Source organism: Microtus oregoni, unplaced genomic scaffold, assembly GCF_018167655.1.
Source record: "Microtus oregoni isolate MIOR12 unplaced genomic scaffold, Mior012 000072F_ref0000427, whole genome shotgun sequence".
Lineage (NCBI taxonomy): Eukaryota > Metazoa > Chordata > Mammalia > Rodentia > Cricetidae > Microtus > Microtus oregoni.
The window spans coordinates 2,398,143-2,974,858 of record NW_024543979.1 but is presented as its reverse complement, the minus strand read 5'-3'; the positions used below and the strand labels follow the sequence as shown (position 1 = coordinate 2,974,858).

Sequence of the window (576,716 nt, the reverse complement as noted above, 5' to 3'; positions counted from 1 at the left end):
ACCCCAGATGTTTTTTGTTAAAACATACAAATGTCAAAATAAAATTTGAAAACTGAAAAAGTGAAACATAGAGTTTATTTCACTTAACCTAATAAGTTCTATCTGTAACCATTTTTCCTTAATGGCTTTCATTTCATTTTCTTTTATGTCTGTATAATGTTTTGTTCTGTATGTGTGTGCCACATCTTCATACACAGCCCATTGTCACTAGACATCTCTGTGTTTCCTGGCTGTTGTAATCAGTCTAGCCATAAATATGATATATGAAGTACTTCTGTGGGTGTTGAATGGTAGAGTCTACCAGTTGTGACCAAGTGGTTCCCCATCTCCATACTACAATTTGCTGTCGCAGATTTCTCCTGTGATTGCCATTCTGCTTGGGGTAGATGGAATCTCTAAGCAGTTTTAATTTGCATTTCATGATAACTAAAGTTCCTTGATAATTTTTTCAAGTATTCTTTGGCTATTTTTTTCTTTCAAGAGTTGTCTGATCAGTCTGTTAGCCCACTTATTACTGAGATAATTATTTTTGTGGTTAATTTTTACAATTCTTCATAGATCCTGAATATTAATCCCCTATCTGATATATAGTTGGCAAATAATATTTCCTGTTCTGTTGGCTCTCTGTACTATCTGCTGCACATAGACTTCTTAATTTCATAATTGTACTTGCCAATTCTTAGGATTGTTTCATGTGCTGTTGGAGGCCTGATAGAAAGTTTTTCTTATGCTTATATTTTGGTTCTTGTTTCTTTTTATTTTTGTTTTTGACAACTTCATGCATGTAAAAAGCATAATGAACTGCAGTGATCTTCACCCCATTAATTCTCTTATCTCCCTCCTTCTTCTACTGAAGCCCTTCTTCTTTCCAATGTTTCTCCCTTCTAATGTCATGTACTGTGTGTGTGTCGTGTGTGTGTGTGTGTGTGTGTGTGTGTGTGTTAACTGTCTGTCTTCATGTGCATGCTCTAGGTCACAAAAGCACTAAAAGAACAACGAGAGGAGAGCAGGAGAGTCAGTGGAACTGCAGACGGGGCGAGCTATGGGATGCACGTGATCAGAAAGCAGAGAGGACTAACTGGAGGAAGGAGGAATGGGGATCACAGGGGAAGGAAACACTTCAGGGAACAAATGCAAACAAGGCACAATGGAGCATGCCAATATGAAGATGTCATCTTGAAACCCTCTCTGTGTTCTAAGCTAAAAACATTCACAGACATCTTGTCTACCATTGTTCCTCAGCATCTGAAGTATATGTTTGGATTGTTACTCACTAGAATGTTTGTCTTCAAAAAACTGTTATTTGCATTCCTGGCTTGAGTTTCATAAAAAAGAATGTTTAATGAATTATGGGTTGAAATTAGGACAGAATTACTAATGATTTATAAAATTATCTAAAACGTGTGTCTGCTTATTTGTACTATTGATGTATGCAACGTGGCATTCTGAGCACTGTTGATTATAAAGTCTAAACCTTGATAGACTCTAAAGCATGCTGAAGACGCTCTTCATCCTATATTATAAAATAGTCAGCCAGGATTTAATCTCTGTGTAAAATAAATATGCATGTCTGTGTCATTAATGTGGATTTTTTCTTTCATATTTAATGAGTGGTAGACTTGTATCTATATCAAATATTAATCATGTTAAATTTTTTTGTGATTTATTAGCAATAAGTGTTTGATATGTGTATGTATTTTATTTACCTATTCATTCATGGTGCACAAGAATTACCCAGGTATAAAGGTATCAAAGTACAGGACATTTTGGAAGCCTAGAACTAAATTATAAAACATGGAGAAAATTCAATAAAGTAAAAGAAAGGAAAAGAAATGAAAGGGTAAACATTCCAGCTGAGATTATCACAAGGATCACATGATTGCCACAAGGATCATAAGAGATTACTGTGAACAGTCACAAACCAATGAACCTAAAAAGAGCAGGCAAATTCCTTAAAAAAAAATGTACAATCCACCTGTAATTCCTGGCATAACAATAACAATAATCAATGTTTAAAACAAGCTAAAGATGTAAGTTTCACTTTCTTCAAGGAAGATATACAAACAGCTGAGCAGCTGTGGGAAGCAGTGTTCAATATCACTAACCATCAGACACATGTGTGCCAAGCACTAGGGTATCCTGTATCTTTCACTACAGCTATTATCAAAATAAATAAAGGAATGAATGAATAGGAACAGCTGAAGTCAGGGAGGATGTAGAAAACCGAATCTATGCATACTATTGGTGAGAATGCAAAGGGGTGCAGTCACTGTGAAAACAGCACAGATAGTCCTCAAAAAATCAACAGCAGAACTTTCACATAACCCACCATTCTGGTTCTGGATATCTAGCCCAAAATTGGAAACAGGATCCTAAAGACACACCAGCATGCCATATGAAGTGCTATTCACAACACTAAATATATCCACAGCCTAAATGTCCATCAGCAGAAAAATAAAGAAAATGTCATACATATAACAGAATACTGTCCAGTCTTACAAAGCACGGAAATTCTACAATGTAGTACAATATAGATCAACCTTGGGGACATTATGTTAGAAAGACATAGAAAGAAAAATGGTGCTGAATTCCACTTACATAAGTATTTAAGAGTCAAACTCAGAGCATCAAAAAGTGGAATGGTGGCTGCGAGTGGCCAGGACACTGTGAAATGGGGGATTACAAACCAACAGGCACCAAGGTCCAGGCAGCCCAGATGCTTTAAGACCTGCTGTGCAGTACTGTGCCCACAACTGGCAATCACACAACCTACACTAACAAACTGAGGGTGTCGTGTTAACTATGCTTGCACAATAAAATAAAATTTTGAAAGTTAGGTAATCTCTCAGGGTAATATTTATAAGGGTGAAGAACATATCTCACCCAGGATCTAATAAGTAGACATAAGGTGTGGAAAGGACGCAGACACAACCTTCCCACAGAACTGTAAGAAGAGTTTATTCCCTCTAATGCTGTAACCAGAAGTCCATACTATCTACACTTCACATCAATTCTGGTTAAAAGCAGCAATAAAAATGTGTCTAATATGTGAGTTTTTAAGGACAAGAGGCTACATGTGTAAATGATTGAAATATGGGAACCACTAACTTGGAATCCATTTTCAAAACTGCACTTTACAAAAAGCATATGTACCACTTGTCCTTGTTAAAATAGGAGAAGGTTAAATAGGAAAATATATTTTAAATGCCAAGACTCTGGCAAACATTTCTGGTGAGTCATAATTGAGTGAGAATGTTGCCCGTGATTCATAAATGTTAAGTCTTGGGAGGCGATGCCAGATGGTACACAAGGGGAAAGAAACAGACCTGGCAAGACCATACATGAGAACAGCTTCAATGGTAACGCCACGGGACAGAATCCTCCCCAGGATTGCGGGCTGCTACACAGCATGTATTCCTTGAGATGTACCACAGGAGAAATGACCTTAAAGCTTAAGGTCATTCAAGGAGTATCATTAAAATACACAGTAGAGCCGCTATCCGGCTGTTATCTGCTTTTCCGCAATGACACTGAAGCATCCTAACTGGAAATCGTCGAGTCGTGGGCTGGCACATCTCAGTTCATCACTAACTTCTGTGTAGCTCTTGTCTTGACTCTCATGGTCTGTAGAACATGGAACACGCTGACCCTGGACTGCATGACTCAGTCTGTGAAGGGCAAGTGGTGCTGCCGGAAGTTTTGACATGTGAGCGCTGCACGCTGGGGAAGCTTGCACTGGACAAATCTGTATAGGAAGAGAAAGCTCAAACCCTGCTGCAAACTGTGGGAAAAGCTCCCACCTGGCTGTCTCGCATTGGCCTTGGATTGAAGAGGATCACAAGGTGAGGGTGTTTCTCCTGGGGAACATCTGGGAGTCATTCCATCATAAAGACTTCTCCTTTGTCACGGCTCTCTGCCTGATACACCTAACCTCACACTGTACACCATGACAGCAGTGGCTGAGGTTTCTGGGTGCCTCTCACAGTAGTCTATTCCTTGTTCTTATAATTCCATTTCAATTATTTATTTCAAATAAAACACATTTGTTAAAGCATATGCACATTCAAAAGCAATAAAATAAAATATAAAAAGCAACTGAAACATAACAAGAAAATCTTCATGAAAGAGAAATTAAGAAAAGACCACTCTCAAGGAAACATTTTTCTCTGTTATGTCAAAGGTTTCCAAGGACTTTCTTTGGAACACTAAAAATGGTTTCATGTTACCGCTGAGTTATATCAGTATAACATAAACCCAAGAGAATCAGCTTGTTTCAATGGACTTCTTTCATGTACCTGGAAACTGAACGCAATGATTAGTGAGGGAAATTCTGGAGTCCAAAGGCCCCAATCTCAGTGTGATGACCTGGAGGTGTTCTAAGTAAAATTCAACATAATGTAATGAAAGACCACAGCCAATACGCAGTGCTTTCCAAAAGCAAAGCTCAAGACCACTTGTGATCTTGCGACAATCTAAGGAAAATGTTGACTTCTAGCTAGGCACTTAACTCAAAGTTTAATATATCAGAGGCCAGGTAAGGAAATAGGTCACTGGGAGTTATGGGAGAATATATAAAGATTACCCTCCTAATCCTGGGGAATAAAAAATGAAATCATAGTGTAATAAATTTTATTCATATGTCATTAGGATCTGCTAGGATTTAGAGGGATTTTGCTATCAAATGTCCAATCTTTAAAAAATAATATCATATAGCTTCTTTTTTATTGAGCTAGGCATTCCCAAGCATGGGAATTAGTGCCTCCTCACAGAGTTCATACTGGACTGGAATTTGCTATGTGAGTTACTAAGTCCTTTTTTATCAATTTTGAATCATAAAATACAGACAAGTGATCACACGTGCTCAAATTCATTAGCCATTTTCAAAAACTTGGTTTAGTTTTCACACTGTCCAAAATACCTATACACATGACATCATATGGGTGCTACAACACCCCATTTTCAAATCTAATATGGGACTTGACTTGCATCTTGGCAGCCAGTAAGGCAGTGGTTCTCAATCTGTGGGTCCCCTCCCTTTCAGTGACACATATCAGATATTTACATTTTGGTTCATAGTAGCAGCAAAACTATGAAGTAGCAAGGAAATGGTTTTATGATTGGGGTCACCACAACACAAGGAACTGTATTAAAGGGTCGCAGTGTCAGGAGAGGACGACTGTAGTATAGATGTATGTAGTATGGACCAGTTCAGTAGTTCAGGAGGAGAAAATGAAGGCGTCGCACAGGAGAGAGCTCATGTTCTTCTATGGCAGATAATATTGGCACAAAGAAAAGGGAAATAGGAACAGAAAGAGGGGATGAGGAGAGAGGCAGGGTCATCTTGCCAAGTGGTCAGATGTGGTCACACCTTTAATTTTTGCAGTGACTCACAAGATAGATTATAACGATGAGCTGGTTTGCAGAAGGATGGAGGGTTAAAGACACCTGTTACACACTCCTGCATTGCTGGTCGGAGTGCAAGCTTGTACAGAAAATTAGGAAACAACCTTCCTCAAGACCCAGCAATACCATACCACTTTTGGGTATATACCCAAAGGATGCGCAATTGTACCACAAGGACATGTGCTCAACTATGTTCAGAGCAGCATTGCTTGTCATAGCCAGAACCTGGAAACAACCTAAATCCCCTCGACTGAAGAACAGATGAGGAAAATGTGGTCCATTTATCAAAGGAGTACTACACAGCAGAAAAAAAATAACGACATCTTGAAATTTGTAGGTAAATGGATGGAGCAAGAAAGCATCATATTAAGTGAGGCAATGCAGACCCAGAAGGACAATTATCATATGTATTCACTCATAAGTGGTTTTTAAACATAAAGTAAAGAAAAACAGCCTACAAATCACAATTCCAGAGAACTTAGACAACAATGAGGACACTACGAGAGACATACATGGATCTAATGTACATGGGAAGTAGAAAAAAGACAATATCTCCTGAATAAATTGGGAGCATGGGGACCATGGGAGAGGGTTGAAGGGAAGGGGAGAGGAAAGGAGGGGAAGAGGGAAAATTGTATAGCTCAATAAAATCAATTTTAAAAAGATCAAAGAAAGCAGTAAAAAAAGTTTTCTGTTCTAGTCTCTCATTTCTTCACAAGTCTCATTTGTAAGTATGAAATCATGGTATTAGCCTACAAACCCGTTTCTTGGTTATTCTTTCAGTGTTTCCTCCTTTTGTTTCTTGGGTTAGATAATAACTGTATTTTATTAGTTTTATTCTTGAATGAAAGTTAATCCAAAATCTAAATAAATAAAAGACACCTGTTACAGAGGCCAAATGCTTAACAACTGTGTTCCAGAGCTCTCCAACACCCACACAACTATAAACAGTGTTTGAAGAGTAGAAGAGTCGTTGGCTACTTCAAAACATTAGTAATAAAGCCAACATGAGATAAGAAAGCTGTCCTGAGGAAGTGGCAATGTGCCTAGCCTTGAGAAGTGTTTCAGGTTTGCCCTGGAGAAGAGAGAGGAGAGAGAGAACTTGGTGCCTGCTATGACAGGCAACTGTCAGTAAATGTTGTAAAAGGAGCAGCGGGGCTGCGTCCCCAACACCCCGGCCGCCTGGCTAGCTTATACCCCGGAATAATTACATTGTCACTGTATTCTTTGAAACACTGCTTGGCCCATTTCTATCTAGCCTCTTCTAGGCTAACACTCGCACCTGGACTAGCCCATTTCTAATAAGGTGTGTAGCATCCCAAGGTGCGCTTACTGGGAAGATTCTAGCCTATGTCCATCCTGGGTCAGAGCCTCATCGTGTGTGTCTGCCCAGGAGCCGGGAGCATGGCGTCTCTCTGAGGCATCTGCCCCTGAGAGGAGAGCTGTCGAGTCTGAGCTCACTTCCTCTTCCTCCAAGCATTCTGTTCTGTTTACTCCTCCCACCTATGTTTTAACCTATGAGGGCCAGCCAAGCAGTTTCTTTATTATAATTAACCAATGACCTTCCTCCATCATTTCCCCTTTTTCTGTTTAAACAAAAAAAAAGAGGAAGGCTTTAAATTTAACATAGCAAAATTACATATAATAAAACAGTTATCAAGTAAAAATTACAATAATCTTTATCATAACTAAGGAAAATGATAACTATAACTGACTATTCTTAACTCCATCAAAGACTCCAGAAAGATACAATATAACCTAAGCAAACAAGAAAAAAGCAACTTTCAAACTCTAGAAATGACAGAGACATCTCGCTTCCTGGACAGTCATCCAAAGTTTCTCTGTACCGTTGGGGCATCCATCTTCAGCCTACAGGCCCATGGTATCCAGAGACATTTCCATGAAGCAGAACATTTCAAAGTCAGTTCAGTCACTATCTGTTGTGTCCTGCAGAATGTTTCGCTGGGGTGTTGGGGATGCAGCCCCGCCGCGCTTATTTCAACAGATGGCACCCAGACGTGTGGACAACTGAATCCACTGAATGCCTGAGAAAGCTTGGGAAAGAGTAAAGCATGTTTTCTTGATAGCAGCGATTTCTCGGGTCTGCTCTGCTTGCTAGAAGCAAGCGAGCACTCTCATCTAAGAGAGGCTTCCTGGCTCAGCTTCAGCTGCAAAACCCTGCAGCTCTTAAGAGGTCCTGCCACGAAACATTTAAATGGTGTTGATAAAAGCCGACTAAATGCTTGTTTGTTTTCAGCAGTAGCAGGGAAAAAAACCTGTGTTGTTTTTAAATGCCGGCTTTCTGGGCCATCCTGCCAGGGCAAACTCTGACTGTTTGAGGCAGGAGGGCCGACTATAGAGAGAGGACTTGAGTGCTGTCTGTTGTAGCTCACTGGCTGGTAGGGACCTTGAAATGCCATAGAATTGTGGCAGTAAACATGGCTACAGCCAGTACCTCAGCCATGAGACTGGAAAGCTAAGGAATGGGCTACATCTAGCCTGCAAAGCCAAGGCTATAGTCATACTGAGATTGCTTGGTAAATTAAAGACTCATGTGGTCAGGAAAACAGAGAGAGATACAGTAAAGAGAGCATCAAAGACAAACAAAATTTTTAAATGATTTACAGCATGTTAAAAATATATACAGACTAAAAGTTGAAGTTCTTAAAGTAAAAAACAAAAAAAAAAAGGAAGAGAGTTGTTGTGTGTGGTAGTACACACCTTTAATCCCAACTCTTGGGAGGCAGGGGGAGATTGACCTCTGTGACTTCAAGGTGTGGTAGCACATGGCTTTAATCCCAGTGCCTAGAAGGCAGAGACAAACAGATCTCTGTGAGTTCAAGGTGTAGTAGTGTACACCTTTAATCCCAATGCCTGGGAGGCAGAGGCAGGTGGATCTCTGAGAGTTCAAGGACAGCCTGGTCTACAGAGTTATTCCAGGTCATAGATACAGAGAACCTGTCTCAAAAAGCAAAAAATAAAAGTAAAAATAAACAAAATAGAGGTTAAAATAAAGCGCACAAAGATGGAAAATACACAGAGAATTTTGAAACTGTATGCTATTATGCTCTCTTTGAATTGTTTGAATGCTGAGAAAGGAGCAAGAGCTGCTAAAAGATATTTGTTTATAAATGCTGCTGAACTAATCCAACATAGGTATTTTGAAGATGCCTTGACTTTGAAATTTGGATCTAAGGACATGATGCTTTGGAAAAGAGTTTCTTATTTTGTTTTCACAGAGGATGAGACCCTGTTCATTTCTTCTATTCCAATTTGGTATGATGGACCCCGCCCTCCTGAAGGGTTGGTGTGAACACCTTCAGAAAATTGCTTTGCTCAACTGCCAACTGAGATGAAACTAGCACACAGGTTATACCATGAAAGACCTAATTAACGACGCCCTCATTCAGCAGGAAGCAGTTTGGAGAGAAAAAACTGCGCCCATGTTCCCAAATATGGTTTATAAACGTTCTTTAACATTTAAAGGGGGATATGATATAGGTATGAATAATTTGTATTAGTATAGATTTTCCTTTATTGATAGAGATTTAAGGTCAATTTTGTTATATGTATATGCATATTTCTGCTATTGATTAAGATATTGTGATTGTGTAGTTCATTAAAAAATGTAATGTATAATTAAGAAATATAGGTTAATGGATAATCATCAGTAATAGTCAAGCTTGTAGTCATGCTAGTTAGATTTTCTAGATATATAGAGATACATTTCAGTTAAATAGACATTCTTCATATCTTTCAAAGACTGCAGAATATGGCATTTAGTGTTTTAATAACTTAGGACTTTTCATGACAATGAGACACTCTGCTCCTGGCAGCACCAATCTACTTCAAGAAGATGGGCATCAAAGAGGATCCTTATGGAGTTTGATAGCCATTTGGGCAAGAAACTGTTCTTGCCTGGACTATTGCATAAACTGGACACAGAGAACCCGCAGAGAGAGGACTGCTAAACTTGCCTAAAGGTGAGATAGTCTTTCGGGGTTCCTGATTCATGAAAGAGTCTGCAAGACATTCTTCAGGACAAGCAGATAGTGACTGCCTTTGAAATTTCCTGCTTTGTGGAAATGTCTGCTGGAAACTATGGGCCTATAGGCCGAAGATGGATGCCCCAGCAGTACAGAGGAACTTTGGGTGACTGTACAGGCAGTGAGATATCTCTGTCATTTCTAGAGTTTTTAAAAATTGCTTACTTTTTGTTTGCTTAAGTAATATTGTATTCTTCTGGAGTCTTTGATGGAGTTAAGAATAGTTAGTTATAGTTATAGTTTTCCTTAGTTATGATAAAGATTATTGTAATTTTTACTTGATAACTGTTTTGTTATATGTAATTATGCTATGTTAAAGTTAAAGCCTTTTTTTGTTTTTGTTTAAACAGAAAAAGGGGAAATGATGGAGGAAGGTCATTGGTTAATTATAATAAAGAAACTGCTTGGCTGGCCCTCATAGGTTAGAACACAGGTGGGTGGAGTAAACAGAACAGAATGCTAGGAGGAAGAGGAAGTGAACTCAGAGAATCGACAGCTCTCCTCTCGGGGGCAGATGCCTCAGAGAGACGCCATGCCCCGCTCCCGGGCAGACACACGCGATGAAGCTCCGACCCAGGATGGACATAGGCTAGAATCTTCCCGGTAAGACGGGTGGTCACAGATTATTAGAGATGGGTTGATCGGTATATCAGAATTAGCCAGTAAGGGCTAGAGCTAAAGGGCCAAGCATTGTTTAAATGAATACAATTTGTGTGTTGTTATTTCGGGGCATAAGCTAGCCATGTGGGTGGTTGGGGTGCTGGGGACGCAGCCCCGCCGCTCTTATTTCAACAAGTAAATTCACAGGCAAAAAGAAAGACAACCTGTCTTTGCCTTGCCAATCATAAACTCCACAAGGACCAGTTTCCATCTGTGAGGTATAACCCAGTGAGCAATGCATGCTTATCTTGTGCTATGGAATGTAAGGGAGAAACGTGCACTGTGGGAAGCAAATGTTGCTGCTACAGAGGCTGACATGGATCCTGAGAATTTTGTTTACTGTGTCAGCAGCTGTGAGTGCTGGACCACATCAGCTAAACATGGTGGCATCTGTATGTTTACCCAGAGTGGAGCAGCCTTTCGCTTGAAGGGTTTGGGCAATGTAATGAAACTTGTCTCCCTGAAATGTTTGCATACTGTCTTATCTTGGCTTTCTCTGAAAGTCTAATAAAATACTTGAACACTGAAAAAAAAAAAGAAATACAAGTAGTTATACAAGATAGTTCTGGTTACTTTAAAGAGTTAACTAATTAGGAAGACAAAATTATAAATATGGTATCTTGGAAGCATAGTTTATAAACTCAGGCTTCCCAGACTTAGTTGACTCCCAATGGGAGGCCTTACCCTCTCTGAGGAGTGGATGGAAACGGGGGTGGGGTGAGAAGGGAGTGGAAGGAGAAAAGGAAATGGGAACTGTAGTTGGTATGTAAAATGAATAAAAATAGAATTTAAAAGCTCAGGCTTTTAAGCATTATATATACAAACATGTGTGCATGCATATGCATATAAAACACAGAAGGCCCAAACCTTTCGAGGCACTGGTTTCCTCCTCAGTGTTTAGAACTGAGAACTACATACCAAACGGATGTGGGATTCCCCTCTGTATGCTGTGAATCCCATTGATTAATAAAGGACTGCTCTGAGCCCATAGCAGAGCAGGGCAGAAAGAGCTAGGCAGGGAAAGCTAAAGTGAATGCTGGGAGAAAGAAGGGCAGAGTCAGAGAGAAGCCATGGAGCCTTGCCAGACCCAGATGGAACTTTAGCCGGTAAGTCACAGCCACATGGCAATACAGAGATTAATAGAAATGGGTTAAATTAATATGTAAGAGTTAGCCAATAAGAAGCTAGAGCTAATGGGTCAAGCAGTGATTTAATTAATACAGTTTCTGTGTGATTATTTCGAGGCTAAGCAGCTAGGAACCAACAAGCAGCCCTCCCCATGCAACACCAAACCCACAACTCAGCTTGGGGAGAGTTAAGACCTGAGGGCAGTAGCACCCAGTGTCTGCCTCATCACCATCTGATAGTCTCCACTAAGGGCAGACCTTCCTCTTAGTGAACTCTCACCCAACTCTGCTCTACAAACCTTCTATCTGGTTCATGTCTGGTGTTTTACCTCACTTACTCTTGGCCTCTTAGAAATAACCACACCTATTTGGTTTTACTAGTTTAAATCTCAGGAGATCATTTGAATTTTCAAAACCTTCATTAGGTATCCTAGCACCCAAAATCCCATGCTTTTTTATATTCTAAAAGTCTCATATTTGTGCTTTGCGAGCAGCCATTAGACTACAAATTATGCTTAAAAAAATACAAGAACCCTTTTCAGAAATGAAGCTACAGTTCAGTTACAGAAGCATGGGTACTCTGGAATAAGGGCTGCTTTCTGCCTTTGTTTGAGAAAAGATGCAGTTGGAGGACGAGGCTGTGGATCATGAAATCTGAAGCACTTTCCACGTTCAGGGGCTGATGGCATCCATGGAGGGGTTTGCAGCCTTCTCTTCTTGGATACGATTCCTTAGCGATGACTGGAAACTTTCAGGCACTGCTTGCCAAATTGTGTCCATATGGGCAAGTGTTCACGACGCGCAACCTTATCCCTGCTCCCTGGCTCGACAGCAGCCCAGGGTAGCACAGGAAATCACAGGTTGACTGCTCCACATCTCACTGCCCTCCCAGCAAACACTACACCAATCCATCACTGCTCCTTCAAAAGAGGGCTCTGGCTGCTTTGATGTGATTTCTTAAAGTCTCTCTGTTTTCCACAGATCAGGACCACAGCCTTGAATTACCCCTTTGATGATAAGTGATCAGAATAACTTTGTAAAAATATGAAATAGCCTTTGAATTTAATTTGTTCCACTTTTGAGAACTTCGTATGTGACATCTATCTTCTCAGAGGTTCTTTCTGGAGCTGAACCTGGGAAAGTCCTGGGTCTGGACCCTAAAGCTTAGGATTTTGCTTCAGGGTCATCTACCATTGTAGTCGCTCATCATATTGGAGAAGTGTGAGCCATAAGTACTGAGTGCTGATTTTTGCCAGACACACTCTGCATCCTTGCCACTCACAGTGTGGGCTGTGTGGTACCACACCCACCCCACACCCATCATCACCACTAGCAGTAGCAGCAGCCTTGAAAGGTTGTTAGAAATGCAACATCCCAGGCCCCACCTAGCTAACCAGTTCTTTAAAGACCCAGGACACATGAGACAACCCTGTTTAATTAACAGTTTCATTAATTCTGCTACCTTTGACTGGTCAGTAACCTTCCAACACCATCTGTAATACCTTCTAGTCCCGATCACTTACTCAGACCCAACACATCGCACTTGATGATTAGCCTCTATTCCCCACGCATGGCTGCCTGACTCTACCTCCCCAGGGACTCTCTTGTCACACTCTTCAGTTAACTCACAGGAGGGAAATTCAGTTGAGTTGATCTCCTCAGTGGATGGTTCAGGGTATAGAGTATCAACCCTGTAAACATTTTTGGAAGATTAAAACAATAGTCTGGAGTGTTTTATACATGACGTTCTCCACATATAGTTTCCCAACTGTTGTGGAACAATGGTCTTTTATCCTGTTACTTGTATTATTTTTAATAAAATGCTGATTGGCCAGTATCCAGGCAGGAAGTAGAGGCAGAGCAACGAAAATGCTGGGAAGAGGGAAGCACAGTCTGCAATCCTGACCCAGCCACAGAAGAAGCAAGATGTAACTGCCTTGCTGAATAAGGTACCAAGCTAACATAGACAAGAATAATGGGCTAATATAAGCTATAAGAGTTAAGAAGTCTGAGCTACTAGGCCAATCAGTTTATAACTAATGTAGACCTCTGTGTGGTTTCTTTGGGACTTAATGACTGTGGGAACTGAGCAGGACAAAAAACTCAGTCAACATCCAAATGTCTGTATTTTAGGGTTAGTTACTGAAATAACTGAATAACACACAAGTGATTTCTGCCCTGGTGGGGCCTACAGAATGAAAGGTGACATGGACATTAGCAAGCCATTAGACTACAGTATCTATTATGGTAAGGAGATAAGACGCCTTAAGGACCACTTACCTCACTTAAACAATAATGCAATTCAACCCTTCAACCCTGAAGGATAAGGAATGGCTGAAGTGATCAGGGAGGTGATAGTTCCAAGTGTGGGTAACAGTGTGTAGTGGCAGTCTGCAGAGGACATGTCCCTATGGTACAGTTTAGATGGTTTAGTGCAAAGCACAAGACAAATGAAAGGGGTTGGTGATAAAGGTGTCACACATTGCAGACATGGTGGCACACATCTTTAACCCCAGCACTCAGGAGGCTGAGGCAGGAGAATTTGGCTTTTCAGCAAGTTCGTAGCCATTCTGGGTTTGTAGTGAGGCCTGACTCGAGAACTATCCATAAACCAAGGATGGAAAAGGTTTTGGATGTTAAGGAAAAATACAGCATGGAGAATAGAGGACATAAATCATGATGATTGTGTGTGAGCTCTACTTCCTTTTCTTGTGGGAGACATTTGATATTGGAGATAAAAAACTGCGAGAGCAGGGCTGTTTTCCGCACAGAGGAATGAAAATTACGACCCAAAGTTATAATGCTGTAATGAAGACTGACAGAACTAGACAGATTTGAGGCACTTAGGGAGTAAAGCCAATGGTGAATTCCTTGATGTGACAAGTGGGCAATACTAAAGGTCAAGCGCAAACCTGTGACCTGCTGGATGTGTCGGGAAGAATTCCACACCCTTAAAATTCATACACTCGGTTCTGGAAAAAAACGCAGTGGTTAAGAGTAACAGTGTTCTTGCAGAGGACCTGAGCGCAGTTCCTGCCACCAACATGGAATCCCATAAGCACCTTAACACATGCACATACATACCTACAGGCCAGACATTCACACAAATAAAATATAAAATCAATCTTAGAAAAATTATGCATTAAATACTGAGTATACTTAGAGATAGGGCTATGATGTAACTAGGTAACAGTGAGACCATCAGCATAGGCCCTGACTCAAAATGGTTCACATCCTTAAAATGTGTGTGTGTGTGTGTGTGTGTGTGTGTGTGTGTGTACATCTAAGAACAATTAATTTAAAAAGAGGCCAAGAATTTAAGAGAGGGCAAAGAGTGGTATATGAAGCGTTTGAAGAGAGGAAAGGGAAAGGGGAGGGGAAATTGATTTTATTATATTATAAGCTCAGAAAATAAAACAATTTTTTAATCCAGCCTTGTCAACACCTTGATCTCGTATCTCCAGAGTCTAAAGAACTTCTGTTTTGGTTGCTCATCCTGGACTACTTCCTGATGACAGAACTAGTACCCTGATGGCGTTCTTCACTGGAAAAAGGGAACGCAGAAGAGGAGAGTCCGGTGTGGTACATTAGAGAAACTGGATATACCAGTCTGAGGTGCTCTTGAGGCCTCTGACGTCTGAGAGCACACTTCTACAGAAAAGAAGTCTCTTGACTCCCATGAAAGACAGTTTGTATTGGGCATGAGCTCATCAACAGTATAAACCCAAAACTGAACATAATAGGATATAAAAGTTAAGCACTAGGAACTAAGAGATACGAAGCATGGAAAGCAAAAAAAAAAAAAAAAAGTTTAAATATATTTTCATGCCCCAAATGAGTATTGGTGTCATGGAAATAAAGAATTCAATAGGTAGACGGAACACTTTAGACATGGAAATAATAAAGAATTCAGTAGGTAGACTGAACACTTTAGACAGAATCAAAACAAAACTCAAGGATTTGGACTGCATCTCAAATAAGTGCCAAGTGCTAAAAGAGAATCTCTGAAAGACTGTCTCAGTGGCATGGTCAGCAGAATGAGCAGCTCTAAGATGTTGTAAAAGACTATGAAGAATGAAAGAAGCAAAAAGTCCTATTTGAAGAAAGAACTTTTGATGTTTGTTTTTGAAATGAGGAGTGACAGAAGTCATTCTCAATCTTTAGACATCAAGTCCCATGAAGGACATAATAAAAAAGAATATCTACAGATTTAAAAAGATGAAATTTAAGTCATCCACAGAGCCACATCAACGACCGTACCATAAAGCACCAATACTTGCCAAAGGATGATTGAAAACACTAGGGCTTGTGGTACTACATTGAATTACTGTTTACAGCTAGAAGTAAAGCAGGGCTATTTCCTGCATTGCCCCCTCCGTGGGCAGTGCATGCATTTTGCAAATGACTTCAGCATTTTCTGGTGGCATAAACAGAACCAGCATTAGCTCTAAATGATCATCCTGAATTCTGTTTGGTTACATGGCCTGGCAATGTGCTCTATACCAACTAGCTCATTTTCCACTTGCCCTCTATTTGGGGAGGGGAATAGTTTATTCTAGTCCCAGTACTAAAATTACCTTCTAGGATTAGAAAGTTTTGTTATATATTTACTCCATCAGTAGATTACCTGATTTTGACTTTTTGATGAAAGGGATTTCTAGAGCTAAAACAGAAAAAAAATCCCATAGTCTAAAAGACAACAAAACATTAAATTTACAGTCAACTTATTTTTCATTTCTTCAAATTTTGTAATTACTAGGTAGTAGAAGGAATATCAGCCTCCTTTTGGTTTTTATTTAAACTTCTAGGACATCAAAAGAACTACCCAATACTAGCTGAAGACAAACCTTAAAGAGCTATAGAGGTCTTCTATCATATCATATCATATCATATCATATCATATTATAGAGGTATTCTATCATATTATTCTGACCTATGTACATAGCCAGAAATAATCGTCTAGCAGAGCTGGCTCCCTCAAGGACAACATCTGATCCCATAAAGAATGAAATCAGTTTTCTCTAACAAACTCTGACATTACTGTATAAAGCCAGACATGATCCTTTGTCTTTCCTTGCAAGTGTGGACACCAAAGGGAACAATCTAATGTCTAGTACAAAGATGATTTGCAACTCCACTTAATTATTGCACATAGTTGTATAGTAACTTAAAATTTGGTGAGGGGTTTGATTTCTGCATTTAATTTATAGGCTGAGACTGCTGATTAGAAGCCACAGTAATGTAATAAACCTTTATAAGAAAACAAAAAATAAGCAAATACGGAGCAGATGTGTTTTAGTTTACTGAAGAACAATGCAGACATGTGACTGTCACTTGGATTATGCTAGTTCAATTAAAAACAGTCGTATATCCCATGTCATCAGATACAGGCAACAACATGCTATGCAAGTGAGGTGGAACAGCATGCCCTGCATGCCCTGCTCAGTGTAAGGACACCCTGCGGCTGGTCACAGGTGATGGCAGATTCCCAAAACGTTAATTCCACTTTTCCTAAATTTGTTAGTTACTTTACTTCTCAGATTCAAACTTACATTTGAATGGCTTAGCTCTCAATCTGATTAGCATTGCTTCCTATATTCCATTACTCACAAGTTGAATTATATAACTGGAAAGGAAGCGCATGAAGCCCGAAACCTAAGCTGTGAGATACATGCAGCTGTCCTGTGTTTCTCTCTGAGATTTGATTCTAAATTAAAGTCAGAATGTACATCACACTCTTCACTTATAACACTTTTAATTCATTAGACTGGCCCATCTCTCTTAAAATGGGAATGAATGGCTCTTAATCCCATAAGAGAAAATTTTATTTTACTCATATATGGCATTTTTCTTTGTAACTACTCAATGGTTTGAACATATGTAATTAGGAAACAAATTCACATCTATGTAAAATTGGATATGAAGTGCATGGCTGAGTCCACACTGGAAGAAGTCTGAAGAGTAGAAGGCCAGTTCTGTTTCACCAGTGGATCCTAACATGAGGCTCACATTAAGAAAATATTTACAGAGTTCCTAATTTACCAAAATATTCCATTGTTAATAAGTTATGTTATCACGATTACATTTTAGTCAAAAGTACCTAAAATACTTGCCAGGTCATAATGGAAAAGCTGTCAAAGCTAAAAATTACCATGCATTTAATCTACTAAATGTCATAGTTGATAAAACAGAACAGAGACAGTGGTATGTTAAGTGTGGGGTGTTTCACTGTGATAATGAATGGCCCATTGCCACTTTGCTTTTCAAATTCTGGGGTTTATTAACGTGTTGCTTTCTTATTAAGATATATATATATATATATATATATATATATATATATATATATATACTAGAGATCACACTGTAATACTGAAGAAAGACACTTGACACGTTCTCTTAGCCCAAGAGGAGTTGCTCAATTTTCAAAATGTTGAGAAATCATCAGATCTAGGATCAAAACTACAAGGAAGTTCTGTATCTCTACCACTAGGGCACTTATAACTAAAAATTTAAAAGCCACCTAAATTAACTAGTAATTGAGAGAATGTGCAGAAATTGAAGTCTTTGGGCATTGTTGGAAGCAGTGCACACTGAGCAGGAAGTGTGCAAAATGACAAGGTCACTTTTTTTAAAAATGAAAAAATACAAACACCACACAATCCAGAAACCACACAATTCAGTTTTAGAATCAGGACACCAAAAGGATTTAAAGCAAGGACTCGAACAAGTGTCATGTAAACCATGCTCATAGTCAAATTAGTCACAATAGCCTAGAGAAAGAAGCAGAGGAGTGGACAGGCAAGATGTGCCATACAGACAGGCATGCCACCTAACCTGAAGGCAGGAAGGGAATTCTGATGCACTCAGAGAACAAACGTGTATGATTTAACACACATGGAGTGTCTATGTCCCTGATTTATAGAGACAATCGTAGAATAGTAGTGTTTGTGGGCCACAGGACAGAGGCATGGCGAGTCAGTGTAAAAAGTATCAGGTGAGAAAACGATACAGTAAAATGCTGGAAATGAATGGGCTGATGGTCACATAATAATGCAAATATGCTTAATGCCACAGAACTGTGCACTTCAACATGGCAAAGTGATAAGTTTTACACTATGCTTCCCCACAATGAAATAATGAAAAGGAGATTTTAATAGAATTGTTTAACACCAGAAACATAGTTGCAACACTCTTAGGATTTAAGTCATGGATGTTCGAAAAATGTTATCACCAAGGAGATGGCAATGAACTATCTTCTGTCTCCTATACATACACACTCAGCTATAAAATAACTCAGAGAGCTGGGGGCGGAGCCAGCTGGGGCAGTGCTGGCCTCACACGCCAGGACCCCAGGCTTGATTCTCAGCATTCCACAATATCAAGCTTGGTGGTACCCAACTATAGTCCCATCATTCCAGAGGTGGAGGCAAGAGGGTGAGAAGTCCACAGTCATTCTCTGCTACACATCCAGTCCAAGGTCAAAGGCCAACCTGAGATACACAAGACTCCTTGTCACCAGGATCATGAGGATGATCTGAAAAGCCATTGAAAATAAAGGAGCAGGCTGCCACACGGTGATGTGTGAATCGGCTCTTCAACGCTTTCACATCTGGCGTACAATTTGTCCTTCATCATATACATTCTGCTAGCATCCTTTCCCGAAGTGGACCAATTCCATCTTTACTGAAGGAAGAGCCCTCCTGCTAAAAAGTCACAGTGTCAGCACTCACAGCCTCTCTTTTTACTTTGATCTTGTGGTGATGCAAATAGACCCAGAATCTATAGAAGGGGCTGTAACAGGCAACCTTAATCTCATCCGACTCACTTTTAGCATGCTCAGCTTGTAAATTCTGCAATGGTCTTCTAGCTGTCTTCTGAATGAACACTGAGCTGATGAACTTTCAGCTTTGATGTTGATCCTCTAGCCTAACAATCAGAAGTTATCTGTGTCATCAACCTCCTTGTCATCAATTGCACAGGCCCAGCACTTCCTATAAGCAACAGATACTAATCTTTGTATTCTTCACAATTGTTTCTGTGATGTGCTTCTGTCCTCAGTTAGGTGTTTTTGTGGTGTCTACATGTTTATGTCATCTTTTTTTTTTTTTTGTCATTCCTATTTAGCCCTTTCTTGGGAGTCCTTAGATAGTGCAGGGTCTGTCGCTCAAATACACAAAGTCTTTAGGGTAGCTGCCTAGAGACTAAAGATAACAGTTAGGGGCAGCGCATAAAATATAAGGCCTATTGAAACTCACTAACCAAGAAGCTCCCAGGAGACATGAGCAATCTAACGGGGAAGGGCCACAAAGAGTATGCACAAGTCCAACACCATAGCTCAGGAGACCACAGAACCAGTAACAGCCAGACTAGCAGGCTTAGTCTGCATGTACAAGATCCTTTGGAGGTCCACCCACATGGAGCTTACACAGCAGCAGCTGGGACCACAGACCCAGCGGCAACCACTAGACAAGAGTACGCTCCCCTCCCAGCTGCTGTTCTACTCCCCAGGGCTCACAGAAGTGACAGCGATGTTGTGTGGAGATGACTCAAGCCCTGGCATCGGGAGATTGCATGCTCAGCACTTTAAGGATGAGTTGACAGCCTGTGGCAGGAAGGCAGGTTCCCTTTCAGAGAACACTAACTAGATACTCCCTGCACTCTCGTGACAGAAGTGGGGGAGGGGGGACTTTATCTGGATATTCCAGTCTTCTCCTGTCCTCGCTGACAAGAGCTTTGTGGATGGAAAGTGTCTTGGCGACATGACACTTGCTGTCCTCTTCATAAAGATCATATAGATAATCAGTGTGACAAACCCAGGGGCCATCAGCGTGTGGACAGTTAAAAGAAGCTATAGATGAAAATGACCACGGTATATAGGGAAATGAGAAGGGTGTATTCAGTTCACAGCACACAAGGCGTGTAAGGGGGGAGCAGAATCAACAAGCTGTCCAGAGAAAAACATTAGAAGTCGAAGGACCACCAATTTACAGCTAGTGACTTACAGTAGCCAGCTGCAAACAGTTGGTTCTCAGCTCACAGTAAATGACTAGCAATGCTGTTTGCTGACAGAGAGCAGAACTTCATGGCTTTCTCTGGGACATAGCTCTGTCTGCATCAGTGAAACTTCTAAACTGACATCGAATGAAGGACTGTGAGAACACCCTAGCACAGAGGAAAGGAGACTACTTTAAGCTATTGGAAACAGTAGGAAGATGGTTGCTATGCTTCTCAAGCCAGCTTTATTCTAGATTGGATGGCACATTTATCTGGATATTTGCATTACAGTCTAGTCAGAATTTTAATCAGAGAAGAAACCAAACACGACTCCCTTAAGGCCATGGAACACGCTTGGAGATGTATAGATAGCATCATATGGAAAGCAAAGAATCTGTGTACTTCCATTGTAAACCATCATTAAACCCAAGTTCTTCCCAATGCCATGGGTTAAGACAACAGAATCTACTCTCTAAATGTGTACTGTAATTAAAACTGGTTAAAAGCTACACTGCGGTCAACAAACACTCCAGGCTGTCTCATTAATCATGTGAAACCACTGCCTTGATATCAGAGCTTTACGGGGCTTTCCAGCGCACAGTTAAATGCAAATTTGCCATCTGCCACACAGTGTTGCTGAGCAATAGATGAACAAGCGGAGAAAACATTTTTATAAGGTCCGCAAGGTGAGGCTGTGAATAGAGAGGTGGGGGCCGCAGAGCAGAGCGGCTGTGAGAGGAGCAGCTTGGGAGTGGGCGCCTGGAAAGAGAAAGCCTATGCGCTCGAAACTAAACCGTGCTGATGTTTCTGCAATCTGGTGTGTACGTGTGCGTGTGCATGCATGGGTGTGCGCGTGGGTGTGTGCGTGTGTGTGCGCGCGCGGGCGCACATGCGGACACACTCCTTCTTCCATTCCTTCTTTCATTTAAATAAGATGTGGTTAGGTAAAATTTGTCTAATGACCAGCTAATAAAAAACTCAAGATTCCCGGTTATTTATTTCTATTCATGAAAATTCTGTGTTGTCTATCACTGACTCAGAGCATGTAGAAAAATAAGGATCTGTGGACCAACTTTGACCTTATAAATGTTCAACTATCTATGAATTTGCAGACATAACTATTGGGTAACTCCGTTTTTTAAATTCTTCCATTTTTAAATATGTTTCTATGATTCTAATTGTGCGTGTGCACATGTACACATGCATGTGCACAGAGTGCAGGTGCTTGCAGAGGTTGGAGGCATCTGGAACCTTAAAGCCGAAGTCACTGCAGTTGTGTGCTTCCCACCGTGGGTTCTGGAAACCAAATCTGGTTCCTTTCCAAGACCAGTAAGAGCTCTTAAGACTTGAGCCATATCTCCATCATCATGGCTCCATTTTCCATAAGTCACCAGGATATTCCACCTAGCTAAGCATCCAGTGACAAAGCCTACTAGTGTAGAGGGTGTAGCTCAGTGGAAGAGCACTGGCCTGACATGTACGAGGCCCCGAGTTAAATCACCTGCATCCCAAAATGGCACCAAGCATGATCTACTGAGATGCATGTCAGTTTATAGTCTACCCCACACACATTAGAGCTGCAAACAGACTGAACGGATCACATCACAGAGTGAAGAGCTCTACGCTCTTATGTGAAGAACTGCACTCTTGACTTCTGAAGTCAAAATAAAATGAGATGAACATGTGTATTTCTCTTACATAGACTAAACTCTATGAAAATGGTCCTGGCATTTAGGCACACAAATATGCCAGGTAAGAAAGCCATATGAAATTACCATTGTCTGCAGCTTCTACTACACCTCAAATTCCGATGTGCACTCGGGGATTTGAATTTAGATTTAGTCTTTGGAGGTAACTTGAAAAAATAAGTATACTGTAGACATAAATAATGCAGGATAAGGATTAGTCTCATCTCTTACCCTCATCATAGTGGGCAGCTTCTACTTTGGACAGGAGGGAACGCATCCAAGTTGGATGGGACATGGTACTTTTGATGGTGGCACATGCACTCAGGACTTGAAAGGAGCGAATTCTTAGGCAAATCGGGTGACCAAGAGACAACAGCGAAAGGCTAGACTGTGACAAAGCCAAAACACTCACCTTCATCTCTCTTGATAAGTTATCAAAGGGAAAATGCTGTGTGTCACAGACAGCTCTGCATCAAGAGGCGCTATCTTAACTCAAGGAAGGTTTATTACTATCATTAAGGATTCGGTATGTAAGGTTAAAATAAGTAGTCATGTTGATTCATGCATGTTATAGCATTAAAAAAATCAAACATCTTCAGTGAAGCTCAAAGTAATCATGGAACTCACAGTGTTAATATAATCTTACAACTGAATGAGATCCATCTTTTAAAATGCAGGATTCTCTCTTCTTTGTATTAAAGTGTTTCCACACTCTGAAATGATAACATGCACACATACAACAGGCATCTTTCCTTACTACATAACTAAAACAAATCTAAACTTGGAGAACATGGGGCAGCAGCCATCTGTTCAATGGTGTAATTGATGCTTCCACCCACATGGCTGTCAGACAAGAGGCTCAGTGACACTGTTGACAGATTTGTAAGAGGCATCCCCATACTCTGAGCTACTGTCTGTTAGCCAGTGGCTATATTTCCAATGCCAGCCAAGTTGCTGAAGAGTCGGAGACATCCTGTGATTAGGCAGCCTGAAGATGTAATTGATACTATGTGATTTCTTGCTTTATGGCAGTACTTAGAGAAGCTGTGACTATTTGGGTGAGCCTCACAAAATACAATAGCGAAACAGATAATGCTGACATCTACCAGAGATGAACAGCGCTGAGGAGTGGATGATCTGAAACTTAGCCAAGATGGGCTCATGAATTAGTAATGACCTGGGAAGGATGATGCTGTGTTTATCTCAAAAGATCCTTTTAACCCAAGTGTGTTATTTTCCATTCAAAACCACAAAACAAGCTGCAAGGTTAGATGTGTTCCTCTTTAAACACAGCAGCACTCGTGGTTATGGTCTTTGTCAAGATAACAAGCAAAGGGAACACAGGCACAAATGACAGCACCGTCTATCAGACAGCGGGAGAAAGAGGGGGAAATGATGGAGAAAGCAGGAGGAGACATGGTTTCTCTCTCCCTGTACATCAGTTCTCAAAAGGGAAAGATCGGAGGGCTCTCTGACCACGGTCTACAAGGCACTAGAAAACACTGAAAATCAAAGCTTGCAATCCTTTGTCTGAAGAACTCTTTATCTCATTGGTAGACGCCAAAGGTAATAATTAATTCCTAGGGAATGTTTATAATATTGTTTATCAATCTAGTCCAAATATGTTTTCTGACTTGCTTATTTATAGAATACTTCATCTCATCTTTAAAAAAATACATTTAATTGGGACCTTGGGAGCTCAGTCCAGTGCTCCAGTGTGGGTCTCCGTCTCCATCTCCATCCACCACCAGATGAAGGCTCCACGGCGACACGCAAGACATTCGTCAGTATTAATATAGGATAGGGTCATTTCAGGTTCCCCATCCTCAGCTGCCCAAGGAACTAACTGGGGACATTGCCCTGGGCTCCTGGGAGCCACTCTAGGCTCAAGTCTCCCGCCAACCCTACAGTGGCTCCCTTAACTAAGAACTGTGGTTCCGTGCTCCCCTGTCCAACCTTCCCCTATCCCAATCCTCCTGTTTCCCCAAGGCCCCCCCCCTCCTTCCCTTCTAACTTTTCTCTCCCCATCTCCCCTTACCCACATCCCACCCCACCTCCAAGATTCCAATGAGGGGCAGAAGGAGGGAGAACATGAGCGGGGAGGTCGGGACCTCGAGGGGTGCACCCACCCACTGAGACAGTGGAGCTGTTCTGTTGGGAGCTCACCAAGGCCAGCTGGACTGTGGCTGAAAAAGCATGGGATAGGGCTGGACTCTCTGAGCATGGCGAACAGTGAGGGCTGATGGGACGCAGAGGACAATGGCACGGGGTTTTGATCCTGCTTAATGTGCTGGCTTGGTGGGAGCCTAGCCAGTTTGGATGTTCACCTTCCTGGATATGGACGGAGTGGGGAGGACCTAGGACTTACCACAGGGCAGAAAACCCTGACTGCTCTTTGGACTGGAGAGGGAGGGGGAGGGGAGTGGGGGGAGGGGGAGAGGGGTGGGAGGAGGGGGAGAAGGGTGGGAGGAGGGGGAGAAGGGTGGGAGGAGGGGGAGGGAGATGGGAGGCTAGGAGGAGGTGGAAACTTGTTTTTTTTCTCCTTTTCTCAATAAAAAAAATAAAAATAAATAAATAAATAAAAATAAAAAAAATACATTTAAAAGAAATCACTTGGCAACAATTTTTTTTCATTAGGAACTCAAAGAAGAGAAAGGAGTCATTCTTTAAGAGTGGGAGGTGGAGCCCCCAAGTTGAAGATGGAGCTTCAAGAGGCCTTCACAGGCACTATGCTGTTCTTCCACACCCCTTGCTAATCATGTTGCTGGTCTGCACTCTAGAAGGAGGTTAGGGAAAGTTGAGCTGTCTCTAACATTCCTGCTTTTCCTAGAGGTGATGAGGATTAGGTGTTCCTGCCCCAGGGGTCTCTCTAGGAAGAAAAGTGAAATCCGATGTCCAGTAGCCATTGGATCATCTCAGATACCATATTGAGCATCTACCAAAGCACACAGGCTTCCTCCTCTCTTTCTAGACCCCTGTAATAGGGCTTGGTAAGAAGAACAGTAGAGAGATCACAGATATCAAATTACCCATCTCTTCCAAGAGTAGAAATCACAGCATCTGTGATCCGCTATAAACACAGTGATCTGAAGGATTAATTTGAGTCCAGATGTCATCATGAGAACAACGAGATGAGGACAGAAAGTCAAAGCTCAGACATCAGTGTGCACAGTGTGCCCAGCTGGGTTCTACCAAAGGGCATGAAGGGTGCAATGGCAGCAGTCGGGTCTTTACCAAATGATGCTGCAGTGCCTAAATGCACATAGACAAAAAATATTGATAAACTGAACTTGACACAAGTGAGACGCACTTCCTCATGACAGTCCACACAAAGACAATAAGAAGCCTAACTCCAGACAGGCAGAAAGCATTGCAAAGCACAGATTTGCTAAAAAAATAAAACAAAAAACACTAGTGTCTAAAATATGTAAGGATATTTCTGGGTAAAATGGCTGGCTGGCTCTGTGGAAGACAGTGAGGAGAGTCAGAATAAGAAAAATTGAATTAAATCACAGAGAGAAAGAGAAAGGCAATGGAAGGAGAACTCAAAAATACATGAAGGGAGTAAAAGAATGCTGGAAAGGGCTGGAACAGAAATGTCGGAGACCAGGAGGCAGCCTCACCTCAGCCTCAGCCATGCAGTTCACTGGCAAGACAAAGAGACAGTGCAGGTTTTTCCAAAAGAGGAAAGCAGAGAAAATCTGGGAACCTACTGAAGGATAAGCCCACACCCCTCAGGAGCCCCATGCAGCTGCAAGACAAACCCATAACCCTTGGAAATGCCGTGCAACTGCAGGACAAGCCAACAACCCTCAGGAGCTCCCTGCAGCTGCAGGACAAGCCCACAAGCCTTGGAAACGCCATGCAGCTTCAGGGCTTTGAGTTTGATCCCCCTGGCAGGTGCACCAGAATCAGAGAAAAACCCACACTGTATGATTCAAAGGGCTGTGACTCCAGCCATCTTGACGGAAGCTATTGAGATCACAGAACAATCGCAGGTTGTGAACAACCTCCAGTCTATGAAGGCAGGCAAGCATAGGAGTAGCTTAGAACTAAAGCTCCTACGTGGTCCAAGCTACACATGCACCCCTTTCCTAGCAAATCACTCAGCATTCTGGGACCTCCACCCACGTGGAACTGCAAGCACACAGCTCTCCCAAGCAAATGGGTCAGGCAGGCTTTTACCTCCCTAGTAACCCTTAGTAAATTCCCATTCTATGGCCAAAACCTTTCAGAAGTGTGATGTAGAACTGGGGCCGTGGGCTGATCAGCCTGGTTTGGTTCGGGACACATGCGTTAAAAGGCAAGCTAAGAGAAGTGCCATGGAAATTCTCCGATTTAGCATCTTGTGCCTATGCATGACTGAGCGTGCAAATGATTAAAATCAGACGGAAATCTGGAGAGGGAAATGCGCATGACCCAAGCCTACTAGTCAAAAGAGAAAACCATCCTCAGTGTGTCTGCCCCCAAGCAACTGACTCCTCCTCCAGGTCCTACAAAAGGGATCCCTGGGGTTTCAGTACTCACTTAGATGGGGAAATGAATGTGATCTTCCATCCCTAAGCAAGATGCTTTCTCCAACTGACAACTACCCACAAAAGAAAAATTCGTTTTCTGCAATGGAGTCCCATTGGGTATACAAACTATACTGAAGAGCAGACCACGTACCCAGCAATAGATTGCCAACTCAAAACAAACCTAATGGTATTTTTGGAGTTTTTTTGTCTCATAATGTTTTGTCTGGGCACCTTTCACCTTATTGGTCTTTTGATTACATATTATGGTTTCTGGTTTTGTGTTTTATGGGTTGCCTCTGTGTATGCCTATCTCTGTGTATATGGTTTTTGAGCTTTTGTTTTGCTTGTTTTTTATTTATTTTTCTTTTCTTTTTAGGATTAAAGACATGCACTACCATGTCTGGCAAGAATCAGAATTTTATAAATATAGTATCCTAAAACAGAGAATGCAAAGTACTTAGCTGGAGATAGTTACATTTCTGAAATATGAAAGTCGTGAACTTGAGTCATTCACAAGTTTCTGGGGCTTTAGTTTACCCCGACCATAAAATAAAAAGTTATGGTAACATGGTGTGGTGCCAATGACATAACACGCTGGAAAACGTTTTGTGAGCTGTGAAACTTCAGCGAATGATGTTCTGCAGGTCGCTGTTAAATGTCACCTAGCTGGGTCTTCCTAGCTTGGCTCCCAGAAGGCAAGTGAATTAACACTTGCCAAACATTTTGCCCCATGTGGATTAAACAAAACCCCCTATGTGGAAAGCTGAGCACATCATTCACCATGGCTGCAAGCCTCGAAGTCCTGCATACCCATGTCCCCCCCTACAACGTCCCAGAGACTGCTCTCAAGGGTGGTTTTATCATCAATTGGAAATAAGGAAAGAGAGATCGAGAGCTGACTTCCATGGAAAGGGTCACTTAAGTTCTAATGAGTGAAAAGCCCTGTCTGTGGGGTCCCCAGAAAGAAGCAAAGGAAGTCAGGGTATTTTGGTTGGGTATGAAATGTCCCAGAAGGCTTCTGAGTCAAGGGTGTGAGTCTCAGCAGCTAGGTCCTGCTGATCTATGAATGAACTGTGAGTAGCAGGTAAGGGGAGACATGGTACATGAGGAGAGGAAGCCTAGCTGAAAGTGGCAAGACACTGAGATTGTATCTTTGGCTGGTATATTCATAACTCGCCCACCCACCATCCATCCCTCCCCTTTGCCATGGGTGAGTCTTGGCTCCTCCATATGTTCCATGCAGAGGTGCTCTGATTCATCCTGCATGGTTCCAGAGGGAATCATCAGCCAAGGTGAGCCCTTCCTCTCTGTGCATTCTCTGGGATACTTTGTCATGGCAACGAAATGACAGACACACAGGACTACAGAAATCACTGTAGTCTCTCAGTACTCTCCCACATCTCTAGCTTCATCAGAGGACGCCGCCATGGGTCATCTTTCTCCTGTTGGGTCCTAATATTTATGATTTGTGACACGGTTCTTCTTGTTGGTCTCTTAGGCATCCATCAGTGCTATTGAACCTGTTGCATTGATTTTTCTCTGCTGACTTTCTGCTTTGCCCATTTGTTTCTTCTTTCTGCTTGGTCTTATTTTCTTGTTTTTCTAAATTCTTAAGGTGAGACCTTAAATTAGTGACTTGAGACTTCACCCTTCTCTCTAGTGTACGTATTTGGAGCTGTAAAGGTCTTCTTCAGCCATGTGCCATGTCCCACAAATGCCACTATGTTGTACTTCCATCCTTTGATTAGAATTGCAATTTCCTCCTATAGAGTGACCTACAATACAGTCGGAAATCTTGCCTGGCGTGTTGGTATAGTTGGGAGAGATGTTTTTAATTCTTACTTTCTAACTGTTGAAGCACTAGTAAGAAATATTTGGAAATTTACTGTGTGTGTGTGTGTGTGTGTGTGTGTGTGTGTGTGTGTGTGTGTGAGATGAGCATGTGGCTGTGAAAATTCTTCCACTTGTCTCCAGGAGTGTGTATGTAAAATTTATCTAAGGACTAGATATTAACATATAATTATTTTACTTAAAATAGGATGATATTTCTTCGGTCTTATAAAAACGAGTAAACTCCTTTCTAAACTATGTGAATGATTTGTTTTCTCAGCAGCAGTATGTAAAGATTGCACTTTGTTACTGGGTCCCACTTTCACTTATCCAGTCTCCAGCTCCTTCCAAAAGCAATTGTCATTCATGGTTTAAACCAATCTTCAAGAAAGTACATAACATGAAATTTGAAATAAAAACTTACAGTCAGATTGTTGTGAAAATTTAGTTAGCTAATAAAATGTGCATAGACAGGTACCTTGCATTTAACATTTGGGAAATAATTATTAAATGCTATTGTTACTGATATCAAATTGAATTATTTCCAGAACTCTGTTTGTTTGTTTGATTTGATTTATTCTGATTTTTGAGACAGGCTTTCTCTGTCTTGCTTTGGAACCTGTCCTGGTACTCACTCTGTAGACCAGATTGGCCTCGAACTCACAGAAATCCACCTGCCTCTGCCTCCCAAGTGCTCGGATTAAAGACGCCACCACTGCCCAGCTATTTCCAGAACTCTGAAAACACTTTCTTTTCTTTTTTCATTTTTCCTGTGTAAGTACATTTTTATGAGTTTGATCATTTGTGGTCACAAGTGTGTGCGTTCAGATGTACATACATGTGAATATGTGTGGAAGTGCAAGGTTGGTGGAATTCTTTCTCAATTGCTCTCTTTGAAGTAGGGTCTCGCAATAAAACCCAAAACTCACAGATATGGGGGATAGGTGTCAAGTCAACCAATTTGCTCCAGGAAGCACCTGCCCCTGCTTTTGAATGTTACTGTTGCAGGCAAGATGCCACACTCACTAGGTATTCATGAGTGTCTGGGGATTGGAACTGTGGTCCTCTTGTCTGTACAGCAAATGAGTTAACATTGAGCCACCTCCCCAGCCCCACATGAGCGTGGATTTTATTCTGTGCCTTTGTAAACATTAGTCCCTTATGGCCTCCCCTCCATCTGAATCCCATTGTTCAGGTTTAACTGCATAAGTCACCTTCAGGCCCACACAGAGTGGATCGTCCTTAATGAGAGCCACCTCCATCTCCAATGCATTCTGTGATCCAAGCATTTGTCCACTTCTTTTGCTATAATTTCAGTTATTTTTCAGGCATAGCTTTTTATTTTTATCCTCAAATTCCTAGTTTTAGTAGCTTCTTAACCAATATTTTACAAATAAGTAGATAAACACATGGATTCATACAAATCATTGCCAAAGCCCACTCATAAATATTTATTTAGCTTTTCAAATGCAACTGGACTGCAAAGAGTTATAATATACCAACATGTGCTCCTAACTGATGGCTGTTAAAGTTAAAAGTATTATTTTTTTTACACCCTGGGATACAATAATCTTTAAAAGTGACTGTTTTGTCTGTATGCAACCATAGTAATCTTTTATCCAACTAACTTTGTAAATTAATGTTCTTTTCCTCCCCCGTGAGAATGTTACCCGCAGCATAACAGAAAATCTGCCTAGAGCCTGGGAGCCTGGGAACACAGGATCACTCGATGGATCTCCTTCCCCCCTCGCCTTTCAGTGGACAAGTGGAGCCCCATTCTTTACCTCTGCCTTTACACCTGGTGTGAAGGGACTCACTGGGAGAATGCTCACACATACAGACTTTATGTACGTACTACATAAACCACACTCCTGCCAAAACAAAGCATGTTTTCACTCATGCGAAAAGGCTAGAATTAAGACGGAAAACCTGGAAACATACGGGTGACTACTTAGGAAAACCTGGAAACATACGGGTGACTACTTAGGAAAGGGGAGATGGGCAAGAGGAAACAACCGAGGACAACGGAAGGTCTGAACATGATTAAAGCATGCATTAGATACATGAATGAAAACAACACAACAAACCCCATTCTTTAACACAATTAACCCATCCTAGGACAAGAAAAATAAGAAGGGAGGGACCCTCTACACCTTCTGTTCCTCCAGCCTTTGTGTAAAGAGCTCTCATTCACATGGGGTCGCTTTAACTATTAGAGAGTGGTTACATTAAAATGAGTCAAATATTATTCCCTACTATTTCTGTCACAATGGCATTGACATTGAAAAGTGAAACTAAACACACAGAAGCAAGTTTTCTCCCGAATCTTTACAGTTAGTTCCTTTATGATGTAGCCAGCTCATTGAGCTGCCTATACTAGCAACAATGTGGCACCCACATCACCCCGCCTTGAGAGAAGGGCTCCCGAGGAGTTACTATTTGTGCATTAATTTATTTGATAAATGCCCCCTTCAGCCCTTACTTACTGACTATGTATTCTATTACAGCTTAAGACTATGTTTGATTTGGCGTTGGGGAGGGAATACTGGAATTCTCTCAAAATACTTCATTTTTAAATACAAACTTATTTTATTGAATTTCATCTTTGTACCAATGTTACTCATCCAATAATGAGTTTCAGTACATATTATTTAATCTAGCGAAAAGTCATTATTCATCTTGCCTTTGAGTCATCCAAAATAATTGGGTGGCACCAATCCTTTAAGGAGATGTTCACTGTTGACACTCAGAGCCTACCATGAGACCTGTAAATAACAGGCGCTCACTGTAAGTGGAAGGAACCCCTCCCGTGTGGACGATGGGTTCCTTTGCTGTTGAAGTCAGTCGCTCTTCTAAGCTCAAATCTGTCCCTTACACACCTCTCATTTTCTCCTACTCCATGTCTCATAAAACACCACAAATACCCTTTCATTTTCAAATTGCAGACTTCAGAGCCACTGGGATTTCAGGATTTTCTCTGTCCCAGAACACCAGGGTTCTTCAGTAAGTCCCCCGCCACAGTGATAACGGCATCACACCTGACCTTTCTAATCTAAAGAGAGATGCCATTTCAGTCCTTAAATGAGAAAAGTGACATTGATAGCTTTTATTGCTAATGAGGCACTTTCTCGTGATATTACAGAGTTCCCTTTAGGAATCAGGCTCTGAATTACTGAAAGTGGAAGTGTGCTATTTACAGAACAGCCCCCTTCCCCTTGACCTATCACAGTGGTGAGTGCATTTGCTCAAACAGCTGCTCCCAGCAGCAGGGAGCAGGAGCTGCATCTAAGAGTATCCAGCCCTCCACCGACAGCACTTCCATCAGGATGAGATGAAGGGAACTGTGTGTACATACACAAAATGCTTATTTGTGTTTATCTTTGCATATACCAACCATAAGATATTTTCTTCCTGCATTAACTGCCAGCTAGAGCAGGCAATAGACTGTTTGCACATAGATAAAAGATATAATTCTTACCTTTAAATTGACAGATTTGAAGAAAGCTTTGGGGCGAGGAATCCAAAATGAAGCACCTATGGTGATGCTAACAGGACTGCGCATAGGAAAGGTTGCCCAAGAACTAGGAATTTGGTGATGTCTTCTTAGCAAAGATACAAGCATTCATCTCATTCTGTCTTGTCAGGCTCTCCAATAAGGATAATATAAAATACAAATAACTACTTCTGCAAACTCTGAGGTGGGTATAAAATCATGCTGATGTTTTAGACAGCAACACAATCACAAAAGTGGAATCTGTGTCAATAAGACGCAGTAAAAAAGACCCTTCCTGCTTCAAATGTGATGCAGTGGCAGCTAAAATAAGGCCCAAGGACAGCACTGCAAGCAGGTGAACAGCTCTGTTTTAACCTGGCCTCCCAACCCAGAAGAAGAACAATTGCCTTTTTGAGGGACCAAAGTCCAAGGAGAGGAACTAAACAAAAAGGGGAAGGCAGCAGAGATGGAGGGAAGCCAGCTGATGGTATTAGACATGCCTGATCGGGATTGTCTTCTGAGATGCTATAGGAATTACTTCCCAGTCTTAGCAGAAGAGAGGCTCTCAACGCCGCTGGCTAACCCTTTCTGGAATACGTCCTCTCTTACCCATATACACTTCTGGTCTGTGAATATTTGAGACCATGCTACCACATGCTTCCTGAGATTCAGGAGGAGAGAATTGGTGAGCACTACGTGGGTCGTCCCTCAGTCCTGCCACCTTGGCATCTTTGCAATGGAGAAAGGCAGCAAAGAAACCTTTCTGCATTAAAGTTGTTTTTGTCAGAATACTTTATCTCAGCAACAGAAACAGAAGCAGGACAGGACTGAGTCTGACCCGGGGCTGGGAGATGAGATGGCTCAGTCAGAAAGAGCACTTGCTGCACAAGCCTGAGGACTTGAGTTCAGATCCCTGGCAATCACATGAAAAGCTGTAACTCCAATGCTGTGGGGGTCACCATGACAGGACTTGTAGGCTGACAACCTAGTTCCCTGGGAGACACTGTCTTGAGGGGATGGAGCAGAGAGTGGTAGACCAGGGCACCCATAATCCTCTCTGCCCTCTGCTCATGCACACCCATACCCACACCACATTGTATACACATACACCACACACACACACCCCACAGTGCACATACACTACACATACACACCACAGTGCACATACACCACACACCCCACAGTGCACACACACTACACATACACACCACAGTGCACATACACCACACACCCCACAGTGCACATACACACACCACAGTGCACACACACTACACACCACAGTATACACACACATACAATCATTTTAAAAATATGAATTCATTTCATTGAGAATATGCTATACATATTTGAGGACTGAAGCCTTTGTTTTATTTTATAATGGTCTCTTTTTAGTTTATTTTTGTGGGAAATTATTTCATCGGAAATACTTCTTGTCAATAAAAACACAGATGAAGAGCCAGGTGGTAGTGGCACACAGTTTTAATCCCAGCATATGGGAAGTAGAGGCAGGTGAATCTCTGTGAGTTCAAGACAAGCCTGGTCTACAGAGTAAGTTTAAGGACTATCTCCAAAACTACACAGAGAAATCCTGTCTTGAAAAAAAAATCCGAAAAACAAAAATACAAAAAGAAAAGCACAGATGAAAATGAGATATTCTGTTTTGATATCTAACCCAAGCAAATGATCTAAGACACTAATACATAAAGTTTACAGGGTGGGTTATACCTACCTTACCTTTACCTAGATGCTGTATGGTTTTGTTGATCCGTGCCATTGCTTAGTAACGACACGAGGTGTGAAGTCAAAGACCAATTTTGGCTCTGCACTGATTCACGCTTTCTGTCTTCTCACCCTACAAGGTGACAGATGTCATTCTCTTTGGTAGCAGACGTACACGTGTAGAGCGACTCCTCCAGTCTACACTGCCCTTTCAAGCCTTCATCTCCTGACCCTAAAGAGACCCATTTTCCATTTTCCCTTTCACCTTCAACTGTGCGCCCGCAAATGGAAGGTGTCTACCTCGCTTTCTAATGAAAGGGCAATTAAGTGATTGAACATTTCTGCTGGGAAGAACTCATGGAATACAGAGACCATTTAATCCGACCAGACTCCTGTTGACAGCCCGGATCAGATTACCTACCTCCTTAGAATGCATACCACACTATCTGTAGCAGTAAGCAAATCAGTCTCGCTGATTTCTTCAGGCTTTCCCAGATAATCCTCGTCCAGGTCAACGGCAGGATTACTGTAAGCCTCTTTGACAACATAAGAAAGCCAGGACTGTAAATATAATTAGTGATTCCTCTCTATGTGCCCTGATAGACATTTTCTGCCCCAGAGTTGAGAGTAGCTGTGAGCAAAGGTGATGGGGGATTGTGGGGAGTGGAGGGGAACCAGCACAATGCAGGACAAGCAGGAGGTACTTTGGAGAGTGGCACACTGGGATTATTCTGCACCAGAGCAGACAACTATTCAGCAGGACCCTATGCTCCGCATCAAAATTATTTTTAGCAATAATTGTAAAATGGAGTGAGTAGTTGCTTTAAAAGACAGAAAGACTAAAATTTTTCTTTTATGAAATGTTTCATTACAGATTCTCAAGGTTTCAAACATTTATATGATAGATCTGGGACATCTCCCGTATTAACTCTTAGCCCCTCCCTGTTCCACTGAAATACATCTTCCCAATGAGTCTCTCTTCTATGTCCTGTCTCCCATTTGTGTGGAAGTCAGTGAGTTTATTGGAGTTTTTTGCCTGAACAGGGTTGTAGATAACTTACTAGAGCAAAGAAAATGAACCAGTCACTACACCACCAAAGAAAATGACTCCTTCCTTAGAACTAGTAACTGTCTCTAGTCCCTCAGGGACTGTATGCAACCCCTCCCAAACATAAGCCTCCTAAAGTATAATGATACAATGCATTATTTCTTTGATTAGTTCTAGATAATTTCATTCATTTATTTGGATGGAATTTTTTTCACTGATTGAGACAAGGTCTCCATATGAAGCCAGACTGGCCTTGAACCCTTGGTCCTACTGCCTCTGTGGAGACACCACATATAACATTGCATCCTTGATGAGTTCTTCAAAGAAAGTACTTACTCACTCATAAGTGGTTTTTAAACATAAAGCAAAGAAAACCAGCCTATAAATCACAGTCCCAGAGAACCAAGACAACAATGAGGACCCTAAGAGAGACATACATATATCTAATCTACATGGGAAGCAGAAAAAGACAAGATCTCCTGAGTAAATTGGGAGCATAGGGATCATGGGAGAGGGTTGAAGTGGAGGAAAGAAAAAGGGAGGGGAGCAGAGAAAAATGTAGAGCTCAATAAAAAAAATCAATAAAAATTTTTAAAAACATAAGAAGAAATAGAGACATTCTTTGTCTTTGAGTTTAAGACGTTTTTCATGCAAGAACAAAGGTTTTTGCTTGGGAGACAGGAATGTGTCCCCCTCCATGTATGTGAGAGTCTGTTGGCTCTGCAGTGAGAGCTGAACCCCAGGTCTGCAGATGGAACGGCGAGGTTGGCAAAACACCTGCTCTGTCTGATTCGCCCCTACACTTGCTGCACTACCGCTATTTCATTTGCTTTAGTTTTCATTTCTTTTGAGTATTTCATATTTATTTTATATTTATAGTCATAGAACAGTTCCTCTGTTTTATTCTGCAGTGATTTGGAATATCTGAGGGATAACTTTTCACTCCCAATACTGTGTTTTAAGATACATCCTGATAAATTCATAGAACTAGACCAGTACAAATATCCAAATATTTACTTTGTTCAATTCACCATTGTATTTTCTTCTTTTTTATTTTAGCTTTATGTTAGTATATATATGAATGTCTCTGTGACATTCTCATACATACCAAGTTTTCATCGGCCCCATTACCTTCCCCACCTCCTGACCCCACACTTGCTGACCCCTGTTTCTTCCCCTATGACAACCTTATGAGGAACAAGGATTCCATACTTCATAATAATGAGCACTGGAAGCAGTTTTCTTTACAACCCTGCAAAGCTGGGTGTCACTGACTAGGTAACCAGAGAGGGGAAAGACAATCTTACATCTGCTACTTGCAATTGTCTTTTTCTCGACAAAGATACTGTTCATTTTACATCCTAAGCCTCCTAAAGCATGAGCTAGCTCAATGGTTCTCAACCTGTGGGCCGCAAGCATTAGAAAACACTTATTTCCATTGGTCTTATATTTATTTTTGTTGCTAGCTCAAAACTGTTATTTTGCTACCAAATGGTCTCTCAGTTCTTAAGAATGTTGGAAATATGTGTTGTATTCTGATGGTCGCGGCCCATAGGTTGAGAACCGCTGAGCTTGATAAACTTTTCTCTTTATAAGGAAGGTGTCGTGAGTCTTTTATAACAGTAGCATATGGCCACCTAAAGCAGCTACAACTCTCTGAGGGTTCTTTCATTTGCAAATTCTGGGGCCACTGACAGTAGCTAAGTCTTTCTCAGAACTGTAAGTAGTTTCATATTCTTCTGTGTGGCCCCTTCTTTCTCTTCCTGTCTCCCACATCATGATCTAAAGAGGTTTCTGTCCCTTCCTGCAGATCTTCCATGGGCTTTTCCATCAACAAACCAATGACAAGTCTCATCTCATGTCGTGTTCCTTTCTTAGGGAACGCAAGCTGAAACTCAACTCTACCTCTTCAAACTGGGACAGATAATGAATTACCTGTCTAAGATTAATATAATTCAAAATTTAATTCAAGGATATAGTTAGGTGTTTGAAGAGTGAGTATCTATCTATCTGAACTATGTCTAGTTATTACCTTGAAAATCTAACTAGCATGACTATAAGCTTGACTATTATAGATGACTATTAATTTGTATTTCTTAACTATGCATAACATTTTTAAATGATCTGTCTAAACATAATACCTTAAACTAGTAGAAATATACATATAGTAGAGCAAAATTAACCTTAAATTTGTATCAATATACAAAAATCCTTTAAAACAAAAATAGAAATATAAAAACAATGTAACAAAATTAAATTTGTATCACTATACTAAAATCCTGTCAATTCAAAATATCTGAGATCAATAGTTGATTTTTTACCCTATTCCCCTAAATATAACAAATATCCATAGCCTACCAAATAACCAAAGACCATCCATTCCCCCCAAAAACTCTTAGGAATGTGCACCTCATTTTCTCCAAACTGCTTCCTGTTGTCTGTGGGCAAAGTTTCTTCAGGGTCCTAAATAAAATTTTGAGATAATGACTAAATCCTGGCAGGATCAGTGGTAACCTTAGTTGATGGATATCACCTGTCAAGTTTCAGGAGGTCTCCCTTGGATCAAAAATTGTCCATCTTAACCTGGAACTAATCCATAGCCTTTTGTTTCCTTTGAAAATGAAGGCAAAACTGTTTCTCCAAAGCAATGCATTTTTAAAGTTCCATTTTACAATTTTTTTATAAGTAAAAAGTTTTATTTACAAATTTTTACTATTTTTGTTTAAAAGTTTAGGCATTTTTAAAATATTTAGGATGCTATATTTAATTTCAGTCCTCTCTCTCTCTCTCTCTGAGCAGTTGTCCTTTGCTTTTGAGCAAGCACAAAAAAATTTAAAATCAACACAATGCTATATGGGATCCAGACTTCCTGTGTATTTTCCATCTTTATGTGACTTCTTAAATCTTACTTTACTGTCTCTTTAAAGACTTTACTTTTAGAACTATTCTTTTTATATATATATATTTTATTTATTATGTATACAATAGTCTGTCTGTGTGTATGCCTGCAGGCCGGAAGAGGGCACTAGACCTCTTTACAGATGGTTGTGAGCCACCATGTGGTTGCCGGGAATTGAACTCAGGACCTTTGGAAGAGCAGGCAATGCTCTTAACCACTGAGCCATCTCTCCAGCCCTAGAACTATTCTTATAACTATATTCTTTTTCCTCTCCCCTCCCCCTCTTTCTCTCTCTCAGGCCTATGTACATTCTTTAAACACACTGTGACCCATTTAGAGGGTTTTTTCTGAATCTGTCTTTATTGCATATCTGTAATCAATTTTGATCACTGTTTTAAACTAGTAAGCAGGTATGGCTAGGACCAAAGTGGCTGTTTTGGCTGTTGGTTTCACTCTGCTCAACTTTTCAACCTAGCAGAGGTAGCAATACGCATCACACGTCCCACTCACCCCCAATGCTGCCATGAGGGAGCATCAGGACCCACAAGCTTTTTTGTCTGTATGAGCAAAACCTAAATCTACCACACAGCATAGGCTGATTAGCTTCTATGTACTGAAGCCTGTGTGAGACTGTGGAACCCACCGCTGGCTCCATCTTGCAGTCAGCTGTTGGGAGTCACAACTCTTCACTGCTGCTAGCATGAGACAGTGAGACCAGGATGCCCACTGCACCTCCATTTTCCTGTGTTTAGAACCTTTTCTACGTTCTCTTAGGTCTTATGGAAATCCAAGAACCTCATGTTGGAACACCATTTGTAACTACAGGCTTCTCTCCCACCCACCAGTTCCCGAATAACCACTCTGATGGTTAATATTAATTAAAAACTGTTTGGCCTGTTAGATCAAGCTTATTATTAATTAACTTTTACAACTTAAATTAACCCATTTCTATTAGTTTATATTTTACCACAAGACTAGTAGCTTGTTCTCACATTTTGCTTCTCCAGTGATTTCTGGAATCTCTCTGGACTCTGTCTTCTTTCTCCCTCTCTCTCTCTCTGCTTGGATTTCCCACCTTGCTATATTCTGCCCCGCCATAGGCCAAAGAAGCTTCTTTATTAACCAATGGTAATAAAAGATATCACAGTATACAAGAGGGGCATCCATGTCAGAAAGAACTTCTGTCTGTGACTTGGGAAATAACAGTAAAGACTGGTGCATGAGGTTGAATGAAATAAGTTTCAGCACAGCACAAGGAACACCAGCACGCTGAAGGAGAGTCTAAAGAAAAGAAGAAAAGTCATTGGCCACTACACCTCAAATGAGATCATTATCTGGAATATATAAATACCCAAAACTTAAACACACACACAAAATATTAGCAGACAAGTGACTTCCAGAAACTTGTCTCTAAGAAAGACAACTGGACAATAAACAACTGGAAAAATATTCAACATCCTTAACCATCAGAGGAAGGCAAATTAAAACTGCTTGCAGATTCGATCTCAATCTAGTGAGAATGGCTATGATTCAAAAAGTAACTGACAAAAATACCCATGAAGACACAAAGTGGGAAACAAACCTCATCCACTGTTGGTAGGGACGACCACTGTGGAAGTCAGCATGGAGGTTCCTCAGCAAACTACAAACAGAAGAAGCATCCAATGCACCACATCACTGCTGGGCAAAGACTGAAGGACTCCGTCAGTGGCACTCACAAGATACCTCCATATCTGTGTTTTGTCACAGATTTACGATAACCAAGATAGGAAACCAGGCCAGATAATCATCAACACAGGACTGGAGTGTTTACTGCTGTTTATACATTGGGACTTTTAGCCAGATGTATGCACCAAACCAATACAATTATGTCAGTTTCAGGAAAATTGATAGATGTTAAATGAAGTAAGCCAGACTCAGAAATACGAATATTAAACGTTTATCTCATATATGCAATCTAGATTTAGATATGTCTATTTAATAACTTTCTGACGTCCACATATCTATGCTACCTCACAGGGAGGAAAAGGCCTAAAGGGGGCAGTGTGGAGAATGAAAAAGGGTGATTAAGAAAATTGGGAGAGAGAACAGATATCACATATTTCCAATCACACAAATCACCCGGATTTAAGTATAAATATATTAACACACATACATCCACATATCTGACCCAAAAGCAGAAGATGAACAAAATGAGGGTAGTAAGTGTTTTGTACTCTAACTGAAAATAAAAATATGAAAATATACCATCATGTAATCCTCAATTCTTTGGCTGGTAATTTTAGGTAGTTTTTAATTTTTTTACTTTTTAAGAAACAATTATTTTCTTTTACTTTATTTATATAAGTATATGTAAGACTTAGTTGTATATGTATGAGTGTTTTGCCTGCATGTATGTCTCGGCACCATGCGTGTGTCTGATGCCTGTGGAGTTTGGAAGAAGACATCAGATCTTGCAGAGATACAGATGGTTGTGAGCTTCCACATGGGTGCTGGGAACCAAACCCAGGTCCCCTACAAGGGTAGGAAATGGTCTTCACTGCTGAGCAGTCTCTGCAGCCTATGTTTTGACTCATATGTGTTTTCTTACTATTCACTTCAAAATTATAGAACCAATTAACCTTTTTATTAATCTATCAACTTATTTAATAACTAGAATCTCCTTTGTATCAGACATTGCTCCAAAAACTCAATGTATACATTGATTAAAAGATTCAAGCACAGGGCTAATGAGATGGCTCAGTTGGCAAAATGCTTGCTATGTAAGCATGAAGTCCTGAGTGCCATCCCCAGAACCCATGCTCAAAAGCCAGGCATGGTGCACGCCCATAATCCCAGCACTGGGAAGGCAGAAAGACTGATACCACAGCTTACTTGTTGATCTCTAACTCTGATTCACAAAACAAGGTGAATGTCACCTGAGAAACGACAGCAAGGTTATCCTTCACACATACACACAGAATCCAAGTACCAAGTCTCATGTGTACACCTTTTTAGGATTTTTCCACTTCAACAGAAAGAACTTTCTTGATGTCTTCTTTATCTAATCTGTATATATTTGTTTAAGTTCTCCTTTATATAGACTCATTATTTTTAGAAAAATGGTTCAAACTATAACTATTCTTCTGTGACTTCCTTTTAAAAAACTTAATAGTTTTCATGTCACTTTACAAAGATAATTAAAAAAGAAGACCACCCTACCCCCAAAAAAAGATTAAATGCATCCAAGAATGCTTCAAGGATAACACGTTTGAGGAAAGCAGAAGCCTAGGAGACAACAGTCTTCTGTTTTATACATAGGAACCGGTTGTCAAATATAAACATGCTACAGTAAACATGGAGGCGCAGCGTGAGAAACACCTGCAGGATGAGCTGATATAGAATGGTGGGAAGGGGCTGGTTACATGGGTCTGAACATCCTCGCTCCAGGACAAGGGTGTGCATGGCTTGTAATGCAGATGGTGAAATGACATAATGGGTAACATCTGAGACGCAAGCATGTCTGTGTGATGAATTCCCTCACAGCAGGTTGGGTTGGCTGCAACTCGATACTTGTACCTAGGCTTTCACTCCAAACCCTGGAGAAAGAGAGGCAGAATGTGTGTTGTGTTCAAAGTGTCTCCAGTTATTAGCTGTGCTGGAGCAACCTCATGTTCCGTACAAATAACAGAACTTATGCATTCTGTTAGTTCAACTGGGAACATTTTTCATTGAAAGAAGCAATTTTTAAGACTTAAAAGAATCTGTCACTGAATTAACATTTTTTAACAGTGCAATGTGATGGAGGGAGGTCATTGGCTAATAAAGGAACTGCCGTGGCCCATTTTATTGGTTAGAACTTAAGTAGGTGGAGTAAACAGAACAGAACGCTGGGAGGAAGAGGAAGTGAGCTCAGACTCCACAGCTCTCCTCTCGGGAGCAGATGCCTCAGAGAGATGCCATGCTCCGCTCTCCCAGGCAGACGCACACGATGAAGCAAGCCGCCAGGTTAGACATGCTGAACCTTTCCCGGTAAGACCGGTGCTCACAGATTATTAGAGATGGGTTGATCGGGATATCAGAATTAGCCAGTAAGGGTTAGAGCTAAAGGGCCAAGCAGTGTTTAAATGAATACAGTTTGTGTGTTGTTATTTTGGGGCATAAGCTAGCCGAGCAGGCGGTCGGGGTGCTGGGAACGCAGCCCCGCCGCCCATATTACTACAGCAATGGGCTGAAGAGATGGCTTACTGGTTAAGAGCACTGGGTGCTCTTCCAGGGGACTAGAGTGTTGTACAGAGGCTGCTCGTTCATTTCCTGGCTGCCCAGACTCCTGAAATAATCACACAGAAACTATATTATTTAAATCACTGATTGGCCAATCACTTAAGCATATTGCTTGCTATCTCTTATATCTTAAATTAAGCCATTTCTATTATTTTATATTTTACCACAAGGCTTGTGGCCTACCAGCAAGGTTCCAGCTGACATCTGTCTCTGGATGGGCTACATGGCTTCTTCTTGACTCTATCTTCTTTCTCCCAGCATTCAGTTTAGTTTTCCCACATAGCTCTATTCTGCCGTATCAAAGGCTAAAACGGCTTCTTTATTCATTAGCCAGTAAAAGCAACACATATATAGAAGGACCTCCCACACCACTGGGGTTCCATTCCCAGCACCTGCATGACCGCTCACTCCATTTCTGGGGGATCTGATGCTATCTTCTGGCTACGGTGAGCACTGCACAAAAATGGGACACAGACATACAAACAGCACAAGAAGTTGTTAATTGATCTTCTAGATAAGTAATGGGCACTTAGTGTAAGTGGAAGGGGAAAAAAACTGAAGCTTTCTACAAGATTTTCTCATTTCCTTTCTTAATTAACTAATATCAATCAACTAATTTCCTAACATTATAGATAAAACAAAACAGTTAATTAATTCTTCCTTGGTTCTAATATATATATATATATATATATATATATATATATATATATATCTTTCCCTTTCTTTCTGTATATTTAAAGCTGATGGTGGGACATTTTCTACAATCATGTTTGTATCTTGGCCTGTGCCTAATGCCCCAGAAACTTTCATTTACCTCTATTTAGGTCACCCCCCCCCCAGCTTCAGGGGCTGTTCACAGAGAGACCCAACCTCAGTTCTGGTCCTTCTTAGACACTGCTTAGGCTGAGGGAGGTGGACTCTACTCTTACAGTGCCCATTTACGCCTTCAAGGCCTCAATGTCATTCAAAGAGGATGGAAATAGACTATAAATTTCCTACTAAAGTGCCTGAGAAGGAAAATCATGGACTCCAAACTTATCTGGGCCGATTGCAGGGCTAAACCAGACCTTCATATGGTATTTACACAATCACCCAGTTTTCCACAGCCACCCCCATTTAACTGAACGAATTTGCACCCCCATAACGTACTGCAAATCATTTCCCTATCCACCCAGGATTTCCCCCATCGATGCCATTTGACAACTTTCCAGTGCACTTTGGAAAATAACACTTAGCCAAGCATTTCCAGAAGAGCCCAGAGAGATCAGTTACTAACACATGTAAGTACCTGGGGAAGGCCGCAGCAGAACTAAAGTCAAGCCATGGGACTGTTGAGTGTCTCAGTTACAGACCATCTAAGGCCCTTGGGTGTGTTTATTAGTTTCATCTGGCTTTCTTTCATTCTAGAGGAAAAATAAAATGGTTTCAAGAACAGGCCAGCAAAGGGGCCAAATGTCTAATCATGTCATCTTTAGGTGGGCTAGATTTGTGCCCTCTGCTTCCTGAGTAGACACCCATTCTAAAGACTCCCAGTTCTTTGCACAGAGATGGAGGGAATTACCTGGCTGGTACACTTGAAGAAAGAGCGGGTCGTGGACAGAACTGCAGCTCTGCCTGTTGGCTCGTCCTTGAGTCTGGCTGCACAGCAGAGACACTGAGCTCTTACTACTCAAGTCCTTGGAACAGACACCCAAACCACACTCAAAGTGGAGATTCTACTCAAAGGAGTTTAAGAGTATGATACCTTGATCTGGGAATGCTAAGAAGCACATGAAATGCAATCTGGGTGGCAAACAAAACACTAAGTTTTAAGGGCCTGGATGGGGATGTTGACTTTGTGGCTTCTGTGGCAAGGTTGCAGCTGGGCACACAGCTGTGTGTTTGTATCTCTAACCAGTGCAGCTTACACAGCAGCCTTAGACCTTGAATTTTAAACAGATGAGATACTCGAGGACTTCATGGTGGGAGGCCAGTTTACAGTGGCTTGGTCACATATGCGCAACTGTTTTATATAGTAACAGGCTAATTTTCCCAACCAAGGCTTCCTGGGCCTTAAATAAAGCCACACAGGCCACCGAGATTTTTGGCCTGAGAGTAATAACTTAACCTTAGCCTGCCCACTATATGTAAACAGGACATGGCATGTCTGTTGTTGCTGCTCTTACAGTTTCTAAACTATGTACACAGTTGATACTCTTAAAGGATACAGGCACGTTCTTACGATGAGTACTTTGGAGAACGTACATTGAAGTCTTGGCTATGTTTGGGCCAGATATAATGTCTTCAAGAAGAGAAAAATGCCTGTTCTTCTTGAACCATCCTAAGGGTTCCAGCTTCAAAACATTTCAAAGACAGTGTCAATTCAGAATCTGCTGCTAGACTGAGGCCAGTTAGTGTCAGAGGTCTTGGAACTTTGATTTTATGACAGAAGCAAAGGGTCAACTGTAGGAGACATGACGGATACATGACTAAGAATAATCCACATGAGATTATCATCACAATTCCTGGAAAGTAGAGCCGGGTGCTTCTGCCAAGAGCCAAGAAGTCCCTGCAAGCCACTAAGAGCAATACAACCCCACTGGCCCTTCACAAAAGAAGGAGACCATGTTCTTTTCAAGAGATGATCCTCCTGCTAAACCCTGAATCTGGTAGGTAACTGGTCCCTATGAAACCCATTTCTCAGGTCGTAGATCCTGAAAACTGCCAGGAATGGTGAGGCATCTCAGACTAAAGTCAACATTCCCTCCCTGTCTTCAGCTATCATCCAGTGACTTCTAGAATCTCTGGCACTGCCAAATGATAAGTTTCACCTGAAAAAAAAAAAATCTTTTCTAGGATCCAGGGATGGTTTCTGCAAATTTGGTAGGAGACGAACCCACCCAGGTACATCAGGAACCTGACCTTGACTCCGTGCACTATCTGAAGCTGTGGAGGAGCCACGCACAGGTCCCCTGAGACTTAGCAAGGCTAGCGCTGCTGAGAGTTGCTTATGTCTACAGCTGTCAGTCACACTGTGCTGACTCAAATGAGAAGTTGAAGGGAGGTTTTTTTTTTTTTTTTACTAATTTTTTTGAAATCCTAGAAGTGAAATGGTGTGAGGTTAGGTTTCTAGTCAAGAGTCTAAGTTTGCCCTTTAATTTTTGTAGAAGGATGTATAAGTGGACAGAGATTTTTATTTAAATTTAGAAAATCTAGTTTAGGCACGCTGTTATGGGAATAACTTCATGTGATTATCTAATATTCCAAACCCTCTGATAAGCTTAGACAATGAATCTGGATATAATTTGGGCTGAATATGGAAAAAGAAGGATCCGACTTTCAGATATATTATACAATGCCTCTTTTAGACATGTGGGATTGGGAGCTATGTCTATCATGAACAATTCCAGACAGAGCCCAGAAAGGTCAGATATGAGTGGCTGGACCATTGTCTCCTGACACCGGAGCAAGGCTGCCTTGATATCCAGACACTCCATTAAAACAGCAGCAGGCACAGCAGCAGCCTGCTTTCCGTAGACAGAGTGTTGCCTGGGGAAAGTGGGGCGGGGGTTTTAAGTCTTTACCTCCCCTCAGTTTTCTGTAATGAGAATTTCTCAAGGTTTCATGCTCTAGAAATTGAATCAGTTCCCCTACTCAGTAGTTTGGGAGGAACTGGGGGGCGGGGGCAAAGCTCAGCCCTGTTGTCCCAACATTCTCAAAGTCACCATCTGCCCTGGGAAGACATTTTTGGTAAACAGGGGAACTTCCCAAACAAGAATATTCACATTCTGAGTTTATACCATCTGGGCCTGCTGTTTAGAATTAGGATGTGCTCACTATAGCTATACCCTTAAGTTCATTTAAAATACGAATATGATTGATACATGTGTGCTTACTTAGGCAAAAAAACCCAAGCTGTCATTTATCAGGCTTGCTTAAGGATGTACAAGATGAAGGAAGCGGGCATCCTCACTACGTTCATTTCGCTGAGAATTGACTCCAAAGCAAGACAAAAAAGGATGGTGCTTCCCTCAAGTTAACAAGTGAGAGAACGGGCAGGAAGAGACGCACCTTGCGAGTGTTAAAGACACACCGTGAGTGTGTTAAGAGATGCACTGTTTGAGTGTTGGATGTTTTCAAATGGTGGGAAAATGAATAGACAGCATTGTCTCAGTAAAAAACCAAACCAGACTTCATTCGTCCCCTTCAGATCAATTGTGTGAGCTGTTTACCCAGCTGCTTGGCTGCTGCTTTCCTGCTTGTTAGCTTGAGAAAGGGTCTCTCCAGGTCATCCTGGCTGGCCTGGTACTCATATCACAGCTCAGGATGGCGTGTAGCTTGGGACATTCCTCCTGCCTCAGCCTCCCGGATGCTGGGATTATAGACATGTACTAGCCCAACTGTTCTATGTCAGAGAAGGCGAACCTGACTGGGTTCCCTCACACTGACCAGGAGAAAACTCTTTGCGCTTTGTTTCCATCTTCACGGGGCTTCAGGGCACAGCGAGGAATGATTGACATGAATGGAAAAAAAAATTTTTAAAAAAAGTGTCTTTAGGTTTTAGCACTGTCCAGCTGTTGCCAGTTCAGATTCTCTACACAAAAATTTGAAGTGTGGAATGGGAAGACACCACAACAGTGAAAAATAAGCAGAATATCTTGACTCTGCCCCCTCTCCAGCCACCAATAGTGATCTGACTAAGGCTCTGATCGACAAGCATGCAAACACGCTAGAGAAGGTTGATGGATGCCAAGGACTCAGACCAGAACGAAAAATGCCACCTGACTGTCATGAACCCTCAGGGTTGTAATCAAACATACTTGATTCCATGTTATTCTCTCTCTCTCTCTCTCTCTCTCTCTCTCTCTCTCTCTCTCTCTCTCACGTATACACAAGCATGCACATGCAAACACATACACAATGAGCAAGTTTCAGAGCCATACTCTGGCTCAATCATATTGTTGACTTGTTGACTCTGTAGAATTCAAGGGACTTACGGAGCTAGACTTCCACATAATTTTGTCTGTAACTTTTTAGTAGTTACCGTCACTCATGTAAAGCAATCAGAATCACATTCTCCCATCTCTGAGAGCTTGGAAGTAACATGCAGCAGGAAAAACTCCCTGAAGGATCCAACTCCTCTCCCGGGATCAGCACAGATCCCCAGGTGAGCACAATACACTTGTATCGGAGAGCACAAATTGTTGTCTGTCTCCCTTGGGTTTCTTCCTGTCATTGAGCTACCAACAATTTTTCTCCATCAGCATGGTCAGCTGAGAAAACATTAGTTACTCGGCAGAAATCTCCTGACAAAATCCATGCCTGCCGACTGTGTTTCGTTCTTAGGTAACTGGCTCCACCACGGTGCACTTGCCAGCGAACGGGAGCTCCACGCCAGCTCCTATTCATAATTGATGCTGACACTTAATGCAACCTTTTACTGGCATAATATCCACTTTACATCCAGGGGAACAGAAGCGGGGGGGTTTCAGGCTTAGTCTGTGTGCACCTCACCCACCTGAATACATCTGTGACCGCTGGACCCCTGAAATACTCTTCTCAGAGGACAAAAATCATACAAGATCTCCATTGTCACCAACCTTTAGAATGAAAACTACAAAGACAGAATAAAGCCATTGCATCAAACTTAACACAGCAGCTACCTAGCAAAAACACAGCATGTACGTGAACGCCAGCGTTTGTATCCTCAGGAAATCACAGAGCCTCGCAATTCTGATAAAAATAACGCCCCTAACAGTATTGACATAAACCTTTTCTTCAAGGCAGAGATTTTGAGTTGGACTTTTGTGGCTTACCTAAACCATTACTATTTACTTTCGACACAAACAACAAATGAATAAATTGTATCTGGGTACTCACAGCAGAGGTCTCAGCTCTAGCCTCTAACATGAGATGCGGCGGCTGCAGACTGAACGCGACTACTGGCGGAAGGTTCTCTAGTTTCCTTACAAGACAGCACCCTCTGGTGGCTGCTCGGAAATGATCAAGGCGTGCGCGCCCAGCACGTGATAGGATTTGTTTACTATCAAATTACGCAATGTCAAAACACTGGTGAGAACAAAAGCTGACCCTGGAGATGAAGGGCGCCAGTTCTACGTTCTTTCTCCCTTTCTCTGGGGTTTGTTAAAGGAAAGATGTTTAAACGTCATTCCCATATCAGCTCTGGAAGATGATGAAGGTACAAGCTTCCCCGGTAGTGTTTTATCATTTCTCTATGATTGGTATTGGGCTGTTGCAATTGTCATCACTAATATTAACAGAAAAGTTACCATTTACTAGAAAAAATTAGTAGCTTTACACATTCTACCCCACCTAGAACTCATCATGAGTGCGGGAATGTAGCTCAATTGGTAGGACTGCTTTCGTAACTTTCACAAAGCGGGAGGTTCGCTCCCCAACATCTAATCAAACTGAGCATGGTCATACACACCTGTGATCCCAGCACTTGGGATGTGGAGGCAGGAGCATCAGAAACCTAAATCATCCTCAGCTGCATAGTGAGTCAAGGCCAGTCTGAGACCCTGTCTCCAAAACAAAACAAACAAGCAAAACCACTGTGACTTTATAACCTAGGCTCAATCCACCTTGTGTTTTGTGGATCAGTAGCAGAGGTCTATCCATAAAACATAAGATGCCCAGATATAACTAAAAAGATATAGAGGGAAAACTCTCATAATACTGACATTGTCGCGGAATATTATTTTAAGGTGTGTGACTTTTGTTTATATTATGATTAATTCTGTGAAGCTGTGGTTCATTGCCTATTTAAAACACCTGAAGGTCTACTAAAGACCTGAATCGCCAATAGCGAGGCAGGAGAAAGAAAAGGTGGGGCTGACAGGCAGAGAGGATAAATAGGAAAACTCCGGATGAAAAGGAGGAGCAATGAGAGAACAAAGAGAGGAGGAAGGTAGGGGCCAGTCACCGGGCCAAATGCCCACCCGACAAACCAGCCCCCAAGCCACCCGGCCATCTGCCCACCAAGCCAGCCATGGAATAAGACTGAAAGTCAGATATACAGAAGTAAGAGAAAGGTAGAAGCCCAAAGGCAAAAAGTAGATGGATTACTTTAGGTTAAGAAAAACTGGCAAGAAACAAGTCAAGCTAAGGCTGGGCATTTATAACTAAGAATAAGCCTCCGTGTGTGGGGAAAAGCTGGGTGGTGAGCCCCTCAAAAAGCCAAAAGAGTAAAACATGATGTTGACAAAGCAGAAAATATGGCTAGTTTTTGCCCAAATCTAATCTCACCAGACTGTAAAATCCAACGGCGTTAGTAAATGACAAACAAATTTAGTTAGCACTTCAATTTTTATATAGCAAGAATTTTGGCTTTGAATTTAGGTTAGAAATATACTCACTTCTCAAGCTGGGTGGTGGTGGCACACGCCTTTAATCCTAGAACTTGGGAGGCAGAGGCAGGCCTGGTCTACAAAAGCTAGTTCCAAGACAGGCCCCAAAGCTCCAGAGAAGCCCTGTTTTGAACTCCCCGGCCCTGAAAAAAAGAAAGAAATACAATCACTTCTCATCTTTAATAAAAGCCAAATGACAGTGGATAATGGAGGTGGGGAAGAGTCTAGGAAACCAGTTGCTCTCCTTGAATTTTACTGTGTGCCTTACTGAGGGGCATAGCACTGGCTCAGATTTTATATTTTATTAGAATAGAGACAGATACATTTATTCAGCTAGGATTGAACACATTATCCAATGCCATCAGCATCACCTCGGTTCTAATTGTCAGGAGCCAAGCCCTTAGTACTGTACCAATTGCAGGATGAATATCAAGAATTACCAGTAAAAAGAAGACCCCTGAGTTGAAAGAATTTTTCATGTTTTCAAAATGTGTATGGTCCATTTTAAATGTCACACCTATTCCCCAGAAAATAAAATCCTTTTTAATGTTTATTGTAAGATTTTCCAAGGACCAAACAGAAAAGAATATTTACTAAACTAACTAGCAATCTGTGTTTGCGCTTTACTGTGACATCAGCAGCATAAACCCCTTTGGTCTGCTTCTTAAGAGCGTGATAAGAACGTGTCACCAGCCCACAGTGGACTTTGTTTGACTACGTAACTGGTCCGTGTGACCTGAGCAGAGGGAATGCATATCAGCTCCATGTCCAGACCCACAGAAGACCTCCCTCTGGTTCTGTGCTCCTTTGCCCTGTCTGGACAGCCCAGACAGGCTGAGAAGTTCTGTTCCGCAGAGAGCAGAGTTCCCAAACTAGACAGTGGTGACATTCTCAGAGGACAAACACGGAAATCAAGAGCACCCATGTTTTGGTGTAGAAAAGGGAATTATTCCGCTGCATTTTCATCTATACAGTCTTGCATTTCATCCTTGGCCACAGCAGAAGGATCATTCCAACATCGTTATCTCACTGTTTCTCAAAGAACATTTCACAAACTTACTGTCGATTTAACCCATTTCCCAGGTCAAAGCATGAGACTCTGATAGTTAAATAAACCCAAACCTGAATCAAACCCAGCCTTTCTGACCCCGAACTACAAGCTCCTTGCTCTCTGTTACATAGTGGTTCCTCCTTCTCCTCCCTGTGCGCCTTCACAATAATAAAAGTAGCACAGGATGCCCCTTTGAGCTTGCCAGCTGCGTCAGGCTGCAGCAAGTGACACTCCAAGTCTGAATTCTTAAGTACTTATTTTGCAGTATGTGTAAACCACCCTCGATTTACACAGAATGCCCCTATCCTGCACCCAGCTGAAGGAACCACCTTTATTCTGACCTCAGGGCAAAGATAAAAACTAAGCCCGGAACTTCCCAGTGCTTAGATAAGCTGCTATCACGGAGTTCAGATACTTTACTGACCCGGGAAACCATTCAACTATTTCTGATATCAATGGGCGCAATAAGCATAACCCTCTTACAGAAAAGTGGGATGGGGGACGACTGAGGAAGAGAACACATTGAGTTGTGCCCACACGCTTCTACTCACCAAAATAAAAGTACAGAATCGTGTCACATGGTCAAAGACAACGTTGTACCATATGGGTTGAAACAGCATTCATGCTGTGTGCTGAGAGGAGACCTGTGAGTAGAGGAAACAGATTCGGGTACAGCTAGCAGCCTGGGACACGGTGACAAGCGTAGATGGCTTAGATGGCACACTAAATCTGGCAGATTCTTAGTAAATATCTTTCCCTTTTGTTCCTTTCTGTATCCCTTCAATTTTCTCATAAACATAGAAAGTTTTGTCTGCTAGGGATCAAAAACGACATTTGGGAAATGAAGCAGGAGAAATGTTATAAGAATGTCATGACACAATTAAGAGAAAATAATTACAACTAAATTGAAAAGAAAAACATCAGAGAGAATATGTTCACCTTGGTCACCAGTGGGAGGGGGATGTCATAAGTCCATGACAGTGCAACTTGAACAGAAATTAGATGCCCGAAACACGCAGATGGTTGTCTTAACATACATGCAAACATACACACATACATACACATAGAGATGGTTTTTAACTATTGTGTATCCTATGAGCTCAATGTCCGCTCATAGGATATATTAACGAATGCAAAGAACAAGCAAACAAAAAAATGTGTTGGGCAATTAAGAATCAGGGTGGAAAAACAAAAAATAGGAGTAATTGCTTTTTACCACTGAGTAGTACTCGATTGTGTTAATGTACATTTTCTTTATCTATTCTTCAGGTAAGAGGCATCTGGGTTGTTTCCAGGTTCTAGTTATTGCAAATAGTGCTGCTATAAACATGGTCAAGCAAGTGTCCTTGTGATATGATTGAACATCCTTTGGGTATATGATGAAGAGTGGTACCACTGGGTCTTGTAGATTGAGTCCCAGTTTTCTGAGAAACCACCATACTAATTTCCAAAGTGGCTGTACAAGTTTACACTCCCATCAATAAGAAAATGTGGTACTTGATATACCAGGCTTTGTTGATTCCCCATGGGAGGCCCTTACCCTCTCTGAGAAGTGGATGGGGAATAGGGGGAAGAAGAGGGAACAGAGGGAGGAACTGTGGTTGATATGTAAAATGAATTTTAAAAAAATAAAACAAAAAGAATCAGGGAGAGGATGTAAACAAAGACTGGGACTTTCAGAGCTGGTGGGTGACATTTGCTGTTCATTCCTTGTCCTTTAGTCCTGCTTATGTTTTAGAATAAATTTCTTATTAAAAGTGTGCCCATTTTTTCTTACGTTGTTAATAGCTTTACTAAATTGGGTGTGTTGAGCCAAAGCTTTCATTTTAATATACCAGATTGTTCCAATTTGTAAACAGCATCCAAAGAGATAATGTCTAACACTGACCACAGTTTCTGTTGTCTTATAAAAACACATTGGTTTGAGAGTCTGATTTCCCGGAACTCAAGTTACATCATCTGTTCACCTTGAACATTTGATAGATGAATGAATGAATGAATGGAAACTTCTCTGCTTCCTATTCTTTTACTTATTTTGATACTTAGGATAGTCTGCAGTTTTTGTTTGTTTGTTTGCTTAGAACTCAGTAGGCTGAGGAATGTGAAATGGCTGTGACCTCACGTGAGTTGCCTGTGCTAATATTCAGAGCTCTCCTAGAGTTATCTTTATCTCAACTTTGCTAATTAAGAAAGTTTTCATCACTGAAAAGAGGCAGAAGCAAAAGGAAAAAAAGAACAGTAGATATATGTATTTACTCCTCCAGTGACAAGATCTTACTGATTCAATAAAACAGTTTTACTGGGTCAATTTAGTTGGAGGACAAAATAAAGTGTACAACAAATTCTCTCACATGAAAGGGAGCAAGATATTTAGTAGGTTTTGCATGATGGGCAGCAAAAGCTGAAAGCAAATGCAATAAGTAGTGAGCGAGATTCCAAGGGCACTCATTAGAACAAAGGCTCTGCAGGTGGCTAACCCTAGCACCTGGGGTCCTGATAATGCCCGGGATGGAGGGATGAGAAAATCCAACCTGTGCCTGTGTAGGCACAACTCATCATAATCAAGTATGTCACCTCAGCCTGCAGAGGAACGATCTGCATCGCAAATGTCACATGAACAAACCAGCTGCAATGCACCTTGCAATAGCAAGATGGGATCCCTGGTTCTCATGGATCTCAGCCTACAGTTTTCTCGTAGGGTTCTGTCATGCCCCTCACCTGGGCATGTGATACAGGAGAGAAATGGCACAGTGGTGGCTTCGTCATGATAATAAAGGAAAGGAAAGGAGAAGGCCGACAATTGTCCCCCTTTGCTCCGTCTACTTCCAGATTATCAGTGTCATGAAGGAAGCCCTTCGTGGATAAGTTCTGGGTGTAATCAGGACAGAATAATAAACCTAGAGTAGCACTGTGGCCTCTGTCTAAACAGCAGTCCTTACAAGACCACACAAGCCCTCGGCGAAGGGCTGGGCTAAGATTGTGATGGAAGTAGTGGAACAGTTGATCCTAGTCCTCAGACAACCCAATGCTATGAACTTACTCTCTCTCTCTCTCTCTCTCTCTCTCTCTCTCTCTCTCTCTCTCTGCCTGTCTCTCTGTCTCTCTTTCTCACACACATGCACACACTGGCAAGTATAGCTACAAAGATGTTCTTGATAAAGCAAAACAAAACTAAAAGCGTGAGTCTAATCAACTGAGGTTTTGAGATTCCTTACTGTTTTAGGTAAAGAACACAAGAGAGGAACACGCTAAATGCCAGCTGGTGGACACCTAAAATCAGGTCAGCAAGTGACCTGTCTTCTACAAGAAATGAAAAGGAGAAGAACCACAAGAATGAAGTGAGAATGTCAGTGTGTCCTTGAGAATGTCAGTGTGTCCTTGAGCATACAAAGAACAATACTAAGCCACACGCACTTTGCTCGGTATCTCATTCAGATGCTAGCCTCAAACAGACACTTAGAAGTTAATGGGGTAATTTGGGTGCCAAGCAGATATTTATTGATTGAGAAATGGCAGTTGATTTGGGCTATAATGAGATTAAAAGCAGTCTTAATTTTTAAAATACATTCTGAGTTTTACAGGCACATGACAGGCGGCTTGAATTTTGTTTCTACACCTCATTTTAAAGAGCACAGTCTCAAAGCAAGTGACCGTTCATTTGCTGGTATGGTGAGCTAGGCAGTGACTCATACTGTTTTCATAGCCTTTTTTTTAAAGTCCCCATAATGAATGAGGGAGATGAAGGAGGAGAAAGAAGAGGGAAGAAAAAGAAGACAACTTGCAGGTGCTGGTTTTCTCCTTCCTCCATGTGGGTCCGAACTCAGATCAACAAGCTTGGCAGCTTGAGCCATCTCACCTGCCCTACCCGTGTTTTATAAGCATGTTTATGTCACTATGACTGACAAAGCAGATCAGTGGAAGCCCCCTTTCCTCTAGGGAAAGGCAAATAAAAGTGCCTGCTCGTCTCCTTCATCTGCAATGGGGAGATGATGCAGGGCTTCTTCCACAGATGCAAGTATTCCAGCATCCTCTGTAGGATTATCTGTGCTGAACTGCTTTCTTATTTTGAAAACATAGAAAAAATTGTTCTATTACTGACAACATCCTTTGGAAAACTAGAATCTCGCATCTCCTTGAGTAGCTAACATGGTGTGGCAGACCATTTAAAAAGAAATCACACTTCCAGTTCCACAGGAAATTGATTGAATCTATTGTTTTAAAGATATGAAACTTAACTGCCAAATTCAAAATTTCTTGAGAGTCAGACCTGGTGTGAAAGAGAAAATGTCATAGACAAGCTGAAACTTCTACGTATTTGTTGGAGGAAAGAGCCACTTATGTAGACCCTGGTGAGTTGTTTCTGGGGAGTGTCCAGCATCCAATTATTCTCAGGCTTGAAGGTTATTGGGAACGGCTCCCTTCATTATAGGCAGCAGCTTTTATAATGAAGAATTGAAACTATAGAACTCTAATCATGGGTCAAAAGAGCAGGTCTATTCTCTGACCTTAGATGGGCCTGGACTGTCATTAGCAGATAACTATCTAAACCTTATATAAAGGATTACTGTCTAATGATAGGCTTTCTGCTGAAGAACAAGGGCATGCCACTGTCCAGTCCCTTAAAAGCATTCATCTAAATGAATCTGTCAATCACCATGAGATGCTGTCCCCAAGATTTTAGAACAACATAAAACCTGTCTAACATGCAGACGGGTGTGGGAGCCTCTTCGGCCATTGCTGTGTCAGCTCTCGTGACCGCTTCCCCTGGAATAGATCTTATCCATCTTTACACTCTGTTCTCTGTGCCCATATGAATTCTTTTGACATAGATCACAAGAACCAAGGAGCTAAGGAAAAGCCAGAGAGATGTCCCAATGACAGCTAATGTAAGATACGACTGGGATGTGAATTTTAATTGCCAGTTGAACACTATCTAGAAATAGCCTCCTTGGGAAGGGAGTTCCAGTGAGGGCTTGTTCTGATCAGTCGGCCCGAGGGCATGCTTGCAGGAATCATCCTCAGCTGATCTGGGGAGATCCAGGCCGCTGTGAATGACACCATCCCCAGGGTTTGTATGAGATGCAGAAAGGGGCATGTATGCTGCATTCTTTCCTGCTTTTGACTGGATGCAACAAACTGCTCCACATTCCTGCCTTGACTTCCCCTTCCTTCCAAGGGTGGGCAGTAACCTGGGCTCATAAACAAAGCTTTTCTCCCCTACATTGCCTTCTGCAGGGGTATTTCACCATTACAACAAAAATAAATCTAGGATAAGACTATTGAAATATTTGGAAAAGCTGTACCACATTCTGTATCATTTACACACACACGCACGCGAGCACACACACGATTAAATCACACTTAGGATTAAAATTTAAGGCCACCAGTATGGTTCAAGGGCATTGCAAAGTCACAAAAGTATCTTTAGATATTTTTACCTATACCTAATATTTAGCTTTTCAAAAGCATTAAGCTATGAAAAGGAATTACCTATAAAAATGAATTTTCTTAAAAGACTGATCACTTTGAGATTGATATTTTCTGGGAAACCTTCGAGTTGGCAATTTGCCTGTGCATGATGAAATAATATCTCATGAAAATCCAACAAGAAAGTTAGATGTAGGTAGCAGGTGTTCCACACTGACAGTCAGAATGAGTGTCCTGGTCATGGCTCAATTGATACATTGTCATAAACCATAGCATCTAAGTAATATTTCTGAGCCTCAGTTCACTGGATACAAAATGACAGATTTGTCCTTTCCCTTTTCAAAATTACTTCCATGACTTTATAAATCAAAAACTTTGTAAAAAGAAAGAATTCGGGGTTTGTCTGTTTTAAGTTAAAACAAAAGAATAGCTACCCCCACCCCCCAAAAAAAGAAAAATAGCATTAGATTTTAAAGATTTGTTGAAGAAGAAAACTGCCACACTGGGACTCAGTAGCTGTGTTCAGATTTTCCTAGAAGAATTAAACTTTTGAAAGAAGAATGAATTCAAAATCAAGGTTGACCTATGTCCAAAAGCATTCAGCTGTCAATAAAACATCTGGACCCACCTGCCTGACTCCCCAAGATGCAGGAAACATCACACATAAGGAGGAAAGACTGTAATCACTGAGAATTGTAGGCAGATTTTTCTTTGGTCCACCAGCTCACAAAAATGACATGGAGACTTAATATTAATTATGAAAGCTGGGCCTATAGCTTAGGTTTGTCCCTAACAAGTTCTTATAACTTAAATTAACCCATATTTTTTAACCTACATTCTTTTTCATGACTCCGTTACCTTTGCTCTGTACAGCCCATCCTGCTTCCTGCACATCTGACTGGCAACTCCTCCTTTCTTCCTCTCTGAGCCCTTCCTGACCCCATAAATCCTGCCTAACCTCTTCCTGCCTAGCTATGGCCACTCAGTTCTTTATTAAATCCATCACAGCACTGTATCGTCACACAGTGTAAAGGGATATTCTGAAACAGAGGATGAAGAGGAGTAATTGAAACGTATGTGTGAACTCAGAGAAGCTGCAGTTGCCTGTCTGCGCAAGATCAAGGCCAAGTAATATATAAAGGCAGACCTATCAGAATTACACCTGACTTCTTAATGGAAGCAATGAAAACTAGAAGGTCCTGGTTCAAGCGTAATGTAGACATTGGGAGACCATGGATGCCAGCCCAGACTACTATACCCAGCAAAACTTTCAATCACCATAGACAAACAAAACAAGATATTCCATGACAGAACCAGATTTTACCAATACCTAGCCATAAGTCCAGCCTTACACAAAATACTAGAAGGAAAACTCCAACCCAAGGAAGTTAGCTACATCAACAAAAACACAGACAATAGATGATCTCACAGCAGCAAATCCCAAAGAAAGGAAAATGACACACAATAACTCACCAACAATGAACCTAAACTAAAAGAAATGAACAATCACTGGTCGTTAATTTCCCTTAATATAAATGGACTCAACTCACCTATAAAAAGACACAGGCTAACAGATTGTATACAAAGACAGAATTCATCCTTCTTCTGCATACAAGAAACACACCTCAACCTCAAAGAGAGACATTGCCTTATTGGACCCTGGAGTACAATCACCAAGGAGGAATTGCCCCAAGAAACCACCCTCATACCACAGTTGATGTAAAAGCATGAGGATTTTTATTAATTCTGTCGTGACAGAATCTTTCAGCATTCGAGAAGCCAGAAAGACCCCCAAATAGCTGATACAGGCTACTTTTAAAGCAAAAAGCGACAGAAACAAGGGGGAGGGTCTGGGACTTGTTCTTTAACTATTATGACTGGCTTGTTCAAAGGACTATTACCAATAATTGGCTGGAGAGTGGTTGCCAGATCAGGTGAGGTAAGAGGAAACATGTGAGGGCTACTTTGCCCCTTTACCAGGGACTGAGTCAAAACATCAGGAACTGAGTCAACATCTTAAGGGTTATCTTGTCCCAATATCAACAACTGAGTTCTATCTGGAGAACATTCACAAGGACTCAGGGAAATGGAAAGTTCCCAACATTTCAGTACATATGTGGCTAATTGTTAGATTAATGCTGAGAGGCCTCAGCTTAAAGTTCTACAGTCTCAGAATAAAGGGTTGAGAAAAAAAATTTCCAATTAAATGGACCTCCGAAACATTTGGTATAGCTATCCTAATATCTAACAAAAAAGACTTCAAACTAAAATCAATCAAAAGAGACAAAGAAGGACATTTCATATTAGTCACACACACAAAAAAAAAATCCATCGAGAGTGAATCTCAATACTGAACATCTATGCCCCAAATATAAGGGTACCCTCATATGTAAAAGAAACACTAAAAAAGCTTAAATCACACATTAAACCCCACACAGTAATAGTGGGAAACTTCAACAGCCCACTCTCACCACTGGGCAGGTCAGACAGAAAATCAACAGGGAAATAAGGGAAATAACAGATGTTGTGACTCAAATGGACTTAAGAGACATCTATAGGACATTACATTCAAAGATAAAAGAATATACTTTCTTCTCAGCACCTCATGGAACCTTCTTAAAAAGTGACCACATACTAGGTAGCAAAGCAAACTTCAACAGATATAAAAAAATTCAAATAACCCCATGTATCGTATCAGATCACAATGGCTTACAATTATATTTCAACAGCAACAGTAATTCCAGAAAGCCCACAAACACATGGAAATTAAACAATACTCACCTGAATCATCAATGCATCATGTAAGAAATAAAGGAAGAAATTAAAGATTTCCTAAAATTCAATGAAAATAAGCACAAAACATACCCAAATTTATGAGACACAATGAAAACATGTTGAGAGGAGAGTTCATAGCACTAAATGCCTTCATAAATAAGCTGGAAAAGTCCCAAACTAGTGAGCTAACAGAACATTTGAAAACTCAAGAACAGAAAGAAGCGAACTCATCCAGTGGGACTAGATGACAGGAAATAATCAAATTGAAAGCTGAAATCAACAAAATAGAAACAAAAAAAATACAAAGAATCAGAGAGGAAGAGTTGATTCTTTGAGAAAATCAACAAAATAAACAAACTTTGACCCAAACTAGCCAAAAAGCAGATACAAAATATGAAAGTTAACAAAATCAGAAATGAAAAGAGGGACATAACAACAGACATGAAGGAAATCCAGAAAATCATTAGGTCATCTTTCAAAACCTGTACTTCACAAAAGTTGAAAACTTAAAAGAAATGGACAATTTTGTGGATATCTATTTACTAAAATTAAATCAAGACCAGATAAGCAAATTAAATAGACCTATAACTGCCAAAGAATTAGAAACAGTTATCAAAATTCTCCCAACCAAAAAAGCTCAGGGTCAGATGGTTTCAGTTCAGAATTCTACAAATTTTTCAAAGAACTAATACCAACACTCCTCAAATTGTTCCACACAATAGAAACAGAAGGAACATTGTCAAACTCTTTTTATAAGACAACAATTTCCCTGATACCCAAACTACACAAAGGCATTACTAGGAAAGAGTTACAGACCAACACACTCACGAACATTGATGTAAAAATACTCAATAAAATACTGGCAAACCGAGTCCAAGAACACATCAGAAAAATTATTCACCATGATCAAGTTGGCTTCATCCTAGAGATGAAGGGATGGTTCAACATATTAAAATCTGTCAATGTAATCCACCATATAAACAAATTGAAAACTAAAAAAAACCACACATCATCATCTCATTAGATGCTGAAAAAGCCTTTGACAAAATGCAACATCTCTTCAAGATAAAGGTCTTGGAGAGAGCATGGATACAAGGAACATACCTAAACATAATAAAAGCAATACACAGCAAGCCAACAGCCAACATCAAACCAAAGGAAAAGAAACTCACAGCAACACCACTAAAATCAGGAAAAAGACAAAGTTGTCCACTTTCTCCATATCTATTCAATATAGTTCTTGAGGTTCTAGATAGAGCAATAAGACAACAAAAGGAGATCAAGGGGATACAAATCAGAAAAGACTCTCATTATTTGCTGATGATATCATACTTTACATAAGCGACCCCAAAAATTCTTCCAACAAACTTCTACAACTCATAAACACCTTCAGTAATGTAGCAGGATACAAGATTAACTCAAAAACTCAGTAGCCCTCCTTTATATAGATGATACATGGACTGAGATAGAAATCAGACAAACATCACCCTTCACAATAGCCACAAATAACATCAAATATCTTGGAGTAACTCTAACCAAGCAAATGGAAGATCTGCATGACAAGAACTTTAAATTTTTGAAGAAAGAAATTAAAGAAGACACCAGAAAATGGAAAGATTTCCCATACTCTTGGGCAAGTAGAATTAACATAGCAAAAATATCAATCTTACCAAAAAGCAATCTACAGATTCAACGCAATGCTCATCAAAATCCAAACAAAATTCTTCAAAGAACCTCAAAAGAAAAATACTCAACTTCAGATGGAAAAGCAAAAAATCCAGGTTAGCAAAAAAAAAAAATTCTGTACAATAAAATAACTTCTGGAAGCATCACAATCCCTTACTTCAAACAGAGCTACAGTACTGAAAACAGCCTGGTATTGGCATAAAAACAACAGGAGGACCAATGGAACCAAATTAAAGACCCAGATATCAATCCACCCACCTACGAATACCTGTTTTTGACAAAAAAGCAAATATATAAAATAGAAAAAAAGCATCTTCAACAAATAGTGCTGGCATAACTGGATATCACCATGTAGAAGAATGAAAATAGATCCATATCTATCCCCATGCACAAAACTCAAGTCCAAATGGATCAAAGATCTCAACATAAAGCCAACCACACTGAACCTCATAGAACAGAAAATGAGAAGTATACAGTTGAACATACTGGCACAGGAAACCACATCCTAAATATAACCCCAGTAGCACAGACATACATTTCTCAACATATAAATACAGCCTACACAGTCAGAGCCCCGCCCGTCACTTTCATGTTAGCATGCCTGTTGGTGTTGCCATGTTCAGGACTGGGTTGGGCAGCCATGTTGATGAGATGTCATGGCTGTGGCTTCTCTGACATTACTAGGAGATGCATCCTCACAGATAACACCTTGTTCCTCTGGTTCTTACACTCTTCCCGCCTCCTCTTTCACATAATCGCTGCTCCTTAGGTGCAGAGGTGTGCTGTGGCTGTGTCAGTTGTGACTGGACGCCACGCTCCATTACGTGTGCTCTGAATTTTGAGCAGTTGCAGTGTTTTGTAATGGCCTCCATCTTATGCTGAGAAGTTTTCAATTGAAGGGTGATATTCGTAATTAAAATATTTCCACTCTTTAAAAAGAGTGGTTTTCCCCATTAGAATTTCTAAGGAACTCAGTGTTCTCAGAGTTTCCATTCTTACCTACATTGTGACCGCTTCTCTAGCAAATACTTTTGTGATACAGAATAAGTCAAGTAATTTTTGGTCTTTATTCATCCCTCCTGCACACGAATAAAGATGCCACAGCAGATGAAGTGCAAAAGAGAACGCTAACCCATCCCAGCCTACGTCATGGAAATGACAATGGTAATGATACTTCACTTAAAATGGTAAATTAGGTTGCTAGCGGGCCATGAAGCGGAAAGTGAACAGTCAGGCAGCCCAGGATACACGGTCACCCACTGTGGTGTGATGTCTACTAAAGCCGCCTCGGAGTTTCCATTTTAAAGGAGAGTAAAAAGTTAAGTACTCACTAAGATCAAGTTTGCCAGCATTATAGCTTTTCTTCTTCTTCCAATCTTTAGCTCATTTCAATGCATGTGGACTACATTTGCCAGGTTTTTTTCTCAATAATAAATTCTGTCTTCATAGGCTTCCATGATGTATAAGTAAAATATGTGATTTAAAAATCGGGCCTGGCAAGCAGAAACAGGTTTAGGAACAAATGGGATCTCTCTTGGTTCATTGTGGAATCAGAATGGCAGGAGTCTGAGAGAGAAAAAACGTAAAATTCTTTTGAAAAGAAAGGTAACTTTAATGAGGATTGTGAAGCAAGCACTGACTTTATTCTTTTTCCTGGAATAATCAGGTAAATTGCTCTCCTTTGTAACATGCACCATAACTTGTGATGTACAAAATTATGAACTAGCCTTGTTTAGCTAAATCTAAAGATTCTGATTTGGATCATTAGACCATATTCAGCTCTCAGTATGCTCTGATACCACATATTTAAGATATGTGCGCTTTAAGCTGGAGCTCTTAACTCCGACTCTTGTATACAGTTGTGAGTTCTCAGAAATGTAAGCATTTCACAAACACATCATCAGGTCTAGCAGACGAAAGAGGGGATTCTTCTGATTTTGTGCTAAGTACCCCTTACAGAGAGAATAAACTTGCAAATACTTCTTGTAGACCTGATCATTCATAGGTATAGATACAGACACAGATGCACTATCAAGGGAAGGGGAGATATAAACAAGAAGAAAGGGGTTGGCAGGTCACAAGTCTAAACCAAATGAGCTGAATAATATCAAATATTTATTTTATTTTTCATAGTTTTCATACATATTGTACATTTAGCATATTCCCACCTATAACCCTCTACCTCCATTTCCCACCTCAACCCCTTCTGCTGATGGTCCTTGCTGTCTTTATAAACAATTCGTCATCTATTTTTACATTAAATCAAGGTAGAGAATTATATGTGAATGCATGTGATGACTTCCAGATGACGCTGCGATGAGGTTCATTCCCTAAGACAGAGAGTATCCTACCTCCATGTCTTCTGGACAAAGTCAAGACCACAGATCACGTGGATTGGAATCAGTTGCCTGTCGTGTTCCCCGATTGGTACTGCATAGCGTGACTCTACAGTTGTAGGGTCTCAGAAGCATCCTGCCCCCATGACTTTACTAGACATCACCCTTACAGGGCCCCTGTTGGAAGAGATGCTCCGTGACAGCTAGATGTAGGAGTCCATGCCACGGCAGCTCTTTCTTTCAGAGCCTTAACCTTGCTACCACCACGTGGACACTGCTCCGATTTATGGTTCACATCTTGCTAGTCAGGGACACACTGTTTGTAAAGCTCTTCTATTAACTTGTTTTTGCTGTTGTTGTTGTTTTCTATATTCTTGCATTCCCTACCCTCACAATTGATTCTGCTTACAGGCCCAAACTAACAAATGCCCTCCCTGCCTTCTGTCAGCTAGGAATCAGGGACACCATTACTACAAGCATGTCCGACAGACAACTTGTCAGTCGTATGCTGTAGAATGTCTCTCTTCTTCTCTTGTGCACAGCTCCTTGCTCTGTTTTATGAGCCTACTCTTCCCTACGATGCCTGCTATGTTGCTGTCTGTCTGTCTATGTCATTACTAACTTTTGTAGTAAATTTCTTATTCAAATAGTAATCTGTCTCAGTGTTCTCTTTGAAGCCAAAACCCAAAACTTTTTGGAGCTCCCCTGAGCGATATGGCAGTTGTTACGTAGAGATGAGGGAGGGAGAGGTTTAAAGAACAAGAAATCCAGTCCCCAGATGCCCTGGGCCTTCCTGTGGAATCATTCGGCTTTCAAGTCTTCAGCAGCCGAGGCCTGTAATAGGTGCAGCTGGTAAGAATAGCTATGAAATGCCTCTCTGACCCTTACCCTACTCTTAATGTCTAAGATGTGACTCTCCCTTATCTAATCTCTTTATCAAAAAAGAAGACCCTTTTTTTCTTCCTAAACATTTTTCATTTTTTATTTTTCCCAACTTGGATTTTCTACATCTTTAGAGTCTGTTTCCCTATAAATTGAAAATTCTATCCTCAAATGACTGCTCTCCTGGCATTAAACTGTTAGCCGTGAAGAGACGTCGACCATCTCCCTGAATGAATTGTCTAGCGGCTTCTCCTACCCAATATCTTAGTTCACTGGTCTTGAGTAGCACCTAGATCATAATTCAGCCATGCTCTTTGCCACTTCTTAACAAGGGTTGTTGTTCCTCCCGTTTTTAATCATAAAACCTTCATTCCGGCTAAGGCTGCATCAGAATGCTCTTTTCTGACCAGATTTCTATCATCATTTTGGCTGTAAGCACTGAGGTGATCTCTAGGTATAAAGGACTTCATCTGCAGCTCTTCTCTTCTTTCCAGGATCCCCTTCCTGCTCCGCTCATAGCAACAGAGGCTTTTCCCACCATTCTCATCAGAACTATCCCAGCCTCTACCAGTACCCAGTTCCGGAGCTGCTGTCACACAGTAAGGTATCTGTTAACGTCACAGCCTGCTTGTCTCTGCATTACTGCATTGTGTTACTATAACAAAACGCTACAGCCTGGAGAATTTATTTTAAAAAACATAAATTTATCTTTCACAGTTTGGAAGCTGAGTCCAAGATGAGGGAATAGCAGGCACAGTTGCCTTAAGGACTGCTTTCTACTTCCAAGAGGGCATCTTGAATACTGGGTCCATACATGGTAGAAAATAAAAGGGCAGATCAAGCCCTTTTGGCTTTGATGACCTAAACACCACCCACAAAACCCCGGTGCCCAGGGCAGCTGCACTGAGTATTAAGTTTACAACATATGAGTTTTAGGGAGACATTTAGATGCTACTAAGTGGGATGGCTGTCAGCACCCTAAGGCCATGTGAATAATAAGGCCAGGAAAAGAACTAGCAGTATTGCCATTGTCGTACCATGGTTCTGTTGGTAAGATTGTGGTGATTTAACAGCCCCAGTGAAAATAATCCTCCTCATGATGAAAAGATTACATCTGTTAAAGCGTTTCTTCCTCCACCCTCTCTGGAAGTAAAAATTGACAGAACATGGATACCCTGCTCCAGCCCTAGGAACTCTCTGTAGATAATCTTTATATTGTGTTCTATCTTTATATTGATTTTCTGAGAGGTACGTAGGATAGTAAAAGAAAGTGCTGTTGTCAAGAAGAATCTACTGTGTGCAAAGGAATTCTCCCTACCTTGCTGGATGCCCTGGATAGCCCTGAGAGTTGCGTATCTTTCTAGTCATTTTCAGAGAAAAAATAAAATCTAGACCATAAGTATCTTGTTCTGAGACACACATCTCAGAAAGCTGAGACGGTCTTTGACTGTCAATAAAATTCTTGAGGACAGAGTATATTCCAGAAGGGCAGAGAATGAGAGGACAAAGACACAGACAATATCTGACAGATCTCATAAGGTAGCCAGAGAGGTTGGCCACAGGCATCTTTACTGATAAAGTTAAAGCAAAGGCTACCTCACTCATATTGAACACAAGGTTCTATCTTTACAGTTCATAGTTCTTCAGGACAGACCCTGTATTTTACCAGCCAGGGACTTTGTGGTATTTAATCTTCAGGGCCAGGTTGGTCTTCATTGTCAGTTTGGTGGGATTTGAACTCATCATGGGAAGAAACCTCTGAACCTGGACATGTCAATGAGAGATTTTCTAGATTAGGGTAATTGTAGTAGATGGCCCACCGTGAGTGTAAAGGGCATCACTTCCAGGGGTCCAAGACGGGATAAAAAAAAAAAGAAAAAGGTCTGAGCAGCAACATCCCACACTCTGCTTTCTGACCCAGGTACTGTGTGACCGGTTGCCTCACGCCCTGCTGTCTGGACCCTACTATAGTGGACTCAAACTCTAGCCAAAATAAGCTTATGTTGCTTTGGTCTGGTAATTTTGGCCTGGATTTTGTTGCAGCAACTGGACAAAGTAACCACTGCAGACTTGAAAATCATGTTGTCATCACAAATAAAAACACAGCAATGTGGTTGAGAAGGGATTCTGGAAAATCTTAGAATTTCTAGAACATGAAACTATGAAGACCACCCAAGAAGACCCTCAGGAGAAGGGCACGGAAACAACTCCCCAACTGTGCCCATTCCTCTGCTTCTCTGTCCGCTGGAAAAGAGTATCAGAAAACGCATACATAGTATCTCACACTGTGAAGGTATTCAGGTACCACAACACCCCCTTTCTGCTGACCTTAGCATATGCTGCTCTCCTAAAACACCCACGGGAAGCGCTTGTCTCCAGACTGTCCATACAGCGGCATGAGGTGTAGGATCTTGGAGGTCGATTTCTATTATATCCTCCACATTTTCTGCAGTCACTGGATAGTGGACAGGGGTTGTATTAAAGCGCAACTTGAATAGAATATGGATGCATAAGTAAATGAGGAGACTAAAAATCAGCCAATTATTATCTGCACATCTTTAAGTCTCTCCCTAAGTTGCAAGTATGCAATAAAACTTTGTCTTTTCTGTGTTCTAGGCATTGGCAGCATATGTGAATTTCATTACAATTATGAGAAGAATCACTGTGTTGTGAATAAGTACTTTTATTTAAGTGTAGGGCTTAGAAAAGCCTTTAGTAGTAATGGCACTGTCTGGTGTTTATTTTTAAAATAGCATATGTTCACAGCTTGAAACAGCATCAAAATATGGATAACCATTGATATCAGTGCATGTGTGTGTGCATGTGTGCATGCATGTGCTCTGCCAACTCTGTATACAATTACATGAAACTTTATTTTTACAAAAACGAGAACATACCCTAAGTGGTCTTCACAACTCAGAAGAAAATCAATGTAATATAGGCTTCCCACACTGTTTTTTTTTTCAAACATTAAAACAAGTTATAAAGTGAAGAGAAAAACCTTTAAAGACTCCTTTTACTAACAGGACAATATGTAAAGTGAAGAAGCATCTTTGGCTTGCTATCTTCATGTCTCCAAAGAAAAACTAAGATAATATCACAGTTTACAGCTCTGGTGAGAACTGGACCAATTTGAGGCTTTCTCAGAGGCCCTGAGACAAAGACCAAAGGAACATAGTTCTGGAACCATGTTCAGGCCTTCCTCTCTGAAGAGACTGGAGTTCTCAGTCCCAAGGCTGCTGCATGCTCAGCTTGAAATGCTCTTGAGATACCCTGCATCCCCCCCCCCTTGAACACATTGCTTGATCAGCCTCTTGCTTGTTTTGTCCCATTGTGCAATAGTTTCTGCTGACTTCGTCCCATTTCTCCCCTGTAAATAGCACAAGGTGCTGGACTTCTTAATAAAGTTGGTTGGCATTGGACAAAGCTTGTGACAGACCCCCTAAGCTTAGATGGTACCTTCTCTGTCTTCTGTGTTCTCTCTCTCATGCCCTGGTCCATTGACTATCAAGAACCTGTCCCTAAAGAACAGTATGCTGGTCCATGTCACAATTCTTTACCAATACATACAGAAGGGGATTTTATTGCTCTGTAAAGTTTGCAGGAGAACAGAGGGATCTGTAAATAGTCAGCAAGATAGTCTAGGCTCAGGAAGACAAAGGCCACTTGATCTCCCTCAGAGCTTCTAATGCTTATGTGTGTGCCGTTATGTGGGAGAGGGTGTGGGTAGAAGGAAGGAAATCAGAAGGGATCCATGAGAGGAGAAAAGGACGTTTTAAGGAAAAGAGTTGGAGAGAGTGACAGAATATGGCATGCAGATGAGGCAGTGGAAACGGAACTATGGGACAGAAGGGGACAAACAGACTGAGGAGACAAGAAAGAAGAGGAAGGAGGATCGGCCAAAACAATCTATGAAAGTTACGAGAAGAAATCTCTTATTTCGTATGCTAATTTAAAGTATCATATGCCAAGAGTCGCTGACTTACAATTTACAACTTTTCAATTTATTATTTTTGATACAACTATTGATTTTCCACTTTACTGAAAGTCATTTACATTAAGCAGAAACCAAAGCTCACCTTATAGATTTTGATGTTTTCCTAGTGGCATGTCACAAACTCCTGACTCAGGATTATGCTGGAGCTGTGAACCTCAGGGTCGCAGTTGTGACGGGAGAGCTCTAACACTGTATAATGTGGTCTGTTGCTAAGTTACCATTTGGAAGGCCAAGCATCTCTACTTCCAGCGGGTTGGTTGGGACATAACCCATCATACGTGAAGGAGCATCTTCACAGGCTAAATTGTTTCCCCTGGAATTAAAATCTCATTAGTGCTTTAGACTGGGATGGGTCCCTCCTACGCTTCCACATTACAGAGCTCCTGACCTATGCCTTCACCTTTCAGCTCAGCTCCTCTTCCAAACACCAGCTGTGACCTTAAAATGAACCTATTTGAATCTCATCTTGCTTATCCTAGCACATCGACCAAACTCTAACTTTCCATTAGTCTCTGGAGCACTGATTCTGTCTCTCCCTAAGCTTTGTATCTATAGGTGGACTATGCAGATCTGGCCTATTACATCTTATTTACACAAGAGAAAAAACTCAGCAATGCCATGAAACTTTCAAAGTGTGACTCTCAAGTAGTGCACAGCATTTAGGTAATTTAAGTAGACGACCTTTCAGGATTGGTGCTGCATTTTCCTGTGGGTGTAAGGATGAGTATCTTAGCCTGCCATTAAAAATGATGCTGATTTCATCAAGTGGCCTCTGTAGGTCCTTCTCTCAGATCCATGACTTCACTAGTCCTGAGCAGTTGGTTAGGATTCCCGTACCAGGCATGATTTCCCTCTTGTTGCCTGGGCTTTAATTCCAGTTAGAAAGCTGTTAGTGACCACCAAGACACTGTGTAGCACTGCAGATAGATGCCCCATATGAACATATACAAAATCTAGCAAGCCTCCTTTCCCTGGTAATTGTTTGGAAAATGAAACTAATTACATCACTAAGTCTTAGATTATCCTTAATTGGCATACGGACCAAGTCCCAGTCAAGAGTGACATAATTGTTTCCTCTCTTTCTGCTCCTTTCCATGGCAACTTGTCACAGCAGGGTTTTCATGAGTTTATGGATCTTTGGAGTTTTATTTTGATTTTTGAGGCAGGGTCCACTATGTAGCCTACACTTGCTTGAACTCATGTTCCTCATGCCTCAGTCCCCCATGTTCGGGATTACACGTATGTGCTAATATATCAGATGCCCTTCTTGTCTCTGTGACCAAATATCTGACAAAGCAATCTAAGGAGGGAAAATTTACTTTGGATCTGGTCTGACAGTATGTAGTACATGGTGGAAAGAAAAACAGTGTGGACTTCATGTCTGTGAGTGTATGTGGCTGACACAGCTCACATGTGTGTGGACTTCACGTCTGTGAGAGTATGTGGCTGACTGGGCTCACAAGTGTGTGGACTTCACGTCTGTGAATGTGGCTGGCACTACTCACATCGTGATGGCCAGGGAGTATCTGGCTTTCTTGCTTTTCCCATTTGTTCCTTCTAACACCCTAGCCCATATGATTGTAAACCTTCATTCAGGGGAAATTCACCCTTTCAGCTAAATGTCTGTGGAAATATCCTCACAAGGTACCAGAAGTAAGTCTCTGAGTTGATTTTAATTTATAGCAAAGATTAATAATCACTTGTTCACCCTATGTCCACTTAACACCAAAACATGTTATTTTTAAACAATGGCATTTCAATTCTAGCCTCTAAAGTTAATCTCACATCAAAGTGTTTCTAGTTCATCTGACATTTTGCCCCCTCTTGAGACTCTTTCCCTCCTATTGGGTTGTTTTGGCCAGTCTCAATATTCGCCTCCTCTTGGATCACATTTTGTCTCGTTTGGCTGTCGTCTTTTGGGGACATGCTCTTTTTCGAAAAGGAAACAGAAGGGGAGTTGATCTGTGGGAGAAGGGAGGTCAGGGGAGCTAGGAGGAGTGGAGGAAAGGAAAACTGTGGTTGGGGTGTATTGTTTAAGTGATTATACTTTCAATTTTTAAAGAAGTTCATAATCTAACAGATAAAATTTTGGAAGCCATTAAGTCTATAGCAGGCACTTGAAACCCTGAAACTAATCAGAATCCCCACCACCAGGGAAAGTAACTATAGATTTGAGGCACTGAAAACATAAACTCTGGGGCACTCCAACTCTTAGGGGTGAGCTAAAGAAATGGAGAGGCCAAACAGAAGAGTAAATTCAGAAACTAAACTAGACACAAGCAGAGAGCAATGCAGGAGGAAAGGCAGAGTCTGTGCTAAAGATAAAAGCTGGCAGTAGAAAATGGAGCATTCCCTGTGGATTGCAGCTCTGGCCTCTGAAACATAAGACAAAGCCATCAACTAAGGTAGGGATGAGTGAGCAGTGCCTGATGATGAGGAGAGGGGAAGTGGTGTGAAGTGGTCAGGAGTGAGCAGAGCCTGGGGCTGGGGATGAGAGGAGGGGTGTGAAGTCACCAGGAGTGAGCAGAGCCTGGGGCTGGGGATGAGAGGAGGGGTGTGAAGTCACCAGGAGTGAGCAGTTCCTGTGCCTGGAGGAGAAGGAAAGTGGTGTGAAGTGATCAGGAGTGAGAGGTGCCCGGGGCTTCAGAAGAGAGCAAGGTGTAAAGTGATCGGGAGTGAAAAGCCATAAATAAAGGACATTGAGCTTATAATTCATGTTCCTAGTGAAGCTAAATAAGAAGGTGAATCCAAAAGCAAAACACATAGTCATCCTTCAGAATATTAACCTTCATCAGGCGATGAAAGGAGACAGAGACCCACATGGGAGCACCGGACAGAAATCTCAAGGTCCAAATCAGGAGCAGAAGGAGAGGGAGCACGAGCAAGGAACTCAGGACCACGAGGGGTGCACCCACACACTGAGACAATGGGGATGTTCTATCGGGAACTCACCAAGGCCAGCTGGCCTAGGTCTGAAAAAGCATGGGATAAATCCGGACTAGCTGAACATAGCGGACAATGAGGACTTACTGAGAACTCAAGAACAATGGCATTGGGTTTTTGATCCTACTGCACGTACTGGCTTTGTGGGAGCCTAGGCAGTTTGGATGCTCTCCTTAGGAGACCTGGATAGAGGTGGGCGGTCCTTGGGCTTCCCACAGGTCAGGGAACCCTGATTGCTCTTCGAGCAGATGAAGGAGGGGGACTTGATCGGGGGAGGGGGGGGGAAATGGGAAGTGGTTGCGGGGAGGAGGCAGAAATCCTTAATAAATAAATAAATTAAAAAAAAAAGAAAATGATACTGAAAACGGGAATTAGGATTTTCTCAGTGTTGGCAGCTGTGGAGGCATGGGGTCACAGACACTGAGAACATGTGATGGTTGAGGGGGATAACTTGGATAGCATCCCCTCTAGGGCTCAAGAAACACCATGGAAGAGACAGAAAACATCTAAGAGACAAAGAACTGGGAAATGTCCCTGCACTCACAAACACACAACAGTTAGCTATGGTTTCCTTGCACTGAGCCTGCACAGCTCCAACTTTGTCTACAATCAGTCAGCTCATGGGCTCCACCCTTGCTGAACTATTGGCCACTAATAGATTCTGGGAGAGAGGGAATGTCATGGCATATCTGTGCACTGTGAAGACTTGTTGCTGTAATTGGTTTAATAAAAAGTTGAAAGGCCAGTACCTAGGCAGGAGAGATAAGGTGGGACTTCCAGGCAATGAGAGAATGGAGGAAAGAAAGCAGAGTTGCCAGTCAGACACTGAGGAAGCAGAACGGACAGAGTAAAGTAAACTGAGCCATGTAAAAGAACATAGATTAAAAGATATGGGATAGTTTAAGATAAAAGAACTTGTTAGGAACAAGCCTAAGTTAAGGCCGAGCTTTCATAATTAATAATAAGTCTCTATGTTGTTGGGTTTTTGTGTGTGTGTGTGTGTGTGAGAGAGAGAGAGAGAGAGAGAGAGAGAGAGAGAGAGAGAGAGAGTTGGCAGCCCAAAGAAAAGCCATCTACAGGGCAACTGCTGTCTCAGAAAGAGCGAGGCATTGTCTTCAGTCGTATACCTACTGGTTAGCCCATCAGGCCCTAATTGCTAGTTCTAAACACATGGTCATGAAAACGCCTCTGTTCAAACTAAGTGGTCACAAGACAGCATAAGAGGACGTGAAGGTGAGAGGGAGATTTCTAGAGAAGAGGGAATGGTGGGACATAAGGAGGAAAGGAAGGGACATAAAGGATGGCGTGGGTTGAAAATAATCAGAATGTGTTACATGTGCGTATGAAATTGCCAAATAAAAAATTAGTTAATAAACAGTTATATTGGGTTGTTGATTCCTAATTCCGCCTGTTTCATTTCTAAAGTGCTTATTCGGTACCCCTTTAATTGTGCTCCTGCTGCTGATTTCATCTTTGCACACTATCAGCTCATCTATTTGGAATATTGTAATTTTCTTCTTTTACTTTATTGTTTATGATAACGATATTCCATTTCAGCTTTCTTATTTTATTTTCAGTGTATGGATGCTGTGCCTGCATTTATGTCTGTGCACCATCTGTGTGCCTGGCACCTCAGAAACCAAAAAAGGGTTTTTAATTGAAATCCTTTTTAATTGAAATTACATGTGATTGTGAGCTGCCATGTGGTTGCTGGAACTCAAACCCAGGTCCTCTGAAAGAGCAGCAAGTACTCCTAACCAAAGCCCATCTCTCCATCTTTGCTTATGATACTCTTTATGTCTACTCACTTGGTCTGGCTTGTACCTTCACACATACCCATCGACCTTGGGTTGAGAGCTGTTCTCTTGAAGAGTGAGGCTCCGGAAGAAACCCTGAGCAGACATTCTGTGAATAGATGGGATTTTTTTTTTTTTTTTACTTATTCACTAATGTTAGATTTGGGGCGCTAGATTACTGAACATCCTAGCTACCAACAGATGTTTTCTCTTGTGTTGGAAAGTCTTACCACAGAGCAGCTATCTAGTTCTTATTGAGGGTTTCCTTATATCATCAGACTTGACTTAGGAAATGAGAGAAAAGAGGAACAACCGTCATATTTAGATTATGGATGTTACAGCTTTGTTTTGCATATCCCTGCTTTCAGCTGTGCCCAAGGTCACAGTCTGTCATTAAACCCCTCTGGAAACAGCCTCCAGCATCCATCACTGTGATCACAGAGCCTAACAAACTAAAGGAGGACAGCTTATTACACACTCCTGTGCTCAGCCCACCTGCAGCTCCCCATTCTCAGAAGCAAGAGAAATCCTGTTCTGGCTTGGGGACATGACTTAGCCCCTCCACATGTTCCTCTCTTTTATCTCTGGGTTCTGTTTCTTCAGATCTTCTTAGCTTGGTACTATTCCCCTACCTGAGTAAAGACCGCAGGGTATTTGCTTCATATGCTCCCTTTGCAGAGACACTTGCACATCAATGTTGAGGGCGGCCTGACTCAAAATAGCTAAGCTACAGAGCCAGGCTATGTGTCTGTCTACCGAGAAAGAGATAAAGAAAATATGGTATACATATGGATTCGATTTCAGCTATAAACAATGAAATTGTGTTGTTTCCAGGAGGGTAGATGCAACTGGGGAGAATCATATTATGCAGAGTAAGCCAGTCTCAGAAAGATAAATATTGCACATTTTTACCCATTTGTGTATCCAGGATTGGAGGTAAGTACATAAAACGGTAAGTGTAGAGAAGGCATGAAAGGGGAATCGAACTGCCCTTGGCGACAAAGGGGACTGGCAGGACAGATGACTGAAGGTGGTCAGACACCACAGTCCCAATATGCTCAAAGTACATTACATACTTGCATTAAAAGTTACTTCTGGATCCCAACACCATGCAGATCCGTTTAAATATATTATTAATAAAACAAAAATATTGTGAGACATGATGGAATAGTTGTGTAAATACACTATCTTTGGGGATATGGTTGCACAAGTCCCCCCCCCCCCAAAAGCATCTGTTTCCCGCTCTCAAATTCCAAATTACATTGTGTTTTCCACCTCTCTTAGTCTTCTTCCATTTGGGACGTAACAGTTTTTATTAAATCTGCATTGCCATTTTCTGGCGTATTCAATGACAGTGAAAGTGAATTCATATATGCTGTCCATCTTACTTAATGAGAACTTGCCTCATTCATCTTTAATCTGTATTATAGTATGAGCTATGAGTCACTTTGGGTACATTTTATTATTAGGTCTTGTTATATTTTCAAAGACTAAATGAAAATTTTTGGTAGCATAAGCTCTCTCATCCATTACTTATCTGTCCATGCACTGAACTCATTCTAACACAACAATTACATTCCTTCTGGTCTACCACCACATCTGTGATATTAAGATTGAGTTATAGTTCTAATAAAGTTTGGTATTCATTGTTCTTCTGAGAAGAGCCTAAAATAGATAACGGCAGAAAATTTAATATCACATGTCGTCTTTTTTACAGAATTGAAGATGCTGTTCTCTTTAAAAATCTAGTTACAGGAATATCTAATCTCATCTTTTCCTCTAGTTCATGACAGGAACCATCAGTAACCAGTAAACGTGGATCATATTAATGCTTTCTAACATGCAGCAGCCGTCAATAAGATAATTCGTTACTAGGTGAAGTACATGGAGCACTATGGACAGATGGGGGTACCACATGCATGTACCATCTCAATGACATGCACGTGACTGCAATCTCCCTGGCAGCCAAGCCCGACATATGGCTAAATATCAATTACAGGGACTGAGAGGCATCTATGGCTCTGTAACTCCCGTTACTCACAGTTTGATTGTAATGGGATCTGAACAAAGAGGGTGAAGGATAACACTGGGTTTTTGTTTCTTTCTCTCTTTGTTCTTTCTTTCTGTTTTTGAAACAGGGTCCTAATATATAGTATTGGCTGACCTAGAATGCCTAGATAGACCAACTTGCCCTTGATCTCATTGATATCCATATGCTTTTGACTCCTGAGTGCTGGTGTTAAAGATGTACGTCATCATACCTGGCATGTACTTTTTTAATTTTTTAATTAATTCTCTTATATTTTATGCAATATGCTTTGATCATATTCATCTTTGCCCTGCCTCCTCCCAGAGACACCTGTCTTCCCTACTGTCCTAGCTAGGGTTTCTATTGTTGTGAAGAGACACCATACCATGGAAACTCTTATAAGGAAAACATTTAATCTTATAAGGAAAAGATTTAACTGTGGTGTCTCACTTAGAGTTCAGAGGTTTGGTCCATCATCACCATAGTGGGAAGCAAGGCAGCACACAGGAAGACATGGTGCTGAAGCTGAGAGCCTTTACATCTTGACTCACAGGCAAGAGAAAGTGGTCTAAGACACTGGGTGTGTCTTGAGCATATATGAGATCTCAAAGCCTGGCTCTACAGTGACACACTTCCTCAAACAAAGTCACACCTCCTAATAGTGCCATTTCCTTTGGGGCCCACAAATCATCACACCTACCCATCCAACTTTTTGTCTTCTTTTCTTTTTTTTTAACACCAATGGAGTTCAGTTTCTGCTATCCATATATTCTTGGATATGTGACCTTCCACTGAAGCGTGGTTGACTTACAGGCTACACTCCTAAAGAAAACAAACTCCTCCTTGCCCAGTAGCTAACAATCTCCAGTTATGGGTAGGACATTGTGCTCGCCTCCTTTCTGCATGCTGCACTTTGGTCTTGCTTGGACTTGTACAGGATTTTGGGCATGCTGTCAGGACTGCTACAAGTGCAGGTGCAGCTGTAATATTGTGGCCAGAAGACACCATTTTCTTGTAGTCATCCTCAACCTTACCACTCTTTCCTTCCCAAAATGATCCATAAGCCTTGACAGGAGAATGATAGATTAGGGCTGAATATTTGGCAGTCTCTTAATCTCTTTACCTTGATCAGTTGTAGATCTCTGTATTAATTGCCATCTACTGCAAGAAGCTTCTCTGATGAGGGTCAAGATATATATATATATATATATATATATATATATATATATATATATATCCCTATAAAGATAAGTCATTCAGAGTTCCTTGACCCCTTGTGGGCTGATCTATTGAACACCATTCTTGGAAGCCAGTTTGGAAGGAGGAGAAAATGATCTGGGGTTCAGGAGCACAGTGCACATGAATCAGCTTCCGCCTGTTAGAATGCCTGTTCTGATTCATTAGATCAGTGACCTATGTTTTGTATTTTTAACAAGATCTCAGTAGTGCTGAGACTGTTGACCACCAGAATTCACTTGAAGAAGTAAAATATAATCAGCTGCTTATATCTCTTTTCTCTCATTAAATTAAGAACTAATCCACGCTCCCTACCAGCACTGTGCTATAAGCAGATTCTCCATAAAGTTCTTGGATGGAATTTAGAGGAACAGTACCCATGAAGAAAGAAAGAAACTGACTGCAGTCATCTATCTCCTTGAGTAAATAATAAATATTTGAAATTCTTTTTATTGTACCTATATGATTGAAACAACTTAATAAAATCTTTATTGGGAACATTCGGAGCTTTGCACAACACAAAAGGGCACCGTAGTCCTTTTCATCTGAAGGAATGTAACTCATCAGGAAGATAGGATATTAGCTGTGCAGTAGAAAATCTAAATATCAAATTTTAAGTGACGGTTGATGAGATCAATACCCAAATGATTGCTGTAGATGGCAGAGTACACTTAAATAAGGAAGTAGGAGGCTGTGGCTGGAGAAATCTTGAAAAGGTTGAAAAGATAGAGAATGAGAAAGTGGAAAGATGGGTGACTGAATTGAAAGGTGGTGAGATGGATGGATGGAGGGAAGAAGGAGAGAGGGATGGAAGGAAGGAGATAGAGGAATGGAGGAGAGGATGGATGGATAGATGGGTGACATAGGGATGGAAAGAGGGAGGAAGGGAATGAAGGAAGGAAGGAGGGGGAGATAGAGGGGTGGAGGAATGGATGGGTGGATAGATGGATGATGGGGGGAGGGAGGGAGGGAGGAAGGGAGGGGGTAAATGGAGATCTGGATGGATAGAGAGAGGGAAAGAGGGAGGAAGAGAGGGAGTGAAGGAAGGAAGTGTTGTAATAGGAGCGGCGGGGCTGCGTCCCCGGCACCCGGCCGCCCACATGGCTAGCTTATGCCCCGAAATAATTACACGGACACTGTATTCTTTTAAACATTGCCTGGCCCATTAGTTCCAGTTTCTTATTGGCTAGCTCTTACATATCGATCTAACCCATTTCTAATAATCTGTGTAGCTCCACAAGCTGGCTTACCAGGAAAGATCTTAACCTGCGTCTGTCTGGAGTGGGAGAATCATGGTGACTGCCTTGACTCAGCTTCTTTCTCCCAGCATTCTGTTCTGTTTACTCAGCCTACCTAATTTTATGTCCTATTAAAGGGCCAAGGCAGTCTCTTTATTTAACCAATGAAACAACAGATAGAAAGATGACCCTCCTCCATAAAGGGAGGAAGGAAGGAAGGAAGGAAGGAAGGAAGGAAGGAAGGAAGGATGATGGATGGATGGATGGGTGAATGGATAGACAGATGGATGTGCCTCACTATGCCTTGGTACTGTGCAATGGATGGACAGATTAGCAGACTGATAGGTGGGTAGAATGGGTAGATAATAGAGCCTTCTCTCCAAGAGATGTACACGATGTACACAACCTTCTGATGTGTAGAAGCATATAAGTAGAACGTACTGATTTGTTTCATTAGTTTGACCCATGGTATAATAGCCCCATTTATCCTACAGCACACATCTCAGCGCAGCCTATACCTCAGTACAAATAAGATGCTCTAACATTGTACTCTGACTCTTATGTTTTCATTTTATGTTTAAAATTCTCTTGGTAGCAAGAAAGCAGGCAAGATTATCTATCCCACAGGGCCTGTAAATTCAGTAGATAGCAACTAGTATTGCCCTTAAAATCAATCACATCCCAGAGTGCTTCAAAATGAACTTTAGCAAATAACACGACTGTGATAAAATTTGCATATCACATTTATGGTATATTTGAGGCTTGTTCCCCCCAGCTCAGCACTTGTCTCCTAAATGAGATTACCCGTACCTGGTAGGAGCAGAGGTGAAGGGCCCTCCACTGAAAAGCCAGCCTGACTGAAACAGGAACAGAGTGACTCTTTGTCCTCTGTAACCCTGGGGACAGTGTTCATGCAGATAGCAAAGCTGAAGCTAGATTTTGCAGTTTGAGTTTGAAGCAGGACACACAAGATATCAAGTAGGATTAGTTCTTCTCTTCCTGGTGATTTTATAGCCAGAATATGCAGCCATTTAAGATTATAGAGCTGGAAGCTGTGGCTCATATTCATTAAAGCCACAACAGTACAGTCGGGAGAGAAAAAAACTCGAAGGAATCCTCATGCTAACTTCTTCACATTCACTCCTTGGACAGATGCTTATCTCCTACCCCAGTGTGCATGCGCCTCACTGCTCTTTGCACTCTCAGAACCCCCTCCTTCTGGGCCTTTGTGCCTTGCTTCTCAAGACAGACCCAGGAGCAACTCTTAACATCTATGCACCAAACGCAAGGGCCCCAAGTTCATAAGAGAAACACTGCTCTGGCTAAAATCACACACTGACCCCCACACACTGATCATGGGAAACTTCAGTCCCCCATTTTTGCTAACAGACAGGTCATCCAGACAACAACGAAACAGAGAAATTCTGGAGCTAACTCTTATTATAAACCAAAGGGACTTAACAGGTATTTAGAAAACATTTCACCCACACACAACAGAATATACCTTCCTCTCAGCACCTCATAGAAATTTCTACAAAGTTGTCCACATATTCAGAAACAAAGGAAATCTCAGCAAATACAAGAAAATTGAAATAACACACTGCATCCTAACTGAGCACCATGGATTAAAGCTGGGTATCAGCTACAACATAAAACTCACAAACTCATGGAGACTGAACAACTCACTACTGAGTGAAAAGAAGGTTAAGACAGAAATTAAGAAAGAAATTAAAAACTTTCTAGAACTGAATGAAAATGAAAATACAACATATCCGAATTTATGGAACAGAGTGAAGGCTGTTCTAAGAGGCAAGTTCGTAGCATTAAATGCCTACATAAAGAAACTGGAGAGATACTATATTAGTAACTTAAAAGCATACCTAAAAACTCTAGAGCAAAAAGAAAAATCACATCCAAAATGAGTGGACAATAGATAATCAAACTCCAAGCTGAAATTAATAAATAGAAACAAACAAAGAAACAATTACAAAGAATCAATGAAACAAAGAGTTGGTTCTTTGAGAAAAATCAATAATGACAAAATCTTAACCAAATTAACTAAAAGGTAGAGAGGAAGACCCAAGTTAACAAAATTAGAGATGAGTCAGGGATCATAACAACAGTTACCAAGGGAATCCAGACAACCATAAGGACACACTTTAAAAGCCTGAACTTCATCAGACTGGAAAACCTAGAAGAAATGTACATTTTCTCAATGCATACTACCCACCAGAGTTAAATCAAAATCAGACTTAAAAGACCTATAACTCCTAGTGATACAGAAGCAGTAATTAAGTCCAGTTTATTCCACCTGCCCCCAAAAAAGCAAAGCTCGGGGCCAGATTGAGTCAGCACTTAATTCTACTAGACCATCAAAGAAGATGTAACATCAACACTCCTCAAATTATCAAATTATTCCGAAGAAACATTTCCAAATTCATTTTATAAGGCCCCAGTTACCCTGACACCTAAATGACATAAAGACCCCCAAAAAAGAAAATTATAGACCAGTGTCTCTTATGAACATAGATAAAATGTCAAACCTTATACTTGCAAATATACTTGCAAAAATACTTGCAACCCTTATGCAAAACACATTAAAAAGATCATCCACTATAATCAAGTAGGCTTTATCCCAGAGATGCAGAGATGGTTCAACATATATAAACAGATAAATGTAATTCACCATATAAACAAACTAAAAGATAAAAACTACATGACATAGAAAGGTCTATGACATTATTCAGTGTCCCTTCATGATAAAAATCCCAGAGAGATTAGAAATATAAGGGGCATACTTCCACATAATAAAGTTAACTTACAGCAAACCTACAGCCAACATCAACCTAAATGTAAAGAAACTCCAAGAATTTCCACTAAAATTTGAAACAAGATTGTCCACTCTCTCCATACCTATTCAATACAGTACTTGAAGGCTTAGCTAGAGCAGTAAGAAAATTGTAGGATATCAAAGAGATGCAAATAAGAAGGGGAGATGTCCAAGCACCTTTATTTGCAGATGGTATGTTCACCTATATAAGTGACTTTAGAAATTCATCTGAGAAACTCCCCCAGCCAATATACACTTGAAGCGAAGTAGCTGGATTAAAAAATAACTCACAAAATCAGTAGTTTTCCTATAAACAAATGACAAACAGAAAAAGAAACCAGGGAAACAACAACATTTACAATAGCCTCAAAAAAATGTTAAGTATCTTGAGATAACTCTAACCAAGCAAATGAAAAACTTGTATCACTAAAAATGTTAGGACATTGAAGACAGAATTGAAGAAGATATCAAGTGGAAATATCTTCCATGCTAATGGGTCAGTAGGATTAAAAAGTGAAACTGTCGGGAGACGACGTTCAGAGATGGCACCTCGCAAGGGGAAGGAAAAGAAGGAAGAACAAGTCATCAGCCTTGGGCCTCACGTGGCTGAAGGAGAGAATGTATTTGGCGTCTGCCACATTTTTGCGTCCTTCAATGACACCTTTGTCCATGTTACCGATCTTTCTGGCAAGGAAACCATCTGCCAGGTGACTGGTGGAATGAAGGTCAAGGCTGACAGAGACGAGTCCTGTCCCTATACAGCCATGTTGGCTGCCCAGGATGTGGCCCAGAGGTGCAAGGAGCTGGGCATCACTGCCCTGCATATCAAACTCCGCGCCACAAGAGGAAACAGGACCAAGACCCCTGGACCTGGAGCCCAGTCGGCCCTCAGAGCTCTTGCTCACTCAGGCATGAAGATTGGGCAGATTGAGGATGTCACCCCCATTCCCTCTGACAGCACCCGAAGGAAGGGAGGTCATCATGGTCACCGTCTGTGAACAGGACTTCTCAAATTATTTTCTGTTAATAAATTGCTTTGTATCAGCAAAAAAAAAAAGTGAAACTGTCCATCCCACCAAAGCAATCTGCAGATTCAGTACAATTCCCATCAAACCTACAGTACAGATCTTGAAAGGATAACTTTCAGCTTCATATGGAAACATAAAATCCCAGAAAAACTAAAACAATCCTGAAAAGTAAAAGAAGTGCTAGAAATATCACCATATTCCATCTCAAGTTGTACTACAGAGGTATAGTAATAAAGACAGCAAGGTGTTGGCATAAAAACAGACACGTTGATCAATTGAATTGAATTAAACACCTAGACATAAATCCACATACCTATAGACACCTGATATTTTGATAAAGAAGCTAGAAATGTACCCTGGAAAAAGCACAACTGATTTATGAATGTCAAAATGTACACAGTCCTACTTAAATATACCAAAATAACTTTTAAAGTAAGTCTGTTTTTATAATCACATCTTGCTCTGAGGCCAAGTAAGTCACTATACTAACGGTATAAGTTTGACTAGTACATGTACAATAAAAACCATAAGAAAGTATGCAAGTGCTCGAGAAATGGCTCAGGGGTTCTAAGTGCTTGCAGCTCTCTGAGCATCAGCATTCAGTTCTCAGCACCTACATCTGGTAGATCACAGGTTCCTAGTGTTGAGTTCTCAGCACCTACATCTGGTAGATCACAGCTTCCTAGCGTTCAGTTCTCAGCACCTACATCTGGTAGATCACAGGTTCCTAGTGTTCAGTTCTCAGCACCTACATCTGGTAGATCACAGGTTTCTAGTGTTGAGTTCTCAGTACCTACATCTGGTAGATTACAGTTTCTAGAACTAGCACTCCAGAGAATCTGATGTCCTCTTCCAGCCTTCCTTGGTGCACACACACAGACATGAGTAAATAATAAAATATAAACCGTTTTAAAAGACAATTTCTAAAAAGACATATGTAATCTCCTGTAGTAGATTGGTAGATCCAAATTTCCCTCCTAAATGGGTCCATTTTACATCTTTATTAAAAGTTTGGCTTGTGTTCTTTGGTCTAAGACTGGACAGAAAATCACCAGCCATCAGTAACTGAAACTCGATCTTCAAGGACTGAGGAGGAGGAGTGAGGAAAAGGACACCAGCACAATGTCAACAAGTTCAAACCCTGAGCCACATGCTTGACCTCAGGGTCAACTATAGCCATGTGCATATTCCCCGTCAGATCTCAAAGGCCTACAGCTGCCGTGGTTAGCAGAGAGATGGAGAAGGGACACGGGGAGATGAGGGATGACTCAGTCCTAAAAATCACATTGTAACTTCACAATCTTTTTTTTTTTATGTTTAATTTCCAAACCCCAAGTTTATAGACAGAAGCCGCCCAGCTAGCCCGTGAGTATAATCCATGTGCAAAGCTGTCAGTAAGCCACTGGGCTGGCGAAACCACATGTGACTCATTTGGCTCTGATTTTAAGAAAATTTATTCCTTTCCTGGGTGTGCAGGTGAGTGGTGGAGAGCCGAGCGCAGCTGTTATACCAGCGGGGACTGGGTTTCTATGCTTTAGGGAATGTGGGCTAGAGAACTGCACTAAGCTCGGCAGGGCTCTCCTACCAACTAAGACGCCCCCATTTAGGTCCCTGTTGAACTCCGCTCTTCAAGCTTACATTGTGCAGATTGGTGCTTCAGTTGAGAGTACTCTCCAAAAGTTTCTTGAGTTGCTCTGTGGACGCTGTCTTTCTATTGTGTTGCCATGAGTGATCCTTGAATCCATAGCTGTGTTTAGTCCAAGGATTCTTTTCTTTTGTAGAAGTATTTGTAAAGCTGCAGCTCTCAACGGTCAGATTGTGTTCTTTGTAAACAACATCCTTGACTGTAATGGGTTTGCTTCTCAGTTCCTGTTGCAGAGTCCTAGAGGGGCTGCTAGCCAGTCAGGGTCTCAGTGGGAGGGGCTAAAGTCAGAAGAAGAGGTAAAGGTATACAGAAAGCATCTAGGGATATTAAACCACAAAAGCAGGTTTGTGCTGGTTTGCCTCTGAGCATTATGTTCCCCTGGCAACTGGAATCCAGATCACATTCTTCTCAGCATGTCTCGGTCTGACTCTCAAGGGATTAACGCTTCCTGAAGAGTTTTCATAAACGAACTTCTGAGCTGTTCCAGAGCAAAAAAGTCAAAAACGTTATCAGGCCCTTTATTCGTCTGAATAAAAAACATGATAAAAGTTTTGCTTCCAGTGATCTTTAGCTTGTAAACATTTTTCTTCCATGAGGCTGTCAGAGAATAAATACAAATCAAGAAAATTTACCAATGGCGCCTGAGAGGGCAGGTTCGGGAGCTGTGTCCACTTCTCCTTGGTATAATCAAATCCTCAAGCAGAGGTCCCTTTCTCTTCTAGTGCCCTATGATCTCAGAGAAAAAACTCCAGGCTGTTAGGTTTGTCATTCATTCCTGGGGAATTTTCGAGATGGACTAGTAAACCAGTCAGCAGCTTCATTCATCCTGTTGGCACAGCCCACATTGCTCTCCCTGGCTCCTTGCATCTGTCCCCACTGAGACAATTTCAGATTCCTCTTTTGGGAGTATAATCTTGGGACAGACTTTTTAAGATTCTCCTTCTTATTGACCTAAATTCTGAGAAGATCCTGATCATCCTAGCAACAGGACGAGGGACATTTCCTGTGCTCCTGCCCCCGACCGTTGGGTCTTCGTCCTCTTTGTGAAAATGTCCTTCATTTCACTTGATTGCCTGTGTCTCCTGCAATACTAAAATATGGGCTTTTATTGTAGCCTGATCATCTTTGGCCCCCAGCTCTGCACCCTCCTCATCCCAGACAGAAACCTCATCTAAGCAGGAGTGGTTCATTATCATCGCAGGAAACCTGTTAATGTTGGCTTTTCAGCATCACGCTTGAAGTGTGCTTTGATCTCAAGGTCCAGACACCTTCTCCAGCCCGGGCTTATGTCCTGCCATACATTATAGAAGATGGATATGCCCAGAGGGAGGAAGGACCAAGCTACCCTTGCTTTATACCTTGCTCTCTCTTCCCTTTTCTAGTGAATAACAGCCTTCTGACTTTCCCTTCTGACAAGTTTATCAGTTCCTGATAGAAAGAAACAGTCTACATGAAACATGTGCACTAAAAAATAGTCCACCATTGAGTAGGTCTCCCTTTCTTCACTGGGAAATAAAGGAGAAGTATAAATATCTAAGAACATCAGACCTTGATGTGACCTTTTAAAATTAAATATCATCCTTTAACATGCGGAAATCTTATGTGGTAAGTTGTTTTCAGGTTGGCTACAGATTAGGCATACAACCCCAAACAGGATATACTTGTGTGACATTAGCAGAATTAGAAATGCCAGACTGATATTCTAAAACACAGAGAGGGGCACTGAGGTCTCCTTTCTCTGGTGTTTAAATTCCCCTCTTGGTGTATATGAATTTGTGTACTTCCCTTTTTCTTTCTTTCTTCTTTATTCCTTCTTTTCTTCCTTCCTTCCTTCATCCTTCCTTTCTCTCTTTCTTGCGTACTTTCCTGACAGACACAATTATATAGCTGTTTTCTCTGCCACCACAGTGTACATGACCTTGAACCATTCCCAGTCCATCATTATGTCCAGTCTACCAAGACCAATGTTCCATCCTCACCTGGCCCTTTAGCGGCCTTTTCCTCTTAAGATTATAAGCAGCCAAATATGAATTTTTTCCTGAAATACGGGTTTAGATTCCCTTGCCGGTTTGTCATGGCGACTGCCTAGCCAACTTCCCACTTGAATCCTACTCCGGCCTCTCTTCTAACCCAGTTTCTCCAGCTTCGACAAATCCTTTGTAAAACTGTCAATGATGGAGCTATTACTCCATCTGGAGCCAATGTCCCACTTTCTGCTCCAAGATCTTCACAGAGAACCCTGCCTCCTCCAGATCACGAGGCTTGTAACACCTGCCAAGGCTGTGTGCCACATGAGGTAACTCTCACCACTCCACAGAGAACAGCACAGAACCATAACCTGCCTCCTGCAATTAGTAATATACCATAAAAGGAGGAATAAAATACAGAATGATATGTAATCATGCTGTGTATGAATCTAGCCATGAAAATGAAGGAAAACTACACTAGCAGTATGGAAAGGCACTCCTATGATAAAACAAGTATAAAAACAACATTCAAACATCATTTTAAAGAAACAGGTTCCAAAGGACAAGTGTGGGCTCTCCTACTGGCGTTCTTTGAAAGCTCTGTGAGCTCTCCGTGGGTCACTCCAGAACATACAAGTAAAGCAGATGGATTGGGAAAAAAAATACTTTTCAGTTTTTCACTATTTAACAAGTCTGACCTCATTTATCAAAAGATTAATACAATATGTCTATGTACATAGGGTGTAAAACCATGAAGAAATAACACTAGATAAATATATGCTCTCTGGAATCCTAAAGAAAATAATCTGTTTCTATTGTGTTTTATTATAATTAATATAAAATAAAGTGTGTGCTATCAAAGTAAAGGTAATCAAATAAAAAGAAGAAACTTCTTTCAAGGTCACTCAAAGATGTCTAGTTGATGTCACTAAACCATCTGTGGAAACAGTCTGCTTAATGAGGTTAAAATGGCAAGTTATACATTATGGGGGAAGTTATGCCATGAAAAATTACATATTAAAGATGCAGGCAACCACCAACATAAACATTGTAACCCAAAGCTGGGTGGAAAGAAACCCAGAAAGGACTACAAATGATTTCTTTCTCTTCCTCAGTAAAAATGCTCCATTTTCAAAGAAACGATCTCCTGAGAAAATTGGGAGCATGGAGATCATGGGGGAGGATAGAAGGAGAGAGGGGAGGAAGGAAGGAAGCAGAGAAAAATGTATAAAAACGATTTTTAAAAGTTTCATTTTCATCACTGTCCCAGAAATAGAAAGAAATTTCATTTGCTAACCACAGACACTGAGAGTAACAATTAATAAGTGGGACGTCCTGAAATGGAAAAGCTTCTGTAAAGCAAAGGACACGGTCAACAAGACAAAATGACAGCCAACAGAATGGGAAAAGATCATCACCAACCCCACATCAGACAGAGGTCTGATCTCCAAAATATACAAAGAACTCAAGAAATTGGTCATCAAAAGAACTCATAATCCAATAAAAAAAAATGGAGTACAGACCTAAACAGAGAACTTTCAACAGAGGAATCTAAAATGGCTAAAAGACACTTAAGGAAATGTTCAACATCCTTAGTCATCAGAGAAATGCAAATAAAAACAACTCTAAGATTCCATCTTACACCTGTAAGAATGGCCAAGATCAAAAACACTGATGAAAATTTATGCTGGAGAGGTTGTGGGGAAAAGGAAACACTTCTACATTGCTGGTGGAAATGCAAGCTGGTACAACCCCTTTGGATGTCAGTGTGGCGATTTCTCAGAAAATTAGAAAACAACCTTCCTCAAGACCCAGTAATACCACTTTTGGGTGTATATCCAAAGGATGCTCAATCGTGCCACAAGGACATGTGTTCAACTATGTTTATAGTAGCATTGTTTGTCATAGTCAGAACCTGGAAACAACCTAAATGCCACTTGACTGATGAATAAGGAAAATGTGGTAATTTACACAATGGAGTACTACACAGCAGAAAAAAAATAATGACATCTTGAATTTTGCAGGAAAATGGATGGAGCTAGAAAACATTATTTTGAGTAAGGTAACCCAGAAACAGAAAGATAATTATCACACGTACTTACTCATAGGTGGTTTTTAAACATAAAGCAAAGAAAGCCAGCCTACAAACCACAATCCCAGAGAACTTAGATAACAATGAGGACACTAAGAGAGACTTACGTAGATCTAATCTACATGAGAAGTAGAAAAAGACAAGATCTCCTGAGTAAATTGGGAGCATGGGGACCTTGGGGGAGGGTTGAAGGGAAGAGGGAAGAGGCAAGAAGGGAATGAGAGAAAAATATAGAGCTCAATAAAAATATGTAAATAAATCCTTTAAAAAATAAAAGAAAAACTTTCTTTTGGTTAAAAAACATGTAAATGTTTCTGGGAAATCTAATTGATCCCATTTAACAAGAAATATCAGACTGGGAGATGTACGGACAAGAAATGCTGAATAATTAACCTAGAAATGTTGAAGAGAGTAAGCATTGATGGCAACCCAAGTGTGAGTGAAGGGACAGAAGCAAAATGGGAGACGAGGCTGCTCTGAATCTTTGGAGCATGCTTGCTTTTCCCCATTTCCTTTTACTGGGCCTTCTCTTCCCACTCTTTTCTAAATATTTTTAATTTTAAGAGTCCTCACTCAGTCAGAAATCCTTCTACTTTTTCCTGGATGGCTAACACTTTTTGAGTGACAGATTTATTTACAATTCTGACATAATTAAAGGGAGGAAGTGAAGGAAAAAAATCTAGAGATGTATTTGCATTTGTGACTGAGAAGCCAGTGTGGGGAGGGGCATATACAAGGAATAGAAATTATTTGGTCAGCCACCAACCTGAGTTGCTGGCAGAAAGAAAGGACAGTGTGTTCAAGACCCTTCTGCTCTGCCTCACACCCCATCCTTATTTATATGTAAATATTTGCAAATCTACCTACGGAAAGAGATATATATATGTGATGTTTCTCCTAAGGTAGTGCCATTCTTTCTTTTTGTTTGCTATCCACACAGCAAAATAACACTCAAAGTAGTAGAGATACACTCTCCCTCCCTCTCTTCACAGGGAAGTCAGGTGTGACTGAAAGCCTTGTGTTGAGTGAAAACCCTGTAAAACCTGTCTATGCCTTAAAATGTTCAATGGCAAAATTACCATCTGGTGGTAATGCCTACAGCCATGCCTAGATATGATAATCAAACGCAGCCAGCAAGATGCTTTTGCAGAGCTAGAGAGAGTTTATTAGAATCTATTTGTGAGATTCCAAGAGCTATTTGGGGTTGCCAGAAAGGGAAACAGAAAAGCAAGTTGTGGTAGAGATCACCAAAGATCAGATAATGAAAATATCCTCCAAATAGAAATGAAATAGCAGGCTTCCATAAGTGTGTAATAGTCTATAATAGATAAAACTATCTTTCACTCATAAAACTCGAGAGCTCAGGGAATGCAGATTTCGTGTGCATGGGCCTTGCTCTTGTTTAACCAAGAAAATCCCGAGTTGAAACAGATTAACTGATGGTCTCTTCCCAGATCTACCTGACTGATGCTTATTTATGTATTTCTGATCATTATATAGTCAGCAAAACACAGTTTTCTCCCTTGACAATGGGTATCTATCTACCTTGGTGTTGGTGTGGGAGAAGGTACCAATGTGAGTATTTATGAATTAGGATCTCAAAGTATAATCACATATTGATTGACTGTCAGGAATGAATTAATCACAAGCATATCCTACCACCTGCCTCGTAGCTAGGAGATTGTCTGAAAGACATAATGGAATCTCTTTATAAAAATACATTCAGTTCATACTCTCAGCACCCACTGTGTTCCGTGATTTTACCAACATATGTAATAAGTTCCTCCTTCCTAAACAGTGACTTCCACAGCCAGCTTGAGTCATTATTTCCACACCTGTGCTGTTTTCAGAACATTCCCTCCAGCCTTTGTATCTATTTCACGCCCCTTGCATTTGAACTGCCACCACCTTGAAGAGCTTCCTCCCCCGTTCCTTTTCTAGACTTCGGACTCCATCGGCACAGGTCACATTCACCGTCCGTTTCCTTCTCAAGAGTAAGTACTGGCCTCGTTGTTTTCAGTCCCCACAAGGAGCTGTGACACCGGCCTCTTATCTGCGTGGCTATCTTTATTAATGCCCCCTTCCCACCCTGCCACAGGAAGATGGGGTCATGTGGAGTTCTAAGCCGGGTGGCCTCCGAACCCTTGGACACGCTCTTCTGATAATGAGCACTAACAATGCATTAGCTTTCCTGATGAATGTGGTTCTGCTCCGTTTCATCTCACCTATTAATTTTGTTGCCAATATTCCCTTAAGGATGGTTATTTCCATAGATAATTTTTCAGGCTTTGATTTATTTCTTTTCACCATTTTACTAAACTTCTGCATGGTTTCTAACATGACATTTAACAAATACAATGGCAAATATACTTTCTTTAATTTTAAAGAAAAACGGCAAAAGGGGCTAGAGGAATGGGCTCGCGGTTTGCAGTGCTAGCTGTGAAGGCATGAGGACCTGAATGTGGACCCTTGGCAACATTGGGTGTGGCAGCACCCATGTGTAAAGTCATCCTGGTGAAGCGGGGAAAGGAGGGTCCCCAGAGCTCAACTGTCAGCCAGCCTAGGCAACCCATGGGCTGCATGATCAGTAAGAAAGTCTACTTCAAAAAATAATGTGGAATACTACAGAGAAAGACATCCAAGTCAACCTCCAACCTAGACACCCATGTGCGTATGCAAACATGCACACACATGAGCATGGAGACACATCCACATAAGCATATATGAACACCCACAAAAATGACAAAAAAATAAAATAAGTTATGTTCCCAAATGATTCTGTTCTCCTCATTAAGCAAATCTGTGTAAATGCTTTATCTCACCAATGCTGTGGAGTGACCCTTCTACCCTTCTCTACACTCTGAAGATGTGTTGCTCTCACTCTTAATAAAAAGCTGATTGGCTGATAGCTAGGTGGGATTTTCAAGGCAGAGAGAATGCTGGGCAGAAGGAGGATAGAGATGGAGGTGTCATGAACCAGTCGTAGAAGAAGCAACATGGGAAGTTAATAGATGAGGCAAATGAGCAGCACATAGATTAACAGGACTAATGTAAGTTGTAAGAGCAGGCTGGAGATAAGCCTACGCTATTAGCTGAACAATTATAATTAATAATAAGTCCTGTGTGGTTATTTGGGGAGCAGCTAGTGGGACAGGGCTGATCAGCAGCCTATCTGGAAAACCCCACCTACACACCAGAATACCACATGCACGGCTTTCAGTTCCAGAGTGATCCATTGTGGTAGGCAAGATATGGCAACAAGCAGGAAGATATTTACAAGTTTACAAGAGCAGAAATCGGGTTGAACACACCACCTCCTCTCTCAGGAAGCAGAGAGAATGAACAGGAAATGGAGCCAGGCAATAAATCCCCTAAACCCATATCAGGGGGTGCACCTCCAGTCAGTTCTACCTCTTTATAGTTGCCCATCTTCCCCAGCAATTCCTCCCATGAGCCCATAGGGGGCGCCTCACATTCAAATCACAACTCATACTAATTGTGAAGCTGGGATTCTTGGTTTTATTAAGATGTGGATTGTGGCTTCTCAAGAAAGTATTACTTGTGTCATTTTATATAAGCGACGTCAACATTCATGGATTTTTCTAGCCACTGGGGCCCTGAAACCAATCCACATGACACTGAGATGCCACTATACAAACTGGTGGGGTGAACCATGAAATATGGACTGAATTATTGAGCAAATATAACTGAAGTAGTGACTAGCTCGGAAGCTGAGGTAGCAGTATATTGCTTGCAAATAGTTTGCAATAAGGAGAAAAAGAACTGGGCCTAGCAGGGGTTCAGCTTGTGTCTCTGTCTGGAAGAAAGAGGAGGCCAGTTGGCTGTGAGGCACTTGGGTTTGAATCTTAGATGATTTCAACTGAGGGTCAACTCTGTACAGCTGGCTCCTGGAATCACCTGTGAGCTTCTCTAAGTTTACCTGTAGAAGTTTGAAGGTATGTTTTAGAATGGTAGGGACTCATTGGTTTGCCCTCCAGCAATTAGAGCATCCTGTGCTGACCATCATCATCAGGTGAACTGAAGGTCTCAATCAGAGGGTGGCAAAAATCCACACAGTTCACAAAATGTCTGCTCTACAAATCAGCATACTACCCGATGTGGTGACACATTCCCTAGGCTTTGCTCCATGTTCTTTCATGGCATGCTAATCTTTCCTTGTAGATGAATTTGAGCACAAGAAAATGAAGCAAGAAAAACAACCACAGCAGCTTTGCTTTAAAAAGCAGTGCAGCAGAACGAATTGTGTGCAGAATACTAAACTCTATTTGGTCTCACTCCTTTATGGAACCTCCTAAGTCGACCCTGGGTGAGATCCTGGCCAGTTCCTCACACCCTGAGTCCCTCTTGTGGCTGTGTTATTTTCTTAAGGGAAAAGGTCTTTCTCTTTCCAGAAAGACTTTATGGAAGGAGAAAAAGAATTGGGCCTAGCAGGGGCTCAGCTTGTGTCTCTGGCACAGGAGCAAACTTAGACAAAATTGTCTGTGTAGCTGCTGTGTGTAATACAGTGAATTCTGCCTAAGACTTCTTTTAGTAAATAATAATAATAAAGCCTATTTTGTTAAACCTGAGATAGTTGGCTATGAAGAGTAAATTGCCCGTGCTTTCATTTATATTCACATTCCTGAGACTTTTAGATTTTAGTTTTAGATTTTTAGTTTAGATAGTGCCTCAAGTAGCTAAGGTTCTTCTCACACTCACTGTGTAGAAGTGAATGACTTCTGATCCCCCTGCCTCCACCTCCTGAGAACTGGAATTAAAGAAATGACAGTTGTATCTAGTTCATGTAGTCCTGGGAATTGACCACAGGGCTCAGTGCATTCTGGGAAAATGCCCCATCAACAGAGGCTTATCGCCAACTCCTCAAGACCATTCTTAGATGGAATATGGGTGCCAGGTCTCTGGTGTGTTAAAGAATCTACTAATAAAGGCAGGGAGGCTGGGATTGGAGAGATGGCTCAGCAGTAAAGAGGACTATCTACTTTTCCAGGGGACCCACGTTTGATTCCCAGCATTCACACGGTGGCTCACAATCTTCTGTAGCTCTAGTTCTAGGAAATCCTTCATGACTACCAGGTACATATGTGATATACAGACATATGCCCAAGCAAAACACTTACATATAAATAAAAAATAAAACAATTAAATATCAAGGAAAACACAAGATATTGCAACCAAATGGCCCTCACAAAATATTTATTTGTTGATATAAAAAAATCATGAAAAAAGACTAGTCATGTGATATTTATACCTCAACAGAAAACGTATTTGTTCAATTTTTATTTGCCCTTCTATCAATCAATTGCCAATATTTAACACTGAGAAGGTAAAATGCAAAATAGTTTTATTCAGGGTCTTAGAAATTATAATTCTAGAAACTCAGATTCCAGGAAAACTAAAAGTGTTCTCTAAAGAAAGGGGAAAATAGAATTTGGACTTAAAAAAGCAGAACCTTGAAATCCCTGTCACAGGCAAACATTCGGTCCATGAGTCCACAGCTGATTGGTTAACTGGTTTTAGGCAGCTCAGCTTGGGCTAAGTGGAGCCTGTACAATGGTCTCTATGTCTAGGGAGCTTCCTGCGATTTATCAAGGTCACTCACCAACAAGTTTAATTAATTAAAATCCTCACCCAAATGGGAAAAGGGAAAAGAAAGATTATGTGGGGTTTAAGGGCAGAGGAAGGTGTGCAAGCAATCAGAGAGATAGGGGATAGCAAACATTAATACATATTGTATTTATTTTTGTTAGTATGCATACATGTGTGTATGCTATGTTTGTGTGTCTGTGTATATGCATGTGTGTATATGCTATGTGTGTGCTTGTGTTTGTCTATGTGTTTGTGTGTCTGTCTGTCTGTGTGTGCGTGTCTGTGTGTATGCTGTGTGTGTCTGTGTGTATGCATGCGTGTATATGCTATGTGTGTGTTTGTGTTTGTGTGTGTGTATGTGTGTGTATGTATGCATGTCTATGTGTGCGTTTGTGTATATGTGTTTATATGTGTGGTATGTGTGTTTACCAGCAAAGGCCAGAAGAAGGCATCAAATCCCCTGGAGCTGGAGTTACAGGTAGTTGTGAGCAGCTGGACATGATATCTGGAAGAGCAGCGAGTACTTTCAACTGTGGAGCCATCTCCTAGCTCCAAAATTAAGAATATCTGAAAAAGCTAAATGAAAATCTCTGTGACTCGGTGACTTTAGCTGGATCAGACCTGAAAGCCTCCTTCCTGCAATCTAGCATCCATGGTTCTAGAGCCTCCTTCCTGTGGTCTAACTTTCATGGTTCTAGAACCTCTTTGCTGCAATCTAGCTTTTATAGTTCTGGAAAATACAAAGCACAATGCTATAGGGAAGGGAGCAATTAAACCATCCTTCCCAGCAGCAGCACCTACAAACCACAACTACCGGCATGGCAAGACAGGCAGAACAGTGCAAGAAGTGGCACTCACATAACGACAGCAACCAACAGCTGTAGAACTAGACTTCAGGCCCATTCAGCAACGGAGAAATCATGCCTGTTACTGAAAAATTAGCATCTTCCTATGGCTAGTAAGGTCATAGACCTTAGAAGCGAATCTACTACTGACACTTTGCTAGACTAGCATAATTCCTAACTCCATTCTAAATCTTAATATTGCACCCACAGGTAAGTGTAACCATGAGTCCTCATCAAAGAAAGAAAGCTCTGTTTACTGATGAAAACCAGAACCAGATACAGTTCAGAAATCAACAGATCATGGGGAGCTCAGCCCCAGCAGATACATTGACATCACAGCTCCTGCCTGCCTCTATGACTCAGGAAACCTTGTAGACATGAAAACAGGAAGAGTGTGTCAGAATAGAAGGAAGTCTGCTGTGAAACAGTCTCTCCCAGAAATGGCCGCAAACACAAGACCAGAGCAGTAGCAATCCCAATGAACATGTATGTTAATGGAGAAGGGGGGAAGTTTCACTGGTTCCCACCTATACACCAAGAAGCACAGACAGCCAATAACTTCTGGGAGAAGGGGAATTGGCCTCTTCCAGGCGTCAGGCCCATTAGTGGTTGCCTAATGCAGACCGGCCAGCACTGAAACAATATGCACACGAGCAACAAAAGCAGACTCAGCGGGTTCAGAGAACATACATATGTCACACATACATGTGTGTGTAACAATGATAATCAAAGAAAAGGAGATTTATCAGCCTGAAAGTTAGGAGGACATAGGATATGTTTGAAGGACGGTAGTTGAAAGGGGCTGAAGGAAGGGGATAGAATGGTGTAGTTCTGTTTCAATTAAAAACACACGAAAATAACTAAAAGAAAAATATTTCAATGAAAGGAAAGTCAAAATAGGCTTTTTGTGCCAAACCCTTCACACACACACACACACACACACACACACACACACACACACACGACCACCACAAGCCTAGAGCTACTGTGTACACCAGGTGCATTCTTCTTTTACGAGGCAGTTTCTTAGAGAAAGCTGCTTGCAGGCATTATTAAAATCCCACCGTGGATGGTCCTGGCGTGGGATCTCTATAATTTAAACATCCCCTTCACCAAATGCTCACAATAGAAATAAATACATCTACTGTTTCTGTACATCTATGAAGATGTGCTTTGTGTATCTGAGAGAAGAGGAGCAAACAAACAGAAATGTTGAGCTAGATCTGTTACATTCCAGCCCGCGGTTAACAAATGCAAATGGGTTTGTTTCCTGATTAGCCACCGATGATAAGGAAGATAGTGAGAACGCAAAGCTCTGACTGTGTAAGAGTCAGCCATGGGCGTGGTATGACGGGATGAACGTACAAGTGAGTTTGTTGGGTATAGTGAGCACCAGCTGGGCTCACAGGGAGAGCAGGCGGCATGACAAGCTTTCTAAAAGCGGAGGAGGGAAGGTCGTCTTGCCCCCTGGATGAGAGATGAGAACGAAAGCACTGTCTTTAAGCTCTTCTGGAGCTAACTTTACTTTTCCCGGATGCCCTCTGATAGTTTAACTCAATATCCATAGCCACATAAATAAAACGCTACTGCTCTTCTCTGTGAACTATTCCTCTCTATGCTGTTAAATCCATAGCTTAGTGCCAATTTTCTATGCTACATATGACACGACTAAAGACCCCAACAAATTTCATTTTCTTTCAGTGAGATCTCCCAAGATTAATGTAAGCTACATGCAAAAAGAAAGCAGTATACGGTCACGTCCCTTGCTATCGTCTGTCAATTGGCTGCTGGTGCCACCTAGTGTCATACTGTGGTGTTACAGCTTGACAAAACAACCTGTGGTGTCAGCTCTGAAAGGCAAGCTGTAATTATTGGTTTCTAATATAAATCAATTATTCTGAGGAAATATCCCATGATATGACATGTGTAGCAAGTCTTCCATAGAATAGCTTTAAGTTAAATAATTATTTTAACAATTAAAACCTATCAAAAGAGAAATCAAAACATAAACATTGTATCCTAGGATTCTAGTTCTTTTCTTTCCTCAAGATAAGGGCAACTCCATCCAGGAACAGAAAGCAAATTGACTTAAAAATTAGCATTAAGAATATCTTTAAAAGCTGGGTAGCGGTGGCAGTGCCCGACTTTAATCCCAGCACTCGGGAGGCAGAGGCAGGTGGATCTGTGTGAGTTCAAGGCCAGCCTGGTCTACAGAGCTAGTTCCAGGACAGGTTCCAAAGCTACAGAGAAACCCTGTCTCAATAAACCAAAAATAATAAATGCCTTTAATCTACCTGCATTTTTTTACATGTCGACACCCAATTTTGCCAACACCGTTTGTTGAAGATACAGTAGAAAAACTTTGCATGCCCCTAATCTCATAAGGCTACCATTACAGAACAGGAGGCAAATAATAAATACAAAAGCAAGCAAATCACAGTATCATGCCAGACAGCGAGAGCTCCAGAGGTCTACCATGAGAAGTGCATCAGAGTGAGGGGACAGGGAGCAACCGGAACTTTTCCTTCATCGACAAAGGAGAAAATGCCTAAGTGTGAAGATCTAGAAATAGAAGGTTCTTGTAGAGAATGAACAGGAAATGCACACGACCAAAGGCAGAGACTGGCTGAGCATGTTTTAGAAGAGACTAGCGGTGGCAGGGTTAGCTGAAGAGAGAAAATTAATAAAGGGTGGCAGGTTGGGAAAGACCCTTGGGAGGGAGAAGGGCAGCGTGACTTTGAAGACGTTGTGAGCACTCAGAACTGGAAGGGGATGTGAACGCAGCTAAAGAGTCAGACGGAGTGAGCTGTGGTGCGGAGCAGGGAGCGGAGCCATTCGGGAAAGTATCCGAAAACTGCTCCCTGAGAAAATTCTGCTCAAATGTAACAAAGGCCAGCAAGATAGCTCAGTGGGTAAAAGAACTAACCATGCAAGTCCTATCACCCGAATTCAGTCCTCTGAGGATCCCCAGAAGATCTGATCCTGAGAATTCTTCCTCCCTACACATGCATGGTGCATGTGCACCCTCTCACGCACACAACCAAGTAAAAATTATAAGCAAAATATTAGTGAAATTAACATAATCCTCAAAGTGAAGAGCAAGAATGGCAGTTGGGATGGCCAATGGGAATCAAACAGAGGTGAGACTTTAAGAAGGGAATATGTACGTTGTTACTATGGTTACCATGTAGCTTATATTTAAAGTCATGAGACTGATGAGAAAGTAAAAAGCAAGAACTCTAGGGACTAGGTTTTGACTGCTTCACTATCTAAAAAGAGGCTTATGGGAAAATATGTACTTGCTAAGCAGTGGTGGTACACATCTTTAATCCCAGCACTTGGGAAGCAGAGGTATACAGATCTCTGAGTTCAAGGCCAGCCTGGTCTACAGAGTGAGTTCCAGGATGTCCAGGGTTACACAGAGAAACTCTATCTTGAAAAGAAAAGAAGGAAGGAAGGAAGGAAGGAAGGAAGGAAAAAAGGAAAGAAGGAAGAAAAAGAAAAGGTGCACTTGAGAGTTGCACAGGATAAAAAAGGAAAAATTAGAAGAAAACTAAAGGAATTCAAATAACTGCTAGTCTTTCTAACTAGTAAGTCTCCTAAGTGAGCTGGCAGTTGACTGTGTAAGCTTCTTAATCATTTCACCACTGACAGCCATTAGAAATCTATCTAAGAAATATCACAAAATCTTAAACAAATTATACACCAAGAACTGGTGTCTAATTGACTCACGTCAATCACGCCATCTGCCAGAGTTATTTGCAGGTTCTTGTCTAGCTGTATTATTAAGTTCTCTTCCTTATCTACTTGACGGGCATACCTCTAATTGACAGGTGTGTGTTATACATCATTATCATTGACGAGGTTGCTCTTAGAAATAACAGGCTCTCTAAAATCATCTCACGGCGTAAACAGTAGATCCGCCCTCCAAAAGCCATTGCTACTTTTTAGAGTAATGCAAAATTATACATTCCCCTGCTTTCAAGCTTGCTAGGTAAGATTTAAATATATTTCTTGCGTATTAGTCAGGCAGGGTGCTATCAGAAATTATCATAGACTGGGTGGGTTAATCAACAAAATTATTTCCCACAGATTGGGAAGCCAGGAAGTCCAAAATCTAGATGTGGTTGATTTTGTTCCTGGTGAGAGCTCTTTCTCACCTACTAACTTGGCTGCCTACTTCTGTGTCCCCATCTGGCAGAGTTCTCATCACCTAATTAGCATCCAAGTCCCACTCAAGATTTTGTTTAACTTAAACTTGCTTCTTCACTCCAAATACAGTTTCTTCCAGGGTCGAAGTCTGGGGAAGCACAGTTCAGTCCCCAGCACTCACATGAACTGATAGATAAACTGTAAAGTTGTGTGTGCATGTGCTGAGGGCATGTGACACAGAAGGCATGCCATCCCCAGAGTTATAGTTTGAAATTTGTTAAATACCAACAGGTTGTGTCATTCAATCACAAATATCCTAACCTATCATAGCAATGTAAGAGTGGTTAAAAATTAATGCACTTGATTGACTCTGAAAACTGTTAAGTATCCCTGCTCTCCTGGAGCATGCATTCTAGCAAGGCCAGCAACACAGAAAATAAAAACACAGATAATTAACATGGCAAATATGCCAATAAAATCCATCTTTATTATTATTTCTCCCTTTATCTCTTTGAATATAATAATGGTAAGATTTCAGACTAAGATGTTGGGTTTAAGTCCCCATGAACACACATACGTGAAAAGAAAAATAAGACCATATACACAATAACCTCCACTCCTGCATGAAACCATCTCAGTGAATGATTTATCAAACCAGGTGAGCTCATTTATGAAGCATGATTAATAAAAACTCAGAGGAGTCTTGGAAAAATATAGTTTGTTTTCTTTTTTAAAAAAATTGAAAATAAAAACTCAGAGAGAAAAATTGTGAAGGTCAGAAAAGCAAAACATCCAGCCACTGGCTTTTACCTTGACCTCAGTCTAAAATGGCATTCCTGCCTCCAGGAATCTCAGAACAAGACTGTGACTGAGAACTGTCTCCTTCCATCTTATAATTCTCTCTATCTCTTGATTTAAGGTATGCACCACTACCACCTGGTTTCTATGCCAAGTTAGTGTGGCTACTGGGATTAAAGCTGTGTATTATTGTTGCTTGGTCTAAAAGGCTGACCAGTGTAGCTGTTCTATTTTTCTAATCCTCAGGCAAGTTTGACTTATTAAAGTACAAGTGAAATGCCATTACACAATGCAGTGGGGGAGGGGCTGTGAACCAGTGCCTGCAGTAATGATACCAAGCAGCTCCAGTGAAGTCATAAGGAATTGATGTGGGATAATGCTCTTTTATACTGTAAAGATTTGTCACTCGGATTAGTTTAATAAAACACTGATGGGCCAGTAGCCAGGCAGGAAGTAAAGACAGGGCAACCAGACTAGGAAAATTCTAGGAAGAGGAAAGGCAGGGATGAGGTCTCCAGCCACACACAGAGAAGGAAAGATGAGAATGCCTCACTGAGAAAAGTTACCAAGCCAAGCAACTAAACATAGATGAGAATTATAGGTTAATTTAAGTTGTAAGAGCTAGTTAGTAGTAAGCTTGAGCAATCAGCCAAACAGTTTATAATTAATACAAGCCTCTGAGTGTTTATTTGGAACTGAATGGCTTCAGGACCAGGCAGGACAGAACTTTCCATCAGCACAGAATCTCCAGGGGAATGTTTCCTTTCACATGCAGGCACTGCAGGGACAGCTAAGCCGGATGATTTACAGCTAGATGCACAAGTCAGGGTGAGTCCATGGAACTGGAGAGGTCAGAGCAAAGCTTCTGTCCTAGCACAGAGCTCTGGTTAAGGTCAGTGAGAATCATTAGACAACAGTTTAGAGCCTCCCCTCACCCAACACAAGCCACAGAACATCCCGAGGAAAAGCTGTCTCAGAGCCAGTAACTGAGCCTGTCAAGGGACCTGCACAGGACCCTGGGCTGTGAAGGCTGAGGGTGGAATGTGACTCAGTGGAGCCTGAAACAGTCTCCCTACCACAGCTGCTTCGGAGGTGAGGGAATCCACAAGAAGGGTTCCTATTACCCTTGGCCCATACAGTGCTAGCTAGCCAGATGGTGTATTAAAACAATTACCTGGAATAAAGCATTCCAAGCCAATGGATCTAGAAAGCAAGCAGGGGCCACTGTGATAACTGAAGAAATAGATATGGAACCAAAATCAGAAGAGATAGAGAAGGGCTATACATACTCAAGAAAGAAACAATTCATCAGAAAGCTAGTACACGGCTGGCCAAGCATTTACATGCAACATTGAGGCACCCAATTCCATAAAACAAATCCTATGGAGTGCAAATACACAGGTTAACACAAACCTAATAACACTGAGTAATCTCAATACCCTAATCTCACCAACAGACAGGTCCTTCCAACAAAAACAGAGAAACATTGTAATTAAATGACACCATAGATCAAACATCTACAGAAAATTCCATCCAAACACTCTGAAGTACACATTCTCTTCAGGAGCTCATAGAACTTCCTCTAAAATAGACCACATCATAGAACAAAGCAAGTTTAAACAAATACAGGAAAAAATGTTAACGGTTTACTCTATCTGAACCTCATAGGACAAAGATGGAAACCAACAAGAGAAACAATGCACCCATGATTCATAGAGACTGAGTAATATACTACTAGATGATGACTGGATCATCAAAGGAAATAAGGAGAACACTGTCAAGTTCTTACCAGTGGATATAAATGAAATCACAGCTTACCAACACCCATTGACTAAAATGAAAGCAGCAAAAGGGTTACTCATAGCTATAAGTGCCTATATTTAAAAAAAAAACAGAGATCTTTCAAACATATAATCTGGTAATGTACCTTAAGACCTTGGTGAAACAACAACCCAACAAGAATCAGCAGGTAGAAATAAATAATCACCATTAGAGCAGAAATTAATGAAATTAAAACAAACTGCAAAGAGTCAATTGAACAATGGTTGGCTCTTTAAAAAGATCAGGCCTGTGGCCAAGCTAGCTAAAAGAGCACTGTGTGTTCTTCCAGAAGACCCAGGTTTGACTTCCCAAATAAGCACCCACATGGTGTCTCACCACCATCTGTGACTCCAGTCCTAGGACAACCAGTGCTGTGGGATAATGCTCTTGTATCCTGTAAAGATTTGTCACTTGTATTGATTTAATAAAATGTTGATTGGCCAGTAGTTAGGCAGGAAGTAAAGGTGGGATGACCAGACTAGGAGAATTCTGGGAAGAGGAAAGACTCAGGCTAAAGTTGCCACCCAGATGCAGAGGAAGCAAGATGAAAAAGTTGCACTGAGAAAAGGTGCCAAGCCATGTGGCTAAACATAGATAAGAATTATGGGTTATTTTAAGTTGTAAGAGCTAGTTAATAATAAACCTGAACTAATAGGCCAAACAGTTTATAATTAATATAATCCTCTGTGTGTTTCTTTGGAACTGAGTGGCTGCAGGACCAGGTGGGACACAAACCTCCATCTATAATTTAGTGCCCACTGCTGGTCCTCAAAGGCACCAGGAACACACATGGTACACAGAAATACATGTGGTTCAAACACCTATACACATAAAAATAAAATAATAAAATAAAAAGTTTTCAAGGAAAGATAGAGAAAATCCAAATGAAATTAAAAGGAAGGCATTACAATAGATAGCAATCATATTCAGACATATTTTAAAAGCTTATATTCCACCAAATTGCAAAATATAAAATAAATAGATGAACTTCTAGATTCATATAACCTACCAAATTAAACCAAGGTGACACAAAATATTTAAGCAGTTCTATAACAATAATAAGATTAACACAGCAACTATGAAATCTTAGTGCTTTTAAAAAGGAACAAAAAAGCCCAGGCACAAATAGATTCACTGAAGAACTCTACCAGGTCTTTCAAGAATTAACCCCAATGCATCTCATACTACTCCACAAAATAGAAAATGAAGCAGTGCTACTGAACTCTTTTTACAAAACCAATATTACCCTGATATCAAAACCGCATAAACACATAATAACAATAAAGAAAATTCTACAACAATCTCTCTAAGAAACACAAATTTAAAAGTCAATATATAATTTTTTCAAATTGCATTCAAAAACACATCAAAATATCATTTACCATAATGATACTAGTTTTATTCCAGAGTTATAGGGATGGTTCAACATATATGAACTAATATGTCTAATATGTGAAGTCAAGAACAGAAATCACATGGTTTTCTCAATATATGCCAAAAGGACTTTTGAAAACAATCCCCATTTCTTCATGATAAAAGTCTTGAAGAAGGTAGGTATAAAAGGAATGTACTCAACACAATAAAGGCCACGTACAACACACCTACAGCAAACATTGCACTCAATGAGAAACTGTAGGTTTCTCTGCTAAAACCACAAACAAGATAAGAATGTCCACTTTCCATTCTGATTCAACCTAATGATTGAAGTCTTGAAGAAACAAGAGAAGAAAAGGAAATCAAAGGAAGGATACAAATAGGAACAGAAGTCAGATGTTGGCAGATTATACAGTTCTATACAGAAGAGACCCAAAGGACTACAAAAACCTGTAAAAGCTGACTTTCAGCAAGGTGTCAAAACACAAAATTAACATACAACCATCATTAACTTTCCTCTATACAAATAATATACATGCTGAGAAAGAAATCAGGGAAATAATCCCATTCATAACTACCTGAAGACACACTCACAAATAAATAGATAAAAAATACATACATACATACATACATACATACATACATACCTTGGCATAATCCTAACCAAGGAAATGAAAGACAAAGACCTCTACAATGAAAACTAAAACACTAAAGAAATAAATTGAAGCAGGTGGAAATACCCATCATGTTCATACAACTCATGAATTAATATTGTAACATGCGATTATAACCAATGTTGTTCAGCTTTCTGTCACCAAGACAAAATACTGAGAATTTAAAGGGAAAAGGTTTAGTTTGGGTATTGATTTCAAATGTTTCAGGGCATGGTCTCTTGGCTAGTTTGCTTTTTGTGTTTGTGATGAAGTAATACATGGTGCTGGAGAAAATGTGGCCAAGCAAAACCTCTCACCTCAGAACAGCCAGGAAGCAAACACAAAGAGACTAGACGAAGCCAAGTTCTCAGTATCCCTACAGGGCACAGTACCAGTGACCTAACTTCCTTCCTATAGGCTCCACCTCCTAGTAGTTTCCGAACTGGCTACCAAGACTTTAAGTGCATGGCAACCCAGCCTTTAGTGCATGACAACCAAGTCTTTAGCACATGGCTTTTCAGGGACATTTAAGATCCAAAAATAGTGGAACTTCTTCAGCTGGTCACAGGGCATAATGATCTACTTACAGTCTGAAAAGGTATGTCTAAATCAACATGCACGATGCCCTGGCTTACATCCTCACAGGCAGCAATTAAGGACAAAGCAATCCGCATGAGAATCACATATCGTAAGGAAACAGCTGCTCGTGAAACCATGAGATAAGCAACTAAGAAAGGTTCATGGAAATGCACACCGTAAGGGGAAGCTCCATCCTAGTGACTGTGGACTCTGTCAGTCCTCGTTTTTATGTTAAGACTACAAAAGTCGAGCCGGGCGGTGATGGCGCACGCCTTTAATCCCAGCACTCGGGAGGCAGAGGTAGGCAAATCTCTGGGAGTTAGAGGCCAGCCTGGTCTACAAGAGACAGGACAGGAACCGAAAGCTTCGGAGAAACCCTGTCTCGAAAAAAATCCAAAAAAAAAAAAGACTACTGAAGTATTGTGTTTATCATTTGCACAGTTCTCTGAGAACCTAGAACTGCCTCAACATTAGCAAATATATAATAAACAGGTTACTACAGAACAAATGGATCAGACCCAAAATACTAAGCGCTGTGAGATTAAATAACTATAGAAAGCATTATTCTAGTTCTGCATGACACAATAAAAACAGGCAAATGAAAATGAAAAATCTATAGACTCAGTATGGAATTTTTCATCATGTTAAAGGGAACTCTCAAATATTTAAACATTTTCAAATGTGTGTGTGTGTTTTATGTGCATGTTTGTATGGGTTTGTACTTGCTTGATTTTAGGGTACATGAAAGCCAGAGGTTGATGTTAGGTGTTGTCTTAGTTAGGATCACTATTTCTGTGATGAAACACCATGACCAAAGCAACTTGGGGAGGAAAGGGTTTATTTCACTCACAGTTTCATATAACAGTTCATCATCAAAAGCAGGGAGAGCAGCAACTCCCACACGGCAGGAAGCTGGAGGCAGGACCTCGTTCATTGGTCATGTTTGCTCCCCATGGCTAGCTCACCTGCTTCCTTATAGAACCCAGGGCCAGCAACCCAAGGATGGACTAGATCCTCCCCCACCAATCACCAATTAAGAAAACAATATACAGGTTTGCCCACAGCTCTTCCTATGGAGGCATCTGCTCAAGTGAGGTCTCAGATGGCTTCAACTCGTGTCATGTTGACATAAAACCACCCAGCTTCTTTGATATTCACCTGATTTTTTTTTAATATGGGGCTTATCAATTCAGCTAGGCTTCCAGACGAATGAGCTATCGGATCTGCTAGTTTCTGCTGTCCTTCCTGCCACCTCTCGGTGCTGTGGTTATAAATTTGGCACTCACCACTCCCACTTTTTTTTTATAGATAATAACAATCTGAACTCATGTCATCGCCCTTGTAGCTCAGGTGCGTTACCCACTAAGTCATCTCGACAATCCCTAGAAACTTGAACCTTCATGTAGATATTTGTAACCTAACCAAAGATTATCAAAATCTGTTAGGCTATTTTAAATTACCTGTATTTACCTGAATAGGGACTTTGCTGGACATTGTGGTAGGTGGAGCTTTGAGTTGGGACTGTGGTCAACTCTGTCCTGCCAACCCATTCTCAAATAACCACACAGAGACTCAATATAATCATAAATGCTTGGCTGATAGTTTAGGCTTGTTACTAACTAGTTCTCACAGTCTAAATTAATCCATATATCTTATCTGAGTTTTACCACATGGTTCATGATGTCTTATGTCATTTTGCCATGTCCTGTTTCCTCTGCGTCTGGCTCGTAACTTCCCCAACTCTGCCCTACTTCTTATCATTCTCCTAGTCTAGTCTCGCCCAGACTCTTCCTGCCCAGCTATAGGTCAGTCAGTTCTTAACTAACCAATGAGAGTAATACATATTTACAGTGTGCAAAGATTGTGCCACAGAACATTGTCATTATCGTGTTTGCACAGGTCACTTTTGCACTCTATATTTTTTTCCTTCAAAGATCCAAGAAAGATGCTATTTTTGCTTCTAGTAACAAGGCTGAAAGGGAGAACTTTTTAAGTTTTGGGTGAGTTTACATCAACTGTTCATTTGATTGGGTCATAATTAGCTTTCATTGCCAACTTGACACAGCCTGGTTTACTCGAGAAGGGAGTCTCAATGGAAAGACAGTTTGGATCAGTTTGGCCTGAGTGCCTGTCTATGGGAATTTGCTTGATTGTCAATTGAACTGTGAGAGCCCAACCCCCTGTGTGGGATGCCACTTCTTGGGCAGGTTGTCTGGAGAAACCTGGCTAAGCATAGGTCTGCAGGCAAGCCAGCAAGTAGCATCCCTCTGTGATTTCTGATTAAGATTCCTGCTTGAGTTCCTGTCCTAACTGTTGCAAAATATCTGATTACACTATGTAAAGATATGTCACTATGGTTAGTTTAAGAAAAGTAAATGGTCAATAGGCACGAGGTATAGTTGAGTCTTCCTGGACAGAAACAACTCAGAGAAGAAAAAAGGTGGGGTTGCCAGGGAGATGCAGAGGAACTATAACATGCAGAAGAAGAGGTAAAAGTCACGAGTGGTAACACATAGATTAATAGAAATTGATTAATCTAAGTTATAAGAGCTAGTTAGAAGCAAGCCTAAGCTAAGGCTGCACCTTCATGATTAATAATATGACTCTGTGTCATTGTGAGCTGACAGCCCCCCCCACAAAAAAACTCCATCTACATATGGTGCCCAATGTCTGGACGTGTATTTTCACATAGGGCCTGAGAAAGTTGAAAGAAAAAAATAAAAGAAAAAATGAACTCAGCTTTTTAGTAACCCAGTGCTTGTACAGAGGCATGGTTCTGTCGTATAGTAAGCAGTTGGGCAACTGGCAGGCTGAGTAGAAGCAAGACATTAGGTAAAAAGGCTTGTCACAGCCCAGCAACTTCCCAGAGCTGAGGCAGTTAAATGTAGCTCCCAATCAACAGTTCGCAGCCAGGCCCTCTGGGCATAAGGCTCAGTTCTCACAGGCACAAGAACCAGCTGCCATTGCCATATCCTAAAGGAAGATACAGGTCAGCTGGCTGGTTAAGGTTTGGCTCACATGATCAGAATTCCCTGCAGACACACAAAACATCAGGTTCAGACCAAGAAAACCTCTAAATAGATATAGTATGCTTCAAAAATGTGCTTAGATGTTGAAGAAAGAAAAGAAAATGGGTATAGGCAGTCAAAGAAAAAAAATAGTTTAAAATAATAAAGCCTTTAAAGAAAGAGTAAGTAATGTTAAAAGAATAAGCCTTGTAAAATGGTAAATACACAGGGTGCCTGGATTCTCTATGGTGCTTTGTTGACATATGGCATGGATAGAGATTTATATTACAGTTTGGTTATACAGTCCACAAGGACTTATAAAGTTGACAGATGCCCTGTATCTGTCAAACATAAAACAAAAATTATCTTTAGATGAGTTGTGCACACCACACATTCCATACTTATGTTAATGCAGACATATATGTTACCTTTAAAAGTATATGTTTTCAGAAAAAAATAAAATCAGGATTTCAGATAATCTCTACACTTTTCCATCACACAGAGACTAGACAACAAATGATACAGTTAACTCTCTCAGAATTTGATCATTATCCCAATTTTCTCAGAGTCCCCTAAAGATGCCATTGCCCACAGACAACAGAAAGCAGTCTGGAGAACAAAACACACACATTCCCAAGAGGTAGGTGATGGAGGAAGGTCATTGGTTAAATAAAAAGAAACTGCTTGGCCCTCATTGGTTAGAAGATAGGTGGGAGGAGTAAACAGAACAGAATGCTGGGAGGAAGAGGAAGTGAGCTTAGACTCCACAGCTCTCCTCTCGGGAGCAGATGCCTCAGAGAGATGCCATGCTCCCAGCTTCCAGGCAGACGCACGCAATGAAGCTCTGACCCAGGATGGACATAGGCTAGAATCTTCCCAGTAAGCGCACCTAGGGGCACTACACAGATGATTAGAAATGGGCTAAATTAATATGTGAGAATTAGCCTAGAAGAGGCTAGATAGAAATGGGCCAAGCAGTGATTAAATGAATACAGTTTGTGTGTTGTTATTTCGGGCATAAGCTAGCCATGTGGGCGGCTGGGGTGCTGGGGATGCAGCCCCGCTGCTCTTATTACTACAGGTAGGATAGGTGGTTTTTGGTCATTCAATGAATTATGGATTTTTATTATCGTTTGGGGGAGTTGGTTACAAGTTGTTGTTGGTCATGGCCAGGAAAAAAGCTAAACAAAGGAGATTAGATTCAGAAACCTCTTTCTGAAGGAATAAGGGGATATAGTATAGAAATGATGGGATAAAAGGGTTGATTATTGAGTCTACTTTTGAACAACCACTAGTCTCAAGTATTTTACATTGGTATGAATTTTTGTATATTAATACAAGTTCAAGGTTATTTTTATCATACAGAATATGTTTCTACTCTTGTTTAATGTATTGTGCTTATGTAGCTCATTTAAAAATGTAATACATAATAAAAAACAGGTTTGTAATTAGTCATCTTTAACAATCAAACTTATGGTCATGTTAGGTATGCTTTCAAGGTCAAACAAATACATGTTAGATAACAAATAATCTTCAAACACTTCAAAGACCTACAGAATACGGCATCTAAAATGGTTTAATAACATAAGGCTTTTCATGACAGTAAGACATGTTTGTGCTCAGAAGCATCAAATTACTTCAAAAAAAGGATGATGGGCATCAAAAAACCTCCATGTGGTGCTTGCTTTTGTTGTGTAAAAGTTAACCCATAGGCAAGAAACTTCCCTTGACTCTACTGCTGACAGTATGCTGTCCAAATTGGATGAGCAAGACACAAAGGAAAGTGACTAAGGAACATTGCCAAGACAAGGTCAGACACTCCTTCAAAATTCCTCCTTCACAAAAACGTCTTTCAGGAATTCTAGATTTGCATGTCAAAGATAGATGCCCCAACATTTCAGAGGAAACTTACTTAAGTGACTGTCTAGGCAGCCAGCTACTTCTGTCATTTCTATAGTTTTGGAAGATATTTGCTCTTCACTTCCTGTTTACTCAGAAAATATTTTATCCTTCTCAGGTCTCTGATGAAGTCGAAGATGAGGTAATTATAGTTGCAGTTTTCCTTGTTAGCAAATTCATAAAAGAAATTCACAAAAGAGGTATAAAGTGTATAAGATTAAGAGACATAAAATCTTAAATTGTTTATCTAAGATAATGACTTCAGAATAAAGATTATGTCTAGGTTGGAAATACAAGTTATGACAGAAAGTGTAAAACTTTGAACTCAGTAAGGATAGATAATACAGTACTTTCTTTGAATCTTCCAAATACTAATGGGCTAGACATTGCAAATGTATTTCTTACCTGATAATTCTTCTTATTGTATATAGTTTTACAATGTGAGAGTTAAAACCCTTTCCTTTTATTTAGACAAAAAGGGGGAAATGTTGTGAGATAGTTTATTAAACTTGTGTAAAAATATGCCACTGTAATTGCTTTAAGTAAAAGCTAAATGGCCAATAGCTGGGCAGTATGTATAGGTAGCATTTCCCGGATAGAGAGAGCTTGGGAAAAAGAAAGACAGAGTCAACAGCCAGACATAGAAGAAGAATGACATATAGGAGGAGAGGTAAAAGCCATGTGGCAACACATGGATTAATAGAAATGGGTTAATCTAGCTATAAGAGCTAGTTAGAAACAAGCCTAAGCTAAGACTGAGCTTTCATAATTAAAAAGTCTCCATATCATTATTTGTGAACTGGCAGTCCAAAGAAAAATCTGTCTACACCTGACTTCCCTTAGTAGTGATCATGACCTAAAAGTGAGTCAGAAACTGGTACCTGTAGTGGAATAAAATAGCAAGCAAAAAATCATTCTATTAGCATAGAATATAAATCTTCTGGGCCTCTTTGGACTCATACTTTTGAGTCAACATAATAATCAGGAAGTGACTGTGTTAGGGGAGTGTGATTGATGCAGACCATGAGAGGAAGATGGGACTCCACAATGGAACTAAAGAAGAACATGTTTGGAAGGAAGGAGATCCTTTGAGGCATTTGACTTCATGTTTTCTTTTGTTTTTCCTTTTGTGAGTTTGTGGCAGGGAGCTGTGTTACTGTGCTCTGTGATTAATATCAATGAAAAGTACAACAATCCAATCCAGGCAAGATTATAAATATTGCAGGAATTAAGGAAGGTATAGGTCACTCCTCTAATTAAAGACTCAAGCTAAGGTGCTTGCTAATGGTAGAGGAAGTGCAGAATAGAAGAAGGTAGTTACAAATAGCAGCTAACGTCAAGTGACTGGTTACGAAAATGAGGATGGCAATGACCACCTGCATAAATCCTTTTGTTGTTGTTCCTATATACTTTTGCCATGAATTCTTTCTTTCCAATGACAGCACTAGACTTTGAGCTCATTGAAGAACACCATCTAGTTTATTATAGATCTCGTGTAATTTGTACAGTTCTTGAGACAAGTTAGATTTCTCCATGTATATTTGTTAATAAAATATAGAAAGTAAGAAACCTTGTAGCCACCAAGTTGTTTGAACACAACTACACTTCTAAAATATTGCCAAATGAACTATAGAACTCTATTTCACAACAGTGCATTCTCATTTTTCTTTAAAATATTCTGTCTATAATCTTTGAGGTTCTTTTCAACCCATTTACTCTCGCATTGATTAAATGGCTCACTAGGCAGTTTTATACAGTCTAAGCTATAACACATTATTTATTAATCTCATTCAAATTAATGAGCTGTGTGTGTTTCTAAGGGGAAAATGACTATTAAGAATTGAAATGTCCAAAGATGTGTAAGAGTAATTTGCATTTAGTAATCAAAAAATCAGATTTCTCTAAGCTTACTTAATATTTTTCTTTCAAATGCCATAGGAATCCATTTGAACTACCATAAACAAAAATCCTAATGCTATGACAATAAATTTTTATAGTTTTAAAAAAGTAGACTTTTTTAAAATTCAAATCACCAGTGAACATCTTTTGCGCAGTGTAAACAAAGCTTACAAGGTAAACTTCCATTGAGAGGACTAAAGGAACAGGCATCACTGAGCTGTTTCTGCATCCATCACAGCCAGCTTTGGGAAGTATGGCCCTTCATGGAAATTATGCATGTTTTCAAAAACTGCAAAGCAATGACAAAAGAACAGTATGAAAAAACATCCCTCTCATCTTCTGATCAAACGGCAGTTGAGTTCCTATGTGTGACGCCTTTGTCCTGAGCTAAGAGTATGTCTAGTCAAGAGTACAACTGTAATAATTAACCCATAACAATGTTAATTGCATAATGCTCTGTTCATGTATGAAAGTTCTGTTTCCTCATGGGGTTCTCCCAGTTCCACAAACAACATATAATCCCTTGACCACCTAAAGTATTTGCTGTTGATGACACATGGAGCAATGGAGGGGTGGGGGCATAGGCATGGGCTGCCTGGAGCCTTCACTCACTCTCACCACACTTTTCCAGCAGTCTGATTACAAAGAAAAGTGCAACCCCTAAAGCAAAGGCCACAGGAAAGGTGGCAAGGCAGTCAAGGAAAACCCTGCTTCCTGAGTCTCCGTAGCTGAATGTTGTAGCTACCAAATCTGGCAAAAAGACCTCTCTGAAGAGAGGATGAAGTGGCAATGTGTTTAGCATTGATGAAACACAGAGAGAAACAAAAAGCAGCCACTGGGGCTCATCATGGTAGAATGGCCCTGGAATATCTATGAAATGATAAACCCACCTGTAGGTTCTCCTTTCTCCTTTCATGGACTGGGAAAGCAGCCAATCAGAAGCTAGTGCAGGTGCCTCTTGTCTTGCTACTGATTTGTTTGTAAATTGGCAAGAGAAAGTCAAAGGGAGGCAGGTGTCACCTCTTCTGGCCTATACAGACAGAATTAATGTTGATTATTTTTTGGTCACTAGCTAATCCAGCTATAAATAATGCTCCCTCCCCACTCAAGTTCATATTTGCATTTGAATTACCTGCATCAAAACCCTGAGGTGGCTCTAAACTCAATACTCTCCTTATTGGGTTTTCAGTCTACAAATACCACCACCTGCTATTTATTCTCCTTAATTTGAGCACTGTTTCATGGAGAAACAACATATCTAGATGAGTCTGTAAGACTCCATAGCTGATACACTCCATCAGGTGAACTAGGAGGGTTTCAGGAGGGATTGTAGCTTTCTATTTAGTTCACCTCTTTCACTTACACAGGACTGGCCATTGCCATTGAAGGATGATAGAGTCCCTCCATCTTACTAAAGGCAGTGGTGTGTTGTAGGGTAGGTATATCCAGTATTTATAAGCAGGACTGAGGCCCAATTCATCAAAGATAAGAAAATTCAGGTGGAATAAGGCCTTAGTTAAGGCCAGATGGGGTCTCATTTGACCTTAGGAGAAGCAGATTTGGCCACAATATCCTTGAGGGTTCTATGGCTTCTCTCCACAATGTCCAGATTTATGGGTTATAGGGGATGAGATTTATGGGTTATAGGGGATGCCAAAGGTGTGAATTATCCTCCAGGAACTGAGGAACTCGTTGAGTCGTTGGGAAATATAAATAGGGCCATTATCAGTCTTTATGGCCCATGGCATCTCCCATAACCAGTGTGGCCAATTTAAGGGCCTTAATAACATGGGAAGCCTTTTCTCCTGAGAGGGCCACAGCATACATGAAGGAGGAACAGGTATCTACCATGACAGGAACATAGCAGAGACTACCAAACAGAGGGTGGTAAGTGACCTCCATCTGCCAGATTGCATTGGTCAGGAGCCCTTAAGGGTTCACACCTCCTTAAAGAGGGGGCCCAAGAGCATCAGAGGAGCACATAGTCTAAGTGTTTACATAGAGAAATGGAACATTACGGGAGAAGCTTATGAATGGTCTGGGAGGAGAGATGAAGTTATTGATGAAGTGCTCCTGCTTGTTCAAGGAAGTTAAAGTCTACCATCATGATCATGGTATCAATTTGATCATTGTCTCTGTCCAGAACACCTGGGAGTCCTGTGTGTGGGTGGATGTGAGAAATATGCCAGGGGCGGGCTCTCAGGGATAACATATCGTATATGGACAACATGGTCACATATGAAGGATTTGTTCATTCTTTGACTTAGGAAAAGGGCAGAAAACAAATGACCTGGACCACATATTGGCTGTCAGAGAAAATATTGACAAGCTTAGACTGATATTCCATGAGGACCTTCAGGAGGGCTAGCAGTTCTCCCAATTGTACAGTCAGGGTTGGGCAATACATGGGTCACATGTTTCACTCCTGGATGCTGAGTTAATATCCAGAACCTGTGTGAGACATTGGCCGAAACTATAGAGAAGGAACTTGTTTGCCATCTAGATCCTGCTAGTGTACTAAGTGAACAATAGCACAGTGGAAGGCCAATCCTGCCAGGGATAGTGAAGTGGTGGCTGCTTTGTTATTGATATTTATGCACCCAAAACGCCTTCTCCACTTATCCCTTATCAACATAATCATTCTAAAATTGTGGTGTTAGTGATATGTCCAGATCAAAGAAAGGAAACTAATTTCTAAGACTCCTATTCAGACAGGATATTCATGAGCCAAATTCTGGCCAAAGAACTACAAACAGAAAGTTTTGGCCGGGTCTGGAATCTCCTTGGAAAGATCACATTCCGCTGATATGGCTTGGCTTTGCTCATTTCCTTCCTCCTGTCTGTAAAACAGAAGCAAAAAGCAAAGCCCCACCAGCCGTCGGGTGACCACAGTAAAAGGCATACCGCTAGGGTTGGGGAGATGGCTAAAGTCGGTAAATCACCTGCCCCACTATCATGGGGCTTACGTTTCGATGCCCAGCACCCATGTAAAAGTGAAGTGTTATGGCACACATCTATGACAATACACAGGAAAGAGGGAGCAGAAGAAGGATTCCCAGAGTTCATTCCCAGCCAATCCAGCCCATTGGTGAGCCCCAGGCTCAACAAGAAACCCACTTCAACAAATAAAAAGCAGAGTGCAATTGAAAAAGCCATCTGACCTCTGGGCTCTGGGCTCTGGGCTCTGAAGGTGCGCATGCTCACAAGTGCATCTCAGTACCTAATTCATGTACATGGGTGTCGTTGTCCCCAGTCACAAGTAAACACCATGGAATGACACAGCTCAGCAGGAAGTATGATCTCTAAGCAAGCATGCTTCATTACATAGTTTCATATCTTTAAAGAATACCGCTGGAATTTGACCTGGGGCAGAGTTTCTTGCTTTCTATATTCACGCTCTTTCTCTGCTGGACAATTCATTCCATGGGAGTCCCAATACATTGTGGGGGACCAGTGAGAAACCATACTGGAAAGCCTAGTGATACCCTTGCCTCCCGAGAAACTGCCCCTTCAAGGGGTCAGACACATGTATACACACAGACCAGGGCCATAGAAGAGGCACAGTTGTGTGGGTGATACAAAAGGCCATGGCAAAACAAAGGAGATCAGTACCCCAGACAGTTCTCTGATGTCCTTGAAAATACTGAGTTACTAACTGTCAAAACGTGCAGGAAAAGTTTCAGGAAACGGAGCTGTTGTTCCTGAATCCTCTGATATCTTTTTACTCTGGGGGTGGAGGAGCAGACAGACAATGCCTCCTTGTGACCTGTACATCTCTTCATGTCCACTCTGCAGCCCCTCGTTCCCTTGTTCATCCTCTTGATGTAGAGAGGTGAGAACTATTCTCCAAGCACCGTTCTTGGAGTTTGCCCAGAAGCCCTGCTTCTGTCAGGACTCAGAACCATGCCCGAGTCCATTCTGCAATGAGGCTGTCTCCACACTGCTTGCCTTTATTTACACCAGACACTCCTGCATAGGACAGCACCTGGGGTGAGACAGTGAGGCCTGTCCCTTTACACTGTCTGCATCAGACCCAAGGACAATATGTCCCTTCTCTAGATTTGCCCCACCTCTCCTCTAACTGTTCTTCAGGTTACATCTTCAATTCATGAGCCTAAAATACAGACTCGTTTTGTTATTGCCAACCAGAAAGACAAGTAAGAGAATAGACTAGTTTCTTTTTGATGGTTGCCTGAAGGCCCTTCTCTTCCTGTGGAAGAGCGCATTCCCTAAGATCCTCAAAAGAACGGAACGAGAACGCTGCATTGCTCTTCCTGTAGCTGGCTAATTATGCATTCACCTTTTGCCTCTGAGTGTGCGTTATGGAACCATCTCCCTGATCATTAGACCTCAAGCCTTCCTCTGGTGGCTCCTACCCGAGACAAGAGTCAATGTGGAATCACTTGACACCACCTGTAAAGCAAAGACAGGCTTCAGAGAAATGACACAGCCCATAACAATAACAAAAGAAGCAAAGATTCAATTCATTTCATTTGTCTTCCCATCGTGGCATAGACTATTTTATGCCCACGTAAGAACCCCCTTTTGTCTTCATGATCTCCGCATCAAGGACTCCTAGGACACTTCTCAACACGTTATCCCTAGCTGTTCCATTTGTCACTGTAACTAGGTGACTTGGAGGGCACTAGTCTGTTGAAACAAACAGTGAGTTCTTAATGTGACTAAACCAGTAATTTCTGATGTGATCTTGTAGAATAAGCCAGTAACGTCTGATGTGACCTTGTAGAATAAGCCAGTAACGTCTGATGTGACCTTGTAGAATAAGCCAGTAACGTCTGATGTGACCTTGTAGAATAAGCCAGTAATGCCTGATGTGACCTTGTAGAATAAGCCAGTAACGTCTGATGTGACCTTGTAGCATTTAGCCAAGCTCCACACACTCTCACCCTAGAACCGCAGCAGCAATCACCTGCCTTGCTCCCATCGAAACAAGCAGAGTTTTCAAATGATGAAAGACTTTGAATAAACAAAGAAGTCTGTGGCTGTGTGACTGCTCCCAGGCACGCTGTATTTCCAATTACAGGGTGAGTCAGCCACTGATTAATCTCTGTGAGAGCAGCAGTCCCTTCCTGGGAAATGCAGCCAGGAGCATGAACACTCCACGATGAAATATGAATTGAAATCTCACTCACATGACTTGATCCAAAGATGCTATTAGATGTTTTCATTGTCACAACACGTGCAGGAGCTCTGATGTCTTCACAGAACACTGAACACTGAGAATCTTGACAGAAAGGAGGCAAGGAGGAGAACCAAATTGGTACCAACAAGAATGTATGCTCTTGTGATTTAGAAAGTAAAAGCCATAGTTATCGACAACATTTCAGCCTGCCAATGTAAACAAGAGGTGCTAAATGTTACTTTTAACCCAGGAACGGTTTGCATTCTTATTTGATTGTTAGGGGTACTTCATACCTCAGACATAACCTCCCCACTGTCCCCCATGCTTCACGGTCTACTTACTTCGCCCTACACCAGCAGTTGAGAGGTGGAAGGGTCCAAACTTGGTTTTTTATTTTCCTATCAATTAACTTCCATAAAAAAGCAAAATAGTCTCTTGTCTTTTGTTATTTTCTTAACCCCAACATGGCTTCTAAAAAAATCTCAAAGAAAAAAACGAGGGAAACTACCAAATGAAACAAGAGTATGTATAACAAAAAGTGGACAGGTGACATTTTTTTGTCAGAGGAAATCATAAGTTACTCTGCTTAATGTGTCAAGAACATGGGCACGCGTGCAAAGGCTATCATTTGAAAGGCATTATATGCATGTTTGTCACAAGTAAACACGCTGACAAATTCAGTGCATATCAAATATGTCAGAGAACAAAAAAGCAAAACTTTGAAAAGTGTGCCTTCACCACAACAATGAAAGCTCCTTTTTAAAATGATGGATTCTATTGTAAAGTCCAGTTCACAGCTATGGATTTAATAGCTCCCCCAAATCAAAGCTGTTTACTGACAGAGTTTGTTCAGAAAATTACGGAAAATGTCACAGATATAATATGCCCTACCAAAGGCAGGGGAAGGATGTTCTTTAAATCTGTTTGCCTCACCAGGCTGTAGCCAGACAAAGTGAAGAAACTGGAAGATCAATCAAATCAATCTGGCGAGAGGGAGCTGCTAATTTTAGACGCTGTGCCATGCCTCGGTGATGAATGCCAGCACAGACGATACAAGTGTGTGCGACTGACATTTCCATCAGCGGTACTAGTGACACACCTAACATCACTGACATTTCCATCAGCGGTACTAGTGACACACCTAACATCACTGACATTTCCATCAGCGGTATTAGTGACACACCTAACATCACTCGAGTGTGCCCGGCTGACATTTCCATCAGCGGTACTAGTGACACACCTAACATCACTGACATTTCCATCAGCGGTACTAGTGACACACCTAACATCACTCAAGTGTGCCCGACTGACATTTCCATCAGCGGTACTAGTGACACACCTAACATCACTGACATTTCTATCAGCGGTACTAGTGACACACCTAACATCACTCAAGTGTGCCCGACTGACATTTATATCAGCGGTACTAGTGACACACCTAACATCACTCAAGTGTGCCCGGCTGACATTTACATCAGCGGTAGTAGTGACACACCTAACATCACTCAAGTGTGCCCGGCTGACATTTCCATCAGCGGTACTAGTGACACACCTAACATCACTCAAGTGTGCCCGACTGACATTTATATCAGCGGTACTAGTGACACACCTAACATCACTCAAGTGTGCCCAACTGACATTTATATCAGCGGTACTAGTGACACACCTAACATCACTGAAGAAATGGCTTTTTTAGTCGCGTTAAAATATATAATTAAATCAAAGATTTACATGACATAGTAAGAAATGTATGAAAGTGAGTGTCCTCTGTCCAGTGTCAACACGTCTGCTGTAGCTACAGATAGTGTCCCAAGGATGCTAAATAAAAGAGACTTGCAAAATTAACAGAAGATGGTGCATCTGCCTCCCCAAACTCCCACGTAATGAAGTATTGCATAGTTCATTAAGAAAATGCATGCACAGATGCAATAAAGATAGATGTCATCACGAATATTGTCATCAAGGCTGAATTTCCTAAGGACCATGGGATTAAATAGTTGCCAGCTGTGGAAATTCCTTAAAGTGCTGAAGTTTAATATGACCAGATTATTGACACATGAAGATGGCTAAGTCAAGACCAAATGATGAAAATATGTCTTGGCTTGTGACCTGACAAATCTTTAATGTGCCAAAACCAAAATTAATTAATGATGAAAATCAGCTTGCATATCTAACATGTACAGTAAATGCAACTGGTCATTTTAATAATACAGTGTCTCAAATCATAACAGCATTCCAATTGAAACCAAAATTATGGCGAGATCAAAATAAAGGCACAAATATGTATCTTGACACATTGACTAAGCATAGTCCTATCAAAAAAAGGAGAAAGAAAAAAAATAGTGGTTTTCAATTTAATGTAAGAATGTGCAAGCAAACTTCAAGATTCCTATAAAAATAATATTTTGAATTATTTGAGATTCCACTCCCAGTTGACACACGCATGTTACCTGGCATTTTCAAGTGGAACACATGGAGCTGCACTCTGAATATAACCTGAAGGGGATTCTGGTCATGTCGCTTTACTAGACCTGTGGTACTAGATTCCCAGTGACAAATATCCCTCGCCAACTTCCAGCCTTGCCTTCTGGCAGCGCTCACGCACACGCACGCACACGCACACGCACACGCACACGCACACGCACACGCTCACGCACACGCACACGCACACGCACGCTTAGGAACAGTTGCTCTCAAGAAGCGCAGACAAAGCAAAAGCACAAACAACCCATCCGATGACCAGATGGGAACTCCCGAGCACTGCAGCTCCTTCCACTCAACCAAATCCCGGTGCACTGGTTCCTCAGATGGGAACTCCCGAGCACTGCAGCTCCTTCCACTCAACCAAACCCCCGTGCACTGGTTCCTCAGATGGGAACTCCCGAGCACTGCAGCTCCTTCCACTCAACCAAACCCCCGTGCACTGGTTCCTCAGATGGGAACTCCCGAGCACTGCAGCTCCTTCCACTCAACCAAATCCCCGTGCACTGGTTCCTCAGATGGGAACTCCCGAGCACTGCAGCTCCTTCCACTCAACCAAACCCCCGTGCACTGGTTCCTCAGATGGGAACTCCCGAGCACTGCAGCTCCTTCCACTCAACCAAATCCCCGTGCACTGGTTCCTCAGATGGGAACTCCCGAGCACTGCAGCTCCTTCCACTCAACCAAACCCCCGTGCACTGGTTCCTCAGATGGGAACTCCCGAGCACTGCAGCTCCTTCCACTCAACCAAACCCCCGTGCACTGGTTCCTCAGATGGGAACTCCCGAGCACTGCAGCTCCTTCCACTCAACCAAACCCCCGTGCACTGGTTCCTCAGATGGGAACTCCCGAGCACTGCAGCTCCTTCCACTCAACCAAACCCCCGTGCACTGGTTCCTCAGATGGGAACTCCCGAGCACTGCAGCTCCTTCCACTCAACCAAACCCCCGTGCACTGGTTCCTCAGATGGGAACTCCCGAGCACTGCAGCTCCTTCCACTCAACCAAACCCCCGTGCACTGGTTCCTCAGATGGGAACTCCCGAGCACTGCAGCTCCTTCCACTCAACCAAACCCCCGTGCACTGGTTCCTCAGATGGGAACTCCCGAGCACTGCAGCTCCTTCCACTCAACCAAACCCCCGTGCACTGGTTCCTCAGATGGGAACTCCCGAGCACTGCAGCTCCTTCCACTCAACCAAACCCCCGTGCACTGGTTCCTCAGATGGGAACTCCCGAGCACTGCAGCTCCTTCCACTCAACCAAACCCCCGTGCACTGGTTCCTCAGATGGGAACTCCCGAGCACTGCAGCTCCTTCCACTCAACCAAACCCCCGTGCACTGGTTCCTCAGATGGGAACTCCCGAGCACTGCAGCTCCTTCCACTCAACCAAATCCCCGTGCACTGGTTCCTCAGATGGGAACTCCCGAGCACTGCAGCTCCTTCCACTCAACCAAATCCCCGTGCACTGGTTCCTCAGATGGGAACTCCCGAGCACTGCAGCTCCTTCCACTCAACCAAATCCCCGTGCACTGGTTCCTCAGATGGGAACTCCCGAGCACTGCAGCTCCTTCCACTCAACCAAATCCCCGTGCACTGGTTCCTCAGATGGGAACTCCCGAGCACTGCAGCTCCTTCCACTCAACCAAATCCCCGTGCACTGGTTCCTCAGATGGGAACTCCCGAGCACTGCAGCTCCTTCCACTCAACCAAATCCCCGTGCACTGGTTCCTCAGATGGGAACTCCCGAGCACTGCAGCTCCTTCCACTCAACCAAATCCCCGTGCACTGGTTCCTCAGATGGGAACTCCCGAGCACTGCAGCTCCTTCCACTCAACCAAATCCCGGTGCACTGGTTCCTCAGATGGGAACTCCCGAGCACTGCAGCTCCTTCCACTCAACCAAATCCCCGTGCACTGGTTCCTCAGATGGGAACTCCCGAGCACTGCAGCTCCTTCCACTCAACCAAATCCCCGTGCACTGGTTCCTCAGATGGGAACTCCCGAGCACTGCAGCTCCTTCCACTCAACCAAATCCCGGTGCACTGGTTCCTCAGATGGGAACTCCCGAGCACTGCAGCTCCTTCCACTCAACCAAATCCCCGTGCACTGGTTCCTCAGATGGGAACTCCCGAGCACTGCAGCTCCTTCCACTCAACCAAATCCCCGTGCACTGGTTCCTCAGATGGGAACTCCCGAGCACTGCAGCTCCTTCCACTCAACCAAATCCCGGTGCACTGGTTCCTCAGATGGGAACTCCCGAGCACTGCAGCTCCTTCCACTCAACCAAATCCCGGTGCACTGGTTCCTCAGATGGGAACTCCCGAGCACTGCAGCTCCTTCCACTCAACCAAATCCCCGTGCACTGGTTCCTCAGATGGGAGGCCTCGAGCCCACTGACGTTATGTTGGCCACTTTTCCCTTGCTTTTATATATATAAAAAAATTAATCAATAAAGTTTTATTACTCAGACAGGTTCCTTCTCTTTATCAGTGACCACACATTCGGGATGGGCTGGGTGGCTTTAGAACACTCTCTGGATGATCTGACATATAAGGAGCAAGATTATCAGCAGAACTCTTGCATCACGTGGTGGAGGGTATCATGATAACTGCACACAGACCCTTATTCCTCCTTGGCTTTCATGATCATGTTTCATATGCAGCCCAAGACAATTCCTCTTTGTCTGACATGACCCAGAGAAGCCAAAAAGTTTGAGACCCTCCCAGTCTAGATCTTTTATGTTATAAGTGCTGTGCTCCCAATCTCAAAACCTCAGGGAAACTTTCCATGTATAATATCTTCATTGCAGAATTCATATTTCCTTGAGTTTTAAACGTAGCCCTGTGGCACGCTCTTCTGAAGTTTTTGCCTCATTTTCCTGCTTTCCGTGGCCCTGCCCACTTCAGTTCACTCCATTCTCTTCTTCCCTTACCAATAATCAGTATCCCTTCATGTTCTCCAATGGAAGTTATAGGTGCAATTAAATTGAAAAATATACATATATAAATAAATAAATGGACGAACAAACAAACAAATATGGAGCTTGGATTCTCCAGAGGTCCCTGCCCTCCTCACTGGGTGTCCTTCTCCATGAGGCCACCAGGGGGCCCTTGGAAAATGTGAGTCATATGGTTGCACTCCTTTGCGGCTCCTGGAATAAAAACCTTATGTGCCTGGACATTTAGCAACCGCCCAACCTGCTTCCAAGGCCTTCTTTCTGCCCTAGCTTGTGAGCAGCAACTCTGCCCTTCTTCCTTTCCAAGCAAGTTCATGACACCGGGTCTGCACTTGCTCTAACTTCAGGTTGCCTACAACAGACAGTGGCATGGCTCGCTTCCTGTCTTCATTCAGCTTTGTACTCAGATCTCGCCTTCACGTGGAGACTGCACCGGCCCACCCTATCATTCACAGCCTTCCGAATCTCTGTTCCGCCACTCTGATTTTTCTCCACCGTCTCTGTGACCTATCTTGCCACTTACTGTTTACTCATTTGTAAACTCCTTCAAATGATTCCCTGACTGATGGGAGAGTAGGTCTTGTTTTGTCCATCAGAGCACGCATATTTCCAGCAACTGATCAGTGCATTGCCCAGAATAGGCATTCAATGAATGTTAGGTTGGAAGCATAGGCCCCAGTCCCTGGCATCTATCTCAGCCCCTAGGCCTGGTCTGGACTTCAAATCCCAGCAGGCCAGGTCCTGACCCCTCCCTGGGGGTGGGGTCAGGACCACTCCCCAGGGTACTTAAGTGATCCCCCAAAAGAAGAACACGTGGTCCCCCTTTCTTCCTCCCAGGGTCGCGTTCCTGCATCTTCCCGGGGCCGCCTGAGAGTGCAGATCTCCCATTAAACCTGGCTAGTTCTTAATTCGGCTTATTTTGATTTGCCTTGATTGGGAATTTTTGTGTCGTCAGAGAGCTCGGTTAGGAAATATTCCTAACAATGAATACATGATGATTAAAAAAAAGAAGAGAGAAAAGGAAGGTAAAATAGGGAAACAAAGGCAAGAGCAGGAACGAAAGAAGAAGGAGAAAAAAGGAGGAGGCAGAAAGGGAGGGATGCTGAAAACAGAACTAGAATGCAGTGAATGAAATGGCATTTACAGAACCTTTCACAGAAAACGGGGCAGATGCCGCCCACCAACCCCATTTCCTGCCCCCTAGAACTTCGGATTCACGGACTCCTTCAGTCTTTTAGCAGAGATTTTCCAGGAAGCGGAGTGCAGTCTTCTACTGAACTCGCAGCTCTTCGCCACATCATTAGCAGAGGAAGTGAAAGGCAACCTCGAGAGCACCTTCTTCATTTGTGATCATTTCTGCTTCCGTGTTGGGAGCTCATTAAAACGAGCTCAGAAACCTCCTCCTCTCACCTGCATCAGAAAGGATGCCGCCCTTCACCTCCCTTGCAGAAGACGGGAACAGCCCCTCCGCAGCCCCTTCTGTGGCCGCATGCGGCCCCGCCTACTTGAAAACATTTGTCCTCTTAGTACTCCCAACCTTACCTGGATATCACCCCCTAATTTTACAAGCAAAGGCACAAACGTAAAAACAGTGTACTCATTTCAGAACAGGAAAGCTAGAGAGAGCAGGCTCAGGATCGTGTAGTGGGTACTTCCTTCCTCAAAATAATGTAGAACAGTGTGATAATTGAGCCTTCACGTTTTTCAAGGAAAATGACTCATATATTAACCTCTTAGACTGGTGCTGTATTTCCTGCAGACTTCGGGAACCGGAACAGCTGTTCTAACCTAAAGAATAGTATTACTGCAGTTCAAGTTTCATGCCCAAAGCTCCAGTGTCATCCTCTGCCTGCCATGTGACCCCTATAAACGGCTTCTCCTAGTGTAAGATACTGGCCGATATGGTTAAAACACTTAAGGCATTACGCTTGGGGTTATGCAATATAAATAACATTTTATATTCATTGTAATGCAAATTAAATTAACATAATTAAAAACAAATCTGAAAGGAGAGGGTAGTGGATAAAGAGAAGAATGTCAGATCACCTGGAGTCAATCCAACCTTCCTATTTATTAGCTTTTTGCTCAGGCAAGTTAATTAACCTCTGCCTCATGTCCATCCTGTGTAAAAGACGGTGCTACTTCATGGTGAGTGAACATGGAGAAGAGAATTGAGAAATAAAGAGTTCAGTCACAGAATGCTTCAGCATGATGGATTCCATGATAAGAAGCAGGAGAGACCAGGGAGCTACCAAACAGGTGTGAGGAAACCCACAGTCCAGTGCAATGACAGACCATGAAGAAACTGGGTCACTGGAGTCCCTATGGTCAGCTTCATCAAACTCCCTGGGAGATAAACACGATGAGGACTAGAAATGGACCACTAACATGAGTACCGTGGAAATAACTGCACCTTGATAGGAATCATTCCTTTGCGGGGAGTGCTGAAGACACACAGAGAGAAGAGAAGCCAAAGACACCAGGGCATTGGCACCCATCAACAGTCCCTCTGTTTTTGACATCTGCATTGTCTTATCATCATCTTAATTCCACGACCAAGCAGAACAGTTTCTAGTCTCATCTTGTCTTGACAACCTTCCTCCACTTCTCTTTTTGCCACAGCTCTGCAGAAAAGCTGGGCAGAAGAATTTCTTCTCAAAAAAAAAAAAAAGAATTTCTTCTCTGAGTCTACAGCTGCCCACCTGAACATTGCTGGGGGAGGAAAAACTTGCAAGGACACGGTGACAGCGCTTCTGAGGAGTTCCACAGAAAAGGAAAGTCATGACGAGGTGTGCTAGCCACTAAGAGGACGTGCAAAGACTTGACTTTGCATGAGAGAAATAGCATTGTGTCTGCATGTGGGTGGGAGGAACCCAGTGAAGCATAAGGTGAAACATGGAGAAGACAGGTGGAATGTAGCTCGTCTGGAGATACAGGCTGTGAAACTGAGGGAGGGCTTAGATGTGGCGAGATGTGCGGTGAGAGCCTTACTGAAGTTCTTGCTACCGCTTCTGTTTTCGTGCTGAAGAGGTTAAAAAGGGGAGGGTGCAAGTCCAGAAGTGGATGCCTAGAAGGATTGGAGATGGGCATGGCCACAAAGACTGTGCTTGTGGATGTTTGGTCACAGTAACATGAGACCAGTCAGTGTTCGCTGTCAGGTTTTCCCCCACTGAGAGAAGAAAGCCATTAAATGTGATGAGGATGTCCAAAGGAAGGTCCATGTCCAAAGGTGCTGATCCCATAGCAGTAAGATGGAGGAGCCAAAGGCTGGGTGAGTGGCCGTGGAGTTTTAGATGGAGAACTCAAGAACAAAGCGTTGAGGTTACAGAAGCTTTATGCATTCAGTAGTCTTCACAAAGTCTGGAATATGAAACCTTGTAAGATGCTAGAAGCAATCACTGAAAATTAATTGGATCCAGTTTTCTTAGATGATTTATGTTCATATTAAAATTGGCAAGAGTCATGAGCATATTGGATGTAACAGGAAGGAAATAAAAGTAAAACTGGAGGAAAGTAAGAGGAAATTCCTGGAGGGTCATGTGACCGCGAATAAGAGAAAGTGGGGAATAAAATGGTGATGTAAGATTCAAGATTAAACGTTGGAGATGGAGGGTTGTGTGGAAACAGCAATAAAATTCTCCACATGAAGGTTCAGTAATGAAGAGGAGCGGGGATGAGTGACCAGCATTTGGCATAGCTGGAAACAGGAAGGTTGATGGAACAAGGCTTCCCTCAGACCGAGGAAAAGTCTCCAGATAATAAATTGAAGACGTGGGAGGCTTTGCCTCTAACAGAGCCGGAAGGCCAGAGGGAAATGTAGAATTGCAGGGACCAGAGCGGGAGGGGAGAAGAGAACACAGTGCGAGCATATGGTCCTCTGTGGGGATTAGAGGACCTGGATATCTGGGGCCTTCTTAGAGAGCTAACAGAAATAGATGCAAATGGAACAATGGAACAGACACTGTAGTAATAAGGGCGGCGGGGCTGCGTCCCCAGAACCCCGGCTGCCTGGCTAGCTTATGCCCAAAATAACAACACACAAACTGTATTCATTTAATCACTGCTTGGCCCATTTCTATCTAGCCTCTTCTAGGCTAATTCTCACATATTAATTTAGCCCATTTCTAATCATCTGTGTAGCGCCCCTAGGTGCGCTTACCGGGAAGATTCTAGCTTATGTCCATCCTGGGTCGGAGCTTCATCGCGTGCGTCTGCCTGGGAGCTGGGAGCATGGCATCTCTCTGAGGCGTCTGCTCCTGAGAGGAGAGCTGTGGAGTCTGAGCTCACTTCCTCTTCCTCCCAGCATTCTGTTCTGTTTACTCCTCCCACATATCTTCTAACCAATGAGGGCCAAGCAGTTTCTTTTTATTTAACCAATGACCTTCCTCCATCAAGACACAGTGAACTGGAGCCAGATACTGCATGGCTGTGGATGTTAGCAGGGAGGGAGCATGGATCTCTAGGGCTTCCTGGCAAGGAGGCTAGAAGACTCTTGGTTGGATGCACGTGGTTTAATGCAATAGTTGTCTTAGTCTTTGTCAGTGAAGGGACAGTTTCTTTTAAGCACATATGAGCTGTACTGACTCCTACCGTGGGACTTAAGAATCCTGGGGTTGGTAGATAGCACATAAGCTGTCCCTTCTAGCCAATGTCATTGCTGTTTAACCAGTGTAATGACTATGGTAAAGAGAATTCTGAGAGTTAGAACACACAGTGACATCATGAAAAACCAGCACAAATAAATTTTTCCCCCAGAAATTTCTGCCTTTTCTATTTCTCTCCAATGTGGTTATCCAATTAACCTTCTTTTCTCCCAATGAATACTTCCTTGCACAAGGGAAAAAATGGTATGGGAACCTGCATCAGCCAAGTCCCTCAGAAGCACCCAAAACACACATGAAGAGGATATTAACATAGAGACACTTCCAAAAGGAAATTTAAACAAGGAACCATGATGCACTCTGAGGCCAGCCACAGTTTGGAATGAATGCATTCCTCAATCTGGCCTAAGAACCAGCGGTACTTGCTAGGTTTGGATGCAGCTATAATCCTCCACAGAGAAAATGCAACCATTGCCCATCCATGTGTTAACAAAAAACACTCAAAACAAACTACACAGTACTTCATCTTCCTTCCACTCCCTAAAATCCTGTTGATGCCATCCATTGTCCAAACCCAACTGAGGACCAGAGAGCACAGAAACTCATTATTGTCGTCATTAAAATCACCTTCCTGTGCTGACACCAGGATGAAGAGAAGAGAAGAAGGGAGAATTATCTAGACAGGCTAAGGGAGAATGTCTTCTATATGTCAAGGCACATGAGACACTTCAATAAAGCATAAGAGACAGAAAATGTGTGGGTGCACCCCTCGCGGTCCTGAGTTCCTTGCCTGTGCTCTCTCTCCTTCTGCTCCTGATTTGGACCTTGAGATTTCTGTCTGGTGCTCCAATGTGGGGGTCTGAAAAAGCATGGGACAAAACCGGACTCACTGAACCTAATGGACAATGAGGACTACTGAGAACTCAAGAACAATGGCAATGGGTTTTTGATCCTACTGCACGTATTGGCTTTGGGGGAGCCTAGGCAGTTTGGATGCTCACCTTACTAGACCTGGATGGAGGTGGGTGGTCCTTGGACTTCCCACAGGTCAGGGAACCCTGATTGCTCTTTGGGCTGATGAGGGAGGGGGACTTGATTGGGGGAGGGGGAGGGAAATGGGAGGCAGTGGCGGGGAGGAGGCAGAAATCTTTAATAAATAAATAAAAATAGAAAATATTTAAAAAAGAGACAGAAAATGGAGAGTAACTAATGACTGAAGAAGCGAAATGAAACAGAGGGTGGTGTTGTTTGAATATGAGATGTCCCCTGTAGGCTCATGTCTTTAAACACTTGTTACCCAGATTAAAACCTTATCTTGGGAGGTTATTGTAGGTTCCAAGAGATGGATCCTTAAGGGCTATAACCCAGGCCTACATCTGGGTTTGTCTATCTTCTTCATGCTGACATGACGTGACCAATTACCTCACATCTCCATCACACAGACACAAGCAAGCCCCAATGTCATGCCTTCCCTGTAGTGATGGACTCTTCCTTCCGAACTGTGAGCCATAATAAGCCTATCTTCTCAAGTTGCTTCCATTGGGTATTTATTCTGACATGATAAGAAAAGCATCCAGTACAAAGGATGTCTGAGTCCCAGGAAGAAAACTGAAAATGTACTGTTGAAGAGTCCGTGCCTCTGTTCTGATTTCCAGCATCCCTAATATTGGGAATCCTCATGAACCAAAATCAAGAAAAAAGATCCCAAGTCCCAAGTGGTTAGAACATTTAGCTGCATGTGAAGGGTGCTGAGTGTCAGAACATAATGATTCAATGCCTTCTAGGTTCTAAAGAAAATATTTAATCCCATATATTCTACATGGTCAAATAATGAAAATGTGGACAAATTGCTGATGATATAAGGCTCAGTAGATATTTGTGTGGCATTTGTGAACCCCTAGATTCAATTCCCAGAATCACATAAACCAGGTGCACTGGTACATACCTGTAATTCTAGCACTGTGGAAATGGAGGCAAGAGGACCAGAAGTTCAAAATAACCTTTGGCTACATGGGAAGTCTGGGGCCAGTTTGTGACATGAAACCCTGTCCAAAGGGGGATGCAAATGTGGACCATCTCATTTCCACTACTTCCCTTCAAAAATGTGTGGTTGCTTCCCATTCTCCCATCCTACTCAGAATGATAGAACTTAATTTGAACACCCTGCATGCATGTATTCAACACACACACACACGCACACACACACACACACACACACACACACACACACACACACACACTTTATAACTGAATCGGCTCATCCTCTGTTCTAAGGTCTTTTATCAGCCCCTCCTTTACTTTCCTAGTGCCTGTCTTTCAGCTTTCATTATCATAATGGCCTCTTCAGTGGGCTCCCTCTCCATTTCCCAGCACATCAATCAATATTCACTCTGCTGCCAAAGGACTTTTCTACATTTATATTGCATAGTCCCTTAATCTTCTTTGAAACTCATCAATTGATCTCCCTTTCATAATAAAACCCAAATTCCTTAGCATGACACATAAAAGCCTAAACACACCCCTTGAGGTGTCTTATGTTGCAGTCGTACCGATCCCTAAGCATTTCTCCAATAGAGCAAAATTTTACACTTTATATGGGGAATCAGAAATAATAAAATCAATTAATTATAAACCCTGTTTGCATTGTGTAAGCCGTCATTGATTACAAGTCAGTCTGTACTAGGAATTAATAACTGACCAACAAAGAAGGAAGGAAAGCAAGCCTCCCACAGACAAAGCATGATAGCACATGTCTGTCTTGAGCATATGGCCAGGGACTCTGCCAATCTCCTTCTTTGGAATTCTATTCTTGGGTTCTGTTTCCCTTTGGCATCCATGATCAAGGCAGGGAGCACTTGTGTAAGGTCAGGGCCCAGGAGCAGAGGGACAAAGGCTGTGTATGCCAAAAAATAAATACAAAAAAATGGTTTGGATTTTTCCTATTTCAATCACTGTTTGCTTAGAGTACAAAAATACGCTCAGAACAATGGCTCATGTGCTATTTAAATTTCTACAGGGAGAAACTGAATTGTATATTAAGATTTTGGATCTCTCTGTCATATAAACTGTTTCCATTGAAAAATTACAGTCTGACTTTGATACTGGGGATTAGAAGCACTACCCAGCAGACTACCTCCTCTGCCTAGCTAACCAGCTGACCTTCCATTAGCAAAAATATCATTACCTTTGGAAAGCTATTTCTCTGATCCTTCCAGCAGAAATTCCGTATGTTTTCCGTCTGCTGCCATGACACTCTGGGTAGAGTTCTCTCTTTAAGAGGTTAGTGCTCTGTATTCCAATCTTAATTTCATATTTCATCCCCCTGTCCTGGTGCTGACCATTCAGAGAAAGAACTGAGAGAAGCCTTTCTTCATCCTCATAATACCTTAGGACACAAAACGTTTGTTTAAAAGAACTGACAGAGATGCTAGGCATAGTGGCCCGTGCCTTAAATACCAGAACTTTGTGGACTGAGGCAGGAGGATTGCCATTGAGTTTGAGGCCCAGCCTATCTTACAAAGTGAGACTCTATCTATGGCAAAGAAGAATATGGAGGAATAGGAGAAGGAGGAAAAAAGAGGAGGAGAAAAAGAATGTAGAAGAGGAAGAAAAGTAGCAATAGATTATTATATGAAACTTACAGACTGTACGATTGTAATTTTTACTGATATTTTTCTAAATTGTAAGTGAAGCATTTCATAAAAACTTGCTCTGGGGTTCTACATCTCTAAGTTATAATGAGTGTTTCCAGCATTCCCATGGTAGCCAATATGCAAACTGGTAGAGCACACCGGCATTCGCATGGTAATTGACATGCAAACTGGGGAAAGCCATCCTGTTTACTTTATATTTGGGCAAACTCTTCTGTGGCTTTTCACAGGAAAACATGAAGAAAACATCTACTCACCCCAGATGAGGCACATAGAACAGACCAAGACACGATTCCACCCCAGTCTAGCTTGGTGAGCTATTGAATTTCTTGGGAGTCTAAGTGAGGAGTTTTTTGTGAAAACATGGATGACTCAATTACAGAAAAGCCCACCCAGTGTAGGTGATAGTTTAGGAATTCCACATCCCAACAATTCCCTGCAGTACTTGCAGGCAGCTCCACCAGGGTCTCCTCCTCTCCTTAGCAACTGTTTACTCTGGATACCACCTTGGGGAATTGCCTTGACAACCTTGCAACTTCATGAACTTTGTAAGTCTTGTAAGCTTCATGAACTTCCTAAACCTTGTAATTCTGTCAGTTTCTCGAATCTCCAGAGTCTCACTCCCCACACCAGGAAAAAACACTTCAGTTCAGAGAGAATCACTGTACAATGGTGCTGTTCTGTGTGTCAACCATTATCCGTCTTGCCTGATTAAAAGGATTACTGGCACTGACCTAAAAAAAAAAAAAAAAAAAAATCTGATTTTTTTTTTTGCCAAACTGGGAAGACATTTAGAAATCAATAGCTCATGAAATATGCTGATAGCTTCAAATGAGCTTTGTCTGGGTAACGCCATTAGTGTAAGTTCCTGAATGGCACACAGCAACTATGCTCTCCCCATATACCACACATTAAGTCAACTGTGTGTGCGTATTTGTGCATTTGTTTATTAATATTGATATTCAAACTCTTTTAAGATAATTATATACATGTGACCAGCTAAAAACAATATTAGTACTAGTATTTCAGGGTCTTTGCGATGGGCAGCGTACAGCATCAGTATTTCAGGGTCTTCACAATGGGCAGTGTACAGCATCAGTTAATGGTATCTTTAGCCTAACTCAGCAGCTAGGTTTGTGCTGGTTTCCCATGATATCACAAATATTTTATCTCATAGTTTCTGGTCAAAAAGCATGGAACTGTTTATGCATAGAAAACAAAGAAAATTTTCTAAAAATGCTTGTTTATATAACCACATGATATACAAGGTTTTAAAAGATGAATTATAAATGACAAGTCAAAAGTAAAACATTACAGAGAGCATATTACACTTTACATGTTACATATTACAGGAAATATCAGTGGCTACAGTAGAGCAAACTGCATGCTAAAAATGGATGCCTTATCCTGTATGTAAAGTATGCCTTGATAACTTGAAAACTCAAATTATTTTGTAGAGCTGGAGAACAGGAAATGACCTAAAGGGTCATGAAGAAATTTCAGAGGTCATGAAAATGCCATATATTTTTATGATGGTTGATGGTTATTTGGATAGATATATTTGTCAAAAATATCCCGATGTGAGAAACAATTTATTTTTTCTGACTTACATCTCAGAAGAGGAGCTTTTGAAAATCAATAATGAAGCAAAGCAAAGCTCTTGCTTGTTTTTCAAGCCCTATCAAGTTGCTCGTTTAAGAATTTATATTCATAAAGACTGAGAACTGTATTGTTGCAGGGACTGTTCTTGGCCAGATTCCCTCAGGGTTTAAAAATAATATATGTAAATCTTATTAAGTGAGTAGCATCATGAAATTTCTTTCTATATGAAGATAAATTGTAAATGTTTAGCTTTGTAAAATGACTAGGTTTTCATGTATATTAATATGTATATCAAATTTCATAGCTGTAACATTTTACCATTCAGTGACAAGGACTATCAAAAGCAATGCAAATAGCTGATAAACTTGGATAGTCACAAATCCAGTTAAGCCTTGTTTTACAATTAGGTGGAGAAACTGTCACATCAAAATGGATGAACTTAGAAATACAGATGAACTTTGATAGCAACGCTTATCATCTAGATGCCTGAAGACAAAATCCCTCCAGGTAACAAACGCTGCTTGATGCTACAGTTGGTGAGTATTCATGATACAGTACCTGAAGGCCCTCTCATGCATGGCCTCACATCATCTTTTAAATACCCTCTTCTTTTTCTCATTTTTCTTCTCGAGATTTGCCCTCCTGAGATAAAAGCTATTTTTTAAAAAAGGTGAAGCTGTCTCCCACCATTCCCAGTATCTCCCGATCGGATGCGTCCACACAAGGCTTGATGCACCACACCTGGCAACAGGCTCGGCAGTGAGCATCTGCTTTCCTGCTGCAAGTGAAAGTTGAGAGACAGCAGAGAACATGAATGAGGAGCAGAAGAGTCAGCATCCAGTCAACAATGAAGGGCGAGAAGGAAAATTTGTGTGTATGCTTACTACAAGGTACTGCTAAACCAGACGTGAAAATGGGCAGAAGCTGATTGGGAGAGCACAAACTTTCAACAGAACACACCAATCAGAAGTCTTAACTCTGCCCAAAATGCTACAGACTAGGCACAGGAGATTAAGCTGACAATGGAGAGTGTAAGGTCATGTGTGCGCGCACACACACACACACAGAATTATAACTAAATCAAATCAATGACTTATCAGAATTTAATGTTGCCTTTTATTGTTTGTTTTTAAACCATTCTTATCATGGATCTGCAAAAAAATTCTCCTCATATCAGTCTCCTTTAGGGTAAACCTCCAAGGGCAAATGGCTTGAGAGAACCACAGTGAAGGGAGGGCGCAAGGAGTTAGATCACACAAACATGGAGGGACATGAAGAAGCCTGTGGAACCTGAAAGGATTGTCATAAGCCTGCTACTGCTTTTAAACTGCCCCAGCCAGACAGCGCAGGAGCTCTCCCAGGTCCTGAACAAGTCCCCCGGCTAGCATAGGCTTCAGCGGTGCTGTGTAGACTTGCAGCCTGAAATCCGAACGTTCTGCCTCAAGACTTCTCTCTTCTTCAGGAAGGTTTCCCCACTGGCTTCCACCCTGGGGACATTGTTTCATGCTTGCGTTCACATCCAGTTAAATGCTAATTGTTCTTTAATATCATCGTTCCAATCGTCTTCCCCTCATTATGACAGCATTGCACTAGGGAGCAAGAATCGAGCAGGGAGGCAAAGGCTTAACGCAGAGAATAAAGATAGAGAGAAAGCGGCGCCGAATTCAGCTTCCCATCAGGCCTCTGAACGCAGAACCTGGGAGTTTGATGTGAATACATTAAACTTTCATTTGGTTCTTTTTTAACCTTTTTATCATTAACTAGTACAACAGGTATGAGTGTGCACAATTGCATGTGCGTGCACACACACGTACAACATGCTTTATTTCATTATTCATTCATTCATCCGTTCAGCATTTACTGAAGCATTCCCTCTACATAACCACACTAATTCCACAGAAACTTTGTTTTTCCCTTTATGAACAGCTAATGTAAAGTTAATCATTGTCCAATATCCCTCTATGTTATCTTCTCAAAACTAGTTTCATTACTAAAATATGAGAACATTGAGATGCTAATTTCGCTGTGATTCTCATCAGTGACTATTAAAACTTCATTGCTCCACCAGAGTTTGAGGCTCTTCCAGGTTTAATAAGCATTGGCTACATGCTAGATACTGTCTCTGGGGCAGGTCAATGTCAAAGTGTGAGCTATCCAACACATACAGTATCACTTCCCTACCAAGGCTTGTGTGGGTCCTACCATAAATAGTCCAATCTACCTTCCAGTCACTTTTTGATGCTGTTATGCATGGCAGGTTATGTTCCAGCTATATTAATCTATTTCCAAAATTAGGTTGGACTTAAGCTTTGGGTCTTATATTATATCTGATTCTAATTCAATGAGGTATTGATATCTAAGAACTCTGTGTGCCCCAGGATAAAATGCAAAATAATCACAGATATAGTAATTGTGTGTGTGTGCACGCGCGCGTGCGTGCGTGTGTGCATGTGTGCATTTGAGTGCCAATGAAGGTAATTAGGGTTTCTTACAGGAGCAATGACAGACGCATGAACAACCTACCTGTGTCTACATGACTTTTTTCTCCCTCCATCAACAATCATTAACTACCTATAAAAACTCACAAGGGCCAGGGCCTCTTGAGTTTCTCTTTCCTCCCTGACAGGATGCTGATAACCTGGTTTTGTTCAGGAAATCTCAGCTACTGAGTGTCCAAGGCTGTGACAACCAGGCCATGCCTGGAAGACAGCATCACCTAACATCTCACCCTTCCCTCTGTCTCTCATTCTTCCTACCTCCTTCTCCATGATGTTCCCCCAGCCTTGGAGGGGTGATGCAGACATCCCATTTAAGACTGAGCATTTGATGGTCTTTAATGCCCGGTTATGAGTCTCTGCAGTAATCACTGCCCACTGTGAAAGGAAGCTTCTCTGAAGGAAGCAGACAGCAGCCCTGATCTACAATAATAAACATGAATATGCAGGAGGAAATTTAACAGGCACGAAACTTCCATCTAGCAAAATAATAGCGGTACCTTCTGGTCAGGTTTACAGTATCTGGTGTGAATTCCCTCCTGAGGAATGAACCATCAATCCAATTAGAAAGCAGCAGACTGCCCCATAACAGTCATGGCATGGTTGCACCAACGGCCACAAAATGGTTATTTTGTGTAGACTTCCAAGCAAAGAGGTTGAATAAGTTTTTTTTTCCTTAATAGGGAAAAGGGAACATATTTAATGATTTTTGTCACAATTTCAGAACCTAGATAGTATCACACTATGGAACAGCATGCAGCTATAGTGCAGATATTCAAAGGAAGAACTATGCCAGCACATCCATGCTAATCTATGTACATCAAAGAGGCAGAACAGCACAGAGAGCAGAATGACTAGATCTAAGCCTACGAGGCCTGAGGAGGAGTCCCGGGCTCTCCAGTGTTAGATGCCTCACTGCTCCACCTGTAAGGTGTGGTCAGCCAGAGGCTGCTGTGGAGTAGAATGAGGTTATCCATGAACAGCACGCAGATGGTACCCAATACAGTCTTTCTAAGGCTTCTTATTCTCTGCCTTCTAAAGTGATATATAAGTTGAAGGAAGCTAACCTGATAGCTTCCGCATTTTCAGAGACTGTCCCTTCTAATTGGTGATGTCAAGAGCTTAACTTGGAGAAGGAAGGGAACAACAATGTCTTGTTAGGAAGCAGAGACTAATTGGGTGTTTCCTTTTCTCAAATACAGCAATTTAGAAACTTGTGTCTTGGGATTGCAAACTCTCCCTTGGCTGTATCTGACACAGTGGTTGCTTGTTTGGAGACAGTGTCCCTGCCGCTGACCTGAACACAGTTGGTGCTGTGATTTTTTTTGCACAAACCTTCTCTTTACTGTTTTGCTTCTGCTCTCATCTGTCCTCCAGAAGATCAGACTCCATGTGGCTGACTTCTCCATCACTATGACAAACTTCCTATGTTCAGGAACGCTTCTCCTCAGGGTAGATGGGAACTAACGCAGAGACCACAACTGCACAGTGTGTAGAGAGTGGGAGACTTTGAAGCTCCCAATCATAAATGGGGGGGTCTTCGTCAAACTCTCCCCTTAGGGCTCAGGGAGCTATAGGGGAGAGGAATGGGAAGAGTGTAAGAGCCAGAGGTAATGGAAGACTCCAAGGAAACAGTGTCCTCTGGACACAGTAGACTGATTCACACATGACCTCATACAAACTGTAGCGGAACACACACAAGAACTGCACAGGTTCGTGCTATCCTCGATAGCACTAAGAGGAGTTGGATATGAAGCCCCATCCCTAACCAAGAAACTGCTTTTAGCAACGGGGAAATCAGTTTTCCCAACCACACTCCAGGGCAGGCTCCCAACCAAGGAGTAGCTGGCTAATACGAAATGAGCTCAGTGGTATTTTGTAGACTCCTTTTTCATTTTGCTTTGTTTTGGCATTTTTGAGTCTTATTGTGGAGGAGTTGTGAATTTGTTTTAAAGAGAGAAAGAAAAACATAAAGTGGGGTAAGTAGAGAGATGGGGAAGATCTGGGAGGAATTGGGAGAGGCAAGAACACAATCAAAATATACTGTATGAATAAAATTTCAGCTAAGTAAAAGTGCTCAGTAAATGATTTGAATGAATGATCTCTAGTGAACTGATTTCGGGGTTATTGTATGGCTGTGTGTTTGGATACATGTACAGACGTGTGAAAAGGTATACATGTGTACACATGTGTGAAGACCAGGTTGACATAGGTTTCTTCTTGTAGTCAGTCTCTCAAGGAACCTGGAGCTTGCCACTTCAGGTAAAGCCAGAGCGTTCCAGAGACGTGTCTATCTCCCCGACTCCCAATACTACAGGTACTGTGTGTGTGTGTGTGTGTGTGTGTGTGTGTGTGTGTGTGAATGCTGAGGAGATGATCTCAGTTTCTCACGCCTGTGCAGCAAGCACTTTATTGACACAGCTGGCTCCCCAGGCCTAAATAATTAATGAGACTAAACGCTATGAATCACGATCGAGCAGGACGAACAATGGCGTTTAGACTAAGTCCTAAGTGAGCCAGGGTCGTGCAGGACAAACACTGGCTTCAGACTAAGTCCTAAATGAGCCAGAGTCGTGCAGGATGAACACTGGCTTCAGACTAAGTCCTAAGTGAGCCGGGGTCATGCAGGACAAACACTGGCATTTAGACTAAGTCCTAAATGAGCCAGAATCGTGCAGGATGAACACTGGCATTTAGACTAAGTCCTAAGTGAGTTGGGGTCATGCAGGATGAACACTGGCATTTAGACTAAGTCCTAAGTGAGCCAGAGTCGTGCAGGATGAACACTGGCATTTAGACTAAGTCCTAAGTGAGTCGGGGTCATGCAGGATGAACACTGGCATTTTGAAGGGCAGTTTGTGAGTGCTCCCCTTAGTTCACGTGAAGATTTTGATCGTGATGCCCATTCTGATTTTAAGCCCAACTCTGCAGGCAATGTCACTTTCGTTCTCAAAATATGACCCCTGCAATTAAATTAAAGGAGTTAAGAACTCATATTAGCATTTTACATTGTTCAAGGGATTAAAGTTAATTGCCTTCGATTATTTAAGGCAGCTTCACAATACTTCCACTTGGAGACTTTTCTCCCTCTTGAGTGTCTCAAGGTGGTTTATAAATCTTCAGTTTATAAACCCTTCTTTCCACTCTAAGTAGTAAAACACAGAGACACATTTAATTTTAATGAAATTTTCCAATGGAAAAAGATAGATCTTCTCTCCGAGTTTAATATGTGAGAACGCAATTCCCAGAGCATTTCAAGATGGTTTTAAATGAAACCTTGCAAATAGTGGGATGCCATCCTTTCTCAGGGACAGCAGGGTGTCATTTCCACCCTTCCCCCTCCAACAGCCTCTCTCAGACAATGAAAACTTAAAAAAAGATAAATAATAAACCAACTATGTTTGTGAAGCTTTGTAATTTATGTTCAAAGGCTATGAGTCACGAAGATCTGGTACAAACTCAGAACCAATCTATTAGCCGTGTGACTCATCAGACTGCCTAACATTTATAGTTCTTCTGTTCCTTGTGTGGACAATGAAGCAAATGGCAACATTTCCCACGTAAGACTGAGGTGAGCTCGAAGACTCCAACAGCTGAGCAATGTGTCCTCAGCACAGCGAGCCCTGGAGGTACACTGCTTCATCATAGAGGTGTCACCTATGGCGATTGAGTTTTTTTGGAGAGCATTTTCTGAGTCAGAGATCTTTGAATAAGTGGATCACCATCTGTCTCATCTAATCAGCAGAAGTAATAGTTGTCTGATAGTCTAGTAATAACCTGACAGTCTTTCTAAGAAAGGGGCAATTCTCCAGCAGAATGCCTTCAATCTCTCTGTTCTCTGGGCTACAGCCCTCAGATTGGAACTGTGGATCACCCTGGAACTCACATCGGCCAGCAAAAATGCAGATATGAACTTCTATAAGCACATGAGCGATAGATAGATAGATAGATAGATAGATAGATAGATAGATAGATAGATGCAGGGAAGGAGGGAGGGAGGGAAGGAGGGAGGGAGTAAGGGTGGGAGGGAGGGAGGAAGGGAGGGAGAGATAGTAGATAGACAGACAGACAGATAGATAAACATAGATGATAATTGGTAGGTAGATGACAGAAGACAGATATTAGGTAGGTATACAAATAATGGATAATATTAGTATGAGTCTCTTGAGAACTCTGAAACAGAACCATATACAAACATGAAAACCCAAATAATTAAAAATAAAACTTGATATAAACTAGGGTATCAACATGCTTGGAATATAAGATCCTTGAAGGCAAGCATTAACCTTGAAGTATTAGCCATACAATAAATATCCAGTAAATACTTCAAGAATCCATCCATCAATATATTTTAGCACAGCCATTGCAAATATTGCGACATTTTTAAAGGTACATGTGAACTGAAATGCGCAAGGCCCAGTCTTACAAAACATAATGTCAAAAAGGTGCTAAATGCAGAAGTGTCCAAATTACCAGCCATGCCAGATGGCTGAGAGCATATATGAGCCTCCCCAAATGTCAACCTAGGGAACAGAGTGTCCCAAAGGAACTGAAAGCTAGGGACTAGATGAATCACATCTGCTGTTGTCATGGATACCGTTCATCTTATCTGTGTGAACCTGGAAACTAAAAGCACTCAAGAATAGAGTGGCTAGCTACTTAATTGAGGCCTCATCTGTTACCAAAGACTTAGGCCAATAGAGCATCCTTAATGTTTAATAAGCACTCAGAGTGGACTCGGCCTCGCACAAAATGTGACAAATGAACATATACAGTTTCTGTTCCCCTGCTCTGTTGTCAATGCTAGGTACCAACGAGACATTTTGAAACATCTTTGACAGCATCCCAGCTCCAGATATTCTGACATGGATGCTTGAGGTTGGTATCCAAAAGATTCCCCATGTAAAGTTATTACAAGTAGGATAAGGAACTGTGGCTGAAGGTGCCCATGGAAAGTCTACTGAATGCTCAGAAGCACACAGCATTCACAGTCCTTCATCTATCCAGTTCAATATTCAGACCAGGCTCTGCTGTAACTGATTCTATCTTAGCGCCTAGGTTCTCCGCTGTCCCATAATTGCTCCAAGGCTTCCAACGTCCTTACTCAGTGAATCTATACAGGTAGGAATATAGGCCAAGGGGATTGCAGACTGCATAGGTAAGAAGCTGGTTAGAGAAAAAGGCACACTGTTAAAAAAGCAACATTTTTGGTAAGTCCCAAATCTAGGACAAGTGCAGAAAAAAGGCACTAATACAAGTAGAGACAGAGTTGAATTTTGTGTAAATATGACAAAGTGTTTAAAAATAAATGAGTTTGTGAGCATATATTGTTAAAGTCTCTGAGACATCTGTCTGTGTAGAATTAACTGGATTTTCGATTCTGCTAAATATTTTTCACAACTACATTTTTTTGTTTGTTTCAGGAAAGAGAAATAAATACTCAGGAGCTCCATTCTACTTTACACCAAACTAGTGAGACGCAAGCAATGGCTTTAGCATGGGAGACAAAGAAAATGAATGACTAGAAACAGAAACAGATGTTTTCTACATTTAAACTTGGGGAAAGTTTGGCAAAATAATATTTTTACTGGCTATTATGGTGTCTTATTCTATGAACCAAATCGAAAATTCTTAGACAGCGTATGTTGCTACGGTTGGAATCTCGCATGTCTCCAGGGTCACATGACAAAGACTTGCTTCCAGTGGCTTCTATTAGAGGTTAAAAACATTGAGAAGTGGGGCCTTAGGATGAGGCCTTCCAGGCACTGGGGTGTTTGGAGGGGTGATGGAATCCTGGTGCTTTCCATTTCTTCCTCTCCACGTCCAACCCTGAGGTTCCGGGGCCTGCATGGCTCTGAACTCCCTTCACCCAAGCTCTAAACTCAGCAAAGTTGTCTCACCCTGGACTGGAACCGCCAAAGTTGTGAGCCAACATAAGCCTTGGTTATCTCTGGTGTTTTATGATAGTGATGGGACACTGACTAACACATGTGATCGAAGTAAGTGCCCACAACTCTCCCCACAGTTATAGTTACATAAACAAACATGACGGTGGGCCACATGCCATTGTCAAACCATGAGTACTCAGGTCAAAGCATCCCTGAACCCAGTTGCCTAAGGAGCATTGGGTATGACCTTATAGGTTCTCCTCATTTACTTGGCAAAACTCTGAGGAAGATGGCAGACTCAATTGGCCACTTCTGACAACCAAGAGATGCGACTCACTCTGGTTTATTTTAAAGATGCATATGGATGTTTTTAAAGGAGAAACATTGCAGACATCCATCCTCTGAAACCACGGACTAGACCAATAACACTCATAAGCCTCCCCTCTTCCCTCCATCCTTTTACGTGCATAGTCTTATGTGACACATTGATTGTGTTCTTATGTACGTTCTATTCCCCCACATTATTCATAATTTATTTCTAATTCACAAACCAAGGCAAGATTCAGATGCTTAAAGAACGCCAAGAGGGGTTTAAAACCACTAACTGTTCTTGAAAAAGGATCCACAGTCAGTTCCCAGCACCCACATCAGACAGCTAGCAACCAGCTCAGCAGCTCACAGTTTCAGGGGATCGAACACCCTCTTCTGGTCTCCACAGACCCCTCTATGTATGTGTCTCACATATATACAGTTATGTACATAAACATAAAATAATAACTCCAAAAGAAGCTTTTAAATTTCTAATAGTTCTGTGATAATTCTTGAATATGACTCTAAAATACACGACAATAATAGGAAGTTTTAAAAGGTGCTTTGAATTATAGCAAAGTTTAAGGACTAGCTCAGTAAGTAAAAGAGTCAGTTCACTAAATGGGAGAAAATATTTGCATCTACAAGCTTAGGAGTAGTGCAAAGAAATGGCCAGTAAGAGCATCCTCAGTATCTCTTATCTAGGAAGATGACAAACAAGACCATGATGTCACATTATTTTACATTTGTTTGGGTGGTCACTATAACACTAACAAGATGATGAAAAATATGGAAAAGTGTGTGTGTGTGTGTGTGTATGTGTGTCTACAATTCAAACTTTAAAAGGAAGGAAATTCTGACACTGCATGGATGAAGATGTTTTAGATAAGTGAAACAAGCTAATTTAATTATGAAAATAAACACTGTATCCCTTACAGAAATGCAGTAAGTAAACTAATCAAATTCCTATAGGTAGGAGACAAGAGTGGTGGCTGCTATAGAGAAGGGAGCTGCTAAACGGTTGCAGGATTTCAGTTCTGTGTGATGAAAAAGTTGCAGAAATAATGATAGCCATGCAGCATGGCGGTGAGAAGGTGCTTAGACGCCACAGGACTGTATGCTGAAAGTGTTTATGGTGAGCAGTGACAGTGAACACTTGTCACCCCAGAGCTTGTCAGAAGCCCAAGAGAAGGAACACTCCATGTAAGTGAGTTCCTGACTAATCTGGCCTACACAGTGAGCTAGGCAAGTTAGGGAGTACAAGATAAAGTGGTGTTTTATGTGTATTTCGCCACAATAAAGAATAAGAAATAGGAATGAAATTAAATCAATAGCTTTCACTTATTTTCCTCATGAACCCACAGTTTGGGCAAGGTTAGATATCTTGGTCTGATTCTATGTGATGTCAGCTGTGGTTGAAGATCCTCTTCCAGGATGTCTCACACATGGCTCTCAAGCTGGTGTTGCTGTTGGCCAGGCTCTCAGCTCAGGTTGTCAATCAAGAACTTTAGTTCTCCAAATGGGTGACATGAGGAGCCTTCTTCATGGCATAATACATTGCCCTTTTCCTTGAACACTGAAATGGTCACACCCACAGTATTCTATTGGCAAAATAGTCTAAATAATACGGGGAAAAAAATCCACCCAAATCAAAGGGAAGGGCATAGACCTTACCTTTGGGTAAGAAAAATTGTTGGTGGGCAGTGGTGGCATATGCCTTTAATCCCAGCACTTGGGAGGCAGAGGCAGGAGTATCTCTGTGAGTTTGAAGCCAGTCTGGTGTACCGAGTGAGTTCCATGACAGGCAGAGCGACACAGTGAGACCCTGTCTCGAAAATAAAAACAACAACAAAAGAAAAATTGTCCAAGAATTTATAGCCATCTTTAAGTCAACCGCACAATTAGATTCTTCTAGAACTTTCCTCCAGCTGATAGCTTGTCTACATGACACATTATCTCATCCTTTCAAGAACTTACTTCCTCACGCATGGCTGCCATTGGATCCATAGAACTCCTCTGAATATATTGTGTAGCCTCAAAGCAACTATCAACTGCTTGATTCTTTTTTTTTTTCATTTTTTCAGTTCGTTTAAACAAGAATGAGATTGTAATTAACTCAGATCTCTATTTCATGTGAAGCTATGCACGACATAGGTAACCAATAATATATGTGTTGACTGCCATTACATCCAATGCTCACATCTAGCACCAGTAGCCAAAGGGACTGTGTAATATGATATAAACTATGGGCATATATTGTTTTGCTTTTTCACATATGCATTGAGCATGGAGGTGAGAGCCATGAGCAATGTGGAATATTTGTGAATACAGCAAACACCATCTGTTCCCTAAATAAAGTAGAACCCTTGGGGTGCAGGGAATAGTTGGAGATCCACTGCTACATAAGTCACCACTATACTCAAAATAACACTGGCTGATTCTCCCTTTTCTTCATGATGGTTGAACTTGATTGTCAAGTTAACCTACCTGTTGAGAAGGAGTCTCAGTTGAAAAAAAAAATGCTGCCAACAGTTTGGTCTGTAGGCAGGTCTGTGAGGCATCTTCTTGATTGCTAATGATGTAGGAGTACCCAGCCCACTGTAGGCATCTGTCCCTAACTAGGTGGACCTGGGCTATATAAGAAAGGCAGCTGAAAAAGACAGGGAGCATTCCTGCTTCAAACCAGTAAGAAGTATTCCTCTGTAGTGTCAATGTCTTCCCCACTTGCTTCTCTGCTTTCCTTTTGAGAAGGGTCTCTCACTCAACCTGGAGCTCCCCAAATTTGCTAGACTAGCTGGTCAGTAAGACCATGGGACCTTCCTGCCTCTACCCTCCCAGCACTGGCGTTGGAGACGCATGCCACCACTCCAACTCTTCACAGGTCGTTGTGCCTGCGCAGGGGACACCTCACTCACTAAGCCATCTTCCCAGATCTTCATTTCATTGGTTTGCTTTTACATGGTTTGTCACTTGACTTTTGTTAGTTTGTTTGTTTGTTTGTCTGTTTCTGTTTCTTGATACAAGGTTTCTCTGTGTAGCCCTGACTGAAACTCAATCTGTAGACGAGGCTAGCCTAGAACTCTGAGATCTGCCTGCTTCTGCCTCCCCAAGTGCTGGGGTCAAAAGTATGTGCCACCACCGCCCGGCCTTGATAGTTGACTTTCATGCCTCATCTTTATCTTATTCAAAATGAGATTTAATCTTCACAACAGATCTCTGACAGGAGATTTAAAAGGGAAATGAGGAGAATGTTTTTGTATGTAGACCACAGGAGAGTGTGAAATTTCATGAACAGACAAGAGATGAGAATAATGAGTGAAGGCACCAAGGAGGGCCATGTTTATAAGTACTTCAGATAGTCAGCAGGTACACTATGTGTACATGTGTGTACAGGTCTCTCAAGAGGCAGCATATACAAGCAGACTCAGCATCCCCATCTTCCCAGCTAGAGTGAGGGTTTACCGACTCTCGTGTTCCACACACTACTGTTTTCATCGGATGATGCAGAAATACGGGTTTCCTAGGCACCCATGCTGCCCCTTCACTTTTCTCAATGAAGCCAGAAATATCTTCTAAGAATCCCTTAGATCCTCTCTATCCCTGTTTGGAACGCTCTAAGGAGCGCCGATTAAGATCAGAATGAAAGACAAATGCCTTGCTATTGGTCAGCTGGCTCTCATGAGCCTTACCAGTCTTTCCAGACTAGTTTCGCAGCATTCCTGCCCATAACCCAGCCCAACAATGTGCTTCCTTGGATTTCTGTGATATCTCCTCTCAGATGGCTTTAGCTCAAGACGCTTGCATAGTCCTGTCCACTCTCTGGGTCACTGTCAGTGTTTTACACCACACGTTGCTCCTAGATCTGCCAGAGATTTGTCTTCACCGACTAGCTTCGCTATAACCAAGACTTTACTTCTTCCATCACCAATAAGTGATAATTTCTAACTGCATCTCATGGGTTCATAGGAAAGGGTGTTGAATGTATGCGCAATGAATACAGTCATTCACAAACACCCAGCTTTCTAGGATGTCGGGATCAGCTGACCTGTCGAATGTATCTAAAATGGGGAGTGAGGATTGAGCAAAGAAAGAGATGTGAGACAGGAGATAGAGTTGGGAGGGTTCTCAGTGAATACTTTAACAGCCTCAAATTTATCTTCCATTGTCCTTTTATACCCAAAGCAAACAGGGAGTGCAAAAAGCTTCCTTTTTTTTCTTTTTGTTTTTTTGAGACAGGGTTTCTCTGTGTAACAGTCCTAACTGTCCTGGAACTCACTCTGTAGACCAGGCTGGCCTAAAGCTCCCAGAGATCTGCCTGTCTCTGCCTCCCGAGTACTGGGATTAAAGGCGTGTGCTACCACTGCCCTGCACAAAAGGCTTCTTTACCATGGCTCAAAGAACAAACAAGCATAATCACCTCCTTAATACTCAAAACAACCGGCCCTTAGTCAAACATTCTACTATCTGGTCTTGAAGAGCAAGACATCTTTGGTAAGCATCCTCTTATTTGGCATTTACAAGCTTGAACTCTGACCTTAAGTCAGGATGGAAAGAGAGTCACTGTGGGCTCCCACACTGCTAGGAAGCCCTTCCTAACAACATGCATACCTGCGCTGATAGATCTTGCCTGTCCTCCAGGGGTTGGAAAGCAACATCATATGGAGAGTTGAAAAGATTCAATAGCTATGGAGAGATTAACCCTTAGGGATACTTACGGAGGTTCAACTATAAATAATGCAACTAATAGAATTTAAACCTTTTTCTTTTATTATTTGCTATTGTACCCAGATGTGTTAGTTTTAAAAGCTAAGGTAAAAATTTACCTTTAAACATTGTTCTACCCTAATAGAAGAGCAATGAAAAATAAGAGTATAGAAAAGAAATCCAACTAAAAGCACCATTTTGATCATATTAACAGAGGGAACACACTAGCGTAGCACTGATGTGTTATTGGAGAAGGAGTGGCACACTGAAGTGATGTGTTTCATTTAACAGTCAGTGTCAAACAATTTAAAGACTCACAGTATTTATTTAGAAACAGTAAGAGCAGTCAGGCTGGTGGTGCACACCTTTGATCTCAGCACTGGGGAAGTAGAGGCAGGGGAGCTCTATGAGTTCAAGGCCAGCCTGGTCTACAGAGTGAGTTCCAGAGCAGGTAGGGCTGTTACACAGAGAAAACCTGTCTCAAAAAAAAGAAAGAAAGAAAGAAAGAAAGAAAGAAAGAAAGAGAGGAAGAAAACCAGGGACCCATAATTTAGAAAACAAAATCAAAATCAAAACGAACGAAACATTTAACAGAAATTGTGAAGTTCAGATATAGTTCCTCAACAGTTTTACATTTCTCATTTATGGATTAGATCATCAAAGGCATAATAATAAATCTTCACATGCACAGGCTTAAAATCCTGACATACCATAGGGTAGGCTCTTAATATGCTCTAAGAGAAAATATCACAGATATAGCGTCACATTCTTCCAGTTCTATCTTGCCCAAATGTTTAACACATTGACATTATGCGGGGACCACAAAGATGAACTCTGTGTTCCATAGCATGACCTAATCTTCAGCTCAGATGATAAGAAAAGTAAAATTAGCTTATAGCATCTGCCGCCAACATTTGGAAGCCATGGCTTCTGCCAGAGCTCAGCTTATGACAGCTGAGATATTACACTGTATGAATATCATATTATATGAATATTATACTGTCTATCTTTCTGTTGGGACAAATTACAGCACCAGCATTTTATGGCTGGCAAAAATAATTATAAAAATCATCGTGTATAAAGATAAATACAGTATAACCTCAGTGCTAATTCTATCTCTAAACTACAATGACAATTGTAAAGTTTGAATATTTCTGCCTTTCTGCCCTGATGAATTCACAATCAAAACTTGATAGCTAAGAAAATTGGCAAGATCAACATGTGTAATAACAGATTTAAGTTCCATGCTGTCATCGTAATTGTGAAGAAAATAGCAATTGAAATAATCCTGTTTTCTATGGGTATGAGGTCAAGGGAAATTATCTTTCTCAATTTTAAAATATAAATTGTTAGATCTCTTAGAAAATCACAGTAAATTAGACGCTGAAGACTTGATGGTCAACGTTGTCAGGGTTACACTGGGGGCACAGCACAAGTATTTCTCCAGACTACAGGAAATGATCAAACGCAGGCATCCAGAGGAGCATCTAAGAGGGTTTTCTCTAGGAGTCTACTCTCGGGTCACCCAAAAATTGGGCTCATCTACACTGTTACTGTTCTCCTCTTTGATCTAGGCTTACTCATCTTATTCCTCATCTTGTCATCAAATATTTGAGTGTCCACTAAATTCTACACATGCACAAGCAATGTTCCCAAGGAGCTTACATTCCAGGCAGGAGATACAGATAATAAAGCAATAAGTGCGTTTTGTGGTATCTTATGAATCTCTGTGCATCTGGAAAACCAAAAAACAGAAGCGGGTGTGAACGAATATGTCTAAACAAAACGACCCAAATCAGGCTCAGTGAGAAAAGGACATCTGAAAATGTTTACAATGAAAAGGGAAGCAGCTGTTTGGCTATCTGTAATAAGTGAGTTCCAGGCAGAAGTGGAAACATGTCTGGAGAATTCTAGAAATAGAGGTCAGTGAGGTCAAAGAGATGGAAGGGAGCGATGTTCTAAGAACTACATCACATCACAAGGCTAGAGAGTGAGCGGAACTGTTGAGTTTTTCCTGCTCTCCAAGAGTTCCAGGGTCCTGAAACCACACCGTACAGCTCACAAATGCCTGTAACTTTAGCTCTAGGGGATTTGACAGTCTCCTCAGCCTTCCATAGGTACCTGCACACATGTAACATACATTCACATAGACATGTATGAACAAATACAAGTAAATCCTTAAAAAAAAAGAAGCAGAGTGTGTGGGCTCTGGAAGTTTAGTATTTAATGTTGTTAAGCAGTTGGGGATTAGCAGAAGGCTCGAGTTAGCTGTTAAAGGAGCCTGTACCTCCTTGGGATGGGCCTGTGTCACAACCCTAGTGTGTCACAAACCCTCGTGCATTCGTGGCCTAAAAGAAGACTGTGGGGATGGTGGCATCAGTGTGAATGTAAGAGCAGGTTCAGAAGGCCGCCATCTGCAGCTATAACCCCTAGGGAAGAACGCCTGAGGATTCCATTTTCATGAGCACAAATGAAGCCAACAGGAAGGCAAGAGTCGGGCAGCGACACACCTGGTGTGCATCGCTACCAAGTTCAGCATGTGTCCACTGGTCTCAGAGCACGAGCTTCTGGGGGAAAGGAAGGCAGGCAGGACTAAGAGAAAGCGGTGAGACAGGATTAACTGGACAGGCTGGAAAATTAGATTTGACAAGAAAGCAGAGCGTGGGCTCCCAGATTCCTGTCTTGGGAAATAGATTGTATGTGTTGCATGAAGTTAATATTTGGGGGAGGGGGATGAACTGACATTCGCCTCTTACTGCCAAGGGAAATAATGCATTCTCTTGTCAGTCACCAGGCTTAAAACATTGCCTTGTTTCTAACTCGATCCAACATTATTAAATACGTCCATAAATAATGCATCGCCTCTGCCTTCCAGGAGCTTGCTCCCTTTCCACCGCTATAATAGCACGCAAGCTCAGTGTTGGAGTTATGCTAATAGAAAATGTAAATTCTTCCTTCATGCTGAGAATAGATCGATGTTTAGAAGAAAGCTGGGAGAGGTAGCACACCCCTGTGCTGAAGCACCTTCCGGGAGGAACTGCAGCTGAGGAGAGCAGATGCCCGGTGGTCTTCTTCAACAGAAAGCCCAAGAAGCAGCAGAGCCCTGGCTTGCCCGAGTTGCAGCAGGAGAACTCTGAGGAGGCCCAAAAGGCCTTGGGACCAGGACTCAGGGTCACAGGTCACAGGAAAGCCAGTGGGACTTCTTGAGTAATGTTGAGAACCTAAGAAAGGAAATGGTCAACCCCCCAGTGAAGGAAGAGAGCAGTGTCAGGGCTCCAGACTCACTGTTCCACTCCTTTGGATTCTACCAACCAAGGGCTGAAAACACTTGCAGGGAAACCGACATCTACGCTAAGCCTATGTAGACCTTTTCTTGTCACTTTTTCTCCAAATAATAAAGTAAACAAATGTTCTCATGGCTTTTATTCTATTAGTTGTTTTAGGTATTCTAGAAATGACTTAAAGTATATGGACAGGTGTGCCTAAGTTCTAGACACACGTTAAATCATTTTACAGCAGGGACTTGAGCATCCTCGGTTTTGACATCCTTGGCGTCCTGGAACAAATGTCCCAAGGATACCAACAGTCAACCACACTTGACAAGGGAGTAAGGGAAGAGCAGAGGGAAGAGCAAACAGAGTGTGAAGGCAAGAAGAACTTGGATATGGCGACCCTTGTCTGCAATCCTAACATTACAGAGGCTAAAGTGTCCATGGTTCAAGACCAACCTGAGTGTCTAAATGTTTTCAAAAGCTCATGAATGAGAGCCTTGGTTATATTTAAAATTATATAGTTTGTTGTTGTTGTTTTTTAAGATAGGGTTTCTCTGTAGCTTTGGAGCCTTTCCTGGAGCTCACTCTGTAGACTAGGATGACCTCGAACTCACAGAGATCCACCTGTTTCTGCCTCCCAAGTGCTGAGGTGAAAGGTGTGCATTGTCTGGCAAGAATTATTTTTCGATTGGGACAAAAACAAATACTTGATGTTTCTGACATTTGACACAGTCCTATGTATCTCGGACTCATCTCTAGCTTGTTGTCTAGCTGATCTTAAATTCCTGGTCCTCACAATCCTACTTTCCAAGTGCTGGAATTACAGATGTGTTCCCCCACACTGGATCAACATTAACATTTCAGAACTGAATCCAAGTGTCACACGCTTGCTTTGTCTTAAAAATATAGGAATTATTTGTTATTTTTTCCTAGAGATTAACATAAAATATTTTACTTCATCTTATAACAATATTTACATTAAAATTACAGCTTAACAAATGATAAAAAGTTAATGCTGAATTTTTAACTGTATTAATTACTTGCATTATTTTCATTATGTTTTAAAAGTATTCATTTCTTACATTTTAGCATTTTTCTGTATCCACATTGCAAACCTCTTGGAATATAAAATTGGTGTGTTTTCTTGGTAATTTTTCATTTCCTACAATGCCTAGAAATATAAGGTATTCATTTAATAATGAGGAAAAAATCAAATACAATGTTGATTGATCTCTCTTGTGTGTGAGTGTGTGTGTGTGTGTGTGTGTGTGTGTGTGTGTGTGTGTGTACATATGTGGAGGTGGGGTACACTTGCCCATGGAAGCTCAGGTGAAAACTAGAAGTTGACAGTTCAAATTCCTTCCTTTATCTCATCCCATGTTTTTGTTTTTTGATTTGGGGGTTTTGTTTGCTTTTTGTTCTGGGTCTTTCGTTTGTTGTTGTTTGCTTGTTTTGTTTTCCACACAGGGCCCCTTCACTGAACCCAAAGCTTGCTGTTTTGGATAGGCAGGTAACACCATGCCCAGCTTTTACGTGGTTGTTAAGAAAGATCAGGCCTTTAATCCTAGCACTCAGTGAATCTCTATTAGTTCAGAGCTAGCCTGGACTACACAAGTTTCAGGCTAGCCATATTGAGACTCTATCTCTAAAACTTAAAAAAAAATTAAATTAAAAAAATCTGAACTTAGGAACTAAGGTTCTCATGTTTGCAAAGCAAATGCTCTACCCACTGAACCATATATCCAGTCCTGATCTCAATAATAAAAACCTAAATAATAGAAACAAAACAAATGTTGGTTTGTTTGTTTGTTTTTAATAAGGAAGATGACTTAAGTAAATCGGACCAAAAGCTTACAAATAATTGTTCCTCATAGTCTATATTTTTATTGATAGTCTATATTCAGAGTCTTGAGCAGCATTTTTTTTTATCTGTTGGAGCTATTTTCCAAGTTTGTCTAGAGCAGACCCGTCTCAGGAGCTGCTGGAGTGACAGAGTGGCTGTCCTAAATTTAGACAACAATGCAATTCAATTCCATCTTCCCACTTCAGTTTTCTAGATATTTATCACATTTTGTGACTAAAAATCTATGAAAACGACTTAATTTCCATCAATAAATGTATACCAAGTCCAGGTTGTATCTCAGAACTTACTGGAACATTGGTTCAGAAAACTTGAGCATATGGGAATGCATACTAGTAATTATAAAAGGGAGATATCAGAATTCTAAGTAATATAAAAAGAAATAACCAGAGTAAAACCAAAACAAAACACAAAAGACAACAGTTCTTTTTCCGTGACAAAGGAAAAGTAAGGGAGGAATTGAACCACAGAAGAAACCTACCTTTAATCCCAACCACTGCTGAATTAATGCCTTCAAGAGGAGAGTGAGCACTGGCTCAACAATGCCTTATCTCTCAGAGGACCAGAAACTTACCAGATGGTACATGCTAGAACAGATCACATGGAAAGTGGCTCAGTATACTTCTTATTGGGCTTGGGGTGTTGGATGTCAACTGTCAAGGATGAAAGAATCATGGAAACTCAAACACACAGATCCATTGGCAGCTTTACTGAAGTTGACAGCAAACCTGACCTTCGAGAGGACCCCACTCCCCTTTGTGCCTGTGCAATGGCCCTTAGTGCCTTTCCTTGACAATGGTGAATGTCACAGCAGCTGGCAGCAGAGAATCATCTACAAGGTCCTGTTCCAGCTTCACAAGAAGGACCACAAGCAGTTGTAGCTAATGCATACTGCATTGACAAACCATTCCTCTCAAGAAAGTCTGTTGTAAAACAGAACGCATGGGATTTGCTTAGAGATTTTAAAGAGAATCTTGAAGGCAGATTTTCCTGTGCAATAACTTGAAGAAGGATGCTAAAAAAGAAATCCAACACTATCTCACAGTTAGCTCAGTAGGTAGAACATGAGACTCTTAATCTCAGGGTCATGGGTTCGTGCCCCAGGTTGGGCACCAGACGGACAAGGATGCTAAAAAAGAAATTCCATGCTAGCGAAGAATTGAGTATAATTAAAGGTTATTTATTTAGGGGTAGACTCACAGATCACAATCCTCTGCTGGAACAGGAAACAGCAACCGAATCCAGCAGCCAGGAAAGAGGCTGGACACATGCTTTACATTGGCATATATAGTATAAGAGGCCATGCCCAAGTGGGTGGGTAATTTAAAGGCTCCTGGTGGTAGGAATTCCTATAGCAATAACTGAGACATACAACCATAGAACACTCTTGGGGAATTGGGGAAGGCAAGGTACATTCACTTACAAAGCACCAGCTAGAAGTAGTGACATGGCAGGGGGTGGTAGGACGTTGAATGGGAGCCCTACTTAAAAGTTGATGTGGGATGTCCTTCTGAATATGCGTTATTTTATTGGTTGATGAATAAAGCTGTTTCAGCCAATGGCTTAGCAGAGTAAAACCAGGCAGGAAATTTGAACAGAGACAAAGAGAGTAGGCAGAGTAAAAGAGATGTCTTGTAGCTGCCAAAGGAAAAAAATATCACACCCTTGTGGAATTACATAGATTAATAGAAATGGGTTAATTTAAGATGTAAGAGCTAGCTAGAAATATGCCAAAGCCATTGGCCAAATGGTTTTGTAATTAATATAGTTCCTGTGAAATTACTTGGATCTGGGCAGCTAGGAAACAAAAGTGCAAGTTTCTGTCTACAAAAAGTCACAAGGACAGAGGTTCTAAGATGAAGATACTGGCACACCATTTAAAAGCTTCTACATGCGTGACTCTAGACAGTGTGAGCTATACGAGGCACAGGTGCTGCCTTCAGTCCACAGGAGAACATTAGTGATGACCAGTGACTACCACAGGACTCACAGAGAGCCCAAGGAAACCCCAAAGGAAGACAATGGCTGTGGGATAACAGTGGTGCCCTTGCACTAGGGGCTACACAGAATGACAGAGAAACAGTCAAAGAATTCACTCATTGCTAAATTCTGTTTTGTATATTAACCAGAGACTTTTTAAGTGGTAACTTTGAAATGGTATTTTAGAAGTGAGTACACATAGCTGGGGCATAACTCAGTGGTAGAAGGCTCACTAGCATGTCCAAATTCTTGAGTTAAATTCTCAGCACTGCAAGAATTGTCATAAAAAGAATGAAGAATATCAGAGTGTTGCAGCGCTCTGGGAAATATACACTAACGCCAGGCACCCCATTCTCTTACCACTGATCCCACCACAGTAGAAGCAAAGGTGGGATTGGGTGCACCACTTCCCTCCCCTCCATAGATTCTGATAAGGGTGAGAAGCAAAGAGCTCAATTCATAACATAACCTCCAACCACTTGAAAGACATAATTCAATTTCCCTCAGTAGAATCTATAAGCTGTTTAAAAATGATAGAATCCACCATCACCCTACATCCACGCTGTGAAAATCCAGGGCAGCTCTGCTGATATCATCTGCTCTGAGTCACACATTTTATACTTAGCAAAGGACTACTGAGCTCTTATAATTAAGGATTGATAACAACACCTGGGAAGACATACAAAGGTGCAGCGCACACGTTTACATAATTTAACTTTATCTAACAGGAAGGATATATAGATTTTTTAATAAATAAACCACAGAAGATAAGAAAAGGCTTTAGATAATTATCATACCAAAAGTTATTAATTAAAGATAACACATGTATTAATTTCACAATATACAAAGTAATTAGAATAAGTTATTATAAATTTGTCAATATAATAAAATAACAAGTCATCCAAACTCAAGTAAAAAGATGTTATTGGCAGAGGAATTGATAGCTTGCTGACATCTTTATGTATTATAAATCTGCAGTACAAATAAAAGTTTATTGTATAGACAGAGGGTCTAATTCATCATCTACGCAGTACTGCTGCTGTTGCTGCAAGTGCCAAATGCCATGGATATTTTATGTTTTCTTCTGTAACTTAATTATTATAAGTTAACATCTATATTCTGTCTTAATTCTAATAATCTATATTCTGTCTTAATATCTGATTCAAAGTCCATCACACCCCCTTGCCTGCTCCTTATCCCTCAGCCTCACAGTCAAGATTGTGAACACAAATTAGATTTAGTGTATTAATGCTTTCAATAAACCCATTAAATACAGGCCCTCCGGTCTCTATGTGGTAAATTTCTCAGCTGCTGTGCACTAGGTTCTGTCTGAGCTTCTCATGAGAGAGTCCCAGGACTAGGGACAAGCTGATGTCCCAGTGAGTGTCCAATTGATGACTTTCAGCAAAAACAAACAAACAAACTAATAAAACGCTCATTTTTGCTAGTTCAGAAAGCAAAGTTGAATAGAATGGAGAAAGTAAAAACCAACTGTTTATCTACCAGCCAGAAATCCCCACTGTCATCAGCTGGGTAAACTTTTCTATACTTTTGTGATTTTTAAAGTTTTTATTGCAGTACCATTTTATACACAGCTTTATCTGTCAGATAACACATAACTTTTAGTTAGAATCGTTGAGTTTCAAGGCAATAGTCAAAGAATCTTAGGTCAACAATAGGATGTATGTAGGAACCCAGGAGGACAGGCATTCAGCAGACCTTGCATTGTCTTGCACACCCAATGTCTATACAATATAGCTATACTTTCTGCATCTTGGTTCAAAGTAGTGGAAGAAATTTAATTAAAATCATCCTTGACCCCAGAAGTATCGACTAATGCGAGAATGGTTATCTCAGCCAACTCTTAAGTAAACCCAGTTATTTAATCAAATAGTTAAGAGGAACCGAACATTTCTACCATAACTTTGACTCATTTTTTTTTCTTTTGAGACAAGGTCTCAAACAGCCAGTGGTGGCGATCATGACCTAACTGTTGAGTGTCCTGTCTACACAAGCCTGTGCCACCAAACGCTCAGTTTACACTCAACCTCTCTTTTGTCATTTCACATCCACAGTATCATTTCTTTCATCTTCTGGGAATTGAGTTTGGGGTCCTGCACATGACAAGCGCTTCCTGCTCCCTGCTGCTGCACCTGCCTCTGTCACATCAAGAGACAGCTTGGAGCTATGTGATGATGGTGTATGTACAAGTGCTATGTAACTTGGGACACTTGTATAGACTTCATATTTTTTTTCAGATATTCAGAAATTCCGGTGCTTGTCAGTATATCTCTGGAGACATCTAAATTTCACCAATGAAATTCTTAGAAGGAATATCAGAGCTAAGTGGATGGTAGAGATTACTTGGTGACCAATAAAATCTCTTTCCTTCTTCCTAAATACAGGCTGCCTAATCTGCATCACCCAGACTTCTTGGCAGGTAAATGTGTCCTTGTAACTAAATTTTCCTCGAGAGCAGCATAGGAGTGGAAGTGAGGCCCAGGCCTTATCTTTACAATGTTGGCATGCCTCCTCCTCCTGATGTCTTACAGTGTGGCTAGCCTCCCTGGTAACCTCTGCACAGAGAGAGAACAGCAAATGCCTGTTACTCACATCACTGCATTATAAAACTTATGTGTTCCTTCAGAGAGGAATTTTAGTGTATGTGATGTCCAGAAAGATTTCATTGACTTATGACCCCTTAGAATTATAGGAAAGTTCCATTTTTCCATAACTCAACAGAGAGACTCATTTTAATTTTTTTAAATAAAAAATTTAAAGACAAACCTGCTAGCAGTTTGAGTGTCTCTCAGGTTTTTGATCATTTGGGGTTCTTTGTTTATGGATTTCCAGTTTCTATTCTTTGATGTCTGTTCTGTCATAAGTTTGTAAGAACTTTTCATAGAAAATGTGAGAAAGGGATAAAATGAGATGAGCAAGAGCATTTCTCTCTGTGAAACTGGGAGATGGCGCACGAGTGGTTCCTTATGTGGCTTTCTATTTTTACACATTTAAAAATGTCTATAATAAGAAGCGAAGTTTTATGTCAAATGTGGTGGCATATTCTTGTGATCCCAGCACTCGGGAAATCAAGAGTTCAAGACCAAAGTGTGTTATACAGCAAGTATGACAGTCCTGGGGATGTAATAAGCCCCAGTATTTTATATATATATACAAACACACACACACATTCCTCTTCTCAGTTTACTGAAAAGATCTAAAAGCAATAATCAAACAATGACATATTATTATTTTTTATTTGTAGGTTCAAATAAGTTTATTTCTTATTCTGTAGGTTCAAGCTGGTCTTGAACCCACTATGCTGGCCCTTGTTACTTAATTGGCTCCTATAGGTCTCGTCTCTTACCACTATTGCATTAAGGATCATGTTTCAGCATGAATTTGGGGGATGGGGGACACGGACACTCAAGCTCAATACTAGTCATGGTAGAAAACTTGTAAGAGGAAAACAATTCATCGTAGATGCAAAAGCCATGATAGAACAAACACGGATTACTAATAAATAAACTAGGTAAACTTTAGTAAGAGGAGGGCCAATGAGCCACCACCAAAATGTGACTGACCAGGTAGTCCCAGGACTCAGAGGCAGAGGCAGGTGAATCTATATGAATTCAAAGTCAGCCTGAGCTGCATAGCGAGTTCCAGGACAGCCAGTGCTACACAGAGAAGCCCAGTTTCAAAAAGCAAACAAACAAATTAAAACAAAACAAAAAATATGACCAATGATAAATTGTCAATCCATGCTGTGAGCCATTTAGAACATGTGATACAGAAAACATCACGCTGATATTTCATCAAGTAAACACGAAAATGCTATCTAAATACAACTTTCAACGTACTTTAGTTAAGAAATAGAGAGGTGGGGCTGGAGAGATGGCTCAGAGGTTAAGAGCATTGGCTGCTCTTCCAAAGGTCCTTAGTTCAATTCCCAGCAACTACATGGTGGCTCACAACCATCTGTAATGGGGTCTGGTGCCCTCTTCTGGCCAGCAGGTGTACACACAGACAGAATATTGTATACATAATAAATAAATAAATAAATAAATAAATAAATATTTTAAAAAAAGAAAAGAAAAAGAAATAGAGAGGTGGATGGGTCAGAGCGGACAGGTTAAGCAAAACTCCATGAAAGCAGCTGGACAACAGCACCGTTAGATATTTCTGAAGATGTATGACCCAATTTTTTCTAATAACTCAATGCTAAATTTAAAAAGAAGAGAAATGGGACTATTTAATTTAAATGACAGCACACGTGCAAGCGTGAGTTTCTCACGCATCCTATCAGTGAGCCATGTGGGAATTGTGTGTGCCCCCTGATTCAAATAAACAGCCACGAAAAGACATTGTTTTGTACAATTGGCTTTTTATTACAGTGATGAACACTAACATACTAGTCAACAAGTTCAGTTCTTATGAAATCTAGCACAAATAGTATAACTTACACTGTGAACCATTTCATGTCTATTTTAATACTTAGACTTTACTATACATTTTCATTTTTATTACATTAAATATGCTAGTAGCATCTTTTAGTACTTTGATGGGGCTTGTTTGCTTGGTTAGTGTTTTCCCAGAGACAAAATTCAAGGCTTTGTGTATTTGAAGCATCCATGCTGTTACTGAGCTATATGTACTCCAAGCCCTAACCATAAAACACTTTGTACACAAATGACTTCAATCTTGCTTTTGTATTAATGCATGATAGAATAAGAATAAGTGAATTAAGGTTGTATTGTTGCTAGAATCCATCTTTGACCCTTTTTTAAACTCTAGGCGATCCAACTTGGATAATACCCAACACTTCTTAAGGAAATACTATTTTAATTAAGGAAGCTATGTATTTTTGAAAGATACATTATCTAGCCTCATATTTTTTATTATCACTATCATTACTACCATTGTTGCTATTGGGATTTTAAAACAGGTTTTCATATAGTGCAAGCTGACCTCAGGCTTACTGTATACCAAAGATTGGCCTCAAACTCCTGATCTATTGTCTCTGCCTCCTGACCGCTGAGATTTTAGGCATGACCCATGCCAGTCCTGACTTACATTCTTTCTTTCCTATATAATTTAATTATTCTTAGCCTGTATGTAGTCCTGGAGCCTGTGTATGCCAGAAGAGGGCATCAGATCCCTGGAACTGGAGTTAGTGAGTTATGAACCCTGGGGGGAAGGGATACTGGGAACTCCACCCAGGGCCCCTGGAAGGAGGTCTGGTGCTGGGGACCACTGAATGGTCTCTACAGTGTACGTTCCATTTTAAACAGCAACTACTGCGTTTGCTTTCATCTTCAGGGCATTCTCATATGTATACATAATATGCATATATATAATGGTTAGTTCGATTTCCTTTTGAATTCTGTTCATATTCTATAACCCACTTATCCACATCGTAATTTAGTCTAAAAATCACAACAGAGTAACCATTTTTAGATTGTAGACATCCCTAAACTGTCTTTCTAAACCAAATGTGCAAAGATATGCTACTTTTGCGTGTGCTACATGGAGCTTTAAATTCTTATGTGTATAACCTATTTTTAACAAAGTTAGACCCCTCAAAATGTGCATGCAACGATTCCTGTTCAGAAAAGGCCAATGGAACAGAAAGACCCAAGCCAGCAAATAAAAAAGTGAGTGACACAGGAAACATTTCTCCTGCATGAGTGTAAGGTCTTAATCGATAATGTTACAAAGCGCACGGGGAAAGTACGAGGGAGGAGTCAGGCAAAGGCTGTAAGATTCCGTGGTGAAGCACTGGAGCTTCGGCAGGTCCCACACAGGAAGTGTGGTCTAAGTAATGGCTCTCACAGCCTCAGGAATGGCCACATCATTTAACACCTCTGCCTGTCGGGTCACAGCTATAGTAGGTGTTATTACAGTTGGTTTAATGTGAACTTGCCACCAGTGAGAACCACCTGAGAGGAGTCTTGCCCACAGAACTGTCCAGATTACCCTGATTGCTGTGGGATGGCACCTCTTCGTGTGGGTGGCAGCCCCGATGAAAGGGCTATTTCAGAAGGAAGAGCATCTCGCTTCTGCTTGCTCAGCCTCCCCTCCTGTGTCCCTGTTCATTTGTGCTGCAGCTGCTGCCAACTCCTTTGCTGGTGTCAGAGCCAGCATTTCCAAGTTCTCGTGGAATAGGGACCAATGACTTCCGGAGTCTTCTGGTGTTCCAGTTCCAAATGGGGATCCCCCCCAGGCCCCTACCCTATGGACTAGTTGTTGCCCGGTGAGAGGCCGCTATTGAGAGACTAGTCTGACTGGAGGACCCATCTCCAGAACCCAGTAGGGGATTATCAGCATCGCAAGTGTGACTAGGCTCTCAGTTTGTTAAAGATAACATATATGTATATTTCCTTGATTCTGTTCCTCTAGAGAGCAAGGCTAATACTGGTGTATCATTTCAGCCATTTTGCTGACAAAGAAATAGTTGTTGCTTTCTATGACTAAATCAGAAAAGCTAAAGAAGATGTTCATTGAGTTTATTAACTTTCAGGGAAACCTTGTGAAATCCTGATGTGAATGTGTAATGGTAACATCTGTCTTCATTTGTGTTCTGGACACTTAATGTCAAAATGCCATTCTCATCTTTGGCCAGGATCTTAAGGAATGGTGTTCACTTCCCTTCTGTTACAATGTGCATCAGGATCTTAGCTTCTTTCTAGACTAAATTAGGCTACCTCACCCCATATTGTCATGTATTTTGTAACATTATCAATTAAAATCTTACACTCCAGTCTATTTGGTGTTCTGTTAGCTTCTTGTACCTTTAATAGGGATGTCCTTTAGGTTAGGAAAGTTTTCTTCTATGATTTTGTTAGATATATTTTCTGTGCTTTTGAACTGGACTTCTTATCTTTCTTTGATCTTTTCATGGTGTCCCAGATTTCCTGGATGTTTTGTGTTAAGAGTTTGCTGGATTTAATGTTTTCTTTGACCAATGAATCTATTTTCTCTATAGGATCTTGTTGTCAGTGGCTTCTGTCCTGCCCGGTCAGAACATTCAGTCCCAAAGAAACACACGGAGGCCTACATTAATTATAAGCTGGCTGGCCTATTAGCTCAGGCTTCTTATTAATTAATTCTTAACTTCTTAAATTAGCCCATAATTCTTTTCTGTGTTAGCTATGTGGCTTGGTACCTTTACCAGTGAGGTGTTGTGAGGTGTTCTCATCTTACTTTCTCTGCATCTGGGTGATGACTGCAGACTGATCTTTCCTCTTCCCAGAATTCTCCTGTTCTCATCACCCCACCTATACTTCCTGCCTGGCTACTGGCCGATTAGTGTTTTATTAAATTATATTAAAACAATACAACTGACAAATCTTTAAAGGGCATAAGATGATTGTTCCATAGCAGTATCTTCAATACCTGAGATTCTCCTTTACAAATCTTCCATTTCTGTTGGTTTTGCTTGCCTCTGTTCTTCCCATTGGTTTACCCAGATTTTCCATTTACAGAATTCCCTTGGTTTGTTTTTTCTTTATTGCCTCTATTTTGGTCTTCACATATTGAACTGTTTGAACTGTTTGCTTCACCTGTTTGTCTTTTCTTGTCTTTCTTTATGAGATTTATTGATTTCTTCTAATTTTTTTGTCTTTTCCTCTATTTCTTTAAGGGAAATTTCCTCTTTAAAGGTCTCCATCATCCTTATAAAGTTACATTTAAAATCATTTTCTTCTGCTTCTTCTGGGTTAGGATGATCACATCTTCCTGTTGTATGACCACTGGGTTCTGGTGTTACCATTTGCTTTTTAGGTCATTGAATGAATTCTTGCAATGGGACCTACCCATCTCTTCCTCCGATTAGTGCCAGCAGCATTTTTGGTTCTTGGTCCAATCTTTGCAGTTGCTGTCTGTATCTTTGGGAACTGTTCTTGGTCTGCTTTGTACTGTTACCGTCTGTGTCTCAGGGAGCCAATGAGGTCTCCCTTGGCCTGCTCTCTTGGTCCATTCTGTGCAGGACTCATAAGTGGATACTAGCTGTAAAGCAAAGGATAATGAACCTACAGTCCACGACCCTAGAGAATCCAAATAACAAGGTGAACCCTAAGAGAAACATATATAGATATCCCTGGGGAGGGGAAATAGACAAGATCTCCTGACAAAATTGGAAGCACGGGGCTGGAGAAAGAAGGGAGGACAGAAGGGGAGGAGGAGGGGAGAAAGGAAGGAGAAGGAGAACTTGAGGGAACAGGATAGTCGAGATGAGGGAAGGACAGAGACAAGAGTAAGGAAATAGATACTTTGATTGAGGGACCCATTATGGGGCTAGCAAGAAACCTGGTACTAGAGGAATTCCCAGAAATCCACAAGGATGACCCAGCTAAGACCCTAAGCAATAGTGGAAAAGGTGGACAAACTGGCCTTGCCCTGTAGTCAGACTGATAAATATCTTAAATATCACCATAGAACCTTCATCCAGCAATTGATGGAAACAGAGGCAGAGACCTGCAGCAGAGCACTGGGCTGAGCTTTCAGAGTCCAGTAGAAGAATGGGAGGAATGGGAATATGAGCAGAGGTCAAGACCAGGATGGGGACACCTACTGAAATAGCTTACTTGAGCTAATGAGAGCTCACCAACTCTGGCCAGACAGGGAAGGAACCAGTATATGACCAAGCTAGAGCCTCTGAATGTTGGTGACAGTTATATGGCTCAGGCAGATTGCTGGGCCAGTGGAAGTGGCACCAGGATTTATCCCTACTGCTTGTACTGGCTTTTTTCAAATCCATTCTCTTTGGATGGATCCCTTGCTCAGCCTGGACATAGTGAGTAGGGCCTTGGTCCTTCCTCAGAGCAATGTGCCTTACCCTCTCTGGGGAATGGATGGAGGTGAGGGTAGGTGAAGAGAATGGGAGGAAGGGAGGGAGTGGGAACTTGGATTGGTATGTAAAATGAAAACAGATTGTTTTCTTTTTTAAAAAATAAAATAAAAAATCTTACACTCTGGTGGGAGAAATGGATCCTGTGTCACTTCCTTATTTGCTGGCTTGGGTCTTTTTGAACAGGAATCCTTGCATGCACATTTTGAGGGGTTTAGCTTTGTTAAAAATAGATCACATACACAAGAGTTTAAAGCTCCATGTGGCAAACACGGAAGTGGCGTATCTTTGCACATTTGGTTTAGAAAGACAATTTAGGGATGTCTACAATCTAAAACTGGTTACTCTGTTGTGATTTTTAGGCTAGTTTACTATGTGGATAAATTGAATATAGAATATGAACAGAATTTGAAAGAAAATATAAACTCAGCATTTATATATGCATAGATATCTTCATATATATATTCATGATTGAAACTATCAAGCAAAAACAATACTTGAGATTTTACACAACATGGAACAGAGGTTGGAGAGATGGCTCAGCCTTTTGAGTCATGACTGCTATTCCAGAAGGCTCGGGCTCAGTACTCAGCACCCACACATTGCACGTAATCATCTGTCACTCAAGTTTAAGGGTATCTGATGTGTTCTTCTATACTCAGCAGGTACCAGGTACAAATGTGGTGTACAGATTACACACACACACACACACACACACACACACACACACAAAATCAAAACTCCCATATGCATAAAATAAAAATAAATAAAAATTTCTAAAAACTGGAACATTATCATCATTCCTCAATCTTTTGGCTAAAATTCAGTATAACATTCATTCTTATCAGTTCAAAAGCTGGGCCATCAGACCAAGACAGGAGACACCTATCTGTAACCTAAGTAGAAGTAGAGGCAAGAGGGTCAGTCAGGAGTTGAAGGACATCCTTGGCTATGTAATGAGCTTGAGGCCAGGGTAGGTTACCTGAGACACTATACGCAAACAAACAAGCAAACAAACAGAATTTGTAAAGAACTGGAACATCTATCTTAAAGTTCTTATAGCTGTACATTCACGATGAGAAAGTCAGAGATGCCCCAGAGAAGTTGTCTGCATGGCAATGCTCCCATTGGACCTTTGACCTAAATAGGGTGAGGTGCTTGGCACCTAACCTACAGACTGTTGAACATTTGAGACTGTGATGGTTAGCATTTGTTGACCTAAGGGATCTAGAGTCATCCAGGAGACAAACCTTCAGACATGTTTATAAAGAAGTTTCTAGACCAGGTTAATTGAAAGACCCACACTAATTGTAGACGGCACCATTTCATGGGCTGGGGTCTCAGACCAAATAAAGAGGAGACCCACCATTAGCAGCTCCCTGCCTCCCCGCTGTGGATCTGGGTGGCCCCTGCTTCCCTCTCTTGCTGCCATGACTTCCTGACATGATGGCTCTTCAAACTGTGAACCACAACAAATGCTTCCACAACAGCAAAAAAAGAAACTGAAATAGAGAGTCCATCTCTATGCCCAATGTCAGGTTTTAAAATATTTTATAATTTTCTTATATGGAGTTAAGTTGCCCAATCTCTCTGAACTTCATTTTACTCACCTTTAAGATGGTAATTGTAATAATATATCTCACTGTAGTAATTAGGAGCAGCGGGCTGCGTCCCTAGCACCCGGCCGCCCCCATGGCTAGCTTTACCTGAAATAATTACACGGAAACTGTATTCTTTTAAACACTGCTTGGCCCTTTAGCTCTAGCCCTTACTGGCTAATTCTGAAATCCCAATCAACCCATCTCTAATAATCTGTGAGCACCGGTCTTACCGGGAAGATTCTAGCCTACGTCCATCCTGGGTTGGAGCTTCATCGCGTGCGTCTGCCTGGGAGCTGGGCATGGCGTCTCTCTGAGGTGTCTGCCCCCGAGAGGAGAGCTATTGAGTCTCTGAGCTCACTTCCTCTTCCTCCCAGCATTCTGTTCTGTTTACTCCACCCACCTATGTTCTAAGCTATGAGGCCAAGCAGTTTGTTTATTACTTAACCAATGAAATCAACAGATTAATATATGACACTCCCACATCACTTCCCCTTTTTCTGTTTAAACAAAAAAAGCTTTAACTTTAACATAGCAAAATTGCATATAACAAAACAGTTATTAAGCAAGAATTACAGTTACAATATTTATATCTACCTTATCTTTTATCATAACAATGGAAAACTATAACTATAACTATAACTATCTATCTATACTTCAACTCCAAAGACTCCAGAAAGATACAATATTACCTAAGCAAACAAAAAGTAAGCAACTTTTAAAACTCTAGAAATGACAGAGACATCTCGCTGCCTGTACAGTCACCCAAAGTTCCTCTGTACCGTTGGGGCATCCATCTTCGGCCTACAGGCCCATAGTTTCCAGCAGACATTTCCACAAAGCAGGAAATTTCAAAGGCAGTCACTATCTGTTTGTCCTGAAGAATGTCTTGCAGACTCCTTCATGAATCAAGAACCCCGAAAGATCATCTCACCTTTAGGCAAGGGCAGTAGTCCTCTCTCTGTGGGTTCTCTGTGTCCAGTTTATGCAATAGTCCAGGCAAGAGCAGTTTCTTGCCCAAATGGCTATCAAACTCCATAAGGTTCCTCTTCGATGCCCATCTTCCTCTTGAAGTAGATTGGTGCTGCCAGGAGCAGAGTGTCTCATTGTCATGAAAAGTCCTAAGTTATTAAAACATTAAATGCCATATTCTGCAGTCTTTGAAAAATATGAAGAATGTCTATCTAACTGAAATGTATCTCTATATATCTAGAAAATCTAACTAACATGACTACAAGCTTGACTGTTACTGATGATTATCCATTAACCTATATTTCTTAATTATACATTACATTTTTTAATGAACTACACAATCACAATACCTTAATCAAGAGCAGAAATACATATACATATAACAAAATTGACCGTAAATCTCTATCAATAAAGCAAAATCTATACGAATGCAAATTATTCATACCTATATCATATCCTCCTTTAAATGTAAAAGAATGTTTATAAACCATATTTGGGAACATGGGCGCAGTTTTTTCTCTCCAAACTGCTTCCTGCTGAATGGGGGCATCGTTAATTAGGTCTTTCATGGTATAACCTGTGTGCTAGTTTCATCTCAGTTGGCAGTTGGGCAAAGCAATTTTCTGAAGATGTTCACTGCAACCCTTCAGGAGGGCGTGGTCCATCATACCATATCGGAATAGAAGAAATGAACAAGGTCTCATCCTCTGTGAAAACAAAATAAGAAACTCCTTTCCAAAGCATCATGTCCTTAGATCCAAATTTCAAAGTCAAGGCATTTTCAAAATAAATATCTATGTTGGATTAGTTCAGCAGCATTTATAAACAAATATACTTTAGCAGCTGTTGCTCTTTTCTCAGCATTCAAATGATTCAAAGAGAGCATAATAGCATACAGTATCAAAATTCTCTGTTTATTTTCCATCTTCGTGCGGCTTTATTTTAATCTCTATTTCATTTCTTTTTTACTTCTATTTTATAGTCTCTGTATATCTTTGACCTGGAATAACTCTGTGGACCAGGCTGTCCTTGAACTCTCAGAGATCCGCCTGACTCTGCCTCCCAGGCATTGGATTAAAGGCGTCTGCTACGGGCTGGAGAGATGGCTCAGAGGTTAAGAGCATTGCCTGCTCTTCCAAAGGTCCTGAGTTCAATTCTCAGCAACCACATGGTGGCTCACAACCATCTGTAATGAGGTCTGGTGCCCTCTTCTGGCCTGTAGGCACACATAGACAGAATATTGTATACATAATAAATAAATAAATAAATAAATATAAAAAAAGGCGTCTGCTACTACACCTTGAACTCACAGAGATCTGTTTGTCTCTGCCTTCTAGGCACTGGGATTAAAGGCATGTGCTACCACACCTTGAAGTCACAGAGGTCAATCTCCCTCTGCCTCCCAAGTGTTGGGATTAAAGGTGTGTACTACCACACCCAACTACTTTCTTTCTTCTTCTCTTTTTTTTTTACTTTAAGAACTTTTAGTCTGCATATATTTTTAATGCACTGTAAACCATTTAAAAATTTTCTTTGTCTTTGAATCTCTCTTTACTGTATATCTCTCTTTTTCTGACCACATGAGTCTTTAATTTACCAAGCAATATCAGTAGGACTAAAGCCGTGGCTTTGCTGGCTAGATGTAGCCCATTCCTTAGCTTTCCAGCCTCATGGCTGAGGTACTGGCTGTAGCCATGTTTACTGCCACAACTCTATGGCATTTCAAGGTCCCTGCCAGCAAGCGAGCTTCAGCAGCCTGTGCTTGCAAACTGCACGAACTGCCTGCCTAAAAGAGTCAGAGTTTGCCCTGGCAGGACAGCCCAGAAAGCCAGCATTTTTAAAACAGCCAGTTTTTTCCTGCTGCTGAGTCAGGAAAAACTCAAAATGGAGGACGTACCATTTTGTGCTTGCTCTGGGGCCGCCACGTAGGAGCGGCACTCAGCACTTTAATTCTGAGACTGAGCGTGCAGCACAGAAATTCTTTTCATCCAAGTTACAGCCAAATCTGACATGCAGAGCCGGAATTCGCCATGCTCTTCCGCCTGCCTAAGCCTGATTCGGCCGGCTGCCCAGGTGCAGGCGGGGAGCGCTGAGCCATCCATCTGCAGGGTCTCAGAGCACTCTCCTTCCGATCCCAAGCGGGAACAAAATCATCCAGTCCCCTAAAAAGCCTTTGAAATGCTTTAAAGCCAGAGTTCAGGCTGGCAGCACAGCCCCAGGAAGCCGCGCTTTAAAATGACGCAGCGTTTTTTATGCTGCTGTTGCCGAATCAGGAAATCTCTCTACAGCACACCACCAACAAACAGCAAAAATCTGTGTTAAACTCTCTCTTCCTTATTTTTAAGTCTTCTCAGGTTTTTAAGTGGATTTAGTCCATCACGTCTGGGCGCCACTCTGTAGTAATAGGAGCAGCCGGGCTGTGTCCCCAGCACCCGGCCGCCCACGTGGCTAGCTTAGCTTATGCCCCAAAATAATTACACGGAAACTGTATTCTTTTAAACACCGCTTGGCCCATTATATCTAGCCTTTTCTCGGTTAACTCTCGCACCTGGACTAGCCCATTTCTTATATTCTGTGTAGCCCACGAGCTGGCTTACCAGGAAAGATCTTAACCTGCCTCTGTCTGGAGTGGGAGAATCATGGCGACTCCTCACTCAGCTTCTTTCTCCCAGCATTCTGTTCTGTTTACTCCACCCACCTAAGGGTTGGCCTATCAAGGGGCCTAGGCAGTTTCTTTATTCCTTAACCAATGAAACCAACAGATTGATATATGACACTCCCACAACATCTCATGCCAACAGATTTGCTATGACCATCAACTGGATACTATGTGAAAGAACATTGTGCAACATTCTTTAACTGTTAGTTAATAGGAATAAACAGATGAGCAGGATTTATAGACCTTATGGTATTGAGATAAAAATGGGTAAAGAATTGTGTGAGGTGATGTGTATAATGACATTTATATAGAAAGATTAGTTTTTAAGACTTTAGAAAGTTGACAGTGGCCAGGGATGGCGGTGCACACCTTCCTAGCACTCAGCAGACAGAGTCAAGGTCTCAGTGAGTTCCAGACCAGTCTAGTCCACAGTACAAGGTCTACAGCCAGCCAGAGTAGTGAGACGTCCCTGTCTCAGAAACAACAAGCTAGGTGTGGTGGGGCACGCCTTCAATCCAACACTCAGGGTGCGGAGAAGACCGGTAGACCTCTGTGAGTTCAAGGCCAGCCAGGGCTATTACACAGAGAAACTCAGTCTCAAAAAAAAAAAATAGAAAACAAACAAAACCCAAAAACCAAAGAAAAAAAACCCACCAACAATTTAAAAAACCAACAGTAGGAAACCCTGATCTTCTACTATGATGACATGCCTAACACTGGAACATAGCAAATCTCCTCCAATAATGTTCCCCTGAAAGATCCATAAGCAATACGCGCAGGAACAGAAGGAGGCAATAAACAGATGATGATCATGCACAGGTTTCAAAGTGTCACCTCAGTAAAAACTACGAACTATGCCTTCAATTTTTCTTAGTACCAACCTGACCTAAATCAATTTAAAATTTTCATTTAAAGATAAAAACTAAAAGAGAGGTTATAACCAAATTAATACATGCTAATTTGATATGTACAGTACTACAAATGACCAAATTTGTCACAGACAATTCCAAAGATTTGTTTATTTACCTGTTCTTACTGATTTTTTCAATACTAGGGATTGAATATAGAGACTTATGCAAAGGTAAGAATTCCACAACAAACATATTCCCAGCCTCTAAGACTAACCGATTTATATTGCATTTCCTGAAGTCTGCATAGAGTGGTTCTCAACGTGTGGGTCACAACCCCAAAGGGTGTCATTTCACAGGAGCTGTATTCCAGATATTTATTTACATTACAATTCATTTGCAAAAAGTAGCACAATTAGTTATGAGGTCGCAATGAAAATAATTTCATGGTTGGGGATCAGCACTACACGAGGAACTGTATTAAAGGGTCACAGTGTCAGGAAGGCTGGGAACCACTGCCCCATAATCTCCTCCAGTCTCACTAAAATATTTATCACTTATATGTAGGTTATTACTACATAATTATCTTTGATCTAATTTTCTCTTCAGAATTGTAGTTCTCCCATCTAATCTTCCTGTTTGTATGTTGGAAGGACATACTTCGACTCAGATATCCCAGTCTCCTAAAAATGAAGTTTCTGTACTTCATCTAACTTGACCCACATCCTGTCACCTGGCCCCAGACCCTCCTGCACAGCCATGCCAGAGCTAACATCATGCTTACTATCCTACTGACTCCCCGCACAGTCACAGTAAAGTCACTCTGTGCTTCCTATACAACTGATCCCCTAAACAGTCAAAGTGGAAGTCACAGTGTGCTTACTATCCTACTGAACCAGAAAGGCGTGTTCTCAACAGCTTCCCTTTGCTCTTCAAATCCACACCACACAAAAATCTCCATGTTTTCCCCATCAGAAGATTTATCATCTCTTTCTTAGGATCCTGGTGCTGTCTCTCCAATCAGGCCTCCGAGATCTTTACATATAAGCCCCCTCCCTCACCTTCAGACCTCCAGATGCTCTCTGATGTTCAAACTTCTGAGTATCTATAGACACAGCTCAGATTCCTAAGTCCAGCATGCAAAGTTGATTACTTTTAACTTTTCCTCACACTGACAGTGCAATCTTTAATCACAAATGAAATGCCTTTACGTAAATATGCCTTGCTCTTTCCCACTTCACGTCTTGTGGGGTCACAGATGAAGGAAAGGCCTTCCTCTTCCTTTGTTTCCCATCCTTAACCACTCAGTCATTCATTCAAGCATGCATTGAGTAATCCCAGTGTACCAGACCATAACAGCAGAGGTGAACAAGCCAGGGCCACGGCCGTTGTAATATAAGACACTAATGAAGCTGGTGCACGTGTACCAGTTCGGCTTCTTTTACTGTGAGAAAGCACCATGACCACGGTAACTTACAGAAGAGTTTGTTTTGCTTATGGTTCTAGAGACAGAATAGCTGGCAGGCTTGGCGGCAGGTACAGGAAGCAGAGAGCTCACGTCTTGAACCACAAACAAAAAGCAGAGAGAACAAACTGGAAATGGCAGGGAGGATTTTTTTTCTCTCAAAGCTTTCTCCAGGGATGTATTTCCTCCAGGAAGCCAAACCACCTGAAGCTCATGATAGCTCCACCAAGTGAGGACCAAGTGATCAAATGCTTCACACTAGGGGAACATTTCTTACTCAAACCACCACACCACGCAATGTGTAATATTGATTGCTGCTATCTAGAGCAAACTAGGAGACAAGCCTCTAGGCTTGCCTGTGAGGGATTATATTGATAAGTGTAATCAATATAATGTAAGGAAGACCCACCTTAAAATTGGGTGGCAGGGTTCCCTGGGCTGAATATCTGAGCATGTACACTCATCTCTCTCAGCTTCTCGATGGCAGACGCAATGTGACCAGCTGCCTCCAGCTCCAGTGGCGAGGTTTTCTCCACCACATGGGACTATGGACCAAAATAGGCCCTTTTCCTCTGAAGTGATGCTTGCCAGGGATTTCAGTCACAGTAGCAGGAAAAGTCACGCACACATGGTAAAAAGGAGACATGAAACAGGGCTGATGCTCACACAAAATCAGCTAAGGACTCTAATCTTTTTTCCATAAAATTTGAGAGGAATGTCTCATATTTTGTGTATGAAAATCCACTTTGTCAGCCATCAAGCCAGGATGAAGGTGTGTCACATAACCCAGGAAGGAGGGAGCTAACTGGCTACAGCCAAGAAAGACACAATACATCCAAGTGGGCAAAGATTCCACATCAGGAGTCAAACATTGTTACAACTCATCTGTCTGTTCATAGACTAGCAAGAGGCTCGCCCATAGATGCTACTGTTTCTACTGGGTTTGATCCCTTATGTCCTGATAGAGTCCAGCATATTTAGTCTTTAATGTATTTGTAGCCACTATGAGGATTTGGGGTCAAGCTACAAGATATACCATAGATCCAATGGGCATTTGTTCTGCTCTCTTTGGTCATGATATTAATTTCAAAAACAATAACAAAAAATATCCTCAGCAGAATAATGGATGTTGCAAACCTGAGTAGTGTTTATGATGTAGTTGGTGGTGATCTGTCCTTTGTAACATTTGTAACCCCTGGAAACCACCTCATAAGATAAAACTGTTTGTTTTCTCAGATTGTCACACTCCCATTTATCTGCTCCTTGCTTGTGCTTGCGGGGGAGACACAATTCTCATTATTTTTTAAGTAGAGTCATAACCCTTTTGTATTATGTAGAAGCAAACAACAATCGATATTCAGAGAGTTGGTGCAATATGTCTGCACCAAGAATGAAGGAGGAAACCAGAGACTGAGAAGAGAGGAGAGAAGAAGCAGGTGTAGAATATGAACAGGTGTTTCACAGAGGCCAAAGGAACCAGGAATGGAGGCAGACACAGAGATATGTAAGCATCGTTTAGATGTGGGAGTCAGGCACAGGGATCCACACACAGAAGAGAATGTTGCAGAAGGATCATGGATTGATGTGACACCAGAGCATAGGGAAGGACACAGGACCACATGCAGCAGCTGGGGACATGGGTAGTTGGGAGAATGGCCCACAAATGCTGCAAACAGGTAATTTTCCCTCAGTACTCCCTGGGGAGAGAGACACAGTTGCTATGCTTCCCCACCTGAACCAGCTACATAATTCTACCTCTGGAGCCTTGTGCGGAGTTTCCGTCAACCATACACCATACACAATGAGCTATAAATATTTAGCTCTGTGCCCCAGGGAATCCATAGCTCAGTGAGATGAGTTATTCATGTTTATGTGGAAAAAAATATTCAGAGCCTCACAGTGCTCAAGTCCCCAGGTTCAAGCTCATTGTGTAGAAGTTTCTATATACTCAGTTTACTTCTGATTAATATTTGGCAACAATTTTATCTCCATTTTAGACTGTTTGTTTCTTGAGGTAGTTGTGGTGTTGGTGGTTCTGCAGATTGAACCAAGGACTTTGTATATTCTAGGCAAGCACTTCTTCACTGAGCTATAGCCCCAGCCTGGATTGATCATTTCTCTGTGAGGATAATAGGAAAATAAAAGGAGGAGAAAGATAACCAGGGACCGGGTATATAAAACAGTCACTGGACTTGCTGGCTCACACTGCAATCCCATGTCTTGCTCCTCTGTTACCGTGTTCGAACATTGAACAAAAGCAACTTGGGGAAGGAAAGGGTTTGTTTGGCTTACAGGTTTCAGCCCATCACTGAGGGATCCATGGTAGAAAGTCCAAGCAGGAACTGAAGCAGAAACCATGGAAGAGCATTGTTTACTGGCTTGCTCCCTCAGCTCAACACTGGCTTTTTTACACAGCCCGGACCATCTGCAGGATGGAGACACTGCCCACAGTGAGATGGGTCCTTTCACATCAATCAGTAATCAAGAGGTGCCCCCCAGGATGCCCACCAGCTGACCTGAGGGCGGCAGTTCCGCAGCTGAAGTTTCTTTTCCCCAGTGACACTAGTTTGTGTAAAGTTAACAGAACTAACCAGGGCATCCCAGGACGTGAGGAGCAAAGGCAGAGGATTGCCGTTTGAGGCCAGACTGCACTACACAGGAAGTTACAGAACAACCTGGGCTACAGAAACAGGAGACGAGGAGGTGGGGGAGTTTCTAAAGCAGACGGGGGGGGGGGTCTCTTCTGCATCCATATTTAGAAGAAAGGATCACAAACTGGGTGGGGGCCGCAACACTGTGGCACAGTTGTAAGAAAGAGAACACAGAACTTACAGTCACTAAATCCTCTTCACTTAAGACAGGAGTTCTCCTTATGCAGGCCAAGGTGCTTACCTTACCTCTCAAAATGTGGAAGGATCTACAACGTAACTTTGACGTGGACATTATTACCTAGGGAATAGTTTTTATCTACAGTGTTCCTAAGCTAGAACATTCCACTCTTCCATTGCTTAGTTTGCTCACCGAAGACAGACAGACAGACAGACACACACACACACACACACACACACACACACACACACATCCATGTTTTGGCTTTCCTTTCTTCCTAATTCCACGTGTTGTATTATGTATCAACCATCCTCACTCCTCAGCTACCCAACTCATCTTTTAGAACTGAACACAGCTAGTGGGGTACACCTGTAACCCCAGGACTCAGGAGACCCAGGCACGATGATTATGAGTTTGAGGTTAGCCTGGGCTACATAGTAGAAACTGCCTCAAAAAAAGAAAGAAGAAAGAAAGAAAGAAAGAAAGAAAGAGAGAGAGAAAGAGAGACAGGAGAGATGGCTCAGCAGTTAAGAGAGCATTGGCTGCTCTTCCAGAGGTTCTGAGTTCAATAACCAACAACCACAAGGTGGCTTGATGAGATATGGTGCTCTCTTCTGGCATATGTGCAAGCAGAACATTGTATTTCCTTTGAAATATATATATTTCCTTTGAAAAACACCTACTACCTTTAAGTATTTCCTTGGCACATGTTTATGATTTGTTATCTGTGTGACTGTGTTCCTATAGGCACATGAGTATAGATTCCTGTGGAGGCCAGAGAAAGACATTGGAACCTTTGGAGCTGAAGTTCCAAACAACTGTGAGCCCCCTGGTGTGGCTGCTGGGAACTGAACTTGGGTCCTTTGCAAGAACAGGAAGCCATCTTTACTGCTGAGCCATCTGTCCATCCACCTCCTTTAGTATTTTATATTGCTATCGTGAATCACTTACATTTTGAAATGTGTTTATTCAATTCGTCTGTCTCCCCAGCAGATCTGAAGCTCTTAAAGTCTGCGCCATACAAGCTGGTGGCGAGCTGCAGTTTCTTCAAGCAGATCTGAAGATCTTACAAGATGGTGGCGAGCTGCGGTCTCTTCGCTCTCCTGGCAGCTCCATTAATATTTTATTTCTACCCCTGCTCATTTCTGAACTAATGGCTGTGGTTTTATGCTATGGTAGGCAGGCAAAAGTGGAAGTTTTCAATGTCTCCTTTTTATTTCTAGAGTAGTTTAAACTGTGCTGTTGGCTCCTAACTTGAACAATCTGCTCCCTCCCCCTTCCTTCTTCAATTTCCCATAACTGGAAGAGAGAACCATAGGTACCATGTCTTTAGTTTTATAAAACATAGACCTGAGTCTAGAAACCCAAAGAAGAAATGCTTTGACAGTGTGGTATATCCCTCCAACTGCATCCTTGGCACCTCTCTTCTGTGCAGACAGCCATATGTCCTTAGAGGTAAGGACGGGAGGAGATGGCAGGATGTCTGAGAAGGTGACAGTCATCAGCTCTCCATGGTAACCTCGTTGGTTGCAGTAGTGCAGACAGGACAGTCATGAGTCCCCAGTAGTGCAGACAGGACAATCCTGATTCCCCAGTAGTGCAGACAAGAAAGTCATGATTCCCCAGGAAATGATGGCCACTGAGAATACAGGAACTGTAGGTTCAGACTTGGATACTCCAGCCAGAGCACTGTGAGGATTTTCATTCTTAAAGCCAATTGTTTGCAGAGTGCCAGCACTGAGACAGGCATCAGGAGTGACCCCAGGTTTAAAGAGCTGAGGGCAAAGCATCCAGAACACAACTGGCTCTAAGCTGAAAGTCCGGGTTATTGGTCCTGGTTTGTACCATCTGTAGTGCTGTGGGACAATGGTCTTGTACTCTGTAAAGATTTGTCACTTGTATTGGTTTAATAAAACATTGATTGGCCAGTAGCCAAGCAGGAAGTATAGGCGGGGTGACCAGACTAGGAGAATTCTGGGAAGATGAAAGGCTCAGTCTGCAGTCATCACCCAGACCAAGAGGAGCAAGATGAGAATGCCTCACTGATAAAAGGTACCAAGCCACGTGGCAAACACAGACAAGAATTATGGGTTAATGTAAGATGTAGGAGGTAGTTAATAAGCAAGCCTGAGCTAATAGGCCAACTGGTTTATAATTAATGTAGGTCTCTATGTGTTTCTTTGGGACTGAATGGCTGTGGGACCGGGTGGGACAGAAACCTCTGTCAACAGTGGAGCCTTGAATTTGCTGCATTACTGGAAAAGCAGCAGGATGACAGCATTACCTTAGCAAGCAGGGACTTGGGGTCAGGCGGAAGAAACAGTCTAGGTGAAGGAAGACTGACCAGAGAGTAGGTATGAGAGGAAGCAGGAGGGGGCAGTGCCACCATTTGAGGGAAGAGCTTGGCAAAGGGACAGAGGACCTCTAGCATGGTGGGAGATGCTATTTTATGTTGCATTTAGGACCCCATGGGTGTTGCAGAATATTAGTTAAAGATGTGTTACATTCGTGGGCGGTGGTGGCACATGTCTCTAATCCCAGCTCTCTGGAGGCTGAGGCATTGGATCTCTGTGAGTTCGAGGACAGCCTGGTCTATGGAGCGAGTTCCAGGACAGGCTCCAAAACTAGAGAAATCTTGACTCAACCCCTCCACAAAAAAAAAGAAAGAAAGAAAAAAAGAAGATTTGTTACATTTGTTTGTGCCATGGAACATTTGTTTAATGATATAAAGATGTGTTGCATTCTTTCATATTACATTTGTTTAACTCTGTGAAGCTGTGTTACTTTGCCTGTCTAAAACACCTGGTTGGTCTAATAAAGAGTTGAATCACCAATAGCAAGGCAGGAGAAAGGATAGGTAGGGGTGGCAGCCAGGGAGAATAAATGGAAGGAGAAATCTGGGGATCTAGGAACAAAAGGAGAAGGAGGACACCACTGGTCAGCCGCCGAGCTACACAGCAAGTCACAGAGTAAAGAAGTAAAGAAGGGTTTACATAAAAAGAGAAAGATAAAAGCTCAGAGGCAAAAGGTAGATGGGATAAGAAAAGCTGGCAAGAAACAAGCCAACCTAAGGCCAGGCATCCATAGGAAATAAGCCTCCATGTATTTATTTGGGAGCCCGGGGGCAGACCCTCAAAGAGCAAAGAGTAAAAACAAACAACAAACCAACTACACGTTGGTGAGGGTTTTAGCAGAGGGAAAAAGTCGGAAATCAGCGAGAGAGCTGTAGAAGAGTGGACACTGGAAAGGGAGGTGCGTACATCTCAGCCCTCAGAACTCTGCTGAGGCCAGAAGTCCTAAGAACACTCCAGAAGTGAGATGCAGTCGTGGTCAAAGTTGAGGGTCACAGGTTGATTAGCTGGGGCCCTGCAGAAATGTGATGGGACCGATCTGAACGTCAGTTCCCTTAGAAATACTCACGGACAGCAGAACCATTTTAAACCAAGCATCTGGGTAATCTATGGTCCAGGGATGCTAACACATAAAATTAATCTTCACAGGCATTGAATTGAATTTAGATTTATTTGAAAAATATTTGGCATAGTGTGTGTAATGTAATTGATTTTTTACAGAACTTTAAATTGAATATAGAATTTAATTCCTTGACAAGGCAAGAAATCAGAACCCTCTCTATTAATGAACGACTCTGTGTAGAAGCCAAAACTATTGGGAAAAATTAAAAAATAAAGAGCCAGGAATGGGGGTGCTCACCTCTAATGCCAGCACCTGGGCAGTCCAGGCAGGAGGACTGTGAACTTGACCTAGCTTGGATTACACAGTAAGACTGGTCTGGGCTGTACAGTAGGACCGTTGAGTTCAAGGATAGACTGGTCTACATGGCAGGGTTCTGGCCAGCAAGGACTGCATTGTGAAATCCTGTCTCAAGAAGGGAACAGAAGCAAAGGCTTAGGGGTTAAGAATATTTGCTCCTCTAGCAGAGGTCCAAGGTTAGGTCCCACCCCCACATGGCAGCCCACAATCTGCTACTCTAGTTCCAAGGGGTCTGGCATTCTCTTGTGGCCCCCCCAGATCACCAGGCACACAGTGCACACACACACACGTAGGCAAGCACACATGCACATAATATAAAGAAATAAATAAACCTAGGAAAGAAAGGGTGGGTTGTGTTTGCAGTTGTTTTATTTGTTATTGCTTCATTCTACTTCTCACTTCCTGAAAGCCACAGAAGTTCCATGGAAAAGAGACTTTATTTCTATATGTAAGAGATGCCAAGGGGAAAGGAACAACAACAACAACAACAACAAAACCCCACCAAATATCAGCCATGGATCCAGAGAAAAGCTAGCTCAGCATCTCATAGATGCTTCCCAAATAGAATACTGTCCTCAAGACAGATCGTTTCCAAATTAGTGGGGATATGATATGCATAGCTGAACCCAGCAGGCAATTGTAAAGAGAACAATATGTTTTCTAGTCTTAGCACAACATATAGGAAAGAAATATGAACAAATAGTTAGCTGTATGAATATTTGAACATTGCAACAACAGAGAGTAGCCTGTGTTAAGATCATTGATGATTCAGAATACTCTATCCATTCATTACATTAATGTATTCCATTAAAGCTGTAGTCATTCCTAACTGCTTATCAACATTTTTCTACTATGAGTAAAAAGCTTTTATAATGTAAAGGAGTGTTACCAAAACAGGAATAGTGAAAGCCGGGCAGTGGTGGTGCACGCCTTTAATTCCGGCACTTGGGAGGCAGAGGCAGGCGAATCTGTGCCTGGTCCACAGAGCAAGTTCTAGAATAGCCAAGGTTACAGAGAAACACTGTCTCCAAAAAACAAATATGTGTGTGTGTGTGTGTGTGTGTGTGTGTGAGAGAGAGAGAGAGAGAGAGAGAGAGAGAGAGAGAGAGAATATAATATAGGAAGTCAAACTGATGGAGCTTGGTAATGGATTCCATGGGGGGAGTGAGAGAAAACTGAAGTGTCATGAATGTGGCCTCGTGAGGTTTCTGAGTGAAACAGTGGCCCAGGAAACCTGGAAGGAGAGAGTGGAGGACACACTTCATAGACAGGTCTGGGCATCGTTTGCGGTTGTCATAGCGTCTGCCTGCACTAGAGCCGAGTAGTGCGCTCCAGTATCGTCTACCTGGGGCTGGTATACCATTCGCTAGTTCGGAATGTGAACACAGAAGTGCACTGACTCTACAACCCCTCCTCCCCCTTATCTTTTTAGCATGATTAGCAGGCATTGAGCAGGTGGGGAATATGGCACACTTGGGAGTGTTCGCTAGCACAGGGAGGCTTGCTTGAAACAGGTGCACACCTGTAAGGTCAGCTCTTTGCAGGCTGGGCAGGTGGACTGGGAAAGTTTCAAGTCAACTAGGGCTACCTATGGAGACCTTGTTTCAAAAAAAAAAAAAAGGAAAGGAAAAGAAAAGAAAAGAAAACCCAAAAGATAATAAATTCCTAGATTTTTTTCTTGTTTAGAGATGTCTGGCTGACTTTTTCCTTCTAGCCAGCAGATGGCAGTGTTTTATCTTCTTTAAGTATTTGTAATCACAGCTTTTGTTTTGGATCCTCCATGAAAAAACAAGGGCTTTTGAGAGTTCCCCTTACATTCTTTAATCCCAAACTCCCTTAAACTCCTGCTCAATTTGCCTTTTACTTGTTTGGTGCAAACAATTGCTACTAGTTTTGTAAACAGGAAACCCTGCTTTTGTTTCTTTGTTTGTTTGTTTTGTCTTGTGATTTCTCTGGGTAACAGCTCCAGCTATCCAGCTCTTGTAGACCAGGGTGGCCTTGAATTCACAGAGATCCTCCTGCCTCTGCCTCCTGAGTGCTGGGAATAAAGGTGTGTGCCACCACCACCCAGCTTTTTTTTTCTCTCTCTCTCTCTCTTTTTGACAAATTTACAGTGTGAGGCTCAGGTTGGCCTCCAGTTCTTACCACCACAATTATTTTCTTTAATTTTATTTCTTAACATTTTTTTTTCTGAAAAAGTCAATGATTCCCAGAAATTTCAAAAATACAGTTCCATGTATTTAATTGCAGAGGGCAGAGTTAAAGATTTGATTGGTTTTCCTTTCCCATCAGAAAGATGAAAACCTTCAACTGGGAAGTCTCTGACTGCTGTCTCATTCCCAAGGTACATTGTGTATTGACAGCCTTTAATAATTTTTCCCCTGTAACTGTTTGATGTGTGAAGTAAATCCGGCACACATACAGCTAACTTGCACCTGTGAACACATCACAACGACAGTGGTTTTAAAGTTCTCTGCTCTTCATAACGCCTTCAAGACATATGAATAAATGGGAAATCAACATACAGACGGCCTTGAGCTCTGCGCAGCAAGTCTGAGCCCTTAATCTCAAAAGCACAAACAAGGAGAAAATATTGAGATACTTGAGCTGTATGCAGGAATGAGATCCCCTTCAAGGCAGTCTCCAGGATATCCCATTTCTGTTACCATCATGACCGTTATGATACACAAGAGCAAAAACGTGGCTGTTCCGTTTCCATTCCCTCCTGAGGTCTTGTTACTCCAAAGCTTATAGAAGCTAGATTTTTGCTATTTACTTAAGTGCAAACAGAAACAATATAGCAACCTACAAGTCCCCCAAACAAAAGGAACACTCCAGTACCTCCTTTGAATGTATGTACAAGAACAACAGAAAATGCCTCTAATTGGAACTTTCCAAAAGCATTTCTCCCCAATTAGAGTCAGTAATGACTCTAAATGGCACTGTCTCAGGGACAGCTCATCAGTTAATTATAAGGAGCCCTCTAAATTGAGGAGGGAAGAATGATACTCAGTTTTGATCAGTGCAGATAAATATGGCTTGTCATTATTCACTCGATATTTTAGACAGTCCATCAGAGGAAAACAAGGAACAGAAATAATTGTCTCTACGAAGAGCAGAGATTATGAGAATAAAACTGAACATTTACTTAACTCTGTCTTCTTGTCTGGGGTGTTTTTTTTTCCCCAACATTCCGTTCATACGATCCCTGGAGACACCCCTTTGCTTGCCCAGTTTCTCTTCCATCTGGTTCCTCTAAACAAGGGGAAACAATGGTAATTCCATTGTTATAGCTAATAACCTGGGAAAATGGAAATACATTTTAAATATAATAGTTACATAATTTAGCATATAAGTAAAATGTGAATGTCAAAGGTTAAAGCCTGTGTAATTTTTGTCTTCTAACATCTGTAGCACTCCGTGTTCCAGTAACATCTTAAAATTAGAGCATTTACTTGATATATATACTATATATATAATGTATACATATATGTATATATATAATCCCATCAGCTAAAATTTAAACTAATTCTTCCATCTTATAAATATAAAAGAAGCTATTGTAAAAATCACAATTTTTCAGCTTAATGTTTATCTTAACAGTTTTCAGAATTCTCTTTTAAAACGTTCTTCCCCCCTCATGTATTTTTTTTAACTTTTTTTTTATTGAGAAAAGAGAAAAAAAAAAAAACAAATTTCCTCCTCCTCCCAGCCTCCCATTTCCCTCCCCCTCATGTATTTTTTATGATTATTTTTCTCCATCTTCTTTCTCTTGTGCTTTGCGTATTTGTGTTCATGGAGTTTCCGGTCACCACGGATGTGTGGCTTTTGCCTGCTGTCAGGCAAAGCCTCTCAATTGCTCCTGTCTACGGCCACCTCCTCCGTGACCTGGAGTTAGGAAGCAGACTCCCGATGCAGAACTGTTTAGAAATAGCCCTTCAGCTTCCCTATCCCCTAAGGAGTTTGCCGCACATGCCTAGAACTCCTTCCATCTGGCCTCCGCACAAAGGGCTTATGCCACTTTAACACAAGGCTTTGTTTTATGAGGAGTTCATCTGAGGGAATACCTAGGACACAATAGTCACGGTGCTGGAGAACCTGCTCTGACCAGTTTTTTTTTTTTTTTTTTTTTAAATACTTAAACCCAAGATGACAGAAACTACATTTGGCTGACAACAAAGACCAAGGAAGGTAAGGGCTGTGATGTTGACAGATCTGAAGCCGAGCTGAGGAAAAGCCACTGCCACGGCTCTTTCCTGGCCATTCTTACAATTCTTGTGTTTGGATGGCTTCAGCAGAACAAGGGGAGGTGGCTACAAGGATGCCTGTGCACTAGAATAAAACCTTTGTGAGCCTGACTGGAAGACAGCAACTTTATCGCAATCTTAGCTTTTCCAACAGAAAACATATGTAATTAGTGGACTAATGACTTAACTTTCATGCATTTTTTCCCCTTCCAATGTACACCAAGAATTCGCAAACCTCTTATTTAAGCTGAAAATCTTCCTTTTAAAAATGCATAGTGGGCTCCGTGTTGGCTCAACTGAATTTTCTCCTCCCAAGTGGCCACACCATCTCACAGCTCTTCTTTTCAACGCACTCCCGGTCTTAAGATCTGAGGATTTTGTGGTACTTTTGTCTAATGCTAGATTGGAGAAACTAAATCTAAAGAATAAACACCAAAGGGTCACAAGGGAAAGAGAGCAGCAACAAGGAAATATAAGCAGGCATACCCCTCCCCCACACAGCGACTTGACTTTTAATGATTCATTTAAAACTGTGTTATAGAGTGCTACAGCAAAGACTATTTGGGTTCTAGAGATGGCCAAGCCCTTTAGAAACCACCAATCTTGTTATTAAAGTGGGTGGTTAAAAAAAAAAAGTTTGTTCTGGCATATTCTTCTCAGAACTTAGTAACACCTAAATTTTTATTCTGTTGCCTGCACCACCACCCCTGTCCCCCCCTTTCCTGCCTCCTTCATCCTCTATCCCCACCCCTTCTCACCCTGCAGCCCTAGCACAGGCCTTTTAGGCCTGGCTCTCCACACCTGGATAAGGTATATTCCGCTGCCAGCAGGCACCTACAAGAGGCAGCAGGAACTGTGACCCCCACAGATGAGTTCTGGGTTTGCCAGTAGTGCTGAATCTTGGGTTTAGTGAGTAAATCATTACAACGGAATCCACTTCCAAACACAAACTGGCTTTTAAAAAAAGGGAAACAGCAAGTCCAAATTGCTTCGTTTTTCTTAGAGGAAATCCTGAAACTGCTGTAGATTGCAGCGTTGGAAAAACAAGCTCATGTTTCCAGTTTCTGTAAAGCGCCACTTCCCCACTCTGAGCTGTTCCGAGGAGTTCAAGCATTCATGCTGACTCAGTTTGTCCCCGCTGCCAGAACAGAAGCATGACCCGAATGGTCTGCTGGGTTGACTAGGAACAGAGACAAGCTGATATCCGCTTAGCTGTTTTAGGTTTAACAATACCTATTACTAGGTCCAGACATTGTATTGGTCAGATCTATAGAACTATGGAAGTATAAATATATAATGCATCTTTCCAGAAAGAAAGGGCAAACCTAAAACCTCTGCTGATGGTCTCAAGGTCACTGACCCAGGACAACCCTAGAGACTGGGCACAGAACTCCTGATCCCTGGGAGAAGGTGGGGGGTTCGAGGCCGCGTGGTGGAAGAGCTAGCGTGGGCAGTTCTTTTATACTCCAGCTGGAGTAAAACGAACGCAGGCTTGCGTGTTGTCAATGCTGGTGACAGCATCCAGCCAGGGGTGTAGGGGTTCGGGGGTGCGCAGCGGTCCTTTCTCGGCAGAGTCTCCCGAGACACCCGCGGAGAGGGCGGGTGAGCACCGCCCGGGGTTGGGGAGGGGATGGACCCGGGGAGCCCCGAAGCCAGGACGATGGGCGCGGACCCCGTGTGCGCGCTCGCACCCCGGGGATGCGGGAAAGCGGGAGCGGCGGCAGGTAGGGAAGGAAGTAGGAAAGAGGAAGGAAAGGCGGGAGGGGCCGGCGTCCCCGGGCGGCTGCAATTTCTGCGGCCGGCCTGGTGGGAGGAGCGGGAGGAGCGGGAGGAGGATCCCGAGCCGTCCGTCAGCCAGCCGGCGCGGGAGGTGGAGAGAGCGGGAGGAGGAGGATTAAAGATGGCCACCAGCAGCTGCGGGAGACGGCCACCAGCCCTCACTTTCCGGGATGTTGCCCGCGGCCCGGCCCGGCCTTGATGGAGAACAGCAGCCGGTGCAGCGCCGAGGCTGAGGCGGCGGCGGCGGCGGCGGCGGCGGGGACCCGGCGAGGGAGAAGACGCGGCGGAGCAGGGACCCGGGCCGGAGAAGGGAGCGGCGGCGGAGGCGGCGTCGCTGCCCCGGCCGCCTAGCGCGGCTGTCGCCCGGCGGCCCCGGCCCCGCAGCTCGCGGACTGCAGCGGGCGCTCGGCCCCGGCCCGGCCTGGGAGGGTTCCCGGGCCCCGCATCCAGGCTCGCCGGTCCGCGGTGAGTGCTGCTCGCCCGCTCGCCCGCCCGCGGGGCGCTTTGTTCCTGCGGGGTGGAGGCGCTGTCCGCGCGGCCCCGCGCCCGCCGCCGGGCACAGGCCGCGGCCCAGCCGCTCCCCCACCCGCGTCTTCCGCCGGGCCTGGAGAGGGCGCCGTCGGCGTCGGGTCCCCGGCCGGCGGACAAGGGGCAGGCGGGGGCGTAACCTGGCGGCGTCCCGGGAACGGGGGTCCCCCCGGGCGGACCCTCCGGGTGACCATTCCTAGATTCCCCCCACCCCCCTCCTCCGCCAGGGCCCCACGGAGCGCGGCCTCCATCCCTCGGGTGCCGTCTCCAGGGCCGCGGGCCTCTCCTGGCTCATCCCTCTGCGCCCTGAGCTGGAAACCCTTCCCCGTGGAAAGGACCTAGGATGCTTCTGTCCTGCATCGGGGATGTGGTGGCATCACCAACATCCACGGTGATGGCGGGGTTTAAAAGGCAGCGGTGACCTTTCCGATCGGTTGCATCGGAGGTGCTGCGTTCCCATTGATTTTTGACGATTTGAGTCCTAGAGACCGATTCTGAGATCTTCCTCCGTAGACGTAATGGGATAAAATCAGATCTAGCATGTTTACCATAAGCATGGATTTTTCAGTACCTCAACGGTGGCTAAGTGTTTTCTGTGGGAAAATGGTGCTTATGCATATGAAAAACTATTTTCGTTCACTAATAGGCATGGTCGGTCAATACCAAGTGGTTATTATGTTGTCTGAAAAACCAACAAAACAGAAAAACAAAACCTTGTGCATCGAGACAGCATATTTCCAGGCTGGTATCAGTCAGGCAGATTTAGATCAATCAGTTTTCACGATCAAGACGTTTAAGAAGTAAAAAACAAAACAACCCAGGAAATGCTGATATACAGAGAAACTGGATGTAGTGTTAGTGTATAGGTTTAGTAAAAATAAATCTGTCTTTAAAAAGAAAAATAAAAGCTCATGGGACCCTGCAATGTAAAGATTTAGCTTGATATGCTTTTATGTTAAAAAAAAATCCGTTTTCCATTAGGTTTGGGAACTCATGGTGTTTGAAATCAGTATTGTGTATGATAATACTTAGAACACAGCTCTGCCTCAAGCAACTAGAAATACAGGTTTTGAAATAGTTTCTTTTCCTTAGTTGAAATCCATTCCTGTAAAAATATGCTCCTAACAAAATTTCTGCACGAATGTGGTATGAGTTAGAAAGCACGAGGTTCTGAAGTTACTGGAAAAATAAGAAAGCAGGTTAAACAGTAGTGCGGTATTCCAGTGTCTGTCATATTCTCTGAGCCTGTTTACATCCGGCATTCTCAGTACCACTAAAGTGGTTCATTCAGTGGGGTCTTGGAATTTCCACAAATTATCCTCAGAATGCAGGATTTGCTAGTGCCCCCCCCCCATTTTATATGGGACCACAACAATTCTGAACAACTGGACATACTAGTTAAGGAATGTCTGCCTGGGTTTGTGGCCCCCACCTGTTCTCCCAGTGCTTGGGAGGCTGAGGCAAGAGAAACAGCTAAGCTTAGTAGTTTCACATGTGACGCTACCTCAGAAAAATAAAAATGAATGTATGTGCCTGCCTTCCCACCTGATTGTGTCTAATGTCTGTGATTGAGCGGATAGCAGTAGAGCATGTAGATTTTCATGTGTCCTCATGCAAAGGTTAGGAAAACGTTGATCCCATTGTTCAGATGGGCATTTAGGCAATTTTGAAGGTCTAGTACCCAAATGGTCTAAATTTAGAGCTAGTGAGGACAGTTGATAGATGGTTGCTTTTTGTTTTGATTTTTCGAGACAGAGTTTCTCTGTGTAACAGTCCTAGCTTTGCTGGAACTCTCTCTGTTGACCAGGCTGGCCTTGAACTCACAGAGATCCACCTGCCTCTGACTCCCAAGAGCTGGGATTAAAGGTGTGTGTCACCACTGCCCAGCCCCAGTTGATAGATGTTAAGATGAGTAACTGATGTTTTAGGACATCAGTTAGAAGTGGAAACATCTGAAGATGATCATAACATGGCAGACTGGAGCCACAGGCTGTAGGCTTGCAGTAGAAAGGGCTCAGTGGTAGGGACCCCGCTTGGGTGACCCCATGTGTGCCCTGCTCTGGGGTCATACCCAGAGGCCATTCCTGTAGCATCTTTCCCAGGATCAGGTACCCTCTGGTTTGAGTGTTGTCCATGATCACCCATTCACCTTCCCCCTGTGTTTTCATGTTCTTTTCCATTTATGTCATGTATAGATGTGTTAATCTGGTGTGTGCACTGATCCCAGCCCCCTTCTGTATGTCTTATGCATTTCTTATCCATAATATAATTCACAAATTAATGACATGGCTAGTTTTTTTTTCTGGTTGGGTTTACTTAGGTATCGTCTTCCAGCAGTGAGGTTTTACTTGTATGTCCAGCTTGTCTCTGTTATAGACAAGCTGAACCTTCCACCACCCCTTTCGTGCCTCTCTGCTGTTAGCCCTCAACCCTGGCAGCCATCAGTGTCTTCTGTGGAACCCCATCCAGATGCCTACAGAATGCTGCCTTTTGTGTCTTTATGCATTCAGCATAATGCCTGTGTCACCCAGCAGTGGGACAGTCATGGCTGGCCAATGCTAACAGCCTACTCTCCCAAACAAAACAAAACAAGACAAAAGACAAGCCAACCCTGACTTGGGACATTTGGTGGTTACTGTAGTGTAATAATTGCCATAGCCTATTCTAAGCCTCATAAACCACTGTGGCAAAGTCGTAACAGTTCAACCAAGGGTGCTGTTCGGCTGGTACCAACCAGCTCCAGCATATGCTGAGTTTCCTTTTCTGCTGGGTACCATGACTTAAGAGCATGGTCCCCATTTTGTCCATTCATGATTAATGGACATTTGAGTTCTCCGTTTTGGTTAATTATGAATGGAGATATTTTGAACTTCGGCAAGCAGGTCTGCTTGTCTTGACTGAGTATGCAGAGGTGGGACTCTAAGGTCCTATCTAAATATCAATGCACTTTTATCAAACTATCAAACTGTTTTCCAAAACGGCCATACCTTCTGCATGCCTACCCACGATGTGGTAGTTTACCATTGTCAGCACTTGTAATTGGCCAGTCTTACTTTAGCCCTTCCTTGTGTGTATATTATGTGCTAATATGTTTGTTTACACTTTGCCTTAGTTCTTATTTTTAGGAGTAGTTGAGACAACAGGAAGTTTAGGATGGACATTTCACACAGTACCTTTTTGTCTTAGCTGTCTTAGCCACGGTCTCGCTTTGATGAGTTATCAAGGCTGTTTCTCGGGTGACTTAGTATGGACTTCATCTTTCATGTTGTGAAATTAGCTTTTAGTAAAGAGATCATCACCAAATTTTATTTTCCACTTTTACTCAGGCTTGAAAAAATTCTCAGGTGCTGCTTGGGTTTCAGTTCAGCTTTGCCCTGAAGAGATTTCACTGCTGTGTTTTAAGGCTCATTGGACTGATTGCTTACAGTTCTAACGCTAAAGCTAGGTGTGATCCCTGTTCATGGGAGGTGGAGGCAGGAGGACCAGGAGTTTAAGGCTAGCCTCAGCTAAGTGGTGAGTTTGAGGGCAGTGAAAGGGTCGGATTGGATTATGTATATTCCTTATAGGCATTTAAATTTTAAAAGTATTTCAAGGGGCTGGAGAGATGGCTCAGTGGTTAAAAGCACTGGCTGCTCTTCCAGAGGTCCTGAGTTCAATTCCCAGCAACCACATGGTGGCTCACAACCATCTGTAATGAGATCTGGTGCCCTCTTCTAGCATGCGGGCATACATGGAGGCAGAATGTTGTATACATAATGAATAAATCTTTAGAAAAAATAAAAGTATTTCAATTTAATTATGTTGTACACATGTGTACAGATGCCCTCAGAAATCAGAGGCCTGGGACTCCCTTGGGTTGGCGTTGTGAGCCTCATGCTGTGGGTGCTGGGAATTGAACTCAGGTCCTCTGAACAGAGGTATGTGCCCATAACTGTTGAGCCACCTCTCCAACCCCTGAGCATTTAAGTTTCAGTAGTAAAATGCATTCTTTATTTTTAGAATACTATGTCATCAGTTAGGAATGGATTATAAGAAGCAGTAGCTAGAACCTTATTGGCAGTTTTATCAGATTACTAGAATAATCATACCCATAGTCTGAGGACCTGCAGTGTGAGACGTGTGTAACCTTGTCTATTCGCTCATTAATTCATGCCTTTGTTACACTCAGAACAAGCATCTCGTGCATGTTGCTTGTACAATAGTTGTCAGGGCAGAGCTTAGAGTTGAGTGAAGGAGACCGCTGGACAGGGCCTTGCCTAAATGATGGCCTGGGGTATATGAGGTGGGGAGTCCCAAGAACTCAGACTTCACCTTGGTCAGGACTTCCTACAAGAACCAGTGTCTACCTGGAGACACCCAGGGTATAAGCAGGTGACTTTGAGGTGTCAGCAGACATGCAGACATGCACAGTGGAGGAAGACTGAATAGCCGTGCTATTTTCGAGTTCTGCTGTCATTACCTAGTCTCACCCATACTTAGGATGGCCAGTAGAAGTGCTTGAGAAGGGAGGGGAAGTAGGAAGGAGGAAGAAAAAAGGAAAAAAGGATGGAAGGAAGGAAGGGAAGGAGTGAGTGACTCCTTGAGAAAGAACTTGAGAATATGCCAAACAGCAAATGTGTGCTCTGTTACTGAGTTGTTATGTTGATAGTCTTCTGTCATGGGGGCATTTGTAGAATGGATACATTTAATTGTGTAGACTTTGATCTCAGGTTTTGTAAAAAATATTAGTATAGGAATAACTTTGGCATCCCTTTTAAATATATATTCTTAGTTAAGTATATTTGGTATTTATTGTTAACATTTTTATTATTTATTGTGTTTTCTGTTAAACACTTTATCAACATGGAAAGCTCAGATTCTGTGATGATACAAGATTATATTTAGTTCTTCTGGTAGAGCAACAGATTTGATGCCCAGGCATTCTCTTACGATTTTGAAATAGTGTGTGTGTGATCTTTTTTTTTCTCTTTTGAGCATGGTCTCCCTAGAATTCCTGTGCTCAAGTGATTCCTCCTGATAGGTAGGATTACGCTCAGGCAGCAATGTTTTTCCTAACTGCCATTTAAATAAAACAAACCAGCCCACACCAGATTGCTGAGTTCTGGATCTGTGTATTAATATTCAGCTGCTGGTGCTCAGGCCTGTCCTCAGCGTGTCTGACACTTCTCTGATGCCTTCTCCCTCAAGTGTGTCCACCTTGCCTGCCTGTTTAGCTTAGACGCTCAGCTCCTGCGCCATAACCAGACTGAGACCCCGGAATCCTCAGCCATGCCTCGGTATCCCTCAGGCCCACATTGACAGAAGCCTCAGATCTGATGGCTTTTGTTTTCTAAATATTCTCCCCCTCAGCCTCTTTCTCATCCCCCAAGCTGGTTTTCAGCCCCCGTCTGTCTCTGAAGTGTTACAGAGATCCTGTAATGATCTGAGCTCCATCCTCCCCCTTGCCCATAGATGCCCCTTATACCTTTCCCACACTGAATTCTGTCTCTGCCAATTCTGAAAACTAGGAACTTGCAGACTTTCAGTTATTTTCCCTGCATAGAACCCTTGAATCTCCAGAGTTAGTATCAGATTGCTGTGGAAGCGGTTGGACCTGGTGAAGACTAAGGTCCTTGGGCCCTGCCCTGCTTCCCCAGTCCCGTCTCTGCCAGCCATTTTTTGGTTCAGTTTACAAAGTAGCACCAAGGGCAAGCCGTGTGTCTGCCGTGCACACTGCAAGGGGGCAGAGCGCTCTCACTCAGCTCAGAAAGGGTTGTGTGGAGCGCTGATAACAAGCGCGTGCTGTTGTAGTTATGTGGATAGTGACTTAACACTTCTGGATTCCTCTGCAGTGTTCAGCCTAGCTGGCCAGTCCGTATCCCTGGAGTGCTGAGTGCCGTGGAGGAACAAACTGGGTTCAAAGGGCAACGGCAGGACTGGGCACCATGTGAGTGGGGTTGCTGTTAACTGTGTGAGAGAGCCTCTCCGGAAGAGAAGAAATCTGGAGCAGCTGAGTGGAAAACTGTAGCTCTGAGAGGAGATCTAGTGCCGAGGCTTGGAATTGGAGGATGCGGGCAGGGAGAAGCAAAGGCTGGAGGGGAGCCGCAGTCCCTGCCCTTGCGGAGGGACTTTGAGCTCTAGGCTCAGGAACTTTTTGCCCATGTCGCATTTCACATTCTCCGCCAGGACAGAGGTGCATTACGGCTTCCACCTGAAAGTTCAGAGGCCAGTCCACCCGCACTGGCCCCTGCGCCCCCTGAGCTCCCATGCTGTACTTACTCTCATTCTTAGGCCGGTGGCTTTGTGGGCAGAGGACGAGGCCTAGGTTTCTGTCTTCAGTTTCTGAGTTCCTGTTTCAGTGGTTTCGTGTTTGTGAAATTGTGGAATTGCTGAAAATGGGATTCCTTGTTGATAACTGGGCAGTAGATACCCTGCCACACTGCAGTGACTCATAGCTCCTTTGGATGCGGCCCATAGCTCCTATGGTTGCGGCCTGGACTGCATTTCTCTACGATGGACTTGCAGACCTTATCCCAGCGCTGATGCCACTCTCAAGAGATGCCACACACTAGGCAGGTGACCCATAGGGAAGGAATTAACTCCAAGCTAAGTGCGGGGGTTCATTACAGAGGGCTTGGCTTACCCCTTCTCTTCTTTGCCTTTCTTTAGCAGGGATTTTTTTCAATTTAATTTTTTATGGCTTCATTTGTCTTTATGTGCAAACATTGACAGGTCTAGAATATAAATTCTGTATACAACTTGAAATATGGTCTTGCAGAATTTTAAATATCTAGCAACATTTTTGTGTACCCAGTGGTATTTCTTATGGTTTCATGTGACTGAACAGAGAGTTGCCCTGTAGTTTGTTTACTCAGCCCTGTTGGTTTAGGACTTTGGTGGGGTGGTTTTTTGAGTCTAGATGTCTTAGATTCCATTAGAGACCTTTCAACTCTGGAGCATTCTAGTGTCATCCTGGACATTCAACTGCTTGCTACCTGTAATTTTAAGCGGCCTGATCCTTAATCCTCAGACTTCCAAAGCCCTGAAGTTCCTGCTTGTGTTTGGAACTTCTGGGGAAGGACACAGGGAAGGAGACCTAAGAACTGATTCTGCAGAGGCTCAAAGTCTGGAGGCAGAACACTTAATGTCTGTTAGTAATATGAGTCTTTCCTACATTAATGTCTAACCAAGAGGCATCATGTCCAGTAGGTCGAAGGCAATAGCTCATAAATGCTGGATTATTGATCTTCTGTATTGTGTTATATTTTGACCACCTAAGCTCTAGATTTCGCTAATGGCTCTTTTAACATTGTTTGGAGTTTGGTGTTTCTGCCTGGACGGGGTCTTGACTTTATTTCCCTCTCAGAGTGGTCATATGTGCACGTGAGGTTTTTCAATAAAAGATGTGATTTTTTTTTTTTCAGTTTAAACTTCAGCCCCCTAGAATTCATTTTTAGCTTGGCTTCCATTGTGCACCAGTGTGTTGGATGCTGTGTGGCTTTACATAGTGTTAAGGTTGCTAGTGATTTCTGTATTATTGTTCTGCGATGTCCCACAAAGGAGCATTGTGTCGATGAGAAGCTGCTGTACTCCAGCAAGCTCAGGACTTAAACTGATCTCCAGCGTACAGAGAGCTGGCGTAGACAGGATGCAGTTAGGCCTATGGTGAGACTGCAAGCTGAGATTCGCAACTTCCAATCACCTCAACATGTGGGAAGGCATGGAAGGTGTAAAGAGCGGTTCCTACCATTTGGATGTCAGAGAACATTTTCCGAAGGCATTTCAGCTCTTTGACCCTCCTGTGGCCTGATCCCTCAAGCTTTCTTCTGGTACTACTGTGACAGGACAGTGCCCAAGCCAAGGAGAGAGACTTCCAACTCTGCAAGTGCACAGAGCTGTGTTCCCACGTCCAGGTCACCTAGCCTGTCCAGCCTCTTTGCCAGTCCTTTCCATCCCAGGTCCTTGACTTAATACTGACAACTGAACTCTTTCACACCGTCCCTTAGTTTGCTTTCCTCAGTTTCTTAAGCCTTTGATACTTCCGTGTACGAGGAGCTCTCAGGACAAGGTAGTTTCTGACATACAGTAGGTATGTGCTCAACACATAATGACCCGTACATGCCTGGTAATGATCTGTGCATGCCTGGTACCAGACTGGCCCAACTTCTTCCTGTGTGATGGTTCCTCCTGGCCGTTCCCCTCAGTTCTTTAGCTGGTTTGGACTTTGAGGAAGCCTACCATTGGAAGAGGAAAGAAGAGTATGGTACGTGGCCTTCATTTATTTAGTCCATTAGGAAGTTAGGCCCAGTGGTTTTGTGTTGCCTGCTGTTTTCGCCTGCTGTAGCTATTCTGTGTATGTAAATCGCATTTTGTGAACTATGAGTTAGGAAGTGTTGCAAGAATTCCTACAACTGTATTTTCTCGAACTATGAAAATTGCTTAGTATATTTTAAGCACAAGTTTGGACAAATGCTTTACCTGTTTTAATTTCACTGAACCTTTGTTAATTCTGTGTTTATTACCTTATTGATTGTTCTGAAGTATTTACAAGTTGCAGAGAGAGAGAGAGAGAGAGAGAGAGAGAGAGCAAGAGAGCTAGCAGTCTCTTGTTCCTGTCATCCGGCTAACAGCCGAGTGCTAATAACAACTTGTGCAGTTGTAGGAAAGCAGCTTGCATTTTATTACGAATAGTGTCCGATGAGTGCAGAAATGTTGATGTTTCGCCCATCCTCCCTTCTACAGATGGCTACTGACGGGGTTTCTGTCCTACGTTTTCTACAATAGTCATGTAAAACTTTAATTACATGGCATTTTTCACAATTCTGCTTTATTATTAAGACTTCCTCTTTTAATAAGTACTAAATTGGCTTACTGGGTACTTTCATTTCTAATTTGTAACAGAGTACAGAGGAAGAAGAACTCAGTCATCAGTCAGGGATATTTAGTGTCAGTATGCCCATGCTCGGTGTAGAGGAGCTTTTGGGGAAGGAAGGATGTTCATAGTGCATTCAGATGAATCGATAAAGAGCACTGTCCTACATAGGGCAGCACAATGTTGCCTTTTAAACACAACATAGACAAAAGTTGGTTTTCATTAAATAGTTGAGTAAAATGTACATAATAATATCATTGTAAAAATATAAAAGTCTTAGGAAAATAAATGTTAAAGGCTTGGGCTTTATCTCACTTGGTAGATTCTTGTGTAGCATGCACAAGGCCCAGGGTTACAGCCTCTTGCACATGGCATGGTGTAGCTCGTCCCTAATCCCAGCCTGGGGGAGGTTGAGATGAGAGGCTCGGAAGTCCACGATCATCGTCTGCTACATTAGCAGTTGACGACCAGCCTGGGCTTCATGAGACTCTGTCTCAAAATAATGAAATAAAATAAACGAGTTTAATGTTCCTCTTAGGAGTTCTGCAGCTTCACTTTGTGGGCATGCTTTACACGTTTCTTTTTTCTGTTCCTCTTAGAAATCACTTGGTAAATTTATTTTATTTTTATTTTTCGAGTTTATAATCACATTTCTTTAACTAAAGTCTCAGTATCTCTGACTTCTAATTCTACGTTCTTTCCCTGTGATAATTGCTTATAGAACACAGGATTGGGTGATCTAGATGCCAGATGTCATATCTGTTTCATGAGACAGGGTCTCCCTCTGGAGCACAGACTGTCTCTGCCTTATGAATGCTGGCATGTGCAGGCTTCACCACTATATCTGACTGAGATGGCAAATATCATATTAAAGTAGATAAGGGTATAATAAAAAACTTCACTTATTTTTAGAATAATTGTTGTGTACAGATTGCCTGATAATTTTGTGTAGCTTGATTTATTTCTGCAGCATGCACTGATTAAATTGAAAGCAAAAGGGATCATCCTTGCTGCCTGGGATGCCGCAATCCTTAATGGTAGATTCTGTGATTCTTTCCCCAATGTTCATCAATAGCGATGTCAGGACGAGATCGTGCTGCCCACACTTTTATAGCGCAGTGGAGACAGGAGAGTGAATGATTACCAGGTGTGTGCGGAAGTTCTGTGGACACTTCCTGAGTTGAGAGCGACCGCCATTGATGTGATGGGGAGAACCCTAGCGTGATACTTGGTCTGAATGACAGAGGAGTGAAAGAATTTCCTTGGTAAAAACTGTAAAGTTTACTTACACCAGGATTACAGCAATCAGAAGTTGAGGGTTTTACTGTCTGATCCAGGGGAGGCTTAGGGCAGGTACCCTAAAACTTAAGGAACAGAAGTGACGTAACATGCAGTGAACATCCAGAGCTTTGTGACGTCATTCATGTCTGTGGTAACGTTGTGAGGTCATCTCAGTTCTTTATATAAAATCTAAAGGTGCTCTAGTTCTTTATATTGGTATAGTATTTGATTTAACTTATACACAGCTGTAGATTACATAAAATACCTAAAATAAAGTACTTAACACCATAGAAACATGAAGTAAATGCTCCCTGTCCTGAGTGTTTAGGAGAGTATTACAAGAAGTTTACAAAGTTTTTACATGTTCATTGTAGACACATTGCATATTTTGTGGCACCAGAATTGAGTCCAAGGTCTCGTACATTTAGGGAGGCAGTCTGCCATGGAACCATGTGCTGGGCAGCCCCATCCCCACTCTTCATGATTTCCATCCTTGGATGCAGAGCCTACAGATTATATTCTAGGTTATGCCCTGTAAGGTGACACAGTCTATTGGGTAGATGATAGATATGTGTTGAGTATTTCATTTGATTTGTCAAACTTCATAATGAATTAGATTATTTGTGTCTTTGGCCAAAATGAAAATTGGTTTATTGCTGTTTTTTTCTTTTTAATTTCAGAAGTTCCAGTGGTTGCAGTGTTTTTATTTCTTTTAGGTCAAGTAGCACTGAAAGAATCTCAGGACTTTACGGAATGTAGGATTGCTGAGGTGGCTGTCAGTGGCCCACTTGAATGTCTGGGGTAAAAGGACAGAGCTTGGGTGTGTGACAGGTGACAGGAGGCAGGAGAGGGCAAATGGATTCTTCCTGTGTAATGGGGTGATCTGCCTCGGGTCACTCAGAGTACCAGAGGGTACCTAGCCTAGCCTGAAGCATATCCTCCAAAACTATGAAGAACAAAAATCTTTGGAGTTAGTATTAGTTGTGCAACTAGTGCTGATGGGAATTGTATCATAATATCCACCGTGTTCCCCACCTCCCTCTCCTCAGAGACCTAGATTCACATCTGAGTCACCGGAGCAAATAAGCTGGGTGTTGCCCAGCTTCTCAGGTTACATAAGCATACATGGGCTAGCTTAGGTGGCTATACCCGCTCAGAAGGAGGGGACAGGCACGGCAGCTGCTGAAGATGCTTCAGGGCCGAGGCGGTCACTGGCATGCGCCTGTATGGTTGGGGCAGGCTAGGGCAAAAGTGCCCATGGCAGTCCTTGAGATGGCACAGTGTCCTGTGTTCATTAGCCTGGAGACAAGCAGTGTCTTTACGAGAGATGCCGACTTGGTGTGGGTTTCCATATAGTTTGAGATTTTCTCTCCTCTCTTCCCTCTGCTCTGCTGGGGATCGACCCTGAGGCTGGACACATGGGAGGGACATCCCATAATGAATGTTTCTTTTACAAAATATTGACGGCTGTTTACTGGTATTGGGAAGTTGATAGAAGGAGTTCTGGCCTCTGGCCTCTGCTCTTAGCAGTGTTGCTGATAGGCAGCTTAGTGTAGCCCGGAGTGTAACTCTCGCTGTGCCTGCGAGTCACCTGGCTGTGCTTTAGGAAGCACAATTTTAACGGGGAGCACTGTTGGCACCCCAGCATCTGACTCTTACATAGGTGTTCATAGTGCCCAGTGTGCTTTAGAGTTAAGAATAATTTGAGTTTTGTCAGAGCTTGGAAATCTCCCTCTATAGTCTGCAGGTAGGTGATGGCCCTGTCTGTGCTCCCTCTGTAGTCTGGAGGTAGTGATGGCCCTGTCTGTGCTCCCTCTATAGTCTGCGCTCCCTCTATAGTCTGCAGGTAGTGATGGCCTTGTCTGTGCTTCCTCTGTAGTCTGCAGGTAGGTGATGACCCTGTCTGTGCTCCCTCTGTAGTCTGGAGGTAGTGATGGCCCTGTCTGTGCTCCCTCTGTAGTCTGGAGGTAGTGATGGCCTTGTCTGTGCTCCCTCTATAGTCTGCAGGTAGGTGATGGCCCTGTCTGTGCTCCCTCTGTAGTCTGGAGGTAGTGATGGCCCTGTCTGTGCTCCCTCTGTAGTCTGGAGGTAGTGATGGCTCTGTCTGTGCTCCCTCTATAGTCTGCAGGTAGTGATGGCCCTGTCTGTGCTCCCTCTGTAGTCTAGAGGTAGTGATGGCCCTGTTTGTGCTCCCTCTGTAGTCTGCAGGTAGTGATGGCCCTGTCTGTGCTCCCTCTATAGTCTGCAGGTAGGTGATGGCCCTGTCTGTGCTCCCTCTGTAGTCTGGAGGTAGTGATGGCCCTGTCTGTGCTCCCTCTATAGTCTCCAGGTAGGTGATGGCCCTGTTTGTGCTCCCTCTATAGTCTGCAGGTAGGTGATGGCCCTGTCTGTGCTCCCTCTATAGTCTGCAGGTAGGTGATGGCCCTGTCTGTGCTCCCTCTATAGTCTGGAGGTAGTGATGGCCCTGTCTGTGCTCCCTCTGTAGTCTGCAGGTAGGTGATGGCCCTGTCTGTGCTCCCTCTATAGTCTGGAGGTAGTGATGGCCCTGTCTGTGCTCCCTCTATAGTCTCCAGGTAGGTGATGGCCCTGTTTGTGCTCCCTCTATAGTCTGCAGGTAGGTGATGGCCCTGTCTGTGCTCCCTCTATAGTCTGCAGGTAGGTGATGGCCCTGTCTGTGCTCCCTCTATAGTCTGGAGGTAGTGATGGCCCTGTCTGTGCTCCCTCTGTAGTCTGCAGGTAGGTGATGGCCCTGTCTGTGCTCCCTCTATAGTCTGGAGGTAGTGATGGCCCTGTCTGTGCTCCCTCTGTAGTCTGCAGGTAGGTGATGGCCCTGTCTGTGCTCCCTCTATAGTCTGGAGGTAGTGATGGCCCTGTCTGTGCTCCCTCTGTAGTCTGTAGGTAGGTGATGGCCCTGTCTGTGCTCCCTCTATAGTCTGGAGGTAGTGATGGCCCTGTCTGTGCTCCCTCTGTAGTCTAGAGGTAGTGATGGCCCTGTTTGTGCTCCCTCTGTAGTCTGCAGGTAGTGATGGCCCTGTCTGTGCTCCCTCTGTAGTCTGGAGGTAGTGATGGCCCTGTCTGTGCTCCCTCTATAGTCTCCAGGTAGGTGATGGCCCTGTTTGTGCTCCCTCTATAGTCTGCAGGTAGGTGATGGCCCTGTCTGTGCTCCCTCTATAGTCTGCAGGTAGGTGATGGCCCTGTCTGTGCTCCCTCTATAGTCTGGAGGTAGTGATGGCCCTGTCTGTGCTCCCTCTGTAGTCTGCAGGTAGTGATGGCCCTGTCTGTGCTCCCTCTATAGTCTGGAGGTAGTGATGGCCCTGTCTGTGCTCCCTCTGTAGTCTGCAGGTAGGTGATGGCCCTGTCTGTGCTCCCTCTATAGTCTGGAGGTAGTGATGGCCCTGTCTGTGCTCCCTCTGTAGTCTGTAGGTAGGTGATGGCCCTGTCTGTGCTCCCTCTATAGTCTGGAGGTAGTGATGGCCCTGTCTGTGCTCCCTCTGTAGTCTAGAGGTAGTGATGGCCCTGTTTGTGCTCCCTCTGTAGTCTGCAGGTAGTGATGGCCCTGTCTGTGCTCCCTCTATAGTCTGCAGGTAGGTGATGGCCCTGTCTGTGCTCCCTCTGTAGTCTGGAGGTAGTGATGGCCCTGTCTGTGCTCCCTCTATAGTCTCCAGGTAGGTGATGGCCCTGTTTGTGCTCCCTCTATAGTCTGCAGGTAGGTGATGGCCCTGTCTGTGCTCCCTCTATAGTCTGCAGGTAGGTGATGGCCCTGTCTGTGCTCCCTCTATAGTCTGGAGGTAGTGATGGCCCTGTCTGTGCTCCCTCTGTAGTCTGCAGGTAGGTGATGGCCCTGTCTGTGCTCCCTCTATAGTCTGGAGGTAGTGATGGCCCTGTCTGTGCTCCCTCTGTAGTCTGCAGGTAGGTGATGGCCCTGTCTGTGCTCCCTCTATAGTCTGGAGGTAGTGATGGCCCTGTCTGTGCTCCCTCTGTAGTCTGGAGGTAGGTGATGGCCCTGTCTGTGCTCCCTCTATAGTCTGGAGGTAGTGATGGCCCTGTCTGTGCTCCCTCTGTAGTCTGCAGGTAGGTGATGTCCCTGTCTGTGTTCCCTCTATAGTCTGGAGGTAGGTGGTGGCCCTGTCTGTGCTCCCTCTATAGTCTGCAGGTAGGTGATGGCCCTGTCTGTGCTCCCTCTATAGTCTGCAGGTAGGTGATGGCCCTGTCTGTGCTCCCTCTATAGTCTGGAGGTAGTGATGGCCCTGTCTGTGCTCCCTCTATAGTCTGCAGGTAGGTGGTGGCCCTGTCTGTGCTCCCTCTATAGTCTGCAGGTAGTTGATGGCCCTGTCTGTGCTCCCTCTGTAGTCTGGAGGTAGTGATGGCCCTGTCTGTGCTCCCTCTGTAGTCTGGAGGTAGTGATGGCCCTGTCTGTGCTCCCTCCTTCAGTTTCCTTCTTCCATTTCTTTTTTTTTTTTTTTTTTAAAGCAATTCGAGACGAACTGGAATCTCCTGGGAGTAGGTCCTCAGCTGAGGAGCTGTCTCCTTCAGGTGGGCCTGTGGGCAAGTCCGTGGGAAATGTTTTTGATTAATGATTTTTAACTAATGATGTGGATGGCCCAGCTCACTGAGTGGTCCTGAGCTGGGCGAGGAACGGGGCTGAGCAAGCTGTGGAGAGCAAGCCAGCAAGCAGCATTCCGGTGTGGAATGACCTCTGCTTCAGCTCCTACCTTGAGCTGCCTAAGCTTCCCTCAGTAAGGCCCTACCCAGATAAGTGAGTGGTAAAGTGGACTTTTAACATGCAAGTATTAAACACAGGATTAGAGTTTGGAAAAAGCACAGTACAGTGTCTCGGCCCTGGAGACCTGACTGGGCCAATGCTGGGAAGAAGACGTGAGAGTCACACGTGGGAAAGCGAGGACTGGGTGGGCTGTGCAGGCACTGACACAGGACGCTCCCTGAATTTATCTGCAGTTATCACAGGAAGGAAGGCTAGCTTGTCTCTCTGGGAGGTCTCTGTAGGGGACCAGTCTCAGGCTGCGAACACCAGGGAAGAGGAAGCTGAGGTTAAAGCTTTCTGCACACTCTGCCAACATTTGTCAGCATTTGGGCTGGGGAAAGTTCTGCCATTTCCCCCAAACCTGACCCGGGAAGGCCTTGGGGTCCTGGTCATGGCCGTGCTCATGTCAAACACTACACAGGCACCCAGGTCAGGACTTCATCTGCTCCCCACAGGAAAACAGGAATATAAGATTCAGTGACAAATCCTGGCTGGATCAGACAGTGTGCCGGGCAAGTCCGTGCTGTGAGGGGCATCTTGCAGTGAATCTGTAGGGAACTGCTTTGGATGTGGTCTCAGGACTCACTCCACACAGCACTTCTGAGCACAGGTTCCTCCCTGGTGGTTAGCTGTGTTGCAGGCCGAGTGGCACACTTTTTCTGCCACCTGAGTCCCCCCCCCCCCCCCCCGAGCACGTCTTTATTAAATGCCCACTTCATATGCTGAAAAATATGAAGTGGGAAGATGCTGCTTCCTGCTCGTGAGCTCGCACCTGCTAGTCCAGGTTCGGAGGAATTTCCTGTGCCAGAGGACCTGCTCCCGAGTGTCCTTGGCTTCTTGCCTCACTGCCATTTGGAATTCCCAATTCAGCCTGTTAGCTTGTTGTCCTGCAACTCTGGCCTCACAGGGCCTCCGGCAAATCCACATGCTGCCTTCCTCCCCCCGCCCCCCAATCTTGGCCCCTTGTATTTATTGCTTATACAGAAGAGGACCTCATTTGCGGTTTGTTCTTTAGGTGGGTATCAAACTTGTAAAGAAAGCCAGTCACTGGAACATCTTCAGTGGGACTGTACTCATAAGAAAATAGAATTTTGATGAATCAGTAGGAATCCCATTTGAAAACTCTAATGGACTGAGAAGTATCATAAATTTTATTTATTTATTTGGGGCAGGGTCTCATTATGTAGCCTGTCTGGCCTGGTTGAAATTCTGTTTGTGGACCAGGCTGGCCTCAGTCCCACAGAAGCCCACCTGCCCCTGCCTCCAGAGTGCTCGGATTAAAGGCGTGCACCTCCATGCTGGACTTTCAGCACTGGTTGCAAGAGACATTAATTTATGTGGTCAAATATATACATTATCTTATTGTTCTGTTTTACACTGTCTGTTCTGTGTTAAGATCTCTGCTAAAATTTGGGAACCAGATGGTCATCTCAATTTTCTATAGTAAAATCATTTTATAAAATGCAATTCAGTCATTCATATTTTTTCTCTCTCCTCTCAATCACACACACACACACACGCGCGACTTTTCTCTATAGTTACAGACTGTAGTCTGGTGATTGAAAGATAAAACTTGGCATGGAAATATCCAGCAACACTTCCTGTATTATGGTATTGTTTTAATTGTTTTATGGTAGCATGTCAGGTTCATACCATTTAAGATTTTTTTCTTTTCCTTTCTGTTTATCTTTTCTGTTTACTATCTGTCAGATTTTATTAAAGCTTCTTTGTATTTGCTATTGGCCAGGACTCGGGAAGTTTTGGATCTGGGAAGATGGCTGGTGTTAGACTGGATGGGCTAGACGAAGAGATGTGAGCTCCAGCCAGTATAGACGAGCAAGGGCTCAAGGGATTTTTTTGGAGGCAATGCCAGAGGCAGAACACCTGAGAGCACCCCACCCAGCTTCTTGTTCTTGAGAATTCAGGTGACGACACCCATGGATTCTGTGATAGGGACTTGTGGATCCCTCATGCATGAGCAGAAGCATTGCTGTGTACAGGGTCTGTATGGGTGGCCTTCTGCTAGCTCTCTCTGCGGGTCCTGGGCTCTGGATAGTGGCTTGCTACCATTCCTTAAGATTGGGAGTGGTGTTTGAAAGTAGGTCTGGTCTTAGGAAGTATCTAGACAGGGACCAGGCTAGGGACTGCCAAAAACATAGAAACAGAAGTTTATTTATCATAACTTAGCTGAGATAGGGCTAAGGTGGTGAACAAGGAGAGGATGACTATAACAGAAAGATCTAGAAACCCTGGTTGTCCATCCTGGGAGCATGCCGTGGGGGTGGGGTAGAAACAGGGTTAGTTTGACATTCTTTCATGTAAAATGCCTTTTCAGGGTAAAAACCCATTCCAGGGTTAATGAGTAGCCATCAGTCTGCCCTGTTGGCACTGTGTGACATCACGAGAGCGCCGAGAACTGCTGAGATCTGCTGCTGCTTCCCAGTGCTGTCTTCCAGGGAAACTGGTGTGCAGACAGAAGTGAGCTCCGCTCAGCGGGAATGTGCTTCCTTGCAGAACAGGCGGATGTGAGAAAGCACTTTAGCCCCAGGTCCTTGTGTCACTGCAGGAGGCAAACCTGCAGTTCGGAGTGACAGGAAGCAAGGGGAAGGCTTGTTTGTTAGGGTACCTCGTGGTAAGTGTGAGATTCCACAGTAGGCATGGTTGTTATGGAAGGCATGGTTGGTAGAGCTTCCAGGCTTTCATTTATGGCCCAGCGCAAGCTGCGTTGGCATGACAGTTGGTTGGACTTGGAGGAGAAAGGGACCATGTGGGAAATTTGGTGACAAACCCATGGAGCGTAAGCAGCAGGGCAGCAGGAGCGAGAGCTGCTCTAGGGCCTCATTAGCAGGAGTTACTTATTTATTTATTGTTGAGACAGTCTCACTCTGTGGTCCAGCCTGGCATTGGAGTTATTATCCTCTTGCCTCAGCCTCCCAGGCCTGTGATTATAGGCCTGTGCTTTCACGCTAGGCTGAGCAGCAGGCTTTAGACATACTGTTTTTGAGTCCCCTCCTATTAAGGTTGCTTTGCTCAAAAGCCTAGATTAGATGAGCCCTGTTCAGGTAAGGTATTGGCCCCTCCCAGAGTCAGAATACAGAGATGTGATGTAGGGCAATCGCCTTGAGGTTCTTTCTTTGTACGTTGACGGTCATTCCCATGAAGCAGAAATCAAAAGCTACACACCCTTCCTAGAAATGGTTAGAACATCTCTTTGGTAACCCCATTTTTTTTCCTGCTTCTGTTTCTGCTTACATTCAAAAAGAGAGATGTGTCAGCGTGTCTTGTTTGTTTGATTCGTGGTTATTTGTAGCAAGGCTTTGCTGTCTGTCCCAGGCTGGCCTGGGTCTCCTGGCAGCCTCTGTCTCAGTAATGTGCACCAGAGCACCCAGTCCAAGCGCACAAGTTGGGTGCAGCCTTTCCTGTGTAAGAAAGCCCAGATGCAAGCTGAGGTACCATAGCTAGAGGCTGAGCCATCGTGCAAACGGGCACTGGGCATTCCAGGTCTCTGTGATTGTTGGTTGGTATTTTAGAGCTGAAACTGTGCCTACTTGTGTCTGCATGATGGAGAAGAGGAACGCGTGTTTAGAGAGGAACGGCGAGAGGTCCTTGCTACTCCAGCAACCAGGAAGGAAACAGTGGCTGAAGCCTGAGGTGTCTGTCTGCACAGATCCCAAACCAGTTCTCTGCAGACAACAGCTTGCTTTCTGCTACCCTTTGCTTATGGTGGCCATGTTCCTAGCAGGGCAGCTCAGTTCTCCAGTCTCCCCACCCCCACTTTCTGGTCTTCCCAGACTCAGTGAAGGGGCAGCTCCCCCTTAATAGTTGGTGAAGGCAGCCTACCCAGTTCATGCCTGTGTTTCCTTTCTGTGTTTTTGTATGTGTTGGCTTTTTGTTCCTTTTAAAATTGGAAATGGCTCCCTTGGTAAAGAGCCTGCTGTGCCAGGGTGAGGGCCTTGGTTTGGGTCCCTAGCACCTGTGTGAAAGTCCAGGCATGGCAGCATGGGCCGTGACCCCAGTATCGGATAGGCAAAGGCAGGCGGATCCCCTGGACAGGCTGTGCAGCTCATCTGTCTTCATCAGTGAGCTCCAGGTTTAGTGGGAGATCTCTTTCAAATAAGTGAATGAATGAATGAATGAATGAATGAAATAGGTGAAGAAACAACCGACAAGGCACACACCCATAGCTGTCCTCGGGTCTCTGCAGACATCCATGTGTACACCACAATTGCTGTGCACTTACACACTTGTTGGCTTTCTTCTAAGTTGATATTTTGTTCTATATGTTGAATACCAGTTTGTTACTTGTTCTACAAACGCTTTTTCCCAGCTTAGAACTTCTCCTCAGTTATGTAAGTGCTTTTTAGAGTGGAGGTTAATTTTGGTGAAGCCAGAGACTTGGCGCCAGGAGTGCGAGGGAACCGCGTGTGCATTCCCGCTAGAGAGATGAACTAGGGTGCCAAGGTCTCCTTTCCCCCTTTTGATTTGGTCTGGCACCCAGCCCCTGGCACAGTGCCACCAACATTCAGGAAGACGCTCCCCGACTCAGTCACACCTTTCTGGAAACAACCTCTTGGTCACACCTAGAGGTGTGTTCTCATGACAATTCTAAACACAGCCAAGACACCTGTGGAGATTCACCCTCCCAACCCGGCTGCCTGTCAACCTGACCCCGGAACTGGACACTTTGTATCCTGACATTACCACCTGACCACGGAACTTTCGCTTCTTTCTCTATGTAAAATGCTGTCAGTCCACCCCTAAAGTCCTCACAGACTTTGCCAGTTGCAGTGCTGTTAGGAACCCTCTTCTGAAGCTCTCAATTCTGATCTCTTCACTGTGAGACCCTGTTGAAAATGAACAGACGGGCGACACACTTGCAGTGCACGACAGCACAGAGTACACATTTCAGAAGGGATGCCACGGGAGGATGGCAAGCAAACAACTGGTCAAAGCAAAACCTAAACACATAGGGCAGACACCAAACCGCCCGCTCCATCGCCGGCCTCTGGGCTGACCATTCAGTCACCTGGGTTCTGGTGGCTGCTGGCAGCCCGGCCTTTAAGCTCCGTTGTCTCCGCTGCAAGGAGCTTCTCTTTTGACTCGATGGCTACAGCTTCCCTCGAAGTGGAGTCTCATAGATATGCCCAGACTAACAATCACATCCGGGATCCAGTGGGTGATGTTTGGCTGGTTTTTTGAAGACAAGGTCTCATTCTGTAGCCCAGGCTGCTGCATGTTGGATTTCTGTGTTGTTGATGTTGAGACTTCATTTTCTTTTGATTTATACTTTTAAGTATATATTGTGAGTTTTTATTTGCTAATAGTTTTAAAAGTTTGGGTGATGGTGGTACACACCTTTAATCCCAGCACTTGGCAGGCAGAGGCAGGCAATTTATTGAGTTCTGAGTTCGAGGCCAGCCTGCTCTACAGAGTAAGTTCTAGGACATCCAAGACTACACAGAGAAATGTTGTCTCAAAAAGCAAACAAAAATCATGGCTTGGAGTCTATTATAGTGGCACGTGCCTTTAATCCCAGCACTCAGGAGGCGGAGGCGGGTGGATCTCTGTGAGTTAGAGGCCAGCCTGGTCTACAGATCGAGTTCCAGGACAGCCAGGGCTCCACAGAGAAACCCTGTCTTGAAAACTCAGACGAGCTCCTGTGGTGCAGTTGGTTGGCGTGAAGCACTTGTGTGAAAAATACAACTAAACGAGATTTTGTTAAGCTCTTGATGTGTAGAGTATACGCGGCCTACGTTTCCAGTCATTTCTTCTCTTACTGTTTGGCTTTTGTTGTTGTGGTGTTGCTGCTGTGTGAGATGGTCTAGAAAGATCTTCAGACTGAGAAGCATCAACAAGCAGCGTATTTAGAGATTGCACTGCCGCTCATATAGGAAAAAGGGAAGCAAAATCATACATCAGTGTGAATTTATCAAACGAAGGTAAGGGAGGTATGGGGGCAAGGGTTTATGGAAGGGACTGATGCTTCAAAGTTACATCTTTTTATATAGCTTAGGTTTTTCCAGGTCTGTTACTTTTCACATTTAGATGAGAATGGAAGTTGGAAAAATCCTAAATTGCTAAAACAAGTGAACTACTTATATTTTAAATTAGTATTGTGTCCACATTAGAAAATCAGTCTAAGTTACTTATTAACCCAGTGTGTGAACATTTACCCTCAGTTTAAGTGGAGTTCGGGGACATAAAGATCCTCATCTCTTCCTGCCATGTTTACTTTCTGCACTTATGTGAACAAAATAGTTTAGAGACAATTTTAGGTACATTGAGGACTGAGTTTTGAAGTTGTTGGAATAATGGCTTCCTTGAGAAAGATGAGATGTGTAAATATGGGGTAGGTGAAGGAAAGAATAAATCTTTGGGGGGAAGGATTGGAGTTGAAGACATCAGTTTAATCCATTATTTTTAAAACCAGTATATATTCACATGTGAATAAATTGTGAAACATTAAAAATAGAATCTGTGGGACTAGAGAATGGGTCAGCCCCTTATCCCAGCTCCAGGGATCTGGCACCCTCTTCTGACCTCTCTAGACATCCACACACATGACATACAACCTCTGTAGGTATCCACATACATGACGTATGACCTCTACAGGTGTCCACACACATGACATACCCTCATAAGGACACGCACATACAGATAAATAAAAATTAAAATAAGCATTGAGTTAACAAAATAAGAATCCATACCATAATAAACTAATTGATAAGCAAACACATGGGGACGAGGCTCCTGCTCATAGAAGGATTCAAGCTCAGGAGCCGGAAGTCGTCACTTTGAAGCCAGTTAGCATGGCTAGCAATGGTCAGGGTGCCAAGGATCAAAACAAAACCAGGGGATCACTGACCATATTCTCCGTGTCTTGCAGCATTTCCCCACAGACTGTATTAGTTGCAAGGAATAAAATAGCGATTATACATTGGTGACTGCAGTTATGACACCCCAAAGGGACATATTCTCATCTCTGCCCAAGTGGCATGACCTCCCGTTAGGAGGAACCATCAGGCGAATCCTGAATCAGGAATGCTATACTTTAGAAAACGGAGCGGTATGAGCAGAGGGCGTGTTTTATGAGTAAGTTAGTCCTGTAAATGAAGGCTGCAGAAGGAGCCCTGTTCCCATTAGAGGCCATGATGTAAGCGTGGGTTAGCAGTGCACTACTTGATCTTCCGTTGCCTGCCAGGTTGAGAGAAGGTGCTGTAGAACCTATCACTGAATCAGCTGAGAAATGTGGCTACACAGACTGAGGGATGGGCAGATGAAGGTGTAATGATGAGGATTAGCTGGAGTTGATGGCTCTGTTTTGTCTGTACAGGAATGTACCCCTAGCAAAATGCACAATCGCAGAGAAGCACAGGGCTGTGATGCTTGTGGCACCTGTGATTTATCCTGGGGAGGGGGCTGGGGAAGAACAGATGAGCACAGATTGAAATAAGATGGGTAGCTAGAGGTAGGTGAACCTGGCTTTACTGTGGTTTTTGTGTTCTTATACAGCGTTTGTAACTCTTCTGTAAGTTTGAAATTATTTCAAAGCAAAATATTTAAAACATTAAAAACACCTGCCCTTTATTCCAGACTGTTCTCATTTACGGAGCCCTTGTTTCTCTGCCTGGAGTCGGAGTTTGGAATGAGCGGTTTGCAGTATTTCTCTCCGCTTTGGTGTTGAACTCTGCAAAAACCACCCTTGTCAGCTGTGGCAGGAGTTAGGAGAAAACAAGCCATTCATGGCTCCGGAGACTCTTTTTAGGGGCACGTTTTCTCTTGTAACTACAATCACACCTGCTCGTCAGCTGCTGTCCTCAGGATTGTCACTATCTTATATTTTAAAGGGCTTTTAGAAGAATTTATTCAAATTTTAAAAAGCCCATGATTATTTAATGCTCTTGTTTTATTCATTCTGGCCTTTTTATTGCCCTAATAGGTATACATTTGCTTGTTAACTGTCTGCCATTGTTTCCTGTCTCCTTTCCTAGGTGTTGAGGATGTTATACCAAACAAAACAAATTTCTGCTCTCATGAATTTTACTTTCTGTGTGTGTGTGGCGGGGGTGGGGGGGAGTTAGGGAAAACAAGAGAAGAAGTTAACTGGAGAGAAGGGAGTGAGGGGATCTGAGGGCAGATTTGGAAACACTGCCTGGTACGGTTGCACAGAAATGATGTCTCATAAGGGCACTCACAGACAGAGCAGCCAGTGCGAAGGCCTTGAGGCAGGATGTGCCAGGTCCCTGAGGTGTGAGGACGTGGTAGGAAATGGTGGCGGGAGCACGACCATGTCTTACTGACTCTTTGATGACAGTGTTAATTCTCACTGAGGGCAAGGAGAAGCCGCCATGGGGTAGGGATGCTCTACACTCTGATCGTCCTCTCCTGAGAAAGGACTGGAATACAGTCAGGGTAGAGATCTGAGGGTCAGCTCCTAAACCCTAGCAGGAACTCATGAGACAGATGACACTGACATTGACCAGCGCAGATACTGTGTAAGTGAAGAGACTCTGACTGTACTTTGGGAATTGTCAGTTGTATCTGCTGCTGGAGTGTAGGGAGGGGTAGGAACTAGGCTTTTAGAGGTGGGGATGGAGGAGGGATCAGTCAAGGAGGTGCGAAGGGAGTCACCAAGAATGGGGTCAGACTAAGAGAGTGAGCAGCAGGGACAGGAACCTGTCAGCATGCCCGGGGTGGAGGTGGGGGTTATGCTGGTGCTGCCTGTAGCTCAGGGAAAGTCTGTAGGTTACCTGCTACCTCTCAGTTTCAGTGGTGCGGTGCTGGGGAGAAATCTAATAGGAGTGTGCTCAGTTTGAATGGGAGGGTTCTAGCAGGCGGAAGTGATGTCTGACGGTCCCTACAGGGATATTAGGGGAAAGGGTTGTTTATCTTCTAGTAATTGGAGATCTGTCTGCCAGTAGTTGTTATTTTCTTGGGAGGAGACAGAAGTGGGACTTAACCAGCAATGTCGGTGCTTAGCAGCAGGCTGACATCGATACTGACGGAGGTTTAGAGGCCATGTGTGACCATGAAGCTGGCACAGTGGTGGGGGTGGGGGCGGTACCGTCTTCTCATGGTTTCTGGGATCAGGTCAGCATGTGGAGGGCTACAGATTTCGTGTGCTCTTTTGTTTGTTTCCTTGGTACTTTTCATTATGTTGTCTGGCAGGTGTCCCAGAAGAGCCATAGGAGGCTATAACATTGCTTATTAAAAGTTTCTTTCTGAAAGTGAGCATTTTGTTATTATTTAATGGTTCACTTTATTTAAACTCAGAGACCCTTGAAAATTGCTAAAGACTGAGAAACAGTGTTTTTTTTTTTCATTGATCTGCAAACTACAAAGAGTTACTTGATTCTAAGTCCTTTAGACTTTGCTGAGATCGAGGCATAGCTAACATTTAGCTAAATCTGGAGTTCAGGCGACTGCTTTTAATTTATATAACTGAGTTTTGAAATTCAGATTTTTATGTATGAACATTTGTGCGTTTAAAAATACTCAACCCTTGGACACTGTACCAGACTCACTCTAAATCAGAGGTAAACAAGGCAGAATATAAGAATATATAAACTATAAGGGCCACGGTGGAAACACTGTCTAAATTGTGGTCTGTTTAAAACTTGACACCTTGAAATTGTGTTGTAGGCTACAAGTAGAATGTGCTGACATCTTCTAAGCTTTTTCTTGGCTGAATTTATATTGAAATGCAAGCTTAGAAAGCTCCATCCACTGTATCGTGTTTTATATCTGAGCTTTACAGTATCTCTATCCGCATGCCACTCAGAAGGATGTAGTCAGGAAAACATCGGCACACAGCTGGCTCTTCCAGTCTGGCTTCCTGCTTCTACTTTATCTGATACCTGCTTGGGCCTGGCCTCTCAGAACTGGCAGAACCAGGTAATCAGCACGTGTAAGAGAAAAGGAAGAAAGAGCAGAAGGTAGGAACAGCCCTTTCACCAAAGAGAAGCCATGAGGTAGCCAGTGATATGGTAGAATATGCAGCATATTAAGGAGCAAGAAGATGCAAATTAAGATTGCAGTGAGTACCATTTTATATCCTAAAATTATAAGGAAGTGAAGGATATAGCTAAATATGAGCCATTATTGCTCATGAGAGCATAATTGCTAAGCACATAGTAGGGAATAAATTTAGTATCAGGAAAATTGAATGGATGAGTCTTGGAGATGTAATATTGAATAGAAACATTAAGTCAAACATAAGAGCTGTTTGTCATTTTTATAGATTTATAAAGAAACTAGAATACCATCTTGTTGAAAGAGACATAAATATATAATATACTTAAAACAATGATGAAGGCAAAATAGACGTGTGCATTTATAAATGGCGGGAGTTGGAGGTATGGAGTAACAGGAGTAACCTATGTTTAGTTCTTGAGTTAGGAGACAGTTGCTAGATGTTCTGTTTTTGTTTGTCTGTATCTAGAGGCTCTCATGTAGCCCCTGCTAGACCTCCAACTTCCTATATAGCTGCGGATGGCCTTGAATTCTTGTTCTGGCCTCACTTTCCAAAGTACTGTTGTCTGTGGATATGGCTCGTTTGCTTTGCACTTCAGAATGATGCCGTGCTTTGTAACCTAACCCCAAAGTGGTTACTAATTCTTTTATTAAAATAATAGATTTTTCGCCAGGTGGTTGTGGTGCACGCCTTTAATCCCAGCACTCGGGAGGCAGAGGCAGGCAGATCTCCGTGAGTTCGAGGCCAGCCTGGTCTACAAGAGCTAGTTCCAGGACAGGCTCCAAAGCTACAGAGAAACCCTGTCTTGGGGGAAAAAAAAAAGAATAGATTTTTCTTTTGTTCTGTTTTGCTGTTCTACACGTGTGTTAGGGAAGTGTCAGTGCTAGGAAGGGTCCTGACCCACATGTTAGAATTTCTCTGAACTGTGTCCTACACATGAAGGAGAATGCACATTTTATATCTCTGAACTGTGTGTCTACACATGAAGGAGAATGCACATATTATATCTCTGAACTGTGTCCTAGACATGAAGGAGAATGCACATATTATATCTCTGAACTGTATGTCTACACATGAAGGAGAATGCACATATTATATCTCTGAACTGTGTCCTAGACATGAAGGAGAATGCACATTTTATATCTCTGAACTGTGTGTCTACACATGAAGGAGAATGCACATATTGTATCTCTGAACTGTGTCCTAGACATGAAGGAGAATGCACATATTTAGTTTTCATTTGATAAGATTCAGAGTCATGAACCTCGCGATGTTCATGTTATTATTTTGCTTTGAATTTAGCTGAACGTTTACAAATAATTGTAAGTAGCAAATAATATGTTTAAAATATAATTAAGATAGGGCTATAGTTCTGTTAGCAGAACATTTGTCTAGCATTCTGAATGTTGGAAAGTAATATTGAATGAGAACATTAAGCCCTATAAAATAAGCACTGTTTGGTGTTATTTCTATGGATTCATTTATAGGATCTCCAGCATTCCATGATGAGCTGTGGTGGCTCACGTCTATAATCCTAGCACTTGAAGGTGGGTGCAGGAAGATTGACTCCATAGTGAGTTCAAGGTCAGCCTATGCTATGGAAGACCCAGTTAAGTTGGATTTAGGACAGGTGTCTTCACTGCAATTTGAATTACTATTGGTGCCGCTAAGTTGCTGGTTTAAATGTTTCTTCCTCAGTGAGCTTGTTTGTGTGTCTATCATCTGATACAACATGCAACTTAAAGTTGTTGAAAATGCAATGAAGGATTTTGAAAAGTAACATTTATTATCTATTTGTTTCCATCTGTGTGCTGTGGCATGTTTATTGAACTCAGAGCCCATCTTGCAGAAATCGGCTCTTTACCTGATGAGCTGTCATTAATGAACTGGGCTCATTAAGAGATGGCTTCCAAATTTTGAAGAATATTTTTCTCTCCAACTTTACCTTCTAATTAATTAAATATCAGCCAAGCTTGGTTGGCATGGTGGTATTTGCTTGTAATCCTAGAAGTTGGGAGTTCAAGGCTAGCCTGGGCTACAGAGTCTCAACAAATAAATAAATAAATAAACAAACAAACACAAATAAAAACCATCAGCAATAGTAAAAAGAAACAGCCAAGAAGTGAGATACTTATCACCGCTAGATTAAATTTGGATAGGTCTTGAGTGATTAACTGATTTTGTTTCAATTATTATACTATGAATAGTGAGATTAACAAAGTTTTATGACCCAGACTAGTAGTGAGCAGGAAAGCAGAATGTTGCTACTCACATTTGAAGGCATGGAATGCTGGCTCTATATCCAGATACTAGGATTCTCATGCTGAAATAGGGACTCACAAATAAGAGAAAAATTTAAATACTCTGTGTGTGGAGTGGCTGGAGTGTGACCTGTGAGGGAGGGTGGGGGTTTCTGATTTTAAATTCACACAAATCCGTTTAGCTCTTCACTGCATGTACCTCCTGATGCTAGACACACATACCTAAGGGGATACTGGTTTGTTTGTGTGTTTGCTTGTTTTCTCTGAAGGGGAGACAGTGAATACCAGCCCCAAGGGGTGGCTCTGGCTTTAGCTTGGCCCCGTCACTCACTGCGGCTTCGTCAGTTTGTCTTCACCTAACTTCTCTGGGTCTCGGTTGCTTCACCAAGTAAAGCCAAACTGGGTGACGTGACCTGCTTTTCATGGATTTTAAGAAAAGCTATCAGCCCTATTTCTTTTTTAAAAGCTTCTTCTTACATTTTGTTTACTCTTTTTGTGTGCGCGTCTGTGCCTGCTGACCTTCTGGAGTCCAGAGAGCAACTTGTAGGAATCCTCTTCTCCATCCACTGTGTGGGTTCCAGGGATCAAACTCAGGTGTGGTTGTCAGGCTTGCCGGCAAGCACCTCTACCCACTGAGCCATCTTGCTGGCTCCTCTCCTGGGTTTATCTGCCTTGAGTGATGGGCTCTCGGGTGTTGAAGGGAGGTGGCAGGCGACAGGTAGAGGTGGCAGAAGATCCTGGGTCAACTCGTCTTCAGGACATGAGCTGAGTCTCTTTCTTTCTCACAGGTGTGATACCCTCGACATCTTCAGGAAGAAAGTACCTGTCGTTCCTGCCTCTACAGGCTCATGCCAGCCCAGCTCACAGAATCAGGTCAGTTTGGGGACTTTATTAGGCTGTTGGTAAAGGAGCCAAGGACAGAATCCTTGAGTCTCCTGAGCTGGGGTTCCGAATGCCCGCCGAGGTTTCCATTCTGCTTCATCCCTGATAGCTGGGTAAGCTTGGGAATGCCATTTTCTCTTCATTCGCACCAAACCGGGTTTGTTGGAATTCACTATCTTCAGCAGCAATTCTGTCTTTAATCATCAATATTTTTAGTATTGGTACCTGTAAATTGTAAATGGAGACTGGTCATTCATCTTCCGGCCGCCCATATGGGAATAATCACACAGAAACTATATTAATTACAACACTGCTTGGTCAACAGCTTACACGTGTTCCTACTTAGCTCTTACATCTTAAACTAACCCATTTCTATTAATCTGTGTATCCCCATGAGGCTGTGGCTTACTGGTAAGGTTCTGGTGTCCTTCTGCAGCTACATGGTGCCTACCTGTCTCTGTCTTCTTTCTCTCTGCATTCAGGTTAATTTTCCTGCGTAGCTATATTCTGCCCTACCATATGCCAAAGAAGCTCCTTTATTAACCATTGGTAATAAAACATATTCACAGCATACAGAGGGGAATCCCACATCAGTAAATGAAAAAATCATGTATTAGAAACATTTCCTTTCTCTCTTTCCTGGAAAATACTGAGTTTTGATGAACTAACACATCATAAAGTGAAATTATATTATATTGTTAGTGCACTTACATACACGTGGAGCGTCATGGTCTAGCAACATAGCACACTGTGGAACATCATCCCCCACCCCACCCCTGCTGATTGGAAGCTGCCCCTCTCTGCTCCGTCCAGCATCTGAGACTATTGCACTATCACTGGACCCAGAAAAGAGCCAAGTTCAATACTGAAAGCAAGGTTTTTAGGAGGTGTGTACTGTTTTGACACTGGAGTCAGCAGCAGTGAGCTGGGACGTCTGTAGTAACTTCAGAGTGCAGGGCTCTTTAATTAGTTCTGTTGTCTCCATTGTGAGTGGTGACCAGCTGGAGTGGAAAGTGGCACTGTAGGTGTTTGTGAGCCCTAGGATTCTGCAACTGCCTTAATTGTAGCATTTCATTTTAACTGAGGGACTTTGAATTGCTTATTTTTTCACGGGCTATCAGTCCTTCAGGAATGTTCTTCACTGTGGAGATGGTGCCTTTTGGGCATCTTCTCTGCTGTTTGAAAATCCCCCAGCTTAACTAAAAAGGGAAAGGTATCAGGCTTTTGGGAGTTTTCCAGGAGACACAGATCCAAGGGCAGAAACACAGCCAGGTTGCACAATGGTGACCCAGGGGCCTAAGCACAGAAATTCCTTGCCAGCTCTCAGCAAAGTGTCTGTTCTCTGGACACATGCGTGTTTCCCTGTCCTCTGCACACACTCACCTTTCCCCATGCTCTTTACACACGGTGTGTTTCACTCTCTTCTGTACACACTCAGGTTTCTCTGTCCCCTGGACACATGCGCGTGCTCCTGACCCTGGTAACTCCTGCCTTCAGCCATCACCCTTCACGCTGGCAGCATGCTTCACTGCTCCTCCCCAGCTGTGTCTCAATGGAGACCCCCAGCAGGCTCTTCTACAGGAGCCTACAGTTCCCAGAGCCCCCATTCCTTGCCCGGCTCCAGACAGGCTCAGGAGAGGGGCATTTAAAACCTCACATTGGCCTTCCCTTCAAGGCCTATTCTCTAAAAAGCCCGACTTCTTCCCTCCGAAATGCAGGTGTGGTCACCTGCCAGCGCCCCTTCCAGCAGACAGTGTGTGCAGAAAGTCAGTGGTAGAGCACGCTTAGATCCCAGCCCCAGTACCCAATGAGGAACTGAAGCGTTTCAGGGAAGGAACTGAAGAAATGACAGGTGAATTTGTGAATACAGACACTGATTGAAGCTGAAAATGCCCAGTGGAAAAAGTTCTTATAATCTGGATAAAATTGTAAAATAACCTTGAGCTCAGCTGCTCCCGGCGGCCAGAACGAAGGGGTAGAGTAGTTCTCGGCGGCCTAGGGGGGACGGGCGGCCGTGCCCAGCCCGGGGCCGCACGAGACACAATGTAAAAAAAAAAAAAAAAAAAAAAAAAAAAAAAGAAAAAAAAAAAGAAAAAAAAATTGTAAAATAAAGTAGCATATTGCTAATAATTTTAGGATTTTAGATTAAAATTTATTTTTCCTTAATTTTAAAAAATGCTGGTTAAAAGTTAGTACCCAGGAGGAGGAGTCTTCACGGGGCAGAGCACTGACCTGGCAGGCCTAATACCCAGAGTCTGGTGTTCGTCACCATGGACGAAGGATAAGTCACTAAGTAGGCACAGAATTTAGGTCTCAGAATGTTGAAATGTTTCATCACCACTTTATATCTTGCTGTGAAACTTTGTATAATTTTCCCCTTTTCTGTAGACTTTTGGCTTATTGAATGATACCTGAGATTAAAAATAGAGCATGAAGAAACACTCTTCCTGAAACACCTTCCTACCAGGAAGTTTTATATTTTTCTCACCAATAGAATAAGATGTCTGAAACATGTGTTTAACACAATAACTGTTGTAAAATATTATTTTAACTAGGCAAAGATGTATTACTTTTATTTATGCTGTATTTGTTTAACAATATAAGGATGTGTGTTTAATTGTGTAAAGATAAGTTGCATTTGCCTGCCTAACGCACCTGATTGGTCTAATAAAAAGCTGAACAGTCAATAGCTAGGCAGGAGAGAGGATAGGTGGGGCTGGTGGGCAGACAGAATAAATAGGAGGAGAAATCTAGGTTTGAGAGAAGGAAGATGAGAGAATGAGGAAGAGAGAAAGAGAGACATGCTGCGGACAAGAAGTCAGGCAGCTGCCATCTGCCATCCACATATGAGAAACGGTGAAAGAAGATATACAGAAGAAAGGTAATAAGCCCCAAGACAAAAGGTAAAGAAAAACAGGTTAATTTTAAGTTAAAAGAGCTAGCCAGAAACATGCCCAAGGTAGTGAGGGCATTCAAAACTAACAAGTCTGTGTCATGATTTGGGAGATGGCTGGTGGCCTAAATGAAAAGAGCCTGATACAAATGTCTATCATCTTTAATACTGCGTTCAAACACAAACAGTCAAACTGTTTCATGCCCATTTAGGATCAAAAGGAAGAAGTGAGATGTTTTTCTATAAGACCCATGCAGCTGCAGAGTGTTGGAGCCAGCCAGCGACTCTGGCCCTATCACCACCCAAGCAGAAAATTAGACTAACAATAGTGGAATCTATTTATTAGGAAGAATAAATGAAGGAATATATGATAAAGAAACCCAAGGAAACAGTAAATGCTACCTACTAATAATACTGTTTTTATTACCATTAGTTATTATTCAGATGATGTAGGTGGATTTCAAATATAAATGTGACATTATCAAACTAAATTCTTTGAACAGGCTATTCTTCAGCAGGTGCAAGAAATGAAAAACACCGAAAAGCATAATCTAAGAAGCACAGGAGAGAAAGATAGCCCACATAAAAACACAATCACTGATTTCTAGACAACCTAAGTGTGTGGGAAGACCTTCACAGTCAGGCTTAATGTGCTCTATTTTTTAATCCTCCCCCTCCCTGTGTGTGTGTGTGTGTGTGCGCGTGCACGTGTTACAGCATGCATGTGGAGGTCAGAGGGCAGCTCTGGGCATAGCACTGTGCCTTCCATCTTGTCTGAGACAGTCTCCTTGTTATTTGCTACTGTGTACCCCAGGCGCAGCTGCCATATCTGCTCTGTCCACCTCCTGGTCTGCTGTGGCAACACTGTGATCACAGACACCATTATGTCTGGATGAGACACGGTCATCAGGTTTGTGCCAAAGCACTTCACCCCTGAGCCCTCCCCCAGCCCAGCATGAGGCATCCTTTCAAGTGGGATGGTTTGCTTTCTAAGAAACTTTGAGCAGTTTTCCTTCAAAGATGTGTAAACATACATATGTGCACGCACATGCGCGCGCGCACACACACACACACACACACACACACACACACACACCCCACAGCCCTCGTTCCTGAATATTCTATCCTCAAATATGGCAAAGCACAAGGCTTATCTACTGATGCTTTTGAACTAAGCCAAATCTTAACTGTGCTCTTTAAAGTTTAACTTTTATCAAAACTGGGGCAGAGAGGTATATTCATACCTGTGAGGCTCTTAGAGGCAGCTCTTGAACAAGTAATTGGATATCCTAATTTTTTATATAAAAAACTAAAAATATTAGGTAAGAAAAAAAATTTCAAGGACTCTGTTCCTTTCTCTGTATGATTTGAAATGTGATTGTTCACATGGCCATCCATGCAGTCACAGGGTCCTGAACCTGGGCTTCTGAAGTGGGGTCTAGGCCAGTTTCTTTGAGTTTCCTGCCTCAGTGCACAAAGAACTAACAAAACAGCCCGAGAGCCTGTGTCCCAGAGATCACCACTTCCCGTCTTTCCTCGAGATCAGTTATACGGCCAAGCCCTTTCGTTACACTCATTTGTGTTTGTTCCGTCTTTCCTTTCTGACAGATCCCCATGTAGCCCAGGCTGGCCCACACTGTCCCTTCACTGTGGCCTCCAGGTGCTGAGATTACAAGTCTGTCAGTCACTCCTGAAGGGAAAAACAAAGCAACACAATGTGCCCGGACACACGTCTGAGGCCTGATCCAATCAGGTCAAGGTGCTTGGGTGTGGGAGACTTCCTCCTGAGCTCCTCCCTTCTCCTTACACAGATCCACTTCCTCAAGGATCTGCTCCTCAGGAGGCCCCGGAAGCCACCAGACATCTCAGAGCCACAGTAATCCATGCAGGCGTTTTTAGCAGAGATCTTGGTAGGACAGGTCACAGGGAAAATGACCAGAACACTCCCTGACAAGGCCATGGGGACATGGACCTTCGGCTCCTTTCTCTAGTCAGGCAGAGCCACGCCTCTCGCTGCACCAGACCGTCTCTGCACGCGGTCATCACCTCTGCCGCTTCTACTAAGAACCAGTAGCAGAGCCATTTTGCTGATGAGAAAACGAGAGGCGCTCTGGAAATCTGCAGACAGTTGACGGGAGAGGCGTGTCTGGGGCCTGGCAGGTTTTCACACTTAGACCACTTGGGTTTCTCTACAGGGGTTGTTGTTAATTAATTGCCCCTTTAGATGAAGATCAATGTATACTCTGTTCTCCAAATAAGCCCCCACTAAGGATACTAAGGATTTAAAAATAGTTCTGTTTAGTTAGGTCATGCTCTAACCCTGGGTGGAGGTAAAATTTTATTTGGGGAAAAACCTACTGACCTGAAACTGAATCTCAAGCACTGCTAAATCTAATTTTATTTTTGGTATTTAATGTATTAAGTACTTTACTTTGGAACTCTATCTATTTAGGTAGTTGCTCGTAGTTACCTTTCGCTGTAGACAGTGTGTGTATGAGACAGGATCTCACTGTGTTGTCCTTGCCGATTTCAGACCTGAGTGCTGGGATTACAGGCATGAGCCCCTGGCTCTGGAGTCATTTTGAAAACAGCTGCCATATCCTGTAGATCTCCAGGGCAGGGAGTGCAGCCAGGCTGCCACAGACAAGAACCTTTCTAGGTGCCTGCGCCTTTGTTTCTCTCCTAGAGTTGCCTGTATCTTGTTTTTGTTGCTGTTTGCTCAGCTTTCTTAGCATGTTCAGTGGTCCATCCAAGTACGAAGGCTAACTACCTAAGTGCCTTGTTGTGTGTCTCCTCAGTAGGAGAGAGGAGCCATGGGCCCTTTCTGAGCGTGTCTAGTGGCCGTTCTCAGAGAAGTGTCCCTGGTAGGAGAGAGGAGCCATGCTCCCATTCTGAAGGATGTCCAGCAGGCATTCTTGGAAGAGTGCAGCTTAATGTTCATGGAGAGTTTCCTGCCCAGATCCAGGGAAAGGACGGTTTCTCTAGGACCTTGTGGCAGGAAGAAAGGGAGTACGCTTACTGTGGAAACTGGAAGGGAAAGTCAGAGATTGTCCTGAAAAAAAACAGGAGGTGCAAGTTTGAGTCTGTTTCAAGGTTACTAATTTGGAGTGTCTCTTTATGGTTTCTTGTATTTATGGGTACTGGGTTTTGTGCTAGACTTTATTTCTGTAGCTCTTTAGGAGTCTGAATGAGAGGGCATTCTAATTCTAGTGGAAACAGGTATCTGAGTGAGAGCTTCACTCTGTTTAAGAAGCAGGTAGGCCTCAAACAGGTCAGTCCTGCTTTGTCTGAAGCAGACAGCAAAAACTGTGTGGTAACCTTTGGCATCTTTTCTACTTTGGTTCCAAATTGGATATACCACCCCCCCCCCCCCCCCCTTTATTTTTTGGTTTTTCGAGACAGGGTTTCTCTGTAGTTTTGGTGCCTGTCCCTGAACTAGCTCTTGTAGACCAGGCTGGCCTCAAACTTCCAGAGATCACCTGTCTCTGCCTCCCGAGTGCTGGGATTAAAGGCGTGCGCCACCACCGCACGGCTCCCCTCCCCCCTTTTTTTTTAAAAGAAAAAACGCTTTATTTTATTTTCTCAGACGTCTTACTCTGTAGCCTTGGCTATCTTGGAACTCATTATGTAGACCAGGCTAGTCTTGAACTCATAGGGATACCCCTGTCCCTGCCTCACGAGTGGTAGGATTAAAGTTTGTTTTTTTTTTAAAAAACGTTTGCTCATTTGGTGTGCAGATGTCTGTCCGTGCACTTACACAACACCGTAAGTGTGGAAGTCAGAGGATGACTTTCAGGCGTTGGTGCTTTTCCTACCCCTGTGTGGAGCCTGAAGCTCGAACTCAAATGATCAAGTTTGTAGCAAGTGCGTTTACATGCCTAGCCACCCTGCGAGCCCTGTGCTCCTTTCTGCTGCTTTACCTGAGCCCTGGATCTCAGCATGGTTGGATTTTTTAAAAGTTAGAAAACTACTCAACAAAATTAATAGACAATGTATAAGGTGTTTTAAGTAATTCACAAGTTTTATAAAGACACTTTATGTTGGAGACCAGCTTTGACAAAAATACCACTTACCAGGTAGGGTCATGGGAATTAGGAAAGCAGTAAAGAGAATGAATATGTAAGTGAAAATAATAAAACAGAAACATAGGATAGCACCAGGAGGGAGTTCAGTGACTACTGAAATTCGCCTGTGTTAAATGTCCATACACTTTCATACCCCAACACAACAGGGAAGAAGACAAAGACTGCTTTACCACGTTACAAAGAGCAATTTAAGCCTTCAAGCCATTAATCCAGGAGAAAAGCATTCTGTTGTTTAGGCAGTGAACCCACCCCAGACCAAGTATCCTGAAGGCAGCCACACCCAAGGTCAAATCTCCTATTTCAAAAGAAGGAGCAGAAGTACGCTTGAATAGCCTGACCACTGGCCAGGGTGGAGTGGATCTACCTGTGTGGGCCACCTTAATGTCAAAAGGACCAAGCAACCACACAGTAGGTCAGGGTGTGTAGCCACGCTTGTCAACAACTTTGAACAAGCTAAAACTCTCTGAGCTTCAGACAGGGTGGAAGTAGGCTCACATTTTGGGGCCTCCACAAGTTTAGTCCTCTACTTTTGGTTTCCCTTGATGATACACTCCAGTGAACATTGCTGCTGGAGAGATGTGTGTGGTTCAGCCATAGTTCTTCACTGCTGCAACAGATAGTTCTGCAACTCTGGGGTCCTGAACGTGTTGTGGGCAGAGTCTTGTGCTTTTGTTTATCAAGGAAAAGAAAGAGCAGTCATAGTCTTCTATGTTCTTCTCACTTTTAATGAGAATGGTAATCCATTCTCAGAGGAAGCGGTGAACACTCTGCAGGAAATTTATCTCTACTCTGCCCTGAGTACTAGAAATTTAATTGAAGGATATAGCTGGGTAGCAGCATTTGCTTAGCACATGTGAGTTTTATTTTCAGGGCTGCAGAACTCCTACCCCCCCCCCCCCCCCAAAAAAAAAGCCAAAACGAAGCCAAGTCCTAGAAATGTAAAGGCCAAGGGAGAACAGCTCATTGTGTAACTCACCTCTCACTTCTTTTACTTCTTAGACAATCTCACTGTGTAGCCTGAGCCTGTGTTAGACTCACGATCCTTCTGCCTCAGTTTCCTTCCCCAATCCCAGTCCCAGGATTGTAGGGACGTCACCCAACCATGACTAGCTTGCTTTTGTTCATTTAGACTCAAATACTTCCACTAGTATTCTTAAAGAAATCCACATTCTTTATCTTTTTATTTCTGGAGTCTGCCTAGTGACGTGGGAAAATATCCTGCCATAGGAGCAGGAAGCCACATGAGATGTACAAAAAAAATAAGTCCCCGAAAATCGGATAGCAGCAGAGTTAGCTGTGCTTGGCTGGGGCTGACGGATGAGAACAGGGTTTACAAGGTGTCTTCCAGAACGGGGCTGAGTGAGCCCAGATCTGCATGATTTTTTGTTGGAAAGGCCGAAGAGGTTGTATGCGTTAGACGTTTTTTCAGTTTGTCAAAGGTTTTCTATGCATGTGTACAGGTAAAATTGAGATTTTGCACTTCTTCTTGCTAATTTTCAAAGACATATTCACCACGACGCTCTGACAGCTTTGACACACTCTCACACGAGGCTGCATCTATACTCTGAGATGTGACTCTACAGCGGGATGCAGTTCAGAACCAGATCCTGGCTGTAGTCTGTTTTCTGTGGGCCCTAGGTCAACAGCTCTGCTCGGGACTTGAGCTTCTTGCCATCCTTTGTAGCTAGTTTGGGGGAAGGAGCAGAGACTGCAGCCAGCCGACTCTCCTAACTCTGCTCCTCTGGCCGCTGGTGTGGCTGCTCATCTTCATTCTCAACTTAGTAAATTAGTAAAGTGCTTCCGGTTTATAAACTAAAGGCGACTTCATAGCCGGGGCTACACATGAAAATTAGTGGAAACAGGATAGATGATGTCTACATCACCTGATTATAGTTAGGATTAAAGAGGTCACTTGTGAAAGACGGTGGGTAAATGTGGACCTGAAATATAGCAGCTACTTGGGTCAAGCTAAATGGTCAAATAAGTATGAAATCCCTTTCCTGAGAATACAGTCCTATACTGAACACTTGTGGATGCCTAGGAAACAAAATGTGGGTATGAACCGTGGACCCACATCTCTGAGTAATGATGGCCTGAGAGAAACAAACGGCACATGCTAGAAAGTAACATCTTCTTCCAGAAATCCACTGAAGAAAGCAGAGCAGATAGTTAAATACACAACATGGTGGGGGGGGGGGGGGGAGCGCGAGCGCACAATAATTCCTTTGATCTCTCGGGGTGGAATGTTAACGTTGGACTGCTTGTGTGACTTATTTATAGTCTCAATGCATTCCTTTTGATGTTGCTTAGAGGAAATTTGTTTTATTTTTAAACGTTTTTGTAAAAACAAAATAAGTTTGTCACAGTGCTTGCAGTTTGATAGTAGGGTTATAATGCCTGGCTCACAGGGTTAAGGGCCATTGTCTTACCCAAGTGGAATTTTAATTTTTGATGCTTAGACCTAGCTGTGAAGAATCTGCTTTAGTTCACGACTAAGGAAGAACTTTACTATATATTTAACTGTCTTTTCCTTGTAAGGAGATAGAATTCCAGCTCTGTCTTCCTCTGGTAGTGGCTGAGCCAGGTGAGAATACAGACATGTCAACCCAGTTGGTTTCCATTGCTGTGACACAGGCAAGGAGAGCAACTTTAAGGACCTGCTGACTTTGCCACTAAGGTTTTCATCCAGGAGCAGCTGCTCTGCTGTCCTGGGCTCTGCTGAGGGGACATCATGGCAGAAGGCATAGTGGAGCAGGTTTTGCCAGTAAGCAGAGAGCAATGGGAAAGCAGGTGTCCCCCTAAGGCATGCCCATGGTGCCCTTCCCCCAGCCAGGCCTCCCCTCCTCCAATATTTCATCCCCCTTTCAGTAGTGGCTCTCGCTGGAGACTTGGCCTGTCACACATGTGCCTGTGGGGGCGTTTGATATCGAAGTCATGGCATGTTACATGGTACAGGAAATAAGGGGATATTTCGGAAGGAAATAAAGGGTCAAAAAAAATAGTGGGAGCAGAGCATGTACATGGTGAACTGAGCAGAGTGTTAAATTGGGAGAATTCGATGAGGCAGGACAGCTTGCTTCTCGGGTAGGTAACTGAGGAGTGATGTGACTAAGACACGGGCAGGGTAGCAGCACTTGCCTAGACAGGTGGTTTCCATTCTTTGTGATGACGCCTGGTTCCTTCTAGTACAGAGGGAACACTGTCTACACATGAATTTTATTTTTCCTCTGTTTAATCAGACATGGGGGATCACACCTGTACTCATAGGATTCAAGAAGTTGAGGCAGGAGGATTACTATAAGTTCAAGCCCAGCCTGGTCTACTACAGTAGTTTGAATAAGAATGGCTCCCCTAGGCTCATATATTTTTGAATACTTAGTCATCAGGGAGTGGCATTACATGAGAAGGATTAGGAGATGTGGTGTTACTGCAGTTGGAGTGACCATGCTGGAGGAAGTGTGTCTGTAGGGGAGGCCCGTGGATCAGGATGTGGACCAGCTACGGCTCCAGTGCCATCTGTGCCGCCATGCTGCCCCATCCCCACCATGATGATGATGGACTAAACCTTTAAAGTTGTAAGCATGCTCCCAGTTAAATGCTTTCTTTTATAAGAGTTGCCTTGGTCATAATGTCTCCTCATAGCAACAGAACAGTGACTGAGACAACTACATAATGAGTTCCAGGCCAGCCTGGGCTACAGAGGGGAGCCTATCTCAATCCATCAATCAGGAGTCAGTAGAAAGAAAAACAGCATGGAGAAGCATGTTGCAAGGGAGAGGGCCCTTGTCCCGGCTGCCCGGCTAGCTTAGCCCCGAAATAACCACACAGAAATTGTATTAATTAAATCACTGCTTGGCCCATTAGTTCTAGCCTCTTATTGGCTAACTCTCACATCTTGATTTAACCCATTTATATTCATCTGGATATCACCACGAGTTTGTGGCCTACCAGAAAAGATTTGGCATGCCTGACCTGGTGGCTCCATGATGTCTTTCTCCTGACTCTGCTTTCTTCCTCCCAGAATTCAGTTCTGACTTCTCCGCCTACCTAAGTTTTGCCCTATCAGGCTCAAAGCAGTTTCTTTATTCATTAACCAATGAAAGCAACACACAAACAGAAGGAACTCCCACACCAGAAGTAGTGTACTGACTGTGCTTCAAGTCCTTCTAGACTTGGTCACCAGGCCACAGTGGTATACTCTGAGCAACTCGTTTTGAACCTCCTCACCCCAGAAGATCAAAGAGGTACACTCACCAGCCTCCTAGCTAAGTGGAAGCTAGTTAAACACATCTACTTTGCGCTGGCTTTTAGTTCTTTGAAAAGTCTGAATGAAGAGCAAATTTAACAATTTGGCTGCATATAAAATTCCCGAGTTTTGTTCTTGTTTTAAATCAGACGCATATTTACATGCTCAGACCTATAGAAATCCAAGCAAGAGCTGAATTGGAACTGAATGGATCTTTGATCCTCTCTCTCTCTCTCTCTCTCTCTCTCTCTCTCTGTTGTGTGGTCATATAACGTTTAAGTTAAACGTTGAAAGACACCTATTTTCTTATACTCATCAAAGGCAGAATTACTCTGGAGAGAGGTCACACCTCTGGTTATGGCATATTCATCCTTCCATGCAGCTCATTAGCTTCTACTTGTGTGAACTGGATCCACATCCTGTTCTGTGAACTGGAGAATATCCACCCCTGTCTCATTGTATGAACTGGAGAGAATCCACCTGGTCCTGTTGTGTGAACTGGAGAAGATCCACCCCTGTTCTGCTGTATGAACTGGAGAATATCCACCCCTGTCTCATTGTGTGAACTGGAGAAGATCCACCCCTGTTCTGCTGTATGAACTGGAGAATATCCACCCCTGTCTCATTGTGTGAACTGGAGAAGATCCACCCCTGTTCTGCTGTATGAACTGGAGAAGATCACCCATCCCATTGTGTGTGTCCGCTCCAGCATACCATAAGCGTAGGTTTATGTGTATGTAGCTTTATTCGTATGTAGTTGTGGTTGGTTCCTTTCGGGACACAACAGGCGTACGTTTATGTGGATGTAGCTTTGTTTATATGTGGTTGTAGCTGGTTCCGTGAACTGGGAAACTACAAAACCATAAGATGAAACCGGTAGGAACAGCTCTGTGCTCGTGCCCCAGCAATTTTAGTTCTTGCAGAACATGTTGATAGGACTGTCCCGTGTTACTTTTCAGGTGAAAGTGGCTTTCCCAAGTCAGCCATGATGTAGCATGTCTCTAATCCCTGCATTCCTGTGAGGCTGACACAGGGGGCCTGTACTACATGTGTGAGCCTAGGCTAGCCTGTACTGCATGGTGGATTCCAAGCCAGCGGTGATATTCAGTTTCATGTAAATATTAGCTTTCACTGATTGTGTCCAGTTGGCTCTTGTTAGGAATAGCTGAAAGACTAGTTAACTCTTAAGTAGACTAGGGTCTGCTGTAAGTGGACTCTGACAGAACATACTTCCCTCTTGTTCTTCATCTCCATTGCATATCTGCCCCTCTCCATTCTCCTTCCTTTCTGTTCTGTGTTCTCTTTCTATCTTTTCCCAGAGTTCTATCCCATGTCATGTGTGAAGGAAGCACTGATTGGCTTGATTCACAATAGTTGCCTTAAGAGTGGTTCCCAGAGGGCCAGTAAGTAAGATGGCTCAGCAGGTAAAGGCCATTGCCACCAAACATGACAAACTGAGTTCAATCTCCAAAAAGAAGGAAGGGGAAGGGACCAACTCCTGCAAGTTGTCCTTGACCCGCATATATACAATTCATTCTCTCTCTCTCTCTCTCTCTCTCTCTCTCTCTGTCTCTCTCTCTCTCTCTCTCTCACACACACACACACACGCACGCACACAATTATAACTGTAAAATAAAACCAAAAAGATGGCTTCTTCAGTTGTCTCCTGACTGAGTTTGCAGTACTCATTGGACAATACTTTTGGGGAATTACAAAAGTCCCTGGGTAATAATTTTTGCATATTTCTCAAGATCCAAAAGGAGGAAGAAAGACCTAAAAATATCTCTGTAATGTTTTTTGTCAGTGTTGTGACTTTTAAATTCATGAAGTAAGTTCTTTCCTGCCTAGGTCACGACCTGTTAAGCAATCTAGAGAGGATCGTGGTCAGATGTGACCATGGGGTGAAATGGGACAGGGACTCCGTAGCAGCATGCAGGTAACTCAAGGCCACAGCGAGTAGGGGACAAAAGTCCTTCAGACAAGATGCCCAGTACTCAGATCCTGGACCACCTGGTCACGGAGAAAAGAGTGGGGACAGTGGGCAGCATTACCCGAGGGTGCTGTTTTGCATGTGGGACTTGAAGGGAGGGAGGGAAAGTGAGAACATTGTGTCATCCAGGTCAACTGTCAACTTTCTAGCTTGATTGGTTGCTGCTGCCCTGAAACTGTGGGAATTAGAGATGAGCAGATCTCAGTTTCTGAGGCTGTCAGAAATAATTTCAAACTTCTTATAGAAAAGTTACAAAATATTCTATAGCGAGCACCATGAATCTTGTATCTCGATTTGCCTGTCATTGCCCTTCTCTGGTGTGGGATTTATTACTTATTTACACATATGATTGCTTCTGTGTACATGTAAACACACACAACATTTAAGTTTCCATCTCTTTATGATAGCCCTTCTGCCATGAATCTCTCCATGTAGATCTTGTATGCTAGCAACTGCACCTCTGTGCACTGAGCTCTGTTACGTTCCTTCAGTCTACCATCTTCCTTCTGCTCTGCAGCAGTGCGGATGCTCGGTGCAGCACTTGGCTGGCCCCCAGTATGAGCTCTTCTGTGGTCTGTGTTGGTCTAGATGTTGTATGAAGTTGCCTTTGCGTAGCTATGATGAACACTCTGAGAAAGAACTTAAGGAGGAAGGGTATGTTGGCTCATGGTTTCAGAGGGTTCATCCCATGCTTGGTTGGTTCCATTGCTTGGGCAGAACATTGTGGAGGATCAAGTCCTCAGCATCCCTTGCTCTAGAATAGTTTGCACAATTTCTTTGCCTTTTATTACATGAACATCTTCAGGGTGTGCACGTATCCTACCTTTCCCTCTGTTTTACTGTGGCTGTGCCTTCTGCCTGCTGTGATTTCGAGTACGTGTCCTTGCTAAAATATTACATAAGGAACATGCCTTTTTTTTTTTCTTTTTTTGAGACAGGGTTTCTCTGTGTAATGGCCTTAGCTGTCCTAGAACTCTCTTTGTAGACCAGGCTGGCCTAGAACTCAGAGATCTACCTGCCTCTGCCTCCCAAGTGCTGTAGTTAAAGGCGTGCGCCATCACTGCCTGGCCGTTAGTTCCTCATAACACTTCATCTCCTTTGTGTAACATGTGTTGGTGATGCTTGTTGGAATTATTCTATTTATAATTGATTTGAAATCCCAGTTTCCTCCCCCTTCTCCACGATTAATGATTTTATCAGCATTTTGGTTCTCAGACTGCCTCATGTCTCACTGTATTCTTATGTCCTTTTATTTCCCAACATTTTTTTAAATGAGCGTGTCATTATTTTCACCCTTCATAGGAAGGCTCACCGTGTGCTTGTAGTGATCACTGCTTGGAGTTGGTCCTTGCCCTGAGTGGCTGTGGTTCCTCTTCACAAGAAGAAACCACGATGCAGACACTTGGCATGTATGCCAGTGGTGGGTGCTTTGTTTTTAGGCTCCATTAGGGAACAGAGCCAGTAAATATGTCTATCTTTATACATAAAAACACACATGTATATGTATGTATCATCTGTATGTCTGTATGCTCCTTTTACATAGATAAGTGTATGAACAGTAATGTTTGGTGGTTGTTTGTTCATTTGAGACAGTATCTTCTGCAACCTCACTCACCATGTGGCCAAGGATGACCTGGAACTCCTGCGTATGACTGCAGGTGGGTCGGGCCAGCCGTATTTTGGAATACAGATTCACACTGATACCTTCACTTGACCCTTTCCATAGAGAGAACATGTTCCCCACTAGTATCAACATTTTTACTCTTAATATTACTCCATTTTCTCAAGTTTTCCGTGTTTCAGCTGTTCAACCTATTATATCTCAGTAGAGCCAAGCTGTAATACACATTGTCGGTGTTTTCCTATTTGGGTTTTGACATTGCTTACAGTAGATTTTGCCACTCAGATTTAAAATTTCTTTAAAATTTTAAATAATTAAAATTTAAAATTTAATCTATCTGTTTGTGACTCTGTTATTGCTCTAACTGTTTAGATAGTAGAAAAAATAATAAATTTAAATGTAACTGATACGTAAACAAGGAAGAAATGAAGTGGTTATTTTCTGCAGACACAGGGATAACTCTCAGTGTTGACGGTATGCTATTAACACATGTTAATGCTGGACCCTAAACAAGTGTTATTTCAGGTACAGAATAAACTAACTTTAGACTTCTCCCCAGTCATTTTCAAACAGACTTTATCGTTCTGTAGCTTCAGATACCATCCTTTCTTTGAAGACTGTCCATCCATATGGCTTTGATCCCGGCTCTGAGCTACTCTGAAAGGGGGACTTCGAGCTCCCGATAGCCTTGGTTGGCTGGTCCCCTGGGTCTCGGCCTTTCTCAGTGTTCTTAGTATAGCCCTCACCTTCTTCCCTCACCTCCTTTCTCGGTGTCCATAACTCTGTCATCGGAACAAGTCTACAGTTTATAGAACAGAGATGACAGGTATCAGCGCAGTAACTCAGAAGACTTGTTTGCTTAGTGCATTAAAACCACGTGACTTTGACTGGGCATGGTGCTACATGCAGTTGGGAGATAGGGACCAGATCATCTTTGTGAGTTTGAGGCCAGCCTGGTCTCCATAGTGAGTTCCATGACAGCCAGATATACAGAGAGAGCTTGTGTCAATAAAAGCTCCAAATAAAGAAGATTGTATGTCTAATTTCAGTCAAGGAAAGTGGAATTTATTGGCATGTAGGAGGGGAATGAGGTTCTAAGCAAATGTGTGCTGTTGATATGGGCACAGCCAAGCCAAGGACTCCAGTGACTCAGCCCTGTGGCAGTGGCAAAGCCTTCCCCTGGGGAAGCTCAGGGACGGCAGAGCCTTCCTTGGGTCCATTGTGGATGTTGACAAGGTCTGTAAAAAATGTCATCCATGGCTTTCTCTCTGCACATGTTCATGGTCAGAAAGGAGACAGTACCTACCTAGACTAGCTAACCTGCCTCCTTATTAATCTGGATGGAATAGCCCTGCCTCCTTATTCCGTTGTCTATAATAAATACTGCTTCCAGGGTGCTGAGCTGGATCCCACCTTCTCCGTACATGTGCCCGCCTGTTTTCTGTTCTTTCTTTATTCCCTCGCCACTGCAGTTAGGCCAGTCCTTAGAGCCATGCAAAGACATGACACTGTGTTTTGTTTTTTGGTTTTGGTCAATAACTGGATCAATATTTTTAAAGTAGAACTGCCAGTATTGTTTATCAAGCGAGTCATAAGAAGATGCTTGGCAGCCAGAATCTAAATGCAGCACGATAGAATTCTCAAAACTTGCAGTTTGCTCAAAGGAATTTCTGTAGTCTGTCATTTTTAGACTGCAGTCACGTAGCTGGCTAGCTTTCATCAGAGTTATTTTAACTCTGAATATTAGTTTTAGCTTGTCAAGAATCTGATTAATTTGTAAGAATGATTAGAAATCACAAGAGCTCTGTTTTCCCCCTTTTGTTATTGATTGATTTTGTTATTTGATAATCTCAAATATGTGTACAGCATATTCTGACTTTTCTTTCCTCACACCCTCTTACCTCCTGTCCCTGTCACGCCATGACACAGGCTCATGACTGTGTGTGTGTGTGTGTGTGTGTGTGTGAGAGAGAGAGAGAGAGAGAGAGAGAGAGAGAGAGAGAGAGAGAGAGAGAAGTGTGATTTAACTGGGGCCATCTGCAGCCATTGAGTTGAGACTATTTTTTTTAATATTTATTTATTCATTATGTATACAATATTCTGTCTGCGTGTATGCCTACAGTCCAGGAGAGGGCACCAGACCTCATTACAGATGGTTGTGAGCCACCATGTGGTTGCTGGGAATTGAACTCAGGACCTTTGGAAGAGCAGGCAATGTTCTTAACTGCTGAGCAATCTCTCCAGCCCCCGAGACTATTTCTTGAAGCCTGGTGGTGTCGTCAGTGGCTCTGTCAATAGCCAGTGGTAACTGGTCCAGCAGTGAGTGCTAAGGGCCCGTGAGGCCCTCCTCCATCCAGGCCATCCTGTCCGGGCAGATCCAGTGCAAGCATCCACATCTGCTATGAATATCCGATAGCAGCAGCTGTGTCGTGCCTAGGAAATGACCTCTCAGAACCCTTGCCCCTGTCTTCTGGCTCTTAGAGTCTTTATGGCCCGTCTTATGCAGTGTTTCCTGAGCCGTGGTGGGACTGTCTGGTTTAGGGCTGAGCACACTTTCATCCTTTATTCTCATCCATGAGTGTCTGTATTCGCCACCCTACACTGGAAAGGGAACCTTCTCTGATTAAGCCTGAGAGTTGCTGACATCAATGGATAGAAACATAAATACTTAGAAGGCAGCTTGACACTGGCAATTTACTAAAGCACAGTATTTGGTATCAGTGCCATGGGTTTTGACCAGGTTTACGCACATGTGTAAATTTCCTTCTGTGGAGTGGGTCTCGGATCCGTTCAGATAGCCACTGGTTACTCACGTGGTGCTAGTGCCAATATTGCACCAGTGGGCTTATCTTGCCTGTCAGGTTTGTCTCACAGCTGATGTGGGAGTCACAGCTGGGCTAATGGATGTTTCTCTGATCCAGTCACTACCTCAGGCAGTCTACAGTAGTTTCTGGGACAGTGGCAACCATGTGGCAGGGAGGGGTCTTCCAGCTCAGGTCTAGCTCCTAAGGAGGTACCCCACACCTGTTACTGGAACGTTTATCACATAATCCATGGCTTCTGGGAACTTTTTTTTAGCCATGTAAGGTATCTCTTCTCAAACTCGTCTTTTAATTATCATCATAAAGCTGTGTTTTTGTTTGTTGGGGGTCTTGTTTGGCACAAGGTCTCACTATGTAGCTCTGACAGACTGAAGGTTCCTATGTAGGCTAGACTGGCCTTGAACTCATAGAGATCCTTCTGCCTCTGCATCCTGAGTGCAAGACAACTAAATAATCCCGATAACAAGACATCCCGATAACAAGACAGTAGTTTGCATACATTTTATACTTCCCTTATTCTAGTTGGCTCTTCCCCTTCTCCTCATCGCTCTCCTCTCCCCCTTCTCCCCTGCTGTCCTCAGCTCCATCCTTTTCACTTTTATGTCACCTCTGTTCTCCTAGCCCCTTCCTCAATGCATCTCTCCTGCAGTGATCTTTTTCTAGTTTCTGGCTTCCATAGGTACTCAGAATCAAACACACGACATTAGAGTTTTGAAGCTAGGAGTCACATAGAAAAGAGTAACAATATAATTTTTCTATTTCTATGCATTTATATACAAATTTCATAATATTTTTCATTTGAGTAAAATACCATTGTATCTATAGACCGTTTTTTCAGTGTCCATTTTTCAGTGATGGACTTCTAGGCTGATAATGTACCTTAGCTGTGTGGCTAGAACAACATGCGTGTGAATGGTCCATTTGCAACATGTTCTGGATACACTGAAATGCTGCTGGGCAAGGTCTGCATTCTATTTGTAGAACAGCTCTCCCCTCCTGCTTCAGAAGCAGATTGCTTGCTGCCATCCTACGCTGCGACCCTGGCATCCTTGGGTGTAGCGAAAGAAGCTGTTAGTGATTCACTCATGCCGATAGATAAATCATTTGTACAAGTAAGGAGCACAGCTGGTTCTTGCTCACCGAGAAGAGCATGCTGGCCCTCGTGACGGCACAGAACGCCGGACAGGAAGTGGGGAAGCAAGATGGAGTAATCATGGAGGTGCAGCTGCATGGGTTCGTGTTTGTTCTTTCTGTGGCCACCTCTTGTCAGCTGCCCACTGGGGACTCGCATTACCTTTCCCTTTCATTTCTTGGCCTGTTGTCTTTATGTTTTTCTCATTTTAGTTTATGAGGTTATTTATTCCTTCTCTGAAATTACAGGCTGCCCACAAAACAGATGGTTTTCTTATAGCTAGCCAGACTGATAATCAAACCAGAACTTTTTATAATGAGCAGTTGCCCTTAGATGTGTGGCAGGGCTCTAGTCTTATGGTGAAGAACATCAGCTGTAATTTCAGGATTAGTGGATCATGAAACAGGAGCACCAGCCTTCGTGCGGAGCAAACAACACAGAGGGTAATTGATTCTGCAGTGCTTGCCAGAATCATGAAACTTGGGTGTGTGTTTTGTACAACCAAGCCTTCTTTATTCTAGTGCCCCTTAACTGAGGTTTGCACGCTTACTGTTTCTACTACCCACAGGTCGTGCAGGTTTGGGTGTTTTTCCTTTCTTGTACATTTCCCATTGTTAAATATCTGAGCGAACAGACTTTCTCTTGGGGATCCTAGTTTAAAGCTAATATAAAGAGAGTGTGTGAGGTGTGGAACAGAAATGAAGTAAAAACAGATGGCTGGAGATCAGGCCTTCACTGAACCTTGCTCTTGTTTGTGTGCAGTGTCTGAGTTCCCTCACGGTTTGGAGGTTCATGCTATCAGGCAGGCTTCTCGGGGCTCATGGGGGTTCCTTTAACATGGCCAGAGTTGGGTGCTTTATTTTAATGTCAGTATTTACTTTGAACTTTATCAGTTAATATTGGTTTGGAATTTTGTTGTGACAGGCATTAGATTTGTTCAAATTTTGTGATTAGTATTGTAATAAATGTATTTTTATAGTGATAAAATCTGTATCATCTAAAAGTGCCATTTAATTATATTTAACTGTGATTCATTGATACTTTATGCATTCAAAATGTTCTGTAATCATCACTTCTATTTCCAGAACTTTTCTTTGTCTCAGATAGACTCTTTGCTGATTCGGCAGTGATTTTCCGCTCCTCACTTACGGTCTCTGATAACCTCTGCCTTTTGTCTCTGTGTCTGCCTGTCTCACACATTTCACGTGTGATCTTAAAAGATTTTCCTCTTCATATATGGCTTTTTCACATAGAATGTTTTCAAGGTCATCTACGTTACTGCAGGTACTGAACTTCAATTTTTTTAGGACAGAACAATACTTTATCATGAGTATATGTCCCCTTTTGTTCCTTTGATAAACAGTTGAGTTATGTCTACTTTTCACCATTGTGAATGGCACTACTGGGGATCTCAGACTCTGTCTGTCTGTGTCCAGTGTTTTTGAGAATTTGCTGGGTCATACGGTGACCAGCCTTTGCAGGGCCAATGAAAGTGCTTTCTGTGTTACATGTTACAATGACACATGAGCGTTCCATTCCACAGTGTCCTGGTCAGTAATAAGTAAACAAGCAAATAATTTATGTGTTCATTTCTTTGGCTGTTTCAGGATTGTGTTACGTTCTTGTTGGTGGGTTATAAAACATCTCTGTGGGTGCTGAATATTAAACCCTAGTGAAATATATCAGTTCCAAAGGTTTCCTATGTTCTACCTTTTTGCTTTGTTGGCCCTGTGGTACACTGAAATACTGAATTTTTCTGAAGACCTGTGGACCTGTGTTTCTAGTATTCGCTTGGTTTGCTTGTTGTTTAGGTGACATTTAAAACAAAACATTGCCAAGTTCAAGATCATTGAGTTTTATGCTTTCAACTGTAGTGTATTGACGCTAACTTTTATGTGGTTATTCCCATTTTTTCAGAGTAAGTTTTTGTTTTTAATTTAGATAAATATTTTGTTTTTGATCTAACAAATAAAGCTTGCCTGAAGGGCAGATTGCAGAGCTAATTACTAGTTAACCACAGAGGCCAGGCAGTGGTGGCGCACACCTTTAATCCCAGCACTCAGAAGGCAGGGACAAAAGGATCTCTGTGAATTCAAGGCCACCTTGGACTATACTAGATTGATCCAGTCTGAAAGAGAAACAGAGCCAGGTTAATGGTGTGGTGGCTCTTACCTTTAGTCCCAGTACTTGGGAGTCTCAGGCCTTTAATCATCCCAGCACTAGGGAGGTGGAGACTGGAAGGGATATGGCTGGGTTTAGAGAGGGAGCAGCTCAGGTCATTCAGTCTGAGGACTTGTAGGGACAGGATACCCCCTTCGGTCTGAGGATTTTGTACAGGTAAGAACTAGTGGCTGGCAGCGTTCACCCCTTAGTATCTGACTCTGGGTTTTCACTATTAAGACCAATTAGAAATCCGCTACAATCGTCCTTTTCCTGTTGAACGGTCACAGTTTCCTTGCTGAAAATCAGTTGGCTTTACATGTGAAGTGTTTCTCCTGGGCTTCATGTAATATGTTGCTGGTGTGTGCGTGCCCATCATTATGCCAGTGTTTCATATTTTGTTGTATTTAACTTGCTTTACTTTGTGTGTATATGTTGATTTGTGTGAATGGATGTAGGCACCTCAGTTGTCTGTTCCCACGTTCATTGTTTTTCTGCCGTAGATGCTGGTGCAGAGGTCCATGGGTTTTATGGCTTCACTGGCCCATACTTCTCATCTGGCCATGGAAGATGAGATGGGATTACAGGCACTCCTGAAGTCATCTGGCTTTTGATCTGGGTTCATGGGCTTGGATTCACTGGGCCAGCTCTCCAGACACTGGCTATTGTTTTTAATATGTACTTTAAAAAGTATTTCTGTTACTAGACCTGGATGGAGGTGGGGGTTCCTTGGACTTCCCACAGGACAGGGAACCCTGATTGCTTTTCGGACTGAGGGGGGGGACTTAATTGGGGGAGGGGGAGGGAAATGGGAGGCAGTGGCGGGGAAGAGACAGAAATCTTTAATAAATAAATAAATTAAAAAAAAGTATTTCTGTTTCTAAGGTTTCAGATATACTTCAGTGGGAGAGCTTGCCTAGCACATGTTAGGACTAGGTTTGATTCCCTAGGACCACATACACATAGGCACACACACAGACACATTCATACCTATACACATATACACAGAGATACACACATACTTAGCAACACAGACACGCATGCATGCGTACACATACACACATAGCGACACAGACACACACACATGCACACACACATACATGCACCCCTAATATATTATTAAATCCCTTCCTTCAGGCACCGTGAGCCCCCTCCTGACTGCTTGGGGTTGCAGGCATGTGCCACAGGTCTAGTTTAAGTTTTGCCTTTACTAGTTTCATTTATTTTGTGATACTTCAGAAAGAACTCCAAGTATCACATTCATTACAAATTCTGATGGGTGTCCTTTGAGGAAAATTAATGCCTAGCCCAGCAAATGTTTGGTTACACATTTGATGCTATGCTTTCTATAGAAACTAATATACTTGATTACAGAAAGAGTATAGGAATGAGAGATACTAGTATCTCTATCTATCTATGTCTCTATCTATGTCTCTATGTCTATCTATCTATCTATCTATCTATCTATCTATCTACCTATCTATCTATCTAGATTTTTCCAGTCAGGGTTTCTCTGTGTAACTTTGGAGCCTGTTCTGGAACTCACTGAGTAGATCAGACTGGCCTCAAACTCACAGAGATCCGCCTGCCTCTGCCTCCGAGTACTAGGATTAAAGGCGTGCGTCACACCACCCAGCATGTGTTTAACTCTTTATCTGATCAAGAACTAATTGTTTTATGTATTCCGTTGGCAGCATGGTTTAGGAGATTAGGAATGACCAGCTGCCACTCCCCCATTGTACTGGTGCGCTTTTATTTGTATCATCCATTCCAAAGTACGTCTGCATCCTTGCTACACTTTGTTGTGAGTGAATATTTGGGGGCTGGGACCATAGCCTCGGCAACAGAGCACTTGTCTAGCTTGTGTGAGGCCCCGAGTTCAGTGCAGAGGAAGAAAGGGATGAAGGACCAATAATTATACCATACTTTTACCATAGTCTGGGGCAGTAGTTCTCACGCTACCTAGCAGTGTGGGCCTTTAATGTTGTGGTGACCCCAATCATAAAATTATTTTGTTCCTACTTCAGAAATATAATTTTGCTACTTCTGTGAGTGATAAATATCAGCTATGCAGGATATCGCAACCCACAGGTCTAGGGAGTTGAACATTTTTCTATTCTATATCATCCTCTCATTTTATGTCTATGAGTGTTGTGTCTGCATGCACGTGTGCGCGCCATGTGCATCTGTACCTGTGGAAGCCAGAGTACGGCATCCAGTCCTTGGACCTGGACTTCCAGATGGTTGGCTTCCATCAGGCAGGTTCTGGGATTCAAACGGTGGTCCTCTGCAGGAGCAACAAGTGCTCTTAACCACTGCGCCACCTCCCCAGCCCCCAGCCAAGGGAGAATTAAATATTTTGTAGCAAAAATAATGTGATCAATTACAAGTCTCTCAGAAACTATAATTATTTTTTTTAATTTTGAATTTATTTATTCCAACCTATGAATAAAATAGGCGGCTCCCATAATTCTAATTTAAATTACTTTTCCCTGATAACATTGAGAAATCTTGAAACATCTCTTCGTGCCCTTCCTGGTTTGCTCGCTTCGTCTGTGTCTGTGCTCCTTTTCTCTTCTGCATTGTTCTGGAGTGAACGGTATCGTGAAGTATTTTGTCTGTGTCTGTGCTCCTTTTCTCTTCTGCATTGTTCTGGAGTGAACGGTATCGTGAAGTATTTTGTCTGTGTCTGTGCTCCTTTTCTCTTCTGCATTGTTCTGGAGTGAACGGTATCAGTGAAGTATTTTGTCTGTGTCTGTGCTCCTTTTCTCTTCTGCATTGTTCTGGAGTAAACGGTATCGTGAAGTATTTTGTCTGTGTCTGTGCTCCTTTCCTCCTCTGCATTGTTCTGGAGTGAACGGTATCGTGAAGTATTTTGGAAGGTGTGCACCTGTGTGTGTACACACTACTGACATGCTACAGTGTAGGCTGAGCTTGTATGGTAACTGCATTTTAATTGAATTGTTGGTGCAGAGCAGTTGAAGTGGACTCAGTTCCAGGAATAGCAAGCTGGGGAGTGACCTCTGACCTACAGGAACTTACTGCAGCAGAGCTGCGGGTAGCAGTACTTGGACTGGGTGAGTGTGACTCCTGAGCTTCTCACAGATCTCATTCAGATAGTCAAGGGTCTTCTCACATGTGAAGGAAAGAAGAACGGTACTTGATGTTAGAATGTATAGATGTGAGTGATGGCTGAGGTTTGCAGAGGTGAAGTCAAGAGATGTGGAGGTGCTTCATGACTGGGTTGTATTGAGTTCAGAGAATTTACAGTCTGTATATTGGACAGTGTGACTTAAAATTTGCATATTTAGGATATGTTGTTGATTTTCGGAAATTAAAAGTTATGCTATAAATAATTAATATTTTCTTTCATTCTGAATATTTCCATATCAAGAGTTTTTAGAGTTCTTGAGAACCACTGACATTTAGCTTACAGCTAGTGCTGTGTTTATGCTTTCTATGCTGTGTCGCTTCTGCACACTGTCCCGCCTGGGGCAGGCTGTCGTCTGAAGTGCTGGCCACACTCTGGTTAGCTGCCTGCTTTAGTGGTGCCCTGAGAGCCCCCCTCTCTACTTCACTGTAAGCCTTCACTCTGTCTTTGAAATCTGTGTATTTCTGTCATCTTTGGCTAAACCCCAGAGTATAGTGTGCAGCAGCTCTCCTTACCCACCTGTCACCTGCCACCTGTCCCTTCCCTTCTACTGCCCCTCCAGCGCAGCTTCTCTCCTCCGCTGTCCTCATTATTGTAGGAAGGATTTTATATTTGTTTATTTCACTTTACTTATGTATTATTATTATTATGGCCTATTTGGGAAAAGGTCATATTAGAGTCTTGGTTGGCCTGGTACTTGCCATGTAGTCTTGAATGGCCTCAAATTTAGGGCAAGCCTCACTGGGCCCTCTGAGCACTGAGGGTCTGGGTGCGAGCCAGCAGACCTGGCCTTCATCTCTAGGTCTTTAGAGTGCGGACACGACAGTGGTTCTCTCCCTCTCTGGTGGCATTTTATGCTCCTCCTATTCCTGTAGGATGCAGCAGTGGAAAGCAAGGCAAGGGAGGCACAGGCCAGTAGTTATTAAATGGATAAATGTGTGGTAGTCATAATGATGCTATTCAAACTTGACAGCTTAGGAAGACACACATCTATTACCCCAGGTCCTGTGGGCTGAGCTTGCAGGACAGGGTTAGCTGAGTGCTTCTGGCTTCAGATGTCTCAAGAGATTATCTAAAGTTGTGACCTGGGTGGAAACTCCTGTTTTGGATGGCTCATACCCGTGGATGTTGACTCAGGAAGCCTGTTGTCTGCTCACGTGGACCCTCCTTATTGTTGGTTATGTGCCTGCCCAGCATGGAAGCTGGCTTCCTCCAGAGCAAATGGTGGATGCCAGCCAGCCAGGGGAAGCTGCTTTTCCTGAGCTATCCACACATCATCACGTCTGCTGCATTCTGTCCCTAGACGCGTGTCCCTAGGTGTGAGCCACAAGTAAGGAAAGGGTAATTAGACTCTGAAGGAGTGTAAAGGAGTCGGTTCATGTGCTTTATAGCCAACGCAGAAGAGACAGCAATTTATACTTTTGTTTTGGGACCTTACCACAATGGATCATTTTCTTGATATTAAAAACAATTGGTCCAGGTAGAAATTGTTTTAGACATTTTAAAGAATGATTTTATTAAAATATTTTGCTTGATTTTGGAATGCACTGATGCACTTTTCAGAGAAAGAAGTATAGTCTTTGAGCTTTGTGGCATAGAAAAGCTAATAATTAACAAAATTAAAACCCTTTAAACCTTAATTTCTTTCACATTCAGAAAATTTTGGTTCTTTTTTTGTATGTCAGGCATTTTATTAGGCACTAAGTGTTGGTGCCGAGACAGGCCTGCTCTGTTTCCTCGGAACTCATGATCTGGCGGGGAGATAGACTAGTGCATAGGTATTTACCAATATTAATGAGTGCATTCTGTAGAAACACCAAGGAAGATGGGGTGGCAGAAGACTGTGGGGAGAGCCGCACCTGCCCTGTCAGAAACACCATCGGTCGAGGGGACCGCGAAGCTGAGAATGGAGCGCTCTGTGTGCCAGGAAGGCCCTGTGGTGTGAACAGTTGGTATGTGAGGCGTTGACAGGATCCTGGGAGATGTCCAGCCAGAAAGGGGAATGCAGTGGAGAGGGAGGAAGGGATCAGACTGAGTCATGATAACGAGTGTGGAACTTATTTCATGCTCTGCAAGCTATCCGCAGGTTTAAATGTACCAGTTAGAGTTTCTCTTTAACCAGAGGAACCTTGCTGCAAAAGCAAGAAATGACAGGCAGGAGAAGAGTTGGAAAACAGGAAAGAGGCCATCGTGGTCCAAAGAGAAGATGACTTGGCAGTGTCAGAAAAGGAAAAAGATGAAGCTGAGATGGACTTGGTAGAGCTGATGAGACTTAAGGAGACGTGGAGACAAGAAGGTGATTCCTAGGTTTATGGCTAGGGCGGACGGACAAATGCTGCTCCTCTGAGACTGGGTGTTGTGAGAGGGAAATCGTGAGTGTATTTGAGCACTGATTATGTGCAGTCTGCTATCATCTATAGAGAGCTCACTCGGTCCTGGAATTCAGGGGTTTGGGAAGAGATAAGGACAGTTAAGGTTCTGGAGTGGCCACTTACTTCATGAACAGGGAGAAAGGGGCAGCATGAAGGCTTGCTTTGTTCATGCATACACATAAAGAGAATGTGTAAGCTTGTCTTTCTGTTGCTCTGATAGGATAACCCCACAAAAGCAGCTTTAGGGGGAGGGTGTGAACTAGAATTTGAGGGGCTAGTACATTACTACAGGGAAACCCAGTGACAGGGCCTTGAGGCAGGTGATCATTTCACTTTGGGGAAGTGACCCTCCAGAGCCAGAGCGCAATGCATTTTAATGCAGGTGAGCTAGTGCTTGGCTCATTTTCTGTACATGCACACACCAGAATCTTCTTCCTAGGGAATAGTGCCACCCAAAGTTTCCCCACCTCAATTACACAACACCCCCACCCCCCAACACTGCTTGCAGGTCTACTTCATCTAGACCCCTGCTGAAACGCCCCAGGTGATTCTAGCCAGTGCCAAGTTGACACTTAAAACTGTATCACAACATGATGTGTATTTCTTTCTTTAAAAATCTTGTTAATTCCATCCATCACCAGATGAAGGTTCTATGGTGATATGCAAGATATTCATCAGTATTGCTATAGGATAGGGTCATTTCAGGTTCCCTATCCTCAGCTGCCCAAGGAACTAACTGGGGACATCGCCTTGGGCTCCTGGGAGCCACTCTAGGTTCAAGTCTCTTGCCAACCCTAAGGTGGCTCCCTTAACTAAGAATTGTGCTTCCGTCCTCCCCTATCCAACCTTCCTTTATCCCAATCATCCTGTTTCCCCAAGTTCCCCCCATCCTCCCCTTCTCACTTTTCTCTCCCCATCTCCCCTTACCCCCATCCCACCCCACCCCCAAGATCCCAATTTTCTCCCCGGCAATTTTGTCTACTTCCCATAGCCAAGAGGATAACTCTAAGTTTTTCCTTGGGTTCACCTTCTTCTTTAGCTTCTTTAGGTTCACCTGTAGACTCCGTGACCCTTATTTATTGCTGGATAGAGACAGAGGCCCACACTGGAGCACTGGACTGAGCTCCCAAGGTCCCAATGAGGAGCAGAAGGAGGGAGAAGATGAGCAAGGAAGTCAGGACCAGGAGGGGCGCACCCACCCACTGAGACAGTGGGGCTGATCTATTGGGAGCTCACCAAGGCCAGCTGGACTGTGACTAAAAGCATGGGATAAAACCGGACTCTCTAAACATGGCGAGCAATGAGGGCTGATGAGAAGCCAAGGACAATGGCACGGGTTTTGATCCTACTTCATGTTCTGGCTTTGTGGGAGCCTAGCCAGTTTGGATGTTCACCTTCCTAGACATGGACGGGGGGGCGGGCGGACCTTGGACTTTCCACAGGGCAGGGAACCCTGACTGCTCTTTGTACTGGAGAGGGAGGGGGAGAAGAGTGGGGGGAGGGGAAGAAGGGTGGGAGGTGGGGGAGGGAAATGGGAGGCTGGGAGGAGGCTGAAACTTTTTTTTTCTTTTTCTCAATAAAATAAAAAAAACAACAACAACAACAAAAAATGTTGTTAATTATCTAGTACATAAGAGAGATAATGTTCCCACTGACTTTCTGTTGATGGAGCAGGTAGCAAAGCCACTACCTTGTTGTATGACAACAGTCTGTTCATAACAAACATAATTCTTTAATTTTCCCACTCTTTGCTCTCATTTTGTTGATGTGCCTGGATCAGATGTCTCTTCAATACTCATTGTCTCTCTAGTTTCGTGTGCTTTGCATTTGTTGTTTGTTTTCTGAGACAAGGTCTTACTCTGTAACCTTGGCTGGCTCAGACTCACAGAGATCTCTCTCTGCCTGCCGAGTGCTGGGATTAAAGGTGTGTGCTACCGAGGCTGGCCCTCACGTATGGTTTTCGATAGAGGGTATGGGCATGGGTTTTGTATATGAAATGTAGGAAACTGTTCCTGAAATATCCATGTGTAATTTTTCTCATGCTTTTATCTGCCTGTAGTAATTTCGATGCAGCAATCTTCAAGGCTATTACTTAAATAGCAAAAGTTTTTTTTTTTTTTTTTTTTTTTTTTTTGGTTTTTCGAGACAGGGTTTCTCTGTGGTTTTGGAGCCTGTCCTGGAACTAGCTCTTGTAGACCAGGCTGGTCTCGAACTCACAGAGATCTGCCTGCCTCTGCCTCCCGAGTGCTGGGATTAAAGGCGTGCACCACCACCGCCCGGCAATAGCAAAAGTCTTAAAGGCTTCTTTTGATATATTATTGAAGCTTGATAAGTAGGACAGATTGAAACATCTTCAGATTAGTTTTACATCTATGTGTTGAGCTTTTAATGATTATTAATGTGTAACTCAGTTTCATATTATGTGTCCTGTGTCACATGTCGAGTTGGACAGTTCTGCATAGATAAGTGCTTGATGGGTTTCTAGTTGTCTTTGTGTTTCTTTCCCACCACCCCTCATGTCTGTTTCTTTCATCTTAAGTAGAAGCAGTCAATTCCAACTGCCCTCAGTGTAGAAGGAGCCCCACAGTAGACTGCCTTTTCTTCTTTCTAGTCCTGGTCCACAGCCTGGAACCCTTTGCTTTCTGTTAACAGCTCTTGTCTCTGACAGTGACGAGCAAAGCCTCATCTCTGTCTCCACTATTCTAGAATAAAGTAGGAAGCCCAGCTTGGTGAAACCCGGCTTACATCATTTCACAGAGATGTGTGTGCCGCTACTGCCTGGTCTCTATGATTAACTAGTGGCTTTTGCCGCACTCTGGTCTCCAGGCAAATTTTGTCAGGATTCTGTAAACAGGAAGGAAGTGCATGTAGATAGGTTCTGTAAACAGGAAGTGTCTGCAGACGGGTTCTGTAAACAGGAAGGAAGTGTCTGCAGACGGGTTCTGTAAACAGGAAGGAAGTGTCTGCAGACGGGTTCTGTAAACAGGAAGGAAGTGTCTACAGACGGGTTCTGTAAACAGGAAGGAAGTGTCTGCAGACGGGTTCTGTAAACAGGAAGTGTCTGCAGACGGGTTCTGTAAACAGGAAGGAAGTGTCTGCAGACGGGTTCTGTAAACAGGAAGGAAGTGTCTGCAGACGGGTTCTGTAAACAGGAAGGAAGTGTCTGCAGACGGGTTCTGTAAACAGGAAGGAAGTGTCTACAGACGGGTTCTGTAAACAGGAAGGAAGTGTCTGTAGACGGGTTCTGTAAACAGGAAGTGTCTGCAGACGGGTTCTTTTTATTTTTTTTTAAAGATTATTTATTTATTACATATACAGTATTCTGCCTGCATGTGTCCCTGCACCCCAGAAGAGGGCACCAGATCTCATTACAGATGGCTGTGAGCCACCATGTGGTTGCCGGGAATTGAACTCAGAACCTCTGGAAGAAGAGTCAGTGCTCTTAACCGCTGAGCCATCTCTCCAGCCCCCTGCAGACGGGTTCTGTAAACAGGAAGGAAGTGTCTACAGACGGGTTCTGTAAACAGGAAGGAAGTGTCTGCAGACGGGTTCTGTAAACAGGAAGGAAGTGTCTACAGACGGGTTCTGTAAACAGGAAGGAAGTGTCTGCAGACGGGTTCTGTAAACAGGAAGGAAGTACCTGTTCTGACTAGTTTGCTTTTATGGAGCTCATTGTTTTCATGATTTTCAAAACTTATTTCATTGGATTTATAAAATACATAGTAATTTATAAGTTCGTTTTAGTGTGTGTATATGTGTAGTGTGTAAGAGGTTTGCATGTAAGTGGTGCATATGTGTGTGAGTGTATATGTGTGTACGTATTTGGAGACCAGAGGCTATGCTGAGAGTCTTCCTTGATCATTCTTCAGTTTCTTCCTCGAATCTAGGGCTTACTCGCTCTAGGTGGCTAACCGGCCCTGGGATCTCTGCTTCCCAAAGTGCTGGGATGATGGGTGGCCCATCATACCCTCCTCACCCTTTTGGTGCATGCTGGGGATCTGGAATCTGGTTCTCAGGCTTGTAGAACAATTGCCTGACTGAAGGAGCACCCCTTACCCATGTTGCTTTTATTAGCGCGTCCCGGTAATGGGTAATGGGAAAGAGCTGTGACGGGTGGGCTTGCAGGTGAGCTTGCTGGTGAGCCTGCACCTGTGGCAATCACTGCAACCCCTGTTGTGAACGATGCCTCGTGTTTACAGCTGGTCTTTGAGTAGAAGGAAGGTACTGGAGATAACATGGATCACAGCATTTATGTAATGTGTCATGACATGCCACATTCAGACTTCATATTCACCCCAGATACCAACCTAGCAAACTGTGCAAAAAAGCCAAAAATAAAAGTTAGCATAATTATTGATTTAATGTACTGTAGTGAACCAAGTTTGTAGAGACTCAGGCTATACTTTCTATTCTGATCGTCATGGGCCTCAGGTTCTTTGTCCACAGCTTAGAGTTCATTTCTTGAGCTATCTGCTATGGTACAGGTATGGAAGCTTCTGGGCATTGGTGACTGCAGGAGGTGACTAGGCAGAGCCCTCACAGGAGTCCTTGCAGCTTACCCTTCCCTCGACCTCCTTGTCCGTGCGAGGCCACTGTCCCTCTCAGAGGGTGTGGTCACACACCATCCCGACAGTGGAGGCAGCCCTCCTCGTCACTTAGAGCCACTCTGCAGCCGAAACATGGAAACAGCCTGAATGTTTGTTTCAGTTCCAGGGCCCAGATGTTTTCAGGGTGGAAGCCACAACTGGAATGCCTGTCTGTTCCTAGCAGTAGCTCATCTGGGTGATGACGTCTTTCACACAAGGTCCTGGTGGTGACTGCAGTGTTAAGTCTTACTGTTGGAAGGTTGCTGTTTGTGTCGGGTGTGTTGCCCTTGGTTGTGATTACATTTGACGTGAGCAGCAGTTTGGGGTTACAAGAGAAAGGCCAGATGTCTTAGGGGGACAACTGATTATGCTGGAGTTGATGCAAGAAGCTAAGGATGTCTATCTGGCTTGAGTCATTGTTATTTCTTTCCTTGTGTCTCAGGACTGTGATGGCATCAGAGCGGGGAAACGGCAACTCTAGGATCCTGCTCCTGCTTGTCTTGGGGTCAGGGGCTGTAGTCTTGGGTGCGAAGCTACTGCTGATAGACTTTTGTTTGTAACTTTGAAATGCAAGTTTTTTCCTGGTTCCTGTTGGCTTGGGGTAGATGATTGGCGCCTTGTCCTGACAGTTTAATGTAATTAATTTTTGAACATTGAATAAAAATCATAGGCAATTTTCCTAGATTGTATTGACAGATTGAAATGAAGTTATTCCCAAGCTAACACTACCCAGTATAACTCTCTTAATCACTGAAATGCCCTACCTGATCTCATCTAATGGGTTGTCACTAGCTGACTTCACAGGTGACTCATGAAACCAAGAAGCAGACTTCTTACTTAACGTATTGGAATTAATGTGAGCTTAAGCCACACATAGCTGGTGGCTGCCATATTGGACAATACAGACTTAACTCCTCCCAAGTCCTGGGGGTTACAATCCCTATAAACAGGCCTGTGTGTGGATTTGCCTTAGAATTTCATTCGTTCACCTCACTTTTGATCATGGACCTTACTGTTTAAGAATCTTGTCACAGAACTATGTTTGGTGCTGTGTATGTAACTCTTTGGAATTCAGGATTTAGTGGTGTTTCCGGTGTTCTATTCTGCCTCTTCTGGAAAGCCGTGTCCAGGGTGGGTTCTGCTCACTCAGGCTGTTGTGTTTGTTAAGATAATCTGAGAAGACAGAGACTGCCACAGTGAATCTTTTATGTCGTGGTGTCTCCTGCTAGGAACACTCTGAAGATCAAGCCAGCGTTTGCTCGAATATTTGAAAAGTGCACTTCCTGTTCTTGAATATTACTTAGTAATAAGATCAGATCTTTAGGAGTGATCGTTATAAAATCTGATACTTTATCTCTGTGGCAATGGTCCTCAGCCCTGGCACCCGTGAGAGGCTATGAAGGAAACCCTCATGCCCACCCACCGCTCTAGGCCTCCACTCCTGACGGGCAGTAAAGGGTGTGCAGAGCACAGTGTCTAGCTGCTCTTAGGACTGGAGGAATCCATAGGCCTGAGGCAGTGAGCAGATGTGGCTTTCTCTCCGGAGGAATATAACCTGAATTAGGAACTAATTCAGAATCTCCCTCCCCTTTCTAGTCGGAGCCCAGATTTCAAGTTCCGAGTAAAGTGCCAGCCATCGGGGATGGGCCCCATTGTGCTCACACACCCAGAGCGAGCTGTCCAAGGAACGTTCTAAAGGTCAGTGCCTGGAAGATAAATTAGTGGGCTTCTCATTAATCTTTACTAACACTGAACTTATTAGTGAATTGTGATGATGGATTGCTTCTGAGTAGAAATGGCTTTTTAAATTTTGATTAATCTATCTTTATACATTTGATGATTAAAATATCTTAGGAACTATAAAATGTCTTAAGAATTACATTTGAATGGGCTGTTTAAAAGCAGATGTACAATGCATGTTCACCTATATGCTTATAGATGTATAAGTCGTATGCAAGGATATTCAAGAAATTGTGATAATGGCTGTAAGGAGGGGACATGAAGCTTGCGGGGATTTCCTTCCACTGTATATTTTTGTATTGGTGCTGTGTTTTAGAACCTATGGTTATGCTAAATTCCAAAACAAAACAGACAAAACCGATGCCTCAAAACTTTCTCGGATTTTTAGCAGTAGTTTTACAATTTTTCTTACTAGGAAGATATAAAACAACCCTGCTGTAAGTGGAGTTGAAGGCCTCTGCAGATTTGGTTTGGATGTGCGATTTAGGGGCACCCTTCACCTTTCGTTTTCTGAATTCAAGACTTAGGTTTACTTTCCATTGCATCTTCTTATGCTCTATTTAACTCACCAGGGTCAGATCTATCCCGTTTGATCTGTAACACCAATTCTTAGAGTGGGCTCTTTCTCTGGTTCAGTTTCTGGTACTAGCACTTTTGCAGCCACACAGGGGGACGGCCCAGTCCTCTGCATCTTGTCCTTTGACCTTGAAAGACAGCCAGTTCCCAGGTGTTGATCACTTGTCTTACCTCTACCCCACCCTTGTCAGCAAAACAGCATTAAATTCATCCACCCAACCCCACACACTATGTTTAGAAATTATTGTTAGCTCATACATAAACCTTTAATGATCTGTTTGTGCCTACCTTTCTTATGCAGGGCTCACCTCTATCATCCCCTCTGGGTCACCCTGTGTGCTAACTGTGCCCAATAGTTAGAGGACCTAGCATCGTGTCTTGTGCTTTTTCCTTTGATGCATAGTCTGTTTGCTAGAAATAAGATCCGTCCCACTCAATGGTCTTTAGTTAAGCTTCCAAGGTCTGATTCGGATGTCACCTCTGATGACTCCAGCTTGTGTCATGTTGACACACAAAACCACCCAGTGCTTTAGGAGTCAAAGTTTTTCTTATTTTTATCATGGTGCCAGGTTTCAGAGATCCCCGAGGCTCTGATGGTCTCTATGCAATACTGAGATGATGCTCAATTCAGTGACCTGCTAAAGCCTGTCTGGCTTCAAACTTCCTCAAACCATAATCCCCAACCTCAGCCTTCTGAGTGATGGAGTCATAGGAAGTCTGTATAGGATTATTTTGGCTATCTTGGGTTTTTTGTTTTTCCATATGAAGTTGAATATTGTTCTTTCGAGGCCTATAAAGAATTGTATTGGGATTTTGATGGGATTGCATTGAATCTGTAGATTGCTTTTGATAAGATTGCTATTTTTACTATGTTGATCCTACCTATCCAAGAGAATGGGAGATCTTTCCATTTTCTCTTCAATCCATATCCTCTTCAATTTCTTTCTTCAAAGACTTAAAGATTTTGTCTGTAGGTCTTTCACTTGTTTGATTAGAGGTACCCCAAGATATTGTATGTTGTTTGTGGCTATTGTGAAGGGTGATGTTTCTCTGATTTCTTTCTCAGCCCATTTATCATCTGTATATAGGAAGACTACTGATTAATCTTGCTTGTATCCTGCCACATTACTGAAGGTGTTTATCAACTGCAGGAGTTCCCTTATGTAAACTATTATCATCCACAAATAATGAGAGTTTGACTTCTTCCAGTTGTATCCCCTTAATCTTCTTTTGTTGTCTTACTGCTCTAGCTAGGACTTTGAGTACTATATTGAATAGATATGGAGAGAGTGGACAACCTTGTCTTGTTCCTGATTTAGTGGGGTCACTTTGAGTTTCTCTCCATTTAGTTTGATGTTGGCTGTCAGCTTGTTGTATTTTGCCTTTATTATGTTTAGGTATGTTTCTTGTATCCCTAATCTCTCGAAGATCTTTATCATGAAGAAGTATTGGATTTTGTTGTAGACTTTCTCAACAGCTAATGAGATGATCATGTGGGCTTTTTTCTTTCAGTTTGTTTATGTAGTGGACTATATTGATGGATTTTCATATGTTGAACCATCCCTGCATCACTGGGATGAAGCCTACTTGGTCATGGTGGATGATTTTTCTGATGTATTGTTGGATTCGGTTTACCAGTATTTTATTGAGTATTTTTGCACCAATGTTCATGAGGAAGATTGGTCAGTAATTCTCTTTCTTAGTTGCGTCTTTGTGTGATTTAGGTATCAGGGTAACTGTAGACTTGTAAAAAGAGTTCAGTAATGTTTTTTTCTGTTTCTATTATGTTGAACAATTTGTTGAGTATTGGTATTAGCTCTTCTTTCAAAATCTTATAGAATTCTGCACTAAAACCATCTGGTCCTGGGCTTCTTTTGATTAGGAGACTTTTGATGACTATTTCTATTTTCTTGGGGGTTATAAAACTGTTTAAATTGTTTATCTGGTCTTGATTTAATTTTGGTATGTGGTACTTACCCAGGAAATTGTCCATTTCCTTTAAATTTTCCAATTTAGTGGAGTATATAGGATTTTGAAGTTTGATGAATCTCTGGATTTCCTCAATGTCTGTTGTTATGTCTCCCCTTTCATTTCTGATTTTGTCAACATGGATATTCTCTCTCTGCCTTTGGTTAGTTTGGATAAAGGATTGTCTATCTTGTTTTTCTTTTTCAATGAACCAACTCTTTGTCTCATTGATTTTTTGTATTGTTTTCTTCGTTTCTATTTTATTGATTTCAGCCCTTATTTTGATTATTTCCAACCATCTACTCCTCCTGGATGAGTTTGCTTCCTTTTTTCCTAGGGCTTTCAGTTCTGTTAATTTGCTAGTGTAGGATTTCTGCAACTTCTTTATATAGGCAGATGGTGTTGTGAACTTTCCTCTTAGCACTGCTTTCATTGTGCCCCATAAGTTTGGGTATGCTGTGCTGCCATTTTCACTGAATTTTAGGAATTCTTTAATTTCCTTCTTTTTTTCTTCCTTGATCTAGTGATGATTCAGTTGAATGTTGTTTAGTTTCCATGAGTTTGTGGGTTTTCTGGAATTAGTGTTGTTGTTGAATTCTAAATTTAAGCTATGGTGATCTGATAAGATACAGGGGGTTATTCTATATATTTTTTTTTGTATCTGTTGAGATTTGTTTTGTTACCAAGTATGTAGTCATTTTTAGAGAGGGTTCCATTAGGTGTTGAGAAGAAGGTATATTCTTTTGTTTGGGTGGAATGTTCTATAGATGTCTGTTAATCCATTTGAATCATGACATCTGTTAGTTCTCTTATTTTTCTGTCAAATTTCTGTTTGGTAGGCCTGTCCAGTGGTGAGAGTGGGGCACTGAAGTCTCCCACTATTGGTGTGTGTGGTTTGATGTGTGATTTATGCTGTAGTAATGTTTCTTTTACAGATGTGGGTGCCCTAGTATTTGGGGCATAGATGTTCAGAATTAAGACTTCATCTTGTTGGATTTTTCATATGACAAATATGACATGTCCTTCTTCTCTTTTGATTATTTTTAGTCTGAAGTTTTTGTTAAATATTAGGATAACTACACCAACTTGTTTCTTAGGTCTATTATCTTTTCCCAACCCTCTACTCTTAGGTAATGTCTGTGTTTGAAGTTGAGGTGTGTTTCTTGTGTGTAGCAGAGGATGGAGTCTGTTTTCGTATCCATTCTGTTAGTTCGTGCCTTTTTATAGGCAAATTGAGTCCATTGATACTAAGGGATATAATTGACCAGTGATTGCTAGTTCCTGTTATTTTTGTCTTTGTTGTTGTTGATGATATTGTATATGTGTTTCCCTTCTATGGATTTGCTGGTTTAGGATTATCTATTGCTGTGTCTTTGTAGATGTAGCTAACTTCCTTGGTTTGGAGTTTTCCTTCTAGTACTTTTTGTTGGGCTGGATTCATTGGTAGGTATTGTTTAAATCTGGTTTTGTCGTGGAATGTCTTGTTTTGTCCGTCTCTGGTGATTGAAAGCTTTGCTGTGTATAGTAGTCTGGGTTGACATCCATGGTCTCTTAGTGTCTGCATAACTCCTGTCTAGGACCCTCTGAGTTTCATTGTTTCCGTTGAGAAGTTGGGTGTAATTCTAATAGGTCTGCCTTTATATGTTACTTGGCCTTTTTTCTTTTTAGCTCTTAGTATTCTTTCTTTATTCTGCATGTTTAGTGTTTTGACTGTCATGTGGCGGGGGCTTTTTTTGTTTTGTTTAGTCTATTTGTTGTTCTGTAAACTTCTTGTACTTTCATAGGTTGTACTTCTTGTACTTTTTTAGGTTAGGAAAGTTTTCTTCTATGATTTTGTTGAATATACTTTTTGTACTTCTGTTGCTATTATTCTTAGGTTTGTTCTTTTTCACAGTGTTCCATATTTCCTAAATATTTTGTGTTAAGAATTTGTTGAATTTAACATTTTCTTTGACGGATGAGTCTTACCTCTATCGTGTCTTCTATGCTTGAGATTCCCATCTCTTGTATTCTGTTGTTTATTCTTGTGTTTGTAGATCCCGATAGTTTACCAGATTTTTGATTTCCAGAATTCCCTCAGTCTATATTTTCTTTATTGCTTCTATTTTATTTATTAAGTCTTGAATCATTTTCTTCATCTGTTTGGTTGCTTTTTTTTTTTTAAAGGGGTTTGTTGATTTCCAAGTTTTTGTTTGTCTTTTCCTCTGTTTCTTTAAGGAAGTTTTTCATTCCTCTTTAAGGGCCTCAATCATCTTCATCAAGTTATTTTTACAGTCATTTTCTTCTGCTCCATCTGCGTTGGGATGTTCAGATCTTGCTGTTGTAGATCCACTCACTTCTGGAGGTGCTGTATTACTGTTTATGTTGTTGAGTGTATTCTTACACTGTTGTCTATCCATCTCTTCCTCCAGTTGATACAGGTGGAACCTGTGCTCAGGGCGTCTCCCTTTCTCCAACTGGTGTAGTTGGGGGCTGTGGCTCTGTTGATCACTCTTCTGTATGCAGGCCAGGCAGAGCCTCCAGTGATTGCTCCTCTATCTGCAGGGGGCCTGCAGCTCAAGTGGGCACTCTCCTATGTGCAGGGGCTTCTGTGTCTCCGTAGGTCATTGACGTGACTTGGGATCAGGTTCAGAGAATGGCACTGGAGGCTGGCTGGGGCACAGTACTCTCCCAGAGGAACTTCTTACTACAGTTTCTGGAAGCCACTAGTGCCACTCATGCTTCCGCTCCTCCCTGGAGGGGCCACCCAGCTGTGTCACCCCTGCTCACGCTTCTGCTTCTCACCCCCCCCCCCCATATTTCATTTTTTGTTGTAATAGGAGCGGCGGGGCTGCGTCCCCGACACCCGGCCGCCCACATGGCTAGCTTATGCCCCGAAATAATTACACAGAAACTGTATTCCTTTTCTTTTCTTTTTTTTTCTTTTTTTTTTTTTTGGTTTTTCGAGACAGGGTTTTTCTGTGGCTTTGGAGCCTGACCTGGAACTAGCTCTGTAGACCAGGCTGGTCTCGAACTCACAGAGATCCGCCTGCCTCTGCCTCCCGAGTGCTGGGATTAAAGGCATGCGCCACCATCGCCCGGCCAAAAACTGTATTCTTTTAAACACTGCCTGGCCCATTAGTTCCAGCCTCTTATTGGCTAGCTCTTACATATTGATCTAACCCATTTCTAATAATCTGCGTAGCCCACGAGGTGGCTTACCAGGGAAGATTTTAACCTGCGGCTGTGTCAGGTGGGAGAATCATGGTGACTCACTGACTCAGCTTCTTTCTCCCAAAATTCTCTTCTGTTTTCTCCACGTACCTAAGGGTTGGCCTATCAAATGGGCCTAGGCAGTGTCTTTATTAATAAGAAATCACTCCCACATCATTTCCCCTTTTTCTGTTTAAACAAAAAAGAAAGGCTTTAACTTTAACATAGTAAAATTACATATAACAAAACAGTTATCAAGTAAGAATTACAGTTACAATATTTATATCTACTTTATCTTTTATCATAACTAAGGAAAACTATAACTATCTATCCATTCTTTAACTCTATCAAAGACTCCAGAAGGATATAATATTACCTAAGCAAACAAAAAATCCAAAACTCTAGAAACGACAGAGACATCTCGCTGCCTGTACAGTCACCCAAAGTTCCTCTGTACCGTTGGGGCATCCATCTTTGGCCTTCAGGCCCATTGTATACAGCAGACATTTCCATGAAGCAGGAAATTTTAAAGACAGTTCAGTCACTCCCTGCTGTGTCCTGCAGAATGTCTCACAGACTCTCATGAACCAGGAACCCTGGAAGACCATCTCACCTTTAGGCAAGTTCAGCAGTTCTCTCTCTGTGGGTTCTCTGTGTCCAGTTTATGCAACAGTCCAGGCAAGAACAGTTTCTTGCCCAAATGGCTATCAAACTCCATAAGGAGCCTCTTCAATGCCCATCTTCCTCTTGAAGTAGCTGGGGTTGCCAGGAGCAGACATGTCTCATTGTCATGAAAAGCCCTAAGTTATTAAAATATTTTAAATGCCATATTTTGCAGTCTTTGAGAGATATGAAGAATGTCTATCTAACTGAAATATATCTCTATAGCTAGAAAAATCTAGCTAACATGACTACAAGCTTTACTATTATCGATGATTATCCATTAGCAACCTATATTTCCTATTATACATTATATTTTAAATGAACTACACAATCACAATACCTTAATATCAGAAATACATATACATATAACAAAATTGACCTTAAAATCCATACCAATGTAAATTATTCATATCTATATCATATCCCCCTTTAAATGTAAAAGAACATTTGTAAATAATATTTGGGAACATGGGTGTTGTAATAGGAGCAGCGGGGCTGCGTCCCCGGCACCCGGCCGCCCACATGGCTAGCTTATGCCCCGAAATAATTACACGAAAAATGTATTCTTTTAAACACTGCCTGGCCCATTAGTTCCAGCTTCTTATTGGCTAGCTCTTCCATATCGATCTAACCCATTTCTAATATCCCTGTAACACCATGAGGTGTCTTACCAAGAAAGATCTTAACCTGCGTCTGTATCCGGTAGGAGAATCATGGCGACTCCCTGACTCAGCTTCTTTCTCCCAGCATTCTGTTCTGTTTTCTCTACCTACCTAATTTTATGTCCTATTAAAGGGCCAAGGCAGTCTCTTTATTTAACCAATGAAATTAACAAGCCAGAAGACTTTCCCCCATCACATGGGCGCAGTTTTTTCTCTCCAAACTGCTTCCTACTGAATGGGGCCGCTGTTATTCAGGTCTTTTATGGGATAACCTGTCTGCTAGGTTCATCTCAGTCAGCAGGTGAGCAAAGTAATTTTTTGACGGTGATCACAGCAACCTTTCTGGAGGGTGAGGTCTATCATACCATATTGGAATAGAAGAAATGCACAGGGTCTCATCCTCTGTGAAAACAAAAGAAGACCCTTTTCAAAGCATCATATCCTTAGACCCAAATTCTGAAGTCATACCCTCATGATATACATTCTGGTTCCACTTGGCAGCCCATATAATAAAATGTCTCTCTGTAATTAGCTCCTTTACAGTCAAAAATTTTAAAGAAAACACAATGTACATAATCCAGACTCTCTGTGAATTTTCCATCCATCACGTTGGGTGCCACTCTGTTGTAATAGGAGCAGCAGGGCTTCGTCCCCAACACCTGGCCACCCCCATGGCTAGCTTATGTTCCGAAATAATTACACGGAAACTGTATTCTTTTAAACACTGCCTGGCCCATTAGTTCCAGCCTCTTATTGGCTAGCTCTTACATATTGATCTAACCCATTTCTAATAATCTGTGTAGCTTACCAGGGAAGATCTTAACCTGCGGCTGTGTCAGGTGGGAGAATCATGGCCACTCACTGATTCAGCTTCTTTCTCCCAAAATTCTGTTCTGTTTTCTCCACCTACCCAAGAGTTGGCCTATTAAATGGGCCTAGGCAGTTTCTTTATTAATAAGAAATCACTCCCACATCAATTTTTAAAGGTTATAGTCATTTCCAATGAATTTATAGTAGACTATTTACAATATATTCCCACAGTTTCATGCCAAACAAGACTTTGCTTGAGAAAAAGTGCAGAGATGTGTGTTGAACTGTGAACTGCAGATGTAGCTCCCATGCTAGTCAGTTCAAACAGGAACGTTCTTACTAGAGTATTAGTGGAGTATAGATTCTTACCAGAGTATTAGTGGAGTAAGATTCTTACTAGAGTATTAGTGGAGCACAGATTCTTGCTAGAGTATTAGTGGAGTATAGATTCTTACTAGAGTATTAGTGGGGTACAGATTCTTACTAGAGTATTAGTGGAGTATAGATTCTTACTAGAGAATTAGTAGAGTATAGATATTTGTTGTAATGGGAGCGTCGGGGCTGTGTCCCGCCACCCAGCTAGCTTTACTGAAATAATTACACGGAAACTGTATTCTTTTAAACACTGCCTGGCCCATTAGTTCCAGCCTCTTATTGGCTAGCTCTTACATATTGATCTAACCCATTTCTAATAATCTGTGTAGCCCACGAGGTGGCTTACCAGGGAAGATCTTAACCTGCGGCTGTGTCGGGTGGGAGAATCATGGCGACTTCTTGACTCAGCTTCTTTCTCCCAGCATTCTGTTTTGTTTACTCCATCCACCTAAGAGTTGGCCTATTAAATGGGCCTAGGCAGATTCTTTATTAATTAACCAACGAAAGCAACAGATTAGAAAGAAATCACTCCCACATCAGATATTTACTAGAGTATTAGTGGAGTATAGATTCTTACTAGAGTATTAGTGGAGTATAGATTCTTAGTAGAGTAGTAGTCCACAGATTATTACTAGAGTATTAGTGGAGTATCGATTTGTGGGGTGGACGGAAGGACTGTCTTATGCTACAGGACACACCATTAAAGATGCTTTTTAAGGGGGCTGGAGAGATGGCTCAGTGGTTAAGAGCATTGCCTGCTCTTCCAAAGGTCCTGAGTTCAATTCCCGGCAACCACATGGTGGCTCACAACCATCTGTAAAGAGGTCTGGTGCCCTCTTCCGGCCTGCAGGCATACACACAGACAGAATATTGTATACAAAATAAATAATGCTTTTTAAAGAAGATTTAGCTTTATCTTATATGTATGCGTGCTTGCCTGCACATGTGTGCCTAGTGCCCAAAGATACAGAAGAGGGTGTTGGATTCCCTGGTTCTGGAGTTACAGACAGTTATGAGTTGTCATGTGGGTACTGGGAACCAAACCTGAGTCCTGCAAGAGCAGTAAGTTCTCCTAATGGCTGAGCCATCACCCCAGTTCCCATTGAGGTTGCTTATGTATGGGCATGAGATCTGTAGGCATGGCTAACTCGAAGCTGGAGGCCAGATGTGACCTGTGACCTGATTGTGTGTGTTCCTTGAACTGTGACTAGATTGTCATTTTCAAATCTTTGAAAATATCTCGAAAGAACAATGATTTGTGGTACCAGTGTCCATATATGAACTATATCTGGAGCATAGCCACACTTATTTACTACATGTGACTTCTCTCACCCCACAATTGCAGCATTAAGCAATTATAACAAACACATCCTTGCAAAGTAGTTATTATCTGGCCCTGGGTTTGCCAGGCCTCGTTCTAGGCTGCCTCAGGATGCTTCAGTTGTTGCCAGCCAAAGGGAGGTGACAGGCCCTGGAATTCTAGTCCCACAGCTGAAAACACTGGCAGTGCGGTTGGTCTCTGCTCTCTTCTGCCAGTGAAAGTTTATGCAATTGGGTTTTGCTTGACTCTTCCTAACTTGCAGCCAGAAGCTGTGTATAGTCTGGAAGCCAGGCTATTTTTGCTTATAGCATGTTCCGTCTATGAGGGCACATTGCAGAAGCTTGGAAATACAGATCCCTGCATTCGTTAAGATGGTAGCTTCTGCTGGGCATGCTGGCCCATGGCTCCTTCTGAGGAGGCTGTGAAAGAGGATCTTAAGTATGAGGCCCATGTTGTCTGCTCAGCACCATCCTGAATGGAAGTTTGAACGGAGGGTGGGGGTGAGGATGAGGCTTCCAGTGCAGTGCTTGCCCAGCATCCGTAGGTCTTGAGGAGGCACACACTAAGGGATCACTTTCACACATTGATTAGCTATAATTATGATTATGATCTAAGTAGACATTGAGTACCCACTATGTGTTGGCCCCACACATGCATTGTGATACTCGGTTCTCTTACACTAGAAAACCGAGGGGATTCTCTGATTTAATTTAAGCTGGGCAAGGTGTGTTCGAGGGTTGATTGATGACTTTTCTTTGTGAGCTTTCCCAGCTCCGAGGGATCAAGTGCCATCCACAGCATGCCTCCAATGTTTGTAAAGATATTCCGGAAGCACTCCAGCCAAGGTGCTGCTTTTAAAGATCAGGCCCACAGGATCCAGGATCCATTTCCCATGAGGCTGCACACATCAGGCCAATGAGATAAGGATCTAGGATCCATCTCATATGCAAATAGTTTAATTTGTTTAATTATAATATCTTAACTTTCTAAAACTAAATCTAATTAATTTCAAGGCCAGGCCTTTGAACACATGAAATCTAGGACTGGAGAGGTGATTTAGCTGCTCTTCCAGAGGTTCTGATTTGGATTCCCAGCAACCACATGGTGCTCACAACCATCTGTATGGGATCTGGTGCCCTCTTCTGGCATAAAGTTGTACATGCAGAGCACTCATCAATTAACTAAGCAAATCTTAAAATAAAAATGATAATCAGAAATCAGAGGGGGGGGGGGAGCAGGCTTTTGAGAGTGGGGACTGAGCTCAGGGCTGAAGGGACACTGCTCCAGAAATAAGGACGGGATTGCTGACTGTTGACTGTCAGTGCTTCTTCCTTGGTGTTTCCCCACTCTGGTTCCCAGCTGCTGCCCGGATTCTGATTGTTTAGCCGTTCTGTTCTTCTGCAGCTTGTATGGTTGACTTGATCTGGACCAGCTGCTCAAGGTTAGGACCCGACGGACCAAAGAACTGTCTGTGTTTCTACTTATGTTGGATATTTAGGGAAAGTATTTCATGAATCCGAGTTTCATTTTTAAATTAAAGTGATTATTTAAAATAATAATGTCAATAGTTATTGTTGCTGGATTCATTTTTTTCTTTTGAAATTTTAAATCTCATTTTCTTATTCATGAAGAAATTTGTAAGAACTTAATAATTATATAACATAACATTCTGTTTAATTTTTGACTGCCAATAGTGTCTTTTATTTGCAGTCCCCTTCAATGGGTTCTGCCAGGGAATTGTTTCCTTAATATTCTGAGTGTTATTCATATTTGGTTTCAGGGAAACTCTCACGAGGGAAGAAAATGCCGTCATGTGTGTAGGGCACTTCCTGAATACCAGCTGTGTCTGGAGATTAGAATTCTCTGGCAAGATCATACTCAAGACACATTTCTCGTTCCTTACCAGCCTGGCTACAGCTGTGATGGAACGCACAGAACGAGCATAGGGTCAGTTGGCCTCCCTCCTACCCTCATACCCTTCCACCATTTGTAAAAGTCTTTTTCTGTGTAAAAATACTTGACATGGTGACTTCATCTGAGTGTTAAGGAGGAACAAATCCCACTGTCTTTGCTAGAGAATAAAGATTGCTATCCTTGAGTAAACACTTATTTCCTGGGCTCAGAGATGACTTGACGGGTAAAATTTGCTGTGCCGACATGAAGCCCTGAGGTCAGACCCCAGCACCCAGTGAAAGCCAACTGGGGCCATGTGCTCCTACAGCCCCAGTACCTGGGGACAGTGGGTCAAAGGGCTCTCTTGTCAGTCAGCCAGCCAGTCAGTCAGCCCTGATCTCCGTCTCAGAAAGCTAAGGTGGGGAGTGACTGAGCAAGATACTGTGTTAACCTCTGGTGTATACACCTGCACATGCAGACACACACACACACACACACACACACACAATTTCTGAGTTAGCTTCCAACAATAGTACAAGACTGGTGTAGTTATTGTTTTTTTTTTGGGTGGGGGTTGTTTTGTTTTTTGGGTTTTGTGTGTGTGTTTTGTTTTATTACTTTTTGGGGGCCTGCCACTAGCTCCCAAACAAATACACAGAGATTTATTCTTGCTTATCAGTGCCCAGCCTTAGTTTGGTTTATTTCTAGCTTTTCTTAACTTAAATTATCTTATCCACCTTTGCCTCTCGATTCTATGCCTTTCTTTACTTTTTACTCTGTGACTGGCTGAGTGACTGGCCCCTGGTGTCCTCCCCTCCTCCTTCTCCTCCTTTTTTTTTTTTGCTCCTCCCTCTTATTTATTATTCCTCCTGGCAGCCCTGCCTATCCTTCTCCTGCTTAGCTATTGGTTGTTCAGCTCTTTATTAGACCAGTCAGGTGTTTTAGACAGACAAAGTAACACATCTTTACAGAGTTAAACAAATGCAACATAAAAGAATGCAGCACATCTTTGCATCATTAAACAAATATTCCACAGCATAAAAGAATGTAGCACATCTTAAAATAATATCCCACAACAGACTGGATCCAGATTTCTCTGTCTTCAAATTTTAGCTGAAGCTGGGTTTTCAGTTTTTCTGGCAAGTTGCTCTAATGTCTCTGAGTGTGTTTCTCCATCTCTCATTTTGTGGCAATACATGAGTCCATACCTAGCACTGTGTGTCTGAGTCCGAGGACCTTAGACTGCATTTTCTGACCCAGAGGCAGGAAGCGGAGCTCCCTAGGGACCAGCACCAGCTCTGGCTATTCAGTGTAGATGCAGTGCCTCTAGACTCTTAAAATGATTTAAGGGATTTAAGGACGGAATAGCTGGTATTTTCCACATGGGAAGCCCGGTCACCAGCCGGTGAGTGGAAAAGACTGGGTTTGAGTAGTTGACCCAGGCAGAAGTAGAGCTGCAGAAACCTGCGAGGCTGGGCTGGGCTGAGGACAGGCCGGGAAGACTGTTGGCTTCCTGAAGTTGAAAACCTGGTAAACATGTCCATAGCCTGAGCTGACATATTCTTTCACCCACAGCCCTGCAGCCCCACTTTCCCTTGTTCTTGCCTCTCTGCTGTAAGGGCGCAGCCCTCATCACCTGTGTCCTCGCCCCACCCAGACTCTCATGGCAAATGGCTGAGTGCATCAGTGCTCACGGAGTGCACTTCATATGGTGCTCGCTCTATCCTGGAGACCTTCATATGGTGCTCACTCTATCCAGGAAACCTTCATACAGTGCTCGCTCTATCCCAGAGACCTTCATATAGTGCTCGGTCTATCCCAGAGACCTTCATATGGTGCTTGCTGTATCCCGGAGACCTTCATATGGTGCTCGGTGCTCGCTGTATCCCGGAGACCTTCATACGGTGCTCGGTGCTCTCTGTGTCCTGGAGACCTTCATACGGTGCTCGGTGCTCGCTGTATCCCGGAGACCTTCATATGGTGCTCGCTCTATCCCAGAGACCTTCATATGTTGCTCGTTCTATCCCGGAGACCTTCATATGGTGCTTGGTCTATCCCAGAGACCTTCATACAGTGCTAGCTGTATCCCGGAGACCTTCATACGGTGCTCGGTGCTCGCTGTATCCCGGAGACCTTCATACAGTGCTCGGTGCTTGCTGTATCCCGGAGACCTTCATACGGTGCTCGGTGCTCGGTCTATCCCGGAGACCTTCATACGGTGCTCGTTCTGTCCCGAAGACTTTCATAAGGTGCTCGGTGCTCTCTCTATCCCGGAGACCTTCATACGGTGCTCGGTGCTCGCTGTATCCCGGAGACCTTCATACAGTGCTCGGTCTATCCCAGAGACCTTCATACAGTGCTCGGTCTATCCCAGAGACCTTCATACGGTGCTCGTTCTGTTCCGGAGACCTTCATAAGGTGCTTGGTGCTCTCTCTATCCCGGAGACCTTCCTACCCAGGGCACGGTTTACATATTGTAAATAGGATTCTAATCCAGTTGGTTGTGTCCTCATTGAGAACCGCCATTCTTATTACATGGTTACAGAACAAATAGGAAAATACATAAAGTTTATGGTGACTCCCAAATATAGGAAGGTGACAAAGCCAAATTGGGGTTTTTGAACACTGTGGAATCAGCTTGGTTTGTTGTTGGAGACCATGGGTAGGCCCATGCTGGGAGTACGAGATCAGATGTGTTGTGCCATTCAGGGCTGTACAGTTTGTCTGGATGCTATTTTAAAATACACAGTTTTTATGCCTCTTTCTCCCTCATGTAAGAATCTTTCAGGAGTTGAGAGACCTGACTGGCCTGCTCCTCCTTGCTCTCTGGGGTCTCTGAGCTAAACATCTCTCCCTGGGAACAAATACTGAGTTGTCATCACTGGCTGAGAGAGTCATTCCCCCTTCCCCAAGAGAGAGACGGGGGGAAGAGAGAAGGGGGAGAGAGAGACAGAGGGAAGCCTATTCGGAATTTATTTTTGTTTATATGATTCTAATGGTCACAAGTACTTTTTAGAAAAAGAACAGAAAAACTACTTCTAGCTAAGTATTTCTGAAGATGTAATATTTTTCTTGTTACTTTCTGAGCAGATTATATTTAGGTGCATTTTTTGTTTTGTTGTGTTTTTTTTTTTCTTTTAGCTTTAAAGCATTAAAAGGAAGAGAAAGACTCACTGAAAATACCCTAGAATCAGCTTAGACAAAAGAACTCTATACCCTCTGCTTATTGCTCCCTACCTTTACGTGTGTGTGTGTGTGTGTGTGTGTGTGTATAAACCATGTAGAAAAAGGTACATTGTAGATTCACACATTCCTACAAAACAGTGTATTTGTCTGTTTTTGTTCTGAAGTTTCATGTTAAAAAGTGGTATTATGTAGCGAGTTGTTTTTCAACTTCCTGTCTTTATGCATTTTAAGTCTTCAAATGAACCCATTCTGTTCCATGAAGTTTGCTCATTTCCGTTAGTAAGGACCAGTTCAGATTATGTCTGCTCTCCCACACATCCTATGCACGTGCAAGAGTGTCTCTGGGCATGTGCTTGTGACTGGAGCTGCTAGTTGAGATGGCATGCGTGTGTTCAGTGTCACTAGCTGATGCTAAACTGGCTAAATGTCACACTGAACTTTAGTATTGTCTTCTTTCCCCGCTGTTGTGTAATTACAATTACAGTGGCAAATGGGAACAAAGGTTTTATCTTTTGGTCCTGAGATCAGGAGTCAGAAATTATCTAACAGTGTAAAAGTACCAGCGTCCAGAGCTGTGTTCCTTCTGAAGGGACAGGGGTGGGGTGATGCGAGCCTCTTCCTTTGTCAGCTTCTGGGGTTCACCGGATTCCTGGCTCAGGGCTGCAGTTCCTTGACCCTGCTCCCCCAGCCTCATCTTGTCTGGCTCTCACGCTCCTCCCCTGACTTTGTGAACATACCAGCCTGGCTCAGAACATTCTTCTCATCTCAGGGTCCTTGACTTTGTCATATTTGCAAAGTCCTTTTTATTTATTCTGAGGCAGGTCTCATTCGATAGCCCCGGTTGGTTGAATTTAGTTATGTAGACCAGACTGGCCTGAAACTCAAAGAGATCTATCTGCCTGCTGAGTCCAACTGCCAGTGCCAGGCTGGAAAGACGGCTTAGCAGTGAAGAGCACTTGCTTCCGGGGAGCTCCAGCGCCCTCTTCCATCCCTCAAGGGTGCTGCACACACGTGGTGCATTTAGATACAGGCAGGCAAAACTCATACACATAAAGTAAAAATAAACTCAAAAACCAACATGTGCCACCACATCTGGCCTTGCAGAGTCCCTTTTGCCGTGGAAACTGTCGGGCATCCAAGGGTCACAACTGAGGTATCGTGGCCTGAGGACTTCTCTGCTTTATGTGAATGTGGGCTCTTTTGCTTTAGTGGAAAGATTTACTTTGGCTGACTGTAAACTTGTTCTTACTAATTTGCATTTCATTTATTCCTAGTCCAGTTATTCAGCTTTCCTAAGATTTGTGGGTGTTTGTTTCTGTTTTCTGTGAAGTGTGTATTTGTGCTTTGATCACTTTTGGGGTGGGGGTTGTTTGCTTTTCTGTCATTGATTATAAGGTGCTCTTTGTATGTGTTAGATCTATCGCATGCTTTTCTGTTCATTCAGGTGTCACAGGCTTCTCCCCATCCCCAGTTTGGGACTTGTGTGTTATTAGTTTTCTTTTGTTGATTTGGATGTACAGTGGCTTTTAATTTTGATAAAGCTGATTCTGTATTGTTATATGTCTAGTTTTGTTTAACATTCTTTCTTACACTGAGCTTAGGGAATATTTTCCAACTTTGTTATAGCTCATTCCGCAACCAGGCAACTGTGTGAGGCAGGAGGATCATGAACTTGAGTGCAGTCTGGTCTACAGCGATGCTCTTAAACAAGTTTCATTCCCATTAGCGTGTAATACTGTGGTGGGAGCAGGGGGTGTGAGTGGCAGCATCTGCACTTCAGGAGGCCAAACACAGAATCGGGTGACTTGGAGCTGTGAGTTAATACCTAGGGTGTTTCTATGGCCACGGTTCAAATTACCTCAGGATTAAGAAAAGTCAAGTATCAGGCAGTTAAAAATTGTCAGGCAGTTAAAAATGTTTAGTTTTCATTTCAAGCAGAAGAAAGCCTTGGTGTAGAAAGAAAGCCCCGGTTACAACATGCATGGAGGGTCAGAGAGCTGTATGCGTTCATCCAGATGTTGAGGACCGCTCTCTAAGCTTAGGGTGGTCTGGCCCATCCAGGTGTTGAGGACTTTTCTCTTAGTTTATGGTGGTTTAGCCCATCCAGATGCTGAGGAATTCTAGCTTAGGGTGGTTGAGGACCGCTCTTAGCTTATCTGACTCATTACTTTTAAGACCAGTATACACTGACTTGGTTACATCTTTGGAGAAAGGCATGTTGTCACATCATGGATGGAGTGAAGACCTGAGCTGGCATTTCCGTGATGTTTTATATATAGCAGACACTGAAGGAATTCAATTTCAACAAAGCCCTTGTGGCTGGAATTCAACATCACAGACTGCAGCACATTGTGTCCCCACACACAGGGAAGGATGAGCATAGCTCAACTACTGCCCTATACCCCCAGACCTTCAAATTTATTTTTCCTTACTTGGATTTTTGAGATGGGATCTTACCTTATCTCAGGTCGGCTGGATCTTACAATCCTCTTCCCTCAGACTCTTGAATGTTGCTGTTACAGATCTACCGTGGACTTGCAGTGGAGCCCAAGCTGTTCTCCCATTTGAGATCCTCTTGTCTCTGCTTCCTGAGCTCTGAGACACAGCTGTGCATTGCTGTGCATTGTATTATACTGTGGCCCTCTGACTCAATGTAAATCACCTTCCCTTAGCTCTGTCCTGAGATACCTTTATTCATCTCAACTATATTGATCATCTTTTTCTTATGCATCAAACAGTCTCTCTGTCTGTCTCTGTCTCTCTCTGACAGGGTCTCACTGTGTAGTCCTGGAACTAGCTATGTAGACCAGGCTGGCCTTAAAACTCACAGAGATTCCTGACTCTGTCTCCTAAGTTCTGGAATTAAAGGCATACACCTTTGTCTGTTTCTTATTTACCAGGTATCATCAGGTGTTGGGCAAGAAAAGTTGAGCTGGACATCACCTTTGCCTTCTGTACCATATACTTTTTATTTTTTTTAAGTCTGGTGTTGGAAAAATAGCATTTACATAGTGCACTATGGGAACAAAAAAGAATAGTTGCTTGTGAAATTGAGGGTAGGGAATGCTTTCTCCAAAGAGGGGCAGCTGAGCTGAGATTTAAAGCTCATTTGTGAGCATGGAAGCCCTGGCCATGGCTGGATGGACTTGGGATCTGGGGTGTGATGACTCCCAGCATTGCAGGGGCCACAGTAGGGACCCGTGGCTTGGCTGCTCAATCTACAAAGCAGCAACAATCACTTGCGCACATGCTCTTCATTGTCACTGCACTGGGGCTCTGGAGAGGCGAAGGATTAGAGACCGCACCTGTGGGGGAATTCGTAGATCATTGAGGGGTAGTGATGGCTGGATAGCAGTCTTTAAGCAAATTGGTACCTTTTCAGCTTAGACTAATGTGTAATACAGCCTTTGTTCTGGAGACAATTTAGGGGGTTTGTGAAGGGTTTTCATTTAGTAAGAAGTAGGATACATAAATTATAAAGTTTTAAAAAAATAAATGCTATAATATTTAACTTTTTGAGAAATAGTCAATCTGGCCTGCCCAGAGATCACAATAACTTTGAGAGAAAATCTGGTTTTGCCAGTTAGAAAGCAAGTGATATTTTGTTTATTTTTTAATGTATTAGCCCATCACAGACTGAATTCAGGATACAAACCTGACTAAGATTTGGTTTTCACCACTGAAGAAATTATTAGATTAGTGAGGGGAAACCCATTCATTACTTAATGTATCTTAAATAGATAATAACAGTTTGTCCTGGAACCCCATTTGAGTGATCATAGCCTGAGAACACAGATTCTGGTTTCTCCAAATTCCATATTCCAAGGTGGTTAGCATAGTAACAGAACCTAACACACAAAGAGCCCTGAGGGCTGGGTACTTAGAGGGCGTTGCTGTGAACTCAAGCGGGGAGCTCCAGGAATCCCGGAAGCAGCAGCCTCAGGGGTGTCCGATGGCATTCTGAGCCTTTTGATTGGCTCAATTAGTGGTCTGTACATTCCAGAGACTTACACGATGTGGCTAGTAGGTGCAGAGATCGCCCAAGATAGTTTGTAATTAGGTCCTGAGCTCCCACCTTGCAGCACACCGGCCTCTCCACAATCACAGAAGGTATAGTCATCCTATGGTCAAGCGGGTGGGTCTTTTTTTTCCAGGAATTTTGCTCCATACTCAAGACAGAGTAGTCTTAAGACCTACTATAAGAAAAATGCCCCTGTGGGATAAAGCGGCCTGTGCACTTGGGGACCACTTAGCCCTGAGAAGGTGACATCAAGGCCAAGTACTTTGCAGGTAGGCAAAGCTGAGGAGGGCTCATTCTTGAGAGAAAACAGCATCAACCCATGCAAGGAGCACTGAAAGTATCACCAAGGCTAGGGTTGGGTGTGGAGGGGGGCTTCCTTCCAGGAGAATTTGGACTGGAATCTGCTAAGGGAGGCGGTGCGCTAAAAGAAACCAGAGCATCTGGAAACTCAGATATTAGATCGAGTGTTTTAATGCATTCTCAGGAATAGAGACTCAAATGTTGTGGCATTTTTGCTGTTCACAAGGTAGTTCCGGATCCGTGGAGGACGCTGTTAAGATGACGTACCAGTCCTGTAGTGTGAGATGCGGGGTACCAGTCCTGTAGTATGAGATGTGGGGTACCAGTCCTGTGGTGTGAGATGCAGTTTATCAGTTGGTTCAAAGATTAAGGCTTTGGCTTTGCTGCTTTCCTTTTTTGCTTTCATTCTTTGTGTTTTTTGGTATTTGTTTGTTTTGAGACAGGATCTTACCATATAGTCTACGCTGACCTGGGACCTGTGCTGGACTTTCAGGTACAAACCACTGTGCTCAACTTTCAGTTTGGTTTTGAATTTGGAGATAGGGTCCCTTGTAATCCTGGTTAGCCTCAAACTCTATGTAGCAGAGGAGAACTTGAACTAATCTTCCTGCAGTTCACTTCTGAGGATGGGGTTCCAGGTGTGTAACAGCCACCATGCTGGGTTTATGTTGTTTGGGAACACAGGCTTGAGACCCAGGGCCTTGTGCATGTTAGGCGCATACTTACAACTGAGCTTCGTCCACAGCCTAAAATTTCTTTGAATTCTTGACTCTGCCTCCACCTCTGGAATGCTGGCATTAAAGGCTTGCGCCAAGAGAAAATGATGGTAAATCCTGTAGGGTTAGATCTGTCCTGTGCTGTCCAAGGACTTGAGGCTACCAACCATGTCTTTCATCTCTTTCTCTGTTAGTCCTGTGATTTTGCCTCAGGTGTTGTTAACTTTCACTCAGGAAGGAGAGGTAGGCGCCCAGGTGGATCGGCTCCCTTCTGCCTGATGCTTTGCCCTTGTTCAGCAAGGAATGCAGGAAATTAATCTGGTTTCTCCAGTTTTTCTTTTGGTTGGAGTTATCATTTCTCTATCTTGTATTTGTTGTTTGTTATTTAAAATCGGGGTCTTATTGTGTGGCTCTTGCTACCTGTCCAGAGCATAGATCTAGCTCCTTGGAGTTCCCCCTGCCTCTGCCCCTCAGTGCTGGGGTTATAGGCAAGTGTCTTCACAGCTGGGGGACTTTAGCATCATGGCTTTGATCAGGAGACCATGATCCAAGCTGTTACAGTCGTCCTGTTGTGCTGACACCAGTGTCTGTTGTGTTTATAACTTTTCTTGGTAGCTTTTATCTACACACACACACACACACACACACACACACACACACACACACCTTTCTCTCCTTTGTTTTAGCTCAGCACTCAGAATTTACCTTTATTTTCCTTTCTTCTGAAGCCCTGGAGCATGAGTGATAGGATTGAGGAATGGCTGTTCCCTCAGGCCAGAGAACTCTCTGGGGAAGGCTTTCTCTTGGAGAGCTGGTCTTCCCTCCCTTGGGTTGTATTCTGGGCGGGACCTTCTCTTACAGAAAGTCTTCCCACCCTTTGCCAGAAGCAGACACCCGGATCTCCCCTCTCTAGAGTGAAACTCTTGGGTTGAAACCTGGGCAGTTTTATGTCTGCTCATCCTGAGACCACACACCTGGAACTTTTCCTTCCTGCTGGCCACTCTCCTGCAGCTAGTCACAGTGAGGTTTTTCACCCATTCATGGCTCCACAGGCTTCTGGGGTGAAGCAGATTTCACATCAGCCATCTGAGTAGAGAGTCTTTCCTGTTTATTCAGTGGTTTCGCTGTCAAGGCAAGAATCCTGCTTAAGATTTTCATGGTATGATAAACTTTAGCTTTGCTTTTTCTTTTAAGTTTTTCCTGTCATTTGTTCTTTGCTCTGATAATTACCTGTAAATTAGTGCTGTGCACACCACACCACTTACCAACCTTTTCCTTCATGTGGTGGTGTGTGCCTACACGCTGAGAGCATGAGCCCTCACTCACCTGGACTGTGATGGAGGCCCTGCTAAAAGTCGTGATAACCCAATGGTTGTAAAAACACGTGCACCTTGATGGTATCTTTTTGACTTAGTATTTCTCGGTAGCATCCTTGAAGATGCAACCCCAGCTGAGAACTATCATGGAACTATCTGGTTGCTCTAACCAAGACAACTGGCTTAAATTTTAATCAACCATGTTTGCATGTCTCCATTTTTGCTGTACTAAGTATGTAGTTTGTTAATTAGTTTTGTCAAATTTGATGAGCAAATATTTGTTCTTTGTTTTTATTTGCATTTCTGATGTTCTTAATACCTGTATAGTGATGCACTCTTTTTACCTGCAGTACTTTGTTATTTTAATTGGTTGATTTGTAGTGTTCACTGAGACCGGCTCTCACTTTGAAGCCCAGAGAATCCTTATGCTTCCTGGGTGCTGGAATTTTGGATGTGAGCTGCTAGGCTTGGCTGGTTTCTATGTTTTTATTTTAAGTACGTGTTGGTCTAGGGTTTTTGTTTGTTTTCATTTTTTGTGGGTTTTTTGTTTGTTTGTTTGTTTTGTTTTTTTCCAGGCAGGGTTTTTCTATGTAATAGCCCTGGCTGTTGTCCTAGGACTCACTCTGTAGACCAGGCTGGCCTTGAACTCACAAAGATCTGCCTCACAAGTGCTGGGATTAAAGGCGTGTACACCATTTCCACCTGACTTAGGTTTAGGGTTTTTAATTAAAAGAATTCCATAGAGATATTCTAGTTACTAAGCCCTGATTAGACAATCTATTTTGTGCCTATTATTTTTATTAGCTCTTTCTGTCTTCATTTTTTGTTTATATTTCTTTTAGCCCTGTCCCTGCTGTCTTGCATGTCGTAACTCTGGGTATTTTTACTCATAAATTTGTTCTTTTTTTTTTTTAAAGAAGAATTCACTTTTCGTTCTTATCATTTCTTTCTATATTTGTTACTAATCTTTTATTCACATTTATACCTGTGTTTAGATGTATTATTTTTATTTATAAATAGAAGAAATTATAACAATGCCTTTTGGGTTTTGAGACAGACTCTTTCTTTGTAACCCTGCAAGCTTGAAACTCTATGTAGATGGGGCTGGCTTTTGAGAAATCTGCCTGCCTCTGCCCCCTTGGTGCCAGAGTGCTGGGATTAAAGGCCTGTGTCACCATGCCCATCATAATAATATACACAGTATGAAGAACTGTAGAATTTCCTGGACTTTAGCACACAAACAGAAATTAATGGGGAAATAGCTCTTTTTTTGGTTTTTGAGACAGGGTTTCTTTCTGTAACAGACCTAGTTGTCCTGGAACTAGCTCTTGTAGATCAGGCTGGCCTCGACCTCCCAAGTGCTGGAATTAAAGGCATGTGGGTCGGGAAATAGCTATTAACCAGGTATGAATTCTGGGAAATCGAGAATGCAGAAGGGTTACAGCTGATCAGAATGACCTGGGCTTCAGGAGAAACATCTAGAATGTAATGCAGGATTACAGAGGAAATGAGCTCTAACTGTTCTAGGCAGAATGAACACCTGCTCTCCGAGGACACTAGCCATTGTTGGTCTGACAAGGATTTATTCCATAGTGTAATCAATTATATATTTAGTAATACCAACTAACCTTCAGTAGGGTGATGTTCCCCAGTCATGGTGTCCTGATTGCGAATCCCAGTGGGAGCCCTCACTGCAGGTGGGCGAGGATGCAAGCTTGGAGATACCTACAGTATCCACTCAGAGCTGTCCATCATAGCTGAGTGTTCTCGGGTGGGTTTAAGTTTCTCTTATTTGTTTTCACCACTGAATATATATCTAAAGAATTGAAGGTGTGCTGAGTTTAGCTTGAAATGGTAGGGAAGGGGTGGGTCTTACATATTTTGTCTTGTAAGAAAGATGGATGGCTTTAGTACATCTCATATTGGGCTAAACTTTTATGACTGTCATATGACTTTTATGTCAGTCTTCAGAAGGTAGGAATTTGATTTATTATTATTATTATTATTATTATTATTACCACTACTACTATTGAACAGGTCTTACTACCTAACCCTTGACTTCCTGGGTAGCCTTGAACTCACAAAGATCCACCTGCTTCTGCCTCCAGAATGCTGGGATTCAAGGTGTGACCACAACACCTTCAAGAATTTAATCTCTGTGTGACAGAAGCACTGGCCATTGGATCTTCCATGCTAGACTTTGTAGCAGTGTGGTTCTACTATGTTTCCAACGTAGACTTTTTTAAAATTGATTTTTATTGAGCACTACATTTTTCTCTGTTCCCCTCCCTGTCCCCCCCCCCCCTTCATGGTCCCCATGCTTTCAATTTACTCAGGAGATCTTGTCCTTTTCCATTTCCCATGTAGATTAATTAGATCTATGTAAGTCTCTCTTAGTGTCCTCATTGTTGTCTAAGTTCTCTGGGATTGTGGTTTGCAGGCTGGTTTTCTTTGCCTTATGTTTAAAAAGCACCTATGAGTGAGCACATGTGATAATTGTCTTTCTGGGTCTGGGTTACCTCACTCAAAATAATGTTTTCTAGCTCCATTTGTTTCCCTGCAAAATTCAAGATGTCGTTATTTTTTTCTGCTGTGTAGCACTCCATTGTGTAAATGTACCACATTTTTCTTATCCATTCTTCGATCAAGGGGCATGTAGGTTGTTTCCAGGTTCTGGCTATGACAAACAAAGCTGCTCTTAACATAGTTAAGCACATGTCCTTGTGGCACGATTGAGCATCCTTTGGATATATACCCAAAAGTGGTATTACTTGAGGAAGGTTGTTTCCTAATTTTCTGAGAAATTGCCACACTGACATCCAAAGGGGATGTATCAGCTTGCATTCCCACCAGCAATGCAGAAGTGTTCCCTTTTCCCCACAACCTCTCCAGCATAAGTTGTCATCAGTGTTTTTGATCTTGGCCATTCTTACAGGTGTAAGATGGAATCTCAGAGTTGTTTTGATTTGCATTTCTCTGATGACTAAGGATGTTGAACATTTCCTTAAGTGTCTTTTAGCCATTTTAGATTCCTCTGTTGAGAGTTCTCTGTTTAGGTCTGTACTCCATTTTTTTATTGTATTATGTGTTCTTTTGATGACCAATTTCTTGAGTTCTTTGTATATTTTGGAGATCAGACTTCTGTCTGATGTAGGGTTAGTGAAGATATTTTCCCATCCTGTATGCTGTCGTTTTGTCTTGTTGACCATGTCTTTTGCTTTACAGAGGCTTCTCAGTTTCAGGAGGTCCCATTTATTGATTGTTTCTTTCACTGTCTGTGCTGCTGGGGTTATATTTAGGAAATGGTCTCCAGTGCCAATGTGTTCGAGTGTATTTCCCACTTTCTCTTCTATAAGGTTCAGTGTGGCTGGCTTTATGTTGAGGTCTTGATCCATTTGGACATGAGTTTTGTGCATGATGATAGATATGGGTCTATTTTCATTCTTCTACATGTTGATACCCAGTTATGCCAGCACCACTTGTTAAATATGCTTTCTTTTTTCCATTTGATATTTTTTGCTTCTTTGTCAAAAACCAGGTGTTGGAAGATGTGTGGATTGATATCCGGGTCTTCTATTTGGTTCCATTGGTCCTCCTGTCTGTTCATATGCCAATACCAGGCTGTTTTCAGTACTGTAGCTCTGTAGTAGAGTTTCGAAGTCAGGGATTGTGATGCCTCCAGAAGTTCTTTTATTGTACAGGATTGTTTTGGCTATCTTGGGTTTTTTTGCTTTTCCATATGAAGATGAGTACCGTTCTTTCAAGATTTGTGAAGAATTTTGCTGGGATTTTGATGGGCATTGCCTTGAATCTATAGATTGCTTTTGGTAAGATTGCCATTTTGATATGTTAATTCTGCCTACCCAAGAGCATGGGAGATCTTTCCACATTCTGGTGTCTTCTTCAATTTCTTTCTTCAAATTTTAATGTTCTTGTCATACAAGTCTTCCACTTGTTTGGTTAGAGTTACTCCGAGATATTTTATGCTATTTGTGGCTATTGTGAAGGGTGTTGATTTTCTGATTTCTTCCCCAGCCCTTTTATCATCTGTGTATAGGAGGGCTACTGATTTTTTTTTTTTTTGAGTTAATCTTGTATCCTGCTACATTGCTGAAAGTGTTTATGAGTTGTAGAAGTTCCTTGGTAGAAATTCTGGGATTGCTTATTTAAACTATTATATCATCAGCAAATGGTGAGGGTTTGACTTCTTCTTTTCTGATTTGTATCACCTTTATCTCCTTTTAGTGTCTTATTGCTCTAGCTAGGAACTCAAGAACTATATTGAATAGATATGGAGAGAGTGGACAACCTTGTCTTGTTCCCGATTTCAATGGAATTGCTGGGAGTTTCTCTCCATTTAGTTTGATGTTGGCTCTTGGCTTGTTGTATATTATCTTTATTATGCTTAGGTATGTTCCTTGTATCCCTGCTCTCTCCAAGACCTTTATCATGAAGGCATGTTGTATTTTGTCAAAAGCTTTTCGGCCTCTAATGAGATGATCATGTAGTTTTTATTTTTCAGCTTGTTTATATGATGGATTATGTTGACAGATTTTCGTATGTTGAACCATCCCTGCATCTCTGGGATCAAGTTGACTTGATCATGGTGGATGATGGTTCTGATGTGTTCTTGGATTCGATTTTTATTGAGTATTTTTATATCAATGTTCATGAGTGAGATTGGTCTGTAATTCTCTTTCTTAGTAATGTCTTTCTGTGGTGTGGGTATCAGAGTAATTGTAGCCTCATAGAAAGAATTTGGCCATGTTTCTTCTGTTTCTATTATGTGGAATAATTTGAGGAGTATTGGTATTAGTTCTTCTTTGAAAATCTTGTAGAATTCTGAACTGAAACCATCTGGTCCTGGGCTTTTTTTGGTTGGGAGACCTTTGATGACTGTTTCTATTTCCTCAGCAATTACTGGTCTGTTTGATTTGCTTATCTGGTCTTAATTTAATTTTGGTAAGTGATATTTATCCAGAAAGTTGTCCATTTCCTTTAAGTTTTCCAAATTTGTGGAATAACAAGTTTTTGAAATATGACCTGATGATTTTCTGTATTTCCTCCATGTCTGTTGTTATAGTCCCCCTTTTCATTTCTGGTTTTGTTAATTTGGATAGTCTCTGTCTTTTGGTTAGTTTGGATAAAGGTTTGTCTGTTTTGTTGATTTTCTCGAAGAACGGAGAACCAACTCTTTGTCTCATTAATTCTTTGAATTGTTTTCTTTGTTTCTATTTTGTTGATTTCAGCTCTCAATTTGATTATTTCCTGCCATCTAGTTCTCTTAGGTGAGTTTGCTTCTTTTTGTTCTGAAGTTTTCAAATGTTCTGTTAATTCACTAGTGTGGGATTTTCCAGCTTCTTTATGTAGGCATTTAGTGCTATGAACTTTCCTCTTAACACTACTTTCATTGTGTCCCATAAATTTGGGTATGTTGTTCATTTTCATTGAATTTTAGGAAATCTTTAATTTCTCCCTTTATTTCTTCCTTGACTCATTGATGAATCAGGTGAGCATTGTTTAATTTCCATGTGTTTGTGAGTTTTCTGGAATTAGTATTGCTGTTGACTTCTAGTTTTAAACCATGGTGACTTGATAAGGTACATTGGGTTATTCCATTTTTTTTTTTTTTGTATTTGTTGAGGTTTGTTACCAAGTATGTGGTCAATTTTTGAGAAGGTTCCATGAGGTGCTGAGAAGAAGGTATATTCTTTTCTGTTTGGATGGAATATTCTGTAGATGTCTGTTAAGTCCATTTGAGTCATAACATCTGTTAGTTCTCTTATTTCTCCGTTCATTTTTTTGTCTGACTGATCTATCCAGTGGTGAGAGGGGAGTGTTGAAGTCTCCCATTATTAGTGTGTGGAGTTTGATGTATGATTTAAGCTTTAGAAGTGTTTCTTTCACATATGAGGGTGCTTTTGTATTTGGGGCATAAATGTTCAGTACTGAAATTTCCTCTTGATGGATTTTTCCTGTGACTAATATGAAATGACCTTTTTTGTCTTTCTTGACTGATTTTAGCTTGAAGTCTATTTTGTTGGATATTAGGATAGCTACAGCCGCTTGTTTCTTAGGTCCATTTGATTGGTATATATTTTTCCCCAACCCATTACTCTGAGACGATGTCTGTTTTTGAGGTTGAGATGTGTTTCTTATATGCATAAAAAGGATGGATTCTGTTTTCGTATCCAATCTGTTAGCCTGTGACTTTTTATAGGTGAGTTGAGTCCATTTACATTAAGCTACATTAATAACCAGTGATTGCTATCTCCTGTTAATTTAGTTTACATTTCAACATAGACTTTTAACCGTCTGCTTCTGCTGTGTCTGAGCTGCTTCCTACTTCACCTTAAACCGCAAGCTCACATGCGGCTTGTAGCATCCAAGTTTTACCCTTTGTTCTTCGAGTGTAAGAAAAACCTGTTTTTTTTTTTTTTTCTAGAAAATCAAAAAGTGGACGCGCCTGAGGACCTGCAGGTCCTAGATGAAGCTGCTGTTTTTTTTTTTTGTTTTTTTTTTTTTTGTTTTTTTTTTTCTCATAAGATGAAGGGTAACTTAGCAAAGCTGTTTGAAGTTTTTAGCCAAGCTTCTGGGAGCAGCTGGTGACTGCACACGTGTATTTAAAGGGTTCCCTTGGTCTGTGTGCTTCTGTAGCTTAAATAATGAAAATCCTTTAGAAGGATCTGGGGGAGTGTAAAGTGATTTTCAGGAATTAACACGGGTTGGATCAAGGAGTGCTGTACAAATTAGGGGCATTATCCTGCTGATGCCTAAACGCCCTCCTCTTGGCAGGACAGACACTTCTTCCTTGTTGGAAAAAAATTAGGATTTCTGTTGGAAAGCCTATTAAGCACAATCTTCGTAATAAAATAAATCTGTTCATATTTCCCCTTAATATAATTCTGAATATAATTATCCTCCCATTGTGTATTTTTCATATTTCTCTAATTTTCTGCCTTATAATTCTGTTCTTCAGTTGATCTTGGTGGCACAGGCCTATAATCTCAGCTCTTAGGAGGTTCAGACCGGAGGCTTGTCATGAGTTTACTGTGAGGCTGTGTGGCGTTGATCACACTATAATAGCAAGGCCCCGTATCCCAAAACCAAACCATGTAAAAATTTTCCTGAACATACGTTGGGGAAATTGATTATATCCATGTCTGTCCCTGTCCCTCTGCGTCTGTTTGTGTGCGAAAGAGAGAATGGATATATGTAGATAGATAGATAGATAGATAGATAGATAGATAGATGGATGATAGAGATATAGATATATATCAAGTCTCTTACATTCTTAAGGATTTATATTACTTTTTTACTTGATTAAACAATTTTTAAAGTTGTATAAAGGAATGAAGCTTCATGATTGAGGAAAGGACCACAAGGCTGTGAGGAAAGATGTCACAGATGAAAGAAACTCAGACCCAGAGGTTTAAGAGCTTTAACCTCTCCTGGTGCTCTGTGGGTTCCTGCTCTTTACTCCATTGCTTTCTCAGCATGAAGTATTGTGTTTGGTTTCTGTCAGGCCCCCTTGCCCAGGCCTCTGGGTGCTGGGGCAAGAGTTCTATACTACTGTTGTAGCCTTATTTTTAACATAACTAAATGAAAATTTATTAATTTATCTCTAAGAAAAATTTCAGATTCTGACCATCCCTTCATGTTAAATAAACATTCAGCTCACAATTTCCAAGATTTGTTTATGATAAATTAGTAAATTAGTGGTAAGCCCGTGATCAGAACACGAGCAGAGCTCGAAGACTGGAGTGGATTCCCTCCAGCCTTATTTTGCCCACTGTGGCAATATGAGTGATTCATTGTCTCCTAGTGGAATTCATTAGAGAAAACAGCTACATTTGCAGTGGCAGCAAAAGTGATGTAATTCATAGAACCACACCTAAATAAGAGACTTCTACACTGAAACTATTAAACCCCAACAGGAGGAAGAGCAGACAAGGTGAAAGCAGATTCTGTGTTCATGGATTAGTTGAATTAATGTAAAAATTCACATGCCTGTAGAATCAGTTCAGCCCCTATCTAAATCGAAATGACCCTCTTTACAAAACTACAAATGAATAAACAACCCAAATAAACAGTATCAACGCCAAGTGAGGGCGACGGCACACACTAGACGTCTAATTCAGGCAGGAAGTTGGAGGCTAATCCTCAATGTGACAGGATCTGTTCTTGTCTGAAGTAAAAACAAAACAAAAATCTTAAGATTCCCATGACCCTAGAGATAGTCACAATTTATAGCAGTCTTGAAGAAGAAAAAAGAGCAAAACCGGAGGCTTCATTCTTCCTGTTTCCAAGTCTGTAGTCACTTTAACTGTTAGATCAGTGGAACAGAGCAAGATAGAGAGAAATAAGTCCATGAATTTATAAGTGAACTCTCCAGCTAATGTATCCAGAACAGAACACAATGGACAAAGGCAAGCCCTGTAGTACATGGGGTGGGGGAACTGGGTACCTGTCTTAGGGTAGAAGTCAGGGTAAGATCTCAAACTGGCAGGAACCTGGAGGCAGGAGCTGATGCAGAGGCCATGGAGGGGAGCTGCTTACTGACTTGTTTCTCATAGCTTGCTCAGGACCAGCAGCCCAGTGATGGCAACACCCACCATGGCCTGGGCTCTCCCCATTGGTCACTAATTGAGAAAATACCTCACAGCTGGATCTCACTGAGGCATTTTCTCAACTGAGGTTCCTTCCTCTCTGATGACTCTAGCTTGTGTCAAGTTGACACACAAAACCAGCCAGTACAGCACCCAAATGCAGAAAACTGAGATGATATTCTTACTTTACAGGGTATGTAAGAACCAAGTCAAAATAGCTCAGACTGGAAACCAGAAACTACTAGAGAAAAGCAAGTGAAAGCTTCTTGCTATTGGTTTAAGCAATATATTGTTGGACTTGACACTAAAAATATAGCCAACAAGAGCAATTAGGGGAGATTGCATTAGATGTGAACCGTTCTACACTGCAAAGGAAACGTTCAAGAGGCAACCTATAGGCAGAAGGAAATACCTGCAGCACCCGTATCTGTTAGAAGTTAAGATTCCACATATAGAGAAAATTCCAACAACTTAAAATAACCCATTAAAAACTGTCAATGATCTGGAAAAATACTTCTCAAAAGAAGACATTGCAGTGAGTGCAGACATGTGAAGCATCACTAGGCACTGGGGATATACAGACCCACACTAGGAGCTGCCTGTAGCTGTTATACGACCTGACTGTTACCTCAATGATAGATGGTGGCCAGGTAGGAAAAGACCGCCTTTGTACACCATCAGTGGGCATGCTTACTGATACAGCCTTTGTACACCATCGGTGGGCATGTTTACTGATAACAGCCTTTGTACACTGTAGGCATATATACTGATACAGCCTTTGTACACCATCGGTAGGCATGTTTACTGATACAGCCTTTTTTACACTGTCAGTAGGCATGTTTACTGATACAGCCTTTGTACACTGTTGGCAGGCATGCACACTGATACAGCCTTTGTACACTGTAGGCATATATACTGATACAACCTTTGTACACTGTTGGTAGGCGTACACATACAGCCATTACAGAAAACAGTGTAGCGGCTTTTTAAAGTGCTATAATTAGAGCTACACACGACCCAGAATCCTCTTCTAGATGCTGAAGGGAAATTGATCTCAGATACCTCTATTCCCATTCTTGCCATAGAGTTTATTCACAATCGCCAAGATGTAGAAACAACCTACATGCTTATTGGTGTGGTTTGAATGAGAATGGCCCCCAGAGGTTCTCAGATGGATAGTTAGAAACTTAAAGAAGTATTGTTGGAGTAGGTGTCATTGGAAGTGGACTTTGAGGTTTCAAAAGCCCATGCCAGGCTCTCTCTCTCTCTCTCTCTCTCTCTCTCTCTCTCTCTCTCCCTCTCTGTCTCTCTGCCTCCATCTTATGGGTAAGATATAAGCTCTTAGCTACTGGTCCGCTGTCATCTCTGCCTGTTGCTGTCCTCCCTATCATGGTGATCATAGACTAACACTTGCTTACAAGCCCCAAATTAAATGCCTTCTTTATAAGTTGGCTTGATCCTGTTGTCCCTTTACAGAAATAGAACAGTAACTAGACAATATATAAATGGATTAAGAAGAGTGATGTGAGCGTATAGCCAGTGGAATATTATCTGAGCACATAAAGCTTGTCATTTGCAAACACTGTGGCTGGACCTTGAGTGCACTGTGAAGTGTGAATTCAGGTGGCTGTGCAAGTGCACATACTGCATGTTGCCAGTTACATGCCACACAGCAAGGTCAGAGAGTAGGGTGATGGGGGTGGATGGAGGAGCTGTTGGGCATGGCTACAGCATACTGGTCATCTAATAGTCAGCCATGTGACCATAGGGGCAGCACTGAATTGTGAAATCAGTGTTAGACATGCATAATAAGGGTTATAATCAAGGAGCTTTACCCTGGGTTGTTTGTTTACAAGACTTATTTATCGTTCTGTGTATGTGTGCACACTCCTGTGTGGTTTTATGTGCCCCACATGTGTGTAGGTACCTACAGAGGCCAGAAGAGGGCACTGGATCCCCTGGAATTGGAGTTATAGGCAGTTGTGAGCCACCCAGTATGTGTGCTTACTGTTCACTTCCAATTCTATTTCTGATTTAGAGATTTTTAGGACTGTAAAATACTACCACATTAATAGGCTTCTTGAATATATTTGCTGAAATCCTTTTATTAACATTTGGCAGACTTGAGTTGTATTTTCCAAAAATGAATATATTGGACAGCATTGAACTGGGCTCATTTTTGTTACGTTGTAGTTAAATGTTTTTGGCCTTTTGTATGTTCAGGTACTCTTTACCACAATGAGGCTCTTGAGAATATATGATTATGGTAGCCACTCCACACACCTAGCATTGCCAGAGCTAGAAATCTAGGTAGCATGGCTACCCCTCATCTAGGAAGTGCCCCTCGTCTGAGAGACATCCCTTATTGGGAAGGTGCCTCTTCAGCTGGGAGGCGCCCCTCAGCTGGGAAGTACCCCTCATCTGGGAGGTGCCCCTTTATCTAGGAGGTGCCTCTCATCTCGGAGGTGCTCCTCAGACTCTCCTGTCTTAGGGGAGATAGTGTGTGCAGTTGGAAGCCTGCACACATTCCCCAAGGGCAGCATACTTCTGGTCAGATCCTCATTCTCAAAGGTCTAAGTCGTTGACCCATGGTAGGTGAGACCCCTGCTTAGATGCGGCCTTTCATTTCTTAAGGGGTAGCATGCTAGTTCATGTGACCTCATAGCGAAAATCAAAGCAGGCCATGACTACTTTATAACAGACTGAAAACAAACTGCATTTCATTCAGATTGGCCTTATCCTAATGTTCTCCCAGCCTTCCTGGTTCCTTTGTTAGATTTCCTGTTTTTGTGTCTGAGATTGGCTAATTCCCGGCACAATCAGAAGTAACCAAACAGCTGTTGGCGCTTTCTGAACCTGTGATTGAGTCCTTGTGTACTTGAACCTGTTGAGTAGTTCACTGATTGCGGGTACAGTGAGGGGTGCGCACTCCATAACCGCACATGCGCACTCATGCATCCTTAACATGCGCGGCCCCGCCCAGTCCATTGGCTCCTCTGCTGCTTCTCTTAGAAAATGTCTATCACTGTAACAAACTAACAAGACGTCACAAAGGTTTCCATCCACAGTTCACAAAAGTGGTCTTTAGTTCTATGATCAGTCTTTCTATATTTAAACACTTAAGAGATATGATTCCATCTAATTTATGTATTTTCAGACTAACAAATTGTTCATCACATGCTCAAAATCCTTCATGTCCAAGCATTTTTAAATTAAAACTAGAAAGTTTGTGGAGTTCGCTTCTTTTGGGCTTTATTTTAGATGTTTTGAGTTTGGGGGTCACCATATATACTTGACTGTTAAGCCTCATAGCAGTAAGGTTTGTGATCCTCTTCTTACAGTTTGAACTTGATGCTAACTGAATGGCAGGCAGTTTTGACTTGCCCCATCATATCCTATATACATTGGGAACCAGTAGGAGGTTGAGGTTGCCGGTCCATAAAGCTGTTCTGGGAGGTTTCTCAGCTGTAGCTCTGCATTTAAAGCAGTCAGACAGACGCTGAACAGTCTGCAGACGGTTAAAGTTCTCATAGGTTTGCTGACCCGAGGCAAGGCCGGCCATGCTGACTGCCCGTGTCTTGACATGTTCCTACAGAAACAGAAGTGTGCTTCATCCACCAGCCAAGATGAACATGGTGAAGAGGATCATGGGGCGGCCTCGGCAGGAGGAGTGCAGTCCGCAGGACAACGCCTTGGGCCTGATGCACCTCCGCCGCCTCTTCAGCGAGCTGTGCCATCCTCCGAGGCACATGACTCAGAAAGAACAGGAAGAAAAGCTGTACATGATGCTGCCCGTGTTCAATAGGGTGAGTCCAGCTGGCCGAACACGGTCCTTCCAGGACTGCTGGTGCTGTGGAAATCTTAATATTGGCAGAAAATCACGGATAGATGACAGCATGTGTCTTGTTTCATTTTTTAATTTTCTGTAAGCCAGGTGAGCACACGTGTAGTCACACCTGGGAGACAGAGCTGACTGCAGGTTTGAGGCCTAAAGAGTGATACCCACTCTTTGGTTTGGTTTCGCTCTACATTTCTATAATGAGAGAGGCTGATGCTGGCAGAGTACACTGTGCTGACTTAGTCTCAGCCCTGGGGTAGAAACGGCGGGCACTTGCTCAGTTTCAGAAGGGGGGAGATTGTCAGTTTTCATTGCGTTATTCTCTTGTGTGATTGCCAAGCCCTTTGTATGCTTCCAAATGGTCACATAAGGACACTGTGGTGCGGCCTTTAACCCCGGCACTCAGGGTGCAGAGGTAGGCGGATCTCTGTGGGTTCCAGACAGGCATGGTCTACAGAGCGAGTTCCAGCCAGCCTTCCAGAGCTACTTCGTCAGAGCATCTTAGAGAAAAAGGCATCACAGTTAGCATTGGTCAGCTGGCTTTCTGACACCTGCCGTAAGCGGAGAGTTATTGGCTATGGTGAACGAAGGAGACTTGGTCCTTTCATGTATTTCTCTTCTCGCATGCAGCGATGTTGTTGGGGCTTTTTAACATGACATTTTGGTGTTGCTCAGGGTTGCAGTGTGTAGCCTGAGACAACTAGCGGCTCGGCAGTCTTGGAGATCCTGCTGCTGTCCACCAGATGTAGCTGCCCCTGAAGTTCTTAAATCCGAGCTTTCCCTGCTCCTCCCCATTCCCCTTTCTAATGGACTTCCTCCTAAGAAAGGAGAATTCTCTTCCTGCTCCTCCCAACCACAGCATAGGCAATCCTGCTGCTTCACACACCTAACTCTCTCCATCTTTGTGTAGTCGTGCCTAACTGTTCTCAGCCACTGGCCACTGGTTGAAGGGTCGCTGTAACGCAAAGGTGAATCTTGGGGTACATCGCTTTTGTTCTTTCGATAGTTCAGACTTGTTCCCTAATGTCATAATCGTTTCTTTCTCCTCCATCCTCACCAACCTCTTTCTCTTTCTCTCCCCATCCCCTTCTGACTCCTTTTTCTACCCTGTTTCTGGCTCTTCTCCCTTTTTGCTCCCTCTCTCTCATTCCTTCTTCCCTCTGCCCCATCCCTCTAACACATGTCCCCTATCTCTCCTTCCATCCCCTCTACTCCAGCTCTTCTTGCTCTCTCGCTCTCTCCCACTCTTATCTCATGTCCTCTCCTCCCTCCTGAGTTTCTGACTCACTAATCTTTCTCCATTTCTGTATCATTTTCTCTGAAACTTATCTTCTGGAAATTGTTCTTTTCTCCTAATCGTGCTGATATTTAAGGATGAGACACTGAAAATACCTTGGAAATTACGAACGTAGAGAAGCAGGACCTTGTGGTCCGAGGATGTGGCTGAGTTACCTAGCTTGTGTAGTTGAGATGTCATACCTTTGGCCTCCAAAGACCAGAGACCTGTGCTCCTTTCCTATGCCCACTAAGCCTTGACCCCTCCCTGGAGAAGGCTCAAGACAGCCCACTGCTTCCTGATTCCCCCTCAGGACCACCCGATAGTGCAGGAATCCCATTAAACCTGGATATTTTTAATTTGGCTTGTTGTGATTTGGCTTGATTGGGATTTTTGCGTCGGCAGAGAGCTCATGTTAGGAAAATTCCTAACAATCCCTATAGGGATTATTTCCTGAATGCTGCTCTCTCAGAAGGCAGGGGTCTTTGTCAGCAGGACAGCTAGTGTGCCCTTAAAGCCACACTGTGAGATGAGGAATAGTTCCTATTCCATACACAGACTTCCACCCAATCTCTCAGTTTTCCATCCCACTCCCTGTCCTTGTCTACACTGTGCCAGCTTCAGTTGTTTGACTGCAGAGGGCAATCCTCTTCCTTTTCTGGGCTGTAAAATGAGAGCTTTTCTTATTACTGTGGTGACATTCGTGATCAGTGTAACTTAGGGTTCACTTTGGATCACAATCTGAAGTCACAGGCTGTCATGGTGAGGAAGACATGGTGGCAGATAGGGGCAGCGGGTCACATGGTATCCACAGGCAGGAAGCAAAGGGTAATGAATACTCAATGTTCAGATCACTTTCCCATGTGCCTCTCAGTTAAAGTGAGTCTTCTACCTCAGTTAATATAAACTAGATAATCCCTCTCAGACATGCCCAGAGGTTAGCCTACCCAGAGAGCCCTCACAGTGTGCGCAGAGGTTAGCCTACCAAGACAGCCCTCACAGTGTGCCCGGAGACTAACCTAACCAGACAGCCCTCACATTGTGCCCAGAGACTAACCTAACCAGACAGCTCTCACATTGTGCCCAGAGACTAACCTAACGAGACAGCCCTCACATTGTGCCCAGAGACTGACCTAACTAGACAGCTCTCCTCTCAGGTTTTTAAGTGGATTTAGTTACTAGGTTGGGTGCCACTCTGTTGTAATATGAATGGCGGGCTGCGTCCCGCCACCCGACTAGCTTTACCCAAAATAATTACACGGAAACTGTATTGTTTTAAACATTGCCTGGCCCATTAGTTCCAGCCTCTTATTGGCTAGCTCTTACATGTTGATCTAACCCATTTTTAATAATTTGTGTCGCCCACGAGGTGGCTTACCAGGGAAGATCTTAACCTGTGTCTGTGTCTGGTGGGAGAATCATGGCAACTGTCTGACTCAGCTTTCTTTTCCCAGCATTTTGTTCTGTTTACTCCACCCACCTAAGGGTTGGCCTATCAAATGGGCCAAGGCAGTTTTTTTATTAATTAACCAATGAAAGCAACAGATTAGAAAAAAATCACTCCCACATCACTCTCCAAGTGTGCTCAGAGGCTAACTAGGGTGACCTAATCTAATAGTGCCTGGTGGAACTATGAGGCGGTGAGTTGAGGAGTTGAATAGGGCATGGAAAAAACACACCAGGCTTTGATAAATTTGAAAGAAATATAACAAAAGAAATTGGTAGACATTCTCTTAATCTGGTGTTGCTGTAACAAGATGTGCAATGTTAGGGAGTTTTTGTAAGGAAGAATCAGAGTCTGGACAGCAGAGGTGCTGACAGTCTGGCAAGGGCTTGCTGAGTCTTGCTAGAGAAGCAAAAGATTTCTATGTCTAGATCACAAGTCAGTCATTGAGGAAATCTGTACAAACTCACACAGGAACAGAGAGAGGAACCATAATGTGGCGCTCACTGGCTTGCTCAGACTGCTTTCTTATGCAATCCAAGCCCACCTGCCCAGCGGTGGCACCACCCGCGGTGGGCTGGGCCCTTCCATATCAGACTTGTTCATCAACCACTCGGATGGGGACAGCTCCTCAGCTGAGGGTTCCTCTTTCCAGATGACCATAGTTTGTATCCAGCAGGCAAAAATCAGCCAGCACACAGGGAGAGTTAGTTTGGTACGTTTACTGAAGTTTGCTGGTTTTGAAGATTACAAAGACTCAGTCTTGCTCATAAAAAAAGAAAAAAAAAACTCATGAAGGGAGAAATTTGTAAATTTTCAAAGATAGTGTACAATTAGATCAAAGGAGGAGAGAACATAGTGTGGAATTACGGCTGGGTGAGTAAGCACTGGGCAGGAGAAGGCTGCTGAGCTCATCTGGGAGACAGATTTTGCTGGGTGAATAGGGTCTGCTAGTGTTGGCTAAGGTCTTGCTCGGTGACCTTAGATTCCTGCTCTCATTGGTGGAAGGGTCCTTTGTGAGTCTGAAGTGAACTGAGTAGGGAACTGAAGAGAGCTGACCTTTTCAGGATAGCAGTGTGAAGAGGAAGGAGCAAGAACCATGCAGGAGGAGATGGTAGCATGAACACAAGGAGAGACAGGACAGTGGTGAAAGCAGCCATTTTTAAAATGGGAGCTGCAATTGGCTATGAATCAAGCCCTGTTCAGAAAGTCGTCGGTTATATTGGAACCAGTTGTAGAGTGTGCTTGCTGTTTTACTGCTTCATAGTTGGCTTAAAAAGAAAATCGTGGCTATGGTTAGCTCAACATGATTCTTTCAGACTATGAACATTTCCAGGGAGCACCAATGTCTAAAACAGCTGCAAGAATGGCTCTCAGCTTTTAGTGCAGTTCCTTGGGTTGGAACTCAGAGCCTTCTAGTGGTCTACCCTGAGCTACCTGTCCAGTTCACACTCAGCTCTCAGTGTGAACTCTTAAGTGATACCTGGCATATGTCTGTGTCATCTCCCCCCCCAACACACACACACACACACACACAGAGATACATACAGACATACACTGACATATACAGAGGCACACACATATATAGATAGACACACTGAAACACACATACAGACACACACAGAGACATATAAGCACACACACATATAAACACATACAAATACACACATGTACACACACTGACACACTTCAACGGTTCAGCTTCTGTAGTCACTGAATTGAATCTTAGTCCATGAGTCTTAAAAGTATTTGCATTTTGTGCTTGCTTGCTTGTTTTCAAAGTGGATCCAAGACAGATTATTTTCTATTTATACTTTTTGGGTTAATTTTCTTATGTCTGTGTTATTGTAAAGAAGAACCTACCATTAACTAGCTATTAAATTTTTTACATTGAAAGCTTTTAATTAGCTGATTAGAAGTGCTAGTACATACAGTCCCTTCTTTATAATGAATAGTTCGACCTTCAGAAGTTTAGTATTCCCTCCCTCCTTCTCTCTCTCTCTCTCTCTCTCTCTCTCTCTCTCTCCCTCTCCTCCCTCTCTCTCCCCCCGCCCCTCTCTCGTATGTGTGTTGGTAGAACATAAATCCACTGTGGGCTCTGCACTGAGCTATATATATCCTCGTCCTTGGTTCAGTACCCACCCACCCAACCTCTGTTGCGCATCCTCCTCTATCCTGCCTGCCAGCTCCTAAATAACCACACAGAGACTTCTTATTAATGGTGAAAGCTAATTGCTTCTCGGCCTTTTGGCTAAGATCAATGTATTAATGGTGAAAGCTCGGCCAATAGCTTAGGCTTGTTTCTAACTAGCTGTTATACCTCAAACCATTTCCATTAATTTACTTGCTGTGATGTGTCATGGCTCATTACCTACATGTTATGCTTCCTCCGAGTAGCAGCTCTGCCTTCTTCCCAGCATTCTCTCTGACTCTAAATCCTGCCTAGCTATTGACTATTCACATCTTTATCAAAACAATCACCATGACATAGCTTTACATAGTGTAAAGGAATATTCCACAACAACCCCATGTATGTGTGCCTATGTAGTTGTAAAACTTCCCGTGTGGGCTCTACTGGCCTACATACCCACCCTGGCTGTGGATTTGGAAGGGCAGGCTCCTTACATGCTTGGGCAAGTGCTCTACCACAGAGGAGTTATGCTTACCTTCCTAGGAAATTCCCAAGTATTGAAAAGATTGGATGTTATTTCTATACCATTATGACCAGTTAAAATATGTACAAATTATACTCATTGTGTGAACGCTAACAAGCAAAAATTACCATTTCCATCAAATCTACAAATTGAGAGTTGTTTAATGTTTGTCCATGTGCATGAGTGTTCTCCACTAACAGGAAGTAATGTTGGTGAATAAATGGCTCAGTATGGCATTATGGCCAACAAGACTTCGGGAGCCATGGGTTGTGTTGGCCTGTGCTGAGTGCAGTCTTGAAATGCCGCCCTTGAGCTCCATCATAGTCCTGCAGGGCAGCTGCTGCTGTCCTGTCTCAGACCTCAAGATCACAGAAAGTCTGAGAACAGGGGAATAAACTTACTCGGCAATGTAAAAAATAATCTTTATGTCCAAGAACAAAATCTCACAGAGGAAACACTGGGGATTAAGTTTTGCAAAATGAATAGGTTTTCATTGTCTGAAATTCCATAAGATGGCACTATTAATTATCATAGTATATCTTCCTCTTATTTTGAAATTAATATTTATGAACTTGATCCTTAAGAAATTCCACTTGCTTTTGAAATTATTTTCAGTTTATATTTGAGAAGTATCCAAGTTGAAGATGGTATCTAAATCCCTCAAGTGACCTTTGCTTTAAAATTGTTGGCATTAGACAGGGGCACACACGTTTAGATCCAGGTAAGAGAAAGACCAAAATTCAAACAGATGGTCTTTTTTGTTGCATTTTATATCCATAGCTACTCATTTAAGAACTAATGAGGGTCAGTATTTAACAATTTTAGATGGTGACATATTTAAGAAACAAGATCTTGTGTATGTCCTAATTTCTTTTATTAGTCATACCTGTTTTTATTTAATGATATCATTCAATAATAATAATAACAGGCTGGGCTCCTACTTTATAAACACTGTTAAATAGCACCATTAGTTTCTTTTCTCTGAATAGGCCAAAAGTATTTAGTTCAAGTGCTAGGGAATTTTTCAGTATTTATTAGGTAGATATTAAAAATTAGCCTTTTAAGAGGGCTCAGGGACTAGCATCCCTCACCAGCGTGAGAGCCTGGCTTTGATTCACAACACTGCTAACATTAGAAGATGATTAACTCATAAAAATAACCCTTGGGATACCAAGTCACCTGTTGTCTGAGTTTCTGTCCTCCCATCAGGTCCCACAGCTGTTTAGCCCCAAAGAAATCACACAGAGCTTTACATTAATCATAAACTGATTGGCTCATTAGCTCAGGCTTCTTATTAACTCGTATAACTTATATTAACCCATTATTCTTATCTATGTTTGCCACATGGCTCAGTACCTTTTTCAGTGACGTAGTCAGTAACCTCTCGAAGTATGCAGCATTACAGGAAGCTGCTCTGACAAAGATAAGTAGAGAAAATATCCTGGATGCCTCTGGGGATCAGACTGACCCCATATTCAGTCCTGTGCTCTTATCTTGGCATAGGTTAGCGTCACTGACCCTTAATTCTCTTAACTGTAAAGGGGATGCTACCAGCACCTGCTCTGTAAAAGTTTTGGGACGTTAATGACATCTTAAACATTTGAACAGTGCTAGAAACAGTGTAAATCTTTGCTTCTAAGTCTAGTTAATTATCGAATGTGTTTCAAGGTGCTTTTGTTCCTTAGAGTTATTGTCCTACTCCCAGTCAGGGTCACTAATGTCACAAGTTTATCATACAACCATTCTTTCCTGAGCGGAATGTGCTAAGTCTCTCTCTTGATAGGAGGGGAATTCTAGGTGAACTTTTCTGTCCCACCAGCTGCTTCCCAAATAACCACACGGAGACTTATTATCAATTGTTAATGCTTGTCTCCAGCCAGCTCTTACAATTTAAATCAGCCCATTTCTATTCATCTGTGTGCTGCCCCAAGTCTCATTTGCCTCATCTATAAACTTCCCATGTTGTTTCTTGAGGGTCTGGCTTGAGGGTCTGTCTTGAGAGTCTCCTGACTCCCTCACTCTGCCCTCTCCCCAATAATCCTGCCTAGCCATCTGCCAATCAGCTTTTTAGTAACAATGAGAGCAACACAGCTTCACAGTGTAGAAAAGGATTACTCCACAGTAGGGAGGGAGGGAGGGAGGGAAGGAGGGAGGGAGGGAGGGAGGGAGGAGAAAGTGGGGAGAGAGAGATAGACAGACCGGCAGATAGACAGGGAGACAGAGAAGACCTCAATCTCCTGCCTTGAAACTCCATGCTCTCTTTAAAAGACATTTACATGGTGGAGCTGTACCTGGGGAAGCGTACCTAGTGTTTATAGATGGAGCATTGCTGTCATTTACAGAGAGCATGCTTTCGCCAGGCAATGGTGGTGCACACCTTTAATCCCAGCACTCCGGAGGCAGAGGCAGGCAGATATCTGTGAGTTCGAGACCAGTCTGGTCTACAAGAGCTAGTTCCAGGTCAGGCTCCAAAGCTACGGAGAAACCTGTCTTGAAAAACAAAAGCAAACAAACAAAAAAACAACAAAAAAACACAAAAAACAAAACAAAACAAAAAACCCAGAGCAGGCTTTCTTCTGCGCTCCCTTATCTGTTCGGTTTTCCCAGACTGAGATCTCAGTTGCTGTGCTCCTCCTTCTTGCCTTGGTCCAGGCTGCCAGGCCTCTTCACTCTCTTCACCATGATGTCATTTGCACAGCTCTGCCCTCTCTGTAGCATCATACAGTGTCGTCCTTAGGGTCTGTGTCACCTCCTCAGGTTGGCTTGTAGAAGTCTTCCTCCACACTAGATACTCTATTCCTCATAGCACATAGCTATCTTCATTTTCAAGATTTTTTTTGTTTGTCTAAAACAGGCTCTCACCACGTAGCCCTGGCTGTCCTGCAACTCACTGTGCAGACCAGATTCACCTCAAACTCAAAGCATCATTTGCCTCTGTCTCCCAAGCATTGGGATTAATGGTGTGTGCTAACATGCCTGCTATTCTTTTTAATTATGTGTATATATATATGCATGACACCCCCCCCCCGCCCCGTGCTGGAGTTGTAGGTGACAGTGAGCATTCTGTCATGGGTGCTAGGAATAGAACTTGGGTCCTCTGTAGGCACAGCAAGTGTTCTCACCTCATTGAACCATCTCTCTAGCTTATTAATTTTAATTTCAATATTTTTATTTCTATTTATTTTTGGTGCTGGAGATAGAACCCAGGGACTCATATTCTAACTGCATTCCCTATCACTAAGCTGAACCCCTAATTTTAATAGTCACTGTTTTGCTTTCTGAAACAGGAGCTCTCTGGAGTTCTGAGTTCTGAGGCTATGGGATTATAGATATAAATCATAAAACTATACATTTTAAAATTTATAGTCTGTGCTATTCTTGTGTGTGTATATGTATGTGTGTGAGTGTAATTGTGTGTGTGTCTGTGTGTCTGTGTGTGTGTTAGTAGGGAGTGAACTGAGTCATTAGAATTTTAAGCTAATTTTTTTAGCATTTGTCATCTGAATTAGAATATGAACTTGGTGGACACTAGAATTTAGTCTTCATTTACCTGTGAGTTCCCAGCTCTTAGACCACTGCTGGGCACGCAGTAGGAATTCGGCAAGTTTTGTGAATGAATGAATGAATGAATGAATGAAGAGCAGTGCTGTTTCATTATGCTAATATCATTTATGTAGAAGCCATGCTTGTTCATTTCAGAACATACTCCTTTCATCTTTTGAAAAGATTTTGTGATAGAAATGAAGCAATAAAATTCAAGTTTGTATAAGTTGGATGTATTTTCAGAATGTTTTCTGTGCCTTATATGAAGACTTAAACTGGAAGAAGTGGCTGTTTACTTAGAAACTTTCTTCCGCTCAGATAAATGAAACACTTAATTCTTACAAGCAGAATATAGTATGCATCAATGTAATCTGTGTCTCAGGAATATTTATAGACACCTTCATTTTAAAATTACATGTTTATCCCTGAGTAGAGGTCAAAAATCATTAGTTGGTACCTGAATTTCTATCTTTTCTTGAGTTTGTTATGGAATATTGGTCTTGCTGATTTATAGCCCAGCTACTAAAAGTTACTTGCCACTTACCTTATTGAAGCCCTGTATTCAGACCCACGTATCACCAAAAACAAAATAAACAAACAAAAAACAGAACTATGGGTCTTATTTAACAGACGAAAGATTTAACTGAAAGTACACATTTATCAGAGAGCCATAATGGGGGGGGGGAGGGGACTGGTACAGAGTGCTGGCTGCTCTTGCAGAGGTCACAGGTTCAGTTCCCAGTCCCACCTGGCAGCAAACCACAGACTAATTCCTGTTCAAGGTCATCTGGGACCATCTTCTGACCACATGGGCCCCAGGCAAACCTGTGTATGCACACAATGCATGAACAGAAATGTAAACAAAACGGTTATATGTGAATAATTTTTTCAGTTTAAAAAACTGTAGTAGGAAACAATTGAGGAATTCTTTTTTTTAATTTATTTATTTATTAAAGATTTCTGTCTCTTCCCTGCGACCGCCTCCCATTTCCCTCCCCCTCCCCCAATTAAGTCCCCCCCCCCTTCAGCCCGAAAAGCAATCAGGGTTCCCTGTCCTGTGGGAAGTCCAAGGAACCCCCACCTCCATCCAGGTCTAGTAAGTTGAGCATCCAAACTGCCTAGGCTCCCACAAAGCCAATGCATGCAGTAGGATCAGAAACCCATTGCCATTGTTCTTGAGTTCTCAGTAGTCCTCATTGTCCGCTATGTTCAGAGAGTCCGGTTTTATCCCAGGATTTTCCAGACCCAGGCCAGCTGGCCTTGGTGAGTTCCCAGTAGAACATCCCCATTGTCTCCATGTGTGGGCGCACCCCTTGCGGTCCTGAGTTCCTTGCTCGTGCTCTCTCTCCTTCGGCTCCTGATTTGGACCTTGAGATTTCTGTCCAGTGCTCCAATGTGGGTCTCTGTCTCCTTTCATCGCCTAATGAAGGTTAATATTCAGGAGGATGCCTATATGTTTGTCTTTGGGTTCACCTTCTTATTTAGCTTCTTTAGGATCACTAATTATAGGCTCAATGTCCTTAGTTTATGGCTAGAAACCAAATATGAGTGAGTACATCCCATGTTCCTCTTTTTGGGTCTGGCTTACCTCACTCAGGATAGTGTTTTCTATTTCCATCCATTTGCATGCAAAATTCAAGAAGTCGTTGTTTTTTACTGCTGAGTAGTACTCTAATATGTATATATTCCATACTTTCTTCATCCATTCTTCCATTGAAGGGCATCTAGGTTGTTTCCAGGTTCTGGCTATCACAAACAATGCTGCTATGAACATCGTAGAGCATATACTTTTGTTGTATGATAAGGCCTCTCTTGGGTATATTCCCAAGAGTGGTATTGCTGGGTCCAGGGGTAAGTTGATCCCGAATTTCCTGAGAAACCGCCATACTGCTTTCCAAAGTGGTTGCACAAGTTTGCATTCCCACCAGCAATGGATGAGGGTACCCCTTTCTCCACAGTCTCTCCAACAAAGGCTATCATTGGTGTTTTTTATTTTAGCCATTCTGACAGGTGTAAGATGGTATCTTAAAGTTGTCTTGATTTGCATTTCCCTGATCGCTAAGGAAGTTGAGCATGACCTTAAGTGTCTTTTGGCCATTTGAAGTTCTTCTGTTGAGAATTCTCTGTTCAGCTCAATGCCCCATTTTAGAATTGGGTTGGTTAGCCTTTTACGGTCTAGTTTCCTGAGATCTTTATGTATTTTGGAGATCAGACCTTTGTCAGTTGCGGGGTTGGTGAAGATCTTCTCCCAGTTAGTGGGTTGCCTTTGTGTCTTAGCGACAGTGTCCTTTGCTTTACAGAAGCTTCTCAGTCTCAGGAGGTCCCATTTATTCAATGAGGTCCTTAATGTCTGTGCAGCTGGGGTTATACGTAAGAAGTGGTCTCCTGTGCCCATGTGTTGTAGAGTACTTCCCACTTTCTCTTCTATCAGGTTCAGTGTGTTCGGACTGATATTGAGGTCTTTAATCCATTTGGACTTGAGTTTTGTGCATGGTGATAGATATGGATCTATTTTCATTCTTCTACAGGTTGACATCCAGTTTTGCCAGCACAATTTGTTGAAGATGCTCTCTTTTTTCCATTGTATACTTTTAGCTCCTTTATCGAAAATCAGGTGTTCATAGGTTTGTGGGTTAATGTCAGGGTCTTCTATTCGATTCCATTGGTTGACTTCTCTGTTTTTATGCCAATACCAAGCTGTTTTCAATACTGTAGCTCTGTAGTAGAGTTTGAAGTCGGGGATGGTAATGCCTCCAGACGCTCCTTTGTTGTATAAGATTGTTTTGGCTATCCTGGGTTTTTTGTTTTTCCATATAAAGTTGATTATTGTCTTCTCCAGATCTGTGAAGAATTTTGATGGGATTTTGATGGGGATTGCATTGAATCTATAGATTGCTTTTGGTAGAATTGCCATTTTTACTATGTTGATCCTCCCAATCCAGGAGCAAGGAAGATCTTTCCATTTTCTCGTGTCCTCTTCAATTTCTTTCTTCTAAGACTTAAAGTTCTTGTCAAATAGATCTTTCACATCCTTGGTCAGAGTTACCCCAAGATATTTTATGCTATTTGTGGCTATCGTGAAAGGTGATGCTTCTCTAATTCCCCTCTCTGTTTCCTTATCCTTAGTGTATAGGAAGGCCACTGATTTTTTGGAGTTGATCTTGTATCCTGCCAAATTACTAAAGGTGTTTATCAGCTGTGGGAGTTCTTTGGTAGAGTTTTTTGGGGTCGCTCATGTATACTATCATATCATCTGCAAATAACGAGAGCTTAACTTCTTTTCCAATACGAATCCCCTTGATCCCTTTATGTTGTCTTATTGCTATTGCTAGAACTTCAAGCACTATATTGAAGAGGTATGGAGAGAGTGGACATCCTTGTCGTGTTCCTGATTTTAGTGGGATGGCTTTGAGTTTTTCTCCATTTAATTTAATGTTAGCCGACGGCTTGCTGTAAATAGCTTTTATTATATTTAGGTATGACCCTTGTATCCCTAATCTCTCCAAGACTTTTATCATAAAGGGGTGTTGAATTTTGTCAATTGCTTTTTCAGCATCTAATGAAATGATCATATGGTTTTTTTCTTTCAGTTTATTTATATGCTGGATTACATTGATAGATTTGCGTATGTTGAACCAGCCCTGCATCTCTGGGATGAAGCCTACTTGATCATAATGGATAATTTTTCTAATGTGTTCTTGGATTCGGTTTGCCAGTATTTTATTGAGAATTTTTGCGTCGATATTCATGAGTGAGATAGGCCTGTAATTTTCTTTCTTGGTTGGGTCTTTGTGTGGTTTTGGTATCAGGGTAACAGTAGCTTCATAAAAGGAATTTGGCAATGACTCCTCTGTTTCTATATTGTGAAATACATTAAGGAGTATAGGTATAAGCTCTTCTTGGAAGTTCTGGTAGAATTCTGCATTGAAACCATCTGGTCCTGGGCTTTTTTTGGAAGGTAGATTTTTGATAACGGTTTCTAGTTCTTTGCGACTAACAGGTCTATTTAGATCGTTCACCTGGTTTTGGTTTAGCTTTGGTATGTGGCACTTATCTAAAAAAATGTCCATTTCTTTTGCATTTTCTAGTTTTGTGGTGTACAGGCTTTTGTAGTAAGATTTAATGAGTCTCTGAATTTCCTCTGTGTCTGTGGTTATGTCCCCCTTTTCATTTCTAATCTTATTTATTTGCGTGTTCTCTCTCTGTCGTTTAATTAGTTTGGACAGGGGTTTGTCGATCTTGTTGATTTTCTCCAAGAACCAGCTTTTTGTTTCATTGATTCTTTGGACTGTTTTCTGCGTTTCTATTTTGTTGATTTCCGCCCTCAGTTTGATTATTTCCAGTCTTCCACTCCTCCTGGGCGTGTCTGCTTCTTTTTTTTCTAAAGCTTTCAGGTGTGCTGTTAAGTCTCCAATGTATGCTTTCTCTGTTTTCACTTAGTGCTATGAATTTTTTTCCTCTTAGCACTGCTTTCATAGTGTCCCATAGGTTTGAGTATGTTGTCCCTTTATTTTCTTTAAATTCAAGGAAGACTTTAATTTCTTTCTTGATTTCTTCCTTGACCCAGGTGTGGTTCAGTAGTTGACTGTTCAGTTTCCATGAGTTTGTCGGCTTTCTGGAGGTAGGATTGTTGTTGAATTCTAACTTTAATCCATGGTGATCTGATAGGACACAGGTGGACACTGATATTTTTTTGTATCTGTGGAGGTTTCCTTTGTTTCCGAGTATGTGGTCAATTTTCGAGAAGGTTCCATGGGCTGCAGAGAAGAAGGTATATTCTTTCCTATTTGGGTGGAATGTTCTATAGATGTCTGTTAAGTCCATTTGCTTCATTACCTCCAGTAGTTCTCTTACTTCTCTATTAGGTTTCTGTCTGATTGACCTGTCCATTGCTGAGAGAGGTGTATTGAAGTCTACTACTACTAGTGTGTGTGGTTTGATGTCTGCCTTGAGTTTTAGTAATATTTCTTTTACATACGTGGGTGCTTTTATATTAGGGGCGTAAATATTCAGGATTCAGACGTCATCCTGACAAATTGTTCCTGTTATGAGTATAAAGTGTCCCTCTCGATCTCTTCTGATTGATTTTAGTTTGAAGTCAGTTTTGTTAGAAATTAATATGGCCACACCTGCTTTTTTCCTAGGACCATTTGCTTGAAAGACTTTTTCCCAACCCTTTACTCTGAGTAGATGCCTGTCTTTGTGGTTGATATGTGTTTCTTGCAAACAGCAGAATGTTGGATCCTGTTTTCGTATCCAATCTCTTAGCCTGTGCCTTTTTATAGGTGAATTGAGACCATTAATATTAAGTGATATTAATGACCAGTGGTTGTTTATGCCGGATATTCTTATTGTTTTTGAAAGTAGAATTTGTGTGTCTCCCTTCTTTGAGTTGTGCTAGTCAAGGGTCGCTAGATGCCTGAGTTATTGTAGGCAGTGTTGGCAATGTTGGATTCCTTGGGTTGCGGTTTTCCTTCTATTACTTTCTGTAGGGCTGGGTTCGTGGCTACGTATTGTTTAAATTTGTTCTTATCCTGGAATGTCTTGATTTCTCCATTTATAGTGAACGAAAGCTTGGCTGGGTATAGTAGTCTGGGCTTGCATCCATGGTCTCTTAGCTTCTGCAGTACTTCTATCCAGGACCTTCTGGCTTTCATTGTTTCCATAGAGAAATCAGGTGTAAGTCTTATCGGTTTACCTTTATAAGTTACTTGGCCTTTTTCCTTTGCAGCTCTTAGTATTCTTTCTTTAACCTGTATATTTTGTGTTTTGATTATTATATGGCGAGGGGATGTTTTCCTTTGATCCAGTCTGTTTGGTGTTCTGTATGCTTCTTGAATAGTCAAAGGAATATCTTTCTTTATGTTGGGAAAGTTTTCTTCCATAATTTTGTTAAAAATATTTTCTGGGCCTTTGAGCTGTGACTCTTCTCCTTCTTCTATTCCTATTATTCTTAGATTTGATCTTTTTATTGTGTCCCATAATTCCTGAATGTTTTGTGATGAGAATTTGTTGGCTTTGCAGTTTTCTTTGATCAGAGCGTTTATTTTATCTATGGTGTCCTCAGAATCTGAGATTCTTTCTTCTATTTCTTGTATCCTATTGATTATGCTTGTTTCTGTAGGCTCTGCTCGTTGACCTAGATTTTCCATATCCAGCTGGTCCTTAGTTTGTGTTTTCTTTCTTGCTTCCATTTCAGTTTTCAATTCTTGAACTGTTTCCATTACCTGTTTGATCGTTCTTTCTTGGTTTCCCAGGGTATTTTGTACGTATTTACTCATTTCTTCAAATATTTGGTTATACTTCTCATCCATTTCTATAAGGGCATTTTTCACATGTTGTTTAAGGGATTCTACTGCTTTCATAAAGTCAATTTTTCCACTACTTTTGTGTTAGGGTGTTGGAGACCTTCTGTTTTAAGATCATTGGGTTCTGGTGTTTTCATGTTGTTTTTCAGATTATTGGGTGAATTCTTTCCTTGGCGCCTGCCCATCTCCTATCGATGCTATCTAAGGGGTCTGTTAAAACTGGTTCAGGTTTCCCTGCTGGCCAGAGGCTCCTCTTACAAAATGCCCTTGCTCTGTTTCCTGGTTCCTGCTGGGGGCCAAGATCCCTCTCACCCCTCAGAAGGGTCTTCAGGAATAGGACCCGGCTCTTCCTTTGCCAGGGACCTCCCCAACCGAAGGCCTACCTCTTTGGTTTAATTGCAGTGGGGCGATCTGTTCTCGGTGTTGCGTGCGGTCCCTGCTGCCTGCCGCCAGCAGCCTGTGTCCTCTGCTGCTGCTCCGGTCCCAGCCGGTTCCAGCCTGTCCCAGCCTGTCCCAGTTGGTCCCCGCCGGCTGCGCTGGGCGTCCTCTGGCGCCTGGCGCCTTCCGCCGCCCGGTGATCTGGCCGCCTTCCGCCGCCCGGTGATCCGCCGCCCGGTGATCCGCCGCCCGGTGATCCGGCCGCCTCGAGGAATTCTTTAAAAACAATTTGTTCTTTGAAAGCATAAAAATTCCTCCTGTGAAATTGACAGAACAGATTACTTCTTGACCAGAGCAACCTTTGCAGAATGGTTTGTTGCTAGTTACCACTTAATTTGAAACAGTATCTTTATAAGGATGTAGGAAACATCCTATATTAAAATGATATTGTGGGAGTTTCTGTATATTTTTCTAGACTCTGTGAAATAAAGTCTTATTATTGTACTGAGAAGTCCAGGTGCATACAGCATACATGTATGGCAGATGGTGAGACCAAATGCAAATAGCATACATACATAACAAAGACTGGAAAGTCTACATACGTATAGCAAGAATGCATGGCAGATGCTGAGAGGTCCACTTTGTACATGCTGACAGATAGCAAAGCGTCCACTGCATACAGCTTCCATCTGTGATGCATATAGGTCTTAGGGAGACTGAATGATGAACTTGGTGGAGGGCGGTTCACTAGGCTTTATCTTTTGACTCATTGAGTTTTTTTTGGGTGTTGAGTTTGCAGTTTGTGTTGCTCTAGTGTTTTATTTGCTGGTTGGTGTTTGTTTTGCTTTTGTTTTTGAGACAGCAGACACTGTGGTTCAGACTGGCTTTGGCTTTGGGCACTCATCCCAGCTCCTCAGCTGGGGGTACAGTTGTGTGTACCCAGTCTTCCTTTACCAGTCTCTAGGTAGTACTTGCTTATAGGACAGTGTGCATATAAACACCAACTTAGGGAACTTCCCTGCAAATGCCTAGTGCGATGTTCGTTTGGGAAAGAATGTGGGCAGATTGTTTGCTGGCTTTATAGCAGCCGTTTGAATAGTAATAATGCAGATAGCACATTGTAAATGGGAAGTGTAGTGTTTACAGCTTACAGGACAGGATTCCCTTTCAGCTGTAAAGAACATTTTAAAAAATTCAGCCTATCCATATGGCTACTAAAATACTACTTCTTCTCTCATGGCGGTCCATCCTGTTTCATCCCTTCTCTTCTGAGTCTACACCAGTTTTTAAGAATTATTATTATAAAGTTCATTTGTCCTAAAATTTTATCAAAGACAGTTTATTTATGAGCCTTCTATTTTTTCCTTTATCTTTTCAAATAGCCCTATATTAAAAATGATTGTGGTTAGAATTTATTTTGAAATATCAAATAAAATGAAGGAATTCTCTGCTCAGTGTAGGTCTGTGTCTGTGTCTTCCCATAGAGCACCTGTCTTCCCTCAGCAAACCGCCCCCTTTCATGAGTTTTCAGTTTAGGCTTCCACAGGGAATGGTTATGTTTTCTGAAGTCTCTTAGTGGTGCTTGTCAGCTTGTTTAGTTAATCATATACTCAACCCATTCATACACATGAGAACTCATGGCCAGGTGTGCTCTTTCGGTAAATGCTTCTTATTTCAGACAAAGGGACAGGACCTCACTAAATGCTTCTCTCATTTACAGGTTTTTGGAAACGCTCCACCAAATACTATGACAGAAAAATTTTCTGACCTTCTGCAGTTCACAACGCAAGTCTCGCGACTAATGGTGACAGAGATTCGGAGGAGAGCATCAAACAAATCCACAGGTATTTACAGAGGCGTCAGGAGCAGACCTAGGGAGAGGATGGCAGCTTGGTAAACTCGCTGCTGAAATGCAGTAGGGGCAGCCCGGCTGCAGGCACCTGGGCCTCAGCTGCAGCCCTTCTCCACCGCAGTCACTGTTGCCTGCGGTGTCTAAAAGAACAGTTCTGATGGAAGCTGCCCTGCTGGGCCACTGGCCCCTCCACTGCCACCTTGCCATCACCCCGCATCCTCTATACAAATCCTTAAACCGCGGCATGATGCGCAAGGCCAGTCTATGATCTGACATCACGTGTGTACTCATTTCCTTTCCTTGTTCCTTTTCTTTCTTTTGATCAGAATGAGCTGTTGCAGGCTGCAGAGCTGACCGTGCTTTTGTTTCTTTTCTTATCATGTTCCTCCCAGAAGGACAGTCCTTACTCAGTTTACTTAAACTCAGCCTGGTTAAGTCACACTTCCTTGATGAAAAATGCTCATGATTTCTGCAATCAAAACATTTTTTATTTTTCCAAACCATTCTTGTGTTTCTTAGCCTCATGAATGGTGCGTGCGTGCATATGTGTGTGTGTACATGCGTGTGCACGCGTTTGTGTTATACCATAAGCACCTTAAGAACTGTTGTAGTTGGTTGTTTTTTCAGTTTGACAAAGGTACTGTCCTGTGAGGTGAGGAACCTCAGCTGAGAAATGCCCTCACCATGTGGCACTCAGCACACAGAGTTAAGGCCTTTGGGGCATTTTCTTGATTGATGATGGATGTGGGAGGGCTCTACCCGCTGGTCGCAGTGCCACCTGGGCCTGTGTCCTTGGATGGTATAAGAAGGCAGGTTGAATAGACCCACATAGAGCATTCCTCCATGGCTTTTGCTTCACTTGTCTGCCTTGAGTTCCTGCTCCTGCCTGGCTTCCCCCAATGATGGACTATTGCCTGGAAGTGTGGGATAAAATAAGCCCTTGGAGTTGTTAGGCCAGTGAGGTTATTCTACAGGAGCCCAGGGTGAGGAGCCAGGGTCAGCTGGGACCATCTTTTAGCATCAGCCCTCCTTCTAGCAGAAAGCCTTAGTTTGGGGCAGAAACTGGTTTCGTGAGTTCGGAGTGAGGCTGTCTTGTTGAGTTATACTCTTGTTGACTTGTGTCTTCATTAAAGAAGGATTTCCTGGAAAATTATTCAGACTCTGCTTAAAAAACATGATATCTGTTGGCATTTTGGAAGCCAGCACCAGGGAAAGGAGGAAGGCTAGGAACCTTCAGTATGTACACTTCTGCTTCGTTCCTGCGTGCTAGTGGGTTTTCTGCTGTGTAAACAGCTGCCTTCTCACCCTGAACTCAGATAGGAGAGCCAGCCCTCAGGACTTTTCTAATGTGTGTGCTCATCCCATTGTGAGGGACCTATTCTCGCAACCTGATCTCACCCTGGTTTCTTCCCAGGTGTCCCATCTGTGTATAACGTCACAGTTGGCTCGGCACCCGGACCACAGCAGTGGCGTTAAGCACATAATCTGAGATGTCTGTCTGAACCCGAATCCGTTACGCATGTTATGCAGGCTTGGAGTAATTAGAATGTCTTTTTTTTCCCTTTTCGGTTTTTTGAGACAGGGTTTCTCTGTAGTGTTGATGCCTGTCCTGGAACTCACTCTGTATATCAGGCTACCCTCGAATTTACAGAGATCCGCCTGCCTCTCCCTCCTGAGTGCTGGGATTAAAGGCGTGCACCACCACTGCCTGGCAGTTAGAATGTCTTTAATTGAGGATTAAATCCATGCATGGTCGGTGGTACAATAAGTGGATTAATACTTGCATTTAAAACCAAGGTGGCTTTGATTACATTTGCACCTGAAATACGTCTAATGAGAGGGTCAGTAAGCCTGTCTGACTGCATTCCCTTCTGCGCCCAGGGTGGAATTGAACCCTCTTGTAGTGCACACTCCTGGTCTGGTTAACTACAGCAGAAGGGAGGATTTGTTGTGTGGGATCTGTGTGGCTGTAGACAGACGGCGGACAGGGAAGTTCTGTCCCATGTTTGCTGCTGTCATTGTGCTTTCTCTCTTGAGTGACACCCGAGAGTAGAGGACAGTTCCAAACTTTGCTTCCACAGGCTCCACCTTCATCCTTGTTCTGTCCTGTGAACACCTGGACTGTCTGGAAGGACACTTGGCTGTGTTCCAGACTTGTTTTCCTGGCTCCCTTGAAGATTTTATACCCAAGCTAATCTTCTCGATGAGATGACAGATATCTTAAACATAGTGTGTCTCACTCTTAATTACAGTAATAGTTATGCAAATATTTTAAGTTTTAATTCTGAAGTATTTATAACCTCAGGGGACATTGCAAGAATGATATGGAGAATCTCAGGACACCTTTCATTGTTCCCCACTGTGACATCTTATTATTAAGGGACTTTAAGGTATATGGTTATCATGTTTCATAAGTCCATATAATATTGAGATTTAACATTCTTAATCTTATTTAGAGTTTTAAAGATTTCACGTTTGCGTGTTGCTTTCTCACATGTGTGCAGTAATATCTTCAGTTTATTGCAAATGACTTAGCTGTATGCAAGAGGCCACAACTAAACCCAATAGTGCAGTTCCCAGTGGCACCATGCTAGTGATGGAGAGGCTGGTGACAGTCACAGTCCTCCAACAGCGCAGTTAGTGACTTGTAGGGAATCTAATTAGACAACCCAGCCTTTCTTTCCAGACAGAAAAACAGTGTGTGGTGCTGTTCTCCAAGATTTCAGAACCACAGCACCTCAGGTGATACCATCCCCAAGATGTGCATATGCGGTAGGTTAAAAGAAGCAAGAACAGAGTCCATGAAGTCTAATACCGTCTTCCAGCTAAATTTACAGATGGCTTTTTTTTTTTGAGGGCCAGGCCTTTTTAGGGCTTTGTTTCTTCATCAGTAAAATAAATATAATAATACTGCAAGCACAGCTCATGCTGTCGTCCTGAAGCACCATTGGAAATGGCACTGCTGTCAGTGGACTTCACAAAGGGAATGGTGGATTTCATGTTTGTCATGAACACATCTTGTGCTCTGCTTGCATCTGTCTTAAGGCTGTGCACATTGTGTGCCCATTTGACCTAATTTAAGCTCTTCTGACTCCATGTTTCCTTTCCTCTTGATGTTTATCTTGATATGCAGTGGAAAAGTTGACACATACATCCCATATTGTAGCTCAAGAGATGAGTTAACTAAAATGTGTCTTCATTAACTCTAGAACCCTTAACTCAGCATTCAACTTATGTTTGTTAAATGTTATGGAAATTAAAAGATCCTGACACAATGTTTGTGACCAGAAGTAAGGAGTTTGGTCTTGCACTGAGCCACGGCCTCAGCCCAGACAAAATGTGTTAAAGACGCCATAAATGAAATCTATGTTTCCATGAGCTGTTTCCCCACTTAGGGTGGAGGATCCCTTTGCTTGACTGTAAATGCCATTGAAATCGGAAGGTGAGAGTAAACAGTTCTTCCACATTTGTTCATGGTGTGAGGATTTAATTCGTGTTGTTGCTGAAGAGCTACTATTTTTAATATGGTGTGGGTGTGTCAGGTGCATGCACATGAGTGCAGATGCCTTTGGGGACCGGAAGAAACATCTAAAGCCCTGGAACTTGAGTAAGAGGTTCACAGGTAGTTGTGAGCCATTTGAGGTGGGTGTTGGAACTGAACTCATCTTCCAAGAGCAGTGTGTGCAGTTATCCACCAAGCTCTTCCTCCATCCATGATAATTCATTCTGTTAGCAAAGTTTGGGACATCCCTTATATCAGCCAGCCACAAATTGTCTAGACCTTCATGTCTGTTCAGGTATATAGCTCCCAGTCACATACTAGTTGCTCCATACTGTCCATACTTGGGTCTTTCCTGCCTCCTCAAAAAGTGAGTGTTAAAGGTCTTCAAAGGACACATGAAGGGTTCTACTGACTTTGTTCTTTTGGGTTTAGTTTCATTTTCTATTTATTTGGCATATTGACGCACAGAGCATGTAGGTGTGTCTGCTAGGACATTGCCTGTCCCTCTGTCCCTTGCCCTTTTAAATGATGAAGAATTAATGTTCACTGTAAGACAGAATATATAAAAAACACACCATTGCCAGGCATGGCAGAGAGGTCAAAGCAGAAGAATATTGTGAGGGGGGCTAGTCTGGACTGCATGAGAACATGTCTCAATAACAAACAAACAAACAAAAACAAAACAGTGTAGTAATAGGAGCGGTGGGGCTGTGTCCCCAGCACCCCGGCCGCCTGCTAGCTTATGCCCGAAATAACAACACACAAACTGTATTCATTAAACACTGCTTGGCCCATTTCTATCTAGCCTCTTCTTGGCTAACTCTTGCACCTGAATTAGCCCATTTCTAATCATCTGTGTAGCACCACTAGGTGCGCTTACCAGGAAGATTCTAGCCTATGTCCATCCTGGGTTGGAGCTTCATCGCGTTTGCCCAGGAGATGGGAGCATGGTGTCTCTGCTCCAGAGAGCAGAGCTGTCGAGTTTGAGTTCACTTCCTCTTCCTCCCAGCATTCTGTTCTGTTTACTCCTCCCACCTATGTTTTAACCTATCAGGGCCAACCAGTTTCTTTATTGCTTAACCAATGAAATCAACAGATTGATATATGACACTCCCACATCACTTCCCCTTTTTCTGTTTAAACAAAAAAAGGAAGGCTTTAACTTTAACATAGCAAAATTACATATAACAAAACAGTTATCAAATAAAAATTACAATAATCTTTATCATAATTAAGGAAAACTATAACTATAACTAACTATTCTTGACTCCATCAAAGACTCCAGAAAGATACAATATTACCTAAGCAAACCAGAAAAAAGTAACTTTCAAACTCTAGAAATGACAGAGACATCTCGCTGCCTGGACAGTCATCCAATGTTCCTCTGTACTGTTGGGGCATCCATCTTCGGCCTACAGGCCCATAGTTTCCAGCAGACATTTCCATGAAGCAGGAAATTTCAAAGGCGGTCACTATGTGCTTGTCCTGAAGAATGTCTTGCAGACTCTTTCATGAATCAGGAACTCTGAAAGATCATCTCACCTTTAGGCAAGTTCAGTAGTCCTCTCTCTGCGGGTTCTCTGTGTCCAGTTTATGCAATAGTCCAGGCAAGAGCAGTTTTCTTGCCCAAATGGCTATCAAACTCTTTTTGCAAAGGTATAGTGAAAAAACAATCCTTTAAATCAATAACTATGAGAGGCCATCCTTTTGGTAATAAAGAGGGCAAAAGGAATTCCAGATTGCAGAGGGCCCATAGGTTGAATAACCTTGTTGATGGCCCTGAGATCTGTCACCATTCTCCATTTACCTGATTTTTTCTTAACCACAAATACAGGAGAATTCCAAGGGCTGGTAGATTCTTCTATATGTCCAGTATCTAATTGTTCTTGTACCAGCTGTTCTAAAGCCTGTAACTTTTCCTCAGCTAAAGGCCATTGCTTTGTCCATATTGGTTTCTCAGTCAACCATTTTAGAGGCAAGGCTGTTGGTATCTCTGAAGGGACATCAATTGCTTGTTCTTGTACAGCCCGAATGGCCAGTTTTCTCCATTTGTAATATCTTTTAATATTATTCTCAGAAATACAGGCTCTAGAAGTAGCAGGAATGTTAATTTCAGTATTCCCTTGTTGTAATAGGTCGCGACCCCATAAATTCATTGCGATATTTGCTACATATGGCTTTTATTTTCCTATTTGTCCCTCTGGCCCTATACATTCAACCCATCTCGTGTTCTGCCTTACTCGAGATAGGGTTCCAATTCCCAGGAGCTGAACATTTACATTCTGAAGAGGCCAATACGGATGCCAAGATTCTGGGGGTAATGATACTTACATCAGCACCTGTGTCCAGCAGGCCAGTAATAAAAATGCCATTTACACACACTCTCAGTTTAGTTCTTTGATCATTTATAGAAGTTTGCCTATACACATGTAACTTATCTTTCTGATCATTATTGCTTGTAACAGTAGGCATGGGGCTTCCTAATTGTCCTGACGAGGCACGTTCTCTGCAGAAACTGGAAATGACTGAACCATGTTTGCCATGGGGGCCTGTGAGGCCCCCCTCTCACGTTTCCCGGCTTTATCAGGTTGCCTTATCTATCTCTTGTAGACCTGCATTCATTTGTCCAATGTCTGCCTTTTCCACATCTTCTACATCAACCTGAAGGCTGAGTCCTCCTATTTCTGTTATTTCTAGAAGATGCATTATTATTATTATTTCTGAAAGATGCATTATTATTATTATTTCTGAAAATCCGTTGTCTACAATTCCTTTTCATATGACCCATTTTGCCACAATTAAAACATTTGGTATTCTGGTGTCTCCTTTTACCATTGGAAATTGCTTCTTCTACCCATGCTTCAGTGCCATAATCAAATGTATCAACATTGAGTGTATGCAAGACCCATTCTTCCAAGGGCGCTGATAGTTAATCTTTGTAAAAAGTCACTAAAGGGTTCTCTCTAACCCTGTTTAACTCTGACAAATGATTCCATTCTCTGTCCTGGGTCTTGTACCCTGTCCCAAGCCCTTAAGGCTGCTGTAGTACACATGGAGAGTGTGTTTTCATCCAAATTAGCTTGTTCCTGAGGGTCGGAAAAGAGCCCTTCACCTAGAATTTTATCTAGGTTAATGTCAATTCCCTTCGTTTTTTCCTGCTTTTCTAAAAGTCTAGCCTCTTGCCTGAATAAGCATTTCCATTTCAATTGCGATCCACTCTCAAGTACCGCAGAGCTCAGCTGGAGCCAGTCCGAGGGGGTTGCGCTGCTTGTCGTGGCCCAAGATCTTAGCATCTCTTTAGCAAAAGAGGCTTGCATCCCAAAAGTCATGACAGCCTGTTTAATTTCCTTGAGGTCATTCATACGGACAGGCTCCCATGTATCTTCCTTGATGACCCTAGGGTTTCTGGAACCAATCACCTTCTCTGTTGTTATTACTGGAAAGGCAGGTAGAGCTGTAGGTAGAGCTTTGTGGAAATTGTCCCGGAGAGATTTACCCACAGATGTAGTTAAAATTTGCCTTTCTACCCTTTGCTCTTCTTCATCAAAATTTAGAAATTCCTCAATCTTTTCAATTCTATTCACCATTGCCTTCTGCAATGTCTGAATCTCCTGTCCAGAGTTATGTTCCAAAGCCTTCATTGAGGATTCTAAAGTATGAAGTTTGTCCATTAGAGATAACATCTCATCTTTGGACATAATTTTTATGGCATAAACCGTGCCTTCTTGTGTTGACAATCTTTCCGTCAATCTGTCATAAGCTTTAGACAAAATCCGATTGTCACATTCAGCAGTTTTGATTCTCTCAGTTAATGTTTCATTTCCTACAGAAAGGGACTGAAGCTTACGATCCAAATCAGCTGTTCCCTCTTCCATAGTAATGAATTTCCTCCTTAACATCAGCCTGGAGAACTTCAAACTGATTCTTGAGAAGATTGTTGTCATTCTCAATTGTTTTTAAGCGTTCAATCTCTGCCTTCAGAATCCTGGATTCGTCTCGTAAAGACTTTATCATATTTCTATTATCAAACCATTTAGTGCCAATGAAAACTACGAATCCCAGAAGGATCCATAGATGTGGGGTGATAGACAACTCTTGTAAAATCTCCCACACGGTACAATTAAAAAAACTGTTAAATTCTTGAATGGTAACGTGTTCAGACATTTTATTTATAAAAGAAAATTTTTTTACCTGCAATGATCGGTTCCTGCCAATGGTGGTCTCTGTGTTTTTGAAGCCTGTCCTAGAACTAGCTCTTGTAGACCAGGCTGGCCTCGAACTCACAGAGATCTGCCTGTCTCTGCCTCCCGAGTGCTGGGATTAAAGGCATGCACTCCACAGCCTGGCTGGCCTTGAACTCACAGAGATCCGCCTGCCTCTGCTTCTCAAGTGCTGGGATTAAAGGCTTGTGCCACCACCGCCTGGCTGGCCTTAAACTCACAGAAATACACTGCCTCTGCCTCCCAAGAGCTGGGATCAAAGGCCACCACCGCCCGGCCAAGTCACTTTGTATCAGACCAAATCTGCCGCTGTGGTGGCTTTTGTTGCAAAACCGCAGGTACTTGAGCTTCTGCTAATTCAGGCAGTAGGGTTCCGCTGCAAATTTAGCCAAGGCAGGCAGAATGGGCCTGTGTGGCCGAGTGTGTCTCGGACTCGGCACTGGGGCCCGAGTCACGAACTAAAAAACAGCACCTGGGAGCGTGCTCTGTTAGCTAGCAGGCTACGCGCTTGAGTCGGGGGCAAAATAGCCCCACGTTGGATGCCAAAATGTATCGGCGTAAACGAATACAGACAGATTGTAAATATATATATATATATATATATATATATATATATATATATATAGCTTTAATGGAGAAATAGACTTACAGAACCACCGTTCCCACGGAGACCAGGAAAGCAGAAGCAGTGGCTGGGAGCACGCTAGCCAAATTTATAGGCAAACATTAGCCCGAGGCGAACACGCCCCCGTAGGGGCAGGACTTATCCCTACAAAACAGGACCAACAGATGACTTGATTAGTAAGAGCCTAATGACATAATTCAGTGTGTGGAGACTGGTGGAAGGAGAACCAGCTTCCCAGAGTTGTCCTCTAGCTCCCTGTTCCTGCTATGTAAGCTCTTGCACACGGGCACATACACATATCATAACCATAATGATGGAAATAATGATTAAATAACAAAACAGACTTTATACCCTTTCAAGTATAAATGCTTATCATTGTACAGATAAATATAAACCAAAAGTATTAATAGTTAAAAATCAAAAGTGTGTTTTTTGTTTTAGTTTAGCATGCTGAATTAGTGTCTGGCAGTCTTGAATAACCGTGGAAAAACCTATTTGACAACTTTTCTAAGTTAATAGTGAGCATCCCAGATGTGTTTCCAGTCTGTGCTTGTCTCTCGACTCTGGTCCTCTCTGCCAGGAAAATGACAATGCTTTGAGTTTTAAAGTTGATTTAGTTCTTTAGAAATCTTTTTTCTCCTCTATGAGTATATAGGAGACATTAACCAAATCTCTTCATAAGCAGTGTTGTTATCAGGTATTATGTCAATGTATTGGGTTGCTAGATGCGATCAGTATGAAGAGTACAAGTCCTTCCCTGAAACTGCTGCAGATGAGACCGGAGATGCCCAGTTTAACATAAAAGTTGCCCCATCGTGGAGACAACTGGTCTGCTCTGGCCGAGAGTTTCGGCTGCCTGAAGAATGTCTACCTTGTGTCTGTTTAATTGCTCTCAGTGGAAGAGGTGTATGGTTTCTTACTCCTGTCAGTTGGCTCCTTCGTAGCCTTGCAAGAAACAGTTTCTGTTCATACCCGTGCTCTCGGATGGTGGTTGCTAAAGTACATTGATAGTTTTTCTTTTTTGATTTTTTTTCCCCTTTATGTGTATAAGAATGTCACAAATTTGGGAGCTCCAAACATCACTCCACATCACTCCCCTTTCCTAAGTGTTACAGAATCCCTGCTGTCCACAGTCAGTTGGTGACTCCTGTACTCTGGGCTGGCTCCCCCCTTGTCAGGTACTTACTGATTGCACACTCAGGGTCAGTGACCAGGATCACATGTGGACAAGGCTTAGCACGGACTCTGTTTCTGTGGTTCTTGTTCTCTGGAGAGGGCCAGGGACTGTAACTTCATAAGCACAGGAATATGGTCATGGGCCACCTGTAGCATCCCACATATTAGCTTTCTCTGGGCTACTGTGCTTTTCTTTGTTGTGTACACACATGTGGGACCAGAGACCAACCTGGGGCTTGTTCTTCAGGTATTGATCACTTCATTTTTTCTTTTTTGGACAAGGACTCGCAGTCTCTTGCTGGCCTGGATCTCACCATATGCTGGGCTGGCTAGTGAGCCCCCAGAATCTGCCTGTCTCTGCTTCCCCAGTCCTGAGATTGCAAGCCCAGCTTTTATTCTTTTTAACTCTTTGGCAGTTTGTTACTTTAGGTATGAAGTTTAATGCTTCCCACTTCCCATTCCCCTCTCTTCCCTTTCTTCTCTCACTGAAACCCTCCCTCCAGCAAGCCCTCTCCTGCTTTCTTGCCTGCCGTTTCTGACCTGCTGAACTGAACAAGGATCCTTGCATGAGCATAGGCAGGAGCTGTTTTCTAGTGAACAGGCCGTGCAGGTGCTGGTGAAGAAAATGACACCCTTATTCCAGCCGCCACCACAGCCCCCAGGTTGAAGGCCCCAGCCTTGTACAGGCCTTGTACAGGGAACTGCAGCTGAGTTAGTTAAGTCTGCACGCCCCAGCCATGTCCAGAGGACAGCTTCACGTACTCTCTTCGTTTCCTCGCATGGCTTCTGGGAGTCCTGCTCGGGCCTCATGATTGCGTAAGCGGCTGCACAGCAGAACCCTCCAGCTCACTCGCTCTCTCTCCCTCTCTCTTTAATATTTCTCCCTATTTTTCACAGACAAGACAGCTTAGGTTTAAACGTGAGTTCACTACTGGCAAATTACTTATCTATTCCATATTTAAAATTTTTACCGGAGAAGCTGATTATTAGGAAATAACTCATCCAGTTGTGTGAAAACTCAGTAAGCTAAAACATGGGCACTGCAAATGTTGCCAATACCGGAAAAACAATGATTTAATGTTTTCTGTTAAAATATCCCTTCAAGTGCAAGTGCATGAAGATGAAATGTGCCCAGCACAGCGTCATATATAAGATTCGAGCTGAGCTACGTCAGCTGGCATGTGTGGCTGTGTTACACTGCACAGTGAGCCTCAGCAGCCAAGTTCCAGTCAGCTTCCTGCTTCCTCATGAAGTGCACTAGGTGCACTCTGGTGTCTTGCCCAGTTCATCAGGAGTCCCTGGGAACTTCTGGCAGTTTTTATTCATGCCAGATCTTAAAATTTGCAAACACTGATAAAATTAAGTGGATGTCTAGAGATTTCTCCATTTTCATTGCTCTCTTAATACTTATTTATCATGATGCGCCCGTAGTACACATTAGGGGACAACTTGTGGGGGTCATTTATCTCCTTCCACAGGGTGGATCCTGCTGATTGGATTCAGGTCATCATGTTCATCAGCTGGCACCTCTACCTGCTGAGCCTTCTCGCCAGTCCAAAGTCATTATCAACTAAATTGACTTTTAGATATTCTTCTAACTCTACCATTCTGTGGAGGATGCTCATCTATCTTACTGTTTCTCCGTCCCTGGGCTAGCCTGTCAAGTAGTCCCTGTGGGTGTAGGTGTAATGGACGCAGGCAGTGTCTTTGATCCTCTCACCACCGTTTTCTATGGACTCACAGTGTCACACACAGTCTTAAAGTAGTGTTTTCTACTTCATTCCCTCTCTCACACACAAATATTCATTAAAAGACTGTATTTTATTTTTTCATAGAGTACAAAATAATGCTATTATAAAATGTGTGCTTAGGAAATGATGCTTTCCCTGATATGTTTTATGGGTTTTTTTAAGTTTATAAGGGATTTTCTCCTGCTTACTGGCTTCCCTTTGGTTTTATAGAGGCTGCAAGTCGGGCCATTGTCCAGTTCTTGGAGATCAATCAGAGTGAAGAAGCCAGTAGAGGCTGGATGCTGCTGACAACCATCAACCTGCTGGCATCCTCTGGTCAGGTGAGCGCACAGTGATGGTGTTTGGTAAAGGACCCCTTCAGTGTACTGTCTTGGGATTTCAATGCTACAGTAATCATTTCTGCCTTGTACGTTCTACTTCCGTGCTTCTCATGACAGCTCCATGAGTGTAGTAATAGGAGCGGCGGGGCTGCGTCCCCAGCACCCCGGCTGCCTGGCTAGCTTATGCCCCGAAATAACAACACACAAATTGTATTCATTTAAACACTGCCTGGCCCATTATATCTATCCTCTTCTCGGCTAACTCTTGCACCTGGACTAGCCCATTTCTAATAATCTGTGTAGCATCAGTCTTACCGGGAAAGATTCTAGCCTATGTCCATCCTGGGTCGGAGCTTCATCGCGTGTGCCTCAGAGAGCAGAGCTCTCGCGTCCATCTGGGAGAGGGGAGCATGGCGTCTCTCTGAGCTCACTTCCTCTTCCTCCCAGCATTCTGTTCTGTTTACTCCTCCCACCTATGTTTTAACCTATCAGGGCCAACCAGTTTCTTTATTGCTTAACCAATGAAATCAACAGATTGATATATGACACTCCCACATCACATGAGGCGCTGCCATGTTTCCGTCTTTGTCATGTTACAACACACATAAGTATACCATTATGGAGCATAGTAGGCAACAAGATGGACCACTGGTGGCCCAAGGGAGCTAGCCAGCAGTGGGCATACCCAGCATGTGTGTGACTCACATTAGAAAAATTCTGGCTTAGAACATGCACTCATGTAATATCTTCAGCTAATAAATAAACGACACAGACTATTTATGAGTATTTCTGATTTTTACAGGAAGTAAGGAAGACTAACATCTTGAGTTTCAGAAGGATGTTTTCACCTGATTATCTGACCTGAGACATGTTGAATGTACTCATGAGTGAGACATTTGGACACCATAGTTTTGTATTTGACATCTTGGGATGTGAAGGGTTTTTTGGTTTTCTAAATCTCGAGTATAATTACCTATTAGAAGGAAAACCAGTGTTCAGTATCTGTTGTCTAAACTTAGTGGACTTAGAAAACCCCAACATTCTTAACAACGACACTTACTAAAGTCACTGCAGAAACGGGGTACCTTTAGCAACTGCAGTCTTAAAGTGCTCACCAGCCTGAGCCCTCAGTGCTTGGACTTTTCCTCGGAACAGCCCGTGTTCTCTGCAGCTTCCTGGTTTGTCTGCCCTCACTGAAGATGCTTAGAGAACCTGTCAGACCAACTTATCCTGATTTTCAGAACTTACTGTTTACGTTTCAACCTAGAAAGTGGTGCATCTCAGATATCCCTCGAGTCCCGGGTTGGGGGGCGTCCACTCACCATAAATAACAACCTTCAGGTAGTGCTTGCATAGACCACCATGTCAGTGTCTACAGCTGCACTAGAGGACTAGCAGAATTCCCAGTTCCTTCTGCCATTAACTATAGCTGCAAATACCTCTATACCACAGTACCCAGATTCAATTTAAAGCACTGTATCCTTATATGCTATTTAAATATTATCTTTGAAATGAAATAATTGTTATCAATACTTCCTATGTGTTGTTTTAATTGAAATGTTTCTGAAAGTTACTAAAACTTTTTATAAATGCTTAATTAAGATCTTTTTATGGTGAGAGGGCTGCCCTAGGGGGTAACACCTAACACAACAACAACAAAAAAAAGATCACTGGATGGAGATGGCTACCTGGCTTTTCAGCTAAGAAAAGAGCCTGACGTGGTAGTCTGCTGCTATGATCAGGAGGCTGAGACAGAAGTTGGAAAAATGTGAGGTCAGCCTAGGCTAGCCTGTGAGTTATGGGGCAGCCTGGGCTACATCATGAAACCAAGTCTCAAAAAAAAAAGAAGCAGCCAGTGGCGCCTCAGTCACTTAAAACGATGACAAATATGGTACAGTTTGGATGCCAAGTCGTGCCTCAAATGCACCGGTAATAAGATGAGAATGGGAAACCATAGTGCTTTGCATAATGGAAAGGGAAAGCTAGTGAGAATTTGACTGGAAAATGTTGCATTTAAAAAGCAAATTGCGCATTATGCCTTGAGCTGGTGTTTTTGTTTGAGAGCCGTTTTCTGCTGGCACCAGTGTGATAGCAAGATGACTGTAGTCCTGACTCAACATATAAGAGGCAGATAAAATATAGCATAAAATACGGTGATGAGCCACGTGTCGCTCCTCGACAGTAGAAATGCCGTAAACATTGTGAGGTTGAGGGTTAGAGGAAAGAATGGGATTTGGGAAACTCGGAGAAATGACAAAGACTTGAACTACACGCTAGCTACGTGGTGGCTTGTGGGGTTGAGAAGCCGCAAACCAAAGCCAAGGAGGCAGCGAGTCTGCAGGGAACGGTGATGTCTATGCAGACGTGGGCCAGACCTTTAAAGCCTTGTTCTCGAAACTTCCCCTCCTCTCCACCCTCACCCCAGGACTATATCTGATCGGTTCACCTCGCATGTGGCGTTCTGATTGGTTTCCCTGATCCCTCTCCTCTGGCTGTTTATGATCTGTGCTGCTACAAGCTAATGTTCTGAATTCAGTTTCTGTTCTTGTTTGTTGGTATTTCATTGGGTGTCTGCCACCAGTTTAAAAAGAAAAGAGTCAAGCTAGAGTGTGAGGACATTTTCGTGGATTATTGGGCGTGCACCCTCAACTGGCTCTCCCACCTAAAGCAGGGTATGTCAGTGATGAGCTTCGATTGCTGTCTTTGTGAGGACCATGCAGTGTTGAGTCGGAGGTGTAAATGCCACACCCTAAGTCATCTTTATTGAAGCTTTCAAGCACCTGCCATTTTGGACTCTGTAGTTCTTCAAATATGTGGTCTCACATCCCAAGTGTCTTCAGGTGGTGTTTCCCCAACTTATTTAGTTATTTGTAATTATCTGTTTCATTTCAGACCTTGTTGATTCTTCCCGTTCATATTGGGTTGCATGTACTGCTGTTGTCAGTGGGGGGTTTAGATCAGAGTCACTTAGGGGTCTGTCAATGGTTATAGTCCTAGTCATATGGTCCTTTGAAAGGGAGGGATTCCTAGTCCTGGCCTGCAGCTTCCCATGGGCTGTCTCACATGGCCTAGTCCAGTGATCCTCGGTCTTCCTAATGCTACGCCCCTTTAATACAGTTCCACATGCTGTGGTGACCCCTCCCCAGCACAATTAATAAAAACTCAGAGACAGAAATTGGGGTTCAACCTGAAGACCAGAAAAACAACGCAGCCAGCCACTCTTACTTTGACCTCAGTCTGGACTTGAGATCCTGTCTCCAGGAATCTCGGAATGAGACTGTGTCTGAGAGCTGTCTCCTCTTGTCTTATATTCCTCTCTAGTGCTGGGATTAAAGGTGTGCACCACTAACACTTGGTTTCTATGAAACTAGTGTGTCTACTAGGATTAAAGGTGTGTGTCACCACCACTGCCTGGTTTGTAAGGCTGGCCAATGGGGCTTCTTTACTCTCTGATCTTCAGGCAAGCTTTATTAAAATACAATGAAATGCCACTACACCCCACTACCACCCTAAAATTCTTTTCTTTGCTACTTTGTTACAGTGACACTGCTCCTGTTATGAATAATAATGTAAATATCCTGGTTTTCTAAAAGTCCTAGGCGAACCCTTGTAAAAGGATCATTTCACATCCCAAGGAGTTGTGAGCCATATGTTGAGAACCTCTGCCCTAGATACTCAATAAATATATCTGATGAGAAAGTAAATAAGCGAATTGAAGATATTGCCGGTCCCTACTATAGTCTAACTTTCTGCCCCACTGCACTGTGGATTTTTTGATAATTATATCATACTTCTTAGCAACACTGAAATGATCCCTAAAAGACTATTGATAATTTCGTTTTGTAAATCTCTGAAAATGATAGCACATCATGTGTGTCTCTCAGATGTCCTTCCCACCCAAGACCATCCCAATGAAATAGAGATGAAAGTGGAGGTAAAACAGATGTCAATACACTGTTTAGTGGCCGGTGAGTCTACTGACTGAATGATTCATTTATTTCTTCCGACTGGGATTCGACTCGGAACCTCTTGTCTTCAAGGAAAGAATTCTATCCTAAGGTTTTCTCCAAGCCTTGTTCTAGTTTTTCTTTTGAGACAGTCTTAGTAAGTAGACTAGCCTGGCCTCATGGTTACCTTGTTGTCCAGATAAAGTTTGACCTTGGGACCCTCCTGTCTCCACCTGTTGCAGCCTGTGCCACCAAACTTAACTGTTAGTGTCTGTTGTATTTTAGCTGCCATCTTTGTTTATCCTGAACTGTATACACAGTTCTCTTCATTTGTGAGAGAGAGTCAGAGAAAGAGACAGAGAGGAGAGCGAGAAGAGGCCCCGGAGATTAAGTAGTTTCACCATTTGTGGTGTTATGTGTTTTTCTTAAACTCCTAAGGTTTATGTTCTGTGAAACAAGCCGCTTAATAAATAAATATATTTAATAAGTTACTTACTTCACTGTAGCAAACCACTCTTAACATTTGATTAGAGCAGATTTGCCCAAATGGCAAATTGACTGTTTCTCAGTCTGAAGCCGGTTTTTAAATCTTCCCTGCATTCAAGAGTGAGCTTGGCTCATATATGGCGCTCTAGCCCATCTTTGTGACGACGTTAGCTGTCCCAGCTCCAGTAATTCCATCTCTCTACTCACTTCGGTTGGTTTGTCTTCCAGAAAACCGTGGACTGCATGACAACGATGTCAGTGCCTTCCACCCTGGTTAAATGTCTGTATCTGTTCTTTGACCTTCCACATGTGCCTGAGGCAGGTGGAGGTGCCCAGAATGAGCTACCTCTAGCGGAGCGCCGCGGACTGCTCCAGAAAGTCTTTGTACAGGTAAGCGGGCACTCACCTTGCGGGTTGTTTCTGTGTCAGTAAGATGACTAGAGCATTTCTTACGTAGATGTTTTGTCTTCTTCTAGCATGGGTTCTCGCTGTAGGCCAGGCTGACTGCAAACCACAGCCTCCTGTCTCAGCCTCCCAGGTGCTGGGATTATGGGAATGCACCCCCATATTTGCTTGCTTGTTTTCACTTTCATTGGTATTTATTATGGTGTGGCTTTTCCTCATAATTGCATTTTCTTGCAGAAGCAATATGAAAATCCTTTCTGGGGATGTTTGAAGGTGTTAGTGCAATTGATTCTGCAAACAGGTCCAGCTGTTAAAATTACATGGGAAGTATCAATGATGTCTCTAAAATTAGATTAAGGAAATAATTTTTTGCTGAGTTTGTCATATTGAGATTTGAGAAATGTCTTATAATAACAAAAATGCTATGCAATTTTTATTTATAGATAGGATTTGCCAGGCTTATAAATATTCAACTTAGAAAATAGTGATTTATACTGGCTGCTGCCACTTCCTACTGTCTATCTACTGGCTTCTCCTGCTGGACTTCCAACTGTCTACTGCCACCTCCTCCTGTCTCCTGCCAACTCCTCTGAACTTTGGGAATTCCCTTCCCTGTTCTTTTATAGCACTGTGTTAAATGAAGGTAAAAGGCCTTTTTTAAGCACCGTCACATACAGCACCCCATGGTCTTCTGTGGGAGAAAAACTTTTAAGCTTCAAACATTTAGAATATAGTCTGTCCATGGACCTAATATAATTTAAAAAACAAAGCAAATAAAACCAAAACAAAACAAATGACAAATGCAAAATGATTGCACTTGCGTGAGGTGGCTACAGTCTTCAGGAAATGAGAACAAGCGATGCGGGAGGGAAAGCTGTAGGAAAGGGTTCTAGGGGTAAGGTTCCAGCCTTGTAAGATTAGAACCTATAGGTCCATAGACAGCAAGCAGTGTGTATAGCTAACACTACAGTCTGTCACTTCCTGTGCTGAAGATTATGAATTGGATGAGGTTTTTAGAAACTTCAGTGCATAATACACTCATAACACCGTTGAATCTAGGTTTCTGAAGTTATGTAAACAAGGATATAGGTTCCTTATCTACAAAGTGAAAAGTGTGTGTCTACAGGCTTTTGAGTTTGAGCTGTAGTTCTCTGCTCAGCACAGACTAGACTTTGCATAGCGACTCGCTGCTGTTGTTGCGAGAGCAGCGAGACTAGAGGACGGTGGGTCTGACGCCGGTGGCCCGTGTGCCTCTCATGGTCCTCTCTGCAAGACCTTGAGAAGGCGCTACTGCAGCAGGATGGAGCCTGGGACACTAGCCAGCTATAAAATAGACTCGCATCACCAAACAAAATACTATCTCAATAAATATTTCAGGGCCTTGGTTTGTTGAGTGCTCGTTTATGAGATAGGAAGTCCTGGGTCAGTCCCCAGCGCTGCACTAGCTAGGGGTGGTGGCACACATCTGTGATCCCAGCATAAGGAAGCATAGGATAAGGTCTTCAAGATCAGCCCCTGCTCCCTGTGGAGCTCAAAGCTGTCTTGGGCTACATGGAACCCTGTCTCAAAAAAAAAAAAAAAAGAATTTTTGAACACTTGATTAATCATATATTCTTATACTAAACTTTAACACTTCATCCCATGTCACTTGAACAACAGTGTTTAACCATAGAACTTTCGTTTATTGCCAAAATAATTACATTGGCATTTGGCAGATGATCAGAACTGTAGGATTAGGTGAAGAAAAGCATCACATAGGAATTAAAGTTTCTGTGAGACCTTGCTGATGAGTGTAGTGGGTTAATCTTGACAGTTAAGAGTGGCGGCCCCGTTTCAGTGACATCTTTTCATTCAAAAAAAAAATTAGCTGAGACCATAAGCAGCAAGTAGAAGCCGATTTTCTAATCCTAGCATCTAAGCAGGCACGGGGCTCTGTTTCTTTAAGAAATTGACGCCCAGTGTTTGAAAGGGATAGATCTTAACTTCAAATAGTGCAAGGCTCTTGTTAATGTACTGCAGTTGTTAAATGTTAAGGTGCAAAGGAACGTAGAGCTTCAGACTCCCCCTTTGCATTGTGGGAGCTGACGTCATGCGTGTAACCCAACCGTGGCGAGGACCTTGTGCGCTCCTTCGCCACTGTGTCAGTTCCTTTGTTTTCCTGCCTCACCCCAGATAGACACCATATCTATCACTTTGTTAAGGAAAAAGACTGGGACGAGCTTATTAAATGCATCAAGCTGGAGGAAATCTCTGTGTTTGTATTCTATGACGACAGATGGTTTCCTGGGACCTTAGCAGTTGGTGCCGCTGCACGCAGGCATCCACTGCCTGGTCCGTGTGAGCAGTTCTGCCTCTACCACGCTTGGACGAGAAGTCCTGCAGGGAAGGAGAGAGCAGCGATAGACAGCATTTCCGGCCCGAGGGACAGGGTTAGGCTAAATGATTTTCAAGAGTCACTCGGCAGTAAATTGAGAGCCAGTTAGTTATTTTAGGGTTCAGCAGTGAGCAGGGATTTGGTTTGGATTTTATTTTTTAGTTTTTACTATTTCGGTTTGTTTTTTGTTATGAATTAGAGAAATGGCATCTGTTCTAATTGCAGAATCACAAGTAGAATCAAACAGAGCCGACAGCATCCCCTTTATCAGCTTAGCCTTGCTGTGTTTGCTTAGGCAAGAGAAGCACACATCAGGGGGTGCTCTGCATCCAGAAATTCCTCCAGGCCTTTTGTAGAGAAGGTGCCTATGTTTGCTAACCATGGGAGCCTTTCACCCTCTCAGCCCTCTCTTCCTGTGGGTTGACAGGTATGAACTAGGAAGCCTATGTTAGTTAAGAAAGTTTTGACTCTGAGTAGGACACGGACGACCTGGCTTTGCAGGCAGGGCGCGCTATTTCCCGTTCTCTGATTCTTTAGTTCATGGAGCCGTGCTCTCCCTGGTGTTAAGGGACCCACAGTTCCTGAAGAATGTTGTTGAGCTGAAGGAATGATTCTGTGGTGTCTGATATCTCACAAATGTCTAGGTGAGGGGCTTCATCATGGAGAAGGTGATTGTCCCTCACGCTGAACTTGGATCAGAAGGGAGAGACTGTTGAGGGCAGAGTCTACTTGCACTATTGGAGAGCAGCGCCAGTGCAGCAAAATGCCAAGCTAGAGTAATCTTGCAGGTCACAGTTAGCTCTTCCTTCTGGAACTGACAGTCTTTGCTGAAAGCCAGATTTCAGCGAGTTTATATCAATTAGATGTAATTGAACGATATTTTGAAATTATGATGATTTATACTAATTAGAGATTTCTTCCTACTTCTATATAAAATGGAAACAATTTAAAACTCACTTTAACTATCTAATATCAGTTGTTATACTTTAAAAAATATATATTTCACCAGAGCAAATAAAGAACAGAAGAACTAAATAAGGAAGTTAAAATGGGCAGTTGTGGTGGCACACACCTTTAATTCCAGCACTGGGGAGGCAGAGGCAGAAGGAATCTGTGTGTATTCCAGGCCAGCCAAGGATACATAGAGAATCCCTGTTTCAACACCCCCCCCAAAAAAAATTTAAAAAGAAAGAGAAAATTAGAAAATTAAAGTACTGATACTGAAAAGAAGTATAGCAATGCTGTTTTATTCTGTTTCAAGCTGAATTATCCAAAGATAGAAGAAGGGGAAGTGAGGTTTTTTAAGCACAGTCTCCAGCACACACCTGATCCCTAGATATCTTTTAACGTTCCTAAGAGCAGTGGTCACCGTGATTTTACTGACTGCCCAGTACCCACGTGGAAGTGTGGGTGAAGTTTTGGTCCCACACCTTCTGGGTAGCACACTCTCTTGTTTCCTTTTCCATCTAGATCTTAGTAAAGCTGTGCAGTTTCGTTTCTCCAGCGGAGGAGCTAGCCCAGAAGGATGACCTGCAGCTCTTGTTCAGTGCAATAACCTCTTGGTGCCCCCCCTATAACCTGCCCTGGAGGAAGAGCGCGGGGGAGGTCCTCACGACCATCTCCCGCCACGGGCTGAGTGTCAACGTGGTGAAGTATATTCACGGTGAGGAGCCTGTTGTCTTCCCACTTTCTCCTGTTATCTCTAAGTGTTCCAAAGTTTGGCCTTTATGTTAATGCATACATTTTGACAGGTCTAGTTTGGCTGAGGCAGAGAGATGTAATTCAAGGCCCACCCCAGCTGTGAAGTGAATTTTTGTTTTGTCTGGATAACTTAGTGAGATCCTTTCTCACAATGGAAAGGACAAACAGACTCCCTGTAGCCCAGCTTGACTTGACTAGTTTGTGGGAGAGCGTCTGTCCAGTCCCTAGGATTCCCAGATACACATGTACAGAAACTTACCAGGAGAAAAAAAATGATTTGTTGGGTCTTCCTAAGGCAAGGCATTTTCATAGGTTCTACATAATGGATATGAATTTAAAATTACTTCACTGTTGTGTGAATGTTAGTCTTAATTCAGTGTAGGTTATGCCATTGTCTCTATCCGTTCTCCTAGTGAAAAAAAAGCAAGTGTTTTCAAATGCTGTAGCTGCCAGTCCTTCTGAAGATATTTCATGAATTCACTGGTAATCTTTCTCATACAGAATAGATAGAAGAGGTAGATTTTTTTGTCTTCCTAATGTATACATAGTGTCATCTGGCCTTTGAGGAGCCGACGTGAAAGGCGATTCCTGCAGCCTCTCAAGTGTTTCTCTTACTTTGTATGGATGCCAGAAATGCTGAAGTGTCCTGAAATTCTCGAGTTAATATATGAAGCATATATGTGTGTGGGTGTATGTCTGTGTGTGCACGCGCATGCGTGTGTGTGTGTGTGTGTGTGTGTGTGTGCATGCGTGTGTGGCCTGACACCCCGTCCTGAACTAGCCATTGATGATGTCTTCCTTCTTCTCCCATGTTATTCTTAGCTTCTGTTGTAGGATGCTGAGGCCTCATAGTTGCTGATAGGATGTGACTGTAACATTTTATCCCTTTATTTATGAAAGTATTAAGTTGTTCTATATTTGCACATTGAATACTTGATAATTTCTTTCTTCTTTTTTTTAATCTTTGTATGAGTATTTATTAGTGTAAATGATCAAAAACTATTTGGCAGTGGGCAGTTATTTAGATTTTGTTTAATAATGGCATCAAAGTGTAGTAAGAACTGTGCTAGCATCAGCTGGTTCCCAACTGCTCCTGTGTTACACTTTGTTGCCGCTTAGGGCCCCTTCCCATGCATCTGAGGCCTCGTTTCCCCTTTAAAAAAAACAACCTTACCCAGTCCCGTGTCATATGTACGTTAGCACGTGATTCTTCCTTAAACCCCTTTTCTTAAGCGGTGGATATAGACAATTCATACTTAATTTTTTATCTTTACAGAAAAAGAATGTTTGTCTACGTGTGTGCAGAACATGCAGCAGTCCGACGACCTGTCTCCCCTGGAGATTGTCGAAATGTTCGCAGGGCTCTCGTGCTTCCTCAAAGACTCCAGCGGCGTCTCCCAAACTCTCCTGGATGACTTCCGGATATGGCAAGGATATAATTTCCTCTGTGACCTCTTGCTCAGGTAAACCCCACAGCTTGAGATTACATTTGACATGTCTGTGGAGACGGTGGGAGAGACGGTGGGATCGTCAGAAGAAACCAGGGAGCGCGTCCTGTTCGATGCGTTCTCGGGGTCTTGGTGTTGCTCTCCTGTTATTCCTGTTTTCCGCCCGAGAAGGGGATCCTGAGTGAGACAGCCAAAGGCAGTGCACAGCATGGCTGCGCTCTCCTGTAACCACAGAGGAGGCTGGACGGCTGCTTAGTGTGGCTCTCAAGTGTAAACTCTTCCTGCTTCATTATTGTCTTGCTTTTCTTCATCTTATACTACTTGCCAGTGTGTGTGGTGTGTGTTTGTGTATGAGAGACAAACTAAAAGTTTAAATTTTTGGTTTCATTTAATTCTCGAGATCTCATTCACGAGGACTGCATTTGCGTCAGTTGGTCCCGCCCTTTCTTCTATTCAGTCCTTCCACATCCCCTCACTTTTCTCAAGTTCATGGCCTTTTATTTTTAAGTTATTGTTACTTATATAGTTTCTGGTTATTTTTATTAAGTTTCTGGTTTATTATATTTTCAACATAGATTGAAACTGCACTTGTGTATATAAGATAGATTAGTCATTGCTAAATGTTGTGCCTCCCCACTGTCTCCAGTATTACACACAAAACTGGCTGGGTACATATGTTCTGGGAACTGTGGCCTTGTCCCCATTAGCTATCCTTGGATGCTCATTGTCTTTGGAACACTTGCTGTATCACAGAACAGCACTGTTTTGTGAATTTATTGTCTGCAAGGACTTTATTCTACTTACTGTTGGCTAATCGGTGACCCCAAGGAGGTATCCCCATCTGTAGGAGAAGGCATGTGAATGTCATCCCCGGATAGTAACTGGTGCATTTCTTTAGCTTGTAAGTTGATAAGCTGTCCCTTCATACCTTGAGGCTCCCACACAATCCAATCTTTTATCTGTGGTGAGAGTATAGGATTCTAAACATGGAGGAAGGACATTAGCGGATTAGCTGCTGAAGCCATGGTTGGCTGGAGTAACATCAGAAGCGTGGTTTTGGAGTAGAGTTCTGGGGGGCGTGTTTCATAGTCAGTGGGGGAGAAAGGGCTGTGCAGCTGTGAATATGGTGTAATAACAAGCAGATGAAGACTCCCTCCAGATGGACGCAATCGGAAAGGCCACAGAGGCACGCTCTAGTGGTGCCCTTGTAGCCACGTGGGCAGGCATCGCTTAGCTGACTCTGCATGCAGCTGGGGTGGAGAAGTGATTGGCGGGTGGAAGCACTTGGCGACCGAATAGGCGTGGACCTGATCACACACTTAGATTCATGACAATCCCAAACAATACTTGGAAAGCACAGGAGAACAGTGCATCCTGCCAGCTGAATCATTACACTGGCCGCATCCTTTCTCCTTTCCCAGTCGTAGGCATTTCCTGAGTCTATGTTGATGACAATTAGTAATTTCTATAATAAGGAAAGTTCCGGTGAGTCTTAGTCCTTATGAAAATGGGATTCTCTTGGGCTTTTTGTGCTGTCAGTTGGGCTACAGCAAGAGTCGTATCCTCATGACCTCAGACGGGCGCTCACCACCTCAGGCAGGGGCTCTTAGGAGTCAGGTCAGCTCCAAAGTTTGCTTTGCATTCTCAGAGCTTTGACTGACAGCGTCACCCCCACAAACCCATGCAGCATATATATATAACTCTAAGCATTCCCATAAATTTCATTTTTAAACATTGTGGAGAAAACTTACTAGGAGGAGTTATCTGAGGCAGGAGAATCACTGTTAGCTCAAGAGCGATCTGTCGTGTATACACACAGTGGACCCTAGTGATAAAATCATGCCATAATTATCTATGGCATGCAGAGCTTCAGGCCAGCAGGGCAGCAGAAGAAAACTGTCTTTTGAAAACAATAAATTAGAAAAAGGTTTGAAATGCTTTATGATGTAGCATAATACAATCTTTAGAATTTTTTAAAGAAATATGTATATGAGAAAAATGTAAATACTTTGTAATTACTTTATAAATTTACTTACATAGTCTGAAATTGACAAGTAATTCTATATTAAATATAAGAATATTAACAAAAGAAAAAAATGTTCTGAAATCAACCTTTTCTAGATTGGAACAAGCGAAAGAGGCAGAATGCAGAGATGCCTTGAAGGATCTGGTGAATCTGGTAACTTCCCTGACCACGTATGGGGTCAGTGAGCTCAAGCCAGCTGGTGTCACCACAGGGGCCCCCTTCTTGTTGCCTGGATTTACAGTACCTCAGCCTGCAGGCAAAGGTGAGTTCTTCCTGAGTGCCCAGAGTGGAGGAGGAGTGGATTTGTTTCTACTGGTGGATCCTGGTAGGAATTACCAGTGTGAAAGTGATTGCCGTTTTCCATTAAGTTCTCTGCCCGCAGTTGAGCTGCAGAAAAATTTCTCCCTCTTCAGTCTGAGGGACCAGGAGTTGAGAACAGTGTGGTAGCACTAAACCAGAGGCGTTCATCGGAAGATGCGTGCTTTTGAGCCCTGTCATCTGGGCCTCCTTTGAGTCTTGCTCCTGCATGTCCTCTGTGTGTGGCTGGAGGTTTGAGCACACACTATGCCTCACCTCTGCTGGGAGGGCTGCTAGGGACATAAGGAAAGCAGGAGGTATGAGTGTTCTGTATCTTTTAAGGTTGTGCAAACCCTAAGACAAAGAGGTCGCATTATTTCCTTTAGGTTAGAGAATAAGTTTTCATAGGCTACATTCTTCTAACATTTTGATCCTCATAATGGTGCGTTAAATGTTTAATTGGTTCTATTTATTTTTAATTAAATATTTGAACTTGAAGAAAAGTCAGGCCTCTCATGAAAACGGGATCTTGTCTTGGTAAATAGTGGATAGTGGTGAAGCTCATGCTGTGTTGGCACGGGATCGTTTACCCTGTGTGAAACGCCACACGACACCCACTTGTGTGCTTGTTTTCTATGTCAGGTCACAGTGTGAGGAACGTCCAGGCCTTTGCAGTTCTTCAGAATGCATTTTTAAAAGCAAAAACCAACTTCCTTGCCCAGATCATCCTTGACGCCATCACAAACATTTACATGGCTGACAATGCCAACTACTTCATCCTAGAGTCCCAGCACACCCTGTCCCAGTTTGCGGAGAAGATCGCCAAGCTCCCAGACGTGCAGAACAAATACTTTGAAATGCTGGAGTTTGTCGTTTTTAGCTTAAATTATATTCCTTGTAAAGAACTCATTAGCGTTAGTATCCTGTTGAAATCCAGCTCCTCTTACCACTGTAGCATCATTGCGATGAAAACCCTCCTGAAGTTTACAAGACACGACTACATCTTTAAAGACGTCTTCAGAGAGGTGGGCCTTCTGGAGGTCATGGTCAACCTTTTGCATAAGTATGCTGCCCTCTTGAAGGATCCAACTCAGGCGCTCAGTGAGCAAGGTAAACCCCCCGGTTGACATGCTGGGAGAGGGTCAGTGAGGCGCCACTGTTTCTCATTTGGTGGTTGATGTGATTGTGGTGTTAGGGTGCGGATTGCCCAACCTTAACTTCTTCTTCACCTTTTGTTAGGAAATTGGGCAAGGGGGCTAGAATTGATTTACAGTAGTGGGAGAGAGTTCAAAGTAAACATGCATGGTCTTCATGACTTGTGTTTATTGCTTTCTCTGGGAGATTTCTTTTTAAATTTCTGGAATAATTGAAATTGTTATTAATTACAATTAGTTAAATACAATTAAATGTGGGTATCTCAAAATATTTTCAGTCTAGAGAACAATTATATCTATTTAGTGGTTTCAGAAACTTGATATGCTTTTTTAATAAATAGCTAAAGTGCTGCTGTATCTAGCAGGTGACACGATTTAATTAAGAGTTAATACATGTTGAACGGACAACTGATTTATAAGCATCTTTTTGTATGATAATTCTATTGCCCTCACTGATTAGAATCCCCATGAGAAGGCCATATTTACTTTGTTTGGCATTTTCATTTTTAATATTTTTTACATAACTAACCTTCCCACATAAAATAAAAATCCGTTAATACTGATTTGTTTGGCATATTTTAGATAGGTGCTGGACACATGTTATTTTGAAGGGTATATTACTAGCATTTGTGTTAGTGGAGAAAGTAAATGTTAAAGGCAGAATGAAAGGAATTAATTATACAACTAAAACTGGCTCAAATAAAAAAGCAATTTTTGTGATTTAGACCTTTGAACCTATCTTCTAGGGGACTCAAGAAATAATAGTTCAGTTGAAGACCAAGAACACTTGGCTCTGTTGGTGATGGAGGCCTTGACCGTGCTCCTTCAAGGCTCGAACACAAATGCAGGTAACAGGAAAGCACAGCTCATGCTTCAGGAGTGGGTCTCCTGCTCTCCGGGTTCCTGTCATCCGGAGGAGAAACACTGGTTCAGTAATGGTACAGTCAAGCCCCCCAAAATGAGGCACCTTTGGCCTGCTAAAATACTGCCCCAGCAAAATCTTTACTGCTGTTATTGTCTGGAAATATATTTATTGCTTTTTATGGTATGCTTTCTGTTTGGCTTTTTTCTTTCTTTTCCCTTTTTAGTTATAGTATGTACTCTTCTTCAAGTGATTGCCTTATTTAAATTATTTCTGAAATACTTTTTCATAGCTGTGGTTCATAGTCGTAATAGAGCCTGATTTTAATCCCAGCACCCAAGAGGCAGAGGTAGGCAGATCTCTGTGAGTTTAAGGCTAGCCTGGTCTGCACAGAGATTAAAGGATACATAGTGAGGGCTGGAGAGATGGCTCCAGAGGTTATGAGTTAAATTCCCAGAAGCCACATGGTGGCTCACAACCATCTGTAATGAGATCTGGTGCCCTCTTCTGGCCTGCAGGGATATGTGTAGGAAGACCCCTGTATACCTAATTAATAAATCTTTTTTTAAAAAAAAGGATACATCATGAGACCCTGCCTCAAAGAAACCAAAATTCTAAGACAACTTGAGAGGACTAAGTGAGCTCAGGCTTGTGGGCAGGCTCACATCATGGAGCCCTTCTTAGGACATGTGCAAGAGCTCGAATTGGATTCTGGTTGTATGGGGAAGCCACATATCATGTAAAATGCGTGACTGTTGGTGGGAGCACAGAGAAACTCTACAGCCAGCGTATTTAAATGTAATGTGTCCCAGCCAACATACTAACTCACAGTGACGAAAAGATAATTCTTCCCCCAGGAGAATCACAGCCGCACTGAGAAAGGTGCAGTGCATAATTATATAAGTGATTGTTTAAATACAGTTTGGTAAGTGCTTAGACAAAGCTGAATAAATCTACTCGGTGACAGAAACTATGAGTCAGATGACATTTCCTGGGCACTGTAGGATCATTTGTCCATTGTAGAATGCTCAGTATGCTTATTGCTACTTAGATTAAGTTGACTGAGATACAGACACAATAAATAATGAAAAACAAAAATTTGTTAAGTTAGCTTTCGGTAGTGTCGTGTGGAGTTGTCCAGCCTAGGATCAGATCATTTTTTGCTGTTATAGAGTAGCTGCTTACCCAGTCACTGCCTTGGCACCTCCCAGGTACAGACATTTCTATGTGTTCTTTTGGTGTCTGTCTTTTCCTTTTTAGGAAAGATGTTTCTTCCCTTGTAATCTGAGGCTCTGTGCTGGGTCCACAGAAAGTATTCTTCAGCTGTTAGCCATGTGGAGTCTGATAGGCTCGGGATTTGTCCCCCTTCATGTACAAAGGACGTCACAAGTTCATGCCCTAAGTTTGGCTTCTTGTTGTTGTTTTAAAGACAAAGTCTTGTTGTTTGATAGCTCCAGCTCGCCTCGTATTCTCTGCCTCCCACTCCCAAGTGTAGGGCTTGAGCTCTAGGACCTCCCCATATCAGCCTGGATCCAGTGTCATGTCCAAAGTTCATGACCTCTTCATATCAGCCTGATCCAGTGTCATGTCTGAAGTTCATGCCCTCTCCATATTAGCCTGGAGCCAGTGTGATGTGTGAAGTTCATGCCCTCCCCATATAAGCCTGGATCCAGTGTCATGTCCGAAGTTCATGCCCTCCCCATATCAGCCTGGATCCAGTGTCATGTCCGAAGTTCATGCCCTCCCCATACCAGCCTGGATCCAGTGTCATGTCCGAAGTTCATGCCCTCCCCATACCAGCCTGGATCCAGTGTCATGTCTGAACTTCAGAACCTCCCCATATCAACCTGGATCAAGTGTTATGTCTGAAGTTCACGACCTCACACTGACTTCAAGGCTTTATAATTCCTATAGAGTTATCAAATGGAAAGCCACTTAAATTGAGGTGACAATGGTCACCAAGGTAAAATAAAAAAGCACTGTTAATTGACATATTTTCATTGAAACAAAAATCATAAGAAAATCCTAAGTTTCATGGGTAATCAAATATGTAAGCAGCAACAAGACTGATAAAATTAAAGTGGAACTATAAGGTATTTTATAAAGAAGGATTGCAGAACTACTTGTTAGAAATACAGATTGGTGATTTACATGATTGGTCTTTCTTTTTAAAGCCTGAGAGCAGGCAGCATTGATCTGAGAACGGGATCCTGAGTGAGTGGGAACACGGGCTGGGATACTGCCTGTGGACATGAACTCTGTGCTGTCTCTGACTAGCTGGGACTTAGGGTTAAATAGGCAGAGGGCAGGCTTTGGTGCAGTCCCCACAACTGGTGTTTTCTGTTGTAGATTTTTGGTTTTGGTTGTTGTGTTGCCGAATTTCCTCATTTGATGTCGTTCTTCTCCAGCACAGTGCTGTAAACCGCCTTCGGTGCACACCTGTATTACCTGGGCATTGTTTATCCAAACACCTGTCGGTGCTTGCTCTCAGTGTATGGTTTCTTGGTGCAAAGCTATAAAATTTTCAGATATTCTAGAAATGAACATGGTGACTGTATCAGGACATTAATCTTCCTCTAAGAAGTCTAGAAAATGTATATATGTATGTTTTCTTGACATTCCACAATGCAATTTTTATATTGTAGTATAAAAGATAAAATAGGTATGTCAGCTTTCCACACATTTCTTTAAGGTATTGTTCTCACAGAAGCAGTTGAATTTTAGTTCACCTGACTTACCCTGACTGCCTGACATTACTCCATGCTGTCCCTTTTCTCCCTACCTCAGGAATCTTCCGAGAGTTTGGCGGCGCACGATGTGCACACAATATAGTCAGGTACCCGCAGTGCCGGCAGCACGCCCTGATGACCATACAGCAGCTGGTGCTCTCTCCGAATGGGGACGACGACATGGGCACCCTCCTGGGGCTGATGCACTCAGCCCCACCCACAGAACTGCAGTTGAAGACCGACATCTTAAGGGTACATTTGATTAATACATGTCTGCTTTCTTACTATTAAATCTAAGGGTCCTTTTATATTAAATATACTTCTTTTCATCAAGGAAATTCTTTAAAGAGATTTATTATGTATTACTTTCTAAAATTATGTGTTCAAGTGTGTATCTGTGTATACGCCCTTGACTGGGTGCCAGTGAAGGCCATGGAGCTAGAGTTGGAGTCCGTTGTGAGAAGCCAGGGATTGAACTCAGGCCATTTGCAGAGCAGTACTCGCTCTTAACCACTGAGCCTACACAAGAGAAATGTTAAAAATCCAAAATAACGAAAGCTCCTCAGTTTATATATGCTAGGAGTTTGGGAAAGCGTGCTCACTCGTGCCTGTCGGTGCCTGTGGTCCTTCTGACTGGCCTTGGAGCAGTTATCCTGGCTCGTTAGAATCGTCTGAAGTCAGTAAAAACTAAACACATATGTGATCTATTCAGCTCCGGTCATCTGGTGCTACGCTTATGTACTGATGGGCAGAGGAGGAAAATAACGCAGCCTGCCCGTCCTTCCCCATGCATCCTTTCCGCCACACTAATTCCGCACAGGATTTCCGTACATGTATTTCCTCACAGTGCTGTAGTTACATTGCCATGTAAGGAAACTTTAGAACTCACTAAAATTAAACATTCTCCTTTTAATTTGTTTACATAGGAGTTCAGTGACTCTAGCAAGGTCGGTAGATAAGTGAAGACTATGAAGCGACACATGAAAGCATTTGTCTAAGTGCCAGAAAACTTGTGATTCCAGCAGCAGCTAGCGCCGTTTCCTGTGTGTAGATATTGTTCTGTACGTTCACATGCACCCACTCACATGAGCCTCTCCGCAGAGATGGATGCTGTTGGTGTCCCTGTGTCATTCTACCTAATTTGATTTATTTTATTGCAGTTCCTTGGCTTGCTGGCTAAACCTCTGCCCCAAGGCCCTCCCTGTGTCTATACACTGTCAACTGGAGCACAGCTTTATTAAACAGTCAGAAGTGGGAGTCTAGGGGGCCAGGGAGCCAAGGACAGAGCTAGCTGGTCTCGCACAATTGAGTATCAGCTTTAATCAAAAGAGACTTACTTGTTTTTGGCTAGAATTCTTGTTTCGCATTTCAGCAATATCTGCATAAGAACGAAGAGACATTGATATTTGTATGTTTGCATTAATTTATTGATCCACAATTTCTGAATATCATTTCTGTTGTAACAGGCGGGGTTCCTTAGGAAAATGGGGACTATACAGCTGAGGCAGATAAAGTAACAATGTGAGCCTAAATCGTTGTCTTTAGCCAAAAAGTGAGGGAGTGAGCAAAGCAGGGGACTGAATAAACAAAGGACAGAAACACAGCACCATGACAGGACAGTTCATGCTTGCTGTCAAGAGGTCACGGAGAACGTGATTTGCTTTGCTTTGCACTCTCCTGGCTACCGGTTTGCTAATCTCCAAGCCAGCACTGGTGGTCGAAGCGCCTGCGGCAGTGGACGGTGCGACGTGCTGTGATTTCAGGGCTAGCGCCTCAGTGCTGGGAAGCTGTGGGGAGGATGTGGGATCTCAACTTCAATTTCCATTTTCGCTGCATTCAAAGATGCTTCCCAGAGTCTCCAACTGTGCAGCCCACATGTCTGCTAATTTGCTCCGCAGTTCTTTATACACAGACTGAAATCCTATGGTCTTCATAATCCTGCTGACACACAAGTTGAATTATATATTATATACATAGTGAAGTTTTCTCTAATGAGCTTCTGGAATTTAGCTCTCATCATAGCTGTATTATTCGTGCTCTTTATCATATCTTGATTTGAGCAAGAAGTCGTCCTGGAACTTGAAAGTTTCCAATACTGATTGGACTATAAGATTGCCAGCAGGAGCTGCTCTGATGAAGTAGGAGGCAAAATGTCCTGAAATAATAACTCTTAGACTAAGAATTAGGCACCGTTTTCTAACTCTATCAAAGTTCTAACCAGCCATGAAATTTTTCTTAACTCTGAATTCACCTGTCGGCATCTATAAAACTGTGATCATGTTCTATGTAGAGGTTTTTACATAACATATAAAACTGTATGAGCCACACAGTGTAAGGGGCATCAGTTTCCGTTGTACCTTTCCCATGTTTAGATATGTTCAGATATAGAAGTGTTTTGCTGCCTATATGACTCAGAATAGTAGATACTTAGAATCTGAAATCATCTAGCATACCTAACCTCAGTGTTTGATAGACTATTTAGGGGCCATGCCCCAGGACTGTGACTGTACCCTCCACAGTGTACACTAACCTTGGTATGTAGTAGGCCATGTCCTGGGACTGTGACCATACACACCACAGTGTATACTCAGTATGTAGTAAGCCGTGTCCCGGGACTGTGACCATACACACCACAGTGTATACTCAGTATGCAGTAGGTTGTGTCCCAGGACTGTGACTGTATACTCTACAGTGTGCACTAACCTCGGTATGTAGTAGGCCGTGTCCCTTATTGAACACCACAGAAAGCTCTAGTAACTGGTGTGATAAAGCAGTTTACTGTCAGTGCCAGGACTGGGATCCATTTACTCTTCACGATAACTTTAAGATTTTTATAACATTGAAATTTCTTAACACGAGTTGTAATTTTTAAGAATAAATATAATTTACTAAACTTGACAATGTGGAAATGATATTGATACCAACATTTTTTAAATGGAAATTAATTCTTTGCAGAAGAATGGAAAGAATATACTATGTTTTTATGTTTTAGTAACATACACAGATAATTTTTTTAAGATAAGAAGTCATAGTATATACAATGAAACAAACTTTCATTGTTTCTGAAGCAGTGTGTCTCTGGAGGCTGGTTACATATAGCGTGTGTAAACTTTATCCTGTACTAGCCAGTAGCCTTTCCATTCTTTGGCTGCCCTTAGAAACATGTGAAATATTTTAAGTTGACTTTCTAAAACGTGATGACTGCTAAGATTAAAATGTGTCTGAACTCATGGTAGCCACTAGCCTGTTGTGTGATAAGAACTGAAACAGAAGGGAGCGAGCCCACTGTGTGTGTCCACAGGTGCCAGACACAGTTCAGGACAATACAATATCATGGTTTAGGTGCATTTGGGGAACTGGAATTTCTGGCTTTAAATCCTACCTTTGCTATTCATTTAATGTAGTATAGACTCTTTGATTTTTTTTTACTGTAGTCTTAATTTATCATCCAATAATAGTAGTAATATAGGTTGATCAGCCCTGTTTTGAAAATCCAAAATAATAATAAAAAAGTCCAAATTCTAAAACTTAAAAAACAAAAGTAGGGTTTGCCCACGTGTATCATGCATGCCTGTGTACCATGTGCATGCCTGTATCCATGGAGACCAGAAGAGGAAGGATGTCAGGTACCCTGGAACTAAGGCTACAGCCTGCTGTGAGCTCCCTGCTCAGGGTCTCTGCAGGAGCTGCCAGTGCTCGTGATTGTGGGATCATGACTCCAGGCTCAAAGTCTAGAACTTTCTGCTCCAATGCCCCATGTCAGAAATCCCCTAGAGTAGAGTTGTTTCATACATAAGATTATTTAAAATACTTCACTGTTCAGGCTATCTCTGTAAACTATATAGGAAACACAAACACATTTTTCTATTCAACATGGGCTCCCATGCCCAAGGTATATCATCGCAAATATACGGGTGTTCTGCAAACATTACACAGAATTCCTGGACCTAAGCCTTTTTAAGGAGAGACACTCACTTTACTTAACACACAGTACTGTTGAACAATTAAAGACTATAGGCTCTGAAGGAATTCGGTGCTTAGTGCCCCATGTAGTTAAATGGGACAGCACCTTTCTTTTTGGTCTTCAGGCTCTAATTTTATAGAGAGACTGTCTTACACTCGAAACGGTGTATATGAATCAAGGACCTCGGTTCTTGGCTGCCCTTACCTTTCCCATCCCTCCTGGACTAATCCCCCTTTTATCCTGTAGACAGTCCACGTTCTCATGGCCGTGTGATGTTAGATGGTGTGATTTACTTATTTCATACAATCATTCTGTTAAGAAGTTGAATTCATTGATAGTGTTATAAGTTAAACAAGGTAAGGCTTCTAGCCGTTGTTCGGATCCAGTCTTAGCCTATCAAGAAATATGTAACAGCATTACCTCAAATTGTATTCTGCCACATTGTCACTTGTCACAGCAAAACTTGAATGCTTTATACGACTATTTATTGGTCAAATGACAAAGACATTCATATCAAATATTCACAGAACGATGTTTGCCTTTGATATTCATGCATGGTAGTTTTTAGTTTTGTTTTTTATTTTGAATTCCAAATTAATTTCAGGTTACAACTTTTTTCTTTTCTCCTGCAGGCCCTCCTTTCAGTCCTTCGAGAAAGCCATCGCTCAAGAACAGTTTTTAGGAAAGTTGGAGGCTTTGTGTACATCACATCCTTGCTCGTGGCTATGGAGAGGTCCTTGAGCTGTCCTCCCAAGAACGGCTGGGAGAAGGTGAGCCAGAACCAAGTGTTTGAGCTCCTCCACACCGTGTTCTGCACGCTGACAGCAGCCCTGCGCTACGAGCCGGCCAACTCGCATTTCTTCAAGACAGAGATTCAGTATGAGAAGCTGGCAGATGCTGTGCGGTTTCTTGGCTGCTTCTCGGACCTTAGGAAAATAAGTGCCATGAATGTCTTCCCCTCCAACACGCAACCTTTCCAAAGACTGCTCGAGGAAGAAGCCACCTCAGCAGACTCCGTGGCGCCCACCCTGCGGCACTGCAGCAAGCTCTTCATCTATCTCTACAAAGTAGCCACCGATTCTTTTGACAGGTATGGGCCGTTCCACCTTCTGGTTGGCAGGGTGCACTCGGCACAAGGTCAGCCTTCAGGCCGGAGTTAACTGGAAGGGAAGGGAAAACTAATCCGTCTTCTGTTTACTTGAGGTCTGTCCTTCTACCCAGGACTGTCACTATTGCCCAGATGTAGAGTTTGCAGTGCAGAAACCAGTGTTTGCCAGTAAAGGAAAGTTCAGTTAGCTTCTGCTGCACATAATGGAACAGCTTCCCCGCCCCCCCCCCCCCGCTGTAATTAAAATTTCTTACTTGTTTTACATACCAACCAGTTTCCCCTCCCTTCTCTCTTCCTTTCTTCGCCTCTTTCCCCCATCCTCTCTCCTCTGTTCAGAAAGGGCAGGCCTCTCATGGGCAGAGGCAGGACTAAGTTCCTCACCGTGCATCAAGGCTGGGCGAAGCATCCCTGCGTGAGAATAGGTTCCAAAAAGCCAGCTCATGCTCCAGGGACAGGTCCTGATCCCACTGCTAGTGACCACACAAACAGACCAAGCTACACGACTGTCATCTACATGCAGAGGGCATAGGCCGGCCCCACGCAGGCTCCCTAGCCGTCTCTAATGAAACAGCTTCTGTAATGTTTCTCTCCTAGTGTGTCTATTGTTCTTTACTCTCGAGAAACACTAGGTGCATGTGGACGTGTTTGTCCTATTCATCAGCTGGAGAAATGGTTACTATAATGCCTGTGTCCAGGCTGCTGTCAGATAGCCTTTCCTACTTCCCATTTCACAGCCCTGGGAAAACGCCATGGCTCCCCAGGAGACACGTGGGTGTCTGGAGCCATCCCTGTCAAGAGGCCGTCAGAACTATTTCCTCACTCTCCCAGTGATGGAGACCTGCTGCACCCCAGGTCGCTGCACACCCCAGCACTGAGGCTCTAGCCCTGCATGATGCTTCTGCATCCTGGCCACCTGCTCGTTGATAGGGTACACACACAAATAGTTGCAGCGTGCACACACATTCTATCGTGGAGAAATCCAGGGTTCTGCACAGAAAGAGGCCGGCTCCTTCACCCAGCATCTTTACTTTCATGGTTTGACTGTGTTTTCAGTTGACATCCCACTAAAAATAGCATGGTCGTGTTCTGATTTCTCTAGTGTAAGCATTATCGTTTTTAATAGTTTCCAGTTTTCCTTCATATAATAAATGGGATTTTCCCATTTCAGCCCTAAACAGACCAAGCAACCAGGGATTCTCATGGATTTTGTCTATTTTGTTCATGGAATATTTACTTTTGAACATATATTGAGATGTTTCTTGCATCTTAATAATATTTCTTGGTTCCAAATAAGTTTGAAAATCCAGGTATTGTACTTAGTTTCTCATCTTGTTGTTAATCACTGACTTGCAGGAAGCAGCCTGCTGTGTGGCACTGAAGGCATGAGCTGTGGGAATGTGTAAACTATACTTCTCTTCTCTCTGCTACTGACCCCACTTAGTACCCCTTAGATTTAGTGGCGTCTGTTTAACAAGGTCCGTGTTAACACTGGGAGAAGCAGCCTCTGCCTCCAGCAGCTCTCCTCTTCCAATTGGCCCTGTGTTGTGCTCCTCATGGCCCTCCCTCCCGTAGAACGTGAAGATGTTTCTCATGAAACTGACCCTCCATCTCCTGTGATACTAACCAGCTGCTGGCCAGCAGCGCACGCTCCTAACCGCTAACCCCTGTCTGTTTTGTCATCTGTAGTCGTGCAGAACAGATCCCTCCCTGCCTGACAAGCGAGTCTTCTCTCCCCTCTCCTTGGGGAACACCAGCTTTGTCCAGGAAAAGGTACTGATCTCACACGAGAAGTCAATGTGGATTGCCGTGGGGTTTCCTGTGCTTGACTGTGTGTTTGCGCTCTGTAACCTGGGGTTCATGTTTTGTTTAGGCTTCCTTGGGGGGACTAAAAAAAAAATACATTTTAGGATTTTAGATTTTTAGTTTCCCTTCAGTATGTTGATGAAAGTAAAATGTGTTTAACCAATAATAGTATGTGGTATGTGTAGAATTTTTCATTCATCCCTATTAAGTAGTTTTCACTGTTATGATCTGGAGAGCAGGTGTACTTTCTATTAAGAACATTGTCCCTGGGCTGGGGGGATGGCTTGTGGGTAAAGTGCCTGTTGCACAAGTGTAATGGCCTGAGTTCAGATCCCCAGAAAGCTTGGAAAGCGGTGTCTGTAACCCCGGGGCTTAGAAGGGGTGATGTGAGGCAGTGAGAAGAGAATCTCCAGAAAGTCCATGGGCCAGCTAACTTGGCATACATGGTATGAACAAGAGACTCTGTCTCAAACCAGGAGCATGCAGGACTGGTACCTGAGGTGGTAATTTGACCTCCCCACAAGTCACGCAGGTTCCTGCTGTGTGCCTACATACACAAGCCACAAATGCCACCCTTCTTACACAGCAGGAAGCTGTGCATAGAGAAGCTTACCTAACAGCAAAAGTGCTTCTCCCAGACCACTTCTCTTCTCCCAGACCACTGTGCTTCTCCCAGACCACCTTGATTCTCCCAGGCCACTGCACTCCACAGCCCAGGCACTCTTGCTGACTCCTGGCCTCCCGCAGTGTACTCATGAACTGTTCCCCTAAAGAGAAATAATAACTGGGCTCATGCTTCTTTAAGTAGACTGCTCCCCCTTTCTTATCAGGTATTGTTGGGGACATTCTTGGTTTTACTGTTATTACAAAGTGAACAGCCCTCAAAGGAAACGTGTATTTTCTCAATCAGGTTGAAATATGAGGCTATAACAGAGAAAAGGCCAAGTTTTGAAAAAGGGAAGGAAAAAAACCCCTAAGATTTTACTTTCATATATCCCTTGAAAACGTGTAAGCTGGCCTTGTTCATTGCACATGAATTTTATGAATTAAAGGGGTGGGAGAACCAAATTCGCAAGTGATCAGTCAAGCACAGTTAAGATCCATTCAAGAGTCTGTGAACAGCCTGCACCTAGTCTGATCAGTCTGTGCCTTTGGCACCGTGCGCTTTCTCTTCTCTGTTGTCCTCATGGCTACCACAGTTCATTAGCTCATGTAAACATCTCCAATTGAGTTTTTTGAAAAACGAATCTGAGAATCTGTTATAGTATGCTTCTCATCCTAATGACAGTTGTTCAGACTACAAAACAAATATAATTATGGGTAATGGATCAAAAATATCACACATTCTGGTTTTTTTTTTCTGTGCCAGTAAATTCAATCAAACTCAGATTAAAATTTTGCTTTATATTGAATACATATGAGCTTTTTTCTTCTTATTCCATGAGCAATGTAGTCTAAGAACTATTTATAGTGTATGGGGCATGATGAATAACCTAGGTAAGAGAATGTGCCTAGATTACAGGCAGGCATGACCCCATTTCTGTGTGGAACTTGAACACGCGTGAGCTGGCTCACCATGGGTCTCGTTGTGATCCCCTGGGTTATGCAGGGCTGACCAAGTTCCTATAGAATACTCACTAGGGAAACAAGGGTACGTTTTATTTTATTTTTTGTTTTAGATTTTTGCTAGGGCTTGTATCCCATTACAATTAATCATGAATAGTTTTAAATAAATTTTGCATTTCAATATATTTGTGTCCTCAAATATCTTTTTCTTTTTTGTGTGATACTATGAGTAAATATGGCTTTGTTTGTGCATGCCAAATAATTTTCGTTTAAAGAGCTGATCTTAATTCAAGAGGACCTAAATTAGATACGTTTGAGTGAACTCAGTATAGCTTTCCATTGCAAAATGAATGTGATAAAAGACTTTTCCATTTGAACATTAGTGTGTTTATGATCTCAAAAAATTAATATTAGAGAAAGGATTATATTTATGAAGTATTATGAAAATTTTAATTTAGTATAAAATTACTAAAAGTTCTGATTTTAAAATGACCATATTATAAATGAAAAAGGCCTACAATTTGCTCTGTTCCAAAACAGTCCTTGTATGGATTCACTGAAACTCATGGAGTAGACATTGATAGTCTGAAAGAATAGACTTCTCTTTTAGAAGAAAACCCTGGAAGCACGTCTGTTACTTAGCTGGTGATTGACAAAGAGAAATGGCTCTGTGTAGGCTCTGGGTGACTTTCAGTTAGAAATGTGTTTTTACTGTGTGCAATGCAGCCATCTGTAGAGACGCGAGGGACTTAGGGGAAGCCGTCACTCACGCAGCGACCATGTCTGTGTGTGTTTTCTCCATCGGTCTTACAAACCAATGCCGCCTGGCACCATTCGTGCTGAAATCACGGTTGCCCCAGCCCCACTGCTTAGGACTAAGCATGGCCACTTAAGAAAAGCATTCTGTCACAGAGCTGCATGCCCCGCCCCCGTGCCTCCAGTTTCAGGTTGCCATGTAGGTCAGTTTGTCCCCTCCTGAGCTATAATCAAATAATACAGTATATTTATTCACACATCCAAGTATAGTCGTTTTGAAATTAGAATAGTGATGTAGTCACTGTATCTCCACAGCTCCTCAACAGATTACATCAGCTCATGGGCATCTCTTCCATTTAGCAGCCTGTGCTGGGTTCGCTGGCAAGAGAGAGAACAGTCTTGTTCCGTGTTTTCCTGACCTGTGGAACATCCGGACATTAAAGAACTTTGAACTTCTGATCTGTCTTAGATGAAAAACCTGGGGATTGTCTCTATTTTTAAAATAGGAAGAACTAGTTAGCCTCGTGTTTGGGGAAATAAAACTCGTGACTTATAACTTAAAAGAAATACTAGGGCAAAGTTTTAGTTGAGCAATGTTGAGAGTTAGGGAAACAAAATACACAATAATGAAAACAGTTACCCAGACCTGCGGGGGAGGGCTGCAGCCACTAGTTACTGTACAATGCCTGTGCCTTGAACTACCTAATAAACAGTTACACAGACCTGCGGGGGAGGGCTGCAGCCACTAGTTACTGTACAATACCTAATCCTATCCTGAGTGAGGTAAGCCAGACCCAAAAGGAGGAGCATGGGATGTACTCACTCATATTTGGTTTCTAACCATAAACAAAGGACATTGAGCCTATAGTTAGTGATCCTAGAGAAGCTAAATAAGGAGAACCCAAAGAAAAACATATAGGCATCCTCCTGAATATTAACCTTCATCAGGCGATGAAAGGAGACAGAGACAGACCCACATTGGAGCTGGGCGGACTTTGAGTATTTGACTGTGTATTACCAAAACAAGCTGACAAAACTTTATTGTATAGAAATTTAAGTTGGAGTCTTAAGTAGCAATTTCTAGTATTTAAAATTTATTACAACATTCATATTAGCTGATGTATGAAAAATTATTTTACTCCCTTTGCAAACAGTTGGGTCTTGCTTGTGTATTAACTATTTAATAAACTTACCATAATCCATAATTAAAGATTGGTCATATCTACTACTTGGTAAGAATTGGTGCTGTATTAACGGCCCTATAAAATGCAGCTAGAACTAAAAAATCATGTTTTAGGTTTTTAATAATGTTTACAATGTTTTCTGCTTATGACCATATTGTCATATAAGGGTTAGAATTTTGCTGCTGTAATATTTATCCATCTATGAAAAGTTTAATTTCTATGGACAAAAGGTATCTTTGGGTGTGGCTATGGTTTAAGTTCAAATTTGAATCATATAATTTCACAAATTTCAAAGAAAGGCCTATATGTAAGATATACAACTGAAATTTGTTTTCATCAAATTTGATTTGGTTTGTTTATAATGAAAATACTTTGTATGAATTTTTTTAAATTTCAGTGAATGAGGGAATCTCTGTTACACTTTGGAGAAAGTGTAATCTTTTTTCTAGACGGATAAAAATATTTTCAGGAATAAAGAGAAGGACTATAGGCAGCAACCGTTAGTAAGATTTGCTTAGAAATCTTAGCTCTTTTTGGTTTAGGGTTATTTTTATTTTATGTATACGATTGCGTTGTTTGCATGTGTGTAAGTGCACTGCCTGCTGTGCCTGGTGCCCAGAGAGGCCAAAAGAGGGTGACAGACATTGTGAGCTGCTCTGAGGGTGCTGGGAACTGAGCTGGAGGCCTCTGCAAGAGCAGCCAGCACCCGCCATCTCTCCAGCCCAGACATCCTTGTCGATAAGTCTAGAAGTTAGAGCTTTCTGAATGTAAACAACCAAATCCAGGAGCGGAGTGAAAGCATGAATGGCACAGCGTTGCTGACGTGCGTGAACACGAGTGCAGATGAACGCTTTCCTAGAATTTCTGTAAAAAGAGAATAGTGCATGTTTGGAAACATGGCAGTGCCAGTTCTTTACTAAGCCACTGAAGGAAGGCATCTGTTTCCCAAGCTGCTCCTGAGCTGGAGCCGGAGATGCACAGCTTTTAGTGACAGAGCTCGGCCTGAGATTAGGCTGAGACCCACCCACTGGAACTAGGGCGCCCACGGGCTGTGGCCACAGGTACCTGTTAGGAGCATTGGACAGCAGAAACGTGCATTGTAGATGAGTATTTTAAGATGTAGAAAAAAGAGAGCATTGTGGGAGGGAACGGCTTGACTGTCCATCTGATAGAAGCTTGTTGTATGAAAGACGCCGTCTCTGCTCATAAAGACTGAATGTTTTCAGTGATACTGGAGGGACACACAATGTGAACGTAGTTCCAGATCAGCCAAAGACTTATCTGCTGAGCCAGCACTCACTCAGTTGCTTCTGCTAGAGTAGATCACTTACATCTTGTTAGCCGATGATTCTGTTGCCCTTGGGTCAAGAGAAGATTTACACCACACAGTTTCAAAAGACTTGGGTGAGGGATTCAGTTTAGTCAGCTATTACCCAAAGGGTTGTCCTCTTAGAGCTGTGGGTCACTCGTTCCCCTGCTTTTTAAAAATACCTTCTGGTACACGTGCTGCTGTTTAATGAAGTGACCCAGAGAGTAGACAGTACAGGCCATATGAGCCAAGAACTGGTAAGTTGTCTGCACGAAACTCAGTGAGGTGACGATACATTGGTTTTGTTTTTGATGATACATTGGTTTTTTTTTTTTTTAAGAGTCTCACTCATCAGGTTTTTGTAACTCCCTGAATTGCAAGCCTTTTTGCGAATCAATGACTTATTTAAATAGCAGGAGATGAGGAAAGCGAACTCCGACTGGTTTTATGTGAGGTCTCAACAGGCCTTCCTTCTTTGTAGGCATGCCTTTCATTGCGTCTCAACTCCTCCTGTGTATCCTGCAAAAGGTGTCGCTGACCTGAAGCTCGACATGACGAGTTCACCTCTCCCGAGTTCCGACGCTGTCATCATCCACCCTGGAGCCATGCTGGTCATGCTGGACCTCCTGGCCTCTGTGGGCTCAGTGACTCAGCCAGAGGTAAGCTGGGTTCAATAGTTCTCTCCAGGTTTAGTGAACGGAAGAGAAGTGTGTTTTTTACCTGAGAAATAAGGACCAAGGAGAGCATTGACTGCAGCAGCCCGTCACAGCAGCAGGAAAGCCAATCGGGCCGTGCTTTCCAGAGAGCAGTTTGCTTTTGAATATAGTTAATTTGTTAACAGTAGAACCCAGCTGGTTGCCTCTGGTGTGAGAGTCTCACTGTTACCCCTTTGTAAGTCCTGATCAGTGGTAGCAATGGCTAAGAGGCAATACAGAGGAAAAACTTCCTACAGGTACCACAATGAGCCTGTTTATCTCTTCTGTTATGAGCACTCAAAAGTTTGGCTTATTTACACTTGGTGTGATGGTTTTTGCTAAAGTGTTGTGTGGCTTCTAAGCCCCAAAGTGTCACAAACGTAAATGACAAACTTCCATTAAGCTAATTGTCTACCACCATGGAAAAGACTGCATGCCCCAGACACGCAGGCACACAGCTTTAATCCCAGCACTGGAAAGGCAAAGGCCAGCCTGTCCTCGGGCAGCCTGCTCTGCATATTAAGTTCCTAGCTACATAGTGATACCCTGCCTTACAGAGAAGAAAAGGAGACTTTACACCTGTTTCTATGGAAACATAACTATTTGCGTAATTGTGGTGTTCGGAAGACGTCAGGGAGAAGACAGTTCAGTCAAGCACAAGTGGAGCGAATCGAAATGAGATTTCCACTTGACTGTATTCTTAAGCTGCTATGTTTATTGCTTGAGCCAGTGTCTTAATTTATGTGAGCATGTTTTCAAGGAAATCAAACTTGCTGTTGCAATGTTGCTAGTTGTGGAGAACCGCCACCCGTGTCACTAAGCCCCCCCCCCCCCCCCCCCCCCCCCCCCCCCCCCCCCCCCCGGTGGCATGCCTCTCTCTGTTAACTTCAGCATGCTTTGGACCTTCAACTTGCTGTGGCCAATATTTTACAATCGCTGGTGCACACGGAGAGGAACCAGCAGGTCATGTGTGAAGCTGGTCTTCATGCACGGCTGCTGCAGAGGTGCAGTGCTGCCCTGGCTGACGAGGACCACTCGCTGCATCCACCCCTCCAGCGCATGTTCGAACGCTTAGCCTCCCAGGCCTTGGAGCCCATGGTGCTGAGGTTAGTAAATTCTTTTTCATATTTATGTATTAGTAAAAGACAGTTTTGGGAGTCATTGCATTTGAGGCGAGGGTTTTACCATCTGTTCTGACCCTATGGTGAAGCCCTGCCTTCTCAGGTACCCAGGAAGCTGGGATAGAATGTGGAGGGTGGGGCACAAATGCAAGGCCTGACTGTGGGTGACAGACAGCCTGAGGAATTTAGTGCCATGCTGACTCACAGGGAAAAGTGAATGAACTCTGACGATGTAGCAAGTCTGCCTAGCATGCACGAACTCTTGGGTCCAATTCCCGGTACCACAAAAAATAAAAAGTTTTCTTTCATGGACTTAATTGAGCTAAATACAGACAAACTACAAAATGGACCAACTCTTTAGAAGTGGTACCTCTCCATTCCTAGCGCTTATGAGACTGGGGTGGGGGGATTGTGAGTTAAGGGCAGACTGGCCCATCATAGTGACACCTTGTCTCCAAAAGTAGATAAAGGGGGTTGTGTGCCCTATGTCACACACCTCTGGTCTCCCACCATCTCTAACCTGTGTACCACTGCTCTGTACTCTAGCTCCATAATTTTGTCACCTTGAGAATGCTCTGCTTGCACACACACTATATGTGACATTTATAGATTAATAATTTTTATTTATAATGCTCCTGAGATATATGCAAGTTTTTAATGTATATCATTAATTAGTTCCTTCCTGTTTATTGTTAAATAATATGGTGTGAGCATACTACAGTTTGTGAAGCCCTCCAAATTGTATATATGTGTTTGTATATGCATGTGTGTCTGTGTGCGCATGTGCTGTGTGTGCATTTGTGTGCGTGCATGTATGTGTGTGCGTGCGTGTGTGTGTTTGTGTCTGTGTGGCAGGGAGGAGATAGTGCTGAGAATCAACCCAAGGCCTCATGCATGCTGGACAAGTACTCTACTACTGAGGTATATCCCTAGATCAAGAAGAATGTTTTCATTCAAGAGGAAAATGCTGTGTTTTAAAAATGAAATTTGGTGAGTTTTTAAACTTTTTTCTAAGGCTGGTGAGATGACTCAGCAGTTGAGGGCATTGGTTGTTTCCCAGAACACACATTGGGACTTAGAAACCGTCTGTAGCTCTAGGTTCAAAACCCTCTTCAGGCCTCTTTGGGCACCAAGCGCACACGTGGTGCACACATAAATTAATATAAATAGATCCTTTTAAAAGCACCTGTTTTCTTTGAAGTCATATAGCCAGATAGATCTAGTAATACATCACTTTGTTCCTTCTTTTCCATACATACCTAGAGTTTGTCGTTCTGAGACTATACTACTCTGTAATTATTCTTGTCTCATGTTGAAACTTGAAAAGCTTTTCAAAAACATAGTTAAAATCTACTTGTGATTTTTAAAGCACATTGCCAACTTATTGTGAAGAAAAATACTTGACGTAAACGCGTTAACCAGTGTTGTATTAGGTGGCATGGCCTCTCACATGACAAGGCTCTGAAGGAATATATGTTTGTGTGTGATTCCTGGATGGTGCGCTGTATGTGTGCACCACATCCAGGACACGCTCAACACATTGCATCGCCTAGCCCTTTGCAACTTCTATACTCTTTCTGGTCTTTAAAATAAGAACAAGAAGTTAGCCTATTTTATAACTATTACATGCTATTGTTTGAACCCTTACTCTATTTGAGACATAAGGAAAACATTGGTGACCAGACTCTAGAAGGAGCTTTATCTGAAAAAAAATGTACAACCTAGTAATGGAATATAGTCACATAAGCAGGAAATTAAAATATTTTAGGTAATTCTATAATAGCACTGTTACAGAATCTATTTAAGGACAACTTACCCAAAATTTTAGGGAGGGTGGCATAGAACTGGTTTTCTAAAGGATGGCAATTTAGAATAGAATACGGAAAGTAACCAGATTAAATCCTGGGGGACTCCACTTCGCAGTGAGAAAGACAGATACGGTGGTCCAGTAAGCAGTACAGCACTTGTGTTAAATGAAGACCTCGGTGGATTTGTGGGTGTGGAGAAAGTAGATGCACCAAAGTGGAAGTGTGCCAGCTTTGGGGGAGTTGGGGCTTCCCTACCTAGAAGGAACAGCCACTGAAGCCTTGAGCAAGGCACGGACAGTCTGTAGGTTTGAACTTTGAAAGCCACTAATGAGTAGATTGTGTTAGGGCAAGGTGGGAATCACAGGAGGCAATGAAGACTGCTTCTAGAATACAAAAACAGGGCAGTTAGTCTGGGTAGTGTTAGAGACCAGAGAGAAAGGAGCAGATCAGAGACAGTTTCAGGAAGTAGGATGTACATGATTAACATGGGAATTGTATGAATGTAGGAAGTAAAGTAAATGAGAGGACTACGAACACATTTCAGTGATGTGTGGAAGGGGGCACTCAGTGTGTGTAGGAAACCATAGTAGATGTGCAGGCGTATGTTGATTATAATGTGATGTTGGCATTGCATATTGTGTTCTATCTACTCCATATATATATATTATAATTCATTATGGCCCACCCTCGATGTGGCATGTTGTCCTGTAATATTCTCAGTCAAGGAGTAACTTTGCTTTTCTCTTTAGGGAGTTTTTGCGTTTGGCAAGCCCTTTGAATTGTGGTGCCTGGGACAAAAAGCTGCTGAAGCAATATAGGGTCCACAAGCCAAGTTCGCTGAGCTACGAGCCCGAGATGAGAAGTAAGCTGAGTTTGAAATTCTTCGTCTTGGTTTATTTTGTTAATGAAATCCATGTGAGGGAGGGTGGATATTTATGAAAACTTTTCCAAACAGAAGAGCTCATTGCTGTCTGAGCAGCGGCACAAAGAACAGTTCAGGTTCTCTGAATGTGATGGGGGAGTCATGGTGGGTGGTACGGGATGTGGGCAGGTTACCTCCTGGTGTAGAAGAGGGATGTGAGGGAAGTGTCCTGTGGATCATTCACAGGAATCAATCAACTCATCCTCGAAGTAGCTTGAATGAGAGGAGAGAAGATAGATGGAATAAACAGGAATGAGGAGCACAGACAACTATGGCAGATGTGATGAGTAGCCTCTAAGGAGATGTCACTCCGAGCAGAGGAAAGTGACCTGGGAGGAGGAGAATGCAGGCACTGCCCACTGGTCAGACAGGGTCATAGGACACAAACAGACACCATGCACCCACAACTGGTGGGAAATGGCAGAGGAGCCCAGCTGCCCTGGATTCTGGGTTCCAGCCTGTGGCTAACTGTGGTTCTTAGATTTCCTTCCATGGTTAATTCTGTGGTTTTGTGCATGTTTTACTTTACGGTTCCTTCTGGATCTTTGCTGGCCATGGAGGTAGGGCAGATAAGGTGACTTAGAATGATGGTTGAATAGACAATGCTAGCGCACCATGTAGAGACGGCCCTTAGGAAGCCAGAGAGACTACCTTTCCCAGGTTTGTGTTTTCTGACCTTTTGTTTTGGATGTGCTGAGGATTAACCCTGTGCTAGGCAGCTGCTCTGTCCCTGAGGTACATCCTCCCTGTCCGCTGTAATGTCCGTCACAGTCGTTCCCCACAGTTCTGAGGGGAGACTTCTGACATCAGCGCATCAACATTCAGCCATTGATCCCCTTACTGGTCACCACCACTGTTAGCTGCCGTGTCATGGAAACTTGAGATCTTTTGAGTTCTAGCATGTAATATATTCTGCCTTCTTAGGAAGGCAGAATATATTACAGTTTTTCATGCTAATTACTGTACATCCCCTTTATGTACTTTGGTTTTTGTGTTTTACACAGTTCTTTAGAATTGAGTTGTAATTCCCTTTGTTAAATTAGAGAAAATAGTAGTTACTCCCTAAAACAGCATTATAACACTATTATGGTTGACCCGGCATCAGGCACATTGGAGATACCGTGCAGCTCATCTTCAGAGGGAATGTTTCCTTTGTTGCATTTGAGATGTTCCCTGGGAAGACAGGACTGTTTATCAGCTCTGTCTACACGTAGAGATCCTCAAACAAAGGGTTTTATTCCGATAGCTCTAAGGGTACAAAAGATGGGGGAAGACAGGAAAAGTGAGTGTTGCTATTCCTCTCTGAGCTACCTAGTTACTTTCTGCTATGTTGCTTGTGTTGGGGGGTTCTTATTTTTTTTTTTCAAAGAGAAACGATCAGTGCTGTTGTGAATTAAGAAACTACACCCCTTAGCTGAGAGTTAGTTACGTGTCGGGGGTGTTGAGCAGTGATTGTGGGCACTTATATTCATTTTAGTACCCAGTGTCTGATGTTCTGCAGCATGTGTGGTCTTTGATAGTAAGATTAAAAGGGAACGCAAGCTCTCCAAGTCTGAAACGGAACAACCAGCATTGCAAGAGCACAAGTATCCTTGGTATGGAAAAAAAAAAAAAATTCTAGCGTGTGAAAATAACTCAGTCTGGTAAAGTCACTTTAAAATTCAGCTTGTTCTCCTCGCTCCTTGCAGGCAGCATGGTCACCTCTCTGGAAGGTCTGGGCTCTGACAACGTTTTCAGCCTACATGAGGATAACCATTATAGGATAAGTAAAAGTCTGGTGAAGTCTGCAGAAGGAAGCACTGTTCCCTTGACCAGGGTGAAATGTCTCGTCTCCATGACAACCCCTCATGACATCAGACTTCATGGCTCCTCCGTTACTCCAGCATTTGTTGAATTTGACACATCCCTTGAAGGCTTTGGGTAAGGAAGCAGCAAGGTCGCCGGACGGCTCCCTTAGAGCCTCGTTCTATCATCTTGAGCCTCATTGAGGTCTTTGCAGATGGACTTGATCTTGACTGCTGGGTTAGAGTGTGCTGTTATACCTTCTGTGCTGTATGTTTTAAGTGATTCCAGTTGTTTGAGCATGCTGTTTCTATGTTTACTTTTTAAAAATTATCTATCATATTAACTATATTGGTATAACTATGGAGTTAATAATTGAGGTCTATGGTTGAGTACGTTTTAGTAAGTTAATTGTGGATAAAATTGTTTTCTTGGGTCACATCCAGCTCATTCATGTATCCTCTCTGAGTGGCAGAATTATGTCATCCTAGAAGGAAGCTGCTTGAACAAAAGAGGTGCTTTATCTGTCCCCTTCCAGACAGTTAGCCAATTCCTGTTGTAATAAATATGAGCTGTAGATGATAGATAAATTCAGATATTAAGCTCAGATTGGGTTCTTTCATTGTGCCTCCAGATTATGTATGATATTATGGTTGATAAATGTCATCTGTATGACTACTCAGTGACATCAGTGATGTCAGATGATAACTTTAAATATCCTGAGATTGATACAGTAGCCAAAGCAGCAATAAAGACTCTACAGTGAATCTCCACATTTGTGAAGTCCAGTAGCCTCAGAGTGTGCACAACTATGTCCAGTTGCCGAATTATGAGGAAGCATTGCAGGGAGATATCTTTTCTGTGATAATGAAATTACTCAAGTGTTTTGATTGAGATCGTATTCCCAGATGTATTTCATACCCTCGAATCTCCAGCTATGGTTGCATGCTTGTTTGCACACACGTTGTATAAAAACAGAGTGGCTCTCTAACCAGGATGTGTTTTCTTTACCAGCTGCCTGTTTCTGCCCAGCCTGGCTCCCCATAACGCCCCTACCAATAATGCTGTTACAACTGGTCTTACTGATGGGGCCGTGGTCAGTGGCATTGGGTCAGGTAAGCGTCACTCCTTCCTCGGGAGGTATTTCTTTTGCAGTTCATCTGGTGTTACCGCCTCTTTTAAGAATGTAAATGGGAGTGGGAAGGCCTCCTTCAACATGGCTCCCACAAAGCCGAGTGTAGCACTGAACCCGCAGGAAGGCATGCAGTTTCAGAAGGTTCTGACACATGCACAATAGCTTACGAAAAAGCAAAAGAAGGAAGAAAAAAGTCTTAATCCTGGAGTGATCTTTCTGGGCCTGCCAGCAACATTTTCTGAAAGTCACATCCATGATTACTTTACCCAGTTTGTCACCATTAGCAGATTCCGATTGTCCAGAAGTGAACGGACTGGAGACAGCAGAGGGATGGCTTTGTGGAGTTTGAGTCTGAGGATGTTGCCAAGATAGTTGCAGAAACAATGGACAACTACATTTATGGTGCAAGAATTCTATCGTGTAAATTTATGTCACCAGAAAAAGTCCATGAGGACCTTTTTTTCTTTTTTTTTTTCTTTTTTTTTTTTTTTTTTGGTTTTTTTGAGACAAGGTTTCTCTGTGGTTTTTTTTGGAGCCTGTCCTGGAAGTAGCTCTGAAGACCAGGCTGGTCTCGAACTCACAGAGATCCGCCTGCCCCATGAGGACCTTTTTAAAGAGTGGAATGTTCCCTTTCTTCAGCCATTATTCCCGGCAGTGAGTCGCTATAATCAGAAACGGGGGCATTTGCAAATGTTGAAGGTGGAATATCTGTTCAAGAAGAAGGAAAAATTACTCCAGAAGAAGCTAGCTAAGAAGGGGATCAATTATAGTTTCCCTTCGTTGGTTTTACCTCATCCAAAGAAAGGGGCTTCACAGGGCACTCAGGAGTCCAAGGCTAACCAGGTTTTGCGTACCCCAAAAGAAAGGCTTTCGGGTATACCTAGGAATACAACAAAGAGGACATTTTAGGAAATGGCCAAAATGGTTTGTAAGAGGACAAAATGGTTCGTAAGAGGAATAAGACACCTGAGAAGACTGGACAGCCAGGATCCCACACCAATTTATACACCAACATTTTTGAGAGACGAAAATCACAAGTGACTGAAATCGATGACAAGAAAAATGATGAAATCATTTTCAAACAGCCCGTGCCCACAGTGAAAAAAGAGGTACAAGAAAAAGGAAGAGCAACCAGTGGTCCTGAAAGCGTGCTGTGTTGTGTCTTCCAGGCAGATGTGGTCTACATATGTTACTGGTGCAGCGACATGCAAGCCACTGACGAGATTATTGGAGGAAAAACACATTTGTTCATGCTAGTGAGACACGCCATCATGAAGTTGGCTGCTGTGCCCTCTCCTGGCCTGAGTTTTATTCAGGCTTCACAGCTGCCTTAGTCTACTCTGCCTGTATCGCATTACAGACTTAAATACCACCAGTGCTGTTTGACTGTCTGTGTGGTGGCTGTGCACATAAAACCCCAAAGAATATGGCAGGCTTCAACCTTAGACCCCAGAAACTGGAAGTTAAATACACATACGGAGAACGAGAAGGCAGTTCACGTGTGAATAACATTTGCACAAGTGCTGTAAGAATCTGGAATAGCTTGTTTTCATGCATAATTACAGTGAGCTAGTGTAGGCCAGTTTCAGCAGGTATAGTCAAGATTCAAACAGTGACCAAACTTTTCTACCATTTATCCGAGTACAAGAGAACCGAAAAACTTTGTGTTTTGAGGGAGGGGGTTTCCATCATCCGTTTGTTGCTGTGTTTTTGTATTGTGCATGCAGGTTTGTTAATATACCTACTAGAATGTAAACGGGACCCACAAAGCCTTTTCGTGATTTTTCTCTTTTACTCCAGGTGAGAGGTTCTTCCCTCCTCCTTCTGGCCTAAGCTATTCCAGCTGGTTTTGCATCGAGCACTTCAGTTCTCCCCCAAATAACCACCCAGTCAGGCTCCTCACTGTTGTGCGGCGAGCGAACTCCTCCGAGCAGCATTATGTTTGCCTTGCCATAGTTCTGTCTGCAAAAGACCGCTCCCTAATTGTCTCCACGAAGGAGGAGCTACTCCAGAACTACGGTTGGTGTCAGCCCCTTTCTGCTTTCATGATTCCACAAGGGGAATGTCTACCTTAATTAATATTCATTTGTAAATTTAAAGTATTAATCCTCATCTGGCTTTCACTAGGCTAGTGTAGAGCAGGTTATATGGATTGTTGCCTATTTACCAGTGAATTGTAAGATACTTTTCTGTTTGTGTTTCATACGTACACACATACATACACACACATACACATATTCTTTGAGAATTTCCTACGTCTATGCTGTGTCGTTTGGTCCTAAGTACACCCCACTTAAGGCAAGCAGCAGAGGCTGAGCCTGAGCGAGGGCGCATCTCGCGTGCCAGCGCTTAGGATTCTGGTCCTGATGCTGTGCTGAGGGTTCCCATTTCAGTCACGCCGCCCTTCTCCCCACCCTCTCTCACACCTCCCTCTGATAGGTTTTTCTTGCATCTTTCCTTCAAAATTAATGTTCTTTGGTCCAATCTGTTCTCCCTGGGAAGAGAAGGGTCATCATTTTTTGCTTGCCTAAGTCCACGTTACCCCAGGAACCATGAAGTCATCTTCTTTAAAAGTCTGTCGCATCTTGTAAGCGTGGTGTTTGTATTTCACATGCATAGAGAACATCTGCATTTAAAGACTTGAATTTTCTTCTGTACAGGACCTTGTCTGAGATTTGTTCATGAAACCTACCTCTCTGTCTATTTTTTGTCTTGGTGATAGCGAGTTGCCCAGCTCGAAGCCTTGAGTAACCCTCAACTGCCAGGCCTTGCGCTGTCTTACTGTGGCGCGCCATCCATTCCTCTCCAAAAGGGAAACTCTGACTCCATTACTATTGGTTTGTTTCTGAGATGGAAGTCTCACTGTTAGCTCCTGCTGCCTCCGCCCCTCCTGCTGTGATTGCAAGCAGGCCCCGCAGCCACGTGCAGTGTTGTCCAGCGTTAGGGACCGAGTCTGGCTTTTGTGCATGACAGGCAAGCACTGTAGGAGCTGAACCACCACACCCACCCTGGTCTTCGTTAGGGTTTGTACTACTGTGCAGAGACACCATGACCATGGCAGCTCTTATTTAATTGAGGGAGCGTATGGTTCAGAAGTTCAGTCTATTACCACCATGGAGGGAAATTGCAGCATGTAGGCAGACGTAGTGCTGGAGACTTAGCTGAGAGTTCTGCCTCTTGGGCAGGCAGTGAGGAGCAGCCTGTCCCACTGGGCATAGCTTGAGCATATATGAGACCTCAATGCACACACTTCCTCCAGCAAGCCCATACCTACTTCAGCAAAGCACACCTTCTAGTACTGCCACACCCTTTGAGGGCCATTTTCTTTCAAACTACCACATGCCCCATAGAATTTTTAAGTAATATCACCTTCAGTACTGGAGAATATTTTCTGTTTATTAATAAGGAAGGGAAGCACAACTTTTTCCTCTGGTGTGCCTTTGGGGGCATGCAAGAGAGGAGCCTGTGCCACTGTGAGTCCGGGGTATCAAACTCAGGCTATCAGACTCAGTAGTAAGTGCCTTTACGTATGAGCTGGTTTGGGTGTGTGTGGGTGGGTGTGATTGACACCAGGGCTCCATACATGCTAAGCACACGCGAGCCCTGTGCTTCCTATGATGTTCTTCACGCTGCTGGTCTGTTATTGTGGCTTCCTGAGGCCATCTCCACTTCTTACGTGGGTTTCTCCATTCTGCTCCAGTTGTCCATCACTCAGTGGATTTTGCATTTGTGGTGTCTTCTCTCTTAAAGAAATTCTCATTCTAAATAAGATCTGATGCTTTACTGTAATAGCTATCTTCATAGGCCCAAAGCAGGAATCAGCATTTTGTTTGTGGTTCTTTCATATAATTGGAACTTTACTTTTAAATGTACTTATTTAATGCTCTTTCCTGTCTGCTCCCAAGTTGGTTATGGGTTATGTTAGCTCCTTCATGCCCTTTTTTCAATGTGGTTTTAACCTCTGTCTCTCAGCTAATGTCTCCCCCATTACAAATTGTGAGAAAGAGCAAGACTGTGCTATAACTCAGGGGAAGAATACATGTTGGCACATGTCAGGTTCTGGATTTGCCCCCTAACACCACCAAGAACAACAAACAAAACAAAAGACAGTGCATAAATTTTCAGTTAGATGAACATTAAAATGAAATTAATATGAACCCTTTGTTTGTTTTTTGTTATAGTTGATCAAAATTTATTCTGAACAACTGGAAAGGGAGATGGGAAGGATCTGGGAGGAGTTTGAGGTGGGGGTGGGAGGAGAAAGGGAAGGAGGGAGACCTGGGAGGAGCTGGGGGTGGGAGGAGAAAGGGAAGGGGGAAGATGTGGGAGGAGCTGAGTTGGGGTGGGAAGGAGAAAGCAAAAGGGAGTACTGTGGTAATTAAATTACAGTCTCAAAAATAAAGAACAAAGATAAGAAAAGAAAATTCTCGCTGTCCTGTAATCTTACTGTTTACATTGTGTAAACCTGTTGCTAGCATGGTGTGACTTAGTGCTGCATATCAGGCAGAAGTGGGGAGAGCAGGAAAACGTGTAGAGTTGGGGAAGCTGGCAGAAGAAGATAACTGTAGGACTCCCAGAAAGCAAGAGCTTACAACCGGCGATGCCTTCCACACAGAGCCATGGAGAGCTGCTGTCCTGAGATTCTGGGCAGGATGCTCTATGGGATGAGCAGCATGCCTTCCTCTGATGCTGATGGTTACAGAACAGGGGCAGTGTGGGCATGCGCTGTGACTCTTTCCCTCTGCTGTAGTTGATGACTTCAGTGAAGAATCCTCCTTCTATGAGATTCTCCCGTGCTGTGCCCGCTTTCGATGTGGAGAACTGATAGTGGAAGGACAGTGGCATCATCTGGTTCTGCTGATGAGCAAAGGCATGCTGAAGAACAGCACCGCGGCCCTCTACATCGACGGGCAGCTCGTCAGCACTGTGAAGGTAAGCATTCTGCACCGGGAAACACAGCCCTTCTCAAGTCAGCTCCTGAGAGAAGGTGACGGGGCATGTACACGTCGGCAGACGGATGCGTGTGCGTGCGTGCGTACGTACATGTGTACGTATGTGGAGGCCAGCCAATGACTTTGGGTGTCTTCCTCTGTTGCTCACCACTCTGTTTCTAAGACGGGGTCCCTCTAGACCTAGAGCTCACAGGATGACTAGGTTGGTTAGTACCAGCATCTGTGAGCCTTCTTCCTCCACCTCTCCAGTGCTGCTCACTGATGCAGGCCACCATGCCTGGGTTTCCCTTGGGTGCTTATGCTGTGGGAAGGGATGGGAATGTATCAAGAATGTCACACTCTAGTATTCAGGAGCACTGGGAAGGAGGAGTAAAGAATTCCTTCCTGAATGAGGTGAATATTGGTCTCAGTTGAACGTTTCTAAACCTAAAGTTCAAAATACACCAAAATCTAAAACTTCCTGAGTGCCAGTATCATTCGCAAAAGGTGTGTGTGTGGGGGGGGGGGATTTCAAAGTATTTTGAATTTTACATTTTCTGAGTAGCAAAGTTTGCATAGATATGCCAAAGTCTGGAAAATCTGTCTAAAGCACTTCCAGTTCAGACTAAATCGATCTAAAGCATTTCCAGTCCAGGCTGTAAGCTGTCCTTACTTTGAACAGAACTCAGCAAGGTTAAAATTCTTAACTTGTGTGAGACAGTGTCCATCTTACACTGATGTTATTTGAGAGAATAACGAAAGCAAATTAGTCTCCTTGTGTGAAAACATCAGCTTCCTGGAATCATCTTCTTCCCCTGTGGTAGTGGTGTTTTATCGTGACATTCTGTGCCAATGAGATAGACGCCGGACTTCCCATTGCAGTACTCGCTGGTTCCTTGGTGTATGGTGGTGTTTAATGTGAGTCTCTAGACTGCTAGCTTCCTCTTTATCCACGCTATTGTGTCGCCAGCTTTTAGGATTGAGAAGCACACAGCAGCATTACACACACACGTCCAAGCACACACGTCTACTAAGAGTAGTCAGGCTGGTATGGACATGTGGGTCCTCACCACCATGTTGCTGACAACACTGGGATCATTCTTTAATAATGTAAAATTTTGGGTATGGTCTGAGTTTGGCTGATGTTATGGAAAACAAATCAGTGGCAATGTCTCTCACCTGTCACAGAAGCTACCGTTACAGGCAGACCCTTAATTCCTCATCTCTTACACGCTACTGAAATATATATTTATTTAAAATGAGTTGATTGATAATTAAGATGTCTCATCAGTAAACAAAACATTTTCAACTCTAAGAATGTCAATCAACCATGCCTATCTTCTGTTGAGATAATATATGTGCATATGAATTATAGATTTTATTTTTCTTACTATTAAGATACTTTTAATCAGTAATTTTCATTAGACTCATATCAAAATTGGTTTCATCGTAGAACTGTGAACTCTACATTTTCAAAGAAGCATCATTAATCTGATAATTAGACCACAGGCAGTGAGTGATAGTAGCCCTATATTTAATTGTTGCCATTTCTCTATATAATGTACTTTGTGAGAATCTGATGACAAATTTCTGCACTGAGCACCCAGTTACAGACCGTAGAATCTTGCCCTTTGGATTCTCAACTTGGTTTGAATATATGGTGTGGTCTTGGGATAATGAGAACACATGTAACGTAAAAGTAGTTATTCCTGGGTTCCAAGTTTTCGCCGTCTCACCCTTGTGTCTTCTCTGCAGTTGCATTATGTCCACAGCACTCCTGGAGGCTCCGGCTCAGCAAATCCCCCAGTGCTGAGCACAGTCTACGCCTACATCGGGACTCCGCCTGCACAGCGCCACACTGCATCACTGGTTTGGCGCCTGGGGCCCACTCACTTCTTAGAGGAAGTTCTACCTCCTTCCAGTGTCACCACTATCTATGAACTCGGACCAAATTATGTTGGAAGTTTCCAGGCTGTCTGCGTGCCATGTGAGTAACTTAGCCTCAGTTCTGCGCGCTGTATGGGACATAACTTCTGCAGAGATCCGTGTGTGTGCAGGACTGGGTATGTGCTTTTTAATTGTATCGATCACTCCTGTTGAAAGTGCTCCTCTCGGGTTGAGGATATAGCTCAGGATTAGAGTGTTTTGCTGCCATGTCTAGGTTCCCAGCATCACAAATAAATTGATAGAGAAAACAAAATATAGAGCCAGGCAGTGGTGAGACCCGCCAGCATTTGGGAGGCAGAGGCAGGTGGATCTCTGTGAGTTTAAGGCCAACCTGATCTACAAGAGCTAGTTCCAGGACAGCTCAGGGCTACATGGAGAAACCCTGTCTCGGAAAACCAAAAGAAGAAAGGGAAAAAAAGAAAGAAAATATAGTACTCCTTTTCACAATCACACTGTCCTTTTCACAATCACGCTGTCCTTTTCACAATCACGCTGTCCTTTTCACAATCACGCTGTCCTTTTCACAATCACGCTGTCCTTTTCACAATCACGCTGTCCTTTTCACAATCACGCTGTCCTTTTCACAATCACGCTGTCCTTTTCACAATCACGCTGAACTTTTCTGATTCGTTATCTACTCGCTAATTTCCCATGTTTTCTTCTTGAATTAAAGGTGAAGATTTTGGTCAACTTCAATCCTATTTTCTTTATGTTACTTCTATCACATGAAGCAATTTAAATATTAAAATGTTTAAAAAAGAACAAGTGGGTCCAATAAACTAAATTCTCAAGATTAAAGCTATCACTCCTAATAATCCGTTTCCTGAAATCCGTTTTTGACTACAGTTTACTTGTGACACCCAGGTGTGTCACATCTGCCTTGTTCTTGTTCTGATTTCACTCATTGTCTCAGAGACCTAGGTTATGACAGAGAAGTTCTAAATACTAACTAGAGGATGATTGAGTACTCTGTTTACTCAGCCTTGTGTCTGATGAGAGCCGACCCTGTGCTCAGTGGGTTAATATCCCCAAGGGCCTTGTTCTCTGCTCCGCCTCGTGCATATTTATTTCTCTCAAATATATATATATATATATATATATATATATATATATCTTTATATATCTCAGTTCCTACCATTTTCACTTTCATTTCATCAGTGTAGGAACTGAGGCAGAGACAGACAGACAGACAGATTTACAACATAGATTTTCAGTAGTAAAGCAGGATTCCAAAATGTGTATTCTTCCCCACCATGGTACACAGTCCTGTTCCAAGGGGTGTGGGGAATGTGGGTGAGAGCCCTTGGTAAGCAGAGCTGCCGACACCCATGCATTCTTACGCCTTCCCATGCAGAATGGAGTGTTTGATGGTTTGTTAGATGAAGTTTTCATCCCTTTGCCCCCTGTGCAGTAGGCCTGATGGTCAGGTTCGGTAAGAGTACAACGGTGTAGGCTTGTATGACTGGCAGCCCCTTTCCTATACTGTAGTCACAGAAATAGACAAGAGCTAAAAAGGCAAAATGGCTTTGAAATCTGGCTGTCTTTTATTTCCACTTTAAAAAATATTTAAAGCCACCCAGGCAAGAATGACAGTAAGAATAGACACTTTGTTCTGAGTGTGTAGAAAACTGTTGGCCATTGTGATAAGACACACTCTTTCTTTTGAAGGTAAAGATGTAAAGTCTGAAGGTGTCATTCCTTCGCCTGTGTCACTAGTTGCAGAGGAAAAGGTGTCATTTGGCCTCTATGCGCTCTCCGTGTCCTCCCTAACAGTGGCGAGAATTCGGAAAGTCTATAACAAGTTAGACAGCAAAGCTATCGCTAAACAGGTAAGTGGAACGCTCTCCTAGTTCACCATGGAGGTTCTCACTGGGAGGGTGGTCCAGATGGGCCCTCAGGGTCCCTCAGAGGTGAAGCCCAATGTAGTAGAGGGCGATGTTGCTTGCTTTAAAGATGAAAAAAAGGGAACATGGGCCAACAAATGTAGGCGGAAAGACAATGGGTTCTCCACAGCCAATACAACGCTGCCAGTACCCTCCTAGGCTGCCAGGACCCGGTTTGTCCTCACATCTTCAAAACTAAGATCATCAAGTTAATGTTGTTCTTAGCTGGGTGGTAATTTGGTAAAGCATCCAAGAGACTGCCATGGTCTTCCTCCCCGCAGGGCAGGATTGCTGGATGTAACTGCAACATTTGTTACTCATTTCCTCTTCTCTTGTCATTCTCTCGCTGACATAACACTTTGACCAAAAGCAGCTTATGGCAAGAAAAGGGTTATTTCTTGTGTTAGGTTTCAGTCCCTCACTGAATCATGGTAGGAACTCAAACAAGAAGTGGAGGAACCCTGCATGTGACTCCCTCTCGGGTTCATGCTTAGCTATTTATGCAGCTCTAGATAACCTGCCTAGGGATGGTGCCGCCCACAGTGGGCCAGTCTCACCTGCATCAATCAGTTAGTAAGACAGTTCCTCGCAGACATTAGACAGTTCTCGATTGGAGACTTTCCTTTCAGGTGGTTCTAGGTTGTGTCAAGTTGACAATTCAGTCAAACCAAACTATTTCCTTTGTTGTATTATGTAGTTTTCCGATGCAGACCTGAGCATCTGAAGTGATTGTTCTCTGTGTGTTTTCTTTCTTTCTTTTATAAACATTCGATCTCTAAAAATCAAATATGAAATACCTAGACTTTTTGAGAAATGTGTTCCCTGATTGGAATGGAAGCATTGACTCTCTTGAAATATAAATTCACATCTTCCACTACCTTTCAGTAATTAGATTTGCAAATACCTTTCTGATGCATTTTCTTAGTTTTATTCTGGGACTTTAATTAGCATATTTGTTTTTCCATATTGCCACCTTCATGTGCCATTTATATTTGGTACATTTTGCTCCTAATTTAGGCCAAACATATTTAAATATTTAGCTTAATTGGGAAACTGAGTATCAGCGCTTATGTTGGCAGTGTCAAGTTGGGGCTGAGTGTAGCTGAGCCGTAGAACACTTTCTTCACACACATTCCCTGGGTGTGACCCCACGCCACAGAATGTTAAGAAGTTGAACTTTATGATCCTAAAGAACACAATTTCAATTGTTTGATAAGTTATTAGGCTGAATGGTTTGTGCTTTCTGAAGCAAGTTCTCATTGCATAGCCCACATCGGTCTTGACCTGGATTCCTGCTGCCTTAGCCTCCTAGACACTGAAATTTTAAGCTTGGACCACCACATAGACTTCCTTTTTTTTAAAAAAAAAAAAATACTGATATTGTTAAAATTTAAGCAAATACGATAAAAAAAAGATTTTCTCTGTGATTCTGGCTCTATGGCAGAAGAGCCTAGTCGGTATGTTTTGTATTTTCCTTATGTAATCATGTTTCATCTGTAATCTTGGAAATTTTATACAAATAAAGCTGATTGGGTCTGGATAAAACTGCATCATCAACGGTATTTGTCTGCAAGGCACTGAATGGTGGACAGTCTTCAAGCCATGGGGGAGGTCTGTTCAGGAAGTCTCTCAAATATCTCTGCTATCTTTACCTCTGCCGACTGTGTTTAAAATTACTTTTATGAAATCTCATACTTTGGAAGCCCTTGCCCAATTAAAGGAAAGATTGTAAAGAAGACTCATATTTACATATTCTGTAAGTAGGAGGCAGAAAGGGTTTACCCATCAGAGGAGTGGTAGCATCATAACAGACCATTCTTCCCTGACTGTGTTCTTTTCCTTTCCTGTTCTCCAGTTGGGCATTTCCTCCCATGAGAATGCCACCCCTGTGAAGCTGGTTCACAATGCCGCAGGCCATCTCAATGGCCCAGCACGCACAATTGGGGCCGCTCTCATTGGTTACTTGGGTGAGTAAGTTGTCTTTCTTATTTCAAATTCTTTGCTTTCAAATGTGCATTTCTTTCCTTCATATTCATATAAAGGGAGACAAGGAATTTTTTAAGTTTATATTTTGAAGCACTTGACATTACACTTTAACATTACAGATCATGTTCCTGCCGTGTTATGAATTTGTCCCAAATTCTAATCACATTTAAAAATTATGAGCACTCATGAAATCTCCTGAGCTTCTGTACAAACTGCAAATGGCATGTTGAAACAGTTGTGAAAATCAAAGCATTGGTTACTTTGTGGTTTCATTCTATGCTGGTTTTGCTCGTACGTCTTTCTGTTCCTTAGAAATGATCTGAAAGAACTGGGGTTGTCGCTCCATTGTAGAGCCCGTCTGTAGCAGGCACGAAGCCATTAGTCTATTCCCCAGTAACTCCAGACAGCAGCAGAAAGAGTGAAGTAGGGGAGCTTCTGGGTGTAGACACACACGATCCACATGTCACAGGCATCAGAGTTGCCTCGGCTAGAGCTCCACACTCTGTCTTGGAGTTGGAGTTTATGGTTAGGCAGGATCAAGGCACCCCAGTCAGGCTCCCAGGCTTCAGGAGAACTGATTAAAGCTGTGCTCCCGTGATGCTGGTTCCTTTTTAGAGTAACAAGCAGTTTTGCTGGGCCTACTCCTATGTTTAATTCGTCCTTGCAATTTTCAGCACCTTATGCTGGCCATATCCTGACCCTGCTTTTCTTTTGTAGTAATATTGTATTATTAAAGGTCTTCTGTTTGATTGAGCACCGCTTTGGGACTTAGGACTTTCCATTCTTTGCAGAACCCCCCAGCACAGTGTGGTGTGGTGGGAAGTGATGAGCAAAGCATTGGCAGACCAGGTTCCAATTCCTGCCTTCCCACTGAGTGACTCAGGCCAAGCATCTAAGCTGCTTAGACTTCAGTTTCCTTCCCTGTGAATAACACTTACCCTGATAGCCTTAGAAAATAGTTCTCAAAATCCATGGTTCTCATGGATTAAAATGTTATAAATGCTGCAAAGCCTATAAACATTAAATTCATATTAACATGTGGGTATATTTATATTGGGTTTTTCCTTTTTTATTTAGTTAAACTATAATCACATCATTTCTCTCCTCCCTCCTATCCCTCATGTCTAAGGGCCCTGCCTCCTAGCTTCCCAGATTCACAGCCTGTTCTCTTCAAACCCTCGTCTTTACACATTCAGAGAACTGAACCAACTTATAAGTACAGCCTGCTGAGTCTGCTCAGTTGCTTGCATGCCTGTGTTTAAGGCTGTCCACTTGGTTTGGGGTAACCCAATCAGAGAGCTCATCTCCAGTGAAGATTGAGTCTCTTTCTCTCAGCAGTTGTCAACTGCCTGTCACTCTTCATCACGTTGCGGGTCCCAATGAGATATCGACATTAGGATATCAACCGTTGCTGGAACGGTTCAGGTCTTTAGGGAGACATGTTGAGATTTCATGAACACAGCTTCTCTGTCACTTCTAAGAGTCACAGTTTAATAGCAGACTTCCTGGTCTTACATTTTCCCCAGCCTCTCCTCCATTCTGTTCCCTGAGAGATGGAGCAGTTGGGGCTGGGTACCGTATGATCAGCTGATCTGCATTTTGATCTGTTGTGACTTTCTATACTGATCTCTTGCTTCTGCAAATAGAGATTGATGGAAGTGTGAGCTGTGCTTATCTGCGCACATAAAGGTAAGTGTGGAGACTGTAGCCAGGTTATAGTAGGTTAGGAAAATCGCCCTAGAAGATCCTCAGGTCCATGACCTTACCAGCTGTGTGTCATGGCTGGGCAGCACTTATAAGGATAGCTTGCCCCCGGTCATTGTGATGGACATAGGTGCCACATCTGGCTAGGACTCTTGATCCTTTCCTCCCTCAGCACCTTGCATTGCACCTTCTAGTACTATGGAAAATAGTCCTCGAGGAGGTTTGGGGTCAGTTCCAGCTCAAATCCTCAAAGTATGTGTAATGTCTTTGGCATTTGGGAGGCATCCAGGAGCTATGGCAACAGGGAGACATCCAGGGCTTTGGCAATAGGCTCTATTGTTTTGGGACTCTCTTGGACAGACTCCCCTGACTAACCACTTGAAAGATTTCCCATGCCTGGTACTAATTGAAGGTTTGTTAAACAGTTTGTGGGAGGAGTATTAGAAGCCTGTATGATGTAATTTCATTTGAAATGTGTGTACATGCACATACACTTATACGTACAAATGCAATTTTAGCTAAGTATAAAATAATGATTCCTCATACGTTTTATATTGTGACTGATCTCAAAACTCTGGGCTCAAGTGATCTTCATCCATCCTTCTTAGTAACAGGGGCTACACGTCACAGCTACTTTTATTTTTAAAGATTTGTTTTAATTTTTAAGTATGTGTATATGTAGAAGCTGAGGTGCACGTATGGGCAGGAACCCTCAGAGGCCAAACATGCTGGATCCTGAAGCTGGTGTTATGGGAGGTTGTAAGCCACCTAACATGAGTGTTAAGAGTTGAACTCAGGCTCTCTAGGACCACATGCTGTACTCTAACCATTGAGCCATCTCTCCAGCCTCTGATTGGGCATCTTGATCACTCAGTCCTGAGGAGCAGGCAGGTAGCGCTCACCGGCGCAGCATCCCTGGCCTGCACTCATTTCCCCTCATGGATCCCCAGCAGAAACTAGGAAGCTCTTTCTCACCCCAGATCACGTTCCTGACCTCTGTGTTTCTAGCCTGTCTCTTGCCCAGCACCATGTACTGGATAGGTGAAGCTGCTCTAAACCCATTCTATATGCTCGTATCACGCCTTTCTGGGAGTCCGTAAACTAACACTGCCTTCTCCCAGATTTTTCTTTTCTTTTTTTTTTTTTTTATGAAATATGTGACTGTTAGCAAACTCGTCAGTGTGACTTCTTGTTTGCATGGGAAATCTATTTAATTATCATTCACTCTCTTTTCAATAAGGAGTAAGAACGTTTGTCCCTAAGCCTGTTGCCACTACGCTGCAGTACATTGGAGGAGCTGCTGCCATCCTGGGCCTTGTGGCCATGGCCTCTGATGTGGAAGGGTTGTATGCAGCAGTCAAGGCTCTGGTCTGTGTGGTCAAGAGTAACCCGCTAGCCAGTAAGGAGATGGAGAGAATCAAGGGCTATCAGGTTGGTAACCGTAAGGCTTTACCGTCACTCCGCTTTACCCAGATCACCTCATTCTCATTAGTCCTGTTTTCTAAACTGTCAACGTATTGAATGAGGAGACATCTGTGTGGCTTTAACTTTGGTTTCTCAGGTCCGCGTCTTTCAGTCTCCCGTGTCCTGCAGACTGCATTGTTTCGGCAGCCTTGATATGTATGAGGCGCTGGACCCTCGCTGTCCTACGGAATGGTCCCAGGTCTCTGTGCAAGTCTCATCCACATCTCATCCATCCATGCTGCTTTTGCATGTGACCTGGGTGTGACTAGTCCATGTGCTGAATGCTGAGATATTTATCCGCTCATACTACTATGTGAAGTCTGTCCCTACAGTTCTCCCCCTACAGTTACTATATAGTGCGGTGGTTAGGGGATAATCAGAGGAAATGTCTGTACAAAGCTTTTAAATGGGATGTTTTTGACCTCAGTTTGACCTAATCTGTATGTTCAAATGCCATGGATAGAGAAAGCCAGCCGTGTTCAGAGTGCTGTTTGCTAGCTTGGGTGTTCTTTCCCTACCCAGAGGGAGTGAAGTGAAATGGATCAGGTTAGCTGTTCCTTGGAGAGACTGGGGGTTGGTGACCCCTCAAAGCTTTCCCCATTTTCTTTGTGGCTCCCTTCTATTTCACTCCCCTTCATCTCTAGCTCTCATACTCACTAAGTATGAGAGCCACTGTACAGCGAGCACACACGGGGGTTCCCGACGGTGCAGAGGGGGTTGTAAGATTGGCGTTGTTCTCTGCTGTGTAATCTGTGGGGCAGAAAAAGGACGCAAGGGAAACAGTTTAAATATTTGAGGGAACACTGAGTCTCTGCTGTCGAATTTTTGTTGTTGTCTCTGGACGCCTGTGAAAGCCAGCATGAAGGCAGGAATGCTGTCTTCCGGCTTGTGCTGTTGGAGGCTTGGTCCACGATCTGCTAGCTCTGTGACTGCTGGCCTGTTGTAAAATAGGACATCGGAGTGGAGAGCATGTGCCTAAGGAGAGCTGTTGATCTCATGCAGCAGGAGACAGGAAAGGACTGAGGACTGTTTCTCCGAGTACGTCCCCAGTGGCTCCTTTCACCCAGCGGGACCTCACCTGCCCTAATAGCATTAGGTCATGAAGCCAACAAAGAGTTAACCCGTTGACTAGATCCGTTATATGTGCCACGATCCATTTGATTATCTGCAATAAGTAGGCCTGTTGTGCTTCTTCTTCCAGTTGTTGGCAATGCTGCTAAAAAAGAAACGCTCCCTTCTCAACAGCCACATCCTGCATCTCACGTTTTCCCTGGTGGGGACCGTTGACAGTGGCCATGAGACATCCATTATTCCCAATTCCACGGCTTTCCAGGACCTGCTTTGTGATTTTGAAGTAAGTATACACACTAACTCGTAATACAAAGTTGCTGGATCTATTCAGCTTTTTCTTTTTTCTTCTCCGAGAGAGTTAAGCAGTTTTATCTCAGTTATATGTGTCTGAAATCGTGTGATTTTATGATTATATCAGTATCATTTAGTAAAACATAAGAAATCATGTAATTATATTTCCTTTTCTCCAGATACTTCCTGTTCTACAAATGTTACAGAAACTAAATGCTTAATACATACCCTGCAACTGCCCATTTCTACTGCAGCAGGCAAAACCAAAGGTTCCCATTACGCTCTTGTGAAAGAAACTTTTCCACGAGAAGTGGAGTCTGGGTGGTTAGCAGCTCCATAGTGAAAGAATGTGCTCCCTAAAACAGCAGTTTTCAAGTTTATGATTTCAAGTTTATGATTCCTCTGATTTCAAGTTTATGATTACCATTTAATATGCAAACATGAATTGAATACCAAATTCTGGCTCCGTTTCACAGTACCTTTCTACTCCATGACTTCCTAGAGCATCTTTTATTACTAAGCCACTATAGTCTATAAATAATTCCTCCCCTTTTTATAAACAGCCATTTCACAAATAAAATAATCATAACAGCATATATTTTCTTTGATATTATTTTATAATCTAAAATAATGTGGTTTATCTTTGAAGAATATTGTACTATGTCCATTTCTTCTTTCCTATCCTTTTGCTGTATTTGCACATTTTTCTAATTTATAATATCCAAGATAGTTCATATTATTTTCACCTTAAATGATCAGTTAATTTTTTAAATGCATTTAAAAAAATCTTTTCATTGCCCAAATGTATCATATTTACAGCTCTTTAAAGATTTTATTTTTATTTTTTGTGTAAGCATATCTGTGCCCGTGTACAGGGTTTCAGGTCCCCTTTAGCTGCAGTTACAGGTAGCTGTGCACCATCCAGTTTGGGTGCTGGGAACTGAAGCTGTCTCCTCTCAAGAGCAGCGAGGGCTCCTAATGACTAAGCATTCTCGTGAGCCTGTATTCCACTTGTACCTGAATTATAACCTAGGTCTGCTGGCAATGAATTCTCCCATCTGAAGAAGGCTTTTTCTATTCTCTTTTTATTTAAAGATGCTTTTGCGTGAATGCACTTCTACTTGGCCATTTTCACTTTTCCAAACTTTAAAAATGTCAACGATCATATTTATCTTTATGAATGACATATAGAATATATATAATAGATTTAAAAGCATGGTAATTGCATTTCTGTCTTCTTGGGTCTGTTTATAGTGATTGATTTTTCTCCCCATTTTCTACTGTGTATAGTTAATTATATGACTAAAGTATGTTCCATTAATGTGCTTGATTTTGTTCTGCTGACAATGGAGCATTTTCAGGCTTAAATATTCTGTTGTTCATGCGTTGTTGTAGGTCTGGCTCCACGCACCGTATGAACTTCATCTTTCTTTATTTGAACACTTCATTGAACTGCTGACCGAGTCCAGGTATTAGTTAATGCTCGTGTGGTTGACTGTCCACTTGTGAAAGAGATGGTCTTGCAATGTGTAAACTGTCTTTCTCTTACAGTGAGGCTTCCAAGAATGCCAAGTTAATGAGGGAATTTCAGCTAATCCCCAAGCTGCTCCTGACTCTCCGAGACATGTCCTTGTCTCAGCCGACCATTGCTGCTATTAGTAATGTCCTGAGCTTCCTGCTGCAGGGCTTCCCCAGCAGCAACGACCTGCTCAGGTGGGTTTGTCTCTCTAGAGACTGAACTCGCCAGTGAGGTAGAGATGAGTTGAGTTGGATGGAATTGGTCCCTAGGGTCCCTATGCTCATGTAACAAATGTAATGTCAGTATCATGCAAGTAAGGTGTGGGAAGGGGTATGGAAATCAGCCAAAAACATTGGCAGACCTAGATGTGAGAGTTTTTATTATAGGAATTGTCAGCCCCCACCCTCACTCCTCAAGGCCTGTTCATTCTCGGGTGTGTGTCACACACATGCATATAGACTTCTGCTTTGCACCTTGCCTTACCCTCTGTCACTCAGAAACAGATGAAGCTTTATTGTTGCGACATAAATATTTTATATGATTTGAGTATTAATTTATTTAGAGTAACTGAAGAGATGGCTCGGGTATAAGATCACTTGCTATGCAGCTGTGATGAGCTAAGTAGCACCTACATAGCAAGCCAGGTCTGCCTGTAACCCCATACAGATGGAAGCAGAGACAGAAGGGTCACTGGGGCTGGCTGCTCGCCCAGCTGTCACATAGGAGCACCAGGCTCAGGAAGAGACCCAGTCTCAAAAGAACAAAGTAGAGAAGGACAAGGTAGGAAAGGCAGTTCATTCTCTGTCCTGCACAGATGCACGGGCACTCACCCCTACATACATGCTTACCCCACAGTCACACACAAACACACACTTGCACGCCTATGCTGTAGGTAATAGTTTGTTTTTTTTTTAACATGAGGGAAATTCAGAGTCTTTCCTTTTATTTATGGAGTTTGCAGAAAGTTGTTTGATGCTTTTAACTTTGATATTCAAAGCCGAGACCTTGACACTGTTTTGGAGAATTTCAATTATCTTAATTACTATTATTTATTTAGAATTTATTCTGCCATATAATCACTTAGATGAAATTATCACCAAACCTCATCAACATTTTAACTTTTTAAGTTTTTCACTTCCTTTGTAAATGAACAGGGCCCAGAGAACTCTCACTGCTTGTCTCTGGTCACATTGTTAAAAGTCAGTCAGTGCCTCTGTGTGTGTGTGCACATAAATATACTTCTATCCACGCACACACATCATATATGTATAACCTAGCCTGTATTCTGAACCCAAGCTCTCCATCCCCGGCTCAGTGGCCTCGCACAGATCAGCCAGAGTATTCTAACCTGACCAGCCAAGCTCTCCAGCTTGTTAAGTCACATGGCTCAGTGCGTTAAGGAGCCCAGACTTCTGAAAACCTAGAGACATCTCTGTGTTGATGGCACTAGGTGTGGTCTAAGAGAAAGCAAACCGAATACTGTCACCTAAAGAGCCATAGAAGTCGAAGCAGAAATGTGTGTGTTTTTGTTTTCTCATTTCTTTGTATCTCGTGATCTAGGAAAAAGAAACATTAGACCTTTTTTGCTTTCTGCTTTATTTAAAGGTTTGGCCAGTTCATCTCCTCTACGTTGCCAACCTTTGCAGTTTGTGAGAAATTCGTGGTTATGGAAATTAATAATGAAGAGAAACCTGATGTGGGTGAGTTAACCAAAGAAAATGGGCAGCTAATCACTCTGCCCTCATATGATACAAATGAGACTGAATTGTATGTGAAAATATTATGTGACATTCCTCTTTATGTTACATTTTTTGTCTTTACGGGTATATCTGTCATATGTTAAATCTATGTAATATGCAGAAATGTAGTGTGGTCACAAAATATAAAATCTTTCCTGATTTTAGAGTCATGGCAGTCCTTTTCTGGTATTACTGAAATTACTTCATTTCTAAAATTATGTCCATATTACTAGTATTATTTCTCAGTAGTCAATGAGAGAAATCTTTTTACCTGCTGATACTGAGAGAGAACTTTCCTTGTTCATCATTATTGATGTTATTGCCCTGTTATATAATCAGCAAATCTGTCCCATGGAATCTTATAGCTTACAGACATACACAGAAGAAGTATAGCAAAAGTAGTGTAACCTCAACTTGCAGAGGACAAAGATTAAGAGACTGGAATGCTAAAACCGGTCTACTACTGCAGACTTGGACTAGAGCATACAGCTCCTGCTTAATTCGCTCCTGCCAGTTCATTTGAAACCACGTTGATCTTAGAAAAAAATAGCAGTAGTATGATGAAATGGATAGACAGTATTGGTTGAATACTTATTGTGTGTTCTATCTAACTACACAACAACCCTGTGCTGTGGTTACTGCCACCTCTGTTTTAGGGAAAAGAATCTGCCACTCACGCAACATAATTGAAAGATCTAAGATCGTGACTATATTTGAATCAAGGTAGCTCAAACCAACATAAGGTTTGGGGTTTTTATTGAATAGATTTTTTTTATACAGTATATTCCGTTTATTGTTTTCCTAACCCCAACTCTTCCCAGATCCTCTACACACACACACACACCCAATCCTTTACACTCCCACACACCCAATCCTTCACACACACACACACACACACACACACACACACTCCTCTACACTCCCCCACAATCCAATCCTCTATACTCCCACACATCCAAATCCACACCCTGTCTTTCTGTCTCATTAGAATACAGTCCTCTAAAAATAAAATAAGAAGAAGAAGATAAAATAAAATCAAACCAGAATGGACAAAAAAAAAAAAAACAGAATAAAAAAGGGTCAAAGGGAAAGAAGCATACAGATACTGAGACACACATTCACATGCACTGAAAACCCATGAACAAAATCAGAAACCACAATATATAAGCAAAAGACCTGTAAGAAGAAAACAAGTTCCCATACAAAGCAAAAATCTTTGAAAATGCTGTTACATTGAGTTTGTTTTGTGTTGGCCGTCTACTGTGGAGCTTGGGCCTGCCCTTAGGTGTGGCTTGTTTCCTCAGTGAGATGGTGGTGAAAATTAGTTGGAGACAACTTCTGGTTTAAGGATAGGCGGTGGTATCTGCTACTCTCAGTGCTAAAAGGCCATCTGGCTGAGACCTCTGCCAGCCCTGGGCATGCTGCCATAATCTCCAAGTTCATAGTGTGGCAGTCTTGTTTTCGTGATGCCCTCCATCCCCTCTGGCTCTTCCAGTCTTCCCACCTCCTCTTCCCCAGAGTTCCCTGACTCCCGAGGGAGGGAGATGGAGACATCCTATTTAGAACTGAGTGTTCCAAGGTCCCCTGGTGCTCGGCACCTGAAAGAGGGTGTCCTAAGTCCCCTTGTGAACTTGAAGCATCATAATGAATAAAGTAATAAATTCCCTTTGTGTGTATGGAGGGGAAGTGGGAGTCGGGATCTCTCCCTTTCTGTTTTTGGGTGACCTAACCTGTTATATAAACCAAGGTGCCTCTGCCTCCTGATCACTGGGATTAAAGTCATGCACCACTGTACTCAGCTAAATTTACTTTTTATTTCACTGTGTAGACCTGACTGGCCTGGAACTCACTATGAAGATGAGACTGGCCTTGAACTCACAGAGATCTGCCCACCTCTAGAATGTTAGTTTAAAGGCACGTGTGACCACACCCAGCCAAATCCATATTTTAAAAGACAGTCTAAAGTTCTAGAGTAGTCCATGATCCAAACAAATAGAAGCTAAAATCACAATAGAGTTCTGGCTGGGCCTCAGTGCTAGCAGAAATGGAAGCGTGGCGGTGACTAATGGTGCTCAAGCCCTCGGCTTCTGGTCCACCCCATTGAGGGCCTCTGAACCTGTCTTGCTCAGCTTTGCTATAGTTTCTTTTGTGCTTTGTGTAGACTTTGCCTCTGTTCTGAAAATTCTCACTTTGCTTTGTGTATTGTATTTGTTGAATAAACTAATGATTCCTATTTTCAAACTTTAACATCTAGTCTCAACAGAAAGCATGGCTCTCATCTCAGAGAAATTAAGAGAAAGTTTATTCTTGAGCCAGTAATGAGTGATCATGGCCTAGGTTCAGGTTGGCTCAGGTAGCATGTTTTAATGTAGAACGGCTTCGTGAAGTTTTACAGTTACAGAACAAAAGTAAGTAGTTTTTCACATACACGGGTACAAACATTGGATAGCAGGATCCAGCAGAGCAAGGGAGCATCTTGTCATCTTGATGTTCTCCTAACTGTAGCTGGTGAAAGGTCACAGTCTGCTGGCTGAGTTAATTCATTTCAGAAGGGTTTACTGGATCACAGAGGCGAGAGAAGAGCAAGCTTAGGGGAGCCTAAGTAAGGCTTCTGGGGTCCTGATCTGCAACATTCCAAGTCTTCATAATTAGGGAGTTCATTGAGTATATCGAAGCTTTAATGTGGGCGTTGCCTGTTCCAGGAGCTTTAGGTCACACAACTGCATTCACCTCATCTTTAAAGAAAGAGGAAGTAGAGGACCTGTCAGGGACACTGAGGTTCTGTGGGAATAACTGTTTTGATTCCTATGGTTTTAATTGGTGGCTTTCTCCTACTAAAGAAGATAGGGGAGTATTAGTTAAAACACAGAAGTCTGAAGTCACTACCTTTGACAATGTTGGAGGTATAAATGAACACTGGTCATGGTTCTAAAGAGAAATTATCTGGTTCATTTTCTTTTTGGTATGGTGGAAATCACTTGTGAAGAACATGTTTCCTACAAGGTTTTTTTCCTCATTATTTCAAAGAAGAGGGTTGGGCATTTTATCCTCTATCCCTGGGGTATGTAAATGTGTTTATCTCCCCCTTAGGGTCAGAAGAGGAGTTCGGAGGTCTTGTATCTGCTAATCTTATACTTCTGAGGAACAGACTTCTAGACATCTTGCTAAAACTAGTTCATACATCGAAAGAAAAGACAAGCATTAACTTGCAGTAAGTGAAACCTACTACTCCTAGCCTGGCATGGGGTGCACACCTTCAATCACACTACTTGAGAAGCAGAGGCAGGCAAATCTTTGTGTGTTTAGGCCAGCTTGGTCACATTGTGAGTTCTAGGACAGCTAGGACCACGTAGTGATAACCTTTCTCAAGGAAAAAAAAAAAAAAAAAGAAGACGACGATGATGAAGAATAAAAAGGAGTAAAAGAACCGATATTCCTGTATGCTGTTCCTTGAAAACGGAGGCTGCACTTTCGTTTCCTGGCCACCCAGACCTGAATAATCTCACAGAAACTATATTAATTACAACACTGTTTGGCCAGTGGCTCAGACATATTCCTAGCTAGCTCTTACATCTTAAATTAACCCATTTCTGTTCATCTATACATCACCACAAGGCTGTGGTTACCTGTAATGTTCTGGCATCTTTCTCCTTCTGTGACTACATAGCATTTCTTTGACTCCACCTACTCCGCCCCCTTTCAGATTTCCTATCTGGTTTTAATCTGCTAAGCCATTGGCTGAAACAGTTTTATTCATTAACCAATAAAAGAAACACATATACAGAAGGACCTCCAACATCAGTTACTCATCACTTCCTGTCAAACAGAACCAGATTTCAAACAAGTTTTGATAGTATCAAAAATGAAGCTCAGCCAAATTTTCTGTTTGAAATCTGAGTTTAGTTTGAAAGCTAATTTCCTTTCTTTGAATCTGTCTGTCTTGGAACAGGGCTTGTGAAGAGCTGGTGAGGACCCTGGGTTTTGACTGGATCCTGATGTTCATGGAAGAACACTTGCATCCCACCACGGTCACAGCTGCCATGCGGATCCTTGTGGCCCTGCTGAGTAACCAGTCGATCCTCATCAAGTTTAAGGAAGGACTCAGCGGCGGAGGATGGCTGGAGCAGACGGATTCTGTGCTGACAAATAAGATAGGGACTGTGCTAGGTGAGAGACTCCAGTTCCGTGCTTCAAAATACGCTGCTGGTCTGTCTGAGTGCCGTGTAAGCGTGCGCTCTCCAGTTGATAGCACCACCCCTAGGAACTGTGAATTCTAATAACAATAAAAAGAAACTTTATAGTCTTCCAGATTCAAACTACAGCCAGAGATGGAATTTTAATATGTGAAAACTCAGAGAACTGGCTCTGCTTTTATTGTTCCATACAATCTTTGACCTCAACTGTTACAGCAGAATTGAGTAATGGGAGCGTTAGTGTCCGTGCTGCATGCCCTGCGTCGGTCACCATGCTCGCCATGCAATAGCTTGTTTGGTTTGCACAGTAACTGGATGATGTGTAAGTATATCATCCATAACTCACAGACGAGAAGCAAAAGCCCAGGGCTGACATCAGTCACACAGCAGGATAGACGCCCCATTGTCTCAGATATGTATGGTGGGGCCTAAGTCACATGTGATCATCGTGATTCAGAAACGAGATGATGTATGAATGAGAGTGAGAAATTTTCCTTCATTAGAGTATATTTTAGACAATTAATTCAGCCGCACTGAGAAACTGGTGAAGATACATATACTTAACAACCTAGACATAAATTGTTCTTCCTGTGTTAAATAACATAACTGGAAAATGTGAATCCCATTTGAAATTTTAATAACTTCAGAGTGAAAGTCTGTCACTACTGCTTCTGCGCACAAAAGATTTCTGTTGAAATTGTGGCTGACATCCACTCTGCACTGAGCTCTCTGCTGGGCATGGGGTGTCGGAAGGACCATGTTTGGGTCGTACCCTGAACTCCGGTGTAATCGAGGACTCCTGTAGAGACAGAATTCATAGATGCATGCATGTTCTTAGCCACATCCACGCTCTCTCCCAGCTGGCTCCTGGCAAAGTTTCAGAGAATGGTGGGTGACCCACTCAGCTTGGGGAGACCACAGCCACAGTGGGCATGGATCTGCCTTCTCCACGCCTGCCGTCTTCTGACAGTGCAGATGTGTTGTGTGAGGAGGTCATTTGTCTTCATTTACTCCTAAGCCTGATTCCATATATAACTTAAGGTTAAGATGTGTATGCTGCCTTTTTTTTTTTTAGGACAAATTGCTCAGTTTCACTTAATTCTTTTGGAAACATGAGCTCTTTGACAGTTACTCTTGTCTTGAATGTGCTTGTCCACTGTGAGAAGCATCTGTGGACCTGTCCCAGCTCTCTGTGAGAACCTGTGTCCTCCTGGGTAGATGGCTATGGTCCAGCAGGTGGTGTCGTGAACCTGGACTAAAGATGGGGTCAGCCGCTGGTCCCTGGCTGGCTTTGCCTGTGCAAGCACAGGACAAGTGTGCCACAGCCACAGAGTCAGTGTGGCACTGGGACCCTTCCTAACTCTTCTTCCCTCCTTTCCTCCTAGGGTTCAATGTGGGCAGGAGTGCCGGTGGGAGATCCACAGTCAGGGAGATTAACCGGGAGGCCTGCCATTTTCCCGGCTTCCTGGTTCTGCAGTCTTTCCTGCCTAAGCACACGAATGTCCCTGCCCTCTATTTCCTCCTCATGGCCTTGTTTCTGCAGCAGCCTGTGAGTGAGCTGCCTGAGAACCTGCAGGTCAGTGTGCCTGTCACCAGCAGCCGATGTAAGCAGGGCTGCAAGGTAGGAATTAGCTAGTAAGGTGTCGCTGTAAAACCTGACATTCTTTTCCTTCTTACATTTAAAGTTGAATTTGGGGATTTAAAGACCCTGAAAATTTGCTAGGTGATCTTCCTAGAAAGACGTCCCCATCACAGTTACACCTTCTTTTCTCTCTGGTTGTTCTGTGTGATTGTCTATACATGAGGACTTTGGGTGACATTAACGATCTAAAGGATTGTTTTGAGTAATCTAACTTTACCTAGAAATTTGATTTTATACCAGATAATAATAAATGACGGGAGGGTGTGGGAAGATACCTTGAGCCTGTGATCCCCAGAACCCGAGTAAGAAGTCACCATGGCTACACAGCCCTTAAGTAGGGGGAATGGGGGACCCTTGGAACTCATTGACCCTCTGTACCCAAATTTGTAAACCTTGGGTTCAATGAGGAGACTTTGTCTCAAAATATAAAAATGAAGGCTAGAGAGTGATGAAGGAGAGATACCAGACATCAGTCTTGGTTCTCCACACACATCTGCTTATTTTGCGCGCATGCGCGCGCGCGCGCACACACACACACACACACACACACACACACCACTCTAAAATGAGTAGGTACAAGTATTGGTTTGAAAAACATTGTTAATTTCTTAATGGTATATAACATTTACATTTTCAAGATGATTTCCAGTAATGATTGATTTGAGTTGTCATTAAAGATATTAAAATTGTCTATATGTAGCTGATATCTGTGGCTCCATAAAGACTTAACTTTAACCTTTAAATTCAACTTTGCATCCCTCCAACACCAAATGATATTCAAAGCAGTTTTAATATTTAACTAAGCCTTTTCCATGAAATCTCCTAAGCGCTACTCTTAGATTTATGCTCAGTAGAATTTGGTTTCCCAGGTCTTTTTGGATCGCATAGCACCATGGCCGTGGTGTTCTATAAAGCTGCTCTCAGTAAATCCCATCATCCACTCATTCTGTCACATCTTACTCATAGGTAGCATACGTTTGTGTCACGGCTGAGTTTGGGGACTGACTTCACTGTGCTCCTGTAAACATGTTCCTTAAGATGATCACATTGATGATTTCATCTTTTTTCTAATTGCTGTGTGGGGGTTGGGGTCATATTTTGTCTAGAAAAAAGGAATAGAGTAACGTTGAATGTGTAGGTACTTGCTGAGATGGACCAGGTGACGGTCTATACCATATTCCCCAGGCTTTGATGTGTAGAATGGAGGGTTACTAATGATCTATTGGTTGGTCATTACTCAGTTAAAGCAAAAGTAGTTTCAAAGAGATTTTAGATTGTTAGAATATCTAAACATCTCTTCTAGGGAAAAAATGACCAGTGTCTTATTGTTGCTTGCTTGATCTGCAGTTTGACTTGGATTCCATCTGGACCTTTATCTTTGGAGTCCCCGCCTCCAGCGGAACAGTGGTCTCTTCCATCCACAACGTGTGCACAGAATCTGCTTTCTTACTGCTGGGGATGCTGCGCAGCATGCTGAATTCAGTGAGTTCCAGACGGCCAGAGGGCTGGCAGCCCACAGCCCACGAGCAGTGCTGGCTACCGCACAGAGAAAGCTCGCTGCCATTTACCACAGCTGTCTGCTTGCCGTGGCTCTAGTCTCCACCGTTTTCTTACCTCTAATGTAAGGACAGGCAGTGTAGTTAAGACCCCAGATTACAGGCTGGAGGTGTGGCTCACTGGCTGACTCTCTGCCTGCTAAGTGGGAGGTGGGGTTTAAGCCCCAGCACTTAAGAGCGACCAGAAACCACAGACTCTGGAAACAAGGGTCCCACGCCTGGTATTCCAAATGCGCTAGCTTCTGTCTACATCTTAAGTTGAAACATCTTGTGATAACAGCATTTATCTCGTAGGTTATGAGGATTTCTGAGGTATTATATACACAAAATATATTAAAAGTATCATAAGTATCACCTAATATTACCACCATAAGATATATAGTAATAGATATGCATATAATCATTACTTTCATTTAGATGTTATTTTCCGTTCTAGTTGTTTAAAGAATAGCGGTTAGAAGAGTAGTGACAGAATCTACTCCTGTCTGTCTACAGGCACACTGTGAATGGTGGCCTAGCTTGTTACACAGCTTAGAATTGTATGTTAAGAGGAAATGCTAACCTAGAGTCCTTGCATTACTTGTATCTGATGGTTCTCATCTAAGAACAAAACAGCATTGAATTAAATGCATTCATTGCCTTTGAACTTTACTTTCCTGCTGGTCCATAAATAAATGTAAAATTCTATGTCGAGAAGCTGCGCTCAGGACAGGTCTCAGGAAATAGCATTTTTCAAATACTTAGATTTGCATACTGTCTTACGGAACACCACATGTTTGTCGGCTAGTGCTTGCAGGCACTGCACTGTGATGTAGTGGAAGATGTATAGGGAGAAATGACCTCTGCATTTTTAGTCTACTCCCGGCCTTCTGGCAGGATGCCCAGGAACAGGAAAGGCAGAGAGCTACTGTCGTACAGCCGTAGTCATGTTGATGCTAACAACTGTTCTTAGCCGTGCTCTGAGGAGGGCTGGCGGACAGTTTCTAAGGGTGTGGTTGTCCTCTGTCTGCTGGATGTGTTACATGTTTGCACATACATCTTTGATCATGTATGATTTATAAGGTTTCGGATCATTGATATGTGCAGTATTAGAAGAAGAATAAATAGTAAATCCCCCCTCTTTAATTTGAGACAAGGTCTCCTGTAGCCCAGGCTACCCTTAAACTTTCCCTGTAGCTGAGGATGACCTTAACTCCTGATGTTTCTCCCTCCTTTTCCCAAGAGCTGGCTTGCAGATGTTTGCACCAAGCCCAACGAAGCACCATTAGAAGCGTCTCTAACACAGCTGTTTTCTCTCGCCCTGCGTTAGCCCTGGCAGTCAGAAGAAGAGGGGTCGTGGCTCCGCGAGTACCCAGTGACCCTGATGCAGTTTTTCAGATACTTGTACCACAACGTTCCAGACCTCGCCTCCATGTGGATGAGTCCCGATTTCCTGTGTGCCTTAGCAGCCACCGTCTTCCCCTTCAACATTCGCCCTTACTCAGAGATGGTAAGAAGTCGGAGGGACTGGTCAGGCTGGAACTGGTCTGCTCTGGAGGAAGCACGTTTTTCCCCCTAAGTTACTGACTAGCTTGTCTGTCACCTTCTGTACCACGTCTCTGTCACTGTCCTCTGTCAGGGCCTCCCCCTACGAGATCCACGGACTGCACCCCTGCTTTCTGTCTCCATGCTGTTGTAAGCCCGTTGCTGGTTCCTCTGACCAGGCGACTGCTATTGCATGTCTTTACAGGAGATGGTGGCTGTGTGCTTAGAAACTGTTCTTCTCAGTAGCAGGATTCTAGCCAAACAAACTGGTTTTTGTTTTAGACAGTAGATGTTTGCTGGGTTTTATTTTTACCAAGTGATTTATAGGGTTGACTTTCTTCATCAGTGACAAAATGAGTGTGAGTCTTTTGCTCAACTTTTCTTACCTCGTTCAACCTTTTATTTTGTACTAACTTAACAGGAAAATATTAGTCTACAATCAGACAGACTACAAAGATGTCTGTCCTTTCAGAGAGGGCCAAAGAGATAGTTCACTCTTCCTGTTCCTGTCATGTATTGCAGGGTCGGAAGTGAACGCCCTTCTTCACACTAATTTTATCCTCTATATAAATGTGAAGTGCCCACTCCTGACTTATAGAGACAAACTGCAATGACCTTAACACTCTGCTGGCTTAGAGTTTTAGAGTCCTTGTTTTGGTTTAAAAAGTATGTATATACATATTTGTGTGTGTGTGTGCACGCGCACATGCACACATGTGCATACATATATGGACTTATAACATTTCCTTAACATCTCCTTTTCAACATCTGGGATTTGTCTACAGCTCTTTCTCTGGCTTGGCTGAAACTTATTGATATTTTGTTTAATTGATTTTGTTTAGCTGCAAAATAAAAACAAAAAGATAGCTCAGCCCTTGGGGCTTGCCATTATATAGATTCTTCTCTGACCAGTGACATTTGGCTTCTCAGCAGATAGCTTCAGATATGCAGGTACAATTGTCTCCATGACATCACGTCATGTATCTGAAGTGTTCATATTCCCCATAAAGCAGATGTATTACCAAGGGTCTGTTGGAAGTGTTGAGTAGCATGGCGCAGTGCCAGATTCCTGCCTTGAAAGCCAGGATAGAAGAGTCTGGTCCTGAGCTGACTAGCGTAACGGGAAGCAAAGGCTCAAGGGAAGTAGCCCTGCTTTCGATGTCGCTGCTGCCGCCTCTGCTGTCAGTTTTGGCAAGCATACAGGTGAGGTGTCAATATACACTCTAACGCGATTGCCCTTGATTCCTTCCGTCAGGTGACAGATCTCGATGACGAGGTTGGCTCTCCAGCAGAAGAATTTAAAGCCTTCGCCGCAGACACAGGCATGAATAGGAGCCAATCAGAGTACTGCAATGTGGGCACCAAGACATATTTAACCAATCATCCAGCTAAGAAGTTTGTTTTTGACTTCATGAGAGTCTTAATGATCGACAACCTCTGCCTCACCCCTGCTAGCAAGCAAACACCTCTAATTGATCTTTTGTTGGAGGTAAAGACAAGGAAATGCACGTATCATTTGCCCGCATTGCTTTTATAATGAAAACATTTGGAACCAATTAAGCTCTGCGCAGAATAGTTTGAGACTTCAAATTCTTCTGGGTAACGTACAGGAAATGTGTGAGAGTAAATAGTTTTCAATGCTACGTGGATGGCGAACCCTGTCACTTGGTTCCATTTTTATTTTTGTCCTTTCCTCAAGCATGTTTCTACTTTAGTCCTTTATCACCTTTTCTCCTATGGCAAACTTTTCCAATCAGGGCTCAGGAATACTGACTTTAATTTCTGTCACAGTGCTTCATCTCTGCCCTTGTGCTACGAGCAGAACTAGAGAAAAGGCCTTTGGGTGCAATGAGTAGGGTTTTATCTGCCCGTGTACACAGGCTGGAGTCAGCTCACAGGCACAGTGTGTGCGTGCCAGCCCCTGTAGACACTGCAGTCCATCCCACTGCCACCCACGGCTGCTCCCACTGTCCAGTGCATCTTCCAGCATGCTGTACTGCACATAGAAGGTACTCAGCACACGGTCAGTGACCTTTCCCAAGGGCAGCAGGCTTCTAGTTGTTCTCTCTCGTGGGGAGTGAGAGGATCAGTGGCACAGGAGAAAATGAGACTCTGCACTTGAGCGGTTTCTTTGCTGGCTGTAGATGTGAACTATCCCTGAAAACCACTCTCAGGTGTTCATCTAGAATTGGGCATCTCACTCAGTGATAGACTGTATAAGACTGTGGGTTTGATTCTAAACAACAGTGTCAAATGACCAAAACAAAATATTCATCTACTGACATCACTAAAGAAAATAGATTAGAGAGAGAGAATCTGAATGACTCATCCCTTGCCTGACCCTTCTGGGCAGTGCATGGAAACGGTACCAAAGAGTCCTTGCTTGTGCAAGGTGTGAGGTTAAGATGTGTGGGGACTGCTCTCTTCAAAGGGAGGGATGGAAACATGTCACATGCTCACAGCTAGACAAACAGAACAGATTTGTCTGCTCCCTCTGGTGGCAACTGTAGTTAACTTTTTAATTGCAACCTCAAAACCATGGAAGGTGTTTATCTCATTCTTTTGAAAACATCTCCATTTGGTCAATTAAAAGAAATCACTTGTGGAATTTAGAAGCATCTTAACCAAAACCACAATTTTTTGAAATTGGCAGAGAGAATCATGTGTCAGCAGTAAACCACACGATTAAAATCCTGCCTGATACAACTTGTTGCTCAGGAAACCTTGAGATGTTATAGAGCTAGATCTGGAGCTTGGTGGAACAGCTCGATGATGGAGACCAGTGGTAGAGGTCTGTGATGGAGCCTGGTGACAGAGCTGGTGAGAGCTCCATGATAGAGCTCAGTGCTGGAGCCTGGTGATGGAGCTCAGTGGCAGAGCTCTGTGATGGAGCTTGGTGATAGAATTTGGTGAGAACTCCATGATAGAGCCTGGTGATGGAGCTCAGTGGTGGAGTTCAGTGATAGAGCTCCCTGGCGGAGCCTGGTGATGGAGCTCAGTGGTGGAGATCAGGAGAGCGGTGACAGTGCTCCACCATGGAGCTCTATAGCGGAGTCTGGTAATAGAGCTCAGTGATGAACAAACAAACAGAACAGCTCAAGAAGGGAGATGGATAGCACCTTAGTATCTAGGGGGGAAAAAACCCTCAAAACTAAACACTGGAATCACAAGATGGTTTTCAACAGAAATGTGCAGGAAGGATAAAGGCTCCAAGGTTGGCATAGAGGTAAGGGAATGGGGCAGGTGTGCCTGGCCAGTGAGAGCATCTCTTCAGCTCCTGAGAACACTGACAGCTAAGCAACTGGTCATGAGTAACTTAGGGACCTGTGTTTTTGTTTTGTATGTAAGCAGGAATGATATATTATATTTTGGAATATGTATTATATTTATAATTATATATTGACCTGTGTCAACCTCAAGAATGGTCTCATTGTTGGTGTGTAGAGTTGTGCCTTTTGGACTGGAGAGCTGAGTGTGAGGATTGTAGTCTGGGAACAACAGCAGTGTCAGATTGAAGCCCTGGGAGATGTTAAACTCTTTAAAGCTACAGGCAGATTTTCATGTCTTGATCCCCTGTAACAGTTGGCACAGTCCCTTTGTGTGCTGTGTAATAACTCAACTACATCCCTGCCCAACAGGGAGAGAGAACTCCATCTTCACCAGAAAGGGTGATGCTTGTTCTTAAAAAACAGAAATGGAGAGCTAGCTCAGGCACCACACGTGCCTACGTAAGCATACATGTAAATAAAAGTAACTTGCAACAGTAAAGAACTTTACACACTTATATATCTATATACAAATCAGTCTAGTTAATATTACTGTTTTCCATGCCTTCCTTAAAAAGCATGATTGTTAATCTTCTGACTCAAGAGCCGAGCTGTGTGTTTACTGCCTCCCGCACGAAGGGAGGGCCTTAAACACGTTAATCTGCCCACTGGGAACCATACTCTCTTCTGTCTGATTAGTGTTAGTTTTGTCATGGGAAAACGTGCTTTCTTGATATCTGCCAACAGAATCCCGTTCCTGTAGAGTGTGTTGAGTGTGACGTGGTGCCCGTGTTCCCTGTTCATAGAGAATGGATTGAGTGTGACGTGGTGCCCGTGTTCCCTGTTCCTGTAGAATGGATTGAGTGTGACGTGGTGCCCGTGTTCCCTGTTCATAGAGAATGGATTGAGTGTGACGTGGTGCCCGTGTTCCCTGTTCCTGTAGAATAGCTTGAGTGTGACGTGGTGCCCGTGTTCCCTGTTCCTGTAGAATGGCTTGAGTGTGACACTGAGGTGAAAGCTTAGGACACAGTTGAACTGCATTCTGACAGCTGTTTCTATTGGTTGTTAGGGCGGCAACCTAGCTTTCAAGTACAGGACCTGGCAGATGGCCAGACACTAGGGATCCTTGGGTTGTCCTAAAGTGTCAGGCCTTTGACACACAGTGGACAATTCCAAATGTCATAATGTTCTTGGTTTGTAGACAGGAATGCTGTTGGTTTGTATTTGTAGACAGGAATGCTGTTGGTTTGTATTTGTAGACAGGAATGCTGTTGGTTTGTATGTGTAGACAGGAATGCTGTTGGTTTGAATTCGTAGACAGGAATGCTGTTGGTTTGTATTTGTAGACAGCAATGCTGTTGGTTTGTATTTGTAGACAGGGATGCTGTTGGTTTGTGTTTGTAGGCAGAGGCATGCTGTTGGTGGTTTGCAAACATGAAAACAGAGCCAGGACTGTTTCTGACCATCGTACCTGGTCCTAATGGCTGGCTTAGCCTGCTTTCTTATACAACCAGGGCAACCTGTCTAGGGACGGCACAGTCCACAGTGAGCTATACCTGCCCACATTGATCAGTAATCAAGAAAATGACCCACAGGTTGCTCACAGGGCAGCCTGGTCAGGGTACTTCCTCCATCGAGAGTATCTCTTCCAAAATGGCTCAAGGTTTGTGTGAAGTTGACAAAAACCAACAGTCACCCTTTGTCTCTAAAATAGGAATTTCCCCATTTCAAAGTGGCATTTGCCAGTTAAGGAGGGCATAAATGTATATACCAGAGCACATAAGAACATGCTAATGAGTTCTTTAACAGTTAGGCTGCGGAGTCCCAACAGGACCATTCTAACTAGGCAGTGAGGGCCAGTAAGGAATGGAAGTTTCATCATCGCTTTGAAGACTCGGGGGACTAAATTCCTGTATAACTCAGTCACCATAAATAAGTCTTCACCTTCTGGAGCTAGAAGTTAAAAAACATTTTTGTTTTTTAAATAAAACTTAAGTACTGATCAGTGATGAGACACTTAGCAGTGTGGCCTGCTTTCATCAGGTGGCCCCGTCTTTGTATGGTTAGGTTTCCTCCTGATCCCCGTGTGCGTGTTGTTTTACTTAGGCCTCTCCTGAACGATCTACAAGAACGCAGCAGAAGGAATTCCAGACACACATTTTGGATAGCGTGATGGACCACTTGCTTGCAGCTGACGTGTTATTGGGTAATTCTGTGTTTATTTTTGTTTTAAAAGTGCATACATTACCACTTTCCTCTCTCTAATCTTCCTTCTTTCTTTTCTGTCTGACCTCTTTGTTTGAGATGATCTATTCACATTTTTGCATACAGCAGCGTGTTGTCATCGCTATATAGTGCTATGTCACATGTACGCATGCTTATTAGTACTATTGCTGATAGATATATAGAAGGTTCCTGTTAGAGACAACGCCATTAAAACTGCTGTGAACATTGTTATTCAGGAGCCACAAGCGTGTATGTTCCATGTGTCTGTTGGGTAGTGGGATCTCAGGTATGTGCACGCTATTCTTCAGGTCGGCTTTGGGTCAGAAAGTCAGAAGGCACTGGACTATATTCTTTCAAGGCATTTGTATTGAGTTGCAATACAAATTAACACTTGAGAAAGTCATTTACAATAGACACATCACTTTTGTATCAAACAACATGAAATTTCTGAGAGAAGAAAATGTTTTAGTTCAAAGCCAGGAATAGCTGCCCGCCTGTCATCCAGGCGTGACTCCAGATGCTGCATCAGGAGGACTGCAAGTTCAAGGAAAGCCTAGGCTACCTAGTGAGACCCTCTTGGAAAGGGAAACTATACACGTTTGAACAGTTTACTCCCTGACCTACTCTGAGTGATCATATGAATCATAGAACCTTTCTGGTAAATTAGCATTTTCATAAAGTAATTTGCCAGGACATCTTAACTATTGCCTTAATATGTAACTGAATTTTTATCACAAATGTCAATTTACATTTTGTGCCTGTTTTTATCCCCTGAGATCATCTCTTTAGAAGTGGAGGTAATCAGTGATCTGTGTTGTCTCCACAGTATAGGGGGGTGACACTGGGGTCCCCTGGTTAGGGAGCCTGCACTCCTAGTCACAGCTGTCTGTGGCACCTGCCTGAGGTGCCTCGGTGTCAGCCGTTTTGTGAATCTCATGCCCGCACGCGTCACTTGGTTGCTGTGGGAAGTGCGCCACAACAGTCTTGCTGAGAAAGCTCCCCTCCCACCCACACCCCCGTTCATTATTCACACTTAATCCATCTTTAATTGAACTTTTTATCGGGTGAAGATGCGCTGATGCTGAGGTTCTGGCTGCAGAACTCTTAGCTTCTCACAGGCTGTCCTTAGGTGTAGGAGTGTTCACAGGGACTTCCAGCCACAAAGCTCGTAACCTGGTAAAAAAATAATCTTTTCCATGTTTATCCTGATTTCTGGCCAGGCACATCATTTTCTTAAAACCTGTGGCCATGTTTCGTGAGGACTGGGTACACTTGTCTTGCCCTAGCCTGGTGTCTTTGGTCTTGTGCTGGTAGATGTCAATTTTCTTAGATATCTTTTCCTACTTGGACTTAGGGGAGGATGCATCTCTGCCCATTACCAGTGGAGGAAGCTACCAGGTGCTGGTGAACAACGTATTTTATTTCACACAGCGTGTGGTGGACAAGCTTTGGCAAGGCATGTTCAACAAAGAATCTAAACTTCTTATAGATTTTATAATTCAACTCATTGCACAGGTAATCCATCGTCTCTATTAACTGTGGAGCACACGTTTTTCTTTTAACTTTTTCCTGTGGTGTCAGAATCATTGGAAGTAGGTATAATTAATATGATAATGAAGATTAACATTTGATACACCCAAACTTTGTAAAGGTGAATTGAGAAATATCGAATCCTCCTCCCTTATCTGCAGCCAGTGCTCTCTTACAGAAGTGCCTGGGTTTCAAACTGATCCTTCTCCTGCCGACCCTTTCCAACCCAAGCACTTCACATGCCTTAAGTTGATACAACTTGATAAGCTTTTATAGTGTCGTGTGAAGACTACGGGGCATGAGATGAGATGTCCCTTCATCTGTGAGCCTCCAGTTCACTGTCATCCATATTCCTTTGAGAATGTCATTCCCCCATACGTGCTGGACCAAAGAGCATTGGTCAGGCTTGGCACACATCTTACTTACTTTATCATGTAGAAAAGTAGGGTTACTTTTCCATGTATATAATGGGTTAACGTTTTTATGGGTTTTATATTTTGGTGTTTGTATGTGTGTGTTACTTTGTAATTTTTTTTCTATTTCATTTTTTTATTCTGATTTTTTGTTTGTTTGCCTGTTTGTTTTCTAAAGAGAACGACAGAAGGGTGCGTCTCTGAGTGGGTGGGGAAAATCCAGGAATAGTTGGAAAGGAAAACTGAGATCAGAATCCATTGTATGAAGAAAAAAATTCAATAAAACAGGCAAATTCCCTTTTATAGTTACATGAATGACATGTGGTGATATGAACATATTTAAAGATGTAAAAAGTAAATGAAAGAGAAAAAAAATTCTCATCTCCATGCCAAGCTGCAACACTTTCCCTGTGCCATGTTCAGCTGGTGTATGGTAGCGGGTACTTAAGCCAGAGACAGTTCTCAGGTGAGGGATGAAGCCAGAGCACAGGACTGCCCTCACTGACTCTCCTGGGATTTCTCCAGTTGCCATAGAGTTGCCACTCAAGCTAACAGAGTTGGCTTGGGGGAAGCTTCCTCCCAGGTGACATCTGCGTGTTCTCAGGCATGGATCTCCTCACTGGGGGCTATAAAAGGCTCTAACATTCTAAAATTGCATTTATGTGATCTTGGGTTCTGAATCCGTATGAGCAATGACACCCATTGCATGATAGCTGGCTTGAGCGTGCCTGTGAATGACAGCGGGTTTTACGTTTCGTCCTGTTACTGAAAACCTATCTTTCGTTCCTTTAGTCAAAGAGAAGATCACAGGGATTGTCGCTTGATGCGGTCTATCACTGCCTCAATAGGACCATCTTGTACCAGTTCTCACGTGCACACAAAACTGTCCCTCAGCAAGTGGCTCTCCTTGATTCACTCAGGGTCCTTACTGTAAACCGCAACTTGATCCTGGGACCCGGCAACCACGACCAAGAATTCATTAGCTGTCTTGCTCACTGCCTGATTAATCTGCATGTTGGAAGGTAAGTTTCTCGGGTTCTGTCTGTCCTGTTGTCTTGATAGCATCCCATCAGAACTCTTCATTTTCCTTTTCCCTTCAATGAATTTTATTTACTGCTTTATCGGCAAGTGTTGCATTTCAGCAGAGATAGTGAGGATTGTTCTCTTTTTACTTTAACATCTTTAAATGTGTTAATAATATCTAACTCATGTAATTGTAAAAAGAAAATTGCTTTTTTATTGAAAAAAAATTGTTCTCATACAATAGATTCCAATCATGGTTTTCCCTCCAGCTCCTCCCAGAGCCTATCAACCCAACTACCACCTCTCCCTCCCCCCCCTCTTAAACAAACAAGCAAAAAACACACAAACCAGAATAAGAAGAAAACAGGGATAAACAAGAAACACACAGGCACATCCATGCACAAGCAAAATCCATAAAAGTACAAAGCTAGAAAGCATAATGTAAAAGCAAAAGACCAGTAAGATTAAAAAAGAATCTCAAAGCAGTATTCTCATACAAAAACGCCTTGGGGTCTTTCTGTGTTGGCCATCTACTGCTGTAGAAGGGAGAACCATGTGTGTAATCACCTCCAGGGGGTAGAGCTTGACTTCAGGGCAGCTGCAGATGAAACAAAGGGGAGCACCGGGGAGGACCCTGGCATGCAGCAGTGTTTTTAGAGAAGTGATCCTTTGCAATTTTAAGATAAACACTGTCTAAAAGCCGTTACTGTGCCATGGCCATCTTGATCTCTAAAGGGGCTTTGAGCTATGTGTAGCTAAGTGCATTTGTGAGCTCAGCCCTCAGAAATGATACGTTTGTGTCAAACCAGGAGTCCTGTTTGCATCTGCAGAATGTCTGTGCTAGCCAAGGAATGATGGCATGTGGCCGGTGTCCACACGTGTCTGCACAGTGATTCACAGTCATTATGTCTCTCAGCTATAATCATGCCTTCACAGTGGAATCTGGTTTGACTGTTTCAGCAACGTGGAAGGATTTGGCTTGGAAGCAGAAGCACGCATGACCACGTGGCACATCATGATTCCCTCAGACATTGAACCCGACGGGGGCTACAGCCAAGATATCAGTGAAGGTAACTGCCCCTCTGGCTGTGGTTGTGGTGCATCTCCAGGTTTAGACATAACAACTGGTTTCAGAAACCACTCACCTAGCCAACCTGTCCGTCTGCCAACCTCCACAGACAGTCTCGAATGCCGAGAACTGTGAGGCTGGCAAAGCCAACCTTCAGCCTCCTCGTGAAAGTCGGTGGCCTTTGTGCTGCAGTCAAGAACATGGTACTGTCTAGAAAGAGAGCCTGGTGCTTGTGCTGGCATGTCCCTGTTAAAGGCTGGTGGTCAGTGGGACCATCTCATCTTTTTGCTTAGACTGACCTTGAACTATGTATGCAAATCTAGCCCTGAGATGGCAGTGATCCTCCTGCTTCAGGCTCCCACATCTTACTTTCTTTTTTAGAATCTCATCTTTCCCAGCTCAATAAACATCACGTACGTTGATTTCTTCATGTGTTCCAGTTACTACATAGTGTCTGTCTCCCAGCAATCCCATGGGGTGGTATAATGTGTGGTCCTCTCCTGGGAAGGCCAGAGCTCAGAGTCTCCCCTTCATTCCTTTATCTAAGCAATTGGTGCTTCTGTCTTCTACTAAAATGTCTTGGTCCCCAAAACTGAGATTTGCCCCTCAGAACTGGAGGTCTAGAAACTTTGTTCCTGCAGTGTGCTCTGTAGACTCACTTGGAACTCTAAGACCGTAGATCTATTGAATAAGAATCTCCAGGGATGACAATGGCTGTCTGTCACAAGCCCTCAGAGGGATTCTGAGGCTTGCTAAGGATGGGTCAGCTGCTGTCGGTGGGAAGATAAACTGATTCAGCCACCATGAGAGTGAGTGTGGAGGTTCCTCAAAAAACGTAAAAAAGGGAGCCAGCTGTGGTGGTGCACGCCTTAACACCAGCACTCAGGAGGTAGAAGCAGGCAAATATGTGCAAGTTCAAGGCCAATAGCCAAAGCTGCGTAGTGAACTCTGTCTCAAAGAAAAGAAGAGCTACCTGACTTGTTCCTCTCCTGGGTGTATACCCGAAGATCTAAGTCAGCCTACTCAGAGATATTTGCCCGTCCATATGTGTGTCTCTGCTGTTCTGTTACACAAAATAGCCAAGAAATAGAACCAGCCTAGGAAAAAAAAAAATGTGTCCATAGTCATGACATTATTTTGTTGACCAAAATGAAAAATGAAACCTTGCCGAAAGATAAAACCGAAAAACCATTGTTAGTGAGCAAAGCTGAGCTGAGAAAGAAATGCTCTGTTTGTTTTCATGTGGAATCTATATTTGACAGACAGACAGACAGACAGAGGTCATAAGAGTTAAAGGGGTCACCGTGAGAGAACAGGGAGAGATGGTAGGGGGGGGGAGTGGGAAGAATGGGGGAGCTACCGAGGGGGAGGAAGAGTGCCAGCAAGAGTGGGGGACCATGGGAGGCATGAATAAGGGTTACGTGTGTGTGTGAGATGCCATGGCGACCCCCATTGTTTGTGCTGTAACTTAAAATTCATTTATAGAAAGAAATATGTTAAAATTTGTTTTTAGGGGCCCGAGGATATAGCCCTGGCAGAGTACTTGAGTGCCACAGATGGGACCCTAGGTTCAGTTGAGGGTAAAGGACAGCAGAGATATCAATTCTTTCTGAAAGTCAGTAGATAAATGAACAGTACATCATTTTCACAGGATGGAAAGGTTTTCTGGAATGTTTTCTACATTGGCAGAACTTAACTTTGGCTTATCTAAATTAAGTAACTCTCTTCAATGAACTGAATATAATCTAATTCTAAAATTGTGTGTTACAATTAAATACAACAGTTCAAATTCCTAGGTGGGAAGCATGAGGGAAACGGCTGCCTTCGTGTCTCTCTGGATCCTTTTCTTTCTTTCCATTTTCAAGGGCGTCAGCTTCTTATTAAAGCCGTCAACAGAGTCTGGACTGAGCTGATCCACAGTAAGAAGCAAGTCCTGGAGGAGCTTTTCCGAGTCAGCCTGCCCGTGAACGACAGGGGCCACGTGGACATAGCCACCGCACGACCACTCATCGAAGAGGCTGGTTTGAAATGCTGGCAGAATCATTTGGGTGAGAAGGCCCTCTGAGACCCTGTGGCTGCTGCCCCATGTCACTCTGTGCAGCTAAGGCTCTGCACTGTCCACGCGTGAGCTTAGAGAGTAACGCACTGCTGTGGATGTCACTGTCTCAGCTCCGTGTCCACGTCCGCGCCCTTTATCCTTAAAGTATGTCCTTAAAAGTGCCTTGGTAGCTGCTTTTTATCATATTAGGTACAAACTAATTTGTTGGGTGATGTTAAGGAGCTATGTTATGGACCCTCAGTGGTATACAGTGTTTAGGCTTATACTTCCTAGTTTTCCTCAAATCTAAGACATTTTGTGTTCCGAAACATTCTCAACCACAAATGTTTTGAGATAATAGATTGTGAATAATTAACATAGAGACACATTCTAATTTAAATAAATTTTCATTTTAGTAGAAGAGAGTGACATTACAACCAAATATAAATTCAGCTACCGCACTAGTTCTCAAGCACCTGACCTTAAACAGGACCAGCAATAAATAATCTGTGGCACCTCCAAGAAACTGAGATGAGCGTCTTTTAGTAATTGGAGCAGATCTTCATCTGCGGTGACTCGTCCCCAGATGGGCTCGCAAGCACAGGAGAGGTGCAGGGAGCTCTGTTCCTGTGTTGCTGTGTTTTCTGTATCTGCATGCCTGCAGCTGCATTTACACGGGCTCAGATATGAACTAGAACAGCCATGGATTGTACTGTGATAGGCACGTTCATGTTCCGGGAATATGGTCCGATCTTCCAGATCTCATTTCCTATTACTGCATTGCAGCCATTGTCTCCGACTGGGGGCTGCAGCTCAAGGAAGGGAGTGGTGGTCACGGGGAGATGGCTGTGATCTGTAACCAGAGCATGGAAGAGTCAAGGCCTAGTAAATGCATGATGAATTGTACAATTGCTTAATTCTGTATTTGCAGCCCATGAGAAGAAGTGCATAAGTCGGGGAGAAGCCTTGGTGCCTACCACACAATCCAAACTGTCGCGGGTCAGCAGCGGCTTCGGCCTTTCCAAACTGACAGGGTCGAGAAGGAATCGAAAGGAAAGCGGCCTTCACAAACACAACCCTTCCACCCAGGTACAAGACTTAGTGCTGTGGCTCATACCTCGAAGATTTTTGTATCTCCAGGTCTAGTTTCGGTGGTTTATTATTTATTTATTTGTGCATATGAGTGCTCTATCTGCATGTATGCCAGCATGACAGAAGAGAGCATCAGACAGAAAAGGTCACTAGATCTCATTATAGATGGTTGTGAGCCAACATGTGGTTGCTGGGAATTGAACTCAGGACCTCCGAAGGAGTAGGCAGTGCTCTTAACCACTGAGCCATCTCTCCAGCGGTGTTTTATTTAATACTGTTCACATATGCAAGCAAAAGGTTTGATGTTGAACTGTTCTGCATTCTGCTTGATAAGAGAGAGGTGACAGGTTCCGGTGTCTTCATCTTGTAAGATGCACGTGGCACTGAGTATGAGAATCCACTGAATAGCTGGAGCAAGTGACAGACGGATAACATTTTCAGAGTTTTCCATAATTGTAGAAATTGTTAGGAGTGACAGAGGAATGTTTATGGTCTAGTTGTAAATACTTGATTGGTTTGTTTCAATCTTATCTGCCTCCTCCATTAATTTTTCATCCTCATTCGTCATGACCCTTAGGCCAGTGGCAGTGTGAAAAGGGTCTGAAGGACTTGGTATGTGCCCAGCATGTGTTGTGCCATAGTGGGCTTCTAAGAAGCCAACTTTGAGGAGGATCCAGTATACAGGAAGGGGATTAAGAAATGTCCTCAGAGCCCATCCCAATGGACCCAGTGTACAGGAAGGGGATTGGGGATGTCCTGAGAGCTCATCCCTATGGATCCAGTATACAGGAAGGGGATTAGGAAATGTCCTCAGAGCCCATCCCAATGGACCCAGTGTACAGGAAGGGGATTGGGGATGTCCTGAGAGCTCATCCCTATGGATCCAGTATGCAGGAAGGGGGTTGGGGATGTCCTCAGAGCCCATCCCAATGGACCCAGTATACAGGAAGGGGATTGGGGATGTCCTGAGAGCTCATCCCTATGGATCCAGTATGCAGGAAGGGGGTTGGGGATGTCCTCAGAGCCCATCCCTATGGAAAAGATGGGAACTGGGAAGTATCACGCTATAGTGTACTTTACTCTACATGGCTGGAGACAGAGTTTTTGGCCAAATTTTATGTCACTGTTCGGCACTAATTTCAGGCTCATCCCCCCCCCCCCCCCCAAAAAAATTCAGAAAATGCTAAGGTTCTTTTTTTACGGTTTGCTAGGAGATCTCCCAATGGATGTTTACACATATCGCTGTTGTGCGTGACCTGGTGGACACACAGTACAAGGAATATCAGGAGGTGAGCATCTGCAACACTGGCCCCAGTGTCCTGCACCCTTGGGTGAGATGTTTGCTGTCTCTTTTAAATATCAAGTGCTTGTTCACAGCAAACCCCACTCCTCATGAAGCCATCAGCCTTCTTTCCTTAAACTACAACTAAAATATGATTTATTATATTTACTCAAATGACCTGGTTGCATTTGTTTTCCAATTACAACTTCTTTTCAGGTCATTTGTGTTCTTTATCATTGAAAAGCACCCTGGCCTCTCTCCCTGCAGCGCCAGCAGAACGCTCTGAAGTACGTGACGGAGGAGTGGTGCCAGATGGAGTGCGAGCTCCTGCGGGAGCGCGGGCTGTGGGGCCCGCCCATCGGCTCCCACCTGGACAAGTGGATGTTAGAGATGACGGAGGGGCCCTGCCGGATGAGGAAGAAGATGGTGCGCAATGACATGTTCTACAACCACTACCCTTACGTGCCGGAGACGGAACAGGAGACCAGCGTGGCGGTGAGTCGGTCAGCCTTCCTGGTGGCTCCTTTTTCCTTGTTAGTGGATGACCTGTTAGGTAACACTGTAACTGGAGGACTGTGTCTGTATACCTGTGGCATCACCATGAGGCAGAACACATGTTGCATGTTACAGTGTGTTGTAGAACCTCTTTAGGTCCACCTTTTCATGTTTAAAATTGGAAGCGAGTTCTCCCTCACAGGACTGTTAGGATTATGTCGGTTGAGTATTAAGAGAGTAGCTTCTACCATAGGGTAAGCACGCAGCAGCTCCTATCTCTCCTTGTGGGAGTCCAGGCTCCATTCACCTGTGGCTCCATCCCTTGTTCAGTGCTGCCTAGGATGCAGGCCCTCACGTCAGCACCCGTGCCCGTCCACAGTGCTGCCTCGAATACAGGTCCCTTCATCAACATCCGTGCCCGTCCACAGTGCTGCCTAGAATACAGGTCCCTGCATCGACATCTGTGTCCGTCCACAGTGCTGCCTAGAATACAGGTCCCTGCATCAACATCCGTGCCCGTCCACAGTGCTGCCTAGAATACAGGTCCCTGCATCAACATCCATGCCCGTCCACAGATAAACAGAAAATGCAGCTCGTATGAGGTTGGAACACTTGAGATTGTAAAAGAAGGGTATGCTGTCATTTTCTTACACCTGGGTGTATTTGCAGACATGTCAAGTGGAGGAAGGGAGGTGCATAGAGGGAGTTCCCCCCCCCCCCATTCCCCTTTGTGTGATGTCAAAGGCAATGAGCAGAAGGAGTGTGGTAGCCAGGGAGCAGGGTGTGGCCAGGCTGTAGTGGGACACTGACTACATTTAGCAGACCTGTTCCCCACCGAGGAACTAGAGCTAACGGTGAAGTTTTATATGTTTCAGGATTCGTATGCTCCTTACAAAAGTGATAGAATTTGAAGTAATCATCTGTTAGTTTATGAAGTCACTGCAAACTGTACAGTACACGTATACTATCTCTTTTACCTCATAAACATACATGGTAGAATTTGTCAGTTTACAATTTTTTTTCAAGAGAAGATTTTAGACTCTATTAATCAATAGTTCCTTAAAACTGCTTTTCTCAATGTGTTAGTTCCATCAAGAACAACATACAGTGTCTCTACCTCCAAATGTGGACACATTGTGAACACAGCAACCCCCGTATTCTGCAGGCTTTTCTAGCACCTGCTTTGTGAGAGCAGAGCAGTAGTCTTTAGGTTTTGATTGTTGCCTCCATTAAGTCCTTAAGGGTTAAAGCCTAGTGTTGTTTGTCCCTGCCATCCAGAACCAAAATAATCACACAGAAACTATTATATTTAAATCACTGCTTGGCCCATTAGCTCAAGCTTCTTATTAGCTAACTCTTACATATTAATTTAACCCATTTCTAGTAATCTGTATATTGCCACATGGCTGTGGCTTACTGACTAAAGTTCTGTCGGGTTCCAGCAGGGCTCCATGGCTTCTCTCTCACTCCATCTTTCTTTCACCCAGCATTCAGTTTAGCTGTCCCGGCCTAGTTCTGTTCCCCTATAGCTCTGCTATAGGCCCAAGGAAGTTCTTTATTAACCAAAGATATTCACACCATACAGAGGGAATCCAACATCACCTCCCCTTTTCTGTTTAAATGAAAAGGAAGGTTTTAACTTTAACATAGTAAAATTACATATAACAAAACAGGTATCAAGCAAGAATTATAGTTACAATATTTATATCTACTTTATCTCTTATCATAACTAAGGAAAACTATATTATTAGTACCTACTCTTCAGCTCCATCAAAGACTCCAGAGGATATAATATTACCTAAGGAAACAGGAAGTACATTGTAAGCAACTTGCAACACTCTAAAGATGACAGAGACATCTCGCTGTCTGGACAGTCAGCCAAAATTCTTCTGTACCGTTGGGGCGTCCATCTTCAGCCTACTGGCCCATAGTATCCAGCAAACTTTTTCATGAAGCAGGAAATCTCAAAGACAGTTCAGCCTATATTGGCAGTTTGTCATTCATGTTCTTCTGTGTCCTGCAGAATGTCTAGCAGGCTCTTTTATGAAGTAGGAACTCCAAAGGATGGTCTCACCTTTAGGCAAGTTCACAGTCATTGCTCTGTGGGACCTGCATGTCCAGTTTATGCAACAGTTTAGGCAAGAGCAGTTTCTTACCCAAATGGCTAGCAAACTCCATGAGGAGTCTCACCAATGCCTATCCTCCTCTTGAAGTAATTGGTGCTGCCAGGAGCAGACATGTCTCATTGTCATGAAAAGTCCTAATTTCTTAAAACATTTAATTGCCATACTCTGAAGGTCTCTGAAAGATTTGAAGAATATCTAATTGAAACATATCTCTATATATCTAGAAAACCTAACATGACTACAATCTTGCCTATTATAGATGATGATCTATTAACCTTTTTCTTAATTATACATTACATTTTAAATGAACTGCACAATCACAATGCCTTAATCAAGAGCAGAAATATACATATAACAAGATTGACCTTAACCAATGCAAATCTCTATAGCATATCCCCCTTTAAATATAAAGAAACATTTATAGACAATATTTGGGAATATGGGTGTAGTTCTTTCCAAACTGCTTCCTGCTGTAATTTTTTTTAGGAGTGTACAAGGCAACCTTTCATTGGGTTGTGGTCTATCAAACCACATTAGCCTGGAATGAATCCATACATTCTCATCCTTTGTGGAAACAAAAGAAGAACCTCTTTTCCAAAGCAACATAGCCTTAGACACAAATTCTGAAGTCAAGATACCTTTATAATATACATGCTGGTTTATCTTAGCAATGAAATGTCTCTCTGTATTTAGCTTCTTCACAGTAAAAAAAAAAATCAAAGAAAACACAATAATATACATAATCCAGACTCTCTGTGAATTCTCCATCTTTATTTGGCTTATCTTTTTTACTCATTTTATCTCTGTACTTGAATCTGTCCTATTGTGTATCTGTAATTCTTTATTGTCCAGGAGCACGTCTTAAATATTATCCACTAAAAGGGGCAAGAGCCAGTTTTCTGGGTCCTGAAGGTAACATAGTGTGGACGAGCATTTCCTCTGGGGGAGGACTGCGGGGTGCAAGTATACGGAGCATGCTCTATTGAAGGTTAAGCTCCATATTCTCCACCCCTGCCCTCAGCCATGTTAAGTCTTTAGAAATAGAGGTCGTTTGACCTTTCTTTCAACTCCCTAAACTCATTGCTGCCCAACTTATAAAATATAGCCAGGCTACTTGCAGTTAGCAGGTGTGTATCGAGAGAAAACAGCTCCCAAAGACTAGTGACCAGCAGGACGAACCTTGTTTATCCAGAGTGATTATTGTTTCTATGTCGTGTTTACATTGTGTTTTCTGTTGTATAAGCTGTAGACTACAGTGGTGATTAAAAAGCTAATTCTACTTTAGATCTTTCTGTTAGAAATTAAATTAGTGATTATTTCTGCATTTTACTATGTCTTTGTTTATTAGACCTTGAGGATGGGGCAAGGAGGATTTTTGGGGGAGGTAGGTTGAGACGGAGTCTCGTAGTCCAGGCTGACCTCACATGCAGACTCTTCCGCACCACTTCCCAAGTGCTGAGATCACAGGTGTGGATTTTATTGTGTGAGTGTTTTGCATGCGTGTGTATATGTGCACTATGTATGTGCCCAGGATTTTAGGAGGTGAGAGAGAGCATCAGACTCCCTACAACTACAGTTCTGAATGGTTGTAGCCACCATATAGATGTGAGGAACAGAACCCGAGCTCTCCCCACAGCCCCCAGTCAGTTGGTTCTTAAGCCCTGACAATCTACACACTAGGCTTTAAAATAGCTGAGTTGCTTGTCTAACTTTGAAGTTTGTTTATAAAATGTCTGATATGTTTGGTGGTTCATGCGCCACAGACTTGAAAGTAAAAATATAAAATTAAAACAAAGAAACCTAAAAAATTAATGCCTTGACAAAACTCAGCCAAAAAGGCCTTTCAGATTTTCGCTTGAACCCTCTCTGCACAGTGACTGTTTGGAAGGGTGAGACACTTCCCATAATGCAAGGAGCTGTGCTGGACGGCACTGCTGTTGTGTGGATTGTGTGTGCTCATAGCTGACATTAGGAAGTCAGTACAGGCTGCGATGAAACTGCAAAACCCGGACTCATGACTCTGAGTCCTAAAGCAAGAGAATAAGATCCTGGGCTGGCAAGGTGGCTCAGCAGGTAAAGATGCTTGCCAGCAAACCTGATGACCTGGGCTCAGTCCCTCAACGTGGTAGAAGGAGAGAGAACTAACTGGCCTGTCATCCTCTGTCCTGCACACATGCCTGTGATGCCTGTGGTACCACACTAGCTCACGCATGCACGTGTGCGTGCACACACACACACACACGCACACACACACACACATACATGAGTAACTAAATATTTTTAAATAGGTTGGGTCATATTTTTCAAAATAACAACTTCAAATTTCAAATAAATGTGCTGTTCTTTGCAAACATCAGTGTGGTAAGTACGAGCTGCACACGCATTAGCATGGGGTAGCGCTGGGCAGGAAGCTGACTTATTCTACATTTCCTTTCTGACTAATGGACTCTGGTAGCTGCCTCTGTGTTTTCATGTAGCTCTTCTAGGATTTGAACCTAAACGGCTCATGTGGGAAAGTCCATCACCAGCATGTTTAAAAGATAGTAAAGCTAAAAAGTATAAAATTATTCTCTAGAAATTTTAAGTGAGAAAAGTAGATTTCTGTAACCATAATAATAATGATGATGATAAATAATTTAGTATAGTTTTCCATGTAAAAGGAAATTGAGGTAATAACACTTTGTTGGCATCCTTGTCATGTTTGCCATTCATTTCTGGACTCTTCACACACCTCTGCCTGGGGTTCTGCAGTAGAACAGGCAGAGTTTGTCTGGACAATGGTGATTGGTCCATCTTGTTGTATTTATCATGTATCTGCCTGTAGGGTTTTTCATTTTATTAATTTCAATATTGAGCACATGTTAAAACAGTTCTGCTTATTATTAATTTGGTTTCAGTATTCTTATAAGTTTTTATTGGGGTAATCTTGTAGTCACAGACGTTCACAGACGTTCGGGTCAAGCTAAGGGCCTTTGCTCAGTCATCATACCTAAGTTACAACACACTTAACCTCCTTTCTCAGGGTTGAATTTTAAAAACTTTAAAAATTAAAGTGGGTTTTTCTTACTGCTGGGTAGGGCGCCTCAGTCCTCCAGTATTGGGAACCACAGGCCAGAGGATTATCTTGATTTTGGAGCCACTGTAATCTACATAGTGAATTTCCACCTGCCAGGGCCTGGGAATGAGACCCTGTCCAAAAACCTGGAAACAGAAAGCTTTTACTTCCCTTGTGGCCATCTCAGTGGGTTTTGGCAACTGTCTCCCATACCAGACCCCTCCCAAGGTCGGAATACGGCCATGTATTTTACAAGGCTCTGGTGTGAGGCACTTGCCTACTTTCTTGTGAAGTGCCAGAGTCCCGGAAACCATGTGAAGTGCTTGGAAGTTCCCTCGGGGTCTGCTCTGCCAAGGGAAAGTAAGAGAGGATCCTCAGACAGGAGTCCTGGCGAGCAGGGCGACTGGGAAGGGCTGCTGGCTGCTTCCCCCCTGTAGCCAACTGTTTCCTCCCTGTAGCCGACTGTTTCCTCTCTGTAACTGCTGTTTCCTCCCTGTAGCTGGCTGTTTTCTCCCTGTAACTGCTGCTTCCTCCCTGTAGCCGACTGTTTCCTCCCTGTAGCCGACTGTTTCCTCCCTGTAGCCAACTGTTTCCTCCCTGTAACTGCTGCTTCCTCCCTGTAACCGGCTGTTTCTGCATAGAAACTACACCAGGCCCTCAGCAGAATTGCCTCTTGTCAATTAGGTGACTGCTAATTCTTCTAAAATTCTTTCCAGAAAAGCTGCTGTTGGGGCTGATGACACAGCCCGCCTTCCCCTGGTGGCTTTCCCTGCTGCTGACTGGAAAGCAGGGAACCTGTGTCTGGGCTTCCGTGGCAGGGTGGATGTCAACCAGTCAGCCCTGGTTGTGTGTACAGAGATGTAGATGACAAAGTAAATCATGTGTGTTGTTACAGCACAGATTAGGGGATGTGGGGGAAGAAATGTGCACAAGGTTGTTTCTTGGCGTGAATGTGTGTGTGTGTGTGTGTATTCTTTTGAAGTCATCCATGATAACAGCACTGCTGAAGTTTTGTTTTGCAATTTTTATGTCTGTCTGCTGTTCAGGGCACTGAAACTTTGGTATGTTTAAATTTTATTTAAAACCCTGCTCTTTGGTCAGCGAGGAAGTAACCGTATAAGCTCAGTGGTTGTGTAAGTGGCCGAGTAGGTCATGTTAATTCCCTTTGAGTTGAGTACATCCTCTGTATGTCTTATGGTCCTCAAGAAAATTTTGGTTTTGATATCTTTATATGCTTCCCCCCCCTGATGTGTCTATACTTAATACCCTGTTTTCAGTCTGAGATCCCAAGTAAACAACCCGAGGCTCCGAATGATGTCATTGCCCAGAAGGTAAAACACTAATTACCACAAAGGAATGCAGACTGCTGGGGCTTTGTTCTTGGTGCGCGGTAGACTAGAGACTAACTTTACAGACGGAGTCTCCTGTGAGGTCCCTGGGCTTGAGACTTCTCCCCTTCCTCAGCTGCTCTGCTCTCTTGGCAGGGACTTTTTGCTGCTCACTAACAGGCGGGGCTGTCACCTGACCCAGCGTGTGCTGCTTCACGCGTGACTAACCCGTTATGAGGCATGTTAGTGATGGGCAGGCGGGCACCCTCGGCTTTTAAAATATACTGCAATTATTTTAAATGCTGAGAATACAAGACTATGCCAATTAAATTGCTTTCTAGTCAGAAGAAATTAATCTAAAAACAAAGCGTATGATCACTTTTTTAATTGGCATGTATTTTTCTTTTTTTGTTTGTTTGTTGGTTTGTTTATTTTCTAAAAAGGTTCAGTACTTTCAATATAGATATAGAAATGTACCTCAACACATTTTGGAAAGAGTCAGTAGCCGGATCTACATCCATTAATCCATTATTTTGCCCATCACTAACTATGCTATCATATCATCTTTGAAAACACTAGTAGTTTTGGCGGTGATACTCCGGTTACTGCCCAGCCTCCTCTACTTGCCGTCTACTAAGTTTGTCTTTCTGTTTCAATGACATATAAGCAATTTAGAGTTGAATATGATCATTTTCCTTCATAGAGAATACCATAAAGGGGCTAAGTTTCTTGTCTTCATCTCATTTAAATGGAACACGCCATTTCCCTTGTTAGGTTGTCCGTCAGCTCGACTTCCCATTCCTGCGAGATCACTCCACATCCTTTGATATTTTCCAGGGTTGTGCCATGTTTTCCTCCCCCCTTTCTGCGTAGCCCCCTCCTCAGTTTGCCCACAGATCTCAATGACCCAGCTCCACACCTGAAATTAAAGGAAGGGCAGTTAGGTATCTCATGTCTGGAAATCCTTTTAGTGTTTCAGCCTAAGTATCTCACCCACCCAGGCACCTGCTTTCCATTTTAGTTGGAAATCAGTTACAAGAATGTGAAAAAAAAATAGGATTTTTTTTTAAGAAGATTGAATATCATGCTTATAACAAAGGAGAACCAAAATGCTGTCTGAGGGGGAAGCATGTTTGGAATTTTCAAAGCCTGGGTGTTAGCAGTCCTTATTCATAGGCATTTTTAGAGATTTCGAGCCATTGCTTTCTCCTTGTATGTAGTTTTAAGAAGGAAAACAAGTTTAGGTCAATTGGAAAACTCATTTTAGAATAAAGATGATTCTGTGAAAGAAATATCCTAGTATATCCAGAATATTGAATCTTTCCTTATATCTCTAGGTATTCATTTCTTCATCAGAATTAAGTTATATCTGTTCTTTAGTTATATGTTTCCAAATAGTGCCAGACAGTAATACAGACCAGTTCATCTTGCAGGCCAGCCAGAGAGTGCCACCTAGTGTTGAAGGTGTTTTCTGTGCCTAGTGATGTAGAGGTGGCTGGTGCTGGCTGTGTTTAGGGTCCTGGAATCTCTGGAAGTAAGCACTTGAGATTGTCCCCAGTGAATGAGCGCCCTTCAGTCTCCTCTGACAGACATCACTAATTTTCCCCTGATGTTTCTATAATGAATATCCCGCTTTCAGTCTGGTTGGTTCAATCCAAGTTGCAGCCCAGTGTCCTTCATAACGGACATGCTCTCCTCTGCTTTCCCAGAAGGTCAGCAGATCCAGAACTGACAGGGAACTGCACCAGCCCAGAAATGCTATTTGGTTAAACATGGTCTCTTTCTCTTGGGAAGGACAAAACTACCAGTATTGTTCAATATATGTCACCTTACAAACTGTGGAGTTTTTAATGGAGCCACATAACCTGGAAGTCTGTGTATTTAGTGTTTATTCACTTAGTCTACACAATAGCCCCTAAACAATAGGAACACAGAGAAACCCTCACAAGCTTGTGTTGTACTGGTTGAAAATAACTCTGAGTCGTTTTCTCTTGTTATTTCTTAGAAACCGGCTCGGTACAGAAGAGCTATAAGCTATGACAGTAAAGAATACTACTTACGCCTGGCCTCTGGGAACCCAGGCATTGTTCAGGATGCTATCGTAGAGAGTTCAGAAGGGGAAGCTACCCAGCAAGAACCAGAGCATGGAGAAGACACCATTGCCAAGGTCAAAGGTCAGCCTCCTCTTTGAATCTGATTTCAAATCATTTGGAGCATTCCTTCCATGTGACTTCACATGTAAATATGAGCATTTGCAAACAGGAGGGCCAACTATAAACATGTCTGTAGACACTTGACCACCGCACCTGAAAGACTGAATGTGAATGAGAACTGAAGAGACTGTCTCTACTCCCTATAGATAGGGAAGGTTTATAGTCATTGGCTCAATATGTTTTGATTATATTTCACAAAACACTCAGAGAAACCCGATTCTCTTTTAAATTTGTAAGTTTTCTCAAGGCAGAGATTTTCATTTTATGTGATGTGTAAGTGTGCCCATATACATAGTTAGGTGTGGCACAAGCACACACGTGTGCTCTTGCACATGGAAGCCCCAGGTCATTCACAGGCATAGCTTCTCAGAAGCCTTCTACCTTGCTCTCTGAGCTCTCTTTCATTGGCCTGTAGCTCGCTAGTTCTGTTAGGCTGACTGGCCAGCAAGTCCTGGGAATGCTCCTGGCTCAGCTACACCAGTTCTGGGGTTACACATGTACAACATTACCCCCAGTAAAGTATTTCTTAATTTTAGTTCATCTGTTCCTGTGCTGTTAAAGAGTTCTATTCCTGTTCCTTGTGATCCATTGTTTGACAAATTTCATTCATGAAGAATCACATTGCTACTTTGGGTGAGGCTTGGCATGGTCTCCCTGAGCCCTCTGAGTTCTGATGCGTGTAGTATGCCGTCCCCTTGTGTGTAGCAGGGACTGTCATTAGCCGCTCACTCACAGCGCCTCTCCTGTGCTACTCAGACGAACAACGCGTTCTTGCCACTGCTTACGCTAGCTGTTGCCATCATCCGACTTCCCAGAGAATTGACTGTGTGTGATCGTGGTCCCAAGGACTTTACAGTCTTTACCAAATTTAGCCCTCCAACAAACCTCTGAGCTAGGTAGATTCCTCCCCAGTTTTATAATGGAGAAAACCATGGTGCACAAAAGGCAGATAATTTCCCGGAGTCATGCAGGGTTGAATTCCCAAGCCTTTGCTGCTGACCCTGAAGCACTGCTGCAGGCCTGTGCTCTCCAGCGTTCTCTTCCTGGAGATGTATAACACAGACTGTGTGTGAGTAGCCTTCGCTGCCGTGACAGCACATGACGAGTAAACTCAGAGCAGAGGTTTCAGAGGCTCCTGTCGTGGCTGCTGCCATTTTTGAAGTCTGTAGCAAGACCACAGGTACCACGCGGGAGAGCAAAGCTGCTCACCTCATGCAGCCATAAAACAGATAGGAAGTGTCTCACTATCCCCTCCTGGGGTACATCTCCTAATGACCTAGTTTTTCCCACTGGGCTCACTCTAAAAATTCCACCATCTCCCCAGCACCATCCTAAGGCTTTAGCCCATGGGCCTGTAGAGGCCACCTAACCCATAACCGACTCTGGAACTAAACTGTTCCCCGCGTGACCCTGTTGGTTTCTGCACTGCAGGCCTGGTGAAGCCTCCCCTGAAGCGCTCTCGGTCCGCACCTGATGGAGGCGATGAGGAGACCCAGGAGCAGCTACAAGACCAGATCGCTGAGAGCAGCTCCATAGAAGAGGAGGAGAAGACAGACAATGCCACCTTGCTGCGCCTGTTGGAGGAAGGAGAGAAGGTACTGAGTGTGCTTCTGAGGAGCCAGTGTGCTGAAGTAGCAGCAAAAGACAAGGAGCAAGAGCGCACAGGCGCAGGGCGACTGAGGGTTCTACAGTGCAGACTCATCAGAAATGGAGTGCATGGTTGACCTCTGCCTCTCTCTTCTGCCCCACTGTTAGACAAGCCATCCTGCTGTCCCCGCCATGATGTGCCTTCCCCTCTGCATCTCCATCACTGTGGTCATCATGCAAACTGCACCAGCTGATCAGTGCCCTCACCTCTCGCTTGTATTCACTCTATTCTCCCTCACAAACAGGAAGCTGTCTGCCTCCTCGGTGCTGCCCGCTCCACTGCTTGTAGCCTGAGCATCTGCTGCAGCCTGAGCGCCTGCCACAGCCTGAGCATCTGCTGTAGCATGCATGCTGCACTCATTGCATGCACCATGGTTTTAGCTCTGAACTTTGCTCATGCTGTTTCTTCTGACAGCTCCACCCACTCCCCTTCACCATAAGGTTCCAGCTAGTAACATCTGTGTGTCCATTAGTCTAGAAGTCTGTAGCCCACATGAGGACACTTGCCTGCTCAGCCTCACTTAGGTGCCCCTCCCCCGGGCTTACAGACTGCCTAATAGCTATCAGCTATTCCCTTATTATAATCGTTTGTTCCTGTATCTTCTCTTCCTGGTGTGTGCTTATACTCAGGCACTGTTTCCTATCCACATCCCATCACCTTATATGACTCCAGTCATAACAGACGCACAAACCTTCCTGCAGTAATTAGCTATAGGAAGAAAAATGGATAAATAGGTTACTATATCATGAATTCAAATATCACCCTTCTTGAAAGGCTGTCCTTAGTTAAGTCCTCATACAGCCCCAGAGATCTAACCAAGTCATGAGAAGCTGGTGTGTAATTGAGGCAGTTCTGCTCAGATATGTGCTCTGCATAACCTTGAATGAAATTATCAAAGAAAAAGAGCCATGTGATGATGAAAGCTCAGCCGTTCAGAAGACAACAGGAGAGGGAGGCGCCTGTGGCCCTGGAGCTTCAGCATCTCCACCTGGATGCTGTTCGTCACTGTGGTTTTAGTGTTGAAAACTCAGAAGCTTATGTGCCCCAAGATGTCAGTCTGTCATTTCCTCCGTCCCATCCTCCTCTCCATGACAGTAGCTATTTTAAAGAAAGTCAAGCAGCTGAGGGCAGAGCTCAGCAGTAGAATAGGTGTCTAACATGCATGGAGTCTTGGGTTTCATCCCCAGCACCATAAGGAAAACAAATTTAAACATGTCTATGCCTGGGGATATAGCTCACTGGATAGAGTGCTTAACCTTGCACACAGGAAGTTCTGGGTTCAATCCCCAGTCCTGAATGAGTGGGATAAAGTGGTATAAGGCTGGAATCCTAGCATTCAGGAAGTGTAGGTAGGAGGCTTTGGAGTTTGAGCCCAACCTGGCTGTCTTAGTTAGGGTTCCTATTGCTATGAAGAGACAGCATGACCATGACAACTCTCATAAAGAAAAACATCTAATTGGGGGCCTACAATTTCGGAAGTTTATTTCATTATATTCATGGTGCAACATGCAGACCTGACTGTGCTGGAGAAGAGGCTGGTAGTCCTTGACCTGCAGGCTACAGGAATTGGTCTGGGATGCTGAGTGTAGCTTGGGCACATGAGACCTCAAAGCCTGCCTCCACAGTGATACACTCCCTCCAACAAGACCACACCTCCTAATAGACCCACTCCTTTTGGGGGCCATTTCTTTCAAACCAGCACACTGGCATACACGAGACTACGTGTTACCACTCATGGCATGGGTGACCAAGGCTGGTCCCACAACTGTGGCCTCAGCAGGTAGGAGACAGACATGTCATGCAGAGAGAGAGCTGGGGTTTATTTAGCTAGTATTGGGAAGGGTAGAAGAGTAAGGAGTTATGGGATGGAGTGGGACAGAGAAAGAGGAAAGAACAGGGAGAGGCAGAGACTGCCTCTTCAGAAGAAGGATGGACAGAGAGAGAGATGGATGGGAGGCAAGATCCAAGATCTACTTGTCTCAGCAGGAATGGGGATATTGGGAGTCGGCAGGGCTTGTTTCTTACAGGGACAGGGTACCCAGGTGACAGGGCAGGCCAGCAGATTACAATACTGTGTCTCAAAAAATTCAAATAATTTTTAATGTTTGGATTTTGCTGTAAACAGCCCATTCTTTTATTTATTTATTTGTTGGTTGCTTTTTGTTTTGAGGCAGGGTCCTGGAACTCTCCATGTAGACCAGGCTGGCCTCGAACTCAGAGATTCGCCTGCTTCTGCCTCCCTAGATGCACCTGGCATAAGAGACTACTCCTAAATGGGGTGTGGGCTTAAATGGGTGATGTGGGTGAACACTTGTCTCCTGTCGCTGAAGGCATCTGCAGGTAGAATTGAGTGTAGGCTGTTTCTTGGGTTTAATATGTTTAGCTTGGGGCTTACTGTAACAGTAACAAGAGAGAGAAATTAGTCAACAAAAAAAAATCTTTTAAAGTTAAAAGAAAGATTATTTGTGACTTTCTTTGTAGATTCAACACATGTACCGCTGTGCTCGCGTCCAGGGCCTGGACACCAGTGAGGGGCTACTGCTGTTTGGGAAAGAGCACTTTTATGTGATTGATGGATTTACCATGACAGCAACCAGGGAAATAAGAGACATTGAAACTTTACCTCCAAAGTAAGTAAATGAATGAAGAGACATAGGTAAAGCTGCCTTTAGATGACAGAAAATATGTTTGCGTTATTTCTTTTTAATCCCAAGCCTGTGTCCTAAGTAACTTTATCTCTCAGTTTGTGTGTGCCTCTGGCCAATACTGTCATTTCCACTAAAAAAAAAGGGGGGGGGGGGTTCTTGTTCATCAAATGATAATTGCATTTTATGTCTTTCCATTATGAGCATTGGATACCAAGTTACAGTCATTGTTAACCTGGTATTTTAGTCACTTGTTCTTTTTCTGTGATAAACAGCATCGCCAGAAAAAGCAGTTTGGGGAGGAAAGAGTCAATTTGCCTTACGTTTCCCTGTCCAGATCCCTCTCTGAGGGAAGTCAGGGCAGGAACCATGGAGGACAGGGCAGGAACCATGGAGGACAGGGCAGGAACCATGGAGGAGTGCTGTTATTGGCTTTTTCACCAAGGCTCACTCAGCCTGCTTTCTTATACAACCTAGGACCACCCACCTGCCCAGGGGATGGCACTGCCCACAGAAATCAAGAAAATTCCCCACAGACCACTCTTACAGACATGTTTGCACCACTGAGAGTCCTCCCAGATGGCTCTAACTATGGCGAGCTGACAGACTGACCAGCACACATATATTTATATGTTCATTCTGAATTGTGAGGTCACTGGTGAATTCATTGATGCAGGGTGGAGAGATGGCTGGGAGGGTAAAGGCGCTTGCTGCTGGAGCATGAGAGCCTGAATTGAGATTCCCCGGACCCACATGACCAACACAAGCATGGCCACACAGGCACCTGTTACTCCAGTGCTGTGGGAACCGAGCTAGGGAAATTGCTAGGGATTCGTGGCCACTAGCTGTATTCCCTGTCTCAGAGGAGTGAGGCAGAGAGTGATTCAGCACCTGAAGTCTTCCACTTGTGCCTGTGCACCAGCGTACACACATGCATATACACGCTACACATGTACACACTTAGACATACGCACATGCCTGTGCACCAGCATACACATGTGCATATACACGCTACACATGTACACACTTAGACATACGTATGTGCCTGTGCACCAACGTACACACGTGCATATACACACTACACATGTACTCACCTAGACACCTTACACACATGCATATACACCCTACACATGGTGGTAGGAGCACATTCAGAAACTACACTCTTTAATAAAAGACCAACCCTGTACTTTGAGTGTCCTGGAAGTGGGGTAACCAAAGCCCACACGGGATGACTAGCTGGGCTCTTTTTTATCTTCCTTTCCTTCCCCCAGTCATGGGGTCATTGTAGGTACTAGAGCAGTAAGTGGTCAGAACACACATGAGGGCTTTTGTCTCCTCTTCAGCATTCTGAGCATCTAACACTACAGTTAATGAGACAGGGCCTCTGCATTCCTAGAGGATATCACAAATAATTGCTTTCTTCAACAGTGTCGGCCAAGCTGTGACTCTAATGAGCCCCTCTTCTGTATAAAAAAATAAAAAAAACCTTTGTAATCGTGTTTTATGATTCTTGAAAAATAAAATGAAGCCATGTTTTGTAACTCCTCATATAAAGTTAGATCTATATTAAAATGTTTTAAGTGTTTTTATTCTGCTTTGGAAAGAAATAAAGCGTATGTTACTGGCTTAGACCCTGTCCAACTGCTTAATAGAAAGGCTGGTCCAACAAAAATAAACTCTTCGAAAGGGGTTTCCTTGTTCACAGGAGACAGTAGAGTGCTCTCTTAACCACATTTCTAGCTGGAAATTCTGTATGTTGTCTCCCCTCCTAGCCCTGTGTTGGAAATGGCGTCTGCTTCATTAATCAATGAGTTTATCCACTTACTGTTGTGTTTTCTTTGCTCCTTTTTCTCTTGGCTACTCATAGTATGCATGAGCCGATTATCCCTCGGGGAGCCAGACAAGGTCCCAGTCAACTCAAGAGAACATGCAGCATTTTTGCATATGAAGACATCAAGGAGGTGCATAAAAGGAGGTACCTCCTGCAGGTGAGTTGGTGGCCCACTAAATGTTTCCCCCCATTCCTGGTCCGAAAATGTAGTATTTTAAATGGATCGGTATGGTGATAACTGCAGCATCCACACTGCGCCTTGGAGACTCGGAACCCAAGGGTCATGGCCCTTAGGATGCATCTGTGTTTCCTTAAACAGTCTGAGTTCTACTGCACCTCCACTGTGCATCTCTCTCTAGTCTTCAAGTGCACATTTTGTCCTTTCATGTAAAAAGTACATCCTCATCATTTTAGGAACAGAATCTTTAAGTTACTATTTATCATTTTGTTTTTAAAGATCTCTTTAATTTTGAGAAGAATAGGAAAATTCCAGTAGCTGGGCAGTGGTAGCTCATGCCTTTAATCCCAGCACTCAGGAGGCAGAGGCAGGCAGATCTCTGTGAGTTCGAGGCCAGCCTGGTCTACAAGAGCTAGTTTCAGGACAGGCTCCAAAGCCACAGAAAAACCCTGTCTAAAAAAAAAAAAAAAAAAAGAAAGAAAGAAAGAAAATTCTTTGATTACATGGCTTAATGTACAGAAGATTCATGAGTCTAAAATATTTTCCAGTGGAGAAATTCATCAACCTTGTAGGACTTCACGGTGGGGAAGTTGGTGTGTTTGTTATGGTCTGTTTCATAATTTATTTTTCTCTAACCATTTCAGCCTATCGCTGTTGAAGTTTTCTCTGGGGATGGACGGAATTACCTCCTGGCTTTTCAAAAGGGAATTCGGAATAAAGTCTACCAAAGGTCTCGTTCATGAGGAATCCCTTATTTGCTGTTGTGGGAAGAAATGGGAGGGGGCCCATTGGCAGCCTGTTCTGCTAGGTGCATAAAATCCAGACTCCAGGCCAGTGAGTCGATGTCTTTGTAGTGTTCTTTTTATTTCCGAGCCTCTTGAAATGGGATTCCTCCTCCTAGCTGTTAGGATGGTGCCAGTTCCCTGCTAAATTAGCTTGTCTCCCTTCTGGTAACTTATAGTGAGAACTGAGCCATCTCTCCAGCCACTAAAGCATTGTTTTTTAGTCTCAGACTTTGTGATTAAATAGCCTTTGACAGTTGTAAAAGCACTTGATCCTGAACCCAGAACCCACAAAACGTAGAAGAGAAGCAGCTCCACGGCTGTCCCTTTAGCCTCCACACGTGTGCCTTTGCACATGCGGTGTACATACATGTACACGATAATAATAAATCAAGTAAAAGTTGAAAAGTAATGCTTTTGGGTTCTAAATGTTCCACTTTTCTCCTTACCTTTCTATGGAGCTCCAGAATAAGTTCCCATAGAAACAGGATCCTCTTGAGAGTCTTCACAGCCCTGGAAAAGAAGTTGAATGCCTTCATTGTTGAAAAAGTAGCATAGCGGCCGGGCGATGGTGGCGCACGCCTTTAATCCCAGCACTCGGGAGGCAGAGGCAGGCGGATCTCTGTGAGTTCGAGACCAGCCTGGTCTAGAGAGCTAGTTCCAGGACAGGCTCCAAAGCCACAGAGAAACCCTGTCTAGAAAAACAAAAAAAAAAAAAAAAAGAAAGAAAGAAAAGAAAAAGTAGCATAGCTGCTAAAACTGCTGATCAGTTCTTTGTATGTTTTATCATTGGTGAAACATCTAAAAGTTATTTCTGGAGTTTTTCATTTAATATTTTTGAACCATTTTTATGTTCTTTATTTGACCATAGTTAACTAAATGGCAGAAATCAAAACTGTAGATAGCAGAAGACTTGTGTGTGGCACAGAAATGACATGTTGTTCAAATGCAGTCCCTAGACTCCTTTCCTGTGCGAGGGCTGACCGAGTGACACCCCACCCACTCGTCTGACTTAGCCATTGCGGAGGCAACGCAGTTTAACCTGCACAACTGTGGGGTGCTGGGAGAGATGCGTTTGTCTTTCCTTCAGAAATGTCTTTGTGCACGGCAGGCTCAAGGTCCAGATCCTCTCCTGGCTTCCCCTTCAACTCTCCTTTGAGATTTGAAACATATACTGACGTCACGAGCAACTCTGCAAAAGCTAACAGTAGTGCAGGAAAGTTGCACCTTGCATGTCACGTTCAATTAGTGATGTCTGTTTTAATGTTAGTTTGGCTGTGTCGTGCCTACTATCAGGTGACTACTTAGTTGCAGACACTCATTAGCTCTTCATTTGTTGACTCAGTTTCCCCTTCCCCACTTCATGTGACAGCACAGGTGCTGTGTGTGGGCCTCTGGTCACAGGGTCAGGCACAGTAAAGATATGGGGGTTGCCCTTGTTTCTAGGGCTCCATGTGGCCCCTACTGAGACTTCATTTTCACTTTTAAATTTTTTAGGTTCCTGGCAGTTGTGCCATCTCTCACTGACAGCTCAGAGTCTGTCTCCGGTCAGAGACCAAACACCAGTGTGGAACAAGGGTAAGCCATGTATTGATGTTCAAATCATTTCTTTGTGGAATCAAGGTGACTTATATCTAGAGAGAATTATTCGGTATTTAAAAACTTGAATTCTCAAAATACAAGCTTTTATTCTTTCACTTAGTGCTGTATGTGAATATTTCCAATCTTCAAACTCTCTTTGGAAATATAACCTTTAGTATTCATCAGATGTATAAAGCATTCTCTGACTTTCTGATGGGACCTTTTCCAGGTTTTCTTATAGTACTAAAGAACACTTTGTTTTGAATGTATAAAATGTCTATAATAAAGTGAAGTGTATAAGGTGATGCAAGATTAATAAAAACTCAGAGACAGAAATTGGGGTTCAACCTAAAGATTTGAAAAGCAAAGCAGCCAGCCACTGGTTCTTACCTCGACCTCAGTTTGAAATGGCGATCCTGCCTCCAGGAATCTCCGAATGAGACTGTGTCTGAGAGCTGTCTCTTCCCGTTTTATAATCCTCTCTAGGACTGGGATTAAAGGTGTGTGTTACCTCTGCCTGGTCTGTAAGGCTGACCAGTAAGGCTCTTTGACTCTCTGACCTTCAGGCGAGCTTTATTTATTAAAATACAATGAAATGCCACTACACTAAGGCTCTTGATATACAAAACCAAATTGATACACAAGAAATTCTCCATTTGTATCCTGCCCTTATTAGACTGATTTCTTTTACTGAATAGATACCAGCTTTCTGCATTAGTCACTTAAACTTCAGATTTAAATTACGTTTTTTTGCTTTCATTAAGAGTACACTCGCACTCTGTCAACTGACTGAGCTACCCCTCTCGTGTGCCCACTTTTCCTTGAGTTCCTGTCGTCAGCTGACAGGGGATATCTCTATCCTGTGGTCTTGATTACACCTCTACCTCTCCAGATGTCCCAGCCTTCCTTCCTCTTTTGTTCTCTGGTCTTTAAATTTAAACTCCCTGGCTCTGGGGACAAGCCCATCACCCTTGCCTCCGAGCTCCCCCATGGCTCCAGCATCACCCTTGCCTCTGGGTTCCCCCATGGCTCCTTTTAATCAGAGGATCCTCTGGGTGCTGCAGCCGTTTCAAGAATCCATACATTCAGCTTTGTTTGCCATCATTCTGTGACAGGCCACCTGGGAAGGAGTGGTGTTGTGAGATTAAACAAATTACACACATACACCACACACACACACACACACACAATGTAAAAACTTAATAGAGTTTTTTACAAATGAATTTTCTTTTCAATCTGTGCACATCAGAATACATTAAGTTAATAAAAAGTTGATTTTATTTTTCTTTTATCAGTAGCAAATAAAAATCCTCAGTACATGCTTTTGTTAACCTCAGAATCAGGTCCTAAAAGCTCCACACATTTTTGTTGTCAACATAAATACAGGAAGGGGAGCGTTTTAGTACTGAGGAATGTTCTGGTCCTTCCCAGGGATAGTCCGCATGTTCACTTTGCCTGGTGGAAGGACTTTATTAATGTAGAAAATGGTACCTGTACCACCGAACCTGAGGAGTGCCATCTACCTCCCCTTCAGATAATAAAGGGGATAGCCAATGACTCTTGGACCAATGGTTTATTTTTTAATGCATAGTTCGGATAACCTTAAAGAGCATTGTATAACACTCTGACAGAGCAGCAATGCTAACCTGTCAATCACTTATTTCAGGAGCTGCATACCTACTGTGGTTACAAAGTTGGATTCGATCAGGGTTTTCCAGGTCTTTTACCCATGGTGGATAATGCCATGTATACACTGTGCTACGTCCCCCGGTACTAAGGTTAAATCATGAATAGTGAAACACAGTTCATAGAAAAAAATGCCTCCCTTGCTGTATATTGTGACTTCTGAATTTTCATTTGCTTCAGCTATTTCGTGTTTCAAAGTGCTCCTCATAGTCCTATAAAATGATTCATGACCCACATGAACAGATCCGTTCTGTGGGCTGGAAAGGATCTGGAGACAGGAGACTGACATGTGTCAGCTGGAAAGCTATTCAGACTGAAAACTCTGACCTACAGCTGACTGTCTTCTGTGTTTAGGTCTGGATTGCTCAGTACTTTGGTTGGTGAGAAGTCTGTGACCCAGAGGTGGGAGGTAAGCACAAGCACACAGAAGGTTCCTTGTACCTCCTAGGTCACGGTCCATAAATGTAGCCACAGAGGAGAGATTGCGCTTTTATGGGAAACCTTTTTTTATGTCCATTTTTGCATATAAAAATTTTAAACAGCAAAACTAATTACTCACTCTAAGATGTGTCCCTTTACTGTCTTTCCTAAGAGAGGTGAAATCAGCAACTTCCAGTATTTGATGCACTTGAACACCCTGGCCGGCAGATCCTACAATGACCTCATGCAGTACCCCGTCTTCCCCTGGATTCTCGCAGACTACGACTCCGAGGTGAGCTTCCAGTTATTATACCCGAGTGTAATACATTTTCATAAATGAGGGAAGCTTCAGTTCCCCTGTGCTTCTTTGCGGTCTACTGTTCCCTCATCGGCACAGGCACTATATGAGGAAGACAAGAGGGCATTTAGTGTGGGTACATTGGGCATATAAAATATACCAAAGGTTAGATAATGAGAGTCCCTCCCTTGGTACTAGGCACTGGCTCACCATGTCTGTTCAGTTTCCTTTGGTGCTGATCAGTTTGCATCCATTGGAAGTGTCAGAAATTGCCTTTGCAGATTGAATTGTTGTCTAGAAAACCTTGGGAGTGGCCCTTCCTGTAAAATAGCACCGCTGCATAGGAGGACTGTTTCCTGCTTTCCTGAGAAGCATGGGGGATTCTCGTAACTTGGGGCTCCAAGTCAGTGGCATGCAACACTTGTTCTCACTTCTGTCTGCTGACACTTCCTGTTTGGTGGAGATGACACTGGATCTGATGCAGCAGGAGCCAACGGAGTAAGGCAAGATTGGCATTTGTAAGCAAGGAGGAGAAAGATTGGTCACTCTCAAATCAGACATCCACCTAACTTTGTCTCTTGCTAGAATCAAGCTGCCTAAATGATCAGAAATTTTACGTGTCGTATTCTAGAGAAATTGAAGCTTTTGTCCTCAGAAAGAAGCTAGCCTAAGGTACACTTGATGCATGAAGCTGATTCAGCTGGGTGAATGAATACATTTCAAGGGGAAAGATTCATGAGGTGAAAATATTCCAGTTCTTCTGAAAAAGAAAATTTTAAATTACAAATTGTAGAGTGTTAGAAAAACAAAAGCAGTGCATTTTTGTGCGGAGGTAGTAAGGGCCCTCACTTCTTATACAGGTGCAACCCCAGCTCTGTGATGTCATCTTTAGATATGACACCTTCTTCCTTGCTGCCATCCATCAGTGGCTGAGGCATCCTGCCTCTCCCTTCTTTCTGCCCCTATCAACATTGCCAGGCACCCCTTGAGGAATGAAGTAAAAGGAAGTAGAAGGGCGGGAGGAAACCTAGAAAGACTCCGTCCTCCAAATGGGAGCTTTTGGTCTGCAATGTCCTTCTGTGTCCTTGTTAAGAACTAAAAGTATATCCCTGTTACCTTCCTTCCTACAACTGGAATCCCAAGTGTCTTCCTGTAAAATGCATAATTTCCAAAACATTTGTCGAGCGGGGCCGCTCTGAATGTAAGATGTGTAAACGGCACACGCGGTTGTCTCTGCCTCTAATGTAAGATGTGTAAACGGCACACACTCTGTTGTTTCAGTCCGGCACACAGATAGGGTCACTGCCGTCACAGTTGCTGTATTCACACTGAGAAGGGCGCCTGGTAACTCAGCATTGGGTTTTGTTTCATATTTCAGGAGGTTGATCTTACTAATCCCAAGACATTCAGAAACCTGGCTAAGCCAATGGGCGCACAGACGGACGAACGGCTGGCCCAGTATAAGAAGCGGTATAAGGACTGGGAGGACCCCAATGGTGAGGCACTCTTTCTGCCTTTGGCTTCGTTTTTGCTTTCAAAAGTCAACACTGTTTAGTGCTCTGACACCTGTGAATATGCCTGCAAGCTGCTGGTGTGTTACGTGTGCACACCTGTACATGTGTGATTGCTACTTGTGTGTTAAGTGTGCACAGCTGCACATGCGTGATTGCTGCTGGTGTGTTACGTGTGCACAGCTGCACATGCGTGATTGCTGCTGGTGTGTTACGTGTGCACAGCTGCACATGCGTGATTGCTGCTGGTGTGTTACGTGTGCACAGCTGCACATGCGTGATTGCTGCTGGTGTGTTACGTGTGCACAGCTGCACATGCGTGATTGCTGCTGGTGTGTTACGTGTGCACAGCTGCACATGCGTGATTGCTGCTGGTGTGTTACGTGTGCACAGCTGCACATGTGTGATTGCTGCTGGTGTGTTACGTGTGCACAGCTGCACATGCGTGATTGCTGCTGGTGTGTTATGTGTGCACAGCTGCACATGCGTGATTGCTGCTGGTGTGTTACGTGTGCACAGCTGCACATGTGTGATTGCTGCTGGTGTGTTACGTGTGCACACCTGCACATGTGTGATTGCTGCTGGTGTGTTACGTGTGCACACCTGCACATGTGTGATTGCTGCTGGTGTGTTACGTGTGCACACCTGTACATGTGTGATTGCTGCTTGTGTGTTACGTGTGCACAGCTGCACATGTGTGATTGCTGCCTGTGTGTTACGTGTGCACAGCTGCACATGTGTGATTGCTGCTGGTGTGTTACGTGTGCACAGCTGCACATGCGTGATTGCTGCTGGTGTGTTACGTGTGCACAGCTGCACATGCGTGATTGCTGCTGGTGTGTTACGTGTGCACAGCTGCACATGTGTGATTGCTGCTGGTGTGTTACATGTGCACAGCTGCACATGTGTGATTGCTGCTGGTGTGTTATGTGTGCACACCTGCACATGTGTGATTGCTGCTGGTGTGTTACATGTGCACATGCGTGATTGCAATCAAAATTCAATTTTCATGCCAGTTTGTGGCCATCTCTAAGGTGTTTGAAGCTGTCTGCAGAGCCCTGACAGGAAACTATCTCCTCTGTCTTGGTCTCTACTAATATTTAGTCCGGAACTACACATTAATTGCATTTCCTTTAATTTCATTTAGGTACTTTTGAAAAAGCCCTTCATTTAAAGTTATGAATTGATGAAATTTGTAAACTATACAATTTATTATATTTAGTGACTTGGATTTTCCCTCAAATACATAAAGCAAAGGGGGGAACTTTTGACTTTAAGCCTATTTATATGCCTGTGCCCATTTTCTTTCTGCCCCTCTCCCCACCCTGACTGCCAAGGAAGATATACAATAATGATACATACTATTGCATTGCATTTGTCGATAACAGTTTAGAGAACTGTATCATTACAAGCTATAACTTAATAGAAACAAGTAGCCATTAAGTGGGTATTCTGCTTCAGTGGGTGATGGCTTGTGGAGCCCCAAACTAACCACGGCAGGTGTGCTTCTCTCAGGAGAGAATCCAGCAGGCTTGTCCTCGGTGCCTGCCAGATGGGATGTACCTGAGGCTAGTGGGGCTGAAGTGGCCCTGCTGTCCGTCCCTGGCACTGGCTGCATTTGGTGTCCCGGTTACCTATCACAATTGCTAACATTTCCAAACCTTCTGATTTGATTAACACCAAGTTTACTTTTCTTATTTCCTTTTGTTTTAATGATGCCCCAACTGTCTGGAGCAGGAGAAACTCCAGCATACCACTATGGCACTCACTATTCGTCGGCAATGATTGTGGCCTCTTATCTCGTCAGAATGGAGCCTTTCACACAGATATTCTTGCGGCTTCAGGTAAAGCTCAAATTCTGAATTTTTACCATTCTAATTCAGTCTACTTTCATTTAAAATTGTCTTTTCTTAAAAAAATGTGACCTTAGAAGGAGCACTATGGAGCTTTAGTAGTGACAAATTGGTGATTCAGAGCTGAGCTGAGAGCTGCTAAGCCAAAATTGATAAATAAACCAAGATTCATTTAGGATGAACAAGTGCCAGGGTCCTGTAGTTAGAGTAAACAGCATGAATATTCCAGCGTGGAGGGAGGGGGCTGGAGGGTTAGTCTTAACTAGAATTCAGCAAGTGTTTTATTTTCAAAGACCCTATTCTGTGCCCATGGTTATAATTGCCTCCTCCATATTCTCTCTGTGGTTAGCACATGCCCGCTGACCCCCCCCCCCCGCCCCACACTCTGGGTCAGCACATGCCTGCTGAAGCCCCCCCACACACACACACACTCTGTGGTCAGCAATGCCCGCTGACCCCCCCCCCACACGCACACACACACTCTGTGGTCAGCAATGCCCGCTGACCCCCCCCCGCCCCACACTCTGTGGTCAGCACATGCCTGCTGAACCCACACACACACTCTGTGGTCAGCACATGCCCGCTGACCTCCCCACACACACACACACACTCTGTGGTCAGCAATGCCCGCTGACCCCCCCCCCCCCCACACACACACACTGTGGTCAGCAATGCCCGCTGACCCCCCCCCCGCCCCACACTCTGTGGTCAGCACATGCCTGCTGAACCCACACACACACTCTGTGGTCAGCACATGCCCGCTGACCTCCCCACACACACACTCTGTGGTCAGCACATGCTTGCTGAGCCCCCTGCACACGTCCCTCTTGGGCTGTCCGGAAGGACATCTGGGGATAAGGACAAAGCTCTATCTTGCAGTTTCAGGGTTAGTTAAGGAGACAGCTACACATTGTTTTAAATGAGTAAATTGTGCAGTGTTTTTTAGAGTGTGATCAACCATGTCAGAAATGCAGGTGAAGAGTGGAAAGTGGGGGAGGGAGGCGACTTAACAGAGTTGGCTTGGGGAAGAGGGTGGAAGGGGCCCTGCAAACACCTGGAAACATAGTGGGATCTACACAGGGCCCAAGGCAAGCATATGCCTGGCAAAGGGGGTGGGGACAGCAAGGTGCCAGGGTACCCAGAACAGAGTGGAGAAGCAAGAGACCTCAGCTGCCCTTAGTGGCCTTTGGCGTTTTCCTATAACAACTGTCGAATGCTCCCTTTTCCCTAAAGCACCGTCAGGGTCTGACAGGAGAAAACTGAGGGTGCGTGGGTAAAAATGCTTTCTACATTAACATGTTTTAGCAACCATTAACCTCTGATAACTTTCCACCCAACAGAATCGCAGCAAAAGTTTAGGTGTGTTAATTTACATTAACATGCACTAGAAAGTCATGGAATCCACCAATGGCAGATATGAATGGGAGTCCTGTGTGGAACCTGGTACCCTGTGAGCTGACGTAAAGAGCAGAACTGGCCAATCATCCGCTCACACTTAGGAACTTGACTTTCCAATTACATGGGTCCCCACGAGAATGTTCCACAGGCCTTCACCCTTTGTGGAAGATTCTTACTCCTCACAGTCTCACTGTCTCTCTAAAGACTAATAGTCTACAATCTTTTTGTTTTAATTTTACTTTGACTATAAAACATATACTGGGCATCTTTTGTAAAGAATACACCAAAGAGAAAAGGATTTTATGATTATTTCAACTTCTGTTTGTTTAATGTAGGATGGCAAGAAATGAGGATGTAGGCAAAGGTGTATGAAGTGTTTCAGCCCTTGAACTTGACAAACTGTTCCCTCCTTCTGCCCACAGGGCGGACACTTCGATCTGGCAGACCGGATGTTCCACAGCGTGCGTGAGGCCTGGTACTCCGCGTCAAAGCACAACATGGCAGATGTGAAAGAACTTATCCCAGAATTTTTTTATTTGCCAGAATTCCTGTTCAATTCTAACAACTTTGACCTGGGTACGTAGAAGTGGCATTTCTTGGGACCGTTAGCAGTCTCTCTTACAAAGTCTGTCTGCGGTGCTTGGACAGCAAGCTCCCTATAATCCACATTGCCGTGCTGAGTGCTTTGAGTGTCTAAATGAAACACAGGAAAGCAAGTTCATGCCTCAAAAGAGCCAGTTCAACTGGGAATCTGGGAGAAATTTAACACTGGCACAGGCGGCATCCAATAGTTGGGGTTGTGTTGTTCAGCAAAATAAAAGTGGAAAAAAATGTATTTGAGAAACATCTACTGTTGAAACCCTATCAATGGCCGAGGGTGATGTGTACAATCCCGTGCATCTTATTCTTATCTGCTACCAAAGGCATCATCACTTTATATGCCCATTTTTTTTAAACTATGATTTAAAAATAATTTAAATCATGTTTCTTTGTCCTGTGAGTATCCTATTTTCCAGGTTGGGGAGTGGGGGGAGTACCAAATCAGCATGTCTTGAAAAGAGAAAATCTCTATGCGTAGTGTTCCTTCTGTTACCTGCCAGTTAGGGGAAGAGACTTTGCCTTCAGTTACAGTCTTGTGGATTATGATTTGCTGATCTCTGCTTCTGAGGGTTTCTTTGAAAGCATCAAATCCATGGTTCCCACTTTAGACTGTTCCAGCCAGCTGCTCCTCTGTTTGTCTTTTTTAAGAACCTGATGTCTGTTGTTTCAATGGTTAAGCACAGACGTGATGGTGCTCACCTGCCGTCCAAGCACTTGGGAGACTGGTGTGGGGGGTGATCTTAGGGTGCAGGCCAGCCCAGTCTACAGAAAAACCAAAGGAGTAGTGAGCATAAAAACACTACATAAGCTAGTGGTTCACTCCTACATGTGCGGAATGGAAGCCAGAGCTTAAGCAGACACACCCAGCATGTCACATGACACGTGGCGGATGAGCTGTGTGTGAGTGCCATGTCACATGACATACACGGTAGATGAGCTGTGTGTGAGGGCCATGTCACATGACATACGCGGTAGATGAGCTTTGTGTGAGTGCCATGTCACATGACACACGTGGTGGATGAGCTGTGTGTGCCGTGTCACATGACACACGTGGTGGATGAGCTGTGTGTGAGTGCCATGTCACATGACATACGTGGTGGATGAGCTGTGTGTGAGTGCCATGTCACATGACATACGTGGTGGATGAGCTGTGTGAGTGTCATGTCACATGACATACGTGGCGGATGAGCTGTGTGTGAGGGCCCTGTCACATGACACACGTGGCAGCTCAGCTGTGTGTGAGTGCACTCACGCATGAGCACATGTGAGGCGCGCAAGTGCAGAGTATGAAACATTACTCATCCCACCCGACAACATATACCTGATCGTATGAGAAGGCTGTAGGAGGTTTCAGTCCACAGTCTGGTTGGCCCTGGGGTTCAGCCTATGCTGAAGGGGAGCATCACAGCATAGGCTTGTGGGGTAGAAGGGCCACTCTCCTGGGACTGGAACGTGGAATGAACTGAGCAGGAAGGACTGGTTTCTCTGTGTCTTCAGAACGTGCCCCAGTGGTCAGAAGACCACCCCTGAGCCCAGCCTCCTTGTAGTGCCAGTCTGACCAAACAAGGGCCTCGGGAGGCCTTCCACACCCTACCGGTATAGCAATAGGGGAACCTCAGAGGCATCGTGCTGAGTGGTAAAAACCCAGCTCCGCTATTGTCACACAGGGCCTCGGGAGACATTCCACACCCTACCGGTATAGCAATAGGGGAACCTCAGAAGCATCGTGCTGAGTGGTAAAAACCCAGCTCCGCTATTGTCACACAACATGAGATGCTTTGGCCATCCTCAGAACAGGTAGACCCCAGACTCACGCACACTGTGACTGCCACGTGCAGGAGAGAGCACTGAACCGCTCCGTGGTTTCTCGGGGACATAACGGTGTTCTGGAGCTACCTAGAAATGCTGGCTGTGTGCCTGCTGAATGACCAAAGCCACAGAATTGGTCTCTTTAAATTGATCAGAGTCGTCCTATGACTCTTACCTCAAGAACAAAACAAAACCAGGTTTCCGCTCTCCGAGCAAAGATCAGTGGCGTGAGAGAAAGCACACGGGCTTGTTTTCTGTTTGTGCTCCTGTTCTTGTGTCTTTCCTGGGAAAGACCTGCAGGATACATAAACTAAGGGTTTTTTTGCGACTGTGCCAACTTCAGATACCTTTAAAATGACTGGTAGTTCTGAAGAAATATGTCTGACATAAGTATTCTCTAAAACTCAATTATTTCTCAAAGAGGCCTAGGGATTATTGCTTGGTTTTAATCAACAAAAATTTGGTCTGTGGGGCTGGAAAGATGGCTCAATGGTTAAGAGTGAGGACCATCTTGCCAGAGGGTCCTAGTTCAGTTCCCTGCAGCCATGTAGAGTGACTCACAGTTGTCTGTAATTCACACACACACATGCACACACATGCGCACACAGACATATACACAGAGCGGGGATCGATTGAGGGGCTGAGAGGGAGCATGTAAAGTGTGTGGTCACTATAGTGATGACTTTTTTACTTTTTAAGTCACATGGTAGTTTCTTTGTGGTTTGTGTTTTTGAGACAGGGTTTCTCTGTAGCTTTGAAGCCTGTCCTGGAGCTCGCTCTCTAGACCAGGCTGGGCTCGAATTCACAGAGATCCGAGTGCTGGGATTGGAGGTGTGCGCCACCACTGCCGGTCAGTAAACTGGTTTTTACATCCACCACATTGTAAATGATTAAGTCACAACGATGAAGACGTGATGGTTTCTGCAGGAAGTGTTTTTTCTGGCTGTCTCTTTGAGGCAGCCCAGTGCTCTGAAATTTGAAGATTGCGCTACTTGACGAAACAGCAGTGTTTATCTAACCAGCTGCTGCGGAGTTAGGGCGCTGGTTTAGTGTTCCAGTAACTCCAGCGTGGTGCCGTCTCATTTGTCCCTGTGGGAATTATAAGCCAAGATGACTTTTTAGAATTAGTTCATTAAAAAACCCTCTTTTCCAGATGATAATTCCAGTTAATTTTTTAAACCTCAGAGCAGATGTTTTCTTTTTCTTTTTTCTTAAATTGGGAATCTTGTTTTCTAGCCCAGGCTAGCCTATTACTTACTGTGTAGCTTAAGGTGGCCTAGAACTTGCTATATATAGCTGAGGCTGGCCTCTAAGTGTTGGGATTATAAATGTGTACCACTGTACTTGGCTCAAATTATTTCTTTAATACTTTCAGATTATCTAATATAACTTAAATAAGTTTATATGGAATAAGGATCAATATTTATTGCAAAATGATGTTTTTGTTTCTGCCAAGAGGCTCTAATTTTTCCAAATGTTTTTTCTTTTAATGTTGCAAAAATTTATTGTTTCAGATTTTATTTTTTAATGAGAATCATCACTGCAAAATATCTGTTTTCTGTGGATGCCTCTTAAGTGTCAGCCGGGCATGGTTGCCCTAGCCTTTCATCCCAGCACTTGGGAGGCAAAGACAGGCAATTTTCTGTGAGTGAAGGCCAGCCAGAGCTACACACTAGAAAGACTGTCTTTAGTGTGTGTGTGTGTGTGTGTGTGTGTGTGTGTGTGTGTGAACAGATGAGAACACTCATGTACTGAAGTTACTGCAACACGTGCCATTGAAAAGAGATTCGCAGTTATCAGCATTCTAGAAACTGCTGTGTTGCTCTTAGTGAACCGTAAGCTTAGCCTCAGAGCCTCCAGGGTCTTACCAGGGAGAAACTGTGTTTAACTTTGTAAGTTAACCCCTGAAGGACACTTGAGGGAGTTTTGCTTGTTTTGTTTTTTTCTTTTTTTGAATGTTGGCAGTCTTTCCGAGGCTTGCTCTAGGGAGCAGCCTTGGAGAAAGGCCACAACAGCCTCAGGACAGGGGAGGGTATTCTGTGCTGAGGCTGAATAGCTCTGGCGATGAGTTTCTGTCTCTTTAGTAGGCAGCCAACCACTAAACTACTCTTCCACTTTATTCCTAACGTGTCCAATTGCACAGGCTGCAAACAAAATGGCACCAAGCTTGGAGACGTCATCCTACCACCCTGGGCAAAGGGAGACCCGAGAGAGTTCATCAGAGTCCACCGCGAGGTAAGGGAAAGCTGGGCTTCTCTGGTTGGTGACTGCACGCGGAGCGAGGATGTTTTCATTCTGTTGACCTCTGAACCCAGGCTCTGGAGTGTGACTACGTGAGCGCCCACCTGCACGAGTGGATCGACCTGATCTTCGGCTATAAGCAGCAGGGCCCTGCAGCAGTGGAAGCTGTCAACGTCTTCCATCACCTCTTTTATGAGGGTCAAGTGGATATCTACAACATAAACGACCCTCTGAAGGAGACAGCCACCATTGGCTTCATTAACAACTTCGGTCAGATCCCTAAGCAGGTATGGAGGTTCTTATCCTTCGTGGGTCCGTTTCCTGGAAAATAACTGCCAGTCGAGGTCTAGTTTGAGTAGATTATATGTCTTCAGAAAGTTAGTTGAGCTTTGTGTTGGGTATGACGGCCCCAGCTCTGGCACCGTAACCTGTCGCTGCTTACTATGGTACATCTCCTAGTCTCAGCCTTTGAACCTCTTTCCTCAGATGATAAATGGGGTGATATAGTTGATGTTACATGTAAAGTGTATGCAAAGGAAGCCATGGTGCCTGGCATCCAAAGGCCTGAGGACATCTCCCTCTATGTGTGTCCTCCTCCTCCTCCTCAGCTGTTTAAGAAGCCTCACCCACCAAAGCGAGTGAGGAGTCGGCTCAACGGAGACAACATTGGCATCTCCATCCCCCCGGGAGTCACCAGTGACAAGCTCTTCTTCCACCACCTAGACAACCTGAGACCTTCGCTGACCCCTGTGAAAGGTAGGACGATGGGCACCAGAGCCTGGGGTCAGGACGTTTGCTCTGTGTGTGAGGCTTCAGGTCCTACATCCTCATCTGTCTTAATGCAATGATTTCCATACAGAACTCAAAGAGCCTGTGGGGCAGATTGTCTGCACAGACAAAGGAATTCTTGCAGTAGAGCAGAACAAGGTTCTTATCCCACCAGCATGGAACAAGACCTTCGCCTGGGGCTATGCAGACCTCAGCTGCAGACTGGGGACCTACGAGTCAGATAAGGTGTGCATTGCTTCCCTCCTTCATCCTTCCCCTGCAGTCCGGACAGCCTGGCTTAACAGCTGCTGAGAAGCTGGAACAGTTTCGGAGCCTGAAGACCAAGTGTTTCTGGGAAACTTGTGACCTGGGTGCTGACAGCTTCTCTCCCACTCCAGAATTCTTCTAAGAGATCCTAGTCAGCAAAGGGCTCACCATTTCTGCAACCCAAATACCCTCCTTGTTGTCAGGTCACAATCTGGCCGCTCATCATGGTAACAGTAGCCTAAAGCAGCCCCTCCTACAGCACAAAAGCTGTGCTGTGTCCTAGAGAAACAGACGGGTAGTCTGGTAAATGTTGCCCTCTGCCGGCTCCTCCCACCCAGGTAGATTGTATAGCCCCCTGGTCACACTGGGCACTGTTCTCTGTGGGCAGAACGCTCCTTAAACACGCATGTTCACGGCAGACATGCTACCATCACACAGGTTGAACATCATTTTTCCCAAACAGGGTAAAAACCAGACTGGTATGAACACAGTCTCTTAATTTTGTTGCTTAGCAGTTCTGTAGCTTAGACACTCTTAGGCAGTTGGGATAGAACTTCAGGGGAACTGTCACTAACTGAACCCTGTCCACTGCAACTGAACACAGCCCAGAGTGAGACAGCGCATGCTTGGGCTGCCCTTCCTGGGAGCACAGCGCAGCTCTTCCTCAGCACTTGGTGGCCTGCGTCTCATGTCTACTTTGTTTGACAGGCAGTGACTGTCTATGAATGTCTGTCCGAGTGGGGCCAGATTCTCTGCGCCATCTGCCCCAACCCCAAGCTCGTGATCACGGGCGGAACAAGCACGGTGGTGTGTGTGTGGGAGATGGGCACCTCCAAAGAAAAGGCCAAGCCCCTCACGCTTAAGCAGGTAACCACAGCAGGGGAGAGGGTGGGCGCATGCTTGCTCAGCTGCCAGGCTCCAGAAACTACAAAGGCCTCCTTAGGCCAGAGCCACTCCAGAAAAACCCAGAGCGTGGTCGGGGAGGCGTCGTTTGGCTGTGACGGTGAAGTTGTATGTTGTTTTTGGCTTAAGACTGTTTCCAGCTCTGTAGTTTAGGCTGTCTTCAGACTCATGCTTCCCCAACCACCTAGGTGTTGGAATTGCAGCTGACCCAAAACATTAATTTACTAGAAATACTTTTCAATAATCAGAATAAGCTGTTTCTCAAAAACTGTCTCTTAAAATCTAAATGAAGTTGTCTTTGGGGACTATATTTCAGGATACTTAAACACAAATGTTTCTTAGAAATTCTTTACCCCACGTGTATTTTCTGTCGATTGCCATTAATGCTCCCCACAGCGGCTCCTTCGCTGGGCCACCAAGTCTTAGTTGTTTGTCATTTGTCATTCCTAAGAGCAGATCAGATTCATTCACGTGTCAGCAGAACACTGATGGTGTTGCTGACAAGTGTTTTGATTACTTAATCATTATTTGATTCTATTAATTTTTACTTAATGTGAAAGTTTTTTTTTTTTTTAATGGAGTCCATTTTCTGCTTTCAACTCTCCGTGGATTTTAGGGTTGAATTCAGGGCCCAGGGCTTGTGTTTCGGCTCCTCTGCCCACAGCACTATCCTTCTAGTATTAAACTGCTTTGCAGTGCTGGATCTGCGAGACTTCATCGCAGGTGTTTTCAAAATAAGGAGGGTACATCCATCCCCATGTTTTTAGGATATAATTTGAAAAGCAATTTATTAATAAGCTACCTCATTTGTTCATACAGAACTCTGAGCCTTAAGTTACAAGATAGTTACTGTGTCTGGGGGTGAGGGCATGCATAAAAGGCATGCAGCGTTACCTTTGAGATAAAGCCAGAACTTGAGTTCAGATGTGACTCTATCTTAAAGGCAAAAATCAAACAAACCATGTTTTAGCTGTATATGGGGAGGATTAAGTCCCTTGTCCAACAACCTTCCACACGGAGCAAAGGGTCCTTCTGATCACTACAATGAGCATGTGAAGGCATTCTCCACAGCACCAAAGGTAAGGCTGCTGGCGGTCTTGCTAACCACACTTCCGGCAGAAACGACTCACAGGCAGCCAATGGACTTTGAGCTCATGTGCCGTCAGTGTGGACTTAGGACTTAAAACAGCGTTCTGTGTTTACCCAGCATATCTCCAGGTGTCTATAAGACCACAAAATTAAGGCAGCTCCTTCTGTAAGCAAGCATGTCCCACTGGGGACAGGGGAGGCAGCATATTTTCAGTAAATGAAACACTGATCAGAAACTTCTTAACTCTTCCCTAACCATCGCACATTGCTGTTCTGGGCTCCATTAGCTCTTCTGCTGCAGTCCTGGAAGGAGCCACCCAGTGCAGACACAGCTGCAGCACAGCAGGATGTAGCGGTGGCATGTCAGGACCAGACCCTTCATCTTTTAGGACCATGTACCACAACCATGCAATTTTAATTCCTTTACTTCTGAGCACTTGGTTCATCCTCTTTAAAATCGCAGGTGCTCACAATCATCTAAAGAGTTTATGGCAGAAGAATAGAAAGAAGCTTAGCTTACGGTCTCGACTTTGGCCCCGTAGTCAGCACATGATCCCGGGAAGAGTGGAAAGAGTCCAAGCCAGTGGTAGCGGACATTCCCCCTTCCTTCAAAGGCCTGGGCCACCATTTTCCATCCTGCTGAAAAGAATGGAAAGGAGGAGAGTCTAGACCGTCACCCTCGCACCTGCTCTGGGCATCCGGCTCTCTAATAATGAACCTGTCCTTCTGCTGATACTAGAAGACTGGATACAGCTAGGCTACTCTGCCATTGTGATTGGCCTGATTTCTCACTTTCCTCCCTTTGTAGGCTTTACTTGGCCACACGGACACTGTTACCTGCGCCACAGCATCGCTAGCCTATCACATAATTGTTAGCGGGTCCCGAGACCGAACCTGCATCATTTGGGATTTGAACAGACTGTCGTTTCTAACCCAGCTCCGTGGCCACCGAGCTCCCGTTTCTGCTCTTTGTATTAATGAGTTAACAGTAAGTAGAATGTTTAGGAAACATACGGCCAGACTAAACACAGACGGAAGCTCTTTGGAAAGTTGATGGATATTCATGTTGTGTATTCACAATGTAGGAGCCACTGCACCTGCTTAAACAGCAAGTGGATGATTAACTTTATAATCCAAACAACAACAAAAATGTAAATCATAGGACTTGCTAACAGTCTAAGCGCTTTGTTGAAATTCTTTGTACAGTAAAAACTATTAACCACTGGGTCAATGAACGAGAGAAAAATAATTATCAGGTTACTTAAAAAACAGATTTTAAAGTTACCAGAAGATGGTAGCTTCTTTAAAAGTTGGTGTTTCATATATAAATAAATGAATCAGAATAAAATGAATGTCTTGCCCTAGGGTCTCCTGGCAGACCAAGGCCTTCTGAGGTAGACGAGGAGGAGATCCGTTGCTAAGCTGGAATGATATGCAAGGGGAAATCAGGTGTGAGATTCCTTTCTGCGAGGCATCCTGTGCAGATGGTGCTCCATCCGCAGAGCAATCCTGGGAATTAATAGCAACCTACCTGTTGGCTTCCTGGCTACACATACTCATTTGCATCTTACCCTGGCCCTGTCCTGGGGCTTTCTTCTTAACACAGTATGAGATTCTTACTGTCATCCGCACAGCCTTCTGTCTGGAAGGACCCTTATAACTTTGGTTTCTTCTAGGTAATAATATTTGTAAGACTTAATGTTCTCAACATTGTAACTAAATTCCCAACAAAAGCAAAAGAGAAAAGGTCTATTTTGGCTCATGGTGTGTAAGTGGCTATGGTCCATCATGGTGAGGAAGACATAGCAGCTAAACCGTTCTAGTCTGCGGGCTGTGAGTGAGTATAAGGCAGTTGTTAGTACTGAAGTCTGTAAGAAACACTCAGGCCCTAGCAGGCTGGAAGTAGGGCCAGGCCATAGCCCTCAGAGGCCCACCCTGCAGTGATAAGCCTCCTGCCTCGGGAGTCCAGTGATTCCCACCACGGCCATCACCCGTGTTCATGCGTCTGTGGGGTACATTTTACACCCAAACTGACACTGCGTGCTGTGTTTTAGTCAGATATCCTGCAGTCACTCCTAGGAATTTAGTCAGATATCCTGCAGTCACTCCTAGGAATTTAGCTCTAGTGATTCCCACACAGTGTCACTCGCTGCGAGCAGTGCGCTCAGAGCTGGGAATGCATGGGGTCTTGTATGAGCACTACACCTAAAAAGCTTTCTAAAACTGTGAGCACAACATAACTCCTCGGCCTTGGGGTTTCTCAGTGAGATGCTTGATGCCAGCATTCAGAACACTTTGGTCTAGGATTGTTCCTAAGTAGCTCGAATCATGTTTCTAGTCTTGCCAAGCCATTGTACACCCACACGATTGCAGCCAGGGCTCCAAACTGTACAGATGCATTTGGGTTTGTTGAAGATGTTTTAGTGGAGCTTGCTCAGAGGTTAAAGGCACTGGCTGTTCTTCTATAGGACCAGGGTTCAATTCCCAGCATGCACATGCTGGCTCTCAGCTATCTATAACTGGGTATCTGAAGCCCCACATCTGTCTTATGTGGGTATCAGGCGAGCACTCATGATGCACAGACATGCATGCAGGTAACAGTTGTATGCATAGCAGTCTTTTAAAGATGGTTTGGTAAGTCTCAGTGACTTCTGGAGAGGTTTCTGTCTCTGATGTACCTTCCATCCACGGCTCCGTCCAGCTTCTCTAATGAACGGCCTGTCCTCTTGCTAGAAATCATCAGCGTGGTTTGTTTCCCTCTGTTGCTGTAAGCACAGATTTGACAGTAGATACACAGCAGTCTGTAGCACCCATCTGCCTTCTCAGTTACTGGAGATGCCACCCTCCCGAGCTCATAGTTTTCCCTCTGCCCTCTGGTCCTGGTGTTTGAGTTCGTTGCTTCTTGCCTCCATTTGTGATCCCTTGCTCCAGCAAAGACTCCTCTTTCAGTTCTTGAAGCTTCTGTTGAAGATACCTGTATTAGCAAACACCAAATTGTAGGTTACCTCAGAAATCATACAGCCATTAATCTTCAGGGCGCAAGGGTTTTGAGAGCTAGACATATGTCCTCCTCTTCTCTTTAGGGGGACATTGTGTCCTGTGCCGGCACACACATCCATGTGTGGAGCATCAACGGCAACCCGATCGTGAGTGTGAACACATTCACAGGCAGGAGCCAGCAGATCGTCTGCTGCTGTGTGTCCGAGATGAACGAGTGGGACACGCAGAATGTCATTGTGACAGGACACTCGGATGGCGTGGTCCGGGTAAGTGACCTCAGAAAAGCCTTCATACTGTTCCCGCATGCATATACACACGCAAACACGTCTTGAGACCTTCTGTCCACGCTCAAGCTGGACCTAAATGCAGCCCCTATTTTTGCTGCTTGCTGTGTGTGTTGGCATCACAGAGAGACAGTGTGTGTCCTAAGCTCTGTAGTCACTCAGGAAATTTTCCTTTTCTTTGTAGCTCTAAGTTCCTTAATTGTACCCTTTGTCAAGGTGATTGTCACTCTCCTGAATTATAGGCTCAGGTTTAGAGACGAAGAAACTGACAGCCTCACCAAACTATATGCAGTGCCTCAGGCAGCAAGTGGGGGGGGTGGGGGGGGGCATGTGCAGTTCTGAGGCTACAGCTTCTGCTGCTAACAGACAAGTGTGCTTGGAGGTGAGGTTTGTCTTCATGCATGCAAGACTTTACAAGTTTTGCAACGTTTACTTATGTGGCTCCTGTCTTAGTTACCATTACCATTCCATTGCTATGAAGAGACCATGACCAAGGCAACTATAAAAGATAGCATTTAATTGATGGCTCAGTTTCAGAGGGCAATTCCATGACCCTCATGGCAGGGAGCAGGGCAGCAAGCAGCCAGAGCGCAGGAGCAATAGCTGAGAGAATACATCTTATCCTCAAATTGAAAACAGAGAGCAGAAACAAATGGGGGAAAGGGTGGGCGGGAGGGAGCCTCAATTCAAAGCTCACTCCCAGTGACACACCTCCATCAACAAGACCACACCTCCTAACCCTCCCTAAACAGTCCACCAACTGGGAACCAAACATTCAAATATATGAACCTTGAACCTACAGGGCCCCGTTCAAACCTCCACAGTGACCTTGACTTTAAACTTTCTTGACCTCTGTCCTTTGCCCCTAGTGAGGGGTAACTACCGTGTAAGGCAAGCAGCCCCACGGGTTCAGTAAAACCTATTTAGAAGCAATAACCGGAACCACACACTTACTCCTCAGCCTGCACCTTTATGAAGTAATGTGTTCACTGTCTCCAGCCTGACTCTGCCATGTGCTCTTTCCACGCTACTTTATTGCAGTTCTGGAGGATGGAATTTCTACAAGTCCCCGAAACACCAGCTCCTGAGCCTGTGGAAGAACTGGAAACGCAGGAGGGCTGTCCTGAAGCTCAGATAGGTATTTACCACCTGGTTTAGGTGAAGCTCAGATAGGTATTTACCCCCTGGTTTAGGTGAAGCTCAGATAGGTATTTACCCCCTGGTTTAGGTAAAGCACAGATAGGTATTTACCACCTGGTTTAGGTGAAGCTCAGGTATTTACCACCTGGTTTAGGTAAAGCACAGATAGGTATTTACCCCCTGGTTTAGGTGAAGCTCAGATAGGTATTTACCACCTGGTTTAGGTAAAGCACAGATAGGTATTTACCACCCTGGTTTAGGTAAAGCACAGATAGGTATTTACCACCCTGGTTTAGGTAAAGCACAGATAGGTATTTACCACCCTGGTTTAGGTCGCACCGAGCATCTCAAATGGACAAGGCTGGGCGCCGCCCTTGGCACTGTCTCTGCCACTGTTCCCAGGCTCCTGTGTACCTGGTTTGCTGGAGTAAGTTCACCAGTGCCCTCTTGGGAGGCAGGCTTAGCTGACCTCGACATCGCAGTGCTTTGCCTGAGTTCTAGGGACAGCATTGGGTGAGTCAGGCAGCTCATCACCTCAGTTCTACAGCTGCAGAGCCCAGCTGGTGGGGTACAGTGGACAGAAACAAGTGGGTGCAACGCTTTTAAATTGTTAAGCCAGATATCAGTCCCCAGACCACCTGCTCCTGCTCACGTGGGCAGTAATTGTGACTGAAGGCTGCTACCTGTTGTTTCTGAGACAGTGCCAGGTGATTTCTCCTCAGAACAACTGGGGACAGAGCCAGAGAGCCAGCAGTGGCCTGCCCTGTGCCACTGTCTCCACAGAAGCTGCCCCTCATGGTCTGGCACTAATGACTTGTTGGAAGGAATCAGCTTTCAGTTTGGTGACCTCTGTGTTTCTGCACACAGAGAATTGAATGACTTTGGTGATATAAGGGCCTTCTCCGGAAAAGGGCAACATTATCAGAAGGGCATAAAGTGTCTACTTTCTGTGTCAGGAAAAATGATCCCATCACATTCTATTGATAATGTAATTCCCCCAGGCTAAACTGTAGCCCCAGAAGAGGTGATCTGAAGTGGGGATGGGGAGAAGTAGGTTCGGAAACTTTGATTCAGTAACTGTTGGGGGGTTGGCTGCCTGTTTTATCTGTCATTGGATTATGGGGTCCAGTGAGAAGGAAGTCTTTCCTTTACTGAATAAAAGAAGATATGTAAATAAGATAGAAGAAGGGCCATGCCCAGGGTAGAGAGAATTCCTATATCGTGGTCCTGTGTATTCTGCTGTGGTGGTTTGCAGAAGGGCGAAGGAAGCGGTCCACAGGGAAGGACTGAACAGTGCCAGGCATGAGACGCGAGGAAGGCAAGCTAGGGGCTCCCAGGAGCTCAGAGCCACTGCTCAGCAGCTGAGGACATTTGTGTGCTAAGGAAATGTGTGTGCGCGCGCTGTGCTGGCACTTGCATGCGCGCTGTGGGTTTCCCTCATGTCTGCCTGTGCACCTTTTTTCCCCTGGATCTTTCCTGGGAGATGTGACTGCAGCAGACAAATCACTAGTGTGAGGAAATGGAGAATGACAGTGTGAAGGAAAGGATCAAGGGTTAAACTTTCCGAAGAACTCACTGGTCTTGGAAGTGGCATAGCTACCCACTGCCGCGGCCATGGCCCTGTGCTTCTGTTCTTCACTGTTTGCAAGGTTATAGGGGCAACAGTTTAGAGAATAATGTCCAGTACCAAGAGGTTTGGCAGAGGGAGGAGATATAAGCAATTGGGTAAGATTTTAGACATTAAAGTTGTGTCCTCAAAGACAGGTAGCAGCAGCCCACACAGACACGGAAGACAAGTTCGTGTAGAGAAGCAGTGCACACAAACCTCCACGAGGGCGAGCAGGTTGTGGGGAGGGCCAGAGGAGCCAGGCTGCTAGGAAGACTGTAGTCTGGGTTCTGCTGTGTAGAATAAAATGCCAAGCTAAGGATTTTCTCAGGCGTAGTCTATAAAATGGAATTCTAAGACAGATCCTACTTCTTTACTGTCTGTAACCTTACTAGAAATACTTGGCTTAAAGTGTTGTGTTATTGTGGCTTTTACCAATAGAAGAAAAGTGAACAGGACCAAAGTAAGTCTGCCTGATGTGTCTGCCGTCTCCCTTTACTCATATTTACCCAGGGCAGCAAGCCCAAGATGAAGACAGCACCGATTCGGAAACAGAGGAGCCGAGCATCAGCCAGGAGCCCAAGGAAACGGCCAGCCAGCCCAGTAGCACCAGCCACAGGCCCAGGGCAGCCTCCTACAGAGCCACTGCCACGTGGTGTACGGACAGCAGCTCAGATGACTCCAGGCGCTGGTCCGACCAGCTCAGTCTTGATGAAAAAGATGGCTTCATATTTGTGAACTACTCTGAGGGCCAGACCAGAGCCCATCTGCAGGGCCCCCTCACTCATGCCCACCCCAACCCCATCGAAGCACGAAATTACAGCAGATTGAAACCAGGTAAGTTGAGGTCTGGTGTCTTTCTCCCTGCCTGTGAGTGATGTGAGAGGTTGTGTGATAGGCCGTGGGGTCCAGCTCTCTTGGGGCTCTCTCCTTGATCACATCTATGGCCTGGGCCACAGACCAAGGCCTCTGACAGTTCTCCTAGAGTTCAAACTAGGCATGTTTTAAACAAGAAACCACAGTGCAAAAACGGCCTCCATTTCTGTCGCTCCCTAGGTTGAGTTTGTCTCTGTCCTCCACTTCTCCATTCCAGGGTACCGGTGGGAGCGGCAGCTGGTGTTCAGAAGCAAACTGACGATGCACACGGCCTTTGATCGAAAGGACAATGCACACCCAGCTGAGGTCACTGCACTGGGTGTCTCCAAGTAAGGGCCATGCTTTTTGGAGCCCATCTCTCTTTCTGGGTCATTTGCATAGCTAGGGACCCTTATTTCAGCCCAATCCTTGAGACATGTATTATACTTGTAGCTGGTCTCATTCTCTTGGTCAGAAGCTTGCCAACTGGGTAGATTTTAATTCTCAACAAACCATAATGCTCTCTGTGTCTTTTAAAGACACAGCAAGGTTTGAGCCAAAGAAAATTGAAATGGGAAAATAAACCCAGGCTAGGTTTTATTGTTTTGCCTTTCTTAACTAACTTCCTTTGAGGGAATCGGGCTTCCTCTGAACACTGTGAGCCCTGGACGAGAGCCCTTCTCCTATCCCACAGGGACCACAGCAGAATCCTCGTTGGTGACAGTCGGGGCCGCGTGTTCAGCTGGTCTGTGAGTGACCAGCCCGGCCGCTCTGCTGCTGACCACTGGGTGAAGGATGAAGGTGGCGACAGCTGCTCCGGCTGCTCCGTGCGCTTTTCCCTCACAGAAAGACGGCACCATTGCAGGAACTGTGGGCAGCTCTTCTGTCAGAAGTGAGTGCATTATGAACTATTTCTCTCATAGAAAGTAGCGAAATAATCACAAAAATAGCCGCCACCCTGACTTCAGTTGCATGTGTGCATGCCGTCCGGACTGTTGTAGGCACACAGGGTATGTGCACATCCATACATGTTGTCCTGATGGTTGTCGGAGCGCACGTGTGTATGCCGTCCGGACTGTTGTAGGCACACAGGGTATGTGCACATCCATACATGTTGTCCTGATGGTTGTTGGAGCGCACCTGTGCATGCCGTCTGGACTGTTGTAGGCACACGGGGTATGTGCACATCCATACTGCACTGAGACATGGACGGCGTTACTCTCCATGAGTCCTTAAAGCCCTCAGCATTTGCCACTCTGCACACAGAGTCTGGTTCTTTTCTCGGCTTTACACTGCACCATCTGCACCTTTCTATAAAGTCAGACTCTGGTTCCTAATCCACTCACAGATAACCATTATTCTAGTGTGTTCACTGTAACCGTTTGCTGGGCAGTTCACCTCGGGGCTCTGCAGGAATTGATTCCCAATACTTCCTTCCTGAGGATCCCTGGTGTTAGCGCCCCACCTTGCAGATTCTGTGACTAATCCTGCAGTGTGCTCCATCCTAAGTGCCTGTTTCCTCCCCAGGAGACAGCACATCCTCCAGGACACAGACTTGACCTGGGTCTTACCTGGTCTTGCTAAAGGACTCTAGAACAGCAGTGCTACTCCTCCTGGCCCAGTAGGACACAGGAACTTCCAGATTCTTAGTCATGCTTGGTATGCCAAGCCTTTGTCCTTTTGCCAATCTGATGGTTAAGGAAGTGTCTTGTTGTCTTAACTTACAATGCTGGAAGACATTGGCATCTTTTCAGGCACCTATTGGCACCCAGGCTTCCTCTAGGAAAGTCTGCCCGTTTTCCTTGTAGGTTTTCGCCCTCCTTTCTGCCTCTCTTGAGTTCTCTGTGTGCTCTGGACTCCAGCCCTCCGCTGTGCCATGCACATACCTACTTCTAGTTTAATTTTGCATTTGTACTGTCTGGTGCACAGGCTTCAATTTTGGTTGCACTTATTATACTCAGTTTGTACACGTATGTTAAAATTTTGGTATCCTAAGTTTGATCATATAGGAAATTTTATTTTCTTTCAACGTTTTCAAGTTTTACTTTTTGCATTTAATTTTTTATTATAACTTTAGGTTATGATAGGCAGTCTATCTTGGCCCAGAACAAATGTGAGCTCTCCATCCCTTGATGGCACATCCAGGCCTCCCTTGTCCTGCACACACAGAAGGGATACCCTGGATAGGCCTCTGTGACGCCCACATTGTCTCATTGTAAATGCCCTCATAGAAAACACCTGGATAATCGTTTTTGAAGGCAGGTTCTGAGGTTTCACAGGTCATATGGTCGGTCCCTGGTGAGGAGGTGGTCTTTCCATTGACTCTTGAGCAAGCTTATTGTTACCTCACTGAAGCTCTGAGCTTCTTCTCTGTGGGTAAAAGAGCTTGTCTTTAGAGCTGTTGAGTACACCAAGTGACAGCAAGTGTGGGGATGGAGGCCAGCTGGGCTTCTGAGGTGTTATAATTACTGTTTTTTTTTTTTCTTTACACCCCCGTTCTTAGAAGTGGATTGCAAGGTACATTAGCAGGAATGTCACTGCCAGCATTTCTGACTGGGACTTGAATGAGGTGGGGCAGAGGATCCTGTCAGGTAGCACTGTGCTTTGATGTTGTGATTATGGGTGGCGCACCCCAGTGTGATGCTCAGTACTGACACCCACCTGTTCTCTGTAGTGGTTTCAGAATTAAGTATAGGTAAGTCTTTAAATTACCCGTTGCTCAGATATGTGCGGTGAAAACTGTTGAGAGCATTGACCGAGCAGAGCTGCTGCTTTAGCAGACAGGGCCAGAATCGACTATGTAGGAAGGTGCAACCTTCCTGCCCTCTGCTGCTGAGAACCGCCTCCATCTTGAGTGTTTGAACAAATCCCTAGCCAGTCCCGTGACCCTCTTAAGCACTTGGTTTATTTTCTGACACTCGGGTTAACAGATTGTATGAATCTGCATCTCCGTTTTGTGAGAATCAAGCTGAAAGTGATTTAATGCCATGCCTGGCGTCATATCCTGATTTACTCTATGGAAAGAAACCCACAGTACTTTATAAAGACCATGAACATATCTTAAGTAGCCTGTGGGAGCACTTCTCTCACAATAATAGAAATAAGAACACTTCACTTAGCAAGAAAAGCCACAAAAAAAAAAAAATGCCTTTAAGAAATGATTGCAGGGCTGTGCAGTCTGCTTGCAACACTTGCTGGCATGTTTAGAACAGCCTGTATTACCATTTATGAGACCTCCAACAGTCTCACTTCCCAGGGTTCATTCTCCAATACATAGAATGATGCACACCTTTAATCACAGCACTCAAGAGGCAAAGGTGGAGCTTTGTGAGTTCAAGGCCAGCCTGGTCTAGGAAGCAAGTCATAGAACAGCCAGGGCTACACAGTGAAATCCTGTCTCAGAAAACCAGAAGACAAAAAAAAAAAAAAAAAAAAAAAGGAAGGAAGGAAGGAAAAAGAATAAAAATGTTGAAAGCCAAAACGTGTGTGGTAGCCGGAGTGCCCTTTTGGATGGGCAGTGGTCACACAGCACAGTTGTTGGTTAGAGCCGTCAGCTTCTCCACAGAGACCCAGAGCAGCATGGGTAATGCCGCATACTAAGTGAACACTGGAAATCACAGGAGAGAAACGGAAACTCATAAAACCTTGAAATTTGAGACAAAGGCACCACAGGAGAAAATATCCCACACAACTCTGGGCTGGCCCTGCTGTGCTGCTAGGAGACTCTCAGCTGAGCAGCAGACGGACACTGGAGATCCTGTCCTGAGAGTGCATCCCCCCACCCCCGCACAGACTCATGGCTTAGCTAGACAGAGCTGATCACCTCTGCTCCCAGTGAAGACCCAGTCTCTGAATCTGCACTGCTTCAAGGTCAGAATCCCGGAATCTCCCCACCCAGGAGACTCGAGGAGACTCCACAGGGACTCCACCACACTGGCTCCATGTGGCTCCAGGTTGCTGTCTCAGGAACCAAACATGGGTCAGAAGACACAAACCATGCTACATGGGAAAAGAGATGTTGGCACACGGAGATGAAGGATGTGATGCATAAGAATGGTGGAGCCTGCCGCCAAGGGTGTGACCGGTTGTGACTGGTTTGAAACAGGGACCTGGACAGAAGGACGGCTTTGCTCACATTGCGCCCGCCTTCCACCTGCCACCTTGTGTTGCTAAGGAAAGAGCTCTGATTCCACTGTCCCATCACAGAGGACCCTCCAGAGGTGTCCTGAGCAGCGCAGCAGTCCTAGCATGGCTCAAGCCGTGGGCCACACAGCCTGTGGATGCCTGGAGAGAAACTGCCAGTGATATTGGCCTTCCACTCTCACCCACTCCGGCGAGCATTTCAGACTCAGGAAGAGGAAAGTTTGCAGACATCCCCAGACAGGCTCAGGGTGGGGAAGGAAGTCTGCAGTCCCAGTCCGTGCAGGCATGGCTCTCCAGAAACCTAGAGGATGGCTCCTAAGGAAGAGTAACGGAGGTTGACCTCTGCCCTGCATGTACGCACACGCATACACACAGGACATCTATCGTGTGACAATGAGGAGACACTGAAGGATGAAATGGAGAAGCAGAAGAAGGCTGGAAGGCCTCCCGAGGTCACAGACTAGAAGAATGAATATTGCCAAGATGTGCATGCTACCCAAAGCAAGCTCAGCCTCATTGTGGTTGGTCCCCTTCAGAATACCAATGGCGTTCTGCACAGAACTAGGGAAACACTAAAATTAGTAGGGAAACAAAAAGTCAGAGTTATAGTAGCCACAGCAGCATGCTGCTGGGCTAAAACAGATGGTGGGCCAGAGGGTCAGCTTGCAGACACAGAGAGAAGTCTGTACACTGTGACTGACTGATAAGTTGACAGAAACACCCTGAAGATAACAGCCTCTTCAGCAATGGCTTTGGAACACCCAGGTACCACATACAGGAGGTTAACACTTGACCCTCTCTATTACTGCATGTGGAAGTCAGCTCAAATAGCTCAAATACTTTGGTGTATGACCAGAAAAGCTCTCACTGCACCAAAAGGAAAATATAGGAGAGATTCTTTATGCACTGGTTTAGGCTGGGCGGTGATAGTGCACGCCTTTAATCGCAGCACTAGGGAGACGGTGGCAGGTGGATCTCTGAGTTCAAGCCCCAGCATGGTCTACAGAGCAGGCCCGGGCTACAAAGAGAAACCCTGGCTCAGGCAGTTTTCTAGATCAGACTCCAAAGCATCAAGAGCAACATGTGACAAATGAACTGTGATCACGGAAAAGGGTGCGGTAAGTGAATGGAGACGCTGCCCGCAGGATGGGAGGGAGCGTGCTCTAGCTCTGAAACGAAAACTAGGTCATCTAGATTGAAAATTGGACAAGTGGTCCAAATAGGTACTTCACAGATAACCAATAAATATATAAAGTAATACTCAGTGCCATCAGGCCATAAGGAAATATAATTCAAAATGACAGATTCCATCTGACCCTAATCTGAATAGCTGTCACCAGTAACATGCTCCCGTGGACAGGAGGACAAGACACTCTTCCACACTGTTGTGAGATGCAAATTAGTCAGTCTGGATGGAAAACTAAACTGAGCTGCCATGTGGCCAGCTGTCCTTGAGCATACATCCGAGGACATGGAAGTTAGCATCTGGGCCATGGCATAGCCGTGACCATCGTAGCTGTAGTCCCAGAAGCCAAGAGCTAGAGTAGCAGTGAATGAATGAGTGGATTTGGGGATACTGCATATTTGAAAGATGACTGCAGAGGAGCTGCACGGCCTGAGTTCAAGCATAGGAACCCACATGAGAACAGACTCCCAAAGGCTGGCCTCTGACTTCCGCTCATACTGCATGCATGCACACATGCTAAATAAAATGTAATAGAATAGTGCAAAGTTCTCATGTATATATGCACACACAGTACTAGGTGTCCTTAAAGGACGAAGGAATGGAACTGAAGAACATGTGTGCTGAGTGAAATAGGCCATTGCAGAGAAAGACGAGTATAGCACACATTCAAGGCCATTTATTGAAAGTTAAAAAATAAATAAAAGTTGGCTGACCTGAAAGTAGAGTATGATGAGTAGCTAGTAGTTCAGGTGCTGGGGATGGGGGACAGTGGCAGAAGGGACCAGTGGGTCAGATCAGTGCCTGCTTGTACTTGTGTAGAAATAGCACTAAGTGCCATTAATATAATTAATATGCATTGGCAGAAACAAAATGAGCAGTTCCCTGTGAGGACATAAATTAAAAGCAAGAAAACATCCAAGTGGGCAGCGCTCCCAATCAAGGGGGAAGGTTAGGCTCAACGATGACACCGCCACACTCGCCAACACCTATAGTCCGGGAAACTAGAGGCAGCCCGGCACACGGATGCACATGGATGTGGTCAGCTTTTGACTTCCACCGTGTGGGGCTCAGTGAGGAGACTCAGACCTCCTGGCTTGTCATCAGGCTCCTGTACCCCAAACTTCCCTGACCCAGAGCAGTGAGTCCTAAGCAGTTAAGATCTTCTGACGCTCAGGGTGGATGCAGTTTCGCAGACTCACGGCTGTGTGGAGTCCCTCATGATGTTTCTGATTTTCTCTGCTCACAGATGGGCCTCCTGGCATCTCCGCAACATGAGCACCAACCAGCATGGCCTTGGGCGTTATTGTGGTGTCCTGCTCCTTTGACCCCAGACTGCCTGCTTCCCAGTGCAGTTCCACATCACTGGCGCCCTTAGCCCCTGGTGGCTTGTGGAGAGAGAGGATCTGTCACTAACCTATCTCCCCTTTCCTGTAGGTGCAGTCGATTTCAGTCAGAAATCAAGCGCTTGAAAATCTCATCCCCGGTGCGAGTCTGCCAGAACTGTTACTATAGCTTACAGCACGAGAGAGGAGCGGAAGACGGGCCTCGAAACTGCCGAGACTGAGGGAGCTCTCTGGGTCCCGTCTCAGCGCCGAGTGCACTGAAGCAGCCCCCACTTGCACAGCTCCTCACACTGAGGATCTCTGGATCACGGTTCCAAGGCCAGTGACTGGCAGGCACTAGCAGTGAGCAGCACAAGATGAACGCGAGGTGGTTCCAGGCGTGTTTCAGAACCCAAGTCTCCCGTAGCGTGTGCCCCAACTGTCTTTCCTGCATCTCATTTTTATAGAGCTATTCATCCTTATTTGGAAAAATCAACAAAAACTTTTAAAAAAGGCTTATAGAAAACAGTAGTAAATCTGACTTCTTTGCAAGCAGCTGTGTATACTGTAAATAGGTATAAAGGCCTTTTTTTTCTAAATAAGGACCTAATTGCCTGTAACATGAGACTTCAAACTAAGCCACTAACTCAATGAACTGTTTAAGGTTTGTCTAACATCTCTCAATTATAAATAAGGGTTTTTTTTAATCCTCAAAGACATTATCTGTAATATTTTTTTTCCTGTTCAAACCAAGCCTGTGTGCCTGATACCATTTCTTTCAAGTTGCCCACAGTATCTCCACTTAAAATAGGCTAGTAACCAAAATTGTGTAGCCCTGCTTTCGGAGCTAATGTGGGAGAAGAGCGGTCTGGTCATGCGGTGACCCGCAAGTACCTGAGCATCGTGTTGTGGCTGCACACCACCACAGTGTTCTTACATGACAGGCCCCCTCACCTGACCTGTGGGCTGTGTGGTCCCAGCGCACCTCGGCATCGATGGCCCAAAGGGGACCAGGTGACCAACGTCAGGCAGGACACAGCCCTGCCTCAGTTAATGGAAATAGATTTGCATGTCACCCCAAATTAGCTTCTCTGCACAGAGCATAACAAGTGTGTGTCTTTGGAGACACTGTGTTCTACTACAACTTATTTTCAAAGAGGGTTTAAAAAAGTGTACAGAATTAACATTTAAACCTTGTAAAACTGGATCATGTCAGAACTGCTTAAGATGAACCTTTCCCATCTAATGCCATCTACCTGAGACAGTGAGATTTATACTGTATCGATGTCTATTTTTTTGGTTTTGCTATGAATATAATTACAATATTTTAATATTTAGTTATTTAATTTCTTCTACTAGTTGGATGCAGAACACACAAATCTAGGAGGATTAAAGCTGGTGGGAGCTGAGAGATAAGTTTATAGAAAAATGGCTTTGGTGGTGGGATTTTTTTAAAAATGTGTGTTATGTACATAAATATAAATATATATATATGAAATCAAATAAAACAATTAATCTAGATTTTAACATTTTCAGATACTTAGTGCTAATAATATGAACAATTCTAAAAGCCCTGTGATTTGAACAATAGAGGATCACTAAAGGCCCAAGAGAAAGGACAGGCCTTGACACCCTCACAGAGGGAGGTACCATTCAAAGGACAGTGGCTTTGGCTTCCCGAACTCTCCATCCTTAGCCCTGGTGACAGGCACACTCATGCACTAAAATGCACATATATGCACATGTGTCAGAAACAGGCATTTGGTACAACAGTGAGCTTGTACCCGGTGGGCTGAAAGCAGCTTCAGAACAGAGAGATCTTCCTGATCCGCAGGTCTCCAGGAGAAACCGTGAAGGCTGCTTTAGTGCCTTATGCTTCCTAAATTTAAACCTTCCTTTATAGGTTTCAGCCTACAGTCTATCTATGATACATATCAAAATTGACTCAAATACTTCCATTTCTAAACGCTCAAGTACACACGGGAAAAGGATTGTTGGCATTAACTCTTTTCACTGGAAGAAAAGTGGCTTTTGCTTTGCTCTCCTTCCTATGTCTTAAGCAGCCCCGCTATCTCCCCATCACGTCTTCAGAAGGGGCTGGTGTTCCTCCTCAGCTGCAGAAACTGCTTCTGCATGGAGGTGGGCGGGCCCTGTCTGCGCCTGGATGCTTTATAGCAGTGTTGCTCACCTTTGCAGAGAAGCGCCCCTCTTTTGGCCCATGACCTGTGTTTACCCATAGCCGATAGCAGAGGTGTTCTCAAGACTTGAATATAGGAATGTGTGTGTAGCCGCTCGAAGCTTGTTCCTCTGTCTAACCCGAAGTTCTATGGGATGAACACTCTTAAAACTTTCAAACACAACTTCCATATCTAGTAGGTGGAAACCAAACCCCCTCACGATAGCATTTCCTCTGGCAGCTGGTGCTGTGGGCAACTGTTTTGTTCCATCAGTTTTGGTTTTTGTTTTCTTTTCACTTCTGCAGAAATCACGGAGTCACTCATGCGGGGCAGTGCACTCACTCGCGTCCCTCAGCTCCTAGCTTTCTACTTTTTCTTCTGTGGTCCGTGCCAATATGCTTAGCAACATTGCGTGCGTCCACCGTCCTGTGGTCTGTATTCCTTTTCTGAGTACCTCATAGGGCTCCAGCCTGATGTTCATTCATGCCTCCGCCCACCCATCCATCCACCCATCCCTCCATCCCTACTCATCCATGTACTCTGACACATCTGTGTGCGGTGTGCAAGTGTAACGTCATACTTTCAAAGACGAGAAGTAGCTGCCCGTAGCAGCCAGCCCTCTGGAGAATAGCAACACACTCTAGATTAAGTTATTTTGCACTTTCTTATTTACAAAGGTGGTAGAAACTTATTTTTGCTTTGTATCATTTAAATACATTTTGTTTTGGTAAACGAACTGTGTATAAAATATTTATGCTGTTAAAAACCTGTTTTTAGAGAGTATTTTTAATTTCAGCAAGTTTGGGTACTTGTTGCATGACCATTAACACAGCTGACTTTTTGTGTCAGTGCGATGTATATTTTTGTCCTGTTATTAACTTGTGAGCCCTAGTAACGGCCAACTGTTCGCACAGCGACGGAAGTAAACTGAAGATGCTGGCTGAGACTGGATTGATTGTGGACTTTTGTACTATATCGCAGAACCCCATATCTGTTCCTCTGGTGGTGATGTAAAAGGCCTGAAGAACTCTTATCTAGTGTGCAATCTGTGATTCCGAGTGTTTATTGTATCTCTGTCTGATGCAAAAAGGTAGACAATTACAATCCATGATTAATTGCAATAGTCCAGGTACTTAAGTATTTTTTTCATTTCAAATAAATACCTACTATTTACCACAAAAAAATTTAAGTTGTTTGAAATTAAGTTCTTCAGAGAAGAAAAACAAAACTGATGACAATTCTCCCCTCTACTTAGTGTAATGTTTTTCTGGCTGAACAAACTTCTTTCCTCTCTGCTTAAATCGCAGAGACAAGCTGTGTGGGTCACAGTCCAAGTTCCAGTTTGATCCATCCCTATGAACCAGGCTGCCTGTCTATATCCTGGACTTTCCCACCATACTGGACTGCCAGGCTGGCGACTGTGGGACTGGCAAAAAAGGGAGGCCAGTGGCTTCTGGAGCGCATGCTCTCAAATTTAAATTGGCCTATCAACGACCTTTTTGCATAATTTTGGTTCTTTATTTTTCTAAGCATTGTTTTCATTATATAAAGCACCTCTGCATGTGTGCACATGTGTGTGTGTGCGTTCATGCATGCATGTGTGTGTATGTGTGTGTGTCTGGTCCCACCCATCTTCTGAGTCCTGCAGCCATTGTGAGCAGCTGTTCCTTCCAGTTCAACCTCCCAGACTTAGGATTCACCAGCCCCAGCTGTTACTAAGTTCGTCGTGGCCATCGGTTGTTTGGTTTAGAGGTAGCAGTATTCCCAGGGGAAAAAAAACAGACAAGACTTTTTAAGTCTATTTAGACTGTCTCAATTATTTTTTTGTCTTTGAAGTCCTCTGCCCTCACACAAAGAGCATGGAAGAATAACACAGTTTGCTGCCGACTTTTGGTCTAGACTTATCTTGAACATTTTCTGAGAACCCTCAAATAGCTTTTCCTCATTTGGTTAATATACATCAATATTTAAAGTCTTATAAAAGAGCCAAGGTGTAAAAATATATTTAGTAACTTTTTTTTTTAAACAGGGCCTTGCTATGTAGTCCTGGCTGATGTGGAACTCACAGAAATCCAACTGCTTGTCTCTAAAGTGCTAGAAATAAGGTCTGGCCACCGCCCCCAGCATAGTTACAGTGTGAAGCCATGTCAACAGATACATATGTTTATAAATTACTTTAGGAAAACAAAAGCACAAGTACAGTGATGGAGCAGTCCTGGCTCCGGAGAAGCAGAGTCAAGGTCCCTAGTCTAGCCAATCAGAGCTTGAGGTTTGATGAGAGATCCAGCCTCAGAACAATAAGCTGCAGAGCAACCGAGGAAACCCACTCAACAGGAACACAAAACCCCGTACAAACAGAATGGAGTTGTTGGTGTGTGTGTGTGTGTGTGTGTGTGTGTGTACACGGAGGTCAGAGGACAACATTTTGAAGTCAGTTCTCTCCTCCCACCAGGTGGGTCCCAGGGATGGAGCTCAGGTTGTTTGGCTTGGTGACAAGTGCCTTCTACCCACTGAGGTATTTCACTGACCCAGAATTGTTTATGGTTGTGAAAGTTCTTTCATGTCTAGCTGAATAGGGACCAGTAGGTTCTCAGGTCTGCTTTAGAATTCTTATTTTACTGTTCTTCAGTGAAAACCTAGCTAACAAATATTCTAATCTTCCCAAGTAAGTGCTTCTTAATAGTTTGAAGCTTCGTTTGTCTGTGGGGGTTTTGTTTAGGGTGTGTGTGTGTGTGTGTGTGTGTGTGTGTGTGTGTGTTGTGCTGTGTGTACATGTTAGTGTGCACATGTAGAGGCCAGAGCGCAACATCAGGGTCTTCTACTATGGGATCCATTCTATCTTTGTTGTTGTTTTTCCTTAAAACCATTATCTCAGGCTTACTGCATGTGTGCATGTATGTCCTGACAACCCTGGATGTCTGCTCTGTTCAGGTTTCCAGGCTTGGCATCACCCACTTTTAGCTACTGATCCATCTCACCAGCCCTGCACTTTATCTTTTGAGACAGGCTCTCACTAAACCTGACCAACAAGCTCTGCTGTGTCTCCCTCTCCGGTGCTGCATGCCTGACCCTTCCATGGGCGCTTCTGAAGATCCCAATTCAGGTTCTTGTGGCTGTGTGGCACTTTACCGCTGAGCCATCCCCCAGCCTCTGCTTTGTTTTACAAAGGGTCTCGCTATGTAGTACCATCTGACCTCAGACTCCCAGCAATCCTCCTGTCTCAGCCTCCCAAGTGTGTGCTGTGATCGCAGGTGTGTGCCACCATGCTGATTGTTATCAAGAATCTATATCTGTAACAATGAACCTGTCATAAAATCTGTCTTGTGTCTTTTCCCTCTCCATAACCATAAAGCCTCATGATGTGCTACAAAAATGCTAGTGGCCAGTGTTATAGGGAGCTGTGTGCTGCTGCAGAATCTGAAGAGCTTTAAAGTGCTCACATAGTCCATTATGTGAGGTCTAAGGAGGTAGGTGGATAGGTAGATAGACAGACAGACAGATGGATAATAGATCATATATAGAACCAAAATAGTACCAGCACCATAGGAAATTCTAAGTTCTGTGGAATTAGACACTTCCTTCAAACCTAAACTTTTGTCATTAGCAATAATAATGTCTATGGTTGTCTTCAAAGTGGCATGCTCATTTTTGACCATCACAAATGTGTCTGCCACAGAGCCGGCGTCTGCTGCTTGTTCTGTGAGTACAAAGTGTTGTCCAAGAAAGGGGGCTAGTCACACTACGCTAGTCACACTACGGCTCAACCCCAGGCACATCTTCCAAGGAGCTGCAGTGTGTCACTGACTCCTAAAAAGTCAAAACTGAACAAAATTCCCCATTTTTACTGTTCACCAAGGCCATTCTTGTTTGTTTTGGTTTTCTGAGACAGGGTTCCTCTGTGTTTCCCTGGCTGTACTGGAACTCTGTATAGACCAGCCTGGCCTCGAACTCAGATCCTGCCATCTCTGCCTCCTGAGTGTTGGAATTAAGGCCTGTGCCACCACTGCCTATTTTCAAGGCCATTTCTTCAATTTTTTTTTGTTTGTTTGTTTGTTTTGTTTTTCGAGACAGGGTTTCTCTGTGGTTTTGGAGCCTGTCCTGGATACTAGCTCTTGTATACCCAGGCTGGTCTCGAACTCACAGAGATCTGCCTGCCTCTGCCTCCCGAGTGCTGGGATTAAAAGCGTGCGCCACCACCGCCCGGCTTCAAGGCCATTTCTTAAGCAAAGCTGGTGCCTGTTTTTGTTGCCTGCGCTTGGTAGTGAAGACATGCTCACTGATTCCACCACGATCCCAGTTTTCTCCAGCACTCCTGTATTGCAGGGCAAATATCAGCGTGGTGGAAAGAGCAGACCTGGTTTTAGTATTCTATGAGAGCAGGCTTCATGCTAACCCACAGACAGGTTTCAGGACTGGAGGGATAAAGACCTGAAAACTACAACCCAAGGAAAAGATGCAGGAAGTGCTGCCCACACGGAAGGCATGCTTCCCACACTGCCATGGTGTATCTGCAGTCTTGTTTGCTTGCTAATCAGATTCCAGCACATTCTTTGAGCTTCCCCCAACACCTGCCAAATTGGACTGGGCATTGGCAGCTACAACCAGTTATTGGAACTTCCCTCTGAGACTTATATCTCTGTGAATGACACACTTCGGAAGTGTTGGGGACTAACAAGGATTTTTAAAACCTCCCATTGTTATCCTAGACAAGACTACACTTTTGATCGTACACAGCTGTCAGCACTACCATTTTAATACTGCATCCAGCTCTCACAAGTATGCTAAACCGATCAGGTCCAGAGCTGTTTCTCCTCTGTCACTTGAGCGAATGACAACCTTTTCTGTATCTGAGTTTCTTAGGTGAAAATTTACTAAGATGCCTGCTCCTCAAGTGCTGTAAAGTTTGGGTGCTTGGACGTTAAAGAGCCAAAGTAGTACGTCTGGCCTCAACACGTTCCCACGAACTTGGAAATTGTCTTAGGGTGTCTATTGCGGTGAAGAGACACCATGACCATGGCAACTCTTATAAAGGAAATATTTGAGTGGGCAGCTTACATTTCAGAGGTTCAGTCCATTATCATGGCGGGACATGACAGCATGCAAGTAGATGGCAGATGTGCTGGAGGGATAACTGAGAATCCTACATCTTGCTAGCATCTGGAAGTGAACTGAGATACTGGGTGGTATCTTGATCATTTATGAGACCTGAAAGCCCGCCTCCACAGTGACACACTTCCTTAACAACACCACACCTCCTCCAACAAGGCCACACCTCCTAATAGTGCCACTCTCTTCGAGGGTGATTTTCTTTCAAACCACCAGAAATTAACAAGAAATGATGTGCTGAACTATGAAATCCAAAAGCAAATCAGTGGGGAATTGATCATCCATGTGGTCTGGGTACAGTGGAAAGAGCTCCTGGAACTGATCATGTGGTCCGGGCACAGTGGAAAGAGCTCCTGGCAGTCAAAGCCCACAGCCACCCTTGCTTCAGAGGAATCTGAGTTCCCAAAGTGAGGTGCATGAGAAACTAGCGTCCTCCCTCTTCCTTCCAGCCTCTGCTCACAGTGCTCACCCTTCCCAGTGTCCCTTTTATGACCTCAGTGAACGTATGCTTAGAATGATTGCCATGCCATCTGCGCAGAAACACACCCGGCCATGCCATCTGCGCAGAATCACACCCGGCCATGCCATCTGCCCAGAATCACACCCGGCCCTGCCATCTGCCCAGAATCACACCCGGCCCTGCCATCTGCCCAGAATCACACCCGGCCCTGCCATCTGCCCAGAATCACACCCGGCCCTGCCATCTGCCCAGAATCACACCCGGCCCTGCCATCTGCGCAGAATCACACCCGGCCCTGCCATCTGCGCAGAATCACACCCGGCCCTGCCATCTGCCCAGAATCACACCCGGCCCTGCCATCTGCCCAGAATCACACCCGGCCCTGCCATCTGCCCAGAATCACACCCGGCCCTGCCATCTGCCCAGAATCACACCCGGCCCTGCCATCTGCCCAGAATCACACCCGGCCCTGCCATCTGCGCAGAATCACACCCGGCCCTGCCATCTGCGCAGAATCACACCCGGCCCTGCCATCTGCGCAGAATCACACCCGGCCCTGCCATCTGCCCAGAATCACACCCGGCCCTGCCATCTGCCCAGAATCACACCCGGCCCTGCCATCTGCCCAGAATCACACCCGGCCCTGCCATCTGCCCAGAATCACACCCGGCCCTGCCATCTGCCCAGAATCACACCCGGCCCTGCCATCTGCCCAGAATCACACCCGGCCCTGCCATCTGCCCAGAATCACACCCGGCCATGCCATCTGCCCAGAATCACACCCAGCCATGCCATCTGCCCAGAATCACACCCGGCCATGCCATCTGTGTAGAATCACACCCGGCCATGCCATCTGCGCAGATCACACCCGGCCATGCCATCTGTGTAGAATCATACCCGGCCATATCAGGAAGATAAACCATTAGAATTTCAACCCTGATCTTCATCTCTCATGCTTCCTGCTCAGACAAAGTGAAACTGCAAGCTTTTTCCCAGGGAAGAGGACAGAGTTGTTCCAATAAAAACAACTCGTTTATGGCCTTGCCTTGAAAACTACAACCAACTTCAGACGACGGGGCTTGAAAATGCTGCTTCTAGCTAAGAGCACAGCGCAGGGACGAAGCGCGGACTTAGGCACAATCTCCAAGTTCCACCCCAGGATGAAAATGTAATGTCCAACACACATTTACAACCATAGCAGGAAACCGCTCCTTTATAAACTGACTCCTGAAAGGACTCCTGGAGCAAAGGTCAACCCAAGCAGGCTGTGGCTGCACACCTACAGATCAGTTGTTAATGTCTGGCTTTGCTGCCCGAGTCTCCCACATGCGTCTAGTTCAAATTCAAATCCATACATTGAAAATGCTACTTTTTCTTCTAGTAGCAACCCCCATGTTCATGCTGATACACATTCAGCTGGGCCATCAGAAAGTTAGACAAAAACCCTCTTCTAGAACGTTCCTATGAGAGCCTGACCTTTCCATAGCAACTCAGTAAACTTATGGTGACTTTCCCTTGCCCTACCTTTAAAGTTCAGGGGAAAAGCCTCTGCCAGGGCGGGGATTTTAGGCTCTGCAATCTGCATTTTCATAATATCCCGTTGTGCCAATTTTGACCCTCTGTTGAATCGGTACTGTTTTCAACAGTCGTGATACTAAGCCTCCTCGTGTCTTCCCTCTCAGACGACACACTTTCTTACCTACTCATCTTTATTCACACAGTGGTTTCCATCTTCCTGTCCACTCGCTTTCCACTTGTGAGACAGGCTGATGGGGAGCAGTGCGAGTCTCAGAACTGGGTGCTATGGGTGGCATTTGCTTGTCTCCCAGTAGCTCCTCCACACAACAGTACCAAAGCCATATTGAGCCACTGCGCTGATTAAAACCCCGAGTGGCTTCTCTCCTTTGTTCCGACCATGCCTTCTGCCTACCCCTTCAGAGGGATGGTTCCGGCACTCCTGAGGGCAGCGGGGGTCCTGTGGTCCGAGCACAACCTTCCCACAGCCATGCTCTGTAGCAGCTCACTGTCCATCTCCCCATGGCCCACCACTGTGCAGAAATCCTCCAAGCACGTCAGCGGCTGGAGCATCTTTGCTCTCAGCTCGGATGCAGTTTTCATAGAACAACTTCTGCAGCATGTGGGGTTAGGGTTAAGCCTTCGTGTATCTAGATCCCAGGCCTGAAACCCAGTCTTTGAATCCTTCACAGACAACTGATTCTAAACCTTCCATGGCCCTTAGTCCTGGAGGGGTCCATGGAGCCGCATGCCCACTCTCTCAGTGAGAAGCATCCTTACCCAAAGTCAGAACAAAGAGAAAGCCTCCCACCTCGACTGAGCCTGCTCAAATGGGAGGCAGCCCTGCCTCTGCCCTGTCTGTACTGCCTGCACCTGCTGCAGGGCAACAGTGGGGGCAGGCAGCAGCCCTCCCTGACCTGTCCTCAGCCCTGGGTGCCCCCACTCATTCTGCCTGCTTACAGACCCCATAGCGCAGGTACCATAATAAGCAATATGAATAACTGAGATATCCTTCCTATAAGCAAGCCTGGTGGCTCACACTTATAATCCTAGCATCCAGGAAGCTGAAGCTGGACTCTGGCGAGTTTGAGGCAAGCCTGGACTACAAACAGGATAACCAGGGCTATAGACTCTGAGCGAGTCTTGAGTACACAAAGCAGTGTCTGTGTTTATACAGATGTATGTGTGTGTGATTGGTCATCCGTGCTGCAGCATGTACCAGTGCATTGCTCACTGCCAAGCAGAGGTTCACTGTGTAATTTATACACGTGTATTTATCCATCGACCAGCAACGTGCCCACATTTCTACATTTGCTCCAGTGTTTAACCATTGTGAAGACTTATTTACAACTTTTAGTATACATTTCCAACTTTCTTGGGTCCTGGTGCATACATTAGCCATGTGTCCCCTCTCCCCACCCCCTCAGCAGGTATCCAAGGGCTTTTTCCCCAGGAACCAGCCAACACCCCATCCACACCCTCCATGTTGTTACTAAGTTCCTATTCTGAAGTAATAGGGGAGGCGGTGGGGCTGCATCCCTGGCACCCCAGCCGCCTGCCCAGCTAGCTTATGCCCGAAATAACAACACACAAACTGTATTCATTTAAACACTGCTTGGCCCTTTAGCCCTAGCCCTTACTGGCTAATTCTGTTATCCCGATCAACCCATCTCTAATAATCGGTGAGCACCGGTCTTACCGGGAAAGGTTCAGCATGTCTAACCTGGCGGCTTGCTTCATGGCGTGTGTCTGCCCAGGAGCCGGGAGCATGGCCTCTCTGCTGAGGCGTCTGCTCCGGAGAGCAGAGCTGTGGAGTCTGACTTCACTTCCTCTTCCTCCCAGCATTTTGTTCAGTTTACTCCTCCCACCTATCCTCTAACCAATAAAATGGGCCAGGGCAGTGCCTTTATTAGCCAATGACCTTCCTCCATCACTATTCCAACACATTCTGACCTGGGGACAGGCCACTTGCCAGGATAAAGAAGGTATCTGTTGAGAAAATAGGTGGCAGTGGCAGGCTGTCCCAGCAGCTGCAGAAGGTACCCAAGCCTCTGGACCTCCCTGGGCTTTCCCTGTCGCCCTCCTCTTCACCCCCATCACTCCTGACTCCAGCAGAAGTTAGGGGTCCTTCTGAGTGGACTGCAAACACGGCAGATGCATCTCCCCAGCTGACCTAAAGGGCTCTGAGGGCAGAATGTGGGCTTAGCTGGGGGTGCCAAAGTGACATTCCTGACAAATAGTACTTCATCTGCACCTCTACTGAAGAGATGGTGCCCACCCTTCAGAAATCAGGAATTTGGGGATGGTCTTAGTTAGGGTCACTATTGCTGTGATGAAACCACAGTCCACTAAAGGAAGTCAGGGCAGGAACTCACACAGGGCAAGAACCTGGAGGCAGGAGCTGATGCCAAGGCCCACGGAGGGGTGCTGCTTATTGGCTTGCTCCCCATGGCTTGCTCAGCCTGCTTTCTCATAGAACCCAGGACCACCAGCACAGGGCTGGCACCACTCCCCATGAGCTGAACCCTCCCCCATCAGCCACTAATTAAGAAAATGTCCCACAGGCTTGCCTACAGCCTGCTTACCTGGAGACATTTTCTTAATCAAGGATTTCTCCTCTCCAATGGCTCTAGCCTGTGTCAAATTAACATAGAACTACCCAGCACAGGGATGATGGGAATGAGTATTCTTCAGTTTTATACCCCCTCCAAAAAATGTATTTTCCTGTCCTTTTATAGGTCTCTCGATAGAGCCTTGGCTGGCTTCAACTCCACAACCCTGCCCCTGCCTCTGGGGTATTGTGATTAAAGGCATGGGCCACCACATCAGGCTGGAATTTAAGATCTTTTAGAGTAGAATTATTCCTGGTGCCTACAAGTTTTCTCTCCTGAGAACTCAGGGGTCAATGTGAAGCTCTTGTCTTTCCCTTTGCTGTCTGGAAGCGAGAAGAATATATGTCCACCTCATTGTGCTCTCGCCTAGAACTTCCGTCAAGTCCTTTGGGCCTAGGCTTCCTGGCGTTTTTTTTTTTTTTTTTTTTTTTTTTTTTTTTTTTTTTTTTAACATGACTAGACTCTACTCCTTACCGCAGGTCAATATATTTGGTTTAGGATTAGTTATCCCTCTCCACAGAAAACAAAACACACAAAAAACCAAAGTGGGACTTGTAATTGTGTCTGACTTAAGTCTAAACAAATGCTCTCCCTATAATATGGAGGTCTGCTTATCTACGATAAAACTGAAAATGAAACAAAGAAAGGGCTTGGAGTGCTTCCCTGGGCTTTTCCCTTCCTGCACGCTCAGTTGGCCAGTCTCTTAGTTTGCTTTCTACCAACGTGACCAAAACACCATTCCCAAAGGCAGCTTGGGAGGGAGGGCATATCAGCTTACCTGTCCATCATAGTCCATCCCTGAGCCGTCAGGACAGGAGCTGGGAGGCAGGAACTCACTCGGAAGCTATTGCGGAATGCTGCTTACTGGCTTGCTCAACCTTTCTTGTCTTTCTTCGCAGTGAGCCTAGCTCATCATCTCTCCAGCCTTCAGCCTGCTGTCTTATACAATTCCGGTGCTAGTCCCGCCCATCTCAATCACTAATCAAGAAAATGCCCCACAGACTTGCCTATGGTTCCCTCTTCTCAGGTGACTAGCTTGAGGCAGGATGACAGAAACCTAACCCGAACAATAAGGTATGTCAAGACACAGTGATAACTTTGGAAATAACTACGCTTTTCAGTTTTCTAATTCAAGCAGTTAAGTGGCAGCACATTCCCTTATTATTATGGCTTCTAGGGCCAAGCCACTGCGAAGATTCCATCTGCGTGCTGAATCGTGCACTTTCCTTTCCTGTGCCGTAAAGGTGGAGCCTAAGAGATATCTCGCGATCAAGTCTCCTTCCTCTGAGTCTTCTGTGAATTCCAAGCTTTTGGATCCCAGCAGGGACGATTGACACGTATCTAATTTTCACTCTTTCCCTTTACTGCCCCCAACACACACACAGTTGTGAAAAACAGCAATCCAACGCCGTGTCTCCCCTACCCCGGTTTTCTTGCTAATTCAGAGGCTCACGGAGACCAGCGTCTTCAGAGGTTTCTCCTTTTAGTTTCTCCCTGATGGAAGCAACATTTTTCATAAAAGTCCCGCGTTGGGAATAATACAAGTGCTTCTCAAGTGGCAAATGGGTTATCCAAACTCAATATGCATGAAAAGCAGTAATACACGCAAAAATGCTATGCCTGATACAAAACACAGCGCACCCATGGTTCCATTAATACACAACGCCCACAAAAGACAAATGAAACAGCTTAGTGGATCAGGGGCAACACAGCTGGGCATCAGTAAAGGGATTAACTGCAAATGGAACACCAGGAACTTCTGGGAAGAACAAGGACACGGTTTCTAACCACATTTAGTGATGGTTGAGTAAGTTTGGGTACGTAAATTAACTGCTCTGGTTGTTCGGAGGCAAGTTCTTCTTAAGGTCAAAGCTGCTGTGGCAATCACTACATAGCTGAGGCTGACCTTCAACTCTTGATTCTCCTGCCTCTGTCTCCCTAGTGCTGGGAGAGCAGGCATGCATTGTCATGTACAGCCTGGTGTGTAAATTATATTTCAACAGAGTTTCTGTGGGGGAAAGGCTTACCAGTGAAATGCCCATCTGACCTGGACTAGGTGAAATTTCTGGTTCTCTCATCCCTTCATAACTATGAGGGATTTATCATCAAACTAATGAAAACTATATTAATGGGTTTTTCCATGACTATCCTATAAACTGTGCCCTCTTCTAGGCCTTATCTGAGGGTTAAAAACCACTGGGATCCACTAAACTCGAGCTGGACCCACAGAAAAGGAGACTCGGGGTTTACGGACAGCCCAAAGCCCACAGATTCAGAAGGGGATTTGGAAGGGGAGCGATTTGGAGCTCTGTCCTTCCACTAAAGGGGACAAAGTGGCTTTCCATTCTCCCAATTACTCAGACGGCATGTCCAACTCAAGGATTTTCTCTGTGGACAAGGCCTTTATCAGCCATACCCCTCTACGCTTTAGGACACTGGACCGACTCTCCCTGCAGCTTCTGGAGATCACTGTGCTATTGACACAAATGTGCCTGTCGCTACTCTTCACTGAGTGACCCGGATGTGCCGATGATTCTGCAAAGTACAACACACCTGTACGTGAAGACACCAGGCTGTCAGGATGGCTACTGGTTTACGGGAAAATGTCTAGACCTGACTGCCTTTACACTTGATCTTAGCCAAAAGGCCGAGAAGCGATCTGACTGCCTTTACAGAACTTCATAGGCCCTTTCTCCAAAGGACTGGAGCCTCTCAAAGGAGCTCAGGTGGTACCCATCTCCCATGGGATGGGGTTTGCACCTGCAGCCACTCTTTTCATCCCCCATCCAAGCTAAGCTCCAGTGTTGTTTCCAGAAGGACGCCCTGGGCTACACGGATTAGTGGTGACATTCCAGGTTTGCTCAAGGGAAGGAGAGCCAGCCTACCATTCAAGAAGCACTTAGTCCTACCAGAAAAGCCACAGTCAGAGCAGTTGGTCTTTGGCTCAGCCCTCCCAACCCACCCTTTCCCACTGGCTATGGGCAGCAATGGGCAGAGGCACAATTACTAACGGGTTCCTCCTCATTGGACACAGATCGGGGCCCTCTCATATGTCTCATCAGCAAGGGACAATGAAGCTCACCTTAGAAGTATATAAAATGACACTAGGGGACAAGGGATGGGGCTGTCCAAAAATGAGTGAGAACAGGGCAGGCGGTTCATTTTTCAGATGCTTAAGGAATGCTTCTCCAATGACAAAATGCACAGGAAAGTCAAAATATCATCCATTTTTTATTATTGTTTTTCTATCTCAGTTTCAGTAAAAAGATTCAGAGAACTGATTGACACATATCATAAAGTTTCACCCATGTACAGATTATATACAGTGTTGCTACCATTTCCTTTTCAGTGAACGAGGCGTCACTACCTGCGTCCAAACCAAAGTGTGAGTGAGGAGAGAAGGCTAAGTGAGAGGGGGCGGTCTGTGTGCGCCACCACAAGGAGAAGCCAAACCATGGCTACAAACAGCAGGTTCCCAGCACTGTGGAAGGCGTCCCCAGCTCTCGTTTGTCCCTTACATTCTGCAGCAGCTGAAGTCTCTTCTGGTGCAAATAGAACGCTGACTGGAGTCTGGCTCTGCCGGTGATTGCTAAAATATAGTCCATTTTAATATACATGCTATAAAAGTATACTAGAAGTGTCAATCTTCAGAGCTTTCTTAAAATTGGGAACCTATTTTTTACATGGCATAATGTACACAATCTAAAAGTCTATTTGAGAAAAGCTTTAACTGTAAATGGTCCTAATTTCATCTGTTTAGGAGAATATTTGTACCTGTGAGTAAGCTATGCTTTCCTAATTCTGTCTTGTAACACCTTACCAGTCCCACAGGAATGCGGTAAGCGAGGGGAATCGACTTCGTCCTGAAGCAGCTCAGTGCATCTTCCTATCACAAGGTTTTTGCCGTTTCTCTGGTGCCTGCGACTTTTTATTGTCAACATCTGGAGTGGGAAGTGGGGCAAACAAAAGCAGGGGGTAGGAATCACTTCCCATGTGGCCCGTGGCAGTGCCATGGCTTTCTACAGAAGCAGGACACGATGGAGGCCGGTGCAGCCCCCGTCTCAAGTCACCTAGTAGAGAGCAGACCCAACAGTGACGGCCTTCTCCTTTGCAGGACATACACTGTGTGAGTACGGCACACTTGGTGCCTGGAGGCGAATCCTCAGAACCCAGGCACATCTATAGCAGGAAGGGAATGTGTGATCACTGAAATTCATTTCTAATTTAAACAAAATATTTACTCTTTTCATTACCAAAATATCCTTTACAATGTATCTATTTCTCCCCTCTGACACTGAAGTGGAGAACTGGGCATTTGTTGAGGGTGACCAACAATGCGCGTTGTTAAGATGCTGGAGAGCACATAGCACACAGCCACAGGAGCTGTGTCCAGGGCTGAGAGGTGTCCTCCAGTCTAGTGACAACGTCCGCCCCCCCCCCCCCAAGGAGGGCATGGCATTTGTGTGCTTTCCTTCTCAACGGCTGTAACTTCTGCTTGGATTCCATGACATGATGGGAAGGAGGATGGCCAGCAGGAGTTGGCAGGGGCCTGGGTCTTCTTTCCAGGAGAGGTGCACAGAGAGCAGGAGGCAGCACCTCACCTCAGCAACTGCCAGGGCTCCGCCCCAGCCCCACCCCTCCCCATCCTGGGACTCAGGGAAATCAGTTCCCAGGGAACTAAGATCCACAGGTTACCACCAAGCCACAGGATGACTTTCTGGAGCTTTTAAGGTGCCACTGTCTTCGCTGAGGACCCACTTCTGGGTCTCTTGGGGAGTTGGCTATAGTTTTAAAGAGTTTAGTCAGAAGTGGATGCTGACGCCTGCTTTTGGACAAATCAGTAATGGTACAGGTTTCAGCCTCTAGCCTCCGAATTCTGAAACTACTTAAAATCAGGACGTTTCCACTCAGCAGACTGTTACCTCTCTGATAGTTAGGCAGTCTCATGGAACAGAGTCCAGGAGTGGAAGCCCCTGGGTTCCATCCCCGGTACCATGAGCAAACAAACAAAAAGGAAGAAAAGAAAACAGAAAAAAGTGAACAATCATTCTTTTTCTTTCTTTTTTAATCAAACTCAGCCCTTCAAAATACTTGAGTCTCTAAGAGGAGGAAGCCCCAGGACCTGGCTCCCCACGATGCCTGCAGCAAGCCTGGGGCTACAGAGAGGCATTTCCCAATGTAGAGGTCGAAGTTTGTGCAAAAGAGCTCACCACCAGGCACAACCCTAAGAGGGGCTCAACTTACAGTGTTTGACTCTTTAAAACACAAGTCTCCTAAACTGCAGAATCCAGCATGTGAGGGCAGAGAAGTTAACATGGGAAAACATCTTAGAAAAGAGCGGATCTCTCATGGGCAGGCGCCTGCTACACACTCATCAGTTAGACCACGAGTTTGTTAAATATTCACAGTAATTTCAGAGAAAGACATTCACATCTGCAAAACCTGCATCTGTCACCTCTTCAGCCCCATGCCGGCTCAGTGCAAGACTTCGGAGCTGTTCTGAGAGCTCCTCCTTGGCAGTCCATCCTCTCAGGGAAGCTAGGCCTTCAAGGTGGGCTGCAGGATTCCTTTCTCGATGAGATGTGTCTTCAAGGTTCTGTAGATGTTTAACTGCTGCTCTGGCTGGAGCACCAACAGCTGCTGCAGGACTTTACTGGGATTCGGACCCCTGATGAGGAAGCAAAGAAGACATGTTGGCACCATTTGCACACCGTTTGCACAGGGGGTAAGTGAGCACATACTACCGAGAACCCATCTGAAGGGCTAAGCAACCACTGCCACAGAACTGCGACTGCTCCCACGTGAGCCCCCAGCACTCGTGTTAAGGGGAGCAATGCACCAGGATATCTGAGACTTGAGATGCAAGAAGAGTGAGCAGGCAGGGAGGGAACGGCAGGCGCAGAACAGAGATCTAAGTTCTACAGAAATTCTCTCAAGGGAAACCTGATGAAGGGCAAATCCTCAGGCCAGGAGACACAGGACAAACCGAAAGGAGGGCACAAAAAGAAATTTACAAGTTTTAGCCTCAAAGAGACTTCTAGACCACGTAAAGTACTTTGTTGATGAAATACCCTAGGGGAACTATGATCTGAGAGACAAACCACTAAAGTCCTGAACTATGGATGCACCAGTGTCTTCTTCAAAGTCCCAGGGAAACGCAAACAGCGTGACACCCTCTGCTCTCTGAACGGAGGCCAAGGACAGCGCTGGCCTCTTGCCCATCCACCAGAGCAGTCCACACAGGAGGAAGGGGCCCAGGGAACAGCTACGGGACCAGTCTGCCACCCTCTCTCCTTGGGCTCACTCTTCCAGGATCCCCACTCCAGCCTTTCAGTGTGTCGCCCAGCTGGGGTACACAGAGCTAAGAGGATCCCCAGGCAGGGGTCTCTCCTTCACACCCTGGCTTCTGCTAACACTGCTGCAGTCATGGGAATGCAAATTCCCACAGCCGGGCCTGGAGAGCTCAACACATGTGTACATTCTGTGAATGGTCTGTGAGGCAAGACAGACAAAGCGGCTTATACCTGTAAGCTCAGTATTGGACATACTGAGGCAGAAGGATTTCCATGAGTTGGAAGCCAGGCTGGACTATGTAGTGAGTTCCAGGTCAGTCTGATCTACAGAGTAAGACACTGTTGCAAAAGAAAATAAAAACAAAACTCAACAAGCCTACCACCTTCCTCAGTGCACTTGCAGAGGGTGCATGTGTAAGCAACGGTGAGATCTACTTAGAAAATCCCATTAGCAAAATATGTAGGGTGGTGCAGAATTCTGAGACGCACATTAAAAACAGGTAGGTAAATGATTTACAGTACAGATTTTAAAAACAGAATTGTAAGAAGTGGAAATCCTGGCGACAAAGAAACGTCTTCTATAGAAACATCACAAGAGGCACAATTTATTCCAAGAAATCTTTGACTTAAAACAGTAGCAGCGTAACAGCACTGAGCTGCCATCCCACGGGTCACTTTCGTGTCTCGAGGCAAACAGGCAGAAACCTGTGGTGGCCATGTGCCCCTCACAGTCCAGCTGGTCTTGCTGCATTCCGTGGCATGACCTGGAGCAGCCGCCCACGGAGAAAGGAGCTATGCCAGCAATCTGAGCTAAATGGAAAGTGATGTCAGCAGGTGTTGCCTCCAAATAGGCCAAGGATCTGCTTTCAGCCACAGGGGCATGGCGCAGCGTGTCTGTGCCGCTAAGAGAATACAGGCAAATCCTTTCCTAAACAAAGAGTGTAAATTTCGCCTTCAAAATCTGCCATCTCTAAAGCCTCTGTTGTTGTCTGTTTTATGGATTTCAGGGGCTCGGCCATAAATTACTGATGTCAGACTCTATCAACAAGGAAATACCATACAAAAAGACAAAGAGGGTGATGGGGTCATAAAGAATAAAACAATCAGAAAAGAAAAACACTGTTGAAATGAAGACAGGGAAATGCTTTAAAAAAAAGACCAAGAAATTTCATGCTAGCACTAATGGAAGTGGCCCCAGTGTCCTAACACGCATCGGGCAGGCAGCGAGACAAGCAGTGGCCAACGGAGGGATTCCACAGGGAAACAACAAAGCCACATCACGATACTCCAACACGACCTCGAAAGAGAGGATGTGAACTTAGACGCATCTACCAGAGCAGAGAAAGGAAAGACCTGCGATTGTGGCAGGAGCCCCCTCTGCGCTCTATTAAGGTAACGCAAGCACTCACAACTCAAATGACTGCACTCAGCTCTTAGCAAAACTGCACCCAACGAAGTATCACATCTGAAATTGCATGGTGGCTGTCTGCTCCTGTCAGATGCGACGTGCGCCAGAAGAGATGGTGAGCTGAGCCGTGAAGCAGGGCTCAGACCTTAGGTTCTTCCAACCACACACTGAAACCAGGACAGACAGCAATAAAGAAAGAACAATGGCAAAGTCTTCATTTGCTTGGAAACCAATCAGCATACTTCTAAATAACCTGAGTGTCAGGGGAGACAGTGGCACGGGAATACGAGCACACTGGCACCCACAGGACGAGGACCCAGGGGTGCTAAAGACGGGGTCTGCAGCCTTAGAAAAGAAGCCTAAATCAGCAACCTAGGTGTTATCTTAAACATCTAGGAGAACAAATTAAACTTTGAAAATATAAAGAAATGAAAAAGTAAGTATAAATCAATGAAGGAGAAAAGAAACATACCACAGAGAAAACTAATAAAGTCTTTGAAAAGGTGAAGGAAACTGATGAAAAAGATTGCAACCTCCCTCCCCCCCCCCAAAAAAAAAGATTAATACAAAATTTCTTACACTAGTATGGATACATATTGTTAAGTGTAATTTATAAGTTTCTGAATGTGGGTTTCCCTCTAAATAACTCTGATGAAAACATATTTTCCATGACCTTCTGGGCCCCAGTGGAGACCAGAGAGATCAAATCACCATGGTATGATTGTTGGCTCTCCCATGCTAAACTGCCATTGTAGGGCAGACTGGAAACACTCATATTCTAGTGACAAGAACAGTCAACGATTTACTAAACAGCCGCCTCCTCCACCCCTCACTGCCAGCTGAGACCTTCACTATCACTTCAGGTCCTCCGCTCTCTCAGGAAGGAGCTGTGAGGACAGGGAGGGGATCACTGTGCTCCGTGATGACATGTCACACGCAAGAAGCTCTGAGGACAGAGAGGGATCACTGTGCTCTGCTCTGCGATGACATGTCACTCAAGAGAAGCTCTGAGGACAGGGAGGGAATCACTGTGCTCCATGATGACACATCACAGACACTCCAGCAATAACTGGGCTGAATGAACTGTCTGCTTCCTTAACAGCATTCAGTGCGATGCCCACAGTTAAGAAATGTAATCTGGATGGGTAGTGGTGGCGCACGCCTTTAATCCCAGCACTAGGGAGGCAGAGGCAGGCAGACCTCAGTGAGCTCAAGGTCAGCCTGGTCTACAGAGTGAGTTCCAGGATGGCCAGAGCTACACACAGAGAAATCTTGTCTCAGAAAAAAGAAATGCAATCTGCTTGTATTTTGAACCTCGCATGAGCCACATTAACCGGGCCTTCTAATTGGGTTCTGCTAACTGTCATGGTGTGCTCACAGCAATGACCACTGGATCCTACGACGAGAGCCACAATTCCATTTCACTTGACATTATAAACGACCACTGACAGAAGCAGTCAACTTAAACTAGTGGGAACTGAAAAGAACGATGCAATGAAGCGTCTGGTTCTGTTTTAGTGGAGAAGTACCTTATAAAGCTTGTGATGTACACATGCACAAACGTCGCCATCAGATACTGACAATCGAACCTGTCCATTATCCCGCCATGGCCAGGAATGGTGTTTGCAAAATCCTGCAGAAACAAACATACAAATGTGAAATACACATCACCTGCATCAAATTCTGACATGTAAATGTCTTTTCAGTGTTATAGACTTTATAAGAAAAACAACTTTACTATTAATTTTTTCTAACAAATACAAATAAATTAGAATACAGCCAACAGATTAAAATGTTATTTTTCAACTCTCCACTCACTGTTGAATGATTTCTAAATTGGCCCGCAGCACTGAAATAACACTACATATTAATTAAGTCTAGCACTTTTTCTCATTACTGTAATCTCTCTAAATTATCTCGTTTTGTAACTGCCTGTAGCCCTGCACAGTGAGCAGCTGTGTGGGAGCTGCCTCACTGTCACACAGACGCACACGCATCTCTAACTTGTGTTTATCCAACAACCCCTGTGCCGGAACAAACACTCCAGTGGTAAGCACCCTTCTTTAAGCATTGAGGTAAAAGAAGAACAAAGCATCTGGGTCACTGAGAACGTGCTCATCCATCAGACAGCCTGAGGAGAGGCCAGGTGGTGAGGAGAGGCCAGGCGGTGAGGTTTCTGCAGAAGAGCTCACTACCCAAACCCCAGAGAACACAAGTGTTCTTGTGAACATCTGGGCACTAACACACAAGATACAACAGCAACTGCACATTCAGATATAAAAACAAAACAAAACAAAAAAACTCTCCCTTTAATGAGGAACCTTAGAGACCATTAAAAAAACAAAAAACAAAAAAACACACTGAATGGTGGTGGCACATGTCTTTAACCCCAGCAAAGGCAGGTGGATCTCTGTGAATTGGAGGCCAGCCTGGTCTACAGAGCGAGTTCCAGGACAGTCAGAGCTACACAGAGAAACTCTGTCTTAAAAAAACAAAACAAAACAAAAAAAAAAAACACCACAATCTAGATACCTGTGACTAATTTTTACCAACCTATTTCCTCCCTTCTCTGCTCACTGAGGTGTGAGGGAGCCCCAGTAGCCTGATCCCACTGCAAGGGAGGACAGGGCTGCTTCCCAGCCTCCCCCACAGGGAGGGAGCATCCTGAGGCCAGGGACCCTGCAGGCTTTCTATATTACCTTGCCCCGACCACAGCACCCTTGGCAGGGCAGAGGCTCCCCGAGTTCATTTACTTCCCTGATGCTTCCCTGATGACCATCCTAAGGTCCAGGGTGGTTTCCAAACGCTGTTCCCTAACAGCTGCTCGGTCCTGGCTCCCTTCTTTTTTTTTTGTTGTTGTTGTTGTTGTTTTTGTTTTTCAAGACAGGGTTTCCCTGTGGCTTTGGAGCCTAGGAGCCTGTCCTGGAACTTCAGCGAGGCCTCCCTCCCTGAACTCACGTCAATGCTCTTCCTCGGACGTCTCAGTAAGATTTATCCTCGTCCTCTCTTCAGATCTCGGCTCCAATCCCACCTCTTCGGAGCACCGTTCCCTGACCAGCACATCTTCCCCAGCCATTCTAACCCTCAGTGAGCAGATGTACTTTTACCTGGCAAGGGAGGGCGGCTGTGATGATAGACTTTAGGATGACCCTGCTGTACTAACTTGTGGGGATGACTTTAAGTGTCTGGACCATAATCAGCGAACCAACTCTCACAGATCAAATCCAACCCACAAGCGGGTCTTACAAACAAAAGTTTTAAGACTTTCACGGACATGTCTGTGGTGCAAGCTTCATACTGCAGCAGCAGTGTTCAGAGCTGAACCAACCGTAGAGAACGTGCAAGAGTGTTCTCTCCAGCCTGACCTGACAGATTCTACCTAACAGGAGGGGCAGTTCCGGATCCAAATGCTCCTTGGCAGAACTGTGGGACTGGGAGATGCTAAGCTGCAGATGGCGCACTACTCCATTCCTCAAGTCTGAAAGCCACCCCAGCACTGAGGGACACTCCATCTCCTGAACAGGATAAGACACTTCAAAGGAATGAATATGGCATCACCAAACCTTCCCCCCCCCCCCAAAAAAAATAGACTCAAACCAGCCAGGCAGCATGGCTGTGAGGTTACACGGACGTCAGGGGCTCAGTGTGGCCAGTGCGAGCCACAGCCCAAGGACAGAGAGCTCCTATTATGCACAGAGACTGCAGCAGAGAATGTGAAGCGCACCTTGATCTTAAAAGCTCTTTTGAATCCGCTGGCGAAGAAGCCTCCAAATGGGCCAATCAGCGATGCAAACGTTGACAACGCAATGCTATGTATCTGGAAGGGATACAAGCTCACTGTTTCCTGAGGAGGAGGAAGGAGAGAGGACCAGCTGCTTTAACACTGTGCTTACTCATGTCACCTAACCCAGGAACATGGCAGACACAGGAGGCTGAGACAGACCATGACTGAAAACACAGCACCATCGGCAGTCTCCATGCCCCGTGCAGGCTCCCTGCTCAACACCCACAGTCTCCATGTCCCGTGCCGGCTCCCTTCCCGGCACCCACAGCCTCACCACCACACCCACCACAGTCTCCATGCCCTGTGCCAACTCCCTGCCAGGCACCCACAGCCCCACTGCCACACCTGGTAGAATTCCAGCTCAGCCAGGGCTTAGGAAACACAGTTGTGTGGGAAACATGGGAGATTCACACACACTTCGGTTCACTCCACACTTGCTCTCTAGACCATAGTATTTTGTTCTTATAAGCATAGGATTTATTTTAATTTTATATTTTATAACACTAATTTTAAACAATGAAATAGCAAGAAGTTGTCTTTGTCGCCAAAACTAAGTTGAAAGCTATGGAAACAAACAGAAATAAATATTTTTTCTTTCTTCCTTTTTTTGGATTGCTTTTTCAAGACAAGGTTTCTCTATGTAACCTTGGTAGTCCTGGAACTTGCTCTGTAGACCAGGCTGACCTCGAGTGCTAAGATTAAAGGTTTGCACCATCACTGCCCGGCTCAGAGATGAGTTTCTTAATATACTGTTAAGGGGTGGTGGCATGCCCCTGTTATTCTATACTCTGTAGGCTGACACAGGAGTACCTGGAGTCAAGGACCAGATGGGGTTATACGGTAAGACCCTGTCTCAAACAAAACAAAGCCTGTCAAAATGGGCATAAACAAAATTATTTCAAAAGATTTAGAGAAATCATCTGAACAGAATTTTACATTCAAATTATCTGAGGGTATAGCTCTCTTTCCCCCCGGAATTAACTATGAACTAAAAGCAGCACAAGACGGATATGGTCCAGGAAAGACGTTCAGTCCACAAAGTTTTGGATCTGTTCTCAAAGAGCAACATCGCTCCAGACTTAAAGACTGGTACGAGCCCAAGCTTTGTAGGATGTAACAGGAAGCATGGATGGTTAAGAAATGTTTAAAAACAAATAATGAGCACTCAAAGAGATAAGTTATTTGTAGATGTTTCCAAAAGCCCGTGGCTGTGAGCTTGAAGTACAATGTACATACGCACAGATGTGCACAGTTACTGTATGTCCTTGTTTGTTTTCTGCTGCTATAAAGGCAGGGCTATTTGACTTACAGGTTACAGTCACCTGTAGCAAGCCAAGGCGGGAACCTGGAAGGAACCCTGCTTGCTGGCTGGCTTCTCCTGGCTTGCTCAGGGACTTTCCTTACACAGCTCAGGCCCACTTGCCTAGGGACAGCACCAACCACAGTAGGCTAGGCCCTCCTCCAGCAATTATGAAAATGCCCCACAGACAAGCCCACGGGACAATCTGATGGAGGCAATCCTTCCCAGGTAAAAACTAACCGGCCTACTTTTTCCCACTCTAATGATGTAACAGAGTCTACTGTAGAACAATCTGGGGGATGACATCTCAGGTGCTTTAAATGGTGGCAATGGAAGGCTCATTTCTAGATTTCTGTATTAATAATGACCCCGAAAAATCAAGGACTCTTTCAATTGATGAGTCTCAAGCTTTATACTTCCTCAAATCATATCAGTAACATTCATTTGTAAAAATCTATTTATTTTTAACTTTTATTTATATTTTAAAATAATTTTTAAAAATATAAACTGCTATCAGTATTTAAATCATTATGCAAATAAATCCCCAGTGTATACACATATGCTTGGAAATGTTAATAGCCATTTGATGTTTAAGATGACAAGCATACAACCCACTTCCACATATTTGGAAAAAAAAAAAAGAACCAGAGAACGAAGGATCCCCAGACACACCGGCTAAGCCATTCACTCTTACCCTTCTCAACACTGCCTTTAGGAACGGAGGGAGGGAGTAACTCTGAAGCCGGAACAGTTCTGACGGCTCACATTCTGTCACGAAAGAGTTGACATCGCTTCGGTACTCCACTGGGCACACAAAGTACTGGTGTTTGGACAGCACATAGGCAGCCTGAAGACCAAAGCAAGAATTTGTGAGATAGTGCCCAAGCCAGAGGAAGCCAAGTGCCAGAGCACACAGCCAGACGCCAAGTGCCTGTGCATCGGCATTTGGCTCTACCCAGAGTTAGGTCAGGATGGTCCCAGGAGAAACTGAAAAACCTTCAGAGAACAAAAGAATTTTCGAAAGCAGTGAGATCTCCATACAACCTCAGAAGGGGCGGGGCTGATGGGATCTTAAAAGAGCCTTACAGGAGATCTGACTTTTCAGTGTTCTAAGTACGCATGCACTGTATGTGCCCCCATGCCAGGGGCCTGCTTTTGGAGTCAGTTTCCCCCTTTCTCTCTTTATGTGAATGCTGAGGATCAAACTCGGGTCCCCAGGATTTATTTGCACAGAAAGGGCCTTTACTCACAGAGCCATCTCTCCAGGCCAAGAACTTACTTTTTAAAAGTCTGCATAGTTTCTCTTAGCAGGGCCTAAGACAGCATGGTAAAGGAGTGAATTATAATGATACAGACTGTGCGGGGGGCTTACTGCACATAGACTGTGCTAACTTCACACTAGACAAACAGTGCACAACAGTGCGGGAGAAAGGCACTGCCCCTTGCCAGCCCACGATGCCATGGGTGCAGTTCTTAAAATTAACCCTCCTCAACCATGGCAATGGGAGAGAAGATAAAACATCTTGTTCATCTGATTCCATTTCTCCCCCGGCCACTCAATCCACTGTTTTCCTCAAGAACAGCAGAAATTCAAACATGCCACTAGGAAGAGATTCCAATGGCTTGTGCATAGGAATGGCAAGCAGTGCTATCACTATGGGGTCTTGTTTAGATTTCATGGGTGCAGCTCCCTGGCAAATATGAAAGGCACTATCTTGTAGGAGATACCTTGCTTCTCTGGTTCTAACAATCTTTCCTCCCCATCTTTGAAGATGTTCCCTGAGTCTTAGGTGTAGGGATGTATTGGTGGAGATGGGTGGTCTGTCATATCTACAGTTAAGTGTGGCTCTCGCTTTTCATCAAACAAGTTATTTTTGCGGCAGATGGAGATCATCACAGAATCCATACTAATCATAAGGCAGAGAATGACTATGGGTGCCTATTTAATAAGTTTTAATAAACGTATTACTAGCATTTTGTGGTTTTGTAGGTTTAGAAAAGGCTAAACCCTAGCATGCGTTTTCAGAGTATAAATAAAAGTAAAACCCCAGTAGAACTCACAATGAATCCAAATATGACGGTGGAGAAGAAACCGCCAATGAACCCTTCCCAGGTCTTCTTAGGAGACAGCTGAAGAGGCCGGAGAAGGTGGAGGGTTAGTACACGTACTCCTCATATGCTCCCCAATGCCCCGTGCATCTCTTCCCTTTGCTCTCATTTGAACAGCTCAAACTGCAGCTGTCCCCTGCACGGTCATGACTGACCTGAGCGAGCGTCACCTAACACGGGGCACCCCCTCAAACGTGTGGTGTACTGTGATATCTACTCATCCTGCTAGGTAACCTCAAGTTCGTTCTTTCTTTCTTTCTTTCTCTTTCTTTCCTTCCTTCTTTCTTTCTTTCTTTCTTTCTTTCTTTCTTTCTTTCTGCTATAAATTCAATAGCGAAATAATTTCCTCACGCCCTGCATGCTTCTCTTAGAGTGAGATTATTAGTCATCCCATGCAAACCAATGCTGACCCGCCGCTGACCACAAGGCACAGCCGCGCAGCAGTCCAGGTGGTCTCGTGTGTCAGGTAGGCCGAGCAGACAGGGTTCCACTACGTAGCCCACTGGGTCTAGAATTCGCAACCCTCATGCCTCAGCCTCTCCACTGATAAGGTTATAAATTTGTACTAGCATGCTCAGCTCAGTCCTAATATGCAAGATACATGAGATTTCCTTCATGTATTCAACACCCACCCCCATAATCGACGTCTACCTTTAGGTAGAAAGGAACAGATTGTGCTCTGAGAATAGATACTGCGTCTGTTTCAGTCTGGCTACTATTTCCCAGTCAATGAGACATTCAGGGAGGAAAATCTGGAGGGAAGTCTGGAACTCAGTGGGGTAAGGGATAGGAGAGAAAACTCAGGAGCTGTGGAATAACCACCCTACCCTGCCAAGGAAGGTAAGCGTTCAGATGCATATGACTCAGGGGGAAGGAATGGGTCACAGCCCTGGCTACCTGAGCTCCTTGTAGACTATTTAACTTGGAAGTTGAGAAACCTCATTGCTAAACTAGCTGGCAGCAATGGTTTCTTAACAAATCTGGTGACAGTTTTGCCACAGAGAAAGAACCAATGCACCTTCTCCTGGGAACAATTCTGTGTCTGTACTGGTGCCATCGAGTGGGCTCCAAGTGTCTGCTGATTACTTAAGAAAGCGTCGAGCTGACTCACACCAGATCATAAGTGAATTGCCCAACTTCCTGGGTATATCATACAAATAATCTCCTTTGCTGAAATCACCTGAAAGGCATTCAAAACCAGTCCCTAGGATTCCTGCACGGGTCTCAGTCTCACGAGGCATGTTAGTTTAGAGCTCGGCCCACGCGAGCATGGAGAACATGCTGACTTGTTCTGAGCAGCAGCTTTAGACACAGCTCAGAGATGCATACTTTGCATGTCAGCAGCCCACGAGAGGAGAGCTGAGGGAGCACTGTGAGGGGCAGGCTACCCACACGCTCCCCAGGAGCGGCACACTTCATCACAAGGCTCCCAACAGCACAAGGCTAATTCAGACTCCAGCAGTTCCTCCCTAACAGCTTCCCTCTCAGCCAAGCAATGTCTGTGTGAGATCCTATTAAACACTCGGCTCAGTGTGGAAACTGAATCCTACGTAAAGCCCCAACATAAAAAGCTCTCTTAAAAAAAAAAAAAAAGTCCAAGGAAAAGGTTGGATTTCTCATGAAGAACTGGTTTTTCTTGCCCAAAATGAGATCTGAATAATCTAATTCATACCCTTGCCTCCACTGTCCATAAACAGAACCAAATCAAGGCAAAATGGCAGGCTGTTCACATGTGCTTTCCTCCTTGTCTCAACCTCTTACCACTGGCTTTAGATCCTCCAGTCTTTTACGTAGATGAACTTGGGAATCTTTGGAGGACAGTACATAAAGACTGTGCGCCTTGCTCTTTTAGGAAGTTTAGTGACAGCATAGCTAGCCACGGGAATGCTGGGAGTGGGTTAAAGAAGTGAGCAATGAAGATGAGCCCACACAAGCAGGGGAAAATAGAGTTGGGTCCCCATGGAGGACCCAGCCGGACACATGACAGCAGAGGGAACTCCTGCCCTCTCCATGGCAGCGCTCTGTGGCCTGTAAGCCTGTGGGAAGGGCGTCTGTCTAACATTTCCATTACCTTAATTAAGGGAGTTCTTCCAAAAAAGAATCCGAAAAGGTAAGCAGTGATGTCATTGCAGATGACGCTTGATATTGGAACAAGGAACCTTGAAAAGATTAGCAGAGAAAAGTCTGTGTGGTTAGACAGCAAACGCTTATCCCCTCCACAGCTCAGAGTGAACCCACGTTACACCCTTTAGCTCACACAGTGGACAGAGCAGAGCATAGCACAGGGCAAGGCCTAGGAGAAGCAGAAAATACCACACATGCTCGCTCCTTTAGCCAGGAGACGAAGAAAATCTATCTCTAAACTTAGAAAACGCTGCTAAAGAAACTATTAAATAACCAATCTCTACACACATTTACATTTTAGTTTTGTAAGGAACTTTTCAGGAACTATCGCCTCTCAAGAAGAGCAGCCTTGTGAAATGCAAAACAAGTCACTTGTGCAAGCAGAATCTAAAGTGACAAGCTCATGCCAGGCTCTTAATGCAAATTCTCCTTCGGGAAAATTATTAATCTTACTTCAATTTTAGCTTATGTCACATGCTGATAACTTTGCAGAACCTATTTAAATAAGCAACATTTCTCCCTCAATTGAAAGGTTTTATATGATATCCATCCCTAAACTAGAGTGTTTATACAAACACATGGGCATTTTAGTAAGCTGTCAGGAGGGTCAATTTATCCTGGCAAACTCCAGTTAGCTATGAATGATTCTAGTTGCTGACTTTGCGATGGATGTGGAGAGGTAAGTCTCGTGTTCACAGTCTAGATGCATGCACAGAGAATTTATTAAGCCTTTCTCCATTCCCGTTTGTTTCTAATTATGAATCTGGATTACTTTTAGTTAATAAAAAATGCTGTCTGAATCTGCAAAGCCCAGTGCTGTGGAGCACCCAGCTCTGCACACACACGGTCTAGAAGCTTGTTCCTTCCCAGAGTGGAGCAGGACCTGCCCAAGTGTCCCCTGGAGAAAAGGCACTTCTCCAGCCTGCTAACTGGAAGCCAGATCCCACCTACTTTCTGCACTCCATGTAGATAACATCTAACCTTTGCTTTTAAAACACAATGCTGGGGTTTGTTAGCATCTGAAAATGGAACTGGGTTTTGGGGAAGACTTTCTGCATTTTGCTTGGAACTAGAAGAAAGGGTCTCCAGTCACTGGATAGGCATTCTGTGCTGGGTTGTGAAACAGTAAGAGTCAGTGAGATAGCAAGTGGTCTCCATGCAGTAGTGGAAACCAGAAAGCTACTGCCTGGCCTTAGGGAGTTTAAAGGGCAACACATGAAAACAGAATGCAGAATAACACAACATAATCCCTTACCATATCATGCCTTCAAACAGATTTTGGATGACAAGATGTGACTGAGTAACGGTTATCAGTAAAGTGACATGGGTCCATGCGAACTGTCAACAGCCCAACAACACAGAAGTTAGCAAACGTGACTCATCAAACAGCCAATTAGCAAGAGCGATTTTGAAACACAAGTTTTCTGCCTTGACTTCTGATCAAACTTTGTAAGATAGGATCATACAAACAAAACAGTGTGGTTAGTAAATTACACTCTTCACATTGTCTACTAAAACCCTGAAATAACAAAAACATTTAGCAAAATTATTTTAATTTATAGATAAAAGGAATGCTAGTATCAGTGAGACATACTATTAAGTCTTTAAAATCACAAAGAAATAAGGCGCCATCTTGGAGCACTCTGTTGACAGCATCGCTGTGGTGTGAGGAAGCAGTGCTGGTCTCTGAGAGCACCATAGTTAGCATGCTGAAGCTGCAGTCTCTCCTGAGTTTCCTGACAACCTTCCCTGCAAAGAGTTATTCTAACTTAAAATGCTTGAAACCCTCAGGATTCAACTGCCTTTACGTTCCATCTTTTCATGCTGAAAGACGATCTTTCTAAGTCTGCTCAATGACATGATGCAATTTCAGAATTTCAAAGCCCTGTTCTGTTTCCCTCATCAAGCCCGCTTGGCCCTCAGCCTGAGGGTGGGCTGTTTTAGTGACTATAGTATAATTACTATGAGCAGAATGTGAACCAAAAAACAGTCATTCTGTGTACTCATCAGATAAACTGGTTTGGCAATTAGGAAGTGATTTTTTTAAATAATTCAGATTTTTATTTACTCTTAAACATTATTTATATTTTAACACGATATTTTATGTTGACTGCTTTCTTCTAGTCTACTGGTATACACTTAAAGGAACCAAGCACTTTACAGTAGTTACATTACAATACACCCTTTTTTCCAATAGGCAACTGGCCCTATTATACTGCACAGCTGGCCCTCTACATACAGTTAATCCTATACCCACAAATCCAGGAACCACAGGTACATGAATCAACATGCACACTTTTTCTTTTCTTGTCATTATTCCCCAAGCAATAACTATGTGCACAGGATTTGACTATGTTAAGTCTTATAATTAACAGAAATGATGTGAGGTACAAAGGAGGGTCCAGTGGACCACTGAGAAACAGAAGGCGCTCAAGTGTGCAGAGTTTGTCATTCACAAGGGTCCTAGAACCGTGTTCCTGACAGGAGGTCTGGTTATTTCCAACCAGTCTTGATGTTCTTAGATCTCATTAAGATTTTATTCTAGGATCACCTGAAATTATAAATGTAGAAAACACTACAGATTTCTTAGCAATAATAATTTGTGGAATGTCTTCTTAAAGAAACGCTCAAGTGGGAAGCATGAGAAACGCCTTGCTGATTCCGGAGTTGCACCTCTCAGAATTGCATTGTACTTTAGACTTGTAATTAGCTCCACTTTAGGGAAACGAGAAGCTCACTGTGGATCTTGCTTCTCTCCACCGAACAAACTACCTGAGGGCAACGATGACTATGGCTGACCATAACCACCACGAAACCACATACTCTGCACTACGCTGAAGCCAACAGCCAGTGTTCAAGGACACCTTCAATACGTGACACAAACTTGCTAGGCTTCAGCAACTATCCCAGAGATGAGTTCCCACAGTCAGGAAATTCAAACTTATCATTTACATTATTTCCTTTGAAAATACCTAAAAATGTTTCAGGAACACTTTAGGGACAGTTGTATATTTTAAATCTCAAAATCTTTTCAACTTCAACATTTCGTATCTAATGAACACATAAAAACCCTGATAAATTCTTTGGGCTCGGGTAAGACATTAACTAGCTAATTTGACTGTTATCTCTTCACGTACAGGAAGAAAGATGAATGCAACTATGGAAAACTGTTGATACACACCATGTAAAACTGCAGGCGGTAGTGTTTCTTCACCAAGCTCAGCACGAACATGCAGAAACCTGTTCAAAAACACAAGACAAGCTATGGGATTCTGCACGGAGTATAAAATCCCTGAACACCCCCCACACACCCAAAACCAGTTTCCTGCACTTCATCCAAGCATGTGTCAGTCATCACTCAACGACCTCTCCTACTTTTCAGAGAGCATCCTAAGCAGTCTCCTGAAGGAACAATTGTGAAATCTCCCACGTGCCAGACATATTCCATGGGAAAAATTCAATCACTGTCTCCTACATTAATTAAATGAATTAGTCCCTTGCTAATATGGAAGCTGGAAAACATATTAGGTTATCAATTTACCAAGAGCAGGCTGACAGGTTAGTGGCTGAGTGTTTACCTAGCATGTGGGGGGTGGGGTCTGATGTTTAATCTTCAGCATAGGAAATTCCACTACATAAAATGTCCATTGATTGAGAGTATTACAGAACGTGTTCAGTGTCCATGAAAATGAGTAACTATGGCAGCTAATGCCCATTGAGCATGCTATGTTCTTAACTCCATCTAAGCTTTTACGTGTATTAATCCAGTCCTTCCGATACCCTTGATGTAGCTCTCCTTCACCATCACCACTTCACTGTAGGCAGAGACTATACTTGCTTTTCTGGCTGCCTAGACCCGAATAATCACATAGAAACTGTATTAATTACAACACTGTTTGGCCAATGATTGTAGCGTGAATATTCCTAGCTAGCTCTTACATCCTAAATTAACCCATTTCTATCAATCTGTGTATCACTAAGAGGCTGTGGCCTACCGGAAAGGTTCCTGCGTGCCCTTTTCCTTCGGCAGCTCTCTGACTCTGCCTACTCTCTCTCTAAATCTGTTCAGATTTCTCACTGGCCAAAACAGTTTTCTTCTTCAACCAATTATAGCAACACATATGCAGAAGGACAAGCTACATCACTTCATGAATGAAGAAAAAAGTTTTGTCTCTGCACTGAGGATTGCAGAAATAAAAGAAATGTTTAGATGCTCCTGGTTAAGTCATGTGGTTCCGTGGAAACTCAGGTGGCAAGAATAACTTGTAGTGAACAAAGACTGACTTGAAGTTTCTCACACCAGCAGTGTACATACAGTGAAACATGTGCTTTGAAGTCACTTCTCACTTCCCAGTGTCTGACTGTGTCACATACATTCACTGCGATGAAGACATGCTACAGTACCCAACTCAGGGACACTCCCCACTCATACACTAACACGACGAGGGGCTCTCTCAGAATACCAGTAAGCTTTCAGACACGCTGCTCAGAGGTGGAGACTCAAAATGCATGAACTGAGTCTGGCTGAGATAAGCCGCCATGCGTTCTGCAGTGAGCTCAGAGTGGACCTGACACAGAAACTGAGTCCGTTATCGACTGACCTGTACCACATGAGACAAACACTCGGCCTTGCACTCTGTGCTCAGTTCACCAGGCAGGATAACCAAGGGTGCATATCTCCACAAGTGGGGAATTGGCCTCTGTCTACTTTTGATACCTCACTCTACATGTCCACTGCAAAGGACTGCAACAAAATACAGGCGATAGGGAGCTAACCAGAGTTCCTACTCCTACTTGTCACTGACAGGATCATTGGCTTGCTGGACTACAAAACCAGGAGGCCAACATGCTTTGATGCAAGCATGCAAAAGCTGTAACAATATTCACGAGATAGGGATAGAACTAAGAACATGAAACCCATGCTGCTTCAGCTGCCAAGTGTGTGAAAGTCTGGTTTTAGACAGACTGCCTTACGTTTTCCTTCTGTGATGACGAGATTTTGTTTTCTTCATTGAGAATTTTGTGTATGGATGCAGTAGGTACTGTTTCGCCTTTCTGACTCCTCAAATCCACGGAAGCCCACATGCAGAAGCCTGGCACTGCAGCCATTTCTACCACACTGCACAGAATCAATCCCAAATGCACCAAAGACCTCACTCAGAACTACTATAAGGAGCGCTCTCTGAAAGCGACTTAGTTTGCTTGGGTACTGAGGCCAAGCATTGACAAATGGGACCTCACAGAACTAAAAATCCCATACAGCACAGGAAAGAATCAGTCAAGGGAAGAGGAAGCCCCAGAGCAGAGAATGTGACAACTCTTCACCTAATGAAGGATTAATACCCAAAATATACAGAAACTCACAAATAGTCCTGAAAAATAAATGGCCTGATTAAAAACTGAGCCGAGGATCTGAACAGATTTCTCAAAAAAAATAAAAATGGATAAGAAATATCTCAAATGTGCTCAAGATCCTTGAGCAATTAGGAAAATGCAAATTTAAACACTGAGGTTTCGCCTCACTCTAGCAGAATGGCTAAGATCAAGAAAACAGAGGTGGGTGTTGGTGGCACACATCTTTAATCCCAGCCCTTGGGAGGCAGAGGCAGGCAGACCTCTGTGAGTTCAAGGTCAGCCTGGTCTACAGAGTTCCCAGACAGCTAGGGCCGTTACTGGGCTGTAGAGAACCCCTGTCTTGAAAAACTGAAAAAGAAGGGAAGGAGAGAAGGAAGAGGAGAGGGAGGTAGGGAAGAAAAAACAGCTGACAACAAAAGTTGGTGAGGGTATAGGAAAGGAGAACTATTGTTCTTTACTGGTAGAGCTACAAACTGGTGTAGCCGCTGTGGAAATCAATGTGGAAAATTCTCAAAAGGCTAAACTCAATAGAACAGTGACTAAGACATCAAGTTTATCTAAAGCTAAATATTTTTAAAGAAAAGCATCCTTTATAAAACTAGATATGAAAATCATTATCATTCACAACTACATGGCTATGTGAATATTTTACACTTAAAACATGAAAGTGTACATATATAACCTAGTAACTCCAGAGTTAAGATAATTTTTACAATTGGATTCATAGTCATACCTTTTCTTGACTGAAGAATATTTAAATAGTTATGTTTTCAATTAAAATCACAGGCTTTATTAGATGACTACAGACACCAGCATTCACTAAAAAAGCCAGTTAGTTTTTACTAACTTGTCACCTGGAAAGAAGGGCACTTAACTGAGGAGCTGCCTCCATCAGACTGGCTTGTAGACATGGCTGTGGGGCATTTTCTTGATTAATGATGGATGTGGAAGGGCCCAATCCACTGCAGGCAGTGACACCCCTGGGCAAGTGGTCTGGAGTAGCAGATCAAGCAATGGGAGCAAGCCAGTAGGCAAAGATCCCCCATAGACTCGGTTCATCCCTTGCCTCCAGGTTCTGGCTGTGGCTTCCCTCAGTGATGAACCATGATCACGAAATATAAATCAAAGAAACTCTTTCTTCCCCAAGTTGCTTTTGATCAGTGTTTTATCACAGCAACAGAAAGCACACTAGCATAGGTCCCTAAGCCACTCAGCTATGATGTAACAGCTCTCAATGTAATTATGTGGAGCGGGACTGGCTGAGCTGGAGGTGCTGATGCAGATATGACCATCCTGCATTCCATCCCAAGCACTCCCAAGGTAGCAGTGAGAGCCGGTTTCCAACCAACAAAACAAAGTCTCTATAGCCAAGAATAGAAGCAGATGAGATGGCCGAGCAGGTAGTGAAAAGTTTAGGAAAAATTGAGATACTGGAAAAGCCCACAAGACACAATACAGGAGATTAGACACAATACAGCAGATTTCAGAAAATGAGTTAACAGTTTAAAAACATATCAAGCATTCCAGGTGCAAGATACAAAAAAAAAAAAAAAAAAAAAAAAAAAGTGAGACAGTCACAAGCATTACAGAGCTTACCGTCCAGCTGAAGAGATGGAAAATGGAAAAATAATTGTTTTTAAATTTTAATATTAGTGATTAAGGACCCAGTAAACATGTGGTGTCAACTCTGAACCGGCCACGAGGAGGAGCCTGGGTTTGAACACGGTGCTTACCAACTTCCTCCTCATTCTTTTTATACTACTTGCCAAAACTTCTGGCATCATCTTAGGTAACTTCAGAGGCACGCTGCACTGTGTGGTAGAGTCACACCCTAGACTACGGCTGAGCTGTGCACACAAAGGTTAAAGAAACAGGTAGTTCAGACACTGATACACAGTCATGGCAGCTGAATGTGAGAAGAAAAGCTGCCAAAGGAGACTGATCAATTACCTAAGGATTTTACAGAAACCAAAACCACCACATATAACATGTAAGCAAAACAATCCTTAGCTAAGATAATACACGCATGACTGTAGCTACTGATGTCCTTTGGGGGGTCAAGCACCCCAAATGTATCAACCGACATCACAGAACTTGCGACCACATGTTTGCTCTCATTCCTAAACAGCCCCAACCCAAGTCATCAAGCCTGGGAGACAGTGCTCTTTTTTATGCAAATCTAGTCTCTGTGTACTATTTCCAGTCTTGCTGACTTTTTTTCTTTGCTTCTTAGTCAAATTCTCTTTGTGACGAGATTATTTAATGTCAGGTCAACTTCGAGATTCTACTCAGTGAGTTGTCTTGTATGACAGGAAGCAAGTCATTGAACTTCATGGCCTCTGATAAGGTGGACAGACCCAGAGATAGCTACATTTTTTCCAATAAAATATAATGTCAATGAATCAGCATAGGCTGTCTTTGCTTTTTACATCCGCTAGGACATCTTTGCAAAGTCCTTTGGTCATGGCAATAACCCAGCATTTCCCTGCGCCCCTTCACACTGTCGTGTGAGCATACAGATAAATGAGCGGCAGGGTTCCTATCTCCTTACACCATCTCAAAGTCCAGCTCCATCAGTCAGACTCATAGCACTGCTGGCGACTTAAAGACTCATCAGCACCACACGCAAAGCAGTGAGGCCGACGTGACAGCGCTCAAAAGCCTCCCGTGGATCCACACGTTTTCAGCTGTCTCATCATTCAGCAAACACAAAAGGAAACTCACTGCTGGGCTCTAAGAATTGACCAAATGAGAGCCACAAGCATTGAGAGCCACGGAGTTGGACCAAATAGTTCCCTGCTCAATCCAAGCTGCTGTGTGTGTGTGCGCGTGTGCGCGTGTGTGCGTGTGTGTTTGTTTTACGGGACTATGACAATTGTCTATCTCCTAGGATGACACGAGAGCTTTCAGATAGCTACATGGGTAGGAACTGGGCAAAATGCAAAAGGCAAATGTTAATTCTTACAACTAGATGTGGATATATAAAGATCTCGATTTGAAAGTATATCTTAGACCAATAACCTGGGACCCGGAGCAATGTTTCTTAGACTGTCATAAAATAGTGGCTGGGCTCCAAGGACCAGCTAACTGTTCACTGTTTAGGTGCTGAGTATAAATCTGCAGGGCACAGGCTCTGCCTCCTCGCTCCTCTCCCTGCTAACTGCTCCCAACCCATTTCTCACTTAGCCACAGACTTTGCTTTTATCTTCTCTTGGTGTGGAAACCCCATGTGGCTTCCCCGGGAGAAGGACAAACCCCTTCCGGGACAAAAAATGCTTCTCGAGACACAGGTAGGTACCAACTCTCCGGGCTTGGACATGCCATCTTCTCAGCTCTGATCCCGGCTCAGCCAGCTAGTCCCAGGATGAACAGCAGAGACCCGCCTACTCCTCACTTTTCATGGCACCAGACACCTTTTCTCCAAGCTATCCAAGGTGGTCCAGCCCTCCTCCTCTGAGCAAGGCCTTCTCTTCCTGCTTCTGTTAATCCTACTCATCAATTCCGCCGTGAATTGGGGCATTGAGCCTCACAGGCTTTACACAGGGTTGGGGTCAGCAACTGTCCCCCATGCTGTCAGTGCCGCCACACTGAGGACTTGAATGTTTGTTCAAAGAAGAACCAGTGACTTTCAAATGAGCTTTGTGAACACTGCCCTATTACCGTGCGGTGACATGTCTGGTAGAAATCAGTACATCATGGGGAAAAACAACCAATGGTTATTTTATGAGATTCTAAACCTTTCACATACAGAACAATCTGTAGAAAGTCTAACAGAAACAACAAGAAAATCAATTCGCTGTCTGTCTTTGCTCGACAGATGCTATTCTCAAGCATGAGCTACAGCCACCAACAGTGGGAAGGGCGGAAAAAGCAGCCTTGTATACATGGACTTGTGCCTGGTTGGACTTCAAGCTGCAGTCTGATACAACTACAGATCAGGAGACACTGGTGTGGGTTTAGACATGGTACTATACAACCATCTGAAGCTACATTAACTGGAGGTGATCACATTTCATCTGTCTAAGAAAATAGGTGACGGAAGATAGGAAAGTAGCATACAAGCTTGAATACTCTGAAAATAAGAATAACTTTAGCAAGTCCCTGGAGACCGGAAGTAAGGCTCCAAGGCATCAAAATGATCTTACTGAATACTTCTTTGTTTTTCTGAATGTTTACTACAAAGTATAGAGTATATATTTTTTTTTAAAAAAATCCTATCTTTAATAAGACTGTTTTAGAGTCTTGGCATGGTTTTCATTTCTCCAGTCTCCCATGGAGAGGTACAGACCAGGCCCCGGTCAGCAGCGGGCACAGGTACAGCCTTCCCACACTACTCAGACTCCACTGACTTTAGGAACTTTGTTAGAAAAGCTGGCTGTCCCTGGGGACAGCCCACAGGACTGAGAACGCAATGGGCTCTGTGAAGACCGGGGAAGAAGTCAAATCAGGTTGAAGCTCAGTTGAGCATGCACGCTCATTTCTATTCGGCCCAGGCAGTCCACGCAAATGCCACCGAAGAAATGAAGACCAACCGGAACCAAGAGGATGGAAGGAAAACATCGCCAGACTCAACAGCAGACAGTATGGATAGCTTCTGTAGTCCTGAGACCACAGGGCTGGCTGACGGTGTGCTCCAAAACCAACACCAAAGGTCAGTGGCGGCAAGAGAAACATCAAGGAAAAGGACTGACGGCAGGAACAAAGCCCCAGTCATGGCGCTCATCATAAGGGCACCACGAACATAGGAACACAAAGCGTTCTCCTCTGTACCATCTCATAGGCCACTATAAGAAGCCCGGCGCTTCTGCAAGGTGGGATGATGTCCAAAAAGCTGGGGGACCTGGGAAAGAACTGAATCATGAAGGCTGGAGGAGGGGGCCAGGGACCTCCGCTAACCACAGTAAAAGACACCGTCTCAGGTTTTTTGGACATTTAAAAACAAAACAAAAAGAGAAAACCCAACCAAAAAACACTACCAGCACACGAGGGCTACATCCATGGGTAACATGGACTGCTCCACTAGGTAGGGCAGCTGATTCAGTAGAAGGAGAGTAAAGAGTTAAAAATGAATGGAGGGGCTGGAGGGATGGCCTGTGGCTTAAAAGCATGGGCTTCTCTTCCAGAGGACCTTGGTTTGATTCCCAGTACCCACCTGGTAGCTCACAACTATTTCCAACCCCAGTTCCAGGGCATCCAGTGCCCTCCACTCCCGGCCTCCTCAGGCCTCGTATGCACATAGTGAACAGACATACATCCAGGAAAAACACTCAGACAAATAAAACGTTTAAAACATATGACTGGAAGTCAGACAGTATTTGGCTCTATAGGAAGTCGTGGTTCGGACACCAGTTAAGTACCATAAATAATGACTAAAAGGTCTGAGATTGTGGAACACAAGATGGAATTTAACAAGAAGTCAACATCAAAATAAATAATGCCAATAATAAAGGAATAGGCATATCACCCACAGAAACAAGAAACCATTGGAGAGGAGTGGGGTAGGGATGCTGTTTATACTACAAATCTCTGGAAACTGGCTTTTAAAAACTAATAAACAGCACAAATAATTCATACTTTAATTAACCATTACTATTACTAAGTAATATTACAGTATTATTATATTATAGTACTATAACAGTAACGTGAAACACAGCAAGATTGCAGGGTTAATGGCAGAAAACAGACTGGAGACCCAGCACTTGCCGAGGAATGTAGGACCCTCAATTTAAGCACCACTACAAGCCACCAAAGAAAATAAATGAATGAACTCGGAGAAGCCAGAAGCCACTACAAAACGTTTTCCTGCTAACTTCACTAACTTTTTAAAACATTAATAAGGTGCATTCCTATCTCCCAAGGAAAGATCCTATCTCAAAACTGACTTCAGAGCAAGACACAGAGCACGGACGTGCACTGAGGAGCAGGCAGCCCTGCCTCACAGACTACAGAATTTTAGGTGACGTCTCAGCAGGGGCCACACCTTCCAGCTGCCAAGAATTCAAAGGGACCAACTGCCTACAAACTGAAGGATCAGGAATATTCTAATGCCTATTTCTAAGAACGCATCTTCTGTAAACACATCATCAATAACCTTGTAAAGATTTATTTATTTTACCGTGTGTGTACATTTAGCCTGTATGGATGTGTATATGCAGAAGAGAGACTGACAGTAGTGATTCATGATGAGCACGCTGAGACTCGAACCTGGGTCTGTGGCAAGAGCAGCAAGTGCTCTTAACCACGGGACCATCTATTAATAACATTTGGGGTGGGGGTTGGGGACAGGGTTTCTCTATGTAGCACTGGCTGTCCTGGAACTCCTCTAGACCAGGCTGGCTTGGCAGTCACAGAGATCTATCTCAGAGTGCTGGGATTAAAGCTATGTGCCACCACACCCGGCTAAAACTTTTAAAATTAAGGGAAGAAATCAGGAAACAGATTGAATAACAAAGCAGATATAAAGTGTGGAAAATCCTTTAGGAAAACTTCCCATCCTCTCAAAGCCCCAGATGTTCCACACTGGGTTCCACGCCCTAATCGGCAGCAATGAGAAAGGCACTGGCGTCCTGGAAGCAAGCTTGCCCCAAAACACGCCTTCTCCAGCAGATTGCCTGGTTCATACAGAAGAGTGGTTCTCAATCTGTGGGTCACAACCTCTCTGTCAAACCCCTATCTCCAGAAGTATTTACATTACCATTCATAACAGTCGCAAAGTTACAGAATGAAGGAGCAATGATGCAGTTTTATGGTTGGGGTCACCACAACCCGAGGACTGTGTTAAAGGGTCACAGCCTTAGCAAGGTTGGGAACCAACGTTCTAGACGAAACCTTATTCCCTAGGGACAATTATAAATACATATTTGCAAAGTTTTCTCTGCAAATTATGTTTGATTAATACATACTCTAATAAATGTTTCAAATTTTCTCTTTTTTAATTATAAATTGAAAAGAAAAATTTCAGGAACATGTGTTACGGGAGGTCCTCCCACTCCTCCAGCCTATCGCCGCTGAGATACCAGCCCATTGGGGAGTGGTCTCTCTCCCTTTAAAAAAGCGGCCACTTCCCTCTCTTCTCTCTCTTCACTTCCTGCTCCGCAGGCGACTAGACTCCCTTCCTGGTTGTGCAGAGGGCTGACGGTGATCTGTAAGTTTTTTCCCCTTTAAATAAATACCACCCTATTAATCATAATTCCAAACTATTATGGCATTGTTTATGACTTACGCCTTCGAACATGGAATGCTATAATTATGTTTGCTTTAATTACCACTAGGGAATGAATGCTACTTAAGCCCACAATGGAAAAAATAATTTTATGCATGAGAAATGATGTAAAGAGAGCCCGGAACAGAATGCAACAGAAAAAAAACACACAAACGCATTTAAATAACCTAGGTAAAGATACATGTGGGAAACATTAACGCAGGTCAGTGCAGACCGACCTCAATTTACCTGCCAGGTAGAGGGCGAAGGATATGAACCTGTGGTAGCGAATGAGGAACTGTAGCTGCTCCTCCCTCTGAACAAACGTAGCAAAGTAATCCGCCACCGTCTCTCCATAGAAGAAGTAGTTCACACACAGGAGGAAGTACCTGCAATTGAAACCCATTAGCTTGGTGGGTATGAATGCTCTCCCCACCAAATGGGACACAATTATTCCCTGCATTTTGATGGCAAAAAAACCAAATTTGAGTGATTAATTCAAAATACACGCCACAAAAAAAATGCTGTTTTCTCATTCAAACTTTATTTCAAACCAGTCAACAGCAATCAGCAATTCACCAAGTACAATTCATGTGTTCAATCAAAATATAGTATCAGAGACAACAATGTCAAAATACAACAGACAGATGTTCATATGTCCATGCACGCACACACATACACACAGCACTGAGTTTACAATCAACAGGCAGATGTGCACACATCTGCGCAAACAAAGCATTAAGTTTATAATGAAAATTAGCTCCTAGCTGCACAATGTTCTTATGTCTAATAACTAACTCAGGAGAACACAACCTCGCCTCACCAGCTAGTTAAGAGGGAAGGAGGAAGAGGTGGCTGATCATCTCCCCCATTGCTCTGCACATAGTTCTGACATTTTTCTCAGTTCTTCTCAATGCCCAGAAGGGTTCCAATCAAACAATGATTCTTCTTATTTTGATTTAGTGTGTGTGTGTTTCCCATATATTTTATTAGAACAGAGAAAAGTACTGGGAGAAAATGGCCCCTTATAATATCAACACCCACTCCACCACTTTCCCCACCTCCAGGATCTTATTAAACAGCTCAGGTTGGTCTTGACCTCTCAGAATAGTCTTGACCTCATGGCCCACCTGCCTCAGACAATGGGCAATTCAGCAAGTTGTTGTGGCCAGGATCCTAGAACCAGGGTCAAAGGTCTGTGTCAGCACACTCAGGTAGGAACTATTTAGAATAGTCTAAGCCCAGAGGTGAGAAACACCTCTTTTAGGAAGACAGTGGCTTCAGGAAAGATGTTAATGGAATAGCTTCCTTACGACCATCGAGCCTGACTATGAGCTAGCATAGTGCCGTGTCTCCTACTCCAAAGTCTTGGCAGGAATGAATGCCTTAAATGTTAAAAATAATAATAAGTAAAGCAAAGCTACACACACACACAGATCAAATATTTGATGTTCTCTGATCAACTGGGGAAAAAGAGAACTTTTCATAAAATTATGATCAGGAAGGAAATAAAATTATATATATATATATATATATATTAATCATTTATTAGATGTCACTACAAAGACTAAAATGAAAGCTTGAGGATCGCTGTGCTGGAGGAGGAACAAAGGTTAATTTCTTCATTATAAATTCAGTTACAGCATGTTTCTCTTTCTCCAAAATCATTCTGCAATTAGAAACGTTAGAGATGGATTCGATTTCCCTATCCAGAGCAGTGTGTCAGTCACTCACCAACTCAGTGTTCTGAACCATGGAAGGTCATAGGAGTGATAGACTCTGTACCCAATGGTGATGATCTCGTGGAAACATTTCACTTGGATGCCCAGAACCTGAGAGTAAAACAACAGGGTCACGTGATCTCCAGTGTTTATACCTGTGCTGTGTGACTTATGTGTATTTTAGAAAGTCTTAATCTACCTATTTCTGATTATTCTAAATGGCAATAGCAAAGAGGCAATATTCGCTCTTTCAAGGGAAGTGATGCCTAATGGAGCAGCAAAAGGATAGTTAAAATGAGGGCCGGAGATGTTCCCAAGAATAGCCAGGAGTAGCGAGTCCTTGGGAGGTTTCTTTTTTTTTTAAATTTATTTATTTATTAAGGATTTCTGCCTCCTCCCCGCCACCGCCTCCCACTTCCCTCCCCCTCTCCCGATCAAGTCCCCCTCCCTCATCAGCTCGAAGAGCAATCAGGGTTCCCTGACCTGTGGGAAGTCCAAGGACCGCCCACCTCCATCCAGGTCTGATGGAGGAAGGTCACTGGCCAATAAAGAAACTGCTTGGCCCTGTGGGTGGAGTAAACAGAACAGAACGCTGGGAGGAAGAGGAAGTGAGGTCAGAGTCTCGACAGCTCTCCTCTAGGGAGCAGACGCCTGAGAGAGACGCCATGCCCCGCTCCCAGGATGAAGCTCCGACCCAGGATGGACATAGGCTAGAATCTTCCTGGTAAGCGCACCTTGGGGTGCCATACACAGATGATTAGAAATGGGCTAAATTAATATGTGAGAATTAGCCTAGAAGAGAATGGGCCAAGCAGTGATTAAATGAATACAGTTTGTGTGTTGTTATTTTGGGGCATAAGCTAGCCGAGCGGGCGGCTGGGGTGTTGGGGACGCAGCCCCGCTGCCCATATTACTACAAAGGTCTAGTAAGGTGAGCGTCCAAACTGCCTAGGCTCCCCCAAAGCCAGTACGTGCAGTAGGATCAAAAACCCATTGCCATTGTTCTTGAGTTCTCAGTAGTCCTCTTGGGAGGTTTCTTATTATTATTTATTGCCATGTATTCGCCATTTCTTGAGGTGGATAATCTTTTCTGAGACGGGTCTCACACTATAGGACAAACTGGCCTCTCACTCCCTTCTCAGCTCCCCAGCCTCCTGTGTTTCAGGTACAGGTACAGCACAGCCAGCAACAGCTCTGGTCAGTCTGGGCAGCGTCGCCAGCATGTCCACACAGACAACAAAGCTGATGGAGCTCTGCCTGCAAGGTGTCCTTGTGTTCCTGAGCATCAGCCCTTCCCAGTGATAAACCAGGGATCAAGGTGAGGCTGCTGTAATGTCTGTCCTGTCCCTTTAAGAGACAAGCCCTGCCCACTCCCTCCCCCACTCTCCTCACCTCCCCACCCCCATCCACCAAGTAAGCAAGAGGATCTTTCTTTCACTTCTAGCCTGAATCCCTTCCTTTCAGTCTCTTTCCCGAAGAGGCAGCTTCTGCCACTCTCCCTTCTCCCCACTTCTTCCCTTTCCTCTCTATAACCCACTAAATAAATACCCATGTTCTCTGCATGGTGTGCCTAACAGATCTCTGTCTCTCACCCGCTGTGCCGCTCCCTGCCTGGGACTGACTGCATTCGTGGCCCACTGTGGTCTCGTGCCTGCTGCCCACTGCCACCACTCGGGGACCTATGGCGTTTTATTTTTACCATAACATTTGGTGCTCCTGACTTGGCCAGGCTCTCTCCACGTTCCTTCCTGCTCACAGGTGGGGCAGCAGAGGACACGTAAAACCCTGGACTCCAGAACCAGTTTCTTTGCATTAGCTCTACATTCTATCTGCCTAAACACTGACTTCTACACACACCAGCGGCTTCAGTGGTGAGTTTTCCCCTTCCAGTCAGCCAACCACAGCGTTCACTGCTAAGGTTGAGCCCTCCATTGCCATTTATCTCTGGTTGCTTCCCATAGCTAAAAACGTGCCCGGACAACCTCGGTTGGTCCTCCCATGCTAGCACTGCACATGCTGTGTGGTGCATTCATTTTGGGGCCCGGGGTCCCTCAGATTTTTCTTTTTCCTTTCTTTTTCTTTTCTTTGAACCGCTCATAAGTAATCCCCACCATGAGAGACTGCTCAGAGCGGCCGGAGCCAGTCAGGCTTTAACACCCGCCTGTAGAGAGGAGACGTCCTCCTATAGGCCCTGCGGTGTTTGCTGTTTTGTGGGTTTTCACATCTTCGACTATGGTATAAACCCTCAAACTATCAGCCACCCGCCTGTGAATGCTCTGCTGGTGTCCCACCAGCTCCACTTTTCCTCAAACTATCCCTGACACCACTACCACTGGTTCCGCAGAAACTGATCCACGAGGCAGCTGTTTTCAATTCTAGCCTTTACTCCCCACAGGGCAGATCATGCCTCTAGGTCTCTCTTCCATTCAACATGTGACTGCCGCCATTTTGATTGAGGTCAGGTGACTTTACTGCCATCTTAACTGAGAGTCAGGTCAGGTGGCCAAGTCCCGCCATCTTCACTGAAGTATTCCCTACCTGGTTCCCTGGTGTTGACTCTGTTACATGTCTGTTTTACACAGTGGCATGCCTTTGGAAGAGCCCACCAAAGCATCCACTTTGCCCAATTCCTGTTCACTGTGTGTGTATGTGTGTGTGCGCACGCGCGTGCATACATGTTTCTTAAATGCACCTATGTTTACTGTTAAATGTTATAATTTTCTGTTCTTGTATCTCATTCCAGACTACAAAGTAAAAAGTCTCATATTTTAAACTGGTATGTACTTTTAAGTCTCTTAATTCAACCCCGATTTAAAATATAATAAGCTGTTCTCTGCTATTGTCAGTTCTGCTGTTAACCTTCTATTGTAATTTTTCCTTCTTTCTGTCTTTTTACAAGTATAAATCTTACCTGTTAAATTGAGAGCCAGTATAGTCAAGCTTAGACCCAGTTCTCCAGGAAGATTCTATACTGTAGTTATGACTTATCTATACCCAGTAAACAGCTCTCATCTGCTCAGAGATCTGGGGAATATGGCATTTAAATGCTTAATTATTAAAAAAAAACTTTTCATAACAAAAACAGACAGGTTGTTTCTTAGCAGCAACACTCTATTTTCTCCAAAGAAGACAGAAGACAAATGGACACAGAACAACATCCATGCACAATTTGCTTCAACTGCCAAGTGCTGACCACTGAGATAAACTGCCTTTCATCTAAACTGAAGATCTCCAGATGTGGACAGAATCACTGGAATTGACAGCCTAGCTGGTCAGGTCAAGGTAGGCTTGTCTTCCTACAGATTTCTTAGCCCATAGGATCTTCTGGAGCCTGGCAGGCCCTGAGTTAAACAGCAAAAGACAAATACAACCTTCAGCAACCATGGAGGACCCTGAGGAGTAGCTCTAGGTGCCAACCAAGTAAGTTCTTATGTAGTTTTTTAAACAATAACTCAAGTAAAATTTTATCCTTCCAAAGATCTCTGATACAGTCTGACAGCTGAGAGGTTTGGTCAGTTTAAAAGGACAACCTCACCAAACAAATATCAGTAAAACATAAATACAAGATATTAAGGGGTGTACCTGCAAATTATAAAGGTGTGAAGACAAATACAACTTATCAAATCTCTCTCACGCTGCCTTCCATAGTCTTAAAAATACTTTTCATTGTGGAAAAACATCTGACACAATCGTTCTACTGCTGTTTAAATTTTCATAAACCCAAAGAATTCTTGTGAGTTCCAGGGAGCTGAATTGGAGGATCCACCTTAAACAGGTCAGATACACCCCTCTCAATTCCCTGGTCCTAAATTTTTTTTTCCTAAACTTAACTTTATCCTCTGTTGTGCCTTAAACATGTGTAAGAGACACCAGAAGTTTCCATACCGCAAACACTGGACAGGAACAAAGAGACCAGCTATGCCAGGATGTGACCAGCACCCAGCTTGCTCAGGTCCCCCCCGCCCAAGATGCCCACAAATAAGCAGGAAGCAGTCTTGAGAATCCGCATATCCAATTCCTTTAACCTGTTGTGCCTAACCTCCTGCCTTTTCATATAAAAAAAGAGATGTGAATGTAATGGTCTGCCCTGTCCCTTTAAGAGACAAGCCCCACTCACACACACACCACCCTGCCCACCCCCACCACTGAGGCATGCAGATCTTCCTTCCTCCTTGCAGCCAGGGCCTCTTCCTTTCTGTCTTTCTCCTTAAGAGGTAGCTGCTGTCCTGGCTCCTCTCCCCCCACCTCTTCCCCTTCTCCCCTTACCACCTGCCTCTCCCCTTCCCTTCCATAATTTTACTTAAACCATAACAGCTGCAACATCTTGCTCAAGCCTGGCCAATTCCAAGACTCAAACAGCACAGTGAGAACCTCTGAGCCAGAAGGGAGTCTTAGTGAACACAATGGATTCTTTTCCTTCCTTTAAACAGCACACCCAAGGGCTTGTCATTGTGCAATCTTGTACCAAAAATGATGCAGTAGGAGCTGCGGGCTGTGTTCCTAACGCCCCAGCTCCTGGTCACCTGGCTAGCTTATGCCCCGAAATAACAACACACAAACTGTATTCTTTTAAACACTGCTTGGCCCATTATATCTAGCCTCTTCTCGGCTAACTCTCGCACCTGGACTAGCCCATTTCTAATAATGTGTGTAACACCCCAAAGTGCAATAACCGAGAAGATTCTAGCCTATGTCCATCCTGGGTCGGAGCTTCATCGAGTCTGCCCGCGAGAGGGGAGCATGGCCTCTGAGCTCACTTCCTCTTCCTCCCAGCATTCTGTTCTGTTTACTCCACCCACCTATGTTCTAACCTATCAGGGCCAAGCAGTTTCCTTATTAATTGACCAATGACCTTCCTCCATCAAAATGAGACTTTTATAAGCTTAAAGAGTTTATAATCAAAGACTATAACAGGCCAATTAGTAGCTTAGAATATAAAACACTACTGTTTGGTCTTTCATTGAAAAAAGTTTCAAAATTCATGTTTGTAGGTGTATTTTTTTTTAGCATCTCTTGGGTGAATGAGCCAGTGATAACGCAACACACTGCACAAGCATGAGGACCTAGGCTGACACGCATGACGTTCCAACCCCGGCACTGGGGAAGGGATGGAGAAGACGCGGGAGCATCCCAGGGCTCAGGGGTCAGACAGAGGCCTGAGCATGAAGCTCCAGACTCAATGAGAGATCCTACCTCCAAAGAGAAAGTGCAGAGACAGACAGACCTCAACAGCAATCTTCCACCTCCAGGATGTACACACACGAGAAAGTGCAGGCACACAAGTGCATGCACACACACAAACATGCACACATGGGGTAAGGAGAGAAGGATTTCTATAAACTAGCCTTCTCAAACCTGCCATTCAGGGATTTTTAAGCTACTTTGTCACCAAATATTGATCATATGTCCAATCATATACCTTTAAAAAATAAGTGTTCCCTTTAGTCACATAATAAAGAAATATTATCTCATAGTACAGGAAAGTAAAGAAAGACTGGAGGCAAAAGTCATTAGTGTATTATAAAACAAAGGATATTTAAAGGTCATTCTTCAAATAATCTTTGTGTAAATATGAAATAAATGATTATTTTCACAAAAAATAATCAAAGAATGGGGACAAAGTTCAGTGTTGAAGACAAAATGGCAAACTACACTATTTAAGAGAACAAAGAACTTTTAGAGTATCACGTGCAGTGATGTGATCTCATGAACACCCACGCAGCACTGAAGGCAGCACTGAACAGACAGGAGGGAAGGGGCTTTATTTAGCAGCCATGATATCTGTGTGATTATCGTGACAGCTGGCGAGGAGGCTACAGAAAGTCTGGGACAACCAAAGGAATTCAAAGTGCTAGAGATAAGAATCTTTAAAATGTCTTTATAGTTTTATGAACCAGGAGATTATGCAGAAATTGATACACCATGCTACTGATACAGGTAGCGATAAACACTGAAAGAATTTCACTGGCCCAGTTAATGTGTTAGGAGATTAAAAACAAGAGCCAATTCTTTAACAGATACTGAAGAGTCCTGGAAGTGATCTGGGGCATTTGCTATCAGAGAGAGAGAAAGAGTCTGTGAAGAAGTACGTAACTCTAAGGCCATGTGGAAACAACCACACACACCTGTGGTAGGGGATGGACGGGCAGAGGCAGCATCAAACAGAAACAGCCAGTCACGTCTGCAGATGACCCATGCATGCTAGGCTGACTAAGTAGCTCAGAGCTGTCAGAAGGCACGGACGTGGGTGTGAACAGAGTGCAAACCAGCAGAGTGTCGCAGGGACACATGGAGACTAGATTAATTGAAGCTGGAAACTAGGAATGTGCCATCTGACAAAACAACATAGAAAGAATTTATTCCAAAGGTCTTAGAGTTCAGAGATTTGGGGATCTATGGTGACGCAGACATGGAGTTGTGGGGGGCACCGTGGAACAGGCTGTTCAGTGCAGGAGGCACAGAGTGAGCCAGAGAAGAGACAAGTGTCACAGCCTCTCTGCTCTGGACCACCTCCTCCCATTGGTCCACCTTTGGAAGTTGCCACACCTCCGAAAAGTCCATCAGATGGGACTGACTAGGTCAGACCCCTCTCGGTGATTAGATCCCGGTGGGAAGCAAGCCTTCGACTTAGCCTTTTTAGACAACATTACACATTAGAGGGCTAAGGTGAGGAGAACAGAGCAGCGAGGAAAGCCTGGAACAGCAGATTTACACAGGACGGCTGGGGGAACAGACAGGATTTTGACATGTTGAGTGTCAGATGTGCGTTATGAAAATAAAAATGCCTATTTTTAGTTTAGGAATCTATTCTAAGAAAATAAGCTGATTTATGAAATCAGAACTTACTTGTGTTCCAGTATGTTCAGAATTAAAGATGTTCTTATTAAAGAATCAGAACATAACCTGAATGTTTAAAAAAAGCACAGTGATTTAAATAACACAATGCTTCACATTCCATTAGACAGCAGAAAAGGTAAAGAAATCTCAAGTACTTTAGGCAGTTTGATGACTCTCTTTTAAAAATCAGGATCCATGCTTTTTCAGACCTAGGCCAGCTGGCCTTGGTGAGATCCCAATAGAACATCCCCATTGTCTTAGTGTGTGGGTGCACCCCTCGTGGTCCTGAGTTCCTTCCTCGTGCTCCCTCTCCTTCTGCTCCTGATTTGGACCTTGAGATTTCTGTCCGGTGCTCCCATGTGGGTCTCTGTCTCTGTCTCCTTTCATCGCCTGATGAAGGTTAATATTCAGGAGGATGCCTATGTGTTTGTCTTTTGATTCACCTTCTTATTTAGCTTCTCTAGGAACATGAATTATAAGCTCAATGTCCTTTATTTATGGCTAGAAACCAAATATGAGTGAGTACATCCCATGTTCCTCTTTTTGGGTCTGGCTTACCTCACTCAGGATAGTGTTTTCTATTTCCATTCATTTGTATGCAAAATTCAAGAAGTCCTTGTTTTTTACTGCTGAGTAATACTAGCTGAACATAGCGGACAATGAGGAATACTGAGAATTCAAGAACAATTGCAGTGGGTTTTTGATCCTACTGCACGTACTGGCTTTGTGGGAGCCTAGGCAGTTTGGATGCTCACCTTACGAGACCTGGATAGAGGTGGGCAGTCCTTGGGCTTCCCACAGGTCGGGGAACCCTGAGTGCTCTTCGAGCAGATGAGGGAGGAGGACTTGATCGGGGGGAGGGGGAGGGAAATGGGAAGCGGTTGTGGGGACGAGGCAGAAATCCTTAATAAATAAATAAATTTAAATTAAAAAAAAATCAGGATCCAACTGAGCATGGTGCACACTATAATCCTACCCTGTGGAGGCTGAAGCAGCAGGATTGCAAGTCTGAGGCCAGCCTGGCCTCCCTGAGCAAGTTCAAGGCCAGCTTGGGCAATCTGGCAAGTGCTCTGAATTTTGTCATGGAAATGTAATCTGGCCCTTCTTGGGGGCTTCACCCCCTGACTCCCTGTGCTGATAAAATTTTTTATTGTGATTAATTTTAATTTCAAATGTATTTTTAGTAAAAGGAAAAGCACACCATGCTGCTGATAATCATATCTGTTCTCAACAGGACATGGTGGAAGACAGTAGGGTGGGTTAGAGGCATTCGCCCTCTCCGGTAGGCAGAAGAGGAATGTGAGTACACGGAAGAGGCTGCGTGGACCATGATGAGATGAGTAAAAGGGAGGGTCCAACACCAGCACAGCTGCCTGGTGCACACGTATGTCCCGGGAGGGCAGGGGCCACAGTGGGAGCAGCGGTGCCTGGCCAGGGGAGTGAACAGTTTTATCTAGAGAGCTTGTCACCTTCTCAACTCATCCTTATATAGTAATAAAGAAAAACACTGTGTGTGCCCCAAGAATGGTCATCACTATTCATGGCTAAGCCATGTCTGGATAATTGGAAACACCTGATAAGTCAATGGATTTCTCCTGGCTCCCACAACTGAGGCACTCCGAGTTCCTCTCTCTACCTCCATGACTCCTATTCAACCTTCAGATGTCCACTCACGCGTTGTGCAATGCTCCAGACCGTCTGCCAACTCCTTTTTTGCTCTGACAGTGCTAGTCTTCATTTAAACACACAGTCTGTACTGAGAAGCAGATAATCTGTTCTTTACAGTGTAAACAGCAAGCACCGAGAAAACAGGCTGGTGTGCTCTTCTGAGCACACCATTAACGCACCCCGGGGCTTCGGTAATGCTCGATGACGTAATGCACCAGTCACCTTGAAGCATTTATGAAATGAATGAAGTCAGCTTAATTTATCTGTTTGCCCTCATGACTTGTTTGGCTTCCCGTACGTATCTAAATCTCCCAGGAGGGCAGGTACTCAGCTCGCCAGTCTAAAGCCTAAGGGTTACACACAGGTCAGCTCGGATCCCATGCAGGCAGTACCACCTTCTCTTATTAGCTCCTCCCTTGATTGACACTGGAATAGCCACCTTGCCATCCACCTTGCTTTCTCTGGGTAATCTTCAGGATCAAGCTTAGGCACCATCTCTCTGTAAGCCTTTGCTATCCCTGTTTCAGACCAGATGGCATGCTTCTCTACCCATGGGCTGAAACATGGCCTGTCATGAGACTTACCGCTACTGAGTCCTGAGTGTTTCTGCTGTCACACTAAGTTCTGTGAAGTCAGGGATCGAGACAGCTATAAGTATTTGGAAGTGCTATATGCATTTCCGTCACACCTAATGCTCCCCACAATCCTGGCTATCTAGGTATCTATGTATTAATGCTCCCCACAATCCTGGCTATCTAGGTATCTATGTATTAATGCTCCCCACAATCCTGGCTATCTAGGTATCTATGTATTAATGCTCCCCACAATCCTGGCTATCTAGGTATCTATGTATTAACGCTCCCCACAATCCTGGCTATCTAGGTATCTATGTATTAATGCTCCCCACAATCCTGGCTATCTATGTATTAATGCTCCCCACAATCCTGGCTATCTAGGTATTAATGCTCCCCACAATCCTGGCTATCTAGGTATTAATGCACATCCACTTGGTCTCTACTGCATAAGTACACTGAGGGTCCATTGCACCAACAACACATTTGTCTAGATCACTTCATGAAGTAGAAACTGCTAAAGGAGCTGAATTTGCTGCTGTCAAGTCATGGGTTACCTTTTTATAATGATATGCTCAAACAACTTCAATGATATGCAGCTACTGAAAAGCCAAGGCACTGGTGCCAATCACTTACCAGGAGCATCAGCATGAAGGACCCCATATAGATGATCAGGAAAAACAGGGAGATCATGGTCAGGGTGAGAATGCCTCGGATCCACCAGTTCTTCCATCTACAGAGAGAAGTCCATAAAGTCGGGATTTAATAACGTGATATTAAACTTTAGGTATGTGTGGTTTCAACACAATTCCCAGAATTAGGAATTTCTCCTAACTGTTCTTTAAGAATACCTTATTTCAGCCGGGCAATGGTGGCGCACGCCTTTAATCCCAGCACTCGGGAGGCAGAGGCAGGCGGATCTCTGTGAGTTCGAGGCCAGCCTGGTCTACAAGAGCTAGTTCCACTCCGTGGCAGAGACAGGAGGATCCTTGTAAGTTCAAGGTCAGCCTGGTCTACAAAAGTGAGTTCCAGGACAGGTCCAAAGCCACAGAGAAACCTAGTCTCGAAAAACAAACAAACAAAACAAACAAAAAAAAAGAAAGAAAAAGAAAAAGACAAAAAAGACTACTTTGTCTTATATAATGGCAGCAACAGCTAACACGCGACACTGTGTTAGCTAAAGAGAGAAAGGGGCTGCCATTAAGTAAGAGCGCGGGAATCGCGAGGACGGAGAGCTGGGAGAGCCTGGATGTGGGAATGGGACTTCCTGACGGGTTCTATGAGGGAGCAGCCTGAAGTGAGTCTTGGAAAGGAGACGCTTGGGTTCCTAGAGTCGTCGTCATATGTCTCCTTAAGAATGTGGCGCTCCCAGCAGAATTTGTTTCTCAGCGTGAAGCACCCCAGCAACAGGAAGGGCTGGCTCCTGGTATGCCGAGGACTGGCCCCCCTCAAACCTCTGCTTTAAGGCCAAGGCATCCAGCAACCCCTCTTCTCATGCTGTTCCCTACGAGAATATCCCTTGGGAGTCCTTGTGTTACTTGATCATGCCATGAGGTAGACCGATAGACACTATACACAAAACTAAGACAATCCTACACATGACTGTCACTGTAAGCCATATTAGAAACCCTAAGGTGTCACACCCCTGTAGTCCAGCTACCTGGTGCAGTGATGGAAGGCCACTTACACCAGGAGTATGAGGCCAGCCCACACTGCCCACGGCGCTGTCTCCTGAACAGACTCTGAAAGCACTGGTATGTGCAGTATGTGGATCACCGTGGATCCAAACTCTCCGCTGTTTTTAAGATGGTGATTTCTGCCACACATGCTTTAGGCCCCACACAGTTGGAGGCTCCCATGGATTCCAACCTCTTCTCCTACGTGAGTCAATACATCCTCCGTGAGTTTCACTAGCAACATTCATGAAGATCCAAGGGCCTCAGCTGCATGTGTTGGACCATTTGAATACTGAAGGACGGACTGATCTGTGTAAGCAGTACATTCATCTCTACACACCGACTCCTCCTTTAGTACACTGTCTGCTGAGGGACGTGGCCGCAAAATATAAATGCACATGTACAGAGTATTTGCTCAGCAAATATTTGAGGAGCTAGTGAGCCAATCAACAGGTTAACAAAAATATAAGGCATAAAGTTTAAAGCAGGGTTTTCAGGGCCAACAACATGGTTCAGCAGGCAAAGGGGCTTGCTCTGAAGGCCTGGTGAAGGCATAAGGTGGGAACAGGTCTAGAGAGTTCTCCTCTGACCTTTGACCTCCACACACCAGTGCTCTGGCTTGTGTGTATATGAGCACATACATAATAAATTTTGAAATAACTTTGAAACGATTTTCGTCAGTTGGCACTGCAAACTGGCAGGGAAAGCATGGTGACCTGAACGAGCATGACAGGGAAGGCATGACGGGTGACCTGAACAGCTAGGTCACAGGCAATCATCAGAGAGCAGAAAGCGGAAGGAATACCAGTGCCCTGCAAGTGTCCTTTTCCTGGTTCATGCAGTCCAGAGCTCCAGTCAAAGGGACCCTACTGCCATGTGCAGGGTGTGTCTCCCTGCTCCACTAAGCCTCTCTGTGACCACTGCTACAGACATACCACAGTGTGTCTAATTTATGCTCTGGGTGTTTGGAAATCAAACCAAACAGACAAAGTTAGCTATCATATACGAGTTTTATTAGTTTCAGTAATAACATTTAATTTATATTACAAAAGATTTTGATTCAATCTAGTCTAGTTAATGCATTTTAATCTAGGCACAGGCTCCCTCCCTTTTTACAACATACCTATTGGCTGATTTCATCTACTTATAAAATACTGACAATATCTCTTCTTTCAACCACTCTCCTACATCATGTGACTGATTTTATCTTTTTAAACACATAAAGAAAGCATGAATCCTAAGTGTGTGTGTGTGTGTGTGTGTGTGTGTGTGTGTGTGTGGTGCTGGGGCTCTCATGCAGAAGAACCACGCATACAAGACAAACACACTCATTCCACCCCTGAGTCACACCCTCATTCCCTATCCTGAATAGTTTAGACATTTCTTTAAATAATCCTTTAACGCCGTCTCTGTACTCAAGGATTCAAAATGTCAACAACACGAAAACAAGAGTTTTTTTTTTTTTTTTTTTTTTTTTTTTTTTTTTTTTTTTTTGCTAGCTGCCCAGGCTCCCGGAGGTCTTGGACCGAGTTTACCCTTCCACATTTCCCTCTACTGGTCAGAAAACATGCAAGAAAACATGCACAACCATAACGCATTTCACTGGGCATCAGGCCTGAACTAAACAGCAGTGTGCAGTCAAAAGACAACTGAAAGGTTCTGCTTAGTTGTACAGATGTAACTCTTGCAGATTAATAAATGGATTAGGGAACTGGGCTAAGTCATGAAGCCAGGCAGAAGTAAATAAAGTACCTTAAACCAGCCAGTGACGATAATCCTGTCCTGTCCGCATGAAACCCCGAATATTTAGCCTTCCCCAGAGAAGTATCATAAGCCAGGCCCTGGATAAGAGCTGACACCATTCAGATGTCTGTGTCTGGTCTGAGCTTTAACAGCAGCAGCTGCTGAACCGGAAATGTGAAGAAGACACCCACTCTCTTCCCATCGTCTCACCAACACAGTCAACACACCCTGGCCCTCAAGGAACACATAAAGTGTTCCTACTCACTTTTCAAAAAGAGAAAACTTTTTCTGGCATCGAAATTAAAGGGGTATCACTGTGACATATTACTGTTTATACATATATATTAAACTTAATTTTTATCTGTTTCCCCCCACTTTGCCATACCCCAGCCTGTAGTGATAAGGCAAGCAGGCCTGCTTTTCGTCCTGTTCGGCTCCCGCACGGTTAGCTTTACACCCGAAATAACAACACACAAATTGTATTTCATTTAAACACTGCCTGGCCCGTTAGTTCTAGCCTCTTATTGGCTAACTCTCACATCTTGATTAAACTATTTCTAATAATCTGTGTAGCACCACAAAGTGGTAGCTTACCGGGAAAGATTCAGCATGTCTGACCTGGCGGCTGGCTCCATGGCATCTGCCTGACTCTGCTTTCTTCCTCCCAGCATTCTGTTCTGTCTTCTCCGCCTACCTATGTTCTGACCTATCAGGCCAAGAAGTTTTCTTTATTAATTAACCAATGAAAGCAACAAATAGATAGAAGACCCTCCTATATCATTTCCCCTTTTTCTGTTTAAACAAAAAGGAAGGCCTTAACTTTAACATAGCAAAATTACATATAACAAAAAACAGTTATCAAGCAAGAATTAGTTATAATATTTATATCTATTTTATCTTTTATCATAACTAAGGAAAACTATAACTAGCTATCCATTCTTCAACTCCATCAAAGACTCCAGAAGAATATAATATTTCCTAAGTAAACAAGAAGTAAGCAACTTCCAAACTCTAGAAATGACAGAGACATCTCGCTGCCTGGACAGTCACCCAAAGTTCTTTTGTACCGTTGGGGCATCCATCTTCAGCCTGCAAGCCCATATCCAGCAGACATTTCCATGAAACAGGAAATTTCAAAGACAGTTCAGTTACTTTTTTCTGTGTCCTGAAGAATGTCTCACAGACTCTTTCATGAGTCATCATGAAAGACCATCTCACCTTTAGGCAAGTTCAGCAGTCATTTTTCTGCGAGTTGTGTCCAGTTTATGCAATAGTCTAGGCAAGAGCAGTTTCTTGCCCAAATAGCTATCAAACTCCATAAGGAGCCTCTTCAATTCCCATCTTCCTCTTGAAGTAGATTGGTGCTGCCAGGAGCAGATGTGTCTTATTGTCATGAAAAGCCCTAAGTTATTAAAACATTAAATGCCATATTCTGTAGTCTTTGAAAGATATGAAGAATACCTATTTAACTGAAATATATCTCTACGTGTCTAGAAAATCTAACATGACTACAAGCTTGACTATTATTGATGATTATTAATTAACAACCTATATTTCTTAATTAAACATTACATTTTTAAATGAACTACACAATCACAATACCTTAATCAATATCCGAAATAAATATATATAACAAAATTTATACTAGTGTAAATTATTCATATCAATATCATATCCACCTTTAAATGTAAAAGAACATTTATAAACAATATTTGGGAACATGAGCACAGTTTTTTCTCTCCAAACTGCTTCGTGCTGAATGGGGGCGCTGTTATTCAGGTCTTTCATGGTATAACCTGTGTGCTAGATTCATCTCAGTCAGCAGTTGAATGAAGTAACTTTTTTAAGGTGTTCACAGCAACCTTTAAGGAGGGCATGGTCCATCATACCATATTGGGATAGAAGGAATCCACAGGGTCTCATCCTCTGTGAAAACAAAAGAAGGACTTTTCCAAAGCATCATATCCTTAGATCCAAATTTTGAAGTCAAGGTAATTTCAAAATATCTATCTTGGATTAGTTCAGCAGCATTTATAAACAAATATCTTTTAGCAGCTCTTGCTTCTTCCTCAGCATTCACACAATTCAAAGAGAGCATAATAACATAGAGTATCAAGATTCTCTGTGGATTTTTCATCTTTACATGGCTTTATTTTAATCTCTATTTCTTTTATTTTTACTTTTTTTTTTTTGGTTTCTCAAGACAGGGTTTCTCTGCAGCTTTGGAGCCTGTCCTGGAACTAGCTCTTGTAGACCAGGCTGGTCTTGAACTCACAGAAATCCGCCTGCCTCTGCCTCCCGAGTGCTGGGATTAAAGGCGTGCGCCACCACCGCCTGGCTTACTTTTACTTTTTGAGACAGGTTCTCTGTATATCTTTGTCCTGAAATAACTCTGTAGACCAGACTGTCCTTGAACTCACAGAGGTCTGTCTGCCTCTGCCTCCCAGGCATTAGAATTAAAGGTGTATACTACCACACCTTGAAGTCACAGAGATCAATCTACCTCTGCCCCTTGAAGTCATGGAGGTCAATCTACCTCTGTCTCCCAGGTATTAGCATTAAAGGTGTGTACCACCACACCCAACTACTCTTTTTTTCTTTTTTAAGAACTTTAACCTTTTTCTCTTTTCTCCCAAGCCAGCATATATTTTTTTAACAGCATATATTTTTTAACAAACAGTAAAACATTTAAAGGTTTTTTTTTTTTTAATCTCTCTTTACTATGTATGTCTCTTTTTCTGACTACATGAGTCTTTAAGGAGAGGATAAAAGCCATAGCATTGACGACTGGATCCAGTCCATTCCTTAGCTTTCTAGCCTCGTGGCAAAGGTACTGGCTGTAGCCATTTTCATTGCCACAACTCTATGGCGTTTCAAGGTCCTTGCCAGCAAGCAAGCTGCAGCATTCTGCTCACAGACCACACTCAGTTAGTTGGACTGCCTGCCTGAAAGAGTCAGAGTTTGCCCGGGCAGGACAGCCCAGAAAGCTGGCATTTTAAAATGGCACAGCTTTTTTCCTGCTACGGCTGAAAACAGAAAAGCATGCATTCAGCTTTTTATCAATACCATTTAAGTGTTTCATGGCAGGACCTCTTAAAAGAGCTGCAGGGTTTTGCAGCTAAAGCTGAGAGTCAGGAAGCCTCTCTTACATGAGAGTGCTTGCTTGCCTCTAGCAAGCAGAGCAAACCCAAGAAATTGCTGCCACCAAGAAAACATGCTTTACTCTATTCTTTCCCAAGCTTTCTCAGGCTATCTGTGGATTCAGTTATCCATGTGGGCACCACTCTGTTGCAAATAGCTCTCCTCTACGAGATGGACGCAGGTTAGAATCTTCCCGGTAAGCCATCACCTCATGGTGCTACACACATTAATAGAAATGGGTTAATCAAAATGTGAGAGTTAGCCAGTAAGAGGCTAGAGCTAATGGGGCAGGCAGTGTTTAAATGAATACAATTTCCGTGTAATTATTTCGGGTAAAGCTACCTGGGTGGCTGGAACGCAGCCCACCGCTCCTTTTGCAACACCACCCCCCTCCAAAGGCTGGTCCCCTTCCTCCTCACCAAAACATGCACCACCCTTTCACAGCACATGTACCCTATGACTCCTCTTGTCCCACTACCCTGCTCCCTTTACACCTCCTCCTCTTTCATGGTCTGTGAGTACACACACATACACACACACACACACACACGCCCACTATTGTACACACAAATTTAAAGCTAAATTCCACATTATTCTGAGCCTGACCAATTTTGCATAATGCAATGATCTCTGGCTTCATCCATTTTCCTGTATTCTTTGAAGCTAAACAAAATTCTCAGTGTATGTGGACTACATCTTCCTGATCAATTTATCTGTTGGTGGCATCCAGGGCGTGGCTCTTGTGGACAGCAGTGCTAGCGCATTCACGTGGCTGCATCTCCTAAGAGTCCTGCAGGCACACACCCAGAAGGAGTGTGGCTGGGTCACATGGTGCTTTTTAAAAGGATTTTTGCTATATTTTAATTATGTGTGTCTGTGTGTGGGTATGTGCATGTGTGATTGGGTGTCCATGGAGTACAGGAGAGGGAACTGGCACCCCTAGAACTGGAGTTACAGGTGGTGGTGAGCTGTCTGACATGGATGCTGAGAAACAAACTCAAGACCTCTGTAAGAGCAGTATGTGCTCTCAACCACCAACCCATCACTCTAGCCCTCTTTTTAAAAAATGGTTACATTGTATTTTGTGAATTTAATTTTGTACATGGTGAGAGATAATAGGTCTTAAGAGAGAGCCAAACTTAGCATCTTAGTCTCATGTCTCTCATGTTGGCTACAGTATAGAGACACATCTTCTGGCAGTTGCCAGTACACCATGAGCTAAGCCGTATGGTGGGTTACTCAGTCTCTCACAAGCGCTACAGTACAGTCACCCAGTCACAGCCCGTGGACTTAAGCTGCCAACACAAGCTCCACCAATGTGCTGCATGATGGGCTTGGTGTTTTTGCTCATGTAGACAGAAAAGGTTCCAGATATGGGTTAAAGAAAATCAGGTTTGATCAAGGAAGACTCCTGAGATCCTGACTACAGACATAAAGAAATAAACCTAAAAGAACTATGAATACATATCCGTGATATGTATTCAAACACATGAAAAAACTATCTGTGGCTGACTTATGTACAATGCACAATCTATGCTTGTATTAATGCAGATATACTTTAAAAGTTTATGTATTTCCATAGCAGGGGAACCAAACACCAATGAAAATGGATCCATCATTTCAAAATGCCTGTAACAGCCTCCTCAAAATTCTGCATCCAGAACACCTTCAAGGCTGCTGACTGAGATGAGATAGCCTCACAAAATACTCCAGTCAAGACTTGACCATAATCTTAAATTTTCTCAGGGTCGCCAAAGGTAAAAGCAGTCTAGAAAATTATGCCCACGTTCCCAAAAGATATATATCATATCTTTATATTTATCATCATGTAAGGGTGTTGGTTACAAGTTGTTATAATAGTCAGGAAAAAAAGCTGAACAAAGAAGATTAGATCCAGGGGGTCTCATTCCAAAAAGAAAAGGGGGATATAGAAATGATAAAAGGGTAGATTATTAAATCCACTTAATCTAAAAACAACTATTAACCTTAAACATTTCCCATTGGTGTAGATTTTGGTTTATTGATACAAATTTAAAGGTAATTCTGTTTTACCACATATATATTTCTCCTATTATTTAAGAGTAGACTTATTTAAGACTGTGTTTATGCAGGTCATTTAAAAATAAACATACAATTAAAAATAGATTAATAGTCATCTATAACAGTCAAACTTATAGTCATGTTAGCTATGCTTTCAAGGTCATATACAGATATATTTAGATAGATAGATGGTCTTCAAACACTTCAAAGACCTAGAGAATATGGCATTTAATAGGTTTAATAACCTAAAGCTTTTCATGGCAGTGAGACACGTCTGCTCCTCATAGCACCAATCTACCTCAGAGAAGAAGATGGGCACTGGATATGGCAAACACTAGAAATGTGGGCAAATAAATTGCACTTGCCTCAATTGCTGACAAGATACTGTCCAATCTGGACCAAAGATGCAAGAAAGATAAATGCCAAACTTTGCTAAGACAAGGTAGGACAATTCTTCAAAATTCCCTGCTTCCTAAAAATGTCAGCCATATATACCAGGACTGTAGGCTATAGATCCCCAAAGTCACAGAAGACTCTAGGGTGCCTGTCCAGGCAGCCTGATGTCCCTGTCATTAGGTAACATTTCATCCTGGAGTCATTAAAAAAGTCAAAATTACATAGTTAACATTTTCCTTAGTTATGATAAAAGATAAATTAGATATAAAACTTTAGACTCACAAAGATAGGATAGACAATATAACATTTTCTCTAATTTTGTCAAATACAAATGGCATGGATATTATAACTGCAATTATTTAATAACTTTTCTGTTGTATATAATCTTGTTATGTTAAGGTTAAAGCCTTCCTTTTAATTAGACAAAAGAGGGAAATGCTATGGAATAATCCTTATGCACACTGTGAAGATTTGTTACTCAGATTGGTTTAATGAAAAGCTGACTGGCCAGTAGCCAGAGAAAAATTATAGGCAGAACAACCAAACTAGGAGAATGATGAATAGAAGGTGGAGTCAGAGAGATACAAGCAAGCCACTGAGAAAGCAAAATGTATACAAAATGAGCCACATGGCAAAGTATAGATAAGAAATATGGGTTAATTTAAATGTAAAAGTTAGTAACAAACCTGAGCTATCAGCCAAGCATTTATAATTTATATTAAGCTCTGAGTCATTATTGGGAAACAGTTACCAGTTAGTTGGAAGCACGTAATCGGGACAGGAAAACTCTACCTACACTATTTAGTTACTAAGTCTTACAATTTTGCTGCCTATTTTCCTAGCTAGCTGGGTTGTTTGTTCTTTTCTTTCCCCACTATGAACACAAAGGGTCTTCCAGTATAGTGTGTTGGACAAAGTGGATTTCTTTGCTCATTTCTTCATTTCAAACAGTATATTCCTTCCTGTGCCCTTGAGGTTGGGGCTTTCTTCTACTTCTCTACACAGTGTTTTATCAAGTCTCTCCACTGACTGTGCTGGCTCAGGCATCATGAACTGCCTTAGACGTGAACCGTTCTTTCTCCATTGGTTAAAAGATGCCTTTTCAGGATACAGCCATCAAGGTTAAAGTTATTTACTTTTGGGTTTTGAAATACATGCTCTCATGTTCTTCTGGCTTTTAGGTGACTGGTGAGAACTAATCTTTTTTATATGTTTAACTTTTGTGAGTTGCTGTTTTTCCTTTACAATTTTTAATATGTAAAAATAATTGATATTTAGACTATAATAAGTCAGGAAACGGTTATTATCTTCATTTCCATTTAGGAATGTTCTTTCCTCCAGATTTGGGGTTTTCTGTCAAAATTTTATTGAATATTTTTTCTCTCCTGTGGTTATCTAGGTTCCTTCTTCCATCACATGTATTCTTAGGTCTGATCTCCGTGTATAACCCAGAGGTCTTGGACACTGTAATTGTGGTTTTTATTTTCTTTTCCTTACTGGTGTTTGAGTGTGGAATTTTCTTAACCTTGCCTGCTCTCCCTGACATCCTTTCTTCTGTTTGGCTGAGTCTATTGGTGATGCTTTCCACTCTGTTTTTACTGGCTTCACTGAGTTTTTCATTGCTGAAATTTCTTTTTTTCCTACCGTAAAGACCTCATTTTCATTTTCCCTGTTGAATCTTCCCTCTGCTGCTTTCTTTTCCATGTCCTAGGCAGACTTGCCTGTATCTTCTGAGGTCACCGATCACTTTTACAAGTCAGCTTAGGGAACCTCCATCTGGCACTTTAACTCCTTCAGAATCTTTGGGTTCAGTAGCCGAGTTAGAATCTTTTGGAGCAGCCACGGTGCCATTTCTTTTATTCACATATCACAACACACACATCTGCTGGTTTGGACAAACTCTTATTTCACAGCCTGTTCATACATACTCAGTCACCAGCATCACACAATAGTGACTCTCCTGCTTTCCCTCCCAACAGCTGCATGCACAGTTGTGCACAGCCTGTCCTCCTCCATCTTTATACACGCTGGGTATTCTACCTACCACTGTCCATCACAGCCTGTCCTCCTCCATCTTTATATATGCTGGGTACCCTACCTACCACTGTCCATCACAGCCTGTCCTCCTCTGTCTTTATACATGCTGGGTACCCTACCTACCACTGTCCATGAACTTCCAATGCTCTTCCTCTATAAAACAGAATGTTTTTCTTCTCTTCCTCTCTCCTTCCCTGGAGACAGTAAGACTGGCCAGTCTCACCCAGAAGTCTCTACTCAGCAATATTTCATTGCATAGCCAATTCTCCCAGTAAGATAAAAAAAGATTAATCTGCACATTTTCCAGAAATACAAAGTTAGAAGATAAACCCCTATGCATCCATGCTGTATATATCGAGTGCAACTGTCTTTAGCCCTCTTCTCTGCTGCTGTGACAGAACGCCTGAAACTGGGTAATTTATGAGGAATAGAGACAGACTTCTTACAGTCCTGGAGTCCAGCAGTCCAAGGTCAAGTGTGGCATATGGGAATGCTGCCACTTCATCCTACAGTAGAGGCCACAGGCAAGCCACCAAGAAAAGTCACTTCTATATCAAGACTGCTTTGTGATGAGTACCCCCACTCCCATGACAATGGCACTCACCTACCCACAGGGGCTCTTGTTATGCCATACCTTCAGCCCTGCTGCACATAAGGTTCTACATGTGAGCTTTGGAAAGCACTTGAAAACACATCCTCCTATACACAAAAACTGCCTCGTAGAGTCAAAGGACTCAGTCAAAGAACATAACACAATATGGAGAGCAGGAAATCACTGTTGCTAACATGGAGTGTGCTTGGCACACATGAGGTGCTTCATTCCCTTGTAGAGACAGGGGGAAAAAAGCAATCATTTTAAGTGGTTACATGCTGATCGAATCACAGCCAGGCTGTTTAATATAAGCAGTATGTCAGTTCTATTTCAAAAGTTAATGACATGTCTTAATTATTTTCCTAGAGGCACAAGCATCATGAGTCATCAAGAACTTGCGTGGTCACGCAGCTTACTTAAGCCAAAGATAAGGACCCTAAAGAGGCGGGTCTAAAGAGCAGGCAGGCTCTGTCATATGATGGAGAGCAGGAGTTGGAGAAAGGCCATCAAGCATCCTGAAGCAGAGGTAGACAGGAAGTGTGTGGGTTCTCAGAGAAAGGAGATCCAATGCAAAGCTCAGGAGCACGAGTAGGCTTCCGTGGATCTTCCAGGGTTTCTGTGGCATTAACATCACCTTGGAGCAGAACCCTGCTATGAGCCTCCCTAGGATACTTAGCTGTCCAGGTCTGGTCTCTACCTACCAGCTGTCGGTAGCAGGTACTGGCCTGACACGATACACTGCCACATGTCCCCAAAAGAGACTGAGAGATGAACACACACCAGATCACAGTCACCTGCCTGCTGATGCACACACCCCAGAGCACACTCACCTGCCTGCTGATGCACACACCCCAGAGCACACTCACCTGCTGATGCACACACCCCAGAGCACACTCACCTGCTGATGCACACACCCCAGAGCACACTCACCTGCCTGCTGATGCACACACCCCAGAGCACACTCACCTGCTGATGCACACACCCCAGAGCACACCTGAATGGTGAAATGGCTGGGGCAACAGCAGAGACTGAAACTCTTCAGGCCTCTCTCACTTTCAAAAGCACGTTTCTTCTGAGGCATCACACAGGAAGGGCTTGGCCAAGCAGTTCCACTCTAAGAACATTGTGGATTCACTTTAACAAAATTGTGTTTCTCTAGGAGAAAGTAGCTACAAAAGCATATGTTTACTATACATATGCTTTCCATTGTGAAAATTCAGAAACTAAATGACCCCAATGGGTAGAAAATACTTAAGGATAGGAGAAATTGCTTCTAACTACACAGAATGCAATGAAAACAGCTCGGTAAGAAGACTCTGATCCCATTCTGTACCGCACAGAGGCACGCACAATTCACAGAGCAGAGGATCTAAGAATATACATCACTACTGCAAATATGTATGCTGGGAAGGTCACGAGTTCCGCCTATGACTCAGAAACTTCTCACACAGTGAGGATTTTTAACCCTATATATCTACAAACTCAAATCTCTGCAACATGGTCTCATTTTGGTTTACTGCACTAACTGAAGGCCTCAGAGAAACATGCAAGTACATGTTTGTACAGAAACATCCATGAACTCTGTACAGAGAATTGCCTGAGACTAAACTGTTAGGAGCAGCTACTGTTCTGGTTGTTAGAATGAAGTCTCTCATGAACGGTGTTATACAGTATCTTTTTGATTTTGAGAAGTATTCCCTCCCTATTCAGTGCAGATGAGAACCAGGCCTGGGTGATGTGGGAGTCCCTTCTGTGTGCTGTGATTACCATCAATAAATAAAGAAACTGCTTTGGACCTATAGCAGGGGAGAACTTAGGTAGGCAGGGAAGATGGAACTGAATGCTCCATCTTCAAGAATTACCACCTGCCCTGGGAGTCACTTGACTCAGACATCATGTAGCTTTTATGGCACCCTCAGTGCCTGGCTCTTCATTATCTGCATGTAAAGCAATGCTAATGTTGCCCCAGGGAAAAAAGAATGTCGGAGTCAGAGAGAAGTCATGGAGCTGCCAGAGATAGATGCTGGGAACTTTACCAAGTAAGCCACAGCCACATGGAGATACACAGATTAATAGAAATGGGTTAAATTAATATGTAAAAGTTAGCCAATAAGAAGCTAGAGTTAATGGGCCAAGCAGTGGCTGAATTAATAGTTTCTGGGTGATTATTTCATGGCTGGGCAGCCAGGACCAATGAGCAGCCCCTTCCCCCAACAGACTGGCATGCCAATGTGGGGCTGACCAAATCCACTTACAAGCCTGAGAGAACTTGGAAAATAATTCTAGACAAAGAAAAAACAAAGTTGCTCAGCTTCTTCATACGATTTTCTTGGATGGATTCTGTTTGCTAGAAGCAAGCAGAGGCATGGCTCTTTTAAGAGAGGTTTTCCTGATTCAGTAATAGCAGGAAAAAAGCTGTACCATTTTGAAATGCCAGCTTTCTGGGTCATGTTGCCAGCAACAACTCTGACTCTTTCAGGCAGGAGGTCTGGCTAAAGAGCATTTGAGTGGGGCTTGTAAGCAGAGTACTGCAGCTTGCTTAATGACATAGACTGGCTTTGTGCCTGAGAATGGGGCTGTGTTCATGGCTCTCAGAGGCGCAAGATGCTCCACCATGCTGGTCTGGGCAGGCAAGCAGAAAGTACCATATATTCTATAGTAATAGCACAGCTTAAGTTTTAGTCTGGGCAGGCAAGCAGAAAGTATTGTATATACCATAGTAATGGTGCTGTTTAAGTTTTAAGAAGCATTTAGCATTTTAAAAAGCACCCCTGGACAGTAAAGAATCACAGATATGCAATAAAGACAAATCCAGATGAGTCATAGTGTTGAATAAATGTATGTAAGCTTGGAAGAGAGAAGAAAAAGAGTATAGAGAGTCATAAAAGGAAGTTAATGGTTTAAAAAAGGGGTAAAGTCTTTAAAGAGACAGAGTGCAGATAGCCATAGATTAAAAGGAGTAAAGAAAATTAAGCCACGTAAAAATGGAAAATTCACAGAGAGTCTGGATTATGTATATTATTGTGTTTTCTTTGAACTTTTTGACTGTGAATGAGCTAAATACAGAGAGAGATTTCATTGTGTGCACTACTAAGCTAAACTAGCATGTATATTATAAAGGTATCATGACCTCTAAATTTGGGTCTAAGGATATGTTGCTTTGGAAAAGGGGTTCTTCTCTTGTTTCCACAGAGGATGAGAACCTGTGGATTGCTTCCAGACTAGTGTGGTTTGGTGGAACAAGACCCCCCAAAGGTCGCCGAGAACATCCCCAAAAATTACTATGCCCAACAATCAGCAGGAAGCAGTATGGATAAAACTACGCCCATATTCTCAAATATTGTCTATAAATATTTGTTTACATTTAAAGGGGGATATGATATAGATGTGAATAATTTGCACTGGTATGGATCTTGGTTTATTGACACAAATTTAAGGTCAATTTTGTTATATGTATATTTCTGTTTTTGATTAAGATAGTGTGCTGGAGAGATGGCTCAGAGGTTAAGAGCACTGATTGTTCTTCCAGAGGTCCTGAGTTCAATTCCCAGCATCCACATGGTGGCTCACAACCATCTGTAATGAAATCTGGTACCCTCTTCTGGCCTGCAGGCATACATGCAGACAGAACACTGTATACAAAATAAATAAATAAATATAAAAAAAGATAGTGTGTTTGTGTAGCTCATTTAAAATGTAATGTATAATTAAAAAACAGATTAATAGATAATCATCTATAATAGTCAAGCTTGTAGTCATGTTAGATTTTCTAGATGTACAGAAATATATTTCAAATTGGATAGGCATTCTTCAAACCTTTCAAAGACTAGAGAATAAGGCATTTAAAATGTTTTAAGAGTTTAAGACTTTTCATGACTGTGAGACACATCTGCTCCTGACAGCACCAGTTACTTCAAGAAGAAGATGGGCATTGAAGAGGCTCCTTATGGAGTTTGCTAGCCATTTGGGCAAGAAGCTGCTCCATCCTGGTCTGCTGAACTGGACATTCAGGACTCACAGAGAAATGACTGCTGAACTTTCCTAAAGGTGATACGATCTTTTTGGGGATCCTGCTTCATGAAAGAGTCTGGTAGACAGGACTGGAGAGACGGCTCAGAGGTTAAGAGCACTGCTTACTCTTCCAAAGGTCCTGAGTTCAATTCCCAGCAACCATATGGTGGCTCACAACCATATGTAATGAGATCTGGTGCACTCTTCTGGCCCACATGCAGACAGGTTACTTAATAAATCTTAAAAAAAAGGGGGGCGGGGTCTGCTAGACATTCAGCAGGACACAAAAGAAAGTGAATGACAAACTGCCAATATAGGTGAAACTGTCTTTGAAATTTCCTGCTGCATGGAAAAGTCTGCTGGATACTATGGGCCTGTAGGCTTAAGATGGATGCCCCAATAGTACAAAAGAACTTTGGGTGACTGTCCATGCAGCAAGATATCTCTGTCAATTCTAGAGTTTTGGAAATTGCTTACAATGTACTTCCTGTTTACTTAGGTAATAATATATCCTTCTGGAGTCTTTGATGGAGTTGAAGAATTGATAGTTACAGTTATAGTTTTCCTTAGTTATGATAAAAGATAAAGTAGATATAAATATTGTAACTGTAATTCTTATTTGATACCTGTTTTGTTATATGTAATTTTACGATGTTGAAGATAAAGTCTTCCTTTTCATTTAAACAGAAAAGGGGAGGTGGTGTGGGATTTCCCTCTGTATGCTGTGATTACCATTAATGAATAAAAGAACTGCTATGGACCTATATAGCAGGGCAGAACTTAGGTAAGATGAAGCTGAATGCTGGGAAAAAGGAAGGCAGAGTCAGAGAGAAGCCATGGAGCTGCCAGAGACAGATGCTGGCAACTTTACCAGGTAAGCCACAGCCATGTGGTGATATACAGATTAATAGAAATAGGTTACATTAGTATGTAATACAGTTTCTGTGTGATTATTTCATGGCTGGGCAGCTGGGGCCAACAAGCAGCCCCCTCCCCCAACACCTGGGTTCGCCATGCCCATTGCCATGCCTGGGTTCAAATCATTTCTCTACCCTCCAGGTTATTCATTTACAAAACAGTTACAAGCATAACCATGAAAGGGCTGCCGTGAGAATGCTAGTATGTGTTAATTGCCTAAAGTAGGGCTTAGCACACAACATGCACTAATAAATAGCTGCTATTATTTGCTGTTGTTTTATATTAAAAGTCATTACTGAGGAAGGTCTGACACACTGGCATTCAGCATAATTACAGAGCACTGAACTAACGCACACATGTGTATGCATTTATAGGACACACATGTATGCACATACACATACAGTATGGAACACCTCTGATGAAATTTTAAAGCAAAGATGTATCTGTGAACTAGGTCACAGAAACAATTGGGAACAGAGACTACTAAAATCAGTCAATAAGGTAGTGTACGTTTGTCCCATCAGCTTAAAAAAAAACAGGGAAACACTGCTTTGAAATAATTTACTCTAATATAGTTATAATACTGTGACAGATTTCTCCACTTTCAAGTATAATTCCAGATTTACTTCCCAAAGTCTTTATTTTCTCAAAGACTAGATTAATGCCAGTCCAGAAGAGGCCTCAGATGCAGACTTCAAAAAGCAAAAGCTTCCTTGGTACCTTCATCTGCCCTCCTTTAAACTGGTTCATTTTTTTCTCTTTAAGACAGGCCATAGAAACTAGACTTTTTCTTCTCTTAGGTAGGTCGCAGAAACTAAAAACATAGCCTAATTTTCCTCCAGCTTCCAGTCTTAGAGCTTAGAGGAAATATTCTTTTTCATCTTGCCTGAAAGAAGACCAGCAGACCCCATTTGAGGAAATCCCTATTTTATCCGAGGAGGAAGAAGCACTGTCTACATCCCAGGAGGAAGAAGCACTGTCTACATCCAGGAGGAAGGAGCACTGTCTACATCCCAGGAGGAAGGAGTGCTATCCACATCCTATGAGGAAGGAGCACTGTTCACATCCCAGGAGGAGGGAGAGCTGTCCACATCCCAGGAGGAAGGAGAACTGTCCACATCCCCGAAGAAAGGAGCACTGTCTACATCCCAGGATGAGGGAGAGCTGTCCACATTCCAGGAAGAAGAAGCACTGTCCACATCCCAGGAAAAAGGAGCACTGTCCACATCCCAGAAGGAACACTGTCCACATCCCAGAAGGAGGGAGAGCTGTCAACATCCCAGGAGGATAAAACGCTGTCCCCATCCAGAAATAAGGAGCACTGTCCACATCCCAGGAGGAAGGAGCACTGTCTACATCTAGGAGGAAGGAGCACTGTCTACATCCCAGGAGGAAGGAGCACTGTTCACATCCCAAGAAGAAGGACTTTACTCTGATCTCAGGATCAAGCTCTTTATGAAGAATACACCTTGTCCCTATGTAGCACAGCAGCTTTAAAGGCTTGGGACAGGATTCAAGAACCAGAAAAAAGAGTTGAATCATATCTTAGGGTTAAACAGGGTCAGAGAGAATCTTTTAGTGACTTTTTACAAAGACTAACCAGGGCAGTACAAATAGGGGTAACTGACCCAGAAGCTAGATGTATAATAATTGAATCTTTGGCTTATGAGAATGCCAATATAGAATGCAAAAGGATCCTTGGGCCTTTAAAGATCAGATCAGCACCTATGGATGAATGGGTCTTGCATACAATGAATGTTGAGAGATTTGATTATGGTACTGAAGCAAGGGCAGGAGAAGCAATTCCAATGGTAACAAATTGCTCCTGAAAAGATTAAAAGAGGAGATTCTGTAGTGAGAGCATTCCTGCTGCCCGGCTCCCAGCTGCTTGGCTAGCTAATGCTCCAAAATAATTACACGGAAACTGTATTCTTTTAAACACTGCCTGGCCTGTTAGTTCTAGCCTCTTATTTGCTAAATCTCACATCTTGATTAACCCATTTCTAATAATCTGTGTAGCACCACAAGATGGTGGCTTACCAGGAAAGATTCAGCATGTCTGACCTGGCGGCTGGCTCCATGGCGTCTGCCTCACTTCCCTTCTTCCCAGCATTCTGTTCTGTTTACTCCACCCACCTAAGGGCTGGCCTTCCAGAATTTCTCCTAAAGAAATTTTAATGCAGAGGGATAATATTATCTTAGAATGGATCTTTCTACCACATAAACCAAGTAAAAAACTAAAAACTTATGTGGAAAAGGTATCTGAATTAATTAAAAGAGGTAAATTGAGACTTCATCAATTAACAGGTATAGACCCAGCAAAGATTTTAGTCTTTTACTGCAGAAGAAATAAAAAAGTTATGGGAAGACAATGAACCCTGGCAAAGGCCCTGTGCTGATTTTTTGAGAGAAATTAATAGCAATTGTCCCAAAAGCGATAGACTTAACTTATAAAGAGAACTTCTTGGATTCTTCCCTGAACTGTACATGATGCACCAATAACTGGAGCCTGTACATTTTATACTGATGCAAATAAATCAGGGAAGGCAGGTTACAAATCAGAAGAATTAAGTAAGGTGGAACAAAGCCCTTATAATTTTGTCCAGAAGGCAGAATTATATGCTGACACCTTTGCTGTCTCCAGGTAGACAGTGTCAAAGCAGACACGCAGTGGGTGACCGCTATAACACACACGCACATGCACACACACACACACACACAGATACGTGCACACATACATGCGCACACAGCTCACACAACCGACCCACGTTGTGAAAGTCAATTAGGAGGGATTGAGTTGAATGTAAGTTTGTCCAGATATCCTCAGAATGGGTATTGCCCAACACAAGGAAACTCCGGTTGCCTTTAATCCATGACTAGAGCAGAGGTGGTGTGATCCATCAGGAGAAATGTCCATTGTTTATTGTTCAGTACCAAAGGACAGCATCAAGCAGAAGGAAATCAGAGGGTATCATAATATAAAACCTTAGTATCATCTTTGTGTCTGTGCCTCTTGGGATGTGATACAAAATACATCTCTTCCTGGTGGGATGGGAAAAGATGCTGGTGAACGCTGTCAGCATGGGGTGTGATACAAAATACATCTCTTCGTGGTGGGATGGGAAAAGATGCTGGTGAACGCTGTCAGCATGTGAGCATTTCTCACAGTAACCTGGATGAACCTGAACGCTTCCTTCAATCTCATACATTTTATAATTCAGATCACCAAAGCATCTGGCACAGGGTAAGAGAGACTTAGCTGAAATCCCATGGTCATAAACACCTTAAAATAACACAAATACAAAAACAGTAAAGCGTTGTTGAGTTTGAGACCATAATTTTAGATTCTGTTAAAGAAAGAAACTCTGGAGGCTGGGAGATGTCTCAGACCACAAAGCCCCTCCTGCACAAGCGCCTGGTTGGGATCCCAGCACCCTTGTTAAAGCCAAGTCCAGTGGCACAGGACAGCTTGGGGGCAGTGGGAGGTGGGGTGGGGAAAGGGTGGGGGGAGGCAGTGGGGGAGGGGAGGCGTGCTGGCCAAATCAATGAGCTCTGTGAGAGAGATCCTATCTCAAACAATAACCAAATCAGACACCTGATGCTGACCTCTGGCCTGTGCACACACATGCACGTGCATGCCTACACACACATGAACACTTCCACAAGAACACATACACCATATGCACACACAAATGTAAACCCCCCCCCCCCCGCAACAACAGCAACCATCAAAGAAAACGATAAAAATTACTTATTTTTCTCTCGCATTTGAAGAACACACAATGTGTGATTTTCATTGTGAGGCATCCTGCGCTGTTTCTGCAGCCTTAACCAGTCAACCTGTCAGACTTTATTCTCTCACACTGCATCCAGTCTAACAGGTAAACACGGGCACCAATGAAGCACTTCAGATCCTCCTTATTTACAGCCTTCTTCTTCCATGGGCCCCAAACTCACAAAGAGCCAAACATGAAGCATGGACGAACCGGGATGACCTTGAAATCCGTGCTTGTGCTAGGCAGCAAGATGGACTTGTCCTCACCCATCATACCTTGAAGACAGTCCAGACAGGGCTTTCTTGAGGATCTCAGGGGTCCTGTCTGAGGATGGTGGGATCTCAGGAACATCAGAATCTCCTCTGGCGTCGAGATCTCCATACCTGTCGTCAATATCTGTTTCCTAAAATTAAAAGGAAGAACTGTCTGCAAAGCATCCATGCGTATGTTTATTCTGAGATGGGGCTAGGAGTGCCTTGGGGCTGGCCCGGAGCTGGCCTGCAGTTCATTGGGTCACCCTGTGGTTCTCAAACTCTGGCACTCCTGCCTTGGCTTACCAGTGCTGGGATCTAGGTGTGTATTATCAGTCCTGGGGCAAAGTGTTCTTTTAAACAGCGCTGCTTGCCAGGGCATCCTCTCATTGCTCAGTGAGCCACACTAAGCTGTCCAATCTAAGACAAAGGCACTATCAGCCTCCACTGAATGCCCAAGCACTGCCATAGTTTCTTGCTAAGTAAGCTTTATTATCTTTGGTAAAATTCCAAAAGAAAGGATTATCTTAAACAAAAGACAGAAGAACAGTTCAGATGACTCCTAAGTCAGGTGTTTGCTGACAGAACCAAGTATTTACTGTTTGCTTCTCAACTGGGAGGACAGGGCCATTTCTGTAGATTCTAACCAGCCATTCAGTCTGGTTTTCTTTGACTAACATCCCAGCATCAACATGAGGAAGGCTACTTGCTTAGGTGTAGCAATATGGATTTTAACACCCATCATTTTTACTGGATCCCAGGAAAGCCAGTAAAATGGACATTATATTTCTCCAGCAGATGGACGTGATCAAAGGTGTTACTTCAGTTGTCAGATTAAACTTATTTGATATCTAAGCTAACTTCTAAGAGGACACGTACGCAAGCACCGTGTGTGCTATAGGCCCTGGGAGCCCTGGGTCTCTAGGACAAAGACCACCCTAGAAGATTCAGGATAGGCTGGCCAAGGCATCCTACCCTTCTCCTAGCCCTCCAAGCCCCTGCAACCAACAGCCTTCAGGAAGGACTGTGATTCACAGATTTGAGGACCAGAGACAGCAAGCTCAGGGGAAGGCACATTCCCAACAGACAAGGGCAGGCACTGGGCAAAGAGAGAGCTGGGAAATAACTCTGAGGAATCTAAGTTCGGCAAGTCGCATCACCATATTACCTGCATATGATGCTGAGGATGGGGTGAATTCAAACAAGCAGTAGGCTCTCAGGATTAAATCAAATCCTCTAACCCCTCAGGTGGCTTTTCAAATGAAACGTTAGCATTTAGGCAGAATTTTCAGACTTTACAAAACAAAAATCAAAGTTCAGCCTACCAAACGTAGCTCTGATATAATGTCGTTTTCCTTCACGTGAAAAACATTTTTGCAATCCATATCCAAGTCCAGTGGACAGTGACAGACCTGGCTCGTGCGTCATCTCCTGTGCTGGCCAGTTTTAACTGTCACTTGAACCAACCTGGACTGTGCATGCAAGGGAGGAATTATCTAGAGCGCATATGTATTTTGCATCACAGCGATGGTACAGTGACTAAGACAGCACTGAAGTGTCTAAAAGTAAAAAAGCTTGTCAGCAAGCACACTGCAGCATGGCGCATTTATCTCTCTCTGCTCTGTCTGTGTGTGGTGTAGCTAGCTGTCCAGGACCCCTGCCTTTGTGACTTCCCTGTCAGTGAGGAGCTTGAGAATTCCAAACTAAAATAAACTCTTTCTCTTAGTAACACTGCCTACTCTCAGGATTTTTTCCTCAAAGCAACAGAAATGCAACTGGAACACTGCCCTCCCCCTACACTGCCATGCTCTAGAACACTGCCCTCCCCCTACACTGCCATGCTCTAGAACACTGCCCTCCCCCCACACTGCCATGCTCTCAACACTGCCCTCCCCCCATGCTGCCGTGCTCTTAGTTATATTCCTCAAGTTCCGAGTTTTTTTTAATATTTATTTATTTATTTATTTATTGTGTATACAATATTCTGTTTGTGTGTATGCCTGCAGGCCAGAAGAGGGCACCAGACCCCTTTACAGATGGTTGTGAGCCACCATGTGGTTGCTGGGAATTGAACTCAGGACCTTTGGAAGAGCAGGCAATGCTCTTAACCTCTGAGCCATCTCTCCAGTCCCAAGTTCCAAGTTTTATCTTTCTTCCTTTAGAGAAACACAAATTAAAATTTAAGATTTAATTTCATTTGTTTAATTTCATCCTAAATAAAGACTAAAGTGTAATTCCCAAACATAGTATATTAGAACAGCATTACTCACACATCAGAACTGAATGGGTCCTCTGCCCCAAAGACAGTGGTTTCTAAAGGATGTCAGGTGAATGGACAAAGGATCACTTCACTGCACTGATGCATGCTGGGTAGATTCAAATAGTTTTGAAAAGCAAAGTCACAGATGCCTTTTGCCAAGCCAATAGTTTATAGGTGGTTGTCAAAGTCTACATGGCTCTCCTTTATCTCTGTTCACCAGGGACCTGTACCTCTAGCTCCCAGTCTGCCATGGCCAGGAGTGTTTCCATGAAAAGCACCAGGGTACACAACAGAAACAACTGACCTGCCTCTTCCATCAAGCCTGCCTTTTGACTTTCCTTCTGTTACCATCAGCCCTCCTGGGCATCACCCTCCTCCCCATGCCTCAGCCTCCTCCTATCCTGCCTACTTGAACCTGCTGTGCACACTGCAGCCAAGGCCATTTTACAAAGCCACAAATCCATCTTACTGCTCCCTTGCCAAAAATCACCAGGATGAAGCCAAATCACTGAGTGCTGTTTTGGCTGTTTCTACGAGGGCACCCATGTCTTCTGGGCATCCTCCTTGTGCCCCACTTTTTAAAAAGCGTCCTCCCTCTTTCCTGCATGTAGACACTTATTCTCTGTAAATACAGGAATTACAGCCCTCTCTTGCCCGCTTTGTTTCTAACCTCCCAGCCCATTCCTCAAGTCCTGCTCCTGCAGGGCCCTGGCCTGACCTCACCAGCAAGGCCACTCACTCCTTTAGATCTCATCTTCTCTGACTCCCAGCTCCAGGTTAGCTACTCTTCAACTATATGTCCCGAATTCACTTTAACGCAGTGACCTGCCTGCTAGTCTGTATGTTACTAGTGCACACCCTTTGTGCAGGGAAAGTGTTGACCACAGGCAGCAATCCCGACTCTAAGGAGCGGCACTGAACAAACACAAGTCTGTTGCTACAACTTTACACTAAAGAAAGTTCTCACCTGCTCTCGCTACAAGCAATCTCAGGTAACTCACCTGGCCTGGGACCTACCTTGTACTTAGGTAGAATGAGGACTTCTGAGTAGGGGGCACTATCATCCAACTACAAAGCCCAAATAAAAATTGTCTGCTCATGGCATCTGAGCTGAGTGAGTCTCCCTGATCACCTGCAAGTCTGGCTTCTACAGCGAAAAAACTGATTTTAGAATGCGGAGCGAGATGCTTCCTAGATACTGATTCACTTATGATGCGTTCACCAAAGGAAATAATCGCTTCCATTGCATAAGTGACAAAGTTTACGCTGAAATGTCAAGCAAACCACCCACTCTGCCCAGCTCTAGATAGACTCCCAAACCACTCTGTGCAGTAACGCTAAGCCTGCAGGCACCCTGACAGGAAACCTTAACAACAGAAGAGCCAACTTTGAAGGAATAAAGCCGGAGAACATCCACTGCTGTTTGCAGGAGTTCCTATAAAGCTCTGTCAGCAAGACCACATGGCACTGAGACAAAAGACAGAACCATCCCCAGAACAGGGTTCAGGAAGTGACCTTGCACACACGTGCCCACCTCATTCTTAACACTCTGAAAACAGTGTTTCGAAAGGCCTGCTACAACTGCAGAAATGGGATCCTTACCCAGATATCATGACACGTACAAAACCCAAGTCAAAGAATTTTTAAGATTTATTTATTATGTATACACACACCAGAAGAGGGCACCAGATCTCATTATAGATGGTTGTGAGCCACCATGTGGGTGCTGGAAGAGCAGCCAGTGCTCTTAACCTTAGCCCAGTAAAAGAATTTTTAAAATTCCTTAAAGTCTCTGAGTTTGGATTAGGTCCTAAAGACTTTTCTTAAATATAACAAAAGCATGATCCATAAAAGAAAAAAGAAAACAAAATTTACTAAATTATTTTTGAAAGACACTGCTAAGAGAATCAGAAGACAAGCCAAAGAGTAGGAGGGCACCTGTCAATCACACAGCTGCTGATGGCCTGACAGCTAGGAGAAAACACTTGTCAATCACACAGCTAGAGATAGCTCTGACAGGTAAAATAGCTTCTAATGGTCTGACAGCTAGACTCTGACATAAAAGACTCTCAAAGTTCAATGAGAACAGTCAACAACCACAACCCATGCGCAAATATTTTAGCACTCTCCGCCAACGACAACACACAGACGGCAAAGAAGCACAAGGGAAGATGCTCAACATTATTACTCATTAGAGAGATGAAAATCAAAACCTGCAAGTGAAACAGGCATGGGCACACCAACCAAATTCCAGAAGGCTGAGGAGGAAGGCACACTGCGAGTCTGAGGCCAGTCTGGGCAACAGAGACCCAAACACAGACGCTCATGTGCGCACGCACGCACGCGCACGCACACACACACACAGGTAAACACACTCACACACAGTATACACAAAGGTTACACACATATTCACACACGTATACACACACAAGTATATACACAGAAGTATACACACACGTATACACATACAAGAATATAACAGAAGTATACATATACACTCACGCACATATACACATAAGCACACACACACACACAGCACATCAGTTGTTGGAAACTGTGAAGTTCTGTCCCTGTATGCTGCTGGTAGGACTGTTAAACAGGATAACTACTTCCAAAAACAGTCTGTGAGTTTCTTGGAAAATTAAATGCATAGTCTCCGGATGATCCAGCCATTGTATTCCACAGCCTTTTATCAAGAAATATGAAGCATATATCTATTGTATGTGGCTGTGCACATAAACCCATGGCAGCTGAATTGCTGTGGTGCCAAACAGGAGACAACCTAAAATCCCACTGTGAAACGGGCAGCCTGTCACTCACTCTCTATGTAAACCTCCTGCGACATGGGCTGTGCGGGTGTGGCTGTAAAGCAATAACCACACTAAGGGATGGTGACAGAGGTGGAGGCAGCTGGCGGCCAGCCTGGATGAAACGAGAAAATAAAGGGTGAGATGAAATGTGTACATGTGTACATGCCTGCATCCACTCCGTTTGTGCAGGATCCCACGACATGTGCACTTAACTTACAGTACTGGAAAGCACACCAATGGCCACAGGTTGGCGGGGACAACAAACAGGAGAAGACAATGATTCATTATTTTAATCCTGGTGATGGTTACACTGGAAAAAATAGGTCAAAACTCATCAAACTGTAACTGTGATGGGTTACTTGTCTCCCCCACCTCTGGGTCACACCCTGCTGCTAACCTCCAATGTGACAATACTGAGTGGTCACGGGTGGAGACTGGAGCCGGTGCCCTCACAGGACACAGCCATGCAAAGACAGCCAGTGCCATCTGAAATATGAAACAGCAACTTCCCCTGGGACCACAGCAGCCACAACCTCCATGTTGGACTTCCAGCCTCCAGAACTGTGAAAAATAAATCCCTGACGAGTCTGTTATAGCAACTTAAACTAACAACACGCATTTTAAGTGTGTTCAATTTAGTGATGTCACTGGAGAGTTTGAAAAGAGGGGTCCAGAGACGCTAAGATTCTTCCCAACCATGAACACTGGGTGGTGAAGGATGTGGGCACTCACGATGTGAAGATGTTTTGTCACTGTGTGAGGGAGAAATACGGCAATGAAATCTGCCAAGTAGCCAACCTGGAGATGGGGAGGGCATCGGGACTGTCCAGGTGGGTTGCATATACTCCAGTGGGAGACAATGGAGGAAGGACCAGAGGAGACATGAGAGCAGAAGTTACTACAACTGGTTTTGAGGATGGAGGAAGGAGCCACAAGCTAATGAATGCAGGAAGGCCGAGGATCGAGAGAGGGCAAGGAAATAGCAGTTCCCTTAAAAGCCTCAGGAAGCAGCAGGCCTGCTGACACCTTGAGTTCAGCCCGTGGGTCTCACTCATTTCAGAGAGCTGATTTCAAAACTCTAAGACAGTAGTCTGTGTTGTTTTAAGCCACTGTTGTGGCAATACTATACAGACATTATCAGAAATGAGATACTAAAAAGCACCCATAGTCCAATCTGCCACACCCAGACCCCTCCAGCAACCCGCCTTTCAGCCAGTGTTCTCCAGCCTCTTCACCTGCCAGAGTCCCACCCCCCAGGACTAAGCTTGCCCCTGAGGACTCTGTGTGCTGAGGGACTGGTGATGGCCCTCTGTGAATGAGCCCAGCCTCCTGGGTGGCCACCCCACTACTGCCCTCGCCATCTGCTGTTTAAAATGCCATGGGCAGTAGTCACATGACAGTCCATCTCAAGCCCTGTTCTAGGACGTCCCTGCTCACTGCAACCTTTCTCCAGAGACAACACGTCATTCTTAAAATTACACTATGTCTAATGGTGTCATTTATGTAAGTCCCAAGTCCCAAATTAGAACTAAAGATCCCTTAAGGGATAAAGGCATAGGATGACACCGAGAAGCTCAGACAGCTGATGGGTTTTACTCAAATGCTAATTACGATTGTGATAGCAAATGTGCGCTTTACCTGAGTTTTTATGAACGACATCACCACTTTCTGCCCACTACACTGTCTTACCCCATCAGAAAATAAAAACCCAATCAAACAACTAAGAATAACCACACCTACTCCCAGTCCTGCCCCACTAGGATCCTGATGTGGGGGTGGGAGAGCTCTGAAAGAAACATTGCGGACAATCAGAAAATGAGAATATAGACTTTTTTTTAAAGATGGGTGATGGGGGAGTGTCATATATCAATCTGTTGATTTCACTGGTTAAGCAATAAAGAAACTGCTAGGCCCATTTGACAGGCCCACCCTTAGGTGGGTGGAGTAAACAGAACGGAAGGCTGGGAGAAAGAAGCTGAGTCAGAGAGTCGCCATGATTCTCCCACTCCCGGCAGAGGCAGGTTAAGATCATTCCTGGTAAGCCAGCTCGTGGGCTACAGCAGATTATTAGAAATGGGCTAGTCCAGGTGCGAGAGCTAGCCTAGAAGAGGCTAGATAGAAATGGGCCAAGCGGTGTTTAAAAGAATACAGTTTCCGTGTAATTATTTTGGGTATAAAGCTAGCCGGGTGGTGGGAAGCAGCCCCACCACTCCTATTTCAACAGATGGCTCCCAGACGTGATGGACTAAATCCACTTAAAAACCTGAGAAGGCTTAAAAATAAGGGAGAGAGGGGGCTGGAGAGATGGCTCAGTGATTAAGAGCATTGCCTGCTCTTCCAAAGGTCCTGAGTTCAGTTCCCAGCAACCACATGGTGGCTCACAACCATCTGTAATGAGATCTGGTGCCCTCTTCTGGCATGGAGATGTACACACAGACAGAATATTGTCTATATAATAAATAAATAAATAAATAAATAAATAAAAAGGGAGAGAGAGTTTAACACAGACTTTGCTGTTTGTTGGTGGCATGCTGTAGAGAGATTTCCTCATTCAGCAACAGCAGCAGAAAAAAAAGCTGCGTCATTTTAAAGTGCGGTTTCTTGGGACTGTGCCGCCAATGCAAACTCTGGCTTTAAAGCATATCAACTGCTTTTATGGGACTCAATGTTTGTGTTCCCGCTTGGGATCGAAAGGAGACTGCTCTGAGACCGTGCCAATGGCTCAGCCGCAGCTCAGAGGCACAAGCAGCTCCACCATGCTACTGTTGCAATATGCAAGGATCAGAGGCACGAGCGGCTCCGCCATGTTGGACTGGGCGGGGCCAGCAGGCAATACCTGTTTTTGACCTAGGAATGTCACAACTTAGATTCTTAAGCGCCTACTGATTTAAAGGCGCAAATCAAAAGTGCTCCTGGATAATAAAAAATTACAGATTCACAATAGGACAGATTCAGACCACTAAATGAGTCACACTGTTGGATGAATGTACGTAGGCTTGAGAGAGAGAAAAAAAAGAATATAGAGAATAAAGTTAATGGTTTAAAAAAAAAAGGTAAAGTCTTTAAAGAGACAAAATACAGATAATTAAGAGATTAAAAGAAATAAAGAAAAATAAGCCATGTAAAATGGAAAATTCACAGAGTCTGGATTATATACATTGCGCTTTCTTTAAAATTTTTGACTATAAAGGAGCTAATTACAGAGAGACATTTCATTACATGGGCTGCCAAGCTAAACAAGAATGGATATAAGGGTATTACGATTTCAAAATTTGGGTCTAAGAATATGATGCTTTGGAGAGGGTCTTCTTTTGTTTTCACAGAGGACCAGACCCTATGGATTTCTTCTATTCCAATTTGGTATGATAGACCACGCCCTCCTGAAAGGTTGTTCTGAACATCTTCAGAAAATTGCTTCACTCAACTGCCAACTGAGATGAAACTAGCACACAGGTTATACCATGAAAGACCTAATTAACGACGCCCCCATTCAGCAGGAAGCATTTTGGAGAGAAAAAACTGCGCCCATGTTCCCAAAATATTGTTTATAAATGTTCTTTTACATTTAAAGGGGAAATGATATAGGTATGAATAATTTGCATTGGTGTGGATTTTAAGGCCAATTTTGTTATATCTATATGTATTTCTGATCTTGAATAAGGTGTTGTGATTGTGTAGTTCATTTTTAAAATGTAATGTATAATTAGGAAATATAGGTTGTTGATGGATAATCATAAATAATAGTCAAGTTTGTAGTCATGCTACTTAGATTTTCTAGATATATAGAGATATATTTCAGATAGGCATTCTTCATATCTCTCAAAGGCTGCAGATATGGCATTTAAAATATTTTAATAACTTAGGACTTTTCATGACAATGAGACATATCTGCTCCTGGCAGCACCAATCTACTTCGAGAGGAAGATGGGCATCGAAGAGGATCCTTATGGAGTTTGCTAGCCATTTGGGCAAGAAACTACTCTTGCCTGGACTGTTGCATAAAATGGACACAGAGAACCCACAGAGAGAGGACTGCTGAACTTGCCTAAAGGTGAGACGGTCTTTTGGGGTTCCTGACTCATGAAAGAGTCTGCAAGACATTCTGCAGGACACAGCAGATAATGACTGAACTGTCTTTGAAACTGCCTGCTTCATGGAAATGTCTGCTGGATACTATGGGCCTGAAGGCTGAAAATGGATGCCCCAACGGTACAGAGGAACTTTGGGTGACTGTACAGGCAGTGAGATGTCTCTGTCATTTCTAGAGCTTTGGATTTCTTGTTTACTTAGGTAATATTATATCCTTCTGGAGTCTTTGATGGAGTTGAAGAATGGATAGGTAGTTATACTTTTCCATTGTTATGATAAAAGATAAAATAGATATAAATATTGTAACTGTGATTCTTGCTTAATAACTGTTTTGCTATATGTAATTTTACTATGTTAAAGTTAAAGCCTTTTTTGTTTAAACAGAAAAAGAGGAAGTGATGGGGGAGTGTCATATATCAATCTGTTGATTTCATTGGTTAAGCAATAAAGAAACTGCTAGGCCCATTTGATAGGCCCACCCTTAGGTGGGTGGAGTAAACAGAACGGAAGGCTGGGAGAAAGAAGCTGAGTCAGAGAGTCGCCATGATTCTCCCACTCCGGGCAGAGGCAGGTTAAGATCATTCCTGGTAAGCCAGCTCGTGGGCTACAGCAGATTATTAGAAATGGGCCAAGCGGTGTTTAAAAGAATACAGTTTCCATGTAATTATTTCGGGTATAAAGCTAGCTGGGTGGCCGCTCCTTAATTCAACAGATGGGTCTGTGTTGCCCAGACTGGCCTTGTACTCCTGGACTTAGTGATCCTCCGGCTTCAACCTTCTAACTAGTTGGAAGTGTGAGTGTGTGCCATTGTAATCAGCTAAATAAGACTTCTTCATCTTTAAACCTGTAACAGTATTGTGGCTGTGTAGGAAAATGTCTGTAAGATACACATGCTTAGACAGACATTCATCCCAGCATCTGGAGGCAGAGGCACCAGGCTCCACACGCACACCATCCTAGACAGCTGCCAAAAGGCTTCACCTGACAGTAAGTGGATGAAAGAAAACAAGAACAGCCAGGGAAGAGCCCAGGACTATCTTGTCTCCTCATCTGGATTTCTACATATTGAGGTGAAAAGTTAGGTCCAAGATGAGCTTAATAAATATTGACTGCCCCACAGCGCCACCACGTATCTGAAACAGCCTACTGGAACAGGGAGATGGTGTGGCAGTGAGCCCTTATCTTAATGCAAACAGGTTCAGTGCCCCCTGGGCCAGGTAGAGGATGGAGTGAGCTGAGCTTCAGCACCTCACATCCAGCTCTCAGTCAGTCAACCAAGAGTCCTGCTGACACGAGAAAGGACTGCCAGCAGTCAGGAAGCAGCCTTTAGGTTTACAAAACATCTGAGATAAACAGGATCTCCACAGAGCTCTGGACTCTCCCGCTCTGTGCATTTCAATGTTATATTAAAACAAAGTTTAAGATCTTGGTAGTTCCGACAAACACTTACGCAGACATAATTACTAGAAGAATACGTCTGACCCCTCTGTGGGGAAAAAAAACAAAAAGATCAAGACAACTAACGGCAGCACTCCACAGGAACGGCAGCACCCCGCAAGAACGGCAGCACCAAGAACAGCAGGACCCCGCAGGAACGGCAGGACCTTGCAGGAACGGCAGGACCTCGCAGGAACGGCAGGACCCTGCAGGAACGGCAGGACCCCGCAAGAACGGCAGCACCCCGCAGGAACGTCAGGACCCCGCAGGAACGGCAGCACCAAGAACGGAAGGACCCCGAAGGAACGGCAGGACCCCGCAGGAACAGCAGCACCCCGCAAGAACGGCAGGACCCCGCAGGAACGGCAGCACCAAGAACGGCAGGACCCCGCAAGAACGGCAGGACCCCGCAGGAACAGCAGCACCAAGAACGGCAGGACCCTGAAGGAACGGCAGGACCCCGCAGGAACGGCAGGACCCCGCAGGAACAGCAGCACCAAGAACGGCAGGACCCTGAAGGAACTGGCCCTGTCACCAGCACTGCCACATTCTGCGCTCTTGCAGTCTGTTCTCACGGTGTGTGTGTCCGAGCTCCCAGGGCCAGTTCCTGTGGTAATGAGGGCCTGGGGAATACTCAGCAAGGATGCCCCACAAATGTTGCCATGAAGAAACAGGAAGAGTCGGTGCTACTGATGCTGGTACATGATGCTTGTCAAAAGCATCCATGAGTGGTGACCATGGTAAGCTCCCCGAGAGCAGAGCGTCACTAATTAGTGAGGGAAGATGATCCTGAGAAAGAAGGAAGCAAAGAGGCACCAGGTTTGGCCAAAGTGCCAGTCGGCTCCACCTGGAGAAGCAACGGAAAGAAGCCTGAGCCGCTGCAGACCGTCCCTTCGGATTACTTTACTACATAAAGAACTCTAGAGTGGAAAAAATAATAAAATTACCAAAATAACAAAATGCCACCTTTCCCTGGACATTTACAAATGCACACAATACTGACTGCTTGCATCAGGAAGTCCACTCTAGTGGGACAGGTGGTTTGTTAGAGGTAGCAGACACTATTTTCTGGGAATTTCTCAAAACTGTAAGATGAACTGCTTCAAGTCAAGACCCAAAGTGTAAAAGCTCACGCAGTAACACCTTTAGGCTGTTCTTTAGAAATCCCAAATATAAAAAAGACTTTAAGAAGACCCAGTCCCACCCTCATCTACCCTCAGCTTCCTGACTACACACCTGTCCTAGAACGGGCAACTGTGGCATAGTTTATATTCCTGAAGACATGTGCTCAGGAAGGCCCTTGTCCTCTGAGGGGCCCCAAGAGGGAACTAAAGGACCCATCAGCTGATCCACAGGGAGTACTAACAGCCAGCTCAGTCCTTTCTGGCTATGTCCACAGTTCTGCACATCTGTATTATGACAGCTGCCCACCCTAACCAGGCCTCCACACTGAAAGGCACGCCTTAACCCGAGTCTCGGTTCTGCCATGCCTGCTCTCCCACTGCAAGACGCCAACTGCTTTGCCGCTCGCTTGGCTATTACTCCAGACACATCGTGAGGAGCAAGTCCAAAAGAACTGGGCCCCTCACAGACATCAGATGCTCTGACTTATGGCTGACTTAGGCTGTGTGGATTTGCTGTGTAACGATCTGCACTGGGTTTGATAGATTAGCCACCTCCTGATCATTTAATGTCCTGGGCCTCAAAAAGGACACCACCAGTGTGTTAGCATAAACTAATTTGTTAGCGCTCACTTGTTCTGAGTCCCTGTTGGACTCAGAGAGTTGCGGGCCCAAGGCCAATACCTGGATGCTCGCTCTTCTGTTTTTCATAACGGTGCTGGACCTACCCCTCCATTTCTGCTTTTTCTTCTTCCTCACGGAAGAGCACATGCGCCTCTTCCCTGGCACATACGCATACTCCCCTGCGCTCCAGGCTCACTCCCGCCCAGCGCTCAGGCCTACTCATCCATGTCAGCGCCTCATCTCTCGTTCATTTCTAAGAACACACCTCCCCTCCACCGAAAAACAATGTCTTCCCTTAGCCTCTTTTTTAATAAAAAAAAAAATCATACGATATATTTTGATCGTGTTTTCCCCTCCCTCCACTCCTCTCAGATCTCCCCACCTCGCTAATCACACAACTTTATGCTCTTTTCCTCTCCCTCAAAACAAAAAAGCAAAATGAAACAAGAAGCCCACAAGAATACCAGAGTTCACTGTGTGTTGGCCAACTACTCCTGGGCACGGGTTCTGCCCTGGGGTGTGGCTGATGCACCACTGACTCTGCTGGAGAAAACTCATCTTCCCTTTGCATGGAGGTATCAGCTGTGGATAGTTTCCTGGGTAGGGGTCGGCGCCCCTGTCCGCTCCCCTTTCTCAGAGCTGGGGCCCCATCTGGGCGGGACCTGCACATGCTGCCTCAGGCTCAGAATTCAGGCGAGTTCATCCGTGCATCAGGCCTGTCGTGAGTCACCCATCACCTCCGGCTCTTACAATCTTTCCACCTCCTCTTCAGCACGTCCTTGAGGGGACAGTCATCCTGAGGAGCAACAGTTGTCCTGAGGAGATGGTCGGTCCCCCTATCTTAACGCTGCCATTACACTGCCCCTTCCCAACAACAGCTACCAAGTGTGCTCCCCTCACCTTCCTAACAGCTTGGCTTCCACCAAGAGCTTTGGCTGAATTCTGTGTGTGCCTCAGCCTTTAGCCTAAAGCACTACTCAGGATACCTTCCGAGCAACCCCTCCTCTTTTGACACCCAGGACCCTTTATCTTGGTTACCCCTTACATCCCTAACTCTTTTCTGGTATAGACACTCTTCTGTTAGTCTCAACATAAGCACCGCCATCTTTTGAAAGATACATGCCTTCTCTACGCTGCAGGACATCACTGCCCTAGACTGACTAGCCCATTAATTCCCCAGATAGCTCTACAATCCTACCCTCCTCTTCAGGGTTCCTGACTAGTTCCAGCACTTTCCAGACCACTGCTCCTGAGCTATGCACGTCTCTACAGAAGTTCCCAGGGACAAGCTACCCACGGTGATATGAACACCTAACACCATCACTGGGGGGAGAGGGGAGAAAGACAAGAGGCTGATAAGTTCCAGCTCAGCCTGGACTACACATGAAACACTACTTCAGAGGAAACCAGCAACCAAAACAACAACAAAAACCAAGTCCAGTAGCTTCCCAGAGTTCATGAACAGAGAGGAACATCAAAAGCTATAAGGCTCTCGAGGGCTCAACCCTACCTCCCAAACAGGCAGAGTTTATGCTCTTGGATTTCTAAAAGAATTTCTGTGTTCTGTCCCGAGAATGCCGAGTCAAGCAGCAGCTCTGCATGCCTTTTGCCTAGAACACCCTGCCCTAACCACTGTCCACCTGACTGGATTCCCAGGCGTCCTTTCTTCCCACTTCAACCCTAGGGTGCTCTTTAAAGTTTCTCCTACAGTGTCCAGACGATAGTTCATTCAGACCTTCCAGGGCTAACAAGGTCTTCATGGCGGCCTACTGAATCTAACCCACACAAGGCTCCAGGGTGGGGACTGGGATGAAGGGGGGGGTCCTTGTCCTCTGCCAAGTACTATTCCACCATTACAAGTCCTGGAACATTCCCCTGGAGGTAAGAAGCACTTTTCCCACAAGTTAATTCTCCAAACACAGAGCCTTCTCTAGGCAGAAGTCTCAGGGTCCTGAACAATGGAAATGTCACATTAACACCAATATAAAGGCTAAAAAAGGGCAAAGCATGGGGTGCAGTTTAATAGCAGGCTATAAAGCACCTCCTCTACTTCTTACATTAAACTCAAAGGGATTTTTTTCTTCTTGTTCTTTACTGGCTCTTGAACAGAACAGCACTTAAAAGAGTTTTGATGGACCAAATATTAACCAGCCTCCAACGGGCAACTGATTTAAAAATAGCCCTTGACCTGGAAATATAGGTGTGTTCAAATACACACCCTGATAAGAAAAGACAGAAGATACAGCTCAACGCCTCAAAGCCTGGCAAGTCAAGGGCCCCTTGAGAGAACACTCCAGAAGTACAAGAATATTTCAGCCGTTTGACCAAGTTCACCCTCATCTAAGAAATCACCACAAGATGAGTTACAGACGGACGCATTTCATCTTGGAAAACCACATCCGCCAAAATATGTACCAATGGCAGCTAACAACACAGCATATTATAAACAAACACACAAGCCAGTGGGGTAAACAAGTCACCAAGTCTAGAGGCAGACGAGTCTAAGGAGGCAGATGATACCACAGAAGCCGTTTCTGTTGCTTACATTCTGGTGCTTACAATGTAAGTAAATCCACTCAAGAGCTATTTTATGCACTGTTTCACGTTTTCAGGACACGTCTTGTCTTAATAAAAGCTCACTAGCTTTCTCTAGTTAAGGAAGTCAACATGAGGAGGCTGGTATTTCCTTGATTCCAAAGGATAGCAGTGCTAAAACAAAATCCCAACCTAATTAATTCTATTCTGGGTCTAGTTCCCAAGGCAGTTTTCACAAAAGGCTGTTCTTAGCCCCACCGTCTCCAGCTTCCAACCTTGCACGGCTAGAAGATGTATCCTATTTCCCTGACTCTCGTTTGAGCCTCATGCCTATCACCAGTACTGAAGACGCTGTCAACTCACCGAGTCCAAAGTTTTGGTCCTAAGAGCACCAGCGTGTTTATTGCTTCCGTGTTTTCCTGGCACAGATTTGTACCACAAGCTCCATCGAGTTCATTAACATAAGCTTTGGGAAGAACAATCAAACTGCCCCGAGTGTTAGAACAACACAGAGGTGGGGCAATTAGGTTCCAGTCACAAAATTCAGTGAGCTTGCAAGACCTTGGGCCATCATCTTAAGACAACTAGAGAGCAGTCTTTCTGTTTTGAGACCGGGGCCAGGGTCAAGCTTACTACAAAGTGGAAATTATTATTATTATTTTTGCCTCCACCTTTCCCTATTCCCTGGTGCTGGGATTATGAGCAAACACCACCACACCATCGTCCACAAAGGAATTCAAAGGATGATTCAAAAGTTTTGAGTTTCTCAAGCAAAGTGGAATTCTGTAAACATAGCTTTTATAGTTAAGGTATTCTCTGGCCCAGTTTCCCAATCTACCTATTTCACACGGCCATAAAACTGCATGTTTTTTTTTCTCCAAAAGTTCTTACTGGCACCAGCTTATTAGGAAAACACCTAAACTCCTGACTAGCTTTAACTTTAACAGTGGTACTACACCTGCAAGTCTTTAAGTATGAAGCAAGGTTAATCTATCCTAAGGGGGGTATGTATGTGCAAAGTCTGGAATTAGCCTGTTCGGTTAAAGGGAAACCGCTGGTGGGACAACTGCCCCGTGTGCGATGCTCTCACGTGTTCCCCACGTATGGCAGCCTCAAACCCTCCGAAATCTTATCAGCCCGGAAAAAAGAACAGAGAAACGAAAGCGCAGCTTGGAGCAGCTCCAGAGCCGGTCTGCATGAGGCTCCAATAACAGCCTAGAACCCAAGGTGCCCGTCTTAAGTTTACTCCCAACTTTGTCGCCCTATCAAGGAGAGGCGAGGGAGTAGACTGCCGGAGCGCCCGCGGTGACGGGTTCCATCCTGGCCCCTGAGCGGGGTTAGGGTGCGGGGTCGGGGAAGAATCTACAGTGCACAGGTTCAAGTGCGGCAGCCCTGGCCTCGCACGCCCCGGGGAACACGCAGGACCCCCGCGGCCGGCACGCCCGCTCCGGGGGCGCGGTCCGGGCCCCGCCTCACTCTCTCTGTCTCTCTCACTCACTTTGTCGCTGGTGCTCTCGGTTTCGTGGTCGCCGCCGGCCGCCTCTCCCTCGCGGGGTGGCGGTGTCCCCGCTCCCCCGGGACCGGGGCAGCCCCCGCGGTGCCGCAGCTCCAGCATGTCCCGCTCCCGCGTCGCTGGCTGGGCTGGCGTCGTCTAGCGCCCCGCCACCGCGGAGCCGCGCCGGGTCACCCCCAGAACGGCATCAACGAGCGAGCGCTCGAGGCCGCCGGCAGGGGGTGCGGGCAGGCGCGGGCGGGCGGGGACGCGGCGGCGCCGTTGCCAGGTGCGCGGCTCCACGCACTGGCCCCAGAGGGCGGAGGAGCGGGAGGGAGCCCGGCCCTCCCTCGCGCCTCGCGACCGCGCCACACGGCTCGCCCGCCCGCCCCACCTTCCCGCCGCTGAGCTCCCGCAGCACGGTCACGCGCCGCCGGCAGGCCCCGCCCCGCCCGCCCCTCCGCGCTGCACTGCGGTGCCCCGGGCCACGCCCCGGGTGATGACGTCACCGCCCGGGTCCCAGCGCAGGTGGGGGCTCGGAAAGGAGCGCGCGGGACCGTGGAGGTGGGAGACCTGGAGGCGAACCCGCGCGACGGGGAAGCCCTCGACGGCGCAGGGGCGTTAGAGCGAGCTCAGCCGGCTCCTTCAAGGGACACGGCCCAGCTTGACGCGCCGCAGCGCGGCGGAGCTTCGCAGGCGTCCCCAAGCAGAAACTTGCTCGGCAGGACAGACCCGTTGGCTCGGCGTTCCAGCTTTGCCTCCGCGGTGCCTGGGGATGAGTTGGCCAATAGTTTAAATCTCGTACCAGGTTCTGCACTGGGAAAACTCGGGCTTTTGATTTTGACTCTCACAACATGTTCTACCGTGGGTTCCACAGAGAACCTTGGATGCCTTAGAGCGCCACCGCCAACCGTGTCTCTCCGAAAGACAAGGACCTTGGGACGCTAAAACTGGAGCGGGACGGACACGTGATCTGCGTTAATTCCCTTCTAAATCCTGTTAGCAGGTTCTTAGTTTTCTTCATATGCATTTGCTAGCCGGTCCTTAAAGGTTAACGTGACACGTATTCCACAAACTAGGCAGAGGAGCGCCTTTAATGTAATAAATCAACAAATTCTCGGGTCATTACTGACAAAGTAAAAACAAGTAATATGTTGTTCTTGCACTCTAATAACTAGTCAGGAAAACTCAAACATCAGATTAAGACGCAATGAGAAACAGCAGACCTTTAAAGCCGTCAAGTTCAGTTAGGGATGCCAGCTTCATTTCCCAAAAGTGTAGAGGAATTATAATTTGTTCTTTGTAAGCAGAGTAGCAAAAAATAATGAAGACGGGCCGGAGAGTGCTCAGCGGACTCTGAGACACTGGAAGCCACACCTAGGACTCAACTTCAATCTCCAAGCCCTGCATACATGGGGGATTCCAGAAAGCTGTCCTCTGATCGCTACATTTATGATAAATAAATATCACTGAAAACTAATGGAAAACATGAGTAAGTCCTATGCGTGATTGTGTGTGTGTTGTTTTGGTTTTGGGTTGGTTTGTTGGTTTGTTTGTTTGTTTGTTTGGGTAAAGAATAAAAGACTTCAAGTGATTAGGTTAGTCCTACATTTTTGGAGGGCCATGGATAAAGCACTTTCTGATGGGAAGGTAAAGTAATCACAGAAGAGGCCACAGAAGGCTGTAGTGAGTTAACACTTCGGCTGCCTATCCCACCTGGCAGAAAAAAAGGACTTTATAAACTTTCTTCCACGAAGTTGGGGAACCTCCCCCCTCGCCCCCAGCAGTGACTGTTATCTCTGTGACCTCTAGGAAGTGGGTAAGTCGTGTCCCATCTGTAAAATGAATAGTAAGGAGGCTGGCCTCCTGACCCCTCCTAGCCCTTACAGATGCTAGCCTTTCCTTCCCCTGGCACAGGGAGGTGGCTCAACACTTCTCTTTCCCTCCAGCAGTCAACCCCTTCTTCCTTCCTTTCTTTCCCCTTTGCGGTGGGGGGGGGGGTAGAACTAAGAGGGATGCGAGAAGACAGTGAACGTAACAGAAGAAATAGTGCTTCTCTGCTCAGGGAAGCGAGCCGGACAAAGTCCGTCCTCACAGTACTCCCGCCCTTCTCTAAGTTCTGCCACTCTCTGTGTTTCAGCTGACATGGTAATTTATTTCTGTCTTCATTATAGTTATTGACTCTAGTTGAATGATCGATGGAACCACAGACTAAGATCTTGCCCCAGAGCCAGCCCTTCCCCTCAGTCAGCAGCGTTTGTTGAAGAAGGTGAATGGGAAGCAAATGGATAGGGACATCTGGCTTGATAGGAAGTTACTTGGTGTTCATGTTTTGTCTTTAATGTTTTGACTTATACAGTGTGACTGCTGTTCTTGGTTGTCAACTTGACTGTATCTGGAACTAAAACCCTGTGAGGTATTTTTCTTGGTTGGAAGACCCACCTTAAATCTGGGCCACACCTGCCTGTGGCAGCCAGAGCATGGAAGGAGGAAGTTCTTGACGTTTTCTTGCTTGCCCTTGCTCTTGCTGGCAAGTTCATTCCTTCCCTGTTATTAGAGCCTTCTTTGGAATCCCTGAGTGTACTGAAGACCAGCTGAGACATCCAATCATCACGGGCTGAACAAGTATTCTTGGACTTCACATCAGAAGACAGTCATTGTTGGAATACTCAGAATACAACCTGCAAGCCACTCTAATAAATCACATAGATAGATAGATGATTGATAGATAGATAGATAGATAGATAGATAGATAGATAAGGTAGGTGATATATAGTAGGTAGGTGATAGTTAGCTAGTAGGTAGATGATAAACAGATAGATGGACTGTGTCCGGACTGTCTCTCTAGAGAACTCTAATTGATACACATGCGTATCCACATTTCTTCATGCTTCACTTCACCTTTAAAAGAGATTAAGTTTAACATGTATTCAAAGAAGTTCCAGTAATATTTTATATTTTAATTAAGACATATTACAATATATTCAATGATAACTGACTTTATTGCACTTAACGTTTGCAGACTTTATTCAAGGCCCTTTTTCTTTCCTTTTTTTTTTCTCTTTCACTTTTCTCCACCTTTGTTTGTGTTTGTGTTCTATGGTACAAAATCTGACATGTAAAGATTCCCAAGCCTCCGCTGTCACTACGGTTTGACCTGCTGAAGGGCCTCCAGGAGTCCCAGAGTACGTGGGAGACACTGGGTCAAGAGACTCCTGGCTAATTTGAAGAGTTTCCATGGCAGTGGTCCTGGAACTGCTTAGCTCTTACCAAGGGAGTGGCTGGGTAGTGTGAGAGCATGCAGTGATGATGTTATTTTTATGGTGTCTATTTTAGCTTGGGTTTTAATTTTTCCCATTGCCTGCAATAATAGGAACAGAATATGCAGAGACCTGCTACTGCTCCTCCAAGAACTGCATCCTGAGGTTTCAAGACTGAGTAAAGTCTCCCTCTTAGGTGAGAATTTGAGCTGCTTCCCACATCCTTGGCTGTGTTATTCCCAGATCACAGAGTCCCCCCAAAACCAACCAGGAGACCGAGCCCTGTATATAAAAGCAAAGAGCCTTTCTTACACAAGTTTGCAAACTCGGTCTCTTCGTATGTCCAATGTATTACAGTGATCAGTCAGAGTTGGGTTTTTATAAGTAGCAAAGGTGGGGGTGAGAGGATTTCTAAGGTTTAGGACTCCTGATTGGCTGACATGTGTCTAGGGGTGTCCTGGTGAAAAGCAACGGGTGTGTACTGGCAGGTGATCCTATCTATAATGGTTGGAATGAACCTTAGGAATTTCCTTCGGTTGGTTTGTTCCTGGGTGTTACCTGGGTAGTCTCAGTTTGTGGTCTTCATAGCCTCAGGGTGAACTACTGAGACTCAGGCCTCTATGTAGCTTGTCATGCTGGGCCCTACAGGCTTCACATCCCAGCTCGCCAAGCAAAGGAGAACTCTGCCTCGCCAAGGGTTTCTGGTTGCCTGGATGCCCTTCCTATACCTTTTGTGGCCTGACCTACCTTCTCTGCTACCTCTTCCAGCTCTTTATATAAATAAGTTGGAGGTAATCATTTCTGATTTAAGGGGAAAGAGAAGTGAAATAACAAAATAGATGGCTAAAAAAGCCACAAGGAATCGTATGATTAGCTATTTACCTAAAAATAATACATGTAATTCAGTGCAGATAATAATTTTAATGAACTTTCCCCAGCTAGGCTGACAATGCTCCTTCCAAGAACCAAAGTCCACTGCAGCGGTTTGAATTAGAATGGCCCCCATCAGCTCGTAGATTTGAACGCTTGCTCACCAGGGAGCGGTGGTTTTTGAAAGGTTTAGGAGGTGTGGCCTTGTTGGAGGAAGTATGTCTCTGGGGGTGGGCTTAGTAGTTTCAAGGACCCAAGCCAGACCCAGTGGCTCTCTCTTCTTCCTGATGCCTATGGATCTAGATGTAGAACTCTTAGCTACTTGCTCCTGCACCATGTCTGCCTGTGGACCACCATGCTTCCCACCATGATGATAATGGATTAAACCTCTGAAACAGCAAGCAAACCCCAGTTAAATTCTTTCTCTTATAAGGGTTGCTGTGGTTATGACACCTCTTCACAGCAATAGAATATTGAATAAGACAAATGACTGAACAAAACCCCAATACCTGACAAGAGAAGCCCTTTTCTGAGTCGGTGGCCAGGGCTAAGAGACTCCCAAATATAAGGTCAATCCCTGTTGCCCTAGGTTACCCCCTAAAGGTGGAAAGTAAGTCCCTATTGCTGAAGACACCATGCTCTTCAGAAACAGGACCTAAAGACCCCTGAGCAACTGACAAGGATGCCCCCTCCAGGAAACTAGCTTTTATGGTATCAGAAGGCACCATGCAAGCTTCCAGAGAAGAGAAGCAACCAACAGTCCCACCCAGCTATGACACCTATGAACTACATCAGTAACTACCCTACCGGCGCAATAGTGGTACACATTACTTGTTGATAACCAACTACCCTCTAATTGGACTTAAGACCCATACAACAAGAGAGATTCCATGCCTAGCACTGAAAACCTACGTAATTAGCCAGTGCTAGTAAAACCATGGTTATTGGAGGAGAGTCTACAACCACTGAGTTACAAAACCAGAATAATCCCTAGCAATAACCTAAAAACATTTGACCTTATATGCACGTGTAAGTGTAGTCTTCTCCCCTCATCAAGTATATGTCTTTTTGCATCAGAAAGAGACCAATCCAGAAAACCACAAGCAGTCAGTTTGGAGAGCTGTGGAGCCTAGTCCCAGCAGACACATCTGTGAAACACTCCTGCACCTAAGCTCAGGGAACATGGTGGAAAATGGGCACAGAAAGATGGTAAGAGCAGAGGCTCAGGGAGTTTGTCATGAGGGTCTGTCTTCCAGTAACATAGGAAGCTATGGCTGTAAAAGCTTACCGACATGACTGCTGAAATGTGAGCTAACCAAGGAGAATATCAACGAACATGCCAAAGCGCCCAGGAAAAAGCCCGTGAGGCCTCGATCCTACCGGAAGAACTAACTACAGACAACTGAATAAAGCTGGGAGCAGAAAAGGTGGTGGTCCTCTTTGTGCGTTCAGAGCCCAGCAGCCCTGGAAACAAACACACAAGTAACATTATATGGACTGTACAGGTTATGTTTAGGAATATTTATACATATACAAATACATATATGGATGTAATAATAATTAGTTTTTTTTTAAATTTTTATTTTCAAGACAGGGTTTCTCCGTAGCTTTTTGGTTCCTGTTCTGGAACTAGCTCTTGTAGACCAGGCTGGCCTCGAACTCACAGAGATCCGCCTGCCTCTGCCTCCCGAGTACTGGGATTAAAGGCGTGTGCCACCACCGCCTAGCTAATAATTAGTTTTTTAAAAGGCCATGAATTTGAAGGAGAGAAGGAAGGATATATGGAAGGGTTTGGAGGGAGGAAAGGGAAGGAGAAATATTATGATTAAAATAAAATCTCAAAAATAAAAAGATAAAGTAAAATAAATTAGTAAAAAAGAACAAAAACAGAGTTTCTAATTTAAACCAATCAATGAGGCATCTTATGGGGAAAGTCTTGAAAGATAATTGTCATTCACAACACTCTTATTTTTAAACTGTGCAGGATAACAATGCTGAGGCCTGTGATGTTACAGTGAGAGAGACTGGAGGGGTGGTAGAAGCCTGGGGTTCATGCCCCAATAGCCCTGAGTTGGGGGTCATGTCTCTATTTACCATCTTCAAACTCTCACCCAACTCACCTGCGCCTTCATCAGACGTGGCTGAAGCCACACCCTAACTGACAGGTTTAAAGTCTCTTCAGGTAACACTTCACACAGAACTCTCACAAACATCCTTTCACTTGTTCTACTTCACCTATAAGAAATGGCAAATATTATCATTATTCCCATTTTACAAGAAAAAAGTCAAGAGATTCAGAACGATGGGTTTCTAAAGGAAGTTTTGTGTTGAAACCTAAGTGGGTGGGGGATGGGAGAGTGTATGTCTTGGTTTTGTTGTTGTTGCTGTCTTGAGTAATTCTCTAGGAAGCCCAGGCTGACCTTGAACTCACTACAGAGCCCAGGCTAGCCAGAAAGCCTCAGTCTCCACCCTCAGCCTCCCTCATGCTGGAGTCAGGAGTGTGACATAACCACAGGCTTGTCATCTACACGTCTATAATTCAAATTCTGCCTGGTTCAGGAGGCAAAGAAATTTTTGATGGCAGAAGCAAGCAGCGTGGGAGCTGGGCTTTCAAAGGACGGAGCTAAATGCGTTTTCCCCGGATGGTGGGTAGAAGGGCACATGGTAAGCAAAGATAGAAGTTTTATACTTTTAAATACACACCATTAGAGTAACCACATGAGTGTCTTTGTTGTAAAACTGTGTGTGAGGATTTGCACCAGTCTGAGTGCAAATCCTGGCTCTGCCCCTGCTAGCCTTGACTGAAGAGCTAAAACCCTCTCTGAACCTAAGGGTCTATGTATTTAGTAAAATAGAGACTCTGAAGGGTTTAAATTTTCCCACTCTTACATTTGAATTTAGGCTCAGTTCTCCAAGCGGGGCAAACAGGTGTCTCTCCCAACAAAGGATCATTTATCAACAAATTACATTCAGGGATGAGGGAGAGGGCATGAACAAGGCCTGAATCAGCCCCACTATGTCTCAAGGACAGTTTCTGCAACCCCCTTGAAACTGACCCACGTATGTCCAAAGATTAAACCTCAACCAATTAAAAGTGTATTAATGTAACGGTTGCTTGTTTAACCAATCATATTTGAAATGAAATTTCCCTAGCTGTGCTTAAAAGAAGCCTTCAAGCTTCTCTCAGGGTCACTGCCATTTTGTACAGGTGAGTGACGCCGCATATGTAGGCATAGTAAATAGCGCTCTTTATTCTTCCATACTATTTGAGTCTGGGTTCTTCCTTCAGCATTTCCTCAAACCCTACAACATCATTTTCTTCACCATCCTTATAGCAAATAAACTGACTACTTTATGTACACTCCTGAGAACATGCCTGGCCATTGTGGAGGACAGCAGTGTGGCCTTGCTGTGGGACTTGACCATAATCCTAAATTTTCTTTAGGTCCACATAAGATTATCAGAGCCCCCAATCAGCAGGAAATAGCCTGGAAAACTATGCCTATATGCCCAAAAATAAATTATGGATGTTTTATTTTGTTTAGAGTGTTTTGGTTTCAGGTTGTTGTGGATAATGGTCAGGAAGAAAGCTAAACAAAGAAGATTAAATTCGGAGTTTTTGTTTTGAAAAAAGGGAGGTGCTGTGGCAAAATGGTCTGTACCCTGCAAAGATTTGTCACTTGTATTGGTTTAATAAATGCTGACTGGCCAGTAGCTAGGCAGGAAGTATAGGTGTGGCAACCAGAATAGGAGAATTCTGGGAAGAGGAAAGGCTCAGTCTGCAGCTGTAACCCAGACACAGAGGAAGCAAGATGAGGATGCCTCACTGATAAAAGGTACCAAGCAACATGGCTAACACAGACAAGAATTAGGTGTTAATATAAGATATGAATTAATAAGACGCCTGAGCTAAAGGCCAACCAGTTTGTAATTAATGTAAGCCTCTGTGCGTTTCTTTGGAACTGAACGGCTGCAGGACAGGGTGGGACTGAAACCCCTGTCAACATGACCTATTATTGTTATTCATATTCTTAAAATCCACATTCTGAAAGAGAGGAATATTTGATCTCTAAAGTCACTGCTGTACTCAAGAGGACCTTATAGAACAGAAAACACTACTACTGTTTTGGTGGGGAAGGTGGAAAGTGAGACAGGAAGTGGGGTGTCTTTGGAAACATCAGCTTACCAAAAGGATTTATGTTCTATCCCTGAGAGGAGTCAAAAATAACCCAGACAGAGCTCCCACTATTAACTGGAACCTGTTGTGTCCATGTACACAGCATGAGGACTGTGGAACACCTTACACTTCAGCTCCCTCCATGAGTCCTATGTTCCCTGGGAAAATCACGTGGTAGTGATTTAATCTGTTTGTAGACAGCAGACACTTTCTATAAATTCACAATTTTAAAGGATGGAGTACTTACTCGTGACTTTCCTTTGACTATTGGCAAAAGCACATTTTAAGCAAAAATAAGATTTATGTTTTTAAATAGACACAAGAGAGAGTCTATACATGTCTCTGATACTGTGTAACAGGTGAGTATTTCGTTCTTCAAATACAGGTGGACTTGTGTCTTTTGGGAAATGGACCAAGTAAATACCTGCTGTTGGAAGGGTTGGATCCCAGCCAGGCATGGGACCCCCCTGCAACCCCAGTACTTGGGAGACAGAGGCAGGAGGATCACTGGGAGTTGGAGGCTAAGCTGGACTTCTTAATTCCAGGCCAATTTGAAAAAAGAGTGGTTGAGATACTGATGCTAGAAAACAAAACAAAACAGACAACAAAAGCAAAAATCAAACCGAAACCAAATAAAGTCAGGACTGAGCCAACACATTGCTGCAGACTAAATCAGTGGTTTTCATCTGTGTTCAGCAAGTTGCTGGAATCCACAGGTAATGAGGCTCCTAGGTTGAGAGACAGACTGACTCTGGTTGATTGTGTTAAGGAAATACTCTGCCACAGTCCCGTTAGCCGCTGCTGTAGCTTGTATCTAGACTCCCAAAGGTCCGTGTATTAGAGTTTTGATTGGCAGCCTGTGGTGTTATTGGGAGATGGTGCAACCTGTGGGAGAGTAGGCCTAATAGAAGGAAGTCAAGTCGTTGGGACCGTGACTCTGAAACCACAGCCTACCCCCTTCCTTCTCCTTCTCCTTGCCCTCCTTCTATCTCTCTACTCTTTATTTTCTGTTTCTCCTCTTTTCTTCCTCTCTCCTTCCCTTTCTCCTCTTCCCCTCCCTCTCTCCTGACCACCAGACAGTGACTAACAGTTCTTCCTGCATTCCCCAGCAGGATGCTCGTCCTCATTGTAGGCCTACAGGTAGAGGCCCTCTGAGACTACCAGGGAAATTACTCTTCCCTACTTTTAACTTGATTTTCTCACAGCATTGGAAACTTAATAAGGAACATAAAACCATGGTACAACGTTTAAGTGATGATTGCAATGAAATAGAACATTTCCAAGCCTCATTGTTGTTGGTTAGGAATCTGGGATTTTTTGAGATGGTGGCAATTATTTGTATTTTTAAAAATATGGCATATTTATTAGTAAGTATGTGTGAATCAGATTTTTTAAATATTGACAAGCTTTCTTATTTATATATTATCATAGTCCCTCAGAATTCTCCAATTAGACTACATGAAACCTCAGCTTTGGTTTGCAAAATGTCGTCACCGTCATGTTGAAGAACTTGCTACAGCTGTGGCTGGAAGGATGGCTCAGTGGTTAAGGGGGTCTCCCAAGGCCCTGAGTTTGACTGCACCACTCACATCGGACAGCTCACAATAGCCTGTATCTCTGATTCCAAGGGATCTGATGACCCCTTCAGCCTTTGTAAGCACCTGTACATATGCAAATACTCACAGACACACAGACATAAGCATAGTTAAAAATAAAATAAATCATTAGGAACGACTGCATTGGTGAACATGACAGAACACTTCTACACTCTACATTCCTTGTATGACCAGCTGTCTGGTAATCCTTTTTTCACATAGTTTGATCCACTAATAATATTTGGTCCTATTTTAGAGACTTTATTGATTTCTTCATCAAATTAATATTAATAGCCCAAATAATTATGGCCAGCAAGTTGATCTTATCTGGATCCATAACAATAATTTACAATTTAGTTATTTACTATCTGATACATATTTCTGCACTTACTTGGGAAAGCCTGATACATGGAGTTGCTAAAAGGACCAAGACCCCCCACTGCGGCCTTCAGATACTTGGGAAGAGCCCAAAGTAGGTGGGTGGACCAGAAGTCTTACTAACCTAAAATGCTTAAGAGATTTGGTTCTCGTTTTTACGGCAGTGGGTTTTGTGTTGTTTCTCATTTTTGTTCACTCCCCATCAATACCTGGGGCAGAGTGTAATTCCTTTTCCACTGAGCTTGGGGAACAAACGCACTCTTACTAGGTTTTGTCAAGTTCAATATGTTTGAGGAAGAGATTAGCAGTGCAGTGAAAACGTCTTCTACAAGGATTTCTAGAAGTTTCCAGAAGGCAAGAGTATAGAGTTGCCTTCAGCAGGGAAACAAACAAATCTGCCTTGTCACTTGGCCATCTTGTCAACAGGATAAATGACTAGTATCCGTCTGCTCTGTGTACATTGGAGACATTCCTCAGATCTGTGGGCTCATTGACAAATATTCAAAAGGTGCATCACGTGTTCCAGAACACAAAGAATGACTGTCATAGTTAGGGTAGAAAACATTCAAGTGGAGTGACTCGCTAAGAGATTCAGAGGTTCAGTCCATTATCATCGTGATGGAGAGCATAGCAGTGTGCAGACAGACATGGTGCTGGAGCTGAGAGTCCTACATCTTACAGGCAACAGGAAGTGGAATGACTCACTGGGTGGTATCCTGAGCATAGGAAACCTCAGATTCCACGCCAACAGTGATACACTTCCTCCAATAAAGCCACACCTCCTAATAGAGCCACTCCCTATGAGATTTTGAGGGCCAATTACATTCAAGCTACCGCTGTGATCATAAACATAGCAAGGAAGGGAAAATTGACCAGGTCTTGAAATGAGCAATAGAGGTTCCTAGCTGTCCTTCCAGTAGTCTCTGGGCATGCTCAGTAGGTCTGCCTGGTAATACCTGATCCCATAGACATGCACCTTTTAAAATTGCTTTTCCGTGTTTATTAACATAGTCTGCATATCAAAATTCATAGGTGGCAAAGAATAACCAGCCTACAGTTCACAACTCCAGAGAACCTAGACAACAAATATGACCCTAAGAGAGACACACATGGATACCCTAGGGAGGAGATAAAAACAAGCTCTCATGAGAGGCAGTGGGGAGGGTGGAAGGGGAGAGGAAAGAAAGGAACAGAAGTGAGGAAAAATGTATAGTTCAATGAAAGACAAAGTATTAAAAATGCATCACCTGACCCTATGGCTAGAAGTTGAGAGCAGAGATCGGCAGAAGAACCCCCAGTGCATCCTTTGTATTGACTTGTAGTCCCCATGGGGCTCCACATGTTCACCAGAAAAACTCTCCGGTGAGCATCAGAGAACTGTTAGGTGCCCTCTGCTCTTACTGGGAAATGTTCCTTGCTATGAATACAAGAGAGTGATATGAGGCTGTGGGGAGGAGGAACTGTGCTCTACCCAATGCCCTCCTCCAAGGGAACAGTATGATTCTTTTATTTCATTTTATTTTATATTTTTAGCTGCTATGCACTTAGAGAAAAGAAACTCAAGACTCAAGAGACTTGTCACTAAAACCTTCAAAGTCCTGCTCTGTATGGCTGCACACTGGGTGTCATGTGATTTCAGGAGGAAAAAACTCCTCGTCTTCAAGGAATGACCATTTTAATGAATTCTTAACTTTTAAATACCTATGCAAAAAAGAATATGTATGTAAATATATGTGTGCACATATATACATATATATATATATACTTCATTACAACTATTTTACAAATGCTTCCATTTGATTTCTCAAGCAAACAGTAATAAAAACTGTAGGAAAAATTCATGAAAATATAAATAAAATCAAAGCAGGGTAAAGATTTTGTAAAAACTTAAAAGTTATACAGGAACATTAAATATAATGTTAATAACATAAAAACAGAATGAGAGTACACAAAATGATAAAAAAAATATAAATTCATGAGTTATGCACTACCTACAAGGAAATAAGCAGCCCTTAAAATTATGTTATTTGAAAAAAGTCAGTTTCATCATCCTTAACATTAAGAAAAACCATAAATGCTATGTCTGGAAGCCTCAATCCACCCACTCAAGAAAAGAGTGTCAGATAATACGCTGTGGTATTAATAGTCAGATGTATTATTTCAGTCAAGTGGGAAACGGTCATTTGCGATGGGTCTCCAGTCCAGTTCCCTTCATTTCTGTTCTTTCTTTGCTGCTCCATAACTTTTCTGTTTGCTTCAGTCGACACATCTTGGCACCCATCTGTGATGCTGTTGGGTGATCCAGAAGGATGCGTCAGAGTCTGTGCCCAACACGCAAGGGTGAACTCGGTCTTTTCCTCTCCTCACTCATTCATCATCTGTGCACGTTGGGAGTTGTTCCCTTCTCAGAGTGAGTCATGTTTTAGGCTGTTAACCTGTGTGGAAAGAGGCACCAGAAGTCCTTTCCTGTGGGTTTGTGTCCCTGGTCATCTCCTCTTCACCCTTCTCTCCCCCGCCTGTGGGCTCACTATTCTGATCTATTCTTTTATGAGTCTGGCATGAGTGTTTCTTCATACGGGTGAGAGTATGTGCTGTTTGTCTTTCTGTGTCTAGGGCTTTCAGTCCTGAGCAATGGCTTTGTTCTTTTAGTTACAATTCTCATTAACTAGAGCTGGGGAGATGGCTCCTGTGCCCAGCGCTTGCCATGCAAGCCTGGGGGCCTGAGCTTGAGCCCCAGCACCCACAAAAGGCTGGGTGGACAAGACCGTAACCTCAACACTTTGAAGACAGAGAAAGGGAATATCCAGGGCAAGCCTCGGGGGCAGACTAGCAGAACCAGTGAGCTAAGGGTTCACTGAGAGAAGCCACCTCAGTACAGCAGGAAACAACCGAGGAAGATGTTCACCATCAACCACTGGCACCCACAGACGTAAGCATACATCTCTACATGATGTCACACACACACACACACACACACACACACACACACACACACACTAAAAAGGGGAAAACAGTCTCAATAACCACATACCCAAAATACTGTCGTTAGGACTCTCCAGCTAATGATGAGGCCAATTGTGCAGTTTTATCCTGGGTCACACAGCAAGTATTCAGACTAACAGGAAATGGACCCTGGAATGTAGGCTTTTCAGTGTACATTAGGAGGCATTTGAGACTCCTGTGTCTACACGATAGCTGACATTATATAATCCTTATGGCTTTCCAGGCTCTGTTCAAGGTCTTTTAAATACCTTTCGTTCATTTGGTTGGTTGGTTTGGGTTTTTTGGAGAGTATCTTAGTCAATGTTCCATTGGTGAAGAGACACCATGACCATGGCAACTCTATAAAGGAAAACATTTAATTGGGGCTGGCTCTTCTTTCAGTTTCAGAGGTTTAGTCCATTGTCATCATGGTGGGGAACATGGTGGCATGCGGGCCGACATGGGGTTGGAGGAACTGAGAGAGTTCTACATCCAGATCTGCAGGCAGCAAGAAATAGAGAGAGCCACTGAGCTGGGCTTGGGCCCACCCCCAGTGACACACTTCCTCCAACAAGGCCACACCTCCTAGCCTCTCTTGAGTACACCATCTCCTAATGACCAACCATTCAAGTATGTGAGCCTATGATGCCATTCCTATACAAACCACCACAGACGGGGCCTCACTAGGCAATCCAGTTTGGCCTCCAACTTGCAATTCTCCTGTTTCAGGCTCCATGTAATTCCACCATAGCCTACTTTCTACCACCTTCCCTGGAGACATCGCTTGCTCCCCCAAATTTATCTAACATATACGATTATACATATGTATCACACATATATACCTGGAATTAGGTTGTATGATCAAAAAGGCAGTGTTATTTACGTAAGGCCACTGAGGTTTTCTTTTTGCATTTTTTTTCATGAAATTGAGTTTGTTTTCCAATACAAAAACATACAATAGGTATCTTAAACTCCTCCAATATGATTGGAACTTGTTCCTTTGATGACTATCTCCCTGTACTTGTTAATTTTCCTCAGCTTTACACAAACCAGGCACACCTGGGAGAGAGGACCTCAGCTTGGCCTGCAGACATGGCTATGTGACATTTTCTTGATTCTTAGGTGATGGAGGAGCCTAGACCACTGTGGGTGGTGTCACCATGGGCAGGCAGGCCTGCATTGCACAGGAGAGGTAGCAGACCTGGGCACAAGCCAGTAAGCAGCATTTCTCCTTGGTCTCTGCATCAATCTCTCCAGGTTCCTGAGTCGGATTCCTGTCTTGGCTTCCTTCAGCGATGGACTATAACCCGAAGAAAAATAAAATCTCCCCCCCACACCCATTGCTTTGGTCGTGGTGTTATCACAGCAATGAAAACAAACTAGAACATTCCTCACACCCGTTCTCTTCCAGCCCCTGCTACGCACCATCCTGCCGTGCAACATTTTCAGAATCCGCACATGAGTGAGACCATGCATGCTTTATTGGCCTAAATGTGGCTCATTTTATTTAACATAATGTCTCCCAGATCTACCCATGGTGTCACGAATAACAGTGCTTTTATTCATTTTTAAAAATTGGCTTAGCATTTTCATTTTTTCTTTTCTTTCATCCACAACATTTATGCTTCCACTTACAATTTGGTGCCCTATGTAGTGTTTGTATTTTAATAAATAAAGCTTGCCTGAAGATCAGAGAGTAAAAGAGCTGCCCTAATCAGCCTTACAGACCAGGCAGTGACGGCACACACCTTTAATCCCAGTAGCCACATCGGTTTACCTTAGAAACCAGGCAGTCGTGGTGCACACCCTTAATCCCAGAACTAGAGAGGATTATAAAAAGGGAGGAGACAGCTCTCGGTCAGTCTCATTCTGAGATTCCTGGAGGCAGGATCGCCATTTCGGACTGAGGGCGAGGTAGGAGCCAGTGGATGGCTGCTTTGCTCTCTGACCTTCAGACAAGCTTTTTTTTTACTAAAATACAAATGAATTGCCACTACACTTACCTATCACCTCATGTGTTCTATTGTTTTCCCTACCTCTCCTAAAGCCTCTTTTTCCCTGTCTCCTGGGCCCCTTCCTAGTTTCCTGGTCTTTACCCATCCCTCCTCCCACCCACACACATATAATTTACAATTATAAGCTGGGATCTGCATATGAGAACATATGGCATTTGTCTTCCTGAGCCTGGGCTACCTCGCTTAATATAATATTTTCCATCTCGTTTTCTTGCAAATTTCACATTCCTTTGTAGCTGACTAGAAGTCCGTGGTGCTCATGGGTCACATTCTCCTTCATCCATGTATTGATGGACGTCTCAGCTGAGTCCATTTCTTTGCTGTTGTGAAAAGAGCAGCAATAAACATGGATGTACAACTGTCTCTAGGGCAGGATATAGAATTCTCTGGGCGGATGCCCAGGAGTGGTATAGCTGGGTCACATGACCGTGCTATTTTAGTTTTTGAGGTGCCTCCGCACTGGTTTTCACATGAGCGAGCTCATACTCCACCTGCAGTAACTCGGTTCCTCTTTCCCTATCTCCTCACTCCTTGCTGTTTTCCTAACGGCAGCCATTCTGACTAGGGCGAAATGGAATCTCAAAGTGGTTTCAAGTTGCAACAAATGGCACTATTTTCTTCTTCACCAAGACAGACTAGCATTGTATATATAAACCCCATGTTCTTTCCGTGTTAATCCACTAATGGTCACTTAGGATAATTCCATGTGCTACTTACGCTCAGCAAGTGTGTTATCAGCATACCAGCACACCCAGTGGCCAGCGTCTGCGAGCCATGTGCTAACCCCTGAACGGTCCACGGTCCACCATCTAAGCAAATGACCACTCCCCCCTCAGGATCACCCGGCACTCCTCAACCACAGCAGAGAACCTGGAGTCTGTGGCAGACTCCGTCGCCTCGGCGGACAGATGGCAGTTGACTTCTCTAACTTGAAAATATTAATTGTGAGGTATTATTTTGTCTTCGTTTCTTCTCCCTGGCCAACGTCGGAATGAATATGAAATATTTTTTGCCACCTTCTGCAGGACTGTTTCATCCTTTTCCCACCCATGAGTGAACAGGGAAGCCACACATGAAAAGAAAAGCTGTGTGCCTATTAAGACCGGAGCGTACGCTAGCCAGCAAATAAAACCAACTTAAATTTAGAATAAGCCATAAATAATCTTGTAGTAAAAACATGTCTTGTGCAGTATTTGCAACAATACAAAATAAAAATAGATTTTCACTGTTTATCTGAATTGAACTTTAAATGGGTACCCTGTATTTTACTTGACAATTCAGCCAAAGTATGAATTCAGATCAGCTGTTTCTGACTTTTGGCAGTTCAAGTTAGTTCAGGCTAACAAGCCCACATTGTCCCTGGGTTTGACTCACCTGGAACTCTATCTGAGCCCTGCTTGGAGTACTCTGATATTTTAGGCAGTGGAGGCAGGATTTCCACACACCCCAGAGAACTCAGTATGAAAATGTAGCTTGTAGTGAGTTTTTTTTGGGGGGGGGGCAACCACCCAACTCCCAGATAAATATATGGAGATTTAGTCTTATGAATGCTCAGCCTTAGTTTGACTTGTTTCTAGCCAGCTTTTCTAACTTAAATTGAACCATTTCTCTTTAACTGTGTTTTGCCTCTGGGCCTTTTTACATTTCTTTATTCTATATCTCTCTTTCCTTTTACTCCACAGTTAGCTGTGTAGCTGTGTGGCTGCCCCTGGAGTCCTCTTCTCCTTTTCTGGCAACCTTATTCCTCCCTCATTTTTCCAGTCTAGAGTTCTCCTCCTATTTATTCTCTCTGCCCTCCAGCCCCGCCTATCCTTTCTTCTGCCTTGCTATTGGCTGTTCAGTTCGTTGTTAGACCAGTCAAAGTGACACATCTTTACAGAGTTAAACAAAAGCAGCATAAAAAAGTGCAGCTCATCTTTGCATCCTTAAACAAATATTCCACCACATAAAGGAATGGGACACATCTTCAACTGTATTCCACTACAGTAGCTAAGGCTGAGCAGAGCGATGATTGTCTTCACTGTGGTCGGAAGACTGTGCCCCTCCACTCTGGAATTCACACCCCTCGGGATGTGATTGGGAGGAGATTAGTCATGGAGGCAGCACCCTCACGAACAGAATTATCTGCTGTCATAAGAGTCTCAAGCGATGCCCCTCACCCTTCCACCATACACAGCAGACAAGCCCTGACTGTGAGCCATGACTCATCTCTCTCCCGGTACAGGATCTGCCATCATCCCCATGTTCCCAGTCTCCAGCACTGAGAAACCAGTTGTTGTGTGTGAGTGTTCTTAGCATGTGGGATTTTGTTAAAGGCTCTCAAAAGGACCGACTGTTGTCATTGTGTCAGGCTACCTGGCTTCATGGTGAACTGGAGCGTTACCTGGCTACATCTATTTAATTGAAAATTAGGATTAATTCTATTATTTTTCTTTACATCAGAAGAATAGTTATTTAAAACCCCCCACCTGAACCGTTGTCTTCTTAGTCTTAAATGTCTGGTTTGAGTCTTGATATAATAGCCTGATCGTCTATCATCTTTCTCATAGGGATCCTCCTGCCTCTGCAGCTGCCTTTCAAGTATTTGCTTTTTAATGAGTTAGAGTACTCTATCAATTTCAGGACCCTTTTCTTATCTATAAAATTATTAAAGCTATCTAATCAGAAACAAACATACTTGCAATTGAAAACAGGTGAACACATATGCTGTTGTATAATATTCCTAATTTTAGTCTTCTTTTACTTTGATAGGTTGAATACTTTTATAAAGTGTGATAAGAATACCCATTGTAGGGACTGGAGAGATGGTTCAGTGGGAAATTGGGCTTGGATCCCAGCTCCTACAGAAGCAGCTGGGTGTGACTTGCATGCCTAGAACCCAACACTGTGGGTTTGGGCATGGGGCAGAGACAAAAGAATTGCTAGAGCATCAAGCCTAGCTTCAAGTTCAATGAAAGACATTGTCTCAAAGCAATAAGACAGAGAACGACAGAACAGGACAACTGATGTTCTCCTCCGGCCTCCACAGGTGTGTATGCACACACACATATTACCACACAACAAGAGTATCTATTGTATATCAGAACCATAGACTTGTCTACATAGAGTGGATACCCAACTAATAAGTCCACAGGGGGAACAAGCAGAACTAATTGTCATTCATTTATTCAGACATCAAGTATTTCCTGAGCCCATTCTGGACACTTCTGTGAAAATGAAAAGCTGAGAGTTATTTGTGCTATTCTCTTACCAGTGCCCTTACATGTCATTCTTTTAGCCCTCAAAACACCCTCGACTGCCAGGTACTTCAATAATCATCACCCTTTGAAGAGAAGTGAGCCAGGGAGAGGTTGGATAACTTCCTCAAGGTTGTGGGAAGGAGCAGAATGAAACCCTCTTACACAGAAGCCACCCCCACTTTATCTGGGGGTTCAATTTCTGCAGTGTCAGCTACCAGCTTGAAAATATTACATGGGAAATTCCAGAAGAAAAAACAGCGTGGAAGTTTCTAACTGTGCCTCCTCCTGAGTGGATCTTGCACTGTCCAACCCAAAGTACCAACTGCTCCTTTATCCAGTGTGTCCGAGCTGTATATGCTACCCACCTGTTGGGTACTCAGCTATTGCAAGGAGGGGCCACTTGTTTGTCCCGACTGCCCAGAACCAAAATAACCTCACAGAAACTATATTAATTAAAACACTGCTGGGCCCATCAGCTCTAGCTTCTTATTGGCTAACTCTTATATTAATTAATCTGTGTATCACCACGTGGCAGTGGCTTACTGGGGAAAATTCCCAGCATCTCTCTGGTGGATCCATGGTGTCTTTCTGGCTCTGCCCTTCTTTCTCCCAGAATTCAGTTGTGTCTTTCCTGCCTACCTAAACTCTGCCCTATCAGAGTTTAGTTTCAAGGCAGTTTCTTTATTCAGTAATAGTATTTACAGCACACAGAGGGGACTCCCACACCACTCAGCCTTGTTCTTCAGGTTGACTGCTGTGGGATGGCAGTGCATTAGTTTATTTTTTTATTTTTTTTATTTTTTTTTAAATTTATTTGTTTATTAAAGATTTCTGCCTCCTCCCCGCCACTGCCTCCCATTTCCCTCCCCCTCCCCCGATCAAGTCCCCCTCCCTCATCAGCTTGAAGAGCAATCAGGGTTCCCTGACCTGTGGGAAGTCCTAGGACCCCCCCCCCACTTCCATCCAGGTCTAGTAAGGTGAGCGTCCAAACTGCCTAGGCTCCCCCAAAGCCAGTACGTGCAGTAGGATCAAAAACCCATTGCCATTGTTCTTGAGTTCTCAGTAGTCCTCATTGTCCTCTATGTTCAGCAAGTCCGGTTTTATCCCATGCTTTTTCAGACCCAGGCCAGCTGGCCTTGGTGGGTTCCCGATAGAACATCCCCATTGTCTCAGTGTGTGGGTGCACCCCTTGCGGTCCTGAGTTCCTTGCTCGTGCTCTCTCTCCTTCTGCTCCTGATTTGGACCTTGAGATTTCAGTCCGGTGCTCCAATGGGGGTCTCTGTCTCTGTCTCCTTTCATCGCCTGATGAAGGTTAATATTCAGGAGGATGCCTTTATGTTTGTCTTTGAATTCACCTTCTTATTTAGCTTCTCTATGATCGCGAATTATAGGCTCAATGTCCTTTATTTATGGCTAGAAACAAAATATGAGTGAGTACATCCCATGTTCCTCTTTTTGGGTCTGGCTTACCTCACTCAGGATAGTGTTTTCTATTTCCATCCATTTGTATGCAAAATTCAAGAAGTCCTTGTTTTTTACTGCTGAGTAGTACTCTAATATGTATATATTCCATACTTTCTTCATCCATTTTTCCATTGAAGGGCATCTAGGTTGTTTCCAGGTTCTGGCTATTACAAACAAGAGTGCATTAGTTTAAATAACTCTTTTTTTGTTATTATTTTAACTTAATAATACCCCAAACAGGGGCACTATACTCTAAGGAGGCTCCCAGACACAGAACAGGGAGGACTACTCTGAACTCTGTAACAATTCTACAGGTCTTTAGGGCACAACAGAGGATGTGTAGGTCTTGTTCTAGTCAGGTTCACCATCCATGGAGGGACTCAGAATGTGTCCTCCAAAGGTTCAGGGGTCTCCTGTGATCTAGAGTACACCAGCTTTCTCGTGGACAAATCAGGCCTTGTCTAGCCTTAGGAAGTACACAACATTTGCAACTGCCCTTATCCTCAATATACTTCCTGTGTGTAAAATCAACACTGATCAATAAGAGGGGAGAATCATCTACTAGCTTTTAATGTGTATGAATATGTATTTGGAGGAGTTCATTCTCTATCTCACAGAGAAATCATGTTTTATTTTATTTTTTGGTTTTCTTGAGAAAGTTTCTCTGTGTAGCCCTGGCTGTCCTGGAACTTGCTATGTAGACCAGGTTGGCCTTGAACTCACAGAGAGCAGCCTGCCTCTGTCTGCAAAAGTTCTGGAATCAAAGGTGTGGGCTACCACACCTGGCAAGAAGTCATATTTTCAAAATCACAGATATTGGTAAAAATATTCAACAGTTATGTCCTAGAGTGCTCATGTTTGACTGTGTGTATTTTAAAAACCAGGAAAAATTTAGGAAGATACTGTGTTAGTTTTTTGTTGTTGCCTGACAAAAGGGAGTTAAAGGAGGAAGAGTTAGCTGGGGCTCACACTTCAAGGACCCTCTTCATCAGGGAGAGGAAGGCAGCTGGTCACCCTGCTTCCATCATCAGGAAGCCGGGAGAGGTGAGTGCTGCTCTGCTCACGTCCTCCTTTTAATTCAGTTCAGGATCCCAGCCCCTAGGACAGCACCACCGGTAACTGGCACCAGTGCCACCTCAACTGAGCCTGTAAAATTACACAACAGCACTCACAGAGGTTCGTCTCCCCGCGGTTCTCCAATCCTGTCAAGTTGGCAATCAGTATTAACACTGCGATGTGATTAATTTCTGATTTCCGTGGCAGTGTTCTTATTAGTGTGGCATCTTTGCATAAAACACCTCATGAAAGATAATCTAGTAAACTGACTTATCACTTATTCACTGTGTCTCCCTACTAAGAATTCTTAGGTATTTTTTTTTCAATAAACAATCTTAGCCTAAAGTCATTGAACTTTTGCAATTGTAGTAAATAAATTTAAACGCCCCCCTCTTTTCCCCCAAGACAGGTTTCACTGTGTAACAGCTCTGGCTGTCATGGAACTCAGTTTTTAGAGCAGGCTGGCCTCAAACTCAGAGATTCACCTGCCTTTGCCTCCTGAGTGCTGGGACTAAAGGCCATCCTGGTCTACAGAGTGAGTTCCCGGATAGTCAGGACTACACAGAAAAACCCTGTCTCAAAAACAACAACAATAACAAAAAAGTCGCTTTTCTACTTATTTATAGTTATTTGCGTTTTATCCTACTTTTTCTTTTTAATAAAGCAATTCCTATTTCATAATTAATTTAATTCATCTTGTCCTTTACTTTTCAATGCTATAATTTCTGACTTCTCAATTCTGGAACGTACTTTACAGGAGTGTATTTTATGGACTTAATCCAAACTGAATATTAAGAAATTCAAATTAAACCATCATCTTCCCCCCCCCCCGACACACACACAGAGGCACACACACACACAGGCACACACACACACAGGCACACACACACAGAGGCACACACACACAGAGGCACACACACAGAGGCACACACACACAGAGGCACACACACACATAAACACACACACACAGAGGCACACACACACAGAGACACACACACACAGAGGCACACACACAGAGGCACACACACACAGAGGCACACACACAGAGGCACACACACACAGAGGCACACACACATAGAGGCACACACACACACAGAGGCACACACACAGAGGCACACACACACAGAGGCACACACACACAGAGGCACACACACACAGAGGCACACACACAGAGGCACACACACACAGAGGCACACACACACAGAGGCACACACACAGAGGCACACACACACAGAGGCACACACACACAGAGGCACACACACACAGAGGCACACACACACAGAGGCACACACACAGAGGCACACACACAGAGGCACACACACACAGAGGCACACACACAGAGGCACACACACACAGAGGCACACACACAGAGGCACACACACACACAGAGGCACACACACACAGAGGCACACACACAGAGGCACATACACACAGAGGCACACAAACACACATGTGTACAATCTCTGCCTTCTTAGTAATGTTTATCTACAGTGTCCTTTACAGAGTAAGCCCCTCTTGGTTCATCTCAAATGCTGCCCTAAACTCATACTTTAAGGATATTTTTCCCCAGTCTCGGCCCACCAGACACCAGGAGAGGCCCCAGTGGTTCTATACCCATCTGTCATCATTGCCAGTGTGGAATAGGGCAGTGGTGGAGGAGGCAGGGAAGGCATTGGGAAAGCCACTGGTGGGAAGACGTGGCCTGACCAGCCATGCTTTGTGAGTGGCTGGCTGCTAGCAGGTGACTGTGGTAAAGTCTTGTAATCCGGTCCCCCCTTCCCCCCCCCTCAGGCAGCCCTGGTTTCTGATTATAGCTCTGTTACCTGCCAGACATCTGACTCCTAGCAAACTACTTAATCACTACAAGCCCATTTCCTCATCTGCAAAACTAAACAAACAACACTATAGACCACATAATATTGCTGTGAAATTCATAATCTACCAAATACTTTCTGTTTACAACATTTGGGGCTTGCTGCTATATCCCCATGAAGTTGCTAATGAGATGAGATGAGCCAGTCCATAGTCAGGTGTCACTGTGGAATCACGCTGGCTCCACTGAGTAAGAGGAAAGGGTGATTTTAAGTGTATCTGGTAAGATGGTAATTTCTGCAACACATTTTTCTGCCCGCCCCCCAGCAGCTTCCACTGCTGTGAGAAATCCTGCAGCCCAAATGGATATTCCAGGAGGAAGAGTAGATCCTGACAGTCTACCCTCTCGGGTCCACAGAAAGACTGGATCCAGAAGTCTGCTTCTGTGGAGAAGAAAACCCAAAACAAGAATGGTAGGAGCCTGACTTTCTTTCTGGCTCCCCAAGTCTCTGAGTCCCCCCCCCCCCAGAAAAGATCTCCAGGACCAAGAAGCCATAGATGGGGATAAAAGGAGCAGCAGCCTAAGGCTGGTTCATCTCATGGATCTTAGGATTATTTTCATTTTTTTCCAAAAATAAACTGCACGTTATGGGACTTTGGTTGATAACTTATTAACAGGAGCTTTCAGGAGTTTATTTTCTTTGTCAGGGTCTGGGGTCTTGTGAGAAAAGTCTTACTTTTAAAAAGTGGAAGGTATTGAACACTGACTACAAAAATAACATATAGCCCAATGCCCACAAAGTTAATTATACCCCCCATGGAACTAGCCTCTGGTAATTTAAAAAAGTGTGAATGTGTGTGTATTCATATACTTTAATCCTTTTACCCCTTTTTGGTATCTCATAATCATTTCCCCAAGTAGAACTTTGGGGGACTGAACTGCACACAGGATGTTCCCTCCCTTCTGAAAACGAGAGGGCTGGTGTGCTGTCACGGGATCAGTGTACTCCATGGCTTGTCCCTGGTTCCTGGGTCACCCACTCACACCACCCACCCTGAGAGGATGCTTGGTTCATGATGGAGGAAGGTCATTGGCTTTTAAAGGAACTGCCTTGGCCCATTTTATTGGTTAGAGGATAGGTGGGAGGAGTAAACAGAACAGAACGCTGGGAGGAAGAGGAAGTGAGCTCAGTCTTGACAGCTCTCCTCTCGGGAGCAGACGCCTCAGAGAGACGCCATGCCCCGCTCCCGGGATGAAGCTCCGACCCAGGATGGACATAGGCTAGAATCTTCCTGGTAAGCGCACCTTGGGGTGCCATACACAGATGATTAGAAATGGGCTAAATTAATATGTGAGAATTAGCCTAGAAGAGAATGGGCCAAGCAGTGTTTAAATGAATACAGTTTGTGTGTTGTTATTTCGGGCATAAGCTAGCCGTGCAGGCGGCTGGGGTGCTGGGGACGCAGCCCCACCGCCCTTATTACTACAGGTTCACACAGCCTCTGTCTGGTTGGTTCAATAGCACATGCCTCCTTTCCCAAGCGGCTACCACCAGTGCTTGGGGATGTCTGTTTTTATGGCACATTTACCAGACCTTTGGGGAGCTAAGAGCAGATGGAAGAACGGTGTGCCAGCTAAGTTCCCTTTTCCATAATGCTTGGGTCCAGAGACCTGGAGTGTAAGTGCCGTCCTTATCTCCAGCCGTGTTGATGCAGGTGGACAGGTAGCATCCCATCCTTCCTCTACTTCTGCTGATCGCTAGACCCTGCACACAAAAGCAGAAATAGGGACTTTCCCTCCGCACGGTCAGAGGGGAGTATCAGTTATAAAGTGGTACCCTGGTTATTGAGAACATATCATAGGCCATATGCCTTACTGAGAGTTTCCCGTATGTTCTTAAAAATCCTCATACACCACGAGATCCTGCCATTATTTCACATGTATTCAGACTGAATTTCAGGGAAGGAAAGAGAAAGAGATTGCCAAAGATTTAACTGGTAACCAGCAAAACCAGGGTCTAGGCCAGAGTCTTAGGCCAAGGCTTTGTGCCTTCTGATGTAACATGCAGCTCAGGCTGGCCTCCATCTTGAGGGACACAAATGATGTCCTTGAACTCGATCCCTCTACCTTCCCAGTGATGGGATTATAGGCTTGTCCCGCCATTTCTTGATCTTTTATGGCAATCTGACTCCCCAGATATGCTGATCATTTGTAAACCTATTTAGCTAATTTTAGTAAATCAAAGATTTTAAAAAATATTTTTAATTTTATTTGTTTTGAATACCATTCACTGTATTATGTATTTTTTTCTGCCATTTAACCTCGTAGCTCTTTTGGGGGGAGTGGTTTTTGTTTCGTTTTTTTTTTTTTTTTGAGACAGGGTTTCTCTGACTGTCCTGGAACTCGCTCTGTAGACCATGCTGTCTTCCAACTCACAGAGATCCACCTGCCTCTACCTCCCAAGTGCTGGGATTAAAGGAGTGCACTATCAATGGCCAGCAACTTGGAGGCATTTTATCAATTAAGGTTCCCTCCCCTATGATGACTTCAGCTTGTGTCAAGTTGACATAAAAACTAGTCAGTACAAGAATATACTATTTTAGCTGGGTGGTGGTGGTGCCCAACTTTAATCTTAACACTTGGGAGGCAGAGATAGGTGGATCTCTGTGAGTTGGAAGCCAGCCTGGTCCACAGAGCAAATTCCAAGAAGCCAGAGCTACACACAAAGAAACCTTGTCTCAAAAACCCAAAAATAAAAAAATAAAAATAAACTAAAAAAAAACACACACACAGTTTTTATAGATACATACTATAATATATGTATGCTATTTTATTTCAACATTTTCATTTATGGCAAGATGTCCATTTCTATTAAACAATATTTGTTATAAATATTAATTATGAACTGCAGAATTTCTTCTGACTTATTGAAAGAGTAGAAGGGTTTGTGGACGCCTATTTGAAATTTGAGAAATCCTGGGTGCCCAGGATAGAGCCCTGAAGGTAGATTGCTTACCTACACAAAGGTAGGTTGGTTCACTCCCCAGAAACATAAACCAGACATGACGGTACCTTCCTGCAGTCTCAGAACTGGACAGAGGCAGGATCAGGAGTTCAACACCATTCTCAGCTTCATAATGAGTTCTGGACTATATGAGACCCTTTCTCAATAGCAACAGCAACAAAAACAAACAAAACAAAGCCCTAAAATCCTGGAACAAAGCCAGACATGGTGTGCAGAGATTTAACACAACACTTGGGAGACTAAGGCAGAAGGGTCGCTGTGAGAACAGCCTGGGCTAAAAGATATGTTTGAGACTAGCCTGGGAAACTGCAAAACTCCATTTCCTTCCAAAACAAGGCAGAACAAAACAGTGAAGGATGGAGGAAGAGAGAGGGAGAGAGAAAGGCAGAGAGTCTGGAGGAGATAGGGGAGAGAGACTAAGGGGTTTTCAACCTTCCTAACGCTGCCACTCTTTGGTACAGTTCCTCATGTTGTGGTTACTTTCCCTTGCTACTTCAGAACTGTAATTTTGCTACTGTTATGAATCACAGTGTAAATATCCGCCTTTTCCTGTGTTTTCTGAAGGTCTTAGGCAACCCCTGTGAAAGGATCTTTTCACCCTGGAAGAGTCAGAACCCAGTTTGAGAACACTGCCTTAGACTATTACTGCTTGTCCTAGTCCCAGATGGAACTGGGCAAGCAGGAGAGCTATCACTGACAAACTGGGGTAGCCTTGTACCTGGTCAGTCTCCCTCACTGTGGACTTTGTCACTACCTGACTACATGGAGACCTTCTCCCCGAGAATTCTCTGGTATTCGGCCTCCCCTACCCTGGAAGCTGACTGGGTACGGATGTGGAAACCAAGAATTTGGAGGTCAGAGATTTTCATAGCTGCTTTCATTTCTGTCCCTTTCCCAGTGGTTTGAGTCTGCGCCCCCACCAGGCCCTGTTCTGAACACCCGTTTCCCAGCAGATGATGGACAGTATTTTGGCAGGCTGCAGAGCCTTTCCAAGAAGGACCTGATGAGTAGACACAGGTTATAAGGAGTGGGCCTTAAATTTATAGCCTGGCCCTTGGCCCTGGTCCCTCCTTCTGCTTTCAGGCAATGGATCCTTAGGATGAGAAAAGGGGGGACATAAAAGTCCCAGTTTGAGGGGTTTCTGATGACTTTTTGCTTTAACCAATAGGCAGTACTTTTTTATTCTTTGTGGCTTTATCCCTAGCAGTAAGTTCTATTCTCTGATGCACAGCCCATTTTTCCTCAGATACAATGGCTTTCTCTGTACCTATTGTACCACGAAGAGCAGAGGAAATTGGGGTGCCCACTTTTACCCTAGATGATCAGTAATTACAGACACTCAGTCCCTGCTGTCTTCAGGGGCTCAATGACTTCTCTAGACCAATTTTTAAAAAGAAGGAAGAATCACCTAAACTCAATTAAAAACCGACCCCTACTTAGAGTTGCTGGTCTCCCCAGCTCTGGGAGGGGCTCTTTCTTGCTGAGAAGTCTGTAATACCTACACTAAACCTGACTTTCACTTTGCACTGAGCTGTTCTCCTGTCCCAAGTTTCTGCTAGGTGAAAAGGAGCCCACTTACTAGCTTGCTGGGCTGTGGTGATGTGAGAATTCTCTGTCACTCACTCCCACTGCTGTGAATACCACTCTGGGCACCTTCCCTTTTACAGTGAACTTAAAGCTCCTAAAACCGTAGGACAAAATAGACCCTTCATCCCTCAGGTCCTTTCCTGTTCGATCCTGGCAGTGTAGAAGCAGCTCATACAACCGCCTTGTGCTGTACCCAATGCCACTGCACAGTTCAACGCTACCCCGCCTGTTAATGCAGGAAACGAATGGTTCCAACTTGTCTCACAAAATGTGCAAGCGTACCTGGATTTCCTTACAATTTTGTTTGCTTCTCCTATGAGCTGTCAATCAGTCTTCCAGTGATAGTCATAGTCCTGATCTCACCTGCAGACATGCCAGGAGCTCCCAAACATCCAGAGGACAGCAGAAGAGGTGCTTGGAGGTTGTGGAAATTTTTAAATGGCTTTTCCTCCACAACAGTTGGGTTTCAGCGTTGCCGGCTCCTCAGTCATCTTCCTCCCAGCCTCTGGACTGTGTGCTCCTTCCCTGTCCTTTCCTCTCATCTTTCTTTCTTGTGTTTTTCCATCTCCTGCTGTCCTTATTTTTTGACACTGTGTCTTTTGAATTCTTTTTAAAAAATAGTTTTAGTAGAGTCTTACTAGTGGTGGTGATAAACATGGTATTAAACATATCTATTGCAATATGATCTCCAATAATATTTATCAAGAAGGATCTAGCCAAGCCTTTGTTTATTAAGGGAAGCTGTCAGCATGCCTAAGCAGATTGCATGGAGCTGCTTAGCCAGGCTCCTGCAAGCTCAGGTCACTGACTTCAGCATTCCTGGGTGGTTGCTCAAGCTGCACCTCGTTAATAGCTTGCTTGACTAGTGCAGGAGAGCCCCGCCCAGAAGACGTCCTGGCACTTGAGAACATATGATTCTGAAGGCATGTGCCTTGCTTCTTACAGCTCAGAGACCATAGATACCATCTTTAATGTTTTGTTATTTCTTCTCCTAATTTTGAAAGTTATCAATTGTGTCAATACAGAGCCTTGATGTTTCTCAAGGTTTATAAAATATTCTGTTAGGAATGTGTGTATAAAGTCCAATTTGGAGGCTTGGAAAGACTGGAGGTATTGTAGATTTATTTAGGGAAATGATCTCAAAATGTCCAGAAGGAATACAAAGGCCAAATCAGAAAAGTAATTCATATTAGACAATTGACATGTTTAGCGTGGATAATGGACGATGAAAAGTACTTTTTTCTGTGTGTGAGAGAAAGAAAGGCTCAGGCCACCTTCCAACTTTCTGTCATCCTCTTTAAGACTTCCAAGTGAGGGAGCAGAAGCGCACTACCACATCCATCCTCAAGTTCCACTTCTGGCTGTTCCTGTGTGGTGGGGGAGATGGAGACACCATCACGACCTGCTACAAAGAGTCCCTGACTAGGCTGAGGTCTAAAGGTTCTCAGATCTTCGATGAGCACGACACGATGAATAGTTAGATAAGCAACCAGATTTGCTTTCAAATTACCTGGGGGAGGAGGTGGAGGGAAGTGAGTAGGTGTGGGATTTGGCAAGATTGGCCACACAGCTATAATTGTTAAGCCTGACTGGATGGGGTCCTTTTCTTCTTTCTACTTTCATATTTTCCACAAGAGATCTCTTACAAGAGGAATCACTTGATGGAAACTTATTTTTTAGTTCCAGCTTTAGCTTCACAGCAAAACAACAGGGAATACAGAGTCCTCACACCCTCCTCCCCACACGTGCAGCTTTGACTGAGTCCTCCCCACACACGTGTATCTTCAACTATGAGTCCTCCCCATACACGTGCACCCTCAACTGTGAGTCCTCCCCTGTGAGTCCTCCCCAGACACGTGCAGCCTCCTCCACAGTGAGTCCTCCCCACACAGTGCAGCCTCCTCCACTGTGAGTCCTCCCCAGACACGTGCAGCCTCCTCCACAGTGAGTCCTCCCCACACAGTGCAGCCTCCTCCACAGTGAGTCCTCCCCACAGTGCAGCCTCCTCCACTGTGAGTCCTCCCCACACAGTGCAGTCTCCTCCACTGTGAGTCCTCCCCACACAGTGCAGCCTCCTCCACAGTGAGTCCTCCCCACACAGTGCAGCCTCCTCCACAGTGAGTCCTCCCCACACAGTGCAGCCTCCTCCACAGTGAGTCCTCCCCGCACAGTGCAGCCTCCTCCACTGTGAGTCCTTCCCACACAGTGCAGCCTCCTCCACAGTGAGTCCTCCCCACACAATGCAGCCTCCTCCACTGTGAGTCCTCCCCACACAGAGCAGCCTCTTCCACAGTGAGTCCTCCCCACACAATGCAGCCTCCTCCACAGTGAGTCCTCCCCACACAATGCAGCCTCCTCCACAGTGAGTCCTCCCCACACAGTGCAGCCTCCTCCACAGTGAGTCCTCCCCACACAGTGCAGCCTCCTCCACTGTGAGTCCTCCCCACACAGTGCAGCCTCCTCCACAGTGAGTCCTCCCCACACAGTGCAGCCTCCTCCACAGTGAGTCCTCCCCACACAGTGCAGCCTCCTCCACTGTGAGTCCTCCCCACACAGTGCAGCCTCCTCCACAGTGAGTCCTCCCCACACAATGCAGCCTCCTCCACTGTGAGTCCTCCTCACACAGTGCAGTCTCCTCCACAGTGAGTCCTCCCCACACAGTGCAGTCTCCTCCACAGTGAGTCCTCCCCACACAGTGCAGCCTCCTCCACTGTGAGTCCTCCCCACACAGTGCAGCCTCCTCCACAGTGAGTCCTCCCCACACAATGCAGCCTCCTCCACTGTGAGTCCTCCGCCCACATGTGCAATCTCAGCTGTGAAGGCGTCCTCTGCACATTTGCTGCAGCAGATCAGCCTGGGGCGGCACATGCCTCCCACCCGAAGTCCTTGCTTTGTATTGGATGGCATGACTTCCACGGTGCCCACTACAGCTTGTGACAAACGTGTAGGGACAGGAATGCATTTTAATAACAAGGAGAATATTAACTGCCACACCACGAATATTTTTATTGTCGCCTTAGCTCTGTTTTGTCTCTTTCAGAATACTGGAGTTGAAAATAAGTCACACTCTAATTGGAAGTCCCCCCGGCCCCCCACCTCCTTTTTTTGTTCCCTGTAGGGCTTGAGATTCTGCCAGGGTTTAATGCACGATAGGTAAGTGGTCCTACCCCAGAGCTACACCCTCAGTGAGAGAACTCACTTTGAAAATCATTCGGGGCTAACAGAATGGCTCCGTGGGCAAGGTGCTTGCTGGGAAGACTGGTAACCTGAGTTTGATTGCCACATAAAGGTGAAATGTGAGAACTGCCTCCACAAAGCTGTCCTCTGACCTCGTGTGCACACTGTGACAGGCGTGCACATGCGTGCACTAAAATTTAAATCATTATTTGAAATTAAAATCAGTACCTAGTCATATCGCATGCACTTATACTAAAAAGAAATACAATGAAATTTACAATCTTTTAAACCTCGTTTTCACATACAAGCTTGGGTAGGAAATATGCAAAGACGGACCCGAGAGAGCACTGCTCCATCCAGGAATGAACACAAATCCTCCCGACTGCTCAGTGGAGCCTCTTCTCTGTCGCCCACGACATTTCCTGGTGCTTTCTTAGGCTCCTTTGGTGGAGGCTCACACTGGCCTTGATTCTCTGGCCGAATATTAACCCTCTTCTTTAAGCCTTCACTCCCTGTGAGGAACCTCAGTAAGATATCTGCTCAGGTCTCTACAGTAGAATAGATACCAGATTTAGGGGAAAAAAGTCCCCAGGTCCACATTGCATGAGTTTTCCCATGACCACCTCCACAGGTACATGATGGCAGACACAAGGAAGAAAAAAAGGAAGGGAGGGAAGGAGGGAGGGAGAGAAGGAAAGGAAGAGAGTTGAAAGGGAGATAAAACATAGAAAAACGGCTCAGCAGTAAGAACATGTATTGGTCTTGTAGAGGACCTGAGTTCAGTTCCCAGGACCCATGTTAGGAGCTGCATAACTACCTGTTGCTCCAGCTTCAAAGGTATCTAGCACCTTTGACCTCCACAGACACCTGCACTCCTGTGGTATACCCCCACACAGACACACACATGCACATAATTCAAAATAATAAAATGAATCTTTAAAAGGGGGTGCAGGCAAGGAAGGACCTTGTTTGCCCTTTGAATATCTGTGATGGTGTATGACATAATAAGAAGCAGCATTTGAAAACAAAGCGTTCATTTGTCCTGGTCCAGCTTCCATGTCAGGACTTCCACCGTATGCTCCTGCTGTGGACCCTGCCATGCCTTTCCTGCCGTGATGGACTGAAACTATGAGCTGAAAGAAACCTGTTCTCTTTTATAAAGGGTCATAGCTGAAGAGATGGTTCATCAGTTAGGAGCACTGGCTGCTCTCCTGGGGTTCACATCCCAGTATCCACCTCCTGGTGGCTCGCAACCATCTATAACTCCAGTTCCAGGGGATCCAATACCCTCCTCTGGCCTCCATGGGCACCAGGCACACAGGTGGTACACACTGACACACATTCAGGAAAAATCCACAAACTCTATAGTCATATATATATAAGTTCAACTCTGTCTCTACTTTAAAGCAACATTCTAAGTAAGTCAGCTTGTGTATTGTGTCCATTTTGTATTGTTTTTTTTTTCCTGTGCGACCCCAAGGCCACAGAGTGTAGGAAGTTTACCCTTCCCACATGCATAGGAAGCACATGAACTCCAGATGAGGAAGCTGGATTTTGTACTCTCCTCTCACCTGGCTGCCTAGGTGCTGCAAACCTGCTGCTCAAGGCTTGGCCCAGCACTAGATGGTCTCCAGGCTCCTATTCAGTAGCACTTCTTTTCCCTCATGTCTGAATCCCCAGATGTCGTTTTCTATGTTCTTCCAGCATGATTCATGACTGTCAGACAATTTCTTTCCATGCAATGAGGAAATCCTTTCTGAAACCTTAACTTTAAAAGTATAACACCCTGCAAAATCCATCAGTCTACTATGCAAGGCTGTGTCTGGAACCCAATATCAATTATTTATTAACTCTTCACTGTGCTTTTAGCTTGTTTCTTTTGGGGGGGAGGGGTGGGACTCCTAGAAGTGGGAGCAGGTGTATCTCTGACCCTTTGTTTGTTTTTAGGCCTTTTTCCCTCCTATTGGGTTGGCTCGTCCAGCTTCAATATGAGGGCTTTTGCCTTGTCTTATTGTATCTTGTTTGGTCCTGTTTGGCTCTTGGGGATCTGCTCTTTTCTGAGGACAAATGAAGGGGGAGTCGAGGGGGTGGGGGAGGTAGGGAAGGGAAATTGGGAGGAGTGGAGGGAGGAGAAATTGTGGTTGGGCTGTGTTATATGAAAGAAGAATCTATTTTCAATTAAGATTTTAAAAAAATCTTTTCAAGAAAAAGCAAACAAACAGAATGGTTCCTGTGTTAGGCAGCCTTCAAGATGCCCTGATGATGCCCCGTTCCTGGAATTGGTACAGTTATCAACAGTACTCCTTTTCATAATCACATCTGCACTGATGATCACAGACTCCCTGCAGGAGACCAACCAACCAAGAGTGGTCCCTTATCTCCTGCAGCCAACCAATGAGTGGTCCCTTATCTCCTGCAACACCAGCTCCTATTCCATCCAGAGAAACCAACGTGGCATCTGTGAAACTATCCATCCTGTCTTCATCCTGACTCTTCATCAGTCCTGGCCCAGTCATGCATCCTCCATGATCCTTGTGTAGGAAATCTTCAAGTGCGTTCCTGCTGGGGAAAGGGCAAGCTCCACAGACAAGTGAGTCTGCCCTCCCTCAAGGCCCAGTTCCACATTGTAAAGAAATGAATCCAGAAGAGGCCAATAAGAAATACAGTTGTGGGGCTGGAGAGATGACTCAGAGTTTACAAACATTTGACTGCTCTTCCAGAGGTCATTTCCCAGCAGTCACGTGGTGGCTCACAACCATCTGTAATGAGATCTGGTGCCCTCTTCTGGCCTGTAGGCATACATGCAGGCAGAACACTATACATAATAAATAAATCTTTTTTTTTTTTAAAAAAGAAAATACATTGTGTTATACGTCCAACTAAATTGAATCAGCAGGAAGCTGCCAGTATACACAGCTCAGATGAGCATAGTCTATACTCTGCCCTCAGAGTTACCTGCAGCACTATTTCCATGCTGAATTCCCCAGGTCCTTTTCTCGTTCTCCCTTTCTCAGGTGACTTTGCTCATCATCTCCTGTGTGACCTGCAGCTGTCCAGCCTGCACGTGTATTTATTTACCTTTTAGGGGATGGAGACAGAAACTAATTTCAAGGAACAAAGCCAACTGTGTTAGGAGGTGTCTAGGTTTCCCCATCTTGTCTCTGGTTGGGCCTGGATGGAGAGACATGTGGTGTCACAGCCAGAGGGTCCTGGAGCTGGTCTGATGTCTTGGCGCTGCCCGTCTCATGAAGCCACATGAGCTGCTTCCCTCTCTAGGACCCGTTCTTTCCCTCCTCACACATGGCTACCACCTCCAAGCGGTCCATTCATTGGTGCTCCCACTGCTGTTAGGGTTCTTCAGAGGAAGAGAAACAGAGGCAGTAGGGTGTGGGCCAGTATGTTATCTGTGTATATGGAGGGGGAGCTTTTAAGGCATCACCCATGCACTTGCAACAGAGACCCCAAATTCTAAAATCTGCCGGGGTAGAGTTGCTGACTCAGTACAGATTCCAAAGCCGTTTATGGACAGAACTGTTTCTTCTTTGGAAGCCAGCCTTTTCCTATTAAATCCACCAACTAACTAGAGGAGGCCCACCTGTGTAGCACGAATTCTAACTGGTATTAATAATAAAAACCCAGAGTCAGATATTAGGGGATGAAAGCTGAGAGATCAGAGAAACAGTGTGGCCACTAGAGAGACCTTCTACCTCTACCGAATACTCAAAAGGGGAACCAGTCCTCAGCCTGTGTCCTCTGACTGCATCACCGGATCATCAGGCTGGCTGCTTCAGACTCTAGGTTGCAAACCCTTTGGGTGTTGCGCATCAGACATCCTGCATATCAGATATTTACATTATGACTCACAATGGTAGCAACACTGCAGTTGTGAAGTAGCAGTGAAAATAATTTTAGGGTTGGGGGTCACCACAACATGAGGAACTGTATTTAAACGTCACAGCTTTAGGAAGGTTGAGAACCACTGACCAGCAGGTTCCATACAGGGAGGCTGACAAGCTTTTTCTACACTATCACATGACCACAGAAGCTTCCTCACTCTGGCTGTGAGAGTTGCCTGCCTTTTGCTGCCTTAAGGCTGTGGTTTCTCTGCCCCATATCTTACACACTATCCAGTACAATGCCTACAGTGACCAGATGGATAGGTGAGTCCTCCGAGCCCCACCCACGACACGCACCCCATGAGCAGTCCTCAGTCCCAGTCCCAGCACCAAAGCCCACAGGAAGGCATCCCAGCCTCCACCCCAGAAAAGAAACTGTAGAGTCAGTTAACCCGGGCCTCTTGACTGCTGCCAGGAGCAGAGTTGGTGCAGCCACCTCTACTGCATCCACAAACCTTGCAAACAGCTTCTCAAAGAGGTCCGTTCCCAAGGGGAGGTTCTGTGATCTGACCCGTGCTTGGACATGTTCTTTATATGTGGCGCGCTGACCTGCAGTAGCCTGTGCCAATCCGCAGCCATCTCCTACATCAGGAGCTGCTAGCACCAATCGGGTCAGTGCCCTGGACTCCGGGGTTTTCTTCCCTTTTGTCCTAGACAGCAATGTGCTAATCTAGGGCCGTGGTCAGAGGTGCCCCAGGCTCCATCCCTGGACAGTGAAGCTTCCTGACCATCCAATCTCTGCCCCTGCTTGAGGGACACTTGGGGATTTTGTCTGAGAACAGACCCTTTTCAGCCCCCTAATAGACTGAAATCTGCCTGGATTTCCTATAGCCCCCAGGCACAGACCACTTTTTGTTTTATAGAAAATTCAAATGGTTTTACAAAAACAAAACAAAACACCACCTCCATAGGGGTTGGGGTCATGCTCAACAGGTAAAGTACCCGCCCCACAAAGATGAGACCTTGAATTCAGATCTCCAGCATCCGTAAAGACAGGGTGGGGCCTCTGTCTGTAACTCTGGTGAGACAGAGAGGAGTCAGGCAAGATGCAAAGGATGAATGGCAGGGCACTTACTGGCCCACCAGTCTTTTCAAAATGCCAAACTCTAGGTCCCGTGAGGGTCCCTGACTCCAAAAAGAAGACAGCAGGCTAGTAAGATGGCTTTAGTGACTAAAACACTTGACAGCAAGCCTGCTGGGCTGCGTTGGACCCACAGGGCCCTAAAGGTAGGAGAGAGAGCTGACTCTTCCAGTTGTCCTCTGACCTCCACAATGCATTGTAGCAAGTGTGAGCACACACATAGTGTACACACATAAATAACAAGGACCTCAGCATACAATGTACATGTGTGTGCACATGCACGTACACACATACACGTACTACAATTAAAATAACTTTTCTGTTATACTTCCAGAAAAAAAAGATTCAAAAAATACATTAAAAAATAAAAGCATACATACTGTTTGAGAATACATCTGAGTGCTATGCCCTGGCTAAGTCGTCAGATAAAAGTAACCAGCACACTTTTTTTCCTTTTTCTCTGACCAGAGGCTTCCTGACACCGCTCTCAGCAGAGGAAAAAGCGAATTGGTTGATTCCCAGAAACCTGAGACCGTGGCAGTGGGTGCATATTAACTGTGATGCTCTGGTTATTGGGCCTTGCGGCAGCCTGGGCAGATATCCACTACCAGGAAGAGGGGTACAACGGACTAATGGGCACGGGTACAGTTAGTGCTGGGGTGGCCAGCTGAATGTCTGGGTCCCTGTTGTTGGTCAACAAAAACCAAACACAAGTTGAAACAAAAAGAAAGCAGTCAAAAACCTACAAAGGAGTTGGTGACAATAGGGCTGTCACAAGCCAAGGGTGTGCAAAGGGAGGAAGAGTTCATCCTTCAGAGTCTTTCGCATTGCTCAAGTTTGTTTAGCCACAGGTACGTAAAGCATCTATAGTGACTGGAGAGATGGTCAGCACTTAAGAGCGCTGGCTGCTCTTCAAAGAGATCCCAGGTTCAGTTACAACATCCACAGGGCAGTCCACGACCAGCTGTAATTTCAGTTCCATGGCATCTGAGGCCCTCTACTGGCCTCCAGAGGCACCAGGCATACAAGAGGGTCACAGACAGAACTGCAGGCAAGACTCCCCTACAACAACAATACACATTTAATAAAAAATGTTGAGAACCAGGAAGACCAGGAACGTTTAATATTACTCAACTCATTAAGACTGGCCTAGACGTTATACCTACTAAATAAACCATGCATGCTTCTAAAAGCTGAAGATACATTGGTAAACAAAGCAGACAATCAAACATAAAGCAAAGACCTGGGAAGAAGTAAAACAGGTTATTATTTGCAACAATGAAAACCCAGGAGAATTGCCTGAGAACCTTCTAGCACTGAGACTTAATAACAGTAATGTGCACCATGCAAAAATTCACACAGCAACATCAGCTTTCTTGAGAGTAGGGGCAATACTGTTAAAATACACGCTGGGATAAATATAGTGTTTGGTAGTAGAATGTTTCCAGCTCACAAATCCAGAGCTCTGGCCATGCTGACTCCTCCTTGTCTACTATGACTCCGAGCTGTGTTTAGCAATGTATGTCCACATTTCTCTTCTCTTCTCCTAGTGGCATCAGCTGGGTTGAGGGAAGCATGTGATACAGATTGACTCAGAGGAGTGGGCCCCTCTGGAGTCTGGGGTAAACAAGGTGACTCAGCACTGAGAAACAGAAGCCCTTGCAACCATAGGTAGCCTGCTCCTGCTAGTCAAAGCCCTGGGGCCACGGGAGTTCACACGTTCTCCTTGTCGCAACCCGTGCTATCCCAGGCCCCGTTTTGCGGGTGTCCGACAGAGCCAGCGTCTCGTCTAAAGAACCACTATCACTACTTAAAGTCATCTTTTACTCAACCAGCTTTAAGTTTCATCACAACTCAAATTCCAACGGAATAAATAGGCCATAGATAGAATCTGGGCAAAATAGAAGGGTTTGGTACGAATAAGGCAAAAGCATACCATGAATAAATGGGAAAAGAATGGGATGTAGTAGAAAAATTTGTAGTTTCAGAAAAAAAAAAAAAGAGTTCCCGTAAGTAATGTCAGACAGCAATAGAAACTCTAATACGGTTGTTTTGAGGGCTTTGTTAAAATGAAAACCAGCTTCGAGGTTTGAAAGGCAGACGTGGACTGGAATCAGGCTCCCTAGCCTGAGAGCTGTTCTATAGACTCCAGTGGTCCAGCTGAAGCGCATGCGCCGATTGTGGCCACTGTCTGAATGGCCATGTTGCTCCTCCCACAGGGCTCCACGGTCCAGGATGAGTGGAAGGGGGAAGTTATGGGGGAGCTGTCATCTTACACCTCCCTGGAACCTCTTAGGTACACCATTATATTCACGTGGTTCTTAGAGGATTTGGCCTTACAATTCCCAGAATCATCAGGAACAGATAGCCTCATATTTGTTGAAAATTGTCAGGCCTTGTTAAGGAAATTTTATAAAGTCGATGTGAAATCTTATTTCAGTGATAAATGTGTTCACCTACACTTCACCCAGGCCTGTCGATGCCTAGTGGGTTACTAAAGGCGGGAGAAAAGCTGGCCACATGCTGTAACTCTCTCTTCTGGGATTCATTTTCTCCTACGGTCGGTCACCTCCGATTCTAGGACAAGCTGGACGGACAACATCTGTACCAGAGCAGGAATTGCTCCCTGGCGACTGCAGCTTCCTTATTGTGCCTTGCTAATCCCTAGACAGTGATCAACCCATCAGTTGATTGGCCAAGCAGTGATTTAATTAATACAGTTTCTGTGTGAAAGGATATACTTTCTCCAACCAGGGTCTCAAGCACGATTAATAAAAGCTCAGGGTCAGAAACTGAGGTTCTACCTGGAGGTCCAAAAAGTAAAACAGCCAGCCACCAGCTCTCACCTCGACCTCAGTCTGAAATGGTGATCCTGCCTCCAGGAATCTCAGATGAGACTGTATCTAAGAGCTGTCTCCTCCCATTTTATAATCCTCCCTAGGGCTGGGATTAAAGGCGTGCACCACCATCATTAAAGGCATGCACCACCCAGTTTCTGTGGCAACTAGGGTGGCTACTGGGGTTAAAGTCGTGTGTCATTATGGCTACTGAGAATAAGGTCGTGTGTTATCATAATCTGGTCTGTAAGGCTGAACAGCAGGGACTGTTTTACTCTCAGATCTTCAGGCAGTCTTTATTTACTAAAATACAGTTGAAAAACCACTACAAGGATCCACCTTCCAAAGGTTCCACAACCTTCCCAAACATTGTCACCAACAAGGGAGCAAGCGTTCAAGTTCATGAGCAGCTGGAGGACATTTCTCATTCAAACCACTGAAGGGTGTGTGTGTGTGTGTGTATACTCTAAATCCACCATCCATCTTTCCAGTGTGTGAACTCATGAACGTCTCACTTTCCTATGCTTTATCGTTGTTGTGTGAATGTTCTCATTTTCCCAGCTCTGCCAGGAGAAGCTGACACTTGTGGCTCTGGCTTAGTGACCACTTCCTCCTGAGTGGCCGCTGCAGAGCGTAGGAAATAGAACTGAAATCCTGGAGCAGGACAATGCTGGGCCTGTCTGTGACGTCAGCAAAGGAGAATGGATAAGCCAAGCAATCATTTAGCAAACAGGTTTGCTCTTCTGGGAAAAACTGGGCTTGAGACATAACTAATCCAGTGACTATGTCAACTCATAACTAATCCTGTGGCTTGAGGCCTGGATCGGGCGACCTGGGTTCACATTTCGGCTTCCCCTTGCTCGCTGGTGTGCTTTCCGTGTGATTAGTATTGGCACAGTATAAAGTAATGTTGGGAGCAGAGAGACCCAGATCCTGAATTTTTTGTAATCCCCTGATCTGAGTGCCTACAGCTGCTCTGAGCATGAGACCTTCAGGAGTGCCTGATGGCAGGAGAGTGGTTTCTGGTGGGTTTGGCTGGGGTGTGGCTATCTCTATATAATCCGCCCCTGAACACAATAAAGGGGACATTCTTGGGGAATTCAAGGATGACCCGTGTTGCTGTCTCTCTGTCTGTGTGTGTCTGTGTATTTTAACCTCCAGCCCCTTGCCTGAAGCTCGCAAACTGGGTGCCAGCGCACAGAGCGCAGACACAGGGGTGCGGTGCATGGCAAAGTAGCCCAAAGATTATGTAAATGCCCTGTGTGAGTGCTGAGGAAGAATCCACCTGAGATCATGTCTCCACACACCGCCGTTCCTATCGCCAACTCTACTTGCTGCAGTCTCTGCCGCTGTTTTCATTTTTCTTGTTCCGAGCAGATGAAAGCCTGGGTACTTCTTTTCAAGAAGAAAGGAACTGTACTTGTACTGCTGAGTTTTGTGACCACGTGTGAAACTTAAAAGAGCATTTGGAGGCATACCTTTTGTTTACAGACAGGAAAAGAATTTTCTTTTAGTGTCTTGAAACAGGTCTTGATATGTATCCCAGGCTGGACCCAAGCCGGAGGCAATCCCCCATCTCAGCCTCCCAAGTGCTTGGGTTATGAGTATGTGCCATCCTGCCTAGCTCTAGAAAAAGAAAAACTCCAAGTAACAAACCAACTATTAAAACAAACAAATCCCAAAGTCTAGTCAAAGAGTGGAAAGGATGAGAATATGAGCAAAGAGGTCAAGACCATGATTGGGACACCCCCTGAAACAGCTTACCTGAGCTAATAGGAGCTCACCAACTCTGGCCAGACAAGGAAGGAACCATCTTAGGACCAAACTAGGCCCTTTGGGCAGACTGTGGGGCCACTGGCAGTGGGACAAGGATTTATACCTGCTGTTCTGGCTTTTTGGAACCTATTTGATGGGGAAGCTCTGTTAACCAATCACATCTAGTTAAGGCGTGGCTACCTGGAGCCCAGGGAAGAAAAACTGGGACGGACCTCTCTCTGGGTGACTCCTGCCCAATACAGAGGAACTCGGACTTCCCATTCTTGTGGCGTGGGTTTCCCCTTATTACAATTAAAAATATAATTGTTTATCTTTAAGATGGCCCGGTTATTTCCAGAATCGAGCTATTTTCTACACCTATTCTCTTTGGATGGACACCTTGCTCATGTAGTTAGATATAGTAGGGAGGGCCTTGGTCCTTCCTCAAAGCAATGTGCCTTACCCTCTCTGAGGAGTGGATGGGACATGGGGTCGGGGGGAAGGTGGAGGGAATGGAAGGAGGGGAGGGGAGGGAGTGGGAACTGGGATTGGTATGTAAAATTTATAAAGTTGTTTTTTTTTAAAATAAAATTGAAAAAAACAGTTAAAAAAACATCTAGAGTGTGTTCGAGGCAATAATGAAAATTTTCACTAGGGGGCGCCATAACAACAAATTATGTGCCGCTCCTTTGAAAGTACTTAAGCAAGCTCCCTAGTTTATTGATAGAGTCTTCCCTGTGAGGGAAACCGTGAGCACGACGGCGGCGTCCTTTCTTCCTACCATAAATACGACAGCCGGCTGTTTCACAGAGAAACATTACTATAATTTGAAAGGAATAAATATTTACTGAGTTCTGGACAGTCCTAATGTCTCTCATTCTGTCAGCCAAGAGCTAAATGTGGATGAATGTAGTTGAATAAAGCATATTAAACGCATTAAATAATGAAATAAGAATGAGTCATTTATAACAATTGGTAACATTCTCTGAAATGGTAGCACACGCGAGCCGTATGATAAAAAACAAATGAAACTTGAAGGTAGCCGGCCCCTCTAAGTGCTTTTTTCATAAGGTGAAAAAAAACGCTGTTTTTGAGTTAAACGTGAACCTGGAGTTTGAAGTCACTGATTTTTCAGTAGAGACAGAAGGAAGTGCGATCATAGAACAGTCTGGGCTTGGGGTCCCCTTTCCTTCTCTGTGCCCCCGCCCCCCGACAATCCATTCTGCCTCTGTCACCTCTAAGTGGAGGGACCAAGCTCAAAGCTCGCTGGGTCCTGCTAAGGTTTCCTAACGTCAGTGTCCCGGTCAGATACCCGGCAGTCGGCTTCAGCTAGAGCGCCCCTTGCGCTGGAAACAGTGCCAGCAATTCATGCAGAGGTTTCTTTTTTTTTCCTTTCTAATATTTACTTAGTTATTCTGTCTGTGTGTACGCCTGCAGGCCAGAAGAGGGCACCAGACTCCATTACAGACGGTTGTGAGCCACCATGTGGTTGCTGGGAATTGAACTCTGGACCTTTGGAAGAGCAGGCAATGCTCTTAACCTCTTAGCCATCTCTCCAGCCCCCCCATGCAGAGGTTTCTAACATGAATTTGTTGCTTTCGTTTGAATTATTTTTTCTGTTTGTTTGTTTTTCTAGTTTTTTTCTGGAGGGCAATATAATAATTTCTCGATTGGGCTGAGCTGAAGGGTGTTGAACCTTCTGTGTGGGAACGACTGGAAGGACAGAGGGACTGGAACTCATCCTGCAAAGCCAAGGCAACAATAGGAACAGGGAGACAAGGTTAGGATTTTGTACTTGCAGTAGGGTGGTGGTGGCACCCTTTAATCCCAGCAACTTGGGAGGCAGAGGCTGGAGGTTCTCTGTGAGTTCGAGCACAGCCTGGTCTACAGAGTGAGTTCTAGGATGGCCAGGGCTACGGAGAAACCCTGTCTCGAAAAACCGAAAGAAAAAAAGAAAGATTTTGCACTGCAGTTGGAAGGACTTGTGTGTGTTGTGGGTGAATTTATGAGTGACTGTCCCAAAATACATGTCCAGCAAAGCTTTTGTTTGAGAAGCTCCTCTCCATACCCATTGCATCATATTTAAAATACACAGCTCCATGAATCTGATGAGAAAGAAGGCAATGGCAGAATCCCGTCCTCAAGAGCTTTCAAAACAAGAAAACACTGGGGAGATTCCTAAACAAGGAGCAGAAAGACCTCTACCTCTTCAGCCAGCTTTGAGTTGCTGAAGAAGGGGCCAGAAGAGGACACTAGAGACTGGACTGAGCTCCCATGCTCATTTAGCAGATTCAACCTACTGGTTCAGTATAATCTCCATCAAAATGCCAATGACATCCTTCATGGAACTGGAAAGAACAATCCTGAGATTCACAAGGAACTTCAGAAGACCCCAGATGGCTAAAGCAATCCTTAACAGAAAGGCCAGTGTGGGAAGTCTCACAATAGCCAGGCTCAAATTATATTCCAGAGCCATAGTAATAAAAACAGGGTGTTCTGGCACCAAAGACACATCGACCAGTGAAATAAAATACAGGACGGGAAAATAAAGGCACTCAGTTACATTCACCCAATTTTTGACAAAGATGTAATAATCATATGCTGGAGAAAAGATTTCCCGTCCAACAAACGATACTGGGAAAACAGGGTTTCCACATGTAGAAGAATGAAATTAGAGCTATATCTCTCATCTTGAACAAATTGGAACCATTCAAAATGAATCAAAGACTTTAGTATAAGACCTGAAACTGTAAAACTGCTAGAAGACCTAGGAAAAAACATTTCAAACTACAGACGTTGTTCTAGTTAGGGTTTCTACTGCCGTGATGAAACTCCAGAGCTAGACCAACTCAGGGTTTACTGCGTCTTACTCTTCTAGGTAACAGACCATCCGCGGGGAAAGTCAGCGCCTGACCTGAGGCACAAGCTGATGCAGAGGCCATGGAGTGGTGCTGTTTACTAGTTGATCCCCATGGCTTGCTCAGGGACCACCAGCCCAGGTATAGCACCACCTACAGTGAGCCGGCCTTCCACACCAGTCACTAATAATGAAAATGCCCACAGGCCAACCTGGTGGGATATCTTTCTTATTGAGGTTTCCTCTTCCAGAATGAGTCTAGCTTATGTCAAGTCAACATAGAACTAGACTGTGTGGACACGGACAAAGTTTCCATAAAAAGCATCAGCATCACAGGAGTACACCCAAGGAAGACAAATGGATTTGCATAAACTTTTAAAGCTATGGCACAGCAAAGAAAACTACCTGAATGAAGAAACAGCCTGCAGATAGAACAAAATCTTTTCCATTCACGCACCAGATGGGGTTACACAGAGAAATGCAAAATTAAGCACCAGAAAACCAAATATTCTAATCAAGAAGAAGAGAGAGAGAAGGATTAGGACTTGGGGCCAAGGTGGCCGAGTTGATGGTCTTTGACCCTGATCTATGCTCACTTCCCCCAACAGTGTGGGCCTTGCTTGTGCATGGAGCTCTCCGTTCCAGCAATCCACACAGCAGTTGTCACGAGCTCTACCCTATGAAGCACAATTAATAAAAACTTAGGGCCAGAAACTGGGTTTCAACCTGAAGATACGAAAAGCAAAACAGTCAGCCGCTGGCTTTTACCTCAACCTCAATCAAGTCTGAAATGGTGATCCTGCCTCCTGGAATCACAGAAGGAGACTATGTGTGAGAGGCATCTCCCCTGTCCCATTTTATATTCCTCTCTAGAGCTGGTATTAAAGGCATGTACCACCTGATTTCTATGGCAACTAGGGTGGCTACTGGAATTAAAAGTGTGTGTCATTGTGACTACTAGGACTGAAGGTGTGTGTTACCATACCCTAATCTGTAAGGCTGACCAGTGGGATCTTCAGGCAAGCTTTATTTATTAAAATACAATTGAAATGCCACTATAACCTTCCTCCTCCCATTTTCTCTCCTTCTGCAGACATCTTCAGGCATGTTGCTATAGAGCCTACCTGTCTGTCAGTGAGTAACAGCGAAGGAAAAGACAGAAAGGCAAATGTGGATCCTAAGCTTACAATTGTGTATGTGTGTGTTTAAATGTGAGTTTGTAGGACATGAGGCTAGTGAAGGGATCATGAGAGGGGACAAAAATGCCTTAACAGAGGCGGGAAGTGGGAAAGCCAGTGAAACATGCCAGGATCAGGAGGGATTGACTGGGGACAGGAAAAATCCAGGTGGAAGGAAGGGGCAGAGGCCTGTGGAGACCCGAGGGCAAGGACAAATGAGAACAGTTCAAGGGCACCCACCTGGGAAGAGCTCTGGGAGCCTAAAGCACTAAAAACACGCTGTCCATATTTCAATCAGACGGTCTTTTATACCACGTGTCACAACAACAAGGAGTTTCGGGTAAGATGCTTGTAAAACTAAAGCTTGTAACCCTGTAAAGCTCTTTCCCTTCTAAAGATGGTGTGTCTACAGGATCCCAGTTGAAACTGATCTATGCAGAGGCATTTACAGAAATGGAGACGCCAAGGAATATTTGCTAGAATTAATGACCGCTCTGATTTTAAGTGTGAAAATGACAATGTGATGTTTTATCGTTTTAAAAATAGTCTCTTTCCAACACACGCAGTGAAATAATTGCAGATGTAATGATGCGAGGTCTGGAATTCACTTCCAAATAATTGCTTGCGCAGTCCAGTACTTAGAAGAGGGATGGAGTGAGTGGGGGCCATGGATGCAGTGAGCTGGGCTCTGAGTTGGTAATGATCGCAGCTGGGTTCAGAGGATGCTAAGAAGAAGGTCATTCTGTATTCTTTCTGTACTTTTGCCCCAGTTTGAAATTTTTCATAATAATAAAAAGTTAAAAACAAATCACATGCCAAAACACTCCCAAATGTAACTGTCATTATTTAATAACTTTGAACTTAATGTGGACCTAAGAAGCCATCTTTCACAAGAAAAAAATTTGCAGTTTCAAGTCTTTTTCTTGATGATTGGGCCTGAACGTGTTAATCAATGCTGCCCTGTCACAGCCCCTGACATAAGAAAATGCTGAAATGTGATTTTTAAGTCATAAAAATGTGCTCATAGTAATAGCTCCATCTTTTGCATAATATTTAAATCAATGCATTGATTCCCAGTTGCCTGAGACTCTTATTTCAGTAACAAAATAAACGATACATCGTTCAGGAAAGTTGAATCCATTTGGGTTCATTTGTGCTCAAAGTCTGAAGCTAATTAGGGCCTGCCTATCAGCTCCATCTAGGGAAAGTTACCAGGTTGCCAGCGAGGCTGAGTTCCTCCCTTCCTCTCTCCTTCCCTCCTTCCCTTCCTGCCTTCAACCATTTCCCCTCCCACACTCCTTCTCTCCCTTCATCCCTCCCTCCCTCAATCCCTCCCTCCATCTCTCTATCCATCCTTTTACTTCTTCCCTCCTTCCCTTCCTGCCTTCAACCATTTCCCCTCCCTCCCTCAATCTCTCTCTCCATCTCTCCCTCCATCCCTCCCTCCATCCCTCTATCCATCCTTTTACTCCTTCCTTCCTAGTTGCTGTGTTTATGAAGAAACTACCAGTCACATTGAAACTCATCCTTGATTCTGTATATCTGCAGATAAAGAATTACTAATATATTCAATGCCCATAGACATCTGTTTTAAAATTCCCCCAGAGCAAGGGTTCTTGGCTTTGTAGTCCCATTTTCTCTCTCTACTCTTGTCCCCTTTTAGACAGCTATCGCGCCCCATTCGCTTTCTTCTCCAGTCCCATCCCTCACTTTCCCGAGGTCAGAACAGCTTTTGCAGCATGGTCACCCAGCTCTTATCACAACAACTCTCCCTTGGGTAAACCTGCCAGCCCTTGCTCATCTACCTTGACCCCCCTAGTGGCGCATGACTTGATTCCAGGCTCTGCACCCAGAGGTGTACTGGGGGAAGTTTTAGATCACAACCCTCTCCAGGTTCCTTCACCCTCATTGTCTTACCGCGCCAGCTTTCCCCCCCACCCCTGATCTTCCCTTGCTCTTTGACGCGCAGGTTTCAGTCTTGAAATTGCACTCATGGTCTTGGTAGACTATTGTCTCTTAGACTTGGCTCCAAAGGTACAAACGCGGATGCCCTGAGCTGTACTCCCACGCGGACCCACACACACTCCTCCACGTGTACATCCACGCGGTCTTCTCCTCGTGTACACCACGCAGACTTCTTTCCTGAGGCCTGGTTGTCGTCATTTCTCTCCTCTGCTCCCCACCCGTGACCTAACTTCTGCCTACCAGCTGGCAACTCCTCGGAGTTCTGCTACCTCATACCTTCACCACAAAGGAGACTAAGGTTCCGACATGTGAGCTTTTAGAGAACACACCTAACCCTATCTGAAGCACAGCAAGTGGCCCTTTATCCACCCACTGGTCGGTCCTCTCCTTCCCATTCCTTAAGTTATTAGAATGGATGTTCTACACAGATAGGCTTTCTGCTGTCTCCCCACCCCCGCCCCCGAACTGTACACCCCTGCCCTGCATCAGAACCTGACACTTGGTGGCTGTATAAACACTTATTGATGACTAATTGATTACACAAATTAGTCACTCAACACTTCAAATCCTTCTTGTACAAACACCACATATAAATATTAATAGAGAAGACATGAAGGATGGAGGGAGGAATGAAAACTGTGTTTAGGAGTTTGGCAATAACAATGGTTGAAAGTGATGGAAGAGACCCTATTGAAGCCTGATAAGTCTTCTTTTTCCCCCAGTACTGGGTCTTGAACTCAGAGCTTTGCACATGCAAGGCAAGTGCTCTGCCACTGAGATGTGGTACCAGCCAAGGTCTGGACGCTAGCAGTGAAAATGATAGTTTTGACTTTGGTTATCAGGACTTAATTAAGGCAAGAGAGGGCGATGGTTAATATTGCTTGTCGACTGACTTAGCAGGATCTAGCAAAACCTAGGACTCAGACTTCTAGGCATGTCGGTGAGGGATTTCTAGATTAGGTTAACTAAGGGGAGAGGATCCACACACCCACCTACCCTAACTGTGGGCAGCCACAAGCTGAGGTTCCAAACCGAATAAAAAGGAGAGAGTCAGCTGAACCTTAACCTTCACCTCTCTCTGCTTCCTAATTGAAGCAATGCCACACCTCACATATCTATGGCCATGGTTTCCCCGCCATGGTGACTGATCCCACGGTGAAAGTGTGAGCCCAAAGAAATCCTTCCTTCTTCCCATTGCTTTTGTCAAGCATTTTGTTTCTATGATGAGTCCCTTTCCAATTCTACCATCTGCATAAAACAATGCCGAGTCTGATATAAAGTCCTTTATATACTGTGATCCCCCACCCCCACAAGCCTCAGAGAGCTGTCAAGGGTAGGTGGTGTGGTGCCTCGGGTGCAAAGGGAGAATCTGAGACTGGGAGAGGTTAAGGAATTGCCCAAGGCTGTTGTTGGTTGATTTTGCTACAACCCGGTTCCCAAATAAACTACACATGGAGGATTATTCTTAATTATCAGTGCCTGGCCTTAGCTTGGTTTGTTTCTAGCCAACTTTTCTGAAACTGACCTGACTACCTTTTCCCTTTGGGTTTTTCCCTTCTCTTCTGGATCTCTTTCACTCCTACTCCATGGCTGGCTGGCTGGCTGGGTGGCTGACCCCTAGCATCCTCCTCTCCTTGTTCTCTCTTGTTCCTTTCTTTTCCAAATTTCTTCTTCTGCCGGTCAGCCCTGCCTATCTTTGCTCCTGCCTCGCTGTTGGCCGTTCAGCTTTTTATTAGGTGTTTTAGCCAGGCAAAGAATCACAGCTTCACAGAGTTAAGCAAATGCAGCATAAACAAGAACCACACACCTGATAATAATATTCCTCGACACTAGGCTGCCTAGCTACTTAGTGAAGGAGGCAGTAAGAGAGGAGTCAGCACTACAATGGAAGACATGTTTGTTCCTGCATGGGAGACTGCATCTCTAGGGCTGGTTACACAGCTCAGTGGCAGAGTGCTTGCCTAGTGAGTGGGAGGCCCAGGGTTCAATCCCCAGGACTGTAACAAGACAAGGTGAGAATACTCAACTACGTTGGTAGAGTCACATAGGGTCTGCACACATGACATCAGTAAAACCAAACTGGAAACGCAAACTTCTACCAACACGCTGTTAGACTTGACGGCATAGACACAGCTGGACGTTCAGCCGTAATGTGGAATATGGCTGTGCAGTACTCAGTTCACCATGCATTTTAAGAACAGGATCTCCAGAGTGATGGTCAATGTGAGCCTTTCTTGATTTTGCTGGATGTCCTGTATGGTGTGGAGAGCAGTAGCCCACTTCAGGGTACAAGGAGGATGAGGGTTCCCCGGATGCAAACCACATCGTGACGAAATGCAGAATGGCTACGATGCACAGCAAAGCTGACTTTTAAAGAAATCTAAAAGCACAAAGAGTAAACGAGGACGGCAAGGAGGTTTGCCTGTGTTGGCAGTAACTGCAAGGCTAAGAATGCCAGCCCTTAAAAGGAGTGTTTTGAACTAGGAGGAGACAGAAGGAGAAAAAGGTTCGGTCCTTGCTTCCTCTTCTATTTTATTATGAAGGCAATGAGAAAAAGAAGGACAGCAATAATGAACATGGCCAATCCCGTCAGCACACTGCGTAGACCTGGCTAACACAGAGAATGGGAAAGTCTGTTTGAAGGCCTCCGGAATGAAGTGATTGCACAGACCTCTTTGGTGGTCTGCCATGATGTCAGTGGAGAGAAACATGGTAGCATTCAAGTAATTTCCAGCACACAAGGGAATTCAGCAAAGAGTAGATCTGAGGGAAGTGGTTTAAATAACGTTCCCTCTGGATTTTCACAGGCATGATTCCTTGGAGAGCATGAGCAGCCCTTCTGGTACATTCTGCTTCAGCAGAAGTCCAGCTGAGCAAGCATCTTAATGACCTACTTTGTGTCCAGAGCACTGAGAAGGAGGTGGGGTAAAGGGCCTGAACTTGAGCTAGATTCCAAGGAAGCTGCTTACCCAGGAGGTAAGCCAGCTCCTTTCTGCTCCTTGTTGGGCCCTAGAGTACTTTGTGGATAGATGGCTCCAGTTCACACCTCTGCTTTACCCCAGAGGGCTCCAGGTCACACCTCTGCTTTACTCTACATAGGGGACCTCCTCTTTCTTTGTCTGGTAATGTCACTTCTTGGAAGCTCAGTGATTGACTGGGGGGAAAAATATTTTGGTTTCAATAACCAGAGGTCAGCATCATGGTGTGAAGTGGGGGATTTGAGGCTCCCTCTGGCCATGGAAAGAACTGGTTTTAGCATGCATAAAGGTGGGGAGATCAGCACATTCAGAAGAATCCCCAGCAGACCCCCAACTGGAAGCCATGAAGACCAGAGTGACTGTGCTTGTCTACTTGACCAGCTTTGGAGTGACCTCAGAGACAAACGTCTTGGTGCGGGTGCTGAAGTGCTTCCAGGTAGTTTTCCCTGCCAGGCGAGCACCAGTTACCTTTCTGCTGCTGTCACAGACCACCATGATCAGGGCCACTTGTAAAAGAAAAGACTTAAATTTTTTTTTTTTTTTTTTTTTTTTTTTTTGGTTTTTCGAGACAGGGTTTCTCTGTGGTTTTGGAGCCTGTCCTGGAACTAGCTCTGTAGACCAGGCTGGTCTCGAACTCACAGAGATCCGCCTGCCTCTGCCTCCCGAGTGCTGGGATTAAAGGCGTGCGCCACCACCGCCCGGCAGAAAAGACTTATTTGGACTTATGGACTTATGGTTCCAGAGGGTTGGGGTCCATAAAGGCAGGAACAGCGTGGCGGCAGGTGGCAGACATGGTGACTGAGCTGAGAACCGAGCACTCAGGGCTCTCGCAGCAGGTAGGAAGCAGAGAGCAGACTGGAAACAGCTTGTGCCTTTGAAACCTCCAAGCCTACCCTCAGGGACATGCTTCCTCTAGCAAGGCCACACCTAAGTCTTCCAAAACAGCATGGCCGGTTGGAGACCAAGTGTTCAAATTCCAGAGCGTGTGAGGGACGTTTTCACTCAAACCATCATGAAAGAAACGACTCATCCCAAATGTGTGCGGTGCTACCCCACGGGCTGAGGTCCTGGACTGAATAAAAAAGAGAACACAAGCTGAGGAGCAATATTCTCTCTCTTTGCTTCATGACTGAGGAGGACACACTATGACCAGCCACCTCATGCTCCTGCAGATGAGACTTTCTGGCGTGATGGCATCCTGGAACCAAGAGCCAAAATAAGTTCTTTATGAAGCTGCTTTTGTCAGCTATGAGACAGCAAAGAGACAATCCAACAGGAGCAGGGTGATTTTATTTTTATTTTTAACTCATTTGAGACATATATCTTGAGTTTTGCTATATATCCCCTATTAGTTCCTAATCCTCCCCTCTTAACCTCTCAACTCTGGGATTAGAGTTCTGCATCTCTGTAGCCCAGCAAACAGTTGGCTTTGTGTGACATTAAGTCAGAGTCTGTAAACTGGGTAAAAGATATCCCGAGGGGGGGTGGAGAAGGAGAGGGCAGAACAAGAAAGATGGCAGAACAAGATGCCTAATCTTGTCTTCTAGAATAAGGACTGGACTACATGCTGAAGGCTCTTGGGGACACGGCAGAATTCCTAGAAGGGGTATCGCTGAGATCTGGGCCTGCTTGCTCATACATTTATTTCTAGTCTTTCTCCTGCAGTGTCTATACCTGCAGGCATGGTCACGCTCTAAGGTCTGCTGGCTTCGGATGTATTTGGTCAAAGGGAGACAACTGGGAAAGGCAGAAATCAAGGGTTCCCTCCATGATTTTCTATTTAGGCAAACGATACCGGCTGTCATCTTTGTACAGGTTAGATGTTGTTCCCAGTTCTGTGAACTGACATCATACTCTGAGCTACAAAAACTATCATTTCCCCTTTGTTTTTTACCCCTGGGTTGTCAGTGACCCCTCTGCTATTGGGTGGCCTCAAAGTCTTCTCTCAGGCTTCCAAACTTTTCTGTCATCCATGTTATCAATATAAATTACATGTATTTTCAGAGTGGTTTGTTTCCTGGAAGAACAAGGAGTGATATAAAAATCTACTCTAAAATATGACTGATAAAAAAATATAACCACTGAAACTTTGGAAAGATCGGCACAACTTTAGGGAAAGGTGAATTTCACGGAGACAGAGAGACAGACAGACAAGAACAATTGATTATAAAATACACCAACAGAAGAGAAATGATGAACACTTGGATTCAGGCAGAGACCTGGGTTCAGAGGGAAAGAAATATACTTGGGAGATAGGAAGAAGGCAGAACCCATGATACTTATGAAGGATTGGCTGTAGAAGAGCAGAGGTAACATCCTCTGTCCCTGCAGCAATGGCTTCTAGAAGAGATGGCGATGCTATTCTGGATATGTGCAGCTGGAAGAGCCTGTGAGATCAGCTTTTGGATAGCTGGGTGTGGAGCAAAAGGTATAGGGAGACACAGCGGAGTCATCAGTCCGGTGGTGTAAACTGGTGTGTACAGGGGGCGGGGGCATGATGCCAGGCTCAGCTCAGACTGGGTTTGTCTGTGGCCCCAGGTCTTTTCCTTTTCAGTGCTTCAAACATGAAAAGGCAGGCTTGGTGGCACATACTCGAGAGGTAGAAGCATGAGGATGTTTGAGGTCATCCCAATCCCCATAGTGGGTGGTAAGCCAAGGGTACATAGCAAAACCCTGTCTCGAAACAAACACGAGCGTAAACTAGAAACAGGCACAGGGTACCTTGCGATGAGTGTGATGTGTAAGCACAGGTCCCAAGCCTCTGTTGTGCCAGAAATGTTTGGGGTCTTAAAGATGTTCACAGTGAGGTGCGGCGTGTGGGGAGGACGGCAGCTCCAGGCCACCATAGGGTTATTTTACCTTGTGTCTTATCTTCTTTCCTGTTAACTGCACCTTAACTAGGACTCAGAGTTGGTACTCAAAAGGACGCTGGGAGCCTCTGTCCTGACTCTGTATGAAGGCACAGGTAATAAACTTCAAGTTAACTGTTGTCGGCAATCCTGGATGTAGTGTGTAGCGTTCCATTTCAGACCAGAGTCACTGGGTGACGGTATGCGAGGAAGATTATTTCATTGGTGGTGGCTTTGAGCTGCTTAAGAAACAGCCCCTATAAGGATGGATGAAAAACAACCACATTTTTGCCAAGTCTACACATTATCTGGGTGGGGTGTTTTACTCTAGGATAAAATATTTGAAATAGGCTAGTTTTATAAAGAGATGAGGGTTAGAGATTCAAAGTTCAAGACTGGATGACCCTTTTGGTCTGAGCCCTGGCTTACTCTTTTTTCCTGGCAGAGTCCCAAGGTGGCCCAGAGTACCACATAGCAGGATACCACATAGTGTGTGAGAGTCTTCATCTGTCTCGCTCTGCTTAGAAAGTCACTGGGGTTTAATCATGGCACCTCTACCCCAATTATCTCACATAATTCTAGTCGCTTTCCCAAACTCCATCTCTAAACCCCACAGTTGGTTAAATTTCTGTCTTTCTATACAAAGGATATATGCCTCGGTGGGTTTGAGGGAGGAACAATTGCCACATGCCTCCATGGACATGAGTATGGGGTAGGGGACAAGTGGTATTCGAGCCGTAGCAACCTGCGGTGGAAAAGTCTGATGTAACAAGCATGTGTGCGACATCTCGACTTTGAATGACAGAAAGTAGGCAATAGACCAACAAAGGACAGAAGGGCTGCCTTCCTGCTTGTGTAGCATCAGCTCTGAACTGCCACCCCTGCATCTCAGAGTGGTCCAGGTTTCCAGCCTAGAGAGAGTGTTGGATCACGGCCATCCCGTCCTAGGAAAGTTCAGAAGCCCTTTGGAATGCTGCAAACAGTGGCCGAGTAAGCCTTAACCTACCCACAGCTAAGTTCTCTCCCTTCTCCCATGACTAATTCTCCCCTCCGGGTGGCGTTGGCATTCTTGCTTCTGGATAGAAAATGGATTTCCCCTCTGCTCTGTCTTGTGTTTCTCCATACTGAACCATTTCTCCAATCCTTCAGCCACCAGAAAAGGCTTCTCTTCTCATCTGGTTTCACCTTCCTAGATATTTCTTAACCCTATCCTTTAGTGCCTTCAGTTTCTACCCCTTCATTTTCTTAATGTTCCACAAAAATGCACAAGGATTTCTGAATTACGGAAACCTAATGCACATTCAGAAACCAAGATGGCCTGGTTTTGCAACTGTCTCTCTGGCCAGAATTCTTTGCCCAATGCCTGCCACCAACAGGTCTGGTCGGCTGGGCCACTGGCATTGGACTTCCAGCTTTAAGTATGACTGTCCTGAATTGTTAGCTTTCTTATCACACAGAAGAGCCAAGTTACTAGTAGGTTACTTAAAAACGGGCCGATTTGAAGCTAAGTGCTGTGATACATAGTAATCTCAGGACTCAGGAAACTGAGGCAGGAGGATTGTGAGTTCAAAGCTATCTTAGCCTCCTTAACAAGTTCCAGGCCTAGCCAGGACTCATAGTGAAGCCCTCCTGAAAGAAGGGACCTGATGTGTTTGTTATACCTCTCAGTATGTAGCTGATCTGAGAAAAAACTGAAAGTACATCGTTAAAGGGAGAGATAAATGTTGGTCTAGAGGATGTAAAGATTGCAAACAAAAGAACCCTAGTATTGATAATGTTGAGACAGGCCTAGCAGAAGCAGCCTTGCACATGGTGTGCAAATGTTCCTACTGGAAAGGTCCAGGGCCTCTCCTTGGCCCAGGAAAGTTCTTACTCTTTTTATCCATCACTCCAGACCTCAGAAATTAGGTCTCCTTGCTTCTCTTCTTGTCAGCTGGTGTCACCCACTCAATTTCTTAGAATCAGGGCCTCCCAAAACTTCTTTTGTTGTCTTTAAAGATATCGGCATGGGGGGCTGGAGAGATGGCTCAGAGGTTAAGAACACTGACTGCCCTTCCAGAGGACCTGAGTTCAATTCCCAGCAACCATATATGGTGGCTCACAGCCATCTGTAATGAGATCTGGTGCCCTCTTCTGGCCAGCAAGGATACAGACAGACAGAACACTATATACATAATGAATAAATAAATCTTTAAAAAAAAAAGATATCAGCATGGTGAAGTGTAAGTGAATCCCAAAATAAGATCATAAAAACGTCTAGCAGCAAACCCCTGGGGCATGCTGGATCTGGCTATCAGTCTAATCAGTGAGTTCCAGGCCAATGAGAGGCCCCATCTCAAAAACAGGGTGATGGTTCCTGAGGGACTCCAACTGAGGCTGACCTCTACCCCCCATGCACACATGTATACCTGCACATGCATGCATACGCACATGTGTATACACATATGCACACACACACACCATATGCATTAGTGTCAACAGGATAAATAAAAGAGTCATTAAATATATTAGTGTAGCGTGTATGTGGCTGGATAATAGGTCAATTATCCAAATGAAACGGCGACTGCCATATTCTTTCCACTGCGCGGTGTATGAGATCATCTCAGTTGTGCAGCCAGCACTGTGTCTCTGTGTCTTCGGAGGACACTGCCTAGACGACCACTGAATGCTGCAAAGCACAGAGAGACAGACGCCCATGGCTGCTTCATTTTCCTTGTTATATGCATACCTATGGTAAAACCTAATTTTTAATAAGATGTCAATATAAACCAATAACAAATAGAACAGTTGTAGAAATGGACCACAATAAAAGTTCATGTGGATTTGTTCTCTCTCAAATACACGATTGTCTGAATTCATCCTCTTTGGAGAAAGTGAGCGACGTGCATGTCACAGGGTGTTGTCACTTAGCTTTAACTACAGTGGGGTTGCTTGAGCATGGCCACAGTGATACTGCCAAGGTAGGTGTAATAACCAGGGCAGAGCCAGCAGCAGAAACACACAGGACAAGGGACTTGTTGGCAGTCTGGACAGGATGCAGCAGAACGGCATGCTGCTCAGGACGGCCTGTGACAAACTGTGTGAGCTGTTTCTTTTGGACTATTTAATGTAACATTTTGGACCATGGCTCATGGGTACTGAAGCCACAGAGAGTAAAAGCACCAAGGAGACTACTCTCTTTTACCTGGAGGCAACTTGGGAAGTCTACAGTCGAAGCTTTTAGTGTGTAGGAGCTCTGGGCCAAACATCCTTCCACCGTTGCCTTCTCCAGGGTCCACAGATGCACACTTGGAAACACACGCAGCTTAGCAATTAGCTCTAGACTCTCTCAAGTGACGGGACACCGTCCCAGAACCAACACAAGCATGCACAACCTCTCTGCTTTGAGAGGGAATAAAAAACCAAGCCTGAGCATGTTATTAGCTGGGAACTGTACACAGGTGTCTCCCTGACTCTCAGGGAGAGGAGGGACATGGAAGCTGTGGGGCTGTATCTCCGACACTAGTCCTGAAGGAGAAGTTGGTAACGCCATTCCGTTAATTTCCTCCCTCTTGCCTGAAGAACCTTGGCTCTGGCCTGGACCTTTTCTCAGCCTCAGATGCTCCATGCAGTCACAGTCTGGGGCCTCAGCTGCCATCGTTCCAAGTCTTGATCTCAGGAAGAAGCTGCTGACTTCATTATGGAATGCAGAACCATCTGGCTCGGCTCTTCTGGGGACTTTAAATTTTAACCAAAGGCAAAGCCTCATTTTGAAAGAGAAATCATGTATGATATTCTACAGAACTATGTAGGGTGGAAAGGACTGTTATAACCTCCTTACTTAATATCTACTGTAAGGAATGCAAAATTCAGATCTAGCCAGTGCTGCCTTGCAGATAACCAGGATTTGCTTTCATGTTCTGTGTCTTACATGTACGGAAATAATGAAAGAGGGAAATCTCATCTAGATCCAATGTGGTATATTTATCTATAAAAGAATGACAGTGGGATTCAAATATTCTTTTGCAAAATATCCAAACCTTGAGGAAAAAGGACACAGGACCTAACACACCTGTTTAGAATTTTAATGATAAGATTTATTATGGCTTAGTGTGCCATTGGTTTCCATTTTGTAATTTTACAAGGGATTTTCCATTTCCCACATATCCATTAAATATCGGATTCATTGTCTTGGTGTCTCATAGCTATATCACTAGCAGACCATCGTCTGCATTAGACAGGTGTAAGACTCAAATGTGACTAACATATTAATGATGTTTAGTTGCTCTTTCCTGTATGTTCTTGAGGAATCCAGAGCAGAACTGGAGAGCCCTGACATTACAGAGCTCTGCAGAGCAGGGGCACAAACCGCGGTTATTCGTTGCAATGGACAGATCCTCTTGTATGGAGTCTTGCAGCACCTCCATCTTTCTGCTCTCAAGGATGCTGTAATGAATACATGTATAGGATGGATTATGAGGAAAGTAAGGAAGTTTAAATATTCTCTTTTTTGTATATATACAGGACCTTGCTACGTAGCCATGGCTGGCCTGGAACTTATTATGTAGACCTAAACTTAGAGATCTGCAAGTGTCTAGAATGCTGGGATTAAAGGCATACACCAACACTCTTGACCAGAAGTCTAAATCTCGGTGGGGAGTTTACAGTTTGTCATCTTTTGTTAATCAAAGCTTCTCTGAGGGACAGAATGAACACCCAGCAGGACAGCAATGTTTTTAGGTTTAAATTCTCTGCACAACCTTTCTTATCTGGGGAACAGCCTGGATAGTATGACTCACTGACTTTATTATGGTTCTGAAGGAATAAAAAGTATCAAAGGTAATATTCTTATCTCTCTTTCAGTCAATTCCGTCTTGTTTACAGTAGAAAGCACAAAACAATAGAGAAGTAGCTGTGCTCAAAGGGGAGCCATGTTTTTCTGTTGCTTTCTTAGGCTTTTATTGGTCTCAGGTCCCTCTTGGCACGTGTCCTTTGTGCCCTGCCTTCACACATCCTGGCCCATTCGGTCTCCTCAGGGGTAGACAACAGTGTGTCTTGCCCACACAACACACCTTACTCTTGCATCTGTGGGTTTGACCTTTTACCTAGTCCCATTTCTTATGATATTTTTAACAGTTTTAATGAACTTTGTTTTCATGTACCATAAAATTCTGTAATTACTAAGCACACAGCTCAGAAGCTTTTAGGAAATTCACAGTTGTGCAGTTTATAACTACATTGTCCTGCAGCCCAGCATAGCTAACCAGAGACCTAGAGACCTTCCATTCCTCCAGGGAGCCACTAGCTGGTTGGTATCAGAAGTCGTCCTCAACCCCTTTTCACCTTTTCATTGAGCTGGGGTCTATCAGCTGAACTCAGAGCTTCTCCTGTCTCCCTTCTGAGCACCAGCAATATAGATTGGTCACCACACCAACTCAGTCTTAAGTGAGTTCTTGGAATTTGAACTCTGGTCCTCGAATTTGCCCAGCAAATGCTTTAACCATTGAGCATCTCCTTAGCCCTCTATTCTGTTTTATTGCTGAGTAATATTCCACTGTATAACTATATCCCCTTTTATCTTCTCATGCATTAGTTGATGGATACTTGGGTGTTTCCCCTTGTCTAGTATATGCTCTGCTTGCTGAGCCGAAACTGTCTATAGAGGCACGTATTTTCATCTACTCTTTGAAGGATGAAGGAAGTCAGATGGAAAGTGCTAGAATCAATGCTCGCTGACTCTTAATACATCACCCTGTTAGTTCACTACATTCCAGAAGTACTAAAAGCACAAGTTGGTTTTAAAATTCCAATACTGGGGCTGAGGGAGTAAAACTCACTGGGAAAGTGTATGCTGACATATGCGCACAGTCCTGAGATGGATCCCCAGCACAAAGAGCTAAGTGGAAGAACACGCAAATAGAGGATCTCCAACATTGTCCACTGCCTGTGTCCTGGACGTGATTTGTATCCATTGCTTTGGAATACATCTGGGTTTTGTCCGAAATTCAGACACCTTTGTATTTGTCTAGGAATCCCTTCACAGCCCAAACTGCAAACAGGTAGCAGTGACATCCTTTGAGTAAGTCTCAAATCTATTGGCTACAGTGTGATCCCTTGACATGAATAACTCTGAGATAATTCTACTGAGGGTTCATGCATATGGCGTGAACCGACTCTCGTCACAGGCTCCAAACACTGAGGAAATGCATGATGTGCAAACGGGTTGGCTATAACAAATCAACATCATTTGAACTACGTCCAGTTGAAAGAGTGCCTAGACCAGCTGTGGTCACATGTGTGCTTTACAACTGCAAGGGAGGGGACCGTCCACAGTCCTCAGGTAGTGGCCAAGAAGGCAAGTTCAGCCTCAGAATCTTCTTCAGACAGGCCTGCCTCCATGTTGTCTTTTGTGTGCACCTGAGTACTGATCAACTAGATCAAAGAATATGAGCATTGGAAGGCAACATAAAAATGACTTTAACCGACAATCTCCTTATTTGTTAGTGTGTTGAAGAACACTAACATTAGGTCCACCAACATTCGAACCCTGGTGGCTTCAGGATTCTGCTCTCCTAAATCCTAATCCATGTTTGTCCTGATACAGGAGAGGCTCACGCTGACGAGCCTTGGCTGACTATAAGCAGTGGCAATTGTTCTCAGGGCCATTTGAATGATTCTCTTTGGCTATGACTCCTGAGCTGAGATTCTCAAGCCTAGCTTGGACAACTACCAGTCTTGGTTTTTAGTAGCTAATGTCCCTCCCCCACCGCCACCCTACGCTGCCAACTGATACCTTTTACGAGTGTGAGCATGTGTGTGTGAGGTGTATGTGTGTATGAGGTGTATGTGTGTATGAGGTGTATGTGTGTGTACATGCTTGTGTGTAATACATACATGTGTGAAAGCACACAGATGCTGATGTTGGGTGTATTCCTCTATTGATGTCCACTTTATTTTTGAAGCAAGGTCTCTAACAGTGAGCCCTAAGGATCTGCCTATCTCAGCCCCTCCTCCAACCTCTGGCATTGCTGATGTGCTGTGGTGCAGGTTTAACGTGGATTGTAGGGTTCCAAACTCAGACCTTGAAGCTTGATGTGGGAAGTGCTTCACTGAGAGCTGTCTCCACCCTCCCCCCTCTACCCCAGTCTCCTGATGACTCTGATGAGCTTTAGATTGAGTTCTCCAGGCACTGGGTAAGATGGTTCAGTTCCTCCTTAGTCCTATCCCAGCTATCTGCTTCAGTTCTATCTGTTTTCCCTCCTGTTGGAGATGTGGGAGAGGCACACAAGGAAATTCAGGGAACTGTGGGCAGACACTTGGTGAAGGAAGCCAACAACTGCCACAATCCAAGCGGGGTTTGAGAAAGCAGATATTTTTAGGCAAAACTCAGCTTCATGTCTTTGAAGAGACAGCTTTCCCACTCTCCCCCATCTGTGTTGAAAGCACAAATTCAGCACTCAGTAAAAACGAAGTGTGTGTTCTCCCATTATCTCTTCCTTGCCAACGTCACATTGATTTCTTTTAATTTTTTTGTTCCTTGGTTGTGTGCGTTTCTTCTACTTCCAGATCAAGGACCCTGTTCGCTCTCTGAATGAAAATCCCTACCATCCTCCAACATTGCTTCTCCCCAGAGTTCCCACTTCCACTTGACACCTTTCGATGGCGCTGTAATTCTCAGTTTCCATAACATTTAGCTTCTATTTTTAAAACAAACGGCATAATAATACAGAATAGCTTCCTGGAATTTTGTATATTGTACCCCATTTCTACAAAGATGATGAAACAAGGTCATGAGTAAGAGCTGTGCTTTAGTTGGGTGTAGCACACCTTTCATCCCAGTGCCGGGGAGGCAGAGGCAGAGGCAGGTGGATCTCCATGAGTTCAAGGCCAGCGAATCTCCATAGTGAGTTCTAGGACAGCCTGGTCTACATAGTGAGGTAGTGAGTTCCAGGACAGCCAGAGATGTATAGTGAAGCCCTGTCTTGAAAAAAAAACAATAAAACAAAACAACACACACACACACAAATACATACAAACACACATACACATACCAAAAAATTCTGCATTTTATCAGTTAAGTTTTCACAGTAGTGCTGAGCACAGAGTGATAGTAAACACCCAAGCTTTAATTTCACCTGATCTGTAAAAGTTGAATATTAATTAAATATGTACTTTGTATGGGAGCACATGCACTTTCATCACCAATGCTTAATTAGGGTCAAGAAGACTTTGTGGAGGAGGTGGTGTTGACAGACAGATGTTGGACACTGGCCGTGGTCTGGATCCTGGGTGAGGTAAAAAGGTTATAAAGATTAGGAAAGTGTGGGCTTGCTCTACAGATGCAAACAGTCTGGAAAGAGATTGTCTGTGAGCACATAGATTCATAGTGACAAAGCAGGGCATTCTAAGCACAGGAGGGCATGAGAGAACAAAGGGTACTGGGCGCAGTGTATGTGGGTTGATAACAGTTTACTAGAATGATGGAACATTGGAGGCAACTGAAAGTCTAGTAATACATTGATAGTTTACCAATGCTGTCTGACAGGGTCTGCCTCTGTGCTGTCCTGTTGTGGGATATTCAATTACACTGTGAACCCCAAATTTGCATTAGCATTAATTAAAATAAACCTTTTGTCAGGAGGCTGAGTTAGCAACTAGTTGACAGAAAGCGATCTTAGAGAGTCATTGATGATAGACACACAGGAAGTTAGAAGGGAGGGACTTAGTACAGTGTGGGTCCTTTTGTTTTGGCAGAGCAGAAGGGTGCTCTCTTTCAGAGACTCTGGCAAAGAAAGAAGGTCAGCTAGTTGCAACTCAACCTCTCTGAGCTAGCAGGTTTTCACCCCAGCCTTTGACTCCTGA

At 43.6% G+C, this 576,716-nt stretch overlaps 3 protein-coding genes and 1 pseudogene across 8 annotated transcripts; 3 read left to right on the top strand and 1 right to left on the bottom strand.

Annotated features, from left to right (window-relative positions):
- The first annotated feature begins 79,780 nt into the window (after positions 1-79,780).
- Positions 79,781-80,319, top strand: LOC121440995 (40S ribosomal protein S14-like). The gene has a single exon (XM_041642107.1). It carries the CDS (start codon positions 79,805-79,807, stop codon positions 80,258-80,260), a length of 456 nt encoding a protein of 151 aa, XP_041498041.1. The 5' UTR covers positions 79,781-79,804; the 3' UTR covers positions 80,261-80,319.
- A 98,691-nt stretch (positions 80,320-179,010) lies between these two features.
- Positions 179,011-427,987, top strand: Wdfy3 (WD repeat and FYVE domain containing 3). Of its 6 annotated transcripts, none has more exons than XM_041642098.1 (67): positions 179,011-179,052; positions 207,032-207,116; positions 273,127-273,337; positions 290,693-290,816; positions 302,309-302,418; positions 307,080-307,241; positions 311,101-311,293; positions 312,608-312,794; positions 314,901-315,067; positions 315,745-316,212; positions 317,003-317,104; positions 319,906-320,099; positions 324,444-324,901; positions 326,606-326,689; positions 332,019-332,196; positions 333,124-333,338; positions 335,911-336,023; positions 337,772-338,003; positions 338,880-338,980; positions 340,801-341,019; positions 343,751-343,932; positions 345,687-345,918; positions 347,547-347,707; positions 349,617-349,728; positions 352,692-352,882; positions 354,117-354,269; positions 355,673-355,746; positions 355,829-355,990; positions 357,402-357,496; positions 360,626-360,746; positions 361,485-361,702; positions 363,114-363,304; positions 364,718-364,852; positions 366,236-366,415; positions 367,706-367,939; positions 371,823-371,922; positions 373,297-373,457; positions 374,678-374,907; positions 375,869-375,978; positions 377,843-378,025; positions 378,947-379,104; positions 380,319-380,396; positions 380,657-380,884; positions 387,343-387,396; positions 389,399-389,567; positions 391,038-391,201; positions 393,736-393,884; positions 395,767-395,887; positions 396,553-396,638; positions 398,188-398,268; positions 400,312-400,366; positions 400,550-400,669; positions 402,054-402,171; positions 403,924-404,030; positions 405,860-406,013; positions 409,990-410,081; positions 410,162-410,374; positions 410,696-410,843; positions 410,947-411,101; positions 411,831-411,989; positions 413,923-414,102; positions 416,198-416,380; positions 417,440-417,536; positions 419,658-419,981; positions 420,238-420,349; positions 420,694-420,891; positions 426,763-427,987. In XM_041642098.1, exons 3-67 carry the CDS (start codon positions 273,158-273,160, stop codon positions 426,890-426,892), a joined length of 10,545 nt encoding a protein of 3,514 aa, XP_041498032.1. In that variant the 5' UTR covers positions 179,011-179,052; positions 207,032-207,116; positions 273,127-273,157; the 3' UTR covers positions 426,893-427,987. The 6 variants fall into 6 exon arrangements, with proteins under 6 accessions (XP_041498032.1, XP_041498029.1, XP_041498035.1 ...); XM_041642095.1 differs by having other exon boundaries at positions 363,114-363,349; XM_041642101.1 differs by lacking the exon at positions 307,080-307,241 and having other exon boundaries at positions 363,114-363,349.
- LOC121440919 lies at positions 339,082-340,334 on the top strand (annotated as a pseudogene).
- Positions 427,988-441,749: 13,762 nt separating the features above from the next.
- On the bottom strand, positions 441,750-516,273 carry Cds1 (CDP-diacylglycerol synthase 1). Its single transcript, XM_041642094.1, has 13 exons — positions 515,848-516,273; positions 499,498-499,625; positions 479,529-479,625; positions 469,829-469,926; positions 468,344-468,483; positions 458,720-458,778; positions 456,794-456,876; positions 455,486-455,573; positions 453,367-453,435; positions 452,000-452,152; positions 449,946-450,065; positions 447,751-447,854; positions 441,750-444,188 (listed from the first exon to the last, which is right to left on the bottom strand). The coding sequence occupies exons 1-13, from the start codon at positions 515,962-515,964 to the stop codon at positions 444,059-444,061; spliced, it is 1,386 nt and encodes a 461-aa protein (XP_041498028.1). The 5' UTR covers positions 515,965-516,273; the 3' UTR covers positions 441,750-444,058.
- Between the last annotated feature and the right edge of the window lie 60,443 nt (positions 516,274-576,716).

Excerpts from the sequence above, each read along its gene's own strand:
- LOC121440995 (XM_041642107.1), top strand. The coding sequence starts at position 79,805 with ATGGCACCTCGCAAGGGGAAGGAAAAGAAGGAAGAACAAGTCATCAGC.
- Wdfy3 (XM_041642095.1), top strand. The coding sequence starts at position 273,158 with ATGAACATGGTGAAGAGGATCATGGGGCGGCCTCGGCAGGAGGAGTGC. Across the intron at positions 302,419-307,079 it reads TGCTGGCATCCTCTGGTCAG|AAAACCGTGGACTGCATGAC; the intron begins GTGAGCGCACAG and ends TTTGTCTTCCAG. Across the intron at positions 380,885-387,342 it reads AACAGGAGACCAGCGTGGCG|TCTGAGATCCCAAGTAAACA; the intron begins GTGAGTCGGTCA and ends CCCTGTTTTCAG.
- Cds1 (XM_041642094.1), bottom strand. The coding sequence starts at position 515,964 with ATGCTGGAGCTGCGGCACCGCGGGGGCTGCCCCGGTCCCGGGGGAGCG. Across the intron at positions 499,626-515,847 it reads CCGAGAGCACCAGCGACAAA|GAAACAGATATTGACGACAG; the intron begins GTGAGTGAGAGA and ends TTTTAATTTTAG. Across the intron at positions 469,927-479,528 it reads CCTTCATGCTGATGCTCCTG|GTTCTGGGCATCCAAGTGAA; the intron begins GTAAGTGATTGG and ends TTTTACTCTCAG.